This window comes from Puntigrus tetrazona, chromosome 6 (assembly GCF_018831695.1).
Source record: "Puntigrus tetrazona isolate hp1 chromosome 6, ASM1883169v1, whole genome shotgun sequence".
Classification (NCBI taxonomy): domain Eukaryota; kingdom Metazoa; phylum Chordata; class Actinopteri; order Cypriniformes; family Cyprinidae; genus Puntigrus; species Puntigrus tetrazona.
In genome coordinates, this window is record NC_056704.1 from 7,939,103 (window position 1) to 8,380,044 (window position 440,942).

The window sequence follows — 440,942 nt, forward strand, 5'->3', positions numbered from 1 at the left end:
TGTATGTAGTTTGCGAAATTATTTTCTTTGTATACAAAAAGTATTCCGTCATATTCAGACTGAACCACTAGCTGCCACCCAGATCTGCTGATGATAGCTTTCAAATAGTATCTTCGAAAGAGAACGAAACGACATTTGGACATTCAGCAGGAATATATAAGGGAGGCAGGAATTCCACATCACTGTTGTAGTCGGTCAACTGACCCATTATGAACTGACAGTTGCTTCCAGGATTGGTCATATTTATTTAAAATAAGTGCAAGTGGTAGTTAGAATAGTCAGTGGCAGATACTATTTGCACTTCAGTTTTGTTGTACATTAACAGGATGCAATAGTAAGGTACAGTGTAAATTTTTATATATATTAAAATGAATGCTCCTTTATTAGAACAATAGATAAACACTCTGCTATAGAAATTACACAGGAAATGGGTTGATGTATAATGTATTGCCCTAAAGAAGGATTCATAAAAATATATTGAATATTAAAAACGTAATTTGGTTAGATCATTATAGACCCTGCATTAATCCCTTGGCTCATTAACTTTAACAGTGTTCAAAAAAAAGTGTTGCACTATTAAAGAGGAGCTCCACACATTAATAAGTATAGCAAAATAATATATACTGTATAAGCCCTGTTTCTATGCAAGCATAGGACCCTTTTTGTGTTTTTTGTTCTCTTGTAAACAAAATTTCTTTGTTTATATTTTTATTGTGTTGTACATTACTGGGGCCACGTTAGGGTTTCATATATTTGTTACGTATCGTTAATACTAATTATAGTACCTACAAATGTAATGAGGAGGCAGAAGTCGACGTAGAATCCATGTGCAGAACTTTATTAGACAAAAGGGCAACAAACATAAACGTAGTTCAGGCAGAGGGTCGTTAACTGTAAGGCAATCCGAGAGGCTGACAGGTTCAGGGGAAATCCAAGAGGCAAGAGTTCAAGAAACAGGCAATGAATCTTTACCAGGCAGCAAATCCAAACAAGCAAACAGATCAGAAGGGCAGGTCCTAGAACTGGTGGTCAGGCAAACAAGCAGAGATCATACACTTGGCAGTCAACAGAACAATAGTGAGTGAACGCTTGGTAAGGCAGTACTGGCAATACTTCACAGTGAGCACATAAATCAAACAGGAAATGACTACAGAGGGAGCAGAGAGGAGGAATACTGCTAGTACTCGGGTGACAGCTCCCTCTGCTGGCTAGTCATTGTAGAACCCCACCCCACCCCCTTTAGGAGCGACTCCTAGAGCTCGACGTGGCCATCCCCGTGGTCGTGGAGCTGGTCGGTCTGTTCTGGCTCTATGGAAATCCACAATGAGGGATGGGTCTAAGAGAGCTTATATGTCACTTCATTTATTTGTTGCATGGTAAGGCATGTGGGCGATGTGGGCAACGTTGTCTGTTAGCCTGAATTTCTTGATTCCTGATGGCTCGTTAGAGATGCACATGCTCACTGTCCCACACCCTCTCACTTTGCCTGATCCAGTCAGGAACAGTGTGGGTTGGAACCTCAGGATACACTGAAAGGGAGTAAGTCCTGTAGAGGAGTGCTTGAGGAACTCTGACCATCATTGCTGTTCACGGCTGCAATATGTTCGTAGGTACCTACATCTTGATTTAGTCTTTTCACTTGGCCGTTGGATTGTGGGTGGTAAACAGACATGAGGCTGTTTGCAGAAAACTCGCCAGACTTGGGACGTGAATTATATACCTCTGGTAGACCATATACTCTGAAGACGTTCTGAAAGACCACTTGAGCAGTTTCCATGGCTGCTGGAGTGGCAACAGTGGTAGGCTTTAGAGATGTGATCAATGATAACTAGGTTGTTTGTGAAGTTGTTGCAAGGTGGTAGGTTGGTTACAAAGTCGACTGATAGATGTGACCAGGGACGTTCAGGGACGGGTAATGGTTGAAGGAGACCTGATGGTAATTCTTTGGGGTTTTAGACTGGGCGCAGGCTTGACATGACTTTACATAGTTTACAATGTCCTTTGCCATTTCAGGCCACCAGAAGGAGTTTTGAATTAGACTGGTTGTTCAAGATATATCTGGGTGTCCAGCGCTCAGAGAGGTGTGAATTCATTGCATGATGCATTGACACAAGTTGGATGGTACGTAATGTCTATTCAGAGGACATTGGCGGAGTGATGGTTCCTGGTTGTTGTGGTCGTTGGATCTCCTCCATGATATCCCAAGATACTGGTGCTAGGATTACTGACGGTGGGAGAATGGGTTCTGTTTCCAGGCTTTCATTGTGGTGATCATGACGTCTAGAAAACGTATCCACTTTTTTTTTACTTTCTGGTTGGTAGGTCACAGTGAACTGGAGACGGATAAAGAACAAGGACCAGCAAGCTTGGCGAAGATTCAATCTTTTTGCGCTATTAATGTACTCAAGGTTCTTATGGCCCGTTGTCACGTTTATTGTGGTTTCTCGGAAAGGACTCGGGAGAGAGAACGCTGGGACTCGAGATACAAAAACTTAAATAGATTTACTTCCAAAAAGGCAAAATAAATATACAAAAGGCAAAACAAAACCACGAATACAACTCGGGAAAAGACACTGAGTAACATGTAGTAACGTTGATAATCCGACAAACGTGAACACAAAACACAGGGTTTATATACACAAGGAAATGAACTAAATTAACAAGACACGGCTGAAGACAATTAAACAATAAAACACCAAGGGAAGGCAGGGCACAGACAGCACATGGCTCGAGACAAAAAAACAAACAACAAAAGTCCAGAGATCTGACAGAATGCCCCCTCCCGGAAGATGCGCCTCGCACCTAAAGTAACAACAACAAAAAAAAAAAAAAAAAAAAAAAAAAAACAACTCGGAACTGGGGATACCGGATCTTGGGAGGAGGTTCCGGAGGAGGACGGCCCCCGGGAGGGGGCAAGCAGACAGGAGTCCAGGGGGGCACAGAAGGAGGGAGGAGCCAGGGAGGACACAGGAGGAGTCCGGAGCAGGAGGAGATCCAGAGCCCAGCCATGATGGTCCATGGTGGCGCCCGACGGAGGGAGGAGCCATGGAGGAGGAGCGGCCATCGACTCCATGGGTCCGACCGACGGCGGAGCAGGTGGTGCAGAAGACTGAGGCCGGAGCGGAGAGCCGAAGAGCCAAGGTGACGTCGAGGCGCTGGAGGTCCTAGGCGACGCCGCCGGCTTCGGCGACTGACACGGAGACGGGGGACAGGAAGGACGCTGCGGAGCCAGAGCGACTGAGGACTGAGGTGGAGCCGGAGGGAAGGAGGAGCCTGACAGAGCCGGTGGGATGGAGGGACGAGGCGGCCGAGGAGAGGAATCCCGAGGCGAAGGATGGTCGACGACAGACCAAGGCGGAGCCGGAGGGACGATGGAGCCTGGTGGAGCTGGTGGACTGACGGACCACGGTGGAGAGGAGGGAGCTAGAAGCCCAGGGGGAGCCGACGGGTCTACGAGCCGAGGAGGAGTCCGGGACTCGGAGGCGGGACGGTGAGGCGAGGGATCGTCCACCCTCGACGGCGATGGGGACCGGCAGACCCGTGGCGAGCTCGTGATGGAGAGCTGAGGATGAGCGCAGGGGCTGCTGGGATCCATCGTCATGGTGTGACTAGGGTGGGAGGGTGGGAAAACTGGAAGTGCACGAGGCGCGGGCACTGGAACTCGGGGCGCCGGGCGCGGGCACTGGAACTCGGGAGCGCTCGGGCGCAGGCACTGGAACTCGGGAGGCGCTGGGCGCGGGCACTGGAACTCGGGGGAGCGCTCGGGGCGCGGGCACTGGAACTCGGGGGAGCGCTCGGGGCGCGGGCACTGGAACTCGAGAGCTGCTCGCGCGCGGGCACTGGAACTCGGGAGACGCTGGGCGCGGGCACTGGAACTCGGGAGAGCGCTCGGGGCGCGGGCACTGGAACTCGGGAGAGCGCTCGGGCGCGGGCACTGGAACTCGGGAGAGCGCTGGGCGTGGGCACTGGAACTCGGGAGCGCGCACAGGAACAGTCTCTAGGGTGCGTTCTTGAGAAAGGCTAACAGGACGGCTGGGCGGGACCAGCGGGCTAACAGGACGGCTGGGCGGGGCCAGCGGGCTAACAGGACGGCTGGGCGGGGCCAGCAACTCAGGATACACGGGAGGTGCCCAGTCTAAGTCCACATCCAGTTCCTCTTGTAGATCCAGCAGCCCCAGTTGGATGATCACCTCATCCTCAGCCGACGTGCAGTGGGCGGAGCTCCACTCGCGCGCTTTCGCTGTCGGCTGTCTCCACCGCGGCAAGCTCTGTAGCCCGCTCACGCACCTGGTCTGTCGCAATCGGCTCGGGACCGGTGGCGCTCCACGGCTCTGTCGCTCTCCTCAGCGATGGTTCCGTGGTCGCCCCGCTCAGCGATTGCGCCTCCGTGGGCACAGGCCTGGCCTCCACGACGCGGGAGATGATGGGCTGGGTTCTGGATCTGGAGTGGGGCTGGTGTCGTTGTCCTCCAGCGCAACAGTCACCGGCGAGTTGCAGGACACCAGCACCCACTGATGTAAGCGGCGACGCTTCTCGAGGGCCGCCCCGGACAGCTTTGCTCGTGTGGTGGTGTTCAGTCCTCAAAAGTGGATCGAGCACAAAAAGCCGTCCGGGAAGCGCGAGTAGTTCGCGAGGCGAGGAAGTCCTTAGTATAGCCCTCGAGAGAGCGATCCTCCTGCTCCAGCAGGAGGATGAGGAAATTTGGGTCGCTGTAGGGGAATCCATGACAAAACAAACCCAAAAACAAAACGGGAAAACGCCGCTTTACTTTCGGGTCGGATTATCCTGTCACGCTTATCGTGGTTTCTCGAAAGGACTCGGAGAGAGAACGCTCGGGACTCGAGATACAAAAACTTAAATAGATTTACTTCCAAAAAGGCAAAATAAATATACAAAAGGCAAAACAAAACCACGAATACAACTCGGGAAAAGACACTGAGTAACATGTAGTAACGTTGATAATCCGACAAACGTGAACACAAAACACAGGGTTTATATACACAAGGAAATGAACTAAATTAACAAGACACGGCTGAAGACAATTAAACAATAAAACACCAAGGGAAGGCAGGGCACAGACAGCACATGGCTCGAGACAAAAAAACAAACAACAAAAGTCCAGAGATCTGACAGCCCGTGATGAGTTGGAAGGGATAGACAGCGCCTTCCAGCCAGTCGTGACACTCCTCAATAGTAGACTTCATGGAGATAAGTTCCTTGTTTCCAATGTCATAGTTCCGCTCAGCTGAATTGAATTTCTGGGAGAAGAATGCGCATTGGGTGGAGTTTGCCTTTTTCTGGGGATCTTTGAGACAGAATCACCCGATACCATTGTCTGATGCATCGACTTCTACAATGAGCTCTGGATCGGGGTGTTTTAGGATGGGTACTGACGTGAATCTTTCCTTTAAGGATTGAAAGGCTTGACTTGCTTCGGAAGTCCACTTGAGCTTGGCAGGTTTACCTTTAACAATGATTTCAGACGTGATACAATCAGGCTGAAATTTCTAATGAATAGCCAATAGAAGTTGGCGAATTACAAGAATCTTTGTAGCTCCTTCGCTGTTGAGGGTTGAGGCCATTCTGTCACTGCCTTGACCTTAACTTCATCCATCTTGACTCCATGATGGCTAATTTGGTAACCCAAAAATTAGGTTTTACTCACATGAAACTCACACTTCTCGGCCTTAACATAAAATTGGCTTTGGAGAAGACGTGAAAGGACTGTTCAGACATGAGTGATGGGCTCAGACTTGGAGTAGATGAGGATGCCGTTTGTGTAGGCAATGACGAACTGCCTGATGATGTCTCTGAAGATTTAATTTATGAAGGACTGGATTATGGCAGGTGAGTTAGCGAGCCCATATGGCATAACTTGATATTCTTAGTGCCCCCTGGTGGTGAGAAAAGCTGTTTTCCATTCGTCACCTTCTTTAATTCGAATTATAGGGACTCCTTAAATCTAATTTTGTGTATATGGGGGCTTCTCTCAACTGTTCCAGGGCTGCGGGAACTAGTGGAAGTGGGTAACAGAATTTTACAGTGACGTTGTTGAGACCCCGGTAATCGATAAATGGCCATAGGCCACCATCTTTCTCCTCTACGAAGAAGAACCCCGCAGCGGCAGGTGAGGTAAAGGGACGGATGAAACCAGATTTAATGGTTTCTGAAATGTGCTCATCCATAGCGTGACTTTCTTTTCTAGATAAGGTATAGACTTTACTTTTGGGGGGCATGGCATTAGAAGGTCAATTGCACAATCTCCTGGTCGATGAGGGGATAACTTGGCTGCTTGAGTTTTGCTGAACACTTCGCAGAGATAATGATAACGAGGAAATGGTAACTTTTTGATGGATGTCTGGGCTTTTGATGCTGGTGGTAAAACAGGATACAGGCTGCTTAGGAATGCAGTATGCATGACAAAAGGGGGACCAGTTAAGTAATTCTCCGCTGTGCTAAGAGATATTATGGTCATGGGTGGAGAGCCATGGAAAACTGAGAATTACCTCATGGTTGGGCGAATCTACAACATAGGGGAAAATAGATTCCAGGATGAGAGTTTGAGTTCGGTGTAGGATCCCCTTTCCTATTAGAATATCGTTGATAGCCTTGATTTGGATCGGGGGTTGCAGGGTTGTGTGGGAATGTTGAATTTAGAAACAAAACTCTGATTGATTCAATTTAGAGCTGCCCCCGAGTCAGTCAATGCTTTTGAGATCAAGGGAGAGTGAATTAATCTTGACAGTTACAGGTAACGTGGAGTTTCTATTACCAAACAAGGTAAAGTGTTTTGTATTCACCCTGGGTGCTGATAATTTGAGTGGGCATCCGTGGCTTTGATGACCCCAAATTGATGAGTCCCAAACCGCTGTTGCCCAATCAATCGCTATGCCTGTAAGGAGGGACATTAGAAAGGCAAATTTATTTTCCTCAGTATCAGCTTTACTTTTTGATGGTTTATATATACAACTTAACTTGATAAAGCCTTGACACTGCTCAGCTGAGCCTTCAAACTTCAAACCTACCGTCATGGATGGGTTGGGGGAAGTTTACGGATATACTGAGTCAAATGTTTGTTGACTGATTGCAGTTTCAGCAACTGTTCCTGGTAGCTCTTGTAGGCTAGAAACTTCTGCTGGATTTGAGGGAGGTGAAGTATTCTGTAATAAGGAGGCAGGGGCCGACGTAGAATCCATGTGCTGAAATTTATTAGACAATAGGGCAACAAACATAAACGTAGTTTATGTAGTTTAACGTAGAAAACGTTAAATGTAGAAAAATATTCTAAATCTTTCAGATTGCGAGATTATCTCCTGTGCACAGCCCTCTACAAATCACCCCACAGATTTTCAATCAGATTCGGGTCTGGGCTCTGGCTGAGCTGCGTCCAAAATTTTAATCTTCTTTTGGTGAAGCCATTCTTTTGTTTTTGATTTGGATGTGTGCTTTGAATTCTTATGGTGCTAAAAGATGAAGTTCGTCTTCATCTTCAGCTTCCTAGCAGAAGCCTGAAGATTTTTTTCCAGTTTTGACAGGTATTTGGAACTGTTCATAATTCCCTCCACCTTGACTATGGCCCCAGTTCCAGCTGAAGAAAAACTACCCCAAAACATGATGCTGCCACCACCATGCTTCACTGTGGACGTGGTGCTTCTTTGGTGATGTGCAGTGGTGTTTTTGTGCCGAACATACCTTTTGGAATTATGACTAAAAGTTCAACCTTGGTTTTATCAGACCATGAAACCTTTTCCTACATGCTCTTGGGAGAATTCAAATGTGTTTTTGCTAAATTTATCTGGGCCTGGATGTTTTGTTTTTTTTTTTTTTCTAAAAAAGGCTTTTGTCTTGCCACCTACCCATAGCCCAGCTATATGAAGAACACGGGAGCTTGTTGTCTCATGTACTACACAGTCAATACTTGCCAGAAATTCCTGCAGCTCTTTTAATGTTGCTGTAGGCCTCTTGGCAGCCTCCTTACCAGTTTTCTTCTCTTCTTTTCAGCAATTTTAGAGGGATGTCCAGTTCTTGATAATGTCACTGTTGCACCATATTTTCTCCACTTAATGATGACTGTCTTCACTGTGTTCCATGGTATATCTAATACCTACTCCTACCTACTAACAATGATATCCCTCTGATGCTTTTGGAAGCTCTCTGCTGCCGACCATGGCTTTTGCTGTAAGATGAACTAAGAAAATGTCCGGAAAAGCCTACTAGAACAGCTGAACTTTATTTGGGGTTAATTAAAGACACTTTATATGACAGGTGTGTACTTGACTCCTGTTTAAAAATTTTGAATGTGATTGCTTAATTTTTAACACAGCCATAGTTATCAGAGGATGTTCATGCTTATGCAACCACACGATTTTAGTCTTTTATTTTTAGTCCCCAAGCACCTAAGATTTCAGTTTGTTTTTTATTAAATTAAACAGGTTATAGTTTACATTAAAGGTGGAAAAAGTTCTGAAATTATTTATTTTGGTTAAAAATTTTTACAACACAGAAACCTGGCATTATAAGGGTGTGTAGACTTTTATATCCATTGTATGATATGCACCTTCCTCACCTCTAAACCTAACCATTGCTTCTCGTAAGCACGCCAAAGTCACTTTCTGTGTATAAATAGCACACCAAATGGAAACAGAAAATCGTGCCATTGAAACACACTTTAATGACATCGTGTCATCCACTTTCACGTTTTTTTTTAGAGCAAATCAGCAAATACACAACACATTGATGTCACAATGGCTTTGCAGTCGGCTGCGTCTTAAATAAAGAAACAGAAAATACTGGATGTGTGTCAGTAAAATAGATTTATGCATTTCTTATATTAGACTAATAATGTTAATTGAAAAAAAGAGAATCATTAACTTTCATAGGTTATTGTAACACAGTTTTCATAAGCACTGTAAAATACTGTTTATTTAGGTAATTTGTATCTTTGTATGCGATCTCTCTAAGGGCTATAACACTTACACAAGCAAAATGATAGAACCGCCCAGATTAAGACAATTGTGTGTTTCACGTTATGTGTATTTATGTGTATTTTGTGTGCTGTCCAGAGAAAGGGCTCTGTTTGGCCCAGCCTCAAGCGCTCCCCAAATGCTGTATTTATTGTAATGCCATTGCACTGAACCGAGATGTATATATATACTACTATGGGTGCTTTATATTTGGTATAAACACATAAAATCATAAATATGATACATGGTGTGAACTTATATTTTTGAGGATGTATATATGCAATAATAATATATTGTATTATAAGACAACAAATGACAACAGCACTCACAATATAGAGTCATATATGTCATAAGTTACATGTCATACATCTATGGAGTGAAAACAGTATCAAAACCTCTTACAAATGCACGCGAGAGATCCACTCAAGTGGAAAATTTTTAATAAATCAATCAAAATTATACTGTCCATTATCAAGGAAAAAGGAGACTATACGAAATATATATTTTTTTGCTATGTGTGAATAAAGATGATTTAATTGTGTCAGTTGGTTATTTGCCTAATACACAACACTAACATTTTTAGTTTAACAAGTTTTGGGCAAAAAGTAATGGAAGGATTTTCCAGACTATTTTCAAATTGAATTGTAAATTGTTTTTTTCAGTTGCGCTTTCAATGGAAAAATACATAATCCAAATGCAATTGCAAATATGTAATTACCGTATGCATTTTCACTTCAGCGTTATATGTTATGCAGTGTCGCAGCCTAATTGTTAAAAATAAAAGACATATATTTTCTACATTTCTTGTGAGAATTAATCCGAGTGAGAGACAGACGAAAAGCGTTTGGTTATTGGACAGTATTGTGTGTCCAATTGCTTCTGCTGTTAGGTATAATTGCTGTATGAGGTGTTAAAAAAATACAGAAATATGTAAGGAGATTGTCTGTTCGTTCACACAGGCACGAACTGATTAGCAGCTGTATTTAGCGGATTCTTTATTGATTATCTTCACTGATCAAAGCATGCTGCACGGTCGCATGACGTCACCTCCCAATACAAATACACGCCCCTTAGTGTTGTCCCGCCCCTCACTTTGATTGACTGCGTTCATGTAGACGTAGGAAAATTCAAACGCAAAAGGAACTGCTATTGCATTTCAGTTTTGGCAGGTCACATGGCAAAACATATAATGAGTCAAAAGGTTAGCAGCACTGTTTTGATGACTATAGATTCAAGTAAACATTTTGATATAATTATCTATCTGGCAGAGGATGGATGTGATGCATTGCAAAGACGGATTTCGTAAGCATCTGGAGCACAACACTGCCTGAGTGTGCTTCTGATGCTCATGAAATCCATCTTTCAAATACACATTATGGCATCCTGCCATTCCCAATCACCTGTTCAATTCAAATAACGAGGTCAAATGGCAGAAAATTCCTCTGATGGGAATGTTCCTGCAAGAGGTCGCCAAAGCCCAGGTTCCAATTTATTAATAAGGCTACAGAACAGAAAGTAAACAAGCTAAATACGTGAAAGAAAAAATATAATTATCCACTCAATACAAATGATTAATTTTAGCATTATTTGACAGTGAAACTATTACCTCCTGCGGAAGCAGTTTAACTGTGAGTATTCTAATGCCAATAAAATGTATGGCTAAATGATTACAATGTAAATTATTATTATAACTGTACAATTTTTTTTTAATTTTATGTTACTGTTTTTGACTTGATCAACTAAATGCAGTTTTTGTGAATGTTACTTAATGCATCAACACATATAACCTAAGAATGAATAATTCATTTATTTCAGTATTTAATAAACTTGTTATTCATGTTGTTTTCATGAATTGTTTGAAATGTTTTCATGTACTCCTATGTTTCTTTTGGTTACTGTTAGCATGTCATTCATTAGTTGTCATGGCTATTCATTATGTGAAAGAAATTGAAGGTGATGAACAAATGCCTTATAGGTTTGGAATGATAATGTAAAAATTATTTTCAATGTTAAATTATGTTATCTAATTGTAATGTATTTATTTATATTTGTTGCACCAGTTATGTGTGCGTTCTGTGGACTATATTTTTCTGTAAAGCTGTTTTGAAATAATGTGCACCATGCAAAATGATATACAGTGTATAATGCCACATTGTATACCGCTATATTTTATTTTAAGTTTAATTTTATACAAAAAAGGCTTATTCAGAGAAAGCTGTGTACATTCAAATTCAAATTAATGACAGGTTCAGCAGTTCTCACTTTTACATCAGGATTTATCCTGAGCAGTCACATATTAAATTCATGGCTAATAAGCTTTTCCTACATTATAAATGACTGATTTCGCTGCTTTATCACGTTTGCTAATCACGTTAGTAATGTATGTGTGATTAGTTATCCTCTCTTGACCTGGGGACCCTCGAGTGGAGCAGGCGCTCTAAAATAAATGGTCTGTTAGACATCACCTCATAGCTCACAGAGCAAGAAACAGTTCAGTGGAAGTTATGATGAAACTCCTTCCCCGTGCTTAAGCTGAGCATTCCTCTCACAGAAAATCAGGTACGAATCTGCTCTATCAGCGGAAATAACACATTACTGCTTATTTTAGGGCTTTTCTATCTCCTTATCTCTGACTCTCTCTGTCATGGGTTGCAATGCAATGTCAAGTACAAATGAATGCAGGTGTTTCAAGGTTATTCATTTACAACCGGCCCGTGTACTTGTTTTAAATATTTAAAATTGACACTTCCTTATTCAGTGTGTCAAAGTGCTTCAGTGTTTTAGTAGAATTTGCTGTAAACCACTGGGTTCGTTTGATTTTTCAGATTTTCATGTTGCCTATGAAGCCAATGGGAAATTGTCAACAGTTGAACTGTTTGCAATGCATCACATTCGCCCATTGTCCCGGTATCCAGACACTGGAACCCACAGTCATTTCGTTTTAATACACAACAGTCAATGCATTATCCAGTTGTGGCAACAAACAGTTATTACAGTATAAGTCTATTGGAAGAACATCCTTTAGAAAAACAGCTCATGTGTCGAGATGTACAAATGACAGACAAATGCAAGGAAAATTTAAACAATGGGAGTGAGAGAGCAAAAAAAGCTCATTAAATTGTATTTGTAAGTGAGGAGCATGGGAAAGTCAGGTTGCATTGTGATCACTGTGCGTGTCAGTGTGTCATTCGATCAGTCTGAAAATGTCACTTATACCACAGTAACCAAGAATCGTGGTGCGTGCATTTAGCAACACGTTGTGTAACACTGCTTACATGCACACAGAAATTAAACTAACACAAAAAAATGGAGTCAACAATAACGCGTTTTAATTTCTTGTGAATGTTGAGGAATTGCAGCTTAGCAAGATTCAAGGTCACTGTGGGGTTTAGTTTGTTATGGGGTTAGGACGGTTCCAAATGGGAGGGGAGGGGAGGGGATGGTTTGGAGAGTTTGGTTGGTTTCTACTTAGGGATTTATCATTTCTACAGTATATCAACCCCAAAGGAACACGATATCTACCGAGAGAGTCTACCCCCAACCTGAACATGGGGCCTAAGTCAGTATGCTACACAGACAGCGGTGTCCCTGGGCCCATCCATAATCTGGTCAATGTATATGTGGTCTATAGAGTCAAACGGTACATATTATATGCATACTATAAGAGGTGTTGATTCACAGGGACTGAGAATTCAACCTGGGTCATGGCCCAATTCCTTGTGATTTAGTCACTTTATGCTTTAGTTATTTACCTTTTCACTGTTGTGGTTTCAATATCATTAAACAATGACAATGCTTTAACTCTTTTTTTACAGCTTAAGCAATGCTGTCCGGATGACCCAGACATCATTGTTATATCTCCCAAAGGAACTGCAACAGAGAGAGTGAGAGAATAAGTCATCACATTAGACAGACATATCAGTTTTCTCTAAAGACCTACTTTGGGATTTCATGTTCAGATTTAAAAGGGAATTTTGCACAGCATACATGTATATTTCTCTCTGTCTTTGTGTGTAGTGACATTAATTAAACCTGCTTTCAGTTGTGAGAAAAGAACAATAAGCACAATGTCTGATGCTTATCGATCTAAAACTTCTAAGGGGCAGACACTGAAATACTTCTGCAGACACCCTAACCACTCAACATTCATGATACTGCAGCCAATGAGGGAATTGTGAGGCAGAGAAATAGCTTGACCTTTCTGCTTGACCCATAGACTGCTTTGATTTTGTCTTTCACTCACCTTCTCATTTTCTTCTGCGTGTTCCAAAAATTCAGTTGGAAAATGAAAATGTTAGCATGAATCCGTGCTAATGTCAGTACAACATGCATAGATGATATGAAGCAAGGTGAAAAGTCAAGCTATTGAGAAATTAGCAGAGCCATATCCTTTAAAATAAAAATAAATATTACAGTTAAGTTACATTTTCAATTATCGTTCCAAAGATCCTTTGAGACCTTATACAAGGTCGTTTCTATACACTTTGATATCTCTTTGTTGCTGTCTTTTGTATCTGATGAAAGATATCGTCTACCACTAAGATAATAGTAGCCTAATAAGACTTCCCTGTTGACAGATTAGCAAAGTGACATCATCTCATCTCTAGACTGAATTTTTTTTTTTTTTTTTCTCTATGCAATCATGCAAACACAAGCTTCAGCATTTAACCAAATCCATGATTAGATTAGTCTTGCATTTTCTCACATTATGCAGAACAGCCAAAACAGATTACAGTTCTGGGTTGGCGCTGGTTCTGGTGACTGTGCAAGCTCAAGCCTCTGCAGTATCCTGGCAACAGTAATTGGTGCTTTCTAGTATGGAAATTTTTTGAGAATTCTGAGGGAGGGTGGCCCACCAAGCTAGAGCTGCTGCAGCATCATCAAGTTTGATTCCTGGAATAAGGTCACCGCAAAGAGAAATCGCCTATTATCCAAATAAAATGTATTTAGCATTTTATATAGAATTACATACCTCAGAGCTCAAAACATCATTTCAATGGCTAAAATGCTAAAAAAGGTTCCTCATATCTGGCTCTAGAGGGGTTTGTAGCTCCAGAATGTAGCCCAAACCCGTAGAACCCCCACTATCCCAAGCATGGGATAAAAAAGGATTGAGAGTGAGGAGATGGGACGAAGAAGGGATGCAAGAAAACTGTTGTAGTACAGGGGTAAGTCATGATTAGCTAAACGAGCTACACCTGTGCCTAACTGACAGATTATCTGATCGTGCTCCTCCTGAACCTCGTTAATAAAGCATTATTAGAATGTTGACTACATTTACAAGTTTTATGTTATTTATTTAGAGTTAGGTTTAGGGTTGACTTTTGTGATGATTTTTCTTATTGCCAAAACAGTTTAAAATGCTTTTAGTAATTTTTGCTTTTAGGGTGACACAGAGTTCGACGTGTTCCTGGACCAATGACAATGGACAATGGAACAGCATTGTGATGAACCAATCAGATTTCAAGAACCTGTTTGTAGTTTATGATTGCAATCAGTGTATGGTGCTTGTACATCAGTGTCATTCATCTGTCATATCATCTTATTTTAGGCATTACTCATTAGGTCTAGTTGTAGAAATATGGTCAAAATTAAATTTTTGATTTAAAATGTTGTTCCATATTCAACAAAAACAGCCATCAAAAAAGCCATATCAGGACGTGCTCGGGGGTGATGCTGACTTTAAAAGTGTTAATAAGTTGTTCAGTTCCTACCATCATGAACACCCTGAACCTCCTCTACTCTGTTCATAAAATAAATGGTAACTATGGTAACCTCGATTTCTCTTGAAAACTACAGTTCTGTACGTGTATGACTTTGTTTGTTCCTTTGATGTTGCATTATCTGAATGGCATTCTGTAAAGTACTTTTTACAGAATGGTTTTAAAATAATCTAAATCTTGCACAAAAATAATTGTGAGTTAAATGAGGAAGACATTTGTGTATGTACCAGTAGCTGTATAATTTGTATTAATTCATATAACTACTAGAAAAAATAATCAGAAAGATCAACCAAATAAATAAACATTTATAAAGATTGTGCTTCTTTCACAAAATATCCACTGGTGCCAGCCAGGAAACCATTGAGCGCTAGAGCTGAGGTAGACTAAATTGTTCCACATTAAGCATCTCATGGGTTCCTATTAATGTTAACATTTGATGCATTTGGCAGACACTTTTAGCCAGGCTATATATTTTAGTAGTACGCATTCCCTAGGAATTAAACCCATTACCTTGACGCCGCTAGCCATGCTCTCAGTGACCTACGGGAATGCCGTTAGCACTGACATGACTAATGAGCACACACTAACCCATGTCCTGGGTTAATATGAAATCATTCATCTAAATCACCTATGTATACATTCGTTTATGGAAGCAATTATAACTTGTTTTTTTAGCTGAAGTTATGTTAATAATCTAGTCAAATTTCTAGCACAGACCTTTCAATTTTCTTCTACATCAGAATGTCATTCGTAATTTTCATTCATTGCACTGCCAAAATAAGAGAAATAAGGTTTCTTTGTGAACAAATCTTACCTTGATTTCTTTGTTGTAGCCATCAGTGCTGCAAAATAGCCCTCTTGGCCAGACACAGCTGTCCTGCAGGTTTGCTCCTGAAAAGATCTCTTTGTGTTAAAGAGACGCTAAGGGCAAATATGACCTCTTGAAATGCACGTGTCATGATGTGAAGTAAAGGTTATAAGGCTCCTTGTTTAAACATTAGGGTGTTGATGGGCTTGTCCAGTGACCTCAGCGGTGACACACTTCTGTCCAGATACTTGTCTCATGTACTATATGAGAGGAGAGACTTGAGGATATTAGCAAAGGTCAACAGCTTTAACAGTTGAGCTACAAAGGTCATTAGTTCTGCACTTTCCAATACTGTTCTTGTCAGTATGAGTCTTTCAGACATCTCAACCTGACAACCTGATTACTTGCTCAAATCCTTAATTGTTTTGAGTGCATCTAGAATGGATGATTGGTTTTGGTAGTTTGATAATATGCATAAGCATTGTTTTATTTTTTTAGTATTGCACTTGTTTTTGCAGACAGTTCAGATTCAGATTCAAAAGCCGAAATATGGGTCTCTACCATTATGTTACAGAAGACGCAAAAATGAATCTACTAGTTGTTCATATCTGCCTCCTCACTCATGGGGATCAACCCATCATGTATCATTTTGTGAGGTTTTTTTTTCTTTTCATACCCAATTCATTATCCTCACAGTGCCAATATGTATTGGACGCAATGAACTATAAAAATAAAAGTTGCCTATTGATGCTCCCCATAGGATTTTGAAGGACCTGTCACGAAAATAAATTAATTCATTTGAACAGTGGGTGAGGTAAAGGAAGATCTTGACATCCTTGAGCCTGTTAGAGTCATGGATGTCCTAATAGGGTCCCCTCTAGCTTTTGAACATTTTCTATATTGACCCCCTAATCATATAACTATGCCTACCATTGACCACTGAGCGTTTTTTATCATTTGTAGGTTGATGTTACGCAGAGCTATATTGTAAACTCAATACCACAATGAGGGTTTTAACAACATCCCAATATTTAACCCAAAGAACAGTAACCTTATATAAGAACATACAGATTAATGTCATTATATAGACCTATACAGCAACACACAGAACATCTGGCCATCAGTAGCTGATACTATGGGGAAAACTCTCCTGAAATACTAAAGCCGTACTGAATGGCACAATGTCCTACATTGGCCAATAATGTTCAAGCCCATAAAGACTTTACTATATATAGCAGCACTTGAGCTTCATTGCCTCAAAAACTATCAACTGAAAAGAGCAGTACTCTGCAGACTCTCTGCTAAAAGTACCACGGAAAACTATGCAATTCCTCATTACCTCCACTCAGGGAATCAAGAATGCACCGGCGTCCTCAGGGTAAGCACACACAGCTGCTGCACCGGTAGATGCACTTGCATCCTCGGGCTACACAGCTGCTGCAAGTTGACTTTGCTAAATCACCTAGCCTATGTGGAGGTGACGAGGCATGATGGGAGGGCGGAGGCAGCCCCAGCACCCTCATTATAGCAATTCATGGTAGCAGACCTAGTGGAACACATACGTATGCAACTTGGAAATTGGCACTTGTATAAAAGACAAAAAGTTCACACTATAGGCAAATTTATCCCAATACGGATTTAATTTAAAGACCCAGGTTTGTTGGCAATGCTATAACTATTTATAACTAGCCTACTTGTTTTTCATTCTTGTTCTGAATACAGTTACATTTTTAAATATTTGTTGTAGAATGAGGGAAACAGGCTATAATGTTTATATTTACTTATATTGTATAATGTACAAATTAATGTAGCATTATTGTTTGAAATTACAAGGTTAAGTGTTTTTTGGGGTAAGATAAATTTTATGAGATCACTTCCACTTCCTCTGTGTCACAAACTCTATGGCAAGACTTCTAAACTGTGACAAATCAGGCCCAATAAAGCATTACAATAGTCTAACCATGAGGTCATAAATTCATGAATCAACATTTCTGCATTTGACATTGAAAGCATAGGTCATAATTTGAGATGGTAAAACACAGTTTTACAAGGGCTAGAAATATGGCTCAAAGAGCGCACCTATAGGTTCCCAAATGATAAAGAACAATTCATAGGGCAGCCATCAAGTGTTGCATATGGGGTTTTTAGGTCTTATAATTAACACCTCTCTTTTCTGAATTTTGCAGTAAAAAATTACTCATCATCCAGTTTTTTATATCGACTATACATTCCGTTTCACCTGGCCCCGAGGAAATATAGAGCTGTGTATCATCAGCATAAGCTAACACCATGAAAGTTAACACCATGTCTCCTGATAATATCTCCCAAGGGTAACATGTAAAGCATGAAAGGTAACATCTCTAATTCTGAGCTTTGAGATATATTATATACCATATTTCACTTGATCGATATGATACCTCCTGATAGTGGCTACAAACTGATAGTGGTCAGATAAGTACGATTTGATACAACAGCACTAATAAATAGATATAACCATGATCAGATGATAGAAGCAGCCCATTTGTAACTCTAATGAGAGCAGTCTCAGTACTGTGGTACAGTCTAAATCCATTTTTATATACCATTTTTCTTTTAGAAGGAATTTAATTGTGAGTATACTACCTTTTCTAGTGTCTTTGACAAAAAAGCCAGATTTGTCTTTGGAGTCACAATGTGTTTTTTTAATGAGAGGTTTAATAAGTAACAATTTGGAGGTTTTGGGGACATATCCTAATGACAAGGATGAATTAGTACTAGCCAAGATCAGATCCAAGGCTTCTAGAAGCAGCTTTTAGTAAATTATATGGAATAGGTCTCACATACATGTTGTTGGTTTCGATGATTTAACAAGGTTAACAATTCTTCCTCTCCTATAGTAGAGAATAAGTGGATTTTTCCTCAGGGGATCTATAGTGCATCTGATGCGATTCTGTAGCTGACGGCTTCATGGTTACAATTTTATCTCTGATAGTATTGATCTTGGACATAAAGTACTTCATAAAGTCATTACTGCTGTGATCTTGGGGAATGTCAGAACCTGTTGATGCTTTATTTTTTGTTAATGTAGTTATTGTATTGAATAAATACGTGGGTTATGTTTGTTTTCTTCTAAAAGAGATGAAAAGTAATCAGATCTAGCGGTTTTTAATGCTTTTCTGTAGGAAAGGGTACTTTGCCATCCAGTTAAATGAAATACCTCTAGTTTTGTTTACCTTCAGCTGCGCTCCATTTTCTGGGCTGCTCTCTTTAGAGTCTTTTTTTTCTTTAGAGTCTTTTTATCTTTCTTAAACATAAAGGAGCAACTGTATCTAAAGTGCTATAAAAGAGAGAGTATATCATCATCATTTTCTGCGCTATTTGATGTGCTAAGGAATTAAGATAAATCAGGAAGATTACTTACAAAGCAGTATTTTGTGATTATAGTTCTACCATACCATTACTAGATAATGATCTGAAATACCATCTCTTTGATGCAGAATTTCAACACCAATAACATAAATTCCAGTCAGTTATGCAACAATTTGCAACAATTTCTGCACAGTTGTTGTCAGATTTCATTACTGATTTCATAAATGAAATTTAATCGTAAGCTTAGTAAAAAGGTTTAGGAGAATTTGATGTTCTCAATACAAAAAGATAGGAGCTGCACTTGGATGCCCGAGAGGTGTTTGTCTTAAAGAGACTTTGGTTTTATCATTGGTTCTCTGTATTATATAGTTTTTATTTTAATTTAACATCAGTTAAGTTAGTGTTCTTAATTTGGTTTGGACATTTTCTGCATTTTCTAGTTTGGGGAACAGACATGTTCAGCCCTTCTGTAATGAAAGCAGACATGTTTCAGGGTTGATGACTGGACAGAGCCTTAGAGAAGAAGGAGAGCCTCCATGGTCTACTGAGTCTAAGACCATCCATCTTTACCTTAGCGCTCAAAGCTGTACAATTCTTTAAATCCTTGGATCCATTTACTCCATTGTGATCCTTTATCCTCCCAACTTCACTGTGATACCTCATCCTTCTAGTCCAGGGGTGGGAACATCGTTTCTGTAGAGCCACTGCCCTGTAGAGTTGTTTTTAACTCTAATGAAACACCAGAACAAGCCAAGGTCTGAAGGGTTACTACAAGGCTACATACAGGTAGCTCTCCACCCGTTCTAGTCTCATCATGGTTTGTTGATCTCTGGCTCCACTTTATAGTTCTAGACCTGTTCCTTGGCCCTTCATTTGGCTCCGCCATGGGTTCCTCCATTCCTTTGCTCTACTATTGTCCTTAGTTCCCTTGGATTGACTTTGGTACCTTGTTCCTGCAGCATTTCTCTGGTACTTCAATCAACCAGCTTTGTCTCCACCCATGTCAAATGAATTCTTTGTTCATAATGCTTTCTGGTTTGTTTCGGGTTTTTAATTTTTATTATCGGTATAATTTTTATTATGTGCACTCAACAAAAGTTCACACAGGTCTCATCCATTTTCTATTTATATTAAATGTTTGTCCATATCATGATCATATGTGAAAATGTTCCAAAAAATAAATGCATTAGCTAATCAACTTATAACAGTTTAATTTAGTAATATAAAACCATAATACACAATACTTAAGATAATCTAATAATTTCTCTTGAAATGCAAAAGAAATCGACGTGAATTATTGAATTAAACTACATCTATTCGTTTCTAGTTATGGTGTAACTATTAAAAACCGTGCACGAGCCATGAAAAGACGTTCGCTAGCAGAACAGAACAGAAACCTGCTTTAAATTTCTCAATGTCATTCACTTTTATTTTCATTTAAAATAAGACAAAGGTTCTGCTGATACCGTTTCGCTTAATCTGAACCTGCGCCGAAAGCTACATTCATGCACAGCATCACTGTGGGATCCGCCCAAGAAGCGCCAGTACCTTTAAATGAAGTGCAGTGCGCCTCCCTTCACCGAGCTTCATACTGACAGCAGCTTTCGAGGGTGATCACTTCACTAAGCTGCAGAGCCTCTACCAGAACCGGCACACATTGATTTCCTTTTAATACGGGGTGAAGCTGTCGCTTACACGTATTTTTGAGGTCTGCGCTCTTCCCCCGAATTCCGCTGATCCCATTTCATCTCAGGGCATTGCCTTTTAATTCCCAGATCTCAGGTGTTTATGCACCATTGGATTATTCTACCAAGTGGTGAGAGGATCGCTAATTGATATTTTAATCACCGACACACTTTCTTCCTTTAGCCGGACGTTGCATCTGCGCTCTCGGACATCTCAGAAGAAAAGCGTCGGTCCTGCTGATTCAAGGCTGGTGGAATAGGTTCCGTACAGTATAATGCTGCTAAGTTTGTGTACTCTGATGACATTTGTATGGGGACTACCCGGCTTTTCTGCCTCGTACGTGCCCTGTGAGCCGTGCGATCAGAAGGCGATGTCCATGTGTCCTCCGGTGCGGATGGGCTGTCAGGTGGTGAAGGAGCCCGGCTGCGGATGCTGCTTGACCTGCGCACTGACCGAGGGGCAGGCGTGTGGAGTCTACACGGGCACTTGTGGACAGGGACTGCGCTGCTTGCCTCGGAACGGGGAGGAAAAGCCCCTGCACGCTCTACTTTACGGCAAAGGAGTTTGCATCAACGAGAAACTATACAAACCGTTGCCTAGAGGTAATATATATTGATATGCAATAGGTCATTTGTATGCGATACATGATTGAATATAGGGGAAACTATCTATCTATCTATCTATCTATCTATCTATCTATCTATCTATCTATCTATCTATCTATCTATCTATCTATCTATCTATCTATCTATCTATACTATGTTGTATTAGGCTATCTAGGTCAGAACACCCATAGCAGAAAATCTTGGGATTTATTTTATCTGGATGAGTTCTTACGATTTATTGAATACAGAATTGGCATTCAAATCAAATTCCTCTTCAGCAATCCCCCACCCACACACCAGCAGATCTATCTCTCTGTCATTCTCTTTATCACACTCTTTCACAGGCTTTAGCCTCCCCTGCCTTTCTTTCGGGCTTCATAAAAATCAGCGATTAACTCAGCTGTCAGCACTCTTAAAACTGCGATTATGCGATCTCATCACATTTACCCAAAACAGCTGCTGCAGCTATTTCACTCTGAATCTTCATCTCGCAAGTCGTTAAAAATTTAGACCAGAATGGAAGGCTTTAGAATGGTTCCGACAGACGAACGAACTGGAAGAATGAACCAGCATTCTGAATATAATAATACATAAGATAGTGTTTACATAAATGAGTTAAGATTGCTCAGATGGGACTCTGCTGCCACTAAATTCTGTGTAAAGATGCAATGCTTCACAAAAGTGGAGCGGTGTTGCTGCTGTAGGTATATATATATGTGTGTATGTGTGTGTCCCTGCAGCTTATTTCTATGCATAAGGATGAGATACACTTACTTGGTTGTGAAAACTAAGTGCCTGGATATGGAAAAGTTCAATTTAAAGCAAAATATATTCTCTGGTCAAACAACAGTCATAGATGTGTCTCATCACTAAGGGCAATGCAAGCTGTGAGAGCATGAATTGATAAAGCATTGCCTCAATTTTCTATAAAGTTAAAAATGAATAAGATGCGGTTGCAATTTAACTCAACTAAAACATTTTCACATATCATATAAATAAGTTACCACAGTAACTTTTTTCGGTGCCCCGTATCAAACATTTTGTGTAAATGCACTCAAACTGGTGCCACCTCTGTACTATGACAATGAGAGTTTAGCAATAAAACTGTTTGTAACAGAAGACATTTAGAAGACAAAGCAGAGAGAGAAAGAATGAGCACACCACCTCTCCCAGGGCTGCACAGATCTCAGATTAGCATGCATTCCCAGAACAATACCCCCAGATTAGGAGACTTGGAAGTGCACTTGTCACATCGCTAAAATAAAACGTAATATCCCTCAAAAGATCCGGTTAACTGATGCTTGGCAGATGATAAAACAGCTTAAGTAAGAAGCGGAAACACAATTTTGATTTATTCAATGATTTCCAAGCTTTGCTGAGGTCTTTCTTCAATTTGTCAGTGATGTCATCGCAAATGGCTCGAGAGATTTGCTCATCCATTGTGACCCTGGCTGCTTAGCTTTTCCACAGAAGACACAGAAGGGACGAGGAAGGGGTCAAGCCCTTGAATCTGATTACTCACTGCGCAGCTGGGCAAATGCAGTGACGTGTAAGAGAGAGGAGAAGGGTATAGACTAGGCAAATTGTAGATAGCATCTGGCATCTCTGCTTACAATTAAAAGAACGAAGCTGGAGCTGGTGGTTGAGTTCAGACCGTTGACTGCTTGATTTGATTCTATGATAAATGCAAATGTAACTTCTAAAACTTCCGTGATAGGTTTTGACAGATTGTGGATTCAGAATTTCAGGCCTTTTGCGTTTTCAAATTTGGATCTCTTCTAGAGTTTTTATAATAAGTTATATTGAGATGACATCTTGAGAAAGCCAACAGCTTAAAAAAAACTGAAATCTGTTGACTCTTCTCAAGAGATTTGGCATGCTCTTAGATGCTAAAAAGTTTTCTTTACAAGCACTGATCCAATGAAGACCAGCGCAGGAAGATAAAAAGTCTTTTTTTGTGGCTGTAATGACAAAGTGACTGTAATCAACTTGAAGACTACCAACCCATTGTGGCTTTAAATTGTGTTGGACTTGTGTAGGCAGTCCTGCACGTTCAAAAATTTGAAGAAAGTTTTTTTCAATAAACCGAATTTTTATTAATCAGATATAAAAGTTACAGTGCACTGGGTTGTCAGATGTACTCCTCACACCACATCACAAACCAACAACCCCAATCCTTTTCAGACATGCATATTAGTATAGAATGTATCGCCGATCTCATCTTCCGGCTCCTCCTTTGTCACTTGGTCAAGCTTCTCACCAGCCACCAATCTTCTTAGACCACGTTTACCTGACTCCATCCTGTTTTCCCCTTATCTGCACAGAAAACATCTTACACAGCACATTTGCTGCATCCTGAGATTAACAAGTGTCATGGTGTACTTCCCTTAAGCATAATTGTGCAACCCATAACACATAAAACTATCAACTCATTCTAATACTCTTAATAAACATAATGCCTACTTAAACCATTAAACAACACACTCGTGATTATACTAATGCATATAAATTCTTAAAATATTGCCATCACATTCCACTTCTTCGGCTATTCTCATTCAGGGAGAGCTGACTTGGTTTAACTCTCAGAACATCTCATGCTGTCTTACTACACGTACACACAGAACTAGTTCTGCTTTTGTAGTTCAACTCACATCCCGTCTTGCTCCATTTAGTAAGACACACACGCAATCTATACTTCTGTATTACTTTTTAGTAGCATGCACATTTCATGGCACACAGCGAATGATAAAAAGATATGATGAATAAAATGAAAAGAATAAAACGAATATATGAATACAATGTTTAGACTAAAGTTCTTATATAAATCCCACAATTGATGGTCTTGATTGTTTCGTGAATGGCATACGGGCATCTTGACAGTGAAAACAATCCTGGTGTATTTATTACATAGTTCTCAGTTATATCATTGCATCTGACTATTGTCCTCTTCTCAGATCGTGAGTCACATGAAGACACCCACGTTACAGAGGTAACAGAGGATCTTCTTCCCCAGGCCAAAGTTCCATTATTCCAACGAGACCACATAAACAGCAAAAAGGCTCAGGCCATGCGAAAGAACCAAAAGAGACAGGAAGCTAAACTCAGGATCAGGAGCAATTTTGAATACCCCCTCTATGGAAAGGACAAACATCAGTCTGACATTGTAAGTGTGTTCGTCAACATGAACAATGCTGTTTCTGTTATTTGAATGTTTGTATTAATGCCTATCATCGACTCCAGACTGTCCTTTTAATGGTGTCTCTGCTAACCGCAGGGTCCGTGTCGAAGAAAGCTGGACGGAATTATCCAGAGGATGAAGGACAACTTAAGAGTCATGGCTCTTTCGCTGTACCTGCCTAACTGTGATAAGAAAGGCTTCTACAAGCGCAAACAGGTTAGTTCTGCACTTCAGCATGTTTATAGATGTCAGCTACTGGCAAGCTTAGTTGTCGGAAAGTTTTCTTTCCTATAAACACATGGCTGAGGGCAGGGTCAAGTTACATTTCTTACTTTGTGATGTCCATTTTTGGTTTTATGTCACAGTGCAAACCGTCCAGGGGGCGCAAGCGAGGCATCTGCTGGTGTGTAAACAAGCATGGAGTTCAGATGCCGGGCACTGACTTTAATGGAGGCAACATCCAATGCAAAGATCTCGAAAGCAACAGCAACAACAACGAATGAGACGACTCAAATTTGGTTGCGCACTTTCATCTACCATATTACGTGATTTGCCAATCATTTCTGATCTTAATCTTAAGAAGTCTGACCTTTATTTGTGGAAAATCCATATTATAAAAAGAGCCTCTTTTAAAACTAAGCAGAGGGTATGCTCAATACACGCAAGTTATTGAATCCTGCAATTGTCCTCTTTGATCTTCACGCGTCATAAAGGTTGGTGGGATGTATCAAGAATCATTTGGGAAATGTACTAGAGTCACGGACTAGTTTCCACTATCTTATCATAGATATCTTAGAAGGCTTTATGAGCTTAAAGGAGCAGTTTACCCAAAATTAAAAATTCTGTCTTATTATTATTTATCTATCCTCGTGTTGTTTTATACCCATATGACACTCCTCCTTCACAAAGCGAGATTTCCAACAGTTGTCCATGCATTTAAATCAGTTGGGTCTAAAACATTGGATTTTTTTTGTGCATTCTAAACACATACCATTTTGGAATTACAAGGTGATTGAATGATGGCAGAATTTGCATTTTGGGTGAACTATCCCCTTATATCAATGTGACTATTTCATACGAGTTTGCTTTTGTCCACGGCACAACAATTATTCACTCAATAGTACTTGTATAGTCATCACACACTCTGTTTATCAGTTTTTTTGCACCACCCTTTCCAAAGCTCTGAGCACATCAGTTTATTGTCTTGGCGCATTGCTTTGCCAGTCTGAATGATATAGGGAAATTTATATTCTAATAACCAGTTTTAGTGCGCTGTAAAAACAAAACAAAAGCCCTGTGAAAGAAAGCGAAGTACAACCTAAGCTTAGACACACATATATTAACATGCGGTTTATATGAATCACTACTGAATAAGAAAGACTCAACATTTGAATGCACAATGATTACAAAACAACCAGCCACTTTTCTATTTTTTTTCCAGCTTTAACAGATCAGGGTCCTTGGGTTCTTATGGAAATCTCAGTGCCTTTTTCTACTCAAATATTTGAATACTGATTTACATCAAAGGCATCAAAGGGGCCACAGAGGGAAAACACAAACACTCTAAATACTGACCTTTAGTTTGCAGGAGTGTAGATTCAAAAAAAGCAAATTCAGTGTTCTCAAAAAGTAGGCAAATTGGGATTATTTGCATTATGAAAATGCCATAGTACCAAAGGTACTATTAGGTGTTGGCCCATAGACTTGAATTTGGTGCAACCACATTTTCCACCTAATAGTATCATAAATATGCTCTATGTGCTTATGAGATTATTTGCATTGTGACATGTGTTTCAGATCAGAGGCTGGCGACAGTTTTGTCCCCTGTTTGCAGAATTGCAGAAAGCCTTCTGTCATCCTCACCTGTAAACACCTGTAACTCAAGTTTTATTTTATCCATAATCCTCAAAGTTGATTTCGATTTTAAAGGACCATATTCCTCTTGTTACTCTTGAGTAACATGGAAAGGATTCTGAATAATAACACTCTGAGGTGGGGTTAGGCTCACTGTTACGAGACAAAAATATATAGAGGAAAAAAAGTGTAACAAGTTTAGTATAGATTCTTATTTTTAATTTACTAGCTTATTTAAAATGAGCCCAAATCAACTAATATGGATGATCAAATTCTTTGTATCACATCTTAATACCTGTGCAATATTTATTTGCCATGTAATTTATGTACTCTTATTTTTGTCTCTTTTGTAAAGACAAACATTTATTTAATAAATATATAAATATAAAGATATTCAGATATAATAGAGACGGTTTCTGTTTTGTCTGTGTACTGTGCTGCGTCAGATACAGTTTTAGAAAAGCATACTTGCAAGAATAATTTCAAATATTGAATTTTTTATTTTATTAATGTGTTTGTTCTGCCTATAAAAAACCTACAGTAATACCTTGAAATACTTCTTTATTTGTGTGCATGTAAAACATTGGGTCCAAAATACCAAGTGACAATGACACCTAACAGCAAGATTGAACTGTATGTAAAATTTGAAGTAAATCACAATGTTAAGTTAAAATAATTAGTGAAAGGCTCTATTAAATCAATTGAACACATCTTTTTAATGCAGCATTATATAATCTTTTTCTCTTCCTGTGTGACCACCAGATGTCAGTAGTTATATGCAATTGGAACAGAACATCAACTGCATTAGTACTAACTGTGTTAGGGGTTTTTAAGCAAAAACTTTATGAGCAGCTCTATATAATGTATTTCTGTAAATCTAATCTAAAAGGCACTAGCTCACCGACTTACTGTGCAATGCAGTGCTTCACCGTTTGTCAAAAGGAACACTGTCCTATCCAATAAAAGCCATTTCCTGCACAGTATGAGAAGGGCCAACCTATAAAGGAAGTGTATTGAAACAAATAGCACCAGTAACATCATGTGAGAAATACAACGTATACATACGAAGTATGTGAAAGTGTTAACAGCAAGTTTACAATCCTACGATCCTAGTTATTTTCCTACAGAAACGTAGTAGCATTAGCCTACTAATCTCAGTCCTCTGGTCATATGTCGATACTTAGCTTGGATTGAATGAATACTATCAGTTCTATCAGTTCAGTTATATCTGTACTTTAACTGTAACAATACTGTCTCAAACCATCTCAAATCTATAAGCGCAAAAATGTATAAACACATAAGGTATAGCTTGTTTGGAGAGTGTAAAACACTGACTCCTTTAGGGGCAAGGGTGTGTGGGTTTGTAGGCTTGAAGGTCAAGGTGGCAAGGGATAGGGAGGTTTAGGACATTGTTAGTTTTGAGGGTCCAGAGAGGGATCCATGTCTAGGTCCTCGAGGTACTGGCCGCAGTTGGGATCACCCCTTATCAGCGGAGAGGTGGGGATGGGTCTACCTGTGTGCGGGTTCACACACCAGCACTCACCACGATGTCCATTCACTGACATCTTACACTGAAACACACACACACAACAGTCAAATCAGCTTTTAGAAGTCAATTTAGCATTAAAACATGGCATTAGCGGTGCCAATATCATGGGTTTGATTCCAATAGAATGCATAAGCTGATAAGATGTATGGCTTGAACGCACTTTGTGTAAATGTATGCATTCCATCGACTTCTTTGGAGAAGCAGGGTAAGTTCCACGTAAATCGCATCAACTTCAATGCAACATCAATTGAGCTGGGACAAAAGCTTTAAGGTCCCTTTGACTAAACCAGTAAATAAAGGATAAAGAGAGAAAGAGAGATGTGAGGAGAAGGAGATGGAGAGAAATCAAAAGGATGAACTGTCACTGGAGCGAAGTAACTAGAGCTAGGTTGGCAAGATTAAATAAAAAAATAGTCTAGATAAATGAGCTCCTCACGATTTGATTGTGGGATCATTAAATTACCATGAATGCAAAAGTTATATTTCTTTCTTTCTTTCTGTTTATTTCTAATCTCTGGCTTTGCAAGGTCATGGTAAGTGATCCATTATGATAAATTCATTTTAAAGGGGTACAAATATTGTAATATTGTATTTGCAAAGGGCTTATTTGACAGGAGATCAGACCGATCAGAATGCGTAAATTATGTGCTGTCGATAAGAATCGATATAAGTAAATATAAAAATGTGTAGAGGGTTAAGCTATGCTGTTCCTGGCTGCCACAAAAAGCTAAGGAGTTTCTTTAAAGCACTTGTTTTGTGTGGCAGGAAACCTATCATGTCCGGGACCGTATGCATGGATTTCAGCGCTGAAGTGTTAAATGATAAAATAGTCTGTTAAAATGTGTGGACTATCATTCTGTGGACAAAATCCCACGAACTGCTCCCTGATGCAGATGTGCGCTCATCTGTTTTCAATGCAGAAAACCTGGCGTCGCTTCATGTCATCTTCCCACTCACTAAACTGTGACAGGTCCTTTACTGCAAAAAGACAGAAACTGCGACACTCCGAAGTAATGCAGCCACAACGCCATGTTCTTTTTAAAACCATTTTCATAGGTTTCACGTTATATTGTCGGCTCTGAAAATACGTAAATAGCACATGCCCAGAAGCCACCGCTGCCATCCCGTTTAGCCTTAACGTTAACCACAAATTCGGTGGGCTTAAACTTAAACTAAAATACTTTTTGATGTTCATTTCATTTCGTGCTTTACGTTAATATATAAAAGACGATCAGTTCTCGTGTTTGAACCGAGGCGGTACAGTCATCTGTCACAATGCACTAAAGAGCCACAAAACGGTATTTATAATTTGAATTTATTTAAAATTGACACAGTTCTGAGACCTTGCTTGATGTCAGAAGTAATCTGATCTGTCTTTTGTCTGTGTGTTGTCAGTTTTCTCTGCTCTGCGATGTAGTTTCCGCTGAGTGAGAACACGTAGTGTGAGAGCTGTATATTTTGTCGTTCATGGCAACGGTAACTAAGGAGGGCCTTTGCTAAGGGTCAATTAATATCAGGTGTTAAAAGCTGCCTGCCTGCACAGGTTTATTTGAAATTAAAGAATTACCACCGGTTCTTATTAAAATAGGTTTAGATGGATTATATGAAGTCACCCTGTGAAACATGTAAACAATCAAACAATAAATAATGTCTACTCAGATATGGCAAAACTACAGAAATGTACTGCTGCTGAATAGTGAATGAAATACCTGTTTCAGGTTGTACTGCCCTCTCTTGTCACAGTTGGGCATGTGCAGGGAATAAAGGTCCTCCAGGGGGCCCCTGTTATCTCTGAAGGGTATTTTTGCAATCCTTTCCAGGACCTGGTCAAGCTCCTGCTGACACTGGCTCTAAAATATAGAAATAAAAGTGTTCGTATTTTTAAATGGTGGTCAGTTTGGTACTTTCATAAAGCTTAACACAGGCTTTCACAAGTTAAAATCAAATCTTTTCCCAAATGGCTTTTCTACCCCTATGATTTAATCACATGTCACATGTAAAATAAGTTATTCTCATTCTACAGGCAATAAAATCTTACTCATGCTTTTGTGTCATTTGTGGGTGTTTATTTAGAGTAACAGAACCTGATAATAAATGTTGTGTGCACTGAGCCTGAAAAAAATGCTTTGCACATGTTACTGTGCATTTGAAGTCTACAGACTTCACTGTATTGTGGTCAAGGCCTTCAGCCAAGATAAATAAGCTCCAAAGACAATTATTAATCATAAGTCAATTGGAACAATATGTTTTGTCCAGGTTTGGAACAGCTATGGCAGATTCAGAGTTTTCATACAGCTTATATCTTTCCATTAGAATGCAGAAATTAGTATATATAGACAAATATAAACTTATCTCTTCCAAATGAGCAATTCTGCAAAAGACACAAATCAGAAAGAAGATCAAAACAGTTTTATAGATTTTATTTATGACTTCCATCGCCTACCTGTTTGGCATGTGGCGCTTTAGGGTCCTCAACTTTATTGTACTTCATCTTGGTCTTTAGCTGCTGACGGTGTTGAAGGACAGCGCTCTCCTTCCATGGACTGTCTTTGGTGGGCTTCCTTATAGGAGGAACCTCAGTCAGACCAATGTCCAAAGAGTCCTGCACCTCACCTAATGATAGGACAAAAGTTCAAGATCTTACCGTTCTTACCTGCTTTGACTAATAAGTAGAGTTATAACAGGGTATTCATACATATTTATTTCTTTTAGGCTTTATATTTAAAATCCATATTGGTAAACAAAAAATATTTCAGCAGCCCTGTAGAAGAACCATTGTTTTCCATTGTTAATAATTTTTAACATCAAGTGGTGCAGAATTTTTAGTGTATGAAATAATATGATAGGTACAGTATATGGGTCCCCAGGGGCCAAAAGTTGTTCAGATATTTTTAGATCTAAATATTTATGGCTCAAAACGTAAAATTGGCAGGTCTGTGTTGCGGTTCTATGAATGATTCTGTTCATTGTGACGACAAACTTTCAGCTCAATACTACCCACAGCTGGAGATACTTTTCTCTGTTGGAAAAATGGCACCAAAATGAACAAAATGCCACCCAAGTTCTAGATAAGGGGCAAAACAACATTTACACAAACACTACCATTATTATAGCTGCCACGATTAAAGTGAGACCTCTAAATCTTGCATTGATTTATAAAACAATAAAATATAATGTAATTGTTCTGCATTAATCTGTAAATTGCTGCACGTTACAGTGTAAAGATGACCATTGTTTATGCTTATTATTATTATTTTTTGCTAGCAGTCTATAGTTTTGTGATTGATTGAAGTAAATGGTTTATATTTCAGTATTCAACATAAAGACGAAACAGAAACATTTAATAAAGTAATTCTAAAAACTAAATAGATAAATAAATAACTTGGAGGCAAAAACTGCCCTTAATGAAAAAGCTGATTTCAGATCCTGGCATACGTAACCAGTTTTACTATTAATTATTAATTGATGAATCAGCAATTTCATATTTTCATATTTGTGCTGCTGGTTTTTATGTTTGCTTTACAATTCTGAATATTTTTAAGGACATTCCCCTAGCCAATCAAATGTGATATAATACAATCTTAAATAATACAGTTTACTAAATAATCCAGGCTTATTTCAGTTACTCTGATTTATTTTGAACCAAATCAACTGACAATGAGTCAGACAAAGTGAAATATGCCTGGCTTATTTAGTAAACTTGTTAAATGAAACAGGCCCCAGGCCTAACTCAACACTATGAGGAGCACTTGCATCTCTTTATCATAATGTGCTATACTGATAGTATTTATATTGAAAATGCTCTCTCCCTCTTCATCTGTTGCACAGAAACAGCTTGTTGACTCTTTTGAACTAGTCTAGAATGTCAGACAAACACATAGGGTCTGATTTTAATATGGTACACATATCACCTTAATAAACGTAACTAATTCAAAGCGTTTAAACAGTCAGAGCTTCCTAGACATCTGGGAGGTGTTTCAGCATTCATGAAAAAAGAAATCTGAAACTAAGGCACACAATGCATGGATATAATTTAGCATACCACGGCAGTAAACAGCGAGACTGAACAGCAGGTAATAACAAAAACACTCTTAATTTTCCACTTGTCAACACTTCTTAAGAGCTTACTGCTTAACCTCGGTGGTGATCTCTTTGAAGCTAGTATCCCAGCAGGTTCTACAGAAGTGGAATGAAATCAGGTGTACAGTATGCAAGACGGGCTTTTCCATTCCAGAGGTGAAGCATTCCTGTTTCCCTGAAAATCTTCAGACTGTTTGGGCATAAAGGAGGATAACCCCACCAAGCAAAGCAGCACGCTGCGTGTCTTAAACACAGAAGATTACTCTCCCCTCCCTCCTCTTGAAGAGCTGGTGTGTCTGGATGACATAGCAAAATTAGTTTTTTTAAAATACAAAGTAATACTTCGCAACAGGGTTGATTAACATTATTTAAAAAGAACTTACAATGAATAATGCTGTGAACCATCTTCATATTGAGCTATGCCTAGAAATGACGGACCGTGATTTTTGTATCACACTGCTTAAATCTTACTTTGAAGACAAACCAAGAACAACTTTAATCAAGCCCGGAATCTATGTTCAAAAGCCTTATCTTCATGTTTTCCATGTATTTGTATTCACAAGCCACCCTTAATAAGCTGCAGCGGACTCTTTTGGATGTCTCAGCAAGTTCCCCAAGTACAATCATCCAATGGAAAGTGGAAGGAACTGTTTTAATCTGCAGATGTTTTCCAAGTCCTTCAGGAAATAAACAGGGGGAGGGATGCATCCACGAAGGATGGTAATTCTTAAAATAATCCACATGGAGGGCCAATAATCACTGTCCAGCAGCAAAGAGAAGAAACGCCAAACTGATGTGTTTCATTTTCACAACCACCTTTACCTTTACATCTACCATGAGAATATAACTGCATGGATGCTCAAAATGCATGCTGGTTTGAATGGGTAAAGAACTTACAGTGCTGGAAGGGATGCCAAGCTGTTGGCGTAGGGTAATGCCAACAAGCTTAATCACTACCATGTTATCTGGCATCATCCAATGCAAACTCTGCTCTGGAACTCTGGCATGGTAGTCAGCACTGATGTTACATGGGAACTACACGCTCTTTGCCTTAATAAAAATAAAAAAAAATCTCCTCTCCATCTGTTTGAGATCAAAAATCTCTGTTCTACTGTCCACTGAAAGGATGGCAGTGAAAACCATAAGATAGAGATCTGTTCCACTGGTTCAACACTAATTTAATATCCTATGTTCTTTGCAAGGATCTTTTTTTCCTAGTTGAAGATGCACAGATAAATATATTGCTCTGATGAAGTCCTCACCGGTAAGGAGATCGGGCAGGTTTATACACAATAGTTATGACACAAAGGATTCCTCAATTGACAATTTAAATCTTTATCAGGATTGCTATTATAAGCTGATGACAAGCCCTGAACCTTTCACAACATGTTCTGTGCTATAGGCGAACTTGGACATATTCTAAATTGATTTATAATAACAGATGAATAAATCAATCTTGTCCCGCATTAACCAACATTATTATAGTTTTGCACTTTGAAAACTGACTTTGTACTCATATTAGTTTTATTTTTAGATTTTTGTTTTTAGTTTTAGTAATTATAGTTTAGTAATTAACAGAACACTTCCCGAACCTTTATTATTAAGCAAACAGTACGATACACTTACAGCACGTAACAACAATAAGATAAGACGTTGTATTTCCTTTCATATGCTTTAGTGCACATGAGTCATATATTCATGGAATGAATTGATTGATGAGCTTGGGGTCATGAGCTAAATTAAAAGTTAAAAAAATAGGCAAATCTCAACAAACAACTATTCAGAGCAAATTTCCAAGTTTCATTTATGTTTTTCATCCAAACCTCAGATCTTTGGAAACATAATGTCAGGGTTTGCCTTTTCTCAATTTGAGAGCTAGTAGCACAGGCTTAATTTTCGATGGTAGGCTACTCTTTTTTTCTCCACATATTTAGTGATAATTTGTGCCATATATAATTGCTTTGAACAATTAGGTTTGTGGGATTTTCTTCCTTTCATTTTAACATACCACATTAATAACCCAAATTCTGAAAATGTTGAGATGTCAATGTGAATAAAATGAAAACTAAAGGAATATTAAATCACATGAGCCAATTTTTTATTCACAATAGAACACAGATAACAACAAATGTTTAAACTAAGAAATATTTACAATTATATGCACAAAATGAACTGATTTCAAATCTGATGCCTGCTACAGGTCTCCTCTTCGTTTCAAAACAGTTTGAAGATGTCTGGGCGTTATGGTTATTATGGAGTTTCAGAAGTTTTGGTACTGGAATTTGTTCCCATTCTTGCGTGATATAGGTTTCCAGCAGCTGAAAAGTTTGTGGTTGTCTTTGACGTATTTTCCATTTAAGAATGCAACAAATGTTCCCTACAGGTGAAAGATCTGAACATTTCAGCACCCTCTTCTACTACGAAGCCATGCTGTTATAATAGCTGCAGTATGTGGTTTAGCATTGTCCTGCTAAAATACACAGGCCCTTTTTCTGAAATAGATGTCGTCTGGAGGGGAGCATATGCTTCTCTAAATCCTTTATATACACCTTTCAGCATTCATATGCAAGCTGCGTATGCTCCCCGATACCATCAGAGATGCCAATGTGATCTCATGATAATTTGTATCTGTAAATGTTCTAAAACGTACATTTACTTTTTTAAAATGTACAAAACTGACGTATTTTAGCATCTAAACATACAAATACTTTTGTATTTTCAGCATTTAAAAGTACAAAACTTGACGAATTGACTACACCTAAAAATGGATCCTTATAAATATTGCAATTGCTGCATTAATTTTGTTGTTTTTAGTTATTTTTGTTGTTATTAGTCATGCCAATGACTTTATGCTGGGTTTCTGTTTAGGTGTATGCGAATGATGTCCGCGCGTCTTCACGACTTCATGGAGAGAGGATCGGCAAAAAAACCAGGATGTTTTTCAGCGGTTAACAACACAAATTCTGCTCTGCAACTTACACAAACCTACTGTATCTGCCACAGAGGACTGTGGCTGCAAAACATCTTCATTTGGATAACTTTTGGTACTGTTTTTGACATTTTTTGCAATAAATAAACTATTGTAATTGCATTTTTCTGTCTGTCGAGTTTTCCTCATACTGTACAGACATAATTATGATTAGGTTTAGAGGTAGGACTATATTATTATTAGACTATACAAATATTTATAAATGCTATGTTGTTACGAAAATTTGTTTTCCTGCATATTTCAGTCAACTCTGTTATATATCCTTTTATATAAAATGATTTGGAGTTAGGTTAAGGGGTCTAAAAATCTTAATTGCTTATTGACAAAACTATAAAAATGCACTGATACAAATATCATAATTATATAAAAGATATGTAAATATTTTAGGTTTTTTAACTTAACAAATACTTACAAATACGTCTAAAATGTACGTTTTATGCTTGTAAATGTTACGTATTAATACCTGGAGATGCTGAATGCTGATAACATGCTGGAAGGTCTCCTTCCTCTTTAGCCTGGAGGACACGGTGTCCCTTCCAAATTAAATTGTTTCTATTTCACTGAACACTTGCAGAGTAAGGACCAAGATATCAAGAGCAATGATTAGAGACCATGAAGTTTTGCTTTACAGCATGTGGGCAAGACAGTACAAGCTTGACTAAAAGGTGTTAAGTGACTAACAAGGTTTACCGAATAACCATATTTCAGACCTTGGGGAAACATAGCTGCCCTACATCCTTACCATTAAACCAACATGTATGAACTACAACTATACCATGAAACCTTTTGGAAAAAAAAAAACCACCACCTCCACAAATTCCAAAGCGGACCTTAGACCATTGCTTACTCCCACCCCGAGCGTGCTCGCCTCAACATTTCTCACATTGTTTGTGTTATCTCCAAGCTGCTGCGGGGAGCTAGAGAGTTTATTCTGGACAGAGACACAGTAAGATTCTTGGCATTTGAGTTGCTGAGTCGCCCTAGGGGGGATGGCAGCCATACCCGCTCTTGCAGAAAACTGGGGGATTAGTTTGCGCTATTTTAGTCCAACGGGTACCGCTTCCCCACAGCCCTGTAGGTATAGCTTATAAGCAGTCCATTTATTTTTGAGTCCCTCTGTTAGGTGCTGAGGGCTTTGTGAGGCCTATTTTTTCGGTTCACTGCAAATGGGAAGGGGGTCACCAGCCATTTCCCTCTTATTGAAGATGAGACCAATATATGAGGACCTGCTTGCTCTGTGCTGTCAGCACACTCGGTTCCATTATGGCCATAACTTTACACTGGGGGTTTTCCATGACCCATTTTTAAATTTACGCAGTCCCACCATTTATTCCCATTCATGTCGTGAACTGTATTAAACTTCAAGATCTCACATGCAACAAATTATGTTCTAATAACAACACAGTTGACTGATTTACTATTTTACAGTTTTTATTATGTATTTTGCAAAACAAGTGAATCAAGTATTTAGGCTTTGAAAAACATATTTTATACAAACTATATGTCTACTGGTTTGTGTCTGCTTGCTTTGTCTGTGCTGAAAATAAGTTCAGTTCGCTCTTCCTCCAGCTCAGGCTTCCATTCACCTATGTCACTCTCCACTAGGAGAAAGGCTAGGGAGATGCTTCTCCAGGCTGAAGAAGACCTGCATATTGTTGGGCACCTTTTCGGACCTTTAGATCATTTGCAAGGACTAAAGTTAAAACGGACAAAACAGACTGATTTCTTACTCAATGCAATCAAACCACACCAGAGTTCATTTAAAAAAACCTGAGACAACCTTGTTTAGGCCATCTCTAACTGATTATTTCAGTGAGAATCAAAGCATGATTATGCCTAAACTAACCACTCTTATGGGTGCCGATTACGGTTCTTTGGGCCATCTTATTGTTAAAGTTCTCAGTCTGGTGTTTGTGCGGCTGCAATCCCTTCACTCGATTCAGCTCAGGTCTCCTGCATCAAATTTGTCTCATTTGTCTGCAGATTTGTCCTAGTCCCCTTACTCCCACCGTCTTGGAGACTGGATGAGTGCAGCATTAAATGTAGAGCCATCTTTAACTGGTTGCTAATAAATGAGTTCCTTCGCCCAAGAAGGACTCTGGCCTAGTCTGTGGCTTTCTCTCATTCTCCTGTTCATTTGCAGTGATTTATGAGTTTGCTTTTAATTTCCTTTCTTAGTTGTGGTCATTTACACCTGTTCTCATTTGATCCCCTATTCTCCCCTTGACTGCTGTCTTGTGCCATTGTTGCCTTGCCAGTTAAGACTTCTTGTACTTGTCTGTACTGTTATCAAAAAACAAAACCTGAAAACATTGGTTATATTGTAAAGGAATGGGTGAATTGTTATTTTTTATTTCTTTTTAATTAACTCTCTTTAAATAAAGAATCTCACTAAAAATAATATAAAAATGTGAAACTATAAAAAAAGTCAATATAATTTTAACATTTTTGTTTTATCTATTTATTCATCAATAAATAATGTATTATTGTAAATAATAATTTAATGTAGTCTTATTCAAAAGTTTTACTAATACAGCTATTTTATTAATTTATATGTATTACATTATCTGTGTATAACCTCTCTCAGTTCCTAAATACTGCTTATTTTAATTAAAATTGTCCTATACATTGTCTTATACTTATTTTGCATAAATCCTTAAACAATTAGAAATTGTTTGCTTTAAATATTTATTATTTGTGATGAATGTTCATCATGCTTTTTTTCAGACATACCTCTTTTTATATTTAATATTTTCTAAACTGTATCTACCGAGTAATTGTTTATTTATTTATTGTTTGCTTGTATGTTCTTGTTAAAATGAAGAAATATTTAGTAAAAGGAGAAATGATGGAGTAGTGTGCCTACAGAGAACCTTCTAACCTCAGGATCCTGAAATCCAAAAACCCAAAAGAGGCAGACCAACTGCATGCTCCCAATCGCTCTTCAGACTGTTAAGATTTCAAATGGCAACAAATAAAAAACTGCTTAACAGGTCAAAACGTACTTCAATGAGATCTCAGCTGTGTCACAACAATGTTAAATGAGGCTGTCTGCTGTTAAACAGCTACGCTCGTCATCCACAGGAAGTGTATGTTTTCCTGTCTTTCACCAGAAAACATGCCCTCTGCCACAACAGGATTTGGAGAACACTTGTGTAGAGCTTCAAAGAACCAAGATCAAATATTCCCTGTGAATGTTCAAGATTTTAAACAAAAACAATGGATTCCTACAGACCTGTTCACACTGGGCATGAATATTTGCCCAAAGACAGACCAGAAGTTGTTTGTTTTTATGAAGTTCTTTTGCTGTAAAATCCAGCATGTTGATGCGACTAGAGTTATTTTGACAACACCAGTGCAGGACGTGAAGATGCAGTATTTGCACAGTTCATGAACCCAGCAGTTCACGAACACTTTGTACTACAGATATAAATCAGGCCTGTTTTGAAAGTCTAGTAATGTATGTGCATAAATATGAAGACCGTAGGCAGATATTATATACTATATCGCTTAAGCAACGGTGCTCTCTTTCCAATCTCAGTCTTTCCAATCAGTACTGTTTATGATGTTTTTTTGTTTTGGTCAAGATGATTAAATCCATAGTTTTAGTAACTGTCAAACAGGTGAAAGAAATTATATTTTACTTGTAATGCTTCAATTTAAATGCAAAACTTTATGCATTTAAACATTAGCTATAACATTACCTATTGGCCATTAACATGCATGAAAAAAAGCAGTGAAAAACTTTTTTTGGAAAGAAAAATCAGATAAACCATTGTCAATCCATCAATCATCTTGACTAGCAGACTAGGAGACCTTTTATAGTAGCCTCTAAACAAGCCCACGTTCACCGCAATAAAAGCAATTAAATAAAAGATGTTTTTCAATTCAATTCAACCAAATTATTTGCAAATGATTCCAACTTTTGCGGTCCAATCCATTCTGCTAAGCCTACCGAATAACAAACATATTAGGGACTTGCCCAGTGTAGCCTAAAACCGTATTTTTTTGTTTAGAAGCACTAGGAACCGCTCTATCTGGATTCATCATCAATATTCATGATCAAAAGTGCTAAATTTTTTAAAACCATGGAGCCAAAAACAGACTACTCAACTTGAACTGTACCTAGTCTGAAGGTACTTTTGTATTGGATGACCGAGCACCAAAAGTGCTAAGTGCTGGAGCCTCCTTTTAAAATACTACTACTAATAGGACGCTACTACTAATTATTATTATTATTTTCTCCCCTAAAAAAGTACGAGACCAAAAATCACAGAGATCTGATCCCAAATCCCACTATAACTATTCCAGGTAGCCTATACATGTGCATAGCCTAGATCCAACCAACACTAGGTGGGGCTACGATAATTAAACGTATTGTTTTTGTCGTTCTTAGTTACATGTCCATAAGATCTACTCTCCAAGTCTAAACTTAACGACAAGACGTTTTTGAATTTCAACGATTTCCGTTTTTTTGTGTTGTTTTGAACTCAAAACTCCCACTGACATTAGCACAGGCTGTGATATACCCTATGCGTTTACTCAATCGCATAATTAAACAATTTCATTTAAGAAACCCCTGTGATCAATTATTAACTTTTTGCGTAACGTTTGGCGTAACGTTTTCAGGCTACTGGACCCAGGCTAGCCAATCAAAATTTTCTTAAGGCGCCACTGTTTGTTCTTGGTCGAGACCTGTGCTACTTGTTCAGACCCATCCTCACACACACACACACACACACACACACACACACACACACACACACACACACACACACACACAATGATAAATTTACTGCAGGAAAAGGTCAAAGCGCAAAATCCGTCTTGCTATCACTGTCGCATTCCATTTACTCCTGGATCCCCCGGAAAACGTTTTCTTTTTTTTTTTATTTAATTTTTCCCTTTTCACCTTACGTTCGCTTTTGTAGAGAAAACATTTATAAACGTATACTTCAAGCAGCTACAACAGGTGCCCAATTAACAGGTTGTTAAAATATAGGCTGGAATAGTTAGGTAGAGTAGCCTAACCTCCGACACGAACCGCTGATATCGAGCTCCAGCCAATTCATCAAGTCTTTTATCGATGACTGCTGATACTTTGCCACTGTATCGAAGTATCGGCAAAACACGGGATAGAAAACAAATTGTTTCTTTTTCCATTAATTTTGTGAAGGCATGTAAACGGTGTTTCGCAGAATAGGCTATTAGTACTTTTCATACGATGCGTTATTAAAAAAAAATGTGTCTGTTAGGCTGCAATGCATGAATAAAAATGATAAAATACAGCACTTTGTAAAATTGCAATAAATAAATACAAGCCTAGTTAAGTTCCAAGATATCGCGTTTTATCCTCATCCTAACAAAAAAAAGAAGCAACTTGTGTGTAGCTCTGTTACTATAGCAGCATAAGGTTACTGCAACAAATCACTTCACTTGAAATCGCTTATAAAGCCTTTAACTCGCTTACCGCTGACTTCCCGGGGCTCTGCGCTACCAGCGGGCTCGGTGTCCACTTTACGTCCACATCTCCCGAACCCTTGAACCAGCTGCTCCAGGGGCAACTCCGAGTCCGGCTTGGGATAACACCGCAGACCACTGGAGCACCTCGGTGTGTAAACGCCGCACAGCTCGCCCTCTTGCCGGGCACACACCGGGCAGCAGCCGCAGCCGGGCTCGCGAACGATCTCCGCGCACGTCTCCGTGAGCATCGGGCAGGCAGCCTGGCGCTCCGCGGTGCAGCTCGGACAACGGAACACCATTTCGGTGCGAGCGGCGCCGTGAAAAGTCACCAGTGCCAGCAGCAAGCTGCAACTCCCGTAGAACAGCATCGTGCCCGCGATGTAGAAACTCTGCGAATCGGAGCGCTAACTTCTGCAGGTAAGAAGAAGTAAGCGCGGACAGGTGAAGACTAACTGGGGCTGCCGAGGGCTCCTATCAGTGTTCATATGCCGCTGACATCATAGGAGATGACAGGCGGGCTGCAGCTTTGTCAAACAAATCCTCAAAAGGGCTACAGTGCCAGCGCCTTGGGTTTGTGCTTCTGTTAGGCCTGACTAAATTTCATAACAGATATTTTAGAATAAATATTTTCACCGCGGCTGTTTAATATGCCGCTTTAATAAAGCAGCTGGAGTTGTGCTTAGCTCCGAGAGAATTCCCGAGCTAGGCTGAACCAGCGGGGTCTCGATAGATTAAATGCCTTAATTAAATGAAATTCTTGAAATACAAGTGGAATTGAAGTTATCAAACTTATTTATTTATTTTCGACAGGGGGCATTGCACATTGCACGTTACATAATGCTTGCAATGCTGGTCCTGTTTATTGGATGCATTATGTATGATGCAAACGAGTCAGTTTGAAAGATAATGATTAATTTATCCTAAAACAACTAGAGTGGAGGGAGGCGGTGGTCAGTGGTCAGTCCCTAAACCTAGTAAATAATCCAAACAAGCAAAGTGTGTTGTTGTAGTTATGGCTACGGTCTCTTCGTCTATTAAAATTAAATGTCAGTGCTGTGCCTTCGTGTGCTTAGAACTAGCCTACAAGATGAATGTTGTTGTAATCTCTCAGTTGCCTATTGATTACAGGGGCCGGGAGCTGAGGTATCATGCTTACCAACCAAACAACCATTAACCCATCCAGAGCAAAGCCCACACTCTGTTCCCCTCTGAGACTAATCGTTGTTTATTTAAGGGTACAGAAATAACTGCTCCATGCCAGACCTATAGCTGCAGCGGTCGTCGAAGAGATATAAATGAGGATTATTTTTCTTTGTGGGTGTCCTTTACGGCGTTTTATGCATTTGCGGTCGGCAGGCCTCTTTTTTGCAGATTTTGATGGAGAAAGGGGACTTTTGAAATGCCAGGTCACGTGGGTGTCGCGAAAAAGCACGAGAGTTTATGCAGTGTCATTAAAAAGAAAAAGAAAAAGAACCTACTGTAGACCCACAGGCTCATAACCCGTGTCTGTGTACCCAGAGTTTGTACAGCGTCTGGGTTTCCGTAGGATTTCGAGGGCTATAAGCCAGTATCTCCAGCTGGTTAAGTGCAGTTCTCCATCAAGGACATTTCTGAGTAAACAAGTGAGATAAATTACACCAGTGCCCTAAGGAACCTCTATACAGCATACCCCACTGTGGAAATTAGTTAGAGGAACGTTTTATATTACTAAGGCATGTAGTATAAGTGTTTTTATTTTCTTTATTCGAGATTTAAGCGGGTTGCACAGTTTTATAGAAAGTCTGCAAAATTCGGAAAAAAAAAAATATTAAAGTCAAATATAATAGAAGGTATGACATTATGACGGTTTTAAACCGGTTTTACAAAGAGCAAGATTTGTATTTGGCTAACCAAGAGATGTTTGCTTGCGTCTTATAAAATGTATGTATTCAACATTTTCTTAATGAAGATATTAAAATATGTTTCTGTTAAAATACGTGCAAAAGTGTGTTCTTTGGAATATTGTATCCTGATGTGTACAGGCTAATGTTTGATTGAAGAAAAGCAGTCAGTGTGGAAATAAGACAAGAGAGAGCAAACATATTTGCACATGTCTACCATAAAAAACAGCAGTTACACAATCTGGTTGGTAAAGCATGTTAAAGAGCAGACATGTCAAGATAGTCAACGAGATAAGGGTTTTCACTGATAGGCTACGGCAATGAGGGCAAACTAACAAACCAACACTTTTTTTCAGTAATAAACTAATAATCACAATTTTTTTTTTTTTACATTCTCAGATCATTAAACAGATCACCATCAAAATACAAGTTCTTTCTGTTTATTTTTTAGTGCACGTTGAAAGACGCAGGAGGGCGCGCTTAGTTAAATATTCGCTTGTTTGGCGTCTTCGGGCCACCGTACCTTTAAGAAACAAGATCATATGACGGCTATCAGGATGTCAACAAATGTAATGGGAAATAAAACCGAGCTAATGCCATGAATCCCAATGCCGGTGTAAAACCGTGTGTAACGTTATTTGGGGCTACGGGTCACTTATTTCTTGAGGCGTAAGGTATGTTTTGGCGCATTTCGTTAAACAGATATTGACCAACACAACTGTTGGAGCGTCAGGAAGTGTTCATTTGATTTCTGTTAACAAGATTAGAACAGAAAACGCATATTGTGAATCAAAATGAACATATCCGTCAGATTTGTCTAGATATCATTTATAGTGCTAAAAATAATTAATACTGCTTTCGTCACAAACAGCTTGCAAACTATCACAAATACCACAAATAAGAAGTGTGCCGTGAATGTATTTATAGCTAAGGAACAGTGTTTGGTTGTGAAATCCCACACTTTTTCTGCTACATGTAATCTTACGAGCCTGATTTATTACTAAAACGTCCCGTCTTCATATAAATTATACATACGTGTTTTTTGTTTGTTCAGATTAGAATATTTGTTCTTTTTCCTGCAGTAATTTTGAATGTTTCTATTGATTATAATATGTCTCACCCTTTTCAGGATGTCATCCACTCAGGCCGGTCAGTCAACGGTTGTGCACAGACTTGCCACATTACTGCGAAATAATGGTATAGAATCAGTATTTCAATTTTGTCATTATCAATTTCAGCAGTTGCACCAGCCCCAGTTTCAGGGGAAAAAAAAGCAGCACACAGCAAAAAATGTCACAAAGACACCGATTTTTGGAATAACTATAATTCAAGTTGTGTTTTAAACGCTATTCTCTTTATGTTGAAGAAATGGAGACAAAGCAATGTAGTCCGCAAATCTGTAAGCTGCTATGCAAGATCTTATTTGTATTTTGGCAGATATAGTCAATAAAATATAAAAGTGCTTTTGTTTGATGATGCATAGCAGGCTGAAGGGTTTATTTTCTTGTTGGTTTCTTTATAGGTGACTCCGTACTGGATGGTTCCAGTACTCTCACTCTGCAAGCAGGATGTTTACAGCACCTGACACAGCTCTTTGAACGACATCTTCTCTCAAGAACACATCAGCACGGTTTTCTGGCCCTGCCGTCCCACCCAGCAGACACTGCCTCTCTGCTGGAAGTCCAGTTCCTTTTTGACATGCTGCAAAAGACCGTATCACTCAAGGTAATAAAGTTTCAGATTTCTTCTGTGTGTCTATTATATGCTTATTAGGAGTACAGTTTGATTTTGATAGACGGAAGAAGTATACCTTCTTTCTTAGCATACCTTCCTTAATTTAGGTAGTGACTTGACTAAGCCTTATTACGATAATCTAATACACTGAACTGCTGTTGCAATGATTTGATCATGTATGTGTGTAATGTAAAACAGCTTGTTAATCCACCCGGTGTGAAGCTACAGTATGTCGTGAAAATCTTCCCTTTCAAGTGCCTCAGACACTTAGAGGTATTTCAGACAGAGCTAACCAAATTCATTCAGTTATGTTTGTTGCTTTATTATTGCCCTATTGTCCTGAATGGTGCTTTTTGTTGGATTATTTTATTTAGCTCAAGCGTATTCCTCCTCATTGTCTGGAGGGTCTCAGAGGAGTGTATTCTCAGTTGGAAGTCTTCACTTGCTCGAAAGGTGTCAGCTCTCTAGAGGTAATTTTTGCACCAACAAGTATTGGCACAGTGACAATTAATTTCAAGATGTTTGCATACAGAATGTAATGGTATTAATGGTTATGGTGTTGTTATGTAATAGGAGCTTCTCTCTCTGTGCGGAGGCGATCTCAGCTCAGCTTTACCCTGGTTAGAACTTCATACCCTTAATTTTAGCTACAATACCATCTCCCGTCTTGATGAATCGCTAGTAAGAATCTCCTGTTTTAAACTTTTGAAATAGGTGAAAAGAGAGCAAGAGAAATTAGAGTCTGCATGTAACAATTTTCTAAATTGTTTTAGAGTCTGCTGAACGTCCTGAAGTGGCTTGACCTGAGCCACAACAAGATTCAAGATTGTGCTGAATTTCTGAAGGTAGATTGCTTTTGTTTTTGCTTATTTTTTTGGCCATGACCAGATGTTTTTTTCCCACATTTCTTTGTCAACTTTCTTCATGATTTTGAGGAAAAATCTGTGGATGTGTGTGAAAACGTTCTACACTCTTAGTGGAAACTGAATTTATAATCAAAATAGCCATGCATGGGATTTGTTTCTTACTTTTCTGTCTACATCAGTTAGGGGATACTACTGTATACCCAATAGAAATGCATGAAGTCACAATTAGTAGGCAGTGCTGTGTTGCATGTCCCCCTAGATTTGTGGTATATTAAATGTTAGGACAGAGTGGATTTATTCATACCTTTTCTGTCTCCACCAAGCCTCTTACTGAACTGGAGCATCTGAATTTATCCTATAATAACCTCCAGACAGCACCAGTGCTGGGCCTCCGTGCCCAAGCCAAACTCACAACCTTGATCCTTAGAAACAATGAAATGGAAACTATCAATGGTAAGTTTTCAGTCGTTTGTGTGTGTTTGAACAATTTACCAAACTGTGATTAGTTTGAATAAACTGTTTTACTGTACTAAAATAAAGGTTCATCTAATTTAAATGCATTATCCTAAATGCAGGGGTGGAGCAGCTGTCATCACTTCAGTTTCTTGATTTGGCTTATAACCTTCTCATGGAGCATTCTCAGTTGGCGCCTCTGTCCCTCCTTCATAATCTTAATACAGTAAGATAAACGCACCTTTTCTAAATAATGCTGCTTAGCTTAAGCTGCTTTTTTCAATTGTAGCAAAATAATTATCCTCAATCTCAGATTTCAGTCTCAGCATTTTTATAATGCAACAGATAGAAATGTGGGTTTGATGAGGATCATAATTACAAATTTGAATACTATGTTTTCTAGGTCAGTCATCTGGATCTTGCAAACTGTCACACTATTAATTATTATTTTGAAGAATTCGATGCATACAATTTACTTTTGTCTTCTCCTATATACCACTTTGACTGTTTTCTGATGTCTTTTCAGTTGACTTTGGAAGGAAACCCTTTGTATTTTCAGAAGACACACAGGGTATCGACTATCCACCACCTCTCCCCACGAGCTGCTGGCCAAGGGGTGAGACTTTCTCTCAAAGCTCATCGTTCTAAAAAAGCAAGGTGTGCTTTGATTGGCTGGCTGTCCAGTGCATTGCGATTGGCCGAATACCTCAAGCATGTGATGGAAATGTTATGACCCCTACCATAACGTGATGCTGTGTCCCGTCGAGATGACACAAAAACATGATTCCTGATTAGCACGCAGTATTACTGGGAAGTGTTAACTATTTATGCTTCTTCCGTGTATGATAAGAGAAAATATAATGTGAACAGCTTTATAAGGCATTCAGCTGTATTACAGTATGTGACAGTTCTGATATACAGACCTGAAGTGCCAAAACTCGTCTGAATGCAAACTGTTCTTTTAATAAGAAAACCTAACTTAAAGGTTGTGAGTCAGAAGCACCAGACTGTCCTTGCAAAGTTGCAATCGCTCCACTTTGCGTCCTCTTTTGAAATCACAAAGTAGTTTCACTTTCACAATGAAGCACATTGTCTCCAGAACATGGCGCCGGCGGCAACACTACAGCGAGAATAATAGTCTCTGTTAAGAAAATAAACTCACTCTGATGTAGAAAAGTGGAGACGTGTTTAAACTAGCCATTTAGGGTGGCGTGGACAAGTCACTTCATAACTTTTATGAAGAATATCTCTTGTTTTGAAACTTTAGTCTTTGCCACTTTAGGGATTTTAAAGCTTGTAACACTCCAAAGGGACAGGAAAACTTGAAAACACGTCATATGACCCCTTTAAAGCTTTATTATCCAGCATCAGTATCAGTATATATAACATTTTATTGCTACAACGAATGTTTAAATTAGCAGCTATGGAATATTTAAATATAGATGAACCACAGAGAGGTGCAGGCGCCCACTTTTTTCTAATGTCTTTATATGTAATAGCAAGCTGTTTACTTGGAGATCTTTCTCACTGTTCTGCAGATGTTTCAGAGTTGAAAGCTGACGTTTTAATGTCTGCTTGCATTTCAGCTCCAGCTGGATGGAACCTCTCTGTCCCAATCTGATCTGCTGGTGGGTGTCAAATGTTACTTTATGTGCCATCTCAGGTCATTCCACCCTCCTTATTTCTCGTTCTGTATTGTGGGAGGCAAATCTGCTTTTAATCTACAGGAGAATAGTGGGCAACAAAGTACTTTACTTCCTCTGAGTTTTTAAACATCAAATGGCTGCAGGCATGGCCCAACAATCACTACATAACATTTAGTGTTTAGTAAATATTTAACCTCATGGCAGCTGATGTAAAATGAAAAACATTATATGAATGTTTAACATTGAATAAACAAAACACATGTCTTTTTCTGTACTTTATTTTGCGTTCATAGAAGGGGATTTACAAGAGCTTCATGTCCTTCAATAGCAACAAATCTTAAACAGTTGTGAAATTCTGCAAGGATGGTTAAGAATATTGCTTATTTTTCAGGGTTGCTGGCATAAAAAAAAATCAAGATGCTTTCTGTTGAAGTTTACATGAAATTCATTTATGTGTTCTGTGGCAAAATATACAGCTAAAGATCTCAATGATTGTTGTGTTTCAGACTGAGAAGCTCATCTGAAAAGCAAAAATTGCTCTCAACACCTTGCAAAAAAATGCTTTGTGTGACAAGTCTTAAATTCACTATATGACTGTTCTTCACACATTCATTTCACACACACTCTCTCTCTCTCTCTCTGTCTCTCTCTCGCTCTCTCTCTTTCTCTATCTCTCTCTCTCTCTCTCTCTCTCTCTCTCTCTCTCTCTCTCTCTCTCTCTCTCTCTCTCTCTCTCTCTCTCTCTCTCTCTCTCTCTCTCTCTCTCTCTCTCTCTGTCTCTCTCTCTCTCTCTCTCTCTCTCTCTCTCTCTCTCTCTCTCTCTCTCTGTCTCTCTCTCTCTCTCTCTCTGTCTCTCTCTCTCTCTCTGTCTCTGTCTCTCTGTCTCTGTCTCTCTGTCTCTCTCTCTCTCTGTCTCTCTCTCTCTCTCTCTCTCTCTCTCTCTCTCTCTCTCTCTCTCTCTCTCTGTCTCTCTCTCGCTCTCTCTCTTTCTCTTTCTCTGTCAAATCCTCCCTTTTTTTTCTGATACAGGCCAAAGATTACATTCACGTAGGTCAATGATGATTCGCTGACTGCATGTGATAGTGACACCCAGTGTTCATGCAGTATAACGATTTAAACACAACAGCGGGCTAAATCTTATTTATTTATTTTTATTATTTATTTTTTTTACCACAGATCTTACCTAAACCTAGACAGCTGATTGGTCAGATGTCCCACACCTCTCAACAAGTTTCTATGGCACCTGAGCAAGGAGCGCAGGACGTATCCAGTGGAGGTGGGGACATGACTGACAGCCTAACTGTAAGCACATCGGGAGTGACCAGAGTTCGAAAGAGGAAACAAAGAGTAAGTACAAAGGTTTTTTTTTTTGGTACTCAGTTAAACTAAATAAACATACCAATATCAAAAATTGTTTGTAAGATCTCATGATTCATGCACATTTTTTCCATTCGCAGAACAAGGTGAGGGTGAGGAGAGCCAGTATCTCAGAGCCTAGTGACACAGACCATGAGGTCAGAGTGCAGTCCGCTTTACAAGGTGATGAAAATATGAATTAAATGATCTTGTGTGTTTATGTAGTATATGTATTATATTTTTCATGTGAAATGTTTGATTCTCTTTAGACATCATCCTCCCCCATAAGGAGGATATTGAGAGAATGGACAGTTTTCGAGAGCAGTTAGGAGAGGACTGGCTACGCTACCAGCATCACCTCGATGATACTCCAGTGAACCCATCTTTCCCAGTAGTGGACAGTGTAACCATTAAAGTGAACACCAACAGCCACTGCACACCCCAATCCCCCCTGCTCAAAGCTACCACACCTCCAACCTGTCTGAAATTGCTGCCCCCTCCGCTCCTGTCCTCGGAACTGAAAATGGAAGAGGACAAAGACGAGATGGAAAGCACAGATCTGCAGCCTGAGACCGAGTCTACCTTGCAGTGCACAGGCCATAGCCCCCCAAACACTGAATCTACTCTTGAGACGAGTTTAGGAAACTCTCAGGCTACAACTGAGGCCTACTCTGACCCACAACCACCACCAGAGGAAGAAGATGATGATAGGGGAGGTCTGTGTTTGTTTTTTTTTCGTGATACTAATACTAACTATGCTTTAGGAACTGATATTTTAACTGTGATCTTTTGTTTTACTGATACATATGGCTATTTTCAGTGTGTTTTTTTTATGTCACTGGATACATTTTTATTTATTTATTTGTTTGTTTAATTTATTTACATATTGTTCTATATAGGAAGTGTAGTTGGCTTGTTTATTTATTTTAGTAACTTTATAGGCTAATTCCCCAACTCCCCCAGAGTTGAGTTTGGGTTTGGCTATAGCAATTTAGCATAGCTTAGCATAGATCATTGAATCCAATTAGACCAGTAGCATCGCGTTCAAAAATGACTGAAGCGTTTCAGTATTTTTCCTTTGTAAAACTTGACAAATGAAAAATGAAATTGAAAATGAAAATAAAATGAGATGTTCTAGACCAATTAGGAACTGTCATTCCAGCAATCACAATAAGGAAGTTTGCTGCAGTACCATGGTCGCAGCAAGCTCAGTGATATCAAAGCAGCGCCTGAAAACAGCTAGACTCTCTTGTTTCCACAGGGAATGTGTCTTGAAAGCTGGGAACTATTTTCCACAGGTGCTACGTGATATCGTAATGCTTCTGGTATGATTGCATTCAATAATCTATGCTAAAAGTGCTATCACCAGACCCGAAGATCAGCTGAATAGATTCCAAATAGTTCTTTCAACTCTGATTACCACGCACCGTAACACCAGCAGTAGGATGTAAATGTGGTGGACAAAACGATTGAATCAACTTTATTTCTTCAAATATTTGTTTGTGTATTTACAGTGCCAAAAAGGTTCCGCTGCTCGCCTGAAAAGCTTGATACATCTTTATTTCTTCATGAAATATTTCACAATTTCACTTTTGCGCTTTGTTTAACAGTGGACCTGTGTAGACCAATGTTGGTGGGACTGCTCTTAGAGGACATGGAGAAGGATCAGAAAAGGGCCTCTGAACCTCTTTTCCTACGAGTGCGGCAGGGTCACATGCTGGAGGTAGACATGCACCAGGGCTGTGTTAAAACTCGAGTGGAACTAGATAGTCTGCAAGATGTCATCACCAATGAGGTCACCTGCACAGTGGAGGTCAGATGACATATTTTCTGTTCAGATGGATCTATATAATGTTTGAACATCTTTGTCTCGGTTTCATACTTTCTCTTTAAATTTTACAGAAGGTGGAGATGACTCACCCAGTCCTGGAGCTCCATTTCCGCTACATTAGTCGTGAAAGACGTAGACGTTGTTATATAATGTTGGATGACAAGCCACAGGAAGCATTACAGGTCAGGAGGATCATTCATCATTACACAATCAGAGCTTGGGATATAATCCTAAAATGACAACAGATATTACAAATAAGGGTATAAATTAAATTTCTGCTATGAAGAATTAGCATTTCAGCTGGAGAAAATGTAATTGTTGATATTAAAATTTAATGTCCTGCCAAGTAATAATCTGTTTGCAAAGTTACATAATTGAATATTTCTGAAAATTCAGTAACATAGCAACTGTTTTGGTTTCACTTTATTTTGTTGGGCCCTTTAACACATTCCATTGACAATAAGTAACACTGCACCTACATATCTACTTGCGCTCATTGGAGTGGTAGTAGAGTACTAGCAGACGGTAGGGTTAGGGTTAGAATAAGTTGACATGTGGAGTTACTTATAGTCAGTAGAATGTCTGTTCAGAGCGCATCACAGCAGATATGAATCAGACAGTCTATTAATACTCTACTGACCGTTAGTTGATGCGCAGGTGCAACATTACTTCTTGTCAACAGGATGCTCAAAAGGGTCCATCAAAATAAAGTGTTACCGTAGTTTTTGAAATACATTTCTTTATATCATGCTTTTTAATGTTATACTTTTTATTTTTTGATATATCAAACTGTTTGCGTTTTACTAGAGGAAATGTCCCTGATATCATGAATTCTAGAGACAAAGAAGGATTCACCATCAAGTGCAACATTTGTTTAGGGAAAAAGTTTCTGTTTTGTGGCAGAATGATCAGTTGTGCATTTGATGTGGCTTTAATCATGATCCGCAGACAAATTTGGTCAATAGAGACAGTTTGTGGGCTTATGATCAATTACCATATTACTCAAGCATGCTTTCTCTTTTTTTTTCTTTTTATATGCAGCGATACAGTACTCTTACTAGTTACATCATCAGTGTTGTATTTAAATTACTAATTGCTCTGTCTGAAAAGTAATTTCCTTAGTCAATAAGGATCAAATCCAAAAGACAATTAAAATGATATAAATCTTGATTTTCTTTTTAATCTATTTTTGTATCTAGATAAGGCCGTTTGCATGCAGGTGACTGAATATAATGAGCTCATATATGGAAAAGACAGAAGGCCTGCCTCTCTTCAGTTTCATATGGATTACAAAATCAGATAATTTTTTTTTTTTTCAATTTGAATTCGTTAATTTAAAAGTTTTCAATTTAATTTTGTTGATTTAAAAGCAGACCCTTAGCTTTTAGATGCGGGAAAGACTGCACCTCGCTTTTATAAGGATTGCATAGTTAAATAATATTTCTTTTCAATTTGAATTCGTTAATTTAAAAGTTTTCAATATAATTTTGTTCATTTTAAAAGTAGACCCTAAGCTTTCAGATACCGGAAAGATTGCACCTCACTTACATAAGGATAATCAGGTAATATTTGTTCTCAATTTGGCAACATCAGTTACTGATTTTCTTTTTCTTTTTGAAAAAAAAAAAAAATCCTTAGTGTTTAGCATTGAAAACCATGCCCAAACAGCGAAAATTGTATTTACTAATTATTACTATAGATTTATACCATGTTAAATATGTAAATATGATTATATGTAGGTGTGGCCCATCTGTTGCATTGCATGCAAAAGCCTTGAAATCAAAAACAGAATGACAAGATGTAATAGAGGTTTGCTTTCGTCACATTCAAATTGAAATAGCCTTTTCTAGTTGTAAACATTAAAACAAGAATAAAATACTAACAAATTGGACTTGCCTCTTAGGTGGACTTGAACCCACCACCAGAGATTTTTGCATGCTGGACACAGAGATCTCAGCAAAATCTGGCAACATATCAAAAACACACAAAGATACTTTGCTACAAAGCTACCTGGAAAATTATGCGGAAGTGTACTTTCAAATGCAAATGGTGGCCACACCAAATGTTGATTTAATTTAGTTAATTGGTTAACAACATTTTTACATAAGTGCCTAAAATTTCCCACAGTACTGTAGCTTTGTAGGATGATTTCTGTCAAGCGTCTTGAAGACATTGCCACAGTTCTTCCGAATTTAGTCTGTCTAAAAAGTTTTTTTCTGATCTTCATTTCCTGATGGACTTGATGGTGAAATCAAATCTCTGTATGACGCGTTGGCTGCTGTTAAACTCCATGTATATGCAAAAATCTCACTGGATTATTACAATTATTAAAACAAAAATTGCACACTATTGGATATGTTTCTAGAAATCTGTGTATGTTTGTATGTAAAATTATGTGATTTACAGAAATAAGTTTAACCTTCAATAACTGCACCAAAACAAAACAAACGTTTAAATTTGCTTTCCACTGTATGTTTTTATTTATGCTGTTACTTTAAAGTTTAAAGCAATGCGATATTACTTGAATACGGTTAAAATTCTGTCTCCTCAGGTATTATTGGAGGTTCTTTTAAGAGTCGTGGAGGAAAACAAGCAGCAGGTGGCTGAGGAGAGACCAGAGACAGTTTGGCTACAGTGCCTAAAGTGTCAGACTGAGTTCTGCCATCCAGCTACTGAATCCGACAGCAGCCTGAGTCACCTGGATGAGCTGAGGAATGACAGTAAGCATCAAAAAGATCATTATTTTTCTGTCATGAGCAAGGCCCTGGAAGCATAGGCGGACAAACACTCCTGCCAGAACATTCCAGGGAGTGGTACAAACACATACTACTCTCAACACACAGCAATTACAATCATTCGCTCTAGCATGACTCTAGTAAGCCACCACTGCAATTAAACAGAGTATTCTACAGTTGAGACTACACCAGTTGATTAATACTGGTTAGTGTCATAGTAGCACTTTTTTGGTCCTAATCTTTTATCTTATATATATTGCAGCTTTCAGCACAAGATAAAGTTAATTTAGAAAAGATAAATCAGGCTTACAGTTAGTGGGCGATTGTCTTGTTGGAGCGTGAGAGGACTTGTTTAAAATGTGGCACCAAAGAATTTCATGAATATGGAATAATTGCCAAACACTGGGCGTGAGAGCTTTTTGTCTTGGGATTCATCAGGCAACCAATAATTTTATCATGTGACCTATTTTCTGCGTAACCCACCTAATGTAGTTTTACTTTTGTTTTACTCCACTGTAACATCCTGCAGGCCAATGTCTCTTTAATGATTGGGTTGATACACAGTTCATCCTCCTCCTCTGCGACGCATGCTGCATAGTTTTAAAACGTGCTTTGACACGTAAACCGGAGGTTCTGGGACATTTGTTCAGCTGCTTTCAGTCTGTTTGCTTGGAGTCCTGCCGATCATCTGGGCTAAACACATAGTTGGTTCTGCATGGGGCAGAGATCAATGAGGGTGTTTATTTTAAGAGCATTAACGTCCTTAAAATAAATCTTAAGGGAAGAGAATGTTTAACACTCTGTCCTGTAGTGAGTGTTACCTTGAAAGGCATAGGTGGATGTCTTTGATTTTCTATTTTACTGCCATTTTGAACACTTGTTAGATGGTCTTGGAATGTTTTAGGATAAGAGCATTTATCTTTGTATACCTTATTATTATTCTTTTTTTCAGGTTGCACTGTAATCTGCTCGGAGTGCAATAGTGATCATGTAGTTCAGTTGGCTGCCCAAGTTCCTTCCACCAGTACACCATTTGAACAGAATGATGCAAGATACTTCACCTTTGATGACAGGGACAGCGCAATTCAACTCAAGGGCAATGAGGTCTGGGTTTATGCTCTTTTTGATGTGATATTTCCATTACAGTGTAATGTTAATGTTCTCTTTTCACTAACTTAATTTGCTTGATTTCTCTAGGCGTTGGTCCCAGGACAGTCTTTGCTATCCCCCGGCAGCCCTCACCATTCAAGTCAGCATTCAGAGGCCTCCACAGAGGGAGCAGCAGCTCAATTCCACACAGCCCATAGCTTCCTGTCTAACTGTTTAACTAGTCAAAATGAGACATGGGTTGACCAGAGAACCTCTCAGCTAGTTAACTTTAGCACAACTGATGGACAAAGTGGCTCAGAGGAGCTTAAGGAGAAGGTGACTGACAATTCCTGCTACAACGGCTATCAAAAATATCAGAATGAACAGTCACCAGAGTGCACAGAAGGCTCCAACAATGGTAGGTGTCCACTCTCGGGATGAGAGGTTAGAAAGGGTGACAGTGATGAGTAATTTGATTTAAAAAAAAAAAAAACTTACTGACCAAACTGAGTGCTTTGAAAACATGACCAAAAGTATAGAATTATAAAGAGAGGAAGTTTTCTTTATCCACTTGTATTTGTAGATGTCTCACTACAATTAAATTTGTACCAGAGAATGAACCCTAATGTTTGGAAGACTTTCCTGGCCATAAATCATGTGAACAAATTTCTGTAGATGTTGATAGTACAGGTACCTGTATACTGTATCAGTTTGTTTGATTTTGCGCACAGTAGCTTGTACTTTATTTAATTGAGGGAACATTAAACATAAGAATCATTTTCATTTTAGCTCACTTTGACCTGCTGTCAGAAACGGTGGACCATCGACTTCAGCTGTTCTTGGATGTGGAAGTGTTTGGGGAAGAAGAGGAGCTTCGCTGCTTTTTAAAGGCATGATAACCCGAATACACTGCTCTCGCTATAATGAATCAGAAATATAGAGACACATTTAAATATCTACCTAGACAAAACCAACAATCCATGTTAGATCTTTTATTCATAAAAGTACATGTATTCACTGTTATTTACTACTGTTTCATTCCACCATTTATGTACATTTATTTTACATGCTGCCTAAAATCATCAATAAATCACTTTTATTTATATACTTTTAATAACACCGATTGTATCAAAGCACTGAACAGTATAAAATAATAGAATTCAATTACAGGGATGTATGAATTAACATTTCTGAATTTGACGTTGAGAGCATAGGTCGTAATTTAGATATATTTTTGAGATGGAAAAACTCAGTTTTACAGAGGCTAGAAACATGGTTTTCGAAGGAAAGATTGCTGTCAAACAGCACACCTAGGTTCCTAACTGATGATGAAGAATTAACAGAGCAGCCATCAAGTGATAGGCTGTGTTCTAGATTATTATATGTGGGGTTTTTAGGTCCAATTATTAGCACCTCAGTTTTTTTGGAATTTAGCATTAAGAAGTTACTCATCATTCAGTTATTTTTATATTGATGCATCGATGCACCATGCAGTCTGCTAGTTTCTCAATTTGGTGTGTATCACCGGGCCGTGAAATATACAGCTGCGTATCATCAGCATAGCAGAGAAAGCTAACACCACGTCTCTTGAAAATATCTTTCAGAGGTAACATGTAAAGTGGGAAAAGTAACATCCCTAGTACTTAGCCTTGAGGTACTCAATATTTCAGTTGTGAACGATATGATACCTCCTTATTTACTGCTACAAACTGATAGCGGTCAGATAAATGTGATTTGAAGCTTGCTAAGGCCCTTCCTCTAATGCCAACATAGATTTCTAGTCTATTCAAGAGACTGTTGTGTTTTATAGTATTGAATGCTGTGCTAAGATCTAATGGCACTAACAACGAGATTAACCATGATCAGATGATAGAAGCAGGTTATTTATAATTCTAATGAGTCTCAATACAGTGGTACGGTCTGAATCCTGATTAAAAATCCTCACAGATACTATTTTTCTCTAAGAATGAATACAGTTGTGAGGATACTACCTTTTCTAGTATCTTTGACAGAAAAGGGAGATTAGAGATTGGTCTGTAATTTACTAAGTCTTTGGGATCAAGATGTGGTTTCTTAATGAGAGGTTTAACTACAGCCAGTTTGAAGGTTTTGGGAACATATTCTAATGACAATGATGAATTAATAATGTTCAAAATAGGATCTATGACTTCTGGAAGCAAATCTTTAAATAGTTTAGATGGAATAGGGTCTAACATACATGTTGCTGGTTTAGATGATTTAACAAGTTCTTCCTCTCTTATAATAGAGGATGAGTATTTCTTCCTCAGGGTATCTATAGTGCATCTGATGTTATACTGTAGCTGACGGCTTAATAATTATAATTTTATCTCTGATTGTATCAATCTTAGAAGTAAAGTAGTTCATGACATCATTACTGTAGTGTTAGCACCTGTTGACGCTTTATTTTTTGTTAATTTAGTCACTGTACTAAAAAAAATAAGGGGGCGGGGGTTGTTTTTGTTTTCTTCTAAAATAGATGAAAATTAATAAATAATCTTTACTGTTTAGAAAGCTCAGTGCAGTTTCTTTATTTTCTGCATGTTTGAGAAACTGGAATTAGAGGGATTAACTTTTTCTTGCATTGATTTGATTTCAGATGTCCATTGTGAAATTTGGGGATGCAGCGGAGTTCCATTCCCTTATAGTTGTGTCTGATCAGTACGTCTACATCTTAGAAATAACGTCACAGTCTGGGTAAGCAACTTGAATTTCTTCAGGTAGTTTCTTTCAGCTGGCTATATGTAGTACAGAAAAACTTAACACTGAAACTTTCTGTAATATTTTGGGTTTTATGTGTCAGCAGGGTAAATGTTAAAGCACAGTGTATCTCTAGAATCCACCAGTTCAGCATACCTACCATATTATATTTAAGCAATATCACATTCATTAAAAGGGCTGTATCATTATAGGCATATATGTCACTTGCTCAGGACTGAATCCTCTGCACTAAGTGCTGAATGGCACCTTTATTTCTGTGGTGCTTAACGCAATACGGCTTGTGTCATAGCAAGTTCACAAAGATAAAAAGGTAAACTCCATTATGTAGACCGTTAAGATTCTCCTGTAAATTATCTCTGAAAGACAGAGATATTATTTAGCTCAGTTCAGCGTTGGCTTAGTCCAGATTAATAACAGTGTGAAGTTAATCAGTCAGATATAGTTATACAAAAAGCAGCAATGCCGTTATTCAGCTTGAGTCAGTTCAGTGTTAATTGGATTTAGTTCAATGGCAGTGTTGATGGTACAAGATCTAACTGAGCTGTAAAACATCTCTAGAGAAGACGGTAATGCCATCCTCCAGCATCACAAACATCATAATATTCTAATCAACTAATAAACATGACAACAGTCCATCAATTAACGTCTTGTACAATGCGAAGCTGTGTTTTAAATTGATCAAAAAGACATTTTGAACCTATTACTTGTAGTCTGTAATATTGCTTTCTTTTGTAAAGTCGTTTTCTCTGCATCATATGCACGGGTCAAGCATAATTTACATGCAAAAAGAGAAGCAACAGTTTAAAGTAAAAACACCTTGAGAAATGTGTTTCTTACAAACACTACAGAGGATCCATTAGTGCACAAGTGACATGAATTTCTCCAAATCTGTTATGATGAAGGAGCAAACTCATCTAAATGGCGTGATTATGAGTACATTTTTAGCAAATGCACATGAGTGCAAAGTTTTTGACCTACATCAATGTTTGATGGCAGACAGAAGTGAACACGTTTCTGCCCAATTATGACTTCTGACTAAGTCCTTAGTCAGCACCATGCACATAGTTTTTCTTTAAATATATCTCAAAGTCTTACATATATACAGACCTCACACTAGGTTAGTATGTATTAATATGTTAATTATGTAATATGTGTATGTGTTGTTAAAATGGTATGTCAAGTGTGTTACAAGCTTAACAAATCTAGTTAAACTTTAATCATAAGGGATTATAGCTTTATGCCATCTCCACTAAATCTCACGAAATATACACAGATCCTGAATTGAATGTTGTTAACAAAAAAATTGAAATGGCTTGCTTTACTAATGGTTTATAAATATATCACTTTCCATTTCTCTTAACTTTCCTTTTCTTTTCTTTTTTTTTTCATTTTCTTAAACTGTGTGTTGTTTATGTTGCAGAGGGCAACCCTCAGACTGGCTGCAGAAAAGAGAAAGGCATGGGTTATGTGAACTCAGCTATCTGGAGGTGGGTCTGGGCTCTCAGAGTATCCACCTAGAGTTTGATGAGGGGGTAGCAGCGTACACACTGCTAGTGCGAAACGGTGCCCGCTGCAAATGGTTCTTCAACAAGCTTACAGGCAAGAGTTCCTTTTGCGTGCTATGGGGTTTAGAACGTTTTTAAAAGGTAATGAGAAATAGCACTTAGCTGACTTGCTAAGAAACTGCATTAAACATGCCGTAAACAATGGCTGGTTTAACACGCTCCGAAAACTGCTGGGTTCTTTTTTTATTTTATTACCCAAATGCTGTGTGTTCATCTTGTTGGCCAAAGTGGCACGAAACAAGCAGCTGCTAAATTAGAGTCGGTGCACAGGCGTTTTTGCATCCTCTACAGGAGAGAGCGGTTCTCAGCGCTGAAGATTTGGTCAACTTCCACAAAAAAGGTCTGTATACTTTTCATATAATTTATAGTTTTTACTGTGATGTAAATTGTATTATTTTACACAAAGCAACATATGGACGGGATGTTAATCAGCTAATTGTGTCAACAGCTGTCATTTCACGTGATAGATATATACCTTTAGCCTTGCTTGACATAAACTGATTTTATTTTTTATGCAATATTGAATATAATTTAATGTTAAAATATGTTCCCTAACCTCAGTACTGTTTTGTTTTTTATGGGCAGGTTATGGAGTCAGTTATGGCTATGAATGAAAATGCGGCTCAGATTTCAACGACACATGGGTAAATGAGTTGAAATGTATGTAATATTGTAAATGATGCTGCACTCACCCAAATAAATTTGATATGCCTAATATTCTGGCCATGGGTTTTCTTGTTTATTATTAAATGTTAATTTTATGATTATTGCTTTTTGTTTCGGTTATTTCCATGTGTGATTTTTTTTAATTTTTTTAATTTTTTTTTCAGCCTGTTTTAAACCAACAGTATAGTAACATTTTAAACAATAGTTGACTTTAAACAGACTGTCAAAAAAATTTAACGGGCCAAAATAACCCAGCATGTGTTCTTTTCATTTACCCAGTGGGTTGCCAAATATCCCAAATTTTTTTGGGCAGGTTTGCAGTTGGTTAGCAGCTCATACATATAATAATAATAATATTATTATTATTATTATTATTAGATTTTTTTTCCAAAGTGAACAATATATTTAAAATAAGACAAAATAGTGAAATAATAGTTAAAAAATAGTGCTCCCCTGCCTATATCCTGTATATATTTGTGGGCAAGAGTCTGTAGGAAGCTTTGTAACTTATGACTACGAAGTGTTGTACAAATTTCTGAAATATTTTTCATTTAAAGTTTAAAAACAGCTGTTGACATCAATATCACAGATTTAATGTTGTACAGAGAAACCGAGGTTATCCACCAGTACACCCAGCTCAGAAAGGAGACTTGTAGAAACGGTAACCTTCTGGCACAGTCACTGTGATCTTAGAAGTTGACAGATATCTGACGCTCTCTGCACATTGCAGGAACTAGTTGAAACCAGACAAAACACCACCTGTCCTCCTCGGTGTTCTTTTAATGGGTGTTCATTTTCACCACATAATGTGGCAAAACAAAGGATAGTAAAAAAAAAAATGTTACAAAGACCACAATATGGCAGGGGTGAAACGAAACTTTGACCTCATTGCAAAAATAGGTCTGTACATTGTCTCAACTAAACAATGAAACTGCCTCTTTTTTTTTCTTGAAGAAGCACATTTGATTCATTTGATCAGAACACCTGCAGAACTAAAAGTAAAAGTTCTCCATTAAGACATCTGTCCTCTCAATTTATTTTGAAACATACTGACTGATATTTTACTCAAAATGCTTGGTTTCTTGGATTTGGTTTCTTTGCTTTGTGTTGTGGTTGTTCTTCAAAAGTTGGAGGATGAGTTTAGTGCTAAGAGGAGTAGATTAGGACAGTTGAGTAAGTTATATTTTTGTTAAAATTGTCTGTATAGATTAAAGCCACTCTTGCCAAAAAAGTATTGTTTCTTATTAGAGGGCCACTTTTTTTATTTGATTTATCAATATTCTGGCCCACACATTCATATAGCAGTAATGCTTTCTGAGTTTTATAGGCCTGAGTGGCTTAACATATTTAAATATTAGATGTGTGAGAATGTTGTTCTTTGTCTTTGTTAATTTAGTTTTAAAAGACAAAATACTACAGAGTAGGCTGCGTTGTCTTCATGACTCGTTTATGTTGGCTTCCTTTAACAAACCTAAGCCAGATGTACACTACAAGATTGAAGATCGCTGTCTTCTGCGTGCTCACAGTCACTTGTGTGTCAATTGCAAAATCTGAATCTAGCTATGATCCCAGAATACATTTCCTGACAATCATGCAATGCACGTGTATGTTCATTTTTGAAAACGAGCCATCAGACAGACATGCATCATGCTCGTTTTCATACTTCATTCTGTCATATTGGTGCTGCCTCGATAGTTGAGCTCCAGCCAGGAGTGATCATCTCAGAAGCACATACAGTATTCGCAATTCTCAAAAACTGAGATGCAGAAGAGATTAACTGAAACAAATAATATTTTTGCAGTTTGTTTTCAGTTTTACTGTACTCTCCCTTTTTTTGTTTTTAAATGTTTTTCATTTGATGTCCTGCATTTGCTTTTAATCATTGATGTTTCCCTGATGCCATATATTCTGCACTAGAGCAAAATGTAGCATTTTACCTTGAGCTGTAAATTTAATAGATTGTATACTAAAAATAATGTTAAAAAAATAAATAAATCAATATACAGTAACACCAGTGTAGTCTGCTTAAGGGAAAATGACTAAGAAATCAGTTCGTTTCTTAAATGGGTCAAGTAGACAAGTCACCAGTTTGAATCAGTCTGATGAATGCTTCGCTAAACTCAGTCCATTAGAGAATCTAATAAATCAACACCTGGTTCATTTAATGACTGATTCTTACTATTCACTATTATAAACTGCAAGGACTTTACTTTACTTTAAATTATGTCCGTATCAAAATGTGCCAATACCATTACTGGTTAAAAAACCTCCAGGTATCTACACACCCAGTTTGACTCAGAAACACTTACAGCTTAGTCTGCATTTTAAAATTGAGCATATCAATTTAGGACTAAAATTGATCCCATTTACACAGTTCTCCACCCATTATATCAAACAATGGGATTCAAGTTGGACAGTGCTGAGACAAGCTTTTTGGCCCTGTTATTGTCTTAAAGATTCACCAGATATTTCCAGAAAGGCAGTCATGTGGGGGACAAATCCAAAGACAAACAATTCAAGCCAGCTTTATTTAAATAGCACTTTAAAACAGCTTTGACATAAAGTGTATTGTATAAACAAGAAAACGTGAGCTGTTAAGACAAGAGGAAATATGGTCTGTTTTCCACCAACTTGGCAGCCCAGGATTCAAAAAAAACGATTGGTTAAACTGACAGTGGGTGGTTTCACAAGCCAAAACAGAGGCCGACATTCCAGGCCGGAACGCACGTTTTTTTAAAGGAGAATAACAGACTGTAGCATTATTTTTCAGATCAACAAGTATGTTAACTTAAGCATGTTTCTTAAATATTTGTATGCTTTACTAGAGTCAAAATCCTACAGTGAAGTCATCATCCAGCTCAGTTCGGTTTTCTTCAAATAGTGTATGTCCAATCAAGATATTGGCAGTAACTGTGTTCCCAACTAAGCAAGACAAAGGTGGCAAGAAACCAGTTCATCAGTGACAGAAATGGAGAAAAAGCCTTGAAAGAAATGATGCTCAGTCAAGGGACCAACTCTACTCTGGCCAGATGAAACCAGCATGGTGCGTTTAATTCTAGACCGCCACGCAAGTCAGATTAAGCAGATGGTCTATCAGGTTCCTGTGGTATAGTGCTGATGATTGTCTGTGTGACAAGGTCACCATCTGGACTGCGTTCAGTCTAGATCCAGATCACTGCAGTGTAACCAGTACATTCTGTGTCATGGGAAGTGTTCCTGGTTATGATTGAGATAGTTAATGCAGCCTAACAATCCTTTAACGGTTTTGTGATTTTGTGAAATATGATAGTGTGTTATGTGTATGCCTGGTTAAAGAGATGTCTTTAATCTAGATTCATGTCTCCAGAACAAAGCTAGGTAGACCGTTCTAGATTTAGTGTGCTAAATAGGAAAAGAATCTGCTGCCCACAGTTGATTTTGATATTTTAAGGTATTATCAAACGGCCAGAGTTTGAGATCGCAGCAGATGTAAAAGACTGAAAGAGCTTGCCGAAGTACTGAGGAGCGAAACGTTCAAGACTTTTTAAGTAATTAGCAATATTAGAAAATGTATACAAAGCTTAATGTAAAAGGAGCAAGTGCAGTGTTCACAGAACTTCCCTAATATGGTCGTACTTCCTGGTTCTAGAAAGAAGTTTTTCAAAAGTTTTAAAGCCAGCTGGAGTTTGTTTATTGAGCACGCAGATCAACCATCCAATAAAGCATTACAGTTATCTAACTTTGAGAAAAAGTGTTTTTACGAATGATAAAAGCAAAGCAGAGTTGCTGTCACACCTAGCACTAACTCAGACTTTAATCAAATTACACCTTTAATTTCATTACACCAGGTAATGTTATAAAGCACCATTACTTGAAACAAGAAATACTGAAAGTATAAATTGTAGCAACACCCTTTACCTTTGAAACCTGGCTTATGATTATAACAGTGAGTGACTTTTTAGGAGTTTAATTTCAACTTTAATTAAACACACCTAATCCAGCTAATGAAGTCCTTCAGGCTTATTTTATTAGTTTTTCTGTTGAAGCAATGTTGTCATTAAACTCCGCAAATAACTCTGTCAAACATAGCCCATCTATCTGTGATCGTACGGCTTTTGCAGAAAGGATGTAGTATCAATTAGGCCAAGCTTTATCAACTCAGTTTTTCTGTTTATTATTTGTTGAATATAAATTGTTACCCTTAAAATAGTTCGGACATTTTTGTTTCGGGTGTATTTGCTAGGGGATAAATAGTATGAAAAATGGGTGAAGGAGTCAGAACTGTGTTCTGTGATGTGAGGTGGCTAGCAGATGGCCGCTCTGTTTCCTGACAGACCGTTTGAAATTGAATTCAAATTTCACATTGTCACTCAAGCTAATCAGCAAAGAGCTGTGTCATAAAATGATTTTTTAGCAATTTTTTTATTCATGCAAGTGACACAAATAAACGCCCCCCCAAGAAAATTATACTGAGGAATGTGATGTAAATGATGGCTTTGCGTTTGGTGTGCACATTCCATTAGACGCAGCCAATGAGTGATGACTACTATGTATCACGTCACCACAGTGAGCAGGGACGAGGACCAGAGCATATTATAGTATTTCGAGTTTACATACCTCTTTAATGTTGTTATTTTTAGTCAAACATTATCAGTACCTACGTGAATGACAATTTTACTACATTTACGTTTAGCATTAGCCATCATTGCCAAATTTGCCAAGAGACTAGGCGCTCTGGCTCCCAGTAAACATTGGACTATGTTGGCTGGTGTCTCTATTTTCAAGTTCTGTACAATAGAACGGATAACTAGAAGTAGTTTGTCCTTTGACTATTCTGCCTCACAGTTAGCCAATCACCCTGCTGGGTTACTCCACCCCAAAATAACAAATGTTGTCTTTCCAAACCCATAAAAGCTTTGTTCATCTTCGGAAACACTATTTGGTTGTTCTAATATCTTTATTTGTCTCTTTACAGTGCAATTTATTCAGCATCAGACCACACAAACATACAAGTCTTGTAAAAAGATAAAACTATGACAAAACCCGGGCATTTACAGTACTCAATTTCTTCATATACTGTTACAATTTTACGGTACACCTTTATTTTTATGTTTTAAATAAGTGTTTTACATTTTGAAACGTATGACCTGGAAGCTTTAACAGTCCTCCACTTGCCTGAATGAAATGGCTAAAATTCTACACTCAAAACGTGGGAGGTATCACCTAAGATAGTCAAAGACTTCCTAAGAACATTTCTCTCACACAGAGCAGACAAACCCAATGCGACACCAGTGATTCAGTCATAATCAAAATAACAACTTCAAATATTCAAATTAGCCTCCTCCATACCACCACAGCGCCGTTTTGTATCCACTAAACACAAACAGCGTGTCCTGCACCAATTGAAATATGTTGTTTTCATTCAAATCAAAATGCAAACGATGTAAACCGCATATACGCTTGCATCAATGCATCAAAAATATCTTAATTTGTGTTCCGAAGATGAGCAAACTTTTATGGATTTGAAACAACATGTGATTAATGGGATGGAGTAACCCTTTAAGATGAGGGGGGGGGGACGTCCATCTGGTTTACTGGGCAATTTACATTCCAGGATTTAAACCTATTGGCTGACATTCCTGCCCCCTCTCTACTACCTGGGGCAGTTATCAGGTAGTCAACTGTCCCGGCAACCTTCCTATTCCTATTCCTAGTTCTATGAGTGCTTCCACTATAAATCCACCGTACAGGACCCAACAGTTTAAAATGTGTCCGTTTGCACAATTTATCAGTTTGTCTTTCTTTTTAGTAATGAAAGCTATAAGCAAAAACCAAAGGAGCTCTAATAAAATAATAATATAATATAATCGCACAATTGTCTGTAATTAATCTAGATTACTCGCCTAATATTAAAATGCAATCATGAGCATTTTCACATTAAATCAGCAAATTAATGTAGAAACAATTTGTCCATTTTTTTTTTTAAGATCAAAATGTGAACGTGTAGTCCTGTAATTTCTGCTTGCAGCTTTATTTGACCTTTATTTGGTTTGCTGAAATATTCTCTCATGTTTTAAATCTTTCTCTTTTGAGGGTATAAATGTTTAATTATGCTATTTAATCAATTAAAGGCACGGTACAGTCAGTAATGTTCAAAAAGCAATTACGTAAAGAGAATTATGTGTACATGATGGGAAAAGCTCTTTTTAGAGCTTTTTAGTTTTAAATTGTGCAGATTTTCTTCCTCGCTAAAGCACTATGTTTTCGTGCAGAAATTGCAAGGGAATTGGCCCCAAAATCTGAAAGCAAGCTGAAGGGAATCTCCACCACTCGGCTCAACCCACAGCACCACCTCTGGTAAGCAGTGTCTTTATCTCTACCTCAGGACAGTCTTGTTAGTGACCGCATATAATCCCATAATCAATTACTTAACATATCATATACCCTAATGTGTAATTCTACAGGCATCTAGTCTGTGAGGACACCTTGCCATGTGAAGAAGACCGGCATCCTCCTTTCCGGTACCTTTTAGCATTCCTTTACCAAGGTGAGCGTCTGTGTTCTCCAGGTAAAGATAAGCAAGCTTTTGCCTTCTTTCCCAGAAATGCATCTATTGCAAGAGCCAGAAACCAGCCCAGAAGAATATGATAAGACATTATATGCATGTGATGACTTGTCTGTGATTGGGGGGGAAAAGGTTACAAATTGTTATAGTAGCAGAAGATGTAGTGGTAGACTGATTTATATCTGAAACATTACAGAATTAGGCATTATAGACTAAATAAAGCTTAAGATGGGTGTGATGTTCACCTCCAGGGTATTTATGGTCTGGTTTACAGCCCAGTGAATGTCCCATTCACCTCAGTTTAAGCTCTGATGTGACTCACGCATGAAATTTGCAGTTCTTTAATGATTCATACAGACTTTCATCAGATAACTGTGGGAAATGGTGCTGCCCAGGTTAACACTAGGACACAAAGGTGTGTGCATCAGCGCTTGCTTTTGTTAGTATCCTGCTGTTATGCTTGGAAGCAAACTTTGATGTCTTGACGGAAGAAGGGAGAGTCGCAGAAAACAGATTTATCTGATTCTTCTTGAGAGAGTCATCCAACTGTGAGCGGCTGGTTCAGCTTTCAAGAGTCCCAGTACCCTGCTGGCAGGCTGACTCTCTCCAGAACACCCCCTTCCCTCCCTCCCCCCACCGAAAGGGCTCACAGCAGGCTAGGCTTGTGGTGTGATAAGCATTCAGCTGGTGAGACCAAATCCAGCCAATCTTAGAATAATCTTAAAGAAAAAAAAAAAACAGGAACATCCTGAACATCACTAATGCTCTTTTCTCCCACACACAGACTGTTTCATGTAGTCGTTTGTGCTTTCAGTTGTGCGCGCCTGCCAAAATGCTTATTAACATACACAGTAGATTTTGATTTCGAGTACATCTGCTTTCACAAACAGACATTTTGTTCTCTTTCCTGCAAGATGTTCTTATTTGGTCTCCGTGGGTGGCCAGTGAGCTATCTTTCTGTTTCTTCCTCTGTGAGGTTTTACACCTCAACTGCCCAAATTCTTATACAAGGTCTTACTTTCTTTCTTTTCTTCTCGCAGCAGATGGCTCTTTGGCCTCTGTGAGTGTACTCGCCACCAAAGAAATGCTTTTTCTCCTTGATGAAAACCACCAGTGGAGCAAGAGCCAAGCTGAGGGCCAAACGAGCAGTGGGAAGGTGATCGTTCGGGAATCTCAGCCAATCAGTTGTGTCAGTTCCGTTCATCTGTTTTCTACAGATCCGTGCCAGGTGGACCTAAAACTTTACGATGAGGTGTGTGGATGCATCTTCACATGTTCTCAACTAAACCATAGAAAAACCAAGGGCAACTGTCTGGATGTAACATATGACTGCTATATGGATAGAAAAAATTGAGGTGTTTGCTGTTTGTTTTTCACAGATGGCCAAGAAAGAAAAGACGTGGTCTTTACACGCCGAAGATGAAGAGCTGGTACAAGACCTGGTGAACTGGATCACAAATCAGTGGGAAGCCATGTTTGGGGTCAAGCTCGCTACTATCAAGCAGTGACCACAGTAGCCACAGTGTTAAAGAAAAGCAAATACCTTACATCATGAAGAGTCCTGCCTAAACTTGTTTTTAATCTATATTATTGTCTTGGTGTAAATGTTGATTGTTTGTCTTTTTGTCTCCGTATAAGCCCAAATGTCCACCATTATCTTCTAGTTGTTCTCATAGTCTCCTCTATATACTAATTGTGGAGCAACAAAGCTGCGCAAAGTGCCTTTTTGGCTTTGTCACCAACCAACACCAACACACCTTATAATATGTAACTATGCATGCACAAACCGTTTATTTGTAAATAGTTTTTTTTTTGTGTGGATGGTATGATTGTGGAAGTGAAGGTGTGTTTTTAGCTCAGGGTGAAAAGCCTTTCCACGTGCTCTCAGAAAGGTTCGGATTTGGATTATGCAGATCACAGTGAGTGTTGGTGGTGTTAATGCGACGTTAGCTGAGACACATTAGTGATGTAAAATACCCTCTCAACTCTCACAGACTTTATGTTTGGGATATTTATGAACTGTATAGGTACACGTGATTCACATAATGAACTTGGATGGTTTTATGAGAAAACGAGCATAAATCTAGCTCAGAAATGTGATTTGTGACGTGGTTGTTCTCCCCCAATATTCCAGCACTTGTATAGAGAGCATGAAAAGGGAGCTGGTGATTGCACGTTAAAACTTAATGGCCATAGGCAAAAGAAACCTCAAATAGCTGTGAAGAGAAAACTTTAGTAGAACCACGTGCAGTTTCGTTCCAAGTCGTATGTGTCACTCAGATGTTATGCACTTTTATTTCTTGAAGTAATTGAAATGGCTTGAAAATAGTGAAATGGGTTTGTTTTATAAGTACATGTTGTTAACGAAGTTGAAAGCATATTGTCATTCAATGTAAAATGTATTTAATGAGTATTTATTCATCTTTGTACTGGTCTCCAGTAGGGAAAACGTAATAACTTTTATTTTTGTAAACTCAATAAAATCTTTAAATATTACACTGCTTTTTATTGTGTTCAATACATGGCAGGAGGAGACATCTGAGAATGATTGTTGGTAATTATTTTTATTAATTCATTTATTTATTTTGTAAGTTTAGAATTGTTTCACAATGGAAACAAGCCAGTAATTTGCTGCAGAATTTCTGTTCAGCTCTTTTTCCTTCTCCAAACATTACTTCACTTTTGTACTGTTGCACAGTATTTATGCTATGACACACATTATTAGTATAGTAGTAGTCATTTTTTTCCTCAGTTTTTACATTTTTTAAAAAAGTCATCCACTCCTTTCATTACCTGTTTTTGGTCTTGAGTCTGTTATGATGAATCTATTTATCTTTCTTTTTTTCTTTATATATATATATATATGTGTGTGTGTGTGTCTTTTCTTAGATGCTGATATGACAAGGAACTGAGAATGCCTGTTAAATTATTCAGTTCCTGAATTTTAATTTCATTTTTATTAAAAAAAGTACATAATTACAATTAAAGTATAATAGTAAAAGTATTTTAATTATAAAGTATAATTAAAAGTGTTTTTTGTTTTGTTTTGTTTTTGTTTTGTTTTTTGTAACTAGGCAAATAATGTTTATCAATACAAACATTTTAAGTTTGGAGACAGAAAAAACTCTTAAGACAAACAGTACAGACAGAAATCTGCAGATGTGCCACCTAACGAAATGCATATTTAGCGGATACATTTAATTATATATAACAATGCAACTTTGATTTTACAGAGGAAATGACACTTTTTAATTATTTTTATGATATTAGATATTGACTTCCTGTGTTGACTAACCGACTAACTGTATCATCGGTGTCTGATTTTAGTCCGTGTGTGAGGTGTAAAGGCCTTCCTCGTGGAGGTGTAGGAGTAGAGGAGGTGCTCACGTGGTGTGCTTCCAAACAGTGCACGGGTTAACCTAAAAAAAAAAAGGGTTGGAAGTAAATTGAACGAGAAGTGACGGAGTTTTGCTCAAACATATAAGTATTGTCAACAGCTGAGCACAGGAGCGCTAATCACCTGATAGACGGAGGTATGTGAAGGCTTTTCTTGTTTCTTACCTGTTTAAGGTGCGCTCGTTTACCGGAGCTACATGTGGCTTTTGAGAGTTTGCGGCTTGCGAAGTTGTAGCGTGTAAAAGAAACGTTTAATTAATCAGCTCAGTCTGTCAAGGAAACTTTAGTATATTGATTAATAAATCGATCGTTTTATTTTTTTTAATAAAATCCCGTCCAGGTAATTTAATATACAATATAACATAACATATAATAATATAGCTGTGTAGTAGTATACAATAATTTTGCACATATTCATGGAGATATGTAGTAGTAGTAGTAGTAGTAGTAGTAGTAGTAATAATAATAATAATAATAATAATAATAATAATAATAATAATGTACTCTGGCATGTGTGTTTGTGTTGTACCCAATAGAGCACTCGCCTTTTAAAAGTGATCATTCCTTTCAGCTTGAACTTGTGTGTTTGTTTGTTTGTGTGTTTTTGTTTTGGTTATTTTTTTCTTGGTTTGGATTGTGTGTCATATATGTGTTCTTAGTTTAGTGGGATGATGAGGGACAGTAAATTCAGACAGTACTGTGGTAAAGTATGAGCTGTTGTCTTCTGTGGCCTATCTGTACCTGAGAACTCCTCACCGTAGATTTGGTAATAAATAAGATGTTGTAAACACATTACTTTACTATCAACACTTGCTAGCTTTGCTGGTTCAGAATGGAGAACCCATGAGTTTTTACAACTCCTCCTTGCAGCTTTCTCTTGACCACAGAAGCTCGGTCTTGGTTCATTTCAGGTAGTGACCTGCTGTGACTTGTCCTTGTATTTGCCACAGCTCATAGGTGAGCTTGCTGATGTTGGCATGCAGCTACTCAGTACATTTCCATTAAAGGACGTAACTAATCTGAATTGAACTACGTTTAAAGTTAACTATTTAGTTAACTATCTAGTTAAAAAGTATATATATATATATATATATATATATATATATATATATATATATATATATATATATATATATATATATAAAAAAAAAAAATCTTACCATTTTCGTATCTTTTTTTTTCTTATTTTCATCAAGGCTGCATTTCTTTGATCAGGAAAAAAGTCATATATTTTATCTATTCTATATATAACCTATTTTTAATAAACGTTCAAATATAATTTATTTCTGTGATGCAAAACTGAATTTGTATTACTCCAGTCTAAAGTTTCACATGATTTTTTAGAAATCATTCTAATATGACGATTTATTATTAAAATGATAAATTTTGGCAAAATTGTGATGGCATTTTTTTTTTTTTTTAACTGCAATACTTTTTTCCAGGATTATGAAATTTAAAAAGAACAGCATTGACTAAAAACATAAACCGTTTCTAACAATATATATCTTTGCCATCATTTATTATCAATTTAATACATCCTAGCTGAATAAAAATGACCCCAAACCTTTGAATGGTAGTGTAAGAAAGGATTTCTATGTAGAATAAATGTTTTCTTTTTAAAGTTGAAGAATCCTAAAAAAACAATCACAGGTTTAAAAATTAAATATTTAGCAGCACAAATTTCCAGCACTGATTATAAATGACCATATTACCATTTTTGTAATGTATTTTTGAGCAAATAAATGCACTCTTGATGAATACACACACACACACATCTTAAGTCTCTGGAATTAAATTATTTTGTGCATTAAGCCTTAAGGGTCAGACAAAAGTGTTCTCACTTAAATCCTAAATTAGTAAGAATTTATATCTTTAACTGTAACTCCAAAATCCATCGCTCTTTTTTTGGTCTTGCATGCTGTCCTCCAAATAATAAATTAATTTAAAAAAATGTTGAGCACTTATACTGAATGTAATTAACCCTTAGGCTGAACATGATTTCCATTGAGGTTGGCCACTGTGTCCTGATAAACAAGCTATAGATCTGTAACAGAGGTCTCTGTGTGTGTGTGTGTGTGTGTGTGTGTGTGTGTGTGTGTGTGTGTGTGTGTGTGTGTTGAACACTGACACCTGCTGGAGCTCCAACCTTCATCATCGCATAACAATAAAATGCTTGCAATGTCAGATAATAATATAAAGTGTTACAGCATAAAACAAATGCATTTGATAGCATGCGATGGATACTGTGTTAATTCTGAATACGTGTGTTCCATATTCAATTCCTTTACAATCTTTTTTTTTTTTTTATTATGCAGTTTAGGTCTCTTGTGTTGGTGGCAACATGAGTTGGAACTTCTTGACACGTTTGCTCGACGAGATCTCCAACCATTCCACATTTGTGGGAAAGATCTGGCTCACACTCCTCATTATCTTCAGAATTGTTCTGACAGTGGTGGGCGGTGAGACCATCTATCAAGATGAACAGAGCAAGTTTGTATGCAATACTGCACAACCCGGTTGCGAAAACGTGTGCTACGATGCATTCGCCCCTCTATCACACGTACGATTCTGGGTTTTTCAAATCATTATGATCACGACGCCGTCCATTATGTACCTGGGCTTCGCCATGCACAAAATCGCTCGAATGGCCGATGACGAATATCTACCACGTAAGCGCAAACTGCTGTCTATGGTTCATCGAGGTGTGAGTCGTGACTATGACGAGGCTTACGAAATGGATGATGAAGTTCCCATGATCTTGGAGGAGATTGAGCCGTCTGAAAAGAATAACAAAGCTGTAGCTTCGGCCAAGACTACCCCTGCAGCCGATGCAAAGTCTGCAAAACACGACGGTCGCCGTCGCATCAAGAGAGATGGTCTCATGAAAGTGTATGTGCTGCAGTTGATCTTCCGCGTCGCCTTTGAGATAGCCTTCCTTTTTGGCCAGTACGTTTTGTATGGTTTTGAAGTCGTGCCATCCTACATTTGCACCCGAAGCCCATGCCCGCACACAGTGGACTGCTTTGTCTCGCGTCCCACTGAAAAGACCATCTTCCTTGTCATCATGTATGTTGTCAGTATACTCTGCCTGGCCCTGACTGTGCTGGAAATCCTTCATCTGGGAATCGGTGGTGTGAGGGACACTCTTCGTAGTCGATCGGCTCGGAGGCTCCCTGTACACAGGCCTTCCACGTCCACTATCTGTCACCGCCTTGCCAGTGCACCTCCGGGATATCAGGCTGTCCTGAAAAAGGACTCCACTGGCAAGCTTAAAGCTGAGTTCCTGGGAGACTCGGGAAGGGAGACATTAGGTGACGCCAACACTGGTCTACAGAGACGCATGAAAATACCAAATCAGGCCTTTCACCATGAGGATGTAGGGGCTTCGCACAGCAGTGGTCCAGACTCTAAAAGCATTGCTGTTGAGCAAAACCGACTCAACCTAGCTCAGGAGGGCTACGCCAGCTCCAAGGAAAAAGGTTTGTTTTGGGCTACCCTTCTTCTTTCGTGTAATGTTTGTATAAATGAGCACCCATCAAATGTGGGTGGAAATGGGTAACTCTAACTTAAGGAAAAGCGTGGTCACATTTACCACTGCTCTGCAAAATCCAATCACTTCAATTGGAAATTTGCATCGGGGCAAAAATGATCCCCCACTTAGCTTTCACTCGTGTTAATGTTACATTTACAAAAATTGCAAACTGAATAAACAAGTAGATAAAACCAGAATTTTTTCCTGTGAAATTTGCTGAAATGCCGCTAATGTGTTCACGCATTAAGCCTTTCACTTTGCAAGTCATCATTATTATCAGAGCCTTTGGAATTGGCAAAACAATGCAGTACAGTACACTACAGACCAGATACCACTTATTTTTATCATTTTATCATTCGCTAGGCTTTCAATACTGCGGGTAAAATCAGCTTTCAGTAATGAACGCTTATATACTGATGCAAAGTTCGTAGGAATTTTATCATCATGGAATCCTAGGTTTGCATAAATGATATTGCAGCGTGATTTCATCATTATCAGATGCCTTGGGACTGAGAATGATATTTGAGGAAATAGCTGGTAACCTTATAAACGGACACTTTTCAGCATGTCTGCTATTGAACTTTCACTTTGAAGTGAGCTATAGCTTAAAATTGAATTCATTTTTTTTTTTTTAGAAGTCACAGAAAACATTTAAGGCCGATTTGGTTCAGTATAACAAATAATAAAATAAGCTTTGATAAACCTATTTATTTTTTATATTTTTGTTATGGATAGAATTGGATTGTTAAATTTAAATTCTGTTCATAAGATATAAATCCTTGATTCCCGTCAGGTCTGAAGTGAATTGCCATGTTTTTGTGCACTTCTGGTGATTTTTTTTATTTTTTAAAAATTTAATTATTGATGATGTTTGATATTTAATAATATATAGTTTTATTTTCTGTTTTTAAAGAGTGTCACGCTTGAAGAGACTAACAGCTTTCCAACTCCAGGCTGAGATGTACATTTTGGTGGGCAGCCATTGACGATTTCCTGTTCATCTGGCACTGAATAGATCAACTCAAGGCTGAAATACAAACCGTGGCGAGCGGTTATTGACAAGGTTTTGTGTGCTCCTCTAAATGCGTATCAGAAGAAGTATTACTTACAGTATTAAAACTAAAGCTGCCAAATTGAAAGACCACAGAAACACCAGCTCTTATAATCCACATTACTGTACATTTCTTTAGCAGGCAATTATTTTTTTCATAGCGTGTCGTAACAACAGAACAAAGATACATCCCCTGTGTTGGTAAAGATATTTATAAATACTGTTCATTATTACTAGTTTTAACAGCTCAGTATTAATTGAAGCCTTTAGTCAAAATTCACAAATCATCCTGTTCAGATTATTTCAATGAAATAAAATGTCTGTGTTCTTGTCTGCAAAAACTGAAGGGTTTGTGTGTTATGTTATGTTGCTTTTTGATTGGAGTACAGTTCAAACAGTAGCAAGGGCGCAATAAATGTTGTCTGTCTTGTTGATATGCATTCTGAGGATTTTGCATTTAGAATTTTTGAATAAAATTATTGTAATACTCTTGCATCTGACCAGATTTTTACATTTATATATATATATATATATATATATATATATATATATATATATATATATATATATATATATATATATATATATATATATATATATATATATATATATATATATATATATATATATATATATATATATATATATATATATATATATATATATATATATATATATAATAAACCTGGAAAATACTTGAATTGTTTATTAAAATTTTTCTGCATACACTTACTATTAAAAATAATCTATGCAACATGTTATTGCATTATTATATATATCTGTGGTTTACATGGGGTTAATGGGGAAACTGCAATTTTGCAATGACATTATATAGAGGCACGTTACTTGTCTTTGATCATGTATATTTGGTGACCCAAGTAATATTCAACACAAAGTTTTGCATCTTATCAAAGGAGTGGTACTTTGACATATGTTTGTAATGTAGACCCATATGAGATGAAGACCATATTTGTTTGATGCTTCTTTTATTACCACATTTGTTAGTCACTTTGCTTACAATCACTTGCTAAATGAATAAATGTATTTAAATGACTTCATTCGTGCCGGTGGCCTAAAAAGGCCCGTTAATACTTGTATTTAATGGATTCCTTCTTACACTGGCCGTCATCTGTTGTCATAGATGTCTGGGTAATGTGCAATTTAAGTTTTTCAAAATTATAGTTTAGTTTACAAGGTTATGATGCTTTTCTCTGTAAATGTCTGTTTGCATAAGGAAATAAACTGCGAAGAGTTGACGCTGTATATGTTTTCTAAACATTACTGAGCAAGGTTTTACAGAAAACTGATATTGGTGTATTAACAAAATTGTAGTGTTACTAAATATAACAGTTAGATAAAGGTACGTTTGCAATCTTTTACACAGTTTTAAAACATTATTTGCTTTGATCATTCATTTAAAGCAGATAATCTTTAAGCCACAGCGGAGAGTTAGATGCAGTTGCACTCTTCTGGTATGATGTTAGGCAGGGTCTCGTACTTGAAGGAGTATCCCCCGTCTGAGGTGGTGGTAAAGCGGAGGGACTTCATGCTCTCTGGAACGGGAGCACAGCACTGGACGATGCCAAGTAGAGTAGTAATGCGCTCAGTGCTGGAGCAGTTGCCGTGGCAGTAGTAGAAGGTGAAGGCTTTAGGATGAACAATCCAGTTGTCCCAGCCAAGGTCCTCGAATGAGATTTCTATCTGTTCTCTTTTGCAATCTGTGTCATCAGAAGCAGGTCTCCTGAGCTTTTCGATAGCAGCTGGTGACCAAGGAATTTTGGGTGCTCTGCGTGAGCGGTCGGGGCCACTCGATCGGGTGTGGAGGTGCAAAAAGGGGGTTTTATCTTCTGAATCGTAGCAACTGCAGGACGGGCAACGGACCTGCAGCATGAAAGGGCCCACAGCCATGGCAATGTGGAGGTGGAGGTCTAACTTATAGGTGGTCCAGCCATCGGTGCAGCGTCTGACTGGACTTACGGATGCTTGGAGCAGCTCGTGGTAAGGGGTGAGGATGAAAAGGGGTGCTGAAGTGTTGTTAGAAGCAATGGTCTCTCCAGCATAGAACCAGAAGTGGGCAGAAGTGATGATGGAGTCCTGGCTGTCCAGAGAGGGCTGAAAGTAGTAGGTAAAGTGACCAGATGCAGCCTCGGAGGAGTTATCGGACATGTCCTTGCACGTAGACTCTATAAGTTATTAAGAAAGGTCAGAATGTGCAGCAATTGAAACTACGTGTGTTAAAATAGCCTCTTTGTTTAATAAAGAAAAAAGGATTTAGTGATTTCAGTATTAGGTTGGTCAATGACAAGTGTCCATGATAGATAATAAATAGTAGGTGAGTGAGTGAGTAAATGAATGAATTAAAAATCTTTTAAAAACTCTAGTTTAAGATGTGGAAAGTTGTTAGAAGTGTACCTTTTCAATTCATGTTGGTTTCATGTGGTTTTGAATTTTTTTTATACAATTTTAAACAATAATTGAACACTATCACTATCAAAAGTAATACTTCTAATCTTTCTCTCATGCATTTAAAATGTGAGTATACATATTATTTTTTTGAAATTTCTGGAATTTTTGGAATCTATTTTTTTTAATTCTAAATATTTTACAATCTAACCTTGCCCTGTCACAAAAATGTCATCATTTTAGCAGACTTTGACAGTTTTTTGTGCACGTTCCTTAATTTAGTTTACACCACTCATATTTAATAAGCAGGTCACCCTTTTCTGTATTACCTCACACCCCATGACTTTCACTTACAGACGTTTTCAAATATTTGTTGAAAGTAATAACAGCAATTAACTACTATCATCCCTGCACTCAAAACTTAATAAATAAAGTACTATAGTAAAGTGAGTTATTGTTTGAATTCCACTTAAATATTATGACCTAGCCGAGAATCCTACCAAATATCAAGAAGTTAGACATTATTGTTTTTCATATAGCTACCGGACATGAAGCAAGCTCACCTGAGCTTGGGAACAGAATGACCTGTGAAGACTCCTGATGGTGTCTTCTTTTGAGTCTCGTCTCTCTAGTCATTCGTGAAGCTGCATGATGTACCACTTTGTTCAGCGCTTGCCGTGTTGGCAGAGGCAATTGCAGAGGGGGCTCATCCATCCCCAAACCGTCAAGGATCCGTCGTTTTAGCCAGCCAAGCACCATGTCACGCGGTAATTCATCTCCTTGGCAGGCCTGGACCAGCGGAGGTGACAACGAAGCCCACAACATCAGGGCACCAGCGAATGAAGGCAAGGTAAACATCCTCAAAACTCAGGGTAAAATCAGACACTAAAAATTGCAGGCTTAAAAACAAAAAGTGATACGTATAGGTTTCCAAGTTTTCAGAGAACTCTTAACACCTTTGGATTCAGTCTCATGAGAGAGCTGGAATGAAACTCTCTCTTGACTATCTGTCTGGTACAAAACGTCTGTGACAGTTTTTTTGTTACACTCAAACAAATGGCGACCTTTGTTTGGGTTCATGCTATCACAGTGTGGACAGGACAAAACAGCTTTTGAGATTGCAATCCTTCGAGACGGTTTCTTTCCTCTTTCCTTTGTCCTTGAAGGGAATCGACACAGTATAACATTTTTAACATGGATATTTATTCAGAAAGTAGATTTACACAACCGATCAGGCCTAAGATATTCCTCCGGCCTTATCTTAAATTCAGAAGCCCATAATAGTTATTTTGTGAATGTTATTGCTCTTTGCTTTATAAGTCAAAGAAGACCCCTGAACTGAATTAGGTCTGAAAACATCCCATGGCTCTGGTCTTAAAGGGATAGCTCACCCCACAAATTTAAATTCTGTCATCTTTTTTTTTTTTTTTTTTTTTTTTGACAGATCATATAGATTATATATAATCTATTTAACATGTACATCATCCAAAACATTTTTTTGATAAATACATATATACTGACACATATTTTTTCACATCATACTGCCAGTCAATAAATGAAACAAGGTTTTAAGATTTTAACTATTGTTTTGTGGCTGTACAGTTTCTCTGTATTGGCTGTAATGATTATATATTCTTGATCATTTTATTGTTGCATTTATTTATCAAAACCCTTTATATGATTAAAATCTTATTCTTTGCCCACTGTAAGATTTTGCTGTACCGTGTTTCCCACGGTATATGAGCAGTATGAAAAGAACAAACAAGATAATGCATTATCAAATGTTTGACCTTGGCTGTGAAGATGTCTGGTCTGTCTTGTGCTTTGCCAGTGTCTTGGCAGGGCTATTCTTAAATATTTTCACATACACCACCAGAATGTATCAGACCTTGTGTTTGATACCAAATATAGCAAATATATAATGGTTTCTCTGATCTAATATCAGCTAAATCACCATTTAAATGTCTTTTCTTTTTTTTTTTTTTTTTTTTTTTTTTTTTTTGACACCTTAGTTTTGTTAGTCACATGTCTGCTTTAGATTTAGACTGTTGTACTAACGGGTACAGTGCATATGGCTTACTTCTACTTAATAGTCAAAATAAAAGAATAAATGTAGTAATCTAAGCTGTCTGCACTGTACCAGCAGGTGGGGTGAACCTACAAGCAGATGGCTTAGCGTTGTTATACTTTTTTAGTTTTCGCTGTCCGCGTGATGTATGAAATGTCATGTAGTAGCCTTTATTTGTATGATTTGAATTGTAGCGAAACTCTATAAGAAAAACTGAACTGCTGATCATTTTCTGGAGCAGAAGCACATACATTTTTTTTGTTGTTGTTCAGTACAACTTTTTAGTGCAGTGTATTGTATTATTATAATTCACTGTTTTGTAATCATATCATGTGCTAGCCCTTACTATCTTTAACCAATGAATCAGTCAACATACATTCAATGTCTTCACACACACACACACACACACACACACACACACACACACACACACACACACAAACAATGGTGTTGGTTGGTTACAAAGTATCTGGTATGTTTCAGAGCAGTGGGGAGGAGTTTGTGTGGAAGTTGTATTTATACTTGTCTGTACTATTTCTTTAAGACCAAGGGGTCAGGGTTTGGCTAGTTAGTGACAACGCTTAGTCCTTTCTGGTAGATGCTATAACTACCAGTACTTTATCGCTAATGATTTCCACTAAAAATTCATTATTGTATTCTGCGTTCAATTTAGGAAGCTATAAATAATCATAAACACTTAATTATCTTACAGTAGATGATAGATGAATAGATGATGAGTCTGAAAGTTGTGACGCCGATTGTTGCATTGTTGCTGCAAATGTTATAGGCTAATGTAAAATAAAAAAATTAGTCTTTAAAATAAATACATTTACGGAGTAATGTCTGTGTTTGACTTGCTCACCAAGCTTAGAACTGCATTAAACGCTCAAATGCTCTGATAAAAGCATTACAAGAGGCTTTGGGACGTCCTAAAAAAATTTCCACCTACCATTGCTCCAGCTGTCGCTTGAAAGCTAGCGGTAGTCGCCTGTCACCTCTACAGGGACTCGGCGTAGTATAAAGGGCATGGAAGGAAAGATAAAGGGGGGTAGAAGAGAGAATGGAACGTGTTAGATCTTTAAATGACTTGAGCTACTCTACCATCTAGTCAGCAAGGGGCCGTGTGACGTGCTGGAAGATTGCTGGGAGAGAGGGTCACGATCCAAAAGAGGGAAGGAACACTCTATTACCCTCTCTTGTATAAACAGACCCTGGTACTGGACTAATACTACATGATCCTGAGAAGGCTTAAAAAATTAAGCTGCAGTTAATGAAGATGTTCAGAGCCATTGTGTTGGGGTAAAACATTTCTCTTATATATCATTTATTTTACCGTTATTTGGATTTTGACATAGGGCTTAATTTGCTTTGTAATTTACAGTTCTTTATTCTAGTGTACATTAAATTTAAATTTAATATATATATTTTTTATATATATACAACAAAGTATAGTCATATTACATTTTAATTTGATGTATTTTAATTGTATGTGCACGTTATAATTTTGCATTTGTTTCTGATCAGACCATCTTCAATTAAATATTGTTAACGATTGCTGCATTTCGAAATACTATTGCTTTGAATTATTTTTGCAGATCGCGGAGCTTCATCATGACAGCCTGTAAAAAACTGGGGAATATAATATCTCAACAAGTCAGTGCCCGCCAAAGGATTTGTCTCACTGCAAAAAACTGAGTTTAAAAGTACAGCCCGGTAAATAATCACAATGAAAAAAGCTGGGTTGGTGAAGAGAAACTCAAGCTCCGTGATTACCCCGACTCAAGAAACGTCGATGGAGCAGTCCCCTGATGAAGCTCCACCTGTGTTCCTCCGAAAGCTGAAGTGGGCCGCGGTCGCAGCAGGATGTGATATCCGTCTGAGGGTGTCTGTAGGAGGCAACCCGAGACCCACACTGCACTGGTACCTTAATGACGACCCTTTGATAAATGATCGTGAGGATTATGATGGCTTGTGGATACGAGATTGTAAGCAAGCTGATGGAGGCCTCTACACCTGTGTGGCTGTTAATCTCCTGGGGGAAGCTAGGACCAGTGCTGTCCTTGCAGTGCTGGACCTTGAAGAAGGTAAGATGCATTGTATTTATAGTACGTGCCTGAGAGTATAAATGCAAAATCTTGCAGAAGAAAAAATATTTCCCAAGTCTCTTTGAAGCCAGCTTGATTATGCGCTTAACGAAAGATGCATTTCTCTTAATGTGATCGCCTTTGCTTGATGTACAGCATATGTCGACTTTATTTCTTTCAATGGTTCTGAACCTACGCTATCAGAAAATAGTACCTTTAGGAATGCAACAGCTTATCACTGGGGCTGTACCCTAAAAGGGAAAGCACTGTACCTTATCTACTTTATCTAAAGTCCCGCTTCTGTGAGTTATTGCTGTTCTGTAACTAAAATACACGAGAGCCACACCAACTTCAACGCAGTCAATGGCTATGACTATGCAGGGTCATCAGCTGTCAGAACACTCAGCACCTCACACTCTTGCTCTTTTAGGCACTGTGTATCTCGTCCCGTTCTCTTCTCTCTCTCTCTCTCTCTCTCTCTCTCCGTCTATCTCTGGGTATTTACAGCCTGGAATGTGCCAGAGCTCCAGTTACAGATTTACTGTTACTCTGCAACACATCATTCTCAATTATAGATGTGGCTTTGTTGGACTGCTGCCTGTTCTTTTATTTAGACCCACAATGATAACAAATCTGAACAAGAGTTAAGAAATTACAAAGCATCATTGATCCACTCAGAAACGTATTTCCCATTTAGTGAATGAAATGTTGCTAAATAAAAATCGCCGGATAATTTCCTGGCTTGACTAATGAAATAAATATTGACTTTATATGACAACCAATAAAGGGGATCGACGATTGTCTTAAAGGAGCGGGAGAAGCATCCTTGAAACGGGAGAGATAAGATAAACATATGAATATGAGACTATTTTTCTTACTGATAGCTAAGCTTTAGAGCTGTGCCAAAAGCTGAATATGCCTTCATGGTAATCTGATGGTATTAGTGAAAGGCAGAGTGTGAGAGAGGTCCTCTCAGGGTTTATTATACCACTCAAAATAGACTGGACTCTCCCAACAACATCAGTGAGTTCTGAGTTTAATAAGAGAAACATACCCGGACAAAAGGGTCTGAACTGACTTCATTGTTGTGGTCTGGGGATAATGAGAGCATCACACTGGAAACCATGATTAGTCAAAAGTCGTCTGATCAGAGGAATGCCTCGGGTAATGTGAAGAGGGGAACTGTTGGTCCTAGAAAGGAGAAACAACAAGGTGAGTTAGGTTTGCACAAAATTCTTTGTCTGTGGCTATCCAGATGAGTGCTATAATGCTATATATATATATTTCCTCTGATTAGGTAAAACCAAAGTATGTTAATCTAGCTCGCAAACTGGTTCTATCGCACAACATTTATGGGAAAAAAATACATTTGTGACATTTATCATTATTATTATTATTATTTTGGTGGTGTGGTTTGAGGGGTAAATGGGACACAACAGAGTGATGTGTAAGTCTCCTTCTGCCTCCCTACTTGAACCCAAATCCTACTTGTGACACTCCATTTGATAACTTCATCCTTGCATCTGCCTCTGTCAATACCAGGATTCATAAGTCAGTGGAAAAATCCATAAAACAGAAACTAAATATTAAAGTTTACATGAATTGATGTGACAAAATCACATCAGTGTGTTTTCTTCAATGTGCAGATATATTTAGATTAAACAGGAAGTTAGGATGAGACATATTAAAGAGCATATCCTGTTTTTAGTTTGCCACAGCTCAGCAAAGCAGGACAGTTTGTGATAGAAACAATTGTGATAAAAAAAGAAAAAAAATTAATAAAAAGGCACCAGTTATGTAGAGGACCTGCACATATAACACCAAAGTACGGTTTGAGTTTTGGTCACACTTCATGCACGGTAAGTTTGAGCAAAGACGGCGTAAATACATGCATGTGTATATAAACAATAGAAATACAAAATATCACCTGCAAAAATGTTTTTAAATACATAGCTTTCCATTGATGTATGGTCTGTTACAATAGGTCAATATTTGGCCATTTGAGGGTGCGAAAAAATCTAAATATTGAGAAAATCACCTTTGAAGTTTATCAAATGATGTTCTTAGCATTGCATATCGCTAATTACAAAAGGTTTTAATATTTTTACGGTAAGAAATTTCCAAAATATCTTCACGGAACACGAACTTTACTTAATTATGATTTTTGACATTAAGTAAAATGTATACCTTTGACCCGTTTAATGTATTACACTACACTACTTATGACTGGTTTTCTGATCCAAGGTTACATATGAAAACTGTGTCTCACCTGGTTGCCTGTTGATTGCAACATCGCCCAAAGTTGCCCAGCAACATTGCTAAAAAATGTTCTCTCATGTATCATCAGCTTTACACTTTAACCCACTCTTAAATCCTCTGTATCATCAGCCTGGGATGGGTCAACACTGTAGTTATACATGAAATTACAGAAATTAGTTACAGACATAATTAGATGCTTGTATTTTTTATAAATATAAGTACAATGTAAAGCAATAAGTTCATTATATTCATTGCACTTTTAAGACACATCTCACTTTATGAATCATTTAGCCATGTTTTTTAAATTTCTCTAATGGCCTCTCCACTAAAACCTGCAATACTGCAATATACAGTATAAATTATATACAATTTATAAATGTACACAGTAGTTCACCAACATATAGCTATATTGTCTTATCATGTACACAGCAAGCAGTAATACTTTAATACGTTTAATAAATGCAACTGACTAGCCAGCTGATAAAACCAAAATTTAACCAAAATTCCAGTGGTTTAGTTTGGTGGAGATATGACCCTGCTGACCTGTGAGGACCAGGTCATCCCCAGCTGCATAAGGTCCTCAGAGTACCTAATCAGTGGGAGAAATTCAATTAAAATAGCAGAAGTGTGGATCTCAGACAGTCAAATATCATTATGGCCTGGTGATCTTGAAAGCAGTTGCCCGCTTTGATGTCCACATTAATCAACTCAGTAGACAGCAACAAATTCAGGAGTTAGGAGTCTCTAACAACCATATTATCTTTTAAGATGATAAGATGCGTATAGGGCTGCTCTTAGACCTCACTGTATTTAGGCTGCAATTGGAAACCAAGGTAACACTGGGTAATGAATCCTCAACACCTCTCTATATTGCCATCATACCTTTCTGGAGCAGGGAGTTTAGAGTTGGGTAGAAGTCCTACCGGTGGCCTCAGCTGAGGGTGATCTTGAGGCTGGAAGAACAGGCAAGGCTTTTGATATGGTCTGCTGTATAATCTCAAGAACAATACGATCATACCAAATTCTTTATGTTCCAATAAACACAAAGGTCGAAGACATAGATAAACAAAAATGGCAACAGACAACATTTAGCCTTCCTAAACTAAGGTCTCTACAAGGCAGGCTCGAGACTGAAGAGGGAACAGCAGGTTGTGCTACTTAGTGGCAGTGAGACTCATGGTTGGAGGGAATCTTAAAAGACGTTATTCTAGTTTATTGTCATGTCTGTTATGTGGTTCTTGTGTATCCTGTCTTGAGCTTCTTTAGTTCATATGCTTGCCTTTGTTGCGTTTGTCATGTTTTCGTTGATTGGTTTTGTCATATGATCCAGAAGATTGCCAGCACTGTAATTATAAGTTCTATGGGCATGTGGACTTTTTGAAATTGATTGTGTTGCCATAGGAACACATCGTTCTGAAGTGGTCAGCTCTGTGTAGAAAATTACTTGTTGTCGTCTTGCAATGATGGTAATTACAACACGGCATGGTCACACTAATAATACCAGACTCTGACAGAATGTCCTGGGTGAGTTTAAATGCAGAGCGTAGTTGCAGCTATCATGGAACAGGTGTGGATAATTAATAGTCTGGGGAGAGTGAACACTTTGTTGGTGGAAAGAGAGAACTTGCTATTGATGTGACATACCTAGTCACCTTGTATTTAATATCATCTATGCATTCAGTTAGTGCAGCAAATTGGTAGGTTTTGTTGTTCCTTGAGGGTCTTGAGGCACTAGGTATGCCTTGACACAAAGTATTAATGATCAGATAAATACAATCGAACCCCCATACTTTCTCTTTTGTATTCTCTTCCATTTTTCAAACCATCTGACGAGCCTATGCATACTGATGTTACTAATTTTCCTCCTTCAAAATTGAAAGGATGGCATAGTAACAGCATATGTGTTAAACTTAAAATGTGAAGTGTGGAATCCACAGGAGTATTCACATTTTTGGGACTTCAGTGCCCTGAGAGCCTCACAGCTACCAAAACACTCATGTTTCTGGGCACATATACCCCACAATCGATTTACTTAATGAGCTGTGGTGGAAACATTGAAGAGACTCTCAGGCTGGGCAATAAGCACCCTTCAACTTCTCCATCTACATCCAGCTTCTTCTTTGTGGCCAATAAAACATGATAGACCGAAACCTTGCATTCATTACCATACAAAGTTTATTGATTGAACCTTCTGGTGCTAACTTCATTGCTTCCCTATCATCTACATACAGACCACTACTGTCCTGTAGAATATAAATTTAACCCTGATCAAACACAACTGAGCAAGCTAATAGCCCCCAGATTCTGCTTATGATCACTTGCCACTGTTGGACATAGCTTCTGTGTGACAGCTGACTGAATGTTGGAGTGAATGTACAGTTTGCTAATGGCCTGTGGAGACACTGAAATATCTGCTTATCAGAAAAGTATCTGACTATAGTCTTCAATTCATATCCCAAGTCTGGAGTGGTTCAAGTTATAGGGTATCACTGCTAAGCCTTATTTAGAAGGGACTAGTTTTACAGGGGTCATTAGATTTTTTTATGTTTATGTACTTTGCAATTTTTTATTATGTCTGAATCTACCACGTCGTTGTTTTTCTCGCGCAACCTCTGTACTTCCAGAGCAAATTACCTACTGTATTTTTGGCAAACTCAGTGATTCTTTGAGAAATCTAATCCTGTCTGAATGTGAATGTCTGTGATTTACCACAGATGCTCCTACTACATGCATTTTTGATACGATTGCCTCCCGGCAAAGAAAGAAAAAAACTATAATAAAATCGAGAGCTAGATAAAGTAACCTGTCTGGCTACTGTAAAATCAGCATCAGTTAAGATTATCTATGTTCATTTCTACACTCAATTACATAATGTTTTAATTACATGTACGTTAATAAAAACAACATGGTTTTACTACAAAAAAAGTTATTTGTTCACCGTGGTATTTGTAGTAAAATTTATATCATTGTAATCAATTCAAATTAATATACACAATGCACACATAAAGAGCGAGTGATCTCTGTAATGACCAAATGTACAAAACAGACCTTCCCACCTCCGTAATAAACATGAAGATGTCTAAATTAGTGCATGAAAATCATAGACGTCAGATGATAAATTTAGAAAACTAGTCCTAACTGAACAGAGCTCGAGACTTTCTTGCGATAGCCAGGCCAAGTACAAAACCCAGGAAATCTCCTGGAGCAAGTTGCATAAAATGTATAATTCAGTAATGAAACTCTAGATGGCATCGTCTTAAGGGGTGTTAATGTAAATGTTGAGAGTTAAATGATTTGGCAAGCTGATTGGTGCGTATGCAGCCAATGAGCTCACAGCCTTGCATTTATATGGATGGCTAGTATTCACATTAGATTTTTACAGCATGCTTTCTCTGAAACCCTCCACCTTCCCTAGCTCCACCTGTATAGATCTACTATGGGTGTATTTTATATGCTATTTGTGCAGCAGCAGTATGACTTGAATACTCACAGCACCATATTGCCATAGTTCCTGTACTTGCAGCAGCAGCAGCAATAATCTACAACTAAAGCAATTACCAACAGCAGTAGCAATTCAGCAGGGGCAGTGTAGCAGATCTATTTTGCCAAGACCAAATACATTAACATTATCATATTCGTCACCATGCTAAAATATTCAGTGGTTATTGATGAACTGCTTAGACTAGTCTTAAAAAAGTCATTTCTTCAAGACTAGTCACAATATTTTAATTCAATTTAACAGTGGTAAATTGGTCTAATTTGATCTAAGACTTTGCAGTTCCTAAGACACTGTCTTAACATAATTGCTATCTGGCTCCTAATTCCTCTGTAATTACAACATCAACTCCAGCAGGATTGGACTTGCTTCAGTTTTCCGGTGTTCTCTTCATGACTCCCCTGTGGATGCCTTGTGTCTTTATTGTGAGACATGTCATTATCATTTTACCTGCTTTATCATTGTGTCATTTTCTGCATTAATGTCAGTTAATGCCGTACAGATTCAATTACGAGTTAGGCCTATGCAAGAAATGTTAATCTATGACTATTAATTATTGTCTTTGTGGTTTCACTGGTTCCAGCTGAAAACCAAATGTAATTTTCCATGCAGTAGACAGAATAATAAAAAATAATGCATTTACAATTTTCATTGTGTACACTGAATGGAAGAATGCAAATAAGGCCATCATAGCAAAAGGGGGAAAAAGTTAATTCTCTGTGCCAGCTTTCCTCCTTTCCCATTCCAGCAGCAGCACCATGGGAGTAGCGTGACGTCACCGCAGCCTGACAGAATATATAATTAATGCTTTGCGCTGAGACCAATAGTCTCTCTCTCTTCACACCAGCACCACAGACAAAGGAAGAGATGAGAGAGAAAGAGAGATAGCACACTCAGGCAGCTGAAAATGTTGTTTTTGCTTTGACTGCACTAAGAGCTGCCTCTTTCATTAGCTGCTGCTTGTTTCTTTTCTTTTTTGTAGTCTTTTTAGTCCTCTACCACTCCCCCTTATTTTTTTTTTTTATCTCCAAAGGGGATTGGAATAATGCAAGTGGGTGTCTGTAAAAGACAGATTTTTCATCCCTTCTGTTGTGACTAGGACCGAGCTGACCTCCACCTCCTGCTGTGCCTTGGAATATCTTATCACTTGGATTTCAGTTTGTCATTTAAGAGCATTTGGAGGAGATCCAGGAGAGCTTGGATATTGTTGTTTACTCAAGGAGATTTTTTCCCCCCTGAATTCTCTTTTGTCACATGAGGATCATGATTGGATGCTTGTACTGTTTACATAGCTTTTTGCATAATTGTGGATTTTGGTACATTCTTTCTGAGGTAAAAGCTCTGACAGCGACATAACTGAGACTATTAGGATTGTACACAGGAGTCGATAATAACCAGGATTCAGTTTAGAAATAGACAGTGGGGTTCTCTGCAGAAACACGGGCAGGTAGCTCTGTTGTTTAGTCTGAAAGATAGATTAAGTTCATCTGAGGCCATGAAGAAAATCTGGTCAAAGAAAAGATTCCAGGTGAGTCGAATTATTCTATCCAGAATCATACACTTTACAAACTACAAAATTTGAATATTTCTTGAAATGTATTTTTCTTGGATGGGTATTCCCACTTATAATGTAGCAATGTAAAATAAGTAGTGTGGTTGTAATTTCTTCTTACCCGCTACCTTATGTCGGCTGTTTACAATAAAATGACTTTGAAACAAACAGAACCGATGTCACTTTATACAACACACACACACACACACACACACACACACACACACATATATATATATATATATATATATATATATATATATATATATATAATCAGTCATTTGCCTTTAAAATGGCCAATAAACAATTTCTTAGGCACTGTGACAACTACATTACCCAGTTGCCTTGGTAGCAACGTAGGAGTACATTTGAAACGCTGCAAGCCTGCAAGCATGAGAATTGACCAAGAAAGGAAAAAACATATTCATACAAGCATTGTATTTAGTTAATGCCTCGTGTCATCATTATATATTTATGTATATAGATCGTACACTGTTAAATGAAAGACAAATTTTTACATCATAACCCTATGGATGCAACAAACAGGCTAAAGAACCTATTTAACGTTTTCCAAAATTAACAGACAGGCTTCTGTGTATTTTTTGTCTTTCCAGAGAGCGGGGCATTCTAGCTGGACGTTTGGGAGATTCACTCATGGTGTGTTTTGCTTACGACAAAACTGTAAACCTATTTGTAGACAAAAAATAAAACAATGGAAGTGCGTGCGCAACTTTACGGAATAGATATGTTTTGCAGAATGATCGTGGCGTAGATGGTTAAGCGGGTTTAAAAATAGCAGCTAAGACAATACATTTATATCTGTAGGTTTTTAAATGATGACATCACAAATTGTTGGGTATTTGTAAGGAATGCTAAGCTGATCGAAGCTGTAAAGTAATACAATGTAGCCAGTAATTGTAGATGTGTGTGTGCGTGTGTGTGTTTGTGTGTGTCATGTATATGCTCCCACACAAGTGCATGTCTGCAGACATTGGTTTCTATAGTAACAGTCTTCTCTTGTCCACCTCTTGCTGCCGTTATGGAAGTGAAGTTTTTCGCTTGTGCAGGAAGCAAAGCAATGGTAATTGTTATCCATTCCTTACTTTATTGCTGGGTTCTTGGATGGATTTGCAACAATTATTATATGCATATTATAAACTTCAATTTTAAGCTACTTGTTATGAGAAAAGTAAGGCTTACACACAGCATGGTTTTCTTTCTTTCTTTCTTTCTTTCTTTCTTTCTTTCTTTCTTTCTTTCTTTCTTTCTTTCTTTCTTTCTTTCTATCTATTTTCAGTCAGTCTACTGGGAGATATTATTTAAAATGGTCATACCAGAAAAGTACTTTACAGTCTGAACGTACTTGTACTTTAAGTACAAACAATGTAGGCCTAATTAACTTTACAAACTATACATCATTAAAAGGAGATTTAAAGCTTAAATTTTGACCTTTTTTACTGTAAAAATATATTAGAGAGACTAACAAAAGGAAAAGGAACAATAGAAACATCATTCCTTTAGGGCTTTTAGTCCAGATTTTTGCACATGGAGAAATGTTGATGGAATTCTTACATGTTGATGGAATTTTTAAGCATTACAGAGTGCTAAACATTTAATATTTGTTTCATACATTTGCAAGCTGAAAGCCCCCACAAATGAGACTAACAGAAGTCCTACATCATACGACATTCCAGGAAATCCCTTTTAATATAGGGCTTTTTGTCTTTTTTCAGCATACAGAACATTTTAAACTTTTGATTCGTGCTAAAAAACAACAACAGCAAAAACAGATCACAGGAGTACCCCAAAGAAAACTAAACTTAGTTTAGAGAAAAAAACCTCTCATATACTGTATTGATTTGAACACATGCTAAGCTAACGTGCTAGCCCTTGTGCAGCTGTTAATATTTACATTTTATGATTAATTTAAAAAAATAAGTGTGTGTAAAATCATTGGAGTTTTTATTATTTAAAGAAGGAAATTTGATACCTTTTTTGTAGCTAGTTAATTAAGTCAATTTTATATAAAAAATCATACCAAAACATTTCAACATGTCTCGCCTCCTTTTTTTTAGACTCAAACAGTACAGAGGATGAAAGTGCAGAGCCTCAGGTCTCCATGGAGATGAAGGAACATTTCATGCCCCACCAGGGGGAAGCAATCTACAGTCAACCTACAGGTAAAAACATGATTTTTTTCCCACCTTCAGCAATATTCAGTTGTAGCATTTTTCTACATTCCACTTTCAGAATCATTCACCGCAAGATGAATTGAAAATGTCATTGATAATCCCCCCAACAATTCTCAGAATTCATCAAATGTATTAAAGTTAACCAAATCACCAAATTAACCAATTGAAAACAAAAATTCACACGTATACGAAGCTTAACATAATGAATATGATATGATAAATGTGATAATAAAAAAGCCATAATATTCCACTAACAGAATATTATGTATTCTCAGGAAGGGGGAGAGCAGTGCTTTCCCATATCCCAGGAGATGGTCCAGTAGTGGAGAGAGAGATACAAGCCCTGGGCTCTAGAGCTCCTGGTCTTCAGGATCCCTTGACACCTAGCAGGCAAGCAAATGCTGGGTGTGTTGAGAGCCCTCCAGTCAGACACCTGGGGATTGAAGCTCTTGTGCGGGCCTCACAAATAAGTGTGTACTACGTGGCGTTGGGGTCAGAGGAGAGTATGTCCTTAGCCAGTGACTACTATGGCAGTGTTTTGAGCCTCTATCGAAGAAGGACGTTTTCCATTTACAGTGTTCAAGAATGAGTGCTGGCACACTGAATATAAAAAGGCATAAAGTAACTTGAATTAAGTTGGCACAAAATAAATGCATTAAATTTAGATTACAGGTCTAAAGAAACTTAAACTTAAAAAAAAAAATGTTTTTGTTACCCTGTTCTTCATTTATTGTGAACTTTAATGTCAACCAGGTCATGTTATGTTTTTTTGTTTTTTTATTATTATTCCTACTTTCCTTTGACTCCTCTGGCATCATTTTTTGATATGGATTTTTTCTTACAAACCTTTTTGCATGCCTTTGTATGTGACGTTTGCATTCTTATGGCAGTCTAATTTAGATTTATTTATCTCCAACAATATTTTACATCTTTCAACAAGGTATGTTTTCCAATGCATGTTCTGTTGGATAACTATGTCTTACCATTCAGTTTTTTTTGCTCAAAAAATCACTAGTAACAAAAAATTCACCCATTTTGCCATTTTGTTGTTTTATTTTTTTGTCATAATGCAACATTTTCCAAAATCACCCTCATTTCAGGGACCAGTTGGACTTTATAAAAAGGGAAACATCTCCATTTGTCCAAACCCAGCCATTCCAAAATGCTCAAAGTCCCATTAACCTAAGTGATGTAGAGCCAACAACTGATCCAGCAACTGCCCACAATGTCACCAAAACAGCCATAAATGGAGCTGAGCTACCTGGTAAAATCTCAAGCTCAGCTCCATCTCAAAGCAGTGGTTCCCAAGATAAACCCTCCTTCCAAACTCCAAAAGCATCACAGGCAAGTTCCAAAATCTTAGACAAAGTGAGAGCTTTTGAGGAACAAAGACACAACAGTAACATACCAAAGGCATCTTCATCAAGACTTTCATGGGGCTTCAATCGAACATCATCCGAGGATAGTAGGAGTAAATCTGGAAAGCTCCAAGACAACCTAAAGAGTGATGTGGCACTCAAGAGGTCTTTCTTTAAGCAGAAAGCATCCTCTCTGGACGAACAGTCAACCTATGTACAGAAACATTTTCAGAGTAAACTCTCAGAAGAGCTTCATCGAATAAAAAAACTTGTCGGAAAGTCCAATATCAAGAAAGCCTTTTCTACGGAGCAGCTTACCCAGACTGACAAGCAGTCCACTGGAAACACTAATTCAGCTCCAGCCAAAGTAATTCAAAAGGTTGAAACCATTACTAATTCAAAGGATTTACCAGAATCAAAAGAAAGACCGTCAGCCGTGCCACAGGAGGAATTACCACAACTGCAGCAAAAGAAACTGGCAGATGAATCAAAACAACCTGAAAGGAAGTCACCTCCTGATAATACAGACAGCCAGTGGAAAAAACATTCTAAACCCAGCCGGCTGTTGGACAGACAAGCCATCAATGAAAAGGTCACTTTCAGCAAAATCCCAGGACAGTGTTCGCCAATGGTGCAAAGGACAAGTATGTGCAGCAAATTGCCAAAATCACCTGTGGAAATACCACCTGCTCAACCTATAATGCAAGGAGGTTTGGTGCAAGCACCCCAAAAACCTCCAAGGTTGTTTGGTTCAATTTCTGTGCTCCCAAAGTCATTTAAGGAAAGAGAAGAGAAAAATGACTCCTCATTTATACCTAAAATGACCATACCTACAATTCTGGTTGAAAATATGCCTGCGGATGAAGAGGCACATAAAGCAGAGGACGATCAAAAGGAAGTTAACAAACATGAAGGAAAAGTAATCAGAAGAAACAGAGGTAAAACTTTTTCCAAAAAGTCACTTTTCATATGATGCTATTTAAAAAATCATGTATTTGGTGTAAAGGAATATTTTGTCATGCTTTAATGTTCAAAAAACAAATAGGTTTGAAATAGTGTTCATTATTATAGTTCCTCTACGCCCTGCCTCTCTCAAACTTGTTGTTTCCTACAAAGACCCTCTTTCCGACAAGCACAGTCTGCTCTGATTGGTCAGCTGACACAGTCCATTGTGATTGGCCAAACACCACAAGCGCACATTGGAAATGAAACACCTCTTACCATAATTGTAAATATGAAGGCAATAATGTCATTAGTTTTACCACAGGTGTGAAAGGATAAGGAGTCTCGTGGCAGACAGAATATAGTATGCTCAACCAGTAAGTGTGAAACAGAGCACAGCGAATCTTTGTTTGTTATCTTCTCGAGTGGACTGGACAGAAACAATCGTAAAAAATGCTTGAGTTCGCACACTTATAAGAAAAGGTTCAATAAAACATTGTCTATTGTTGTTATAGGCGTGTCTAAAGTTTTATTGCAACTATGTCGTTTGTGAAATAATGTCTGTGTGCATCAGCTACATACCACAGAAAAAAAATGAAGTCGTATTACATGACCCCTTTAAAACCTACAGGGTTAAAAAGAAAGTAATAATGAAAAGTTCATTCGATTCATATTCATAATTTTTTTCTAATATATTTGAACAATCAACATAATTTGTGGCTGATTAGTGCTGATTACCACAAAATTAACTTTTGAATTTAAAAGCAAATGTGGCCAATTTTTGGAGGATTTAAAAGTAGGCACGTGCAGCTTACATTTTGACTTGATTATTCTGTTGTTCAACAAACATTTCACACTAAAATTGGGTTAGAATTATTTGTCTTGTGGCTGTATTCATTGGTGAATATTTGAAGGATTTTAATGTTGCGATTTCATCACTTTATTTTATGTTATGATTTATGTAACTTTCACTATACTCTCACTATAAGAGGCTTATTGTTGTGGTGGTGTTAGATGAGGAGAGACTGGTGGAAATTTTTCTGGTAATCAACAATTGCTGTCTTACCTATTGGTCTTAACTTGTACTGAGCACAAAATACTCCTTTAAAACTGAAGATGAGACATACTTTTGAAGCCTATTTTACTACATTACTAATAGAGCAATACATTCAAATTCTTTATTGTGTTTCCAGAATAATGTTCAAATATAGATCACTACTGTTATTTATAAGCAGAGACAGATGACTAGATATTTTGGTGTTGTAATGAGTTTATGATACAGTATTGTCTCTTGGTCTTTGTGTAACATCCGCTGCCTGATGCTTCTAGAAGACTCATCAAATGACCCAGCAGAGGGCCTTGTGTCGGAACCTCCACTTAAGAATTCAGCAGTAGATTCTGGATCAGTGGTGATGCTTCAGTGCGTCATCAAGGGAAAACCTGTTCCCAGAGGTAAGACATTTTAGACCTTAGCTACAGTATTATTTAAATGATCATATGATCATCCTCATGGCATCCTCTGACGTGGGACTAATACTAATACTAACAAAGAACAGTGGAGACACTTTCTAAAATTAACATGCGTTTTGATTCGTTTACTCAAGTTTTGTGGTCCAGGGTCACATATATCAGCAGTGTTTGGGAGGTTACTTTGGAAATGTAATAGGTTACACAATACAAGTTACACTTTTTAAAATGTAATAATGTAACAGATTACATTTGATTACTTTTGGATCGCTTTTCCAAATTTTTCATGTTTTCAACTGCTTATCATTTTCAGACTTGTTGAAAATAGCTATGTATGACAGGAAACACTGGAATCTAACAATTTCTAAAATAATTAAAAAAAACTTAAATCTTCAAAGTACAGCATAGCCACTGGGTAGTAACTAGTCTTTAATTAGTTACAGTTACTAAAATGTGTAATTAAATTATAGTTACTTATGAAAATGTTAAATATTACATAGGGGATTACATTTGGGGACACGGTTATCGTTGAATTGATTACAGAGACCGTCTCTGCATTTAATAACAAATTGTTATACTGTACAGTGCTTTGATGCAACCTGTGTCGTTAAAAGCGCTATATAAATAAAAATGATTGATTGATTGATTGATTGATTGATTGATTTTACACACATACAGCCCAATTTCCGCAATGCAGAAAACATCACACGTAGAATACAGTCATTAAAATGTAATTCCTATATCGCAGAATGTCACGGAATATACAACGTTTTGGATAAATAAATAATATTTAGGTCAGTACACCTGAATCAAAATTCAATACGGACTTGTGCCTGTGAATATTAAGCCGCAAAAAAAGACTAGGTAATTCTACACGTTCTGCCTGTCCCTGGCTATCCACATTCGGTCCACTGGCCTGTTTATATATAGGCTACTATTTAAAGCGATTCTGAATTTGCCATTATTAATCAATAATGAATCATTTTATAAAAGGTGTATGGGGAGCAAGGGCACACAACAACACAACCCTTAACAAAAAACAAACAATGATTTTGCTATAAGACAATGCTTAATACAAGGTACCCACAAATTAACAGTACAATTAGATTAGATCATTAAATAGTACTCTAACCTACTCTAACCAGGGTTTAGTCATGGACTTTGTAGTCCATGACTACATAATATTGTTTGAAGTGAAGACCCAAAAAACTCATTTCGGTGGGTAATTCTGTCAGCTCAGTAACCTATTTGATGGGTTTAACTTTTGAGACGCTTTCAGGAGAGTTGATATTAAATTTTATGCAGAATACGTGGAAATCTGCTCAGTTTGTAAGTAAATTGTGTAATCTAGAAGAGTTTCTTATTAGTAATATGATTATATAAATACATACATGCAGTGTCCTAAAAAAGTAAATTTTATGGATTTCTCTTAACCATCCTGATAGTGATACATTACAGTCCAGAGATCCTAAAGTTAGTGTTGAACTGTTTCCTAGTAAGTGTTTCCTTTTTAGGCTACAAAATACACAGCACATTTATAGTTCCTTCTTTGTTCCTTCATGTGATGGCAGCAGTGTTTAGTGAAGTAAGGTCATGGTTTTTAATTGGCTTGAAAATAAGATTTTAGACATATAAATCAGATTTTTGCTATATGCTAAGCAGTTCCCACTATAGCAAGTAACATAACTTGCAAAGCAACATAATTATAGCAGTCACATTTTGGAACACAACAACGTGTGAAATCAAGCTTTCTAGAAGTGTCTGTTCTCATACTTATGTTTCATGATTGCAGTGACGGAAAAAGACCTCAATGGCTTTTCTTGTGTTCCACAAATAAATGTCTTTCAGCTCGTCATTGCCTTTAGATATCGCTTGTACTGAGAAAACATAAGAGAGCAACATCAAGCATATGAAGTTAATGTCATAGGAAACCAGATACAAAGCATGATCAAAGTATCAGCAAATCCACAATGCTTTTTTCTCCAAAGAAAAACAAGAGAGTGGGCACGACGGCTGAAACAACACATTTTTTAGAGCATTGCCGTGACAAGTTTAACCTAGCAGCAATTCTGTGACACATTTTGACAAAGGAACGTTCCTGAAACTTTCTATTTAAACATTAAGCAATATTTGTTCTGTGCTGCGGAAAAACTTTGATTGGATCAGAGAGCGCAAGGTAAATCTGTTATCTCCCCAGCTGTGGTCAGTTAGAAATCTCATTCAGAGCCATCTGTGTTTATTTGTTCATTGGCCAAGATCCACTGCAGTTTGTCTATTTTGTTGCCAAGCATTACACTGCCATGACAACATTAATGTTAGGGGGGAAAAAACAAGTGCACTTAATGAACTGTGAAAGTCTGAGTGGGTGGAATGAAATTACTGACATTCAGTAACACAATGTGTTTTATTGTGCTGATGTTGATAGCATTTTTATGACATGGAATAATGGGTGCTTAAAGAAATAGTTTTTGTTAGTAAGGGAGAGACTAGATGTAACCAGGCAGCCCTTCACAACGATAATTTGAATGAAAGCTTAACTACGTCTGAAAGTACATAATACACATAAAGCAGTATGCTTTACATCTCATGATTTCGTATTTGGAAGCTCTGAATTGCAGGGTGAAAAAAAGTCTTAGCACCTCCTGCAAGTTAAGTCCTTGGATATATTCTATGCATTATTTGTAAAAACAAACAAACATTATACTTCAAAAATCTTTTTCTTCACTGAGAAGATCAATTCTCAAAAGTTAACAAATGAAGGGGGCTAAATGCTAACACATACCATGTCGTATGGTGCCACTATCAATTGCATTATAACTAAAAACTAATTAATGGTTGATTAGTGAAGTAATGGTATAACATAAAATGTGTGTTATGTTATATACTTTATGACAAATAAGCCTTTCTTTTCAATGCTGTATGTCTAGTTACAATTGTGGAGGACCAACAAATGGAAAAAAAAATCAACATCTTTTGTTGATCACAGTTTAAATAATATTTCAGTTAAAATAATGCTAATATTGATTATAATGATGATATCAATGATAATATAATGATAATATGAAGCATTTATAAAAGCACACAGTATTAATAATAGCAAGTTTTTCAGTGATGAAGGTCATCAAACAACTCTTTCTCCCATTAAATATTAGAAGGTTTTGCAGTGATTACATAAATACATATTTAAAGAATTATTAGCAATTTTGAGTCTTTTATTTTCAGAATGCTAGCATGGGCAAAAATTGCCTACATTTGATTAGAGAACAACAGAATCTCTTTATTTTGTATTTTTTAGGTTTAAATCAGTGTCTTTGACTTTGACTTAGCTTATTCATTGTTTAGCCTTTTTTATGCATATAAATAGCAATACTATACATGCAGATATTATGTTTCAAACAAAGGCATGAACTTTGGATGGAACAGATGACTTGTACCTGTTCTTTTCTGCCAAGCAGCTCCTGCTGAGTCATCTCTGATGATTACCAGACCTATGCAGGATGTGAAGGTCAAGGCAGGAGAGATAGCCTTATTTGAATGTTTCATAACTGGGCCACAGACTGTGGATGTTGACTGGCTGGCCAATGGGAAGCTGATACAGCCAGCGCTTTTTGATTGTAAGATGCAATTTGATGGACACAGATGTCGTCTTCTTCTCAAATCTGCACACGAAGACGACAGCGGAAGCTATTCTTGCAAAATAAGTTCAACAAAAGGTGGGGGTCATGAGAACAGTTCAAAATGAACATAAAATCTTGCATCATTTATGCATCAATATTAGGCTGCCTATTTAATTCTACATTATGTTAATCTTGCTTCAAAATGCTTATTTGCTTTCAATTAATTAATATTAACTGTGGTCCTTGTTCTTGTTTGTATGGCACAGAAGAGCTCATTTGCACAGCTAATCTTCTGGTGATTCCATCTAAGGAGCCACTATTTACACGGAAACTGGAGGCACTGGAGGCTACTGAGGGCCGTTCAGCACAATTTGACTGCAAAGTCAGTGGATCTCCCCCTCCTGAAGTCAACTGGACTCATTGTGGTAAGATTCATAATAATAATAATCATAATAATAAAGATCAGGTCTTTATTTTTCTATAATAACTTCTTTAAAACCATTTTTATGGAAAACAAGACATTTGTTAACACTGTTTCAACACTTTTTTGTGTCCTAGAACAACCTGTGGTGGAGAGTGATAACATTCACATTCTCAAAGTAAATGGGCATCACTCTCTGCTCATCACGCACGTTAACAAGGAGAGCGAGGGACTGTACACAGTATTTGCTCGAAATGTTCATGGAGAAGCAGAAAGCTCAGCTGAACTCTATGTACAGGAACCTCGACCATCCATATCTACTCACATGTAAGAAGAAAACCTTAACAATGTCTAATTAAACCACAAAATACTGTTACTATACCCCTTTGTTTTGTTTTTTAATCTTCAGGTCAAGGTTGGAGAAGATGCCGTCAATCCCAGAGGAGCCTGAGGTATTTGAAGGAGAGGTGGAACACAGGACAATGCCAGACTTTATTAAACCTCTCAGTGACCTTGAAGTGTTAGAAGGGAAAGAAGCAGTATTGAAGTGCAGAGTGACAGGCCTGCCATATCCCAAAATCATTTGGTACCACAACGGCATGAAGATAGAGAGCTCTGACGACAGAAAGATGATACAGCGTAAGCTCACAAAATATTGTCACAGCCATTTTAAAGGATGTCTATGGCACATCAGTTTAATAAGACTACATTGGCTTCTAATTGTGAGGTTCTTATAAATTTCCTTCTTTATTGTCTCACAAATACACGTTGTCTTCAATTATATCCTCTTCTAGACAGGGATGTTCACAGTCTGGTCGTTAATTCTGTGTGTCATGGCCACAGTGGTGTGTATAAATGTGTCATCTCCAATAAGGTGGAAAGGCTGTCTGCTATGCTCACTTATACGTTGCAGGTAAAACTATATTTTTTGTCATATATATTAGTATTGTGACATCCCATGTCTCCGTCTCCGTGACATTGTAGTTTCTTGACAGTTAGCCTTCCCGAGTCACCCAATGGTCCTCCAGTAATTGAATCTGTAACTGGGAGAACGGTCTCACTGAGCTGGAAAATACCAAACAACCTAGACCCATCCATAGGTAAATTTGCTGTTAATTTTAATTTCTTTTCATTTTTCATTTTATATAGAAAATTTGTCAAGGTCTGTAAATATGTATGATATGTATGTTTGTGCATTTCCGATGTTTAAAGCCATGTGCAGCAATGTAGCTATGGGATACAGTGTGTCAGATGGTTCAGGCTCAATTTCTCAGCTACAGTACTGTAGGTTTTTCATCCAAATGTAAGAAATTCAAAATATTATATTTAGTAGAAATTTTGATTACAAAATGGTGTAAATATATCACTTATGGTTAAAATTACCACAATTTTAGCTTAAGCTTAATACCACACAGCGTATCCCTAAAATTGAGGAAGTTCCAAAAAAGTCACATTTGTATCACTTATAGGAATATAGAAAAGATATATAAGCTTTATAACAAATTACATTTATAGGAATGCTGAAATATAATGATATTTTTAGAATTAATTTTTAGGTTTTTTTTATCTGTCGCATTCATATTTCCCTGCTCTCCCATTTTCCATATCTTTTGTTCATTTCAGATCCTTCTTCACTTATGTACATTGTTCAACAACAAGCTCTAGGCTCCACCCAGTGGACAGCCATTGCCTCCGACCTCAGAGACACCTCCTATACAGTCACCTCTCTTTCTAAAGGAGTGTGTTATTCCTTCAGAGTCCTTAGTACCACTGGAAAAGCATCCAGCAAACCCTCACAGCCCACTGACCTGGTCCAGCTCATTGACAGAGGTATTGAGAAGATTTGAATTGAATTATGTCTGTACCTAAGCAAACAAGTGTGGTGATATTACTTTCTGATGACATACTGATGATATACTCACTATATCCTTGTTGACACATCTTCTGCTGTTTTCCAATTTTCATAAATGCAGCTCTCAGAGCTATAGCCATACTTCAAAGTAAATCATCCAAGAAGGCCACACAAACCTTTTTCATTGTGAAATGCTGGCTGCGTCTTTGCTTGTTGTACGTACATTGCCTGTAGACTTGCTGAAATCATTTATTGAATTATTTTTTTTCATTTCACAGGACAGTATTTGAACAAAGCCCCAGTCATTCTGGACAAGCCTGATATTGTGTATGTGGTTGAGAATCAGCCTGTAACCGTCACAATAACCCTTAATCATGTCCAAGCAACAGGCACGTGGAAAAGGTTTGTGTTAATCGTAAATCAAACATTCCAACTGCAATATAAATTGTGACTATTAAGCAAGCCATTGTTTACCAGAAGGGGAGAGGTGCTTCTCAGCAAACCTGGTGCATTAGAGATGACCATGCCTGATGATGACCAGCATGCCCTACACATTGCCAAAGTTAAAAGCACAGATGTAGGTCAGCTGATCTTCATGATAAACAACCAGTATGGAAGTGACCTCTGTACTCTGCAGCTGGCAATGGCAGGTAAATGCCCTTTTTTCAGCCACTTATTTCTTGCCTCCAGTCTCAAAGACACCTCTACAGTCACCTCTCTTTCTAAAAGAGTGTTATTCCTTCAGAGTCCTTTATGTTACTGGAAAAGCATCCAGAAAACCCTCACAGTCCACTGACTCCACTGAGAAGAGAATTAAAAGTAATGTAAGTGGGAGAGAGAGATTATCTTACTCGGGTCTCCCAAATTGCAATCACCCTAACCACAATTTTATAGCTCTGACAAACATACAATGTTATACATCAAGACGTGAAGCATGTGGATCCATATGCAAGCATTTATTCAGGAACATGATCACAAGCACAGACAGGGTCGAATAATAATAAACTGGTGTGGCAAAGGTAAAACATAAGAATAAGAGTCAAATGACAGAAAATGGGCTCAACAAGAGGGGTAATTTGTAAACGTGAGCAGTAATCCAAATGAGGTGCAAACACACAGATTTATTTAGAGAAATCCCAGAACAAAACTAGACTTGACATCACTAAAACTTGACTTGAAAGGAAACCAAAGACTGAACAGGAACACAAGCTAACAGAGGAGTCGACTTCACAATGTTCAAGACTTACAATACACAATGAAGACTAGGTTCGCAATGGGAGATCTTATACAAAAACTAAAAGGGTCACAAACAACCGAAGAACAAACAGAGCCGAAAACCAAACGATTAAGCAATAAACCAATGAGAACAAGACATGATGCAATGGGGCAAAGGAAGCTAAACACTGATAGGAACCAAGACTAAATTTCTAAATAAAAGACATGAAAGTTGAGCATGAGAAAGACCTGGACATGACAGAATCAGCAAAACAAAGAGTAAATCCAAATACACAGGCAAGAATTAGCAACCAGAAAAACAGGAAACGCAATGAGACTTGACTAAGACTACAAACTAGAAACTAAGATATGCAAATGGCTCCATAAAGTGCTACCACTAGTAGAGTGATACAATACTCGGCAACGCGATAAGGATCTGACTGTGTTTATTTACTTTGTGTGATGTCCTTCAGGTGAGCGTGTAATTGGTGACCGTTGTGTTTGTGCAAGCAGTGCAGTGCATGATGGGGAATGTAGTCAGGGTGAAGTTCAAAAGACTGTGTGGTGCGAGTAAGCATAACAGGAGAGTGAGCTTTTTGACAAAAGTCCATGGACAGAATTCATGACACAATGTAATATTTGAAAATCTCCCTTTTTTCAGATGCTATTTTAATAAGTGCACACAATAATTAAAATAACAATGTAATTCCATTTTAGCATGTGTGTTTATTACTGTAGTTTCAAAAGTCAACAAATAAATAAATAATGCGTAAGTATTTTCTTTCTTCTTTAGATTACAAAATATTATTAGTAAAGAATCTGTTTTAGTCCATATGATTAAAGTACAAGTTCCAAAAAGGACATAAAGGTAGCATAAATGTTAATCCAAACAACCCTAATAGTTTAATCTGAAGTAATTTAGTATGCCAAGCAATAATCAAAACATTGATCAGTGACATTGATTTATTATTCAGTTCCAATAATATAACCTTTTGTGTGATGCTATTAGATTGTGGGATATAAAGGTAAGGTAAAGCAATATAATAAAGTCATTGGAGTTATGACACATCAGAAACATCAGTTACATCAAAACTCACATGTTCTTGTATGCCTTGTGACTTAAAACATGTGACCCAAGAACCAATAAAATATTTTTTTTTATATACATAAGTATTAATTGTCTGCATTGATCCTGCTCCAGTTGTTGCATTTTTAAACTGTTCTGCTGGGTTTGTTCTCTACATTTTAGTGGCCCCTTCATTTGAGACCATCATGGAGGACTTGGACGTGTGTGTAGGGGAAACATCTCGTTTTGCTGTGGTTATAGATGGGAAACCTGACCCTGATATCCTTTGGTACAAGGTCAGTTTGCACTTTTGATTACCATACCAACTGATAATTCACTGAACATTTTTTCTTCTGTCCTTAATGATTCCACTCATTTGTGCAATTTGACTTTCAGGATAATGTTCTTCTGGCAGAGAGCAGTCATTTTACCTTTGTGTATGATGACAGAGAATGCTCTCTTGTGGTTCTGAATGCTCAGCCTGAGGATGAAGGGGTCTACACCTGCACTGCAAAGAACCAGGCTGGCTCAGTGTCCTGTAAAGCTGAGCTTACTGTTCATACTGGTGAGTAATACAGATTAGCTGAATATGGCTTAGCCAGAAGCAAATGTAGAGAATAATTTACCCAGAAGAATCTAGCTATGTAAAAGTTAATAGGGTAATGTTATTTATTTGTATATGGAAAGTAAATGTGTGTGGGCGTACTTACAATTTCACAGCCAAAAATGTGGATGAGGAGGAAGAGCAGATGGAAGATGAAGGTGCAATTCTACGGAGGATGTGTAGAATGACTGATTACTATGACATACACAAAGAAATTGGCAGGTCAGACACCTTAACACACACTCCTGTTCATGCTTTCATTATTATTAAAAGTATTCTGTATATATTTAGATCTGACAAGTCTGTAATCTTCCTGCTCACAGAGGGACTTTTTCATACATCAAGCGGGTGACACAGAAAAATGGTCAAATATATGCAGCAAAATTCATTTCTTTGAGGGCACAGAGAAAAGCTTGCGCTCTGAGAGAGATGACCCTCCTATCAGAGTTAGACCATGAGAAGATCATCCACTTCTATGATGCCTTTGAAAAGAGACGTGTAGTGGTCATTATTACTGAACTGTATCCTTTCCCTCTGATTAAATATCCCTACTAAATCTGTTAAAAAAAGACATTTTCTTGCATTATTATCTTTAAATTATTGCAAAGGTGCCATGAGGAGCTTTTGGAAAGAATAACAAAAAGAACAACCATTTTAGAATCTGAGGTTGGTGTTTTAACTGTGCATTCGGTAACTTCTTTTTTAAAGGAAAAATTATTTGCTGCTTCATGATGTTAAAACAAAATCAGTGAATTACTGACAAATTAATATAATCCACAGAATTAATGTTCTGTTTGCAGGTTCGGTCAATCATACGGCAGCTACTTGAGGGTATCGATTATCTTCACCAAAATGACATAATTCACCTTGATTTAAAGGTCAACAGATAAAACTGTGCCATTTACTACATGCTTTACTAATCATTGCAAATGACTGTTTTTAACATTTCAGAGTTGACTAACTATACAGTATTTCTTTCAGCCTGAAAACATCCTCATGGCTGACCAAAAAAGTGATCACATTCGTATTTGTGATTTTGGCAATGCTTTGAAAGTCAAATCAAATGAAGAATTGTACTGCAAATATGGCACACGAATTTATTGCTCCTGAGATTGTAAACCAGTCACCCATCTCTAAATCTACAGATATTTGGTAAAAATCCATTACCACCCCCACCTTATTAACAGATCATTAAACTTTTATTCTCTCTATTTTCTAAAACTATCTTTCTCTCCACAGGCCAGTGGGTGTCATTACTTATTTATGGTATGTATATTTGTAGGTTACACGTTATTTCAATAGTCCAGTTTATACATTCTACTATGTTTTTTAATTACATGTTTTCTTCACATTAACTGTCATTAACGCAGTTAACTGTTTACTTAGGGTTAGTAGACCTGCAATGTTAGAAGACTTAATTACTTAATGTCAGTATAGCAGACCGTCTACAATTACTCTAATGACTGGTAGTAACCAACTGCAAAGTTATAGTTAGTATAATGACTAAAGTTGACTATAAACATAAAGTGTTACCAATTTCTACTTTTTTATTCATACTTGCAGCCTAACAGGAGTTTCTCCATTTGCTGGGGAAAATGATCGTGACACTTTGCTGAACATCAGGAACTATAATGTTGCCTTTGAGGAGAGCATGTTCAAAGACCTTTGCAGAGAAGCAAAAGGATTCATCATAAAGCTCCTTGTGGCAAGCAAATTGTAAGTGTTTATTGCGCCACAATCTTCTCTCTGCTTTGTCTTTGAGTTACGTGGTCTTAAATTTGTTAAATTATTTGTACTTTAGGAGACCTGATGCAACAGAATGTCTTCTTCATCCTTGGTTCAAGGTAAGATGGAATATCAAACGGGCTGCATGAATGATTAATGCAGTAAAAAAGCTCTGTTTATTTAATCACTTTTGGTAAATCACTTTGACACCTACAAAAGATGGTCTGGGTCACTGTATGTGTGAAAAATATTGCCATGCAACAGAAATATCACAGAGATGATGTTACTTTAAATATATTTTTAAAGCGCAGTAATCAACATGTTTTTCTTACAGTCACTGGTAAAGGGAAAGTGTATCAGCACAATATTACATAAGCAAGTGTTAGCCAGACGGAAATGGCAGGTAAGCAATTAAAAATCTGTATATTTATGATAAACCATTAAATATGCATTAATTCTACAATTATAAAAGAAATTACCATGATAATTTTGTAACTGTTTACTATGTCTGTTTCAGTGTTCACTCATTAGATACAAATCTAAAATGGTTATGAGATCCATATCAGAGTTGCTGGATGACTCTTCAAGCCACGTGTCCCTTGCTGTGCCCAGAAACCTTAAAGATGCTTCAACACCTCCATTGTCATCCTCCGATTCAGATGAGGACATTGATGAACTTCCTTTCATCCCTATGCCTCACACAATGATGTTTTCTGGTTCCCGGATGTCACTGACTGAGATCCATGAGGATGATGTTGATGTCATTAGAGGATCCAACGAGTCCTACCAAAAAAACATTAATAGGCCAGAGGACATCACAGAATGTCAGACAACTGTACAGAGTGATTTAGACCACCTGGTGATTGCAGAAAGAACTGTAAAAGGATCATTGCAAAGGGGTTCCAGTGTAGAAGCTGAACAGGTAGCAGGCAAATCCAGAAGAGCGCTAATGCGAAGAGGGAGTTCTGCTGATAGTGCTCTTCTTCTGCAGATCACACCTGAAGATGGTAATATGAACGACACTACAGAAGAAGGCCAAAAGCACATGAAAAAGGCAGTTTCCATGGAGCTCCCGCACAGGAGTAATAGTCCAAAGACAGGGAGGATGAGCAAGGAAGATTATGCTCTAAAATTAGATCTTATGCGGCAGAGGTTGCTAAGAGGAGGCACTGTTGACAAAAACATGAGTGGTCTTCGTGGCCCCCTGCTTGAGACACTGGGTGTTAGTAATGAGAGGCGGACTGCTTCTTTGGATCGCAACTTTAGACGTGCCAAGTTGAGTGCTTCAGAAGTTCCTCTGGCATCCTCCTTTGACAGTCCTGAGGATACTTGTCCAAATACTGCATTCAGGAAGAGGTCTTCTTCAAGGGCCGAAACCTCTGAGCCAATTTCACTACATAGGAGATCTGGAGCCCCATTGGAGATCCCTTCCATTTTTTCTGGGGACAATAAAACCCCTTCCATTGGGGACAATAACTTGTTGGAAGCCACGTCAGCCCTCTCAGAACAAACCAAGGATGATCCAAAGCCTGTGTTTCCTAGAGAAATGTCTTCCAAACCACCAACTCCGGACAAAGAAAATAAACAGGAAGAGAGAGAGGCCATTGACGCCTTCCAAATAATGAATACATCTCAGTCTGCATCTATATTAGATGACAATGATAAGAAGGTAGAGAAGATGGAAGAGCACATGTTCTCCGAAGATTGTGGGCCAGGAACGATAAATAAAAGTACTGAATCTTCTCTTGATATACTTCCACATGACATATCCTCAAATTATTCTAGTAAATTGCAGGTGAATGGCAAAAGGCATCATCTGCTAAGGTGTTACCCATCCCTATCTTGAAAATCTCAGAGCCGGATATTCAGCCTACCACTGGACATCCAGTTGTTTATGCTTCTGCTTCCTCTGCATATCACCCAACTCTTAGAACTGATATTAAAGATATTGGTTCAGAGGAAATTTTTGAGTCAAGGTTTAAAAAGAGGGAATCTTCTTTGACACAAGGCTTAAAACGACTGACGAGGACAAAGTCTGAAGAAAACTCACCTGTTCTCCCACGGAAATCAAATGAAGAGGTTTATCGACCGCCCTGTAGGTGCCCCCATTGGAGTTTGGACCTAGAGGATTAAAGGAAAAATCCAAGTCAGTCCAAGACCTCAGGGAGGTGGAGAAGGAACCCAGCCTAGGACTTATTGGAAGATTCTCTATGCGTGCAAGGAAACTTCAATCAAAAAAGGAAAAAGAGGAGACCTCCGATTCTGGAGCTAACAGACGGCGTGTTACCTGGGCAATGGGACGTAGCAAGTCCCTGGACAAAAAAGAAGTTGAGATAGGAAGCTCTGATAAAAGTATCACAGAGAAAAATTTTTTTGAAAAAAATAGTAAGAAGGTTGCTGAATCACCTGTCCTTGCAGTGCGGCGTAAATTTGAATCTAATGTTTCAGGAATATTTGATAAAGTGCATACTAAGTCAAAAGACATTAAGAATAGGGAAACTAAACCCCACAGTGATGAAGAAGCTCTGAAAGAAGAAAAGCAAGACATAAAGAAGATCAGTGATTCACCAGTTCTGGCACTGAGAAAAAAGTTTGAGTCCAAAGTATCTGGATTTTCATTAAGAAAACAAAGTCAGTCTGACAAGAGTGAGGAAGAGAAGGAGGTTAAAAATGAAGGACAGAAAACACCTCTATTCTCTCGTCATCGCCGCTCTCAGTCTGACGGGCTCATTCACAAGAGTGTGGATAATTCAGAGAACCAAGTTCCCTCACAAACCGCCTCTACATCATCCAAAGAGACACTGGTCTCCTCTTCTAGTGCACATTCTATACAATCTCAGTGTATGTATTATTGAGGTTTTTTTACATTTTTTTGTACATTTTTTTCAGTGACAGAAAACGTTTCCAACACCTATTGCTAAGCATATAAATAGTATACTGTACTACATCTAGTATACTGCAAGTTAAAACATGCAAACTAATGTATGCAAATGATGAAGACATTCATTACAAAACTGCATTACAACAAATATGATTCCTTGTTGACAGCTCCTGAAACTGACATCAGGTCTAGGTGGGACAGGTGGGGTTTGTCCAGAGGCAAGAGAGACAGGACACCATCAAAATCAAATGCACCTGCAATTCCAAAGGAAGGTAAATAAAAAATTTTATTAAAATAATTCTATTTCTGATATGTCAAGTGTAATTTCGAACAACTCCAGTTAACACTTTATGCTTTTTTATCCTTTTATTTTAGATTTCCCTCCAGTTTTCCATATTACACTAAAGGACCATGTTCTTCTTGAAGGAAATCCAGTGACTCTTAGTTGTCTACCTGCTGGCAGTCCCGAGCCAAAAATATTATGGATAAAAGGTCTTTTGTCATTTATTTGTTTTATTTAATTATGAAAACAGTAACTTTCCAACAATTAACCTTTCTTCTGTGCTCATAGATAAGAAACCTTTGGAGATCAATGAAAGAATGAGCTTAGCGGCCTGCCCAGATGGAAGGCAACTTTTGATGATCATAAAGACCTCTAAGAAGGATGCAGGAATATATGAATGTGTCGCCTCTAATAACCTGGGCTCTGCCACTACTTCCTGTATTCTGTCCATAGCCTGTAAGCTCTAGAAGGTTGCTTATTATTCAGTATAGCATCGGTGCCAAGCAGATGTTTGAGTGTTTTCAGATTTTGTTCATTACTCTATATGCTATTTATTTCCTTATGCATATTTTGTGTTTATATCACATTTTAAGGTGTTCCAAACGACCCAGAACCCCAGAGATTCCACAGATATATAATAACACTGCTCTGGTGCAGTGGAAACCATCAGACTCCAAAGTTCCTTGCACGCATACACACTTGAGAGAAAATGTGATGGTAGGGAATGTCTGACATACAGTATTCTGATATATTGTGTACTTATGTGTTAAATATTATGATCTTTTTATTATGATCACTTTTTCAAGTGTTCTCCTTTCCGTTAATTGTGTGCAGGGATTTAATATTTCACATTTTTATCTGTAGGTGATGATAAGTGGGTGACTGAAGCTACAGGCGTGACTGATTGTTTCTACAATTCCTCTGTACTTCCAACTGGTTCTACCATCCAATTCCGTGTGGCATGTGTAAATAAAGCTGGTCAAGGTCAATACAGCAATCTATCAAAGGGAGTGAGGATTAACATTGAAGGTACTTATGCATACAGTTCATAGTTCAATCATAGTTCATTGTACTGGTATTACTAGGTTTTGTTACAAGGTTTAATTAACTGAATAGTTTAATTCAGAATTCTAATTCATTCTGTGTACATAACTCCTACTTCTTCTGTTCTGCAGTGCCACCACTCCATCAGCCTGCTGAAAAGAAGACACACCCCTCTCCTTTTTCTGTTGTTCCTGTGTCTACTTCTACTTCTACATTAGCAGAACCAAGTGTTAGTCAGGACGTTAGTCCTATTCCTGCACAGTCTGATGCTGTCACAAATACATCTTCTGAGCTGCCAGTTTCTCACATTTGCCCAAAGATGTCAATCCCTCCTCTTCTTCACCCCAAGCCAAAAGCACTATCAACATAGTTTCCCCTGTTACCCAAACCCAGACTTTATCTGCAAGGTCAAACACAGCTCCACCCTCAATATGCAGATCAATATCCCCTATTCCTTCATATGTTCCAGCCACTTCTTCAGTTGCTCCCACGCCTATCTCTCCTCCTGTGATCTTGGTCAGCAGCATCAGTCCAGTAGGAGAAGGAGCAAGCTCACCCACACCAGAGACAACTATTGAAAGAGTGGTATCCTCCACCAAAACTGAGACCACTTTGAGGCAAGGAGTTCCTCAGAAACCATACAGCTTTTTAGATGAGAAAGCCAGGTGAGGAAATTAAAACAATTCCTATATTTGGTATTCATTTATTTATTTGTTTATTTTATTTATTTTTAAATAATTCTCCATACAACCACACAGTTCATACATCTATCATGTAGGTATTTTTACACAACTCATCTGTTTTTTTGACAGGGTCGTTTTGGAGTAATAAAGGATTGCAGAGAAAACTCAACTGGCAAGATGTTTATAGCAAAGATTATTCCCTATGATCAGCAGACCAAGCAAGGGGTCATAAAGGAGTATGAGATCCTCAAGTCCCTCCGTTGTGAAAAAATCATGGCCCTACATGAAGCCTATATCACACCTCGCTACCTTGTACTCATAACAGAGTATTGCACAGGCAAAGACATCTTGTATAGTCTCATTGACAGGTCAGTGTGGTTCCAGTACTGTCAAGATTTGATAGATAATCAATTATGTTTTAACTGGGCTGTGAAAATGAAGTGTTCTCTGATGTCTCCATGTTTTCTCTTCCAGATTTTGTTACTCTGAAGATGATGTAGTGGGTTTCATTGTTCAGATCCTTCAGGGATTAGACTATCTCCACAGCTGCCGGATTCTTCATCTGGACATTAAGCCAGACAACATCATGATCACCAACTTCAATGTGATTAAGATCATAGATTTCGGCAGTGCTCAAAGGTTTAACCCCCTATCCCTCAAACAGTATAGCAGAGAACTTGGGACTCTGGAGTACATGGGTGTGCACAATATAAATTCCTGTAACATTTCTTTATATGATAATTTAAAATTTCTATTCCTGTCTTGTTGACATTAATGACCTGCTTCCTGCCTTCTTTAAGCCCCAGAATTGCTGAAAGGGGATCTAGTAGGGCCCCCAGCTGACATCTGGAGTTTGGGAGTTCTTTCCTATATTATGTAAGTCCTGTCTATAAAGGAATTAAAGTTCGCATCGAACAGAAGATGCAACCAAGTTTACTATTGTATTGTGCAATGTTTTTAAGAGAAGCAGAAACATGCAATAGAAAAATAAGCATTCCCATTTAGAACATAAACAGGAATATATATAGCTTCTTTTGCTCAAAACTATTTTATTCATTATTCTAATCTATCTTTTTTTTACTGTAGGCTCAGTGGTAGACTTCCTTTCCAAGATAAAGACCCAAAACTTACAGAGAACAAAATACATGCTGCAAAGTTTGACTCAGCTAAGCTCTACCCAAAGGTTTCCCAAAGTGCCTCCACTTTTTTAAAGAAGACATTAACTGGCTATCCATGGTGAGTATCAATTAAACAACCAGGAGACAGTTTTAACTTAAGTTAAAACCTAACCCTTAAGTACAAGGGCTTTCAAACTGTTCCTGGAGCCTCCACTTGGTAGCTCTTGGATGGTTAACTTTCTTGCAGTGTTTAATTTTAACGCTATTCCAACATAGTAATCATTGTCTTAAAGATAACTCAAAACGTCCATTCTTCCTTTATGGAACTAAACTTTGTACTCCAAGAACAGGGTTGGCTACACCTATTTTTTGTTTTCCCTATTGGGCACACCATAGAATACTCTACAAACCATGATGAGATAATTTGACTTAAAAAAGGAACATGTGCAAATTGCTCCAGGAACAATTTGAAACTACAGTTTGAAAAGTATTTCATGTTTAAATTTGCACCGTCTATTTTTTATTTGAACATTTGTATAGTAGATATTATGTTTGTTTTGTTCTGTTCTTAGTTCTGACGCGTAAATATTGTAATCTTAATACCTTAACTGATTTTATGGATTTCTTTCCTCAGGTGTCGACCCACCATTAAGGACTGCCTCAATCATTCATGGCTTCATGACTCATATCTAAAGAAGCTGCGCCGACAGACCTTGACTTTCACTACCACACGTCTCAAAGAATTCCTGGAGGACCATCAGCACAGATGTGCAGAGTCAGCTACTAAACACAAGGTCCTCCTGAGAGTCTACCAGAGTGGATCTTCATCCCCGGCTTCATTAACCAATCCTAGTTCAGCAAGTACACCTTTCAGTGAAGAAAAACATTGACTTTGAACAAGATAAGGTATGCCTTAAGAGCTGGAAAATGTTTGCTGGAAATTGTACCCAGGGGTGTCCTTGAAGACAGCAGTAATATAAGAACAGAATAGATCTCACAAAAAACACATTGACTATTTGTCAATGATGTTAATAATAGAAAAGTTGGTTGATAGCTGTAGACAAGTAACAGTTGTTTCAAGGTGATGGACATTACCTTAGGAGCAATACTGGATTCAGTTAACTGGATCAGCAATTGTACCAGGATGAATGTTTTTATAAAGCATTGTAATTTTTTTTTCTTTTTGGCATGTTTGCCTTTTTTGATAGGGCAGTGTAGATTCTGACATGAAGCAAGTGGGAGATATAGATGGGGACAGGATTGGGAAACGTCTGTGACCAGGACTCAAACTTGGGACATCATGTCGGCTTGCTGCCCACGAAACTATCAGTGCTGACATCATTTTGTTTTTTTTTTAATGTAGTTTGCTATGTGATGCATCCATTTGGATTTAAATTAAATATGAATTGAAAATTATTTTAAGAATTGCATAAGCAGGTACAGTAATAGTGCCTGTTCATGAAGAAGAATACAATACTGTTTTCTACATTTCACTGAAACAGATTATTTTCTTTTGAGAATTCTTAAAATAAACAAACTTGTCTGCAGTGTAAAATGCTAATTTGTCAGTGTTTTGAATATTTTTAATATATATTTATAGATAAAACAGTGTAAAACAGTTATGCTTCATTAAAGTTTGGAAACATATTAAGCTTTGGTGTTCCAACTTTTCAAATTTTATTTATAAAAGTTTTTCAATCCAAGGATATAAATGCTCCTTTTTCTGCTCATTATGTCACTATTACTTTGTAAATCTGGTTGATGTACTTTTACATTTGATTTTATATTTCAAACTCTGTATATCGCACTCTGTTTGGCATGTCTTTCAATACAATGTTTCATTATAGATCTTTTTGCTATAGTTTTTGTAAAAAACTAAAAACGAAAACAACAACAAAAACTATATATATTTACGTGTTTTTGATTCTTGTGAGTAACTTTCTCCTTTCTAATGAAGTATCCTTTTAGCAAAAATCAAAATAACATTGAAAAATAAAGACACAAAATACAAACAACTTTTTGACACATTGGCATCTTTTTATTTATTTATTTACTTTTTAAAGGGACTTCATGTTAACAGCAACAATATCATCATTACCCTGAAAATGGTTTTAAATTACATTTTAGCTTCGATATTATTGCTGACTTTCATTTAACAAAACTCAATCATTACATTTTTGCATCTATAAAATAAAACGTTCTGTCATTCTATTCTGTAAAGTATTAAAGACTATAAATACTATAAAAATGTCCCATCCACATAACATACAACGAACTTTGTCTTCTTTATCAGCATTCATGAGCGAGTATTACAATGATTTAACTGCAAAATAAATAAAAAAATAGAAACACTGCGCATCTTTATAACACTTCCAATGTCCATCTTGAGTTTATAAAAACACTTGCTTGCTACTTCGTTCTGTTTAAAATTAGCTGGATATTCCATATCGACAACCATCATGTTTCAATCATGACACTTTTCACGCATCCGAATATATAGTACTCCCCTCTTCTATACTGTCCTCATGAATGTGATCATTTCTACAGCACTGTCAGTTTGGCACTAGTCTTGGCTTTCCCTGTGGTAAACCTGACTGTCCCACTCATGTCAGAGCTGGTGTTTTTGAATGTCAGTTTGTGGACAGTCCCTTGGTTCTCTATTCGGACATCGGGCCCTGACTGAAGGGTCTCTCCTTTCAGAGTCCAGACGGGAGGCTTGATGAGGGTCACAGACACTTCACACTGGAAGCAAGCCATTTCAGGAGCTCTCACTTCCACATCTTCTATGTCCTTCACCACAAGGATAGACTGGGCTGTGAAGTTCAACAGAAAAAAAGTTTGAACTATGAATATTTCTGCTGTGCATCTCATAATATTGACTAAACATTCTATTAGCATACTGAAGTCATAGATTTATACTTATATAGTCAGCAGTTGAATTCACAGGATACTCACCTTCCACCATCAGCTTAGCTGTGCACGTGTGCTCCCCGACCTCAATGCTGTAGGTTCCCTCATCCTCCAGCGCCACCTGATGGATGACAAGCTTATGATAACAGCCTTCTTGTATTATTTCCATGTTTTCTGTGGTTTCCAACTCTTGATCCTCTTTGTACCAGGTGACATCACAATTTGCAGATGATACAGTGCATTCTAGAATGACCCGATGTTTTTCCAGTGCTGTACGATCCCTGAGGGGACGGACAATGCTTACAGGAAGTTCTGTAAAAATAAGTGTGTACAAAAGATTTGTAGTTAATTCATTTATCTTTTTATTTACTACGAAGGCAGAATCATATTTAGTTAAAGTACACCTTTTGTACAATACCTTCAATCTCGAGATAAGCAATTGACTCACTTGTTTGGAAACAAACTTGATTTCTCCAGAATCTTCTGGCTTGACATTGCACATAAGCAGGAAGTGCTTTGTGCCTGATTAAAGGGTAAAAGAAAATGATTCAAAAATATGGGATTGTACACAAAAGCACTTCATAACAAGATTAGTTGTAAGAAGTTTATCCTCACCCTCTGTACGAGTCTTGATGGTACTAGTGGGGCGTATCCTGCTGCCATTTTTGTACCACTCATGAGCCAGGCATGTCTTCCATAGAGAGCTCACACATAAAGACAGCATTCTGGTCCTCCTTAATCCAAAGATCCTCCAAACCAGTTATGATCTCTAATTCATGTTCTGATTGCAATGTGGAGAAAACATTATGAACGTTTATCAAAAACCTAAGGGATTTATTTGGTACAGAAATGTGTTTTGCTTTGATGCTTTTCCAAAATGGTCATTCACAAAAACCGTAACAATAACAAAATACATACAGCCAGTTTTGGTTTCATGCCAAGTTTAAAATCCAGATAACCATTATAAATTTCTGTCTTGAATTTAAAATAGAAACTTAACTAAGCAAAACATGGCTATGCTCTCTAAAACAAAAGGGGAATTTTACCTCTAGTGAACATTTTTCTTAATGTTTCCAATAAGGAGCAAGCTGAGAGATAAATAAAAAATTAAGTGAAAAAGCTTACCATAGACCTCAAGTTTACAGGAAGTGCTGAGGTCACCTATTTCACAAGCATAAAGGCCTGAGTCACCGATACTGCACTCCAAGATCTGTAGACAGCGTTTACGTCCCATGGAATAAATCCTCAAAGTCTTACTGGATTTCAGCTCCAACCCATTCTGCCAATCAATTCATGGAGAGAAAACAGCTCAGCAAGAAAGAATGAAAACATATTTAGGAAGGTACTGTGCATTTTCTTCCAATTTAGGAGTACCTTTAGCCAGCTGACGTCCACATTTGGCCTAGACAACTCACACTCCAAAATGACTGCAGATTCCTCCTCAAACCTGACATCAGACAGCTTCTTAATGATCGTTACTGGTGTTTCTAAAATGTAATGCAAAATGTTTTTTTTATTTTTGCCAGTTATGTAAAAAAAATCCTTGGAAATATACTATTCGTTTTAGCTTTTTAGTATTAGTTTTATATATCCACCTTTGACTACCAGCCTGGCAGTAGTTCTCAGACCTTCTGCAGAGAAGATAATGCTACCAGAATCCTCTATGGTGAGGTTGGAGAGGGTGAGACCATGCACTCGTCCATTGCAACTAACACGCCAGTTGTTATTGGGTTTGACACGCAGACCATCTTTTTTGCCACACACCCTCCACATCACCATGTGAAAGTTCCACCTCGAAGGATGCAGTCTCTCTCTCAAAAGTCTCAAAGTCCATCAGTCCCTTGCGTATGACAATCTTCCTTGCTGCAAATTGTAAAAGTGCCTATTTAGTTAATCTTAAACTAAATTAAATCTTCATAGACAATTTCAGAACTTTTAGGCCAAAGACCAGAAATAGCTGATTTTCCTATTGAAATATCTGCCAAATTCATAGGTCCATTATTTTATTCAATATCACCAACAGATTATATATTGTTTCAGCAGAATCATAAATTGTTAAGGCTAAAGTACCAAATATTTGAAAATGCTCTTGGCTACTTACGCTCCACATTAAGTTTGACCTGTGTACGGTCATGGAGAGTTTCACAACGGTAAGTGCCTCGATCACACAGGCTGAGGTTAGTGATGGTCAAGATGCGTTTGCAGCCATTCTGGGTGAGTTTATGTCTGGGTCCTGGCTGGATTACCACCCCCTGTCTCATCCACTGCACCTCTCCAGACTCCAGACTCACTTCTGTCTCTAATATAGCATCTCCAAACTCTTCAGCCATCACTGCCTCCATTCTCTTTGTGAACAACACCTGTGCCTCTGTAAGTAAATGTAAAAGTTCAGTGTTACAAAGCCATGAATTTTACAAAACAATTTCTCATATATAATAAAAACTGAAGTCAAGTGAGTCGATGATAGCAGAGCCTTTTCCTTTGGGTGAATTAATAATTAAAGTTTAATCATTTATTTACTTACCTTGGACCTTGAGGCTGGCTTTAGAAATGATGCCCTCAGCCTCTGCAGTGATCCGAGAGGAATCCAAGAGCTGGACCTTTCGGATTATCAGAGTATGGCAGAGGCTGTTCTGTTCAATATGGAAGTGATCACTGGGTTTGATGGGTTCTCCATCCATGAGCCAGACCAACTGAACATCATCAGGAGAGACCACGCACTTAAAGGTAGCATCCTCACCCTCCATGACTGTGGTATTGTGAAGCTCAGTGAGGAATTCCACCACACGAGGCACTGCAAATGCAAAGCAAGTGGATAGTATTAATTAGGTGTCATTTTGTGTGTGTTTTAATATGTTTAGGAAGTTTCATACTTACATTCTACCCTTAATCTGGCACTGGTGCAGTCATCTTTGGACTATAAGCATACTCTCCAGCATCTTCTTTGGTGAGACGATGGATTGTGAGACTCCTCTCTGTCCCATTGGCACGGATAGAGAAGCGACGGCTGGGAATGATCTCCAGACCATCCTTCTTCCACTGGACATCTGCTTTAGCCTTGCATAGCTCACAGGAAAGTGTTACCATACCATCTTTATGAGCCACTGTGTCAACCAGTGGCTTAATAAATTTAATACGCATATCTGTAATACACACAGGTTACATGGTTATTATTTTACATCGAACAATGTTGCATTGATAATGCTTTGCTCCGTCACAAGAAAACGTTTGATTCCAGTTACAAACCTTTGACCAGGAGACTGAAGTGCATCTCATCTGTGTTTGCATCACATGTATACTCTCCACTATCGAGTTTCTTTAATGGATTGATGGTGAAAGTGTGAGTCAAGCCCAGGCTGGCTATGTGGAAACGTTCATCGCTGATTTGAGTCCAGTCTTTAAGCCATCGCACTATTGCACTGGGTCTAGAAACCATTGCAGTAAGAGTGACAGACTCTGCTTCATAACCAGTAACCAAGTTCACCTCTTCTTTGTTGAGGAACTCAACAGCTGGCTCTGGAGATTAATACAACACATAAGGCATATACGGTTTAATTAAGTTTTTTAAGGTAAATGAAGAACGTCCACAGTTATAACAAATCTAGTTTAAAACCTAGTTTAAAAACAGTGCCATTTTTTATTATTCATTTTAGAATTAAGATGTCATGTGGTGTAACCATTAAGCAAGTAGGGAGTCAGACCACATGGCAATTTATAGCTTTGAAAATAAAGGTAAACTAAATTTTCTTTTCTTTTTCTCCTTAATATTTCTACATGGAAGTTAGACCACATGCCTGTGTTGGTCACACCACATGATTTTAATTAGACCAACTTTGAAAAAACTATTAAAAGCAATCATTAGTTAACAATTTAAAAACATGTAGAACAGGTTTTTGAACACAATCATTATATTAAGGAAAGGAAAATAAATACAGTACCTTGAACTTTAACAATGGTTATCATTTGGTCGTCAGCAGCATCACACATATATTTCCCAGAGTCAGAAAGAAGGATGTTGGATAAAGTCAGTTTGCGGAGTGTTCCATTGCTTTCAATATGTGTGCGCTCATCAGAGACCAATGGCTTATCATTAAATAGCCATGTAACTGGTGCATTAGCTCGAGAAACCTCACAAGCTAAGATGAGATCATCTCCTGTCACCATCTCCTGATAATCAGGATCCCCAGAATTGCCAATGATCTTCACTGATGGCTCTGAGTTAATCAAAAACATGTTATTATGACTTTTGTTTGGTATCAACAAAATATCGGGACATTCTAGGATCATGCACAGGTTCACATCAACACAACTGAAAGACATGTTTTACCTTGTACAGTGACATGAAATGAAATTGAATCATCTTTAGCATCAAGCATATATTCTCCAGAGTCTTGCAGCTCTGCACAGAGAATGACCAACGTTCTGAAAGTACCTTCCTCCTCAAAACAGAAACGTTCATTCTCCTCAATAGGGCTTCCATTTTTATACCAATTGACCACACCATTGGACGTAGACAGCTCACACTCTAATACAGCATCATCATATAGCACAACCTTGTGCTCACTCTTGATCTGATCTTTATTTAGGATTTGTACTGGTGCCTCTGGAAGAGATAAAGATAAACAAAAACTAACCTTCAGGAAAAAATTACAAACAACTAAAAAAGAAAGAAAAGTCAAAGAAATAGTGGTTTACCATCATACCAGTAATTTTGACTTTAAAATCCATTGTGTCATCCAAGGCATTGCAGGTATATATCCCAGAATCCTTCAGTGTTGGAAAATGAATAGTAAGCTTGCGTTTGAGGCCATTCTCTGTAATTGTGATGTTGCTGCTCTCTTCCACCTTCACTCCATCTTTCATCCAACACACCTCTGCATTATCACGGGAAACATCAAGCTCTAGGACTAAAGGTTCACCAGCAAAACTCTCTGTAATGCTGCCTGTCTCCTTGGAGCAAGAAAGTTTAACAGGGGGCTCTGTTGAAAAAAGTATCATCAACAGAATTTCATTAAAAAAACACACACACAAAAACAAAACTTCTGAAGAAAATTAATCTCTTAAATCAATAAACCCCTATATTAAACCTCTATACATCTAGAATAGAATATTATCAAATATTCTTTCTAAACACTACACAAAATTACCTTCTACTTTCACCCAAAATGTGACAGAGTCATCTGCAGTCTCGCATACATATTCTGCAGAATCATCAATGGTAGCACAGGGAATGACCAGCCTGTGGTAAATCCCCTCATCCTCCAATTTCAAGTTATCATTTTCTTCCACTTCCATGCCATCACAAAACCAGCAGACTTCTGCATCTGCTTTGGAGATCTCACAGGTCAGGACCAGCTTCTTAGAGCTCAGTATACACACATCAACCTCTGGCTCTCTGGGGGACACAATGCGGACTGGGGTCTCTGGGTTTAGAAGAGGAGCGTAATGGTTAACAAAACATGAAAAAAAACACATGTTGCTGGTTTTTGATCAATTATATATGTATATCTTGAACTTGCTATCTAATATAACAAACATTTGGTTCTAATAGCAATAAAGAAGGGAGAAACATATCCTTTGATACTTACCTGTAATAATGAGCTGAAAAAATATTGAGTCTCCACCTGTGTCGCATACATACTCTCCAGAATCCCGTTTGGAAGCACAGAGAATGGTTACTGTCCTGTATGGGCCTTTAGCACTGAGTCTTACATTCTCACTTTCATGAAGCTTTAGGCCATCTTTAAACCAGTGAGCCTGTCCATTTGATCGAGAGAGTTCACAGCTCAGGACAATCTCCTCAGAGACATAACGCTCCATGTGGATGTCATCTTTTGGGTCTACAATTGTAACCGGAGGTTCTAGACAGAAGTCAGTTAATGTTGTTAGTTTTTCTCGCAGTTTATGTGGACTGTGACTCAACTTTTTTGTAAGGTGATGGTACAAAAAAATATGTTAAACATAACACTTAAAGAGAAACAGTATTTTGACTGTTACCTTTAATGTTGACAGAAAACGACATGGTTTGGTCGCCTGCTTGGCAAGTTATACGTTCCAGCATCTGCCAGCGCGGCTGAACGTATTATAAGTCTTTTCATGGTGCCTTCAGACTGAATGGTGATGTTGTCTGACTGCAGAACTGCAATTCCATCTTTAAACCAGTAGGCCGTTTCATCTGGTCTGGAGAGTTCACACGCCAGAACCACAGGGTCCAGTTCCATAGCGCTTTTCTGCCTCTCTTCAAGTGCAATCTCTTTAAATAACACAGGGGCTGATGGGAAAAGAAGATTTTATTTAAATCATTACGAATAAAATATAATACAAATAATATGACACAGCATATTCAGGATTGTTAAATTATCCGTGGACATGCACACCTACTAATAATTACTAATAATATGTTACCTCTGGGAGACATTATCAGGAGACATGTGTTAGCTTTCACTGTTATGCTGATGATACTCAGCTTTATATTTCTTTGCAGCCCAGTGAAACTCACCAAATTGACAAACTAACAGAATGCATAGTCAATATACAAAACTGGATGATGAGTAATTTCTTAATGCTAAATTCAGAAAAAAACAAGTGCTAATTATTGAACCTAAAAACCCCACAAGTAATAATCTAGAACAATGTCTAACTCTTGAGGGCTGCTCCGTTAATGCCTCTTCATCAGTTAGGAACCTAGGTGTGCTGTTTTGATATGTGTGCTAGCAAAACATATCAAAAATGCAAGCTATGCTCTCAGTGTCAAATGCAGAAATTATAATTCATGCGTTTATGACCTCAAGGCTAGATTATTGTAATGCTTTATTGGGTGGTTTTTCTGCAAGCTTGATAAACGAACTTCAGCTGGTTCAATATGCAGCAGCTAGAACTAGAACGTATGAACATATTAGCCCAGTTCTGTCAACACTGCACTGACTCCCTATCAAACATCAGACAGATTTTAAAATTGTGTTAATTACTTATAGGGCCCTGAATGGTTTAGCTCCTCAATATTTGAGCGAGTAGTCCTGCATGTTTGCTGCGTTCGTAAAACTCTGGCTGTTTGATAATACCCAGAATATCAAAATTGACTGCGGGCTGCAGATCCTTGCAGATTGATAATTCTAACACTATCCAATGCACACAGCAATGCACACAACAAGTTATAATAAACAGTGCACAACAATGTTTTGGTGAATTATTTTGTTTTGCTAATGCAACCCCATAAGAAAAAATAAATCCTTTCAGTGATAGGGTTAAATTATGTATTTTATTCAGTTTGTTTTCATTTGTATTTGTAATGTGTACTCTTTTCTTTTTTAAGGTTACTTTTCCACATATCATTACGTTATGTAGCGTAAAAGTTAGTTAGAAATGCACAGGGGAAAACGTATGCATACAATTTTGTTTGTTTGCATTTGGTGATTGGATATCCTGTAGTTTAAAGCCGCCCCAAAAAAGGTCAGAGTAATCCGATTGTATAATAAGAGAGATGAGATAAAAAATTGGCACTTTCGTTCAATTGTTTGTAACAGTGTGTTTTTTTTTCTTTTTGTATTAATTGCTAAGATACAGCTAGTCCACAATATGGGTTAACGTCAAGTTTATCTTTCGAAGAACGCTTACGGACATTGCCGCCTCTACCGCTAACTTAGTGCATCAGCTGTACTAAAGTGTGTGTTTCAAACGTTCACACGATCGCTGTCGTTGTGTACTGCTGTGAGACTTTTCTTTGTTGGATCTCGAGATCGCAGGACTTTTTCTTTTATTCCTCCGGATAGCGCACTCCAGCTACCGGAAGCGTTGGGTGTTCCTCCGGCATCATGGGGACGCCTCGGCGGGAACAGGAATATTCAGGGATCGTGATCCGTAACGGGAAGAAGGGGTACTGTGTGTTTGTTTGTTTGTTCGTTTGCTCACTCGAGTGAAGCGGCCAGTTTAAGTTTTAAGGTTCTCAACGCACACCAGCCACGACACAGGCCTGCAGCGGGAGGGAGAGTGTGTGATTCCTGTGTGTGTGTGTGTGTGTGTGTGAGATTGTGTGAGCCCACTGTTGTTGCTGTTTGTTTCGTTGACATTCTCGCTCTTTAAATTGTATTGAAATTACATTTGATTTATTTAACCAGTTTAGGAAAGGTAACTTGTCTGCAATCCCATAAGTTAAAAGAGGGAGGGAGATACGTGGTTTGGGGCAAATTGAGATTTTGAAATTATTCCACTTAACTGAAGTATCTTGCTCGATTTTTTTTTTTTTTACTGTTTCAGATTTCTATTTCATTAAATTTCTCTTTTCTATTTGCGAAACCATCTTGTTTAGTTTCTTCGAGGGTATTGACTCAGGAAATAAAGGATATATTAGAAGGATATAGTATAATCAGAGAGAGGGGGGCCTTAATCCAACATCACAAGGCATTTGTTTATGAACCAAGAGCAGTCCCTTAGAAATTTCTACTTCAGAAAGAGAGGGGGTGCTACACTAAAATGGTCCAGCTGACCATTTATGGTTGTAATGTTGTACAAGTACATATAGTGTATAAGTGCATATAGTTTTTTACCTTCAACATTCACAGTAAATGTGAGAATGTCGTTGTTTGATTGGCAGGTGTAGACTCCAGAATGAAAGTGCTCTGCTGACTGAATGACGATCCTCCTCATGTTGCCATCTGATTGGATATTCAGACCTTCTTCTACTTGTAGCTCCTGTCCATCTTTAAACCACTGAACGATGGCTGTGGGATGGGACACCTCACAGTACAGCACAATGGGATTTCCTACCTCAGTGGTCTTCTTGGTGTCCATTTCTGACATTGGTAAGAATTTCTCCTCAGGTGCTGCAAAACAGTACGTATAGAATTATCTATGAGATCTTCGAATTAATACATTTTTTAAATGCATCTTGATTTTATTGCAAAGAATTGGTCAATGAATATGTGTCAGGGTTTTTTTTTATTATTTTCCTCCATAAGTTTAATCAAAATCTGTTCAATTACAGATATCTGATGACATATGCAGGTCAGCTCCAATCATGTCATCAATTCATTTTATATTTAGTAAGACACAGTGACTCAAACCTAAATATCTAAATACTGACCCTTAATCTGTAAGGTCGCCGAATCTCGTAAGCCAGTGGCAATGAAGGTGATTTCAGCTCCATCGTACACATTTGGTACTTCTTGAATTCTTAGAATGTGTTGGTTTTTTGACTGAGTGATGGAGAAGAGTCCACTATCCTGCAGTTGCTGGCTGTTCAGGAACCATGTGCCAATCAAGTTAGCAGAGAGCTCAATGAAAAACACAGCATCCTCCCCTTCAGTGACCACAGCGTTCTTCAGAGGGGTTTTGATCTTTGGACCTGGGACTGCAGACAATATAATAGACATTATATCATGTTATTGTAAAGTCCAATAGTTCACTTAGATATAATTATTTACCTTTACTTAGTTGTACTTAAAATTACTTGCTGCTATGAAAGCCTTACTTAAAATATTCAAGTAGCCACAACAAAACTAATGACATTAATTCACCAGTGAGAGGCAACAACAAAAGAAGGAATAATGGAGGATGCGAACAAGCAACGTTTTGAATTTGTGCAACGACCACCGAGTTTACTGAAACCGGGAAGAAGGAGGAGGATTTTACCACTGGATAAACTGTTTCCACACAATAACAATAAGGTAAGTTCTAATTGGCTGTCAATGTTTTTGTTCATTAACTGAAAAAAACTATACATTTATCATTATATTTATACTTATCGTGTTGGGTGTAAACAAGCCTTACACCAAGTCGCTTTGGATAAAAGCATCTGCAAAATGATTAAATTCGCAGACTGGCATTAGACTAATATTACGTATGTATGATTGATACCGAGTGGTTGAGCTAGGTATTGCTGTCCAAATTCCAAATATCGGAGAATATTTTTCGGTTTGCATGCTTTTTTTGAATAAGGTGAACTAGTTCAATTTTACAGTGTACTACTATAGTGTGCATGTACAAACAAACAAATCACCCTATACTATGAGTATTGTAGGATCTTATTGATGTTCCTCACTTATACAGTAACTACAGTTACTGTCTCTTTAGATAAATGTGCTAAATGAATACATGCAAATGAAATATGTTTAAGAGTACATCCTGTACGGTGAAAATGCCAAGCCTAATCTCACTGAAATTAAAGAAAGTTTGTAAAATTGTAATTCTTACCCAGATGAACTACTTTGGGAAACTCCACATGTCCGCTTCTGCCGTATTTATTGACACAGCAGATACGGAAACGGTAATCTCCCTCACATGGCACGCTGTCACCTAGGACCTCAGCAGAAGTGGCTGTCTCTGCTGTCAGACATCTCTGCCACTCCTGAGAGCCCACTTCCTGGCGTTCTAGCACATACACTGACTTAGTAGAGTTTTGCAAGTTAGGTGATGCTGACCAGGAAAGGGTGGCACCATTTAAACAGTCAGTGTTCATTTGGACACTCACAGGACAGATGGGAGGGCAGTGTCGAGCAGCTGAATGAAAAATCAGAATGCTGTAAATCTCAGGCTAAATAATGAATTCCACACAAAAATATTTAGTAGAAATAAATCTCTTTCTCTGTTGATTTTTTTTTTTTTTTACAATAATAATAAGTTGTGCATCACAAAGCCATGTGTGTATTATCTTACTTTTGACTCTGAGTTTGGAGCTTGTTGTCGATCTGCCTGCCATGAAGGTAATAGTGCCTGAGTCTTGATACGATGTATTGACAAAAACCAGGATGTGGGTTTGCCAAAGACTTGACAATGGTTTGATGTGTTTCTTGCAACTGCAGTCCATCTTTAAACCAGCAGATATCCATATCATCTTGTTCTACCTCCACAAAAAAAGCTGCATTCTCTCCTTCCATCACCTCCAACCTCCTTGGAAGTTTCTTCACAATTGTACCTACCAGAAAAATGTTCAATAATTGAACCAGATCTTTGTATATCAAACTGCAACGTAAATTCTCAAACGTATCAAGTTACTTATATGAAAGTGTTAACATGTCAACCTAAAACCCGAATTCCAGAAATGTTGGGTCATTTTATTTTTCTTATTTGCATAAAATTAAAACTAAAAGACTTTCAAATCACATATTTTATTCACAATACAACATAGAGAACATAGCAAATGATTAAACAAAAACAGACACTTTTATCCACTAAATGAGCTCATGTCAAATTTAATGCCTGCTACAGGTTTCAAAAAAGTTGGCATGGGGACAACAGTGGGCTGAAAAAGCAAAGAACTGTGAAAAGATTCAGGTGGGAGAACATCTAGCAAACTGACATGAGGTCTGTTACACGATTAGCTATAAAGGGATGTCTTAGAGAGGCAGATGCTCTGCAGTCAGTGAAAGAGCGTTTAAAAGGATTGTGGAATACTTTAAAAACAATGTTCCTCAACATCAAACTGCAATGGCTTGGCAAATCTTATCATCTACAGTGCGATATATCACCAAAAGATTTAGAGAAACCGGAGAAATCTGTGTGTTTAAGGGACTGTGTGACCTCTGACAACGCTGCATCACTCATCAGCGTGATTCTGTCATTGAAATTACTTAATGGGCCCAGGAACATTTACAGAGACCACTATAGGTAAACACAATCCATCATGCCATCTGCAGATTCCAACTAAAGCTCTATCATGCAGAAAGACAGCAATATATGATCATGGTCCAGAAGCACTGTTGTGTCCTGTGGGCAAAGGCTCATTTAAAATAAACAGTTGGAAAAGTGTTCTTTGTTCAGACAAGTTAAAATTTGACATTATTGTTTTGGAAATCACTGATGCTGTATTATCTGGGCTAAAGAGTGATGTGATTTAAATTTTTATTTCATTTGATCAAAATTGAAAAAATGTCGCAAACATTTCTGGAATGTGAGTTGTGATTCTCTCTGTACTTTACCTTTAACTGCCAGTTCTGCAATGGTCTTTCCACCATCAGGCATCTCACACAGGTAAACTCCGTCATCGTCTGCCCCAACATTTTGTATTGTTAGCCTTCTCCGTGTTCCTTTCTGTTCTATGTTATACTTATTTCCCCGCAGCAGCCTCTGATCCTCCAAGTACCAAGCTGTGGAAATGGACTCTTCCGAACCTCACATTCCAGAACGGCAACATCCTCTCCCTGACCTCTGCGTCTAGAAGAGCTTGCTTAAATCGGACCGGGGGCCCTATAAACAGATTTGATAAGTGATTAAAACAAATCACACTGCAGATGTAGTATGAAACAACAAATGTGTTAATTATCTAAACGCACTATACATATGAACCAAACAACGTAAAGTTAGAAAATACATCAGCTGGGATGTGGCAGGCCAATGACAGTGGTTAAAAAAAAGGTTGTGGTCATGCAGTTACCAGGAAAGAACATAATCCTACAGGCTTAATTGCACCATACAAAGCCTAAGCTATGCCCCATTGCATTGTTGATAAGATTGCAGTGATGCTGTCACTCAGGAATGTACTGAGCTCTGTGGCTTTTCTCACCTTTCATCATGCTTTGGTCAGTGTTCATCGAATACATGACTTCACAACTAAATATATACCCACAAAGTTAGACAGCCACTGTTATATTATGGTCATGAAGAGTAAGAAATGTATTACAGTAATCTTAAAGTAATTCAACCAATGTTATATTAACATATTGGAAAAATAAACACAAATTAGGTGGCCTTATGTACTTATATATCGAAAAATATATGTTTTGTTTATATTATATTGCAAAACACTTTTGCTGCTTTTGTGGTGGGATATGGATATGGCTAGGGACAGGTTAGGTGTTAAAACTGTAAGGTGGGTTAAGCTGTAAGTGAGAATGCATCAACAGTGCAAGAAATTAATTATGGATGCAATTACATATTGGTATTTTTTAAATATAAGTAAAATGTAAAAACATTTATGTACACAATACGAGCCAATGATTAATTTATATGTATGTAGTAGTTAAGGACACCTAATTTAAAGTGGGACCTCAAGGGTATATCCGTGTTATTAATATACCATAGTCACATATCATAACCATCTTAACACACAGCAACATATATTAACATATATAATGGGAGATAACAGTTATATGACAACTCACAAAACAACCAAGACAAAGATCTTAGGCATATTTTAGTTTTAGGATTCTTAGTGAAGGAGTAAGAATGTTTAAAGTAGGAACTGGACTGTCAGAGAACCCAGAGATATGTTAGTTCTTACAGATATGTTAGGAATTAATAAAACATAGTTGACAATTAAAAATGAGTTACCTTTTAACTGACAGTTGCACAGCACTTAGTGTGTTTCCCAGTGCGTTTGAGGCAGCACATATGTAGAGTCCTGTATCCTGTTGCTTACAGTACAGTACTTTCAAGGTGTAATACCCTCTCTATCTTCAAAATTAGAAATCGCTCGACCCGGCACAATATTCTCTCCATCTTTCTTCCATACGATCTCTGGTTTAGGCTTTCCTGTGACATAGCAACGGAATTTGGCATGTTTGCCTTCTGTGACTGTGAATTTCTTAGCCTTCGACACATTTAAGTGAGGCTCTTTTGAGTGTTTGGCCCTTGATTGTTTTGGTGAGTAATGGCCATTGGTGTAGCCATTTGCCTTGCTTCCCCACTCTTTGTTCTGGAATGGGCTCTACCAGGAGCACAGCTCCTGGCCATCGCTTCTCCATACTTGTTGACTGCTTTGCACATGTAAACACCTCCATCTGGGGCTCTTGTTCTGAAAACCTTCAGCTGGAACCAGCCACCATCTTGCTGGCCCACATGGTAGTGGGAACTTTCATAGATCTCATTCAACTGTTTACCATCTTTTCCCATACCACTTATGGTAAAGGCTCACCAGACAGTTTGCAGGAGAATGCAGCATCTTCTCCACGGTCAACTCTTAGAGAAAGAGGCTTGATCAGAAAACGAGGCTTGTTGTCTTGGAATGGGTCTGCTTTCTGTACTACCACATCCTGTTGTTGATTCATAATCTTGATTTCTTGTTCTGGTGGAATAATTTTTACTATTTCAATTTGTTGTGGCGGTGTTGGGGCTGGCTGTGTTTGCTGAAGCTCCTGGGGCTCTTCTTCAACTTTAAGGGTAGCTGCTGCATATGTTTCTCCAATGTTGTTTTTAGCTCAAGCAAATATACTGACCAGCATCTTCCATTGTCACCCCAGAGATGTAAAGGCCGTACACCTTGCCATCTTGTGTAATACGGTAACGACCCTCAGGAAGAATAGACTCATTTTTACGCTCCCAGATCACATCTGGTTGGGGATCTCCACCAATCTGACATTTAAGAATAGCATCTGTTCCACATTTCACCAGAACTGGACGCGGGTAACCAAGCACACGTGGAGCACCTCCAAATACATCCATATTTTTTAATGTCTTGTAAGCCCTTTGTATGTGTTATTATTGGAATTAGGAATGGCACAAATATCTGTGGCACATACCCAGCTCTGGAAAAACAAAAACAAACACAGTGTTTTTTTCTTTCTTTATCTCAATAATTTGGAAACTCGCAGCTCAATTAATCACTAATAAATACATAAAACTCTGACTAATTTAAAAGTAAAAACACAGTTCAAGAACTTTCAGAACTGTAACAAGTGTCAAACACTCCATTTTGTACATTCTTTTGGATCCAGGGCAAGAACATTTTGCAACCTTCCTTCCTTCTCTCTCTCTCTCTCACACACACATTGTTTTTTGTGGTTCATGGGGACTCTCCATAGCCTTAATAGTTTTTATAATGTACTACCCGTATTTTCTAATTCTAATTTTAATAGTTTAAGACTACGTTGCCTCCATTTAAACATTTACTAAAGAGTATAAATTTTTTTCTGAATGCAACAAGGTATTTTTATGCACACTACTGACACCAAAGCTTGATTCCAGTGTCACCCCATCAGCTGCTGTCAATGGTCTCACTTTCAGTGTCAATGATAATACAAGACCTGTTGAATTATGTTTTTGAGTAGAGTAATAACGTTTGTTTTTTTTTTGTTCAAGTACAATAATAAAGATGCAGTAGTACAGTTAATAACTGTAGTGCGAGTGTTGTGCCTTTTCACTATAATAGTGCGACGGTGAACATTCGTACGTAATGTAAGTGCATTTTTCCATTCTGCTGTTACTGTGTCACCTACTGCTGTCAATTTTCTTCTAAGGGTACAAAGCAGTGCATATTGTAAACTTTATGTGCAATAGTGAAACATTCCTTGCATAAAGGAAGTCCTCTTGCAGCATTCAAGATAACTCCAGTCCCCATCCCCTACTTGAGCCCAGACAGCTGGTGCTGTTTATCAGGAGGAAGCATTTAAAATAGTCTGTCCAAATAAAGACGCGGGAGAGTTGGCCATGTGCGGCATAAGACAAAGCATGTTCACTCTGACAAATGCTTGTCATTCATACCTTCAGGATTCATCACTTTTCATTACATTTCACACTATGGCTGGTGTTCTATCCAAGTCAGTAAAGAAAAGTTTTACCGTTTAAAGGACATTGTACATGAAATGTTTTTAATTGTATGGTGAATTTACACAAGAGCAGATGTTTTGTTTGTTCTGTCACATCTCAGTTTTTAGTGTCTTGCATCAAAATATGCTATGTCAGCATAAATGTAGTTTAACTGTTAGAACAAATATTTTTCAAATTGCGTGTTTCAGTAAATAACACAGTAAATGAACAAGGAAGCTATATGAAAATTCAAATCAGAGAATGGGGTAAACGAACTGAAAGAATTTGTTGGTGATCTCCATTGGATCAAATTGCATTCCTGGGCCTGTTGGGCTTTACGTCCAAGGCGACTGCTTTCGAAAAGACCACTGAGTGCATGTTAAAGACATAATGCATAAATAGTAATCTGGTCATGAAAATATTAATCAGGTCATGCTTGATCATTTTTCCGAAGTGTCCAGTCAAGTAATATGAACCATGCCCTAATAATAGTCAGATGAATAGTGCATACTTTTGCCAATATAATGTTAATATCTCTCTATCTATATAACCATGACCAAATAATCACAGTAAGATGTGTAAATAACAGCATACTGGGTAATAAAGTAGTTTATGTGTTCTTAAAAAGATACATTAACTTATAATAATTATTTATCAATTACTTACTATTAAATAATATAGTTTATCAATTAATTATTAACATTCAGATAGTTATGCACGTCATGAAAGTTTAATAAATATATCTGAAAGTGGAAATACTGATATGTTCATCATTATATGATGTTTGCTCATGATCACTAATCGATGTACTATTATAAATGACCTTTTTTATATATATATTTCACAGGTTCACAGTTGATTATTTGCTTCCTCAATGACATCCAAAAGATATTAACTAGAAAAAAAATGTTTAGAAAAATGTTATCTGTGAGTGCGCTTTAAGTCACATATTAAGTAGTCTATATCTTATACTTCTGCATTCTTTGTATGTTCGTAGTAAAGCTCCAACAGAAAAATGAAACATTTTATTTTGATAGTCTGTAAGAGAAGTAAGTAATTTGTCAACCGGCAGTCATTAGACTATCTGCTTAATAACTTCTCTCTCTGCTTAATACATAATTTAATTTAATGAAATAACATACAACATACTAACTATGAGAAACGTATTTCTACTAACAGTTTTCTCTGAGAGTTAGTACACATGTAGTTGAAAATCCACGAGAATTAGTTGACATATAGTTACAAATTTACTTCTAGTTAGTAGAATATTTAAAGTGCACTATTAAAATAAATTGTAATTTGAAATGTGAATGCATTTACCTAGTCATTATTTTTATTGACATTTACATTGACAAAGAAGACACCGTCATAGAAAGTAAGCATCTTAAAAGTAAACTCACGTGTCAACGGCGTGTATCAGATCAGCATTTAGGACCAGCCAAAACACTAATCTCCAGGCCCTTCTAAGAGGATTGTGACCCTGCTGTCAGCTTTTCTTCTTCTTTAGGAAATGACCTTTGACCTCTGTGTTTGTTATGATTTTGAAAAAATCATATCATTAACAGTTGCAAGTCCTATAAAATATTCCACACGACAGATGCTTTGGTCTTCTGAACACTAACGTTAATCCATCCAAGTTGATCTCCAATTCTTTGTTCCTTGAGGTTCTGATGTGTCTCTGTATAATGGGTGCTTCTCATATGTGCCTTTCAGTGTGACTGAAGCTCTCTTCTTTTCTCACCACCGCCAAACAATGAATGTGTCATATGGTACAGGGGCCTGCGTCGTTGTCAGCTCAGAGCCAATAAATGCTTTCACAGCTGCCACCCATCCTACTAAACATAGCACAGCTTATCATCTTTGGGAGTAGTGGGCTGCAAAGGTTAAATTGAGACCACCTAACCATTGACCCTTTCCACTTGGCAGGGTCTGGTCCTTGGGAAAAAAAAATACACAAAAAAAATGGACTACATTTCCTTTTATATTTACCATACAATATTCAAAGACAATCATTTGCAGTCACTTTTGCAAAACTGGGATGACAACACTTCAGTCAGAATCATAAAAGTGACCAAGAAGTTGATTGGGATTCTGAAAGCAGTATGCGTTCCAAAATGAAGATTAAAATGTGTTGGATACTTTCTGGATTTCAAATTCATAACGTGGAACAAGTTTAGTTTTCTAATAATTTAACTACAACTATAGCTGAGCTAATAACAAATTAATTAAATAGCAATATGTGGTTAGTTCTAAGAAAAGCCTATTATTGTTAGATGCTAATTGGTTTGATGCTGCAGCAGGGTCGGTATTCATTAAATATTATTAAATCCAAGATCTAGGTTTTTCCATGTTATCAGAGATCCTTGATCACCCTTTAAAATCTCTCTTCAAGCACTCTAGAGATTAGTGTCTATGACACCCTGACCTATTGTAAGGCATAAGACATAATTCTAGTAGTTTTAAAAACAATATAAACCTTTTACCCATTTCTAAACCATTTATTTATGAGTTTCCATTCACTATTATGTCAAAGGTAAATACATACTAAGTACAGGCTTTCTTGTTTTCTCCCCAGGTAATCAAAATGCTTGCATTACTGCCCTGCTGCCAGTAAATATGGAAATTTCATCATTCTAAATATAGCACGAGTATGGGTGTGTATACTCATGTATTTTCAGATAGCTTTAATGTAGCAACTTTGGAAATGGTTGAGTGGTGTGAGATTCAGGCTGACTGAGAGATTATTATACATTATTGTTCAAATATAGCATGACTCAAATACTCATGCTGTCAGAGGAACAGCAGTGAAAAAGAGGTTAGCAAATGATCTCCGAAGCAATGAACAGATCTGGGCTACACAGAGTTACTTCTGTAAAGCAACACCCAGAACAAAAAGAGGATCCTAAGAGAAAGCTTTCTTTGAAAGGGGGTATTGGGTATACATGGAAGTACATATATATAGGCACTAATCTTGTGATTTCCTAGAGAATAATTATCACACAAGTAATCTTTTTTTAATGTTTTTTATGTCTCTGATGTCTTATTCAAATAATAACACATTACAAAGATTTTAGCTTTGATAGTAGATTTTAAACTTAAAACTACATTCATTTTAATAGACAACAACCAAATATTAGATATTCTGTTCATTATAATGTTTCTGTTTGCTGATATTTATATATGTCTAAAGTGATTGTTAACAATTACTATATATTTATTTTGTAGGTATATAGCATATTTGCTTCGTTATTGTTGATGCTACTTGCTTTATCATCTTGTGTGGTTCTTTACTGTATTTTAGTTTCCTGGAGTACAGTTGATTCCAATGGAAATAGACAAACTTTGATGTGTCTTCAACTTCTTCAAAGTAAATTCATTGTAATATGATTGTCTGCTTATATACAATTGTTATTCATTAACCAAACACAAAGTTCTAGGCTGCAATTGCCACTGCTCTGTGTGTGTGTGTAGTGTGTAAAAGGCCACATCCACAGATGCATATCAGCCTGTGGCCCATGACACAGCAGTCTTACCACGTTGGCCTCAGCATCCAGGACCCCTTCAGCGTCACTCAACCCGGAATCGCCCACAGAAAGGCACTGCGCAAATGACCCGGGAGAATTGTACAAGTGGAGACACAACTAGAAGTGATTTCAGAGATACATTAAGAAATACATTCAGGACGTCTCGTTTCTGCAACTACAATATTGTTACCTGGATTATTACATAATTTGAAAACATTTATCAATGGTACTGGAGCTGATATATAAAAGTCAAATTAAGATATTTCTTATTTAATAATTATAATGTCTAATTTTTATGTCTAATAACTATTATTAACAGTCAAATGTCTAATTTTGTTGAATTGTAAGATAATATCAATATATGCTGGACTACAATGTTTCATTGTCTGGTATCTACTTTCTAATTTTAGTACAAAGGTAAATAAATGATTATATGTGATAAATCAAAAAGGAGGGAAGCGTGCCACTGGTGAGCCGACCCAAGAACTAGAGCAATTTACCTAAAGATCCCGAATGCTTTTTCTCTCTAGGTGATTGATATATTCCACATGCAGCTGTAATAGGGCTGAAAAAGGATGAGATGGAACTGGAGTGATATGAGGAATTTTTCAAACCCAAAGACACACACTAATCTCAATGGTCTTAGGGGAAGGACAGAAGTGGGCCCCTGCCGGCAGTCAGTGGCTCATCACAGGCTGATGCATCATTAAATACATCGAATGCATTTTCATCATGGACTGTGTTCCATTTTATTAGCTTCTAGTGCTCACACCATTGATATTAAACGTATACTTTAGCATATTCATAATTTACTGCCACACAAGATATTGCCTTAGCATATAGCTTTCAATTAGGGACTAAGTTTATGTTCAGCTGTTATGAATTGATAGCACTCTCCTGGTGGATCCTTCTAACTGCAGCGATTGAGCTAGATCTGAGCAACAGACATCTGAGAGTCATGTTCACTTCAGCTTATTGACTTATTTCTCATGAAAATATAAACATGCTAGTTAGTGGTTGAAGGTGAAAAAGGTCGTATGAGGTTTGAAATACAGATAAGTCTGTTGACAGAGATAAAAGACGAAAATCTCGAGGAATATATGATTCCAAATGAACTGTTGATCAAAATTAATTTTTAGATATCAATGACACCATAAAGGACACGTGTCTTCTTTTTTTTTTTCAGAAACAATTTGACTGTAAGAAAGTAGGAAGGGTGAGTGTGAACAATCAAATGGAACTTCCCAAAGCATATCTGATGTCAAGTGTTTTAGCTTATCATTTCTCTCCTACATTAGCGCCTCTAGGAGCACAAACATACAGCCTCTTTCAAAAGCCAAGTAGTTGAAAGTTAGATTTACTTGCTCTGTCCAGTCTTCTAAGAAACATTTTTAGCGGTCACGGTACTGTAAGCAGTCAATCCGAACGCCTCTACAGGTAAGTGGTGCATCAGTCAGGTGACCTCATGTTCCTGTGGCACCAACCTGTGCCTTCAGGATTAGACCTAGGCTTTCACTCAAACTTCAGTAGGCATGATATAACATCAGCATGCAGCCAGTTGATCTCTAACAACAGCCAAAGTGAAAAATCAATAGCAGTGCATTTGAACAAACCACTACAAATACAACAGAAAAACTATAATAATGCATATATAAGGCAGTATAGATATATTATGAATTGTTGTATTAATAGATATATATATATATATATATATATATATATATATATATACATATATATAGTATATATATATACAAATATATATATAAGAGTATATATATATATATGAGCAGGTATATATATATATATATACAATTGTATAAAAATAAAGTCCATCTAAGCTAAGTTATTATACATTTAATGATTCATAAGAATTTATTGGCTCTAAGAATATTTAAGAGAGACTTACATTTTTGGAAGAATTTTAATATTAATACTGTTAATAATAATAATATTTCTAATAATAAAACTGAAACAACTCTTTGATATCACTGCTTTCTTCTTATAGCACTTTCATGCCATGTGGTGCAAAATGTGGAAAATTAATGTCATTTTAGGAAGAGGCATCACACTTGAAAGAAAGCAACTCATGCAGGAAGGTACATCTTTCGGCTGGCTAATATTCAGGATATTGTTACTGTCTCTTGTAAATAAAAGATAAATGCATTATCTATTTCATCAATGATATTTAATAAATTATTTTATTTTATTTTAATAACTTATTTTACATTATAATAATAATAATAATGTAAATAATTTAGTTAACTTTTGTTAGTAGTAATATCACAAAAGGACATTCTAAGTACAGAAGAAACACTATTATATAAATCAAACAGTAAAGAACCAAAAACAATCAGAAAACAATAAAATCATCAAGTAGGGAAAATAACCAAGACTCCACAAAGTACAATCAAACGGGCGTTTAGCAAACAAAATGAGAAACAATAACTTATAAACTACAAACTGACTATAAACAAAAAGAAAACCTGAACATACTGTAAAATACACAATATATAAACCACAGAACAGGAAATATACTTTTTATTGCATGCTTCAGTTCCTTCACGCCTATCCCAGAACATTACTCATTCTCCTAATGTATATCCCTTTCCTTCCAAAATTTTGACCCAAATGCTAAATATAATTTAACTTAAATCTTTGTTTTTCCCTGCTCTCTCTCTCTCTCTCTCTCTCTCTTTCTGCATGTCACATTACACAGTAGAAACAATCAACCAAGAGCCATCCTGGATGTGGCTGGAAAAAAAACATGGAAAGATGTTGGCCAAACTGACTTTTGATCTTTACAAAAATCACCCGCAGGACTTTATTGGCTGCTCGAACCTGCAGGCGGCGCACTGTATGAATGGGACTGTGTGGTGTGTCAGACGACTTGCAGTGCTAAGCAAGGCTAAAAGAATGCCACGCAAGTGTGTTCGCCCATGTGTACAATAGAAGCCTGAACATCAGATGATGGAGAAACCATGAATCCCAAGCTGTAATGCTCTGTACCTCGCTTTAGGATCTGGCTTCGTTGAGACATATCATAACAAGCAGATTTGGTGAAGACCAGTTTGTGTGCCACCATAAAAACATATACTTATTCAACGGATATCCAAATGCACAAGAAAGTATGCATAAACAGTAGACAGATAATAAATGATCTTTATTAAAAAGGTAATATACTAAACTATATTATGAAAGTAAACACAAAACGCTTGTCTCACTGATCTTCTTTTTCTTTCTGCGTTAAAAGGGAAGTTTCTAAGATGGACTCTCTTCACTATGCAGACTACCGGGCCATGTTTAGTAGGAACTGTTATATTCAGTATCCTCATCGATGAGGATGAGAAGACAGATGTACATCTGATATTCTGCATGCATCATCATGAGTTAATATTAAACTAATGCCAGGGCAAACTGGACAAGAGTGTACCGCTTGTTGATTTAACAGCTTTATAAAATGTGGGATGTAAAAATGAGTTATTATTAACGCTCTATAAACAGCTAAATACGCAGTTAACAATGTTTGTAAAAATGTTTAATGCTATTTATCTCAAAAATTGTAAACGCTGCTCTTCCATGTGAGAGGTTATACCACTCTTGAATTTTCACCATACAAACACGTCCTTAGGGGACGGGTTACATGTGGTTTGCCACTGAAAGGAAGAACAGCTGTCCTTCCTGCCTCCCTTAGGCATTCATATACGATATTGTAGTTTATTGTTTGGCACATTCACAGCCATGGCCTCTTTAATGTCTATGGTTTGGATGTATAAAAGTGTGAAAAAATATTGACTAAATTATCTTTAAAAGAGATTTATTTTGAAAAGGGACCATTCTGTTTCTTTCTTTGATTACATGTTACAGAGGACAGAGAGATGGATAGATGGATAGATAGATGATAGATGGATAGATGGATAGATAGAGTATAGATAGATAGATAGATGTAGGATGGACAGATAGATAGATAGATAGAGTTAGATAGATAGATAGAGCAGATAGATACTTACTTTAATAGTGGTTCATTTTACAATGTCAATATTGTCAACATCACTGTTATTATCACATATTTCACAAGAGGTAAAACAGATACAGTTCTTTGTTTGTGGATAAAGGACACAGCAACGAAGGAAAGAAAAATCTTGCCGAAGAAAGTGGAAAAAAAAAATATATATATATATATATATATATATATATATATATATATATATATATAGGTATATATATATATACAAGAATAAAATAAATTTATAAAATTACAATTAAAATCAATGGACAGTAAGGGAAGACTATGGTAAACTAAACAGCTCAATATTGTGGGCAAATGCCCCTTTTGAATCCAAAATCTTTTTATTTATGCTAAATGGACAGGAAAAATGAGATCTTTTAATTCAGTGTATGAATTGTCAGCTGTAGACTTATGGGTTGTGTCTAGGCTGGATATCAGGTAAAACTCTGGTGAAGTTTTATAATGTCTGCATACAAACAAAAAACTAAACCAACCCCTTAAAATAATGCAAAATAGTAACAATGCACGTTTAAAAACAGTTAGGCTTTATTGATGCGACACCCTGTAGATACTGTATACCTGCTAGCCTTAACTAGACATATCTCCATTTTATCCACAAACATGTTTTGTTAGTATAGCGCAAAAACTTTTCATTGACAAACATTTAAATGGGATCTCCAACCAAACTCTGTGATATTATTATGTTTAACTACAGCCATCTAGCTGAAACATTTCCAAATTTAAATGAGTCATATCAATACAATTCTATATTTGATTTTAAGGCAAAAGTCAAGGCAAAGTCCCGTTTATTATAAGGTTCATGTTAATAAAATGTCCCCTGATCACAATTATAGTTTAGGCCAAACTAATTTTGAGAATCCTTTAAACTTCCCCACAGTGAAAAGAGGGTAGCTTCACCTACTAAACCAAGCTGCAAAGACTGCCTTCACTTCTCACTCCTTCCATATCATTGTCACTCAGCATAGGACTGTTTAATATAACACATTAAATGGCCTTTCTTCCATGCCTATTAGTATCCAGTAGATTTAAATAAGAAATCATTAGGGGTGCCCTCAAGGGTTGTTCCCAAAGGACACATCTAATTCGTTCCAAATTGTAAACATTATATTGATGCCTTTGACCATTAAGAAAACGCTTATATACACGTTAAGACACTGTTTTAAAGTATCATCATTCTGATGTCCTATTCCAATCTGCTGAATGCTATGGTTCTTCCCTTAATCCACAAAAAGAACGACAGCCCTGTATTGACCAGATCTGGATTAAAGTGTCTAAATTGAGCCAAAGCTGGTCCAAGTCTGAGGCATTAGGGCAACAAATCCCAGTGTATGGGCTTTTCTAAAAATTGCTCCCACACTTTAAATATGGCACAGTTTGAGGGATCAACCATTTGCAGGATGTGCATTCAAACCATAATGCATATGGTTTCAGATCAGAGTGCACTCCATCTGGTCAAAGATATAACATATCGCACCATGAGCGTACAAATTTAGTTTATGGGATCAGTGGCAGTGGAATAACCAGAATGTACTCACAAAGCACTAAACGAATCACCGATCCATCTATATTCCAACCACTTCTTCAATGTGTGGATTAGTGATTAACCATTTACTTAACACACTTTTTCATTTTTTTGGCTAAAAGCATAAAAGCCTCATCTGGGCCAAATAAATACAAATAAAAGAACATTTTATTATTGTGGGCACTATTCCAAGGATCTTTTGTAATATGCAAATAGTGTGCGTAGTGTTCACCAAGAGAAAAGTGCAATTTAAATAACTAGATGGTGCGTTTATATAACCCAAAAGAAAGTGTGGAATGTAGGACACTTCATGCACCTGTTGCTTATTACAGCAAAAGGGAGGCTATAAGACTCTGATTATGAGGATAAAATAACTTTTTTATATAATTCAAAGAGGTAGTAGTTTATTGTATAAATTTGTGACACAACTAGTGTCTTAGATGGCTACTTCTAAAAGGAGTGCTTGAGCACAGTTTCTGAATTCACTGACTAGAATAAAGGAATATGATGAGATAGGTGAGTGGATGAGAACATTTAGTTCAATTATTTCAGAGATACTCACTAAATAACGCAAGCCATATACTACAAACTTTTGAGTGTTTCCTTACATACTTTACAAGAGATTTCTGAGAACTCAGAAAGAGAGTTGTTGTTGCTCATCAGACTGGAAAAGGTTGAAACCTTCAATGAGGTTGTGTGTTGATGCCACACTCTAAAAAAAGAAAGACTCTTTATCGACGCCAGTGGTTCAGTGAAGGAAATTAAACATCCATGCAAAACCTTTCTAAAATGCAGAAAACCTTCTTACAGATTTTTAAAAATGGTCTCTACAAATGATCTTTAGGGGTGTTCACTGAGAGTTTTTTAGGGATCCAAAAGGAGGATAACTGTAAAGGCAACTCAATGCACCAGCAGGAGAACATCGAACAACTGTGCACAAGGGAGTTTGTAAGGAGAAAGCCACTGATCTCAAAGAAAATGTTTGCCTGTCTGCAGATTGCAAAATGGATCATGTGGGCAAGTCAGAGGACTACTGGAAGATTAGTTATGTAAAAGATATGTAATATCATGGTTTGGGCCAGGATGATTTGCTACATCATTGAAGGGAACGGACAGTTCTGTATGAAAATGTCTGAGAATCAGTCTCAAGAGAAAGTAGGCTACAAGAGGAACAACTCCAGGCTTATACTAATTTTAACCTTACCCATAATTACACGTTTATTAATACTACTCCAATAGTTTTATGTATACACTATAACAATGACACCCAAATATTGCGGAAGGAGCTGAAAGCGAAGCAGTTAATACTAAGCAGTTTTGTACTAAACAATAGGAGAATGTTTGTACAAGATGTTGTGCAGGACAGATAAATAAAAAAATAAATTAGTGACAAAGAAAAAAATCATTTGTTTGCCTGGGTCTACTTTCTCAGCATTGCAAAAATCTGTTGTTTTGGGTCATATATAAGGTAAAGTAAATAATAAAAAAATAAAATAAAATAAATAATAATGTCATTAAAATCTATGTTGATAAACTATAGGTCAAAGGTAGGAATCAAAAGCATTCAGAAAACATTATCTAATATAATATATGTAATTAAATAAATTATATTAATGCATTTTTGTGATGTAATTAGTAATGAACTGCAAATTAAATACAAACCAGAACTGCTTGTGAATTATAATCTGTATCAGAAATGTGTTCTCATATCTGTTGAATAAATTTGGTTACAATCCAGCACATGTTCTGCACTGCTAAATATTTGTATTGCATGTTCAGTTTTAATGTAACGAATGTATAGGTCTCCATCACACACAATACCTGTGTTATATGGAGTATCGTGAAGCCTTGTGTAACTGCAGCAGCAATTCACGGTCCCCACATTCATTAGAACATTTGGCAAGCAAGTGGTTGTATGGCAAGTATGCTCTTTAAACAGTTTTAATGCATTTAAATTGCAAGTGAAACAAGTTTGATTTGGCTCAATATCTGACTATAAACTGCTTTAATCTGCAGCAAGAGATAGAGGAGGATGAAGCTACCATGGCAATGAACACAGCTAAAAACTATTCATCGCCTTGAACTCGAAAACCGGAATTTGCTCAAAATCTGGGCAGCCATTTAAACTAGCTTAATGAAATAAGCCAAGGGTGTACAATGAGATAAACTAGATAGTGGTAAACATTCCACGGAAGTTACATTCATGTTCTTGATTGATATTTAAACAGTTCGAAAACAGAAAAGTACCAGACAAATGTGGGTTGAAAATCATTATAAATCATGTTTAAGCATGTTGCTAGCATGTTTGTGGCATGTTGTAACACATTAGATAACAAAGAAGCTAAGAGACTGGGCAGGACAGCAGAGGCATGAGATTAATTGTTGGGTGGGATCAGAGAAGATGACAGAGTTTGATGGATGATGGCAGGCACTGGATCAAGTTGTAGTCTGTCAGTCATATAATGGTCGGTATAGGGAACTTTCTATGAGAGGAAAAAATACATGCACAGAGAAGCCCAAATTAAACTATACCCCATCGTAACAATACATTGATGACCTAAGACACAAAACAAGCGGTTTATGTGAGAGAATGAACAGTATTTATATATGAGGGCATGCAAGAAAAAGACACCTACACCTTAGATGCCCTTGGGTAAGCTAATAAACTTTCAATTTTAGTTTTGAAGTGAACTATACCTTTAAGAGCCACGTGAACAGAAATTACATACAAAGGTTAAAGAAATGTTGTTAGTTAAAGGTCCCATATGTTGTACACCTTTTTGAACTTTTATTTGAAGTGTTGATGTCCTTTTTCGCGGTATAAGTAACAAAAACCATCTCAGTATGTTTTACAGCTACTCTCTCAGGAGCTCTGTCATCAGGTTGATTTTGGCCTGTCTAATTAACATCCATACTCTTTTCTGATTGGCCTGCTTTTTCTGGAGTGACACGACCAGGCCAATCAAACGTAACATCATCAGAATCATGTAGCTAGTTCGGATGCAAAACAAAGTGAAAACTAGAGGCGGTTTATTCAAAACAGCACAGATTCAGCTACAATGGGAGCCTGAAATATCATCCAGTTGTGATGTTGGCTGCCAGAATCGACGTAATACAGCCTCAGATTAGAAATATGATCTTGCTGAAATATTTTGCTCGTCAAAAATATTCGAGTTTGCAAACTTCTTATCAGAAAAGGTTAGACACGGTGAGTTTGTCTTAATTATACTCGTTAGATGTGATTCACCTCATAGTAACAGTCCTGTCGGATCGTCCATCCTTGGAATGAGAGTACAGGTCAGCCAGTCTGCTTTTCGCCCATTAAAGTTAACCTTTCCCACATGTTTCTCAGTAATGGTGCTTGGTTGATGACTGATGGAGGTGACAAAGTAGATCGGATGTCACAACAACTCGTGAAAAATATACTGTATAGTTACATAGCCCTTACACCTCACTTATAATTAAAAGCTAAGAAATTTCAGATTGAACAATATGGGACCTTTAACGTATGTTAATATATTTTTCAGATTTAAATCTTTATCAATCCTCATCAATCTTTAGCGTCTAAACTCGCCTAAAGTCTACATGAAATGCGTTGTGGAGAAAAAAAATATTAGTCAGTTATTCAATTTAAAATTTCCTTTGTGCTTTCTCACAAAACATTTGTGTTCCCTCATGAAAGTGGGTTTTTCTTTGCATTCTCTCTCAAAGTAAAGCCATAAAATGTGCTAAATTGCTTGAAATGTTAAACGTTAAAATTCCTCCAAAACTCTTTCTGATGTTGCTACTATTAAAGTTTTGTGACAAAGCTATTTGGCTTTTCTGTTTTTGTTGTTAATACTACGAATCATAACATTTGAATTAGGTTTAATTTTATTTTGAATTATAATTAGTAGGAAAATGTGTTCAACAACCATACAGCGAAAAAAAAGTTTCTCTCACAGTCAAATGGCTTAATGTTTATTCTCAGCTTTTTTGAAATTAAGTAGCCATACCCAATATAAAATAAATAAAACAAAAACTTTGACACAAATCTCAGTCAAATGCTTAAAATTGTTTAGCTATAGCTAGCTTTGGTTTTACTTGTGGTGGTCTTTCCGCAAGTTTGAGGCGAGGATGTCTTTCGCGGCAAATTAAGAACTGGGGACACCATGGTAAAGAGCTGCCTTCACGGAACGACATTGTTGGGAATGTGGAGCAAAAACGAAGATAGCCTTGCGGATTTGTGACCGAAACCTGCAGACGGGTTTCTTGACCGCCGGATGACGCTCACCGCACGGGACTCTCGATCCAGCGGCGCGCGATCTTATCCACTCCCAGCAGAAGGACTCTTCATGACGTCACCTCGAGCGAGAAGGAAGGGGCGCGCGCTGGAAGCTGTCACACTGTAGTTGTGGCGAAAGCTAGAAAGCCTTTCCGCACGCGCGCACCCAACTGTTGCGCTACACGGACAAACGGCGAGGCAGAAAAACAACGCTGTGCTCGTCTGACAGCAACTTCCACATACTCTGCGGGGAATTATTCTCTCCTGTTTCTGCGATGGCTGATGTCATACAAAGCAACGAGCAGTCCTCATCTGACGTCGCAAATCGATTCGCCCGTAAAGGTGCTTTGAGGCAGAAAAACGTCCACGAAGTGAAAAACCACAAATTTATCGCGAGGTTTTTCAAGCAGCCGACTTTCTGCAGTCACTGCACCGACTTTATTTGGTGAGTAGCTCATTTCGCGAACTAATCAATGCGACGTCTTTAAACATCATAAAAGTGCGGCTGTGTTTCTGGCAGCTGGCCAGTCACCGGGGGTACACCTAGGAACGAACGCCGCTTTAAGCGTTTAAGAAACTCGCCGCCGTTTCCATTTTAGCAGCGTTCAGAACGCGCACGAATAAACACGCTTAGAGTCGAACTCGCAGGACTGTCACACAGGAGCGCTTCACGCAGCAACTTGCTTTCTTAAGAGAAATGTGTTTTGTTTTGGACGGAACTAAAGCAAAAGTTCGACAGAACTAAGTTGCGTGCCTCACGTTTACTGGAGTTTCCATGATTTGGGCGTGATCGGTTTATCCAGGCTACAGTGGGGCATTCAGCTGCTCGGTCAAGTCATTGCTTCACTTGTTGATAGTTTATTTAGTAACTTCTAAAAATTAAAACAGCATTTAGGGACTCAGATATAAAAATAATTAACAAAGAATTTTGATCTCTATCTCTCTCTCTCTCTCTCTCTCTCACTTTGCATATATATATATATATATATATATATATATATATATATATATATATATATATATATATATATTTATTTACTTTTTTTTTTTTTTTTTTTTGAACATGCATTATTGAATTCATGGCTTTTCCTTGATGTGCATCGATACAAATCAAACACTGGATACCATAGCTGTCCGTGCACATTTTAATTAAGGGATTGCTTGTTCCGTGGAAGAGAACTGATAGCTAAAAGCCCATTAAAGGATTTAGAGAGGCAGACCTCTAATGCATTGTTTTTCTCTCTCTCCTCTTCATCAGGGGGTTTGGAAAGCAAGGATTTCAGTGCCAAGGTAAGCGGTCATATATGGGTTCGCATGTCCTGCTTGTTCTCTGAACGGTCACTTGTATTGATCCCAACTTGAGATGATGCCGTGGTCCTCAACACAAGACACGGTTTCCATTCCACACAAGATCGTCTCTGTTGAATGCCCTAGATATAACAAGCAAAAGTCTGCAGTGGTTGTCAGTAGCGAGTGTTTTTGGTGAACAAGGCCTAAATTAGAAGGCTCATTTAAGTAACGTGCTCTTAAATTGAATGATTTTTATTTTTTTTTTGCCCACATGTCACACTTAATTGGTCACAACTCCTGTTGCTTTGCAGAATTTCCGCAATCAGTTTCCCGTGTGGGCAAGAAAGTTCACCATGCAGATTTTGCTCATAGGCTTATTGAAAATGGTGACAAAATTCGCTACACTGACCGACACAAAAGCTGCTTGGTTTGAAACTGACTTCTACGTGAGCTGTGCTTAGTACGTCGACGGTGGTCTTTGTGAATGTGAAATGCTGCTGAAACTGAACACTGAATACACATGCAGTGCGGTCACATTAATTACCTTTCCATGTGTTTTTAGTGACTGAATCACGGTACATGGACCCCATTTGTGAATAGACATGTTCATTGCATACTCACTACCTAGCCTTGTGTTTGAATCAACATTAAAGTCAAAACATGAGGGTTAAAATTCAAAAAAAAAGTTTTTTTTCATTCTGTATACTTGAGTCAGAGTTATACTATATATACTGTATTTACTGATAATGACCCTATACTTAAAATATCTGTCATGCAAATGCTAAGTATAAGAATGAGTTAATATGAATTTATTACTTTTCCTGACCAGATGCTGTCAGGAACCTAAGTTGCCAGTCCCTTGATGATTCTGGTGCTTTGGTTGCAGCTATCTCTAGATGTGTGGAGTATTATCCTCAGGAGTCTACATTTCACCTGAAAGCTGAGCTCCTGACATAAGATCATCAGCTGTGATTCAGCTGCCAATACTTGCTTGGCAAAACTAGCCCTGCAGGCCCCTTTCACATTGTTTAAGTTATCATTATGAGTATTGCTTTCAGTATTAGCGAACCAGAACTTACTGTAAAATACATAAAGTAACACGTGTCCTTTGGCTACGCTGCGTACATCGCAAGAGACAGAAAGAACGTGGGCTATAAAGTGTTTTTTTTCAGAGACATACCAAAAACAACAACAACAACTGTGTTTTCCGTTCTGCTTGCAGAGCATCAACCCTAATGGTCCAGCATAACAGCGCTTCTGCAGATTAGGCATGAACTAGACCAGTCTTCTACTCTCAGACGCAGTATAAAGCATCCATGAAAACAAACAAAACCAAAAACACATTTGCAACTAATATCTTATTTCAAAAAGATAAACTGGATGGGGACCTCTGTGTATCGACCGCGTTTCTTCATTTTGATTACAGCATCGCACTAAACAAGCTTTCACTCCAAAGCTGCTCTGCTTTTTCTGTTCTGTAGAGGTAAACTGAAATCAAAAAAAAGCTTCAGGTTCAAGGTGGAAAACCTATTTGTTCCAACTCTCCACTTACTAGTACTTGACATAGTTAGCAGACATCCCTCCGTCTCTCTCTCTCTCTTACTTTTCATTCTTTTTCTTTTTCACTTCACTGAAGTGGTTTTAAATAAAGAGCGTCAGGATTAGCACTCATTATACCGTATACGTACGCAGCGTATGAGGTATGTTTCGTGAGTTCGATGTAGTCCCTGTTTTGTAGGTCTGGCTTGGGAATAGCTTTTACGGTATGTGCATCTTTGAGGAAGACCTTGTTTGCGCTCTCGTTTACGGCAGTTGCTGGGTCAGCTGCAAATAAAGGTCCAAAATAAAGAAAAAGAAACACCTCGGGATAGCAGTATTTTCTGGTTATGGTTTGTCATTAAAACGCTGTTTGGGGAGAATTAATTTAACAAACTAATTCCAACTAGTTTCAACTAACCACCTCCCAAACACTATCTTAGATCTAGTAACCGAGGATTGAGCAGTTGATTGCAAACCTAACGCAGTTATCAGTTCATAATCAGTTATTAGAGAGACAAAGGCAGAGCATCTTGAAGTTATTGTTAATGCTTTCATGTACTAACTTGTGTAATTCATCTGACTCACCGCGATTTCAGAGATTATTTTTAGTAGTCGCCTTCTTTTCAGATAGTTAGTCATTAAATCCTCAGCTCCGTAAACACTGCAGGTGTCAGAATGGTCACAGATTTGGAGGTGTACCTTCACCAAGCTGAGTGTTCACCAAAAAAAATAAATACATGAAATCTTGCTCACAGAAAACAGAATGTCTGAGTGGGTGAGTTGTATAGTTTGTAATTAGTCCATCTATTTCCTGCAGCCTGACCCATTAGAAGCCAATTTGTGTGTTCGCAAAAATGGACAGCCAAATAAGACAAAAGTGGAATCATTGCTTCTTCTCATGTGACTTTTCTCTACTTATCCACAGTTACCCCCCTCAAACTCCACGCCGTGCCCGTGAGGCACTTAAAGCTAACACAGTTGAGGGAAGAGAAGAAAGATTCTTGCTTCCATTTGAAACCAGATCTTCTCTGAATGACTGTTGCAGTAACCGCTTTCCCATATCCGTTTTAAATATGTGTTACAATCAACACTTTGTAGCTGTTTTTCCACAAATTAATAAAAGTAGTTTGAGTTGATGAAAGCGGTAGAGTAACACTGTACCCAAATGTAAATTAAAATATTAGTTATGTAAGAGCTTAACTCTTTTCTACCTAAAGCAAGCATCGTTTTTTTTTCCCTTTCTATCACACGTGATATGATGTGATACTTCAAAATGCACATAAAGACAGGGTGATGGAAACATTAACTAGTTACATTGAAAATACTGTTAGATTTCAGGTTAAAGTGCTTAAATTAGTGATGTAATTTAAATTAAGGCCTTCACGAGTGACTTATAATGATTTGCCATGCAGTATGTCTAATAAAATCACTTACCAAAGTAGTAGAATTGAGCAGGTGTGCCATAAACAATTTTGGATTATATTTCAAGACATGGCACAAACAAGGAAGGAATCAGTTGGAAATATCTTATAAAGTCTCAATGAGATACAAAGAGAACACAATTTGCATACAGTGCCATATAGAAAAGAAAAAAAATGTTTAAGTACAACATACACGTTGGAGTGTTTTAATAGCCCCTGCAGATGTTCAGAACCTTGATCATTGTTAAGAGCATTTTAATGCAGCACGTGGATTTTTCTGCACTGAACTGCAACTTCAAATTTAAGCTGAAATCCTGCAGCTATAAATGAGGTGAGCTGCCCTCATATTAAATCTATATTGCTTGACTCTGGTTATTTGTTTGTCTGCAAGGATAGACTTTATAGTAATATAGCCTGCAGGGGATGTGATGGGGTCATTCTTTCTGTCTACCTGTTTGACAAAAATAATATCATGCCTGAAGGTTAATCTCAACAAATATAGCTGAAGGAGTAAATAAGGTGTCGCTGTGTAATAAATGATTTTTTCCAAACATTTTAGCTTTGACGTCTGAATTTTATCATCAAAAAGAATGTATAATCTAAATAAAAAAATACAATTTTATAAATAAAGTTAGTAACTAACTATTTATTTCAAATGTTATATTTATTTAAATGACACTAGTGTAATCATTTACTACATATCATTATTTTCATTAAAAATAATTAATAATTAAAGCCTCACAGTTTTTTTTTTTTTTTTTCAGTCAAAATTGTAATGTTGGTGCATGACTAGATTTTTTTTTTTTCACGGGCTTTGACAGCTTTGTCGTCTGTGTACGCCTAGTTGATATTTTTAACCCAATCCTCTCTGAGAGCTTGTCCTTTGGATGATCCAGTCATCGGGACCACCCGTACACGTTCTGAAAAGCAGAGCACCAAATGAGAAGTCACCAGCAGCAACAGACCATCACATTTCAGACCCTGATACGGACATTTCACTTTAATGGATACTCTCCTTTGTGGGGGGATAAAAGGTATAAACTGTGCTTAAAAGATCAGTGGATTATGTGATTATACCAAAAAGAGCTTTTGTCATGAAGTTCATAAGCTGTATATTATTTTGAAAGACAGTCATAAAAAAGTCATTATCATTAAACTGCACTCAGCGCTGGATTTAATTTGCAATATTGCATTTTTCATTTGTAGCTAGTCAGATGGATTGAAAGAAACAGACGCCCTCTTCGACTCATTTTTTGTTTCTGAAAATGGCCACGTTAGCGCGTCAATTCATAAAAACTACAATTTTATTTAAATCAATGATTTGGCTTGAGTCGTCATAACGGTCGTCATACATAATTATTTCTAAACTGGTCTTGTTGTGATGGGACACAAATCTTTTTTGGACTAGTTCATGGAATCAGCACAAAATACTGTGTGACAAAAGATTGGTTTAAATGACACATGGTTTTGTGGGGCCCTGTTAGAGTGACGTGAATAAAATGTTTACAGCAACCGGAGTCAGCACCTCTTCAAATCTCATATCAAATGATATCCTAAAACTCAATGTAAATATACTGGAACAGGGTACCAATTAAAAGTCTGTTAACATATTATAACCAGGACATCAACTGTTGATTTCTGAATTTCAAAAACATGAAAAATTCAAAATACTTTCTGTCATTATAATAAGAAAAAAAACCATATTGCAAAATAAAAATAAGAAAGGTTTCAATTAGTATCTTTTAGTGGCACATAGAGCCTTGGAGTCTTCTCTCAGTTATTTCCGTAGAATGCATGGTATCAAAGTAGTTTTAACATGCTGCTCTTTTCAGTTCTGTTTTAAGGCAATATATGTTCAACAATATCTGACCTTCAATCAGTTCCATTACCAATTCTGGAACACAAGGCTAATTCGTGCTCTGACCCAACCCCAGTGTCTGAAACAGCTCTGGTTGTGGTTATTTGTGATTCTGTGTTGGATATTGAGCTCTACAGCAACAGCATTATAGAGCTGAAAAAGCATTGTAATATCCGCAGCGGCTGTACATATAGTCATTCTTCACTGCTGCAGTGGGAATTTCATGAAGAACTAAGGATTATCATTCCAGATATTCACATTGGCGCTATTGAGTTTCCAGTGAGGAAGTGCTATTTAGATGCGAGTGTGAAAGGGGGTTGGGTGCTTCAGGAAAAGCCGCATTATAAATGCACAGATCAAGCAAAGCTCTGCATTAGTGTATATTACTGGTGCTTGTGCCTGTGCAAACACATTAGCTGTGTAATGCATCCGTAATTGTGTGTGCGTATGCGTATGCATTTATGTATGTATGTATGTATGTATGTATCTATGTGTGTGTTTTTATATATATATATATATATGTGTGTGTATGTGTATATATGCATGTATGTATGTTTGCATGTACGTATGTTATATTATATAATAGGTAAACATGGATTCTTGTCTAAGAGAGAGGTGGGAGGGTTTTTGATGGGATGGAAAATAGATAACAACATGATAGTAATTCAACAAATGGAGAGATGAAGGCTTTTGGCTTCCTCTTAAAGTAGATCATCGAATGTGCTTGTGTGCTTCTGCTGAACTGCACCATTATACTTCCAGTGTTCATATTTCTTCGCACAATCATTTATGAAACATGCAATATCTCTCTTTTCTCTCTGGCCCTGTTTACACCTGTGTGTTCGTAAGATGTGTTTGACTTGATCCAATCACAAGTGTTCAAGGAAAACACATTAACTTATTATTGACATGAATTATTACGTCTGATTAAAAACAGAAGACCCTGAGAATGGATGGACAGACATATATTTTGGTCAGAGTTGTTTATGCACACACATGTTGTGTGGAAAAGTGTAATACAATAAGGGGGGCAAGGGCAAGGGAGAGTACTGTAGTAGAAAACAAACTTTTTCACTTTATTTTGTGATAATTTATGAAAAATAACACAAGTGTTTAGATAGGAAACTTTTTCTAGTCAACACTGGTGACATTAAAAGACAAAACAACATAACCTTGAGCTACCCAGAGTTGTGTTTCCCATATAGTGCAGCTTAATAGTACAATGCATCGTTGGAAAAATGTACTAATCACAACTGTTTCCTGAGATATAAGTATTTTTGTTACAAATTCTTGTTTTAAACACTCTAGTTTAACTGTTGATGGCATTACACCAGGGTTGTAACCGCTATAGACATTGAGGGGGACAGTTCCCCCCAATAATTAGAAATCGGTAATCTGTCCCTCCCAATATTTGAGCTTGCACTTATCTATGCAGGACTCATTCTATGTTTTTTAGGATGACAAAAAGCTTAAAAGTTACAGCACTCGTCAGAAATAATTGAGTTGGCCAATCAAATTAAAGTAGGCGGGCTTTACGTACAGATGCAGGTAAGGTAACCCATGCAAGCAACTTTAATTTTTCTCTCTCCTCATTGCCATATATGAGGAAAAGGTGGAGTAGTTTGCATCGCTGTATATAGCTGTCGGCCAGTTTCGCAGGCAATTAATTTGGGATACTGAACACGATGTTGCGTGGCTTGTAAGTGATCTACAGCTCTGTATTAACTGCCGGTCCATTTGATGGAGAGTTACCGCTAATTAAAGAACTGGCTTTACTGACTAGATGCTCACGAATATAGCATGCAGTATATCCCCTAGCCCTAGTGTGTGTGTGTTTGTGTGTGTGTGTGTGTGTGTGTGTGTGTGACCTTGCATCACACAGGTGTTAGAGTCATAGTTTCCTGCTCATAATTGGTTTGATATTTAATTACTGGAAGATTACTGCTGTAATTAAGGAGGACTACTTTGGTATTTTTTTTCTGCATTGTTTTGAATTATTTACAGATGTTTCATTTAATCAGGGGTTCCCTCTCACACGGTTTCCCCAGAATGCTTTCATGAATATAACATGCTCACTTTTCATTTGACTCTTCTTTTCATTCAAACTTAAAGGTTTAAAATTATATTTGTGTTTACATGGAAATATATCTGGAATGAAAGGTATAGATTATACTGCTTATTAAAGTCCATGTCATGCCATCAAGACTATAACTCCAGGTTAAGAGATGTTCCAACCACATTACTTTGTGTTGGAAGTTGGAACTATGGCTTTGGAAATTGGCAAACAACACTTTTGGGAAATGCACCCCAACTTGATTGTCCTAGCGTGCACATAGTTTATGTTTAATGCTCAGCAAATTACAAGAGACATATTAGAAGAGACATATTTTAAACATGTGGCCTGGAGACAATGTACATTTCTTTTGTTTTGGGCTCATAAATTTGGTGTGTTATCAGGAGACAAAAGCTTAGGTTGCTATAGTGACTCTCAGGACAGCTCTGTGAGTGTAGTCAGGGCTTTAGCCCTTCACTGTGATGAAGATTCAGCGAGGTGGAATTACTTTGCCAAAGCAAGCAGATAGGAGGTCCATTGTAACAAAGCTCTACTGCATAGCATAGCAGTACCAAATGTATATTATCTGAAACAGGTGTTGTGCTAGAATTTCAAAGGGAGTTGGAGTATTGGGTGAAACATCAGGGCTCCAGAAAAGTAAATCATAAAATAAATCAGGAAAGTCTAGGAGCCATTAGCTTGTAAAGAAATGAATAGACTTTTTAGTGGAATAGTAGAATTCGGTTAAACAGACTAGGGGTTTTGTAGTATTTAGTATAAGTTTGTTTTAATTTGATTAATCTTACAGTGAAAAATGGAGCAGGTTTAACAAAGCAAAAGAGAACAATGACGGATGACTTGGGGAAAAAAGAAAGAAACCATGCAAGTGGCTGGACAAGAGTAAATCTTGATTTGTCTTTTACATGTGAGAACTTTGTAAAATTAAAGGCTGCTATACAGATGTCAACCTGCCCTTACTGTTGTTAGATTAGTAAATAATATCCCCATATTGTATTGTCTTTTTGCATTTAATGTTAATATAAAAGTTCTGCTGACTCTACTTATCTTTACAAGTACATGTCACCTTAGGCCCAATCTCATTTCTACCTAGCGCTTACTCTTTCCTGTCCCTTCAATTGGTGTGTTCAGGGATAAGGGGAAGGGCCAGATAGCTAAGAAACCACACTTCAGAGATGGGATATGAATTTTCTCAGCATAAACTGGTTATAGCGGCAACATGGTTGCCCAAGCGAACAAAAAGACCCTTAAATGTAGGCATTATTGATATTAATAAAGATTTTTATAAAAAAGTAGTAATTTGTAATATAATATATATAATATAGACGTTACATGTGTTCAAATTACGCTCATGTTATTCAAAGAAATTTATGCAAAAAAAATTTTACTGACTGCGTGAGATTTGTAAGAAAAACATTTCTAGTTTTAAATTCTAATGTAAATAACTGACTTCTGACTCTACACGTACAAGTAAATTTTTGTGTATCAGTACCACTAGTTTTTGTTTTTATTTGGTGTACTGTTTCTACGCATTTTCATGAGACCCGGCTGAATATTGTGAAACAGAAGTATGCATTCCAGCCAGAAAAATACATGTTGAAAATCAAATGCATTTCAGGGGAGATTTTCATTAGGTAAATTCATTAGGTCATTAGTCTGGTATCCATTCCAGACTAATGAACTAATGAATCTCAGCATGCAGGACCTCACTTTTGATCTCACTGCAGCCTTTTCTCAGAGGTGTGTCAGCTCATATAGGCTAAACTAACCATGTTCTCATGCTTTACCATTGACTGCAGTATAAAATATATGTTGCCTCTGTTGAATCTTCACCAACACTGCAACGTAAATCACATTTTACTTTGGTTTGAGAAGCTGTTAGTGAATCAAAATCTGACTGCATGTTTATGTTGTATTTTATGTTCTATTTCATAGAATTTTAATTTCTTAAAATCATGTCATGAAATTAATCTATATTGAAATGATGTTAGTTGCTAATTTATAGCTATGAATATTGTTAAAGATACACATCGGCCACAGTATTTATTATAATAAATGCTGGAATTTTCTTAATGTCTAAATACTGTATATATATATATGGTTTATACACACAGTTGAGTGCTTGTGTTTGTTTATTTTTAGAAACAGTTTATAGCCTAATATGGGGGTGGTCATAAACTCACAGTTTGGGTTTTAATACTGCTCAGAGTGAAGTCAGCTTAAAACGAAAATGACAATCGTCTTTACACAAATCTGAGTGAAATGGCTTCTCAGATGAGAAAAAAAAGTAAGATGAGTCTTAAATTTGTCCATTGGGAATTGATTGGATCATTGTTGTTTGCCAATTGCTGCAATCTCATGTAAGTGATGGGTTGCTGGAGGGGAGGGCTTATTGACCAGTTCTCGCTCCCTGGTACACGTCATCACAAAAAAGATGGCATTATAAGGGGAAGGGAAGTTAACCTTTTATAATTAAATAAGTAAATTATGAAATAAATAAATAAATAATAATAATAATCATGCTTTGAGATAAATAATATATAATCAATGTATAATAAATTTTAATTTTATGCCAACTTGAAGCTATTTCACATATACAAGATAATGTAAGCATAATGTAATGTGATGTTAACTGTCTCACATTGCTTCTGAAGGGCAGTACTAAACAGATAAAAATGTTAGTTTATTCAGTATAAATTGCTGAATTTAATTGTACTTGTGCACTCCTCTGTATATAGGCTTATAAATTGAAAGGTGGATTAGAATTCTGCAGGAATTAATTTATTTTAATTTAAGTGACAATTTTTAGGGGAGAACCTAAATATTTTACTTCTCCTGACACTTCAGCTGAGGGCCATAATGTGCTATGATGGGGAGTGTGGTATTTTATGGCTCATTCTTTATTAAGAGTAATCACAGCTCTGGTTGTCCAGACAGCACTGCAGTTCAAATGTGGCCCATGAGGTTGATGTAGGACGTAGGAAATCACTCTGCAGTCACCTAAATTACTGTGGCTGAGGTGATTTATTTACCTTGAGATGAATGTAACTCCACTCTCCTGCGATAAACTAGTCTTTGAATTTATTCTGTACTCTCTAAATTCACTCAAGTAAACTTGTGGAATGCACTTTCACTTATACATCTTACAAGTTTATTTCTTAAATCGCTCCTATCCCTCTGATTCAGTTCCTCTTAGCTTCTTCCTTTGCATTTTTACATTTATTTCTTTAGCAGACCTTTTTTGTTCTTTAGAGATATTATGTTGTTTTGCTCTCAGATCCCAGGAGGTCAACCTCTATAATTTTCCGTGATGGAGAAGTCAAGCAAAGGTAGATAGTCCTTATAAAACGTCTTGGTTATGTATGTAACCCTTGTTCCCTGAAGAAGGGAACAAAGACATCATATTGTTGACCAACAAATTGGGATCTCGCTTTGAGAGACCAATCTACTTGTGCATTAAAATGAGCCAGTGCATGAACTGATTGCATCCAGCGGCAACTGATCACAACATGAGTAAAAATAGGCATTTGGTGCAGTGCATATTCGAGTTTTCACTTCGGAGCTGAGCCAGTGATCCAGCTGCTCAGTGGTGGTATAGCACCTGTGGCGACAGGACATGACGTCTCCATTCCCTTCTTTAGGGAACGAGGGTTACATCCATAACCGAGACGTTCTTTTTCAGTTGGTCCCTAAGAGTCACAATGGTGATCGACGAATTGGGATCCCTACTAAAACGCCATCGATGCTGCCCTTTCCAGTGTCCTGTGGGAGCCTCCCGGCTTACCACAAGAAGGCCAGCTCACTATTGTCAAAGTACTACCCACTCAGCAAGACTGGAAAACACTGGGGAACATACTCTGTTCTGCTTTGGAAGACCCATCCTTACCAAAGGAGGTTTCAGAACACTAACTCCTTTGATCATCTCTCAGGTGCATATGGAAAAATTCGAGGTAATTATAACCCTCATAAATAATGCAGAATACCTGCCGGGGAAATACGGGTTCTAAGATTATACCAAGGAATGACACATATGAGTTCCTTTTTAGGTCGCTACATATGGACCCGTGCTTCTTAAGGATTTAACGAGTGAGGGCCTGTCCCCTGACGGTCGATCACGTCTGGGTAAGAAGCCAGCAAGACTGATTGGGAAAGTTCATTCAAGTCAGTGGCACTCACGGAACCACTGTTGTATCCGCAGAGACTGGGATTGGGTGACTTTTAGCTGGTCCGAAGCGGGGTCTGTTTGTGTGTGTAACTCTTACACACACAAACTGTGTCCGAGCAGAATAAAATGTGGGTAGTCTATTGGTTCATACTCCTGAGCCATCCACTGCCACTCACTGGCAAGAGAGGTGGGTGAGCATGATCTGGGATGGCTTCCGTGTTGTGACCACCCTTGTGCAGGTCCTGATGAACCTGCTACAAGCATAAGCACTACCGATCAGAGCTGACAAGTGTCTACAAGCTCATGCACATCTGGGAAGAAAGGTACGGGAGTGGGGCCCTGAGAACCAGCTTGAGCCACCCCTAGATACCAATCATCCAACCTCAAGGGTTCGGGACATGGTGGAGGTTTCCACTCAAGCCTGATACTCTCTGCAGCCCAATCATAGCCACCATTTATAGATCTGGATCTGTATCTCCAGAAATGTCAGACTCACCCTCCAATGCAGCGATCGACATCCAATCATCAGGGGGAGGCTCTAAAGAAAATAGCTGGTCCCTCACTTGAGGGTCCAAACTGCCACTTTGGCAGCTCCACTGGTTGCAGAGTGCAAGAGGAGTGATGGTCACTCGAGGGTACAGATACAGACAGAACATACAGAAACACACGGGTGTATATTGTCTGAAACAAGACCAACATCGTCTTCCAAGATTCAATGTCCCCTTTTTAAAAAGATGCATCTGAAAATGCTCTTTTAGGAAAAAACCTCTTTCAGCATCCTCAAGCGTACAGGAGAAGATGGTTGCCTGAAACAAACAGGGGGTAGTGTAGCCTGATGTGTTCAACTCACTCGACATGCTACCTCTGATGCGCCATACCACCAACACCAAGAGCTCCAAAGAGCTCACTGAACTCATTCAGTCTTCTCTCAGTAGAGTAGTCAGAAGATAAACAATATGATTGCTCTGCTCTGAAGCGAAATAAGCTGAATATGCACTGCACCAGTTTCCTATTTATACTCAAGCTGTAATGAGCTGCAGCTGGATACAGTCAGCATATGTCAATGTGCATTAGCTCATTTTAATACACTCGAAAGTAGATTGGTTGATCCCAGTTCATCAGTTACCAAGGTGACTTGGAATGACCGGCTGAAAGGGACCCACTAATTCACTTTTTTTCCCCCCATGCTATTTTTTTTTTTTAATTTGAGTAAAAGCAACTTTTATTTTTCTGTGCTCAAGTGTGGTGTTGTTGAAGAAGATAACCTTGTTGGCAGCACTTGGCAGGTGAAAAATTATACAATATTTGTTCCTAAAAATTTGAACATTTATGAAATTATACAGCTATGAATTCAATATTTCTACTAACATACTGATTATTATATAGATAAACCAGCAGTATTTACAACAATTAATATAGCAAATAACAGAAAACCAAACATTTAAGTTTGCAAGTCATAACAATGTAGGATTTGTACACTTACCCTACCTTACGGCATAACTAAAGAATTACTTCACTCCAAAATGAAATTTTGTCATTAATCATTTACCCCTATGTGGTAAAAGCTTCATTCATCCTTCGCTCGTCTAAAACAATTTAAGATATTTTGGATCTGAAAATCTGAAATCTGGCAGGCTTGTGACTGTTTAATTGACTACCTAGTAAATTACACTGTCAAGGTCCATAAAAGTGTGAAAGACATTGACAGAATACTTCATCTGCCATCAGTGGTTCAACCGTAGGTTTATGAAGCAACAAGAATACTTTTTGTACAGAAATAAGACAAAAATAATGACTTTATTCAACAATTCAAAGTAACGTCACTGTAGTGGAAACATAGCACCATTTTGGAGAGTAGCACTGCAAAGCATAAATACATGTAGAAAACGTATTGTGGCTGACAAGAGTGCATAGTTTGTGTTCTGTGGATATTCTACAAAATGGCACTACTGACAACACATTAATTGAATATTTTGTACTGAATTGCTTATTATGTTTATTCTGCTACAATATAATAAGAATCTCATCATTACAAATAATCACACGTTAATGAATGGTATAGACAGAATTGCTGACTATAATTATTTCTATAGTATTCTATAGAATATAGCATCATGCCGCTGTCACGAGGATTCTGCAGAAGTTCTTTTGAGACCAGACACATCTCGAAAGACACATCTGATCTCACAACCCTACTATTCGCACATATAAAGCTAAAACCCTGAATGTATCCACGTTTTATATTTTATAGTTTATGAATGTGATATAGAACATTTGTAATTATGAACGTAATTACGTTTATTAAAGGCATAATTTACTATATTTATATTGGACTTAATGTAAATATTAATCAAAACTTTTAAACGATTAATTGCTTATTTATGTGTATATATTTGTATTCATTTAAATGTAATCATATGTAAATAAATAAATACATAAATGCAACATATGTTTTCTTAAAGGAGACAAATCATGTCCCTTTTTACAAAATGTAATATAAGTCCTTGGTGTGTGTGAAGTTTTCACATTATGTGTTTTTTAGATTTACAATTGGAATCCTTACTGACATCGTATCTGATCATTTCTGTTCATGATCATGTCGTTTTTTGACAGGAATTGTGCATCTGTATGATCTGTTGGTTTACTTTTGGAAATATTTCACAAACTCCATCTCTCCTTCCTTCACAACGAACGATTTTTGAAGTGTAGGCTAGCAGTTTTGTTAATTGTTGAAGGCACAGGTGAATTCTGAGTGGATTTGTGCATGGGCTAGACTCGTGGTGTGAATGGTATCGGAGTGAAACCAGAGTGAGACAGAGCTATCTCTCTGGCCTTTGGATAAAAACCTGCTCCGCGCTCCGACTATATTTTGCACTCTTCCCTCCCTGTTCACTTCCCGCTCTGCTCCGCTCACATGCCCTGGCCATTACAGCTTGTACCTGCTAAGAACATCTGATTATCATGTTTATTATGCGGAAATAATTTTAAACCATGCATTTACACCATATTAGTTTAAACTTCTGATACAACCAAAGCCAAAGGACAGAAAGAAGCTGTCACAGCATGTGAGTAGTAAACTAAGTTCTTATACACACAGTCGGTTATGTCTGTGAAGGAAAACAGCTGGGAAAGAAATCACATTACATGTACAGCAGCAGCTATATGCAGTAAATAAATCAATAAACTCACTGTTCTCTTTTCTCCTCTGAGGCTATGACTCTAAATAGTATTCTGTGACAGAACAGTTAGCATGTTTTGCTCAAACTTTCGCCATGGCATTAGACTGGTAACTATTGTTGCTTGTGAAATCGAAAGGCGGAAATGTACAGATTAAGGGGCGATAATATTATAATGAGATTATAATGAGAACAATCTCTCTCCCTTGCTCTCTCTCTCTCTCTCCCACACATACACACACAAACATACACACATACAAATAAATAAATTAAAAAAACACAATAGGGATTTGATTTGAGTGGTTTGCTAATGCTGTATTACACACCAGGCTCCAGCTGATTGTCTTCACTGTGTACTGTTTACTCGTATTACAACTGCTCCCCATTTACACTTGAAAAAAACAGGATAACTACATATCTCTGAGCAAGCATCATACCATATTACATGCTAGTTGAAGTAGCTGTTAATGTGGTCAGGATACCACTAATAGGTGTCCATTCAATAAAGAAAAACAACAGTAAATTTGTTATATCAATCCATTACGGTCTAGATGTATATTATATTCATCTGTCCTCTCTCTGACAGCAAGGTTTACTGTGAAAAGCAGTCCTTCTCCCTCCCTTCCCATGTAATTCGCACAGCAGAGACAAACATGGCTCATTTTCTCTCTTTCAGCAGCATAGTTGGTTGATTACTTGTAGCTCATTGTGATTCCTGTAGGTTTTCCATGAGATTGGCCATGATACCTTCATTGTCCTGATCATGATCATGCTTTCAAGGCTACAGGGAATCATACCACCTGCATGAACTGTTTAACCTTATAAGCTCATGGGGAGACTCTCTCAGGCTTCATTGGGAACAAATGGCGTAGCAGCCCTCCCCGTTAAGCTGACATAAGCAGGTTTTTTCTACAGATGTAAAGGCACAAGAGGTTGAGAATCTGACAGCTAAGATAAATGCAAATGCTGACCCCATGGCCAATGATCTCATCTCAGGAGTCTGATCTTGAGGGCCAGCTGTCTTAAGCAACTAAGAGCCGATCTAGAAGAAAGGTGGGAGAGGCAAGACCTGAGCTTGCCTTATCAGATGTAATGGATGTAAATGACCAATATGATTCCTAATATGAAGGAAAAAACAAACAATTGATGGGGCTGAGGGTGACTGAGCTTTCAGACTCCAGTCGTTTTTGAAAGGACTGTGAAATCTCTGAATATACTTCTGTGACGAAGCATGCAAGTAGTCTATCTTGATAAATCAGATACTGGAGCACATACTTATTTTGTTTCCTCTCTCTTCTCTTCTGTCCTCTCTTTGGTTCTTGGGCGCATACTAGCCCATGGTATCTGTAGAATGCAAGAATTTAATATCGGTGCAAGATTTTAACAGTGTAGGCTGCCATATCTATGATATCTATCCCCTGTGGACCAGCCAATAACTGTATTAATAACACCCCCAACATTCCTCTTAGAGAAATACGACTGTCCAATTAAGAAGTGCAGGATAGTGGATTACATGCTAGTAGAAGTGGGAGATCTTCTCAAAATACCACATCATTATCTTATAACACAAAATTACAATCCATTATCTCAATTTTGATCTTTTCAATTTTGAGATGTACTATCAAGAATGTCCAGTCTGAAACAAGCCTAAATTGTTTTTAAAACACTGCATTCATTAAACAAACCTTAATTCTTATTAAAGCTACTAAAGTTATTCAGTCAAGAAAAGTGAGTAATGTTCTATCTTTTGTTGTTTGATTGACATAGAAAATGTACCTTTTTAAAGGAAAGGAACAGAGTGGGGCACAATGATCGTTTATGGTTACACCTTTTAGTTGCTTATTAGCATGAATATCACTAGAATATTAGCCATTCTTAGTGCTAATTAAGCATATATTAATGCCTTATTCTACATGACCTTATTCTACATCCCTAATCCTACCCAATACATAAACTTTACAACCGCAATAGGTCTGGCAGGTCATCCTAGTCATGCTTATATCAGCTGAAACTCAACTGATCTACAGCTACCTATGTTCACGACACCAATCATAATTCCCTTCATGAGTTCCCTTTGGTCATTATTCAGCAGGAACTAATCACCCACCTCCATCCCCAGCTCCTCCTCTTGTCCAGTCAGAACTTGGCAGTGAATACATAATTGAATTATACCACTGAATCATGTTGTAAATAATCATGTAGAACTTGAAATGTATCTGCTACGTTTATCATTGACATTGTTTCTGTCCTGTTACCCTAGGGGGTAACAGAAGATTCTGCTCTCCCTGCCCCTATTCATGCAAGGCTGCGTGGATGGGAAGTGAGTGTATGCCCAGAACAGAACCATTCCCCTAACCTGAAATGTATGCAAATAGTAAGTTATATTGGTGATTGTGGTCCTGATAGAACTACTTTATTAGCTATCAATAAGCTGCAAATGAACAAATTATTGAGGGAAAAGTTGTAGTTACTAGTTAACACGCCTAGTTTCTACTTGTTAACTCGCACAGCCATACTGCTAGCTTACGCTGAATTGTTTTTCAATTCACAGTTACACTTGATAGAGATGCCTGATATAATCAGGCTATGGGAAGTCAAGTCAAATCTAGCTACACTAATTTTTAGAGGACTTTGGACAAATGTTGTGACCATAGTCCTGGTGACCTAACTTAGCCTGATAGCAGCAGACATTACAGAGCTTGTGAACTAAACAGTAAGTCAAATCTGACAGTCATGTGCTGTACGGGTGGGAGAAAAAAATTGATTCTCGGATGCAAAGAGATTTTCTCAGCATTTGTTTGTTACATGTTCATCCAATGGCGGCTGCGGTTAAATGCATTTGTGTTTTCGAATGCTTTTATACATCTGATGTCATTTATGTTTTTAGAGCAGGGTAAAACATCTTATATATCAAAAGAGATCTGTGCTTTAGTCTGAATGCAGCCTGTTAAAGCTGCCACTGCCTGTGATGTCATCAGTAATAATTATTACATTTTTGCACAAAATAAATTTGATTTAAAATGTATATGAAAATGTAGCCATGTGCATTAATAATGACTAATGATAATGTGGTATTCTCCTGGTTTCACAGACAGGGCTTAAGCTAATCCCGGACTAAAATGCTTGTTTGAGCTGCCTCAAATGAAAATATCTCGCTCTGACAGATCTTAAAATATGTCAGTGTTGTTGTTCTCTGTCAAGATGGACACCTGTAATGTTTTCTTCTAAGGCATTTTTTGTAAAAGCTTAAATAATTTAACTAAGGCCTAGTCCTGGCTTAAACTAAGCCACATTCGTGAAACCAGGCCATTGAGTTGATAATGATAATCGTAATTCAGCTAAATAGTAAAACCAAGATTCACAGCCCTAGTAGTCAGTCAGACTCTTTACTATTTGTAGAGCCAAGACAATTTTCTTAGCTCTCATTGCAGCCTGGAATATTTTTCTACTGACCAATGGGTGATTTAAACCATGTGTCTGGGATTTCACTTTTAGTTTAGCTGACATCTTTACAGGGACATCTTCAGAGACCTGCCAGACACAGAAGAAAATGTTGGAAAAGGAGACAATCTTCAAAGGTTCAATGACTTTCAATTATCTACAACTGCTGGGTAAAATTGTAAGGTCACATAGCTCTGGTGATAAAGCACAATAATTAAAATGGACACTAGATCTACAGTAGAATTTTTGAAAATCAGACTCAACTCAGTATCAGTGATGGTGACATCACTCTCTCAGAAATGTTATTTCCAACTTTAGTGTCAGACTTACCTTTGTGTGGTTGAGGACATACATTAGACTCTGCTTATGTCACAAAACTCTTCTGGCTGTAAAAAGTGCCATATAATGGAGGTGGAGACTTTTAATTTGTCCATTTAGTTTGTTGTCATGCAAGTATGTAAGTATACAGCTCATAAAAACCTCTCAGAGATACCAACTTAGGAGTTGGAGAAGGTTCTGGGTGCTCTGCTAGACGGACCTGCTTGAGTAGTCAGAAGTGACCCAAATGAACAGACAGGACGCAACTAAGTGCTGACCTCCAGTTAAGCCAGTAACAGTTTGAAAATAGCGGAGCGTAATTTGATGATTACAGTATGTGGGTTTATGGGAGCTAAGTGACACTCATGAGCAGGGAATTGTGGGATTGATAGTGAAGCAAAGCAAGCAGTAAGAGTGTCAGAAATTAAATTCTCTTCATAATGCTCCAGCAAATTCTGTGTATTCTATGCACTTTTTCATCTAAACTGACATGACAGCGTAATTTCAAACCACGACTGATTGAGTTTTTAGATGTAATTTTAATATGCAGGGTAGAGTTAAAATAGTTCCCAAAAAAGCTCTTGAAAGGTATATGCTTTGATCAGATGGGTAAACTTTAAATACAGATGAGAGCACACGTCGTACATAATTTTGACCTGACCTCAAGCTCAGTAGAGGTTGAGGAACACTGTTCCCCCTTTTTCAGAGAAACATGGATAATCACCAAAAATCCTTCTTAAACAAACATGTCCCTTTTGTAAAGAGGAAACATTTTCAAATTGGACTTCTGATTAAAACCGTGTCATTCATTGTTAATCCAGGAAGGATGAAATGTTTAGTCATTGTAAGGGCAGTTAGCTTTTAACTGCTTCTACTGTATAAATGATTGTGATTGAAAGCGTTTAGTATTAGTTTTGTAACTTGTATCATTCTATCCGGTTATCAATACTTTTAACCTATACATATTTTGGTCAGAAATATATTTCGGAAAATGAAAGTATGAATCTGTTTGCTTTATTTCTGAGAAGAGAGATTTTATTGCTTCTGGAGACTTTAGCCCAGGGTGGAGGTGGCTAGTACGGATTCTCTGATAAGATACAGCTTTAGGACAGTAGGGGATGGATCACAGTGACACCAATTGTTTGTTTAGAGCAGACACTTTTTTTTTTTCAACAGAGCTTTTAGCAGATCTTTGTATAGACCTAGCACGTGACTGCTGTTTGCAGAAGGTGGTCTCTTTAACTTAGGCTTTTAGATACCTGTTGAACTTTGTGCTTTTGTCAGCTTTTTTTTTCTTCTTTAGAATATCAGATTTGATTAGTAAACAAATGGTGGAACTGTTATTGAAAAGTTTACCTTCAAAACAAAAACAACACACATTTTTCCAAAGAACAGTTTTTTGGAAAGACACATTTTGAAAATTGTTGTCACTGCTCTTCTCTACAAATTACTTCAAAAAAGTTAAGGGGGGATGGAGGGAGCTAAAGATTGTAAAAGAACTTTTGTCTTTTCTCACACAAAGCTATTTTCATGGCTTCACAAGACTTAGAATACTGCGCACAAGACATATGGTCTACTTTAATTGAACTCAATAGTTCCTTTTTGGGGCGAACCATTTCTTTATTTGTCATTATAACTATAATCATTCTCAAAGACACCACATATGAGAACATTTTATGTGTCAATAATCATCATTTGATAACTTGCTGTGGATTTTGAATTTGTGGTTCTGCATCACAGCATCAGAACAGCACATCTAAATCGCTTTGTGCAGGAAATTAAACAGATTACCTTGATTTGATGGAAAATTGTTGTCGTCATTTCCATTTTTTAATACAGACTATTATATTAATACTAAAGTAATGACAGTTCAGTATAATAAGATTTGTTTCTGTGTAAAAGGTTGCTCAGAAGCTTCTATCTGTGTCTGATAAAAGGATTGTTGTCTCTGTACATTGGAAAGCGAAAAGATGATGTATACACTTACAAATTGTATAAATGTTTGTCAAAGGATGGTCTTCTGTGGAAATGGCACTGTCACATGTGCTGTGTTTAGTTTGCAACACTAAGGCGGATATTGCATTTTTCTTTTTTCCCTCTACTGTGACTGGAAATTAATAATTCAGTAATAAAATGGGTTTTTATAGTTGATACAGCTCGCCATGCGTAATTTAGAGAGATACCAAAAAGAGTTGTGCTATATATTCAAAGTGTGATATGTGGTAGTAAATCATTACACAGCACTGTCTGGTGGTAAGATGGTAAATAGCAAGATTCACTCAATAACATTTTTTCAGTCTTTCTGTCTTGAGCGGTGGGCTGGTGAAATGCCACTTCTCAATGCTCCCTTCAATTCACACAATGAGTTAGTGTCTCCAATAACACTTAGCTGCTGATAGCAGTGCATTTTTCTCAGTGTCAGTGCCCTGCAGTAAGCGTAGTGTTTTCTGCTCTTTTGGGTGGAATCGTAATGCCACCAGTTACAGTTCACAGAACCTAAATCTAACCGTACTCCAGCAGACACGAGCGACTCAAGTCGTAATAAGAAAACGTCCAGAAGAAGACCTGAAACACCAAATGTAAAGCAGCTCAAGAGAGAAGACACAGAAATGTAATAGATAATTAACTGAAGTGGCGTTATTAAGAGCTTTTTTCTAAACACAAATAATCTTAAACACACAGACATACGATCTAAATTACTGTATGACGCTTTTTGACTGGTCTGCTTTATCTTTGCAGCTCCACAATGCCGCTATTATAGTCAAGTCAAGTGTTTTTATTGTCATATCCCTCCTCGTGGGGAAGAAAATGAAACACAATCTCTCCTGAGATGCAGCGCAGAAACATTAACCTGACAAAAAAATATTTTGTCATCATTTACTCACCCTGAAGTTGTTTGTAAACCTGGGTGAGTTTCTTTCTTCAACTGAACAAAAAATATGTTTTTTGAAGATTGTGAAAAACCAAACAGTTGAAGAATAAACCATCCCTGTAACATATACGTTTTTCATGTTTCAAATTAATTTTGGAATTTCTAGGAATACAGACACTAATGGGATTGATGCATGACACTGGTCATTTTCATTTTAATTTTATTCCTCTGAAGCGTGTTTTTGGTGAGTGTGTGTGTGTGTGTGTGTGTGTGTGTGTGTGTGTGTGTGTGTGTGTGTGTGGATGTGTGTTTTTTGTTTGCCAATGCAAATGTGCTTTACAGCAGGATATCTGCTTGTCACGATACCAATAGAAGGACAGGTTTTCTGCTGCACACACATACTTTAAGGCCCCGGTGAGTAGTTTGTTTAGCACAGGTTTTTTATGTATTTTGTGTGCTGGTTTATTATTGATGGAAATGTAAATTTCAGTTCATGTAAAAGCACAATAAAAAAAAAAAAACTTAAAAAAAAAAGATTATTTAAAAAAAGTAAGAATGTAAAAAACAAAAAAATAGTAGTAGACTTCCCTTTTCAGATTTAATTAAAAAAAATTTACATTTATGTACAAGTAACGCATATGTGTTTCCACAGTAAAACATAGATAATGTTTAGAAATGGTGGTATAGTTAGTAAAGTATAGTATAGTAAAGCTTGTCATGAGGTTCTCCACTGTTTAACTGTTCTTTGAGGTTGCCATGTTTGACCTTTTCCAAAGCAGTTCTTTGTAAAATTCAAATGGGTCTTATACATTTTAAAAATGTTTACAGTTTTATGTCTTTAGTCTTTTAAAATATAATCAAATAAAAATGGCAACAGCAATTCATTTTCTTTGTTTATTTCTACATTATTGTGTTGCATTCATTGCATTAGGCATATGCCATTATTAGTTTTTCATGTTGTGATTAATTGCTAATGCATTTATCACCGTATACTGAAATTTATTTTCAAAAAAGAGTTGTCATAATACAGTATAACAGGTTTAATATTTTTTTATTATAATAAAAATATGAACATTTACAATACAATAAAAAAATGGACAAAAATGTTTAAAGTAAAAAAATACACATATTAAAGTGCAAAAGAATTAAAAGACCAATAGGGACTAAAGGCTGTTTCATTTTCGTGATGCATTGTTTTTCCGAATACCGGCACATGTCTACATTGCAATGTTTTGCCCACTAAATTGAAAAGTACCAAAAAGTTTCATAAAACTAAACATTTATCTTCTAATCACCATATCCTAACTACGCACAACGCGACAAGATTACAGTGGCAAGCAATCGGAGTGTCCACACTAGACAAAATTAGAATGAGAATGAGCTTTATTGCCAGGTATGTTTACACGTAGGAGGAATTTGTTTTAGTGACAGAAGCTTTACAGTGCAACAGAATGACCGCAAAAATACAAGACAGATCATAAAAAGAATAATATACAAATATACAAAACAATGTACAAAATAGAAAAACACAATATTTAATATACATTTGAGTATGTACAGATATGATGTGTTTGGACAGGTATGACATGTGCAAATTTGAAATGTAAATAAGTATGTGTGTTAAATAAATAATGTATAATAGTGTATTATCCTGCATTATCAAGTGTTCATGACTGGATTGCCTGGGGGGGGACTGTTCCTGTGTCTGGTCATTCTTGTTGTGCTCAGTGCTCTGTAGCGTGGACCAGACGGCCACAGTTCAAAGAGGGAGTATGCTGGATGCCAGGGGTCCAGAGTGATTTTCTTAACCCTTTTGTTCACTCTGATTAGGTACAGTTCTTGGAGAGTGGGGAGGGTTGTATCGGTGATTCACTCAGCAGTACTGACTACCCTCTGCAGTCTTCTGAGGTCAGTTTTGGTAGCTGAACTGAACCAGACAGTTATAGAAGTGCAGAGGATGGATTTAATGATGGCGCAGTAGAACTGTTTCAGCAGCTCCTGTGGCAGGTTAAACTTTGTGATGAAGGAAGTGCAATCTCTGTTGGGCCAAAGTCAAAATTTTTGTTCATTTGGGACTTCGGGCGAAGACAAAACTTGCCGCATTGTGCTGGACACTTCTTTGTCCAGTTTTTGTTTGTTTGTTGTTTGTCTTAAATTGTTTTAATTCTGATGAATTGTTATTTTGCATCACTGCGATTGATACTGGTCATCTTGTGAACTTGGATTTTACTGTGGTGCGTTGTTCTGTGACTTGTCATCGCTCGTGACTGCTGCATCGCTGCTCCCAATACCGTATATCTGATCGGATGCTAGACTGGAGCTAGATTTAGCTTCCTACACTCGTATGGTTCTGTTTGTCACCATACTTGGTGTAACCTGCTTGATCTGTTGCTACTATTATGTGCATCCACTTGCTAACTACTGTCACCTTCACATTAACTCTGACTGGGTTTTGTGGTGAGCGGATCCTTCTAGCATTTGGATCTCAACATGATATAGTACACTCTTTCTGAACTCCTTTTATTGAAACATGAACTTCATAGAACAAAAAACGCTGTATTTATGAAACTCAACAAAATGACAAAATCTAAATTTGACTACTCCGTCTGGTTATGTGTACATTAATAGCCCACAACTGACTGGGAAAGGAGGAGGCCTTTGCAGTTGTCTTTAAATCTGACCTATTTGTGATTGCAATTGACACTCCTAATGTAATATAATTTGAGGGGCATTGCTTTCAGAGCTAGGAATGTTTGGAATATTTGAGCAGCAATACAAAAATTCAGCCTAACAGTTCACAAGCTCATATACGATGAAAATTAAATTTTGTATTGGCAAGAGCCAATTTGTTGCAAATCCAAACAAGATTTTTTAAAACTATTAACAAAGTTTTTAAAGCCAAATAAGTCACCCACATGCTCCACTGTTCAGCAGTATAACAAGTTTCATTACTTTTTTGTGGTCTATTGGTTTCCCCTAGCTCTGTGCTCCCTAAGGTTTTTCCACTGAGTATTGATACAACTAGTTCTCTAGTTTTGCAACAATTAATGCTGATGATATTTCAAAATTAGTATTGACAATGAACTCAACCACATGTATCCTTGGCCCTGTTCTTAAGGGGTGTCTGTTGACAATCAGTCCCCTCGTATTAAATATCGTTAACACTTCTCCCATTACTGGAGTTGTTCTGTGTGAACTTAAGGCTGCAGCTATCAGACTAGTCCTTAAAAAGCCTGGATGTGATACCTCTGATCTAACAACAGGCCTATTACAGGCCTATCTCAAATCTTCCTTATCTGGCTAAAGTCCTGGAATGTGTTGTTATGGCAAAAATACATTCTCACTTGGCATTAAACAAACTTTTAGAGCCTTTTCAATCTGGGTTTAGGTAGGGGCACAGTACTGAAACTGCTTTGGTTTGTGTTATGAACGACTTCCTGGTCTGAGCTGACTCTGTTGCCTCTACCATTTTGGTTTTATTAGACCTGAGTGCAGGGTTTGACACAGTATGCCACTTCATATTACTTAATAGACTAAAGGGTTGGCTCTGTATTTCTACCTTATGGAGAGATCCCAGTTTGTTTTTTTGGAAACAACAAATCAGACATTAGTCCGGTCAGGTGTTCCTCAGGGTTCTGTTCTGGGGCCCATATTATTTAGCATTTATATGCTTCCTCTGGGGCAAATGATTAGAAAACATTGCCTTGGGTATCATTTCTATGCTAACACACAAGTATACATCTGTACAAAGTGATGTTACAGTTCTAAAATTCTTCCTGAATGTTTGCAGGACATAAAAGTTTGGATGCTTCGCAATTTTCTAAAACTAAATAGCTCTAAAACGGAGGTTCTTCTTATTGGTACACCAGCAGCCATCCATAAATGTAGCAGCTTTAACTTGAAACTGGATAACAGCTGTGTATTGCCTTCTTCACAAGCTTGTAAACTGTTATATTTGTTATATACTAAATCAATGCATTTTACCATTCCAGAAATATTACTAGGATTAGACATTACCTTTCTATATCTGCTACTGAAAGGTTCATCTATGCTTTTATTACCTTGAAAATTGATTATTGTAATTCTCTTTATATTGGTCCACCAGAGAAATCTATCAAGCGGCTACAATATATTCAGAACTTAGCAGCACATGTTCTCATTCACACGGCCTCAAGGCAGTGGTGTCCTCTGTAACTTGCACTGGCTTCCAGTAATGCTTGTTTTAAATTATGAAGCGGTGCATGAATTGGCTTCTTCTTATGTCTGTGATTTAGTTCCCCCTTATTTGGCTTTTCATTCTCTTCACTCTGCTGATCCTCTTCTTCTCTATCAGCTTTACTTGAAATTAAAACTATTGGTCAAAGAGCCTTCTCTCATGCTGCTCTGAGGTTATGGAATGTGCTTCCTTTGAATGTTCCAAGTGTTCCTACACTAGGTATTTTTAAGAAACTGTTGAAAACCATTTTTTTTAAATGACTTACCATGATTACTTAATTTGGGTTTTGATTATATTTTTTCTGCTTTTTTATGTTTTATTATCGTACCTTGTATTTTATAGTTTTTTGCATTAACACAATCTACCACTTCAGATCCTGGGAGATTGTGGTGCCTAGAAACTTGAATGACTCTACAGTAGCCACAGTGCTATCCATGATGATGAGTGGGGGGAGTGCAGAGGGCTTCCTCCCGAAGTCCACAATCATCTCTACTGTTTTGAGTGTGTTAAGCTCCAGGTTGTTTGCATCAGACAGCCAGATCTTTAACCTACAGTCTGTAAGCAGACTTGTCACCGTTCTGGATGAGGCTGATGACTCTAGTGTCGTCTGCAAACTTCAGGAGCTTGACAAAGGTTGGTGATTAGAGGTGCAGTTGTTGGTGTACAGGGAGAAGAGCAATGGAGAGAGAACACAACCATGAGGAGCTCCAGTAATGGTCGTATGGGTGCTAGATGAGAATTATCCCAGCCTCACCAGCTGCTGTCCATCTTTCAGGAAGCTGCTAATCCACAGTTTCGGTTTGAGGAGTAATTGTGTTAAAAGCAGAACTGAAGTCTACAAAGAGGATCCTCACATAAGTCCCTAGTCTGTCTAGATGTTGCAAAACATAATGCAATCCTATATTGACAGCATCATTCACAGACCTATTTGCTCTGTAAGCAAACTGCACCGAGTCCAGCAAGGGTACAGAGTCATTTAGATAAGCCAAATGATTCAAATGATTTCATGACCACAGATATTAGAGCCACAGGTCTGTAGTCATTACGTCCAGTAATTTGGGGTTACCTTGGGACGAGGATGATAGTGGAGCATTTGAAGCATGAAAGGATTTTACACAGCATGTCATCTTCACTGATCTGGAGTGCAGGTGTGGGGGAGAGGGGATTGCAGTAGGTGTGAATGGTGTTTTTACAAACCTGCAATAGAACTCATTCAGATCATCTGCCAGTTGTTGATTCTCCACAGTGCTAGGGGATGGTGTCTTGTGTGTGTGTGTGTGTGTGTGTGTGTGTGTGTGTGTGTGTGTGAGAGAGAGAGAGACAGAGTGGTTGAGTGTGTGTTGATAAATGGTGTCAGGCGTGTTAATCTCTCCTGTTAAGCTTACACAGCTGAATGGATTTGAGGAGTGCCAGAGCTCACAGTCCAGCTTTACACTTCAGTTACAGAAGCAATGGAGAGACTATGCAAATACAAGAACAATCATACACTTATTCTTAAATTATCCTCCAGCTTTGTCTGAATAGTGCTAACACAAAAAAAAGACTTCCGATGCTATATGTGATAGTTATAGTGATAAGGATTATGCAGTTTCCTGTGAAATTGTAACATTTCAGCAGTCTATGTGGTAACACTTTATATAGAAGTAGAAGTATTTTTTTTAGCGTGTAAACTTTTAGTTTGTATGTATTCCCTGTCACTGTAATTTATAAATGATTGATTAATTAGCTTATATGTAAAGAATTTGGTGTTAAATTAAATTCTAATAATTCTATTAGTGTTTTTATACTTTTCTTTTCAATCATTGTATCCTAGCCATAACTGGTGCAGCATATTTAAACATGTTTCCATAAGTATTTGTTTGTTTTACACATGAATGTACGTTACATTTCCATAGAACATGAAAACCATATATATATACCATATATATATATATATATATATATATATATATATATATATACACACACACACACACACACACACACACACACACACACACACACACACACACACACACTTACTGTCAATGCAATTCATAAAAAGTAGGATATTACCTTTATTTATTGTATTTTCCATTACTTTACTAATAACAACTACAGTGTATGTGCATGGTTAAAATAAAGTTGTTAACAAAGGCTAATAATCATTATAAACATTACATATTTACAAATAAGCTAATTAAACAACAATTTGTTCATTACCATTTGCCTCTGTTAGAAATTCAAAATGTATTTGTTTTCTTTTGCTGCAAATGTGAATAAGGAATTATTCTACAAGTGGCTTGAAGTAAAGATTGTTAAATGTGCACTTAAAAGTAATACCTGTACAGATATGACAAGTTTCATTATTCCATAACAGTATTTATCATTTATGTCTGATCGTTTTGGCACATAGACACATCTATGCAGATTCCATTTGTACAGTGGTTCAGGGCCACTGAGACAGAGCCAGAGAGCAGCCCACACAACACAAAACAGAAAATGCGTTAAAGTGTTATTTCATTTTTGCCTTTCATGATGTGGAGGGGAGCAGGACATTTATATTTATATTCTGATGTGAATGTGGTTGAGATCAGCAGTGATTTGAAATATGACTATTTGTGTTATCATTCCCTCAGCTTTTTGACTGCCACAACGGTCATATCAGAATGAGACATCACAGTTATTGTGACACTGATGTCTAATTCTCTGACAGCAATTTTGTAATGCTTAATTTTTTTAGATATTCTTATGCAACACCAACTGTAAGGCCTATACTTTCTTTGTTTTGGTGTGCAGCCAATGTCTGATGTGCATCCATCCATTTTTCAAAACGCTTGTCCTTTGTAGGATGCTGGAGCTTACCCAGCGTCTCGGGCCATAGGCAGGGAAATACCCTGGACAGATGGCCAGTCTATCACAGGGCTAACACAGACATACACACTTTCACACTCACACCCACAGGCAATTTTGATGTCTCATTTCACTTGACCTGCATGTCTTTGAATTATGGGGAAACATTACTGAGGTGACAGTGCTACCCACTGAGCTGCCAGATATCTGACTTGTTCTTGCAAAAGTGTATGTCACCTGCATTTCCCTTTTAATGTCTCTATATATACATATACACACACACACACACTTGTTCATTATATTATTTATGTTAGTGCTGTCAAACGATTAATCCTCCAAAAGAGAAGTTTTATATTTATTATCTACACACAAATATGGATGAATATATTTAAGAAAAATATCTACCAAACCCAGGCTAAGGAGTAAAAGAACAGGATTGTTGCTCATTGGTCCAAAGACTTATTTACAGATAAAAGTAAATATTACATTTTATTTTGGAATAGAATAGAATCCATGCTGCTTGAAGTCCAGTTTAAAGTTTCTGAAGTCAGTGAAGATTTGGGGTGCTGTGATGTCTGCTGGTATTGGTCCATTGTGTTTTATCAAATCCAAAGTCCATGCAGCTGTCTACCAGGAGATTTTGGAGCACTTTATAGTTCCATCTCCTCAACAGCTTCATGGATATGCAGATTCACTTTTCCAGCAGGACTTTAGCACTTGCCCACAGTGGTTTGCTGACCATAATATTACTGTGCTTGATTTGCCAGCCAACGTGCCTGACCTAAACCTCATATTCAATCTATGGGATATTTTCAAGAGAAAGATGAGAAATAGTGGATCCAACAAACCAGAGCTTTAGCTCAATAGTGCTTCAGCAGAGCCACAGGCTGATCTCGTCCACGCTACCCTTCACTGATGCTGGAGCCCCAACCAAGTATTGAAAGCATAAATAAATATACTTTAAAGCATTTTTTTATTATTGTTCCTAAAATAATAAAAAAATAATTTTTTTGACTTTAATGAGCTATAAGTTGTAATCTTCAAAATGAAAAAAAAACAAACTAGTTTTACTTGTGTTTTACATTACTTGTTTTACGATATATTTAATTAATTCAAATGTATGAAAGTTTTACAGTGTTTTACATTGAAATGTAAAAAAAAACCTTTTTCACGATATTACAATTTTTTGAAGGCTCTTGTATACTTGTATGTGTTTATATATGCATGATAAATAGTATGTATAAAACAGTACGCGTACATATATTATGTAAACAAAAAACATTTATTTTGGAATAGATTAATCACGATTAATTGGGATAAATGTTTTGACAATACTAATTTATATATATTTTGCCATAATGCTTTTTTTTACACATTCAACTTAAATTATTCTCTAATATCAAACCTGGGAGTTTAACTACTTAAAATACAGTGACATTACCAACTACCAAGAAATGTTTTTAATTGTTTGTTCAATAGTCATCATTAAAAAATACATTAAATAGAAAAGATTGAACTATTAATGACTTTTCATACGTTTTCTGTGAACAGCATGAATTTTAATGGTTCAAACACAATAAGCAAATAAAGGAGACTTTATTTTATATAATGACTTATTCTCTTTTTATGGGTTGTTTTGATTGAACGGCCAAAAACTCAGGGGCAAAAATAGTATTTGTAGTAATAGTAAATGGTGATACTATACTATATCTGGTATTAGGTCTTTATATTCTTTATATTTATTCTATGCATTTATTTTACATTTGATACAGTTCTATTGGTATAAAGCACTGATTAATTTATTTGTACATTTGATTTATTGATTTAATTCATTCTATTGCTTATAATTAGTAATTAAGATTGTCTACTTGTCTTTTGGCAGGCTTAAGCTCTTCCTGCTGCTTAGTATTTAAATCAATTAGGCTGTTTGTTTTTGCTGTGACTTCAATAATTGATCAATAATCAATAATTGTGAAATTTAACAAATTGGTATCATGTCTGTCCTTTATTCAAGCAAAAACAATTATATTGTAATATCACTATCATTAAATACAGTTAATGACTCGTATCCTCATGTAAGATTGTAGTCATATTGCCAACATGATAAACAAACATAAATACAACATGATTTTTTTATGTATGTATGCCTGTGATGTCTTTCTCTGTACAGTGGATATAATAGAAACTTCCAGAATATGTAATCTGTTATATATAATGCAATATTTTTTTTCTTTGAAATATGATACTGGTGTTGATTTCACACAGTCTGTTGTAGTCCACTAATTTACACTTGTACATTATTAAATTACTATTTTATTATTATTATCTTCCTCAGCTTTGCTGCAGTATAGAATGCACATATACGCACAGGAAGCAGGAAGAGTAACAGAGTTAACATTTTTTAGGACTGTTTCCTCTTATATTTTTTATTTACCAGTATTGTACAGTTATGTGGGATTTTGTAAATGTAACACATCTCTCTCTTTCTTTCTCTCTCTGTCAGTGTGCTGTTTTGTGGTCCATAAACGTTGCCATGAATTTGTCACATTCTCATGCCCTGGAGCTGATAAAGGGCCAGACACAGACGTGAGTATGCAAATACACACACAAACAGTGGATCTATTCAGTTTGTATCACGGCTTACTTAATAAAATATTTTTTGCTATTTTTGCAAAAGGTGTTACATCAAACAATTTATTTTAAAAGAATATCGAAGGTTGAAATAACTTTAAGTATGCAACTTTTTTGGTGTTCTTTTTTGGTGCTCTTATCACAGTTTGGTGTGCAGAGAGAAGTATAAGTAAACTATTCATACGTGAGCTGAGGGTGAGCTCTTTCTTTATTTTTTTCCCTTTCAATCACTAACTGACTAGTGACGTATTTTAGAAAGGTGTTTTGAAAGCATTGTTTGTTTTTACAGTTTTACAGCGGTGCAGAAATTGTGTCCTTCAGCTCTCAATCAACATCTGTGATGTGCTTTCAGTTATGTTTTTTTTTTAGTTTGTGTTAGCAGTAATCTTTAACTGTTTGAAAATTGGATAGTGTACTAAAATTGTCCCTTTTCATTAGAGGAGGGAAAAAATTAATTCCCTATATGTTAGTCACTACGAGTTATGTTGTGACGACAGACTAGGGTCTTGCTTGTAGCCCTGATTCACTCTGATTAAGAGAAACTGTTGTTAACTAAGTAGTTAACTAATCCTGAGCCACTCCCCGTCACACGGGTATAAATAGACGACAGGTGTAAACTGACCTCATCAGATTTTGCTTTTTAGCCAAGCATCTGCATGCTCCTACACAAAGCTCACTGCTGCTAGGAACGAGGAAAAAGCTGGAAACAAAAGTTGTTCTCAGTGGCGTTACGACACTGAAAACAACATCAGCTATGAGCATTGCCTTCAGTTTCTGGTTTATTGCGAGGCCATGCCCATGAGAGTGCTCCGATCTCGCCTCTCTATCCTCCAAGGTAGAGAGCCACCTTCTGCTGTCACCCGTCCCGGCTTCAATGCCATGAGCAGAGCTTACGTTCCCTGGAGAATGGTTACTCCATCCCAAGAAGATTCCAGCTGATTTGGAGTCGATTCAAAGAAACCCAGGTAGAATCCTCCCACTGCCAGCTATTTTACTTCCTGAACAAGGCCCCCCTTGGCACAAATGCACTGGCGCAGAGCTGGCTTCAGGTGCTGCGCAAGTATGCGATTCCCCCAGTGAACCTGCTTGTACAAACTCTTTGCAAGATCTGGAAGGACAAAGAGCAGGTCTTGCTGGTTGCACTATACTGGCCCATTTTGATCTGGTTCCCGGAACTCATGCTGCTTGTGACAGCCCTCCCTTGTGCATACCTCTAAGGAAAGGGCTCCTTTCCTAGATCTCCAGATCTCTGGAACCTCTGTGTGTGGCTCCTGGACTGGACACGGCAGACTTGAGTGGCCTGCAATAGCCTGTGGTGGACACAATCGCTCAGGCTATACCTTCCTCTATGAAGCAGGCCTACGGACTGAAGTGGAGTCTGTTCCTGAGCTGGTGTTCTTCTCTCTGAGAAGACCCCCGAAGATGCACTATTGGAGTAGTGCTTTCTTTCCAGCAAGAGAAGTTGGAGTGTAAGCTGTCACCCTCCACCTTGAAAGTGTACATGTCTACAATTGCAGCCCATCATGATGCAGTGGATGGCTGATCCTTGGGAAAGCGTGATCTCATCATGAGGTTCCTGAGGGGTGCTAAGAGGTTAAATCCTTCTAGGTCACCCCTAGTGCCTTCCTGGGACCTCTCTGTCATCCTGGCTGGGCTTCATAGGGGTCCCTTTGAGCCGCTGGAGTCAGTCAAGCTGAAGTTCCTGTCTGCTAAAACAGCACTCCTGACTGTGCTCACTTCCATCAAGTCCTGCCTGGATACATGCCCAAGGTCCCCACCACACCTTTCTGCTATCAGGGGGTGAACTTGCAAGCACTGCCCCTGGAGGAGGAAGATCTAGCCTTGGAATTGCTGTGTCCCATAAGGGCCCTGCGCATATACATGGACAGAAGTTCCGAGCTGCTCTTTGTTATGAAGGGCAGCAGGAAGGGAAGTCAGTCTCCAAGCAGAGGTTGGTTCACTGGAAAGTGGATGCCATCGTCTTGGCCTACCAGACCCAAGGCAAGCAGTGTCGTCTCATGCCAGGCAGAGTAGCAACATTGCTTGCCCAGGTCTATGGTCAGCCCCTGTACCTGAATTGGTGTCCATCTGGCTGATTCTCTACGGGTAATCCCATATGTGCATTTTCCACACTAAGGTTTCCCTCTTGATAAATCTGTGTCTTCCCTTTAAAACTGCCTCTGATGTCATTTCTTGACATTTCTTGACATTTCTTGACGTGTGTGTGACATTTCTCTCCTTCTTTGGATAGAACCTTGGATCAGTCCATATCAGAGTCTCCACATGTCACCTCCTTTCGGGCAGGGTGTGGTCTCCGTAGTGTCCTTCTTTGGAAGGCTTGCTTCCTCATAATATTTGTCAAACTATAACAACAAATAGCAGAGAATTGAAGGTTGAAATCCTTTTTCTATAGAAACAATGGTTTGGCTCCTCCAGTAGCAATGCACTTAGCTGTGGTCCCTGCGGGTACCAAGGTCGTTGAAATTGCTCTGGAGCGATGGAAAGGCTACAACCTTTGCATAGCATTTCTCTGACACTTGTTGCTTGTCAGCATTTGCAGTGCCATAAGGTTGTGATGGGGTTCAGGTTGTAGTGTTTTCCATGGACCCCAGTCTGTCGTCACAACATAACTCGTAGTGACTGACAGATAGGGAATGTCTCTGATATGTATGAAACCCTTGTTCCCTTATGGAGGGAACGGAGACATTATTTCCCCTAGCTACAACATTGAACCATCGCTGAGGGCCTGGGACCAGTTCTCGGCTCCTCAGCAAAACCTGATGAGTGGGTACACCTGTCACCAATTTATAATCGTGTGACTGGAAGTGGCTCAGGATTAGTTATCCACTTGCCAAATTTCTTTGCCGTTTTCTCTTAATCAGAACAAATCAGGGCTCCAAGCAAGACCCCAGTCTGTCGTCTTAACATAATGTTTTTGCTTTCTCCATCAGGGAACAAGGGTTACATATGTAACCAAGACATTTCACATATGAATCATGATTCAGTCTTCAAGCGATTTGCATCGATTCACAAATTGAAAAAAAATGTCACAAATTTTCTTACACTGTGGTTATATACCATGTACACATCTAGTTACTATGTAAGTACACAGGTATCAAAGACACAATATAAAGTTGCATAGAAAACCTTTTTTAGACATTTGTGAATCAATGCAAATTGTTAGAAGACTGTCCCCCTAATTATTCATCCTTATTACTGGGAAATGTGAAATTTTTTTATTAGTAGTTAGCTAATGGTTAATAAGAAACACAGATGTAATGAATCAGGACTGCTGGTACTCTAGGCTGGTTTGTTTTTGTATCAAAATACTGGTTTATTTGATGTCCAGTGTGCATACATTACCATAAATATGCATACTTGTAAATGTTGTGTGTGTGTGCATGTGAGTGAGAGTGAGAGAACTCTCAACATGTAGTGTAGTGGTGGAGTAACCAGAGATAATGTCAGAATGTCATTCAAGCTTCTGAGACACTCCTTTTTATAGAGCACAGCATGGACGACTGTCATACTGTAACTGTGGAATGCATTCTCAGTGAGAAGTGTTTACAAAATCTGTGCATAGACCAGAGTTTGTGTGTAAATGATTAAATCGCATGCTCAGTTTCCCAGTGTTTAAAGTCTGAACATAGGTTGTGAAGGTCAAAACATGCACACACTCACACAGCCTGGTTCATTGTGATTAGTTGAAACTGCAGGAGTGAAAGCATTGCATATATCCTTGTGTTACTGACCTTGAGAGGTCTCTGCATTTCATCTGTAAATGAATACCCAGTTCCTTAGAGAGGGCATAGCAACACACATCTGTCTTGAGTAAAAAGCTCTAAGGATTTCCTGTTATTACACATATACACGCACATACATAGAACAAGCTTGAGGCGTATTCTGACTGGCAAATAAAGATAAAGATAAATGCTTTGTTTGTTATATCAATGCCACTCATTAAAGAAAACTTTTCTGAACGCAGTCAGTACTAAACCCTCACCACTAATTGTATTGTGACTTATATCATTGCATTTTATCATTGATTTTTAACGGGCTCAGGATGCATCATTACATAAATTTTGCTGTACATTATATCATTTCTACAGATATAATTAACAGCTTTAATTGAATATTTTTTTTTAGATGTCGCTGTTTTAATCAATTGTCATTTGCAATGTAGTGTAGATTTAACTGGATTCTTGGCACATTTAGATTCAATACTTTTTTCAAAATCATTTACTGTGCCACTTGTTATTAAACCAATATTTTTTTCAGCATTACAAATAAGGTTTATGCAATATGGTCTTTTTTTCATATTTATTTTAAAGACCAACAGTTTAACAATAAATATTAGACATAAAGGAAAGTATTTTCAGGTAGCCTATTTCTATTTTTGGACTAAAGCTAAATTACGTCCTACGACGAGCCCTGTTTTAGACTGATAATTTAATAACTGCATATTTTTTTATTATAACAATGCTAACGAATCAATGTTTTTGTTGCTGTAAAGAAAACGAGATGTTGCCTATGCAGTTTAGTCATGTTCATTCATAGCTGTTAAAGAAAGGATGTCTAAAAGATGTCTCTTTTAGCACTCTTGACATAATTTGTAAATAAAAGTTTATCACTCTGCAGTTAAATTTTGTTGTGTATTTTTAAAATATTTCCAATGAAGAGGAAAGTTTTCATTTGCGTATATGTGCGGCACTGAGGTGAAGTAGCAGCGCAATTCGATAATAATAGACCAAAAATAATATAATAATAATAATAATAGTTTTATACTTTAATAGGTGATTGAGCCTAATATTGTCTTGACTATTGATAAAGACTTCTGGTATTGGCAATATCTCTGACTATCGTCGATACATGATACTATTGTCTATGGACACAACCCTATTTACAAACAAACATTATTTCACACCTACTGTAGACCATTCACATGCAATTGTCTTTTGTCAGGTTGAATCTGCAGTAGACTATTTTGAGGATGTAATTCATTTAGTAGTTTATGTGCTCTTGGAAAGGTTCATATGTCAAGGGTGACAGTTGTTCATTATCATTTCTCTCAACACTGAGAAATTATCCACAGGCAGTGGAACGGCACAGGCAGTCTTCTTGTTTCAATTGTTGTTTCATAAGTGGAGAAAATACTTTTACAGAGTTTAGATATAATAATTGTAAGAAATGGACCCAATCAGATATATACATTTGAGATAATTAGTGTGGATTTACAGTTTGAAATCTGACATTTTCCAACAGGGCACTTATAGAACTAAAATGTTGCCAATTTGTACCACAGCTGAGGATGCAGTATAAGTTTGATCAACTTAACTTACTACTTACAGGATTTCTCAAAAATGCTGTGCTACCCCTGAGACCAGCACTGTTTCTTCATCATCTTTGTCGTCATATGGTTAAAGGTTACCTCCCCTTTCTCTGCTTTGCCCGTCCAAACTAAATCGGCCGAACTGTACACTCACAAGGATGGACGATCTGACAGGATTGTTACTATGAGGTGAATCAGATGTCATGTGTATGCTAAGGACAGACTGTGTCTTTCTAATCATGATGAAGATGTATGCATTTCGGTTTCATCAGGCAAGAAAGTTTACAGCTTTTTTATTATTCCAGCTAACGTTACAACTAGTCACTAGTCCAGCTAATCACAACAATGCACAGTAACACATGATTATATATAAATCGTCAGTTGTTGTTTTTTTTTTACGCACATGCACACAAGCATGATTTCATAAACAAGTTGTGAGATGCAATAAAACTTTAGATATGCCCATAACAACAAAAGACAATACTTTATTGAATCTTTTCTAATAAGAAGTGTGCAAACTCAAGCATTTTTGATGATCGCTTGATGATCAGTCGAATCAGTTTATGGTGTTTTACCACAGCTGTCATCTTTTTTTTTTTTTTTTGTCAGGCAGTAAAATCGGGTATACAATTATATTTCTAATTTGAGGCTGTATTACTATGATTCTGGCACTCAACATCACAAGATGGTGATATTTTAAGCTCCTTATGTAGCCGAATCTGCTAACTCTCTTAAATGCAAGCATAAAACTCACCTTTAAATTTCCTCCTCTCTTCATCTGTTGATTTTAAAATTGATAACATAAAATTTATATAAATTTCTAAAAATGGCTAGGCACATAGCTCAATGAACTAATTTATTTCTACTAATTTTACAAAGAGTTGCTAAGCCTTTTCCAACTTGTGAACTTAATATAAAAACTCGGATCACCTTTAAATCTCATCGTCTTTAAGATTCACACTTAAAATCCACTCTTTTATGAGCTTTTATGTTAATAAAACAGCAAAGGTAGTCTGCCTCCTGCTCTGTTATGTTTGATAATTTTGTAACAGCCGCAATGATTGCAACCAATTAGAGCCTTATTGATATGCTTAATAGTTCAAACAGCAACCAATCATGCATGAAACAACAATTTTGTACCTTTGATGTGAGAACAATTGTATATATCTTGTATATATCTTTTATATATGTATGTATGTATGTATCTTCTACGTGAGTATGCAGTGCATACGTTCTCCATCATCATTCAAATTTTAACGCAAATTGGAATTGCAATTAATTTAATAATATCTTTTAAATGTTTTACAGCACTAATATATATAAGACATTAATATCCCCGTTCTCATTCTCTTGTCACGTAACAAAAAAAAAAAAAAATCAGTGTTGCATGTAATGTGATCTCATCTAATGCATTTCCTGTCGTCTTTGATGTTTTGCTGCAGGACACATCGATTGTATCATTCGCGCTTATATTAAGGCCTACACAAAGCCCAACCTTTGCATTTTTTAGGGTGATTTCACACCTGGCCTGTTGTTTGGGAACCTTGTGTTTTCCCCCTTGGTTCATTTGGTTCGGATTGGCTCCAAAACATTCAGTCCGATATTGCATTTTAACTATGTTTTGCTTACGAATCCTGGATATAAAACGAATATAATGACCGCTACAAAAAACCCAACAATAAGCCCTCAAAGCTGTCATACTTCCATATTGATGAATGACAGCTATGAGCAGAAATCCAGAAATTATTTAAAAAAAAAAATAATAATAATTTGAATCCCTGTTTCTGAACAAAGCAATCAGTCTACAGATGTAAATGCACCCTTAATCTAATTTATCAAAAAAAAGAATGCTTATATTTCATTTTTACATTGATAAACATTTGAATGTTTCCTATATTTCAGTGCACAGATGTGTGATATACTAATGACTTCTTTGAGGACTTCTCTTCCAGTAAGTTGTTTTGTTGTGTTTTTGTGGCCACGTTCTTCCGGAAGCTTCTTCTGCGTCTATGGCGCTGTGGATCAGTGTTGATTATAAGAATGCTCTCTTTCTCTGTGTTTGTTGTGTGTGTAGCAGGCTTTTCTAATAGAAAATCTCCATGCCTCATTGATTCCATTACAAATCCATTAGCTTCCTCAGCACACTGGAGGCCTGATCTTTAGGATGTCCTTAATGCTGAGCATCACTGAGCTAACAACACGGACGCAAACAGCTTGTCTGCTCAAAGCTTCCACTCAAAGCCCTTTGTTCAATCCCTCTTGAATATTAGAAAGAAAGAAAAAAATAGCATGCATTTTGGGAATTCCCCTGCTTTGCAGGTTTAATGAAATGAGGGCAGTGTAGCTTTTATTGTTAAATTAATATTAATAAAAAGTTTTTAGCCCTTAAATACAAATAAAGATACTCAACTGTAATAGAGTTGTCTCTTCTTAGTCTTAGACTGTTTGCTTGTGCTTGGGAGGCCGATCTTTAAACCGTAGTTTATGATGTTTGCTTGTGAACTTGGCAGAAAAATCTTCATGATTCGGTTAACGTTTTTATGTTTGGTGTGTTAGATATGAAGGCATAAATCCTGTTATTACCGTATTATACTGTATATAGTTTATATAGTTCTGATTGAATAAACTACTAATAGATCTTATATAGTTCTAATTTAATGAATTATAATCTTATTTATTTATTTAGATTAAATGAAAATGCTGATCTGGCCTAGGTACTGTATGTTATGAGTTACAGTATGTTGTCCTAAGTACCATCTGGTGGATATCATGTGTATCGATATTATGTATGTTATATTAAACTTTGTTGTTTCTTATTTAGTATATTTGTGTAGTTAGATGATCACCTAATGCTCTTACTCTTCTCATATGTTCAGTACCAGTTTTCTGTAAAAAACAATATTTTAGGTAACTGAAGTCAAGATATTGGTATCAATACCAATGTCAAAAAAATTTCTACAGTACCATATATGTGTCATGTTTGTGATTCTTTAAAAATGTCAGTTGAGATTCTAAAACACGCATCGGTACTTTAAAGCATTTTAAAGCAGGCTTCCTGTTCCTGTCTGCTAGCATGCAAATTACAGTACTTGAAATTTGACACCCCATCTCAGTCTTTACAAAAAGAGAGTGTTTCTCATTTTTGACTAAAGATTTCAGAGGCGTTTTTGAATTCTCAGGTGACAGTTTTTGGATGACTGATGCAGTTAAATATAGAACACCTTTGACATTCTTTTAGGACTTTTACGTCTGACAAAATGATGTCACGGTTTATATATATTTTTGTTGTTGTATTCATTCACAGCGAAGAAGCCTCCAAAAGTCTGACATTAGTGCACTTTGTCATTTGCCGTCATGTACCTTGTTAAATACTGCTCAACTGTTTTGCACTGTGGTGGATTGTGCAATGTTGCTGATGAGGCCTTAGCAATCTTTGCATACTCTCAAGTCTCGCCAGGTAGAGAGAAAGTGGTTAACCAGAGCAGATCCTTTGAGCAGGCACCCTGCTCTGTTTACCACAGAAACGACCAGAGGAGCTGTCCTGACAAAGATTTGAACCAGTAAATCTGCTTACCAATTCGTGGTGAAGCCATACATTTCCCTACTTAATCCCGTGCCTTTTTTGTTTACTGGAACAAATTTAAATGCAGGTCGGCTCTGACTGGATACATTTGAAATCATGTGGAACTGTAGCTTTAGCTTAGTTCAAAGTTCGCCGTAGAATTGTTTTGGCGTGGCTATGAATGTGAGCTTTGGAAATGGGCCAGGCAATTACAGCATGTTTGGGTGACACCCCCTAGTTAGCTTGACACTCCATGAAAAAGACATGTTAATTGGGCCTATAAATAAAACATAGAAATGACAAGCCTGGTACCCACCTGCTTAAAAGAGCACCGGAAACACCTGGTCAGTCAAAGGACAGGAATAACGGTGGAAGAAGCCGAAAACGCATACAATTATGTGAGGAGGAAGGCATGATGAAGCAATGAGAGGGAGTGTAAGGCACGAGTTATGAATATAGAATGAATAAACATAGCTAGAGTAAGTTGATACCACCTGCTATGAGTTGACTTTTAAAAGGTCAGGCTGAGCCAAGCCAAATTCCACACTCACACTTACATCTGCTCATCTGATGACAAGCGTATGACAATAAGTGTCTTATTCAGCAGTAGACATAATAATAATTTACATTTTAGTCTGAAGAGATAAACACCCAGTCAGACATATAGACAATAGTGAAAGTCTTACCTTAATTCCACTGAATGATCTGTTATTACAGGGCAAGCTGTTTATATCAGTTTTTATTCACCAGATGATCTAAACAAACTTCCAAAAGGAGAACAGAATTATTGTTACAATAATTTATTTAAAATGTTAAAATGTATTAAAACTGTTCATTAAAATGCTAAGAAGACATGAAGTCATTTCCTCTAAATAACTATTGTTTTCATGGATGACCATAAAGGTCTTCAAACTAAATGAATTGTGGTTATTTAACTTACATTCATATGCCTGTGTTTTGGTAATTGTAAAGCACTATATATAGGGGATTCAGAAAGATTACATTCTATTCTTGCATGTTAATAATGTTTATGGTAGATTTGTCTACCTAAAGTTTTGGGGGGGTGTTTTCTGTAATGTACGGGATTCAGAACAGGGTTTTTAAGACCAAGAGCTCTTCAAGCTATAATCACTTCTTTCAGGATGTGGCCTTATTGAAGTGAGATTTGATTGGCTGTTGCCGTGGGAGCTGGGAGACTCATCACTGTGGGTTACTAGCAGCAGGAAGTGATTGGTTGGTAGGTGCGGCTGCAAGAGGTGAATGGTTTCCATCTACCAAATGTCAGTATTTAGTAGAGGATGCTGAGTGTTGACAGCTGGGAGTCTCCTTTTGCACACTTTATAACCCCAAAGTGATTCTAGCACTGAAGACCGATGTCATGCATCCATTACCCCAAAGCTAGGATTCTTATAAATTAGTCAATGCACAAGATGTTGTAAAATCAAATATAAGGTGTAATTTTCCAAAACTGGTATTACAATATCTGTGCCCTTTCTTTGTGCTCTTTCCCTTTATTCAAGTACTGAGTAATGGCATTGTCTGCTATTATCATATCCTCTGTCTTCATTAAATGCTATGCTACATTTACTGTAAATTGTATGATCCGAATCTTTTATTGTCTCACTATCCTCTTACCCATAATCACTTCTCCCTAATTACTCATCATATGCTAAGCTACGCTAAAAGTGCTGTGACCAGACCCAATGGGTTCTAAAAGGAGAGTTAGAGAATGAGCCTACTTTCAAAAAAAAGTGGAGAGTTCTTTTAACAACACCCCTTAGCTGTTACAAATATACCGTGAACCACGGCTTTAGTAAAAATGAAACCATTATAATAGATTTTGGGATTGCACTGAAATATGCACCATGAAATGTTACGGGTATTTATTGACTACAGAATTTTTCGCACTGTAACAACATTAGTCTCCATCGCCGCAGGCTGAAATCTTTGTGGGCATCCTGTGGCTGTGGATCCTGGAAATCATTAAAAACCTAATGACAGCCTTGAGTTTAAGGATGCAGCACAGTAAAGTCTGAATAGCTTTGGAATGCACTCTGTTTTCTTCTGACACATGGCATAGGCCCGTTATCCTCTCACACACACTTAGGCTCTGAATAATGAAATAGTCACTGTAAGATGTAAAGGCTATTCAGTCAGGAAGTGGCATCAGTCTAAACGTAGCCCAGTGTCACAGCTTGACTGAATCCAGAGAACATTCTCCCTTATATCACAGGCTACAGCTGCAGCCTGGACTATATTTAGATGCCTTTTCCACACTCACACACACATATACATATTCTTCCTTGGCTCGCGACATGTCTGCCTGTACCACCTACAGTGCATCAAGTAGTGTCTGTTACACACACACACCCTCTGTTGCTAATGCATATGTACTTGTTTTGTACTTGTTATATATATATATATATATATATATATATATATATATATATATATCAAAAATACAAAATATACAGTCAAGTTCAATTCATTTGCAGTGTTAATAATGTCGGAAGATTTTGAAATGTAAAGTAGCTTAGTAGATAATATTACTATTATTCAGCTCAAATTAAGTTTAGTTACTGTGTTGCAAGATTAATACATGAAATAAGTTCAGCTTTAGGCAGCCCCGTTGACGGTAGAATGTTTATTCATTTTAGTTCAATAATAGTGTTAATAAAGTGGTGTCATTATCCACTTCAATTCAGTTCATGTTTTTTTCTTAAAAAGAAGAGCGCTAACCTTTTTGCTTCACCAAAGTATTACGTCATCAGCTTGTGCAGCATTTGTTTTTGTGTTCTAATATTTATTAGAAAGCTGCAATTAACTAATCATTTACTGTCAGAATGTTTGATTCGTTGTTTTCGAGATTATCGTTTGTGGCGTTGTCATGCGATTGCTCAATGAAGCCATATGCTTCAGGCTTTTCCTAATTGTGTGAAACGCCTCCCAAACTTTTGAAATGTTGTAGTTCACAAAGATATTATAAGCATTTTTACAACCACACACACGCAAGCACAAGTACATGCCCAAACATACATAATACACGCACACACACACCGGGTTATAAGGGAATAAATCCAGTTTATCCACTGCAATATAAGAACTGAAGCCAGGTTTATAGCTGCCACACCTTGAGTGATGCATTAATAATAAACTAGGATAGAGGGAATGGGCTAATTAACACAAGCCTCAAAAGAAATACAGCCCACCCACTCTCCTCCCTTTACCACTTTGATCTAAAATATATTCCGCTGTCACATTATACTCTGTGCTATCATCAAATCTCAGTTATTGCACCCACACCACTAACGGTCCTTAATAGAGCATTTTTATATTGGCTGGAAGGCATTACTAGACATTCTGGACTTCTCGTACAGGTTTCAGGCCCCTCTTTTTAAACCATGTTCCAGTTAACATCTGCAAAAAATGTGTGAAAGTATATTTCCAACATACTCATTTGCTTTTTTGGGAAAGGGAAATTGCAAGTGACGCGTACTTCTGATGCTTCGCACATATCAGTTCTTTTTATGGAGTTGACGGGGCTGATAGTCTGGTCATCACGACTACGGTTTGTGATGAAGTCAGATTAGTTTGTTGGAAAATCGTTGAATTACGTATATGTTTGACACAACGGCGTACAGCCTGCAGGTTGTGATCACAGCGGGGTGATTTGAATATTCAGATCTCAATTTGTGCAATTGATCACGCTTTTGCTGACCCAGAGAAAGAATTTTCATGCACAATTTATTTAATCAAAGAGGTACAGGGATGAAAGTTGGTGTTTATTCAGATCTGAACACTGACGCTGATAGTAGCAATCAAAAAGTAATTTAATGCACTGAATAAAGATGAGTTAGGTACCTATACATTTCTCAGTCACACATACACATCTCTTCTTGAACAACGAGTGAGTGTGGATTAAAACCAAATATCTGTATGAAAGCTGGCACTTCAGTAATGTTTCTCAGTGAGTAGTTTCTAGTCCCCATTATGTTTTTAGGTCTGTTTTTTTCAGAGCATTTTATAAATTACATTATCAATATTACTCTTCAATATTATAAGAAGGAAAATGTTTGTGTACACATATATCTCTGCATCTGACTTAACATAGAGTAAGTATATGATAGGATGGGCTTTTTTTTAATCATTCTTGTCAAACGTCACACTACTTCATATTTTTTAGCTGTTATGTTTCTATGCATTTGTTTTACAATGACTTTTTACAACCTGAAGTAACCTCGCTGAAAAGAATTATCTGATATTTTAAGAGACTTGATGACCCTTTCATGCAGTGTTAGGGTCTGCAGGAATGCTTTAGAATGCAATATCTTGCTTTATTTGCATTTTCTCCTGAGTTTTTACAACATTAATAAGCAGTAAAACAGTTTTAGCCCTGTGATAGACTAGCCATCTGTTCAGAATGTTTTCCCCAGCTGTAGTCTACAGGAATAGGCTCAAGCATCCTCACCCAGAAAATTGGTTCTGAGAATTGGTGGATAAATGAATAAAGCGGGGTTTTTTAAACAATGCACTTAAGTTCATTTTTGTTTGTTATAAATGATAATGTAACCAGTTTTACCAGTCACATCTGTTAGCACACCTAAAAAGAGGTGCAGAAAAAGCCTTTGCACCATCTGGTGGATATTTTGTGAGCAAGTCGTATAAAAGACTGTAAGGTGGTAATGATCATTCTGGGTGGCTACCTAATGCAGACCCTTTAATTACGTCTTTCCTTTTCCTTGTTAAGGCAAAGAAGGCTAAATGTGTGTTTGGCAGCTTTAAATAGTCCTTTGTAGTCTCCCAGCCTAGACATTAACAGTGTGTCGAAGTAGCTTTATTGTCATTTCAGCACAGCAAAACGAAGCAAGGCCTTAAAGACCATGGTGCTACATTAAACAGCATATATATATATAAATTAATCAACGTAGTCTATTTAGGTTCTTGTCCTGTAATGTCCGTTTTATGGTGGATTAGATCCTGATGATATACATGATTTTGTTATGGTGTTACCAGTGCTCATTACATTACTATATGCGACTGGCTACTTGATGTACTGGTGATTATGAGTGCTAAGTGCTTGAAAAAGCCATGGCCATCGCTTAGACACCGAAGGCATATGAGATGTCATCTAGGCCAGGGTTTCCCAAACTTGGGCCCCCAAACGTTTTTGTCAGCCAAACCACTTACTGTAAATGTAAAATATCACAGATGTGAGAATAAAGTAAACCTAGTGCGCATTGTAGTCCCACATGCTTGTGATATTTGCAGCCTGGTGTTTTGATAATCACTATATTGTGATTATCATGCATTCCTTTTTATTTTTTATTTTACGTTAATATAATTAATTGTTAGCTTGTCATCAACGTATCAGTTCCCGTTTGAGAAACCTGTATCTAGGCCAATACTGATGACAGTGCTTGAACTTTGTAGTTTGTCCTCCTGTATGCAATTTAGATGATGTGGAGAAAGCACAATCATTTCTACAAGGCATGAGGATTTTGTACTATTGGATTGTAATGACTATTTTGATTTTAGTGGGATTTTAATGGCCTTATTGGGTCATTTTTTTTATGATTTCCGGAGCAACAACAGATTAAAGTGTTAAATGTTGTAGTAAGCCATTATAGCTAATTGTATTTAACCATCCATGAAATATTCATGCATTTTTAATAATGGATGCTTTTCTGAAGTGAGGGAGTGTCTTTAATGTTTGGCTATGGTTAGGCCTCTGAAATAAAAATCACCTAGCATTATGTTTGGGGCCCTGCTGGATTAGATATTGGATTGTTCTTTCATCTTCATCATCAATGTGTTGGGAACGGTCTAAGCAATGATATTAAAACTGATAATTGCTGAGGATTTAAGGCAAATATAACACTCACTTATTTATCCTCTGTAGGATAAATTCTCTTCAGGTGTTAAATATCTGTAAACAAAAGTCAGAGCAGTGGCATATTAAAGCAATATGTCTTTGTTTTTGATGAATGCTAAAAGTAAGCAACAACCTTTATTGTACAACGACTAGGTAAAGAATATGCAATGCATCATATTTTATGTGCCATATGCCATATGGTGTCGTTATTTGGTCCTGATTCACAGCTTGTAGTCACTAATATCTTTATTATAGCATAGGTTATGCAGTTAACTATAACTATTTCCAAATAACTAAATGACATGAATTGCAAGCTATTTTTGTAGTTGCTGCATAGTCCCAATTGAATCAGTTTAATATTTTGTATTGCATCTCAAAAGTACAAAAAAGGAAATAATCTATAGTCAATAGAAGATTACAAAAGACTGCATTTTTTTAAGTAAAAAATCATATTAATATTACACTGTAACAAGGACATCTTGAAATAATGTGTAACCAATTTGTGGAATTTGATTACATAACACATAATAATTACATGTAACTTTACTACCCATCTTTACTAGTTACTGTCCAGCTCTGATTAGCAGGAAGGCTCTCAAAATCAAAAAAATAATAGAAAATAACAAGATTTAAAAAATCATCAAAAAGCTTCAAACTGATGTTTTATAATCTAGAAAAATATGAGCCTGTTTCAATGTAAATTTCTTGTTTTTTGTCTCCAAATAGATTAAATATTATAATTTTGATACACTCGACTATACTAGATGTATTTGCTGATATGATGCCCCTCTGCAACCTATGTCTGTTCAACACTGAACATATGTTCCCAATTGAATTTTGAACATTATTTATTTTAAAATCTCATGGATTTATTTAATTGTGAAAGAGGCATAGAGAACATTTTGCAAGGGTTAGTTCACCCCAAAATGAAAATTCTGTCATTCATTGCCCACCGTTATGTTGTTCCAAACCCAAGATCCTCCTTCATCTTCTGAGCACAAATTATTTTTTTTATTAAATCGGCGATATACTCTTCATATTCAGCAACACAACTGAAATGTTCCCAGGTCCAGAAACGTAATGTTAGTAAATAAATTGGTAAAACAGTCCATCTGACATCAGTAGCTCAACTTCAGTTTTGCGATGCTACAAGAATGCTTTTTTTGCACAAAGAAAACAAAAATAATTTACTCCAGAATTCTTCTCCCTTGAGTTACATCTTCCATTATTTTGTTTACTTAAGAATGCACTTGATGTATTCAATGCTGTGTGCGTTTGAGGGGAAGTACGCACATAAATGTAATAAGAGTTGTTTATGCTTAGGGGAAAGCATGCGCATGCATTGGGATACTCTCTAAAAAGGTATTTTTGTACCGTCACAGAAATTAAATTGAGTGGCTGATGTTACATGAGGGTAAGTAATTAATGGGTTTTTCCTCAGACTCAATCTCCTGACCTGTTTGCTCTCTTTCTTTTGAATTGCTTTATCTATGCAGGACCCTAGAAGCAAGCACAAGTTTAAGATCCACACCTATGGCAGTCCTACGTTCTGTGACCACTGTGGATCTCTACTGTATGGGCTCATACACCAAGGGATGAAATGTGACTGTAAGTACCATACTAAACTATATTTTAAAGATGTGGGGCTCTAGGGTCAGTGGTTAGTTACTTTTCTGTGTCAATGTACAGTATACGGAATAATCATTTGATTAACTGTTGTAATGTTACTTTTATGTTCAGAGATTATTATATGTAAGGTCAATCTAAACTCAGGGAACTCTATGTAAATGTGTGTGTTTACAGCTTGTGATATGAACGTCCATAAGCAGTGTGTGATGAATGTGCCAAGCCTTTGTGGAACGGACCACACAGAGAGACGAGGACGTGTTTACTTGAAGATCGAGGTGATAGGAGACAAAATGCATGTCACAGGTGAGTTTCCATGTTTTTCATGGCCAATGGTGCAACAGTGCAAAACATGTCAATGCTTTTCCAAGGAGTCCTTCATGTATGTGGTCCACTGTTCTTTATTTGCTCTATGCTTTGACTTATTCACATCTTTTACCAGCACACCCTCTATTTTCAAGGCTATGTTCATTATAAACAAACGTAACTTTTTTTAATGTCATCTGGAATTTAGTTCTCTGCCCTGCTGCTTTTACAGTGTCAAGATTTGAATGACCAACTTATTCCACAAAAACAGATCAAATGTATTGTTAGTCAAATGTCTTATAAGTAACTGCCTGTAGTTTTTACCTTAAACTGTCTAATAACGCTCAAGATGACAGTTCTCTCACACAGTTCATACCTTTTGAATTCAAAAGTCTACTTGAAAATGCATCTCTTTACATTGTGTTACTATGGTTTCTAAATCCAGTTGTACCTGTTCTGTCCCAATACACTTGTTTGTGCATGCTTTGTTTCTTTAGGAATGCAACTTAATTTGCGTCGTCATAAAGGTAACATAATGAAAAGAAAAATCATGGTCAAAAATATGAATAGAAATCAAATGAGCTGTAACATTTAAGATAAAAGAATCGTTGACGTTAAAAAAAGTCATATATAATGACTTGTATACACGTCATATCACAGTTGTGTATATATATATATATACACAAAGAAGAAATATTGTATTGCATATTCACAGTATTTTTGCTACAAATGTGCTTGTACTTAATAAAATTCATCAGTTTCAATTTGTGTATCATAATTTCCTTTTCTCCCCAATATAAGGAAAACAATATTTTATTTCATTGCTGTGAAATCACACCACTTGGAGGAATGTGAAGTAAATCATTCAAAATAATCTAAATGAATTCACATATTAATACAACACATTATTATAGGGTGTGTTAAGGTATGCAGGTTGCAACAATTGTAACCAGTATACTACCTTAAAACATTACATTTTGTTTGTATAGCATTTGTACAGCTGAGCTGAGCTCCTGTATTACAGCATTGCTAGAAGAGCCTGAAGGCTCCAGTCTTGAGATCCACACATTCAGAGTCTGGAGTGCTGGAGCTGCACCTGCACAATCAGCCTGATTACAACGTGCCAGCTAACTGCACACACACACACACACACACACACACACACAGCTGCAGTGTGATTTAGTCTGTGTGACGTTCACTGGTCGAGGAAGAAAATGCCATTAGCAGAATGTCAGGCTGATGAGTTCAAGAATAGATCACAGGCTATGTTCACACTCACTGTGTGTGTGTGTGTGTGTGTGTGTGTGTGTGTGCGCGCATACATGCATTCATGAGTGCACTAATAGAGGGCTTTTTTTGCTTATTGACGTATACATATGTGTTTTTTGAGTATGTACATGCATATATATGTTTATGTTCATTTAATGATGATGTGGTGTTACATCTGTAACAATTTTATGCTAAATGTCATATAATTAAACATCTGCTCTACCTTGACCTATGGAAATCATAAAATATTTATTTAGTGAAATGATACTCTAAATAATAAACTAAAATTGCCAGTAGTTGGTGGTAAATGTGTTAATGATTAAGTCATTCAGTTGTTTATTTGATTCATCCAAATGGTAGATTCCAGGGGCGGTTCTAGACTTAGCCCCCTCCCAAAATTATAATCAGTTATCTGAAGGATCAGGCCAGTGCTGCTTCCTCAAGGAAATGTATCTTTTTCAGTTGTTAATCGGTCTCACGTGCTGTATTACAATGCTGTTTGCGCACGCATTTGAATGGCATGATATTCTGTTTCTATTTGGTGTGCTTATGGTACGCACCTTTCCTACACCTCTAAACTTAGCCATTGCATCTCATATGCATGCCAAAGTCACTTTCACATCATCTGTTTCATTAGATTGGGTCATCTACCTTTAAGTTTTTAGGAGCAAATAAGCAAATACACAACATATTGCTGGCACAATGGCTGTCTTGATCAATCAATCAATCAGTCATTTTTATTTATATGGCGCTTTTAACAACACAGGTTGTATCAAAGCACTGAACAGCATAAAGTAGAAGAATACAATGATAGGGATGTATAATGACGAGATTGAACAATTTGTTATTAAATGCAATCAATTCATTGATAATCGCTAGAAGTGTCTCCAACAAAGCAAGCCAGAGGCGACAGCGGCAAGGAACCAAAACCCCATCCATACAGAATGGAGAAAAAAAAACTTGGGAGAAACCAGACTCAGTTGGGGCCAGTTCTCCTCTGGCCGGACGCCCAGCACTTAACCTCCAGTTCAGTTTTAAATGCAGCTGTGTCAGATAGTGTACATGACTTAGTGATGAGTATTCATGTAAACACAGTCGGCTATGTCTAAAAGTCGGCATGAAGTCTTTTTTTTTTTTTTCATGTGCCCTCATAATCTTTAATCAAAAATGTAAACCTCCCCTCCCCCTCAAAACAACTCATCTCTGTCTTCCAATCACGAGCATTGGTGCGATGGAATGGTATGGAATCTGTGTATTAAAATCTGCCTCCATTTTGTTAGCAACGCTCTGGCAATGCCTATCTTCCAATGATTCAATTAATTACTGTAGGACAAAAGCAAATCCCACACTACATTTTTCACATTTCAAAAGCTGTTTAAGGAGATATGTCACAGGGAAAAAGGACAATCTCAACTTCTGTAGCTTCAATAGGTAATTTTAATAGGTAATTATAATACGGTTTATATAAGGACCGTAAAATACTGTTAATTTAGGTAATTTTTATAGTTGTACCTAACTATAAAAATTACCTAAATTAACAGTATTTTACAAAATCCTAGATCCAGTCATTTAGTAGTACACCAATCGGTTGCTTGGGGATGAATAAGCAACACACAGTTGGCAAAATTTATCAAAACAACACAATACTAACTTATATTACAATATTAACTTCTTATTTACTGAACTGTTGTATAAGAGCATTATGTGTAATATTTGTCTTAGCCTACTCAACTATATGATGTAAATATGAGACAAAATCTCAAACAAAGGCATTTTGACATTCTTACTGTGTTCACTTTCAGTCGGTCACTCTGAGTCACATCGGATATGGCCGATGAATTGGAATTGGGATCTCGCTGCGAAAGACCAATCTACTTTAAGTATATTAAAATGAGCCAATGAACATTGGCATGCGCTGATTGCATTCAGCATCATAGCGTGAGTATAAATGAGCAGCGGGTGCAGCACATATTCAGCTTTTCGATTTGGGGCAGAGCGTGACACGTTCCGCTACCTCTTCTACTTCAAGAGTGGCAAACTCGACGTTGCGTCTGGGAAGACAACTAGACGGGGCACTAAGCATGCTGAGGTGGCAGTTGTGGAAGAGTCATCTTCTCCTTGCGGGGAGATGGTCATCTCGGAGTTGCGGGCCAGGCTCTGTCACCTTGAAAGGGTACTTTGTGTCTTTACCTCGACCTGGTTCTGCAGGATCCTGGCTGCAGACAGACAAGGTCCGTTCTGGGTTGTGGCACAGATGGTTTGAGCTCTACAAACAGTAGAGCTGCCAAAGGGGCAGTCTGGACCCCCACGTAGGGTATTAGCTGTATCCTCTAGTGCTCCCCCTGACAACCCCATGAGTTGTTGATTGCTGTACTGGAAGGTGAGTCAGAAATTTCTGTAGATGAAAATCCGTCTGACACGGTGTCTTCAGAACTGAGCCAGGACAGGGTTTTACAAACCTTGCTTTATAGTGGCCATAAAAGGCGGTGGGTTATGGCCGATCCTAGATCTGCGATTTTTGGACTAAGCACTTCACATTCAAGATGTTGATGCAGAGAAGAATTCAGTGCGTCCTTCCCCAGTATTGGTTTGCAGTGATCGACCTGAAGGACATGTACTTTTTATGTTTCGATTCTTCTACGTCACAGGCCATTCCTGAGGTTTGCATTTGAAGTTTGAGCATATCAGTACAAGGTCCAACTCTTCGGGTTCTCCCTGATGCCCTGTAGCTTCACAGAAGTCGCGGAGGTTTTTGCATTTGCAACTACCTGAATGACTCCATCCTAGCTCTCATCCTAGTCTCAGGCTCACAGGGACTTGGTGTTATGACACCTTAGGCTGTTTTGTCTTCGTGTCAACCAGGGAGAAGCACAAACTCTGTCCAAGACAGAGGATCTTTTTTTTCAGTATGTAGTTGGATTCAGGAACATGCTCAGTTGGTGTTGAACTGCCTGAATAGTTTCAAGGGCAGGACGTCGGTCCTACTGAAGTATTTTCAGAGGCTCCTGGGGCATATGGTAGCTGTGGTGGCAGTCACGCCACTGGGGCTGCTTCATATAAGATTGCTTCAACGCTGGTCCTAAGGTGGGCGTAGCAAAGCAGCACTGCTGAGAGCACTACAGCAGGCCCCATTTGAGCCTTTGCAAGCAGTCAAGTTTTTATCAATGAAGACTCTCATTGGCCTCCATTAACAGGGTAGGGGACCTGCAGGTATTTTCGGCCAATGAATCGTGCCTATAGTTTGGGCCGGCAAATCCCCAGGTAACACACGCTGCTTGGCCGTGCCCAAGGTTCCCACCACTCTGCTTAGAGATGAGGTGGTGAACCTTCAAGAACTGCCCCTGGAGGAGGCAGACCCAGCCCTAGCTTTGCTCTGTCCCGTCCGAGCACTAAGAAGCTACGTTGACCGGACACAAAGCTTCTGGACCTCTTTGTCTGTCATAGTGGCATCACTTCCCATCACTACAGTGCTGAACCTCTACTGAGCGGCTGGGTCACCGACTCTGCTCCTCAGCGAAAACATGAATATGCATGCCAATGTTCAATGGCTCGTTTTAATACACTCGAAGTAGATTGGTCTCTTGAAGCAAGATCCAGATTCCAACGTGATGTCTTTGTTCCCTTCCTAGACATTCTCTGGTGTCTATCATGCAGTGAGATGTTGCACTGCCTCATGTTTGTCATCAATGAAATGCCAGATAGGTCTGGGCCAAATTAATCATTTTAATGTGTTATTTTCCACAGTAATTAATTAATCTAATTAATGTATTAAATTACCAGCCCTACTAATTAACTAACAATAATAATGATTAATGCTGTAAAAATGCTGTTAGGTAATTGTTAATTGCATGTTAATTCATGAATTACTGAAGTGTTACTATTAATATTATCAATAATATTCCAGTATGGTACGCAAATCAGCCATAATATTAAAACAACTGAGACCACTAACGAAGAGAATAACATTATTGTCATGGAACGTGATTGTAGTCATGTTACACAATAAAAAAACAAAGATTATTTCATTCCAATCAAAAATCAGAATGAACTACATGAGAATAGGTAAAACCAAATAAAGAAAAACAGGAACTGAACGGGAAACAGGAGAATGAACAAAAACAGACAGATTCGGTGACAATACAAATGGCAAATGCAAACATGAATGCCGGATCTCATTGATGCTCTTGTTTCTGGATGGCAGCAAATCCTTGTACAACATCTAGCAGAAAGGTCTTGAAGACTGGAAGTTGTTATGAAACCATGATTGTTTAAATGCTTTTGAAATGAGATTGTGAACAAGACACAAGGTTTCTGGGAGGTCAGATACTCTAAATAAGTAATGGGACATGGCTCATTGTTCCAATTCATCTCTAAGGTACTCAGCAGGACTTCAGACCGGGGCCAATTAAGTTTTTTCCGCACTCGACACAGTAATTTTATTTCTACATGAATCTTGTGTTTTAGAAACAGGCATTGTCATGTTGTAAAAAGGCCCTCGTCAAACTAGCAATAAGATTTTACATCATTGAAAGGGGATGTCAACAAACCTTTTGTACTGTATTTCATGTGCAAGATATCTAATCCATCACGCATCTTAACTCAGAGGGGAAGACCTTAGAGTGCAGTTCTCTTTAGAGAGCTATAAAATATTTCAAATATGCCAGCAATGTTTATTTTGCAGTGGAGGCCCAAATGAAGAATCCCCTTTTCCTTAACTATCTGTTGGTAGTTTATCATCTTGACCCTCCATTTTCATAACCATAGAGTTATTTATATAAAGTTTGATGAATGTTTCAGCTGAAGTTTAATATGGATTAAAAGTTTGAATTTAGTTAAAACTTCTGACTGAAACTCCATTACTTTATTTCATACATCTGCATACTTATCAGTAACAGTAAGGCAAGAATTAATTAGAATTAAAGAACTAATCCTAAAGGGGTCATATGATGTTGCTTGAAAGATCATTATTTTGTGTATTTGGTGAAAAGCAATGCGTTTAACATATTATTTTCCATATACTGTACATTATTATTGCTTTCCTAAAACGTGTGAATTTTTACAAAGCTCATTCTGAGAAGCGAGGTGAGGTTTGATTGGCCAGCTATTCTGAAAACGCTGAATATCTGGGTTGAACTGTTCTGGAACAGTGTTGTAAACACTTAACCACTTATTTGTGTCCTCTTTTGGAAGCACCAGTTAGTTTCACTTTCAAAACGAAACACAAAACAGTCTCACAACCAATTTGTACATATTTTACGAGTTAGCAAATTTGTGAAAAATTTGTCTAAACTCCAGTGAAGCGTAGATTTAGAGGTGGGGTTAGGTGTAGGTCATTTGTAAAATTTTATCATCTGTGCTGATGAACCGTTTCCATACACAGTTCATCAGCACAGCTGTGGATGTTCCAGGCTACATTGACTTTCATTCTCCTTAAACTGTACCAAGTAAAATATGCCATGTTCAGATGCAGTTTATGCTGTGGTTATGGTTTTAGATTGCCACATCCTTGGAAATGAGGACCACTTCTTCACATCCTTTCAGAAGCATATCTTGTTAATATCTATCTTGCAGTTTGTTTGGTTTTTTTTACTCATATAATTTATTGTTATATTTTACCTCTATTTAATGTTCTTGGATTTTGAATTTATGAATTGTGGTATTTGTAATGTGTTATGCGTAATGTCATTGCAATGAAGTGCTTTTAAATGGATTAAATAAATTTTAAAGAGAGAAGCAAACACAGAGACGTGTTGGGTCATTGAAGTGTGAAATGTCTCCTACCGGTCAAACAATGAGCTAGTCAGTGTTGATATTTGCATTTTCAGTGTGTGTGAGTAAGCAATATCTACTTCATGGAATAAAGTCCTTTGACAGATTCTCCACTATTTATTTATTTATTTATTCTATATATGCTTTTTTTTATTGGGTTTAGTGATATAATTGTTAGTGACACACCATATGTTTGCATTGGCCTTGTTGGTTGTGACATACTTAGATATTCAAAGTCTAACCTTTCTGTGGTTTGAGTAAAGGAAATGTGTGGCAGGTCTTTCCGTGTTGTGTGTGTGTGTGTGTGCGTGTGTGTAAAGTATAAAGTAGCACTATGAGCTTATTTAAAAAAATAAGTTCCTTTAAAGCCACTGTATTATTATGTCACTGTTCATAGTTTATTTGGAGTTATGTTACCCTGAGACTTTAGTGTCATTACCTGCCCTCTGTTAATTACCTATGTTTTAGTTTACTTTATATTTATATTTTAATAGTTTAATTATGTAATCTCTTATGTGGCATGTTGTATTACAGTTGGGGAAGGGAAGAACCTGATTCCAATGGACCCTAATGGATTGTCTGATCCATATGTAAAACTCAAGTTGATTCCAGACCCTAAACATGAGACGAAACAGAAAACAAAAACCATCCGTTCTTCCCTGAATCCGGCTTGGAACGAGTCATTTACATTGTGAGTTGCAACATTTTTATTAGAGACTATTATTTAGGATTAATGTGTCATTGGTGTTAGTTTTAATTTATGTGCATAAGCATTGTGGTATTTATTGTTATATATATTATTTTTGCACAATATGGTATTACTTGGCCTATAAAATACACTTCTAAATAGGCATACTGTACTTACGGCTTTTTTTTTATAGAGTGACTTCCATAGAGTAGGTCTATGTTCAAATTGATATAAGGTATTAAATTCAAATCACTGAATATATAATCGATGTGGGGGCAAATATAATTTTGTTATATGATATGTACTATATTATGCTATTAAAATCTGTCACCCATCTTCATCCTTATTGGGTAAAGAATTGTTTTAATGGGCTGAATGCTGATGTAGGCATAGATAATGTTGGGGAAGCAGCAAAAGTGCCCACGGAGAAGGTTTTAGGTGTTTCTTGAAGATTTAGCTGTCTGAGGTCTGAAATAGCCTGGATATAAACACTCGTTAGTAGGACTGAATGATATGGCTAAAATTTATATCACAGTTTATCTCTTAATTTTGGTCGATGCATGTTACAAAAGCTTTTTATTCCAGATAAATTCTGATCTTTGGATCCTTCTATTCATCATAGAATCCTGAAAACAATGTACTCAACTCTTTTAGATATTGCTAATCAGCATATTAAAATGATTTATGAAGGATCACATGTTGCTAAAGACTGGAGTAATGATGCTGAAAATTCAGCTTTGTCACAAAAATAAATGCAGTTTAAATGGTCAAATTATTTCGAAATTTTGCTGTTTTTGCTGTACTTTGTATCAAATAAATGCAGCCTTGGTGAGCAGAAGAGAATTATAAATAAATAAAATACTGTTGAACAAAATATTTAAATTGTAGCATAGCCTGATCGATCTTAGATTGAAACAAATATGCTTCAGACAGAACTATATTTAGTTCATTAAAAAAGGGGCACCTTCAAAATTCAGTGATGAGTAATTAATATTTGTGGAAATGTTTGCTCATATTCTATGCTTTAAAGGGGTCATATGATGTTGTTTTGTGTATTTGGTGTAATGTGTCCGTTTTTATGGGTTTTAAGGTTCCCAAAACACATTATTTTTGATTGGAGATTGGAGATTGTAGACATGCTCTGACTGGCCAGTTTTTAGCGACTGGCCGAATACCTCAAGTGTAACTACAACAGAAACTTATTTACCGTATTGTGAACCCCTTACAAACTAGGCATTTGTTGCATAATTAGTGGTTAGTGTTAGTGTTGCATAATGTCTGCAGTTCTGATCAGAGAAACCTCAGACAACAACACTACTCTACACTGATCAAAACTTGTGTTTGAATAGTCGGCTGCAAATCATTTATGAAACCACAGACACTTACGGACTGTGAGTCAGAAGCGCCATACTGACCTTGCAAAGTTGCAGTTGCCCCACTTTATAGAAACCCAGTACAAATATGGCACCAGTACCTAAGTAACCGCTATGTAACGAATCGAATCACGATGCAGATTTTGGTGCCACGTCTGAACACCAAACCCAACAAATCTTTGTAGTATCGCAAGTGTGCATGTTGTTTTTGCATTCCGACTTAAAAACCCAACTTGGTACAGAAGAGCATCCAGGGAGCACATGAATGCAATAATTACACTTTAAAAGCAGACTGCCAGAAATGCTTCAATTAAAATGCCTAAAGCTAAACAAAAAATATCTCTTTGGGTTGGACGCTTTAGTCTTTGCAACTTTAGTGATCTTATCTATGCACTAACACCCCTAGATCTCCTCTGAATAATCTGGCCCGTGAGCAGCTGAAAAGCACTTTTTTTATAAAATTATGGGGAGAGAGTGCTAACGCTAATGTTTCATCTTGGTCCGTGTGTGTGTGTGTGTCTATTCCAGTAAATTGAAGCCAGCGGATAAGGACCGTCGGCTGTCTGTGGAGGTGTGGGACTGGGACAGAACCACCCGTAATGATTTCATGGGCTCAATGTCGTTTGGTGTGTCTGAGCTCATGAAAGCCTCAGTGTGTGGATGGTGAGGATTTGTCTCTTTTACACAGACCCATGTAAATATCTGACAGGAAAAAGGTTTGGCCTTTCCTACTGTCATGAGATGCGCATCGTTAGTTAAAAACCAACATCAAAGCCTATTAATTGTACTCTATCATAAGCCTTCTGGAGCTTTGTGTGACAAAAAAAGACTAATTTGATGTGATTGTTCACATAATCACAAACACACCGCTGTAGCCAGTTAAGCAGACATGCTATGGAATATAATTGTATTTTTTTTATATATTGCTTCACAGATACTAAACAGAATGCTTCTTTGCTTTGTCTTTGAATCATTTGGCTCTCTTCACCTGTGATGCAGGTATAAAATGTTAAACCAGGAGGAGGGGGAGTACTACAATGTGCCCATTCCAGATGAAGATGATGAAGATACCGAGCTCCGACAGAAGTTTGAGGTGATTCCTACTCTTGTGTTTGTTTCGAAAAGCTATTTTGGACACAAATTAAAAAAGAATTGTGTTTGTGTCAAGAATTCAACCCGAGGCTGAACCGATAATTTGTCTGTGGCCCTTACCAAACAACTTTTTACTTCCTCATTGCTAACAATAAACTCTTGTGAATTAATCATAAAGAATGAGAATCAAATCATTATTTTATAACAGTTATTTTGTCTTTATTGACTAGGTAGAATGAGCTGGTTGCAAACACCATCAATAAATTATGAGAGTGACCCTCGGGCCTAAAATCTCCAGAGAGGAACAGCAAATGTTTAGTTTAAAATACATTGTCATTACGTCAACGCTAGCATTATTGTTTAGCATTTTATCCGGAGCATATCTGTCAGTATTTAAGCTGTTGTTGTTTTGTGTATGTGAGATACATTACACTGGAAACATGATTAGGAGTTTAATTTTTCATCTGCTTATAGATTTCCTGAGACACGTACTGTATATGCTTGTTCTCATAGAAATGCTTTATAGCTGCCTTGGAGCTGTTTATGTCTACGTGACCCATAAAACATTTAAAGCTAGCTGCACACCTGATGAGAAACACACTGCCACATCAGTCACCTTCGGCTATGAGAATCAGTTTTAGTAATTCCTTGTTTTGCCAGATGATGGCAGTCATAACTTCCTTGTCATTTTCCCTGTTTTAAAGTGCCTCTGTTAGGGTAATGAAAGGTCCATATTTTAGTTTTGAGGGTCACAAAAACAGGTTTACATACTTGCAAGGTCAAAAACACTCATTTTCGTATAATATGCATTTCTTATTTGTTCAAAGACTCCCGAACCTTTCATTTAACGACTCATTTTTCCAAACCCCTCCAGTGATTGGATCAATTTAATTTAAATCAGTGTTTGTGAGCTTTTAACTCTCCAAAAGCGGCACCTAGTGGCAAAGAATGAATTTGCATTTTCATTCTGAACCAACATGACAAGATCAACAAGTGGGTGGGCAATTAATAATTCATTTTGTCAACCCCAAACAGCTTAGGACTCATTTTAAAACGGCTTGATTCAATGATCCGGAGTCAACCCTTTCTCTTGTGAGACAGTAACTTTATACATAGTGCATTTTCAGATTTGAAATTTGCAGGATGTGTTCATTTACTTACACACTGCATGAAAGGTAATTTTCAAAAATCCATAATAGGGGCTCTTTAATTAGATGATCTTGAAATCCCACCATCGTATGTCATCCTGCGCCAGAGGAGCTTAACATAATCAAACCTGCTTTCATTGAGAATTACATTGATTGATCTGTTGTGAGAAGCAGAGTGGAAGCTCCATAGTTTACCTTTTGCAGCACATCACACTTTGTTTAAAGCAATACAAGTGCTTGTAGCTTTATTGGTTATATGTACCCTCGGCCTTTAAAGCGGTAACATTTAATATATAGTAACATTATTTTTGAGGTGATAGATTTCCGAAAAACTATTCGATGCTATTTTAATTGCCAGCGTCTCACTAGCTGATTTTTTCAAATGCAATTATTTTTATGTGCATGAACATCTTCTTTCTATGATAAATACGTATCTCATAGGTTTATGATTTAAGTTAGTTCATGTTCGCGCAATGCTCCTGTCGGGTTTTTTCTTCACAAGCTTAACTTATATGTTAATCGGATTCAGAGGCAGCTGCTTATTATGCCCCTCTGTCATTTTTAATCAGTGTGTGTGACAGACCTCCGACTGAAGAGGGCGAGATTTCATCAAAAACAGTCGGCAGGTGAGAAACACCCTAGTTAGTTCATACAAGTTGGCTAGTGAGACGCCCCATATAACCCAGACTTTCTCAACTGTAGTCAGACTCTGTCGGTGATAAGTGGCCAAAACTGTGGTTGGGAAGATTAGTAAATAAATACTGCCTTTTCCTTTTCACGCATATGTTACCTGTCTGCATGTATATCTCTGTTTACCCCTCTCATGTGGTTTCAGGATCAGACTTTAGAGGACCTTGAGCAGGTGCGTGTCAGCAGCAGCGTTCAAATACGTGTGTGTTGATTGGCTGGCTGGTTATATGCCCGTTTTATCTGCATCAATTATTTATTAAATGGTCGCTATATTAATCCAGCTTCCTCTTGAAGTATGTGAGAGTGTGAAGACCTTTTGAAGAGAATACTTGATGTTTGTGTCTTCTCATGGGGCAGCGATAGGTTCCTGATATAGAGGTATGCATAGATGCGGGAATGAATTTTGCTGCAGAGACAAAATTTTGATACAAAATGCACTTGCATATTGACCGTAGGTAACTATTAGAGAAATAAAACGTCTTAAACCTTTTGGTGCTCTTCAGTTTGGGGTCACACTGATGATCCTCGGTGGTCAGTAAGTGCAATATGTTTTTCAACATTTATTTTGGAATGTTTCGTTTATCGAGAAAATTTTATGATACTACGCAAAATTCATTTCTAATGTTTTTGCTATTTTTTTTTAATATAAAACAATATAACTTTTAGTTGATACAATGTGTAAGTTAAAAATAGACCAAAAGTATTAAACATACAGTGCATGGAAGAGAGATGAGTGCCATCTGGTGGGAGAAAACCACCAAAGTGTTAAAGCAACCTTTCTGTCGTAGTTGGCATTAATAAAAGCCCTTTTTCATCATTCAGTGTTTGCTGACTCATTGTAGGGTGTAACCATGTCTTAAATTGCATACTGTAGCATGGGAGAAAAAAGTTCTCCTAGATGAAGTAGCTAGACATCTCATCTCATTTTCAGCTGGAGTTAGATCAGCCTCTATCACATTGTTTTTAGGGAGTTTGATCTTTGTTGGCAACTTTAATACCTTCCCCCATCTTGATCCAGTAAAAAGAGTATTTTGCGTCCCTTGCTCTGACGGCTCTGTTTAACAGATTGAGGTTTTATTTACCTGCTCTGTCCCACTGTAGAGACACTGTAATATGGTAGATTCTGTTATCCAAAGCAACTTGAGGACAGTAGAAGCAATCGAGTCATTAAACCCCAAGGAACCCAGTGAGTGGAGTGCTCAAAAGCTCTTTAAGGCTAAAGAAGGCTCTTCACTTCAGCGATTCCTTATAGAGTCCTTCAGGCTTTGCTGTGGTGTTTCTCGTCACTGTCATTCTGTAGCTGATTCAGAGTTCAGAGGGTTTCTCCGTAGCTGTTACAAACTGGCTTGATAAATGTTTTCCATATTCACCATCTCGTTAGACATGTCACTATTATGGCAGCAACTTCTTCACAATCAAACTACGACTTGTAGAGCTTCTTGTTTGGATGACGTCCATATCAATCCAAGCTGTGCCCCAAACTGGAAGTGGTTGGCACAATGTACAAAAAGAGCTTTTTAAAATGTTCTCAATATATTATTGGCTCCGTACATTCTGTAGGAAGGTAGGTTATGCAAAATCATATATTCTTCAGTGAAAAATATATTTTGTGCTGCTGTTGTACTGAGCTCAAGGCCGTCCAGTCTAGCTCGACAGAGAGTCTTGGCTTGCTGACTGACTTCTGCATGCTGTGATGGAAAGAATTTTATCTGCCTTGGGTAACTGCATGGGCACTACCCAGAATTCATCCAGAAGGCAGATTTAGAATGAGCCTTGTTGTGTATGGATTGTGTTGTAGGACATTGGTAGGAAATGCAGATGACGCTGCAAAATGGATTATGCTTTTTTGGGCTGCATCTCTAAAAGATCAATGGACCTTAGTCAGGGTAGATACAATATTATTACTATTATTTTATTTTAATTGTTTAATTACTTAGTCATTAAGTCTGTTCAAGGAATTGTAATGTTTTGTTGTTTTTCCCAACTTTTAGACTTAATATAATTAAAAGTGTACAAACTGTTGAATGGACTTCTTTTGCATCTATCTCCATCACTGTCAATTTTCCATTTGCCCATTTTTTTTTTTCTATCTACCCAGACTGAGGTCCATTCTCATGACAGGAAACATGTTCTAGCTCTCTCTTAACTGCATATGGGATTTTACAGCTGTTGCATGTCTGTGTGCAGAAAGCCAAATTGGGTCCAACCAAAAAAATCACCACCCTGGATGACAGCGGGTCCACTTTACCCTCAAGCAGCTTGGATAGTGTCAAACTCACAGACTTTAATTTCTTGGCAGTATTGGGAAAAGGCAGCTTTGGAAAGGTGAGTTTCCGGCCAATAAAAATAGCTTGTGTAAAGAGAAACTATAATATTTTAGGTGTGCTAATGGTCCTAACTAGCGGTTTGAGCTTTTGCTGTTCTCCATATTCAGGTGATGCTGGCTGAGATGAAGTCTTCTGATGAACTATATGCTATAAAGATCCTGAAGAAGGATGTGGTCATCCAGGATGATGATGTTGAATGCACCATGGTGGAGAAGCGGGTTCTGGCTCAGCAAGACAAACCTCCATTCCTCACCCAGCTCCACTCCTGCTTTCAGACTGTGGTGAGGAACTCCCTCCTTAAAGTAACATTATGCATTTGGTAGACATTATTGCTCAAATATTTATTTTACGTTATCTGGTAATCAAACCCATGATGATCTACTGTTGGTACGAGATCTTTACCAGACAAAAATATTCTAATAACAGACACCGTTAGACTGGTTGGCAGATATTTCTCAATTTAGAGGGCATCAACCATTATTAGAAATGAAAATCTGAGGAAATAAACCTTTTGAGTACAAATTTAAAAAATGCAAAAAAAAAAAAAAAAAAGAAAAAGAAAGGTAGCAGGCCACATATAACTGGGGACTTTGGGAACAGACAGAAGCCTCTGTTAACCAGTCGCTATGGCTGTGGGCTAAACGGTAATCCCACTAATAGCACTCACAAACCAAACATCCGCTCAGACTCCCTTAGAAGCACTAAAATTCACAAAAACCCTTCACTGGTTTTAGTTTATGTTCTATGGCAATTGGAATAGTTTTTTTTTTTTTTTTGCAAAAAGTAGAGCCATTGAAAAGATATACTTTTTGTTTGTGAATTTAAAATATGGTTTGGAATTAATCTATTTAAAAAGAAACGATAAATCATTAAACACTTAAAAATGTACCATATTGTGTGCAGCATTTTTGCAGGGGTTTTCCCCACCCAAATGTTTGCATCATTATAAATACATAAAGACATAAAGAGAGCAAAATAAATAATACTTTAAGTATAAAGCAGCATGCATCTAAATAAAATTAGTGCAACTACATAGATTTTTACTGTTGGAGTTTTTATTTATATTTAAATTGGTTTCCATAAATCATAACATCAGTATTAAAAAACTGAATATATATATAAAAAACAAACATGATCATAGTATATATAAAATCTTTTTTTATTTAAAGTTAAAATATTTATTAAGGAATATGCTATGGAATATAATACGATTGTTTTTTAATAAAGGGGTTATTGCATTTTAATACTCTCATTTAATTCACGTTTTATCCAAAAATCTTTTATGCACAAAGCCTATGCATTGACAGGTATATGAAAGGGATCCATTTACAAATAAAAAGCATAACATATAAGAAGCCCTGAGTCCAAAGAAGGCAAACAAAAACTACTTAGGCAATAGTGACCTCTGATGGTGACAGTACCACCGTTTTTATGACAGAGAAAGAAACATAAAAAAGACACAGCCAATAGCAGAGCTACTCTGGAGATGACTTGAATCCACAGTGAAGTCCTTAATAACAACATTCACAGTCCCAAAAAATGTTAAAGCTTATAATAAGCTGTATAGTTAATCCATCAAATGAACGTTAACAATAAGTCGAGAAATATAAAAATCTAGAAATGAGATTACATTTTTTTTTCACCCAGGCTGCAGATTCTGTAGTATATGATACTATGTAGATGTAGTTTTTGATTGTTTTAGTTTAAACGTATTTTTTAACTAAATTTCAATAGCTTTTAATAACAGGGTTTTACCCTTGCAGACACCCTTATAGACCAGCGAGTTTGTCTAAATAGTTTTGATGTGTTTTTGTCATAGGATCGTCTGTATTTTGTGATGGAGTATGTTAATGGTGGTGATCTGATGTACCACATCCAGCAAGTGGGCAAATTTAAGGAGCCGCAAGCAGTGTAAGCCACTCTCTCACTGGGTTTATACATCTACAGTATGTATGTTTGGACTTCAAAGCGTGTATCGTTTTCTGTTTGTTTGCAGATTAAGGTGAATTTATGTAAATTAATCTGCTTGTTGCAGGTTCTACGCTGCAGAGATAGCTGTTGGGCTTTTGTTCTTGCACAAGAAAGGAGTCATATACAGGTGAACACACATAAAGTACTACACATTCAGATCCAGTTCAAAGTATAAGGTAATAATCAGCTGATTAACGTTAAAGCAATAAAAATAAATAAATAGCAAACAATCTATGGCATTCTGAGTAAACGAGTTGCAAATAACCTGATTTTGCCTAAATGAATCAGCCCGTACAAGACCAAATGTCAATTTTGTATATTTATTTATTATTTGTATTTTATATTTTTTATGCTTACTTGTCTTTCCACTTAAAGGGCCCAAATAATGTTATTTCTTGAAGTTCCCATTAAGGAAAATGCCATATGAAATCTGATTTAAAGGAAAGTGCACATTAGATAATAATAAAATTATTTATATTTTTTTACTGTATATTTTTGCTCAAACTGAATGTTCAGTTATTTTATTTTCTTAGACAGCTGTAATGCATTAAAGAATATCATATTAACCTATTTGTGAAATGTGCCAAATATCGCCATCACTCCTTTCAAATAACATATAAAACACCAAATCGCTCATTTAGCCCGAGCTTCAAGCAGGAATTCCCTCGATCCCGTCTCTTTAGGAGCTAAACCTAGTTATTTGCCTTGTTTTTCTTTGAACGACTAAATTGGCCTAGGGAAATAGAGCACACAGATGAACTGACGTCAGCAGGAATGAAAGAGACAGAGTCCTTGTTTCAGAAAAAAAGAAAAACACTGCACTTGCTTTTACGTGAACTAAAATGAACTACCTTTTTGTGCTTATGCGTGGAGAAAATGTATTTTTATATAAAAATATTGAAACGGGAAGACAAAGCTCTTTTTTTACGTAACCTCAAAAATCCCCCTGTCTGTAGTAATGCACCGTTGTGTTATTTTCTCACTTTCAGGGATCTGAAATTAGATAATGTCATGCTGGATGCAGAGGGTCACATTAAGATTGCAGACTTCGGTATGTGCAAGGAGAACATCGTGGAGGGGGTGACCACCCGTACATTCTGTGGAACGCCGGACTACATTGCTCCAGAGGTGAGAGACGGACAGTGTAGCAGTCCTCCCAGACCGATCGCTAATGCTAAGTCTAAATGTGACTAGCAGCAGTGCTTAGAAGACCCTGAACCTGTGGTGTTTTCTCAGATGAGGCAGTACTTTCTTAACTATTTTTGGACGAGAAAGTAATCCACAGGATATATACTTTCTGTGGACATTTCACTTCTCAGAGGTGCTCTGAAATGAAAGTTAGAAACTACAGCAAATACTTTAATAGTAACATGCTAACCATGCTAGAAACATGCTAATCAAACTTTAAGCTTTTAAAACTATTTTAGACTGCAAACCATTAAACTTAGAACTTTTACAACTTCTCAGACTTTTCTCAAGTCAACTTAAAGTTTGTCTTAATGTGAACAGTTAATCCTTGCAAGTTAATCCACTGGAAAAAATGTTACATTTTGGTCATCTTTAATCAAAATATGAACATTTGCTTCCACTCTAGAATTACATTTTCTGTTTCAGCTGAAAATTTGTCACTACACTAAATAAATATGGCAGCAACTTTCAGTTCACAGACTTAAAGTAAACTAATGTGTCCCTGTTTAGATAGTAACTGGTACATATTATTTATATATCTGAACATACAAAATATCGAAAGAAATAACAAGGTAAAAATACATTTCCCAGGTTAAAAAAACAAAGTACACTTTCATTATGTAAATAAAGTGCTCTTTTTTTTTTGTACTCAATAAACTAAAAATTATTCTTTAGAACTTAAGATAAACTTAAGATCATCTAAACTCAAACTTTTTAATAAACACTTGAATGTGGGTTAATTTATATGAAAAAAAGGAAAAATGAAACAACATTTTGAACAAAAAGCTCTTACCTCTTCATGAATCAGCATTTTATTCCATAACGTTACAGTTTTGACGCTGTTTTCATGTCTGGTGATCATGTTAGATCATGTTAGATCATGTTAGATTCACTTGGGTTTTGGAAATTCTGTACAGAAGATAGTGATAGTGCCCCCTGCTGCCGTATAACAATGAAAAGTACAGAAAAAGTAGCACATTTGAGTAAACTTCTTTTTCATAAGGGCTTCTTATTTCTCTGTACCAAAGCTCCCTTTTCTCTTAACCTGACTTCCCAGAGCAGGCCTTAGCATGAGGATGCCTCCACAAGTGACACATGAGCTCTTACAGAGCAGGTTATATGTGGCACATCAACACTTCATACTGATCACCTTTATCTGCTCTGACATCCTCAGACACACACTCACAGTCTCTCTCTCTCTCTCTCTCTCTCTGTGTTTTTTTCTCCCTGAAATACTCGAGCTGTAGTGGCGTGACATGACAGTGGGTGGCAGAGTTGTCTCCTACAGCAGTTCTTTAAAAGTCATGCTATAAATGCAGACTTCTTCACACAAAAACTGCTGACAGTCTGTATCTATATTTTACTAAACAAACCCTCCCACGTAACCATACCTAGATTGCTGGTGACGTTTTGAGAAACCAAATCAGTAAGTGTAGCAGTGCTCCTCTTATATTCTTACCAGCTTTATATGTATAACGGAATAGAATCTGTGACAGCATTTTTACTAGATTTACTAGAAATCATAAATATCAAAATAATAAGTTGTGAGTATTTTACTGCGGCTATTTGTTTTTTACTTTTTTTATGCGTCATTAAAAGACTATCCTATGTATGTTTACTCAGATATGGCACACACACGGTTTTGCTTTTTGAGGCTGCAAAATGACAAAAATAAGCGTGTGTGTGTGTGTGTGTGTGTGTGTGTATTAGTGGACATTTGTCCTCCACGCTTTTTTTGAGAGCATTACTCCCTCTCTTTCTGTCTCTTTTGCTGACCTACATATTATGCAGGGGTAATGCGTGTTATATGGGAGCACGTTGCTGCATGTTAACTTGAGTGTAAAGTGTGTCAAAGGTAGAGCAGCAGTAACACACAGCAGTTTTCATAGTGACCACCTCCCACTGAGTCCACAAAAGAAGCTAATTACGCTTTCTCGTGTGGCCAAAAAATATTAGTATTATATGATGAATTCGAGAGAAATAAAGATGAGGAGTTTTTTTATTACTAGTTAAATCTGCTTGTTTTTAGCACTGGGTTTAGATGTTATAAGATAAAATCATTAGAACGTGAACTTATGAAGCGTTATAGAAATTACCAGCGTGTAAATATTTTCCATCCCTTATTATGTCACTTGCTTAATCCATTTGGTCAAAATTTAAAGAGATAATATCAGCGGATGTTTATTTTTTTTTTCTCTGTAATAGTTTAAATTTGTAGTGCTAACCTCAATTAGCCTGTGTGTATAGGGGATGTGTATAGGGATGCACTTTATTTAATGTGTGTGTGTGTGTGTGTGTGTGTGTGTGTGTGTGTGTGTGTGTGTGGTCCTCAGTATTTTTAAATATGAGATTCAACATCTAGAGCCACAAACAAAACCTTGAGCGGCTGCAGCCATGATCTAGAACTGTCACATAGTGTTAGCGTGATGTCACATACAAACACACGCGCGCTGAATGTGCTGTGAACTGCATCAGCCAAGAAAGCCAACTGCGTGCTGGATAAGCCGTGTGAAATTTTGGAATATACGACACAGAAAGAAAGCGTGCGTGTCATGTTTTCTTACACCCCACACGCCGAACTTCAGTTGCACTCTTGCTTGGTTTATTAAATAAAAGAACATTTTAGGTTTTGTTTAGGGTCGTTTTACATTCGGTTCTGTGAAAAACTAAGTCCACAGTATGGTGACGCAGTGCACCAGGGTCATGCAATTTAACAAATGTTATTTAAGAACAATATGTCTTACCTTACACAGATTTATTGAACACAAAACGGTATAATACAGTATATTTTTGGTGTGATTCCAGATGGGAAAGGGATAATGAGAAAGAAATGTATTCTAGAACAGTACGGATATCTTTGTTGCTAGTCTGCTGATGGTTGGTGGTAATAAGTAGGGTCTTTGTGCTGTCTTTTTTCAGATAATAGCATATCAGCCATATGGACGTTCTGTGGACTGGTGGGCTTATGGAGTCCTGCTGTATGAGATGCTGGCGGGACAGGTGAGTACAGATGTGCATAACCATCAAATCCTACAGTTACCTTCTGCCAGTATATATGCTGTAGCTACTAGTTTGTAGTGATCATGTGTGTTTTATACTTTTAATCAGAATATAATATGATCAACATATAATATTGACACCAGCTGCTGTACTCATAAATTGAAAATCAGTACCAGCTGTCAGTGATTTATCAAGATGGTAACACCGTGGTACTTCATTATATACTAAGAGACACTTTCATAGTATTACAATTGTTCTTTAGATCCTTTAAACAATACTGAGGTATTATCACTTTGTCCAAACATGATGATCTTTTTTTTTGGCTCATGGTATATTTTATTCTACCGCAATTGTACTTTTTTGTAAGAGTCAGCTTAAGGTAAATTCTTTAATGCCACATTGTGCAAGAGGCTATACATATCAGGATAAATGCTTAGTAATATTTTCATTTGGAATGTTCTTTTTTTCTCTTTTCTTAGCCTCCATTTGATGGTGAGGATGAAGATGAACTTTTCCAGTCTATTATGGAGCACAACGTCTCCTACCCTAAAGCCATGTCCAAAGAAGCAGTTTCAATCTGCAAAGGGGTAAGTTCTGTCACACGAAGAACACAATGTTCCAGCTTGTAAAGCCCAACTGAACCAGTACCTGGAGAACCAGGAGCATTATTGCTGTCTAGTTGAACCAAAATTCACCAGTACATTATTTTCGGCACATTTTCATTTGTAATATTTTCTTGACTTAAGAGTTGCAAACATTGCATTCTTCTGAAGTGGTGTTTTGGCTGAAATGAGAAAGCAAATGTTTAGGAGCTCATTTAATACCTGAAAAATATATCACAGAAAAATACAGTCTTTCCAAAAACCAGGTCAGGTTCCCATGAATCCAAGATAATCCAAGATAATGACAGAAATGCAGTGACATTTGATATCAGTGTATCTTAAATTGCATTCATTGAAAGTTGCTCAAATGTATATGACAAAAAACTCTTTTGTGTTGTTATCACTTCTTTTAATCCCTCATATTACATGAATCTGCTCAGAAATTCACCGCAGGAGCTGATCCAATTTAGATATAAACACATGAACCCCAGTTTGATTTTTAATAAAAGTCTTATCGGTGTTGAGGTTTCGTTTGCCGTGCATGCAGTGTGTTGTTAATAGACTCAACTTCAATGTAACTAAAGACCAGAACTTAACTATATAGCCTTGCAGAGGAAGGCAGACCGTTTCCTTTTTACTGTGGTACCACTGTGGTAATATATGTAATATTTTCATCACTAACAAAGACATGACTTTATTTCTTACTTTCCTTTCAATATAATTAGCGGAACATCTCGTAACTAGATGCTTGTAACTAACTCCCTCTCAATCAAAGGACTGTGGCAGTGGCGTGGGAAATAAAGTGATGGCATCCGACGGCTCAGCCATAGTTAGTTTTCATGGACAGTGTGATTCATGTATAGAAATTACAGATGCATTGTATAATGTAACATATTCTGCATACTGTTTGGAAAGGTTACAATATGAATATATTGTATTATATCTTAAATTTAGTCTGGCATTCAGTGTTCATTACACCATTGCAAGAACCAGTACGAACCATCACACCAGAAATAAAGCAGTTCCAGACACTAACGTTACGTTTTCTCAGTCAAACCACTTGTAAATTGCTAGAACGTCTGATTTTAAGCTGGACGAATTTGACTCTTTTTTTGTATTAACATGTAAGGTTTAAATAAAATTATTGTTCTGAATCAAAAGACATTTTCTAAGGTATTGTAATCATCGTGAGAAATATATAAACATTTATTTTTTTTGAACGTAAAAGTTACTTTTATGAACACCACAGTAATAAAATAGAACTTTTATTAGCGAGCAGGACACGAGCTGATGATTTGCGTCTCACTCACTTTTATAATGTTCTCTATCACCCTCTGTCTTTCTGTCAGTGGTAGAGGTGTAAGTTCATCAGTTTTCATTTCTGGGTGTTTTGTGTGTGTGTGTGTGTGTGTGTGTGTGTCTTATAAACTGTGCCACCTACTAATGAATACATAGCGGCTGTCAGAGGCTGACCCAGAAAAGCCCCAAACTGTAGAGGAATAATGAAGTAGAAATTTACCTGAAATCAATTTTGCTGGCAAATTTAAGTCACCATTTAATAATTAAAAAAAAAGAGAGAAAAAACTTTTTACTTTGGTTAGCAGGCCTTTAAAATGAGTGCAACTGCCAACGTTTCTAAAATTCTTAAATATACAGTAACGCTTTATTTAAGAACCATTTCTCACATTTAACTTGCTTATTAGAATGGATATTACTAGTGTATTGGCTTTTTATTAGTACTCATAAAGCACATTTTAATGTCTTATTCTGCATGGTCATATTTTAGATTCCTTAATCCTAGCCCATACCTAAACCTAAATGATAACACTTTACTTTAGGGATATATTAGCTAGTGGCTCATTAGCATGCATATTACCAACATATTGACTGTTTATTAGTACTTATGAAGCACATTTTCTCAGTGATCATATTTTAGATCATTTGATCATACCCGATACCTAATCTTAATAGCTACCTTACTATTAATAAGCACTAATTAGGAGTTAAGTTACTGTTATACACTGTGTTCTGAATTATTATGCAAGTGGAAATTCTGGTCATATTTTTTTCCCAAGAACATTTGACCAATTCCAATCCACATTAATCTTAATAACTGCTATGGATCGTGTGTTTAATGCTATAAGTGATGTGTAATTGTCCAGAAAGGCTGAAAGTCAAAAACTCCTTATATTCAGGTCTTCCGAATTATTAGCCATGTTTTCTTTTAAAATGAGGCAAGAAAGAGATTGAACTCAAACTGAAAGTTAAAAATGATTAAATGCCCATGAGAAGGAAGCAATACTAATGCAATAATTGAATTAGCAAAGTTGAGGAATGACCATTGGACAGCAAAATGCTCATAAGGCCAGGAGTTTCATAAATAAAACAGGTAGAGAAGAAAAGACATGTTAACTGGTTATGAATTAATGTCAAGAATTAGGCGAGAAACCTTCAGGATCCATTTAGTCTCCAGCGCCATCATTTTCCAGAACGGCGTCCCTCCTGAAGTCCCCACTAGTGTGATGTTTTAGGTTCTCTGAGACTTTGCTTGGGTGCAAAATGTGCAAACGTAACCATTTAATAAACTGAACTACCTTAATTACAAAGTAAAACAAATAAAGCAAATTAGAAGTATTGAGGCAAAAGTCATAGTTAATAGTTTGTTAAAAGTGAGAATTGGTCCCAAAACTAAAGTGTGAATAATATTCAGTCTGGGTGGAGCACACATCTGTCCAAAATATCAATGTGGTTTCATTAGATTTTTGGGGGGTTGCATGATGGACAAAATGTCTTATTTATAAAAGAATATTTTAAGAAAGAACATGAACACATGATATAGTTTATAGCATACATTTGCATTGTCTAGAATTTCTGTTCAGAGAGTCAAAAAAAGCATTTCCATAATATGACTGCTGAGATTTATGTGTTGAGTTTACAGTCTGAGATTTCCTGATGAATGTGTGACTGTGGTCCTTCTGGCCTATTCTGTAGTTCAGATCTACTACGACCATGGAGGACATATTCATTTCGAGGATCTCTTCTATGACGTTATGTTAAGAAACTACACTGAATAAGCTGAAAAAAAAACTATGAACATTTACACTTTCATAACAGACAACCATATGCAGTTGAACCTAGAATGATTGTTGAGAAAATGCTTATATCCATGTAATCTCTGTACTCCTTTTTGAAGTGATTGAAACTTTAAGATGAGCGTATGCATGTTAACTGAAAACAGAATACATGACATGATATATTTCGATGCTAATGACTTTATCTTGTGTCTTAGCTCATGACAAAACACCCTTCAAAGCGTCTGGGCTGCAGCCTAGAGGGGGAGAGAGATATTCGGGAACATGCTTTCTTCCGTCGGATTGACTGGGAACGTCTGGAAAATAGAGAAATACAGCCTCCATTCAAACCCAAAGTGGTAAGGAAATACATGCCGGTCTATTCATTTTCAGCATATGTATTGATCATACATAAGAATAAGAATGCTCTAAGAATGCAAGTTTTTATGGAGAAGTAGCTCTGAAGAAAGTATTAATGGGGATTCAGGTTAAGATAAAATAAAGGTAAGTAAATGTTTTACGAGAAATTCACTTTTTAAAAAATGGTGACAGTGATTTAGGTGTTATGGGATTGAATATTAGCACCTGTATATTTGACTTATAACTACGATATGATAATAGAAATCGATTTGACGGTAATATAGCTTTCTACTTGACCTACAAAAAAACATCTTTATGTACTGATTATAATAATACAGGCAATACAAGCCCTGTCATAATCTTTACTTCCAAAAGTAACAATCACCTAACAATTATGACAGTATTTCACACTAAAGTTGAAGTATCATCACTGTATATGCTTAAGTAGCTTTATTGATGAACAATTTTTATGTAAAAAAAAAAAACAAACAAAAAAATACACAGCCAGCACAAATGAAAACCTCTCTGACATTAAAGTATAATCATCTGCCCGTCCTGATGAATGCTTATCGCTTTGTATAATGTCTGTGCCTTCTGATATTTGCTCTAATAATTCGTTTTGGTGAAACGTGTTATGAATTGCTGTTGCTTTTCTGCTTTTTCAGCGCCTGTGGAGGAAGTGAGAATATTTTGTCAAGATACTAAAAGGATAGAGATGGAGCCATTTGTCATATTAAATAGCTTAGATTGTCCTTGGTACGGTTGTGCGTGTTTGTGTGTGTGTGTGTGTGGGAGAGAGCGAGAGAGAGGGATGAGCTGCGAAAGCAGTCTACATACATATATATGACTTCTAAAGTGGGTCATACTGTAGTTGTTTCCCCTTCACAAGCACACATGCTCTCCCACACATATATCATTGAATAGGGCATTCTGTCACATCACTGGGGACAAGACAGAAGAGAAGAGAGGGGTTTGTCTCGAGTATTTGTGCGCTTCTTATGATGTCCTGTTTTTTTAGTGCGAGTGCGTTATGAACATCACCTGTCAGTTTTAATATTTTTTTTTGTTGTTTGGGTTTTTTTTGTAACAGTTGTGCGATGTCCCCTGAGGACTGAGCTTTCTCTCATGGTCAAAACTAGGCCAGATACAGACCCTGTGTCCCTTTCACACTAATGGTGGGGGTTAAACAGGCTTAATTCAGCACGGCTACCATTTGAAACATTTAGCCAATCATTAGTTCCACTGCTGACGTAGGAAGTGCCCTACATGGACCTCTGTGTCTGAAAAATGCCTTTTTTTTATGGTCTCCGCGTTTGTGTGATGGTGACAGTTGCAACTTTAATTGAACTGCGTGCTTGTTCCCTCTCGGTTTCTCACCACTCATCATGTTCATGGGAAAATCATGCCTCATAAGAGAGCATGACACAGGCATTTACATTTGACCATCTCTCTCGGTGCTTGAGTCACCATTCATCTCTCCTTTCAGATATCATACAATGAGAAGGGGGGAGGGAAATCTTCTATTTTAAGGCACATCTCGAGCTGCATGTCTTATGGAATCTGGCAGCTTTACAAAAGGAAACTCCGTATTATTTATATCCTGCTTTCTTGTGACCGTCTTTGTTTGTGTGCGTTACATTTGGGAAGTCAGCCGATTAAAGATATCACTTATATGCCAATTCATTTTTTAATTGAGTAGTTGCAAATCATCACTATTTTTTAGTTATTGAAATAGTGTCACTTTTTCGCTGTTTTTTCGATCGCTTCGATGGAATCTTACATGATTGTTAACTCGTATAAATCGACAGGCTTCTTTTCAACATTGAGCGAAATGGTAATAATAAAAGGTTGGCTGTTAGTTTTGTATTAAAACTATTTTATAAAAGCCCCAAGAGTCTAAATCCCGCTCGCCGTATAACCCACGCATGTATATATCATTGATAAGGAGCTTTGAATCATTTATTCGTCATAATAATAGGGTTATTATAAATGTGCTTCTGGTGCTTTTTCATACACATGGTATGGAGGTTAAAGAAAGATATTAATGTTCCTTCTACTTACAGTAGTTGGGGTCATTTGTCAAGATGCTTATGAGGTTTAGAACTACTCACAAGCCTGTCATGAAGAATAGAAAACGAGAAGGTCAAGTAGCCAGTCTGGGATTACCATGTTGTTTTGTCACTCAAATCGAGATTCTCCTTTCAGTTTACCTTTTACACTTATTTGAACACATTTATGCAAAGTGCTCGTGTCGGAAGCTGCTGTCGGTTGCCAGTGTGTTCGGCTTCCACATCTGTGTTCCTCAAACTAGTAGAGCCAATTGCTTTATCATCCAGATGAAGAGGAACTAGGGCATATAATCTGAGCGTTAAACTGTGCTTTGGACATCGGGGACTAAAGTATAAAACAGCGTCCATATTTCCGATAAAGAATGTTGGTGATTTAATGATTAAACAAATTAATTATTTAAAATCCGCTTTATTTAGAGTTCAAACCACGTGCAGATGAAACTATGTAACTTTAAGCCATGTTTGTTGCCCGCATTTAAAACCTTTGACTTTGATTTGTCTGTATGTGATGCATAAATCAAACACACCACGGTTGTAGGTATTGCAATAAATTCTGTCTCGCAACCTCTTTCTTTGTTTTATAGTGTGGAAAAGGGGCAGAGAACTTTGACAAGTTCTTCACGCGCACACAGCCACAGCTGACCCCTCCTGATGAGCTGGTCATCGCCAACATCGACCAGGCTGAATTTGATGGATTTTCCTTCATCAACCCTCAATTCGTCCATCCTTCCGTCATAAATAGTGAATAAAACAGGAAAAAGATGGAATGAATGTGAATCTACCTACTACCCCAAAACTCTGCCCTTGCCTTTACCCTTTTATCTAACAATGTTAAACCAAAACCACAGTTAGCTCCAATCATTCTGTCTTTTTTTTTTTTTTTTTAAAATTTTGCATTTCTTTTTCACATCATTTCAATGTAGGCCAGTCGAAGAGTTTACCTTAATGATTGAAAATAGATCGAGAGAGGTTTTTTTGAGACAAACTCTGGTTAGGAAGGGCTGTTTACATTACAAACCGATTGTCTGGCTCGATGCGGACCAGTTTTTAAAAGTCTAGGAAGCCGTTTTATCTCAAGCCACATCTAAAGCCCCATAAGAGATACAGAGTTGTGTGCTTCCTAAGAGTCTTCCCATTCAGGATTTCCAAGGTAATTGCCAAAGCCAATGGGGTTTCTGTCTTCCCCTTAGCACTACACCAATTTATCTATTTACAGAATCACTCGCTCTTTGGAGTCTCCAGTGTTTTCTCTTTGTAAGTGTCGTTAAATGTTTTAAATAAAATACTAAACATCTCTCAGTCTAATATTTGCACATATTTCAGGTATGACTTGGCACACCAGTTCAACAACTTGTTTGCAATTCTGTTTGTCCTGTAGTAAAAAGGTTTCATGAGATGTTGTGAAAGGTTTCATGTTTCAAGTGTTTTATTTAATATGCTATGTTGTTGCATATAAATGGTTTTATTTTACTGCAAACAGATGCATACTTTTTACCCATAAAAAATGACAAAATAATAAAGGTATTACCTCGTTATCCCTTTAATTCACCAAGTGTTTTTAAAATATCCTCTTTTATCCACCATAATAGAAAATATCCTGGGAACATGAAAAAAAATGTTGTGAGCGTGTGTTTTTTTTTTAGTTTGTTTGAGTAATGAGGGATATTATGAGAGCGAGAAATATTTAATTGTTGGCATTTATGTCAAGCTCAAATTATTTTGTTCTTAAACTCATCGTCTGCATAGAAGTAAATACTGAATAGTAAATGCTCATTTCTGCCGAATTACCTTTACATCATTATGGATTTGCATAATTGATTGTAAAATGTAACACCGTTACGCCATATTTCTCCCCTTGCTGCTTCAACATTTCGGTTATAATAATACATGCTATTTAAACAGTATAAGAACCTTTTAAAACCAACTTAATGTGACTTCATTGCTTTACAATGGTGAAATTTAGAGCGAGGGGAAAAAAATTATAATAAGTTTGCATTAAAGAGGTAGTTCACCCAAAAACACGAAAGAAGATATTGTGAAAAATGTCATCAGGCAAACAGTAGCCGGCAGCCATTGACTTCCACTGTATTCTTCCCATACTATGGAAGTCAATGGCTACCATCTACTGTTTGGTTACCAGCATAAGTAAATGATGACAGATTTTTCATTTTTGGGTGAACTCTCCCTTTACTATAAAACCGAGGTTGAATTATTAGCTGGTTTAAATGTTTTTAGTAACTTTCATAGTCCAGTTTTATGATTATTGACCCTTTTAAATATGTAATTTTGTATTAACCACATCTTTACACAGTGCTATTATTCAGGTAGATATTTGTGTAATGGTTATCATTGGTGTGTACTGTTGTAAACACTGTAACATGACATGGAAATGACCTTGTACTTTGCATAACGAAATCATTTACAAATGTGCTTTCGCCGTTCAATTTTCCAACTGTACTTTGTCAAAACACCTTAGCTTTTGGCTGTAATGTGTGACCTAAATGGACTCCCTGGTTCTAAAGCGCTCTCATCCTACTATGGTCTGATAACTTGCCTTCGCTTGCATGCTTTGGTATGAAAATCCACTTGAGAAGATTTGTGTGTATTTATGAAGAATGTTTTGTTATCAGTGGAATATAAAATTGAGATTATAAGCTCATTACAGCATGGAGTATGAACAAGGCCGATACATCTAAAATATATTTCTCACTTATTTAACAATCATTTTAATGTCTTGATATCGTAGTTTGTGGTTCTGTATGTTCTTCCCATCTTTTCCGGCTGTTAGAAGTAATGCGAAGTATGTAGTAAATTTCAGAATTAGATCAAAATCACACATGGGATAATTGGCTTGGTTAGATTGTAGATCACGGGTGTCAGTTTTCTTCTAGCACTAATGTACTTGCCTGTTTAATATCTGAAAATGTGACATCATACCTGTAGCTCAATCAGCTCAATTCTGTCTTATTTTTTCTGTGATTTATTGATTTCGACCCTGCCATAGCATCCCTTATGCAAACTCCCATCTTTATTTTCTTGGGTCTTTCCAAAACCTTGCTTTGTATCGGTGCCACGCTGAACCCGGCCACAAAGATGTTTGCCAGTATTGAATCCAGTATTTAGTGCATTGATCTCCTGTAGCCATCCTGTTAACTGAATGCCGTTACTGCTCTTGAGATGGCATCGAAGCATCTTTTGCTCTGTGTATCTACCCTGGCTGTTGTGAAGAAAGCTGCATGACCATCTTTAAAACACGGCATGCTTTTGAGTTTCCTCTGCTGTAAGATGATCCATCTGCCTTACCCTGTTCTTTCTATTCCTGTGCTGCTGAATTAATGATCGAAATCACGAACAAATGAATGAATGAACTGCTGATATTATTGCTTGTTTGTTTAGCTGTCCCTTAAAGGAAAAGTTCACCCAAAAATGTAAATTCTGTCATCATGACCATACAAATCTACAGGTTTGGAAGGACAACCCTGACTACGTGACAGAATGGAGTGAACTAATCTTTTAAATGTGCCGTATCTGCTTTCTGTAGCCATCTGTTGTAATCGGTTTTAATTCATTCTTTATTATTTTTCACACCCAAATGATAAAAATAAGGTGAAATGACCCAGTTAGCGTTTCATGTTTGTTCCAGTACTGTTAAGTTTTGTGTTTGTTGAAGAGAAGAGCAAGAACTCCTCGTTTTATCCTATTTTTTCATAACTCTGTGTTCTTGATGTGTAGATTGATGAGTTCATCGCTGTGTTGTCCTTTTGCTTGGTGTGATTTTATTTTCATCTGTTGAGTTTTTCATTTAGAAGACAAAATCAACAGAATGCCTTACTTTGCTCTCTTTCTGTCTCTCTAAATAGCAAAGTCCTGAATTAAACCCAAAGCATTATCTCTGTTCTTACATGCTAATATTGATCCAAGACACGTATAATAAACCAAGTGAAATGTTGTATTTTGTAGCAGTGTATGTTAGCCCTGCCTTCGTTGTCTTAACAGATTACATGCTTTTTCCATGCAATCCTTGTTGCCATTTATACCTAATGTATGATATTGCAAATAAAGAAGGGAAAATGAATCCCGGTCTGTAGATGTCCCTCCTTAAAGATGAAGCTGTCACTGATTCTGGTAATCTGTTATGGTTTCTCATGCACCAGATAAAAATTTAATGCTAAGAGAGTCAAAAGAAGCGTAAAATGGTCATTCTGAATATTTTATCCAGAAGCTTGTCAGTCATCGTACCAGAGTTTTTCCATTGACACATCACGGAGGAATATTTTAATTTGCTGTAAACACTCAAGCAAAATGACACATTGATATAGATTCAAATTAAAACGGGAGACACGTTTATAGCCAGATGCTTCGGTGTGTGGGTCTTTCTCTTATCAGTAATCCAGTTATTCCTAGTAAAGCAGGACACTCATCTCCCCGCAGGCTTTGTACAGACCAGCTAAACCTCGACATCCATAATAAAGTCTCAAGTGGTGCATCCATGGACCATTTACGTCCATGGTGGTGCATTCATCCATTTACGCTAAAGAAACAGGCGGTGAGAGACACATTCCTTACGAATAGCATCCCTGCTGAAAAAAAAAAAACGCAGAAACCATCACAGAAATTCCAACTGTCTTCATTAAAGTATCATTATTAACCATTAGCTATTTCCAGTAAAACCATTGCAAAATTCCTTTTTGTAGTGTGTTTTGGACATTTAACATCCTACCAATAGAATCTATCATATACCAGTAGACACCATTAAACTTATCATTTCCATTAAAATACAATTGTAATATATATCCCATTATGACCATCAAATGCATAAAGTTTTCTATTGTGTTTTGGGGCGGGGTATTGATTTTTTTTCAGCATGGAAAATGCTACCTACAGCCTAAAAGTCATATGATCGGTCAGTTTCACAACTAGAAGCTTTAACACAGAACGGGTGTCATGTAGTTAACAGCCTACCCGATCTCACTAGTGTGTATAAATAGTGCTAAAACCAAAAATACGTATACCACCAAAAAGATACGTAAATTGGACTTTGGTGTGATATGCTATCGATGGGTAGGATAAAATGTATCATATACAGACCAACATATTCCGTATCACACGCAGAAAACTGCGTATTACATGCACGTTTCGTTTTTATTTAGTGTACTATTTATACGCGTTTTCATGAACGCAGACTGGTAAACGGAAGGTATTAGATTTACACGGCCTCAAAAAAAAAAATGTCGGTTAATTTGGTTGTTTTTTATGTCTGTCTGACAACCCCTTAAGTAAATAGAAGTTGGCCAGAATGCCAAACTTTGACATTAGTCAGCCTCTCCACCAAACAGACATCCATAACATGACACAGCAAAACAATAGACTACATCATCTATCCCAAACCAATAAAACAGTAGGCTCCTCGTACAAACAGTCGTGACCCGTCAGTGACGCGCGGAGAGAGGGAGAGACACGTAAGAGCATCCCCAACACTAAACCCAGCGAGAGAGACGCTTCTCAGCCGGAACACGTGCGACGACTTCAGCAAAGCTCTCTGCGATGAGATAAAGACTGTTCGGCATTCGCTTGAGAAGAACCGAAGAACGCGTCTCAGCGCAGGTACGTGGAAACAATCCTAGCTGTAGCGGTGGCTGGTACGAGCACACGGGCAGGTGCGAAGTTCTGTCAAATCCCGATAGGTTACCACATCACTGTTATCCACAGTTTCTCATCGGAAACTTTTATTTGCTGCGTGATGTTTGCAGTGCTGTTTTGTCAATGAACGTAAAGTTGGGTTATTGGCGGTTTGGTGCGGAGTCTGGAGCGGTGTCTCTTGAAGACAGATGCAAAACATATAACAGGTCCTTGAAGACAAACAGTATGTCGAGTGGCCAGGCAAAGACAGGGAGAATTTGCTTATTTCATTTTATATATATATATATATATATATATATATATATATATATATATATATATATATATATATATATATATATATATATATATATATATATATATTTTATTTTTTATTTTATTTTATTTATTATTTATTTTTTTTTATGAAAAAAAGTAGTCTATATGGTATCGCAAAATATATGTAAGGAAGAGAGATTTATTGATGGCTGCCACAGCCCACAGTGAATGCTGTCGTTGAAAGCGGGTTCAGAACTGTAACAAGGACAGTCTCTCTCTCTCTCTCTCTCTCTCTCTCTCTCTCTCTCTCTCTCTCTCTCTCTCTCTCTCTCTCTCTCTCTCTCTCTCTCTCTCTCTCTCTCTCTCTCTCTCTCTCTCTCTCTCTCTCTCTCTCTCTCTCTCTCTCTCTCTCTCTGTCTGTCTCTCTGTCTCTCTCTCTCTCTCTCTCTCTCTGTCTCTCTCTCTGTCTCTCTCTCTCTCTCTGTCTCTCTCTCTCTCTCTCTCTCTCTCTCTCTCTCTCTCTCTCTGTCTCTGTCTCTCTCTCTCTCTCTCTCTCTCTGTCTCTCTCTCTGTCTCTCTCTCTCTCTCTCTCTCTCTCTCTCTCTCTCTCTCTCTCTCTCTCTCTGTCTCTCTCTCTCTCTCTCTCTCTCTCTCTCTCTCTCTCTCTCTCTCTCTCTCTCTCTCTCTCTCTCTCTCTCTCTCTCTCTCTCTCTCTCTCTCTCTCTCTCTCTCTCTCTCTCTCTCTCTCTCTCTCTCTCTCTCTCTCTCTCTCTCTCTCTCTCTCTCTCTCTGTCTCTCTCTCTGTCTCTCTCTGTCTCTCTCTCTCTGTCTCTCTCTCTCTCTCTGTCTCTCTGTCTCTCTCTCTCTCTCTCTCTCTGTCTCTCTCTCTCTCTCTCTCTCTCTCTCTCTCTCTCTCTCTCTCTCTCTCTCTCTCTCTCTCTCTCTCTCTCTCTCTCTCTCTCTCTCTCTCTCTCTCTCTCTCTCTCTCTCTCTCTCTCTCTCTCTCTCTCTCTCTCTCTCTCTCTCTCTCTCTCTCTCTCTGTCTCTCTCTCTGTCTCTCTCTCTCTCTCTCTCTCTCTCTCTCTCTCTCTGTCTCTCTCTCTCTCTCTCTCTCTCTGGGAGTCTCTGAAGTGGACTGATAGTTTGCTGTCTGCTGCCATTCTGAATTTCGCTTATGGATTATGTCTATAAATGTTTACATAAGAATATCTGTTTGTCACCAGAGTTTTCTGCTTAACCTCTATATTTATGAGTATATGGCAACAAGAACAGATGAACAGAAATACCCAGAAAAAATGAGAGGTAATGTAATGTTTGGATGTATTTTCACTGCCTTTGATATACAAAAGAATGGATGTATAACCAAATTAAGAGACAGTTGAGCAAAAAAAAAAGAAGAAGAAATAAATATGTCATCTGAAAATTTTGGTTTGGTGGTCGATTTGCATTTTTTTTGCATAAATGTTTCACTTTTCATGTCATTTCTAGGGAGAAATTAGTGATATTAGTAATTTTTTGAATTAGTAATTAAATATTTGATTAACAAAGCTCTATCTATTTTGTTGCTGATAATTAAGCTGTTACTGCTTGAGAAATCTGAAATCAGTTTTGTGGGGTCCCAGTATGCACTGATGGCTGCCTTAGCTTTCAAGAGCATTCATTTTTGATTGATCTATTTTTAGAGTTTACACTGTTTTATAAGATTAGTCACAGACCAGTTTGCTACAGATGAGATTCAGCTCATGGCACCCATTCATTTCAACTGGTTATGAATTACACTTTATCCAGTGGAGAACAGAGCTTCTCATCTCATCTATACCAGCACAGCTTTAATTCAGCCAGAGACAGCCATGCAGAGTCATATTCCCATTGCTTCAAATATGTTTTTAGTAGTGCTGTTAATACATAAAAAAAATAATTTCAGAAAAATATGATTAATTGCTATTAATCCTAACTAACAGTAAAGTTTTTAAACATACTTTTATATTGTAATAATTTCACATTCAGTCTTTAAACGAATGTACAAACAAGATAATATTTGTAATATTTGTATAGTAGCATCTTTTGCCAGCATCATTCTGTCTGGAACAGTTTTTCCCTATTTTATCATTTATTAGCCATTCGATATTTTGGGGTTTGGGGATACTTGGAGTATCTTTTTGCTTTTAGTTAGACTTTTTAAATATGTAAGACTTAAATATGTATTCCTCAAGCTACTTATATTTCAGCCGCCTACTTTTAATAGCTATTCAGCGTTTTTTCTATACTAACACAATACTGTTATTTTATCTTTATTCGACACATTATGTGCATGTTAATGAATTTCTCTATGATTAGTTAATCATCTCATTATGTAAGTAATGCTGGGCTGCTCCCGGACAGATCTGAAAACCCTTTCAGAGACATGTTCCTAAACGTGACTCATATAAAATACATTACACGCTCGCACAGCTTTAAGGCAGCTTTAACCGTCTTTTTTGGTAGCTGCATGACTTAACTGACATTGCATGCACGCAGTTTATTTCGTGCTTTGAAATCAAAGGACACAGGCTACAGCGCGGGCTTCTATTAAAGAGGCCCTGAAGTGAACAGGAGCGCAGCGTCTGAAACTTTTCCTGTGTGATGTGATCGTAAGGACGTCCTGCGAAGGAATAAATGCACTTCATCTCACAGAAGCAGCAGTTGTGAAATCTGCGTAATATTGTTTTTTTTTTTTATTAAACTCAAAAATGAGACCCCATTATATTTGTACTTTAATAGCTTAGCCTTGTGTGTGCTGTATTAAGTGTATTGGGCTGGCTTGTGTGTTTTGTGTTTTGTAAATTCTGTTCAATTTTTCAATTAAAATTTTTTCACGATACATATTGTCTTAAATCACTACACAGAGAAATGCATTTCAGTGTTACAGTTAGGAAGCTTTTTGTTATTGGTGGTAAGAAACCATTTTCATATGGCAGTAAAGTACATCTATAATTCTAAGATAATGAGCATGGTGAAGCTGCCCGGAGACCAACAAACTTATATACTGTTTTAGTTTTTAATCATAGTTTAGATAGATAGTTTGACAAAATAAGCTGTAAATTTCGTTCTGCCCAGTTATTTTCAAACATGTGGCTGTTATCGCTTAGTCAGTGTTTGATTTGATCAAAATTAGTGTAGAATGATAGCATTATTTTATAATATGTACAGCTTGCTCTTATTTTCTGTGTTATTGCACCATTCTGGAGTACTCATATGAAATAATATGTTTTCTAACAAGATAAAAAGTGTTATAGTAAAAATGTTGAAATAAAATGTGTATAATATGTAATACAATTTTTATTTGTAACTATATTTTAGTACTATGTAGGTCTACTGTACGTATTACTGTAATAACGACTATTTCTACTAGATTTAGTATTAGTAGTGGTGGTGTGTGTAAGAAAGATAATATTGCACATTCTTTTTATTATACTTTACAAATCTCAAAGTGCTACCACAAACAAGAGTAACACAATAACAGTGTAACTGAAATCATAAATCTGGACAGAATTGAAAATATGAGCTCTGTTGGCTTGTGTATTTTTTCTCAGATGGATATTACAATTTAAAAAAAGAGTGTCTCTGCCAGAATTAATAAAGTGCACCAGATGCTGCAGTCATTTCAACTGTCTGGTTTGCTATGCTTTGTTTTTCAATAATAGCATAACTCAATATATTTATATATATACAAATACAATTAATAAAAATAAACCAAACTTAAATTATAATCTAGTATATGTAATATTTTATATAATAATCCATTCAGTCATAGCGTGTTATTTTATAGTAAAAAAACAGTTCAAGTTGCAGTCTATCAACAATTAGCTCTCTGCAGGATATGAGTGCAGTTGGGCCTCTGGGCCTGCAGCTTTATAATGTTGAAGATAATAAAGGTTATGTGGTTAGTAAACATATTTAATTAAGCAGACATAAGGAAAATATTAGGCAATAATTAAAGTGACACTTTAAAATAAGATTACATTAACTAAGAACAAGCAGCACATTTTATGAAATATATATTCCTAATTGCTAACTTTAGTTGCTAAAAATGCAACAGATTGCTGGCATTTCATCAAATATCAGCATAAGTACTTCTGTAGCACTCTGCTTTTCTCTGTGAGTTCTAGACAAGTTCTGAGTCTGTTAAAGATTTATGTTTTTTCGATGACTTCATTGCAGAATATGTTGAGTGTCAGTTTCTGTATGAGTGAGTCAGTATTCAGTAACTCTTAATTTTAAGGTGTCCTTGAATGACGTAAATAGTACCATTAATTAATACTACTCAGTACTTAATTATGATTATGTATAATTGCACTGCAACAAGGACACCTTAAAATAAAGTGTAACCAATTATTAATTTTATTGAAAAAAATGCTCACTCTTGTCAGTGTTAATAGTCTTGTGCACAGGCAGCTCCAACGTAAAGCGTTATTGTGCCCTTCTCATCAACTAAGGCTGCCCCTTTTAAAGGGGTCATCAGATGCGACATGCACTTTTACAAGTAGTTTGAACTGAAATGTGTGCTGGCAGTGTGTGTATAATGATAAAGATCCACCACTCAGAATTATCAGCCGGTGCAAGGATAAGACTTCGCAATGACTGAGAGTCTGGGCACAGCTTAAATAGCCGGTCTAATGAGGTACACATGGGCATGTAGTCAGTCTAGGGTGAAGGGACTTTAAAAGTAAATGCAGTTCAGAATGTTAGTACTCAGGAGAGGGTTCCCTCCGGTGGCCATTGGAGAGACAGAGCCCCCTTCCCTGTGAGCGGCTTTTGAAGCGAGGAATAGTTCTACGGCAAGGTCTTCCCCTGTTGACGGGGAGCAGTCTTGTCTGGGTGGTCCAGGTGGAAGTCGGTGGTCAGTGTGGGATCCAGGATGTCCTGGGCATTGACCCAGGATCGCTCCTTTGGCCCGTTTCCTTCCTTATCAATGAGATACTGTAGCACCCAACCTTGCCTTTGTGAATCAAGGAAGGGGTTTCGCTCTCCGCCACTGGCGGATATCAGCAAAGACACATGGAAAGTGGGATAAATACAATAGAGGGCAAGTGCTAAACGATATGAAACAGGGGTTATTTGTCTTAGGATCTTGAAGGGACCTACATACCAAGGATACTTGCAGGGAAGACGGAGGCGAAAATCCCGGGAGAAGAGCCAGACCCATTGTCCAGGTGTATAGGCTGGGGTCTCTCTACGGTGATGATCAGCTTGTCCCTTACTGTTCTTACAGCCCGTTGCAAATGAACGATGATCCGAGTTCCAGGTTTCCTCACTTCTTTGCTGCTAGGTGTTGACAGCTGCAAGGTCGGAAGGTTCACCTGATCAGGGGAACAATGGAGGCTGGAAGCCCAAAACACACTGAAACAGAGTCAACCCAGTGGATGGCTTGCAGAGGGAGTTCTGAGCATACTCTGCCCAGAGGAGGTAATGGCTCCAATCCTGTTGGTTGTCGTGACAATAGGAGCAGAGAAAGCAGATAAGTTCTTGGTTGAGCAGTTCGGCTTGTCCATTTTACTGGGGTGAGCTAAGTAAGCTGAGTAAGCTTATGTTACTGCCAAGTTGAGTGCAAAAGGCATGCCATACCCATGACGTGAACTGAAGACCTCGTTCGGATACAATGTCCTGTGGCAGACTGTAGAAGCAGAAGACCTGATTCATAAGTACCTCTGCCATCTCCCAGGCAGTGGGTAGTTTGGGGAGAGGCACAAATCTGCAAACCTTGGAAAATGACTATGAATAACGGTAAGAATCGTGGTGAAATTATTAGAAGGTGGTAAATCAGGAACAAAGTCTATGGCAATGTGTGACCAGGGTCTTTGGGGAATGGGTAGTGGTTGGAGCAGTCCTGCAGGTCGTTGGTGAGAAGTCTTATATATGTGACAGGTCAGACATTGAAACTCACCACATCTGTCTGAAGAGTGGGCCACCAGAATTTATTTGAGGTGAGTTGGAGGGTTGCTGTAATGCCTGGATGTCCCGCACTAATAGAATCGTAGATCCAGTGTAGAAGACGTTCGTAGATGATGTGGTACAAAGGTGAGAGTTGGTGGACAATTAGGTGGAAATCGGAGTAGGAAGAGAAAGTCATTCGTCTGCCTTACAAATGGGGTTGTTGATTGATCATTTTGATTGCATGATTTAAAAACACCCAGCAGTTTGAAAACACCCAGGAATTAAGAAATGCCCAAATTTGCTCTGCAAAGAGCCCAGTCTTTCTGAGAGTCTCACAGACCCAGGCTCCTTCCATTTTGTTTGATTGATGATAGTGAATGATTGAATGATAGTGTTTTACCTTAGATCTGCCTTGAGTGAGCTGTCATCGCCCTTTTTTCAACCAAATTGTTTTGTTGGATGTAATAATGCTATGTTCAGTCGTCATTTACTCCCAACATTTGAGCCACTGAAGTCACAGTGGATTTTGTCTGTTTTTTTAAAGGGAATACGCCCCCAATCTACTTAAATGCATTTGTATTCAAGCAAATCATTGTTTATCAGTGTTGGGTGTTACTTCTCACAAATATTAAGTTGCATTATTATAAAAGTAACTAATTACCAGGGAAAGTAACTGTTCTGTTACTTAAAAAATGATAATTATACAATTTAAATTTTATACAAAAAATTATACAATTCAAATATGTCAAATAACTTGGATGTTCCCAATACTAAATTAATGAAATGGACAATAAATAGAATAATTTATTATTATAAAACATTGCACATTGACCTGAACTATTTTTATCTTTCTGTGGAACAATGTGAGAGACCCTATAAAATTAAATTTTATTATGAATATTATCTATACTCTATGGACACCTTAATAAAATAAAATCGGCATAGTAAATTTTGATAGCATTATAATATTATTTTGTTTATAATTTAGCATAAAATGATAGAACTTTAGTAATTAGAATCATCATGACTGCATATTTGTCATGTTGACTAAGCTTAGGACTGGTGGTGGTGTTTAAGATATTGTTTGTCATTTAGTGTTTCTATAAAAAAACGGAAAAATGAAAAATAATTGTGATAAAACTACTATGAATTCTTCTTCTAATAAAAATATAAAACAATCAATTTGCTGAAATCAGAACAGAGAGCCAGCCAATGAGATTGTTGTTTGCACATTAGTTCCACCCATTACCAGAGAAACTGGCACTTCATAAAAGCAAAGGAATTGTGTTTACAAGTAGTGTGTGAATTCTGTGTGGTATGACTCTCTCACTCAGTATCTTTCTTTGCATGTGTGAAGCAAAGCTACGTCACCCTGTGCGCCTTCACACTAGTTTGCAGTAAGTCAAATACAGGTACGTCACACTGCGTACCCATTCAGATGAACTGAAAAATAAAATCATAGGCCTAATAATATTAGCCTCTAATCATTTATAGCAACACCACGTTTTGTTATCAGTAATGGTAACAGCATTGTAACGGGGTAAACAGTTATTTGTTTAATTACTGGTTACTGGAAAAAAATTAAAAATAACGCTACTACCTAGGTTAGTAACGCTGTTTATTTATAACACTGTTATTCTGATCGCTGTTTGTGATCCAGCTTTATCTACAGAATAGCCTTTCCTAATAACCTGCTAATTAGCAAGTTCTGTGGCTAAAGTAAACAGTATCATGTGAACGGCTCGTCACCCCATAGAAGAGAGGGGCAGGGTCAGCAGAGCTCATTAACATTTAAAGGAACATGGACTAAACGGCTTACTGAAAACAGAACTGATTTTGGCAGGGTAAAAAAAGTGTTGTTTTATACTACCAGTGAGAAATTATATGCAAAGAATGTTGCAGATTCTAAAGAATCATGTCAACTTGTGTATAATTGGTATCCGATGACTCCTTTAAGGGGCAGCCTATAGAAAAGTATTAAGATTAGATAACATGACCTATAAACAGCTTGCATTTGTTCATGTTATGCTGAGTATGAAAGCACGACGAGATGGATCCAAATGCAAGTGGATAACAAGATGGAGAAACAAACACGGATAAATCACAGAATAGAAACAAAGACCAGGAAACCAAGACGTGAGCTTACTAAAGGAAACAACAACTGACCCTGAACCAGGCAAATATGGGGGGAATATGAACACAGGGTAACAAGGTGAATGGTGAAGCTAACAAATTTATATAACAACAAATGAGGGAAGCTATGGCAACACACAAAGTAGTAGGAAACTGAAACAGGAAGAAAGCAAAGAACAATAGGAATATAATGCAAAATAAGAGACACAGACACCAAGACAAGGAACACAGACAGGGATCATAGTCCACTCTCAAAGGCTTGGCTTTCAGACATTACAAAATAAAGAGTCCAGGAGGGAGTTGCCGTCAAGGTGGACCAGAGGAAGAGATGGAGGGCCAAGCCTATATAGTGGAGCATGCCATAGAGACAGAGGTGGAACAGGGAGCCAGGGTGAAGCTGGTGACCAAGGAGAAGCTGGACCAGAGGTAGCTGGTAGAGCAGGGAGCAAGGGCAGAAGACCACCCCAGCTGAGTGGACAGGACCGAAAACCTTCAGATGATCAAACCTTCAGATTGACGGTGGAGTAGACAAAACTGAAGAACCCTTCAGCAGAGCAGAGGACCACTACGGCAGAGCATAAAACCACCACACTGAATCAGCCATGTCCGAACAGACTGGGAGCTCAGAGACAGCTTCTTTGGCCATGACAGGACTTGGCACAGTGTACCTAATGTAGTTAAACTGATAATAGAAATGAGTTGAACATCACTGGCTTCAACATGCTGATGTCGGTGATCCTAACTGCCTGCAACCTGTGGATGGGGACTGTGGGGGGGCTGTTTTTGCACCACACCATGCATATCAGGGAAAGTCTATTTGATTTGTGTTATGTCTGTTTTCACACATGATTTTCTGAACATCTCTCAACCCCCTCTCAACCATTAGATGACAATGTTTAAGGCATTGTGTAAAACTAAATAACTTTATCACTAGTGAGGTTATGTATCTTTTCCCTGCATGTCATATGTAGGGCAACATGTCAGAGATGACCGTAGCAATAGCCAAAGTGAGTTTTTAATTTGATAAAATTTTGTCATGGACATCAAAAGTGTCCTTGCTGTGGTGTAAACAGAAACAACCATTACAAACAAATGATTTTTTTTTTGCATTAATGCTACTAGCAAGCGACAGTCATATCTGGAGGTCACAAATTGTCAAAAGGCAGCATCAATCGACCTGAATGAGTGTGTGATACACAAACAAAATAGTGATATTTCAGGAGTCAATAGATGAATCACCTCTGACCATAATCAGGTGTCGATTACATAATCATAGCACTTTGACTGTCTTTTCTTTGAGGCTTTTTATCCTAACATAACAATGTAGAAGCATATCTAATGCAAAGAATAATTCCTGTGTTTATATTTAAAACTTGTTGTTAGACTTTTTTTGTAGTCTCTATTAAGATTTGAGAACTATTTTCATTCCATTTTCATATATTTATTAAAAACTATTTGGGTGCTAAATTGCAGTTTAAGCTAAGCTTTTTTATTCCTCTCTCTCACTTACAGCTCCTGTTTTCTACAGCTTGCACCCTCCGCTGCTGATGTGAAAGATGAGCCTGTGTGGCAGGAAGGCACTGACACTCCTTAGCAGTGTGTTTGCTGTGTGTAGTCTGGGGTTGCTGGGTATTGCTGTCAGCACTGATTACTGGCTCTACCTGGAGGAGGGGGTCATCCTGCCTCTCAATCAGAGCACTGAAATCCGTATGTCTCTCCATTCAGGGCTTTGGAGGGTCTGTTTTCTTGCAGGTGAGTGAGTGTCTGTGTGTCACTATATACATTACATGTCATAAAAATCTCAGAATGTCTTTCGAAAAAAGAGTAGAGGTGTAACCCCAGCATCCTGGACAAATTTGCCACCTGGCCTCTGACCATCATGGCCTCGTCATCATCCCAATATTTGCTGATTGGCTTCATCACTCCAAGGAATAAGCTGGTGTGTGGTTGGCATTCTGGCACAATATGGCTACCGTTGCATCACCTAGATGGATGCTGCACACTGGTGATGGATGAGGAGGGTCACAAAATAAATACAACAAATTATTAATTATAATTATTAGAAGCCTAAATAAAACATGACAATTTATTAACTGTAGCAGTAACCAAGTAGCATGGCCAGCTATGCAATGTCTTGCTCACTATTCAGGAAACCACTATGGCATACAATATGTAACTAAGTTGTTCCTGAAAACCCTACTTCACCAATACATTAGATGATGTTACGGCCATCAACAGAATTACTGTAAGTGTCAGAAACCTCTTAGGGGCTAAATCCAGAGCCAATGTGCCCTTCTAAGACCACAAAAAGTGAAAAAGTAGTGTTTCAGTAACAAATAGAAAATGAAAGGCAAGTGAATGTCCACCCAAACAAACATTCCAAACCAGCATGTGCTCTGCAATTTAACTTGCATGTTGACATGGCTGTACTCCCCAAAGAAACACAAGAACCTGCACCAAAACACAAATAGTCTGCAGGTTGGCTTTGTACTATGTCTCCCAAAGAGGTTCCTCCAATAGATGAAGCAGATCTGAGAAACAATCTCAGAATGGCCATTGTGGTGCCACTAACAGATGATGAACTTTATTACTGTACTTTTGGCAAGACTGTAGTTTAATAGGTAGAAAAGCATATAACTGTGTGCAACCAAGAAGCCTAGGAGGTGGTCCACAGGTTCACCTCTGCCCTGTTAAACTGCTGCAAAATTAGACTCAAAGACATAGGGTTTGACTGTCGATCTCTGGCCCACAAGCCATTCCTCAAGAGTAAATCTACTCTTAGATTTTCCAGTCTGGCAATCTACACTACTTTAAGGGACATAAACTTGTCCTGAGGTGAAAAAAAATGAATCTTCCGCACCAACCTTGACATGGTTGCAAATGAACTCCTTTGCCAAGTTAGGTAGGAAATTTCCATTATGCTGTCTGGCTCAATGACAACATGGCAGTTTTGAAGTATTTAGATAAAAAGACAGAAACATAGCCAGCATCTCTAGGCAATTTATGCGCTATGATGGATGCTCATAGACTGAGTGACCTTCAGAAATCACTACCCAACCTACCAGGAAGGCATTTATCATCATTTCTTTGTGACAACAGAGTTATCCTCAAGACAAGACCTTGCAAATAAGAATAGAGTCTTAACACTGACAGGCTAACTCAGCGGACTGTGCTAAGATCAGCTAGTAGTCAAGGCAGTTTAGTCCATGGATGTTCCAGAGTCTCAGCGGTGCAAGAGCCGCAACCATGCACTTTATAAATATGGAAGGAACTAAGGCTATAGACATACTTGAAATTAGTATACCTTGACCCCAAAAGCAAACCTGAATAATCAGAATGTTGAAAGAAGCAGCCTTCTATTGCAATAAACTCGCTAAAGCGAGAATAGCTTGGGGAGATATTTTAGGGTGACACTGAAAAGGGTTACACACAATCAAAATGGAGGTTAGTGGTGGAGCACATGCTGGCATATCTCTTAAAGGTAAAATCCTGCTATTGGGGCCAGGGTTTCTCACCTGCCCACAGTTGTTGATGAAATCTCTTGATTTTGAGAGTAACATTTGCCAGACTGAACATTGTTAGACAATTTATACTGCGCAGACTGTCATAAATGATACAATAATGCATCCCTGTGTATCAGTATGTACTGTGTGTTATCCAACGGTTTTTGAAGCAAGGATTCCTTGTTCCTCTACACTATCTTTCATCTATAATCCAATCCTTTTGACTAACTATAATCTTTCAAACTGTCTTGTATAGCAGATTCTGAATCTCTTCATGTTTCACCATTTACTGATCTTCCCTCACAAATGCTGGAATGTTTTATAACTTAAGTAATGAGACTTTATATATACAGGCAACAATTGATTTCAATTCCTCTTCCATTTAGCGTTACCAGCTCCAGCAACAGTGTTACCAACTGGTAAATCAGGTATGTTCCCTTTCTATTACCTCTCTCTCTTACTTACTCTTAAGACATTTACAATTTATTCAGTAAGGATAAACAAACACAACCGTCAATACAACTTTTATATACATAAACAAAAACTGATATTAGTACTGTTTTCAAAAGTTTTCAAGTTTTGTCATTCTTAAAATCATTTCATTCTGTTCATTGAAAAACATATGTTGTGAGAGTTCTTCTTAATGGATTATATAACAGCATTTTGCACCAGGGTCACATCCATATAGGTCCAAATGGTTCTGGATAAGTATACGTTATTGAGTGGCCTTGTTACTAAAAACCCTACAAAGTAAAACGTTTGACCTACAAACCTTTGCACTCAGCAATGTAGTTGACATAATGATTGTGGTCCACTGGTTAAAAAAACTTGTCAATGAACTGTGTGTAAAATATGTCTAGTTAGTGTAAAACATATAAAAAATTGAATTGAAGCTGTCAGATAAACTATGCCAAATCTCACAAAAATAATTTAGTTACTCTCATTCTTCTACTTCTTAATAGTAGTAGCAACAGCAAAAGTAGTAGTAGTAGTAGTAGTAGTACTAATAAGATTATAATAATATTATTAATAATAATAATATTAATTACTGTGGAAAAGCATATTATATTACTTATCATTAAACTATTCTATTCTGTTCATCTGTCAGTGTTTGGAAGTGTGTAATCTGTTGACATGCATTTCTCTTTACTTAAAATGAATATTATAATTGTATCCTATATTTTATTGTATTTTATGCTGTCATAGTAGCAGTTTTTTGATTGATTGATTGATTTTTTTCAAGGAGAGGAGAAGGGGCGCTGCTTTACAATAGAGTATGTGATGCCCATGAATGTTCAAATGACATCAGAGTCTACAGCCAGCGTTCTGAGTGAGTGAAAGTGACTTAAATGTGATGTAAAAATTGCTCCTTTGAAATAAAAAAGCATTTTTCTTAATGTTGTAGTCACTAGCACTAACCAAAATAACTGATCTATCTACAATAGAGGTTTTTTTTAAAAAAAAAAACATTGGAATACCTTCATAAACACACTACCTTAACAACTGAGCATACATTTAAAGGGCATTGAGTGGTTGAGTGGCATTCAGACAGACATAAAAGTAATTATTCATTTATTTATTTCAGTGTACTCAATTTGCGGTGTATTATATAATGGGGTTCTTGATTTGAATATGCATGTCATTGCCATTGTGTCAGAGGTCTCTAAATGGTTGAATGATTTTAGTTTGTCAGAGTAAGAATTGATATCCAATAATAGCTCATGTTTGTCTAGTCAATTAATCAGTGGCATTTAAACCCTTACATGACCCTCACAAGTACACCATGATTTTCTTCTGTATGTGCACTTTAGGGTCCACAAGAGGGCATCAGAGCACATTACAGATAATGCTAGTAATAGTAATAATAATAATAATAATAATAATAATAATACTGTATTTAATTAAAATTTGTAGAATTTTTTCTGCTACTTTAATGGTAAGAAGTTGTAGCAGTACCGGATGTCCATCATAAGTAATTATTTATTTTGGTTTGTTCACAGAAATGATTCGCTCTGCTACTCCTTTCCCACTGGTCAGTCTGTTTTTCATGTTCATTGGCTTTGTGCTGAGTAATATTGGACACATCCGCCCTCAACGCACTATTCTGGCTTTCATCTCTGGAATATTTTTTATCCTGTCAGGTGGGTGTTTTGTTTAAAAAGTATATATATATATATATATATATATATATATATATATATATATATATATATATATATATATATATATATATATAAGTCCTGCTTATAAGTGTCGACAAGAAATTGGTGATAAATACTGTGTTTAGCTCTTAAAGTGACAGTTCTCTAAAAAGTCAAATCTATTTTTGAGGTTAGTTTGTATGGAGCAAAATTTGTCTTAGTAAAAATTCATAGCCCAATTAACATGCATGAAAAAAAAAATTGTGCATGTCAATTGGTTTACACACACACACACACACACACACACACACACACACACACATATATTTATATGTATTTGATCAACAGAGCTTTTTAAAATGTAGATTTAGTTTTGTGTTGAAAATGATTCACTTTTCCAAAGCGCTCCAATTGGATCAAATCATTTAATTCGTATCAGGACTTCAGAGCACGTATCTCGTAACATGTGATTCAGATCGGGATGTCTATTCATCCCTGCCCATGCCGAATTATTTTTATCTCCCACTAGGGAGCAGAGGCAGAGATGCATAGACCAGGAGGGAGGAAATCCCCCCGGCATTCAATCACCCAGCCCACTTGAACCCTCACCACCCCATGCAAATCACACCCTACATGGTGTTTGTGGATTAGGTTTCATGCATGTGAATAGGGCTTTGCACGTATGCATTGTGTCTTTGCCTCTTTATTTTTCTGTGGCTCATTTTCTCTTTATTTCTGGTGCAGGTCTGTCCCTGGTGGTGGGTCTGGTCTTGTATATATCCAGTATAAATGATGAGATGCTGAACAGAACAAAAACGAACGAAGCTTATTTCAGTTATAAATATGGCTGGTCTTTCGCTTTTGCTGCAGTCTCCTTCCTTCTTACTGAGGTAATACTTCCACTTATCTTTGTGTAAATATTAAAGACAGTGGGTCTCGTTCACTAGTTAAAAATTCTATGAACATACATTTTATAACGCTTAAATGATTCTAAATTATTTGCAGTTTGCTCTTTCAGAATCCAGACATTCTCCACAGCATGTCTATTCAAGTCTTTTTAAGGAATCAGGGCAACATGCAATATTTTTTTATCTCCAGTTTCCCAACAGGTCATTCCTGGTATTTGGTGCCATTTTGTGCCCCCAGTGAAGATCATATTGAATGTGATAAACAAAAAAAAACTGCATGTTTCAGACTATCAATGATCCAGACTATCAATATCCCTCACTTGAATTAAGTTTATTTTCATTTTAAAGCACACCACAAAACCACAAAATCAGCTTTGGCCTTTCAGATCATTCTATGGTTACATACATATTAAAATCATAACAAGATATAGTTTATTAGCTATGGTGATGTAGAAAGTGGACAGGCGTATTGATTATATTATCATCCGCTCTATGCCCTTTACTCAGCACTTGCTTGATCTCCAAGCTGTTTTTCATTAGATGCTTAACATTGAAATTCTGGAAAGTAAATTCTGCCTTCACAAAGTAACGTTCTTGAGACCTGTCATCAATGATAAATGTTTTTTTTTGGCTGTTTCCAGTAGAATGGGAGCCATCTGTGCTGAAAAATCACAAAAGTCCAGCATTTCCGTGGATTAGCTGTGCGATGCCACCAGTTTGTTCCCTGTTTTTCTAGGTTCACTGATAGGTCCAAGCTTTTTAGTGCATGCCCCAGTGCCAATGGGCATTTAAGCAATTGAAAATGTACTTAATGATTCCCATACTGGGACGTCCTAATTTAGAGCATTCCCTCATTGTGTGTAGAAACGCCAGCGGGGCTGGTGTATAAAAGATGGTGTGCAAGTACAACCTTAATTAATGAAACTACTCTGAAATAAGAAAGCCATTAGTTGTGTATTCTTTTGGAATTAACCTCTGCAAATGTCCTGGTGAAACCATACCTTATGCTTTATTTATTTACTTTAACTTTCTTTGCACACGTGCTGAGGAGATTTTTTCTGTCTGAATTCATTTATACTGTAAGTCCTAATTAATATGTGTGCAAGTATGAAAAATGTAAGCAGTTAATTAGACCCAGTATCTTAAACACCCAAAAGAAAAAAATGGGCAACACTTTATTTCGATAGTCAACTACTACACTACATACATGTCAACTAGCAGTCATTAGAATATTAGTAGACTGTCTGCTTAATATCTTCTAACACTTTGATGGGTCCGCAACATACTACATACTGACTGATCAGAAACTTAGCAAGTACATGCTATTCTGCTAACCCTAAACCTACCTGAGAGTCAGTAGACATGCGGTTTCAGATGAACGAGAATAAGTTGACATGCAGTCGATGGTCTAAAGTGGACTATCAAAATAAAGTGTAAGCTCTGAATCTCTGTTTGTTCCACCACCAGGCAGCAGGTGTAATGTCTGTCTACCTGTTCATGAAGCGATACACTGCAGAGGAGATGTACAGGCCACATCCGGGTTTCTACAGACCTCGCCTCAGCAACTGCTCTGACTACTCTGGTCAGTTCCTGCATCCGGACGCCTGGGCCCGTGGACGCAGCCCTTCAGACATCTCCAGTGTAGCATCCCTGCAGATGAATACAAACTACCCTGCGCTCCTCAAGTGCCCCGACTATGATCAGATGTCCTCTTCGCCCTGTTGAGATTGCAAATGCACAACAGTCATATTGGAGAATGAGAGAGCTCTAGCTACGGTAGTTCTTAAAGATGCTGCACTGGCATGGCTTTGGCACCTGAGATTGTGTTGTGTTTGGATAGAGGATAAACTTCATTTCCTTGTCTTCGAGAGCCTTCAGTACTAATGCAGTGATTCTGAGTTTAATACATCGGTTGGTGGTATTATTTTCTGTTATTTGTAGTTTACCACACTGATGTGTAGCAAATAGTACCTCTGCCTTTTTCTTAAAAGTAATTTTATTCAAACAGTCGGTTGGTTTTTAATCAAAACTGCAGATTTATTTGAAAACAGATGTATGTTTTATAGAAAAATAGAGAACTAGACATTGTGGTATAAGTATTTAAATGATTATATTTACTGATTCATCATGCTTATTAAAGCACATGCTTAACGAGAATACACACGTTAATGTGACTCAACATTAATCTGGTCCCTTATGCACTTTAAGAAAGTAACGATAACACAGAATTTAAATGTATTGGCATTTTATATTATTGTTATGTGTTGTGAGACTAACTGGTCCTTTGATTAAGAGGCATTTTGTGTTTGATATGAATGTTAACATTATTGTAGCTTTATTGTTTGTGTGTCTTTTTTTTGCTTTACATTCTGATCTAATCAGAAGATCTACACATCAGTGATGCAGTGATTTTTACAAGAACAACATTCTGTTATTATTGATTGTTTCACTGTTTATATATATATATATATATATATATATATATATATATATATATATATATATATATATATATGTAGAAAGAAATAAACATGTAAGGGAAATTCTATGTATGTTTTATAACTAATTTCTCCACTGTATGTATATAAACCATAATGGTTTTGTTATGATTTGATACAAATTATGTCATTATAATTTCCCCGCTTGATAAAATATTAAAGCAGCAGCATTTTTATTTATTTATTCTTTTATTTTTGCCTTATACAGTAGCTGACCTATTGAAGTCTTACAGGATTCATCTTGCAAATACCATCAATTGCTAGTTGGATAATAAAAAGGCAATCATATATAATATAATACATTTTCAATATTATACTTTAACCTCATAAAAACACCACAAATCTACATTGTACTGTAAAATGTAGAAATTGTATGTACAGAATTGGTATTTTATATTAGTTCGCTCACATAAAATGACAATTCTGTCATAGTTTACTTAAACTGATTAACTAGTCACTAGTGACTTCACCGACTTTCATTTTGTGACAAACAGAGACAATTAGGTTTTTCATATTAAAACAGTTATCTGTAAGGTCTTTCTTATCTACATCTTTTCATAACAAGGACATCGATAACATTCAATCATTTCAACACTTTTTTGTGGGCTTCTATATATAGGCAAAGCTTTATATCAAACACGGACAATAATATGGATGCCAGATTCGGCTGTTTATGCATAAATTAATTTCAATACAGTGTCTTTTTTTTTATTGTTATGGGACTATTAGAAACCAATAAAATGTTTAACTAATGTTATATAAGGGGGCAAGTTGATCAACTGACAAAATAAAATAATAAAAAACAATTATAAATGGTGATTATAATAAATATATTTAATAAAAGCTTTTAAATTGTGAATGGTGTCACTGAATTTTCTGCTGTATAACTTTAGTAACCACCTATATTGTGTTAGTGGATGTAAGTTACATGATTTGACTATTTCTAGCCTAGTGTGTCCACTACAAATGCTGCTGATGTTGGTGGTTTCCCCAGAAGTGTTTTACTGATCAAATGTTGAGAGCTGCTCTAGATATCCAAGCTGGTGATGTGGAGAGGGAGGACTCGAGGGAAAAAATTATTATGGTCTTCGTGTAATTCCAGCTGCATTTATTATCATACTTTTTGGTTTTTGTTTTACTGCATACTAAAACTGAACGCACAGACAAAAACGTTAAAGTTATGAAAAATCTAGGATAAAAAGGCAGTAATTGTACACGTTAGATAAAGACAAAGAACAAAAGATAGAATTATTTGAGTTTTATTTTATAAATCACGTGTCACAAAATCATATCTTCAGATTATTTGTCTCATGTTCTAGAGATACCACATGACCTAATTTCTATATACATATAATATAAAATGGACTTTAGTGGTGAATGCAAGTTTTGCCACTAGGTGGGAGCAAAGGATGGCCCGTAAATCAGAAATTCCTTTTTGCTTCAACTTTTTTTTTTTAGCTAATATACAACGCATTAGTGATATATTTTATGTCATCTCCAGGTAAGCCTCGCTTTACGTGTTTTGGGAGTTGTGGACACCAAGCTTCTGGAAGTCTTGAGAGTGTTAAGAGAGCAAAGTGTTATGTGGATGAAACTTCAGAAGTTTGAAGACTGTTCTGCAATATACACGGATGTACTGATTGATACCTGGTACTAAATGTTTCACATGAAATTACTGATTTTTACATCATTTTGAAATTCCCAGCACAGATCTTGTGGGTGGACTGCAATTATAGAATATTAAGTATTAACATTTCTTTTGCTTCCACAAAGTCAAAGTCCAGCACAACAAAGTGTGTTTTGATGGTTAGCGTTGGCTGCCATGATTTGTCAGCTGTGATCATTATTTCAGTAAAAACATATTACGTATGTTGATTTTAGGAAATGCTCCTCCACTTCCTCCATTGTTTTGGTTTTTTATGCATTAAAGGGGACCATAAAATGTAGATAGACATACATAAACCATCAGGGATATTGGAGAGGAGACAACTGATACTCATGTGGGCATATCTTCATATGTGCTTTTGAGGATCACAGCAGTATGTGTTTGTGAATCACTTCGTGTGCATTTGCAAGTGCATTTTATGGATTTAGTGTCTAGAAATGTACAAATGGTAACCACATCGCACTAACCAATTATAGCAAGTTCACACTTTAATTGTTGTATTTTTTTAACCCCCAAAATTCATCTTTGTTGTATCCGCTACTGCTCTAAAATTGAAAGAATGTTACTGGCATAATTGTTAGTTTCTTGATGTGTACATGAATGATAAGAACGTGAGTGTTGGTTTTCCTTGTTGCACTCACAGCCTAACAACAAGATTACTGAAATAAATTATGACTGCTTAGACTGATGACAATTATGATGTAAGGGCTGTCAAAAATCTAGGACTGCTCTCTTCCTACCTCAGCCCAGCTGGCATCCCCCAAGTCTAAAAGGACCTCAGAAATCTCCCTAGAGCCTTGATTCCAGTGAATCCCCTGAGCGCTGCCTAAAAAATAACAGCAATACCCTTGTAAAGATGTCTGGGACAGCTGGGACAACTGATGTGGTACATTGTGCATCTCTCTTGAGAATGACATCTCAGATTTGTAATTGGGCTTACTGTGCTATATTTGTTTTACGCACTCAAATGTGAACAAAAAATAATAAAACATCATATATGACATAACAAGAATTTATTTTCATAATCGTCATATAGTTTTGCACAGCATACAATCATAAGAGTAGTTCTTTTAAAACCAATCAATTTATCTAAAAAGTGTTTGTAGTTCCTCTTCAGGAACCCGAGCTGCATCAACATGCTTTGGGCTCATACTGCAGGTATGTATGTACTTACGGTAATGAAGAGGTCCCAGACCAAAAAGAAGTCCTGATCTTCATGGCCCTGGACTTCTGAGGGCAGGTTCCTCTGTCCAGTGTACATTCCTGGGCATCTAAAGCCTTTCTGGCCAGCCTCAAGTGGACCTCTTCGCTGGTCCTACCTCTAAACTTTTCACTTCATTTTGTGGAGATCGCCAGCTTGATCCTATTAACTGCCCAGTTGGTACAGTTCAATAGTTGCAGATTAGACTCTCTGCAGGGTTAACCTACTCCACCCTTAAGGTCTCGAGGGAGACGCTGCTCTTTTTGCACACCTCTGACATCCCTGCCAGTGCTTGCTTCATTCCTGAGGTTGACGCCAGTTTGACATGAGGTCCTGTGACGTCTCACCCTTCCACTGGACAGATTACACAGTAGATTCAGAGTATGGTCGTGCTGGAGGCGGTTTTTATTTTCCATTTTTGATGCCACGTCATTCTGGACAAACTCTGCTTAACACTTGGAGTATAAGTCTTGAAATTTCTCTTTTAAATTCATAATTGACAATCCTGACGTGATCTTCCCCACCACTTCCACTCTCCACCCGTAATGGTAGGCTACGTCCCTGTCTTTATCTTTAGGCAGGAACAGTCAATCTGTATAGCTAGGATTTGAAAAAGAACAGGGCATATGCCAAAGAACTTTTTCAACACAACTAAACATGAATCCTTGTAGACCATCTAGCTACCATCTGATAATTCTTTATGGAATAAATACTGTGTACCATTCACCTGTCCTTGGAGTCTTTCTGAAAAAACTGAATTGAATCAAAATTTAACTGATTTGATCTGAATAGTTACACTACAGTTGAGCTGCTTATCTTTGGATTGAACTTGAGTTGAGTAATGACACTTTTGTCCATTTATACCTGCTTCACAGCAGAATTAGAATTTGTCACATTTTAAACGTTGACTTCACTGATTTTGTTACTTCCCTGTTTATTACTGTCAGATATAATGCATTATAATGGTATAATGCCCTAATAAAGGTGACTTGACTTGCCTTGACAGTGATCAGCACCACCAAGCTGTCTTTACCAAAACTCTACGTCCTTTAAAATGTGCCAGGAAAATGACATTTGATGAAGATTAAGTGTCACACACACACACGATTAAGAGTAAAACACATCTGAGACACTTACAGTAGATACAGCATATCACATACTACAATCTTGGATTCTATGAAATGCATTTGTAAGTAATTAGTGGTTAATTTTGCTTTAATATACTGTACGTACAGAATGTATGACAGGTTGGCAAATAATTTTTTTTTAACCATGGCATCAAATTTGTACAGCGGTAAAATGAATGTTTCTCAAAAAAAGAATAATTAGCATGCAGATGAGCATGAGAGCTGTCTTTTAGCTATTTTTCAGCTAAAACCTAAACCTAAACGGTGACTGCTAAACTATGCATAGATAATATCAAACTATAAACAGCTACATAAATACAGTAAACACAATTTAATCTAAATACATCAAAACCTCAAGTCAATCATTTTTTTTTATAAATCACAGTAAATCACGAAAAATGAACGTCGACATGAACATGGGAGTTAGCTTACTTTTTTTATTAGAAATACATGACATAGGGTTGTAATACCAGAAATACATTTATTCTGCTGGACAGCATAACGTGATCCAAACATCTTTGATATAATTACAAGGTTTGTCTACCATCTACTATAATCAATTAAACAATTTTATGAATGTGCCTCAGCATGTGGTGATATTCTCATCCATGTGTTTTTTTAGCAATGCCAATGACAGGAATTGAGAGGAGAGATGAGAGAATAGAAGAATACTAAAGGACCACAAACAAGCAGGCTCTCGAACCGCCCACAAAGCTATGGCTCTGACAGCAATCCCCACGTTCTAAATCAACTTTATTAAAAAAAGATTTTTGAGGAACCGGGTCTAATAAGACTTGTAAAGCTCAATAAGCTTTAAGTTTAAAAGCTTCTATAGTATGTATAGCTTATTCAAATAGGCAATACATTTGATGTTTAGATCTTTTTTATACACACAGGATAAATCACCACCCAGAAATATGGTGAAGATTTTTTCCGCTCTACACACTGGATACATAAACTGGATGTTGAGACCCAAAAATGACCACAGTTCCTGAGAGGATCATAAATTAGCTCATTGTTCTCTATTGTAATATTGAGCACACCAATCCATTTCAAGCTTGGAAACCCATTTGTGGAAACTAGACTCGGAGAGTCTCAGAATACTTTTAACGTTTCGCATAAGGGCGAAATCGATGCCATTTTCTTCGCACCTGCTAGATCTGAAATTATTCCAAAATGTCTGGCCAAGCATTCAGCAACCACAGCAGACCAAACATTTGCATTCTGCTCAGAGCAGTTGAGAGCATCACTGTGTCCAGGCAGAAGAAGATTACTGTTGAAATGGCTATCAATAAAAGGAGATTTATTAAGCACAAAGCCAAAGCAGCATTCACACATTTTTTAAAAAAGAAAATAAATCATTTACAGGATATGATTTATGCTTTATAGAGGAAAATCTTGTGGTTTTACATCACTGCACTATCCACTGCCTGCAAATTAGTGCAGATGAACGTTCTAATTACATCAGCATCTGAACATATGCTAGTCAGATGTTAATAATTTTTCAATCCTTCACGCTAACAATCACAATTCTTCTGCAACACTTCTCCATTTAAACCATCCCATTGTCTTAAACGTTCTTTGTGTGTCTGTTAATGTACAGCATTATTACACAAAAGTTCCAACTACATAACACCAGCTGCACTCCTCTCAGAGATTTTATGCATTTAGGATGGTAAATGTTACATATATGTAATTAATAATATAAAGATGGAAAAGCTTGGCTTCTTGCTGGCGAGGTTGGATGTAAAAGGGTGCGTAACACACAGTGCCAGTTCGCAAGGGGGGGAAAAAAAGTTACTGAGCCAATTTGATGACCTCTGCTTGTCAAGCTCTGACATTGTAAGAGGTCTAGATATGTTTTGAGACAGTGGTTTACCTGCAGACATCTGGAATTCCTGCTCTATATCTGATCAGGCTCGGCATCCATGCAGGTCTCCCAGGGATTTCTAGGCATCTGTGGCATGGAGACGAGCAGCAGACCAATTCCACTGAGGAGGAGCAGGACAAAGCCCGTGCATGCGCACGCAAAAGACCAGGAATAGTAATACTCGATCCAGATAGTGTCCTCACTTTCTATCATCCTCTTGACTGACTGACGCATTACCTCTACTGAGATGATAGCACACAGACCTGAGGACGAAAAAGGATATGAAAATAAAAGCACGGCGGCCTCAGTAAATTTGAAAACGTTTTAATTGCAAAGAGCATTTATGCTATATTTCATTAAAACAAACGCTGATCGTTATCTAATGCAATGGCATTCAAACTGTTATCCTTTGCCTGGATACAACACGCAGCGTCTCGTTTCAATTATTTTTAAAAGAATGATTGGATGTTCTGTCCTACCTGCAAAAGCAAAGAACATGCCGGCAGGCTTGTATAGATAGTCGTTTCCCTTTCTGAGGGAACCCAACACACACAGTGTGCCCAGGATCATGAAGACAAGACTGAAGATGGCTATGGCAGCTGCTGAGATGTTGTATTCTGAGTAGAGAAATCAAAGTAGAGCTACATGTCAGTGATTTTCTAATATAATACATTATGCCATGCTTCAGAGTACTTTCTTAGAAATTTCTATAAACATAACTCAGTTTGTGGATTCACTATATCCGCCCTTCTTTCTCATTTCAACACCCTTTACAGTATATACAAGTAGAAAGGTTTCACAGTGCACACTGTTGGTTTACCTCTTTGAGTTTTAACTTCAAAGATCTCAGAATCTTCCCCTGGCGTGAAGTGTCTGAAATAAGAGCAGTTCATTTCTGGAGGGAATAAAAATAAGGAAGATGAAAAAAGGAAGGATGTTAATCAATTATATATTAATTCCATCGATATCATCATTTAACATACCTTTCAAAAAGAAACAGGATTAAAGAATGCTTAAGTGAATATATGTTTTATATTTTGAAAAAAGAAAGATAAATTCCCAAAAGACTAAGGTAAGAAAAGGACTTTTGCTGATCAGTGTTTAAATAGTCAGGGTTTATTCAGTCCCCTTCACAAGAGTTCTTGTGTGAGTCACCAGTTACCTTAAGCCTCAACTGCAAAGCTTTTTTTTATGTCTCGTGTAATTTCACGAGCAGCTATATATAAATGCTGAGTTATTTGACAACTGTTGAAGAGTTGGCTCCATGAGGCTGCCAATGTGACAAAACTGCACGCGTGATGCCGAAGGCACAATTTGCTATGCTTTGATGAGGAGACCACTGTTCAAACTGGGGGGAAACGTTTTTTTTTTTTACAAAATATTCTAATCTCCTTATGTTCACCTGGGACTGTGTTGCTTTATTTAAAGAAATGACTGACCGCTAGTGCAACATGGCATGTGGAGCTAGTCTTTCATGCTGTGCCAAATAATAAACAAACGGGAGAATGATGTGCCTTTTATTGATGCAATGATTGGCAACGAGGGCTAAAACATATCACATGTCCAAGATTATTTATGTTTATAGTTTTTTAATATGACACAGAGCAAAGCTGATTGCAACCCTACTCCTAATACTCATCATGCAGTCCCTGAAAGTGTCATGGATCTATGTTAAAAGCAATGACTGTAATAATGCCATGTCTTAATCCAGATATAGTACAGTATAATTTCTACATTATACTGTAAAGTGCTTTGATGCAACCTGTGTTGTTAAAAGCGCTATATAAATAAAAATGATTGATTGAAAATGATTGATATCACTGTACATGTTTCCAATGGTCTTTGTCACCCTGTAATTTCAGATCTACCCGCCAGTTCCATCACATCCTCTGCTCAAACAGAATCAATGCCATCTTTTGTCTCACAGGGTCTCCTGATGATTTGGGCCGCAGTCAAAGTGGTATTATTTGGGGGTCAATAGCAATGCCTGCGTTTAGAAAAAGGTGGCAGGCATCGATGCTGTTCTCTCAGATGTGACCGTCAGTCACAGTTATGGAATTGTACCACTCTTAAATTCAGAGTGTCTCCCCTCTTGGGACAGCTGACTATTTACACAGCCTAATTATAGATTTTACTGACTGCATTTACACGGGCAGACACACACGTACTCACACAGCTGCCTAGTTTAAACGTGTTAAAAAACAGTCAATTAAATAAGAAGTCTAAGCCGAGTTCAAGTTTGGGGAAACAATACTGTGTTTTTTTTTTTTTTTTAGGTGTTTAGGATTTCTGGATATGATCCCAAAAAGGCAGCATGAATTTCTGATTTCACTAATTAAAATTAGAATTTAATTAATTTACTTAATTATAGAAATGCATCCTGTCTGCCAGGTTCACAGTCACTGACTGCCCACAGCTGTTAGATACTTCCTGTCATTCTGCTCACAGCTCTCCCACTTTAGCAGTGATCTCCACGCCGGAGTTGTCATAGCACCTAAACAAGTCCCACGGACAGGGAAATCCCAGCAAATCTGCAGAGCATTCATGCCTGAGGAAGGGCTCAAAGATTATGCAACTCTCTGTGTGAACACACATTCTGAAAACCTCTGATTATATATCATTTAGTTCTGTCAAATGTTTACAGACGTGAGTGTGAGTGTCAACATCTTCGTCTACCATGGGACAACACTGATTAACCAATCAGATTTGAAGAACCAGTTTATAGTTTGTTGTGAAATTTAGGTTTGCAATCAGTGTTTGGTACATTAACGTCATTCATCTATATTATTTGCTTTGATTTTATGGATAAATCATGGGTAAGGTTAGGTTTAGGTGTAGAGATACAGTCAAGACTTAATTTTTGGTTAAAATGTTGATGGGAATGTTGAGAACACATTTAACTCTGTTTACTGTGTGTATTTATTACATATATATAAAGTCACACGGCATTTTTGGAAGGAGTCTGCAAACGCTACAAGTCAAAAGTTTGGACAAATCTAATTCTTTATTATTACTATTTTCTTCAGTTATCCGCAATGTTCTACAAACTAATAGTGAAGTGATTAAAACTATGAAACAAAAACATGGGAATGATGTTTAGACTAAAACTGTTAAATAAATAAAACGTCCTACATAATTATAGCCTATATAAACTTAGATTAGAAGTTAAAAAAGCCCTGCACATTCATTCTCTCAGCATTATTAGTTAGTAGTTAATTATACAAGTTAAACAGGATCAATGTAGACTTGGGGTTGACACTATAGTTCCATCATTTATCCTTATCTTAAAAGCTATGGTTTAAAAGGTCTGTGTTTCACATGGTTGGAATTTTGTTGAATATATTTGTACAAAATGAACATAAAAAATTAACAAAATGGCATGCATAACATGACTGCACACATGGAAAACCTTTACGCGGAAAGTCTTTTGGTCACTTGAAAAAAACACCTTAGATAATTAGATAATCTGTCACTTACCCCCCGGTAAACTGATAGGTCCACACCCTTTACCAATTAATTCCTCATCCTCAATATAGATGTGTTTCTTACAAAGTCTCCAAAGGCCAAAGTGGGCTGCTTCACATGTTGTGTTTACGTTCTCCACTCGAGGACTCAACACGGCCCAGTGGTCTGTCACCACCGCTGTTAGCATGCAGACTGAGCCCACCAACAGCACAAAAAACAAGATTTTTGTCTTGGTTTCCTTCTGCATTTTGTCCAGAATCCACTTCTAACGGACGAATAAAACAAAAAAATGATACGGAAATATCTAATGAAGTAAAACGGGAATATCAGAAGAGTTTAGAACGGAGACCTGGTCCAGGTTGTTCTTGATTCTTAAGGTGTCTGTGCAGCACTGTGCTTTCGCATGGATAAAAGGAGCCAAATGACAGTGTCCTAGTATTTATGCTGAGAGACCGGACTCAAACTGCAGCTGTTGGGGCTTGTCAGGAAAGTTGATGACCAAACGGACTTGTCTCACATGAGGTCTGTGGGGGGTGAGTTGGGCTTCTATAAATGTGAGCTGTGAGTCTAACGTCTAGCTGTTGACAGATCAGGTTCCATCCGCCATTACTAGGGTGTGACAATTCCATCACAAAAATTACTCATTAGGTTTAAGTAGGATTGAATATAACGTGAGAAGCAAACTGGACTGACTAAATAGTCTCTATACAAATACACTGAAATAAAAGTTCCTGTCCAGACAATAAAATTCTGTTATCATTTCCTTTTCCTCATAATGAATTGGGCGTTGGGGAACTTTAGTTCCCGGCATTTGCTGCCAGCCATGATAAACCACGCCTCCAGCAAATGACAAAACATTACATGTGTGTATCAGTTCTGCTTTAACGTTCCCAAGGGAAAATTCGGTTTTATTTACAAATGTATACGTTGTGTGTTGAAGATATTGCTACATTTACGTGCTGCATATCATAGGCTAATAAGTAAAAATATAATAACTGGCTTGAACTGGAAGTGAATGGACACCCTTTTGAAATTTTCTCCCCTTCACAGCCTTGTAGCCTAAATATAATAAGACATGTTCACAAGTTACTTAGATTAAGTCCAAGTCAAAACTCTAGTCTCTGGGGTAGAGTTGAGTCATATCTCAAATCTGTTAAGTCCACATATGTCAAACCTTTTTTAGCCAGCGGCTGTATTTTTGGTTTTTTTTAAATGGCAATATATATTTGGCAAGTTCATTTTACACCAATAGTGAAATGAATAAGCCTCAGGCTGAATAAAATACAATTCATGCAATACTGGATTGCATGAAGAAGGATTCAAAGAGTAAGAACAGGACTAAAGTCATGTTTGCTTGGTAGTTCGGTTATACTGGATCATTGAAGGTCAGCAGAAAAGACTGCATGGTTAATAAAACTGATTTAAGTACATAAAGCATATTTGCGTCATTTTGTTTCACACAGCGACTCCCAAGAAAGCTGTCAGTCAATAAATGGGAAAACAAAGTAACTGGCATTCCTTACTTGACAAAGCATCTCAGATACGTTCATGTAAATGGTTAAAACTACTGTAGTAAAGAAATGCAATATTAGCTCCTTGAAGCACATACAGAATGGACTGTGGGTCAGTAGAAGGATATACAGTATTATTACAAAAATGACAGATATGATTTCAGTAATAAGTCTCCTGCTACTTTTGCCCAGTCTTCATCATAATTGAGACAACTTCAGACTATTAAACAAGCTTGACAAATATTATCACATGGATATTTTATATTCAACCCATCAAACAGCAGTATTTTAGCAATATTGTTGATATTGTTGTTGCAGTATTTGGTATGCCAATTTGGGAACATTTAAAGAGTTTAAATGTACCTGAGCTGGTCACTTATTAATTTTAGGTTTGGACCGCTGAGGAAACTATAAAAGCATAATAAACGCTCAGAAGAACGATATGCACTATTATGTGTGACTTATCTGGTATATAGTGCAGAACTATGTCTATTGTATTTTAGAACATTTTAATACTATTCTAATTAATAGAATGTTTGGAAAATAAGTTATTAAATGTTTTGTAGTTTGTTTAAATTATGCCACTGTCAGCTGAACCTGTTAGAAACCTGCTTAAACTTATTCTTACCTACTAACCTAAGAAAAATGTATGAATGTTTTTTATTTTTCTAAAGATTGTTCTTAAGGCAAAACGAACTTTGAATAAACATTAAATAAACTCAACTGAATTAACCCTGAACTAATTGGAGCTGACTACAGACACTTTGGATTTGCCTCCTTCTTGAAGTTCTTTCCCGTTTAATGCTTTGCCTCTATCTCATCAGTCTAATTCTCTTCTCTCCAGGCACTAGACTGACAGAACATCACTGGTGAATACAACAGTGTGCTCACTAATTATATAGAGCTCAGTGAGAACAACTGGACCAGACCTGGCCTGTCACAAGATATCATCATCAAAGAACAAAGAATCCTAAATGATACAAAAAACAAGTAAAGCTTTAAAGAGGGCAGGTGTAATGTATCATTTAACAGTCGAGTCTTTCTCACTTTTTTGCATAAAATTACAAGGTGAACTTTTTTTCTTAGAAAGATTTATTCTGGCGGACTTAAACTTGAAGTAGCAATACTTAAATCTGGCAGCATTGCTTGGTTGAAAACGTAAATAATAGTTATTTGTTATCATTTTTGTATTTATATATTTTAGAAAACATTGTTAGAAAATCAATAAGAACTTTATAGGAAAATGCATTAAAAAAAATCTTGACAAGACAATTTATAAGGAATTTTGTAAGAATCGTACAATGTGTATTGAGTTTATATTATAGTATATTGCACTATTCCCTTGTAGAGTTTTCTAGTACATTTCCATGTTGCCCTTTAGGCTTCTGCAGAAGTCATTTCGATCTCCCTATCATGAACTGAGGCCAAAGTGACATCTGCTATCTCTGACATTTCAAAATAAATGTGGTTTATGAACTGAGCCAAGATATTTCAAAACTATATATTTGACACTTAATTTGTTTTCATTTAGATTAGTACTTCCAGAACATTAGAAGATTTTTATGTATCAAGTTAGGTGAAATTTAGTTCACATCTTTAAATGCAGTTATGATATATATTCAGTTTACACAGGTTTACAGGCTTTGAAAAATATAATAAATGATAATAATAATAATAATAAAAAATATATATATATATATATATATATATATATATATATATATATATATATATATATATATATATATATATATATATATATATTTATTTATTTATTTAAAACATAAAAAAATATATATATATATATATATATATATATATATATTTTTTTTTTTTTTTTAATTATTATTATTTTATTATTATTATTATTATTATTATTATTACAACATGTACTTAGTTACGATTATATTTTGGCTTTTGGTTAATTGAATGCAGTTTACTGTTATAATTTACTGTTGTTAATATATAGTAGGTAGGTGTAACATGAAATATCAAATAAGATAAAATCAAATAAGGAGTAAAAGTTCAGTCATAATCCTTTTGGAAAGTGGTTCTCATTTAATTATTTATTTGATTGATTAATGTATTGATTGATTAGTGCAAAACCATTTGTACTCTCTATTCTGGTCTTTAACATCATCATTGTCCCTATTTCTATTACTGATGAAAAACAAGAGCATAATAATAATAATAATACAACTGAAGGAACAGTGAGCCTATGTTGTTGTTATTTTCTCTATACATCTTTAATAAGAGATCATTTTATAAATCAATTCTATTATAATGCAGATGTGATATGAAAGGAATATATTGCAATAAATCCTGTCATTTACTCTCAAAGCACATCTGTCAGGATACTGGACAGAGGTGTTGGATTTAATTAAAGACTACGTTCACTATTCCTCATTCCAAACGTGACATCATCCATTGCATGTTTATTTACATAAACTGAATTCTGAAATCATTTAATTTTGTGGAGAAATGAGGGTATTCTATTGCAGCTCTAGGGATGGGAACCACTGTCTCATAAGACCACAAAAAAACCCCACTGTGAAATGAAAACCAATTGGAACTAATCACCCCAGTGGGTATTGCATATCGACCATGGAAAATCCATTTCTGTATTATTATTACTTTTCCCTCATAACATTAATTAATTAACTAATTAATTGATTAATTAATTAATTTTAATCACCTGACTGACATCTCTAAACATTCAGTGGATTGTGTCCTTGGCTTTAGGAATGCTGCAAATGACTGGCTTCATATCTGTAATGTGAGTGCACAACAATTAGGTTTAGCTTCATTAGATAAATGCTTACAACAGTGAACTGTTCTGCATTGAGGGTTCTTGAGCAAGTCATCCACGATACATTAGGAACCAGATGAACAAGTTAATCATATGTGATTAATCATTTCCCTTAGGGTTTTCCATTCTCCGATGATGCCAGATGTTTAATTTTGCCATAGTGATGGACAGAGGGAGTTAAATGTAGTTTTAGGTAGCAAGAAAAACACATGTTCTGGGTATATTATTCCACTTAAAAAGTGTAAAGTTTCAATCAAATTAACTAATAAAAAATAAATTTTTGATCTTCAACAATAAACTCATTTTAATTTTAATAGCATAAAGCAAACATCTTTTTCTTGTGTGAGTGTTTCATTGTAATTGAGATGGCTTCTTTGAATGAAGGGAAGCAAAACTAAATTGTCATCTATAGTCAACAGTGTAATTCCCTAAAACCATTTAATTAACATGGATGAAACTAAATTCCACAAGAAGGTAGGACTCATGCAAATAAAGTAAATGATTTGTAAAAAATGTGATGATCTAAAATAATAATAATCCACAATAATCTAATAGTATCAATAATTTAATAATGTATAACTAATATTAGTACATGTAAGTGTATATAATGTTTATGTATATCTTCTCTAAGTGCAGAGCAACATATGGGTAGATATGTGAGGATATGTAGATATGGAAGAATAAGCTATACCATGGACAACACATTTCAACCATGGAGATGCTTGATACAATTTAATTTTGTCCTTTTTTTGACACTGTTTGCTGAGTGCTTTTGTGTATTACACTGATTTCTACAGGTTTACAGAGAATACTGGTCAATACTTTAGTACTCACAAAAGAAATAAGCACATTTGCATTTACATATCATTTTTATTTTTGTATCAGTGTGTTACATATAAACAGAAAACATTCAATGGCATTGATTTTTATGGAAAATACATGCATGTTTGAGAATTTTTTTATTGTAAGACATGAATCATTTTGCATGTGAAAAGAATGTTTAGAACAGAAGAGTATGACAGTTTCACCATGGGCATTTAGTCATTGTGTAAACTATAGACAATCTTGCCCCTTTGTACGCATGACAAAACACACACAATTTGCTTATTAAATAATATTGCATTTAATAAATATGCAATTAAAATCTGGTGTGAAAATGAAACGTCTTGTTAATGTAGATTACTCTCGTTCCCTGAAATATGAAACTGAGACATCATGTTGATGATCAACGAACTGGGGATCTCACTAGAAGAGACCAATCTACTTTGAGTGTGCAATAAATGAACCAATCCTTATTGGCATGTGATGATTGCATTCAGCTGCCATTGATCACAGCACAAGTATAAATAGGCAGCAGGTGCAATGCATTCTCAGGTTTTCTCTGCAGAGTTGAGCCAGTTGCCCGTCTGCTCAACAGTGGTACAGCAGCTGTGGTGACAGGACGTGACTGTCTCCATTGCCTCCTTTACAGAATGAGGATTACATACATAACCGAGACATTCCCTTTCAGCTGGTTACTTTCAATGCCTAAACAATAGCCAACAAATTGGCGATCCTTACACTGGATGCTAACCCTTCCAGTGTCCTGTGCAAGCCTTCTGCACCCCTTTGGGTGTAAGACTGGGCATCAACCAGTCACTGTTGTCTTATCACTACCCACTCACTGAGATTGAAAACATTCCAATTGAAACAGGAATGCTGTGGAAGCCCCATCCTTTCGGAAAGAGGTTTTGCAAGCACTTGCACATATGGGTAAATGTTTACATACATATGGAAGATTAAAAGGTGGTTCAAGCAATACTGTGGAGAATACACATATGGGACTCACTTAAGTCATTACATATGACACCCAACCCTCTACTGGTTCTCACAGATTCATTAAGTCTGTGAGCTGCCAAGAGTGATGGAGGAGCTTGATGGAGGGTCTATAGTATTGACTCTCTGGAGCAACTTAGCAAGCGTCTCGGTTTAGGGACTCTCGGTGCTGCTACCTATTTAAGGTTAGAACACAGGAAGATATTAGCTCAACATGAAGGCTATAGAATCTATCAAATGTTTTGGGGGTTGCCCAGCCTGCAGCTCTACAAATCTGTCAGCGAAGTGCCATGAGTCAGTGCCCAGGAGGATGTAACAGTTCTAGAAGAGTGAGCACTCAAACTGGGTGGGTGAGGCTCACCCTGTGCCTAATACTGCATAGTGGATGCCATCCCTCTCTTGGCATTCCCCTTCTGCAGTCCTGCAGACAAAGAACTATTCTGAGGTCCTGAAGATTTGTGTCAAGTCAACGTACCATCTTATGGACTGGAACAGGACAGAGCAAAGCTAATGCTGGCTTGGCCTCCAGGGGGAAGCACTAGGTTCACTACCTGATCCCTGAAGGGGGTACTACAAAAACGTTTTACACATAGCCAGATTAGGGCCTCAGGATTACCTAGGAATCAGCCAGATTCATTAGCCAAAAGCGTGTGCAGGTCTCCTACCCTCTTGATAGAGGTCAATGCAACCAGTTTTCTGAAGTGCAGGGCCTTGTAATGAAATGCTCGTCATTCAAGCGAGAACTGCAAAAATTGTCTGTGGCACAGAAAGACTGAGACATGTCCTTCAGGTCGATCAGATACAGTAAGTACGTGTTGCACCAAGTGCCTATTTTAATTCAACTGCCACTTAATTTCCAGCTTCAGAGCCCCTGCAGCAGGGCAATTGGGTGACCGTGAGGCGGGCTAGTCGCGGGTCAAAACACCGCTCTTCCGTTCCGATTAGAACATCAAACAGGTTCTCCCCACTCAGTGACGCACCCACTGAGAAACCTGATCAAAGTGCCCTAGTAATTGGCGATTCTATTGTACGGAACGTGAAAATAGAGACACCAGCCACCGTAGTCCAATGCTTACCGGGAGCCAAAGCGTCTGACATCTTGTCAAATTTAAAAGTGCTGGCTAATGCTAAACGTAAATTTCGTAAGATTGTTATTCACGTCGGCGCTAATGATGTTCGACTTCGCCAGTCGGAGATCACTAAAAATAATATTAAAGAGGTGTGTGAATTTGCAAGCACGATGTCGGACAATGTAATATGCTCCAGTCCCCTCCCTGCTTACCGGGGTGATGAGATTTACAGCAGACTGCTGGGTCTCAATGGCTGGATGTCTAAGTGGTGCCCGCAGAACAACATAGGCTTTATAGACAATTGGATGAGTTTCTGGGGCAGACCTGACCTGTTGAAAAGAGATGGTCTTCATCCCTCCTGGGGTGGTGCCGCTCTAGTCTTATAGCTCCAACATGACCAACTAGTGCCCAGGTCAGGAAGCAGACAGACTGGCTAAACCGACCGTCTGCTAGCTGCCTCACGTCACAGAAGGCAGTTAATTCTCAGCACATAGAGACTCTTTCACCTAGATATCACACTGTAGAGACTGTGTCTGTTCCCCGAATTAGAATATGCAGAGAACGTCCAAACCAAATCAAAAGCAATAATTTAATTAATGTCCAACAAATTAAAACTACCTATAATTCAAATAAGCAAACTATAAAACTTGGCTCGCTAAATATTAGATCACTTTCCACAAAAGCACTTTATATATATGATTTGATCAAAGATCAGAAGCTAGATTTGCTTTGTTTGACAGAAACCTGGCTAAAACCAGATGAATATATTACTCTAAATGAATCTACCCCCCAAAATTATTTCTATAAAAATGAGCCACGTTTAAAAGGTAAAGGGGGAGGTGTTGCTACAATTTATAACAATATTCTTAGTACTTCTCAGAGGGCAGGCTTTAAGTATAACTCATTTGAAGTTTTGGTGCTGCATATAACATTATCTACAGAATCATGTGCTAGTGATAAATCTTCTGTTATGTTTGTACTGGCTACTGTATACAGGCCACCAGGGCACAGCACAGATTTCATTAAAGAATTTGCTGATTTTCTAACTGAGTTAGTACTGGCCGCAGATAAAGTCTTAATTGTTGGCGATTTTAATATCCATGTTGATAATGAAAAAGACTCATTAGGATCAGCTTTCTTAGACATTCTGAACTGGGGTTAGACAACATGTCTCTGGACCTACTCATTGTAGAAATCATACTCTAGATCTAATACTGTCACATGGAATGGATGTTAAAATGGTTGAAGTACTGCAGCAAAGTGATGACATTTCAGATCACTATCTAGTCTTGTGTGAACTCTGTATAGTTAAACCTGTAAACTCTGCACCTTATTACAAGTATGGCAGAACCATGACTTCCACCACAAAAGAAAGCTTTCTATGTAATCTTCCTGACTTATCTCAGTTCCTTAGCACATCCAATACGACACAAAAACTTGATGATATAACAAACTATGCACTCTCTTTTTTCTAGCACTTTAGATACAGTTGCTCCTTTGCACTTAAAAAAGATAAAAGAAAACAATCTGACTCCATGATATAATGAAAACACACGCACCATAAAGAGAGCAGCCCGGAAAATGGAGCGCAGGTGGAGAAAAACTAAATTAGAAGTATTTCGTATTGCCTGGCGGGAGAGTATCCTGTCATACAGAAAAGCATTAAAAATTGCAAGATCTGATTATTTTTCATCCCTTTAGAAGAAAACAAACACACACCCCGGTATTTATTCAGTACAGTAACTAAATTAACAAAAAATAAAACGTCAACAGGTGCTAATATTCCCCAAGAGTATAGCTGCAATGAGTTCATGAATTTCTTTACTTCCAAGATTGATACCATCAGAGATAAAATTGTAACTATGCAGCCTTCAACTACAGTTTCACATCAGATAGTGAGCTTTAGTTCCCCTGAGGAAAAATTACACTCTTTCTCTATTATAGGAGAAGAAGACTTGTACAAACTTGTTAAATCATCTAAACCAGCAACATGTATGTTAGACCCTATTCCATCTAAACTATTAAAAGATTTGCTTCCAGAAGTCATAGATCCTATTTTGAACATTATTAATTCATCATTGTCATTAGGATATGTTCCCAAAACCTTCAAACTGGCTGTAGTTAAGCCTCTTATTAAGAAACCACATCTTGATCCCAAAGACTTAGTAAATTACAGACCAATCTCTAATCTCCCTTTTCTGTCAAAGATACTAGAAAAGGTAGTATCCTCACAACTGTATTCCTTTTTAGAAAAAAATGGTGTCTGTGAGGATTTCCAATCAGGTTTTAGACCGTACCATAGTACTGAGACTGCTCTCATTAGAGTCACGAATGACCTGCTTTTATCATCGGATCGTGGTTTTATCTCATTATTAGTGCTATTAGATCTTAGCGCAGCATTCTATACAATCGATCACAACATTCTCTTGGATAGACTAGAAAACTATGTTGGCATTAGAGGAAGCGCCTTAGCATGGTTTAAATCATATCTATCTGACCGCTATCAGTTTGTAGCATTAAATGAGGAGGTATCATATCAATCACAAGTGAAATATGGAGTTCCTCAAGGCTCAGTGCTAGGACCATTACTTTTCAACCTGTACATGTTACCTCTGGGAGATATTATCAGGAGTCATGGTGTTAGCTTTCACTGCTATGCTGATGATACTCAGCTCTATATTTCAGTGCAGCCTGGTGATACACACCAAATTGAGAATCTAACAGAATGCATAGTCGATATAAAAAGCTGGATGATGAGTAACTTCCTAATGCTAAATTCTGAAAAAACAGAGGTGCTAATAATTGGACCTAAAAACTCCACATATAATAATCTAGAACACAGCCTATCACTTGATGGCTGCTCTGTTAATTCTTCATCATCAGTTAGGAACCTAGGTGTGCTGTTTGACAGCAATCTTTCCTTCGAAAATCATGTTTCTAGCATCTGTAAAACTGCGTTTTTCCATCTTAAAAATATATCTAAATTACGACCTATGCTTTCAACCTCTAATGCAGAAATATTAATTCATGCGTTTATGACCTCGAGGTTAGATTATTGTAATGCTTTATTGGGTGGTTGTTCTGCACGCTTAATAAACAAACTTCAGCTAGTCCAAAACACAGCAGCCAGAGTCCTTACTAGAACTAGGAAGTATGATCACATTAGCCCGGTTCTGTCAACACTGCACTGGCTCCTATCAAACATCGAATAGATTTTAAAATCTTATTAATTACCTATAAAGCCCTGAATGGTTTAGCTCCTCAATACTTGAGTGAGCTCTTATCACATTATAGTCCTGCACGTCCGCTACGCTCTCAAAACTCTGGCCATTTGATAATACCTAGAATATCAAAATCAACTGCAGGCGGCAGATCCTTTTCCTATCTAGCACCTAAACTCTGGAACAATCTCCCTAACTCTGTTCGGGAAGCAGACACACTCTGCCAGTTTAAATCTAGATTAAAGACACATCTTTTTAACTTAGCCTACACATAACACACCAACACACCTTTTATTATTCAAATCCGTTAAAGGATTTTTAGGCTGCATTACTTCGATTTGCTGGAACCGGGAACACTACTCCTAAAATACGATGTACTTGTGACATCGTAAAAAGAATGGCATCTACGCTAATATTAGTCCTGTCTCTTTCTCAATCTGTTTTCACAGTTTGTATCCAGACTAGATGGTGGATCACCTAAGAGACCAGAACACCAGATCCTGATGCACACACACACACACACACTAAGTCATGTACACTATCTGACACAGCTGCATTTAAAACTGAACTGGAAGTTAAGTGCTGGGCGTCCGGTCAGAGGAGAACTGACCCCAACTGAGTCTGGTTTCTCCCAAGGTTTTTTTTTTCTCCATTCTGTATGCATGGGGTTTTGTTTCCTTGCCGCTGTCGCCTCTGGCTTGCTTGGTTGGGGACACTTAACTTCTAGTGATTTAACGTCGAATTGACTACATTATACTGTACAGTGCTTTGATGCAACCTGTTTTGTTAAAAGCGCTATATAAATAAAAATGATTGATTGATTGATTGATTATCAAGGATTTGATTACAAAGACAGTCTCTGAATTTAATAACTGATATTTATACTCACAGTGTGTTCAACAGCAACTGGATGCAATCAACCGCATGCAAATATCCACTGCTTTATTTAGTTTACATTCAAAGTACATTGGTCTCTCTAGCAAGATCCCGTTTGTTGAACATTGACAAGGATATCGATGTGACCGACTGAAAGGGAACTAATTGTGCAGAGAGCTTTTGTTCTGAGCAACACAAAAATCTATAACTCTCATTTAAGTATCAATCCTGAGTAAAATAATTATAATGCTTCATGTAACTGCAAACTGAATGTTTATACAGGAGTAATTCTGCGATTCAGACTTTCCTTCACATCTTTAGAAACGTGGCTGTGGACTTGCAGAAAGTTGGGATGTTCAAGATCAGTGTTATATGAGGCCAGAGCACCTGACTTTAGCGGATGTTCTCTCCCCACTGTATACATTAAAATGTCCCCAAAAGGGAGTGAGGAGCTGGTGATGCTAAGTGTGGCAAGAGAAGTGTTTTTAGATGGCTCTCTGGACTGAGGACAGCACTGAGACTGTTGTTGTCTGTAATGGTAACTTGGAATGCTTGTGTAGGGAGATGATGAAGGGGAAGGAACAGATTTAATAATTTCAAAGTGTTTGAAGTGAGCCTCTTTGTTCTTTTCAATGTAAATGTTGACGGCCAACACACCGATGACCTCCGCCACAACAAAGGAGAGTACACCTGAGTAGAAGGACCATCCATAGCTGTACAGATTTTTCTTATCTTCTCCTTTTTTATCACTAGGGTCTCCGGCATTACTGGAGATGTAAACAATGATGCCGATGATATTGCTAAGACCTGATAAAAAGTAACAAACATATATATATAGAAACTTTTAATGGGATTAGTCACATAATCTAGCCATTATCTTATCATATAATGCCTAAATGTTTTCTATATTCCTAGGAATAAATGCCAAACATACGTAATGGGTTTTTATGTTGGTTGAGCACATCATTAATAAATTAATGAAATTAAAGTTATATAAAAAAGCATGTTATACATATATGTGTATTATTTCAAAGATATTTTTAAAGAAAACATGCAGAAAATTAAATTAGAAAAATGTATATTTATCTTTTGTTTCTTTACCTCCACGCATATATGAAAATCCAGCTTTTTTTCAAAGAAAAATACTGCTATAATTACTAAACTTACCATTTGCGATTGGAGACTCCGTTCAGCCGATCTCTAGGTCTGGCGATAACATTTTTAGCATACACCAATAGCATCGTGTTCAAAAATTACCAAAGAGTTTCGATATTTTCCTATTTAAAACCTGACTCTTCTGTAGTTATATCGTCTACTATGAAAAGTTGTGTTTTTCTAGGCTGAAAAGATTAGGAACTATACTCCCATTCTGGTGTTATGATCAAGGACGTTTGCTGCCATAACATGGCCACAGCTGTACACAATATAATACACAATATAACAATATAAGTGCTATTGCCAGACCTGGAGATCGGTTGAATATACAGTAAAGTTAGAGAATAACTGAAAGTTAAGAATACTGTTAATGGCAAGTGTTTTTTTGTACCTGCAGTTACAAATAGGATTCCTGCACTCAACAGAATGTTATTCCTGCTGCTATAAATCTGGCCCAGGCCGACACAAAGTCCCCCCAAAAGAAGCAGGATGGTACTCAGGATAGGGAAGAGACTGGATGCTCGCACTAATCCTGCAACATACAAAAGAATCTTTACACACACAACATTACACACACACAAGCTAACATTATATTGAAACAAATGGCCTATACAAATAAAATAAACACTTCAATATAATATTTTTTTTTCTTATACAGACCAGTGGTGGAATACCACTTCGAATACTTCTTTATGTTAAAGAAAATGAACTCACGGAGGAGATATTCTGAGTTGTCTGCGTCATAGTCATCATCAACAGAAAAATGATTGATCCAATAGCAGCTCCCATTGTTGATCCCTGTGCCAGACAGAGGAGATGATGAATTTTATGTAGTGTTTTTCCTCTCTTCTATGCATTCATATCCATTTAAAAGAAAACCCTGGTGCATTTGTTAAAAAACAGTACATTTTTTACTATCATGTTCAAAATAAAGATAAGACAAGATAAAACTTAATTCCAGTTGTTTATACCCACTTTTCAGAAGAATAATATGAAGGTATATATTTATATTTCTTTTGTTTGACCTTTTTCTTAGGTCTCTTAAAATATTATTCAACTTTTATCTACTCTTAATATTACTTTACACAAATATAAGACATTTTGTTAAGCATCTATACCACAGCTATTTTCTTTTATGTTCTCTTTGAATTCACATCTAAGGACAGAATAAGTTATTAAATATTATTAGCCTATCTAAAATAAACAGCCAATATTTTGTGAATGTGTGAAATGCATGATCAAAACAGCTTTTTCTGTATTTCTAACTGACAAATCAAGTGATGATAAATTTTAAAAAGGATTATTTAAAAGACAAATGAAAGAACCTCTGATGCAATCTTCTACTTTCATTAATGCACAAAAGAAAGAATAGTTTTGCAGGTATTTGTTTTTTACTTTTTGTTTTGAAAGGCAAAAAGACTGATTTAAAAGTTCACCAGCTGGTAGAATTTAAAATGTAATTAAGCAGCATTTTCAACAGTAACAAACACATTTTAGTATATTATATTTATATTAATTTATAGCTCTTGATATCATGGTATGTCTGGTAGAGTTCAATACATTCTTCCTGTATATCTCTTACATTCATTAAGCATTTTAAATGCATTTAATAAGACCATTTCACTAGTATGGAAATCACAAGTTTTATTTCCATTTGCAACTAGTATACATATTAAAATTCAGCCAGTCCATTTACCTTCGATACAGCAGATCCTCCAAAGTCCAGAATGCGTGAGATCTCCTGGAGTTTTCTTCGGCTGCTGTAAGGTGTGGGCTTCATCTGTTGTGTTGGTCGTGTTACAGACGTGAGCTCTGGAGTAAAGCCAGAAGTCGGTTCCGATCGCGACGGTCATGAGGCTGATGGCCGCCAGCGCGCCCAGGCTCGTCAAAACAACCTGCACGCCGCGGTCACACCAAGCCATGCCGGCGAAGACTGGACTGAACTGAGCGCATCCACACGACTTCACGTACCTCTCGTGTGTGTCTAAATCCAGCCACGCATGATGAGCACATAAGTCCAACTTTTTTTCACCGTTTCATCCGCTTAAATGAACGCAGGTTTTATCGGGAAACTAACTGTGACGGTAAAAATAAGTAAAAAACGATTGCTTTTGTATTGTATGACTATTTTAAAACTAAAAGTCATATACACATTTAGCTATCCGTTATATAAATGTTTTTTCAGGTTTTTTTTTACCTCAGCAGAACCATGTTAGCGTTTATCCCTATACTATTTTTTTAAAGAGACAGAACACCACAATTGTTACCTATTCAGTGGTTACAACATTAAAAATCTATTGAAAAGTTATTATAGAAAATCCACTGGAAATAATTGTTACGTTCTGGAACCAAATAAACAAGCTGGAATCTAGCACTCTCTACTGGAAGCTTAAGCATTCTTTAATTAAAAATGTATATATAAATGTCCCAGTTGCTTCGACATCTGCGCTCTGTTCTGTCAAATAAACCAGGACTGAGTAGGGAAAAAGTATATCAAGAAATAAATAATAAAAAAATAATCCTAAACAAACTGTACACCTTGCTTGTAGTTTTGTAGTTTCCCTGAATGGTAAATTAACAAACCAAGAATTATTTCCAAAAAAAAAAGTTTAATGTAAATGCTGGAGCAACATCACAATGTTATTATGGGTTTTTTTTTCAATAATGTTTAAATGTAATACAAGGCATTTACTTATACAATAGGGGCGTCAGGCTTCATGTGGAATTTAGAGCGATTTTTTTTCTGGACTAACTACAGTCAGAGTTCACAAACATGAAACATAAGGGGAAACCTTAAGTGCGAAGTAAATCATTTTATGGAAACAGACTAACATTGTTTTCAGTCTGAGTGCCACACTGTTGTCAATAACAGCATTTAAACAGCATTTACAGCAAAGGTTTATTTAACATTTGCTTAATCAAATGTTTCAAGGTGAAAAGAAAAAACGGTGTACCAAAAACTCCCTGACAGGCTCTACTGGAGGTTGTGGATCATCTCTTCCTTGGCGATGAGATGAGTAGTTTTGTTGACTAGAGACATGAGAGAGTTCAGTTTTTGAGACCAGTCATTCAGAAGATCGTTAGGGTCCTTAGGCCGCTGGAAATTAATGATACCGGCGAGGCGGTCCACTTTCGCATAGATGGTCTTATTGACCACCAGGTTAGATAAGAACTCTTCTGATTCCTACAAGAAGAACAGAATTTGTTGAAAGGTTTTACATTTAGATTAGCTATTACTGAGGGAGAGAGGGAAACGTTAAATCCTTGATTTAAAAGAAAGAAAGTTGTGTTTTACTCACGTCGATAGAGAGGTCGAGCAGGGCTGCCATTCTCCCCATTGTGATGCTTGTGTAATACTTCGCCATTATTCTGATGTTCTGGGGAGAGATAGTTATCAATTAGCAGTGGGACGAAACTGACAACAATTTCTAGTTCCCTTTTTTGCCAAAAATTATTCTAAAAACCAGTATATTTGGTCTCATCCTCATACAAAGCTATGCACGGCTTATGTTTATAATGTTGTGTATTCTGAAGCTTGAAAGCCCCAGTGTCCGTTATATGAAAACGCATGGAAATGAGCAACCAGTGCAACACTTTATAATTGTGCTTTTGTGTCCCGTGGAAGTCAGTCATGGGTTCAGGTGTTGAATTATGATATAGACAATTAGGTTTCCCATTTCAGCATAAATAAGACCAACTCACATGCTCTACCACTCTGTTTTTCAGATCTTTCCATCTCTTTTCTCCCTCTTCTGAGCAGGTGAAGACATCAGTGTCGGGGGTTCCCATAGAACCCTCCCTCAGTTCCTTTCCATAATCCTCCACTACAGATGACCAGCGCATCAGCTCCATGGTGGTGAACTGTTTTAGGAGATCCCTGCAAGGGAGAGATGGGACAGGTAAACTCTTCTAGCTAACATGCTTGCATCATCCCTGAACTCCCAGTAATACGCTTTAGATCTTTCACCTGTATTTGGGTATTTCTTCCAGTTTCTTGTCAATGCTGATTCTATGAACTAAATCAGACTGCTCATTGTCATACGGTGCCAAAATCACATAGAGCACCACACTCTTCAGAGCCTGAAAGACATGAGAGATGGTTTTTACTAAAAGTTAAGAAGAATAAGCAAGACGGGTATTATAATGGCAACATAAAGGTACCTGCTGCCATTTGGAGGCGTCTTCCAGAATACAGGGAGTGTCATATATGGCTCTGTAATGTTTACATATGGACAGGTAGGAGCCCTCGTGCTGATCAACTTGAATCATCAGATTGTAATATTTCAGTTTCAAATCCTAAACATAAAAGAAAATCAAACTGTTATGAAAATGGAATAACTGAACACATGACCCACAAAGATGAGAAACTGACAAGAAACCAGAAAACAAGACTAGAACAGGAGAGAACGACAACCTCACTGCCCTCCTCCTGGAAGAATTTAGTGTTGATCTTTTTGCTAATGATCTGCGTTCGAATGTAGTCCTTGACAGCAATGCACAGCCTCATCTGCTCCAGAATGAACTCCACCTTCTCCTTCTTCTCCATTGACCCATATGTCTCCACCTGCAGAGGGTTACAATGTTAAGACATGTCTTTTCAAACCGAGTATGAATGCTCAAGGTTGAAAAAGCAAATAAATTCAGGCTGTGAAAGTAAACGGCAAGCTGGTGTCGGTAAATGTGCTTCTTTAATAAAGTAACCTAGTTTGTAGACTCCGGGATTAAATAAAATACATTTAAGATTGCAGAAAGACAAACGTCATACTTGTATAATCTAAAATAAATTAAATACAAATAGATCGATTAAATCTGAAAAGTTCACATAATGAATATTCACATTATGACTGAACAGGCCTTAAGAGGGAAATCTCTCGCTAACACTCACCTGCAGTTCCTGCAGAATGGATGCAGCCTCTTTCACGTCTCCGTTTTGCTCTTTGATATGGGCCAGTGTTTTAGTCAGCCTGGCACGCTCAATCTCCACGTAGATCTACAAATATATGCAGCGTGAATGAAGCGTAAAGCCCATCCTCACAACAGAAGAGTGAGCGAACAAAAAAAACAGGTAAGAGTATAAAAACAGTGGGAGGAGACCTTTCCTGCAGTGACGGTGCGTAGCGTATCAATGAGTCGGAGTTTGATTGTCAGGTCAGTCACAGCATCAACGTATGTATAACATTCCTGGACCATCTTTGCAACAGCCTGCAAGGAAAATTAAGAGAATGTTACAACCACCAGCGACAAAACAACATATTAAGAAAATCAGAGAATAATCTTTTTACTTGTCGATTTTTCTTAGCTATACAACTATTGCATAAAAAAAAGAATAACTTGATACCAGTGGAAATGAGCTAAAAAATTACAATGAAAATAAGTCACTGATATTCTGCCATTCATGCCATCATCCTAACTACGTCGCTTTATCAAGGTATGTTCAGGTATTGTTTTAGGTTTCATTTATATAAAAGTAAAAAATTAAATATATTGTCTAGAAAACATGATTAAAAAGGTGGTCCAAAGACATACCTACATATTAATCATACTACCCAAATAACAGTAACAAAAAGAATTTGTAGTGGTCAAAAAGGCATTTTCCTTAGCCACCGGCTCCATGTGTTCAAAGCAGCATCCCTACCTGCTTCAGCTGGCTTCTTCTCTTTGACAGTAGCATGATGTTTTCATTCAATGCATCCCAGTCTTTGGCTTCGTAGCATAACTGAACAATAGCCACCAAGATCCTGGAGGTGGACACCATATCTGAAGCCTGGACAGAAGAGACACATTCAAACAATGCAAAGTATTTTAATAGCTAGTAAATTAAACCTAGGTGAGACGCTTACAGTTCTTGTTTGCTTCTCCAGTGACAGCAGACTCTCGACGGCCTCCTGCAGTCTGCCATCCTTCAAAGCAAAGAGGACATCATGTTAGGCTTTTACTCGAGCAAGATAAAACTAAAGCTCTGTACATTTCGCAGCAATTATTTATCAGAGATTAAATGTTGATAGTGAATTAAGATATAAACCCTGTCTACGTTACAAGTTTCCCGAGACGTTTATATTCGCATAACAAACCTTTGTTTGTAATCAAACGTGCTGCAGAGGTTTATAATAAATGCTTCAATCTTGTAGTTTGATTCTGTAATGGTTTGATGGACGTTAGCTTTAGCACGCAGCATGACTCAGCCGCTCATTCACACTTACTTTGGCCATTTTCTCACAGTCCGGCAGACGCTGATCTACAGTAGCACTGTAGTCCATCTCCATCTTCACTATCCGTCCATCTGATCGTTCAGCTCTGTCCTCAGACATTATTACTGCTTGTAGTAAGAAGAATTCGCCGTGAACGTAATAACTACAACCCGCACAGCTCACTGTTAATTTTCTTCTTCTTCTTCGTCGCTTGATTGGCAAACCAGCATTTAGTACACATTCCGCCACCTACTGGTGTGGAAAATAATACAATCGCTATTAAATCCTGCGTATTGGTCATATTTCACCAGTATATTGAGCACTATATTTTATATTGTTTCATTCTCTTCTATAGACACCCAGATATGACTGATTATAAGTGCAGAGGAGTCTTCTCTTCTGTTTCCACAACTGATCTGAATCGGCCTATAGATGGCGTCCTTTAAACTGAGCCATTTTATTTGCTTTCCACCCATAGCTGTTTAAATGAACATATATAAATCCATTTTTTTGGCAGTTGGCCAGTGTGGTCTATAACTGTGTTGAAAAAAAAGTGACACTGGACGCTTGCAGAATAAAGAACTTGGCATTGAGAGCTAAAACGTTTAGCTTTTGTATAAAGCTGCATTCACACCATAAGTCCAGAAAAGCCTTATATTAGCAATGTTTGTTTCCTAAAAGCATTGTTATCCTACAATGATACATAGATCATTCCATAGAGATCATAGAAACCTTTGGGGCGACTGTTTGTGAGAAATGCAGCCCAACATGCCGGTTGCTAAGCACACCTTTGAAACAGTTTGCTAATTACCTTTGGCTTTTGTGTACGCTGTATTTTAATGAGGGAGGGTGTCAATATTTTATGCTCCGACATTGTATGTGTAAACAGTTAATTATAGGTTGGAGTCACATTGCCTATTTTTTACCACAGCAAATTATAAAATAGTAATAATAGCCTTCTTAGTAAACTATTATTTATAAATCATTGATTGTTTTGGTTGCCTGATACATGTAGTTGCATGCTACATTCGCCTTTTGCCTTCCTCATGTCTCGAAAGTCGGGAGGTTATATATATAATTCACATCAGAAATTAGTCATTTTGAGGCAATTGATAGCATGGAGAAAACTGGAGTATGAGTAGTTGTTTGCAGCATTGACATAATCAGCAGTTTATAGAGAATTCAGAACCCCCCAGAAATCTGAGCATTTCACTGCAGTCCTACATTGGCTTTCAGTTACATTTGTAACATTTGTACAAATATATATATATATATATATATATATATATATATATATATATATATATATATTAACATTATTTGTTAGATCCAGTCAGATTTGAGCCTCTGATACTTAACAAATAAGACATTTGTTAAATGTGCCAGCATCACCTTCTAGTGGTTGGTTATATGAACCACATTTGTATGTTTTGTATGTTTCACAGAAGCTATACTTGTAAAAAAAAAAAAAAAAAAAAAAAGGATTTTGTTCAAAGGGACTTGTTTTGATAATGAACTTTCTATAACAAGATAGATGACAGCAGCCAGCCAACATTATTCATCCCAGGCAGCTAATAATAAAGATGATGCCTGTAAGGACACTTACTTTAGAGTATAGCTACCCCCTGTTCTAGCATCTGCTTGATGTGGAGGGATTTCAGGACCTCAGTGTGGAATTGGTGGGAAATACAGATGGTATACAGAGTATAGAGGTGAGAGAAGAGTAGTTATACTGTATTAAATATACACCACTGATAAAGACTGGTTCCTCTCAAGGTTATTTTCATCATCATCCTGGAAGAGTTTTGGTTCCTTCCCTGCCCTGTTAAATTGAAACTCTAATTGAAACTATTGCAGCACTTATTGAACTAAAACAGTATTATCGTTTTTAGAGTACTTGTTGCCATTTGCGTTCCCAGTAAATATTAAACTATATTAATTGCAAAGGTGTCATAAATAACAATAACTGAGCTTGAAGCTTATTCAAGTTGACTTAAAATAATTGTAACGCATTTTAAAACCAACAAATGTCTTAAATCATTTCCATATGTCCCCATGCAGGCTCATATTTCATTTTCATAAAACACTTACGAGGGGTTCTCCAACGTATAGATCTTCTTTGAAATGTGAAATTAATTGTAGCAATTACAATAAAGGTTTTTATGTCGTTCATGTTATTGCCCACTTCAAATGAAACCTGAAATGACAATTAAATTGTCAATTACAATCATAAACCTGAAAAACCATTATCATTTGAGTGAGATCGCATTTGTTGTTCTATGTATGCTCACTAAAGTTATTTCTAAGGGTTATATCTCTAAAAAGCAGCGCCCTTTGCCCTCCTGATGTCTCAAAAGTTGAGAGGCTATATAATTCAAAACAGAAATTAGTTCCTGTCTAATTTTGAGGCAATTGATAGCATGGAAGAAACTGTAGTATCAGTAGTAAACTTACAAATCTGAGCATTTCGGTCCAGTCCTCCATTGGCTTTCAATTACATTTGAAACTAATTTTAAAGTATTCTTATTTGTTTATAAATCACCCGGTAGCCTATATGACCTAATAAACCGCTGAACAAAGGCCTACATCAGTGATTAAAATGTTAAGTTATTAAATATTTAAGATGAAAAGTAACACAATAAATCCAAATTAATTACGCAGGCAATTGATGTTCTTTAATGTAATGGTGGTACTAACATGAAACACATTTTAAGCAGCTCTTTCAGGCTTTTGGCTCTGGGTGGTGAAGGACACAGTCATTTGTGACTCAGCTCTTAGACGCACAGTCAGCTGCAGCCTTCTCTCACTTTATGTCTTGCTTCACAGCCAAGCATTACGCAGGGATTAGCGAATTAGTTAGCTACGTCGTTGTCTGTTTGGTTTTGATGTGATTATTTTAGTAATATGAGTAATATTATATATGCATAGTTTTAATATATACATATATATATATATATATATATATATATATATATATATATATATATATATATATATATATATATATATATATATATAATTGTAATTGTAGTTTTTGAAGTTTTAATTATATTATTGTTGTTCATATAATAATTAAAATAAAAATATATAAAAAACAAACATCAATGCAGAGTCTACAAATAAATAAAATATGTTTGTAGGGTTTTTTTGTATTTATTTTGGCCATGACTTTTATTTTGAAAAGAAAATGATCGGTTGGACGCGTCTAGACACCAAATTCGTCAGTACACGCTACGCCTAAAAGAATATTAAACTGTCAGGCCTGTTATATCCCGCGTTTGACTGTGTATCGAGTTTGAAGTTGAGCACCGCGAATAGGAGTATCATCGATGTCTTATTATAAAAGACGGACGTTAGAACTTGTAACTGCAGTTGGAGTTTGACTCCATTCGTGTGTGCTGATTTTTTTCTTCAGAGTAACATTACGGCCAAATCCGTACCGCTTACTTTGATCGAATGGGATCGTCTAGAATTCCGACAGCAGGATCTAACTGTACTAACTGTACCGGACACAGGCATGTGGAAAAGAGTCTTTCGTGAACTCTTGGGTCTTCATGTGTCTTTCAGGAGCAGACTTTAGGTGCGGATTTTGGAATATCGACCATGGGCTCCCTAAAAGCTTTGCAGGACTGGTGCAGGATCCAGTGTGAAGGTTACAGTAATGTGGACATTACAAACATGTCTTCATCCTTCAGAGATGGACTGGCCTTCTGCGCTATCATCCACAGACACAGACCTGATCTCATGTGAGCGCTTCGTCTTTTATTTGTTTGAAGATGACATATGTCATAAAATGCTGTCGTCTTAACAAACTTAACTCAGGAATGATATAACTAATGGAAACAGCGGTCATAGGAGCAATGGAAACGTAGGTTGTGTTGAGCTATTGTTAGGTGTGACTTCAAGTAAACAGGAAGTGACACGCAGCTTGATTCACCTCAGGTATAATTTAGCCCAAATGGACGTCCAGTCATCATTTACAAACCTTTTTCACTCCAGTTCGATTTTTTTTTAATCGATTTTACGACGGAAAGATATCGTGAACATACTACAGAATTAAAACGATACCTTGAAAACCTCTGCTGTATTTCAATGTATACGTGAATTGAAATTAATATGTATTAATTTATACATTTTAAAACGAAACCAAACGTTTTATACAATTTAACTGCTATGATTAAATTAAGGCACACTAGCAGATTAAAGCTTAATATGAAAATGTTGTATTACTTAAATTCTAGTGTAACTCTAAATGCTAACAAAACTAGATTTTATATGCAGGAATAGGCTTTTAGAAAGGAATATCCCTTCATCTTTAAATCAGAAATACCTCCGCTCTCAGGCTAAAGCGATTTTAAATTGGTCATTTCACTCATTTACTATTTTTCTAAGACTATAGAATACCTTTAACAGGCTATTTTCTATAAAAGCTGTCTAGTTGTGCACTATATAGACATTTTTATTTTTTTCCCCCCTCAGACACTAAATATGATTTCCATAAATATGATTAATTGTGGTTTCACAGTTAATAGCGTCTTGCACCATCACAGCACGCATCAGTGTGCTCCAGACATTTACCTGAGTTAACCAGGCTTACTTTGATAATGTGTTGCATAACGGATCTAACCAAAGCCACAGATCCAATGACTTGTTCTAGATTCCTCAAGCTACCTGTTATTATCTGCTGGCTGCATCACATGCTGTGATGGGCATGTAGAGTCATGTTAGAGACACACTCGGTCAGTCCTTAGTGTCACTCTGTTGAGTTCAAGAAAACTAGTCCGTATACTAAGAGCATAAAGTATCTTGACTGAAGTTTTCTTGTTCTAGTTTGAAAAATATGGGTTGGAATCATATTACACTCACTGTAAAATATACCATACGTGCTGCTTAAATATAGATGCCAGGCATGTGACTGCTGCAACAGCTGTTCTTTACTTTACACAAAACCAGATTGAGTACACCTCAAACGAAACGCTCCAGACTTTGCGCTGTGTTGCACAGACGTGAACTGGAGTTTACTCAAGCCGGCCCCAAATTTAGTTTCACTCTTGATGTGAATAGACCTTTCACCGCCATTTTGTTTCTTTACTCCTCTTCGCTGCTGAAATGCGGGATTAGGTTAATACAAAGACGTTTTTGGGGTGTATGCATAAAGGTTTATGAAGAGACAGCCAGTTAGAAAAGAACAAACACAAACTCGTACAAAACCGATAAATCTTTTGAATGCAACCGATGGCGTTATTAATATGATCTAAGCATCAGTGGCAGCGCTGCCTTGTGGGAGTTAGTTAATTCTCTGATATTTGATTCACTGACATTTTCCAAATTGAATATATGAAGTAGATTCACAAAAGGCACATAGTGTTACTTAATGGCGTCTGTTTCCATTACTTTGTGGTTTGTGTGATGCGTGACTCTGCGCTTCTGATAAATGCTAAACGTATTGTTTCTATGTCCCTTAGAGATTTTGACTCGCTCTCGAAAGAAAATGTATTTGAGAACAACCGTCTGGTGAGTATGACACTCCGCTGCCAGAAACAATTAAATATAGGGAGGTGATTATAATACCATCAGGCAGAATCAACAGCTCACTGCTGACCCTTCTTTAATTGTCTTCTTTTTCAGTACTGCTCTTGAAAGAGGAAGTGGTTAAAGCAGAACACCTATATGTTTGTGTCAGTCACAGTAATGCTCACTTTTTTTAGCTGAGCTTAAATCCTAAATCACCATTATTATTTTACTCTGTGTAAATGTGTACACTGACTGGTTTTTCAGTGATTAATTATGTTTAAATGTTCATAAAACCATCTTAAATGTAAGCTGACATTTACTATAGTGCCAAAAATTTACTATAAATGCCAAAATGTTAGCTGTACACTGTATATCCATAGATTATTGCTAGGGTAGATCATGGTAGTTTGGTAATTTGGTTGTTATCACTGATAAAACAGATGTTGATCACTGTTATCATCATTTTTAAAAGCATATGGGTAATACAAGTTTTTTTTACTTAGGATTTTTTGTTTGGTTGTCTGCTGTTATGTGACCCCCTCTCTCTCTCTCTCTCTCTCTCTCTCTCTCTCTCTCTCTCTCTCTCTCTCTCTCTCTCTCTCTCTCTCTCTCTCTCTCTCTCTCTCTCTCTCTCTCTCTCTCTCTCTCTCTCTCTCTCTCTCTCTCTCTCTCTCTCTCTCTCTCTCTCTCTCTCTCTCTGTCTCTCTCTCTCTCTCTCTCTCTCTCTCTCTCTCTCTCTCTCTCTCTCTCTCTCTCTCTCTCTCTCTCTCTCTCTCTCTCTCTGTCTCTCTCTCTCTCTCTCTCTCTCTCTCTCTGTCTCTCTCTCTCTCTCTCTCTCTCTCTCTCTCATTTCAAAGGCATTTGAGGTTGCTGAGAGTGAGTTGGGTATTCCAGCCCTGCTGGATCCAGAAGACATGGTGTCCATGAGTGTGCCTGACAGATTGAGCATCATCACCTATGTATCTCAGTATTGCAACTTCTTCACTAACAAATCTCACTGTAAGTATTAAGGCCTGCAATGCATTTAGGCCTTTTATAATCTGCCCTTGATAAATGACAAACTGCACATTCTGTGTGAAGTGTCAATCGCATACAGATTACTCCCATGATCCAATCCATTAAGATTAAATCAATGTCCACTTCGTACAACTCTTAGTCGCATTATGTGAAGTGATTACAGCGCTGCAGTATATTTCTGTATGCAGTGAGTGCATGTGACGTCACAGAACATTACAAGTGTACAACTGAAAGTGTATTTTATCACTTTTATTTTATTTTAAGCAATTTCACATCGCTGTGAATAACTCGCCTTAGAATAATGACAAAAGAGATCCAGCAAAAGGAGAAAGTACTAGGTTATTTTTAACATAAAATTTCCGAACCTGATTGTGTTGATTTAGAATGATTTGTACTGCCATTTAGCTTAGCTATTGATCTGGTGTAATCCACATATCCTCTATTTAGCTGTCTCCTCAACCATAAAGAGCCCTGGTGTTCCTGGTCACATCAAACCAGCCATAAAGAGACCGTTTTCTCCTCCAGAGGGCCGGGATGCTCAGACTGAGGTAAAGAGCACAGCATTGTTTAAAAAAACCCAGACATTTTCTTGTTCTGATTATCTGTGGCTTTAGACCTAACAACCTGTGCATAGTCGCATTTTCCAAAAATATACACTTTCTGCACACACATTTAAGGATTTGCTATTGCACCATGAGAGGAGTGAAATTTATTATTACAACACAAGATGGAGAGCAGTAAGATCTCATTTTTTGGCTCAATTCCATGTATTCAGAGCAAAAAACTCTTCTGTTGCCTTATTTTCTTTTTAATTTGTGAAATCAGCAGTCAGAGCCAAATCACATACTTGTTTTTTTGTAGATTGTGAGCTGTCTCAGTACAGAGAATTTTGCCTCTCAAGAAATGTACCAATTCACAAACACAGAACCTGATTTTAGACTAAATTTTTTATTCAAATGTTGTTCCGAGGTCAATAAAATATGTTGATCTAAGAAACGCACAGAATTCTCCTTTTCTTTATTGTAGTGCCGTAGTTTGAGTTTGTATACACGTTTATACAGTCTAAAGTATTAACAAAGCACAAAAAAAATATTAAACCCGAATCTCAAATACACATCAGTTGTTCTTAACATTTTTTTTTTTACCTTTCATTCTCAATCTGGTTTTTGGTGATGCGTAGTCTGGTGCAGATAACCAACCAAAACGCAGTACTCTGAGCAGCACTTGTTCAGTCTGTGGAAAGCATGTTCACTTGGTTCAGAGAATCCTCGTTGATGGCAAACTTTATCATCGAAACTGCTTCAGGTGACTGGTCAGCTGTCTAGTAACATCTGCATCTTTTTTTCCTTTATTATTGAAAGCTTAAAAATAACTTTACTTATTATTTACTCTGCTACTTTTATCTCAGATGTAGGGAATGCAGCAGAACTTTACTGCCTGGATCTTACAAGTTCACAGAAGATCCTGGATCATTAGTTTGCACACACCACTTCACCAGATCTGCCTCAGATGCCAGTCAGAATGGCCATTCAGATACGAGTAATAAACTAGCCAAGCTAACCTCAACGAGCTCAAAAGACCCAAACAATAGGAGTTTAGAATCGAAGGCATCACTCAGCAATGCTGATACCACCCCGGAGAGAGACGAAGAGGAAATAACTGAAATAGAAGAAGCATTAAGCAAGCAGCCAGACAGCAGATCAGAGGTGGAGACGGAACATGGAGGCCCTTGTTCTTCTAGTCCACCAAATCCCTTTGATGAATCTGAAGAGGAGGATCAGGACGCACAACAAGAGGACCACAAGCCAGCTGATGGGGCCAATGATGATGAGCCAACAACGTCAGTGAAGATGACTGCAGCAGAGGGTCGACCAGTTCCAGCACCTAGACGGGTATTTGAGCCCACCCCTGCTCCCCGCCCTGTGCCCAGACCTCGCCCACCCAGACCCTCTGAAAGCCCCACTGTCAACGGTGAGCACCGATTCATAACATTACTCAAGCCATGCTATTACACGTTGTCTACATGTTGTGAAATTGATTCAAAGTTGTTGTTTTTTTTTTTTTTTTTATAATTTGTTAATTGTGGTTCTAGGAGATCCTGACACTCAAATTCCTCAAGTTCCCGTGCCAAGAGAAAGATTGCACTCACCTGCCCGGTAAGATCATTTCTGGTGTCTTCTCTACTGTACCTTTTGCTTTGTTCTATAAATGTCTTTACTCAGTGTTCCCACTTTTTCTTTTCTTTTTTTTTTTTTTTTTGTTTTTTCAAGGCCTTAGAGAGCTTTTGAAAATGAGCACACACAGATACAGGTCCTCGAAAGGGCTTGAATTTATTTTGTGCAAGAAGTTTTCTTTAAAAAAAAATCCAAATGATTGCCTTCAGAATAAAGTGTTATTCACCTACACTTAGTGGCCAATGCATATTAGCTTGATTGATTTGCGTTAGTTAAGTGCTTTTGCGCGGTACATGAAATGTTTTCCACGTGAGGTGTTGTACGTTGCCATGATGTTCACTTTTGCATGAAACTACTACGAAGGTACCTCAAAGTTTCACACTCATATATACACTAACACACACACACACAATGTGCAGGTTTCAAGATATGGGTAATATGCAAGATTTGGCTCACCAAATAATATTACAAAAAATGGCTTGCCAGAGATGAAAACTGAGCAGTGTATCTTACAAGGTACCCTTACTTGAAATGTGTCCCCACATTAACAGGTTTGCTTTGGGGCCTTAAAATGTCTCAAAGTTTTCCTAATGAAAATATTAAACCAACTAGTCTAAAATGGACCGGCTAGAGATAGTCGGGCTCACCTCCACGCACTGCTTGGACTCTGGAACCCATCTTCTCGAAAGGGGCTGGACTCTTCACTACTCTGGTGTTGCCCGCAGTGAGAGGCGGCAGGCTGATGTGGGCTTGCTCATAGCTCCCCAGCTTAGCCGCCATGTGTTGGAGTTTAACCCGGTGGACAAGAGGGTCGCCTCCCTGCGACTTCGGGTTGGGGGGAGGACTCTCACTGTCATTTGTGCCTACGGGCCGAATGGCAGTGTAGAGTACCCGGCCTTCTTGGAGTCCTTGGGAGGGGTGCTGGAAAGTGCTCCAACCGGGGACTCTATCGTCCTGCTGGGGGACTTCAACGCTCACGTTGGTGATGCTAGTGACACCTGGAGGGGCGTGATTGGGAGGAACGGCCCCCCCGATCTAAACCTGAGTGGTGTTCTGTTGTTGGAATTCTGTGCTAGGCACGGTCTGTCCATAACGAACACCATGTTCAAGCATAAGGGTGTCCACCAGTACACCTGGCATCAGGACACCCTAGGGCGGAGGTCGATGATCGACTTTGTGGTTGTATCATCTGATCTCCGGCCGCATGTCTTGGACACTCGGGTGAAGAGAGGGGCGGAGCTGTCAACTGATCACCACCTGGTGGTGAGTTGGATCCGTTGGCGGGGGAGGAGGCCGGACAGACTTGGCAGGCCCAAACGTACCGTGAGGGTCTGTTGGGAACGTTTGGCAGAGACCCTGTCAGGAGATCTTCAACTCCGCCTCCGCAGAACTTTGACCGGATCCCGAGGGAGGCTGGAGACATTGAGTCGGAGTGGACTATGTTCTCTACCTCTTTGGTCGACGCAGCCGTCCGGAGCTGTGGTCGTAAAGTCTCCGGTGCGTGTCGTGGCGGCAACCCCCGAACCCGATGGTGGACACCGGAAGTAAGGGATGCCGTCAAGCTGAAGAAGGAGTCCTATCGGGCATGGTTGGCCCGAGGGACCCCTGAGGCAGCTGACAGGTACCGTGGGCCAAGCGGACTGCTGCCCGGTGGTTGTGCAGGCAAAACTCGGGTCTGGGAGGAGTTCGGGAGGCCATGGAAAATGACTATCGAACGGCCTCAAAGAGGTTCTGGCAAACCGTCCGACGCCTCAGACAGGGAAAGCAGTGCCCTGCCAACACCGTATATAGTGCTGATGGGAACCTGCTAACCTCGACTGGGGATATTGTCGGGCGGTGGAAGGAATACTTTGAGGACCTCCTCAATCCCGTCAACACGTCTTTCACTGAGGGAGCAGAGGCCGGGCTATCCGGGGGGGGACTCGACCATTACCCTGGCTGAGGTCACTGAGGTGGTTGCGAAGCTCCTCGGTGGCAAGGCACCAGGGGTGGACGAGATCCGCCCGGAATACCTCAGGTCTCTGGATGTTGTGGGGCTGTCTTGGCTGACACGCCTCTGCAGCATCGCGTGGACGCGGGAGAAAGTGCCTCTGGACTGGCAGACGGGGGTGGTGGTTCCTCTTTTTAAGAAGGGGGACCGGAGGGTGTGCTCCAACTATAGGGGGATCACACTTTTCAGCCTCCCTGGGAAAGTCTATGCCAGGGTACTGGAGAGGAGAATCCGCCCGATAGTTGAACCTCGGCTTCAAGAGGAACAAAGCGGGTTTCGCCCTGGACGTGGAACACTGGACCAGCTCTATACCCTCTCCAGGATGCTGGAGGGTTCCTGGGAGTTTGCCCAACCAGTCTACATGTGTTTTGTGGATTTGGAGAAGGCAATCGACCGGGTTCCTCGTGGTGTCCTGTGGGGTGCTCTGGGAATATGGGGTAAGGGCCCTTTGCTAAGGGCTGTCCGATCCTGTATGATCAGAGCAGGAGCTTGGTTCGCATTGCCGGCATTAAGTCAGACTTGTTTCCAGTGCATGTTGGACTCCGACAGGGCTGCCCTTTGTCACCGGTCCTGTTCATTATTTTTATGGACAGGATTTCTAGGCGCAGTCAGGGGCCGGAGGGGTCTGGTTTGGTGACCACAGGATAGCTTCTCTGCTTTTTGCTGATGATGTTGTTCTGTTGGCTGCATCTGGCCAAGACCTACAGTGTGTGCTGGGGCGGTTTGCAGCTAAGTGTGAAGCGGCAGGGATGAAAATCAGCACCTCCAAGTCTGAGGCCTTGGTCCTCAGTCGGACAAGGGTGGCTTGCCCCCTTCAGGTTGGTGGGGAGCTCCTGCCCCAGGTGGAGGAGTTTAAGTATCTTGGGGTCTCGTTCACGAGTGAGGGAAGGATGGAACGAGAGATTGACAGGCGGATCGGTGCAGCTTCTGCAGTAATGCAGTCGCTGTACTGGTCTGTCATGGTGAAGAAAGAGCTGAGCCGCAAGGCGAAGCTCTCGATTTACCGGTCGATCTTCGTTCCTACTCTCACCTATGGTCATGAGCTTTGGGTCATGACCGAAAGAATGAGATCCCGGATACAAGCGGTCGAAATGAGTTTCCTTCGTAGGGTGGCTGGGCGCTCCCTTAGAGATAGGGTGAGGAGTTTAGTCACTCGGGAGGAGCTCGGAGTAGACCCGCTGCTCCTCCACATCGAGAGAGGCCAGCTGAGGTGGCTCGGGCATCTGTTCCGGATGCCTCCCGGACGCCTCCCAAGGGAGGTGTTCCGGGCATGTCCCACCGGGAAGAGGCCCCGGGGAAGACCTAGGACACGCTGGAGGCAAGGCAAGGCAAGGCAAGGCAAGTTTATTTATATAGCACATTTCATACACAATGGTAATTCAAAGTGCTTTACAAAAGAGGAAATAAAATAATTACAAGGTTTAAATAACAATAAAAGAAATTAAAATAAAATAAAAACACTGATTTAAGATAAATTGAATTTAAAGCAAAAAGAGATTAAAACAGTTTAAATAAAAGAAGCAAAGTAGCACAGTTGGGACGCAGCACAGTGCTCATTCTGTAAATGCACAACTAAACAGATGAGTTTTGAGTCTGGATTTAAAAGTGACTAATGTTTCAGCACATCTGATCTCTTCAGGAAGCTGGTTCCAGATGCGAGCAGCATAATAACTAAAAGCAGATTCTCCTTGTTTGGTGTGAACCTTTGGTATTTCTAACTGACTTGATCCTAGTGATCTGAGTGGCCTGTTAGGTGTATAAATAGTGATCATATCTGCAATGTATTTAGGTCCTAGTCCATTGAGTGATTTATAAACGAGTAAAAGTGCTTTAAAATCAATTCTAAATGTCACTGGAAGCCAGTGTAAGGACCTGAGGACTGGTGTGATGTGCTCTGATTTTCTGGTTCGAGTCAGGATCCTGGCAGCAGCGTTCTGGATGAGCTGCAGCTGTCTGATGGTCTTTTGGGAAGGCCAGTGAGGAGACCATTACAATAGTCCACCCTGCTGGTGATGAAGGCATGGACTAGTTTCTCCAGGTCTTGCCTGGGCACAAAGCATCTGATTCTTGCAATATTTTTTAGGTGATAGTACGCTGATTTAGTCACTGCTTTGACATGACAGCTGAAACTCAGGTCGGTCTCTAGAATCACACCAAGATTCTTGACTTGCCTTTTGGTTGTTTGACCCCTTGAGTCAAGATATGCATTCACCTTGTGAACTTCATCTTTATTTCCAAATGCAATGACCTCAGTTTTCTCCTTGTTTAACTGAAGAAAATTTTTGCACATCCAACTGTTGATTTCATCGATGCATTGGCAGAGTGAGTCAATGGGGCTGTAGTCACTTGGTGATAAGGCTAGGTAAATCTGCGTGTCGTCAGCATAGCTGTGATAGGCAATTTGATTCTTTCTCATTATTTGACTTAGTGGGAGCATATACAGGCTAAACAAGAGCGGCGCAAGAATTGAGCCTTGTGGGACTCCGCATGTCATGGACGTCCACTTAGACTTATGCTCTCCTATACTCACATAATAACCCCTCCCTCTAAATATGACCTGAACCAGTTTAGAGCCATTCCAGAAAGCCCGACCCAGTTTTCCAGTCTGTCTAGAAGAATGTTATGATCGACAGTGTCAAACGCAGCACTAAGATCTAGTAGTACCAGCACTGATATTTTACCAGAATCAGAGTTTAGGCGAATATCATTTATTATCTTAACTAACGCTGTCTCTGTGCTGTGGTGCGGTCTGAAACCAGATTGAAAATTATCCAGATAACCATTTGAGTTCAAGTAGCTGTTCAGCTGATTCAGAACTACCTTTTCAATGATCTTGCCTATGACCGGAAGATTTGATATCGGTCTATAGTTACTCAATATACTGTTATCAAGATTTCTCTTTTTCAGGAGGGGCTTAACAACCGCAGTTTTCAGGGCGTTTGGAAAAGTCCCAGAAAGAAGTGATGTGTTCACCACTTCTAAGATGTCAGCTTTTAAACAGTCAAACACGCTTTTAAGAAAGGATGTGGGAAGTGTGTCAAGACAGCAGGTTGAGGATTTTAGGTGCTGTACTACTTCCTCCAAAGTTTTGCTATCAATTGCGTCAAAAACACACATAGTGACTCCTTTTGAGATTTTGGTTGAATCTGACATATCTCTACATCATCTGATGTTTTAATTGCCTTTCTGATATTTTCGATCTTCTCAGAAAAGAATGAGGCAAACTCATTGCATTTGCTGTCAGAAAGCATTTCACTGGGAATCTGACTTGGGGGGTTTGTCAGTCTCTCAACCGTAGCAAAAAAGAGTGCGGGTGTTGTTCAGGTTACTATTTATAAGGTTTGAGAAAAAACTTCTGTCTTGCTGTGGCTAATTCCACATTAAAAGCATGCAGGCTGTCTTTATAGATGCTATAGTGGATTTCAAGTTTTGTCTTCCGCCACGTCCGCTCAGCCTTTCTGCATTGCCTTTTCATGATCTGCACTGCTGTTGATTTTCTCCAACATGACTTTTGTCTGCCAGTCTTCTTACTGACTTTCACTGGTGCAATGTCATCCATGACATTCTTAACTTTTGAGTCAAAGGACTCTAGGAGAAGATCAACGCAGTCGGCAGAAATGCTTGGCATTGAAGAAACAGCCTTCATAAATAGCACACTTGTGTTCTCATTAATGCATCTCTTTCTGACAGTGACAGATCTGGATTCAGTGGTAGCAGAGATCAATATATCAAAGAAAATACAGAAGTGATCAGACAGTGCTACATCCTTGATAACAATGGATGAAAGCTGTAAACCCTTACTGATGAGTAAATCTAGCGTGTGCCCATGGTGATGTGTAGGTCCATGCACATGCTGAATCAGCTCAAAAGTGTTTAAAACAGTTATAAATTCTTTTGTAGTTTTGATTTCTGCATTTTCTATGTGGATATTAAAATCCCCTGCAATCACAAAACAGTCAAACTCTGAACAAATCATTGATAACAATTCTGTGAACTCTTCAACAAAGGCTGGAGAATATTTAGGAGGCCTGTAAATAATGATAAACAGGATGCGTGGAGCACCTTTCAACACAATCCCTAGATATTCAAATGACAAGTACTGACCAAATGACACTTGTCTGCACTGAAAGACATCTTTAAAGAGAGCAGTAACCCCACCCCTCTCTTGTCAACTCTGCAAACATTCATATAAGTGAAGTTGGGAGGGGCTGTTTCATTGAGCACTGTTGCACTGCAGCTTTCTTCAAGCCATGTTTCATTTAGAAACATAAAATCTAGATTGTTTGTAATTATTAAATCATTGATCACAAATGATTTGTTTTTTAGTGATCGAACATTTAATAATGCTAGCTTGATGGTAGTACTTTTTGTTTCTATAGCAGTCTGAGTTTGTTGTCTAATGGGCCGCAGATTAGATTTGTCAGCTGTACGCCTTGAGAAGGCCTTAGACTTTCTATCCTGTAATAAGACGGAGATAGTGAGAGACACACTGGGTTCCCGCTTGTTTTCTAAACATCCCTGAAAGTTTTTGCTGTAGTTGCGGGGACCAGAAACACATCACTGAGAGCTGTTATCAGTTGTTTTTGCTTTACCAGCTGCAGATGGAGGAGGGATGGCCTGGCGTTGTCGCAGCGGCCGAAGAGCTCTCGCTGGAGGAGGGCGAGCTGGGCCCAGCGGCCTTGGAGGTGGTGGTGCCCGCCGTTTTGTAGTTGATAACTGGGGGCTCGCAGCAAAGGAGTGGGAGAGTCTGGTTTTAGCCACCAATTCCTCCATTTTTTGTGAGAAGCTGAGAAGTGGCGATGCTGGAGAGAGGGATAATGTCTCTGGTAAACAGAGCATTGGTGTTTCCGTGGCAGAATTATGCTGTCCTGGCTTCCCTGGCTGATTACCAGAGAGTCGTCCTTCGGCTCTGAGTCCTGGAGCCGTTGTTGTGCGTCACATTGTGTCTGTGATGGGCTCTGCGGGCAGGGCTCAACCGTGATAGTGTCCACAAACAGTGCTTGTTGTGGCTCTGTGGTGTTTTCAGTGTCCTTGTGGGATGTGTCGACCAGATGATGACTCTGAGGCTGATATGAAGTCCTGTCGTCATCCATACTTTGTCCAGGTGTGTGTGTGCCATTCATGTTGAGTGGACTGGCACACTCTGCTGATGGATGACGGAGTGAAAAATAGATGTTGTCCTTTAACACTCTCGCACCAAGTTTGTTTGGGTGAAGGCCATCCAGTTTAAACAGTTGTCTGTGTCCCCAGAACAGATTGAAGTTGTCGATGAAGTTGACTCCTTTTTGACTGCAGGTTCTTTGTAGCCAAGTATTCAGTCCAAGCAACCGTGAAAACATGTTTGTTCCCCTTGCTGGGAGTGGTCCACTGATGAACGACTGGACTTCAACTCTTTGAAGTGTTTCGATGAGTTCACTGAAGTCCCTCTTCAGGAGTTCTGATTGCTCCTTACGAATGTCATTCTTCCCCACATGGATGATGACTCGCTTTGCAGTCTTGTGCTTCATTAGAACGTTCTGAAGTCCATTGTTTACATCAGAGACGGTCGCTTGAGGAAAGCAGCATGTAGTTGTCGTTCTGCTCCTGACGTTTCTGATAATGGAGTCTCCGACTATCAGAGTTCTGGGCTCGGCTGCTCTGTGATCTGAACGCCGCTGTCTGCTCGACCTTGAGCGCCTGTTTGTAGCGGTGTTAGCTACTGGCTGATATGACTCTTGCTCAGTCACTTTCGGGATTCTCACCCAAATTCGTTAGAGATTCAAATCTGTTCTCGAGCTGTACAGGGGGTGGTAAAATACCAGTTTTTCCAAGCCTTCTCATGGCCATGTCTGGGGTAGATGATGCCACAGCGGCAATATGAGATACTCGTGACAGTCTGATGTCTCGAGTGCCTTTGGGTCTCGCCTGTCTTTGCCACTGATTTGTGTGTTGATCAGCTTTAGCTTGATTCGCTACATTTGTATACTGTCGAGGTTGATTCGATTCACAGGACTCACCGGCTGTGGGCTGAGGGGTCCGTGATGATCTGCTGTGTGATCTGCTTGTTTTGGGAGTCCAGCAAGTAACTTCGTTTCAAGAGCCACAATCCTTTGTAGCAGTCTGTGGCAGTTTGTGCAGCAAGTAGATTCCAGAAGAGGCATTTTCTTTCTTGTTTGTTGAAGATAGGAAGCTGTGTTTTCCCGTCTCCGGAATGTAAGCTGCTAGCAGCGGGAGGCAGATAATCTAGTTCTTTGTAGTAGCTATTATTGCAATCCCGAAAGTTTTTGCCAAATATGTGTTGTTTGAGCACTGTGCTATATGCTGAAGTTAAAACTTAGTAAAATCAGAAAAAAAAGTAGATAAAAGTAGATAAAAAGAAGCAAAGCGCGGAGCAGTAAGCAAGAGCGTCCGAACAGTCGCAAGCCGGAAGTAGAGGGACTATGTCTCTCGGCTGGCCTGGGAGCGCCTCGGTGTCCCCCCGGAAGAGCTGGAGGAAGTGTCTGGGGAGAGGGAAGTCTGGGCGTCCCTGCTTAGACTGTTGCCCCCGCGACCCGGCCCCGGATAAGCGGAAGAAAAAGAAGAAGAAGAAGAAGTTTAAAATGGGTTAATGCAAGTTTACTGAAAAAATTGTACTTGCCCGACTGGACAAATAGCCTGATTTAATACTTAAATGCCAAAAAAAAAACCACCAAATGATTCTTCTGATTTTATTAGATTTAACATAAACAGCCATTGATAATGGACAGTGTATTATGTGTTATTTAGGCTTGTGCTGCCCGTTTCTTTGTAAGAGAATTTTATGAATGAAATCAAATCAAATGAGTGTACGAAATAAGCAAAAGAGCTAAACGGTACGCAAACTCACAGAAGAAACTACTGAGGTAGAAATGAAAACTGCCAAATATTCTTACGATTGCAAAAGAATTACATCAACTTTAATTTGTGAAAAATCATGTGAAGCTGAAGTAGGGGCGGAGCTATGAGTGGGCCTGGTTGGACCTAAAAATTAAAATATATTAAAACAGAAAACAGTTATTTTAAATAGTAACAACCATTTAAATTGTACTGTTTTTACTGTAATTTTCATGAAATAAAACCAGCTTAAGTAAACATAAGAGATTTAGTTTTAAGGGTCCTTGTTACACTTATTACATGTTCTTACTATTATAATAACAATTAATTATGCATAACCCTAAGCCAACTACTAACCATATTAATCAGCACTTAAATGTGTAATTACACTGTAACAATGACTCCTTAAAATAAAGTATTCAAAAACATAAAAACCCTCAAGTTATATTTGAACTCTTGACCAGTTATGGATCTCTTTGTGAGTTCCTCTCAGTGGTTATAATGTATTCTTTTCCCAGTTCTAGCAAGGCCAATGACACTCCTAAACCAAAAGACCCACCCTGGCTGGCTCTTGTCCAATCAGAAACCAAGAAGAAACCAGCACCTCGCCCACCCACAGGTATAGCTCAAAAACAAGAGGAATCAAGACCATCCTCTCCTCCAAATCCATTTGACGATGAGGAAGAGGAGCCAGAAACGGCTCCTGAAGATCCCCCTGGTCCTGTGGTGGCTAGTCACCCTTGGTATGGGATTACCCATGCTGCTGAAATCACTGCTGGGGACACAAGACGTCAAAGTCCTGCCCCTTCTGAGAGTCCTGTAAGTGTCCGAAGGAAGAAGCGACCAGCACCCAAAGTTCCGAATTCTTCTGCGTCAGGTTGGTTGCTTAATTTTTCTTAACACAACCGAAGATCTGATGTAGTTTGTCTAGGACAATATTTAAAGGTGCCACCATTATTGAACACAGTACTTCTCATGTTTCTGCTGTATGTGCATATTCAGATGTGTTTTAGTTATAAGACACTGGGAGTATTTATATAGCATGTTATTTAGTGGTTATTAACTTAATTTTGAAATCATCCTGCAGCCCTCTCGAATGTTACACTGTTGTAGTTGTGTAACTGCTCACATGTCTGTTTTTTTTGTTATATTTTTTTCTCTGGGTTGTCTTTTTCCTGCTGTTCTTTAGCTTTTCCTTCTTCTCAGACTTCCTCTCCTGCTTCTTCTTTAGCTCTGAGCACAGAGAGCCTGTCCTCCTCTTCCTCAGACCACAGTGCAGTCCCCCAACAACCTGCTGCTAATGAACAGGACCATTTGTTCACCAAGAGTGTGTCTGAGCCATCAATCAATGCTCCTGCTTCCGCTCTGTCCCAAAAAACTAAGCTTCAACCTCACTGTTCTCCAAACCTGCCTCCGCCTCCACCACCTCCTACCAATACCAACTCGGCACCAGCTACTCCACAAACCAATCGCAGTGTGAGGCCACTACTGTTCCCCTCTTCACAGACACCCAGCACTCCAGGCAAGGTTAGATTTACTGCTGTTCAGAAGTTTTGATTTAACTTATATTCTTACATTATAATTAAAATTAAAATGGTACATTATTCCACATGCACCACAGTTGCCACACCAAGACGTTCTTCGTCCTAAAAATATTGCTCTTGTCTAAGCTCTTATTACCAGTTTAAAGGCTAGTTGGGAAGTCTTATTTTAGAACTAGTAACAGCAGTAATGACTCTTTCAGCTGATTTTATATGTACATGTACAAATAAAAGAGTTTTCTCTACAATTAGAACATAATGCACGTTTCATGCAAATTTTGAATAAACTTCATCAGCTAACATTAAGAAACATCATAAATTCTTAATTTCATTTAAAGGTTTCACATATTTGGTCCAGAAAACCCTTTTGAGTCCAGAAGCTTTCTTTTAGTAATTTCATTGTTCGGTATCTTTGATTAATGCTCTCTAATCACGGTCATCTTTAGCGTACTTGTAAAGAGAATCCATTTAATCGGAAGACAGCCGCCTCTGTCAGCTCCTCTGTATCCCGACCCCCAAAAGGGCCCCGTCCTGCACGACCTCCTGCTCCTGGACATGGATTTCCTCTCATTAAGCGAAAAGTGAGGCACAGAAACAACCTTTTGCTGCTTTGATTTTATTTATTTTTTAAATCATGAATTTGATTGTTTTGATAGTTATATTACTGTTACCTTTCTAAAAAGAATGGCACAGTTATCGTTTTCATGTAATCTCTCACATGAAAAGTAGTAATATTTGAAAATGTTATTCTGTATAAAAGGTCAGTTTGGAACATTATCATCAAACATTTGAGAGCATGCTTCTAATTTCTTGTCCTGTCGTATTTGGTAGGTACAGTCAGACCAGTATATCCCAGTTGAAGACATCCATGTAGAGATGAGTGATCTGGAGAAACGGTTGGATGAATTGGAGCACAGAGGGGTGGATCTGGAGAAGAGCTTACGAGAATGTTCAAATGGTAAGAGACGAACTAAAAGAAGAACTGCCAAAATTGGCTGTTAATTAGTCAGGAATCAGATTTTTCCACACACAGCTCATGGTCCAGTGTCTTGGAGTGGCTCGATTTACAGTAAACACTGTTTCACACACATTTCTTGTCTGCAAATACAGCAAGTTTGGTTCACTTATAACACATTTAAACAAGACACACCAACAATCTTCCCACATTTATAATAAGAATTGTTTTCAAATTTGTTGTCAACAAAAGGCATGATTTGAGGTCTGCTGCTGTTTTTCTGCCAAAACGAAAGCTCTTAAGTTTAACATTTGAAAGAAAAAAAAAACAGTATCACATACCCTGCCATAAATATTGTCAATTTACTTTTGTTCTGTAAAATTCAATTATTCAACTTTATTTTTTATATTGATTTGTTTTTAATCATTTAAATAATGTTTTTTTGAAAGAGTTTTTAGTGCAATTGTTTGTTGGTGTATTATTATGTGAACAGTAGCTGCACTCGGCTAGGAAGCTAATCTTAAGGTTTCTTACTTTGGACTCACCTGAAGAGTTCATGTAGTTTATAGAAGCTGATGAACCTAAGACTGAGCCTCAAACTAATAAACCAAAACCTGGGCTAAGCTTCATACAAATAGACTCCGTTCTAAGAAGGCCGTCCCATTTCTAGTTAGACAAGAGCTGTGTGTGCGTGTGTTTGCGATCTTGGGCATGGCTGCATTTGAATGACTGAATTGAGTGACTGTTTTGTCATTTTAGATGATGAAGAAGAACATCTACTTGTTGACTGGTTCACGCTGATTCACGAGAAGCACTTACTGGTACGGAGAGAGGCTGAACTGGTCTACACGTAAGTGCACTATATAGTTTCAGCGCTGATGCAGAAGTCGGCAACTCTGACTGCTCCAGAAAATTGGTTTGAGACTAGAAAATATGAAAAATATGAAAGCAGAGTAAACTGTCTGATTTTAGAGCCAAGCAGCAGAACCTGGAGGAGAGGCAGGCCGATGTGGAATATGAGCTTAGATGTTTACTTAACAAGCCAGGTATGAAACAACACTAAAGCCTCTTTTTTTTGTTTTTAAGTAAATCCTCTTCCATTCTTTTAAAGTAAAGGCCATTTTTTAAAATTCCATCTCTCCTTTACATCTCTTACAGAGAAAGAATGGACAGCTGAAGACAAAGACAGAGAAAAGCAATTGATGGCAGAACTTGTGACGATAATTGAGCAGAGGAACCAGATTATTAACAGCATAGATCTGGACAGACAGAGGTAATCAGACGTAATGGCTTTCTGTACATTTAATGTCGAATGGAAAGTAATTCTGCCATTTAGTATCAAGTTTAGAATCAGTTTTTTAAAGAATGCATTATTTTTTTTAGGGAGGAGGAGGAAGACAAACTAGTAGCTGCTATGCTAAAGAAAAAAGGTTAGTGCTTTTCTTTTCACTGACTCTCTCACTTTACACCTCATTCGTGCTTTGATTCTTGAATTTCTTCTCAGAGTTTCATGGACAGGGCGAGCAGAAGAAAAGAACTGGGAAGTTCAAGCCAATGAAGGTTTTGAAGAGACTGAGCACCAAGAATGAAGGAGTAAAAGACAACAGTCCCCGGAAAGAGAACAGCTGAACAGTAGACTTACTGAAGAAAAAAGATATACTAAATAGATTTACTAATTGTTTTTTAAAGTCTAATTAGCGCTTATAAATTGCTATAAAATTTAAGTTAAATTTACCTTTGAAATGTACAAATTGAGTTCATTTGCCTTTGAGGTAGTAGCAGCTAAACTGATATAATGCACTACTGCAGTACATAAAAGTAACAAGTAACACGGTCTTGGTCAGATAACAATTTTTAATAAAAAAAAAAACCTTACTTTAATCTCTACATTCTGAAAAGAAAACTGATACTGAATGTGATTAAGACATGACATTGACGTCAAATTTTAAAGCATACCTTTCTTTTAAACGTATTGTTAGTCACAGGAAGAGCTCAACAGGAAGGCCAGATGGTATTACATTTATTTTTTCTCAGACTTAATTTAATCTAGTTCTCAGAGTGAATAAATGGCACGGAGGCACTGCTACACTGTGTTTCGTTCTGAAACACTTTCAGGCCACATTGAGCCCTTTAATTATATTAAAGAAGCATTGTTGAGATGAAGGCAGAAATGAATTACCAATCTTGCAGTCTGGAATATTGCTAAGATCGTGAAAAACTTTTCCATCTTATGAATGCTTTGTTTTTTTTGAGTAAGAGGAATTTTTATTTTTTTTTGTCAGGGTTTGGTTGCACCAGCCGTGCTTAATTAAAAAAAGAAGCCGTTATGGCGTTGAGTTACAGTTTACGCAGTATTAAATATTTGAGTATTGCACCATTAAACTAGATAACTGTACATGGGTAGGTGTTATGTGTGCTATGGTGAAATAAAAATACATTTAAAAAAAAAAAACATTGCAGAAAAGACTGTTGGAATGTTTAGTTTTTTCACATTTTTTCTGTCACACCATAGGACACAATTTTTTATTTGTCGGCTTCCCACATATAGATACATACAAAATATACACTAAACAATGATGGACATAGCAGATTTTAAATTGCATTATTAAGCTCATGTTTTACTTCACAGTACTTTAGTTGTTTGTTTACATTAAAAAAGTTGTGATTAACAGATCTAGACAGCTTGTGTGTATCGCTCTGTGCCAAATGACCCCCAGCCATATTTATTAGTCCTTATTTTGTCATTTACAGTGTTACTTGCAACGTTTTTACAGAATAGTTTTACAGAATCAACCGTAACATGATAAACTGAAGTGTCTGCAGATAGCCTTGTGTGCAGCTCACCGACATATAGTGCCACTGAGGACCCCGCTTTACTTTCTGTCAAACACTGCAAAAACTAACCTTAAAAGAAAGAGGATGAGCTGAAAATCACACTTCTGCTCATGGATTTGAAAGCAGATGTCAGATCATTTAAATAGTAAATGATTCAAAAAGGCTACGCAGTGTTTACCTTACTGTCTTCTGCTTTCAGAAGCAAATTACAAAGAGAGCGTGGACTTTATGTTCCAGTTTAAACAAGAAACAGCTGGTGCGACCCTACCCAAGACAACATTTTAATACATTCATTTTAATATTGCTTGTGGCATTGTTTCAACAATCATTTGCAACATTCCAACATTTTTTTTTTTTTTGCATACATTTTTGGCAGGTATCATGTATTGAATACGGGGAAAGTGAATTTATTATTAATATTTGGTAGATGTATAAAAAGCTAACTTTGAAAATATTGCTAAATGATATTGTTACGACCTTATGATCAGAAATGCATTAGTTAGCATAGCAGAACTTCATACTACTGAAAGGTGAAGTTTAAGAAACCATCAACTTGAACTTTGAATTTACTATAGACTGACAGTTTGAGGACTGGAGGACAGATTAACATTAAAATAAGAGATAACAAGTCTAGACCCCTTTTAATAGAAGAACAAAAAATACTATACTCAACTATAACTCGAATCAAACACACAAAATGTTATCTGCAAGGTTTGTAATGTTGAGCAATAATAGATGTTCCTCACACTTTAAAAGTCCCTGAAAGAAGATAATGCAATATTAAATTTTAACTTCAAAACGCTTTGTCACTGTAGAATGTTACGTTGTGTGTCGGGCCTTAATTTCTGTAAACCCAAGCAGGAGTGTATTTCTGAAGGAGTGCCTTTAATCTGTTTAATTTATGCGTATGTCGTAGCATTGGCTGTTGAGTGTCTTTGACGATTTTGTTGACGTTTCAGTTTTGTGCGTCTGGGTGTTTACTTGTATTTATCATGATTCAGTATTATGCTTGTTCTGTGTTTGTGTGCCTGATCAACTCCAAGGGCTTTCTGTTTTCTCTAAAACAGTCTGTGCTTTTAGGATGGAGGACATTAAAAATAAAGCCACTTAATAAAAGAAAACCCTCTGAAGTTGATCTTTTTTTGAACATATATTTTAATACTCAGAAGTCTAGCATCTCATATCTTCACCTTGTCTTTCCCTCTCTTTGCTCTGTTCCTTTTCACCGCCTAGCTTGAGGGTGCTTAGCTCTTCGCTGCGTTTCCTGTCAATATCTTCAAGTTCACGGATTTTCTGTCAAAAACAAAAATCAGACAGCAGCGGTTTAAAACAAAGCAGCTTTGATTTAACTAAAGCCAGGTACAGACTGCTTGGTTTTAGCCCAGGTTTTTACTCATTGACACTTTTGGTAAATCTGAGACAAATCTGTGTTTGTTCATGTACATGTGAATTTTCATAAAACAAAATCTAAACGGATGTGAACACAAAAGCAACTACACAATATATTTGTGAGAAGATCCAATCCAATGGCTTTGAAAATCAGGCAGTGTGTTCCCGGCGTTAGAAACCTTCCATAAAACATTAATCAATAACTTTCTCAGGTTTTTGAACTGAAGCTGATGAAGGTAGGCATGCTGACATTTCTGTTTGTCATCTAATGTGTTTGTATCTTCACCTGGGATATCTCTGTGTTGATGAGGTGCTGGTATTGGTGACCTTTTCCCAACGCCATCATGTCCTCTAAAAACTTCCTCCTCTCCTCAATCTCATCCAGAACTGTTGGTAAGTTTCCTTGTTACCATGAGATGCTGATACCCAGCTACCATTAAAATGTCTTTGTAAACATGACTCTTTGAAACCTCATCATTATTTCAATATTCAGTATACATTCAGGAAAGAACAGTATATATTTCACAAGAAAAAAAAAACTAATTTTTATATACTGTCTGTCTCACCCTCTTGGAATCGATCTATCCGTCGCTCTCTTCTCTCTGTGGAATCTCTTTGGGAATAAGTTGGCTTCACATCCTTTTGACCAGTAGAAAAAATATTTTGTAGCTGTCTCTTCTCTTTCTCTAGATCTCCTAGAAGAAATAAACAAATCAGCAGATTAATAGGTTTTTTAATACATTTAATTTACTTTTTTTAATTTACAAAGATATATATATATATATATAAGATAGGCAGACTTGATAGCTCTCACTGATGATGACCATGGATAGATTTGAATATACTATAATACAAAAACAGTTGTTTTCTATATAGTTCATATATTGGGTGAATATGGTTAAAGTAGGACGTTTATACTAATATCCTTAAATGGTTAAAAGTCATTATTACTCATTTCTTTCAAAAGTATTTTGGTACATTGCTAGGTTTGTGTGTTAGTGATCTCACATTTAGATGCTGTGGCAAAGCTAACCTCAAAAGCAAAGTATAAAAAAAAACTAGCCTATTCATTTATTCAGGTTCAATCTTAAGTAGATATTTTAAGGAGATTTAACAACAATCACCGCCCTTACGTATTGCTCTGGGCTTGAAGCTCTCTCGTTTGTAGTTATCTCCAGCGCGGCATCTTTCCGCGCTTCGTCTGTGCTGGTGACCAATCAGAGCGGGCCCTTTAGAGAGCGTGGGCTCTGACCGCACACTGGACTCAAGCGGCCTGGGATTAAATGTTAGTGGAAGAGCGCCGCCATCTGCTCAAACAGAAAAGTGCGCATTAGGCATGAAACATGAACTGTCGTGGTAGATGTAGAATATTATAAACTCACTTTTCAGCTTATTATTGATCTGCCTCTGCTGAAAGTCTGTTAGACGAGACTCCTGCATCATCACTGCAACGAAACAGAACAAACCCACAGGTGAAGCCATAAAGGAGAAACTAAAAGTAAAGAAGCATTACCACCCGCACACACACACACACACTTTGTATTAACTGTTGTGTCTCGGTTCTGTAGTGATTGACTCTGGGCTCCTTATATTTTGATCCGCTGGCCATCGTTCCTGCAAACAAAAACAATTAAGTATTCTAGACAAAGATAGATGACGTAAAAAAAATGTATGTATTGGAATCAGTATACAAGCGGGTTACTTACGTTACCTGACTTAAACAAGAAATGAGCAATGAACTCAAAAAAGAACGGATAAAAGCCGAGCAGTTGCTATGGTAACAAGCAAAACATTCGATCCAGCAAAGCAGATTAGTCTCACGGATAAAAAAAATATATTAAAACACATGCGCAATGTGTTTAGACTTGCTTTCGAGAGGAAAAATAAAGATTTCGACTTTATTCAGCAGTTTTGTAAAGTTCCGTATTTATATTCAATTTCAGCACCTATTTCGATCCTGTGACGTTCCTCTTCTCTCCAGGACCTGAGGCGACGCGGGCAAAAAAGTGTGACGTTTCCAATGAACATCCAATCACGTGAAACGATGAGAGAGCAAGCATTGGTTCTATTATTTACTCACTTTTTAGTGTGTGAATATATATATATATCAGTGTCCTTATTTAGGCCTGTCGCAATAATCAATATGTCGACTTATCGCACAATGTATGTACATGAACTCAGTGATTTTTGGTGACGCGATATATTTCTAATCATATTTACACAACATACACATAAACATAAAAAAATCAGTAATAGTGTGCAGCCTTACTTCACAGAGAAAAAAATGGAAAGATGGAAAAATATCCAAAAAAGTAGTTTTTTTTCTACATTTAAGAAAATGTGTATTTTTTTTAAGGTATCTAATATTTTGATATTTAGTTTCCATGATCTAAATATTTTAAAGAATTAAATGTCTGTTGTAAATTGAAAGTGTGTAAGCCTTCTTGGATTATTACGTGGTTATATTATGATTCAGTGGCATAAAAATGACAAAAATATTGCTTATCACAATTGATCATCATGACAGGCCTATCCATATCATAGCCTTTAAGTAAATCCTCTAATAATGCGTGTAAATTACCATGTTATAGTTTAACAGGAGGACAGGTCAAATGTCTTCAGGATGTATTATTTCATTTAACCACTCATTTATTCACAATAAAAATATCTTTAACATCAAAGATACAAACATAAAGTAGAACACCACAATTAGCTATACTTAAACTTATGCATAAGTTTATAATATGTATAACTGGTTTAAAATTGTCCTGTGATGTTTCCCAGGAGGAAATGTAATGAATTTAATTTCACTCTTTAACTTTAGCAAGCAAGCACACATTTGTCTACTACTTGCATTTAGTTTTCCTACCACTCCTACTAATAGAAAATCAGACCTTAGAAAATAATCATATCTAGCAAGCCGTTATTTATTCATGCGAGAGATAAAAGCACATGCGCGCGGATGGCTTTAATGGCTGTTACCCAACCACTTGCACTGATCTTTATTGGTCAGAAAATAACTGACTGCAACATTTTTAACAAAGCAACATAGATATATATTCTATCTATCTATCTATATATATGTATATAAATATATATAGAAAGGCACATTTTTGGCAAAATACACTTGCTGGATGAACAAATGCCAAAATCCTGAAAGCATTAATTTTAGGAGAAAAAAACAAAACAAAAAAACACAAATAAACAGTGGTAAACCTTTAAAAGCTTTGACCTATGGTGCCAGTTTGGTTTAGGACAAAACTCATAGTCACAGTACAAAACACACGTGTGTCTCTTCCTAATAAAAAAAATGATCACACCACTGGCAGAACACAACAGCATCAAAATTCACCACATATAATATATTCATAAATATGCAATAATAGAGAAGTAGATCCATACTAATGCCTGTTTGGTCCAAAGAACAGTAGTCAGCTAAAGTACAGTGTTAATCCAGATACATACAGAGGAAAATGACACACTACCCCAAGACCTTCTACTGTCTCTCTAAGAGAGCCCTGAGCATGCTGTTACTGTTTGGCACATTTGTTTACTTTCTTTTTTTTTGCTGACCATTTCAAAAGAACATTAAAATGATTTTAAGCTAAAATTGCCATGGCATTAAAAAGCACAGTTTAAACATTTAAGTCTGGTAACACTGCAATTTCGGTAATAAGCCTTTAACAAATATTAGATACTTCTTAACAGATCGATCGTTTATGTACATTCAAATATGAATGCATATGAAAATATATTAAAACTTCATTTCTATTTCAACGTACATTAACCTGTTCTGTTACCATTGCAGATCTATGATCCGTAATGTATCGTTTTTTTGTTATTAACGAACAACATTCTCTACTCTACACATCATAAAATCCGAACCGATCTATTTTTGCAGGTTTTAGAGGTCACCCGCTAAAAAGGCAAAGATCGCAATGATAGCCGTCTCTAAGTGGAACCGAACCGTAAACCTGAACTGAAACTTCAAATGACTTAAAATTCTCATCAGTGCAGCGCAGAGTGTAGGGCACGACAAGGGCATGAACTAAGAGCGAGGGCTAGTTTGCAGAATTTAAGGAACATTAAAGCTATAAGCCTTATCTGTGCTATTGATAAAAAAATAAAAATAAAAATAGAAATCAATAACGTTACAATTGTTTCAAGAGCACCCTGAATCAGAGCTGAACACCATAATCTAGAGCAGCTGAACAGCAGATAGACTTGAGCCGTGTCATTGAAAAAATCCAGTTCTGATGAGCGGCAGCTAAACAAGGCCTTACGTATGTACACATCCATTTAAAGAACAGTAGTCTAACCACCCCGGGAGAGGGGCTTACGTCCCAGAGATGAGAGGGGGGAAAGAAACGTGCCGCGCAGACAATCTGACAGCAACTTTCCCCATGAATTCTGGAAAAATAAATCCAAAGAACCCAGAGGTTCATTTAGACAGCTTACTAATGACACGAATGAGAGCTGCATTTTCATCTTTCAGTCTCTGGTTGTCGTCGCGCAAATCCACAAGCACCTAGGAGGAGGACAGAGAATGAGATCCACAGGCCCACCTGGAAATCTATGTTATGTTAATAGTGCAGCAATCACAGCTCTGTTTAACTGATTGAACCAGGTTTAAATAAAGGCTATCCTGAAAATCTAAACGGTTTTAAACACCGTAGCTCAAGGTCTTACTTTGAGTTCATCCTCTAACTCAGACGCTCTCCGCTGAAGAAGTTTCTTTTCCTGAATTCAAAATAGAGCACAATTAACAAAAAAACACAACTTTGTGAACATGTGCATTAGGTAAAACTACATTTGAAGAGTTTATTTGCGAAAACAGATGTCGAAAATCATGTTTTTGTTGTTTTATTTGATTAGTTAGCGGTTTGACTGAGATTAATTGAAATACACAATTAAAAAAACTATTTTTGAGAGTTGTCTAACATTTTTGAATCTAGATTATATGACAGGGCTGTTGAATGCTTGCTTCTGATTGGTTGATGAACGTGGCAGTCTCTAATAAAGACTGCTGAATTGTTTAAAATAATGCACTATTCGTTATTTTCTAATAGTCATGCATCAATTATTCCTTACGTAAATTTTAGCATGTACCGATACATTTTTAACATTTAAATGATCAAAAAATGCATTATAGTTAGTGCATGATGGCAGTGCATTACCACTAAAACCCCAAGCCAGCCACACAGTGTGAAATGCGGTGACTTACAAATCTCTCCAGCTCCAGCAGGGCTGGTCTGTCTGATCCGTTCTCCTGATTCTGTGTACATACAAACAAATACGGCTGTGTGTAAATAAATCTAACTCTTTCCTATCCCAAGGCCTCAGGACAAGAAAACAACCCTTTTCACCTGTTTGAGTTTCTCCAGCTGAACTTTGCTCTCATTTAACTGCAGTTGAGTTTCTTGAAGCTTCTCTTTTAGGTTTCCATTCTCTTGCAACACCTGCAGATACAGCTGAGGAACAAACACACATGATGTAACAAGAGTGAAACCAGCTCTTATATCGCTAATCTTTTTATTTACTCATTTTTATAAATGATTACCTTTCTGTAATCCAGAGAAGAGTGTCTGGAATCATCTAATGGAGGATCGCTACAGAGACGAACAATACTTTTAAAACTAACAAAAACATTACTCTCTCCTCGTGAGCTTATTAGCAGCTTACTTAAAACTGTGCACTAATTAATCCCATTGTTAGGGACAAGCAGACGCAAATATATCCACATCTAGAGAAAAACATCACAGAGGTTGTACTACATAATCAGTCCACACTAAGTACATATACCTCTGGAATAATCTTAATAAACCACAAACAAACCTTGTTCTGTTGTCTTGTTCAGCGTCTTCATTTGCATCCATATCATCCATCTGAACAAAACATCAGTCATTTAAAATCCCTGAATTATGTTATTTCTTTACTACTACTACTACTACTACTACTACTACTACTACTACTACTACTACTACTACTACTACTACTACTACTACTACTACTACTACTACTACTACTACTACTACTACTACTACTACTACTACTACTACTACTACTACTAAATGCTAAATGCTATGACTGACAAGTTACAACCAACAATCAAGTCCAAACAAATATTTACACCCCTTTTTATTTAAAATTTCAAAAAATAATAAAACTTATAGATGATTTTTCTGAAGTACTGACTGATATAAGTCTGTAACACCAGTTTGGGACAACCATGTCATTACAGGGTTAAAGTCTTTGTCTTGTACTGTTTGTGTTTGCATATGAATGTTGCTAAATTCATTATCATAAAATAAGGAACCTCCACATACTTCTCCTGTTCTACTGTGGAAACATGGTTGCGGGCAACATTTGCTTAAAATGAAAATTGACGTGCATTATCATCCTTGCAGCTCACCTCTCCAGCCAGCTGAACCACACCAGTCGAACGTCTCTCTCTCCTCCCTTTCCTGCGATCTCTCACTCCCAGTCTTGAGTCCGCATCTCCAGATTCCTTCACTGGCTCAGTGTCTAGTGCAGAGAAAAAAGAACCTCTGTATAATTAGAGTCAACTGAAACAAGCAGTGCTTGACAGTCGTATGGTAAGGAGACTGACCTCTCTCAGCTGGTGTTAGTGTGATGTTGGGGCTCACAGGCTGAACACTGAGGTGCTGAGGTTCATTGCCCTTAACAATAATCCGTTCTGCTTCCTTAAGATCTGTCAGCGTTACTCCCTTGACGAGCAAAATTCCCAAAATTAGTTTGAAAAACAATTATTTAATTTGTTTGGCACATACTAACATTGTACAACAACTCGATACGGTTTTCTTTGATCTGAATGGGTTTTCTTGAGGGTTGTGAATACACACCTGTGTTGATCGGCGCGACTGCCGCATGAGACGCGAGCGAGCTTTCCTCTGAGACTCTGACTCCTCATCTCTCACTGGAGCCTGAAACCTGGAAAACACCATTTTATCAATGTCCTGTTAATAAAATGGATAGCACCGGTCCTTAATTCTGTCTGCAGAGTCATTCAAATTTCATTCAAATGATGTCATTTCTTAACTACTGCTAGCACCAAACACAACGGCTAAAAACATTGACATTAGAGGTGTATTGTATGCGTATTGTATTCAGCCTAGCAAAGAACAAATACCGCAACAATAATACAAAAACCGAATGGCATCATTGAACTCTCTTACTTCCTCCCATCGCTAGATGCGTTGCTAGGGCTCTCAGCAGATGACTCTCGTTTCTGAGGGGTGGGCTGCACAACCGCTGTGCGACTCGCTCTGTCCTGGTCATTCACCTTCATTTCTTTATCCTCAATGGTCTGAAGGACACAAAGACACAGTGATTCCTCACACGCACAGGCAGAGAGATTCTGACATTAAAAGCGGAGACGGAAGAGTGCGAGTCTGACCCCTGCAGAGGGAACAAGGCTCTCTGGTGTCGACACTGTTGAACTTTCTACGACAGAGAACAAAAACAACATTAAACAGACTGTATACATTTTGAATGCCGTATGAGAGAGATTTGAGAGAGAAACCTGGGCTGCTTTCTCTCTCGTCGTCGAGTCCCATGCCTCCCGAGACCCCTCGTTCCTTAGACTGGTCCTGAACATAAATTTTATCCCTGCTGCTCATCCGGCACACAGAGCTCCTTAGAAGAAGACAGGTATGAGTGAATATGTTTGTGACGGCAAAGGCTGAAAGAACAATCATCTTTCTTACCTGCGTTTTTTGTTTGCGGTGTTGGCATTTGAGATCTGTGAATTTTGTTGCTCAATGAGAGCCTGTTCAGTCCTCCACTGAAATGAACAGATGCAAAATTAACAATCATTATACTTTATTAGGAATGCATCTAAATAACCGATATTTAACATTGTTCTTATTAAGAGTTTAAACGGTATCAGTGAGGTACAAAAATGCAATCAACAAAAAACAGCCTCAACATGGCCAATTAAATAAAATTACAGTCGACCCTCGGGTGGTATCCTACAGGAAAAAAGCTTGAAAAAGGCTACTGTTAACAAATGTGTAAATGAGACTACAAAGGTTGTCGGTTGAGGGCATATTAAATGTCGTAACACCGAGAAAGTTAAAACTCATCTACTCACTAATCCACTTATCACGGCCTCATTGAGAGATTTTTGGTTTAAATAGAGGCTAATAGATTTCCAGAAAGCATGGTGATGGTGACACTGGAGTCAGGTTACAGCCTTTGTGAATAAATATGCAGCCTTCTGACATTTGCATTGTAGCTTCAAAATATGTGAAAGAACATGATATTCGCGATGAACTAAACCTGAATCATAAATTGTTTCGGTCATAGAGCAGATTTTCTGCAACGCTCCGAAAGCTAGTTTGGTTTTTGTCAAAGGAACCAGGGAGATCGGTAACTTCCTGGTTGACCATTTCCTTTCTATTTCAACATGCATTCTATTCAAAATGCTTTCTTGTCCTAGTAAATGACATAAAAATAGAGTATTTCATGATGGCCTGAGAGACCAATGTGAGAAAAAGCGGAGCAGGCAAATGGAAGCATAAAGTGCTCCATCATATCCTGGTATCCAGCAGCATTGACATTGGACTTTTTCCACTGGACCTCAAGCTCTGCAGTCTTTCTCCAGACTCCAGCGCTTGATTTCCAAATAAAATGCAAAATGTACTTTTATCTAAAAAGAGGACTGTGGCCCACTGAGCAGCAGTCCAGTTCTTCTGTTTCTGTTTCAGAAGTGGCTTAGAAGTAGCCCTTTTCCTGAAGACGTCTGAGGTTTGATGCACTGATTCCAGTTTCTTCGCAGCATTCTCAAGCTCGCGATCATCCTTAATGCTCGTGCACCTTTTTCTACCCTATTTCTTCCTTTGAGATTTTTTACTTTCGTGGGTTATAAACTCAATAATTCTTCGCAATATCATAATTGTTTTTATACGCACTTGCATATAAAACGTAATAAGTTTTATGAGAAATAAACGACAACCTTCTCAAAATGTCCAGACGTAGCTGAACAGGCCTGCTACACTGCATATAGCAATTTCTTGATTGATAAAATGACAAACTGGTTCAGATAAAGGTGTGTGCGTTCTCACGTTAGCCTGTCTTTGAGACAGTTCTTCCAGTAAAGACTCAACACTCTCGTCTGCCACATCAAATGGAGTCTGACCCTTAAAAACAAAAACAAAACAAAAAAGCAGTTTCAGTCATAATAATTTCCCAAACATCTACGCAAGCCCCCACCCACATCTACATTGTGAAACAGAACTGCAGTGCTGCTGCTGGCTGCAAAACTGTGGTGCATTTTGACACAGACCAGAAGCTCCACACTTCCTCTTCCTTTACGAGTAGATGACTCCTGCCGTGCGCAGATTTCTCCAACATAACAGGCCTCCACTTTTGCCTTTGTAATCCAATTTACAACTACTGTATTCATTTAATTTAGAAGTACAGTATACTGGCGATCCCTGCTGCCACTTTTCGATGACAGTAAAGATCTAAAAATGATTCTGTATTTTATTCAGCATCAACTGATTGCAACCAAAGTCCCTTTAAGACGAGCCACGCATCAAATTCTCTAGAACTGTTAACAAAACGAGTAAATTTCGTATTTAAAATCACAAACCAAATCTGACAACAACGGAATCATAAAATGTTATTTTGCTCAAACAGCGTTAAAAAAAAGCTTCTTTCTCAGGCTAGGCCAGCCAGTGCACACGTGTAGAGCTAAGCGCACGTCTCGGAGAGTTAACTGTTTCTATAGCAACGGAGACTTCTATCGACAGCTGCAGTGACCTGCAGTGACTATCAATCAAAATAAAACGTGTCTTTTGCTCAGAAGGCAGGGATTCGTTCGATGATATAACCATATTGAGCATTGCATCTTCCCCAAAATAAATACTATACGAGTGACACGTCTCGAGTATTCTATAACTAAAAGGTCATAAATGTTTTAAACAATGTTCGAAGATTTAAAAAAACTGAGACATACACAAAAGTTATATTTCACAGAAGAAAGGGAACTATTAGTGTAAGGCTGTCAACAGAATTTGGTGCTGAATATATTTAGCACATTTCCCCTCTTTCTCTCACTCACCCCATTACTATGGGCCTCCATGTCACAGAGTTGCTCAGCGAGCAGACGGCAAGCTTCACTTTGACCCCAATGAGCTGCAGCATGGAGAGGAGTCCAGCCGTCATAGTCTTTAGCGCTCACGTCCAGACCACACTGACACAACAATCTGAGGAACAAATACAAGTCTTAAACACGTTGTGAAGACACAAGCCGTCTAACTTATTGCTTGCTAGTATTAGAAGGTTTTTCTAATATAAATATATAAAAAGAAATCAAGCCAAAGATCAGAAAAGGAATGTTGCTAGAGGATCATTTTTAATAATAAGTAAAAAAATAAACTAGTTAGGATATAAATAGAAATGTTAGAAGACTTATTTTGTTGAATCACACACACACTCACAGCATGTGTTTCTAGTAGACTAGAGAAAACAGCCTCTGATATACAGAACATGCTTTCTTTACAAAGCTGTGTTCATGCATAAAAAAAAAATAATAATTATAATAATATATATATTATTATTTTATTTATTTTTTTGTTATGTATAATAAGTCCTAGTTTCTCTAAAATAAATACAGAAATAAATAAAAATTAAAATAACTGTATTTCAAGATATAATAACATTTGCATTTCTATATTCAAATATATTATACGAATATTTGTATGATATATTTCAATTTCAAGATATACATTCCTACTCTACCAATGAATTTAACTACTAACAAAGGACTAAAGATTTCTAATTTAGGCTTCTTGGCATTATTAGTCAAAAGTGTATGTATTATATCCCTTTTTGGGTGGAAGCAAAAACATGCTTTTTGGGGTGTGAAAGTATACTAAAGCCCCGCAACACACAAGAAAGTTGCTTCCTAGACAATTCTGTCCTGTGACTAATATGAACCCTTTTGTCTTTGTCTTCACTGAGGTTTTCAAGTTAGACACTGAGACGTTCCATAAAAAAAAAGATCTTCCCATGCTTCTCTGTTCTCCTCTTCCCATCCTATACCTTTTAAATGTAGAGAATAACCAGTGATAAATAGGTGGCTGCATGACTGACTCACCGACACAAAGCATGGTGACGACAAACTGTAAACCCTGACAAATGATTTGTTTTTCCCTTCGGTGAAGTTGCGAAATATCATGCATTGCAGAGGAAGCCCAAGTGACTTCTGCTCTAAACAGCTCAATGGGATGGAAACTGTGCTGAAAGAACATCGGCACAGGCCTCCGCTCCTTTTCCACTTTGCAACGAGACAGGAAGTAAACAATGGTTGCTCTGTGCTCAGAGAACTGCCCAATGGCGTAGCGGAACATTCTGCATGAGCACGGGGTGTTAACATGTTGATAATAGCCGAATGGTCTCCAAGGTTTAAATCACAGAGATGCCAAGAGTCTGAATTAAACTGCTCTGCTGAGAATACAGCTAAATAGACCTGCTTTATATGATGTTATCGTACGAGCAAAAATTTTGCAATGCCAAGAGGAAACTCGTGGGGAAACATTTCTCTTTTTGCGTTCACACTTACTTAATGGCCTCCAAATATCCTTTAGATGCCGCTACATGTAACGGAGTAGCACCAGTCCGGGGATGGCAGAGATTGGCAGGAAGCCCGTTTGTGAGCCAGTGGCGGGCATCACGCATGATCCACTCCTCTTCTGCCCGCTTAGCTGCTTCCACATCTGATCAGAGGCGGACTAATTAGAAAGGTCTCATACACTTTTGAGGGAGAATTATTATTAACCATGTACCCAACTAGCTGACTGAAGTTCATTTAAACGTAAATGTACTGATCTGTGTATTTCTGGAAAAATGACTTTATTTTGGAAATATTTTGCGAATGTATATAAATTAGAATTAAGGAGTGAGAGGGTAAACACCTGTTACATACTATAAAAATTACATTGTTTAAAAATCTTTTGATAATTTGTGACTTAAAAAAAAAAAAAACTACACACTAAATGGATATTTGCCTAAAAATATATACGCTGAGAAATTAATGCATGATTTTTTGGGGTTTTTTTGCAAGTAAAATCAGTATGTGAACGTTTGCGCTTTTATTTTATATTTAACGCATTCTGTCCTGCACCTGTACTCAAACTAACTTGGGCCGAGTGATTTTTCCAGACTAAATACAGCAGGCTTTAATGTTTTTATGTGACGTTTCAGAAGTTTTGTTGACTAACCTTGTGCTAACGTGTGTTCTTGCAGCAGCGTCTCTGTGGCCTCGTCCTCAGCGATGTCCATTGGCACATCACCATCACAGTTCACCGAGCAGAGAGATGCCCCGTGCCGGAGCAGAAATCTGAGAGTGACAGCACAGTATAATACATGCTCACTGGAATAACATCTTTCACGCACTTGAGGTAGAAATATTCAGACTGGGTCATTTCAACCTTTAAAATGCTAAATTGCTGACGTAATTTTAAATCGTAGCACAATACAAAAAAAGCAGTGCCAAGGTGAATTGCTGATGTTTGTATGCATTGTATCATTTTAAAATTCTGCATTTAATGCATTATCTGCAGCAACTTCATGTGGATGCTAACGCTACTTGCGTGCAGTTCTCCCCGACACCCACAGAACAACCCACTCCAGAAAGAAGAGATGACTGAGGATGATTTACGCAGGCTCTATTACAGGCCGCACTCACCCCCGCAGGAAAAACCGTGTTTGGGACACCCACTCATCACAGTTTCTGTCTGGCTGTGGCTACCTGCTTAATCCTGACAGTAATACTCTATGTGTTTGTCTCGGAGATGAAGCAAAACCGGCGGAATAGATTTGATATTAACAGGATTTTGCTCAAAACTTGGGGAATAAATATGCAAATTTACAACCATAGTAATATAACGGACTAACGCCGGACTGAAATTAATCTCAGAACAGAACAAATCGCATTAGAAACAGCCAGCAACTTTAAAGCCAGCTAAAAAAAATATGCATATTAGATTTAGATCTATATGGATTCATTCAAGTCATAACGCACTCTGTTATCTCCAGGTTTCCACACGATGCAGCCACGTGAAGAGGAGTCCAGCCCTCACTGTCCACCTGGTTAACGCTGGCCCCCCGAGACATAAGAAACTCCACCATCTCCATACTGCCATCGATACAGGCCTGGGAAACAACAAGCACGTACAGTCTCTGGGAATCCTCTAAAAACATAATAACAATCACTTTTTCCCCATACATGTATATTTGCACATCATAAATCATAGTTTGCACGTTATTTACTGAACTAACCTTGCCTTGTGATTAAAGCCTAAGGAACAACCACTATGAAGATATCTTGAATCACTATTCTAAGTGCACACTTGTCTGCCGCTTTAAATTCTCAAGCTTGTTGAAGTGGGATGGATTCTGATCTGGAAAAATAGCTGTGAAAGCCATTCCACTTATGTTGCGTCTCTGTGCCTTTATCCTTATAGCTGTGATGTGCTTTTCTTTAATATGGAGCACGATTTTAAGAACTACATCACTATAGTTATCTTTATTGTTGTCATTCTTGGTGTGAATTAGGCTTTACTGACCTTGACACACACAAACATCTACATTACCACACTGTATTTGCATTAATACGTAATGTATGCTTTTTGTTTTTCTGCTTTAATTTGACCAAAAATTACATCTAATTACATACTGTGAAACGTTTTAGCTTCATTTTAGCCGTCCTTACGTCACATTATCAATAAGGAATCGTTTACTACTCAGGAATTATTATTATTATACTTATTTGTTGAAAATTGTGCTGCTTAGAAATCTTACTAACCCCCAACTTTTGAACGGTCGCGTAAACTCTATGTAATCTGTTATGAATTGCACCAAAACACACAGATTACGATCATAACCACTGCCCACCTTTTCAATTGTTTGAAGGAGGATTTTATGAAATAAGAGAGAGGGAGCCTTGAATACTTCTGATCAAAAACGGTCACAAAATATGCATTTGAGACACAAGTTCATTTAAACTGGAAACAACAGAGCTTCTCGACGAACCACTTTTGATCGGATCATAGACAACACTAACTGAGTGTTAAAATAGGGGAAATGAGCATGCACATTTAAATATTCATTATTTTCACATCTAACATTTTTTAATGACAGCCCATTATTACCCCGCGTAGTACCAATACGCTGAGCTTAACTACAAATAAAATAGTTATATTATTAATGAGACTGTGGAGTGAAGTGACTGAAAACGTTTTAGTAAAACAGAACCGTAACATGCATGTGAAGACATCAGGCAAATGATCTGTTCACATGCAGTAAGACTCTGACCTGGTGTAAAGCTGTTATTCCATCTGCGTTGGCACAGTTAACCATGTCATCCTCCCCGTTCTGCACCTTTGCTTCTTTCAGCATCTCCTTCGCCTCCTCGGTGTCTCCACTAGCACACACTGCTAGGAACTCTGCAGTCTTCTCAAATCTCACTCGCCACCTGAGAGAGGTACAGACAGGCTGTCTGCAATGGTATTTAGCATCAGACACCTCTAAAACTAAACGGGAACATCAGTAGAGACCTCCACAGGAGACATCAGAAGCCAGATAGAAGGACTATGCAGGAAAGGCTCTCGATGCACATTCCTATTCAAATACTGTGTAATCAGCTCTAGAAACAATATTTTCGAATCGTCTTGGTTTCATTAACTAATCAGCACGAAAACTAGTTAGCAAATGCCATCCAGCAGGATAGTAATCCAATGCATGGCAGATGGTCCTTGACACCCGAAATAGAAAACTAAATCTGGAGATCTTCATTAAAGAGTTAAGCTGAGAAACGCAGAAACCGCTTTATTGTTCACATCGAGGAGCTATATCGCTAATTAAGGCTTTATAATCATTCTTATCGTTGTTGCGGTCTTGAATCTCCAAACCTGTTTTTTTTCTGCTGCTCGTTTGTGTCCGTTCTGCCTCCATCAGAAGCTCCGGTGCTCGTCTCTCCTCTCCAGCGACTCCGAGGCACCGCCGGCTCTCTGTCCGTACTGGAGCCCGACCAACGCGTCAGCTGCTCCCGACGCTTCGCTACCGCCGCGTCCCCCATAATCCAGCACTAAAGACACATATTTTTAAGAGAAATCCCCATGATCACAGCTACAGGAACATATATCAGAGACACGCCCTCCATGCGTGCTGTTTACACTTCCTCATCACACTCACAGGAAGTTGCTAAAAACATCCAACCAGCGATTAACGCTAATTTCTTTCCTTTTGAAAAAATACCTGCCGATCGGAGATTTCGATGACCGGTACTGTTCAAGAACCAGACAAAGATTTTATGTAATTGCCATGACGTTAAAGGCTTCAGGTCAGAGATCAAAAGTGCAGTTCCGCCTCCAGGCTGCAGGGGGCACAGGAGAGCTCCGTAGCAGCTTCCGGGGGTGACAGCCACCCCGAATGATGCTTCAGCTCAGTGGGGTCAACAAAATATCAAACCTATACGTTTTGGCTCCAACCTATGTCTGCGTTTTAGTGTCCATTTTAGATTCAGATTCAGAAACCAGTAGGAGTGTGTTTATTCTTTTGGACATTAAAAAAATAGATATTTCAGTTAAAGGCCCCATTGATCTATGGAAGTCATAGGGGACCATCGACTGTTTGGTTACACGCGTTCTTTTTTTGTGTTTTGTGTAGGTGAATTACACCTATTTTTAATGATTTGAATGTGCGTAGATTCAAATTGCAAAATATATTAAAACAAAAGTTCTGTAATTTAATTAAACACAATGTAAGGAAGTATATATATATATATATATATATATATATATATATATATATATATTTTTTTTTTTTTTTTTTTTTTTTTTTTTTTTTTCTATTCTGACGCTGGACGGTTGTAAAGAACATTTCACTGCATGTCGTACCATGTATGTATATGTATGTGACAAATAAAATTTGAATTTGAAGTAGTCAAACATTTTAAATAGTGAAACATTCATCTTATTTACAGCCCATGAATCCTTTTGAAATCAAAAGTGAAGTTTTTGACTAAAAATGTCAGCATCAGGAAACCCCATAACATGAAACATTCTATGATAAGTTTTTAAAGTTTGATAATGATTGCTATTGGGGGGTCAAAGATATATGGCAAAATGTTGATGACATCACTCTAAACTACACGTATGATTTTGTGTCAATTTGAATGCTTTTTCTTTAAATGATACATTCTCTCGTGGGCACATGCAGTGTGTGTTCTGATCCTCTAGATATTTCAAAAATATATATCTAATAGCATTTTGTTTATGTCGCACTTTTCTAGATTGGGTTTTAAGGATCAGTGCTCTACATGCAGTAGTGTCCAACAGGAACCACTTATCTTCCTTTTGATGCTCACTCTTATGATGTTGTGGAAAGTGCTTACTTTAATATTTCTAATTCCTCTAAACCAAACCAGTATGTCAACTGATTGATGAACCAGATTGATCTTGTGGGTCCCATATTTTATATAATTTATATAAAATATATATATTTATAATTTTATAATTCTGAAAATCTGACATTTACTCAATAGTCATAAGCACTGTATATCAAGTGAGCAGCACAGGAAACACTATAGTATAGATGCACCTAACACCTAAGGAATGCACCTAGATCTACCACCTAAGTAAAAAAAAACACAATTTAAGATATTTTTTATGAAAACCTTATGACTGTCAATCAATCAATCAATCAATCAATCAATCACCTTCATTTATATAGCGCTTTTAACATTACATATTGTGTCAAAGCACTGAACAGTATCAAATTGGGGAAGAGTGTCAGTAATGTTTAATGACAAGATTAAGTACTCAATTTTCAGCTAATGGCCTTCCATTATTGAATGCAGAGACGCAGGCTCAGCTGGGGGCGAGTTCACATCTGGCCAGATTGTATAAAGGACTTATTGTGTGTGTGTGTGTGTGTGTGTGTGTCTGATTCCCGTCATCTCTCTCTGGAGCTCATCTAGGTGTTCTGGTCTCCACTGACGATCAGACATGATCTGTAGACATCATCTCTTAGTGCTGATCTGATCTGGATACGGAATGAGAAAGAATAAGAAAGAAAGAGACAAATATTAGCGTAGATGCCATTCTTTTTACAATGTAAAAAGTCTTGCCGGTTCTGGCTGATCTAATTAAGACAGCCAAACAATCCTTTATCAGATTTGATTAATAGAAGGTTATTAGTGGTGTCTAGACTGTCCCAAACAATTGCCACTTTCAAGGTGCAGTTAAGTATGAAAAACATAATCTGAATGCTCCATCTGCCACCAGTGGTTTAACCGTGATATCATGACTTTATTCAAAGATTCAGCACTGTAGCTCCATTTTGAACAGAATCTGGTGGACGCACATTACATACACAGTTCTGTGTTAGATGCAATAGAAAGAGACGTTTTGTATATGTATTTACGCTTTGATTTGTACAAACACAGCTTCTTTGCATTGCATCTAACATAGGACTTTTCTGCACCTTGACAGTGGCAATTGTTTGGCAGTCAATGGGACAGTCACAAGCCTCATCTTTAAGAAGAACATGTGAAAGACATGGGATTTTTAAAATTAAGATTTCTTTTTTTCAGTTATATCCAATCACATTGCTTAGGTGTTGTCTCCTTATGTTCAGCCAAAATTAGATGTCCATAATTTACCTCAAAAATACCATTTGCAAACTACAATAAACTATGTTTATATATGTTATATGTTTTGATGATTTAGGAACATGATAAAAAAACAAACATTACAATCACCAGTTTTGCCTCAAACACCTCATTAAATCACTATCATCAGTCTTACAGCTATAGTGTGTCAAGTTTGTTACTTACAAAAGGAAAGGGAATCAAGCATTGGGCTTGAATGGAAGGATTATTTTATCCTGATTGTGACTGAATAAAAATAAAACAATATTTGAGTATATTGGTAGGCAGTAATCTCAACAGATCTACAAGTGTAAACTAAATAAGCCAATGCGCACTCGAACGCGGCATTTTCTGGCACAGTTCATGGGAACACTGTCTCATCCGTGCTCTGTCTTTACTGTTTATGTGCATGAGTGGGTGTGTTTGATTGCCACAGCGAGCTAATCGTTTACAGCTGAGGCTCGTTTGTGGTTTCTGTTTAAGGTGTGCTAACCTCGTTCTGTGTTGTCAGATCCTTGGTGTTTTTCCTCCCTGTTTCCTGGCTGGTTAGCTCCAGTTCCTGGTTCTCCATTTCCTCGCCGGTTCATTCCCTGTGTTTTGAATTTGGATTGTCCAAAAAGCATCTGCTTTTGAATCATTCTCATTTCCTCACATTTGCATCTGACTGCCATGCCTTGCAGAGTGAGTATAAATTGGCAGCAGGTGCAATGCCTATTCGGGATTTGTTGAGGAGTCAAGCTGGTGACACCATCACTGTGGCTACGGACATGAGATGTCCGTTCCTTCCTTCAGGCAATGAGAGTAAATGAGTAAATGAGACATTCCCTTTCATTCAGTCACATTCAACGTCAAGTTTGTGACTAGTGTATTAGAAATCCTACTAAAGAACCACCGGTACTGCCCCTTCCAGTGCCCTGCATGTAAGCCCCCTCATCCCCATCCCTCCTATAAGAAGATAGGACAGGGCTTACAATCACTTTTACTCCAACACTGCCCACTCAGTGAGACTTAACACTGGGAGGATTTGCTCTTTCCACCAGAAAAGGATAGTTACTGATGCCATATCCCCCAGAGGGAGGTTTTAAGTAGAATTTCCTAGGTCCATAGATGGGCTACACCTTTGCAAAGATGGCAGAACAGACAATCCAGCTAATGTGTTTGGGGTCACCCAGTCTGCAACCTGAATGGGTAAGATAAGCCAAAGCGACGACATCCACTTTCCAGTGGGCCGTCCTCTGCTTTGAGACTATTTTCCCATTTTTGCTGGCCTCCATAGCAAACAGAGAGCTGCTCTTAGGTCCTGAAGCTTTGTGTCCAGTCCACAAACCTCTTCCAGGGGCAGCTCTTGCAGGTTTAACAACTGATCCCTGAAGGGAGTGGTAGGAACCTTTGAGCACTAAGCCAGGCAGAGGTCTCAGAATTACATGGAAGTCAGCCGGCTCAAACTCTAGTTGTGATACGTTGACTGAAAATACCTGCAGGTCCCCTACCCTCCTAATGGACAGAAACATTAGCTCAAATGAGTATCTGACTGAACCCAACTGAGCCTGGTTTGTCCAAAGGTTTTTTCTCCATTCTGTGACGTCTGGGGTTTTGCTTCCTTGCTGCCTCTGGTTTGCTTAGTTGGTGCACATAATTTCCAGCAGTTATCATCGCTTTGATTACATAGATCCTCTCTGAATTTAATAGAAAATTAAGTGTTTAATCTTCGCACTCTACATTACTATCACTACTCATGTTGCTAGCAAGGATACAATGTAATCTACTAGAGTCAATAATTACAGTAAAACAGAATAATATCAGATATAAAAAAAAAATTAAGTCAGGTAAATATATATCATCAATTACATAGCTACATCAAATTATATTGATACAAAACATCAAATACTCAAGGATTAATCTAAAAGTAAAATATGCATACCCAACCTTAACAAATACATAATATGAAGTATAGACACACACACACACACACACACACATCACACTACGGGCTTTCTAGCTACAGATTCACCCAACCCTGTTGCTGCATTCTTTTAAATACAAAACCAGGATAAAACATTCCCCAAATGGAGGAATCTACCAAGAAATGGAATTTGTATTAACCCAGTTGTCAACTTCTGGTTTGGAGAATATGCATGTAGATAATCACTACAACTAAAAAACACATTCTACATATAACAAATTTTATTCTCATATATATATAAGCTTCCTTGAAATCTTCCAGCAGCTCCAGGGTAGCTTTTACGAGCATTGCTATTTATTGCAGTGGTCAATAAAGTAAAAATAGCTCCATTTTCTTTACCTTGCTAAGTTAAAGAATACTGTCTTTCTTTACCATATTTCTGCCATTGAAGTCTAATCTATATAGCAGACGGACAGATTTCAATAGCAAAATAAATATAGTGATGAAAACTATGGTAAAGACAATGAAAAAGAAATATGGTAGAAGGCAAACAGCGAGTTAAGTTTGTCATATACACAGCATAGTCTGTATATAGTAAAGACTTTACAACGCGTATCATATTTACGTGTATTTCAAATGGGAACATAGAGTAAGATCGTCTTCCATTGCATCGTGGAGGCAGAATTATGTGTCATGGATATTTTTGCTCCCTAGGCTGTAGCAGTGTTTCTACCAATATCATTAATAATTCAAATAGTGTTTAGATTTAGCTTTTGTTTTTGATGGGGTTATGTTTCTCTCTCGTCTGCATACCTATTCAAGGTCACAGCAATACAATTTGATTCTTCACGAATTATAAATGGAACATAATGCAGCTACTCCTGAGGTAACATTTTAAGCGCCATGTTCAGTTCAGAAATTAAGATATTATGTGTTTATTTGTTTTTATTTTATTTGAAAAAATATGTATTAAGCAGGTTTTATGTCCTTGACCCCAATGTGCAGCAGATGAAACTATGATTATCTTAATAGTTCACTTAATATCAAGCAAGATAATCATGTGAATTTGATCAAATATAATGAGTTCATGGTTATGAAATAAATTACGTGCTTGGCAAAAGAGATGCCTTTAAGCCTAGTACAGCCAATCATGGTTTTAGGAGAGTGTGTTTTTATGTGAATACTGTTTAAGAAAATCTTAGATAGTTCAAGGGCTCTTCTTCCTGAAATCTAGTAAAACAAATAGATATTTGGTATGAAAAGGGAAGAAATCTTCAGTTTTCAGCTAATCAATGTATAATGCATTTCAGACTGTCTTAATGTGTCTTTTTCCTGTGCCTGGTAAGTTTTTATGGTCTTTACACTGCTACCATTGCTTCCAAATCCCAATGTAATAAGGCAGTTATGGTAATCAGTAAGTATTTCTGTTCTGTGCCATCTCAAACATTAATAAAAGGTGACAAATGTGAGCCTGATTCCTTGTAATTTCTTTGAATGGAGGATTGTGCTGTTAAAATTGAGTTTCATTAGTAAATGGGATCTGGTAAAAAAGTACCAGGTTGGGAACCACTGTTCTGGAGGATGTGGTCTCCAGGAGCTCCAGTTCATCTCCAGTATATTTTCTGGCAGATTGGCAGTAACTTTTAACTTTTCATCATGGACAATCTGGAAGCCAATGACAAGATAGGATCTTGAGCAGGTATCCCGATGCCTGGTCTCCCACAAGCCCCACAAGTCAACAGCTAGCACAGTATTTGCCAGTGTCACACTTGGCTATCAAAAACTCAAAAAAGTGTACAATAGGCTTAAACCCTAGGAATATTAGGGGCTGTGGACTTTAGCATCCTTGTTAGCATGCCTGCCTCTGGCTGGAAACACTCTTGGAGGTAGACTTGAGCAGAGTGGAGTTGCAAAATTTTCCCCTCTACTTTGGAAGAATTCAGTAAGCATTGGTGCCATGATCGGCATATGAGGGATGATTAGGGAGGTAAGTGTACTGGAGGTCAGCTAGTACAAGCTGTGAAGGTAAACCTCACTCCCCTGGTCTCAAAAGGCATGCTAGTGACAAGCATTGGAGGCTGAAATCTTTAGGGTCCTTGTTAATGTGTTTATCTAGGATGCCCGAGACACGGGTTTGAATCCCGCTCGGAGCAGTGCAAGTAGAGCAGGACAAGCAATCTTCACGTAGCACTCATATTAATTTGTCTGCATGTCATTTGTATTTACTCGCTTCATACTGCATGTGTAAAATCTGTGGGCAGAGCTAAAGTGGCCATGATGCTGATGTAGTCATTCTGCAGAGGCAGTGTTGGTACCATTGACTGTAGTTATTCAGGTCATTGCTCGTGGCTTTGGTGAGTATATCAGCAGTATATGGTTTTGGGGTTTGTATCTGGTCTGTCTGAATTGCAGAGGCCAGTCTTTTATGCAATTTATGGTCAAACACATATATACATAGTATCACATTTAAGCTTGACCACAGAGTGGTGGCAGAGTAAAAGGAGATATTTTATCTCCTTCAGAATATCATCTTTCACTTAAATATCATTTTTCAAAGCTAGAATGTACATTTGTTTGCATCATATTTGTAAATGCTGATCGAACGGTGTTGAAGAGCATAATCTCTTTGGCTATTCTATCTGTGCACAAGTGGTACTTAATGTTGTCACGTTTACACATATTTGCAGGCAAAGGTATCCATAATAGCTGACTGACCCATCTCTGTCCAATTGCAGGTTTTGTTCCCAGTTTAAAAACCTGAATGGGATGATTATGTTTTGGACAAACTTTTATGTTTTCTGTATTTACATATTTGTCTTGCCCTGCTACCTGATACAAAAAACCTGATCAGAGTGAATGGTCAATCACAGAAAGACTATTGGACCATCACATCCGAACCATGATACAAATCTTCTTTTAATAATAAACTGTCATTAAGCACTTACAACTGGGCCACATGAGTTTCTTAGAGAATAAGAATGGAGAATGTTTTTCCCTTGACCAGTAAGAAAAACTACAAAATTACAAACAAAAATAATATAGCCAGAATTCATCTATAGCCAATGCAAATCCAATTATCTCTGGTCTCTGTTGTTTCAGAGGTTTTCAGTGTGCAGACGGTAAAAAAAAAATACATGTCAGCAGAAACAGGAATGAACAGGAAATAATTCATAGATTTGTATATTTATGCATTTATTTATTTATATTTTTCATTTTTGCATATTTGGTCCTTTATACATTTTTAAATAAATAAATAAAATATATACATTATTTTCTCTAAGAACAACACACATATTTCCCCAATCCAATGTTTAGAAAGAATAGATAGTGTAGCAGTAGTAGCCTGTGAATATTCTGGGCAAAGAAAGAAACAATGGCAAACTGTATAGAAAATGTAAAAAGAGGTAAGACTTCAAAGAGGTAGAGTGGGCATAGGAAAAGCAGTAGGAGGTGAACAAGATGTAGAAAGTCAAATAGATAGTAAAACAGAAAGAGAAGATGATAGAGAAAATCTAATCGAAAAACCATTAAAAAGAATTGGGGAAAAATTGATGGAATGGTATAAAAGGAGAGCTAAGAAGACGGAATAGCAGGGATGTCCAATTCTGTTCATTGTTGGCCACCATCCAGCTAGTCTTGAAGATCTCTAGAAACTTCTAGTTGGGTGTGTTTGAACCTAGTGGCCATCCAGGACAAAGGTATCAAATTGGAGATTGACTATTATGTAGAGTTCACACCTAAACCAGCTAATCAAAGTCATCAGGATTACTAGAAACAAAGCCACTGTTTGCCCACTGGTGCAGAAGCTGGATCCAGTGCAACAGTGACACTCATTCAAAACTGGCTTGGGTGAGCAGCAACATGTGATTGGAATTTCTTTTCAATGTCGATCTCTTCCACTGACCAGTGCTGAACTAACATATTCAATTGTTGTTGTTAATTTACCCAAACTCTGACAATTTTAAAAATGGCACCTTTCATACTGCAATCTGTGGTTTAAACTGCACCTACTGATATCATTTGCGGCTAGGTCAGAATTAGGATCTGGGCACTGGCCCAGGGTTTTTTGACTAGAAATATGCAGCCGGTTAAAAATTGGGCTCTGACTCTGGCACAGGCACCCATGGAAAAGTGGTGTGAAAGGCAATCCTGCAACCTTTAGCCAAAGAAGCTTAAGACAGGAAAGAAGTCAAAAGGGCCATTTTTGTTATTTATGTCAAGAGGCTTCACTATGCTTAATCAATAGCTTTAGTACAAAAATAGCTTCTCATTTAATGAATCGACAATATTAATCTTCAGTATTTTTTTACACTAAACACAATTTAATTTTGCACTAATAAAGTTTTTCAGCTTAGGGAATTTTGTGACAGGTAGATCTCATTTATGTCATAACTTCCATAACTTAACTTCCAGCAAATGTGACTTGTATGTACAGAATGTACAGAACATTTTACACAAAGTACATTCTACTGCAGTAGTGTGAAAACTGCAAACATGGTCTGTTTGATGCATATCATTTACTTTAAATGCTAATCATGATATCAGCAGAAGCACCAAAACCACCCCTTTCATATTACTGATTACTATCTGTTAATGTTTTTGGGTTTTTTGGATTATCTCTCAACAAACATTCCACTGACTATAAGTAACTTTGCAAGTTCATGTCAACTTATTCTAACCCTATACCAGTCTACTAATACTCTACTAACACTAATGAGAGTTATTAAATATGTGGGTGCAATGTTGCTAATAAGTTAACGGAATGTGTTAAAGGAAACATCAAAATAAAGGGAAACCAAAAGTGCTACTTACGACTACTACTAATATACTTGAGTGCAGTAGGCTATATCACATAAAGAGAAAGTTAAACATAATTACATTTGAAATGAATTATTTAAACTATAAAAAAAATGTTGGGCAATAGATTATAAATACATTTTTGGATATATTAATTATATATTACTCTAATACTTTAAATAATTGTATTTTCTATGTATAATAAGTATACTTAAACGTATGAAAGATGGTTTCAACTGTGAGTGCAGAGCACAGTGGAGCTTATCTTAAGACTTACTAAAGAAACATTTTTGGTATATTACGTACAAAATTAGAGTACTTTAGGTAGATTATGGAAGTGTACTAAGTGTAGTGAAATTAAATTTATATTAGTTAATAGTAAGGCAATCTCTGCTAGAATCTTCCAGGTGAGTGTTTTGGAACTGGTTGGAGCTACACTCTGCAGGACACAAGCTCCAGGAGAAGGACTGGACACCCCTGAGGCTAAAAAGATTTCTCCACCTTAGACAATGAAATAAATGACTCTAATTTGTTATGAATCCACATTTCTTCATGGTAAACAGACAATGGCCTCAAATGTCAGCAGAAAAACAGTTTATCAACAGTTTATAGTAAATCACAGTTTACAGGTATCTTCTATGCCATGTTGTCTTAAGACTATACAATACAGGACTGCTATTTTTATAGTAAACCTCTATTTGGAGAAAGAGCAGGAACAGCTGAAGCAAAGGTTTTCTCGTGGTTTGGGACATCATGCACAGTAAGTGTTCAAACCACTAACACACCCACAATGCTGAGGTCATGGCTTTCATTCCCAAGAAATGCTAGTATTGCAGAGGTCATGGGTTTGCACTGTCTAAAATGACAAAACCTAAGGAAGAGATCTGGTGACTACAAACGTCATGTCAATGATATCATTTTACCCATCAACCCATCCAGTGATCCATCATGCTCTATGCATAGAAATGTTTCGTCATAGGAAACAGGTGTTTACAAAAGAACAACTTTGGGTGTTTCTTAATCGAAAGGTTTCATGCTAGTAATGTTGCATACATAACCAAGGCATAAATTTCAATTAAAAGTGATGTCAGTTTGAAGAATTCTTTGGAAGGCAACCTTCATTTTGTACTATTTTGCTTACTGTATTTTGACGGCTGTGCCAAGTGTAATTATTGTCTTCCCACAACAAACTGTTTCCAAGTTCTGCCTTGCTGCTGAGCATTTTTTAATTGCTCTGCCAAGCTACTTCTTGAACATCTTATTATCAATCCTTTCTGTTTAAATCACTAAATATTTAAATATTATCATATATTATCTGATATTGCTTTTTTAATATGAATATCTATTGCTTGCACATATTGATAGCGTTACATAGCTTGTGAGTTGTCTTTACAGTCTCTTTTCTCTCTTTCATTTAATGTTTTAGAAGTCTTTCAAACAACTGCTTTAAATGTGAATAAGCATACAAATACTGTGATGGCCTCTTCTTTTGTTACATGTACTGCTTGTAACTGCTTTGCTGATTTTCTACCTGAGTTAGTACCAGTTGCAGATAAAGCCTTATTTGTTGGTGATTATAATACCCATAATACACTCTCAGAAGTAAAGGTACAAAACCTGTCACTGGGGCGATACCTTTTTAAATTTATTTTTAAATTTATGTGTCCACAAAGTCTGCCCCTTTCAAAGTGTCTCTAGACGTTGCATACAGCTTTGTTGGCACATTTGGGAAACACCTTTTTCCTTAAAATACTGAAGCCTGATTAGCTTAACATTATTGCAATGGCCAATGGTGCTCAATCATGTGAAAATTGGAGGGGCGTGGCTCCCCTTATAACACAGTGCTTACTGCCATTTTCCTCAAAATATTACTCCTTCACCTCAATTATGTAAAAGCCTCTCCTTCGCCGTTGAAAAAAAGTGGATATATTGAGTCCTCTTTAGCATTTCGGCGAAGTTGCGAAATGTGTTCATCATGCTCCTGCTCCAGTGTGCTTCAGGACCTCTAGAGATCCCTGAAGCAGTGGACCAGGCTGCTTCTGCCCTCCACTCAGGCAAATATGCTTATAAGCTTGGACAAGAAAGCTTTAAGGGGCCGCTCGGTGCCACTGATTTTGCCCTGTGAGCCATTAAGATAATGGCGCAGTCGATCTGCCTCAATCATGCTGGAAAGATATGTCCCTGGCCTATTGCACTGAAGAAGGACCTCCTATCTCAAGCGAACAGCATGGTACCGCAATCTGTCACCGCAATCCAGAGCTGTGGTACCTGCATAACTTCAACAGAGCCCGCCCACTTCAGTATCATTAACACAGCAAAAAGTGAGAACCCTTTCTGAAGCGTAACCTGCTCGATCTAATTCATTCCGTCATTCTTACAAGAGCACTGGACACAGGTCGCACACCCTTTATGCTCAAAGTAGCTGTCATCTCAGCCTTTAATAATGGTGTTGACAAGAAGCCAGTTGACAAGAGCAATTTAGTGGTTACATTTCTAACATGGTGTGAAACGGCTCAACCCTCCCCGAGCAAACACAATCCCCCCTTGGACTTGTCTTTGGTCCTTGATTCCCTGACATGCCCCCTTTCGAAGAGCTGCAGTCATCCTTGCTCAAGGTTTTCTGTCTCAAGACAACGCTTCTTCTGGCATTTGCCTCTGTCAAGCGAATCAGGGATTTACACGCTCTCTCAGTCAATGAATCTTGTTTGAGTTTTTGGTGTTAATAACAGTAAAGTCAATCTTAAGCCAAGAAAAGGCTACGTGCCTTAAGGGCTTAAAAAAACCAAGTGATAACAAGCTTTCACAAAGGCCACTTTGTCCTGTATGCACTGTGCGCGTCTCTTTTGAATGCACAAAGAATTTCAGACTCTCATAACAGCTTTTTGTGTGTTTCAGCAGTCATACTAAGGGCTGACTAGGTATCGATACAAAGTCTATCCCATTGGGTTGTGGATGCAATAGCCCTGGCTTATCATGCATCAGGGTGCATGCCCACGCCACAAGAAGCATTGCTTTCTCCTGGGCATGGGCAAGAGGTATTTCTATAGAGGAAATCTGTTCGGCAGCAGATTTTATAATTTGATGTTTCCTCACTGACTTCTCGGGTCCTTTCAGTTAAGCGAGGTAAGAGCTATTATTACCACTATTATTACCTATTGTACAACAGCAAAGAGGAGCTCCGCCCCCTCGCTCTTGGTCCACTTATGTCAAGGTATGACGGCGCCACCCATATTTTCATCTCTATATTCTCAGTATATTCTCTATATTCATCGATATCTTCCCAGTAGATGGCATGACTGTACATGTTCTCTAATTCATCAGCAAAGCTGTACGCAGCGTCGAGAGACACTCTGAAAGGAATGTCCCCGGGTCCCTGAACCTTGGTTCCCTGAGAAGAAAACGAGACTTTGCGTTTGTGCCATGTGAACTTTGCTCAGGACTTATTGTATTCAATCAAAAGATTCTAAGGAAAATGGCACCCAATGAAAAGCTGTACACAACTTCTCTTTCCATTCTCAGGGAACCAAAGTTATGTTCATTTAAGGTCAGAAGAAAACCGACCCCATGACTGAGCTTGTTTTCTCCCAGGTTTTTTCTTCACTACTGTGATGTAGTTTTGGTTGCTCAGTTGGGATTTAAAGACACTTACTATTATTAATGTTATTGTATATTGTTTCGGAAATTGATTTGTTTTCACTAAGGCTATTCAACGAGAGCAAAACCTGAAAAAATTTGTGCTGAATAATGAAAATATTTTTATTTGTATAGCTTTTTTTAATTGTTTAATAACTGACACTGAACTGAACTGAATCAACATTACACTAATTTGAGCTGTATAATGGCACTATTGCTATCTAACATCTGTAGAGCTGCTTTGAAAATATATGTATTGAATAAAACATTATATAAATATAATTTAAATGTGACTTGACTTCAGAATTATTGCGTACATAAAAAAACACTGACAGTTGTTGTTTACTGTATTGAATTCAAATTAAATCAGATAATATTGTTTCATGCTGAGAATAGCTCTTGTCTTAAAGATTCAGAAGAACTAATTTAAAAAGCCTTCTGGTTAAATAACACTCCTCCCTCAAAGGGAGCAAGTGGCCCATAATCATGGCAGCAAAATACCCCCCACAGCATAGCAGAACCACTGGATTTTTTTTACTTGTCCCCCTACGCTATTTTCAGGCAGGATTTAATGTTTGACTTTCACTTGCATAGTGGACCAATCAGAATCTAATAGTCAGTGGATGTTCTTCAAAGCAAAAGTTGACAACTCCTCTCTCATAATTCACATCTTCATCCTTCTCTTCATCCTCCAAACAGTGGTTATGACCATGTATTTCGCTGTCTTCACTGGTACTCTGTTGTCTTATTATAAGCCTCTTGTTGTTGTTGTTGTTTCGCACTGAAGCCTCAAGAGCTTTTTGTTTGCGATAAAAATGTGAAAACTTGTTGAAAATTATTGTGATGGGTAGTGCTACAACTAATGTACCACTTAAGATGCAGCCAGATGCTGCTAGTTTTCCTGCCACTGTTACCGGCACTACATCCCCATATCCTACTGTTGTCATACTAACAGTGCCCCACCACCAGCATGCTGGGATTGTGTCCAAACCAACATCTTCTTCGTATTCTGCAGTGTAAGCCATTCCGGAGAACACCGATACACCGACAGCCAGGTACAGTAATAAGATTCCAACCTCTCTGTAGCTGTGCTACACAAAAAAAACCCAAAACAAACAAACATGATTTTTGATATGGCAAATATGAGTAGAAACACTTAAGTACTTAAATGCTTAAGCTATTAAGTTGCTTGAAGATTTTTTTATTCCTTTATTTTTGTTATAATTGGAAGGACATTAAGGTTTTATCGAATTTGAATAAAAGTCCAAATCAAAATTAATGCTATTTATGGATTATTTGCTACTGGTATTAATTTTGTTAAAGGAGTCATCGGATGCACAAGTTGATATAGTTCTTCAGTGTCTTAACATGCACCAAAATCTATAATCTATACCCATTTAGGCAGTTCGCAGATCAGTGCATTCCCTTCAAAACTAAAGTAACATTTATTCTCTGCATCTTCAGCAGCTCAGATGTTGGGAGTATATGATGACTGTTACATTCATTATTACATCCAACCACAAAACGCTTCAATCTCTTAATCGGAGACATCTATTTGCGCACGATTTGACACAATGGCAGACTGATGACAGCTCACTCAGAGCGGGTCTAAGATGGCAAGACAGTCTTGTCAATTAACTACTGTGGGAGGGGCCTGTGCAGAACTACTTCATTCTACAGCCTTTTGAAATAGGTGTATTTTTACCATTATAAGATAGATGTGTGTACACACTTCCAACACACATGTTCAGACAACAAAAAAAGTGAAACTTGCATCCGATGATCCCTTTAAGCAAAGCACAATCAAAAATATACAGTTAGTACTAATCAATATGTCAGTGGTTTTCAGTCCTGTTCCTGGAGACCCACAGCCTCTTTGTGCTTATGCTTTTTGATTTATTAAACTGGATGACTGAGTCAATGTTGTTTGCTGTTGTTGTGATCTCATGTAAATGACAGGCTGGAGTTGTGAGGTTATTGTTCTGCCCTCACACCAGTAAACGTCATCAAAGAAAAATTTTGTTACATGGGGAAATTATTTTGATGAAAGATTATTTTGTGAGTTAAATCACTTTTAATAAACAATATTTTTTAAATTCTCCTTAAAAAATAAATGTTGATTTCATTATGTATATTTATGTATGTATACTTTTCAGTTTTTACTTTCTGAAAGCAATAGAAAACTAATTTAAAAGGTGTGATCAGCTTGAATCAGTGTTGAGCAGATCAATTGTCTTTGATGTCAATGTATTGTGATTCAACGGCGTGCAGAATGTTTCTTTTTTGTAGGTCTTGTAGTTATTTAGAAATCTTGGCCAGGACATATATGAGATAAAGAGGATGTATGGTCACCATATTCAATTTTCATGTAACTTTGACATGTTGTACAAGTTACTTATAGTTAGTAGATTGTCTGAAGTGTACTATAAAAATAAAGTGTAAACTTATAATGAATGTACTTGTGAACAATATTATCTATTAGAAAGTGCATGGATGTGTGCTTCAAAAATCCACTGGAAATAGTAGATTATCCAGTTATCTCTGGACTCTTATTTCAACATACTGTATTCTAGAACAGATTAATTCTAATCTTGGATATATTTAGGGTTGATAGTATGCGTATTGGGAAGCATAGTAGGGTTTCAGACATTTAAAAAAAAAGTGGAGTACTGTGGGTATCACTCCAAGTCCAGGTTTGAACACCACTTCAGTTCACAGCTTGTAAATGCACTTGAACATTAACAGTAGTAGTAGTGTATTCTCACCCGTAGTGTAGCACCTAGTGACCTTAACCCTGTTGAATGCCTAGCCAGCTTCAGCACCCTGAAGATTCTCATCAGCCGCAACACCTGGACCAGTTTTCCCAAGTTGTCCAGCTCTGATTCACTCCCAATGAGCATATCAAAAAAGATAGTGATGTAAATCGGCATCACTGAGATGATATCAATCAGGTTTAGTGGTAGCAGGAAGAACTTACGATGGTTTGGTGCAAGAAGCATACGTGTTACTACCTCAAAGGTAAACCAGCAGATGCAGAACACTTCTAAAACATGCATAGTTGGGTCTTCAGTTGGATTACCATTTTCATCAAAAATTTGGTACTCTGGAATGCTATTGATACACATAGTGGCAATTGAAATTAACACCACACAAATGGAAAGCAAGCTGAAAAGTTTGCTAGGTATTGAATAACCTGGGTTTTCCAATGTTAGCCACAGACATTTTCGAATGTTTCCAAAACGCATTTCGTGGAAGTGCTCAATATCTTTGTTCAGATCAGAAATTTCATCAACCGACGTATCCACACTGCTAACATCACTCTCTTCATCCCAGGATTTATGGTGTCTCTCCAGTTTACGATCAAGGTAGCGGTAACTACAGCAGCTGTCCAGAAAAAAATCACTGATGCCCCAGTACTCTATTTCCTGAGAGAAGGAGAAAATACACAGCTCTTCCATAATGTGCAGCTTGCCAGTCTGGTAGAAGTGCAGAACATAAGGGAAAAGGCCAGGGTTACGGTCAAAGTAAAACTCTTTCCGTTGAACATCAAAATCATCACAGAGCTGTAGAATGTCATCTTCTGTGTCACAGGACAAGAGCTGGCCCAGACGTGTATCCGGAAACTTCTTCACAATGCTTGAACATAGAGTGTGCCTCAACCCACCCACATTGATGTGTAAAAGGTTGTCCTTCGGATCCAAAAACCACCAAGTGGTTTCCTTAACCATGATCTAACTACACGCTGTAATAGAAAAAGAGGACAACATTTGTTTTAGTATGGCTGCCATTCAAAATAGGTTGATTTCTATGATTCATTTTCACACATTTACAAATATGAATATAATTCATACATGAGTTTAAAATATTCTAGCTAAGCCCCCAGGGTGAATTTTTTTCAGGACGACCATTATTTTAGAATATATTCCGATTCTTAAATATGGGCAAGTAAATGTATTTGGCAGTTTAAACACTTATAATGGCCATATTAGTTTATCTATATCGGGTGATGGGCACCTCCATGTTAGATAGGGCTGAATAAAGAGCTGTGGGATTTACAACACTCAAATTCATCCTCCTGACAAAATATGTTGTCAGATTATATTTGTAAAGATCATTATTGCTGTTTCTATAGAAATATGAAGCTGACATCATGCAATGTATGTTCTGAATTCTGAGACACTGCTTTGTTTAACCGCCATTTTGAAACGATTGCGCTGCCTCTCCGCTATTGAGTTCAGGGCAGGATTTAGATTTTCTGTCATGATTGTGGAAAATGTCAGTTTGTCATTCATGCTGCATCGAGAATTGATAATCATTAGCATTTTCAGAAGGGTGATCCTCTCAAAATGATTCACATTCTCTACAGACATAAGCACGTATTGTACAAACAATAAATGTACGGTTTTGCTAGTCCTTAAATGTATGAAACCTAAAATCAGCATTATATGGTCGAAAACACTAAATATTTGTGATAATAGGACAAGCGCTCAGCACATCCGAATCTGGCTCAGCAGCAGCAAAAGCAAATTTGAATTCAACAGTTGATGACATGAAGCATGAGCGTTCTAATCACAGGGTTAATGATTGCTGATGTTATGAAAATTAAACTTTCATGTGAAATTTTAAACCATGACCACACACATGAAGATGGTTTCAAACTATTTTTAGCCTTATAATAATCTAAACATACACACTATATGATTCAACCAGACACATGCAGCATCTAGTAGTTGACGATTGCTTACGGGTATCACATCAAAGCAGCTCAATCAAGAGTTGTAAATATCAAATTTGTTTGACATTTACAACTTGAGTACAGGGACGCTCCGTCTTGATCTGGAGCAGTTAAATAATCATAATGACACCACATAATAGAGGATTTCTTTTGTAAAAAAAAATTTCGACAAGCCACTGAACCACAAACTCATTTCCACCCCCATCTTTGATTGTCCTCAATGTGTTTTTCTTCTTCAGTCACATTTGAGTGATGTTGACCTATGAATGTACATATGATAATTAGATTAATTACAATGATAAAATGTGACAAGCAGACATTCAATTATGAATACATTTATACTTGTCCAAGGCACATTTAGACTACGGGTTCAGCATCATTTTGTCCAGTTTTTACAGGTTTTTTTTTTTACAGTCTCCAGGCTAACGATTACATCTAGTCTTTTCTCTGTCACTTATTTCAGCAAATTATTTCTGTAATTTCAGATTATTTTCCACCCACAGCTGTGTGGCAACAAATGTATCATTTGTACTGAGATGGCCTCTTGCTGTGTATTTAATTATGATTGATTTGGACAATGAAAGAGAGACTGCACTCACATCTTTTTCAAGATGGTATTCTTAGATGTTTCCCTCCATGTTTCTCATATTGGCATGAGCATTGTTTATTGTGCTTCTGTCATGAAGTTATTTTCTTTGAAAAGATAAATCTGCAGCTCTCCCGATATATACCTCTGTGGTGTTCGAGGTCACACAAGCTAATGAAGTAAAGGACATGGAGAAAGGGGACTCTGACAGCTTAGGTCAGCTTGTATTTCAAATTTTTCCCTGTCCTGTCACTTTTGGCTGCAAGGATGATAGAATAAATATTCCATATAAATATAAATAATGAAATATACCAAGAGTGAGGTCTTGTCACAATCAGACAAGTTTCATTCTGAATCCCCCCTACAGGGTGGAGAAATGGGAAAAATCTGACTTTGCCATTAGATTTTGCTTAGAATTGGTATCTGTAGGTCTCTCCATCCAGTCAACAAGCACTTCCGCTTGCACTTCTGTGCAGCATGCTGGTTCCCTTATCAAAAGCTACTCTCAATGCTGCGCTCAAAAGCATTAATAGGAACAATAAATTGTTTAATTTCTCTTTGCAATCATTCACTCCATTTTCATCAAATAACAGTGGTAAGTAAATCATCTATCACTGATTTAAATGGCTTCGTAAGTGGCTTCTCTCTGCATTGTCACATGCACCGCTTGCCACATATATAGTTTATCTCTCTCTGTCAGCGACCAGGAATTCACATGTCATAAATGCAGGGAAACAGCTAGGCTGACAGAGAAGGTTTTAGAATTAGAGACACGCATTCAAACTTTAATTGAGGATAGTAAGAATGTGAGGGCTGTAGATACTGCCGGGATACTTCGGATGCAACTAGTTCAGTAAATCATGTACATAGCTTGGTTCTAATTGGTGATTCTATTGTACGGAACATGAAAATAGAGACACCAGCTACCATAGTCCAATGTTTACTGAGAGCCAGAGCACCTAACATCTTGGCAAATTGCTGGCTAATGCTAAACGTAAATCAGCAAGATTGTTATTTACGCTAATGATGTTTAACTTTGCCAGTCAGAGATCAGATGCCTTTCTGCGAAAGCACTTCATATGGATGATTTGATCAATGATCAGAATCTAGATGTCGGGTCTCGGGTTCACTGTCTTTTGTCAGACTGTTATGGTTAAAACTATTATCCTGATTGTTAAAATTAATTGCGTATTGTCTCGTTTCATCTTGTTCAGGCTCCTGTACTCTTTGTTGCCAGTTGTTTTCTTTGCACCTTGCAGTACTCATTGTGGACTTTAAATCTGCATTGTTGATATGTCACTTAGACTGTCTGCTCAACTTACTATACACGCTAAATTCACTGTTCAATAAAGATACTGTCACCCGCATCTGAATCCAATCTATTTCTCCAGAAAAGAACAGTCTGACCACGATGGATTCAACGGCATCAGATTTGCTTCGTTCCGCTCTTGTCAGCAAGGGGTTTTGCTGGGTCAACATTCCAGTGAGATCAACACCACAGCAAATGAGGTGGACGAGCTCCTTACTAAGGTCGATGAACTTTAGCTGGAGGTGGCTAACCGAGTGCATGTCCTCCGTGCAGGTATCCCCCTGAGCCTGAGCCGCATGCCAACAATCTGTCAAGCTTTTCTCTCCCAGTGCGTGTTGGTGTTCACCCTAGAGCCTCGTCGTTATGCCACAGAGGAGGCTAAGGCTATGTGCTAACTCTTCTCTACGGTCACGCCCGTGAATGGGGAATTGCCGAATAGGAATTATCTGGCTCTCTGCTGTACGACTTTTGTGGACTTTCGTCAGGAGATGGTAAAGTTATTTGACCGCTCAGCCCAGGGAGATGAGGTGGTGGCTCAGTTGTCCATCTTGAGAGCCGCCTCAACTGCCGCAATCAGTCAACTACTCAGTGGTGCCACCAAGAGACTTGCCATGATGCCATGATTACTCATGATGCCATGAGTTCCCTGTCAGCTGATGCTGAACCGATGCAGCTGGGTAGGCTTCAATTAACCTCACAGCAAAGACAGGAGCGTTTAACCCAGGGACTTGTCTTTATTGGGGCACGCCCAGGCACTTTATGCTTCAGTGCCCGTTAAATGCCAAGGCCCACCAGTGAGAAGGAAAGTCCTGGTGGGCACCCGTTCCTGTTTTTACTCTCCAACCTCACACACCCTCACATACCAGCCAGGCCCTTCTAGATTAGCTGAGGGAAATTTCCTGGATTTAGCCACTGCTCTCAAATGGAACATTCCTTCCATCCCCCTTGCCCATCACGGTGTGATCACTGGCAGGCAATACTCGAACCACCATTACTCACATCACTCCTTGTATAAGCCTGTCACTCTCTGGTAATCATTATGAAGAGATTGAACTGTTAATATTGGAGTGTCCTAAGGCTCAGTTAAATTTAGGTCATATGTGGTTGCTAAAGCACAATCTCCATGTTGACTGGATCAATGGTTTTGTGTTAGCCTGGAATCAGTCCTGTCATGTGTCTTGTTTGGGTGTTGCCTTTCCTACTGTCTCTGTGTCTGTTTCGCAGGCCACTTCGCTTTCTCCACACCAACCTTATGACTGTGCTATAGAACTGCTGCCGGGCACTTCTCCACCTAAGGGTCATTTGTATACCCTTTGCCTCATCCGTCACTCCTCCTCTCCTGCTGGTGCAGGGTTTTTCTTCATTCAAAAGAAAGATGGTTCCCTGTGTCCGTGTATTGACTACAGGGGTTTGAATGACATTACAATTAAGAACAGGTATCCCTTACCTTTAATGTTTTCTGCTTTGGAACTTTAGCAGGGAGCTCGGATCTTCACCAAATTAGACGCCTACCATTTGATGCGTCTTTGGGAGTGGGATGAGTGGAAGACCCCCTCGGGACATTATGAGTATCTGGTTCTACCGTTTGGTTTTACCAATGCCCCGGTCATTTTCCAGGGCCTCGTCAATAGCGTTTTGGGAGAAATGATTAAACAATTTGTGTTTGTATATTTGGATGACATTTTTATTTTCCCTCTCTCCAAGTACATACCCAGCATGTTAGACGAGTCTTCCAGCATCTGTTAGAGAGCTGTTTGTCAAGGCAGAGAAGTGCGAATTCCACACCAAGTCTGTTACGTTACATGTCCACATCATCTCTTCCAGGGGGATCAAACCTGACCCTGCTAGAGGCTGATAGAAGATAGAAGCTGTAGCTACATGGCCAGTTCCCAACTCCTGTAAGGCTCTGCAGCGTTTCCTGGGTTTCGCTAACTTTTACATCGATACATCAGGAACATCAGGTCAGATCGCTGCACCACTCACTGCATTAACCTCCATTAAGGTGCCATTCAAGTGAAACCAGGATGCTCAGGTAGCCTTTGATATGTTAAAGAAAGAACTGAGGAAGAGCTTGCGGCCAAAGCCATTCTCTTGGAAGGGGTGGTGGTCGGGGCTCTTGGGGTGTCAAGCGGCAAGTGGAGACTGAACAAGGGGTGCAAGTGCCAAGGGAGTATCCTGTGGGTAAGTTGGTTGTGTCGGCTGCGCTACGCACTGACGTCCGTCAGTGAGGTCACGCATCCAGGTTGGTCTGCCATCCAGCGATTCAGGGAACATTGTCTGCCATCCGCCAACGTCTCTGGTGGCCCTCTCTGGTGGCTGATGTCAGACAGTTTGTGTTGGTCTCACTTGTGCTCAATGTATGCCTGTTAAAGGCCGACCTGATGGTCTGCACCACCCTCTTCCCATACCCTCCCATCCATGGTCACACATCACCCTTAACTTTGTTTCTGGGCTTCCCCCATCAAAGGGGAACACTGTGATTCTCACCGGGTTCACCCTATGTTTCATGTCTTTAGAGTTAAACCTGTGTTTTTCTTTCCCCAAAGGGGGACGTGTTGCTACAATTTATAACAATATTCTCAGTTCTTCTCAGGTTCCAGGTTTTAAGTATAACTCGTTTTGAAGTTAAGATGCTGCGTATAACATAATCTAGAGAAACATGTGCTAATGATAAATCCCCTGTCATGTTTGTACTGGCTACTGTATACAGGTCACCACACAGATTTTATTAAAGAATTTGCTGATTTTCTAACTGAGTTAGTACTGACGGCAGTATTAATTGTCTGTGATTTTAATATCCATGTTGATAATGAAAAAGATGCATCAGCATTCCTGGACATTCTGAACTCTATTGGAGTTAGACAATACGTGTCAGGACCTACTTATTGTCGAAATCATACTCGATCATACATGATGCAACAGAATCTATATACTTTTTTCTAGCCCTTATACAGCTACAGATACAGGTGCTACTTTATGCTTAAGAAAGATGAAAGAAAACAATCTGACTCTTTGACTCCTGTGGTTAAGCCTCTCTTAAACACATCTTGACCCCAAAGACTTTATAGACCAATCTTGAATCTACCTTTTCAGTCAAAGATACTAGAAAAGGTAGTATTCTCACAACTATATTTCTTCTTAGAGAATATTGGTATCTGTGAGGATTTCCAATTAGGATTTAGACCGTACCATTGACTGAGACTAATCTTATTAGAGTTACAAATTACCTGCTTATCTTATCATGGTTGTAGCTTGTTGTTAGTGCTATTGGATCTCAGCCCTGCATTCGACATGATCGAGCACAACATTCTCTTAAATAGACTAGAAAACTATGTTGGAATTAGTGGAAGTGCCTTAGCATTTATCTGTGCACCATCAGTTTGTAGCAGTCAATGAGCTGTCATATAGATCATATCACAAGTAAAGTATGGAGTTCCTCAAGGTTTAGAACTAGGAACCTTACTTTTTACACTTTACATGTTACCTCTGGGAGATACCTCTGGTGTTAGCTTTCACTGCTATGATGATTATACCCAGCTCTATATTCCTTCATGGCCCAGTGATACAGACCAAACTGAAAAACTAACAGAATGCATAATAAAAAATTGGATGACAAGTAACTTCTTAATGCTAAAATTATTGGACATAAAAACCCCACATGTAATGACCTAGAACACTGTCTAACACGTGATGGCTCGGTTTGATAGCAATCTTTCCTTTTGAAACCATGTAAGCATCTGTAAAACTGCGTTTTTCCATCTCAATCTTCTAATGCAGAAATGTTAATTCATGCATTTATGACCTTCAGATTAGGTCATTGTAATGCTTAATTGAATGTTCTGCACGCTTAATAACCAAACTTCAGCTGGTCCAAAACACAGCAGCTAGAGTTCTTACTAAATCTAGCACTAGCTTCCTATTAAACATTGAATAGATTTTAAAATCTTGGTAATTACTTATAAAGCCCTGCATGGTTTACCTCCTCAATATTTGAGAGAGCTCCTATCACATTATATTCCTGCACATCCACTGCATTCTCAAAAATGTTAAAGAATTGTAAGGCTGCATTAATTAGATCAGCCAGAACCAGGAACACATGTACTTGCTACATGGTAAAAAAAAAAGATTGGCATCTGTTTTTTTCTTATTCTGTTTCTCAGGTTATATCCAGATCAGATGGTCATATCTCATGTCATATCCAGATCAGATGGTGGGTCAGCACCAAGAGATGACCTTCATAGGAGACCAGAACACCTAGATGATCCCCATGCTCCATGCGCTATATAAATAAAAGTGATTGATTGATTGACTTCAGCTATGGTCTCTCCCCTTCTTTGGTGATCTCCTATGATGAGAAAAGTTCATGGAGTGAACCATAATTGTCCTGTGTTTTTTTGTGACCTCAACCTTTAATTAAGTATTGTGAATTCAAGGACACAGGGTTTTATGATGATACCCCAGGTGGTAGAGACGCTAGTTGCATTTGCTGATTGCATTTGCTCGATTGCTCCTGTCTGCTGAGGCTCGATTGCTCCTGTCTGCTGAGAGGTTGGTTTGTTTGTAGCTGCGTGTAGCTTCGCTTTTCAATTTATCACCTCTTCTCTAACGATCAAATATAATTCAACTGTGTACATATCGTTGATACTATTAAATTAATCTAACTAATTAGACTGCTGTTAGTTCGTTCGCTTTAATCTAAAACTCGGCGGTGAGTTAGTACTCGTTAGCCGATTCACTTTCGCTCCCACCCGCGTTTTCGCGCGATTGTGGGCTTTTTCCCCGCTCCTGTTCATTTGTTCCTCGCGCTCGTTCGCTCCATTTTCACAAGCTCATCAAAACAAGAGTGGTAAGTGAATCCTTACGGTGAGTAAATGGCTTCTCCCTGCATCGTCACTTGCACCGTCTGTCACATGTATAGTTTATCCTTCTCTATTAGCGATCAGGGATTCACGTGTGATAAATGCAGGGAAATAGCTAGGCTGACAGAGAAGGTTTTAGAATTAGAGACACGTATCCAAACTTTAATTGAGGACAGTAAGAATGCGAGGGCTGTAGATACTGCTTTGGATGCGACTAGTACAGTGAATCGTGTACATTGTTCGGTTCCAGCCTCAGAGCCCGTGCAGCAGGGCAATTGGGTGACCGTGAGGCGGGCTAGTCGTGGGTCAAAACACCGCTCTTCCGTTCCGATCAGAACATCAAACAGGTTCTCCCCACTCAGTGACGCACCCACTGAGAAACCAAAAACTTGATGATGTAACAGAAACTATGCACTCTCTTTTTTCTAGCACTTTAGATACAGTTGCTCCTTTGCACTTAAAAAAGATAAAAGAAAACAATCTGACTCCATGGTATAATGAAAACACACGCACCCTAAAGAGAGCAGCCCGGAAAATGGAGCGCAGGTGGAGAAAAACCAAATTAGAAGTATTTCGTATTGCCTGGCGGGAGAGTATGCTGTCATACAGAAAAGCATTAAAAATAGCAAGATCTGATTATTTTTCATCCCTTTTAGAAAAAAACAAACACAACCCCCGGTATTTATTCAGTACAGTGACTAAATTAACAAAAAATAAAGCATCAACAGGTGCTAATATGCCCCAAGAGTATAGCTGCAATGAGTTCATGAATTTCTTTACTTCTAAGATTGATACCATCAGAGATAAAATTGTAACTATGCAGCCGTCAACTACAGTTTCACATCAGATAATGAGCTTTAGATCCCCTAAGGAAAAAATTACACTCTTTCTCTATTATAGGAGAAGAAGACTTGTACAAACTTGTTAAATCATCTAAACCAGCAACATGTATGTTAGACCCTGTTCCATCTAAACTATTAAAAGATCTGCTTCCAGAAGTCATAGATCCTATTTTGAACATTATTAATTCATCATTGTCATTAGGTTATGTTCCCAAAACCTTTAAACTGGCTGTAGTTAAACCTCTCATTAAGAAACCACATCTTGATCCCAAAGACTTAGTAAATTACAGACCAATCTCTAATCTCCCTTTTCTGTCAAAGATACTAGAAAGGTAGTATCCTCACAACTGTATTCCTTTTTAGAAAAAATGGTGTCTGTGAGGATTTCCAATCAGGTTTTAGACCGTACCATAGTACTGAGACTGCTCTCATTAGAGTTACTAATGACCTGCTTCTATCATCTGATCGTGGTTTTATCTCGTTATTAGTGCTATTAGATCTTAGCGCAGCATTCGATACTATCGATCACAACATTCACAACCATTGGCATTAGAGGAAGCGCCTTAGCATGGTTTACATCATATCTATCTGACCGCTATCAGTTTGTGGCATTAAATGAGGAGGTATCATATCGATCAAAAGTGAAATATGGAGTTCCTCAAGGCTCAGTGCTAGGACCGTTACTTTTCAACCTTTACATGTTACCTCTGGGAGATATTATCAGGAGTCATGGTGTTAGCTTTCACTGCTATGCTGATGATACTCAGCTCTATATTTCAGCGCAGCCTGGTGATACACACCAAATTGAGAATCTAACAGAATGCATAGTCGATATAAAAAGCTGGATGATGAGTAACTTCTTAATGTTAAATTCTGAAAAAACAGAGGTGCTAATAATTGGACCTAAAAACCCCACATATAATAATCTAGAACACAGCCTATCACTTGATGGCTGCTCTGTTAATTCTTCATCATCAGTTAGGAACCTAGGTGTGCTGTTTGACCGCAATCTTTCCTTTGAAAATCATGTTTCTAGCATCTGTAAAACTGCGTTTTTCCATCTTAAAAATATATCTAAATTACGACCTATGCTTTCGACCTCTAATGCAGAAATATTAATTCATGCGTTTATGACCTCAAGGTTAGATTATTGCAATGCTTTATTGGGTGGTTGTTCTGCACGCTTAATAAACAAACTTCAGCTAGTCCAAAACGCAGCAGCCAGAGTCCTTACTAGAACTAGGAAGTATGATCATATTAGCCCGGTTCTGTCAACACTGCACTGGCTCCCTATCAAACATCGAATAGATTTTAAAATCTTATTAATTACCTATAAAGCCCTGAATGGTTTAGCTCCTCAATACTTGAGCGAGCTCTTATCACATTATAGTCCTGCACGTCCGCTGCGTTCTCAAAACTCTGGCCATTTGATAATACCTAGAATATCAAAATCAACTGCGGGCGGCAGATCTTTTCCTGTCTAGCACCTAAACTCTGGAACAATCTCCTAACTCTGTTCGGGAAGCAGACACACTCTGCCAGTTTAAATCTAGATTAAAGACACATCTTTTTAACTTAGCCTACACATAACACACCAACACACCTTTTATTATTCAAATCCGTTAAAGGATTTTTAGGCTGCATTACTTAGATTTGCTGGAACCGGGAACACTATTTCTACAATACGATGTACTTGTGACATCGTAAAAAGAATGGCATCTACGCTAATATTAGTCCTGTTTCTTTCTCAATCTGTTTTCACAGTTTGTATCCAGACTAGATGGTGGATCAGCACCCAGAGATTATGTTCATCAGAGACCAGAACACCTAGATGCGCCGTCGACAGATCACCAGATCCTGATGCACACACACACACGCACACGCACACACTAAGTCATTTACACTACCTGACACAGCCGCGTTTAAAATTGAACTGGAAGTTAAGTGCTGGGCGTCCGATCAGAGGAGAACTGACCCCAACTGAGTCTGGTTTCTCCCAAGGTTTTTTTTTCTCCATTCTGTATGCATGGGGTTTTGTTTCCTTGCCGCTGTCGCCTCTGGCTTGCTTGGTTGGGGACACTTAACTTCTAGTGACTATCGTTGAATTGACTACAGAGACCGTCTCTGCATTTAATAAGAAATTGGTCACTCTCGTCACTATACATCCCTGTCATTATACTGTACAGTGCTTTGATGCAACCTGTGTTGTTAAAAGCGCTATATAAATAAAAATGATTGATTGAAATGATTGATAGTTGACCATCTCTCCTCTATGGGTGCATCATTACTTAAACACAGCGCTCCTTCCCAAGCCATGTAGAGCAATATCTACACTGGTAAGGAGAGTGTTTCATGTAGTAGATTATGCTGGTGCTGCCTTGCAGAACGTGGAGGTTCTGCAGGCATATCAGACTGACATTCATTAAGATCTGAGTGCAGGGAGGCAAATGGGCTCAAATAAGTTCTAGATTTTCTCCCCTAAGTGACCTGGTGTTGGGCTGCTAGCCACACTTACAATGGGTGTGCTTACCAGTATCAGGTTCTTCAATGCGGCCTAGCCTTATCAACAACCACATATACAAAATGTGAATGCAGCTTAGCATCAGCAACTGGCTGATTTGCCCAGTCTTTAGAGCATGTGCTTTGACATAGGATGTTGTCCTTGCTCATTTTAATCTGGGATTCTGAGAAGCATTTTCTCTCTTGCCCAGGAGATAAGAAATATAGAGGCTAACAGGATTTGATAGTGATGTTGGCACAGCTGTCTCCTACAAGTGTCGACTCCATTCTGATCACCCTGAAGGATTTCAGGCTACACCATTACACTATTGTAATAACTTTTAGAAGGGTCTAGATCTCATTAAGATAGCATCCACTTGAACCTTAGGATGTCTTGCACATGAGACATTGCAGTTGTGGTTTAAAGTCAGGATATTTACTTTAGAGTGCGAATCCCCAGAGGAATATAAGGTTTACATGCCAGGGGCTACATATATGTGGTTTAGACCTTGATTTTTGACTTTGGGTCCCAATTTAGGCATGTGCAGTCGTCGCAAGAAGCTAATGTCTGATGCTTTCCTCACGAGCTGTAGTGCGGTCTTGGATGGGTATCTGGCCCAAGGGATCTGGAGAGGTCATCATCTTCTTGCATGTCAAATCGCCTCGAAATGATTTATTTTGGCTGGTATAGTTATTAGACGGTGGCAGATCAGTGACAAAGTCCACAGCAATGTGTGACCAGGGTATTTGGGAAATGGGGAATGGCTGTAGCGGGCCTGCAGCTGAAGCGTGGGCCACCAGAATTTACTTGCAGGGTTTTACTTGAATTGCCGGGTCACTGTAATGCCTGGATGCCCCGCACTAGGAGAATCGTAGATCTAGTGTAGAAGACGAGTCATGACGCAATGAGTCCTCATCAAGTTATCGATACGAACGGTGAGCTCCATAAATTGATCCAAAGATTTTCCCTCAACACGACAAGGCTAGCTCGGCTTGCAGGTAGGTGTTAAGTCCCTTGTAGTACATCAACTTTAGCGGAATCCGATCCCCATCCGGTTTGTGCTGCAAATGTGCAAAAGGTTAGTGTATAATCTGCGGCTGTGCTTTTACCTTGCCGTAATGTGAGCTGTTCCCTAGGCACCTTCCCCTCCGCAGGGTGTTTAAAAACAGCTCTGAACTGACGCAGGAAATCTGAGTAGGATGGGAACGTCATTTGTCTGCCCTCCCACATGGAGGTAGCCCATCAGTAATGACCACACAAAGCCACTTTGCCATGATCTGAGGGGTACAAATAGGGTTGTTGAGTGATAAACAAGGAGCATTATGGTAAAAAAATACATTTGGCAGGGTTGCCCTCCTGGCATTCACGCTGACGTTGATCTGAGCAGTGGTGCAGCCGCATTGGTGGCTAGGGGTGTGAGCATATCCATTGTGCGGACTAGCTCCTCAGACAGCCTGGTTAGCTTTAGCAATTGCTGCTGATGGGTGCTGAGCATGGAGGTTTGAGATGAGACCTCGGAAACCAGATGCTGGATCCAGTGATGCCAAAATCTTCTGTAACAAGGAGACGTTTCGGATCATTTCTTTATTGAGAGTGGTCTAACAGGCAGAGAATCGACAACAGCGTCAGGGATGTATGAGACAGAGACAGAATTGTAAACAGTACCAGTCAATGGTCGTGGCAGGCAGTGATAATCAAAGTCAGGGAATCCAGGAAAGGGGTCAGTAGGCAGATAGCAGACAATCAGAGAATCAGACAACAGTCCAAGAATCAACACAAGGAGACAACAGTAGAGAATAAATGCTCAGCATAATCACCCGGGGCAAGGATAAGACTGCACTGAGCGTGTGTCAGGGCACAGCTTAAATAACCGGTATAATGAGAAACACCGGGGCAGGTAATCAGTCCTAGGTATGTGGCATGATGGGAAATGTAGATCTGGAATTGTAAGTACTCAGGGGAGGGTTTCCTCTGGTTGCCCATTTACTACTATGAATAATAAAAATAAATAAAATCTAAGCTCTTTAAGGCTTAAAACAGTAAACTGGACACAGCCTGCATGAAGTAGCTGTGATTTTTCACATGCCAATTGAGACTTTCGTAAAATTTGACATCTGATCTACTTCATCTACAGTCACCACCTTCAGTTATCACCCGAGCACAGCCCACTGTCTTTTTGAAAACCCCTACACATAGACAACAGTCAGATCAGCATTACATGCTCACTGCAAGGATAGACGATCCGACAGGATTGTTACTATGAAGTGGATAAACATTTAACGTTTATATTAAAGCCAAATTACCGTGTCTATCTAGTTATGATGAAATGTATACATTTCAGTTTCAGCAGGCAACTATTTTGACAAAATAAATCTGTTTCTGGCAGAGCTCCCAAGAGAGGAGCTGTAAAGAGAAGAGGAGATGGTATTTGGTACTTATACTGCAAATATATATTGTTAAGGACATCAACACTTAAAATGAAAACTCTAGGAAGGTGTACAATATGGGACCTTTAAATTGTGTTCAGAGGACAAACAAAGCTTTTATGGGTTTGGAACGACATGTAGGTGATTAATGACAATATTTTCATTTTGGGGTGGAAAAAAAGCTTTAAAAAGCTTGTTCACAACTTTGTAGTACAGATATCAGAAGGATCTCAGCATGAGGAACAAGTGGATAGTTTATTTTTATTGGCATCCCTAATCATATTTTGTTTTGTAAACAATGTACATGGAGAGTTCACAAAGCAACATTTTGTTGAAAGTGTCATGACTTCAGTCTGATCAGTTTGTTTTTGTTTTTTGTCTGTCTAACAGTTTGCCATGTGCTTGTGTTTTCCCTCCCCATTGTCATCTATTAACCACTTCAGCTGCCTTCTCACCTGTGGCTCATTAGCTCCTTAATTGCCTTTCTACTTAAGTTCCCCTCGTGTGCAGTCTTGTGTCTGCAAGACCGTTGTAGTGTGAGGATGCTGCATTTGTGTCCTGTCCTGTCCTGTCCTGTCCTGTCCTGTCCTGTCCTGTCCTGTCCTGTCCTGTCCTGTCCTGTCCTGTCCTGTCCTGTCCTGTCCAGGCTCCAAGCATAGCTGTTTTTTTTTTTACTCTTTGCTCGCTCTGCCTCTTGTTTTCTCCAGACCTCTGTTCCCCTGTTCCAGTCCTGGTTCCTCCAATGCTGTGTTTGGCAGCTTCTCCTTACCTGCCCCTTTTTGGATCTTGTGCTGGGATGAAGCAGCAGGACTGTTGCAGAGACTATTAGAGAAGATTCCCTTTTGCCAAACGCTCCCTGCCTAGCGGAGTGACTGGAGGCTCGTTTATTGACTTGATTCTGTTATTTTCTGTCTGATGTTACGTCTTCCGTTCCTCTGCCCTAGTCAAGTTTTTGTTTAAAGACAATAAATAAATTTGAAACCTGCAACTGAATCCTTGTTCGTTCCTGACAGAACAGTCAGTCAGAAGATCAAGTCAGGACTGCTGTGACACAACAGGCCATTCTCCGTGGTCAGCATTCTACCCAATTAACAGCTACCCAATTAACTGCAAGAGACGTTGACCTTCTGACAGCCCAAGTTGCTAAGCTCAGAGTCAGGGTGCAGGAGCTCCAGCAAGAGGCCCAGGCTAGCAACATTGCTGCTTCTCTGGCTGGGCCAGAACAGTCCTCCCCCTTTTGATGGGGATCCTCCTTGGTCTTTGCACTCCAGCCCAGCCGTTATGCCACGAAGGAGTCTCAGGTGGCATTTGTGATCACACCATCCTTTAAGGGAGAGCTCGTGATTGGGCAACTGTTGTGTGGGATGCTTATGCCCCTTTCTTTGCCACATTCCAGGAGTTCCTCCTAGTTGGTGCGGCTGAGGCAGGACGGTTGCTCAGTCACAGATTACTTTATCCAATTTAGAACACTGGCGGCCACCTGTGACTGGAACGAAGCTGCTTTGCGAGCCAGGTTTCGGGAGGGGCTGGTGTGGAGGGACGTCTTCAGCATTGCCGTCAACGGTTGTCAGGACTGGGACTAGAACCCGGGTCTCTGGCAGGAGAGTCTTATGTTCCACCTCTGAGCCACAGAAGACAGTTGAACCCAATAGTGAGACGCGTTCTTGGATTAACTCAGCAAAGTTTAATGAGCAAAAAGCAACGGGCACAAAAAATCCCTTTTCTTAGAGAAGGTCAAAACAATAATCATCAGTCCAAAAAAGGCAAAAACACCTCCAAAACTAAATTCAGGGAGAAGGCATAAACAAGCCTAATTTAACATAGAAACAAATGATTTGCCAAAAAAGTTCTAGAGCAGACTTACAATAGGACTGGCTAAGGAACATCAATATCCAAGCAAAGAACCCAAAGGAAGTCCTCTGTTTAAATACATAGGCTAAAACAAGGCACATGTGAAAGCAGTTGCACTGATTAGAAACATAATGCAGACGTGAGGCTCTATAGGGACATCTAGTGGCCAAAATAAAGCATCTCAAGCAAAAGCTCTGACAATGGTGGACTGCTCGGCCCTCCTGGACCTTGGATGAGAGAGTAACCAATTCCACCAATTCCAATGTTCTTTAAAAGCCGGGGCCCATCAACAAGTTGAGGGATCCTGATGGGCGTCTCTCTATGTTCCGAATCCCCCAAGTCTCATTCCCTGCTTCCTGTGTCCAGTCAGTTCAAGGATTCCAGTCACTCTTGCCCAGCTCTTGTGGACTCAGGAGCTGAGGGCAATTTTTTGGACACCTCGGTTGCAGCACAGTGGGGCATTCCTGCCATTCCTCTCCCTTTCCCCATCCCTGTTCGCTCTCTCAATGGCCACCTTCTCTTCTCCTTCTGTTGCAGCCTTTGCCCATTCCCTCTCGTCCTTGGTCACACCTGGCCCTTGACTTTGTTTCTGGCCTTCCCCCATCGAAAGGGCAACACTGTGATTCTGAGGGTGGTCGATCGCTTCTCCAAAGTGTCCCATTTTATCCCTTTGCCCAAACTCCCCTCCACCAAGGAGACCGCACAGGTCGTGGTGGACTACGTCTTCCGGATTCATGGATTCTCCGACAGAGAACCACAATTTGTCTCTCGGTTTTGGAAAGAGTTCTGTAGAAAGATCGGGGCCTCTACAAGTCTGTCTTCAGGTTTTCACCCCCAGACCAATGGGCAGTCCGAGCCAGCCAATCAGGATCTCTCGAGAGCTCTCCGCTGTATGGCGTCACACAGTCAGAGTTCCTGGAGCCAGCAACTAACGTGGGTCGAATATTACCACAATTCCCTTGCTGTAGTGTCCATAGGTATGTCTCCCTTTCAATGTTCTATGGGTTATCAACCATCCCTTTTCCCTACTCAGGAACCTGAGGCTGCGGTCCCGTCTGCCTTAGCCTTCGTCCGTCAGTGTCATCGCACCTGGAGGAGGGCTAAGGAGGTCTTGGCCTGGGTTTCCAGACGGACCAAAGCAGCGGGTGATCGTCACAGGGCTCCTGCTCCTTAGACTCTGGTAGAGGACTTCCGCCAGCGACGAGGTGGGCTCCTCCTGGGGGCACCAGGTGGCACTCCTGGGAGGGGGGGTACTGTCATGACTTTTTGGTTTTTTGTCTGTCTAACATTTTGCCATGTGCTTGTGTTTTCCCTCTCCATTGTCATCTATTAACCACTTCAGCTGCCTTCTCACCTGTGGCTCATTAGCTCCTTAATTGCCCCTCTACTTACGTTCCCCTCGTTTGCAGTCTTGTGTCTGCAAGACCGTTGTGGTGTGAGGATGCTGCATTTGTACCCAGTCCTGTAATGTCCTGTCCTGTCCTGTCCTGTCCTGTCTATCTAGGCTCCAAGCATAGCTGTTTTCTTTTACTCTTTGCTCGCTCTGCCTCTTGTTTTCTCCAGACCTCTGTTCCCCTGTTCCAGTCCTGGTTCCTCCTTTTGGATCTTGTGCTGGGATGAAGCAACAGGACTTTTGCAGAGACTATTAGAGAAGATTCCCTTTTGCCAAACGCTCCCTGCCTAGCGGAGTGACTGGAGGCTCATTTATTGACTTGTTTGTCATTTATTGTTATTTTCTGTCTGATGTTACGTCTTCCGTTCCTCTGCCCCAGTCAAGCTTTTGTTTAAAGACAATAAATAAATTTAAGTACTAAACCTGCAACTGAACCCTTGTTCATTCCTGACAGAAAGATCATAAACCATAAGTAGCCTAAATGATTTCCTAATGTTTTGTTTGTTGTTGATGTTCAAATCTTCTTGGAAGCAGATTTATGGACAACTTGTGATTTCAGATAGCCTACTGCTTATTTTAGTTTATGCTTCATGCAAATATTTATTCATATTAAATGTACTTTTATCAAGTACATTGAATATTTTTTTTATAATGATGGTTGAATATTTTAGAATATGTCCTTGCTTCTCTATGAAAACTGATGAAAAAATGAATACTAGCCAAAAAATTTTTTATGTTACTCTCAACTGAGCATTCAGACAGCTTACACATCAATATCATCATATAGATGACAACAACAGCACATTGTAAACATATAGTTATATCATCAGAAACTAGTGAGCTATTTTATTTTTAAAAAATACTTCATGAAGTTTAGGGTAAGCAAGTGACCTCTATATATAATGAGCTGCTGACCTCTACAGCTGGAGAAAGTGTAATCATTATCTTGGATCGTGTGTCCATTGTAAACAAATCACATTGTATCATAAAATCACTTTCTTGGTTTTAGGACTGTCGAAAATGATTTGTGGATATCATAAAAATAAACGGTTAGTGTCATAAATATCTTTCTGAAGCTTAGTCAGTACAGCACAGTATAGAGCCAAGGTCACAGGTTTGATCACAGGAAAAGCAACTAAAGAACAGATGTATTCCTTGATCACAGTGTCTTGGATAAATGTAAATGTAAACTGACTACTTCCTCTCATTGATTTCTTTTTTAGTTTTCAATTATAAACTCCAAATATAGCTCAATGTAATAAACACACTGAAGATTAGTGAACAGACTGTCAGTTAATTAAAAAAGCAAACTCACAAAATATAAAATGCTAAAAGTTTTCTGTGAGGTTATGTTTAGTGTTTGGGGCTAGGGTTAAAGGCTGGAAAAATATTTAGCTCTGTTAAAACAAGTATAGCCTACTACACAGTACAGAGGGTCCCTGCAAAACTATATAGTCCATACGCATTGCTGATCGTAGACTAAGTCGAATATCGATAGACCTATTTATTTGCCCATATTACATGGCACAATTAATATGTAGTAATCACTGACGCGCTCAATTTGTTGTGGTTTAGAGATTCGGTCTGAACAGTCGAAATCTGATATCGACGAAATGAATTTGTATCAATATAGCGTCTCAAGCGCCATAGAAGCCAGTGATTACTCGAAATAACTCGATTTAAAAGCAGATCGTGTCATCCAGAAACAGCAGTGCGTTCAACTTTCTTGTAGAAAGTATAGGCTACATGCTAAACCAAAAATAATAACCTAAATAAAATATAGGCTAGGCTAGTAAAATATGAAGTGTGTATATAAAAGGTAACCTTTAGTAAAATGTTATATAGGCTATTGCACAGCGGTTGTTGACGTTCTTATTTTAAGTTTACTGGACGATAGATACAAGCATTCACTTTGTCCACATTAGCCTCCGTACAGCGCTTGCCAGGGGTCAAAGGATAAATCGATAAAATACAGGACAGCTTTCACTCTTAAACTCGGAGACCTTCAAAACCATGCAATGCTGTAAGTAAATCAACACAGTTCAAATGCAGGATGTAACAGGTCACAAGCACAGCCCTGCTATAGGTATATAGGCTACATTCAATAATAATAATAATAATAATTATAATTATAATTATTATTATTATTATTATTATTATTAATAATAATAATAATAAATAAGCAGGATTTGGCTTATACATTTGCAAGTACTGTATTAAATTGAAAGAATATCAATGGCCACTGCTGTTCTTAAGAAATTGCATGTCGCTATCTTAAGCACAACAACTCGTGCAGATTCCATTTGATCAATGTATTTGGTTTCTTTATCGTTATACTTGATATTCGCATCTCTGTAACCTTTTTTTTTAATGTAGCTTACTTCCTAAACAAATCCATTAGGCTATTGTTGCGTTTTGATATAAATCAAAATATTTAAAGCAAAATGTTACATCTCCGTTTTTAATCTGTTCTTCCCTTATATATCAAGCTTATCATTCTACAATTTAAAAAGGAGACCTACCACACAGATGCCAGTGTTTGTTCTCCACTTGTTTTCTTTTCACGTTTGTTTATGACGCCTGTGTCAGATGTCATAAAGTATCAGTCCGCTGATCAACAGTAATCTATGTTGACTGGTTTTGTAAGTACAATATTTCTATCAGTTTGTCTTTTCGCTTCGCAGTAAATTCCTCCTCAGACCCCACTAGCTCATTTTCCCTCCGCTCCTTCTGCTTCGGTGTGTAATGACGCGCAGTTATCCAGTCAGGCGCGGTAAAGTACACACCCTAGCAGTCAAACACCGCAGTTCACAGGAACCTCCATTTTTTAATTAACCTAGGATATTGGAATTTCCTGCGAGTCTTTTTAGGGAAGTTTAGGGGCAAAATAAGTTTGCTATGGATATTTTTTTTAATCAATCTGTTCACCTATACTATAGGCTATTTACCTATGTCTGGCTTCTATCATTTTTCTAAGAACTCTCAATGGGTCAGCTCATGCATGAACAATGTGTCAAACAATTGTTAGGCTATACTGAAAAATCTAGTATCTAGTTAACTGTGATAATTGTTTTTAAACAGATTTTCAGATGAATATTTTTGCATTTGCATTTCATCATAGTCAGTAAAAAATCTAATTAAACCAAATAATTGGAGATATAATAATTTAGATTTATCTTATGTATTAGTGAGTGCATGATCCAACCAAACAGGCTCAAATGGTCAAATAGCCTATGCAGTTATTTCACTGAAATCTGACTCCATCAGAGGTGTATTCAGCGCCATATGGCATATCCTTGTACTGTTCGCATATATAAACAACTTAATCAGTCTTTTCTTACCCTCATACACTTGTTTTGCTGCTTCGGAAGTCCTAATGTTCATGTTAGTTTGCTATTTATCTAATTTGATTCTTTGATTCTTAGAAAATTGTCATCAAAATTGTACCCTTCCCTACCCCTGAGCAGTGTAGAGTAGTGAATGTTCAAAACACTCTCATTGTTAAAGCCACTGTTATAGGTTTCCATCAACACTGAAGATTTTTTGTAAAGCCCAATTTTAGGTGAGAAGGAAATTCTCAAAGATCTAAGTTTTCATTAAAGAAGCAGATATCCTTTTTGAGCTTAGTAGCCTATACTTTATAGTAAAGCAGATATTTCTAGACTCTGTACACGTTTTAGTTTATGCTCTGCCCAGGCCATTAGGGGAATGCAAGACTTAATTGAATCTTCTCATACTGAGAACCAAGAATTGAAACCCCTTAGGAACTCTGCAGACCTTTTCCTGTCAGGCATCAGAAAGCAGCAGGGCTTTTAGTCTTATTAATATCAATGTCTGACAGGAGGTATGCATGTCTTGCTCTAAATGTTGTAAATTTGATGATGGTCAACTTAATGGCCCACTTCTCAGTCTTAGAGAAGTTTATAAAGTGAAGGGTAAAAGTAAGATATTATCACACCGTAAATGACCTACATCATTTACCAGCATACTATAACTAAACAATGAAGCCATTAATGAACAAGTTAGTATATTTTTAGAGTTAAGTGCTGGCAGTAAGCTGATATAACTTTAATGATGCAGGCAGGGACAAGCTTCTTAGTGTTGGAATTTATTGATGGAAACAACAGTAAACACAGGTCGCAGTACAAGGAATGAAGGTGAGAATGGAAGGCCAGGCCCATGTAGTGGAAGGGGTCCTGGAGATTGTGGGGGAGCAAGAAGACCGTTTCATTTCACGCCCACAGACCGTTTCATGAATGTCTAATGCATATGGCACACTTATCTGGAAACACTTCAGGACTTTTGAAGTTGTCGTTGAATTGATTAAATCATACAGGATTTCCGGGAAACGTGTATCATGTTCTTTACCGTCTTTACCGTCTGAAAACAAATGTTTACAACTGTGATGATGAGTGGTTATCAGGATTAAGGCTGGGTTTTCAAAAGTATCTGAAATATTCAAAGTTCACGACATGTCAGTCAAACAACCTTATGCCTTGGTCAAGAAAACCTGTCATGTATTCCAGTCCTTTAGTTGTGAGTTTGAAGGTCTGGCTATGGGAGCAAGTGACCAGAGTAGCACAGACAGAGTAAGAGATCAGGGAGGAGCCAGCAGACCAGGCAGCCAGGATGGAACCACAGCTGTGCAGTTAGAGCTGGAGACCACCACGGTAGCACACACAGAGCACCATGGTGGGTAAAGCAGAACTGAAACAGAGAGCACAGAAGTTTTAGAAATGGCCTGAGGCAGTAACAGGACAGCAAGAGTTAAGGCACAACCTCTGTGGTCGTGTTAAAACAGGCTGAGGGTAAAAAGGCAGCTTCAATGGCAGGTAAAGAATTTAGAGACGGCCTCCTTGTCTGCGATAGGACCATGCCCATGACAGGGCAGGCAGAGGGTACAGAAACTCAGAACCTGACTTTACCAAGTTCTTGGATCAACATTTTTGTTGACCCTGGAACAACATTGTGATTAATAGATTTGAAGAACCTGTTTATAGTTTTTGGGATGTTTAGGCTTACAGTCAGGTTTTGGGGCTTGTGCATCAGTTATTCATTTATCATTTCTTTTTGATTTTAGGGATTACTCATGGGTGAGGTTAGGTTTAGAGCTGAGGATGCTGGTCAACTGTACCAACAACAACATGTCCAGCAGAGCTTGAGCAGGATAGGCCCCTGCCAAAAAAATGTTTCTGAGAAACTTCAGTCATAATGGGCTCCATGGAGCTAAATCCATATTTTATGTATATAGTGCTTTTAAAAATACAGATTGTGTCAAAACAGCTTTACTGTATTACATAGGAAAATAGTGTGTTAATAATACAAAATGACACTACAAAAAAATACATTTTCAATTAAAGGCAGTTCATCGCTAAATTCAGTGATGTCATTATCTAGTTCAGTTGTTTAATGTGCAATCAAGCTGAATCAAGTCGAACCACTGTGCAGAAAAGTCAGATTTGGCAGATGAATCATTGGGTTGCTGTGGTCTTGTCCCTATGGCCATACAGAGATCTGTCTCTGTGGCTCATCTAGTTGTCCTGATCCACTATCTGGGCTGGGTACTGACTGGATCCAAGTGACTGCATGGACCATCTGATCTGGGTACATGATTCATGGTTGACCTTGGAATAACAAAAAACAGACTAATATTATATGTCATTGTTATGATGTAATTGCTTCAGAGTTAGTTCACTAAATAGAAAAAGGATCTGCCACCCGCAGTTGATTTTGATATTCATTGGTATGAGTATGTTTCACAGGGCTGCAAAGAAATGTAGAGTTGAGGATCATCAGCATAACAGTGAAAGCTAACACCATGTTTCTTGATGATATATCCCATGGGTCACATGTAACGTCCCTAGTACTGAGCCTTGAGGCACTCCATACTGCATTAGTAATAGATATGATACCTCTACATACACTGCTATGAATTGATGGCAGTCAGATAAGTAGAATTTGAACCATGCTAATGAACCAATAATGCCAATAAGTCTTTGCTAATTGATTGCTTTTTTTCTTTATGAAACAAATCTTTTCCGTATTTTTTTATACATGGATTATGGCGCTTCATGGGATTCAGCAATAGCATACCTCTTTTTAGGACTATATGCACTTGCAAATGCAAATTAGCCTAAAGCTGTCTTTTTATGAGACAGTACTAACAGTTAGAGTGAGGAGGTCAATTAGCCAAGCGGACTCTCAAATATCCAAAGCTGGCAAAAATTTAGTCAGAAGTCAAAGGATAAATTAAACCATCAAGATGTGTCAAGATGACATAGAATTAAAATGGTATACAATAATATCCCAGCTAGAATTGGACAGCCTTGTAATAGGAAAACGTGATTCTGGCTGTTGTAATAAATGTTGGCTTTAATAGGGTGAACATAAGAGCCATTTTCCCAGGATTCTGTATTGCCTTGATTCAAGAAACCTTGAGAGAGTTTTGAAAACGTAAGGAACAGATGTCATACTCTGATCGGTCTGCACGCAAACAAAGCCAAAACCCAGAAATTTTAGGCAATACAGAAGGCGTCCTGAAAAAATGGCTCTTAGTCACCCTATCTTTAAGAAACTAAGAAAAAAGCATGTGTTGGTGAAATGCAAGGTGAAAAGTCCAGTTGAGAGCTTTTCTTAATAAGTATGTAGATATTCTCATATATTTTGCCCTTATATGGACGCTCCACCCCAGTAGGTGGCGAAAATGCACCAACAGTTGGTTTGCCAGCCGCCATATAACCTCGAAGTAAAAGACACTCTACTGCGGTGAATAAGCATTTTAGTTCTTTCGTCGTAGTTTTAAGACGTCATTATATACCTAAAGGTTTACTTCGAAAAAAAAGTATTTTTGACTGTGCTGCGTGCACAAACCGAAAAGTCTACTTAATGCCACAGAAACAATAATGAAGATCTTTCTGGAGGGCGTGGAAAAGTTTGTTGTCATCACGTGATAGACCTCTAATGTTTGATAAACTATTTCTTTCTTAAGCTCCAGTTCTTTGGTTTCGACGTTCAAAGGATATTCACAAATAATGCCTCAACCTAAATACAGAAAGATTGCTGTATTAGGGTATCGTTCTGTTGGTGAGTGTTTGATGTATCTTTTTTCAGAAGGAAGTATTTGATGTTATGTAGTCGCTAAGTTAGCAGAGTTCTTACAGTTGTAAAGGAAATTTCATTTTTTTTTTACCGTTCGCCGTGCAGCCACTTTAATTGAATGTACTCGTTTATTTCGACGCTGTAAAGAAAGTTCAAACAGGACACCAGCGTTTGGAAACATAATGGAGAAGCGCATGGTGCTGGCAGGAATTAGCAACGTGCGGACCTCAACACACACGAGGATCACACGCGATCGTTTCCCGTCGATTGCTAACCAAAACTCGAAAATTCTCGATCTGCAGATTCTCGTAACATCTCACTACGTCTCTGTAGTGATTTGTAACAAGTTTCAGTTCCCTTTTAGCTAGTAATTCGCCCGTTATCGCCGCTTTCTGTTCCACCTTAAATGCCTGTACGACTCCCATGAACGTGTCGATGGCGCTGGTGTCCATAAAGGGCTTTACAGTTCTCATTCTCGGTCATTTTCAAGGGTACGTTAAATGTGGCGCTGTTGTTGAATGAATAGTTTAATGCCCCGTCAAGCTTTTGACACGGCACGTACTGAGTCGAGTTGAATTTGACATTTTTACTATCCCGTTTTATCGGCGTTGTTTAATCGAAGTGCTGGATAACAAAGAGTAAGCCGTCCTGTCGCAGCTTCTGGCCAATAAGAGGCTGCCTTTTGCCTCTGCCAGAGTTGTTGCTTTACCTGTCTTCAATTTTAACCCACTTATGATTTTACATTTGAGACGATGCATATTAATATTTAATTTAATCATCTGATTGATGTCTAGTTTTTGTTGTCATTATCACAGATAAACCTAATATGATGGCTGATTAAAAAATAGATGGCATTTTTCTTTTCAGTTGCAGAAGTGCAGTGTTAATTTTTAGAACAATGTATATATCCTTTTTCTAAGACCAAAATTCTGTTTAACTTTATCGTGCACACCTGGTGAAATCCATTTATATTGAATGTATTGCCGATCTTGTATTGTTTGCTGACTGGTGCCGTTAGGTTTACAGATTACATTTAGTCTTTATTCAAATGCAGAGTGATTCCATATTTCAGTTGGGGATATTTCTTTTGTTATCAGCTATTTCTATCATTCAAATAAATGCACCTTCTGCCCAGTTTCTCTTGAACAAGGAAACAATGGCTTATTCTCTGTACCATGCAGTAAGTCGGCTTGATGGGAGCAAAACCAAACGTTATAAAAATTGCAATGCATTATGCTTTATATCAGGACTTTAACACACCCATGAAAATGACTCGGATAACATTACAAATTGGTCTAATGTTGTGCTAGTGCTATGTTCTTAAAGGATTACTCCACCCCAAAATATACATTTTGTCATTAACCCCCATGTCGTTCCAAACCCGTGAACACAACTTTTTTGGATAAAAAAACCTGGAGACTTGTTACGGTCTCATTGTCTGACAAGTAAATAATTGTCATTGTCCAGAAAAGTATAAAAGATATTAAAAGAATAGCCATATGTGGTTCAACCATAGCGTTATAAAGCAATGAGAATAGCTTTTATTCCAAAATTTGGCAGCGTAGCTACATTTTGGAGAATATGCGCTGGACTCAAATAATCTGTTCTTTGTGAGCCACGACACACAGATACATATTCTATGTTTATTTATGCTTTGATTTGAATAAAAACAGCACATCCGTGTTGGGTAAGCGACTGACAAAATGTTCATTTTGGAGTGGAGTAATCCATTCATCTACATAAAGTTTAGTTCTTATTTTTTCTGTTATAATAAAATTATTTATGATTATTGTTGTACGTAATGTCATTTAACACCCCTCTAATAGATGACACATATTTGTTACTAATTACTGTTAAAGACATTTTTTATGTATTTTTTTTAAACAGGAAAATCTTCTCTCACGATACAGTTTGTAGAAGGACAGTTTGTAGATTCCTATGACCCTACTATTGAAAACAGTGAGTACTGGAATATTTTGATATACCGTTTTACTAGCATTCATGGAATACGTTATTCTAAAATGCCGTAATGTACTAATGCATGTATTGACTAGCAAATCAGTATATGCTGCTAGGTTTTTAAAACCATTATGTAATGTAGAAGCATCAGACTGCATTGTGTAAAAGTGACTGAAGTGAATGAGAGTGGACATGGAGGTTTCTGTGCTTTCTAGTTTATTATAAATGTATATATGGATATAAATGTCTGTCTTTATTTTAATGTACGTTTACATTTACTCTTGACTGCTGTACATTCATCCCGTTGTGTGTGCATATGTGTAACTTGCGTAAGGACGTTAATTATTCATTAACAAACATTGTTACATAACGTTTAACAGATCATTAGTGGCGTAAATAGAAAAGTTTGATTCATGCACTATTATAAACATATAATGTTTATTTGTTGAGAAGTCATTAAAATTGAGCTATTAGTGTGGCCAACATTTCTATTTTTATGATATGATCAGTAATGACCTCCATATTGTGAGACCTGTCAGGTTTAATTAAATCGGAGACTTGGGGAGGAATCTGTTGTTCCTCGTTCAGTTTTTAATTCCTGCTTGTGATATCTCAACAGCCACAGTAGAAATTTAGTGATAACATTGTTTCTCCAGAGCTACCGTTCAGTGTTCTTATATCCCCAATTGAATATATATATATATTTTATGTTTGCTTTTAAGCTTTTAATAAAATGGTGTCTGTGAATGGCCAGGATTTCAATCTCCAGTTGGTTGACACCGCTGGGCAGGTAAGAACACCCCTGTCCAAACATTCTGTAAGTTGTTTTTTTTTTTTTTTTTTTTTTTTTTCCCATCATTTTTCATACCAGTTGTCCCCCTCCCCCTTTTCTGTTTAGGATGAGTATTCCATTTTCCCCCAGTCTCATTCTATGGATATTCATGGTTACGTTCTGGTGTATTCTGTCACTTCAATGAAAAGGTCAGATTTTTTTTTTCTTACTATTATGGTTTTTGTTGTTGTTAAAGGTTAATAATGCAAATAAACTCATTTGCATGCTTATGTAATCTTTTTTTATTTATTTTTATTTCGTTCTTTATTCTTGGACTCATCTATATCATAGCTTGCGGTTTTGTTTAGTTTCTGACTGTAGCCTGGGTTATGCTTTGTTCTGCCTGCATCTCACACACAATCATAATTATTGTTGAGTTTACTCCATTGACCGTAGGCTTGCATGAGGCATTTGTACAAAGACTGATTTCTAATGGGCTTACTTTATCTGTTTTACATTCAAGTTGACTTTCATTTTACTGATTACAGAGAAGCATGCTGTACTGTCACACAGATAAGCATATAATTCTCAGCTATTTCAGTCAGGTCTTAGAGAGATATAAAAGATTGTAGCACCTTTAATCAAAGCTACTTCAGTCTGGATATATTGACTGTCAGCAATTTGTTGCACTCCGATTTACCATCTACTTTAGAGGGATTTTAGCAAAAACACTATATAATCTCTGGTTTACAGCTCTGATCTTATGACTTGCTTAATAGGGTAGTTGATGTATGAATGTGTAAGTAACTAGAAGATAAACCTCCCTCATGCTATTTGTAACTCAAGATACGTTTGTCTCATGTTATTTGTATGTGAAATGTTTTTTTTTTTTGCCATTACACCATAGGACACAGTCCAGTTTTTATGTAAACTACCCAAGCGCTGTTTCAAATGTGTGATAACAGTCTAAATCTTAACAGACATGTACTCGTACTGCTCTATACGTGTTAGCAAACTGATGCATTACTTTCCTAATTCTTATTAGAATAAAAATAAAACTTTTTCTGTTTTGGTTGAAACCACTATGGCTGCCACATGATTTGACTCGCTATAGGGACTATGCTATAGCTTACTATAGATATAGAGTCATAAGGCAGAAATTGAAATGGAATCAGCAATGGCTCTGTCAAACCCCTTTTCCATCCTAATGGATCTGGTGCAGATTACTGACCAATGTTCTCGGCTGGAAAAATCGATTCCACCCTGGCCCTATGGCAGTCTCGCTCAGCAATGTAATAACATTTTGTTCCATTACTCTGAAGGTCTTAATATGTTAAATTGTGTGAGAGAGAATGAATCCGCAAGTTCAGTTTCAGTCCGTCTTGAGCAAGTCCAGATGAGAGCAGTGGCAGTTTACTGGCGGGAATGAGTTCTGCTGTCTGTGATTATACGTTATACATTAGAATGCAGAAAAGCTGCTTACACAAACAATGTGACGCATCGTATTTGTTTTTGGACTGGTTATGTCGTCTCTAACACCTGTATCACCTTTGCTGTTTGTGGGAACATTGGCTTCAGTTAGCCCAGCAAAACTCTATGTACAAAAGACTGAATTTTTTTACAAATGTTTAATATTTGTCAAATCCATTGCAGATAGTATAACACTGTTGGCACATTCAGATGGCTGACCTTTTTTGACCTCCATATTCTTATATGGGTCATTTATGTGTAATGTAATGTTTTTCATATCATTAATAAATAAAATGTAAACAATCCACTCTTGTTTTCAGTTTTGAAGTTGTGCAGGTTCTACACGACAAGCTTCTTGATATGGTTGGAAAGATACAGTAAGTTTTTTTTTTCCTCTTGTGAACATATGGTCTAAAATATTACACAAGGTCATAAAACATATAGTCATAAATATTACATATTTACCCAGGGTACCTACTGTTCTAGTTGGGAACAAAAAAGACCTTCACATGGAAAGGTAAGGATATACTGTGTATTCCCCTTTTGACTAAGCACCTAAACACACTTTTTTTTTTTAATCTTAACAAATACTTAGACTTGGTAGAATAGCGATTTGGGTAAATGAATGAGATTAACTTTATTAGCATTCATCAGTGTGTTTTAATGTCTTTTTGATATGCAGCAATATGAGTGAGGGCAGCTGTAAAGGGAATGAGAAGTTTGGTAGGGACAGGTTTCCACTCTCATGATCTCCCTCGCTTTTATTTTAGAGTGATTAAACCAGAAGAGGGAAAGAAGCTTGCGGACTCTTGGGGTGCCGCTTTTATGGAGTCGTCTGCTAAGGAAAATCAGGTAAAGAACGTTTGCTTGTTTTACAAGATGTACACACTTTAGTTTTCTGTACAGTACGGACATTTGCGTATATGTTATTCTTAAAAAACCCCATGTATTTTACAGACAGCCGTAGAGGTTTTCAAAAGGATTATTCTGGAAATGGAAAAAGTGGATGGAAATGCCCCATCAGAGGAGAAGAAGTGTGCTGTGATGTAAGGCATTCAGTAAACTCCCAGGCTGAAGTTGAGAGACACATCACCATGCCATTAATTATTGCGGAGCGGTTCAGTAACAGGTCCTCTCCTGATGAATTATTTCCAAATGCAGGCAGATTTTTAAGCAAATCAGTACTGTTCAAAACCAACATCAACAAACATTCTTCTAAAAAATCAGTATTGGGAATTCAATATTAAGGCTAAAATTACTGTAAACGTACTGTAAAAATTATTTAAAATCTCCCATCTCTATTACTTAAAGCTTTGTTGACTGACTTTAATGTTTAATCTGACGGGTACTAACCTGTCTGCAATCTACGGTGTCACATTATTTCAGCAGTCCACAGTTGCTCCTATTTGGAGTTTGTTGGGTTTTTTTTTTTTTTGCTTTCCCTCTGACAACTATTTACTAATTTTACTTATCTTGAGTAACCAGCAAAATTAAAATGTGTATCAGTAGTCCATTTAAATTTTAGTTTTTACAGAGACTTGTTGAGACTGCACACATTAACAGCTTTCCTCTTCCTAGTGGAGTATGTGAACAGTGTGTGTATATATATATATATATATATATATATATAAGACGATGTAAACCACATCCTAAAAGATCCACTGTTCACACTGTTGGTTTTACACACAATCAAGTGACTACAAGAACTGTATTCTTTCTAAACCTTCAGTATAAAGTAAATATGAGATCTTTAAAACTTTGTTAGAGTTCTATTTGTGAGACTTAGCCTTTTTTTTTTTTTTCATTTGTTGGAAGTGTTTTGCTTTTGATTCATCTTGGTTAACTTTAATGATGCCCTACAACCGTTTTACTCATGCCACTGTTAGCATAAACTATCTTTATGTGGCATACAAAGTGTTTGTGAGGAAAAATCCACGATTTTAGTATGATGCTGAAATTCATACAGGCCATTTAGCGTTTGTGAGGGCGTAGTCTAATATTTACTTAGTTACCAAGGACCAGTCGATTCATGATGAACAGTCCCCCCCCGTGGAGTCGTATAAGCTTGATCTTCATTTGAAAGCAGGGTCACAAACAATACCTCTGTAGAGCGGTTACGACTGATAATACACCAGCTACCAAAAAATGTTTTCAAATGCAGTTGTTGCATCCTCCCTGATTCCTATTTAGTAACCCCTTAGAGATACTAAATAGCACCATGATACGAATACCATCCAGAAATGTCCTGACCTGATACTACATTGAATCAGCACTACTGAAGTCCAAGGGTTCTTTGAAATCTGACCTCCTCATTTTCCTGTGAAGTTCAGGGTGCCAGGTTTTTCATTTTTATAATTTTGACAGCCTTCTTCATTATAATTTTAGGGACTTCTGTATATGGAATTTTTGTATGTGGTAAAATAAACATTTAAAGAATGTTTTATTGTGCATTGTTTTCATTCTTTCAGTTGGATTTTTCACATCATAGTAAATAATCAGTCAGGACAGTACATTCTTCTTTGCAACTTAATACAATGCATGTTTGAAGAGATCAGCTAACTAGTCACCGCTTTTAGTAACTTGTCAAACATCAAACTTAGAAGTTTAATGACACTAAGCAGGTGAAGTAATAACCTCCTACAATCAATTTAGTCATGTACATAGACAACAGAGTTCAATTTTTCCCCCTTTTTTTTAAATGTATGATGAATTTGCTGTAGGCTTTAGTCACACACACACATGCACAGTTTAGTCAGTGAGTAATTTTAATTATAATTTCTCTGTGACATGGCACGTTGAGGGCTGCTGTGCTTTCGTCCAGATGTGTGATTCTATCTTGGGTTCCACAGGTAATGATAGAAACAATTAGTCTATTCTCATTGAGTTGCATTATGAGATGAGCACACTTGATCATGTTCACTAAAGTCTTAGGCAGACTCTGCCAAATTACTTGAGGTGTTCGAGTGTATGTGTATGTAATTACATCTGTAGTTAACTTTTATAAGTACATTTCTATTTGTATTGTTGAACCATCCCTTAGACTAGTGGCGTAGCCCCTGAGGCATTTAACATTCTTCCAGACTTCAGTCACACCTTGGCCATTAAGGGACAATTTTTCTAGCCCTTTTAATTTTATGTCCCGTTTATGTCCTATTCTTGCCATTCCATTAAGTGTATTTTTAAAAAATGATGGCAAAGCAAAGTGATACTTGTAGATTTAAAAACTAAAGTAGCCAGTAGGTGGTGGTAAGTCACAGAATTAAATATGAATGCCCAAAACTTAAATTCTGTCATCATTTACTCACCCTTGAGCAATTCCAAACCTGTATGAATCTCTATGTTCTTTCGAGCACAAAGGAAGATATTCTGAAGAGGTTTTGTAACCGGGCTGTTTTGGTCACCAGTGACTTCCATAGTAAAAAAAAAAAAAAATACTATGGAAGTCAATGGTGACCCAAAACAGCCTGATCTTTCTTCAGAATATCTAGAATACTAGATGGCGCAGATGGATTACATTTTGCTCATAAGAAATACATTCTCAGGTTTAACATTACTTTAAGTTGGGGTATAGCATTAAACGACAAAACTCACAACATTTTGTTCATGTAGTCCCGTTTGAGAACCACTTCCTTACACCTTAACCCACAACTAACCCACACCACCAGACCCGTCCCTGCCCATATCCCAATTCAGTGGGAAAAATAGTTTTGTAATACAACATGAAAACACTGTACTTTTTTGATGTAATTACGTAGGCCACCTAATATAAAGTGGCACCTAATTTTGTATCACTCCTGTAGGGTTATTAGAATAAGTTGATGCTCTTGCAAACTATTTTAATTCAAAATTTCCAACTTGTACATTTTAAATAAGTAGTGGAATATTTGTCAAAAGCTTAGTGGTGGCGGTGTTTAGGTCACATGACAGTGGTGCTTTATTTATTGACAAACGTCCTATCAACTGCATTTAAGTTATATGATGATTAACAAAAGGGTGTAAGAATCAAACATGGATGCAGTGTACGTTCTGCAATAATCCCAAAGAGAATACAAAAGTTCTACTGGATTTTGCAGGGAACCAGAACTACTTGACTACTCCATGTCTAAATAAAAGAAACTGTGTTTCAACCGAATCATGTTAGGTTTTTTTCTTTCTGTAAATGCCCAGTCAGTAGGAAACCGCATGGGGTAACGCTTTATTTTAAGGCGTCATAATACAGAGTAATTACCCAATCAGGTACTCAGTAGTAGCCATTGTACTTAAAATGTATTTATCATGTAACTAAGTTATAGAACAGCCTTTGTAACAGGAAGCTACTGTTACACATATTACATTCTTTTTACTGTAGTTCAATTGAGCATGTTTGGGTCTTTCTCCAGTTCAACCAACGATCTCAAATGCCGTTTCAAAGCAACAACCGCTCAATTTCACCCCACTAGACTTTTTTATTAGAGGGTTACGTGGCGTTGGCTAAGACCATTGACCAATGACCACTCAGGCTTTTTGTTTGAACTGTTCTCACGTAACATGTGGACGAGACGTCTGGAAGCATGCAAAGCAATGCCCTGGGGATCCTGACATTAACGTTAGCATGTAACCGTACCCTGCGAGCATCCACTCAACAACAGCGCTACCCACAGTATAAATGAGTTAAAGGCGGTTGTATTGTAAGGATGTTTAATTATATCTTTATGCCACTTTTGTAAAATAATCACCGGGATGTTACAACCTTTTTAAGTGTACTTATAACAGATCTGTGACTGTTGTGCTTCGCTCTGTGATTCATTCATTCAAAAAAAATTCAATAATCACACATGATTTGACAAGTAGTTCATCTTCAACGATTTAAGTCTGATTTAAGTCAACACCAGAAGCTGCTACAGTACACATAGATGTTGTTTCTGACACAAACAAACAAAAAGAGAAACGGATACATATCAAGGCATGGTTTTAAATCTAAAAGCATGATAATACGACTTTGCATGAAAACAGAATTGTCTCCTTAAGAACAAAAGGCACAATAAAAGGCCCTGAGGTAAAGAGGCCACCATGGTTTTATGTCAAAAATACTTCAAATACCATGTTTCAATCCTTGAATTCAAGTGCTTGTCTTATAGCCATTCATCAATCTCTACTGCCAAGGCAAATCAGTCTTTTTGAGGCATTTACCCCAAACCATTCACAAAAAAAAAATTGTCTAATAACTATAACAACTTAAGAAAAAGTGAGTGCATGACATGAACTGTTGCTCTGTATAGATTAGCTCTGATTAAATTAATCTTTACAATTTTGTGTACTTGAATGATACGGTTTAAAAATCAAGAGAAGTCAAAAATGAACTAGATTCATAACAAGCTTATTAAATTATTCAAAAAGGTGTTAATTAAAAGGACAATTGTCATTGTCTTTCACAACCACGGCCCAAACTCCTGCCATTTCTAAAACTACCACTAAACAACCGACTGTCTTTAGGTCCAGATCCTGAAGGTCTAAAAAGCTGTCGATAATTACAAATATTTCAAGAGAGATGTCTTTAGGCGTAGAAGACAGTCAGCAGCTAAAATCAAACAAGCCATTAAAATGGGTGAATAAATCATTCTTTCTCAATTACAATGACCTTTTTGTCCCAAGAAGTATACTTTTAAGCGTTCCCTTTTCTGCCCCTCTCTATTCTTCCCTATTACAGTACAAATGTGCAACAAGCAAAAAAAAGTAAGACGATAAACAGCTCAAATTAAAATCTAAATTAGAAAACAAATGGACGTACTGTATTATTTGGTCTGTAGAGAACAAAAAGTCAAAGTAAAAACAGTCAGTTTAATGTAGCCCTGTATTTAGATTTGGCACTTTTCCTTTCTGCAGATAGAGAATTGCACTGGAATAAGTGAAACCAGAGAATAAGGGTGAGAAGAGAGGAGCTGTGGAGAGGGTATGAAAAAATACACTGTACAGCTGAACCAATAAATTAGCTACTCCTGATGTGGCAGCTATGGTGTCACATCAAGATGCGGATGAGAAACAAAAGAGATGACACGAAAAGTCCTGAGGGTGTGTAAGTTGAGTGAAATCCATGGGCACAACGACGGAAGGCTCAGATAATGGCATTAGTGCCACGAAGGCCGACCCCACGGGCAAACTGCTCCAGCAGGCCTGAGATGGCACCAGAAGGGCTTGGAGCCGATGACTTGAGTCCCACTGTAGAGCTGTAGGCTGCAAGGAACAGCTCCCTCACCGCCTCCAACCTCACTTGCCTTTCAGGTACAAATGTGCACCTACAAAGAAAAGAGAACAAAAATGTTGCTTGGGCACTTTTCCATTGGGAACGGCTAATTTCAAACTTCTGCTTGGGCATGGGCCATGGATGTCCACTGACGGCAACATGGACAACATAATCTAAAAACATTCTTCAGCCTTAATGTCATACATTTAAAAAATATAGATTTTATTTGTTCTGGTGAATGCGGCACATTCCTTTAGGGATAATCATGACTAATCAACATTCATACTCGTACTCATCATACTCATTCGGTCTCGGTTTTATTGTCAGATTACAAGAATACAACAGGAAAGCGGTGAATGAGTTCGGATGGGGTCGGAGCATGTATGAGACTCACATTCGTCCGCTGGGACCCTCATCCTGGAAGCTGAATGGAAGAGGAGACTCTGAGGGCACTGGGGGAAGATCGTGGATGCTCCCACATCCTGACACAATTTGCCAACTGCCATAATCTGTGGACAGCGAGGAGCCTGACCGAGCATATTCAACCACTGGCCTGAGATTCCGAAAGAGACATAAAACATTAAAAACATGATTGATAAACACACAAAACCACTACAAAATGAACTTCCTAAGTACTCGCCTCCTTCCTGGTACAGCTAACGGGGTGCTTCCCGTCCGAGTAACATTTTGATCTGAGTGGTTGGATGAAGAAGAGCTCGAGGACTTAAAGGACCCCAGAGGACTGGCCTCCGTCATTAAATTCGGTGTTCGCTCCTCCGACGTGATTGGTCGGTTCCAGTGCACAGAATGAGCAGACAATGGTATGCCTTTCCTCCTTTGATAAACACTACATACGTCAACATCATTTAAAACGGCAACCATACAAAACAATCCATAAAACTGTGAACAAGAGAGTGAAATTAACGACAGGGACACTTTCTGTGGCTAAGGACAGGTTGCAAGTGTCTTAAGACTGGCCAGTGTGCACGAGATCCATTCGTGACCTCCATCTCCATCTGGCTACCTGACTGATTCAGACAGTAACAGGACATAGAGTGATATTATAGGTGCTTGTAAGCCTCACCCATTAGAAGCCTGTGGTCCAGTGGTGATCAGGTCTGCAGCTTCTGCTTGTAGACTGGAGGGAGCAGATGTATCTTCTGTGATGAGAGAGAAATCACTACTCAAACTTGTTACACTACCCCGATCTCTGGGCTCTGAGAGAGAAGGAGAGAAAGAAAGAAAGAAAGAAAGAAAGGTCTGCTTTACTACTGTAGTCAGAATAAATCACTGAATCCCTTATTTTAATTTAGAAGATAAAACGTACTTAACTGGCAGAGGTCATCGACTGTGAAGTCAGCATCTTTAAATTGAGAATTTTTTCTTCTATTAAAGTAAAAAAAAACAAAAAACAGACATTAATACAGTTACAGGCTGCAAACATTTGGGTCACTGAGAAATTTAGCATATATGATTTTTGTGCCCTATTTGCAAATCTCAAACATAACATTTTTAGTAAAAACTTTATGTTTTAGGGTTATTAGGCCATGCTTATATCGACTGATGGTCCAGCAGAAGTCCCACCGAATTCAAAGTTCAACATATCTTTGATGATTATTGACCCTTGGACACCAAAACTTTGGCAAAAATCCAATGACTAGTTTGTAAAAATGAACTGATTGCCTCGGGAAACATTTTTCTTGGTGTGAGAAGCTTGTAATCGAGATGTACATTGACAAAAGTTAGTATTTCAAATAATATAAGGCTGTTGAGTCTGAGACAAACACTTAAATGTTACACAACAAAATGCTTTGTTGCCAAATTGTGAATTACTGATCTAATGCTCAAAAGAATATTGAGTTTTAAAATAAATGTTGAGGTTTAAAAAAAAACAAAAAAAAAAACTAGAAACATTTGGTAAAAGTACTGCATGAAATGTTTAATAGTTAATTAAAGATGAAATAAAATGCTAAATTTAAAAAAAAGGCTGCAGGTTATTATTGCTGAATATAAGTAGAATATAACAGTGGGCATCATTTGTTTCTGTTTACAGCAAAGAATAAGAGATCATCTTATAATTTTAGAACTAGTAAGTTACGAGAAAAAGTTCATATTGCTTCATATTTTTATCTTTATGCTTACACATTTCAGAACAGAGGTGAGAAGTGGCCTGTGGTAAAAATGATGGATGATTGCACCATTTATAAAGAAAAATAAATACAATCTCTTAAGTCAGATAGCTTACCTTTGTTTTTTTATGACTGAAAATGTGTCACAAACAATATGCTTCAGAAAATTGAAGCAGAAAAAGAAAATCTAGGAGAGAAAATATCAAAAATCAAATTTAATTTATATAACGGACACATGAACAATCTGTCTGGGAGGTGTACAAATAAAAAAAAAAAAACATTCTTTGCATAGGTATTAAATATATGAAGTCTCACCTCCTCCCCCTTAGAGAGCCGATCAGGCAGCATGTGACTAGAAAAGGACAAAATTAAAAATTTATTTGTTGTATATCTAATAATGGCAGAGCATCACTTTCTGCAGACATATTTTTATTTTTTGTCCTTCAGACTACCTTTAGCAAATGTATTTACGTTATAAAACAAGATCTGAAAGACTCAGCAGATATGTTTTGTGCTTATTACTTATAGCTCAAAAACTGCTAATCAAAATTAATCAAGGCGCTCAAATCAATCAAAATTATTCTAAAGCTATAATGCTGTTAACAAAGTCACATGGAAGACTGCAGGTCACATACTTGGGCTTCATGCGCCAGTCAAAAAAGTGCGAAGAGAATGAGAATGTTCATGAATGTGAGAAAACAACCATTTTTAACATCGGACCTTTTTTATTTTTAATATAGCTACATTATTGTCTATGAATGTGTAAATGAAATAGAAACGAGACTAACCCAAAAAGAAACCAGTCATATGCGATAGTCAGGTAAAGGATCTCAGACGGCTCCAGACTGGCATGAATGGCACCGTCCTGTAAAAAGGAAGTGAACACAAAGAAAGGTAAAGAAAGGGAAGGGGAACGGAGACGAGGCGAGGATATTTAGCAACATGAGTGAATAAAGGTATAAAATGAGGACATATGTAATGAGAGACACAGGAATTAATACTTACCGCCCACAAAGAAAGTCTGAGCAGAGATACAAAGAGAGGTGTCCTGTCCCAGCCTGATATACAGTGCACCAGCAAACCGTTCTCATCTGTAGGTCACAACACAACAAACAGTTATCCTAGTGAAACGCTCTACAGGTTGTTGCAGACGTGTGTGAACGTGCAGTTACTTACCATCAGAGTTGATGATGTGTAGAAGCAGTTTCAGGTAGTTCTGAGTCTGCTGCACCAGGTCCCATGACTGAAAAAGATGAGGACAACAATTACAGAATAAGTCAGGTTAAATTATATTTAAACAGGGCATCCAGGATTCTTTACATTTATAAGAGACGCTGAGTACCTGATATTCACTCCAGTTGATGTTGAGGTTTTTTGTAAAACAAGCAGGGATTGTTAAAGGAGCATCCACATAGTCCTATACACACACATACAATCAGAAGTGATGGTCAGCGAAAGAACAGCCGTAGAGCGAAACCATTTCTTTTGAGCATTTTTTGTGTTTGTGCAAGGACCTGATTCCAGTTGAAGACGAGCCCTTCTGCTGTGTAATCTCTGTCTTTATATTCCCTGAAGAATTCACATCCTGAAAAGAAGCGCACGAGACAACTAATATTACAGCTACACTGTGATGATAACTGCCATTGAATAAGATATCAGCATAAAGAAGATCTTTACCTGGATAAGGCACAGAGAGTAGGGTGAAGTCAGCATAGCGTTGGGCCTTGTCCACCTTTTCTGAGGAAGTCACACTGGAGACAAACACAAAATTGCAAATAAATTAAGAGATCATTGAGAAACAAAGAAAAATGATAATCTCACTAGTACGAAGTTGTCCAGCATACGAGAGGCAGTCATTGCTGATGTCTTTAATAAGACACACATGCCAAAAAGAAAAAGGTGCACATCCAATTTGTGGCAGAAGTTATATTTTATGAGAAGTATCTGTTAGTCTCTTACATTTACAAGAACATAAATGAAAATAACATTGCTATGTTAAAAAATTATGACTGTCTGGTCTTAGATCCTGATATTGGCTCTGGATTTGAGTCAAAGAATGTATGACACATAATTTACTACATAATACATGACACATCGTTTACAAAAAAACCAGAGAATGGGACATCACTAACATCAATGGAACAAAGTTCACTCACTTGAGACCAAACTTGACCTTCTTATTCTCTACCATGAGGTCACAGATGTAGCGTACAGACAAATACTTCAACAGCTTAATGTCAGAGCCCCTAACCTTATCAAATAACTGGGAATCATTATTCCTGTAAAGTGACAAAAAAGACCAGAATAGGACCATTAGAAGACAAATATTTTATTACAAAACACACACAAATCAGTTATGTCACGATTCACAAGAGCATGCCAGAACCATTGTTAAAACTAACTGTCCATACAATTGAAACATTTCGGCTGTAAGATTGTGTTCCTTGCCATCTTATCTTACCGAACTGCACAGTCATCCTCCAGAACCTCTTCAGCATCACCAAAGGTGTCATCTGAACCCCCTGCAATAGTTTAAGATGAAACCTAATGCAATCCAACAAATAACGTGCACAGCTACATCTAAACTGCCCCACAGAATGACGAAGTTCAGACCATGTTAGAAATGCCACAATAACTCTTTCGAGGTATTAAACAATGGATGTAGTTTAACCAATTAACAACACAATTTAAAATGCTATCTTGTAATATCTGTCCAAACCCGCTCCTGGACGGCCACCATCCTGCACAGTTTAAACCCTAATTTAATACACCTGAACCGACTATTTAAAGTCTTTAGGTTTACTAGAAACTACCAGATAGTTCCAACTTCCCACAAAACACCTGTCTTGGATTAATGGTTTTAACTGGCCAAATGAGATTTGATGACACCAGGACCATGGCAATGTCATGACATGTCTTAAATGGATGTAAATGTTGAGGAAGACTAGGACTTGAGTAGCAGAAGTTTATTTATTTTTCCAGATTTACATTTTGATATATGGGTATGTGTTAGGGAACATTTCCAGAAAGCAAAACAGTATATTCACTCTGTTTGAACTATAACTAGATATCATTTGACCCTAAACTGCAGTGTGCAAGGGGGCTTCCATATTTAAAACACAAAGTGACTTGAGTTAAGTGTCATGTAGAGATCTCAAGGGTGACATGAATAGCATGAACAGCATTCGGTACAGGGATCATTTGGTTGTTTGTTTCTTGCTCTTCTGGAAATTCGACGTTGTCACTCAAACTTGTCACGTCTAGTTTTCTAATGTTGGGAAAACGTCACGAAACATTATTGTATTTACAGCTCCTTGCAGCACGCTGCGTCAAATTATTATCCGTCAAATTCTGATGCTGATGCAGCTTGTAGTAGCTAACTGCGATTGCGTACCTGAAAAAATGTAGTTGTATCCAGTGCGTCCATAAAGTTCGCCCCAACCTGCTAGCGTGGATGATCGACACACATGCTAAAATAAAGGAGAAAAACAAAACAGTTTAAGGTCAACAGAACACAACCAGAAACACAGGCCCCTGATAAAACTAACTACAGAGGAGTTTAGAAGCTTGTAAGCAGCTCCTAGTAATTTATACCAACCTTCAAATTTAAAGGCTGACAGTCCAGAACTCAACACTTCAGTACTAAAGATTTCACGAGAAAAGATTCTATCTGTTATTGACACTATGATTTGTCAACTAACCAAATGTCTAGCAGGGGCATGTCCTACAACTATAACATAGAAGCCTATTGCAACAGAAATTATCGGGTGATCCAAAAATTGTTCACCGAACATTTCCCAGTTGATTCAAGAAAATAGTTACCTTTCCATTGTAGAGGATGACTGGACAGACAAATCTCCCTCTACAGCGAGCCATCTTGCTGCGGTTCACCAGATCCTGCAACCTACTGATCTGCACTGTACTCTCAAAGCTGAACAAAAGATTGAAATTTACAATGCACTGGTGAGAGCAATTTATCAATATACAATCAGCCAAGAACTTTGCCCACATGGACATTCAACAGAACAATTCATAAGAAAAACAGGTACAATGTCAACATTATAACAAAAAGGTACGTCTTAGGTATTTCATTTAGAGATATTATCCTGAAGTTACAAAACCATGCAGTCTTCTCACAATGTTCTTAACTGCAGACATGACATCACTATCAAGAAAATAAGCAATGTAGTTACATTAATCAATATTTCTACAGCAGTGATGTACAGTAAGGTAATTACAATGTAGTGAGTGATGAATCAAAATACATAGGCCACGTTCCGTATCTTTGTTTTAACATCTGATTGAACGCTACTATAATGGAACTGTAGAATCTCAGAATCAAGATCCTGATCGTGAGCTTATCTCCCAATTCTGACACAATTTCATCACATTCATTATCTTAACATTTTCCAAATGGTATCTGGGTGATCAGTGCTGCTCTGATCGAGCCATTTAAAATGATTTTAAATCATTAATTCATTTCAGTTAATTAGTATATTTAATAATACAAGTAGTGTTAACAGGCTATACATCTCAACATTACGGTTGTTCCCTCACATAACCCTCAACAGGATAAATACTGAAATACCTTAAGTGAATAATTGCTTGCAAAAAATGCAACAAACCTAGGAATTAACATTTAAATTTTTATGTTCTTAATTTTGTGGAGCATACTGAAACTAGTGGCACACATACCATTTAAATGAAAAAATTGATGCCATTTTTTCTAAACTTTAAAAAGACACCAATGTTTTTACCTCTCTTTATTATTGTCTGAAGATTCATACTCCAGAAACACAATCTTCCGTGGGTAGTGACCACACACGTCTCCATTGGTGTTGTGGATGACACTGTACTTGTAGTCCCGCTCAAACAGCTCCAAATAGCGCTTCTCTATTCTCTCTACCTACAAATACATAGAAAACAACACAACATTACCACTGTGACTATTGTGATGCCGTCGCACTCTCTGCGTGAGCGTACAAATCAGTTAAAACTGTCCAACCAGTTTAACAACTACTGCGCGTGAAATATAAGAACGGTTGTGTCATTTTGACACAACCTGCATTATTTCCCTGGACTTTCATCACCTCGGAATACAAGCAGGTCTGAGACAACACCTAACGTTAACCACAGCACTGAGCTACGGTGCTCGTGCAGACAATGCGAGTTCGAACCTGAAAGTCAGACTGTTTTAGTAACGTCTAATTGGCTGTTTGCATTTATACTTCTGCAATTGTGTGTTTGAAGGGCAGTCAATGAATGGCCTTTTAGTTACTATACTATCACAACTGTGGCCCAATCACAGTACTGTGGTCCATATAGCCAGGATGTACAGTTTTAAAGTGGTACACTTAAATAAATCAGCCTTTACGGTTGAGGGTTAGTTGTAACTACTTTGGTGAAGCATGAGAACACCAGCGTCATCTTGAATACTCATAAAAAATGTAATGTCTAAGATGCATTCATTTTTTCTCTGCTCAATCTGTGACTTTGGAAAGAAAGACTCGTGATGTATGAAATCAATTTCCCTTTGTAAGTTCCTTAAAGTCTTATGAGCTGCTTCCAGAAAAATGCTTAATTATGAAAACCTTATTGTGTAACAATAATAAGAAATTGCTTTTTTTCTTACATCACATGCAATTTTCAAAATCATTAATGAACTCGTTTATTATTATTATTATTTCTGTATTCATTTACAAACTTTATTTATGCCAATCATATACTGATAATTGACAAATGTGCATTTTCAAATGACGTTAAACCAACAAGAATGCAAATCTGGCACGTGTTTGAAACTACACTTTGTCACCTTTTTACGTCATTGACCTACTTAACGCTTGCTTTGAATTATGGGAAGGGAATGACTGATGTGTGGTGTTTTCGGTCTTACCGACGGGGTGACCTCCTTCGCTCTGTACTGACTCTTAGAAAACACATAGATCAGATCGGTTATCTCCTCGCTCCGGCTAGCCATGATCGAGCCGTCCCCCGCCTTCTGCTCGATCCGAACCCGCCCTTCACTAAACAGCGCAGCTCCCTGGGGCCGAGAGGATCCTCCAGGCCATCCCTTCAGAGCGAGCTTGTTCCTCACCGCCCGCTTTAAGGCGCCGGGGCCGGAGCGGGTGGCGCGTCCCGAGTTCAGGGTCCTGGCGGGATGGTTCCCCTCCACAGTACTGGTGATCAAAATAGCCCGTTACCCGCGGTACTAGACGTCACGAGGAAGACGTCAAGACTTCTCGCCGCTTTTATTTCTCCAGTCAGCAAAAAGAAAGAGTTGTGCAATTCATTTATGATAAAAGCTCTGCTTCGGCGTGTCTTTTCTTTCCCAGCACTCGCGTCAAAACACCGCATCCCACAAAATCTCAACACCTTGCCACCAATCGGACGACTTCTTATCCTTGCGTCTTTTTATCCTTGGGTTTTTATAATCGACTTGATTTCGATCTGGAGACCAAACATTTAGTGTTATTTACGACGCCCGAACGATCGGCTGTGAGCTAAGGGGATACAATAGAGCGGTTTGTAATGTTGCAATGAAATATATCCGTGTTGGACGTATATAAGGAACTTTAACCAGGGCCAGTAGTAAACAGGAAACTGAAGGGATCATGTGATCGATACTTCCTGAAAGATGACGTCAAGCTGCGTTGTCTGCCATTTCAGCAGAGAGCCGTCTTGCTTTTGACGTTAGACTGAAAGTTTTACATTAGTATTAGATTCAGCAAGTGATGAAAATAAATCTGGTTTCATTAGACATAAGCATATATTTAATCATTTTTTATCTTAATTTTACCCTTGTATTTATTTAGATAGTTGTAACATCATGAGAACTATGTAGGTAGAAGCAACTCTGCAACATTAATTTATTTTACCACCTAGTTTTTATTTTGGATAAGATTGGGATTGTTTCATTTTATTAAATTAGGAGCTGAAGCTGCAAGGAGGAAGCATTTTAATAAATCGCTTGGCTGATGATAAAACTTTTTAAATTGTTTTGTGTTTTTTCTTTCACTAGCTATATGTATGCATGTTTTTATCGTTTTTTAGACCTTTCGTTGTTATTGTACTGAACAAAACTGAAGTTGTTGTTCAAGTGTTCAAAAATAAAGTCCTGCAGTCACCAATTGTTTCCCTTAAAAGTTCGCCTTTAATAATCAAAATTCATCATATATAAAATTAAAATTCCAATGAAAATATTTTCTTTAAATATAACTATATACCCATACCTTGTTTGGTAAATTATTCCCCACCCGCACCAAATCGTACCAGCTTCGTACTTTGCTATTGGCAAAACAGATTTGGTCATTTGTGTTTGCTTGCTAGAAAATGTCAAAAGAGTAGTGTAACTAATCACAGACATATCACAGACTGGTTGTGTCCTCACTGCAATGTCATTAGGGTCCTCCGGATTAGGATAGCTCTTCTGCTTGGTGATTCACCTGCCTCCAACCTGCTGCAGCCTTCTCCCACCACCCCTACTGAGCTACCCTCCCTCTGGGGTATGTGCTGAATCTGGTTTGATCTAACAGCCCAATGGGGGACTCTGCATCTATCCACATTGATGCTGGGGACTCCCTTGTTTACACCAATGAGGAACCACTATGAATTTAAAGGCAGTGGAGGAACTGAGGTTGGACTGCACAGATACTACTTAAACTAAACTAAGATAGGCAATAACATCTCTAAATTCAATAATGAATGATAATGCCTTTAACTGAAAATTGAGTGTTTAAACTTGTTATTATACATTACCGACACTCTATTCTCCAATTTGATATTGTTAAGCGCTTTGACACAATCAGTATTGTTAAAAGCGGTATATAAATAAAGGTGGCTTGACTTGTCACCATAGTATTACCGGCTGGAAAAATGGTTTCCCCAGCTGGACTGCTTCCTTTTTCCTGAAGAGCATGCAGAGATTTCCGAGATCTTCATCTCTGATGGATCGTGGCTATCCCCTACATCAAAGCCATTGAAGAGTGTTGGAGCCTTCTGGCTTGTCTGTTGTGGAGAACGAGAACTTACCAATTCAGATTCTTTGTCTTCTGTGTTTCTCTAGCTATGCTATAAGAAAGTGTATAAAAGCTGTTGTCTTTGCGTCTTTGAGCTAAGCACGTGTTCTGAATTATCTAGAAGATTGGCTGCTCTTGACTCATTCAGAGAGGATGCTGAGCAGCCACAAATGTGTGCTCATCAACCAACCATCATATCCCATTCGTGGGAGTGAATCTCAACACTATATCCATGCAAACACGTTTGTTACCGGAGCACTCATAATCATGTACTTGCTCTCAGTGTGTAAAAGAAGACAATCCTTCTCCCTAAAGAGCTTTCAGATAGTGCTTTACATGCAGCCATTTCAAATCTGTTTGAAAGTTTGTTTTTGTTCTCACTTTTGGCACTCAAGTATGATGCATGTTCTAATGATTTGTGAATGCCCAGAGGCCACGTGTGATTTGCTCGTAGTGTCGTAGTGTCTCCAGTTCAGGACAAGCAGAACAAGCAGTTACAGCCACGGAAATTGTGAAACATCACAATGTTGAGGAAATAAATGCAACAATGTCAGGCTCCGTTTCAGCAGAAAAATCAGCAGGTGCAGATATGAGAAGATGATACAAGCAGTCTCCCGTGTGATTCAGGGAACGAGGCCAATAGACAACATTGTAATCAAAACAAAGCAGACACGCTTCTCCTTCTGGTTCTTCCCATTCCTTATGTGGTTAGTAAGGCGGTCTGTGCTGAATGTAAAATGATGGCCCCATGGGTATTTTTGCCATTTCTCTGTCAACCACACACGTGCCAGGACTTCCTTTTCTACTATAGATGTTTTTTTTCAGCATCAGTGAATATTGCGGGAAAGAAAGCAACTGTTTTTTCTTTTTGCGCTCGATTGTTTTTGGGTGAACACTCCACCCCAACCCATAGTGACTTGCATATGTTGAAATAACGGAATGAAATGTGGGGTCATAAATGGCAAGAGCAGGACTGGACACAAGCATCCATTTAATCTACTCAAAGCTGTTTTAAGCAGCAAGCATCCAAGCAAACAGTCCCTTGTCTTTAACAAACTCATGCGTTGAGGCAATGACTGTTGTAAATCCAGAAAGAAATAGTACAAAGAGTACAATGACACTAAGCCTAGGAAGTAATGCAGAGATGCTGCATCTGATGGAGGTTGAGCTTTAAAGACAGCATCCAGATGCTCCTCGTCAGGTAAGATGCCCTTAGCATTGATTGTGTTTCAGAAACAGCAGTGAAGTCTAAAGTTGCATTTTTTCTCATTCAGCACTAGCCCTGACTCTTTACATTTCTGCAACACAGTACTAAGGGTCAAGTCATGTTCCTTCACCATTTCTCCATACACAATGAGTTCATCCAGATCTTTTTTGATGACAGGCACTCCCTACAGGATGGTGGCCATCATCTTTTGAAAAGCAGAGGGCACCGACGCCAGGCCATAAAGAAGCCTACAAAATCTGAATAGGCCATCATGGCTGAAGAAAGCTGTAATATCTCTACTATCTTTGTGCAGGGAAAGGTGACAGTATGCATTAACAAAATTGATAGAATAAAAGACTGGCACCTCTGAGTCTTTTAAGCTTTTCATGAATGTGTGGTAAGGGATAGCAGTCAGTAATGACGTCTTTGTTAACTTTGCATATATCAGCACACATCTGTATCCCACCAGTTTTTTTTCCCTGAAACAGTGATAGGAGACACCCATGAGGAATCATCCACACATTCAATCACACCAGCTTTCTGCAGTTTAATTCAGCTGACACATGAGCTTGTAGCTGTAAGCGTAGCAATTTCTGATGCACAGGTGTCACAGGTTTCAATTTTTACTTTGTGGACAAAGCTCTTTACACATCCTATTTATGTATCATCCACAGGTGTGGTATTGGTGGCCATGATGGAAGTGCAGAAATTATCACCACTGATTTGAAGTTTCAGGGCAGAAATCAAATCCATGCCCAGCAGAACAATTCCTTTATCCACAACAAAAAATGTGGCTTTAGCTGATGCATTGGAGACACCTGCTTGTGATTGGCTCCAAGATATGCGACTCCACTACACTGACTTTGCGTTGTCAGCCTGTCCCTCTGGCTCTGTCAGGCTCCTCCTTCCCTTTCGGCTCCACCTTCATCCTCAGTCGTACCAGTTCCAGTTCCAGTTCCAGGCTCTCAGTGCTCCATCTCTTTGGCTCAATCCTGGGTTCCTTGTCCATTGGTTCAGGCTCCATCAGTCGGTCACCTAGTGTCATCTGTCCCATTTCCACCATGGCTCCTCCCTCCATCGATGCTATCCTGACTCGCCTCTTCATCTGCACCTGGCCCCTCCGCCCCTTTTCCATTGCCTTTCCCATTGAATTGTGCTCTACATTTAACCTGTCCAAAGTGCACACACACACCATGAACACACACCCTGAGCAGTGGGCAGCCAATGCTGCGGCGCATGAGGAGCAGTTGGTGGTTTGGTGCCTTGCTCAAGGGTCTTTATCGCCAAAGTCACATTTTGCTGCGAATGCATGCAAATCAACAACAAACTGTTGTATGTTTTCATGTGGGGCTTGCACTCTTTTTTGGAATATATGTCATACCAACGTTAACTTTTGGCATTAATTGCTTTTGTAAAGCAACGACAACATCATTATATATCTGGCAGAGCGTAAAAAATGTGTTGACCCTCAGAGCCTAAACAATGAAATAGTGTAGCTTTCTTCTGAGCATCAGGCCATTCAGAATTTTTTAAGATGCAAAACCACATGTTGAATGGCGTGATAGGCTCTCCCAGGCAGGACAGGAACGTTGGTGGTGCAGAGACATTCACAGACATTGTCTGTGACAGTCAATAAAGTCAGTTCTCAAAAGTTAGTACTGTTAACTTATCATAAAAATAACACAACAGAAAGATATGTAGACAAAAGTAGGGAGCTATTGCTTTTAGCCCCACTTGAATGACTAGGATGTGTATCATATCTAGTCATTCTCACTAGTTTTAAGAATGGCTACAGAGTGACATCAATGAAGAAACAGGATAATAGTCCACAGGACTTTGAGGGAAACGCCCCAAAAAATAAATAAATGAATATAATAAGCAGGTTGTCATGAATCAGACCAACAAGGTATTTGTAGACATGCGTAATCGCTGGGTTATCATTTACATCAACCACATCCTCATCTACTTCAAGGTGACACTTAGCCTGGTCCTCAGCAGCTTCAGGGACATTTCAGGTGCTAAGGGAGTCGTTCACCACAGCTCCCTTTCTCCATCACACCAGTCCGGACCTCAAATTCATTGTTGAAGTGGATGCTTCAAACACTGGCATCAGAGCCTTACTCTCACAATGCCAGGGTCCACTGACCATACCCCCTTTCAGTCTGTGCTTGGCTTCCAGCCTCCATTATTTTCCTGCTCCAGTAAAACGTCTGAAATCCCTGCTGTGAACAATTGGCTACAGAGAAGCGAGGACACATGGAACACTCATGGCTCGAATCTGAATTCGACTTCTGTGGCTCTCTCCAATCCCTCACTGGAGTACTAACTCTCCCCGGACTTCATTTGCCAGGCACCCCATACCAGCCGCTAATCACCTGCACAGGTGTTCATTATCAACTACCTGATAAATATAGACTCATTCAATGCAATGTCTTGTCCTTACCACAGCTGACATTTCTGAGCCTCTTTGCTGTATTCTGTTGTCTTTAACCTCTGATAATCTCTGACCTTTACCTGTCTGACTCTGCCTTTAATAATACAACACTACACATGGATTCCTCTGACTCTGACTATTCGTTACACAGGTAATGGAGAATAGAATGTCACTAGAATGACTTCTCTTGGAGTTCCTGGTGAAGAGCCAGACCTTCAGACCAAGGAGGTAGTCAATTTTTACTGCAATGCAAATGTGAGGCTGACTCTTTTGACTCTTAACTGCCCTTTGCAGATAGATGTGTTTTAAGTCCCAGACACTCTAGCTCTCTTAGTACTTCTGACAGTTCTCCTGCCCAGGGGAACAGGGGTGGCTGAAAGCAGAGGAATCATTGAAAAGGTGTTAGGCTTGTAGTGGACCAGTGAAGAGAGTTTTGAGTGTACTCGCTCCAGGGAAGATACTGGTTCCAGTTGTTTTGGTGGCAATATCAATATTCTCTTATGAAACATCCAGTCTCTTTCAATATCTTTCTCTCCATCTCCATCTTCCTCACCCATTCAACTGGGGTGGTAGCCAGATGTTACTCACATAGGAGGCAACCCTTGGAAACAGTTGTTGTATGGTCAGAAAAACAAATATTTCCAAAGTAGAGCCCAGTCCTTTTAAGGGACTAAAGTTACAGGTTTTTGAGAAATGGTCAGGACTTCCCAGTAGAGCAGGTTCAGTTAGACTAGCCTTGGTAACTTGGTCATCTAGAGTCCACTGAATGGGAGTGATGAAGACAGCTGGAGGGAGACTAAGCTCTTACAGAATGTTGGATTGGTGAGTGTCATGGAGTTAGGAAAGTGCATCAGCTTTTTGTTTTTTTGTTCCTGGTTGACAAATCGCAGAGCAGTGGGTGCCCGTCTGACCTGATTAGGGTTCTGATGCTGCTGTTGACCTTTTTGCACAGAGGAGAGGTGAGAGGAGCTGATAAGGTGCTAAAGTTTGCAACAAAGTGGTGCTAGAAGTTACTGAAGCCCACTTCATCCACTTTCTTCTAGTCAATTTGTATACCCTTGGCATAGATGATGTGGTCCAGGAACTGAATAGAATGGTGAAATTCACATTTTTCCAGTTACAGGTGATTTGAGTTACAGGTGATTCTCCTTCAGTTTCTGGAGGATCTAGACAATATGGAAAAGATGGTCTGCTGATGGTCTCATAGATCAGGACTTGATGTGAAGAATCACAAAATTATCCAGGTACTCCTGGAAAACTTCAATCATGATGGCCGAGATTACAGAGAGGGAGTTAGCTAGGCTATTTGGCAAATCATGCAAATAAGCAGTGAGTGTGGTTTTATAAATGGGCCCTTATTAATCAGAGACAGGTGTGGGATATCAATACTCAGATGAATTTGAATAAAGAGGTGGAGCTGTAGGGTCTCACACTGACAGAATAGCTGGATCCATGACAGTATACATATTGTCACAGTGAATTTTAACTCACATTCAGCCAGTCTGCTGTTTTCATATTATTTCATAGCTCTATTATAATGTTATTTCAGCTATAGACCAGTCAGACCATTGTGTTATTCAAATTATGAAATTAAACTATCTAATTGTTGCCTTTAAATTGAAAAAAAGGCTAAAGTTAGGCCTGCAACAGAGATATTCCTTGTCAGGAATATGGACGTGTTTGTTGTGTTCTCTCAAATGTGCTCCTGGTGACCTAGTTTCTCTTCTGCTTGATTTGTCATGTGATACACCTGTGTCTAGTGATTACACATCAATAAGCGTGTACTTAAAGTGTTGTCTGCCCCACATTTCCTTGTCCGGTGTTGAAAGTCTTCCAGAAAAGTGTTACAGTATGTGTATGTCCTGCCTGTATAACCTTTATCCTGTGGATTATTAAAAACTGTTTTGTACTGACTGACTGTAGTCGAATTGTCAGATGTTCTCCTCCAAGCCTTCCAACCTCTAGTAACAAACTACGGTTACTACTCTACTAACTACTCTAGTAACAAGGTGTTTGGTCAGACCATTGTTTACCTGAGATCATTCAAAGACTGATTCTGGAAATTGTACATCTAACCAGCTACTCGGATGACGAGCTCTTCGCATTCTACGACATCAGCCTTTATTGTTATTATAGGTCTATATGTGCCATTATATGTAGAAGTAAACAACTATTCTAAGACCAACCTTCCAAAAAAAGACAAAGTTATGTTGCATGTGTGTCGGTTTTAATGTTGTGCCTTGTCTTTCTGTTTATTTTTATTTGGTCTTGCTATTTTGCTTATTAAATTTGATTACTTGATTCAATTGTCTACAGCCATGTTTCCCATGTGTTTTGAGTTCTCTCTGATTGTGTCTGTGTGTATTTATAGTCTTGTCTGCCCATTTCAGTTAGTAAGTGTCATACGTGTTTTGAAGCTGTTTATCTTTGAATTAAAAGAATATCAGAGTTACCACAACTCGTAACAGTATAATGACCCATAACAAACGGCTGAGAACAGACCCTGTCGTCTGCGGCAGAGTGGACGGATGTTGGAGAGTTATGTGGAGGAAATCCTTGCACTTTCCAACAAGGTAAGCTGGTACGACACATATTCTTTGTACAATGTAGAGGAAGTCAATTAATTTTCAGAAATTCCTCATCCAGTCCCCTCAGGAATGAGGCGTGCCATGCCTCGCCAATAGATTGGATCACTTGGGTCAGACCAAAATCACAAACTCAAGCAGCTGCAGTTCAACCAGGCCCGCAAGCAATCGTATGGAAGGCAGATATGATTAAAATGGCCAGCTATTGAGGCTATTCCCCCACCTGATTGGGGGTAATGTTACATGTTTGTCGCGTTTGTTTTGCCTTGTCTTCCTGTTTCTCCTTATTTGGTCTTGTTCCTTTTCTTGTTAAATTTGATTACTTAATTGTTTCATTTGTCTCCAGCAATGTTTCCCATGTGTTCTGAGTTCTCCCTGATGGTGTCTGTGTGTATTTATAGTCTTGTCTGCCCCGTTCAGTTTGTCAGTGATTAATGCTGGTAAATGTCATTTATGTGTTGAAGCTGTTTCTTTAAATTAAAATTTTTGGATTTACTTACTACTTGACCCGTTACTACAACCACTATTCGTAACAAAGTAATTGTTGTTTTATAGTTAGGCCTAATTATAATTACTTACTCAGTTTTATATATTGACTTCAGTGCAATCTTTCTCTTTTTTTGCATTTCTTGAAATTGTTTTTTTTTTTTTTTTTTTTTTTTTTTTTCAAAACAGAGATTATAGTAGAGGATCAATTCAGTAGCATAGTCCTTTTCAGTAAATTTGTCTTTTTTGTTAATGAGTAATATTGTAATAATGCAATATTTGAAACGGTCTGTGTTTTGTTTGTTTGTTTATTTTGTAAATATCTTGTATGACTTGTACTTTTGCTTTTGAATAACCCTTTGGTCAAAGTTAATGAAAAATAAACATTGTCCTGCCAAAAAGCAACAGTACCTTTACACTGTAATACAAAACATAGGTCAAAAGAAATTATTAGGAAGTGTCCAACTGTTGCTGACAATGCAGGCCAGAACTGTAAAAGAACATTTATCATTATCTAATCCTGAACTAAACTGCATATGCCCAGTCCTAATGTTTTACTGTTGATGTTCTGGTCAGAACGTGTGTGTGTGTGTGTGAGAGAGAGAGAAAGAGAGAGAGACTGAGAAGTTTGCTAGATTGCTGTTTATTACAGCTTGTAATCATTATATTCATTACAGCTTTACATTTGTAGCAAATATTATTTATTATGCCTTGTTCATAGTTCATAGAGTGATGAGAGGGGTTTGAGAAAGCTATTGCAATTCTGAGTTTATTTCCTTTTAGTTGTCCCAGGAAGCTGATCTCCAGCAGATCGTACAGGAGGTTCAAGGGCATCTTGTTAGAGTTCCCCTGGCAAACTCCATTTTATTGCATTTCAATTCAGTGTAAAATGTTTTTAAATGCCTTTTGTATATCACTTGTATTTGCTTGACAGAAAATAGGCTTAACGTAATGTCAATGAAATGTCTAAATTAATTAATTTTGCATTGTCTTAGACTTTCAATAGATCAATAAAATGGTTACAATTATAAATCTCTAATTTGTGTTTAGAGGATGAGCAAAATTTGGGTGTGGGTTATAAAAAAATGATAACAGTACATTAACATAATTTTTTTGGGGGGTGCGATGATTCAAAAGTTAGATCAAGTGATCAAAAAGAATCATCTTCAGGTATTTATTCTATCTGAAAATGTGTTGCGCGAGGGAAAGGTACGTTTCATTAAGGAACAAATTTCTAATTTGTGGTTAAATATATAAAGACAAGATTGTATGGCATGATTTGATGTTGAAAACACAGAATGCAATTATAAATAAAACGATAACGTCACGTTTTTTGTTTTTTTTTTTTTTTTGCCACCGATCGCTGAACATCAGGTCCTGTCTTCTGATATAAACGTGCTCTGTAACGCGTGTTAAAGAGGCGTGTACTTATTGAAATTCCTGCAATATCCAAAACCGTGTACGCGCATGCACCGGCAGCTCTGAACATCACCAAAAGCGTGTGCGCGCAAAGAAGAAATATCCTAACAGGACAACGTAGACGGGGAGCCTTGTAAAAAGACACATACTGAAAGTGCGAAAAGGATTTCCCTCCTGAATGACATGCAGATGTTTTCGTCGACGGACACATACAGGTTATCATTACGACAATGCGCGACGCCTCTCGCTGATGTTCCAGATTTCGTTACATCTGCTCTCGCTCGTCTGCGGAAGATCCATCATTGAGATCTTGACAGCATTACACCGGATATACTATTTATACCCAGACACACAGAGCAGCAATAATGCGTTTTGTCGATTTTGTCACAGACGTTTGTTTTGCGATGTAATTTCAGCCGTCTCGCCTGCTTTCTAGAACGGAGGTGGAAAGGAACAGAACGGGGTTTTTTCACCGAATGCATTATCACAACAAACCTCCCATCCATTATTTAATTGCTTCATGATCAATTCCGCTGTGTCAGAAAGACTCAAGGACGGATACATCTTTACTGCTTCAAATCAGACCGAATCTTTATTTATCTCCAGTCGGTGGACTCGCGGCAGAAGCGCATTTCTGAGGGTACCGGTGGGGTAGATAGGGGGAGATAGAGACGCCGGAAATAGCAGAAAATCACAGGAGGGTAGACGGTTGGGAGCAAGAGAGAAAAAATGCTACCTTCGCAAGAAGCCTCAAAGATTTACCATGACAACTATATGCGTAACTCTCGAGCCATCGGTGTCCTGTGGGCCATCTTCACCATCTGCTTCGCCACCATCAACGTGGTGGTCTTCATCCAGCCTTACTGGATCGGGGACAGCCTGAGTACACCACACGCTGGTTACTTCGGGTTGTTCCATTACTGCGTGGGCCACGGTAACTCGAACCGGGAGCTGATCTGCCAGGGAACATTTTCTGACTTCAGTTCCATCCCGTCCGGCGCGTTTAAGGCGGCCTCTTTCTTCGTGCTGCTGTCCATGGTGCTCATTTTGAGCTGCATCGCCTGTATGGCGCTCTTCTTCTTCTGCAACACCGCCACCGTCTACAAAACCTGCGCTTGGATGCAGCTGCTTTGCGGTGAGTATTTCCTATTGTGAAGGTTTTGGTGGGAAATAGGTACGCATTCAATCTAGAACTTGAACCGCTTTCCAGCAAAACACATGTAAACGATTGAAGAAGTGATGTGTGGTGCTTGTTTGTTTGTGTTATCAGGGGGTTCAGTTTGTCTGTGATCATGATGCCTTCATGCCTTCATTTATTCATTCTTGAAATGCCTTTTAGAATGGAATATTACACAATGTACGGTAGGCCATTTCTCACTTTTTATACACAGAACAAAACAGGTGGGGATCAAAATCAATAAAGCTATTTTGTGTTTTCTGTGCACTTGATTAATTTATCTTTATGTTTGGTTTTCCTCTAGAACACAAGTAATCTACTATTAGCCTAATGTTTAGGCTACCAGTCCCTGTTTGTTCATCATGATGTATTAGGTGGTTGCTAGGTCTTGCTATGTGGTGATATGTGTTGTTTTTAAAAGTAAAAGAAGAAGAAATGACTGTGATATCTAGATGGAGAAAATGAATGGACATGCACAAACACCTGGGTCAACCTGTTCTGCTGGAAGGCGCATACATAAATATATCTGTATGCAAGATATTATTTAGTTACATAATGTTTAATACCGGTCAAGTGTTATTAACAATATTAAATTGCATTAGTCTATTTGGAGGTAGGGTTAATCAGAAATGTTATACATACAGTATATCGAAAGTCCACATTTTGATAGCCTCGATGAATTAACAATTATTTTCAGAGTGACATTTGACAATTTCAGTGACTGAATGCCTTGATGATAAAAGCATAGGCTGCTAAAATTTTACCAACATTAGCAGAGCTGCGTATGAAGATTACAACAAGGTTTTTTCGTGGTTATATGGATTACTGTGAAATGTAGTGTCTGTTAACTTTTGCATGATGGAAAAGAACGGGTATGAGTTTCTTTCCATTATGTTTTTCTCCTCGTTTTTTTTTCTTTTTTTCTCTCTCTTTTTGGAGAGCGTAATAGAATGCTTTGGTGCACGGTGGCTTTGAACAAACACAGCTGTAGTACACAACCATATGCACATTCACACGAAGTGAAACACTTACAACACCTTATCATATTCCTGTTCCCACATTAGGCTGTAACCTTTTGTATGGCTCCTATACAATCTGTTATCTGTTAAATGCCATGCCTGCAGGGAGCTGTTGTTTCTCGTGCCCGCAGTGCTGTGAAAACATCGTCGTCCCTAATTTCTCAGTTTGCACACACACATTTATTTGTGGATTGTGGTAGTGTGCGGTAGTGTAGCTTTGACGGTTAAACTGACACAATTGTTTGATGCAGAATTTTCCAGGAACTCTCTAGAACCCTAGAGCAACATCCAAAGATCAGACCTCTCTTGCCTTGGCAAAGGTCAGTAAACATGACTCTACCATCAGAAATACATTATAGGCTTAAGATGGGATTCATGCTGGAAACCATTGCTTACCGAGAAAAACACAAAAGCTTGTCTAATGTTGGTTAAGCAGCTGAATGATCCTCAAGAATTCAACAAATTGGGATTTATTCAATTCTAACCTGACAAGATGAAGTATATTTTTTTTCTCGAATTTCTCACATAAAAACAGAAAAAATGGTTGAATTAATATAAAAAATTTTATTTGCTTAAATTCATGTATGATGTGTTACATAAATATGGTTTCTAGCTATTAATAAGTGAAAAGTGAAAATTGTGTATAATTCTGATAATCCTTCTTTTTATACCTAAAGAAGTTTTTTCGCTACGCTGTACCTCGCTGTACCTCGCTGTTTGGTCACTGGGGGACATTTGAGATGTAGCTTTCCATGATTGTGATGTGAGAGGAGAGAGTAGGATGGCAGGCGTCTGGTCTATGATGATTTGAGAAATAGTCCTGAAATTACGCTGGTTTGGCGGTGTACATGGCAACTTTTCTTTTATTTCTACCCAAATATATTGGACCATATATATTTATTAAATTGCCTCATGCTTTTATCCTGCTGTATGCCAGGCACTGATATGACCATGCATGTACATGTTTAACTCAGCAAAGTTCAAAATTCTTGTTATGGTGCAAAGCTATATTTTGTTTCCTTAAAACCGCATGATTTTCAGGAAGGAAATGGTTCATAAATGCATAAATAAGAAAAAAACAAAAGAAAATAATAAAATATTTTCTAATTTCTTTCTAATTTTTCTTTCAATAACCTTTGCTCATTTCGTATAAGACTTGAGTCTTGAGCCAGCTGTCATGATTGGATGTCATTTTGACATAGAAAATAAGTAAAAGCACCCCACCATAATGTGTTCAGAACATAACAATGGATAACTGAATGGTGAATAATGGAAACTAGAATATAACCGCATATGTTTTTAAGTCATCTAAAAGTGGTTGTACAGTCGTGTGGGTGTTACTAGCTATTGCCAGTCATTTTTCAAATCAGCAGTAAATGATGGTTGTCACGAATTGATGGGATTCAGTGAGAGATTTTATGTTGCTTTCACTGACCGAATCAGTTTGACCAGTGGTTTGTCATTGCTTTTAAGTTTCTTTCTGTTTTTTCTTAAGATTTCTCCAGTACATGGTTACTATTGTACAGTTATATAACTATTATATTACTATCAATAGGTAACGGGTTAACTATTAACATGGTTAACTGTTGATATATTGTTAGGACACGCTCAGGATCACACAATGTAAAAAAATGGAAATCACAGAAAGAGTAGGCTGTTTTATATACAGTATATTTATATTTTTTTACACACACTTAGATTAAAACAAAATGATACTTACATTTCTTTAGAAAATGTATCTTTACAACAGTTTATGCTTTAATTTATGCTTGAAAACAGTGTATGTTGCAGATGCTATACAAATAAATGAACTGACTTGAATGAACCAAGCTGCAGATGCCAAACACGTCGCCTGTGAAAAGGAGTGTGATCAGATGAAGTATTAATGTGCATAAACACACACAAACAAGTGTGGCCTGGTATCAATGAGCTGCAGCAAATACAGTTGTGGTCAGATTCGTTGGTACCCTCGGTAAATATGACCAAACAAAATGCTTCAAAAATAAATCCGCATTGGTTATTACTTTGATCGTTTATTTAAAAAAATACAAAAATCTGAAATTTCATTGGAGAACAAGAATTTAAAATAGGAAAATCTAATGAAATAAATATTTTTGCTCTAATACATGTCGTACATCTCTGATACATGTAATGCTTCCTTTTATTCAATACTTTTTGCATCATCCTTTTGCCAAGATAACAGCTCAGAGACTTCAGCTATGATGTTTGATAAGTTTGGAGAGTAAGAGATCATCCAGAATCACTCCAGACCCTTCAGATCCATGACGGTGCTGTTTCTCTTCAGTTCACCCCACTTTTTTTCTGAAGGGGTTCAGGTTAGGGCACTTGAATGACCCTGGCACAATTTTTGTTTTGTGCTCAGTGATACATTTTTGTTTTGAATTTGATGGGTTTTTTGGATCATTGTCCTGTTGTAATATCCAACCTTGGTCAATTATAAGATTTTTTTTAGCATGGGCAGTTAAAAAAAAAAAAAAAAAAAAAAAAAGTATCTGTTAGTATTTAACTGAATCCATGATGATATGTATCTGAACAAGATGTCCAGGACCTCCAGCAGAAAAATAGGACCACAACATTACAGATAGAGAGGTATATTTTATTGTACACATGGGGTACTTTTTACTCCTGCGTGGAACCAAATCTATCTTTAGTGTTTGCTGCTTTTTAGTTTTATCTGATAAACTAACTCCAGGCTTTCCATCCCCAAGACCCAACAGCTTTTCTCCAGCTGTAATCCTTGGAGAGTCCTTGGCCACTCAAACACTCCTCCTAGAGTGCATTAGAAAATATAGACACGTGTTCTCTTCTAGGCAGATTTGTAATATTTTCTGATGACTGGAAACTCTTAATTATTGCTCTGGTCATCAATTTAGCTTTTTTATTACCTCATATTTCTACTCCTGTGAAATAGAAAAGCCATGGCTGGACAATTTAATGTTCCCAGTCACCCTAGTGTGCTACAAAAATGTAAATATGAATAAAAAATAATTTATATTCTACTCATAGGAATTGCTAAGGATACCTATAATTCTATATATAATTCTATTGGGGTGCATTCCTTGTACAGTCACTATGTGGAAATAAGTATTGGGGCACCCCTTTCTGTAGAACAGAAAAAGGCACTTTCAAAGCTGTGGCAACAAAGATGGAAACACAATTCATTTATTTAAAAATTGATTTCCATCTCTGTTGCAACAGTTTTAGAAATGTCTAAAATGACTGCATCCATGTGTACAAGTCATTGGTGTTTAGCGGCGAGATGAGAAGGACTGCATTTAAAGTCAGCTGGGATTGGGAGTTGGCTTTATACAGACCAGTCAAGTTCTTCCACACTGACTCTGTCAGTCATTTCTATTTTAACCTTGTCTTATACACAGAGGCACTGTCATGTTAGAGAAAACGATCCTGTCCAAACTGTTGCTATAAACAGTTCACTAGAATATCATTATATGGTTTAACATTAAGATTTGTACTCATGGATATTACTAAAGTAGTCATACCTGTTCATTAGAAGGGGGTGACCCAATACTTTTGCCAATATAGTGTGTGTGTATATATATATATATATATATATATATATATATATATATATATATATATATATATATATATATATATATATATATATATATTTATGTATAGTGTTTTACCTTATAGGGTTTCATTTTCATTTTCTGTAGTGGATGTCTCACAACCAAATGGACTTTTCGTTTGTTTTCTGTCCTCATGTTTTCCTTGACCAAGGCTATATGCGAAATCGCCCCTTATACCCTCATTCACTATTCCCTGCATTAGTCCACTCATTCAGTTCACTTGAAGAAGTGAATGAAAACGAGTGAATGCAAGGACTGCTGCTTTTGCATAGTTTGCCTGCCGCTTCATAATCATTTGAAACCGGTAGCTCCAGTAATAAGATTAAAGGATTTATCTTGAATTCTGTCACAGACTTTTATGGACCTCTTTAGCTTAACATACTACACCCGGATGACTGCCTATCTCTCCCTGTTCTTTGAACAGTCTGTCTGCCCTGAACTGTGCTTGTCCTGTCACAACAACAGAGGTTGTTTCTCTGTCCATGGTACTCCCTGTAATGGGTGTTGCCAATTTGTGAGTGTGGGCTGCACACACCACCATTGCTCCCCCCCTTGATGTTTATTGATATGTTAACTATCTGTCTGTCCTGTGGCGACCATGGAGTTTGATCCCCTGTTTGCAACACTCCTGGTGTTGGTAGTCACAATCTGGAGTCTGTGGGCAGCTCACATTATCCCACAATCTTCTGTTGATCATGATTTCCCACCCAGCCTTTCCCACTATGGCTTCTAGCTCCCTAATCTCCACCATGGCCTGTCACTCCATAAGCTTCCACTACCATCCCGTGGCTTTGCCTCATCCCTCCCTCCCTTCAGCTCCACTGCAGTCTTCTGGATCCCCATGTGCCCTTCTGTTGTCTTAGTCATCTGTACCGCTTTGGCCCTCCAGATCAACCCCATCACCCTGGCTTTTGTCCCTTATTCACCATTTTGGAAGTGTATTTCGTTTCATCAACTGAGCAAAGAAAGTTGATAGAGCCAGTAGATAGATCCTCAAGCCCAGATTTTGATCAAGGGAAGCAAATTTAGTAGTGCTACGTAATTTTTGTTTCCTTGCCGCTGTCGCCTCTGGCTTGCTTGGTTGGGGACACTTAACTTCTAGTGACTATCGTTGAATTGACTACAGAGACCGTCTCTGCATTTAATAAGAAATTGGTCACGCTCGTCACTATACATCCCTGTCATTATACATCCCTGTCATTATACTGTACAGTGCTTTGATGCAACCTGTGTTGTTAAAAGCGCTATATAAATAAAAATGATTGATTGATTGATTTTGTTTTTAAAGAAGTTTGGAACCCTTTTGTTTAAAAAAACAAATGGAGATATATTTAATGAGATAATAGCATATATGTGAGAACCTCTGTGTATATACATGATATATTTGTGTATATGTATGGTAGTACTGTATTTTACAGTCCTCTGTATTTTACATTACTCATGTACATAGTTTGTAGTTGTTTTATTTTAACTAGGTAAAAACTAGGTGTTAATTTAGTTAGTGGTTCTGAGTGAAGTGAAGTCCTGAGTTTAATTAAAAGTTGCATTAATGATCACTCCATAGTTGCATAAAGTTTGTCTCTTCTTCCCATCTGTTTATATTTTTTATAGCAAAGCTATTTACTTGTTATTTGTGCCCTTCTGGATCACTGTTATTTACTTTCTCTATTCTGACAAAAACCTTCTGAAGTGACAAACAAAGGTACTCACAGAGCAGTAAATTGGTTACAATTGGCCTATTTAGATTATTTTAAAGTGTGAAAATTAATATGTTATTGAAAGGTTTTGCGATAAATGTGCAATCCACATTTAAAGGTTCAGTTGTTCCCCTTTTTTGCAGCATTGCTACTTCGCCACAACTATCTAGAAATACATCAGGAAAGTAATTTAGTCAGCATGTCTCATTAATCAAACACACCTAATTCAACTCGTCAGCTTATTAGTAGAGACTCTACGACCTGAAATGTCTGTGTCAGATAAAAATGTTTACTAAGACGCCAAAACACTCATTTTGGTCCGTGTAGTGTAAAACTAAAAGAAAGCTAAACTAAAGCTAAAATTCATTACTTTAGCACCAGCTTTGGCCTACAATGATTTCCGAAACCTTGTTATGGACATAGATGCCAAACTTTCTTGCCTGAGGGCTGTGCTTTTGTAGGAATATTGAAGGATGACTATAATCATTTGGAAATAATACGGAAATACAATTTTAGAAATATTTCAGATTATTATATGGTGTTTACTAATAATAAACAACGCAGATATCTGAACACAGCCAAACCCTCCGATTTGATCATGTTCTATGGTGGTGCTCTCCTCTTGAAGTTCCTGGGGGATTCAAACAAATGTTTTGCTATATTGCAATAATCTTTACCAACATGCCTATCAGGAACGTGCACAGATAGGGCTCAAGCTGTGCAGAGCGTATGCCCTTTTCCCCCTTACACAAAGTGACCTTGTTTTGATGGTGGTGGTGGGGTTTTTTTCAGTCAATAAATCGATGCTATTAATCACCCGTTGAGTCTGTCTATGTATTTTCTATCTTTAAACATTTAGCCAGTGAAAAGTATTAAATAGAGCAATTTTTTTTTTGGTTTTGTTGTGAAAATCTGCCAACACTGCACAGCACCTGAATGAAGTCTTGCAACGGTAAGTACAGCGTTTTCTTTTCGCTAGAAATACAAAAGTTCATATTTCATGTATTTGAGACATGTGAGACCCGACAGAGGGCTAGCATTTGCCATAGTCATATCCTCATCACTTAACATGTTAAGGTTGGTAGTGTTAAGGTCAGGTAATTTTATAAGAAATGTATTTTTATTTGAGATTTATATGATTGCTGATACAGTTTGGTAACATTTAATCATATATAGTCTCATTAAGGTTTACACTGTTAATGTGCACGTATTAGCTAGCTAGCTAATTATTGAGCTGTCTTTCCAATTAACATTTTTCCATAGAGAAGGTCTTTTGGAATTCTCAGATTTTTCATTTGGAAGAAAAATCCAAGCCAGCCTGGTCAATGCTGTCTAAAGCCAGGCTCGCACTGCAAATTTTTAAAAGTCCTTTAGGATTATAATAGTCCGCCTGTATGAACATAGTGATCAAGTCACACTTTGAGATCTCAGTTGTCATTAAAGTGCCCCTTATAATGGATTTTTAAAAAAACCCTGTGATGCTGTGTGTAACGCAGCTCTGTGAATGAAAATATCCTGCAAAGTTTTAAATCTGAAGATGCGCCATGTATTAATGTTATTGTCTCTCAAAAGAAAGAGATGAAACTTAAGTCATTTCATGTTGACATGAAACATATTGTCTGCTGACTTGTTGTCACTAGGTGCTATTTTTGGAGCATCAAACAAAAGGGGTTTCCCTGGCTGTATCGGCTGTACACAAAGCAGCACTGCTCAAAAACACAAATACTGCTTTAACACTGCAGGTTAGTGTCACATAATGTAGGTTTAAGTTCAAAATGCAATAAAATCAGTCAATCAAAGGCTTTAATAAGTTATCGCAGAAACACCAGAGTGTCGCAGTTCAGGGCATAAGCTCATGTTGTGCATAACATTTTTATATTTCTCAGTTTAAACATTTGTTAATGTTATTTATGTTTTGTGGTGAATAAAATATTGATTAATTCTATTCATTTTAAAAATGTTCCAACATTTCCGAAATTAGGGTTTTCAAGACTATGCTAGTCACACCTGTCTGTCATACCTGTGCCTGCTTTCCTTTCACAACTGCATGATGGCATAAAGAAGACTGTGGCATTCACATCAGAGCACTTCACAAAAAAACTCCATCAGCATGTATTTAGTTACAAAGAGCAAAAACTTAAGCTTGCATGTGGACTGGTAAATAATGTTGTACTTACCTGTGTGGCCTCAGCTTTACTTCAGGATGGACCACCTAGTCACACATCCTTGATGTGTACCACAGGCATGGACAATTGACCTGTGCCCTTAGCCCTGGTCAGACAGACCACATCAGTATAATTTTCAATTACAGTTTGCACCTGGAAAGAACAAAGCAAGAACGTTCTATCTAAATGTTACATGTACTGTCTGTTTGGGGAAATCTCGCAATGCCTGGCGGTGCCATTTTTGTCATTAAGCTCTAAGCTCTTCTGTTTCAACTTATTAAAAAAATGCAGTTGGATATCTGCGGTAAGTTACCACTAGGACACTTTGGTTGTAGTAAATGAGATGCATCTGAAACGATTTGAGGTTGCTTCTATGATGCTGATGACAGTAGACTACATTTGTCTTTCTAAAGGCCTTGACACACCAAACCAACAATCGACCGATTGGTGAACACCTGTCGAGGTTGTGTTTTTGGTGTATTCCTGACATTGGCTCTCATCGGGCTCATGTTGTTGTGTCTGATTCGGTGTTGAATTGGCATTGACATTGAATTGGCACTGTCACAGAAAGTGAGAACTCTGATTGGATGTTCGGTGTGAGAAAGATCAAGTAACGTAAATGAGCAAGTAAATACAAACTGCACAAGCAGAAGGCTGTTTTATCCAAGCATTCCAATACATTAATTCATACATTCATTTTAATGACTATATGAGAGTCAGCTGTAGTCTATTTGGTGTGTTCAAGGACAGTTTTGTGGTCCAGAGTCAGCCAACATGAGGAGACAACACGTTTGACTTTCATTGGCGCTATTTAATTGGAATAGTTTTGGTGTGTCCTGGCCTTAACAACACCACCAACTGAATAGGGAAGGTGAAAGATACACCCAATTCCTCATTAGTGGACTGCGTGCACATGCTTTATATTGTAAAGTAATGCCATTCAACATATCACAATGGTTGTGTGGATTCTACTAATGGATTAACTCATGTAGGGTGGGAGCTTGGGATATCTCTGACTAAACCCAAAGCTTGTTGTGCTTGTCGGTTTAGGGTGTTAGTGCAGAAACACCTTCTCGAGAGATAGGGGTTAAGAGTCTGCACCCCCACAGTTCCAGGCCCTATGCTGGTCAAAGTATCACAGTGGTTTTATTTTGGGGAACGCAGGTGAAGGAATTTGGAAAGGGCTTTCCTCTTGTTCTCGTGCTGGATCCAGTGCTCTCAATCTCAGCAGCCTCTTCTGATCTAGCTGGCAACATGTTGCTGGTCCTTATAGATAGACATATTAGGAGGAGATGATACTAAAAAGATCAGTGAGTCTGCTTCCTCTGCCATTCCTGTGCATGAGAACTTGTATGAGAACCTATCTTCTTGATATTCTGACATTGCCCTCTGGCCTCTTAGAAACTGCTGTTAAGAAAGGTCCACAGATGCCAGGTGCCAGTCGGGAGCCTTTAGGAGGTATATTCCTTGCTTGGTCCAATCTCTTTCTTTCTCCAAACCCTCTGATCTATCACCAGGGAAAAGTTCCTGTGTCAGGAGATAAGACTGTCTGCCCACATCCCCCCTCTGAATATAAGTATATGCTTCCCTAAGGGTGGGTTGCTTTCAATGGGCCTCTTTTCTAGAGACAAATGGAAGACAGGAGTGAGGGACACTGTACTATGGTGTTAAATCTAAAATAATTGTTTAAATAAAATGAACATATAAAAAACAACAACAATTGTGTGTAAACCTGGTCTAAACATACACACACTAATAATAAATAAATGATGCGAATGTGCCTGGATAATTATGGAAGCTCTGTGTTTTAATGCTAAAGCAATATTGCAGACATGAAATCTGATACTTTATTACCTTCTTGTGCAAGACACAGATTAATGGCACCGCTCTGTCTGGTCTTCAAGTGGGCATGCACACCATGTGTTACTTAATTACTTCAAGTGCTCATATATTATTTAAATATAATACAGATTAATGATATTTGGGCAAAAATGTCTGCATACAGTAAATATGTAGATAGTAAATATCACAGACTTTTGTCATGTTAAAAGGTCTGATATTTTTTTTTAGAGATGGCTTTGTTTTTACATGTGACGTTATGATTAGCCAGGTTTACCAGGCCATGAATCAGCAAAACACCCCTATATTCAGTCTCTCCACCTTGTTTAAAAGCTAACGTTAATATGTTTTTTTTCTCTCTTTTTTCCTGCAGTAGACAGATCTGCCATAGGTACATTCTAGATTCATATATGCAGAAAAGTAGAAAAGTATTTTAGTATAAAATTAAAATATTCGCAATGGCTTTGACTAGTTAAACTAAAGATTAATAAATAAAATCAACCACCATTTACATAGTTTTCCATCTTCTAAAAACAGTTGTAAAAGCGCCCAGTCACCACAATAATTCTAGATCCCTGCTCTGCATCTGTACAAACCCATCATTTTGGAACAACCTGGGAATTCTAATGTATTTAGATGCAGTAAAGCAACTTTTGTAGTGGTGTAACTAGGATTGTATGGGCCTCAGTGCAAAAGCATTACTACCCCTACAGCTTACAAAAAAAAATCCTTGTATGAACACTATTATTTTGTGTTTACAGTCTTTAAGTCTCTTCTTAAATTAACTTTGAATCGATTTAATAAAAGTATAGGGCTCATAGAGCAAATTTTGGGGGAAAATGAACTCTACCAAGAGAACCATGAAGCCCTAGCTGGCACTTTGTGTTCTGCATTGCGAAGCTGTGAAATTGTTTTGTGTGAAGAACAGGCCAACAATTTAAGAGATTATTTATAGAAATCTTCCTCTCTGCTCTGACTGTTCAGTTTACAATACACCCACAAATTTTCAATTCATGTGGAAATGCATCACAATTATCACCATATAAAGAAAAAGGAGTAAAAACCGTGCATAATTGGTTCTCTTCTGCAGTGTTGTTTCAAATTTGAATATGCAGAAATTACAATGAAAACTTAAGGTAGATAGATATGGGGGAAAGAAAAAACATGATGCATATGGTACTTCATGGACTTTTTTGAGGTCTTCTTAATACGAGTATGATTAAATGGAAATGTAAACAGCATGAAAGGGCTTTTCCCAACTAGCTCCAAGGGGCGATATGTTCTTCCTGCGAACCAGTATATATATATACAAAGAAACGAAGGGAGAAAAGGTTCAGAGGTCTGGAATAGGAGAAGTAGGTGTAATGAGTTTGTTTGTTTTTACAAAAAAGTTGTTTCTAAATGATTTTTAGAATATAAATGAATTTATTTTTATAGACGTTTTTGTTTTATTTGTAAAACGGTTTATGTATTTTATTAAAAATAACAAAACAATGTAGTAAAAAAACAAATGGTATGTATTTTACAATAAAGCTATTACAGAATTGTAATTTTTTTTATGATAATATTGTTAGCTCACATGAATGAAATATTCTCATTTTAGGTCACTTTGGAAAAAGGTTCATTTAAAGAGTTCAGATGCAAAAGCCTCTAAAAGTCATCTAGGTTTGAGATAATGATGCAGTGAATGCTCTTCAAACATAGTATGTTTATCCAGTACTTTCACTTCAAATGTGCTAAGTCTCAAGAAGTAGCAGTACTTACCTATACAACGTAGCCAGAAAGGAATGCTAATTTTTTGCATCTGAACTTTTCATTTATAAATATAAATGATGACCGTGTTTTTTCCCCTATGCAAAAATGTTACAAAAAACAGGGAGTCCGCTGGGTAGCACTTGTTTGTCTGTATAATATATATTGGTTTGACAATTGAAATATATTCTAATTTGTAACTCATCTAACCCCTTATAAATGATAAACATCTTGATTGTCAGTCATTTTCAACTTTGTTCTGCTCTTTGGGACTAAAACAGATTATATAGACTCTCCATCTACAGTTCTAAGAGGAACACTTTATTTTCCAGTGCCTATGTTTAGTGTCCTGTTGTTAATTAGTAGTAATACAAAGTAAGAAGTAAAAGCAGCTGCACAAAATAATTACCCAGTAAAAATTTAATATGTAACACAATAGGACAGTATTTCTGTGTACATGTACAGCAGCATGAGCACTGGAAAATAAAAGGTGAGCGCATTTTCGGTGCCGTTTAGACTTCATTTATATGGCACTACTTTTATACATCTACTCTGACAACTGTTGCTTTTTAAATGAATGAATTGATTTAAATGTTTGGGGTTTTTCTGTGATACAATCCTTTGTCTCAGTCTCTCAACCTTTGTCTCTTGGCAGCTGTGTGCCTGGTGCTGGGCTGTTTGATTTTCCCAAATGGCTGGGATGCAGAGGTCATCCGGGATATGTGCGGAGAGGAGACAGGAAAGTACACACTGGGAAAGTGTTCAGTGCGCTGGGCTTACATACTGGCCATCATCGGCATCCTAGATGCTCTCATCCTGTCCTTTCTTGCTTTTGTCCTCGGAAACCGCCAGAACGACTTTATGCACGATGAAATCAAGGCTGAAAATAAAGGTGAGAGGTGGCCTACAGATTTTTAATCAATTGATCAATGATCGGGTATTGTTTGACGTGAGCAAACAGTCGCAGTGTTGCTCTGGATTTTATTATGGGATCTGATGTGTAAGTGAGGTTGAGTGACTGGGGATATTTACACTTGGCCATCGTAACTAATCCGTCATGAAAAGACCAAGTGTAAGTGTCTAGCAAAAAACATTCAAGATGCGCTGCAGTCCAATCTTCAGGATGTATTTCATAACAGCTCTTTCAAATGGAAAAGCATCTGCTTGTTCGTGCAACATATGGAGGTTTACTCCTTCCAACTGGGAGTATGCCGGCATACGGAAGATTGGTAGTCCTGTAATCCACACATGAGTAAGCAATGACGGGTGAGACGTAGCAACCTCAAAGCTCAAACATTAACTGCCATATGGACAGAAGAGAGTCTTGTTATTGCAACAGAAATGAACTAGTTTTAGCTAGATTAGCACAGGAAGGGTCTGTTTTGTTGTCACACATTTATGTAGCCAAACATTTATAAAAAATATGTATATATATATATAATTTGGAAAGCATTCCGAACAATCAAAAAATCATGAAGTGGCCAGGTGTAAATACCACTCTGATGAGTGCACACAAAGGTTGACAGTATGCACATAAATATTTGATATCATAAATCAAGATTTTTTGACAGCGTTTCCACATTTCCTCTTCCTGTGACTTCTTTTAATTAGCTAGAAAAAAAGAGAGACAATCTGAAGAAAAAACACCCCCAATTCCTTTATAGCATTCCAAATCAACAGGGGAAGTTGTCATGGTTACATGTCAGATTCCAGGAAGATAGGAGGATCTTCATGGCACATACATGTTCTTCATTAACCTCGCTCTCTGCTAATTCATTTGAAAAGAATGCACTTAAGCCATGATGACAGAAAGAAGAAAAATGTTTGCGTCACAGTATCTGTGATATCTGGGGCATGGGTTCTGAAAAAATCAATACAAATCTTGTGGGAGGTTGGCAAACCTCCTCCACCTTCCATGTGTTCTCTCTGCCTTAAATCCACTGTACTCTTCTGTACTCTGTCGGCTTATTTGACCCCTCAAAATAAAACTTTCAATAAATCTCATTCATTCTTTGACATGTTCCACTACATGCATTCAGTTGAGAAAGACTCTTCCTAAGACTATGCACACTGTGAACATCCCATTAACATCAGGACAAGAGTAAGATAAAGGGGTCATATGATGCGATTTCAAGTTTTCTCTTCTTTTTTAAGCCTAAAGTCTCAAAACCAAGATATTCTTTAAAGAAAAAGTAATGGCTTTTTCCACGTCCCTAAAACACCTCGATTAAACATGCCCTCACATCTTAACATCACTGTGTGGGTTGATTTTCGTAACGCCGCCCAGATGTTTTGAAGATGCTGTGAAAGTGAAACTACTTTGCTTCCAAAAGAGAACAAAACTAGAAATCAGTGGTTAAGTAGTGTTCCAGAACAGTTCAACCCAAATATTAGAGTGTGTGCAGCGCATTTTATAGAGGACTAACGTTATGTACAATCGACTATTACAAATATTAGCCTAAAGCTTTCAAAGCTCAAAGTAACTGTATGTCAAAATGCAGTATTTTGTGTTTTCCCAGTGGAGAGCAGTCTATTGATGTATGACACATGTCTAGGGTTGTCCTGTGTATTGTATGCAGTGGGATAATCTGAAATGAGCCAGCAAGTGGAATGGATTTACAAACAAACGTCCATTTTTCACTGGTTTCACATCATTAAACTCCATCCTATATTGTCTTGGCTCATTTTAATAAATGTAGGTTTGCTTTAATGGTCTTTTTTTCTGAATAAAATCTGCATCACTGGTTAGTCCAGGAGTTCTAAACCCAGGCCAAACAAAGAACAAAACTGCCAGCACTTGCGTACAATCAAACAATAAAACATGAAGAAGATAGTGACAGTTATCTGGACTGCACGTTATATTGAATATACAGGCTGGTCGAAGACACAGAATGAGGAGCAGGACAGCACAGAACCCGTCCACCGTCTTTGTAATCTTCTTTTGGAGGCTTTGGGGAAAATCCAGTATTAAAACTAGTGAATAATGCAAACTCTTTACACAGCACACACCTTACTAAACAATCACTTCTATTCTGTCTTCACAGATTTGGCAGTATCCAGGGTAAGTCGTTCCGCTGCTGTGACTTTTGTGCTTGTGTGGTCGTGTAAAGTTGTTGTGGCACAATCGTTAGTCTTGTAGTATTTCCCTGACTTTATGTATTTTTTGTTGTCATGATTAGCAATTAGCTTACTTTATAACATCCCCGTTTTTGCAGATATATACTTATTTATCAATGTCATTCATCGGTAGACATTAACAATACGAAGCATAACAAGACATTTATTGTTCAAAGCAGGTAAAAGACTGCATGAAGTGCATGTGACAGAAACTGTGTTGGCAAGCATGGAAGCAAATATCTGGCCTGCTGTTATATACAACGCCCTTTGAGCCGATCTGGTGCAAGACAGTTTAACACAAAACATTTAAAAATGATAAAAGAGCTGAGCAAATGTTTTCCATGCTAATCAAAGTTCATACAGATGAATTTAGAGAAAGAGGCATTCCAAAAAACTGCAACAATTCTATGTGCAGTTTACAACTCTATATTAGGCTCAGGTAAATCTTGGATTATTGGTGTATTCAGTCAAATGTGTTATCAGAATGTTATTAACAGCGGTTTTCCTCCACAGCAACCTCTACGTGTAGGGTCTTCTCTTCGAGGGGATGGAGTAAGCTTAACTTCAGTACAGTTTAACTTCACTCTTTCTTATCACTCCCTAAAAACTATGCATGCAATCACAGCATGTAGCTCTAATCTGATATTACCAAGGAGCTTCACATCCTGTCGGCTCTACTGCTGATGAAGTAATGGTTTTTTTACACTCCCTTGTTGTGTCTTTTTGTGTGCAATTTCCTTAGCAGTGGCGTAACTATCTGCAGTTCAGGTAGTCACAGTTGGGCACGCAGCAACTAAGCTCTTTATCATTGTTTTACATTCACAAAAAAAAGTTCTGATTAGTGGTGTAGTCATATAAGATTTACTCAACATAATAACATAATAGCAGGGGTTTAAAGATAATAAAATAACCCCACCTTATTATACTTATGGTGTTCCTAGTCAAAAAGAACTGGTGTAACATATAGCTAATAATCTTATGTAATGGTGTACTATCACCAATTTTTTGTCAGGTTTTGTATTTCTTTTTTGAACTAATTGATAGTAAGCCTCTTTTATCTTGGTTTTTGCATTTCAGTTTGTGCGCTCTGTTTAACTAGGAAGTTTGTTTTCAAATTCTTTTTGATTGATTGATTACTACCAAGCAGGAATGACCCAGGCGTCCTTGAAAGAGCTGCACACTACATACAAATTTAAACAAATTTTGACTTAGTTCCCAATTTTGATATAAGTTTATCTCTGTCCACTGTATGTTTTTCTCAAGGTTTGTAGTAACTGCTAATTACATATGACAAAAAAGAGTGAGACGGCCTTTACGTAAAATAAGTGCAGTTTCTGTCCTGTCAACAGTTAACCCCACCTCATGTGAATTATTATGTAAGAGTGCGCAACATCACCCCTAAACCTATCAGGGAGCAGAAAAATATTAAATGAAGTGAACAGCAGCAAAACAAATAGGTATATCACATGTATAAAAGTATGTGTCCTATGGTGTGACGTTTTTGTGGCGTTTGTTTCTATATTTTAGCTATGTCACAACATAGGACACAGTCCAGATTTCATTTGTTAACTACCCATAAGCAAATTAAAATTATTAAAATCATTTTATATTAGCTACCCTGGAAAAAAGTGAGCATACGGCCCCAATTACACCAATGGTCTCAATATTATGAATGTAACATATGCATCAGAGCATTTGTATTTTATTTTGTGTATCCCATCTTTGGTGGCTACCTCCTGTTTGTATTTTAGATTATGCATATGCATATGGAAACGGGCCAGGGTCAATAAACTTGATGATTTTACTGTTTTACCATTTCTGAATAATAGAATATGTATTGAAAATAGAAAAATTGAATTGTATACCTAATTGCATGAAAGCCATGGGATAGTTGCATAATTATTATAATTGTGATCAAATAATTGTTTACCCCAGGTTTCATTTTAAATTTCAACCTTATAAATGAACAGATAGTGGTTGGAATCACTTAAAATGGTATTGCTCTAATGCCCATACATTCCTAGTTACGCCACTGATTCCCATGATCCTCTCTCATTTAAAGCACAGCCTCATACTTCCAGCCTAAGGTATTATTCTAAACACATTCTTGTATTTTCTTTTACGAAGTTAAGATGATGTGGCCCTCAGACAATGATAAAGGCATCTCAGAGAAAGTTTCCAGGATCTACACCTGGATTCTCATGTAAGAATACTGATAAAAACTGATCATGAGCGACGTTCTTAGTTTAATAAGTGTGGCATCTGGTAATCCTAGATATAATACATTTAAGAAAGGTGTATAATAAGAGGTGCAGGTTTAACACATTGCTACAGAGTTAAAAATGTCATATGCATTGCATGTGGCAAATTATTGTGATCCATCTTTAGATTACTGTAAATTGCATTCACTTCCAAAACCCACAATGATTTATTATGACTCATGAGTGAAATCTATTTTTTGTTAAATTGGCTGATTCTTCAACATGAGTCACCAGAAAGTGCTATTATTAAAACAGCAAAGAAGAAAGTGAACTTCCATAGAGGCCTGTTCCAATAAACGTCCTTAACGTACCTTAACGTAGTCATAAAACGCTTGTCATTCAGTAAAAGCAACAACATCAACCTGACATTACTTTCAGATTACAAAAAGCATATAACATTCATTAGGGATGTTTTAAAGATTTGGTCTTCAGATGTCTGTACAATAAAATCCACTAGAACATTCAGATTTATAAAAATGTTCTTTTACAGAAAAGTGCCTGGTGTCACGTCAGGGTCTTAGCATTCCCAATGTTTTACCTGTACCCAAATTCTTCACCTGTTCCCTCTCTTTATCTGTTGAGCCGACCATCTTTTGATTCCTCATTCAAACATGCCGTTACAATCTAGCCAGCATGGAATCATCTGAAAGTGACTAGCACTGAGACAGCGAGCTTGACTTTTTTGGAAAACCACAAGTCTCATCCTTCCCAAACCCAGTCCCTTAAGTTTGATCAGGATAACCATGGTATAAGCCATGTCTTCTTTCTCATTAGCTCTTTAACCCCCCACATACGCTGGTTATCCTAACAGCTGCAGCTGATTCTTCTCCCAGCATCTTCCAACTTTCCAGCCCAGCAAGGCAAAGATCACTAACATCATTACGCATCTTCCTGCTGGGGAGTGGCTGTTTGAGAAATCCACGCTCCCTTGCTGTCAGTATTTTGCACATCTAGCACATCTACTTTTTCACGTTCATCAGGAGAGTTAAATATGAGGCTATACCCTATTGGATTTGTTGGAAATGAAGGATTAGATCTAACACTGTAATTGACTTATAAGCTGAGTCTTTATTTAGCAGCATGTCCAGTAAAAGCTGATGCTTGTCAGTAGCCGCAGTTCTACTGCTGTAAGCAACACTGCTTCCTGCTCATCAGCTCATCAGAAGTAAGACCTGAATTGTGTCTGATAAGGGAGGAATACAAAATATATAGTAATAGTGCTGGGAGCCTCCAGGGCCGATTTACAAACGGCTGTACTAGTCAACCACTCCAGGGAATTCAGATTTTTCCAGTAACCACTTAAAGGATTTTTTTCTTGCGCATCTTTGCCTCATGGTTGTCCCTTTGTCTATGCCAGCATATAGAGTCATGGGGAAGTTCTCCATCCTGCTCCAACCATCCTACCTGGAAGATTCTAGTGGGTCTGACGCTGCTTGTTTGATTACAGTCACCCTTGTATATCTGGATGGTGCGGTTCTTGGGGTTTATCATCCTGCCTGAGTGTTCAGATGGATTCAGTAAATACCTGGTTTTGCCGACGTCTTACTAATGTTTGTCTGGAACTACAGTAAGGTGCTCCCACCCCTTTAGTTGTCTGGCGTAGCTCTGCTCAGACAGCATTCGGTGCCCGTACAAATTCACTTTGGTGTCCCGTTTATTGCAAGCAGTCCTCTTTCAACACTGTACAGGGACAGCAAAGATCTGTCTGTCCACAGGATAGAGACCCATGACACTGTAAATCAGAAACATTTGGTGGTTAAGTTGACTTTTTGACTGGAATTATGATCAGATGGAGCAATCAGTGTGAATTACTACAAAAGCCTAGAATACATCCAAGCTGTCTATCAGACCAGACAGACACTGTTCAATGTTTGCTTGCAGTTTTTTCCCATTCTTTCTGCACAAAATGACTGATGGCTTTCCTTTTCCTGCTGTCATCCTGTCCAAGGATTTTTCTGGGACATCAAGATCCAGGTTCAGGGAACTCTCCATGCTGATATAGGGCAGTAATGCATATATACTTAATGCTTATACTTAAATAAATATACAATACTTATAAATAAATAAACAAAGACTTAATATATATTTACGGCAGATATTTGTCTTTTTCTATACTTTAAACAACTCTCCCTATTTAAGGTTAAAGCCCTGGACTTACTCATTTAGATGTTCTGCAAGCTAAAAATTATAGCCTGAGAGCTCAAGATCAGTGATTTAATGGAGACTGAGCAAGAACATTAGTATTCATCCAAAACCAGTAAAGATCAACAGTGATTGGAGATTAATATTAAATATGTCAAACATCCCAGCTGTTTTTAGTTGAATTTGAAAACTTCTACAATAAATTTTGATGACAAGAAAACTAACATGTATATAAGAAGGATATTTTTTGCAATATTGCTTGTAGAAATTCAATAACTGCAATTAGCTGCAATTTCTGGCTAAACCCTGTTGAAAAAAACAGCATAAGTTAAGTTTTGATGCATGGCCGCTGGTCGTGTGCTGGTTTAAGCTGGTCCTTCATGTGCTGGTCCTAAGCTAGCTCCTAGCTCCTGCTGATGGTCAGCACTTGACCAGCTTAAACCAGCTCATGACCAGCTAAGGATCAGTTTAAACCAGCAGCCATGCTATAAAACATATCTTGCCAACACATGCTTTTTTATTAAAAAGGAAAATGTTTATTGTAAAATAGTTTTTTTCCAATATAGACGAGGCTATAATAAAATAAGAAAATTATGTTTTACTGTATTGAAAATTAAAGTTAATTTTAAAACCAAAATTCATTCTTGAAGGGCTTACAGTGCATTTATTACAATGCAAGGTTCACTCTATTATTTTGCATGTTTCCTGAGATTCAGTGTAGAACAAAATATTTTCTCCTCAGGCTGCTCATTTTCATACAACACATGCATTGTTTTCCAAGAGTTACGAGGCTCTATGACAGATTTGTGAGATGAACACCATAAACTGCTATTTAGTAACATCTCTCCCTCTAATCTTCATTTGTCTGAATGGTTTTTAGAGGCCACTAGTGATCAGTTCAGCTAGAACTAGCAATGCTGTCTACCTGCACTATAGTAACATTTTTGCCTTACAAACGTATATAGCATCAAATACTTCTCATAAGACCAAGAAGGATTCTTACGTAGAACAGACTGTAATTTAACCACTTCCACAGACATATGAGCTATAGATGTTGATTATTAAGAACAATTTAGTCTCTCTTTGGTTATGTTTTGATAGTTGGTTTTCAAATGTTCTTCACTAAACACTAAACAGGGACCAACGTGGGTTAGGAGGTAGGAGGATGTGTTATCTGTCTGAATGAAACCTTTCCTTCCTTTGTCAATCTGTGCTGGTCCAGGCTGTGATATACTACTCCTGTCATCTGTCCCCTGATTTCTCCTTTGCTTCAACGTCCCCAGACAACTGAAGAGCTAAAATTCATATCTGACTTTTATGCTGTAGTAATGTCTGAGGTTTGAATTGTCACGTTGGCTTGTGAGCTTTACCAAAGTAATGTTTCTTTAATTATGTACGCATGTAAGTAACAAATTATTTTTTCTTCTGGAAGAATAAGGCATAATTTCACCCAAAATTAACTTGATGAATCCTTTTATATTTTGTATGTAGGTTTGTCTGACTTGAAAAAAAACCCAAGTTATTATCAATTATGGTTCGCCAAAAATGACCGTTCTGTCATTATTTCAACCTGTATGACTGGCTTTCGTCTGTGCAACGCAAAACACCATGTTACGAAGAAGGTTGGTAACCAAACTGCTGTGTGAACGTGATCATTGTGTGGTTTGAGATGTTCATAAAAAACCTTTCCTATGTTCCATGGAAGAAAGAAAGTCATACAGTCTTGGAAGGACATCAGGGTAAATGAAGGATATGAATGAACGGTTTTGTTGAAATCCTAAGTTAAGTATACTGACTCTCTCTTTTTTCTCCCTCTTTATTGTCTATTTTAGATTGAGATCCGTGATACAAAGGACCCTCGATTCGGTGTCCAGCGGTTTCCATGAGGAGCCTGCATCCTCCCTCCTTTATCTCCTCCTCCATCCCTCTCTCCTTGTCCTCAGGCCTGTGTCTCTAAACTCAGTCAGGATGCTGCTAGTTCAGCTCTTTGTAATATAGAAAAAGACTGGAATACACTTCAAGAAGAGAACATATTCAACATACACCTATTGAAAAACCATGAGAATTTAAAACCAATAAAAAGAAGAAAAGATCAGCTTTACATAAACCAACAACTCTGGGAAAGTAACAAGTTACACATATTACTACTGTTATTTAATAATGCTTTGATGACAATTATGATGATAGTCATGATTATGCTTGCAACAGCGATATTATGTTCAGACTTTCATATTTTATCTAAAATGGGGAACATATTTCTAGCTTTAAGAAAATATAATGAATCGATGCATATGTACAAGAGATTGGGTGCTACTCTGGACACGCAGATGAAAAGGAAAAACATCAAGCCAAAAATTTAAATAAAACAAAAAAAGGAAAAAAAAAAAAAAAAAAAAGAAACATTTTGTACAGCACAAGATGTAATTTTGAAGACCATCTTTTTCTGACAAATTTTGAATTCCCCTCTTTGTACATGTGGTCAGCAATCAGAGTTAATTGATGAATTAAATAGTTAATTTGTAAATTCTATATTTATATGGATACAGGGTACAGCCATTGAGCATTTATTCACCCACGTCATATTCCTTCTACAAACTGGAGTGGATTTAACAGATTTATTATTTTATCTCTCATGGTTCACCTGAAGGTACCAATAATCATTCTATGACTGTGCAGCAGAAAAGACTAACAACGATTAAATACACCACTATCCCACAGACATCTCATTTGGCATGCAAATCTCTTCTTACTTTTCTTTATTTAAAGATTATTCCTCTCTTGGTATATCCTTTTATCATTGAGCGAGACAGTTTAATCAATAGCGATTAGCACATGATCCTTTTCTGGACATTAATTTCATAACTGGTCGTTTTCTGCAGCTTTTTGCGGTCATGAGACCGGGGTGAAATGTTCTCGCGTTGTTTTCATGAATCATTTATCTTGAGGAAAAGCCCTGCATGCTGCATTTTACTCAGGCCCGACATGTTCTTATCCGCCATCTCCCACATTAGAGCACAAAGTTAACAGTAACACATCTGTAGGTCACTACTACTAGTCATGGAAATGACTACCTCTGTGTTTCCGAGGCAAGATGTGTAGCACAACTATTCAGCATAAACTCACCAAACATTCAACGGACTGTCTTCATATGCAAAACGCGACGACCGATTCTTGTAACGTTGACATCAATAGACCCAACTGCAAACGAGACAAATATTTTGTTATAAATTTCTGAAACATCTGCACCACGGTGCACTACTCAAGCGATATTCTGAATTTGTGGGAAATTCCATACCGGTCGCAGGTTTTCATTGTTTCTGTTGTGTTTTTTACCGACACCTCCCTCCGCTTTGTGTTAAACGATCTTGTAATGTGTCAAGAACTAACACAGACCTGCAACGTGTACTGGACAACGGCGGTTAAGATCATCTCAAGAGGAAAGCCCTTGAGTGGTGGATTTCGGAGATGACATGAGAAGGACTCAGAGCTGAAAATGAAGTGTGATGTACTCCATGGTGCTTAAACCCTCCTCACCCTTAGATAAAGACTGCTTCGCTGCTCCCCATCTACCTCAGCCTTGAACCCCTCCTACTCTATTTCCTTGATACGCTCCGCTGGGAGACAAGCTAGAGATGAATGCTGAGATCAGACAGAGAGTGGGGGTATGAGGAGCAGGAAGAATAGACTGCTTGGGCATAGAGACTAATGGCTTTCTATTCCATAATCTTAAAATGCAGCTTCTCCATTAACTGCCGGCATCCCGTCATTCAACTACACTACCCTTACAAGGTTAGGAAATGCCAAGACATTTTTTTTAAACTTATTAAACTAGGACGCATCAAATTTATCAGAAATGTTTTACAATGTTACCAATGCCGCGTTATTCAGAAGAGTCTTACATGCGCAGCATTCAGTATTTAAGCAGCTTATTAAGACATTCTCCTGCTTTCTTCAGCACGTCCCATGAGTGTTTTGGCTTGTTTTGGCTCTTCCCGTGAACCTCAGGTCAACACTAGAAAACTTAAATTCATACCTTTCTATAAATGGACTTAATTGTGTACGGTTCAGTACATCTTCTAGCTGGTGTTTGCTCCTCAAACTAGAGATGGGCTGTCCACTTCTCTCCATGTGGTAGTTACTTTCTTAAAAAAACTCTGTTTCTTTAAAAAAAAAAAAAAAAGCCGTTGTTCTTTTTACCTGCAGTCTTATTATACTGTACAATCATTTGTGTTGAGTTCAAAACAGGCACATTCAAAAGAATTCTTAAAGACTTTCTAACAAATGTTTGTATCAGACTGGAGCGACGGACGGCTTCTGAAACCAGCTCTTTGTCATCACTGCTAAAATTGTATTTGAAAATATACAAAAGTAGTTATTTCAAGCAGTAATTTTTATTTTTACTGCTCGGCAGACAGAAGGAGCAATTTCTTTCAAAAACATAAAAGTGTCTTGGTTTTGCCAAACTTGGTAGTGTATTATTTACCATTTCCATGTCATATTGTACATACTGTACATTCAAAGCCAGTAAAAATCATAGCCAGTAAAACTACAAACAAAAAAAATGGATATTTCAAGCTGGTGCACTGTGCATTATTTGACAGGAACGACACACACAACCAGTCCCCCGAATGACAACTAGTTATTTTTGAAAATTTGGCCACCTCAGGGGCAGCGTATTTCTGTGGAATATAATTTCTATTCAGAGCGAAATGATTTTTCCTGTAGCCTTCACCGAGCAATTGTTACGGCGCAGCAACTTTAACTTATTCTAAATAATATGTTGCGATTCCAGACCATCCACCTTGCACTATTTACGATGGGTTGTTAAAATCTATCACACATTACCATAACCATTGCTGGGTTTTTTTTTTAAATAAATTGATTTATGCAACATTTTCATCTTGACGCAGTGTAGATGTAGAAAGAAACTTTTGAGAGAAATGTGTGGACTTGCCAGCACTCGGATCATTGTGTAAAACTACTTTGCTATTTAAGTGTCGGTCTTAGCCGTTCTCTTCATTAGCACACAACATCCGTTCAGTTAATCTCTTGTGAAACGTCATCCGACATCCAGCCATTAACATCTCAACTTAAAAACAAGCGTTGATAGACACGTGGTACTGAAGGCTTAGTAGTGTTTGATTTATTTTTAAGTTTTATTCTTTCTATTCTGTCTTGACTTTTTTTTATTATTGACCCAACAAAAAGAAAAAAGAAAAACGTGCCAAAATTAAAGAGCGAGACTGCTGTGGAAAGATATGACATGGTTGATTTCTGAAGTTCTCGTTGTCTTTTCTTGTGCTTCACGTGTTTAATGCCTCTCTTTTGAAGATTACTGCTTTTTGCTCTAGTTGTAAATGTTCCCCCTCTGATCTTTCTGGAATGCTGTAATCTCTAAATTAAACAAACGTGTATAAAAAATATTTCTGCAAGTCATAGGGGAGTGCAACATAACTGACATCATCGCCATCACTGAAACATTGTTGGTGTTGTTGTTTAAAATATTAAAAAAAAAAAAAACATTGAGTACCATGTTATGGGTTTATTTTGGGGGAAGGTACAAATTGTACTCGGGTATGAGAAAAACATAGATGTTATATTAGGTGGCCTTAACTCCTATGTACTTACATTTTAATAGATATTTGGTACAATGCACTTATTGTGTACATACACTGTGCTTATTTTTACATATAAGTGCATATATTTTCTTTATTACACTTATAATGACCCTATTGACCCATTCCTTACACCTTAACCCACTCTTAATCTTAACTTAACCCGTATCCCACCTCAGTAGTAGTTTTTTAGTACAATATGAACACAATAAGTACATTGCGCTTATTTTTTGATGTGCACATAGTAGTTAAGGACACCTAATATAAAGTGTGACCCGATTGCAGTAAAAATCTGCTGTCAAGCTAAACAGACAAGCATGATTTGCGTGCTTTTGGAAACTGGAAATATTACAGATCAGTGCTTCTGATCTGTAAAAAAAAAAAGGCTGAATTTCAAAATCACGGCTGAACAAACTAACATATAACCTCTCAAAAGGATTACGTGGGCAAAACAGCCATCTAAAATCCACACAAATAACAGCACAATAACGGCCCATTTAAGAGAGACCAAAAAAAAAAAAAAAGAAATGCTCACACACCTCATTTAATTGTTTTGATGAATTTGAGTGTGTGTGTGTGTGTGTGTGTGTTTGTGTGCTATATTTAGCTGTATCTGAGCAAGAGAAATATGCTGGAAGCCTGCTTGCACGTTACATAACAATTATGAAAAAAAAATGTTGTCTGTGTGTCCAGTCTGGCAGTCGTCGGCAGAAAGCCACTTCCCGTGGCGCTGGTTAACAGCACCAGGAGAATGAAGGGCTAGATCAAAAGAGCGATGGATGAGGAAAGAAAAAGGCTGGGCACTGTCCAGCACAGACAGAACCGGCGCCAGAATATCAGCAGGCATTAAAAGGCATAGAGAGAAACAGCTCCACTCTGGGAGGAAGTTCACCGGGAATCCTAAAATGAGAAGCTGGCTCACAAAATACTGTGCTCCAGTACACCAAGAATTACTACGTGCTTTACTGTTTTTGCTTTTTTTTAATTTGTCATACATCACTTGCAGCTTGCATAATTCACATAAAGCCATTTACAAAAAAAAAGACTTTATTTTGATTAAAAAAAAGAATTTGATGAAATATAAACCAAAATGAAAAATGAAACCACTATTTAAAAAATCCCCTTCTACTAGCTAAACCCATAAGACTCATTACTGATGTGAATGTTTGTCAAAAAAAAGGTTTTGTAATCTCAAAATAATAAATATAACGGGCCTAATGTTAATTCTTGATTTATGGTTCTTTATTGAAACAATACACTGTGATATTCTTCTTGTGATATTAACACTTGTGGAAGATGTATATTAAGATGCTATTACTAATTTAAGAAGCAAGCAAAAATGTCAAAGTTCAAGCGTAGAGTATAGGGGGTGCTCATCAAACCTGCAAGATTTTTGTCAATCATATGTTAAATAGAAATTGCAGACAATGAAGGCTGTAGAAAAACACTGGTTCTTCCCATGTTTTCCACTCATGTTAATAGTTCCGTTTAGAACCAAACCCTTCTTGTTTTGTGTTCTTTTTCTCCTCCTTTTTTTTTGAAGGACGGGGATCTTTCAAAGCCACCTGACACTTGACCCCTGGCAGCTAAACCGTCCTGTCAACTAACTCTACACGACACAGGTATACTTCATATTCTTTTTAAAATACATCGTCACATTTTATATATATATATATATATATATATATATATATATATATATATATAAAGTTTTAAACACCACCTTCACAGCATTGTTCTTGATGAAAACTATAAAAATCATGAAACACCAGAATAAAGGGTTGCTAATCTTCCTATAAATACCATGAGAGTTAATATTAATATTAATAGGTAATATTAATCTTCAGTGAATCAAACGTTACGTGTCTGCCTGCAACAGTTGCTATCTTTGGTTGTTACATTAGATCCACAACAACACGCACCTAGTCTGTCCTCTATCCTGAGCTGTAATGACTGATGGAAATATGCCCACTGTTGACTTTAAAGAACAATATTCCACCAAAAAAAAAAAAAAAAAAAAAAGACATTCCATCTGCAACAAAAGCATTATATAGTGAAAAATATGTTTCTTGCAAAAACAATGAATACCTATTTTCAAACAGCATGGCTTTTCAAAGGCTGTCACTTGTTTTGGTGTAGTTACAGGTTAACTGAGTCAAAACCTGACATCCTGGTCCAGAGACCACTGCAAGTGTCACACATAGGTGGCACTGTGATGTTTTAAATACGTTTTAAAATCTCAGAGCGGAGTAGATATAGACATATGCTGCTCCAGACTGTGTTCTCTATCACAGAAAAAAAGAGGTCCACAGTCCCACCGCATTTCTTCAGATTCACATATGAGGACCAGTTCAATCATACTCTAAAGTGAACGACACCAAGACCCTCTCAAAACAATATTGTTTGCAGATCAGTAGGTAAGAAAGTGCTCACATGTTCTTTGGTCACAGTCATTCAGTGGTTATCTTACATCTGACATATTTATATCTATAGGTTCATTTTTGAAAGTCTTTGTTATCCTGTGAAAAAAAAAGAAGATATGAATAAATATCTAAATATGTGCACATTTGTGTATTTATTCAAAACATTTAACATTTCACTTTCCCTTATCCAACACTTTTTTTAATTCCCTTTGCACGTCCAGAAGCGTTCTTTGCTGCAGTATAGCCAGTGTGGATTTACTGTGGTCATGTTAACCCGAAATTGTATTTTCAAAAAAAAAAAAAAAGATTTACAGTTATACATTTAGAGACACTTCAACCAAAAAGTGACTTACAAAATGGAAAAAGGAGTGGTTAAGTGCTTGCAGAATAATTGTCTTCAGCTGCTTCTTAAAACTCGTGATGGTCTCAGCAGCTCAACAGAGAAGGTGAAGGTGTTGGAAACATGACTTCCTTGTTGTAAAGGATCAAAGGCGTCGCTCATTGACTGACCTGAGCTGGAAGGAGTATACTTATGAAAGTAGTGACTTGAGACCTGAAAGCCCGCATCTTAACTTTTAATTTTCACTGTAACTGTGGTAACTGACAGGAAGTGCCACCAGAACACCAGTGCTTCTCCAGTGAGCTCCTCATTATCCTCGATCATTCGGCTGGGTGAGCTATTAAAGGGTTACTCCACCCCAAACTCAACATTTTATTATTAAATCACTTACCCCCATGCTTGTGACTGTCTCGCCGATTGTCAAGTAATGAATCAAAACGACATGGGGGTAAGTGGCTAATGGCAAAATGTTAAATTTGGGGTGGAGCGACCCTTTAAACACAGCATCCAGCTTTTTGCTTAAAAGTTTGGTAACAGCACATTCTCATGCCAAAGATATGTGTGATATAGTTAAAAAGGACATGAAACGTCTCATCATAAATAATTTCATGAATACCTACAATATAAAATTTCACTCACCCGGACATTCCAGTGATCCTCTTGATCATCAGAGAAGAAACGGTATCAGTTCCTTCACTGAAAATTAGCTTCAATTCCTTACATTTTCATAATGCTGCAAATGTCACACTGCACATGTTCATGGACTAATCTAACTCCCATCCAGGTTCAGAGATCAGAGGTGCTGTTTAATCGGTTTAATTAGGCAGTTACTTTGACTGTGTGTAGTACTAATGTAATCTGAACGTGACCCGCTTTGTGAGACAGTAAAGTGTCCATCGAACGCGCACTTCAGAATCTCACGGGAAGTGTTCAGTCATTTTATTCAATTCTTTTTGCCCGCAGTATGAATACTGTTCATTTGGACACACTACTCATCATGTTTTCACCTACTGTATTATAGGGCATTCTGGGATTTCAGATGCAGCCTACGATGAACACCCAAACCACATTTACAGTCTTTGCCACTTAAGAGTGCATGCACATCACAGTTAAGTGTGCAAGACTATCCAAAGTAGGAAGAAAAACACACACAAAAGCAGCCTCATTACCTTTAAGGCATCCTAAATCCAGCTTATTATACAGAGTAAAAGAGGCATTTCAGGCCAAGCGTATTTAATCATTCTTCATGTTCTGGAACTCCTCCTGAGATCTTTAGATTCCAAGGAAAACTTTCCAGCATGTTAAATTACTTCTAGATATTACATTTTTTTTTTTTGGAGCATTATATAATGATGTATATTTTATTGGAGTATTTGCAATTTGTAAAACATTTGCCATTTTTATCAATTTTCTTTTAAAGTGCAAAGGATTGAGAACCAAAATGTGTAAAAGTCATGAAAAACAGTTTACTTGCATCTTTACAGTACTCTAAGTGTGGTAAAGTTCTACACAAACCTGTGGCCTTCATGCCTACTTCAACTCAGTATAAGATCAGGCCCTGGACTCCTTGGGAAGGTGTGTTGGAGTGTATCCCTTCAGCTTTGTGCCAGTGCCTTCTAAAGGTCACAGATCAAAATACTTATATCATTTTTAGTACTTGAGCTCAATATCGAATCTTGAATTATATTCCTTTACCCCTGTCTGTCAACGTCAACCTCAAATATGAAGACCTGTTAGTAGCATGCAGCTCAGTCAGGTATTTTAGCACACTCCCTGTACTTACACGTGCATGAACTGTCTATGCATGTTGAAAGCAAGGTATTGAAGTCTTGTGTGCATGCTTCTAGTTTTTTCAAAGGTACGGTTAAAGCTGCATGTAACCAACAAAGTTTACGCCCCTGTTTTGTGCGAGTTCAAACATTTAACCACATCAGCATTTTTACTATGACTGCCATGTGGTCACATGCATTTTTTACCACCTGCAATTAATGCAAATAAACTATTACAGATGTCCTTTAGACTTGCATTGAGCATTGTACACTTGTGATGGGATAACTCACATCCTAATAGATAGCAGCTTAAAAAAAAGGTAATGTGGCTAGACTTTTCCATTTTTTTTTTAAGACCTTATTTTGCAACTACTCCACAGGGTGCTTTTAAAATGTTAAGATTATAAATGAAAACGACTCGCTGTCATCACTCGCTCTCTTTCCATGCAACCAACGTTCAGCAAACGCTAAAACTAGTTTTAAAAATGTTCACAAACATTTTATTTAAAAAGCAAAATGTGATGCATCTTATGTCATGAAAAGGGAAAGGGTTCAAATTAGGTAAAAAATACAACAAAAATATGTCTATTGATACTAGAAAAGTGCCAAATGTTTGTGGGGTTAAGAAGAGGTGAGTCTCAAGCGAAACCGTATCCCGTAAACCCAACCCTAGACTGTTACAATGACACAAAAGAAATATCATGCAGCAAATTTTGGTGTACTATATTTCTCTGAGAACAGAATGACACTTCACCTAAGTACACATGATCATGTAGTTAAGGTGCTGGTAAAATTTCAGATCACATAGTCTTTTTTTTTTTTTTTTTCCTTTTCAAGAGACATTCATATAAACCAGTGAGCTAAGGCTGACCACATGAACCCGTCATCATTTCAAGATCTTTTCACACTAGGCCAAAACAAAAACAGACTTCATCTTTTCTATTGTTGGACCACACAAGAATAATCCACCAGGCAGACAACTTTAATTCTCTAAATGCAACAGGGGCATAGATTTTCTCTAAAGCGGGGTTTTAATATCCCACTACTGTGGTCATCATGGCACATGACTTGGCAACCTTACCGTTTTAAAAAAAGGTATTATCCAAGGGAGGTACAGCACTATGCCTGTTCTGTTAAAAAGGCTGTCCTGTGAGCAGCTTCTTTTAATTAAAAAAAGGGGAGTAACACTTACATTTAAGAGACCACAGCAGCAGCACACTTTGCTTTGTCTTATTTACTGATCAAACCAATTTGGCCATAGCATTTCGTTCCTCTCTTCCTTTCTAAAATGGTGGTTGGAATGCAAGGACTGGTCAGAGAGAGAAAATCAAATGAAGAAGTGAGAGAAATGAAGTATACACTTGGGATTAAAGGGCTCAGGAGGGTACACATTTTTAACGGAGTATAAACAAAAACATTTCTGCAAATTCTTTTCAGCAAAGTCCTGCGCCTTGCGAGTCACAGAGAGGGTCTTTAACAATCATTGGAAACCAAAATAAAAAATAAAAAAAAGTTTGAACTGACAATTGCATGTTTTTACCGTAAGAGGCAAACCGGGATTACACTGGGAAACAAAATAAACAATTCAACTGGACCAACTGAAGCACCATAAGATCTGCTCGTCAAGTATTATATATCAAGTGAATAGTGATTTTATGACACTAACAGAGGCTAGAGGCCCGTCGGACCCTAACGACAGCTAGACACTGGAATGATTCAGAGTGAGGAAATAACTCGCTGTTCACTAAGAATTGCTTTCATGTGCATTCAAAAAACACTTTGCTTTCCAAGCGTGCCATCCGGGAACACACTACATGACTGTTCTGATGACGACTACTGAGAAAACTGAGAGTCAAGCGTGCAAAGCATCTTAAAAGTAAGAGTGCCATTTCATACGCTCATGAAAGTTGAAAACTCATGAAGATCAGCACATTCACTTTTACTCTTGGAAAAGTCTTAAACACGAGAACCCTACTTTTAGAGAAACGGTTTTGTTTCACCACTGGTGCTCAACTCAGTCATTTTCCTCTTACTCTTAAATACTTGCACTTCAGTGTGAACACATCATTGTAGCATTTGGGTGAATTTTCAAAATACATTTAAATCTGGTTATATACTCCAAACTAGTTACTTTAATGTTCCATTGATTTGATTGTTATGAAGTCCACACTAAGTTACACGTAACTGCAGAAATTCAGTTTTTGGAAAAAGATAAAAGGAACTGGGGAAAGTAAAGACAAAAATAGACCATCCATACAGAACATGACACATCAAATCCCTCAAACAACGCATAGCTTCTCCACAGGTAAAAGTGAGGAGGATGTCACACACTTCTCTATCTGATACACGCACACACACACACTCACACACACATACATACACGCACACTGTGGGTCCTAAAAGGTCCCCGACTGCGTCCATACCCCTGAACCCTGTAAATTTCGTTGTGGATAGTGCTGTGCTCCAGAAGCTGTGAGATGTCTCGAGTTAGCCTGACTGGGTCTGTCTGTTCTCTGGCTGTGCACTCTAGATGACTGAGCCAATCTGGAGCCATGAGCACCTTGTGAGTGTGGTACTGCAGTGCTGTCCATTTTAAGGTGGCCTCTGGTGGGTAGAGAGAGAGCAGCAGCCAGGGAGCTGTCCAAGAGTTTAGCTTTAAGGCTTGAGGTGTCCATTGCACCTCCACTGCTGCTGTGAGGATGAGGCGCACACATTGTTGAGTCCACTGAGGAGATAGATACTGTAGAAGAGGACGGGCTTTCTTGGGTGAGCGGGCTATGTGTGGGCAGCTTTGAAGAATAGTATCCTGGCCCGCCAGAGCTGCAGAGGGGAGGGGAGGGGCTTACAGATGGACAGAATGGAGAAGAGGACCTCTGCTGGTCATAGGCTGGGCTTTCCAAATGCTGATGGGATTCAGGCTGGAGAGGCAGCATCTGCTGGATGTGCATTAAAAGACAGGTTTAATCTACAGGTTCCATAAAAAAAACTATTAAACAAGACGACCATTTTCAGCATTTATAAGAGTAATAGTAATAATAATAATAACAACAACAGTTTCTTGAGCTCAAGATCAGCATACATACATACACACACACTTATGCAAGTCTTTGAAGTATACTCCATTGTAAGTCTATGTGAAAGACGTGTTTAGAATCAGAGCATGGTCATTGTCTAGGTGGCTTTGTTTTCAAGTGCACATTTGCTGTTCTCCTGCTGGTGTTTGCATTGCAGCGGCTCCCCCATTCTGGATTGGGGTTGGGGGATATCGCCTGTATTCGTCATACGGTTGCATGTACCAAACCAAGATGCCAATACAGTGATGGCCCGGTAAGAATACATGTTTATTATTAGGCCTAACACACACACACACTTATTTTTTGCCTGAATACTTGATCAGCAGTCTTAAAACAAAATCTTAATTACTCCAATATTTTGATTTTCATTTTAACAGATTATGAATTCCATAACATTTTCTCAAATCTTTTTTTCCTCTGTGCATTGTGAGTATTCTACCTGATGGGGGTGAATCGAAGGACTTTTTAAGGGGGAGGCCAGAGATGAGCTTTGAAGATCAAACCTGTCCATCTCAACAGCATCTGGCAAGACACAGAGAATTAGTCAAGCTCTCCTCTGCTCAAGCGTACTTGACTGTTACTGAACAGAAAACAAACATTTTTAAAAATTCTAATCATACCAGAGCTCTTGTCACAACTGCTGATTTGGTCATTAAATCCAGCATCTCCTCTTTTAAGGGCACGTTCTATGTTTAAGTTACCCCTCAGAACACGCTCCAGAGCACCTTGTCCTTCCCTCAACCGCTCAACTGATGTAGGGACCATCCTGATAGACAAACACAAAGTCACAATCATGATGTCTATTCATTAGCAACCTGAGAATAACTGAAACAAAAATATATTAAACCTAAATGAAAAAAAAAAACCTAATCCTGACAGGGAAGCAAACGCATCATGGGGAAAAAAAAAGGTGACAAACACGCAAACCCTAAACACCAACAACCCTTTCACATTGGAAAATCTAGGTGATCTCTTTTGATCTCAAAAGATGATTTTTCACCAAAAGTTTGCATATATGCACTGAGCGAAACTGTTGACTTAATTTGTTATGAAGAATCTGTTCTTTTCTCACCAGTGGTTGGACTCTGGTCCACTAAGAACTGTGGTCTGTGTGTGGTTTCCAGACCTGATGCCAGGAGGACTGACCTCCTCTATCTGTGGGAAAGCTTGGTGTTCTGGAGAGAACGAATTGTGCGGAGAGATTGAAGGCTGAAAATGCATGCGCGGCTGTCCTGGAGACTCTGTGCGAGGGCAAATTGAGATGAGGTTTGTGACGTGGGGCGCTGGGTCTCGTGGACCTTTCTTTCTTTCTCTGTACTCCAGCAGAGAGACCTACATGGAAAGAAAGTATGTAAGTGTGACAAAAAAATTCAAATGAATAACCAATGGGCATGCAGTTCTTTCCTTCAGCGTAATTTCTTAGTACACGCATGCATCATAACATTTCACATTCACGTAAAGCAACTCATGCATGATCAATTGATAGAATGACATCATCTATAACTTCAATGGATATGATAAAGACACAGCATGCATTATTACTCAACACAGCTATCCAAAAAAAACGCAACATTAAATGCTTGTATTATCCCAATTAAAAAAGTAAAAAATAGAACAACTTGCAAAGCTAACATCAGACCATGAGAAAAGATTTTTTAAATTACGATTCAAGACTTCTTAACAACGTCAAAAAAACCCCACACAAACATAGATATATTCACCATGAGAATTGCTTTTAGATTAGACGATGAAAGCACTGGTGTCTTTGAATGAATACAACCGGCTCTGCAGCAGTTAACTTTTTTTTGGCTTAATTTGCTCAATGCAGATGAAGGAGTACATCATCTGGAGATGCAAATGTTATGGACATGCACACTTCTAGATGGAGGCCACTTATATGATATTCACCATGTTCTGCCCTGGCTTGAACTGGCCTCTTACAGCTAATGCCTGGTACCCAGACAAGCCAGCCAGCTGACTACCAGCACTCACCATGACCCTCTGCCTTGAGAAAAGGGTGGAAAGAAAGATTTTGCAAGAGTTTTTAAGAGCGAAGAGGAGAAAAGAAACAGGGAGCAAATCAAAGACAGAGCAAGAGTTTCATGCAAGACAGAGGACCACCCTTCACGATTTAAATGTGTATAGGAGAAAAAGAAATTCAACCGTCTAGGCGTTTCCAAGCTTTTAGAATAGTCATTTTGAAATAAACAGCAGTTATTTCTATACATTACACCAAGTTACAGAGTTTCTCCACTCAAAATTAAAATGTTGTCAATCACTCACCCCCATGTTGTTCCAAATCTGTGCTTCATGCGTCTTCTAAACACAATTTAAGATATTTGAGATGAAAACAGGAAGGCTTGTGACTGTCCCATTGACTGCCACGTAATTGACAAGGCCCAGAAAAGTCAGTGGCTCAATCTGAATGTTATGTTTTTCATAAATTCTCCTCCCCGTCTCTCCACATCACTGTTGCGCCATTTTGGAGAGCATCCGCTGGACGCAAACTGTGCACACTTTTCTGTGTCATCTTTTATAATCCTCTGAGCCTTGACAGTAATAATTACTTGGCAGTCAATGGGACAGTCACAACAAGCCTCCTGGTTTTCATCTAAAATATGTTAAATTGTGTTCAGAGGACGAACGAAGCACTGAAGTCTGGAACAACATGGGAGTAAGTAATTAATGACATTTTTTTTATTTTGGGGTGGAGTAACCCTTTAAAAAATATTCTCTGTTAATTACACTTATAAAGATGGGATGATGCTAAGGGAGAAACACATTGGTAGAGTAACAGGGTAAGAACACCCTACAAATAATTAAACTGAATGTCAGTGTTAATTTCAACCAAATAGTTATAATGTTGGACATTGATTTATAAAATTTTGACTTTCAAACAGAATATCTTTAGGATTTAATTTAGATGGTATTGGGGGAAAAAAGTTTTAATATGTAGTGACAATTTAAAATACACCCTTGGAGGAAGATGCCCCAGTTAGGATAAGTGTACCCGTAGTGGTCATCCTACCCCCTGTAATTGGGCAAGATGGTCCCCAACTTTTATGTTCTACATAAAATTCTCTTTATTTCCTCAATAATAAAATTGGATAACACATTACCATCATCCTGCACATATTAAAGGAAAAACAAGCAACTTGGCCGTAGGACTTGCCTTCTTCTTCTGTGGTGGATTGCTAGGATGGGGGGATGTGCTGCGCTCTGAATATCCACCTCCAAACTGTGTGTCCAGATACATTGAGAGAGAGCCAGAGCTAGACCCCGCTTCCATCAGCAGCCCCTGGCTGCACATTGTGCTTAAGTCGGAGTCAGCTGTGGACAAGCCTCCCTCGGATTGTGGAAAGTGTCTGTCACTCATAGGAGCAGTGGGTAGATTTGCATTGAGGGGAGAGCAGGTGTAAATGAGGTTAAATTCTGTCCTAAAGGCCTGTGCCTCGCTGGCGTGTGAAACCAAGGAAGAGTCACATAGACTGGACACAACAGCTGAGCTGCGGGGAGTCCCTCCACCAGATCCATTCAGAGAGTCTGGAGCAGCAAGTGAGAAGTCATCTGACACAGGAGCAGGGCTTCCCCGGCTTGTGGAAAAGTCAGGGAAGGAAGTGACCCGTGAAGTGAAATCTGGTCGCAAACAGGGCTAAACAGGGAAAAAAAAAAAAATGAGATCATTAAAACAGAATGAACAACTTACCCATCAAAATAATTTGAGTGTTCATCGGGAAAGACTTTACAATGCCCATTAGTTATTGTTGGTTAATACATTAATGTTACCTACAATGACCAACACATTCGTTAAAGTTTTTATTAACCCTGTTAGCTCAGTTCAATCAAAAAATATTAACACATGCTTATTGGCAGTGTTTTTTAATTAAAAAGAAATTCTCAAAATCTCAATTTTAGTCAAACTACTTCTACATCTTTAAATCCAAACTTGAACATGCGATTACAATCAAGCAATAACACTTTCTTGTTTGTGTTTGAGAACTTAAACTTACTTCTGGAGTCAGAGATTCTGATCTATGGACAGGAGAGGCCTCAGGAGAAGAGATGTTCTGTCAAAAAGAACCAAAGTTGTAAGTCATATATGTGGCTTTTATGATTTCTATTAAGACAGCAAATCTCTACAAGCCGTATTGAGAGAACTCCATTTAGCATGTGTGTGTGTTCATTTGTTCACCTCAAACTGTAAAGGTGTATTGCAGCGGCTGGCAGGTCGGGATGTGAGAGGAGAGTAAGAAAGCATGGTAGCATTCAACTTCTCCACTTCCCCACCTAAATAAAGTGAGCAGGGAGTCATGAGCGAATGAAGAGGAGTCATGGGAAGTTCAGAGGGCAGAGGAGGGGTGATGGGGGACAATGGTCGTAACAAGAGTTCAGAAGGTGGAGCTGCCGTTTCTGATGAGCACTTCAATTTCCTCTTCTTAAATGGTCCTGTCAGCTCTGAACAATGGGCAACATAAAAAAAACACTAGTTAAAATCCCAAATCTATGATCCCAAGGCTTGTAATTCACACTCTGCTATCTAAACAGAGTCATAAGAGCCATTACCAGGTTTGAATGGTTGAGAGCTGCTTGTGCTGCTGGTGTTACTTTTGTGAGAAGAATTGGACTCTGTTCCATCTTCCAATAGGCCAGATAACATGCTCTCATCCATTGCTTGTTTCATCCACCTCTGCTCAGAAAGACACACACAAAGCCATGCTGTGTAGCAACAATAATATATATATATGAGCCACAATAAAAACTTGAGGTCAGACAAACAAGTCTTTGCGAAATTCAGAGTTTAAATCTATGCTAGAGAATTGAAAAAAAATTTTTTTTTTCTCGAATGTCACTGTAGAGCAGTGCATTTATATTAATTCACTTGTTCGGTAAGTCATTCTAACCTTCTTGCAAGAACCATATGCAGGGTCAATCATATAGGGTCGCCGGCGTCTTTCTGGGTTAAAAGGTGAACCAAAACGAACATAGTGTTTGGGGGTAGTACAGATGAGAGGTGAATGAGATAGTCCTGGCAGCATGTTGAGGGTAGTGGCCAGGACTGTAGGGTCAGTGGTGATGCGTAAAGGGCGTTCCACAGACTCCTCCACCCGCTCTGGAACCTTGTCATTTAACCATTCAGTCACCAGGTACTTTAAAAGAGAGAAAAAAAGATGTTAATAATACAATACTACATTTATAGCTCTAAAGCATAGACAAACACAATCAAGTCACCTTTATATTCATAAAGTACCTTATACAGAAATAATATAAAGATTATAGATGTATGCATTTTTTTGAAGTCACCACAACATCAAAGAGGAATATTTTCAACTGAATATTTGAGTATTAATTGGACAGCAGGTAAAATAAGTATTGAACAAGTCACCCTTTTTCTCAGTAAATACAAACTTTTGACAAACTTTTCACTAGATGCAGGTAACAACCCAAGTATTGTGCAAGTTATGTGGAACAAATTGGAATGACACATGAATAAAGTGAGGTCCAAATCTGTAAGGATTAGAAAGCAACTCTGGCCCTTGCGAATGGAAATGAATATTAGCTGGTTCAGTCCCAACACCTACATTAACAGGATGATGAAGAAGAAACAAAGATGGTCAGCAAGACAATGATCCCAAACACAGCTAAGGGAACTCTCAATTGGTTTCGGAAAAACAAACTAAAGCTGCTAGCATGGCCCTGCCAATCACTTGACTTGAATCCAACAGAAAAATAAGAAATAAAGTGAGCCATAGAATTTTCAAAATCAATAACATCTCTGATGAAGTGTACTTCTATCCTTCCCTTAAAGGAGCGTGTCACTCACATGACATTGCAGCTTTTAGCAAATGACAAATCAAACCATTCAATCAATTTCTAAGCTACATTTTTTACTTGTTTGAAAAGTCGCTTCACTTGGATATGCCACCACAACACAGAAAAAAAAAGACAACAATCTAACCAATTCCTGATGGAAATACCGCACTAAACACCAATCGCAACTTCCTACTATGTTGTTCATGCAAATACAACACTGACACGATGAAAAAAGTGACAAGAAGATTTTTGATAGCATATTGATTTATAGAATTATTAATTAAGTTCATACGATTCCTTCATTTACCTTTGTAAAGAAAGCTCATTGATGTCTATTTCCGCTGTCTCAGACTAGGACATCTTAATCCTATATCACCCACTTCTCTAAAGCTAGTGGGGAAACGAGTCGACGGTGCAATTCGCAATCTCGATGCTAGATGCCGCTATAATTTACACAACACTGCAGTTCCCCTCATGATTGCAAGAAAAAACATGACAATTACCACGTGCAGAATGGTAGTGCAAGATGAGCTCACCTTTTTGGTTTTTGGGTATCTGACATTAGTCTTACTACCCATCCCTGAAGAGGCAGTTCCACAGAGTTCCCCATCCTGGAGACTCCCACAGTTTGGAGCTCCCTCTCCCTGGCCCTGCTCCCTGAGGCCTGCCCCTGCGCTGCCTTCTTCACCGCTCACCAAAACTCCCTCTGCCGCTTGCTGAGAAAGAGCCTGCCGCTGTCTTCGAGCACGCTGGGCTGAACTGGAGCGGTACCTGGAGATGCGGCTCTTAGGACGTGGTTTGGAACTACGGGCAGGTTGCGCTTTAGGGGCAGGACTGGGTGTAGCAGGGGGCTTTTCGGAGTCAATGTCTGTTGTTTCCTGATGAAGAGGCAGTAAAAGCGTCTAAAAACAACCATTTTGAAAAGCAACCAAGTTCAAGTTGAGAAAAAAAGAAAACATTAACTACCACGACAGCGAAGGACGTGCGCCTTGTACTGATCCCTCCACCTGCTACTGTATTTGGAACACAGTTTCCTGCTGTAAGTGAGGGGACTTCTGCCTCGGCCGTTTCCAGTTTGGTTTCTTCAGGTGTAGCCTGCGCCGTGCCTTGACCACGTTTCTTTCTTCTATCAAGGTTCTCAAACATGTGCATCATGGCCTCTGCCTTCCGTTCTTCACGAGACTGAGGGGCCAAAAAGAAAAAGTGGTTGATATAGTGAATATAGGGCCCTTTGAAATCCATGCATCTATGCTTTTTTCCCTCCAAATTCCTTTTTATTTCCCACTGTAATTTTTCTTTAGCGTTTTAACATTCAGTTTTAATGATGATATTACATTTTGGTAACCAAAATTATGCCCAATTAGTTGAAATCACGAAACATAAAAAAAGTTTAAAAAAACAACTGCATTTTGATTAAATTAAATATATTTATATAAATCAAAAATGTATCATGTCTAATCCATAATTAAAACATAGGGCCCTATTACTGTAAAAAGTTCTGTTCATCCAGAAACAATTAAATAAAAAAAAAAATGGAAGTAATCAAATTAAGGCATAAAACATTCTCAACTTAATGTTTGTACAATTCCTGTTCTTTTTTAATAAATGAAAAAGGATTTACATCTTCATTACTGTTCTCCTCTAATTAAAGCTTACACGTTTGTTTGGTATTAGTGCTCCATTCTCATCTAACTCCTCTTCTCCATTCTCCAACTTCACCCTGTCCATAAGAGCATCCTGTAGCATAAAACAAGATCAGTTTCATCATCATGTGAGATAATCATCATCATCATCGTTATGTTGCAAAGCAGCTTCAAACTTGTTTTTCCATGAACGCACACCTCTGTATCGCTAACTCCCTGTGTCTCATTTGCATCTTCCAGAAGGTGGTTGCTCTCATCAGATGCACCAGTTATGAGCCGGTCCCCTTCCAATTCTCTGCGGCGGGCCCGTCTCCTCCGTGTTTCTGCTCCAGGCAGGGCAAAGTTTGAAGACTGGGGGGACAGCAGTTGAAGGGGGCGGAGATTGTGTCTCTGCACAGGACAGTCCTGATTGCCCTTATGACACGCACAATCCACTTTATAATTACTGTGGGGAAAATCAGAGGAAAAGCGTCAGTGCACATCACAACAACTCAATTTCCCAAATTATTTACAATCATCAATAGATTTCAAAAAATGACTAACCAGCAGCTAAACTCGTAGTCAAAGCCGATTGTGACTTCTGAATCTTTTGAAATTTGAGCAACAGCATAGATACACAGGTGAATCATCCCCTCGGCTATCATGTGCCGCACCTGTGAGTTGGTGTGTACAGGACAAAAATAATATAATATGAATCAAATTTAGTCAGGCTGGAGCTGAGCAAAGAAACTACGAACAAATACGGTTTAACTGAAGCAACCCTACGTTAATAGTTAGCATTCAACAAACGAGTCTCACCTCAGCATTGGGTGTGCATGATCTTCTGATAAACCGTGCATCATTGCCAAATGTTCGGGCATCCACACACATCTCTACTTCATTAAACTTAGAATAGAACAGGACAAAAGGATATGGCCTGCAGTAGAGTCAACAGAAGAAATTAGGAAAGACTCTCAATTTGCTACACACACACACACACACACATACACAAAATTATTATTATTATTATTATTTATTTTCATATTACACAATTTACCCTGATTTAAATCTAATTAAGATCAACTAGGTGTTCAACAATATACACAGATGCAACCACACATACACACTTACTTTTTGAAAAAATGTCCATTGACTTCAAACTGTTGTCTGAGCATGACTTTGCCTCTATACTCAATGATGAGTGTTTCGGGGTCCAAATTCCGTGCAGCTCTGAGAGTCTTCCTGTGTTTCTGCACACGTGTTACACGGCCCAGCTGTAACTACACACATTAAATACTTGTTAGAAATGGTACTAAATAAAAAGATTCAATGAAAATAGCACACTACATTTAAACCACAATTCTCAATTTAGCACATTTTTTAAATAATTACTAGGAATACATACAAATAAAACGTAAACAAATTATGCCTGATTATTTTCAAAGATTATCACTGAACAACAGATGGGCATTTAACTCTTGCTTATTAGTAAAAGTGTTATCTGCGAGTTTAAAATACACCACCCATGTTTCTAGTGCCAGTTTGTTCCATTGCTGACTATGTGAGCTCGTGGAAGATTAATATTTACTTGTAAATATATGACGTCTTTTCTCTACACTGATTAGATCCGGTTCTTTCATTCGAGTAGCCGAGTGACATTCCAGCAGCGCTGATACAGGAGTCCAACAGCATTGGTATTTTTCATTGTTTGTGTTCCAAATAAGCTTTCAGTCTGTATGTTAGCGGTGGTCGTGTTTCACTGACCCTTTCTGCCGGTTACACTGTTACACCATTAGGTGGTGACAACCCATCTTTAAAAGGAAATCACTGACTCCGATTACTCCATTTAGGAACAAAACACCACTTATGCTGTGTTGCTCATGCTTTTATTTTGTTGGGAATCATTTTCTCTGGTGTACCCCCCGCCTTTAAAAACACGATGCAGATAATTAAGACCTCACGAACCGAGGACCTGCGAAACCCATCTATACCTGCATTTGCGAGCCCAACACAGTGTTGTTGCAAGCTAGTTCTGTTCTGTTAATGGTGTCCATGGCGACAGTAGATGGGGTGGGGGACGAGTTGCCATTGGCACAGTAGTGTTTGAGGAGGTTCTGCACGTCAGCACTATACTGGTTAGACAGAGCTTCCTCATACTGGTCTGTCCACTGCCGAATTCGAGTCTCCCATCCTTCTGTTGTATTCTCATCCAGAACACTAGCCTCAGACGCAGAATTCTGCAATAATGAGAGGGCGTGTTTAATAAATGTTTATCCGGTTGATTTTCTTCTTTGTAATGACTCAAGCTTATTCTTAAGTAGAGGAAGATCTCTTCACGATTTTTGTGCATACCTTCATTCGCATGGATTTTCTGGAACCCTCTCTGTACGCCTGTAATGAAAATATCTTTTATTGCCATCACATAATACAGAGATGATGGGAGAGCGACATGAACATGATTTAAGCTCCAAGAGAATTTACAGCTCAGTTATTTCTCACATTTGTTGTCTTTGTCATGTAAGTGGTGTTCTACCTTAACCTTCTTGGCTTTAGGAGTAGTGCGTGTCTTCTCTGTGCTCTTCTTTCTCTTCTTGACTTTGTTGTGTTTGACTCTTTTGACAGTGAGAGTGATGCTAGTGGGTGTGTGTTGAGTTGCCGTGTACGACACAGCGGAAGCTGACATGTCCTCATCTCCACTCTCTGTAGCGCTGCTCTCGCCCACTGTAAAGACAGATAGAAATCAAGCTCTAAACCCAGCATGAGAGAATACTGCCACTGGTGAAGTTGAGACGAACCAATCATTTCTCCCTCACGGTGATAAATTCACACAATCGGAAGAAAAGTAACATATGAAATCAGCCAGTGTTGAGTAGCAATGGACAGATGTTATCTGGATTACGCAGAGTCTTTTTTCATCCAAATTATTTGGGCTTAGAGGTTCTCAATTATATTACATTTTTACAATGAGTTTACCTTTTAAACCGTTTTAAACTTTGAGACAAGGCTTTGTCAAGCCAACATAAAAGTTTATGTTACAAAGGCTGTAAGCACATAACTGAGTTTCAAGTTTCAGAATTGGTTAACTTTACAAAGTTACTAAACTAAAAAACATTCCAGTGACCAGTGTTTGGCACGTTACTCTTAAATACAAATAATACATTTAATTAGTTATAGTTACAAGTAACTTCTCACAAATATTATCAGTTACATTTGTCAAATAATTGGGATGTCTCATTAAGAATAAATATAAACAACTCAAATATAAAAAAAAAAACAGTGCAGCATTTTATTGTCAGTAATGGTAATGGAGCTGTAACGGGGAAAACAGCAATTCATTTGATTACTAGTTACTGAAAAAAAAACTTATGCAGTTAGTAACGCTATTTATAAAGCTGTAAAATAACTTGAGTGGAATAATGACAATATCATTTGGATTTTACTCGTATTTGAAATCTAAACTGTATGAAGTACTTTGTAAATGTAGGTGCCTTGACCACACCGTTTTAATGTCATTCACTGGTACCTTTAGTTTAAATCTGAATATCAATAAGTGATTTAGCGTAAGATCATGTTAATTTTCATCCAAGAGAGTCTTACCGGAAACATTCTCTGCTTTTCTGCGCTGCCCATCCAGCCCTTTCTTCTTCTCCAGGCCCCTGCAAGAAGAATTCTCCTTCATTACTGATTTTCTATGCATTAAAGGAATACCCAAGTGCCATATAGAATCAGGTTATTGGCTCTTAATAAGGTGAACCACTGCTTCTGTTCATTCTTGGCTATTCATTTGTTTGAGAGGTGAAAAATAAAAGTTTTACCAGACAATAAAATATAAGCTTGGAGGAACATATTGACATTTCCTGTAACCGTTGGCTATAGCGATGGACGGTATTCGACATTAAATATTTTTTTCTGATATTAAAAGCATATTAAAGCATTTAAGTCACCAGATTGTATTTTAATTTTCTTCGCGTCTTCTTCGTCATAGTGTGACAAAACCATGTCATTCTTAAGGCCGTTTCACACCAAGCGAGATGCGAAAGCAAATCAACAACTAATGTTACTTTCACACCCAGCACAAAATGTGCTCACATTCTGTTCATGTCTGCGCGGGCTGACCAGCAATGCTTTTTCCTCAGATGTGTGTCTGAAGTGCTTGTAACAACTTCTGAGTGTGATTTATAGTTGATTTTGATTCTATTATAAGCACATGCACTCTGCGCGTTTAATAATGCCACAGTGCTTACTGTCATTAACAACCTTTTTTGTCATATAAATATAATGAGCTGCACACAGAAAATGTGTCATATTCACGTCTATTTGCTTTCATATTTCATGTGCAGAAATATATTTCACTCAATTTTTTTAATACAAAAAAATAATCTAGTTAACACGCTCTCATGTGAAAGAAAACGGACACTCCAGTTCACATAATAGAGAATTATATTAAGAACGAACTGTTCTCAGATACCAAATATAACAAGAATTCAGCATCCACTTTTTGTGCAACAGCAGCTGCTCCAAGCACACGATCTAAGCTCAAACTTGATTGGACGGCCAATTTCATCGCAGGGCAACGGGATAAACAAATTGACGGGACGAAAAGAAAAAAAATTTCCCACCGTAAATGCTCATAGCTGGTGTGAATACCACAGGGATCTATCGTTTTATTTCAAAAGCATCATCGTGCCAAACATTAACGCACAATTTTCCCGCTTTGGGGTGAATCGTTTGGATCAAAAACCGCTTGTGATTTACACAGCACAATCTGAAAGAGATCACCCACCTGCAACTCTCACACTTAATGAGGAAGCCATCTTGCACTAGACGGCATTGACACCAAGAAGGTGGAATTGCTCCTTCCACCACCTCCTCCTCCTCAGATGAGCTCTCACTGTCAGCAGAGTTGTCTGGTTCATTGGTGGGAAAACAGGTTCGCGATCGTCCCAGAGTGCCAATGTGTTCCGAATGGGAGAAAACGGTCTGGGAGAGTGGGGAGGCAGGAGGGGTGGGAGGGGGTGGAGCTCCATAGTTATGATCCTGACAACACACAACGGAAGACTGTTGCATCTTCAAACAACGGTGTTCAGGCACAACAAAAGAGAAAAGGAAAGAGAGGGGGAGAGAGAGAATGAAAGGTGGGGAGCAGGGGAAAGGGGTAGGAAGAAAGAAGAGGCGGGAATGAAAAACTAAAAAACGTGGCATTCAAAAGTAAACAATACTTAATGTAGCTAAAAATGTTTTGACTTAATTAAACAAGAGCATAAACCTAAAAAAAACGTTGTTTAAAAAATAAGAAACAATACTGCATAAGTCAAATGGCTTATGAAACTGCATTGGATAATAGCATATATATATATATATATATATGATTAAATGCAAATGTAACATATTGATTTGCATTTCTGTTTAAGTCAGGTTTTGACTTTGTGGTTTTAGAGTTACAATAAACTCAATTTCGTTCATGATCAATTCACTTCAATTTTATACTGTGCACAAAGACTGGTGGAACTGCAATTACAGACGTATCACCATGCACAAGTTTATTAAACATGATTCAGCACCATGCATTATTGAGATGCTATTAGGTTACACAATGACTACGATGACAATATGATTGAACTATATTTTCATTAAAAAATGAAAACAAGAATAAAACGACTTACAGCATAGGGAAGTCCCCCGTATCCATGACTTTGTGTGTTCCCACAGCTGCGACTCGAGTAATTCTTCTCATTTACTGCTGGGCTCGCTTCAACTGACTCAGGACTGGAAGAAAGAAAGATATTTGAGAAGCTTGCCAATAAAACTGTAGGTATATATGTAGATGTGGTTCTCTCCAGATGACCAGGGCAGTGCTAAACGGTGGTGGATCGGCACAGGTCCAGTCAGAAAAGATAGACTGGCTGCCAAAGCAACGCAATGGGCTGAGAAACACAGGCCCAATCCCATTTCTACCCCTTACCCCTACATTACCTCATACCTTCCGTTTCACCCAGATTTTTCTGTCACTCCCTTACTCCAACACCTCTGTAAGACTTGGGCCACATCGCCCACCATAGGTGTGTTAAATAATAATGGTGCGACATCAATATTGATCACAATATGTGTGCACAGCCCCGTCCTTCAGCAAACACTAGACAAGATAAACAACTGCATTATAAAAAAACACAAAAAAAAACCCAGAAGGTGTGAAAGCAAAGAGGATGAGTTCTGAGCTACTGCAGCTTATAATCTTTATGCTGCCATATTCTGGTTGGTCCCATAATGAAGCACTATTACTTAGTTCTTTGGAAGTCAAGAGGAATGAAAAAGTACAGTGATCAAAAGCAAAAAAAAAAAAAAAAAAAAAGTGAATAGGTCCTTTTAATCTTTTATCAGCTAATGACATAAAACCAATCGCTTTTTTATAAAACTTTAAAAAAAGGGTGTATGCTCCAAACTAAATATAATGCGAGGGAACATCAGCTAAACATTTTAAGGCCATTAAGTAAAGAAAAAATTAATTACAAAGAAAAGGGTATGGGAAGAATGAAAAGCTTGTACAAAAAATTGTCTTAAATGAAATTACATGTTGAGTTTTTGACATGGCAGCTGTTCGTTTGTAGCAGCGACCGATTGATTAGCCATTCAGTGTCAGAAAAGGATTCAGTATGAAAATTCTTGCACATACTTATAACTACAACAACAAAGCACAATTTAACATAAAATTTACAGAAGTTAGAAAATAATTATTTTTGGCCATTTGAGAGACCCGATTCTTGTAAAAGACATGTTTTATACTGCCTTGCTGCAGAAGAGAATTCAGAACATCAGATCCCAACTGGAACATTATATGTATATGTTATAATAAATGTATTAATAGAGCTGTTGTAATTATTACTATTATTATTATTATTGTCTTAGTTGCATTTTAATGTATTTTTAAAAATAAAATGAGCAGCTGACGACATAACGCATCAGTGCAGATTTGAACTTTGACCCTGACTAACGCTGTTTAAAGAGGCTACATGCAACTTGTGCGTTTATTAAAAAACATAACGATTTGCAGTTATTTACTAATCATTCAGTCATCACACAGTAACCAGCAACAGCCACCCTTCCTCTTCTCTCGCTGGCAGTGCTTGTAATGATCATAGAGTCTTTCTTGGACACTATTAAATACCTTTACACTGCAGACACGTTTGCTGCATTAGTGCGCGTGTCCATATTTGATCACATGACATTACTGTTCGGCATAATTTATTCTGCCTTTTCAGTTATTCGAACACCAAAAGGCCAAACAATTTCAGTTGCATCCCTATTTTATTTATAAATTGTTTCTATTGCCTACCTCATTTGTACGTCGCTTTGGATAAAAGCGTCTGCTAAATGACTAAATGTAAATGTTTTTTTTTTTTATTGAGGTATGCCCAGCTATACTAAACAAAATAAGTTATTTACTCACTCAACTAATTCATTTGCATTCACACTAACTACATTTCATACTTTTAACCATGGAAAAAAAAAAAGGCAGTGAATAAACAACTCCCATAATCTCTTTCACTGAAAGCATGTTTTGGTGCCAGACCCCATTCTTGGCCAGCGTTCAGTTATGTAGATTAAAGCCAGTTTCAAACTGACTCTGCATTTCCGCAGGCCTGACGTAACAGGTTTTGTTGCATTGTGTTATGTGACTGCAGTCCAAAGTAAACTCATTTTGAGCTGTGACAGCCCACGGCTGGGGTTGATCTTACTTACTCTGATCCAGCGGCCATATCGGTGTAAGGTGTCTCAGGTGTGGTGACTCCCAGTGTGATTACTATGCTCATGACGTCAAGCGCAGCAACGCAGGGAAGGGGATGGGGGGGGAGGGGGTGAGGGGAGGGAGAGGGGGGGGAAGAGGAGAATCAAGGGCTCCTAATGGCAGCAGTGAAGCACTCCTCAGATGGGGCGCTGCTATACCACATCACGCACATCAGGAGTCCTGAAAGCACAGAACACAATAAAGAGAGGGACAGAGGATTCAGTACATATAGGTGCAAACGCTTCCCTTAAAACATGTCAAATTGCAGCACCCACAAAAAGAAATATCTATGCTGCTCGGCGCACGTTCAGCTGTTCTTTTTAGACACTATTCATATTGGATTTGGTTAATATACGGTGTTGTATAGAACTCGAACGAATAACATGATTAATGTAGTCATGTTGAAAAATGCTGAAAAACATGCAACAACAACAACAACTGCCATGGCTTTTTGCAGCAGGCTTCTCATTGGACATATATTGGCTGCATACAGTAAATATACATGACTTACTCGGGGGAATCACATGTGATCAGTCTGTCTGTTTAGGCTTTGGAAATCTACTGTACAAATCAACACGGTCTCATTGTTCTTATTCTGTAGCCTATACATGCAAGACGTGTAAAACCTTGTGAAAAAGAAAACATGCAAATAGCACGGCTGCTGCATTCCTTTGAGGTTATGCTTGTCTATATCTCTGTATTACTTTTGAGGAATTGACAAATGTGCCGTTTAACACAATTAACACTACACTCTGCAGACCTCAGCTAATCCGGCTAGTCTTCTACAGTGCGCGTTATATCAATACGCTAAATAAAAGTGGGTAATAAAAATGTGTTAAAACTATATTTCTATTACAGTTTGGTTTTTAAAAAAAACATTAAAACAGTGGATGTCAAAACTTGCCATGATGGATTTATTCAAAGGTTAACGGTATTTCACATGTAGCGTGTAAATATCCACATTATTTTCTTCCTCAGTCAAAAACCGTCCTGGGTAGTAATTTACACTGTAGTATATGAACAGCAGCCTGAATACTGACAAACAATATATATCTCTCAAGAATTTCTAATAACAATGATATATTACTATATACCTTTCAGTAAAGCTGAATTAAAACCAAGTGTACTTTAAATAAGGGATATAGAACTAAATGTAACATTGTCTTGAAATTAAAGAAGGGCATTTAATAGAATACTAAGCATGTGCTGCAATAATCACTAATTAAATTTACTGTATTTAGCAACACTGTATGTATACCACTAGCACTTTTTGAGCAACGCTGCCGTGCAACTTTAGTTAATGTTGCTCTTAACGGGCAACCAGATGAGACACAGGCCCCATGACAAAGCATCCAGATGGAAATCTGTTAGCCATTCTCAATGAAAAAGTGTTCAAACAACACGCTCAAAAAAGTTGCTCTGTGTATCGTCAGCCTTAGAGTCCAGAAGCAATTATCTTATTCAATTTAGTACTCTTATGGCACAAGAATTTGGACGCTGACTGTGACGTAAACGCTAAGTCTGTACGTTGAATAATGCCTGACAAAGCTCTAGCGTATGAGGTTGTCCTCTGTTTGTCTTGAGTATGATATAGACTACTAATAGATTTTAGTCAGGCTAGCGATATTTTAATCTTTGACAGGGATGAAATCGAGGCTGTGAGGGATAGAAATGCAGTGCGTTCAAAGGATTGCTTTGTTTAACAACACGCCAATTGTTCAGCGTAAAAAAAATTAATAAAATCTCCGTAAGAGCTTAAAAAGTTGTGGGTTTTGAAGATGATGTGATCTTGGGCCTTTATGACCTTTTTACAATGAACAAAAGACTAAACGCATGTTTTTATCAGTGTAAAAATTTATGTGGCATTCATTTCCATGGGGGTCTAACTGAGTGCTACAGATCAGTACAGTACAGCAGGGTACGAGCCCTAATCCAGCTTGCGCTTCCTTACTTGATAGGAATGGTGTATGAAGGAAACTAGCGGTCAACGATGAAGTGTGACGATAAGCACAACTCTGCCTCTGCCATTATAAAAGTGTAATAAGGCTTAAGAGGAAACACAGACAAAAACAAACACGTTACAAAGTCATCGCTGTACTACGGGAAGTTCAAAAAAATATAAAAGTTAAACATAACTTTGTGCTTAGCCAAGACTATATGACCAGGATCAAATAATAGATGCATGAGACCATGAATGCCTGCTATATATATATAAATAACATTACCCAAAACAAAGCATAGCTCATGTTTAATCACATCAGACATCAGAGCCAGAGGAAAGGACTAGCCGAGCTTGAGGCGCTCTAAGAGGATCCCTGTGATCGCATTGGAAATTTTAAAATAGGTGCTATCTTTATAAATAAAGCACAGATTTGGCACTACATTGAACTATATTCTCACCTGAATAACTAAATCACCTGAAAATGTAACAGCTTTTGGGGCAATGACGTTTTTACAATGACGTTTAAGTCCACAAGAACAGATAAGAATGCATTTTGAGAAACTATGTAATATAGAATTAGAATATAAAATATAAAATTAGAAAATGCACTGTTATATGATGTAAATAAGCCTCATTGACAGCAAAGCTGAATGAGTAAAAGACGCTGTGAGGTTCCTAGTCAGCCCAGTCAGATTTTGCAGTGAGTTTAGCTCCACCCTTTTGGTACTGTGCTAGGAACCCCACCAGATTTTGGTACCATTTATAACTGATAATGGAAACGGACATAATTGTATAAAATACTGTACTGAACCACTCAGCGGATATGAGCCATTAGACTGAATGAGGCATAACATTTAAAACAGAATTTAACCGTTTTAACCCTGAGGCTGTGCAACAAACATTCATTGTCTTTAGATGTCTGGACATAACCCACTACAGCACACGAAAAACAAAACCATCCACTGACTGGAATTTGAATTTCTTTAACAAAACATTCGATATTAACAAAATTTGTCTTCAACAAACTCATGAATTTAACTAAATGTCAATTGGAATCTATAACCTTCCCAAGTTGCACTGAATTCAATCTTCAGTGCTAAGATATTGCAGTTCAAACAAGTGTTGCTAGTCTGTTTTGTGACACTTTCAGCATTCGCCATTTGATTTTTCTCAGTTTTTCTCGCAACTGAAATGAGAGCTAATAATGAAAGAGTTGGGCAACTATTTGTGGTAACATTTAGATTTTTGGTTCATCAGAACAAAAAAAAAAAACCTGACAACACTGTAAAAAAAACAAGCTACCCAAGCAGGAAAGTCCTTGTATGACACTCCTTCACCCCGTCTTTGAAATCTAACTAAACCTCACTTGCTGTTATTCAAAATCAAAATGAAAATAACAGACCTTTGTGTTTGTTACCACATACAAATATCTAAAACTTATAAACTAAACTTACAAAATAACTGCTAAAAACAAACAAACACAACAACATTTGAGTAATACTTCGGAAGATGCATTAATACTAAGAAATACTTGTATTAATAATATTAAGTATTTTCAATAAGTATTTTCAAAATACAAATACAATACCAATACTTTTTCCTTTTGTTACTGGTCAAGACAGATACCTGTATTTTAATTGCATTTAACAATATTGGTTAAAGGAACTATGGCCTGGTTTCATAGACAGGTCTTAGCCTAAGCCAAGATTAGGCCAAAGTTAAATGAGGAGATTTAAGTAACATAGCAAGTGTATTAATGGTGTGTATCATTAAGACAGAACAAAGGCACTGACATGTTTTAAGATCTGATTTTAATTTAGTCTAGGACTAGGTTTAAGACTCATCTGTGAAACCGGGTGTATGAATCCTTAGCTTCATTTGTTTTGTTTCCTTTTCGTTATTTTTGTACTTAATTACATCAGTTAAGTTTATTCCTTACAATGTTCAAGCCATCACTCATATTTCACCCAATTTAAAAGCATAGCACACATTCAGATCTGCTACAGTGCAGCAGCGCGTCGTCTCTCTCTCCTTATCTTTACTATCAAATATGTGCATCCTTTTGCTTTCTTCGTTATCAACATGACCAAACTACAAACTTTACAGCAATATCTGTGAGAAAGGATGTGCGTGTCCCGGCTTGCTCTCAGCCACTCAGTGTCGCTTGACTTCTACGCTTATACATGCATGAATTAAATTTATGTTCAATATTCTATTAAATAGATACATCAGATTAAATGTCTATGAAGTAAATATATGATTCTTCCCTTTGCTTGTACTGTTGTCTGTGTTTCTTTGTCTAGACACAAACACTGTGTGGTATTGGTTTGTGGTAACAAAGTACTTCAACAAGAAAGAGAGCATGGGCAGAATATTGGGCAAAATACTTGAAAAATCACGCTAAGTTATGTGTTGAATAGAAAAAGTAATTGACCAATTGCCAGTTGCTTTGTTAACAGGAAAACTAAAAGCCAGAGTCCGTGAGTTCACAAAACCAGACATGAGAGCATGACTAAATCTGGCACAGGCTAAAAACTCTGAATGCAGGAAATACCCTGAGATCAGGAATGCTGGAAATATCCCATCCTCGTGACATCATATTTAGGCAAATAGACTTGTTCCAATGCAATCAGGACACATCAGGAATGCATTTACAACCCAAATGGGATTATTTTGGCAGCATTATATATTTTTTATTGATTCGGTAAAAAACAAACCGTTCTACGTCTATAAACATGCTGACCATTTGTGATAGTACCTAACTACATTCTCTCTGCCAGCAAGATGACTGACCCACCCTTCCCAAATACCTGAGGAAAAAAAATGACAGGAGCTAAAATGGCTGCACAGGGCTCACAGAACCTTGCCTGACAAAGTGTACGGATACCACATTAGATGCAGACGCATGCCTTTCAGTATGAATACATTGTTTATGCTACTAAAATCTGTTTTAAGATTGTGTAGAGAGAGAGAGAGACGGAGAGAGAGAGAGAGAGAGAGAGAGAGAGAGAGAGAGAGAGAGAGAGAGAGAGAGAGAGAGAGAGAGACGGGGAGAGAGAGAGAGAGAGAGAGAGAGACAGAGAGAGAGAGAGAGAGAGAGAGAGAGAGAGAGAGAGAGAGAGAGAGAGAGAGAGACTAACACTCTAACACATCTGATTGGTTGAAGGACTCTGAAACCATCCAATCAGGAAGCAGAAGAGGAGCAGGCATCTCAGCAACTGTTTTTCAGTCTCAGTACATGTAATAGCACAGGAGCTAAAGGCCCGAGAAAACCAAAAGCAAACAGCATTTTCTCTGTATTTTCAACATTTAGAATAAAAGCAAATACACAGAAATAAAGATTTTCCTTTTAAAATGCATTAATCACAATCAGCTCTAATGGGTGGGTTCAGGAATAGAAACCATCTCTAAAATGAGGCAAGATAGAGCACACGTATAAAAGAAATATCTGATTAATTAAACCTACAAACATTTGGACAAAGATTGATTGAATGATACATTGATAGAAAAAAAACATTACAAGAGTGTGTATGTGTGTGTATATATATATATATATATATATATATATATATATATAATTGTCATTACATCTCTATTTGTGTTACAGGTTTAGTGAATTAGCATATTCAGATAAAACTCCAGTGCTTTCTATATTTTGATTCTAAAATTCTCCGTTGTATTTAATCTATTTTCATATATGCTAAACCTAAAAAAAGTTTTGACTTTCTAAGCTTGTCCTTTGTCTCTGGACAAAGACACACATTGACTTTAGATAACAAGTTGGGTGAGTCACAGAAAGATCAGGTTTCACATAGTTCAAGGCGGACGAAAATAAAACCTGAAAACATACTAGGAAAATGTCGGACAGGCCCAATCATATGCTTGCATTTGCCAGCAATCTCTTCAAGAACTACAAAAAGACATTTCCCTTCTGAGGTCTTCGAACCAGATCCACACACACACACACACACACACAGCTGTTTTTAAAAATCTAAATATTTATGTACATAACCAGTCATCATTTTTACTGAAGCTTCCAGGCTTCCACTCGATCAGCATTTACAAAAAAAAACATAACCCATGTCTACCGGTTTCCCCACAAACACTATTCTTACGCAAATAATTTAATAGTTTCATTTACACTACAGTCATGTATTATATGAGCCGGTCCATGCAAATAGCAGGTGGATACCATTTCAAGAATGTGTGAATTCTATCAGGCACTATTATGGACAGTCTTTGTTTCGGGTCCTGATGATATCAAATTTACCAGCGAGCAGACAAACAGGACAGTATGCTGCCAGAGAACCTCGACAATAATCCGTGCACGTAAAAGTAACCCTAAGTACTGAGGACGCGGCCTTGCCACAACAGCAGGCGTTTCCTCACGGTTCATTTTACACGAACACAAAATGTTACTTGTGTAACAGCGTTTCGAAAACTGTGTGTGTGTATGTGTGTGTGTATATATATATATATATATATATATATATATATATATATATATATATATATATATATATATATATATATACGCGCTATCCGCAGTGACGTGAACGAATTTAGTCTAGATCCACTCGTTCTCGATTGCTTTCTCTTCCTTGTCGTTTCCACTCACTTGTTGTTGAAATAAAAATGGAGGCTAAAAAAGGAAAGGCGAGTTCCCCTTAGAAATACCACCCATTTCTCATGGATGGAGTTGGGGGTTGGTTGATGGGGGAGGCGGAGGTGAAGAATGGGAAAAGCAAGTCACGGTTCTCGGGGTTCGCATTATTTTCGCTTCCAAAAGAAAACACACAGACCAGATCAAGAAATTAGAAAAACACCATAAAGTTTTCTCATGGTCAACAAGATGAAAGGTCTATATCAAAAACAGATGCATGTATATACACATCAGAGCAGAGACCACTGCTCAACAGGATATCTGCTTATCCCGACAAACTATCTTCTTTTAGAACGGACAAAAAATAAATAAATCCACTTCGTAAGTCCATCAAAGTGCCTGCATAAAGTTAAACGAAGCCGAGGCACACGGTGAAGCGCCTTCATACAGTGTTCTCCGAAAATGCAGTGGATAAAATTCGATTCTGACAAGCACGGATGTTGTAAATACAAACTCTGCCATGTCTGTTTTCACATAGAAACTTGATTAACACAAGAACAAGTGAACTAACACCAAAATGCCCCGAGTCACAGTTTCTGCCATAAAACCTTCATCATTTGCCACTCTTGTTATTTTCAAAATAAGATCACTGGAGAAGAGCGATTTGGGGGCATTTTGATGCATTACTTTAAACCGTACTAGCTTTTAAGACAGCCTCTCTCGGCTAAGCTAACGGCTAACTAAAATGATACCTTTCCTCACTTTGATAGATAATTCGCTATGCTGAGCGGCACGTATGCCGTGGACGCGATAAACGTGCAAACCATAAGACAGGCGGCATAACGGCAGGCCTGTTACTGAATGTTTACAGCGGGAAAAAAACAGTTCTTAGCACGAGGTTCTTGGCAAAGTGTGATTGTGATTATGGCTACATCAAGCTAACATGCAGATCAACCAACACGGTGTTACATCATTAAAATCATTTCATTTGATTCCTTAACGTGACAGCAGCAACGATCAACGAAGAACAGTTGAAACAGAAACGCTACATTGCGTGTTGATAAACAAGGGCTGATAAACTGAGCTCCCAACTTCTGCATCAACTTTGCCCAGTTGATAAAAAACACAAGCCATTGCCACCAAAACCTTCGTGGAAATAACCAAACGCCTTACCTACAGCGTCCTTCCGGCGTAATTGAAACTCAAACGCCTATTGTAGGGATTTAGTGTTCTTAAAAAATCCAACATCGATGTGAGGCAGAACAGCAGGCCTTCTCTTGCAACCTCGGTGTTTCCTGTGAACTGTAAACCGCGAGGCTCTCAGGCTATCTTCCAAACTTCTCAGTGTCCCTTACGCAAGAGTTGAAAGTTTCACATTTTCTCCCATTTAAGACACTGTGCGGTCTTCAAATGCTCACGTTGAGCTGCTGAAGAATACATCAACATACAATGTTATTTTACAAAATTATAGTCGATATTTATATGGGTATGTACAGCACTTGGTGATTCAAGACTGTGATTCAATCTCATGTCCTTTACATTTGCAGTATTGCCCATCCCCCTCTCTACACCGGCATCGACCGCGGCTCCCAGCGTAGCCTACACACAACCAGAACACGGGGTTTCCTCCACGGCGGAGCAGGGGTTCGTTACGAGGACGGACTTCCAGCTCCAGCCCGCGCCCTCTGCCACGCCATAGGGTAGGAACGTGTCAATCGCCGTAACAAACGGGAACGCGAATATGCCGTTGGATCGTCGCGTGGCCGACCGTTGTCGTAGACAGAAAAGAGGCAGAGCCTTATTTTTTTGTAGGCGGCTCGCTTCTCCAGTCAGCATTTTGCAGCGTGAGATGGCGTTGAGAGGCTGCGGGAGTGTGTAAGTCTGGAAGACTAACAGCTAGTTAAAATGGATACTCTCCAAAGAAGGGACGGAGGATTTGTGGGAAACTGTCGTGTTACTAAATACACACGCCGCGGAGCTCAATGGTCTTTCATATAAGGAATTATTTTTTTCTTTTATCCGCGTAAAAGGGAATAGCAGTGTTTCTGTTATACAGCTGTAGCAGCACGGGGTCTCCTGGGCGCTATCGCAGGGAGCGCGATACTAGAGCGGCAACAATACTGTGAGGAATATATGAGGGATCCAGGATCGGACTGAACGTTTGGTTCGGTGCAGGATTTTATTCTATCCGAAATATTAGCCCAGTTGGCGAACTGTGGTTTTTCAGTTTAAAAAAAAAAAGAGGACGGCAAGGGAGATCAAACATGGGCCAAAATTAGAAACCGCGCCACCAACAAACCATATTAAACCACTTGCCTTACAGTAAAGGGTTTAAATGCGATTTTTTTCCCCGCCGATAAAAGGTTTATTTTAAGAACAAGTCGCTTGAGGATTATTGGGAAGCGCACGCACACTTGAAGCGCTGACTCGAATATAGTACATGCTAGAAGTAACAAAGGAAGGCTAAGCGTGATACCTGCACGCCCTCGGTGGTGTTGAACTCGACAAAAACGTCGCTTTACTCAGTAGCTAATGAAACTTTTCAATGGCAACCCCCACTGCTGACCAGATATCATCATTTATTCGTAGTTTTTCACATTTCAGGGCCGTCGTGTTTCGATAGCAATAAATTGCCAACTCACTAACTTACGTCGTCGACTTCACCGAGCTGTATTGTAAAGACCACAGTTTGCGAAATAAAAACGTTTTGTGCGAAACGCATTCAAGTACACTCATTTTCATGACTAGATTTAATATACGCATAGGCTGTATTTTCACATTTTTATGGATAGAAAATTTATCTGCATGTGCCTCCGGCTGAAATCTGGGGCTGCGCGCGCAGCTGAAGAGGGCGGGCGTCCGTGTAAAATACATTTATATAAGTGTCGTGTGATTTGTGTGTGCTCAACTTATAACAGAATTAGATATTTGTTTTTAAGTAGCCTACTGGGGTTTGATTTTTATTTTTTTATAGGTATTTGTTGAATTCTTACATTCTGTCTAAAAGTGCAAATCAGTACAATAATAAAAGACAACGGACATCTTTAATTTTTACTTTACTAGTATATTTAATAGTTTAACCACCATGTCTGCCCGAGACAAAGACTCCCTTTAATATATCTTTTCTAAAATATTGTCCATTACATATTTGAAGCTATTAAAATGAAATGAGCAAATATATTTAAGGTATCACATGTCAAGCTTGTCCATGTCCGAATATAAATCTAAACGATTTTGAGATTTTGCATATTATTGAAAATTACATCACTTTTTTTTTTTTTAAATAGTGTTTTATTGTATTTTGAGACATTTAAAAGTTTAAGCAAGTTTTTAGTTGCCGCTAATTCTTTCTGTCACAGTTGCATTGTGATTTTTTTGTCTAAATAATAAATAGAGCATCCAGACTTGCAGACAAAATTCTAAGATGAAGAACACAGAATATATACCTGTAAATATCAACATCTTAAATGTTTATCTGTGGTCATTTCACTTGTATAGAACTAACTTCAACAACATTTTGGTTATTACATTATTGCCGTTACGTAAGTGAATTAGTGCTGATAGTTTCCTGCGTTTATGAATGTCTGTGTGTGCCTTGACTAGACGAGAGCAAGCAGCTGCAGTCTGTGAGGAAATGACTCAAAATAACATAAACGTCAATCTGGACAACTCGTTTCTCAAAGCAGATGAACATTTTACGAAATCAATGGCAATTGTAGTAGCATTCGTTTGTAAAAAAAAAAAAATAGATGCATATAATAGATATGATTTGTGTGATATGAACAAGGTCATAACGTGACCATGTTCAGGAGTGAATGACTACCTCCCTGCAGCGGGTCAAACTGGTAATCTGTCCAAACATGCTCTTATTCCACGAGGTACAGGACGAGCAAGTGAAGCTACAAGCAGACTGGGTTTATCATCACAAAGGGATTGGGTACATTTAATTGTAAACAATAAAAAATATCCCCACAATAAAAAAGAAGAAACATGTTATACAGTATACTTTGACAATGGCTATTTGATTTCACAATCATCGAAACATCAGGGTTCTACAGGCACATTAAGTATAACACTTGCATGTGATTATAATTCATTATACATTTTTTACACACTGCTATTTAATTGACATCTCTTTGAGGAAGATTTGTTTTTTTTTTTTTTTTTTAGCTCTATAGAAATTTCGGGACCTGTTGATAATATCAGTTAGTTGTCTTCTCATATTATTCATTTAAACATAACCGCTGTGTTAAACTACTGTATGTAGGTGGTGTTTTTTTCCGCAGGTTCACTCAGTAATTTCTTCCTTCATTAAAAAGCTGTACAAAATAAATGTAAAGGTAATATTTAAAAGAAACGTCTTAAACCACAGACTTCTATGCGACGATGACAGTAATATGTGGGTTGCATTAGCAGTCAAATTCTACTCATTTTATCTCTGTAATTCACCTCCTACCCCGTTTTGATTGAGCAATAAATAAATCATGGCTAGCTCTGCATTTCTACAACGCTATTGGTAGGAATGTGCAATACAAGCATAAATGTAACAATATTATTGAGACCAATATACATCACAATATACAGTTTTCATGAAAACTACTTATTAAAAATGAACAATCTTCATGAATCCAATTTTCAAGCAATGGTAGATCTGTTTTTATCATTAATACTGCAAAGAAACTTAAAATATAGTGTTTTATTGATTACATCATCTTTGTCTTGTTTTTACGGCAGGCGATGAATGAACAGTACAGGTTAAGTAGGTTTAGTAAGATGATCTTTTCTTTTCCCTAAAGATACCCTTTTAGTGACTACGTCAAATTCTCAATAGCCCTATAATTTAGTTTAATATATTCACTCCCCACTGTTTATGATGAGAAAGTGAAAGCTGAAATGCATGTATTGTTTGTAAATCTTAACACGTGTGAACTCCCATTTACAGCTGGAACAAACTGTGGGTTTTTTGTTGTTGTGGTGGTGCAGGAGTTTCAGAACTGCAGGGAAAATTGGCATAACCACAATAAAAACCATACACATAGTTATACTGATTAACAAAATTATAATGGTATATAACCCACCCCTAGGTATCGGTAACAGAAAACGTTGCATCCACATTGTTAGGTGTCAGTGTAAGTCATTACAACATAAACAAAAAATTACTGAGTGCCCCGTTACCGTGAGGAAAACCATGCTACTGGCCCCTGTTCTTTCTGTGGTACATCACAAACCTACACTTTTGAAGAGTTTTCCTCGGCATTACGGTAGTTTCCTCAAAGCAGTTTCAGACTGCCTGTGACATTATTCACCATCTCCTCTTCTCCTATGATGGCAAGCACGGTGCATGAACCCGGCTCCACCTGCACAAACAGAGTCTCTAAAATTAGGTTTCAGGAAATGCGAAACCTAGGAAATAGTACAATCCCCCCACCATTTGTCACGTGAAAACACGCTGAACAGTTTGCATACTGACCTGTGTGTGTCCAGCATCCTGTACCAGCTTTGTGGGAAGACTGAGGCTCATAGCGAGAGCCTGCAACTCCAAAAGGTGCGCCATGTTAGTGCCTTGTAACACAATCTTCTTCGCTCTGAACAGACGCACACAAATGACTCGGTGTATTTATACATGTATTGCTTTAATATTTATTAAAGGTGAGGTGTACGTGAAGCCTCTTACCCAGCATGGTCCCATCTCCAGGCCATTTCCCTCCAGCTGTTTTTCTCCTGCAAGGCCTGATACAAACCCACTGCAGCGTGACCCACCTGTGCTGCCACCTACAGGGACACACTGCTCATCTCAAATCTATTGAAATCCCGGCGCCGTACATACACGAGACACTGCTACACGAATAAAATTACATTTGGCTAGACTGACAGTGCGATGAAGTATGAAACCCATCTCTACAACGACCGGTCACAGCGAGTAATAAAGTTCTGATTATATTGGTCTTACTGCATGCATTCACGATGCAACAGATTACAAAGGGGTGTTAGGAGACAGCTTCAAAGAGATTGAAGCAATTGCTTCAAAAAGTCCTCACGCTGGCGACATCTTCTGTTCAAAGCGGTGCCAATGCAGCAAGAACAAAGTGAGGCACTTCGCATAGACGCTTTTATTCACAGCCTTTTAGCTTTTATATGCTCAAAACAAGATGCGTGTTACTTAATTGGATTTTTTTTAGATTTATGACCATGAGCAGGCACCACTGTTAGTCACCATGGCAATCTTTTTGCACGTCACACATGTATTTAAAAGCATATGAAAAACAGTCTCATTACTAGATACCAAATCATAACTATAAGTATTTTTTCCCTAATAACTGACATTTTTAATCCAGATTTCCAAAAGAAACTGTGCCTTACAGGATGAGTTTATAACCGTGGCAAAAACAAGCATCGATCATAAACTGCATTTATTAAAGAAATTGTGATGAAGAGAAATCGAATGGGTAATAAAATCCTAAAATGCATGTCGTTAGCGCATAGGCCTATGTTTAAGTTGCATACTGTTAAAAAAGTATATCGCATAGTATTTCGAATAGTAATCCGTTAAGCACTTTCATTTAGTCATTTCTGAGAATACATCGTGACACGGTAAAGTTAACGCCGAATTGTTATATGTTTCACGTCATTAATAACAGGGTATACCTTCGGCTGATATAAAACGTTCGTCAAGCGCTTGTTCATCTTTCGGTTTTAAACGGCTTCTATATTAAGTACACTGTATACCTGGGAATTGTAATAAATAATATCTACCTTCCCCACACCCATGGACAGCTCCATATTAACAACAAACACCATTTTGAACATCATGTCCTCATCACCCTCTTCCTGCCAAAAAACAGCAACAACATTACATAGCATTTGATATATACACATCTAGCTCTGTGGAGTCAAAGGGGTTTTATTACAATACAATGGCCATTTAGACAATTAAAACTAGTGAGCTGTGAGTTCGTCCATTCTTTCTTTCAAATGCTATGAATAAAACCTACAAAATACAGACATAATGTAAATGAAGAGATTTATGGCGTAGTGTAGACCTCTTTTGTCAGGAGTTTTCACGAGAGAACAAAACAAATGAGTAAAGGCTTCGGTGACTGTAAAAGAGGGTGTTATTTTGCTCGGTTGTTGTATATAGCATAATCTACTGTCTATTTAAATTGTAGTAAATCGGTGGTTTGACATCCATTAAGACTCGCACGCAAAGCTGTATTCAGTGTTAAACGACTTGGACTCTACCTCATTCTCTAGTTTGTTGAAGTAATACATTGCAGCTTCCTCAGCGGACACATTCTGTGTGTGCAAGAGTGCCTGTAAAAGAGCAAAAAAAAGGTCATTCAAACCATGATATCCTGTTAACAAACAACGGCACTATATCTGAACTGAAAAGGCTGTATTTGGTGGGGGCCGTGTACCTGTTTGGCTGCCTCCTCAGGTATGTCCAACTCTCTGAGCTGCTGCAGGAATACGGGGTTCACTTCCTGCTGGGACTCCATTTCTAGAATATAGAGATGCACATTAGACATCCTTTATTAACCTGGTGTATTCTAATAGACTGTAAGCGATGCGTATTAATCGAAGGGAGCAACCTATTCATGTACAGTGGTCGAATTAAGTAAGACTGACTCTAGGAGGCTCTAGGTTGGATGATAGCCGAGTTTAAATGCAAATGAACGCATTGTATTTAACTGCGACGGCTCTAAATCCGTATGAAATCAACAGAATGTGGGTTAATGTGTTAATATTTACATGCTACTCAAAGTTTGTAGCTGCTCGTGCCGCGAATGCCAGTATTGCCACAAATTCTGGAATTTTGTATTAGTCTAACAGAATGCAGCTCAGGACGATCGTATTTTGTAGTTTAGGGTGTTGTGGATATTGGCTCTTACCTGCTTTACTGCACTACTGCACGAGCGATTATCACCCAACGAGACCGCGAGCTTCTTAACGAGCGATTGTTTCGTCTTTTCACTCCCAAATTGGCATAAAGTCATTTGTAACGCGCGCTTGTTTTTAACCTTTTATTTCCATTAAATGCTGCTTGTAGTTTAAATAATTTGTTGCAACAATAGCTTTCGGCACAAACGTGAACTACCCATTACCGTATACACCAAGTTCAAGTGTCACGTCGGTTGCAGTTCCGGGTCATCTGCGCTGCAAAGCTCCTTGTTTAAACTGAGATGTAAAAAAGACGTTTCTAAGCGTTCAAACGAAATTATTTCATTTAATCACGCTACAGCCACCTGTACACCGCGGCTAAGATTGCCCACTCGTTTAGATAGTTATTATTACTACACAGTGGACTGCGCAAACAAGTAAAAAAAAAACTACAAACATGGCGGACATGCTTGAGGTCAATGGTACGTTATAATTTTAACAGTTTAAAAGCCAGACAAAATTAAAGGGGTGTATTTGAAACTGGCCTAGATAATAGCTCCAGAAGTTGTAATACATAAACACCACGCTGGACACTGTCACATACTGACTTAAAGCTATGAGAAGTAAATGGAGGGTGGAATTTATAGAACCACGCATGTAAAGGATTATAGAGTTTGCAGTAAGGCTGAAAAAATAACAGGTAGTATTTGTGTGCATACAGCATAGGTGATAGCAATCGTAATAGCACTAGGCTGGGTTTATGAAGAACAGAATAATATAACAAGCAGATGGGAACAAGACAAGTCTTTTCTGTACGTTACACATTAAAGGGAAATATAATAGAGGGTTAATGTGATGATTAATAGAGATGTTTTATGTGATGCATTAAATAGAGAATGGAAGATTCTTAATGAAGAATAGTGGTCTTTAGGAAATAAAGAATCAACAATAAGTAATAAACTAAATGTTGGTCTAAATGTATGAAAACAAATGGATACAATACAAAATTAAGGATGGGATAACGTTACGAATTTTGAAATCTTTCTCTTTAGTGAAAGAGAAATTGTAATGTTTATACCTGTTTGTACTGTAGAGATTCGTTTCCTGAGTTAAGGAAATAAAGGAATAGTTAGTTTAAACAAATTAGCTGTCAGGTTTAATTCCAAGCAAGACTTTCTTCAGCAGAACACACAATATTTTGAAGAACATTAGGATCCACACAATACTGGATCCCATTGATTTTCATTGCCTGGATGAACAAAAAAACTGA

General features: G+C 37.9%; 20 protein-coding genes and 1 pseudogene across 36 annotated transcripts; 9 read left to right on the forward strand and 12 right to left on the reverse strand.

Annotated features, from left to right (window-relative positions):
* Positions 1 to 20,523: 20,523 nt before the first annotated feature.
* On the forward strand, positions 20,524 to 26,571 carry LOC122347103 (insulin-like growth factor-binding protein 5). The gene is made up of 4 exons (XM_043242132.1): positions 20,524 to 21,130; positions 24,088 to 24,296; positions 24,408 to 24,527; positions 24,677 to 26,571. Exons 1-4 carry the CDS (start codon positions 20,803 to 20,805, stop codon positions 24,812 to 24,814), a joined length of 795 nt encoding a protein of 264 aa, XP_043098067.1. The 5' UTR covers positions 20,524 to 20,802; the 3' UTR covers positions 24,815 to 26,571.
* Positions 26,572 to 26,645: 74 nt separating this feature from the next.
* LOC122347101 (insulin-like growth factor-binding protein 2-A) lies at positions 26,646 to 40,987 on the reverse strand. Its single transcript, XM_043242131.1, has 4 exons — positions 40,254 to 40,987; positions 30,158 to 30,327; positions 29,424 to 29,564; positions 26,646 to 27,736 (listed from the first exon to the last, which is right to left on the reverse strand). The coding sequence occupies exons 1-4, from the start codon at positions 40,612 to 40,614 to the stop codon at positions 27,578 to 27,580; spliced, it is 831 nt and encodes a 276-aa protein (XP_043098066.1). The 5' UTR covers positions 40,615 to 40,987; the 3' UTR covers positions 26,646 to 27,577.
* Positions 40,988 to 42,640: 1,653 nt separating this feature from the next.
* Positions 42,641 to 67,846, forward strand: LOC122346802 (serine/threonine kinase 11 interacting protein). Of its 2 annotated transcripts, none has more exons than XM_043241653.1 (26): positions 42,641 to 42,800; positions 43,256 to 43,323; positions 43,649 to 43,851; positions 44,059 to 44,133; positions 44,235 to 44,330; positions 44,434 to 44,541; positions 44,634 to 44,705; positions 45,050 to 45,179; positions 45,302 to 45,405; positions 45,706 to 45,795; positions 46,766 to 46,807; positions 48,002 to 48,172; positions 48,283 to 48,364; positions 48,451 to 48,897; positions 49,792 to 49,994; positions 50,084 to 50,194; positions 52,564 to 52,732; positions 53,700 to 53,851; positions 53,945 to 54,254; positions 54,626 to 54,726; positions 56,454 to 56,551; positions 57,996 to 58,174; positions 65,058 to 65,142; positions 65,250 to 65,332; positions 66,391 to 66,602; positions 66,730 to 67,846. In XM_043241653.1, the coding sequence occupies exons 2-26, from the start codon at positions 43,257 to 43,259 to the stop codon at positions 66,856 to 66,858; spliced, it is 3,519 nt and encodes a 1,172-aa protein (XP_043097588.1). In that variant the 5' UTR covers positions 42,641 to 42,800; position 43,256; the 3' UTR covers positions 66,859 to 67,846. The 2 variants fall into 2 exon arrangements, with proteins under 2 accessions (XP_043097588.1, XP_043097589.1); XM_043241654.1 differs by having other exon boundaries at positions 66,394 to 66,602.
* An 890-nt stretch (positions 67,847 to 68,736) lies between these two features.
* LOC122346803 (gap junction gamma-1 protein-like) lies at positions 68,737 to 73,822 on the forward strand. Its single transcript, XM_043241655.1, has 3 exons — positions 68,737 to 68,883; positions 71,062 to 72,225; positions 73,192 to 73,822. The coding sequence occupies exons 2-3, from the start codon at positions 71,088 to 71,090 to the stop codon at positions 73,203 to 73,205; spliced, it is 1,152 nt and encodes a 383-aa protein (XP_043097590.1). The 5' UTR covers positions 68,737 to 68,883; positions 71,062 to 71,087; the 3' UTR covers positions 73,206 to 73,822.
* A 200-nt stretch (positions 73,823 to 74,022) lies between these two features.
* inha (inhibin subunit alpha) lies at positions 74,023 to 76,657 on the reverse strand. The gene is made up of 2 exons (XM_043242552.1): positions 76,296 to 76,657; positions 74,023 to 75,512 (listed from the first exon to the last, which is right to left on the reverse strand). Exons 1-2 carry the CDS (start codon positions 76,588 to 76,590, stop codon positions 74,779 to 74,781), a joined length of 1,029 nt encoding a protein of 342 aa, XP_043098487.1. The 5' UTR covers positions 76,591 to 76,657; the 3' UTR covers positions 74,023 to 74,778.
* A 2,134-nt stretch (positions 76,658 to 78,791) lies between these two features.
* Positions 78,792 to 111,306, forward strand: spega (striated muscle enriched protein kinase a). Its single transcript, XM_043241775.1, is given in 45 exon segments — positions 78,792 to 79,099; positions 79,396 to 79,884; positions 89,267 to 89,371; positions 89,659 to 89,773; positions 90,484 to 91,679; positions 93,013 to 93,135; positions 96,603 to 96,863; positions 97,034 to 97,192; positions 97,326 to 97,515; positions 97,598 to 97,827; positions 97,983 to 98,060; positions 98,063 to 98,101; positions 98,184 to 98,288; positions 98,812 to 99,018; positions 99,319 to 99,442; positions 99,518 to 99,690; positions 101,505 to 101,617; positions 101,718 to 101,886; positions 102,042 to 102,147; positions 102,249 to 102,446; positions 102,534 to 102,591; positions 102,726 to 102,803; positions 102,907 to 103,016; positions 103,018 to 103,077; positions 103,165 to 103,191; positions 103,489 to 103,641; positions 103,727 to 103,769; positions 103,985 to 104,053; positions 104,168 to 105,452; positions 105,455 to 105,750; positions 105,753 to 106,491; positions 106,699 to 106,803; positions 106,907 to 107,023; positions 107,103 to 107,270; positions 107,408 to 107,416; positions 107,419 to 107,504; positions 107,507 to 107,531; positions 107,679 to 107,843; positions 107,990 to 108,208; positions 108,211 to 108,523; positions 108,670 to 108,909; positions 109,016 to 109,239; positions 109,342 to 109,417; positions 109,628 to 109,777; positions 110,294 to 111,306. Coding segments are annotated over 44 exon segments (9,120 nt in total). The 5' UTR covers positions 78,792 to 79,099; positions 79,396 to 79,526; the 3' UTR covers positions 110,550 to 111,306.
* Positions 111,307 to 111,720: 414 nt separating this feature from the next.
* LOC122346903 lies at positions 111,721 to 129,437 on the reverse strand (annotated as a pseudogene).
* A 12,075-nt stretch (positions 129,438 to 141,512) lies between these two features.
* On the forward strand, positions 141,513 to 220,582 carry prkcaa (protein kinase C, alpha, a). 2 transcript variants are annotated; one of them, XM_043241830.1, is made up of 18 exons: positions 141,513 to 141,810; positions 142,624 to 142,655; positions 173,068 to 173,150; positions 189,455 to 189,566; positions 189,762 to 189,890; positions 197,463 to 197,619; positions 199,518 to 199,652; positions 199,989 to 200,082; positions 202,065 to 202,091; positions 204,107 to 204,244; positions 204,354 to 204,527; positions 206,066 to 206,157; positions 206,282 to 206,344; positions 207,207 to 207,345; positions 210,325 to 210,405; positions 210,885 to 210,992; positions 214,297 to 214,437; positions 217,092 to 220,582. In XM_043241830.1, the coding sequence occupies exons 1-18, from the start codon at positions 141,641 to 141,643 to the stop codon at positions 217,254 to 217,256; spliced, it is 2,040 nt and encodes a 679-aa protein (XP_043097765.1). In that variant the 5' UTR covers positions 141,513 to 141,640; the 3' UTR covers positions 217,257 to 220,582. The 2 variants fall into 2 exon arrangements, with proteins under 2 accessions (XP_043097765.1, XP_043097766.1); XM_043241831.1 differs by lacking the exon at positions 202,065 to 202,091.
* Positions 220,583 to 221,951: 1,369 nt separating this feature from the next.
* Positions 221,952 to 239,437, forward strand: cacng5a (calcium channel, voltage-dependent, gamma subunit 5a). The gene is made up of 7 exons (XM_043241362.1): positions 221,952 to 222,111; positions 231,964 to 232,203; positions 234,341 to 234,382; positions 235,198 to 235,284; positions 235,955 to 236,095; positions 236,840 to 236,985; positions 238,471 to 239,437. Exons 2-7 carry the CDS (start codon positions 232,008 to 232,010, stop codon positions 238,726 to 238,728), a joined length of 870 nt encoding a protein of 289 aa, XP_043097297.1. The 5' UTR covers positions 221,952 to 222,111; positions 231,964 to 232,007; the 3' UTR covers positions 238,729 to 239,437.
* A 4,475-nt stretch (positions 239,438 to 243,912) lies between these two features.
* Positions 243,913 to 249,282, reverse strand: cacng1a (calcium channel, voltage-dependent, gamma subunit 1a). 2 transcript variants are annotated; one of them, XM_043242975.1, is made up of 5 exons: positions 248,843 to 249,282; positions 246,186 to 246,260; positions 245,845 to 245,982; positions 245,375 to 245,628; positions 243,913 to 244,780 (listed from the first exon to the last, which is right to left on the reverse strand). In XM_043242975.1, the coding sequence occupies exons 1-4, from the start codon at positions 249,075 to 249,077 to the stop codon at positions 245,399 to 245,401; spliced, it is 678 nt and encodes a 225-aa protein (XP_043098910.1). In that variant the 5' UTR covers positions 249,078 to 249,282; the 3' UTR covers positions 243,913 to 244,780; positions 245,375 to 245,398. The 2 variants fall into 2 exon arrangements, with proteins under 2 accessions (XP_043098910.1, XP_043098909.1); XM_043242974.1 differs by having other exon boundaries at positions 243,913 to 245,628; positions 248,843 to 249,281.
* Positions 249,283 to 260,008: 10,726 nt separating this feature from the next.
* On the reverse strand, positions 260,009 to 263,739 carry cacng4a (calcium channel, voltage-dependent, gamma subunit 4a). The gene is made up of 4 exons (XM_043242722.1): positions 262,984 to 263,739; positions 262,002 to 262,085; positions 261,679 to 261,819; positions 260,009 to 260,939 (listed from the first exon to the last, which is right to left on the reverse strand). The coding sequence occupies exons 1-4, from the start codon at positions 263,207 to 263,209 to the stop codon at positions 260,407 to 260,409; spliced, it is 984 nt and encodes a 327-aa protein (XP_043098657.1). The 5' UTR covers positions 263,210 to 263,739; the 3' UTR covers positions 260,009 to 260,406.
* Positions 263,740 to 263,876: 137 nt separating this feature from the next.
* Positions 263,877 to 267,690, reverse strand: psmd12 (proteasome 26S subunit, non-ATPase 12). The gene is made up of 11 exons (XM_043242721.1): positions 267,488 to 267,690; positions 267,128 to 267,187; positions 266,923 to 267,051; positions 266,382 to 266,489; positions 266,173 to 266,277; positions 265,702 to 265,851; positions 265,449 to 265,583; positions 265,255 to 265,367; positions 264,990 to 265,164; positions 264,587 to 264,664; positions 263,877 to 264,471 (listed from the first exon to the last, which is right to left on the reverse strand). The coding sequence occupies exons 1-11, from the start codon at positions 267,593 to 267,595 to the stop codon at positions 264,262 to 264,264; spliced, it is 1,371 nt and encodes a 456-aa protein (XP_043098656.1). The 5' UTR covers positions 267,596 to 267,690; the 3' UTR covers positions 263,877 to 264,261.
* Positions 267,691 to 270,668: 2,978 nt separating this feature from the next.
* Positions 270,669 to 291,453, forward strand: micall1a (MICAL-like 1a). Of its 2 annotated transcripts, none has more exons than XM_043241717.1 (16): positions 270,669 to 271,221; positions 272,941 to 272,989; positions 273,847 to 273,988; positions 274,454 to 274,554; positions 275,187 to 275,311; positions 275,415 to 275,977; positions 276,099 to 276,162; positions 285,520 to 285,878; positions 286,191 to 286,528; positions 286,989 to 287,123; positions 287,374 to 287,500; positions 288,257 to 288,347; positions 288,470 to 288,543; positions 288,656 to 288,770; positions 288,881 to 288,927; positions 289,002 to 291,453. In XM_043241717.1, the coding sequence occupies exons 1-16, from the start codon at positions 271,079 to 271,081 to the stop codon at positions 289,124 to 289,126; spliced, it is 2,598 nt and encodes an 865-aa protein (XP_043097652.1). In that variant the 5' UTR covers positions 270,669 to 271,078; the 3' UTR covers positions 289,127 to 291,453. The 2 variants fall into 2 exon arrangements, with proteins under 2 accessions (XP_043097652.1, XP_043097653.1); XM_043241718.1 differs by having other exon boundaries at positions 286,233 to 286,528.
* Positions 288,322 to 293,852, reverse strand: c6h22orf23 (chromosome 6 C22orf23 homolog). 3 transcript variants are annotated; one of them, XM_043241722.1, is made up of 9 exons: positions 293,668 to 293,852; positions 293,433 to 293,493; positions 293,258 to 293,335; positions 293,104 to 293,166; positions 292,855 to 293,028; positions 292,288 to 292,416; positions 292,008 to 292,108; positions 291,523 to 291,625; positions 288,322 to 288,421 (listed from the first exon to the last, which is right to left on the reverse strand). In XM_043241722.1, the coding sequence occupies exons 3-9, from the start codon at positions 293,328 to 293,330 to the stop codon at positions 288,357 to 288,359; spliced, it is 708 nt and encodes a 235-aa protein (XP_043097657.1). In that variant the 5' UTR covers positions 293,331 to 293,335; positions 293,433 to 293,493; positions 293,668 to 293,852; the 3' UTR covers positions 288,322 to 288,356. The 3 variants fall into 3 exon arrangements, with proteins under 3 accessions (XP_043097657.1, XP_043097655.1, XP_043097654.1); XM_043241720.1 differs by having other exon boundaries at positions 293,428 to 293,852; XM_043241719.1 differs by having other exon boundaries at positions 293,433 to 293,851.
* Positions 293,853 to 294,632: 780 nt separating this feature from the next.
* ppp1r12c (protein phosphatase 1, regulatory subunit 12C) lies at positions 294,633 to 307,131 on the reverse strand. 2 transcript variants are annotated; one of them, XM_043242133.1, is made up of 21 exons: positions 307,007 to 307,131; positions 306,661 to 306,836; positions 306,065 to 306,224; positions 304,773 to 304,903; positions 303,970 to 304,088; positions 303,312 to 303,465; positions 301,809 to 301,953; positions 300,808 to 300,882; positions 299,449 to 299,525; positions 299,265 to 299,377; positions 299,139 to 299,185; positions 298,918 to 299,048; positions 298,585 to 298,672; positions 298,332 to 298,449; positions 298,134 to 298,246; positions 297,557 to 297,606; positions 297,282 to 297,330; positions 297,088 to 297,192; positions 296,946 to 296,996; positions 296,411 to 296,461; positions 294,633 to 296,249 (listed from the first exon to the last, which is right to left on the reverse strand). In XM_043242133.1, exons 2-21 carry the CDS (start codon positions 306,825 to 306,827, stop codon positions 296,163 to 296,165), a joined length of 2,031 nt encoding a protein of 676 aa, XP_043098068.1. In that variant the 5' UTR covers positions 306,828 to 306,836; positions 307,007 to 307,131; the 3' UTR covers positions 294,633 to 296,162. The 2 variants fall into 2 exon arrangements, with proteins under 2 accessions (XP_043098068.1, XP_043098069.1); XM_043242134.1 differs by having other exon boundaries at positions 306,944 to 307,084.
* Positions 307,132 to 314,934: 7,803 nt separating this feature from the next.
* Positions 314,935 to 342,982, reverse strand: si:dkey-43k4.5 (potassium voltage-gated channel subfamily S member 2). 2 transcript variants are annotated; one of them, XM_043242913.1, is made up of 4 exons: positions 342,758 to 342,982; positions 322,712 to 323,476; positions 322,500 to 322,612; positions 314,935 to 320,825 (listed from the first exon to the last, which is right to left on the reverse strand). In XM_043242913.1, exons 2-4 carry the CDS (start codon positions 323,460 to 323,462, stop codon positions 320,337 to 320,339), a joined length of 1,353 nt encoding a protein of 450 aa, XP_043098848.1. In that variant the 5' UTR covers positions 323,463 to 323,476; positions 342,758 to 342,982; the 3' UTR covers positions 314,935 to 320,336. The 2 variants fall into 2 exon arrangements, with proteins under 2 accessions (XP_043098848.1, XP_043098847.1); XM_043242912.1 differs by having other exon boundaries at positions 322,500 to 323,476.
* A 3,992-nt stretch (positions 342,983 to 346,974) lies between these two features.
* On the forward strand, positions 346,975 to 353,972 carry rhebl1 (Ras homolog, mTORC1 binding like 1). Its single transcript, XM_043242193.1, has 8 exons — positions 346,975 to 347,318; positions 349,221 to 349,292; positions 350,015 to 350,082; positions 350,191 to 350,273; positions 351,855 to 351,911; positions 352,004 to 352,051; positions 352,305 to 352,386; positions 352,492 to 353,972. The coding sequence occupies exons 1-8, from the start codon at positions 347,267 to 347,269 to the stop codon at positions 352,582 to 352,584; spliced, it is 555 nt and encodes a 184-aa protein (XP_043098128.1). The 5' UTR covers positions 346,975 to 347,266; the 3' UTR covers positions 352,585 to 353,972.
* Positions 353,973 to 356,197: 2,225 nt separating this feature from the next.
* mtmr14 (myotubularin related protein 14) lies at positions 356,198 to 366,485 on the reverse strand. Of its 2 annotated transcripts, none has more exons than XM_043241638.1 (19): positions 365,777 to 366,485; positions 364,641 to 364,789; positions 363,706 to 363,814; positions 363,278 to 363,353; positions 362,345 to 362,405; positions 362,040 to 362,162; positions 361,561 to 361,634; positions 361,398 to 361,468; positions 361,226 to 361,300; positions 361,060 to 361,126; positions 360,889 to 360,974; positions 360,672 to 360,748; positions 360,199 to 360,235; positions 360,000 to 360,070; positions 359,082 to 359,140; positions 358,839 to 358,971; positions 358,395 to 358,589; positions 358,149 to 358,307; positions 356,198 to 357,806 (listed from the first exon to the last, which is right to left on the reverse strand). In XM_043241638.1, exons 1-19 carry the CDS (start codon positions 365,858 to 365,860, stop codon positions 357,626 to 357,628), a joined length of 1,887 nt encoding a protein of 628 aa, XP_043097573.1. In that variant the 5' UTR covers positions 365,861 to 366,485; the 3' UTR covers positions 356,198 to 357,625. The 2 variants fall into 2 exon arrangements, with proteins under 2 accessions (XP_043097573.1, XP_043097572.1); XM_043241637.1 differs by having other exon boundaries at positions 358,395 to 358,601.
* Positions 366,486 to 376,022: 9,537 nt separating this feature from the next.
* Positions 376,023 to 402,338, forward strand: lhfpl4a (LHFPL tetraspan subfamily member 4a). 3 transcript variants are annotated; one of them, XM_043242392.1, is made up of 5 exons: positions 376,023 to 377,164; positions 389,948 to 390,184; positions 392,337 to 392,353; positions 392,923 to 392,961; positions 398,645 to 402,338. In XM_043242392.1, the coding sequence occupies exons 1-5, from the start codon at positions 376,759 to 376,761 to the stop codon at positions 398,696 to 398,698; spliced, it is 753 nt and encodes a 250-aa protein (XP_043098327.1). In that variant the 5' UTR covers positions 376,023 to 376,758; the 3' UTR covers positions 398,699 to 402,338. The 3 variants fall into 3 exon arrangements, with proteins under 3 accessions (XP_043098327.1, XP_043098329.1, XP_043098328.1); XM_043242393.1 differs by lacking the exon at positions 392,923 to 392,961 and having other exon boundaries at positions 376,034 to 377,164; positions 398,645 to 399,204; XM_043242394.1 differs by lacking the exons at positions 392,337 to 392,353; positions 392,923 to 392,961 and having other exon boundaries at positions 376,033 to 377,164.
* Positions 402,339 to 407,658: 5,320 nt separating this feature from the next.
* On the reverse strand, positions 407,659 to 435,573 carry setd5 (SET domain containing 5). 6 transcript variants are annotated; one of them, XM_043242385.1, is made up of 26 exons: positions 433,334 to 435,573; positions 432,968 to 433,221; positions 425,204 to 425,429; positions 423,130 to 423,232; positions 422,250 to 422,533; positions 421,064 to 421,122; positions 420,000 to 420,187; positions 419,819 to 419,857; positions 419,458 to 419,703; positions 418,598 to 418,746; positions 418,286 to 418,403; positions 418,031 to 418,140; positions 417,686 to 417,932; positions 417,501 to 417,581; positions 416,811 to 417,026; positions 416,381 to 416,722; positions 414,935 to 415,180; positions 414,597 to 414,720; positions 414,226 to 414,488; positions 414,044 to 414,100; positions 413,206 to 413,685; positions 411,942 to 412,034; positions 411,106 to 411,365; positions 410,654 to 410,799; positions 410,473 to 410,555; positions 407,659 to 409,895 (listed from the first exon to the last, which is right to left on the reverse strand). In XM_043242385.1, exons 3-26 carry the CDS (start codon positions 425,272 to 425,274, stop codon positions 409,356 to 409,358), a joined length of 4,545 nt encoding a protein of 1,514 aa, XP_043098320.1. In that variant the 5' UTR covers positions 425,275 to 425,429; positions 432,968 to 433,221; positions 433,334 to 435,573; the 3' UTR covers positions 407,659 to 409,355. The 6 variants fall into 6 exon arrangements, with proteins under 6 accessions (XP_043098320.1, XP_043098321.1, XP_043098323.1 ...); XM_043242386.1 differs by adding an exon at positions 427,201 to 427,295 and having other exon boundaries at positions 432,968 to 435,573; XM_043242388.1 differs by having other exon boundaries at positions 422,250 to 422,503; positions 432,968 to 435,573.
* A 136-nt stretch (positions 435,574 to 435,709) lies between these two features.
* On the reverse strand, positions 435,710 to 439,939 carry si:dkey-19e4.5 (UBA_like_SF and PTH2 domain-containing protein). The gene is made up of 7 exons (XM_043242395.1): positions 439,684 to 439,939; positions 439,210 to 439,292; positions 439,034 to 439,105; positions 438,548 to 438,622; positions 437,469 to 437,566; positions 437,265 to 437,379; positions 435,710 to 437,151 (listed from the first exon to the last, which is right to left on the reverse strand). Exons 2-7 carry the CDS (start codon positions 439,288 to 439,290, stop codon positions 437,065 to 437,067), a joined length of 528 nt encoding a protein of 175 aa, XP_043098330.1. The 5' UTR covers positions 439,291 to 439,292; positions 439,684 to 439,939; the 3' UTR covers positions 435,710 to 437,064.
* Between the last annotated feature and the right edge of the window lie 1,003 nt (positions 439,940 to 440,942).

Excerpts from the sequence above, each read along its gene's own strand:
- LOC122346803 (XM_043241655.1), top strand. The coding sequence starts at position 71,088 with ATGAGTTGGAACTTCTTGACACGTTTGCTCGACGAGATCTCCAACCAT.
- micall1a (XM_043241717.1), top strand. The coding sequence starts at position 271,079 with ATGGGCTCCCTAAAAGCTTTGCAGGACTGGTGCAGGATCCAGTGTGAA. Across the intron at positions 288,544-288,655 it reads ATGTTTACTTAACAAGCCAG|AGAAAGAATGGACAGCTGAA; the intron begins GTATGAAACAAC and ends CATCTCTTACAG. Across the intron at positions 288,771-288,880 it reads ATAGATCTGGACAGACAGAG|GGAGGAGGAGGAAGACAAAC; the intron begins GTAATCAGACGT and ends TATTTTTTTTAG.
- inha (XM_043242552.1), bottom strand. The coding sequence starts at position 76,590 with ATGTTTACCTTGCCTTCATTCGCTGGTGCCCTGATGTTGTGGGCTTCG. Across the intron at positions 75,513-76,295 it reads CATTCTGTTCCCAAGCTCAG|AGTCTACGTGCAAGGACATG; the intron begins GTGAGCTTGCTT and ends AATAACTTATAG.
- lhfpl4a (XM_043242392.1), top strand. The coding sequence starts at position 376,759 with ATGCTACCTTCGCAAGAAGCCTCAAAGATTTACCATGACAACTATATG. Across the intron at positions 377,165-389,947 it reads TTGGATGCAGCTGCTTTGCG|CTGTGTGCCTGGTGCTGGGC; the intron begins GTGAGTATTTCC and ends GTCTCTTGGCAG. Across the intron at positions 392,962-398,644 it reads CTTCTCTTCGAGGGGATGGA|ATTGAGATCCGTGATACAAA; the intron begins GTAAGCTTAACT and ends TGTCTATTTTAG.
- cacng4a (XM_043242722.1), bottom strand. The coding sequence starts at position 263,209 with ATGGCTTGGTGTGACCGCGGCGTGCAGGTTGTTTTGACGAGCCTGGGC. Across the intron at positions 262,086-262,983 it reads GAGGATCTGCTGTATCGAAG|GGATCAACAATGGGAGCTGC; the intron begins GTAAATGGACTG and ends TGTCTGGCACAG. Across the intron at positions 260,940-261,678 it reads AATCCTATTTGTAACTGCAG|GTCTTAGCAATATCATCGGC; the intron begins GTACAAAAAAAC and ends ACTTTTTATCAG.
- LOC122347103 (XM_043242132.1), top strand. The coding sequence starts at position 20,803 with ATGCTGCTAAGTTTGTGTACTCTGATGACATTTGTATGGGGACTACCC. Across the intron at positions 21,131-24,087 it reads ATACAAACCGTTGCCTAGAG|ATCGTGAGTCACATGAAGAC; the intron begins GTAATATATATT and ends TCCTCTTCTCAG. Across the intron at positions 24,528-24,676 it reads GCTTCTACAAGCGCAAACAG|TGCAAACCGTCCAGGGGGCG; the intron begins GTTAGTTCTGCA and ends TTTATGTCACAG.
- setd5 (XM_043242385.1), bottom strand. The coding sequence starts at position 425,274 with ATGAGCATAGTAATCACACTGGGAGTCACCACACCTGAGACACCTTAC. Across the intron at positions 414,489-414,596 it reads CTCTCAACCATTCAAACCTG|AGCTGACAGGACCATTTAAG; the intron begins GTAATGGCTCTT and ends CCCATTGTTCAG. Across the intron at positions 413,686-414,043 it reads CAGAATCTCTGACTCCAGAA|CCCTGTTTGCGACCAGATTT; the intron begins GTAAGTTTAAGT and ends TTCCCTGTTTAG.
- si:dkey-19e4.5 (XM_043242395.1), bottom strand. The coding sequence starts at position 439,290 with ATGGAGTCCCAGCAGGAAGTGAACCCCGTATTCCTGCAGCAGCTCAGA. Across the intron at positions 438,623-439,033 it reads TCAACAAACTAGAGAATGAG|GAAGAGGGTGATGAGGACAT; the intron begins GTAGAGTCCAAG and ends GTTTTTTGGCAG. Across the intron at positions 437,567-438,547 it reads TGTCCATGGGTGTGGGGAAG|GTGGCAGCACAGGTGGGTCA; the intron begins GTAGATATTATT and ends GTGTCCCTGTAG.
- cacng1a (XM_043242975.1), bottom strand. The coding sequence starts at position 249,077 with ATGCAGAAGGAAACCAAGACAAAAATCTTGTTTTTTGTGCTGTTGGTG. Across the intron at positions 245,983-246,185 it reads TGAAGTTAAAACTCAAAGAG|AATACAACATCTCAGCAGCT; the intron begins GTAAACCAACAG and ends TTCTCTACTCAG. Across the intron at positions 245,629-245,844 it reads CATGTTCTTTGCTTTTGCAG|GTCTGTGTGCTATCATCTCA; the intron begins GTAGGACAGAAC and ends TTTCGTCCTCAG.
- prkcaa (XM_043241830.1), top strand. The coding sequence starts at position 141,641 with ATGGCTGATGTCATACAAAGCAACGAGCAGTCCTCATCTGACGTCGCA. Across the intron at positions 204,245-204,353 it reads GAAAAGGCAGCTTTGGAAAG|GTGATGCTGGCTGAGATGAA; the intron begins GTGAGTTTCCGG and ends CTCCATATTCAG. Across the intron at positions 204,528-206,065 it reads ACTCCTGCTTTCAGACTGTG|GATCGTCTGTATTTTGTGAT; the intron begins GTGAGGAACTCC and ends TTTTTGTCATAG.
- rhebl1 (XM_043242193.1), top strand. The coding sequence starts at position 347,267 with ATGCCTCAACCTAAATACAGAAAGATTGCTGTATTAGGGTATCGTTCT. Across the intron at positions 349,293-350,014 it reads TGACCCTACTATTGAAAACA|CTTTTAATAAAATGGTGTCT; the intron begins GTGAGTACTGGA and ends TTTGCTTTTAAG. Across the intron at positions 351,912-352,003 it reads GATATGGTTGGAAAGATACA|GGTACCTACTGTTCTAGTTG; the intron begins GTAAGTTTTTTT and ends ATATTTACCCAG.
- cacng5a (XM_043241362.1), top strand. The coding sequence starts at position 232,008 with ATGAGCCTGTGTGGCAGGAAGGCACTGACACTCCTTAGCAGTGTGTTT. Across the intron at positions 232,204-234,340 it reads GAGGGTCTGTTTTCTTGCAG|CGTTACCAGCTCCAGCAACA; the intron begins GTGAGTGAGTGT and ends TCTTCCATTTAG. Across the intron at positions 236,986-238,470 it reads TCTCCTTCCTTCTTACTGAG|GCAGCAGGTGTAATGTCTGT; the intron begins GTAATACTTCCA and ends TTCCACCACCAG.
- psmd12 (XM_043242721.1), bottom strand. The coding sequence starts at position 267,595 with ATGTCTGAGGACAGAGCTGAACGATCAGATGGACGGATAGTGAAGATG. Across the intron at positions 267,188-267,487 it reads ACTGTGAGAAAATGGCCAAA|GATGGCAGACTGCAGGAGGC; the intron begins GTAAGTGTGAAT and ends TTTGCTTTGAAG. Across the intron at positions 265,852-266,172 it reads CCATTCTGCAGGAACTGCAG|GTGGAGACATATGGGTCAAT; the intron begins GTGAGTGTTAGC and ends AACCCTCTGCAG.
- ppp1r12c (XM_043242133.1), bottom strand. The coding sequence starts at position 306,827 with ATGGGGGACGCGGCGGTAGCGAAGCGTCGGGAGCAGCTGACGCGTTGG. Across the intron at positions 301,954-303,311 it reads GGATATTTGGAGGCCATTAA|ATTGTTGTGTCAGTGTGGTC; the intron begins GTAAGTGTGAAC and ends TTTGTTCCTCAG. Across the intron at positions 298,450-298,584 it reads AGTCGCGCCGATCAACACAG|GGAGTAACGCTGACAGATCT; the intron begins GTGTGTATTCAC and ends TTGCTCGTCAAG.
- si:dkey-43k4.5 (XM_043242912.1), bottom strand. The coding sequence starts at position 323,462 with ATGGTTAAGGAAACCACTTGGTGGTTTTTGGATCCGAAGGACAACCTT. Across the intron at positions 320,826-322,499 it reads CACTAGGTGCTACACTACGG|CACAGCTACAGAGAGGTTGG; the intron begins GTGAGAATACAC and ends TTTTTTGTGTAG.
- LOC122347101 (XM_043242131.1), bottom strand. The coding sequence starts at position 40,614 with ATGCTGTTCTACGGGAGTTGCAGCTTGCTGCTGGCACTGGTGACTTTT. Across the intron at positions 30,328-40,253 it reads AGAGCCCCGGGAAGTCAGCG|GTGAGGTGCAGGACTCTTTG; the intron begins GTAAGCGAGTTA and ends TCCTATCATTAG. Across the intron at positions 27,737-29,423 it reads GGCAGTACAACCTGAAACAG|TGTAAGATGTCAGTGAATGG; the intron begins GTATTTCATTCA and ends TGTGTGTTTCAG.
- mtmr14 (XM_043241637.1), bottom strand. The coding sequence starts at position 365,860 with ATGGCTAGCCGGAGCGAGGAGATAACCGATCTGATCTATGTGTTTTCT. Across the intron at positions 363,354-363,705 it reads TCATCCTCTACAATGGAAAG|CATGTGTGTCGATCATCCAC; the intron begins GTAACTATTTTC and ends CCTTTATTTTAG. Across the intron at positions 362,163-362,344 it reads GAGGATGACTGTGCAGTTCG|GAATAATGATTCCCAGTTAT; the intron begins GTAAGATAAGAT and ends GTCACTTTACAG.
- LOC122346802 (XM_043241653.1), top strand. The coding sequence starts at position 43,257 with ATGTCATCCACTCAGGCCGGTCAGTCAACGGTTGTGCACAGACTTGCC. Across the intron at positions 48,173-48,282 it reads TTCGAAAGAGGAAACAAAGA|AACAAGGTGAGGGTGAGGAG; the intron begins GTAAGTACAAAG and ends TTCCATTCGCAG. Across the intron at positions 65,143-65,249 it reads AACCCACAGCACCACCTCTG|GCATCTAGTCTGTGAGGACA; the intron begins GTAAGCAGTGTC and ends GTAATTCTACAG.
- c6h22orf23 (XM_043241722.1), bottom strand. The coding sequence starts at position 293,330 with ATGGCCAGCGGATCAAAATATAAGGAGCCCAGAGTCAATCACTACAGA. Across the intron at positions 293,029-293,103 it reads GATCAATAATAAGCTGAAAA|ATGGCGGCGCTCTTCCACTA; the intron begins GTGAGTTTATAA and ends CTGTTTGAGCAG. Across the intron at positions 291,626-292,007 it reads TCAACACAGAGATATCCCAG|AAAATCCGTGAACTTGAAGA; the intron begins GTGAAGATACAA and ends TGTTTTTGACAG.